The 576,716-nt window shown below is 42.4% G+C and overlaps 1 protein-coding gene across 2 annotated transcripts; it reads left to right on the top strand.

Annotated features, from left to right (window-relative positions):
* The first annotated feature begins 137,559 nt into the window (after positions 1-137,559).
* LOC126260185 (uncharacterized) lies at positions 137,560-561,854 on the top strand. Of its 2 annotated transcripts, none has more exons than XM_049957460.1 (5): positions 137,560-137,618; positions 150,847-151,036; positions 175,251-175,406; positions 230,198-230,364; positions 561,747-561,854. In XM_049957460.1, exons 1-5 carry the CDS (start codon positions 137,572-137,574, stop codon positions 561,814-561,816), a joined length of 630 nt encoding a protein of 209 aa, XP_049813417.1. In that variant the 5' UTR covers positions 137,560-137,571; the 3' UTR covers positions 561,817-561,854. The 2 variants fall into 2 exon arrangements, with proteins under 2 accessions (XP_049813417.1, XP_049813416.1); XM_049957459.1 differs by lacking the exon at positions 561,747-561,854 and adding an exon at positions 281,502-282,439.
* Positions 561,855-576,716: the final 14,862 nt, after the last annotated feature.

Raw genomic sequence — 576,716 nt, 5'->3', positions numbered from 1 at the left:
CATTATTGGGAGTAACAATTTGGAAATTGTGTGATTGAATCAGTCGTATAAAGCCGTTCCTGAGGAATGGAGTAATGTAGTCTATGATTGGGAACCCTGAATTAATGTCTTTGTTTCCTGACTTCATTACACAGCTTTACCCATCAAGCAACATTGGATGCATCTATGACATTGAAAGTTTGTGTCATACCTGGATCCTATCACCATCAGAAAGGTATAAACGCCGAATTCGGCAAATAAGCATGACAAGTAAAGACACAGGGTTGGGTGGGAATACGTTGACACAGTCTTTTAGCTTAGGGTCGCTGTTATGGTCGGTGATCACGTTATGTGGGGATCCCTATTCGGGTAGAGAAGTGACACATACTTTCGTATGTCATGATGGCTCCGTTGCACTACTTTCCTATCGCTTTAACCTTCTGACTAACATTTCCGCCTCAGCTCCCCTCATTATTGGGAGTAAAAATTTGGAAATTGTGTGATTGAATCAGTCGTATAAAGCCGTTCCTGGGGAAGAGGAGTGATGTAGTCGATGATTGGGAGCCCTGAATTCATGTCTTTGTTTCCTGCCTTCATTACACAGATTTCCCCATCAAGCAACATTGGATGCATCTATGACATTGAAAGTTTGTGTCGTACCTGGATCCTATCACCGTCAGACAGGTATAAACGCCGAATTCGGCAAATAAGCATGACAAGTAAAGACACAGGGTTGGGTGGGAATAAGTTGACACAGTCTTTTAGATTAGGGTCGCTGTTATGGTCGGTGATCACGTTATGTGGGGATCCCTATTCGGGTACAGAAGTGACACATACTTTCGTATGTCATGATGGCTCCGTTGCACTACTTTCCTATCGCTTTAACCTTCTGACTAACATTTCCGCCTCAGCTCCCCTCATTATTGGGAGTAAAAATTTGGAAATTGTGTGATTGAATCAGTCGTATAAAGCCGTACCTGGGGAAGAGGAGTGATGTAGTCGATGATTGGGAGCCTTGAATTCATGTCTTTGTTTCCTGCCTTCATTACACAGCTTTACCCATCAAGCAACATTGGATGCATCTATGACATTGAAAGTTTGTGTCGTACCTGGATCCTGTCACCGTCAGACAGGTATAAACGCCGAATTCGGCAAATAAGCATGACAAGTAAAGACACAGGGTTGGGTGGGAATAAGTTGACATAGTCTTTTAGATTAGGGTCGCTGTTATGGTCGGTGATCACGTTATGTGGTGATCCCTATTCGGGTACAGAAGTGACACATACTTTCGTATGTCATGATGGCTCCGTTGCACTACTTTCCTATCGCTTTAACCTTCTGACTAACATTTCCGCCTCAGCTCCCCTCATTATTGGGAGTAAAAATTTGGAAATTGTGTGATTGAATCAGTCGTATAAACCGTTCGTTGGGAAGAGGAGTGATGTAGTCGATGATTGGGAGCCCTGAATTCATGTCTTTGTTTCCTGCTTCATTACACAATTTTACCCATCAAGCAACATTGGATGCATCTATGACATTGAAAGTTTGTGTCGTACCTGGATCCTGTCACCGTCAGACAGGTATAAACGCCGAATTCGGCAAATAAGCATGACAAGTAAAGACACAGGGTTGGGTGGGAATAAGTTGACATAGTCTTTTAGATTAGGGTCGCTGTTATGGTCGGTGATCACGTTATGTGGTGATCCCTATTCGGGTACAGAAGTGACACATACTTTCGTATGTCATGATGGCTCCGTTGCACTACCTTCCTATCGCTTTAACCTTCTGACTAACATTTCCGCCTCAGCTCCCCTCATTATTGGGAGTAAAAATTTGGAAATTGTGTGATTGAAGCAGTCGTATAAAGCCGTTCGTTGGGAAGAGGAGTGATGTAGTCGATGATTGGGAACCCTGAATTCATGTCTTTGTTTCCTGCTTCATTACACAATTTTACCCATCAAGCAACATTGGATGCATCTATGACATAGAAAGTTTGTGTCGTACCTGGATCCTATCACCGTCAGACAAGTATAAACGCCGAATTCGGCAAATAAGCATGACAAGTAAAGACACAGGGTTGGGTGGGAATAAGTTGACATAGTCTTTTAGATTAGGGTCGCTGTTATGGTCGGTGATCACGTTATGTGGTGATCCCTATTCGGGTACAGAAGTGACACATACTTTCGTATGTCATGATGGCTCCGTTGCACTACTTTCCTATCGCTTTAACCTTCTGACTAACATTTTTGCCTCAGCTCCCCTCATTATTGGGAGTAAAAATTTGGAAATTGTGTGATTGAATCAGTCGTATAAAGCCGTTCCTGAGGAATGGAGTAATGTAGTCTATGATTGGGAACCCTGAATTCATGTCTTTGTTTCCTGCCTTCATTACACAGCTTTACCCTTCAAGCAACATTGGATGCATCTATGACATTGAAAGGTTGTGTCGTACCTGGATCCTATCACCGTCAGACAGGTATAAACGCCGAATTCGGCAAATAAGCATGACAAGTAAAGACACAGGGTTGGGTGGGAATAAGTTGACATAGTCTTTTAGATTAGGGTCGCTGTTATGGTCGGTGATCACGTTATGTGGTGATCCCTATTCGGGTACAGAAGTGACACATACTTTCGTATGTCATGATGGCTCCGTTGCACTACTTTCCTATCGCTTTAACCTTCTGACTAACATTTCCGCCTCAGCTCCCCTCATTATTGGGAGTAAAAATTTGGAAATTGTGTGATTGAATCAGTCGTATAAACCGTTCGTTGGGAAGAGGAGTGATGTAGTCGATGATTGGGAGCCCTGAATTCATGTCTTTGTTTCCTGCTTCATTACACAATTTTACCCATCAAGCAACATTGGATGCATCTATGACATTGAAAGTTTGTGTCGTACCTGGATCCTGTCACCGTCAGACAGGTATAAACGCCGAATTCGGCAAATAAGCATGACAAGTAAAGACACAGGGTTGGGTGGGAATAAGTTGACATAGTCTTTTAGATTAGGGTCGCTGTTATGGTCGGTGATCACGTTATGTGGTGATCCCTATTCGGGTACAGAAGTGACACATACTTTCGTATGTCATGATGGCTCCGTTGCACTACCTTCCTATCGCTTTAACCTTCTGACTAACATTTCCGCCTCAGCTCCCCTCATTATTGGGAGTAAAAATTTGGAAATTGTGTGATTGAAGCAGTCGTATAAAGCCGTTCGTTGGGAAGAGGAGTGATGTAGTCGATGATTGGGAGCCCTGAATTCATGTCTTTGTTTCCTGCTTCATTACACAATTTTACCCATCAAGCAACATTGGATGCATCTATGACATTGAAAGTTTGTGTCGTACCTGGATCCTATCACCGTCAGACAGGTATAAAAGCCAAATTCGGCAAATAAGCATGACAAGTAAAGACACAGGGTTGGGTGGGAATAAGTTGACATAGTCTTTTAGATTAGGGTCGCTGTTATGGTCGGTGATCACGTTATGTGGTGATCCCTATTCGGGTACAGAAGTGACACATACTTTCGTATGTCATGATGGCTCCGTTGCACTACTTTCCTATCGCTTTAACCTTCTGACTAACATTTCCGCCTCAGCTCCCCTCATTATTGGGAGTAAAAATTTGGAAATTGTGTGATTGAATCAGTCGTATAAAGCCGTTCCTAGGGAAGAGGAGTGATGTAGTCGATGATTGGGAGCCCTGAATTCATGTCTTTGTTTCCTGCTTCATTACACAATTTTACCCATCAAGCAACATTGGATGCATCTATGACATTGAAAGTTTGTGTCGTACCTGGATCCTATCACCGTCAGACAGGTATAAACGCCGAATTCGGCAAATAAGCATGACAAGTAAAGACACAGGGTTGGGTGGGAATAAATTGACATAGTCTTTTAGATTAGGGTCGCTGTTATGGTCGGTGATCACGTTATGTGGTGATCCCTATTCGGGTACAGAAGTGACACATACTTTCGTATGTCATGATGGCTCCGTTGCACTACTTTCCTATCGCTTTAACCTTCTGACTAACATTTTTGCCTCAGCTCCCCTCATTATTAGGAGTAAAAATTTGGAAATTGTGTGATTGAATCAGTCGTATAAAGCCGTTCCTGAGGAATGGAGTAATGTAGTCTATGATTGGGAACCCTGAATTCATGTCTTTGTTTCCTGCCTTCATTACACAGCTTTACCCTTCAAGCAACATTGGATGCATCTATGACATTGAAAGGTTGTGTCGTACCTGGATCCTATCACCGTCAGACAGGTATAAACGCCGAATTCGGCAAATAAGCATGACAAGTAAAGACACAGGGTTGGGTGGGAATAAGTTGACACAGTCTTTTAGATTAGGGTCGCTGTTATGGTCGGTGATCACGTTATGTGGGGATCGCATTTCGGGTACAGAAGTGACACATACTTTCGTATGTCATGATGGCCCCGTTGCACTACTTTCCTATCGCTTTAACCTTCTGACTAACATTTCCGCCTCAGCTCCCCTCATTATTGGGAGTAACAATTTGGAAATTGTGTGACTGAATCAGTCGTATAAAGCCGTTCCTGAGGAATGGAGTAATGTAGTCTATGATTGGGAACCCTGAATTAATGTCTTTGTTTCCTGCCTTCATTACACAGCTTTACCCATCAAGCAACATTGGATGCATCTATGACATTGAAAGTTTGTGTCATACCTGGATCCTATCACCATCAGAAAGGTATAAACGCCGAATTCGGCAAATAAGCATGACAAGTAAAGACACAGGGTTGGGTGGGAATACGTTGACACAGTCTTTTAGCTTAGGGTCGCTGTTATGGTCGGTGATCACGTTATGTGGGGATCCCTATTCGGGAACAGAAGTGACACATACTTTCGTATGTCATGATGGCTCCGTTGCACTACTTTCCTATCGCTTTAACCTTCTGACTAACATTTCCGCCTCAGCTCCCCTCATTATTGGGAGTAAAAATTTGGAAATTGTGTGATTGAATCAGTCGTATAAAGCCGTTCCTGGGGAAGAGGAGTGATGTAGTCGATGATTGGGAGCCCTGAATTCATGTCTTTGTTTCCTGCTTTCATTACACAATTTTACCCATCAAGCAACATTGGATGCATCTATGACATTGAAAGTTTGTGTCGTACCTGCATCCTATCAAAGTCAGACAGGTATAAACGCCGAATTCGGCAAATAAGCACGACAAGTAAAGACACAGGGTTGGGTGGGAATAAGTTGACACAGTCTTTTAGATTAGGGTCGCTGTTATGGTCGGTGACCACGTTATGTGGGGATCCCTATTCGGGTACAGAAGTGACACATACTTTCGTATGTCATGATGGCCCCGTTGCACTACTTTCCTATCGCTTTAACCTTCTGACTAACATTTCCGCCTCAGCTCCCCTCATTATTGGGAATAAAAATTTGGAAATTGTGTGATTGAATCAGTCGCGTAAAGCCGTTCCTGGGGAAGAGGAGTGATGTAGTCTATGATTGGGAGCCCTGAATTCATGTCTTTGTTTCCTGCTTTCATTACACAATTTTACCCATCAAGCAACATTGGATGCATCTATGACATTGAAAGTTTGTGTCGTACCTGGATCCTATCACCGTCACACAGGTATAAACGCCGAATTCGGCAAATAACCATGACAAGTAAAGACACAGGGTTGGGTGGGAATAAGTTGACACAGTCTTTTAGATTAGGGTCGCTGTTATGGTCGGTGATCTCGTTATGTGGGGATCCCTATTCGGGTACAGAAGTGACACATACTTTCGTATGTCATGATGGCCCCGTTGCACTTCTTTCCTATCGCTGTAACCTTCTGACTAACATTTCCGCCTCAGCTCCCCTCATTATTGGGATTAAAAATTTGGAAATTGTGTGATTGAATCAGTCGTGTAAAGCCGTTCCTGGGGAAGAGGAGTGATGTAGTCGATGATTGGGAGCCCTGAATTCATGTCTTTGTTTCCTGCTTTCATTACACAGCTTTACCCATCAAGCAACATTGGATGCATCTATGAGATTGAAAGTTTGTGTCGTACCTGGATCCTATCACCGTCACACAGGTATAAACGCCGAATTCGGCAAATAAGCATGACAAGTAAAGACACAGGGTTGGGTGGGAAGACGTTGACACAGTCTTTTAGCTTAGGGTCGCTGTTATGGTCGGTGATCACGTTATGTGGGGATCCCTATTCGGGTACAGAAGTGACACATACTTTCGTATGTCATGATGGCTCCTTTGCACTACTTTCCTATCGCTTTAACCTTCTGACTACCATTTCCGGCTCAGCTCCCCTCATTATTGGGAGTAAAAATTTGGAAATTGTGATTGAATCAGTCGTATAAAGCCGTTCGTGGGGAAGAGGAGTGATGTAGTCGATGATTGGGAGCCCTGAATTCATGTCTTTGTTTCCTGCTTTCATTACACAATTTTACCCATCAAGCAACATTGGCTGCATCTATGACATTGAAAGTTTGTGTCGTACCTGGATCCTATCACCGTCAGACAGGTATAAACGCCGAATTCGGCAAATAAGCATGACAAGTAGAGACACAGGGTTGGGTGGGAATAAGTTGACAAAGTCTTTTAGATTAGGGTCGCTGTTATGGTCGGTGATCACGTTATGTGGGGATCCCTATTCGGGTACAGTAGTGACACATACATTCGTATGTCACGATGGCCCCGTTGCACTACTTTCCTATCGCTTTAACCTACTGACTAACATTTCCGCCTCAGCTCCCCTCATTATTGGGAGTAAAAATTTGGAAATTGTGTGATTGAATCAGTCGTATAAAGCCGTTCCTGGGGAAGAGGAGTGATGTAGTCGATGATTGGGAGCCCTGAATTCATGTCTTTGTTTCCTGCTTTCATTACACAATTTTACCCATCAAGCAACATTGGATGCATCTATGACATTGAAAGTTTGTGTCGTACCTGGATCCTATCACCGTCAGACAGGTATAAACGCCGAATTCGGCAAATAAGCATGACAAGTAAAGACACAGGGTTGGGTGGGAATGAGTTGACACAGTCTTTTAGATTAGGGTCGCTGTTATGGTCGGTGATCACGTTATGTGGGGATCCCTATTCGGGTACAGAAGTGACACATACTTTCGTATGTCATGATGGCCCCGTTGCACTACTTTCCTATCGCTTTAACCTTCTGACTAACATTTCCGCCTCAGCTCCCCTCATTATTGGGAGTAAAAATTTGGAAATTGTGTGATTGAATCAGTCGTATAAAGCCGTTCCTAGGGAAGAGGAGTGATGTAGTCGATGTTTGGGAGCCCTGAATTCATGTCTTTGTTTCCTGCCTTCATTACACAGCTTTACCCATCAAGCAACATTGGATGCATCTATGACATTGAAAGTTCGTGTCGTACCTGGATCCTATCACCGTCAGACAGGTATAAACGGCGAATACGGCAAATAAGCATGACAAGTAAAGACACAGGGTTGGGTGGCAATAAGTTGACACAGTCTTTTAGATTAGGGTCGCTGTTATGGTCGGTGATCGCGTTATGTGGGGATCCCTATTCGGGTACAGAAGTGACACATAATTTCGCATGTCATCATGGCCCCGTTGCACTACTTTCCTATCGCTTTAACCATCTGACTAACATTTCCGCCTCAGCTCCCCTCATTATTGGGAGTAAAAATTTGGAAATTGTGTGATTGAATCAGTCATGTAAATCCGTTCCAGGGGAAGAGGAGTGATGTAGTCGATGATTGGGAGCCCTGAATTCATGTGTTTTCTTCCTGCCTTCATTACACAGCTTTACCCATCAAGCAACATTGGATGCATCTATGACATTGAAAGTTTGTGTCGTACCTGGATCCTATCACCGTCAGACAGGTATAAACGCCGAATTCGGCAAATAAGCATGACAAGTAAAGACACAGGGTTGGGTGGGAATAAGTTGACACAGTCTTTTAGATTAGGGTCGCTGTTATGGTCGGTGATCACGCTATGTGGGGATCCCTATTCGGGTACAGAAGTGACACATACTTTCGTATGTCATGATGGCCCCGTTGCACTTCTTTACTATCGCTGTAACCTTCTGACTAACATTTCCGCCTCAGCTCCCCTCATTATTGGGAGTAAAAATTTGGAAATTGTGTGATTGAATCAGTCGTGTAAATCCGTTCCTGGGGAAGAGGAGTGATGTAGTCGATGATTGGGAGCCCTGAATTCATGTGTTTTCTTCCTGCCTTCATTACACAGCTTTACCCATCAAGCAACATTGGATGCATCTATGACATTGAAAGTTTGTGTCGTACCTGGATCCTATCACCGTCAGACAGGTATAAACGCCGAATTCGGCAAATAAGCATGACAAGTAAAGACACAGGGTTGGGTGGGAATAAGTTGACACAGTCTTTTAGATTAATGTCGCTGTTATGGTCGGTGATCACGTTATGTGGGGATCCCTATTCGGGTACAGAAGTGACACATACTTTCGTATGTCATGATGGCCCCGTTGCACTACTTTCCTATCGCTTTAACCTTCTGACTAACATTTCCGCCTCAGCTCCCCTCATTATTGGGAGTAAAAATTTGGAAATTGTGGGATTGAATTAGTCGTATAAAGCCGTTCCTGGGGAAGAGGAATGATGTAGTCGATGATTGGGAGCCCTGAATTCATGTCTTTGTTTCCTGCTTTCATTACACAATTTTACCCATCAAGCAACATTGGATGCATCTATGACATTGAAAGTTTGTGTCGTACCTGGATCCTATCACCGTCAGACAGGTATAAACGCCGAATTCGGCAAATAAGCATGACAAGTAAAGACACAGGGTTGGGTGGGAGTAAGTTGACACAGTCTTTTAGATTAGGGTCGCTGTTATGGTCGGTGATCACGTTATGTGGTGATCCCTATTCGGGTACAGAAGTGACACATACTTTCGTATGTCATGATGGCCCCGTTGCACTACTTTCCTATCGCTTTAACCTTCTGACTAACATTTCCGCCTCAGCTCCCCTCATTATTGGGAGTAAAAATTTGGAAATCGTGTGATTGAATCAGTCGTGTAAAGCCGTTCCTGGGGAAGAGGAGTGATGTAGTCGAAGATTGGGAGCCCTGAATTCATGTCTTTGTTTCCTGCCTTCATTACACAACTTTACCCATCAAGTATCATTGGATGCATCTATGACATTGAAAGTTTGTGTCGTACCTGGATCCTATCACCGTCAGACAGGTATAAACGCCAAATTCGGCAAATAAGCATGACAAGTAAAGACACAGTGTTGGGTGGGAATAAGTTGACACAGTCTTTTAGATTAGGGTCGCTGTTATGGTCGGTGATCACGTTATGTGGGGATCCCTATTCGGGTACAGAAGTGACACATACTTTCGTATGTCATGATGGCCCCGTTGCACTACTTTCCTATCGCTTTAACTTTCTGACTAGCCGGCCGAAGTAGCCGTGCGGTTAAAGGCGCTGCAGTCTGGAACCGCAAGACCGCTACGGTCGCAGGTTCGAATCTTGCCTCGGGCATGGATGTTTGTGATGTCCTTAGGTTAGTTAGGTTTAACTAGTTCTAAGTTCTAGGGGACTAATGACCTCAGCAGTTGAGTCCCATAGTGCTCAGAGCCATTTGAACCATTTTTGAACTTTCTGACTAACATTTCCGCCTCAGCTCCCCACATTATTGGGAGTAAAAATTTGGAAATTGTGGGAATGAATTAGTCGTATAAAGCCGTTCCTGGGGAAGAGGAATGATGTAGTCGATGATTGGGAGCCCTGAATTCATGTCTTTGTTTCCTGCTTTCATTACACAATTTTACCCATCAAGCAACATTGGATGCATCTATGACATTGAAAGTTTGTGTCGTACACGGATCCTATCACCGTCAGACAGGTATAAACGCCGAATTCGGCAAATAAGCATGACATGTAAAGACACAGGGTTGGGTGGGAATAAGTTGACACAGTCTTTTAGATTAGGGTCGCTGTTATGGTCGGTGATCACGTTATGTGGGGATCCATATTTGGGTACAGAAGTAACACATACTTTCGTATGTCATGATGGCCCCGTTGCACTACTTTCCTATCGCTTTAACCTTCTGACTAACATTTCCGCCTCAGCTCCCCTCATTATTGGGAGTAAAAATTTGGAAATTGTGTGATTGAATCAGTCGTATAAAGCCGTTTGTGGGGAAGAGGAGTGATGTAGTCTGATGATTGGGAGCCCTGAATTCATGTCTTTGTTTCCTGCCTTCATTACACAGCTTTACCCATCAAGTATCATTGGATGCATCTATGACATTGAAAGTTTGTGTCGTACCTGGATCCTATCACCGTCAGACAGGTATAAACGCCGAATTCGGCAAATAAGCATGACAAGTAAAGACACAGGGTTGGGTGGGAATAAGTTGACACAGTCTTTTAGATTAGGGTCGCTGTTATGGTCGGTGATCACGTTATGTGGGGATCCCTATTCGGGTACAGAAGTGACACATACTTTCGTATGTCATGATGGCCCCGTTGCACTACTTTCCTATCGCTTTAACCTTCTGACTAACATTTCCGCCTCAGCTCCCCTCATTATTGGGAGTAAAAATTTGGAAATTGAGTGATTGAATCAGTCGTGTAAAGCCGTTCCTGGGGAAGAGGAGTGATGTAGTCGATGATTGGGAGCCCTGAATTCATGTCTTTGTTTCCTGCCTTCATTACACAGATTTCCCCATCAAGCAACATTGGATGCATCTATGACATTGAAAGTTTGTGTCGTACCTGGATCCTATCACCGTCAGACAGGTATAAACGCCGAATTCGGCAAATGAGCATGACAAGTAAAGACACAGGGTTGGGTGGGAATAAGTTGACACAGTCTTTTAGATTAATGTCGCTGTTATGGTCGGTGATCACGTTATGTGGGGATCCCTATTCGGGAACAGAAGTGACACAAACTTTCGTATTTCATGATGGCCCCGTTGCACTACTTTACTATCGCTTTAACCTTCTGACTAACATTTCCGCCTCAGCTCCCCTCATTATTGGGAGTAAAAATTTGGAAATTGTGTGACTGAATCAGTCGTATAAAGCCGTTCCTGGGGAAGAGGAGTGATGTAGTCGATGATTGGGAGCCTGAATTCATGTCTTTGTTTCCTGCCTTCATTACACAGCTTTACCCATCAAGCAACATTGGATGCATCTATGACATTGAAAGTTTGTGTCGTACCTGGATCCTATCACCGTCAGACAGGTATAAACGCCGAATTCGGCAAATAAGCATGACAAGTAAAGACACAGGGTTGGGTGGGAATAAGTTGACATAGTCTTTTAGATTAGGGTCGCTGTTATGGTCGGTGATCACGTTATGTGGGGATCCCTATTCGGGTACAGAAGTGACACATACTTTCGTATGTCATGATGGCTCCGTTGCACTACTTTCCTATCGCTTTAACCTTCTGACTAACATTTCCGCCTCAGCTCCCCTCATTATTGGGAGTAAAAATTTGGAAATTGTGTGATTGAATCAGTCGTATAAAGCCGTTCCTGAGGAATGGAGTAATGTAGTCTATGATTGGGAACCCTGAATTCATGTCTTTGTTTCCTGCCTTCATTACACAGCTTTACCCTTCAAGCAACATTGGATGCATCTATGACATTGAAAGTTTCCGTCGTACCTGGATCCTATCACCGTCAGACAGGTATAAACGCCGAATTCGGCAAATAAGCATGACAAGTAAAGACACAGGGTTGGGTGGGAATAAGTTGACACAGTCTTTTAGATTAGGGTCGATGTTATGGTCGGTGATCACGTTATGTGGGGATCCCTATTCTGGTACAGAAGTGACACATACTTTCGTATGTCATGATGGCCCCGTTGCACTACTTTCCTATCGCTTTAACCTTCTGACTAACATTTCCGCCTCAGCTCCCCTCATTATTGGGAGTAAAAATTTGGAAATTGTGTGACTGAATCAGTCGTATAAAGCCGTTCCTGGGGAAGAGGAGTGATGTAGTCTATGATTGGGAGCCCTGAATTCATGTCTTTGTTTCCTGCCTTCATTACACAGCTTTACCCATCAAGCAACATTGGATGCATCTATGACATTGAAAGTTTGTGTCGTACCTGGATCCTATCACCGTCAGACAGGTATAAACGCCGAATTCGGCAAATAAGCATGACAAGTAAAGACACAGTGTTGGGTGGGAATAAGTTGACACAGTCTTTTAGATTAGGGTTGCTGTTATGGTCGGTGATCACGTTATGTGGGGATCCCATTTCGTGTACAGTAGTGACACATACTTTCGTATGTCATGATGGCCCCGTTGCACTACTTTCCTATCGCTTTAACCTTCTGACTAACATTTCCGCCTCAGCTCCCCTCATTATTGGGAGTAAAAATTTGGAAATTGTGTGATTGAATCAGTCGTATAAAGCCGTACCTGGGGAAGAGGAGTGATGTAGTCGATGATTGGGAGCCTTGAATTCATGTCTTTGTTTCCTGCCTTCATTACACAGCTTTACCCATCAAGCAACATTGGATGCATCTATGACATTGAAAGTTTGTGTCGTACCTGGATCCTGTCACCGTCAGACAGGTATAAACGCCGAATTCGGCAAATAAGCATGACAAGTAAAGACACAGGGTTGGGTGGGAATAAGTTGACATAGTCTTTTAGATTAGGGTCGCTGTTATGGTCGGTGATCACGTTATGTGGTGATCCCTATTCGGGTACAGAAGTGACACATACTTTCGTATGTCATGATGGCTCCGTTGCACTACTTTCCTATCGCTTTAACCTTCTGACTAACATTTCCGCCTCAGCTCCCCTCATTATTGGGAGTAAAAATTTGGAAATTGTGTGATTGAATCAGTCGTATAAAGCCGTTCGTTGGGAAGAGGAGTGATGTAGTCGATGATTGGGAGCCCTGAATTCATGTCTTTGTTTCCTGCTTCATTACACAATTTTACCCATCAAGCAACATTGGATGCATCTATGACATTGAAAGTTTGTGTCGTACCTGGATCCTATCACCGTCAGACAGGTATAAACGCCGAATTCGGCAAATAAGCATGACAAGTAAAGACACAGGGTTGGGTGGGAATAAGTTGACATAGTCTTTTAGATTAGGGTCGCTGTTATGGTCGGTGATCACGTTATGTGGTGATCCCTATTCGGGTACAGAAGTGACACATACTTTCGTATGTCATGATGGCTCCGTTGCACTACTTTCCTATCGCTTTAACCTTCTGACTAACATTTCCGCCTCAGCTCCCCTCATTATTGGGAGTAAAAATTTGGAAATTGTGTGATTGAATCAGTCGTATAAAGCCGTTCGTTGGGCAGAGGAGTGATGTAGTCGATGATTGGGAGCCCTGAATTCATGTCTTTGTTTCCTGCTTCATTACACAATTTTACCCATCAAGCAACATTGGATGCATCTATGACATTGAAAGTTTGTGTCGTACCTGGATCCTATCACCGTCAGACAGGTATAAACGCCGAATTCGGCAAATAAGCATGACAAGTAAAGACACAGGGTTGGGTGGGAATAAGTTGACATAGTCTTTTAGATTAGGGTCGCTGTTATGGTCGGTGATCACGTTATGTGGTGATCCCTATTCGGGTACAGAAGTGACACATACTTTCGTATGTCATGATGGCTCCGTTGCACTACTTTCCTATCGCTTTAACCTTCTGACTAACATTTTTGCCTCAGCTCGCCTCATTATTGGGAGTAAAAATTTGGAAATTGTGTGATTGAATCAGTCGTATAAAGCCGTTCCTGAGGAATGGAGTAATGTAGTCTATGATTGGGAACCCTGAATTCATGTCTTTGTTTCCTGCCTTCATTACACAGCTTTACCCATCAAGCAACATTGGATGCATCTATGACATTGAAAGGTTGTGTCGTACCTGGATCCTATCACCGTCAGACAGGTATAAACGCCGAATTCGGCAAATAAGCATGACAAGTAAAGACACAGGGTTGGGTGGGAATAAGTTGACACAGTCTTTTAGATTAGGGTCGCTGTTATGGTCGGTGATCACGTTATGTGGGGATCGCATTTCGGGTACAGAAGTGACACATACTTTCGTATGTCATGATGGCCCCGTTGCACTACTTTCCTATCGCTTTAACCTTCTGACTAACATTTCCGCCTCAGCTCCCCTCATTATTGGGAGTAACAATTTGGAAATTGTGTGATTGAATCAGTCGTATAAAGCCGTTCCTGAGGAATTGAGTAATGTAGTCTATGATTGGGAACCCTGAATTAATGTCTTTGTTTCCTGCCTTCATTACACAGCTTTACCCATCAAGCAACATTGGATGCATCTATGACATTGAAAGTTTGTGTCATACCTGGATCCTATCACCATGAGAAAGGTATAAACGCCGAATTCGGCAAATAAGCATGACAAGTAAAGACACAGGGTTGGGTGGGAATACGTTGACACAGTCTTTTAGATTAGGGTCGATGTTATGGTCGGTGATCACGTTATGTGGGGATCCCTATTCGGGTAGAGAAGTGACACATACTTTCGTATGTCATGATGGCTCCGTTGCACTACTTTCCTATCGCTTTAACCTTCTGACTAACATTTCCGCCTCAGCTCCCCTCATTATTGGGAGTAAAAATTTGGAAATTGTGTGATTGAATCAGTCGTATAAAGCCGTTCCTGGGGAAGAGGAGTGATGTAGTCGATGATTGGGAGCCCTGAATTCATGTCTTTGTTTCCTGCCTTCATTACACAGATTTCCCCATCAAGCAACATTGGATGCATCTATGACATTGAAAGTTTGTGTCGTACCTGGATCCTATCACCGTCAGACAGGTATAAACGCCGAATTCGGCAAATAAGCATGACAAGTAAAGACACAGGGTTGGGTGGGAATAAGTTGACACAGTCTTTTAGATTAGGGTCGATGTTATGGTCGGTGATCACGTTATGTGGGGATCCCTATTCTGGTACAGAAGTGACACATACTTTCGTATGTCATGATGGCCCCGTTGCACTACTTTCCTATCGCTTTAACCTTCTGACTAACATTTCCGCCTCAGCTCCCCTCATTATTGGGAGTAAAAATTTGGAAATTGTGTGACTGAATCAGTCGTATAAAGCCGTTCCTGGGGAAGAGGAGTGATGTAGTCTATGATTGGGAGCCCTGAATTCATGTCTTTGTTTCCTGCCTTCATTACACAGCTTTACCCATCAAGCAACATTGGATGCATCTATGACATTGAAAGTTTGTGTCGTACCTGGATCCTATCACCGTCAGACAGGTATAAACGCCGAATTCGGCAAATAAGCATGACAAGTAAAGACACAGTGTTGGGTGGGAATAAGTTGACACAGTCTTTTAGATTAGGGTTGCTGTTATGGTCGGTGATCACGTTATGTGGGGATCCCATTTCGTGTACAGTAGTGACACATACTTTCGTATGTCATGATGGCCCCGTTGCACTACTTTCCTATCGCTTTAACCTTCTGACTAACATTTCCGCCTCAGCTCCCCTCATTATTGGGAGTAAAAATTTGGAAATTGTGTGATTGAATCAGTCGTATAAAGCCGTACCTGGGGAAGAGGAGTGATGTAGTCGATGATTGGGAGCCTTGAATTCATGTCTTTGTTTCCTGCCTTCATTACACAGCTTTACCCATCAAGCAACATTGGATGCATCTATGACATTGAAAGTTTGTGTCGTACCTGGATCCTGTCACCGTCAGACAGGTATAAACGCCGAATTCGGCAAATAAGCATGACAAGTAAAGACACAGGGTTGGGTGGGAATAAGTTGACATAGTCTTTTAGATTAGGGTCGCTGTTATGGTCGGTGATCACGTTATGTGGTGATCCCTATTCGGGTACAGAAGTGACACATACTTTCGTATGTCATGATGGCTCCGTTGCACTACTTTCCTATCGCTTTAACCTTCTGACTAACATTTCCGTCTCAGCTCCCCTCATTATTGGGAGTAAAAATTTGGAAATTGTGTGATTGAATCAGTCGTATAAAGCCGTTCGTTGGGAAGAGGAGTGATGTAGTCGATGATTGGGAGCCCTGAATTCATGTCTTTGTTTCCTGCTTCATTACACAATTTTACCCATCAAGCAACATTGGATGCATCTATGACATTGAAAGTTTGTGTCGTACCTGGATCCTATCACCGTCAGACAGGTATAAACGCCGAATTCGGCAAATAAGCATGACAAGTAAAGACACAGGGTTGGGTGGGAATAAGTTGACATAGTCTTTTAGATTAGGGTCGCTGTTATGGTCGGTGATCACGTTATGTGGTGATCCCTATTCGGGTACAGAAGTGACACATACTTTCGTATGTCATGATGGCTCCGTTGCACTACTTTCCTATCGCTTTAACCTTCTGACTAACATTTTTGCCTCAGCTCGCCTCATTATTGGGAGTAAAAATTTGGAAATTGTGTGATTGAATCAGTCGTATAAAGCCGTTCCTGAGGAATGGAGTAATGTAGTCTATGATTGGGAACCCTGAATTCATGTCTTTGTTTCCTGCCTTCATTACACAGCTTTACCCATCAAGCAACATTGGATGCATCTATGACATTGAAAGGTTGTGTCGTACCTGGATCCTATCACCGTCAGACAGGTATAAACGCCGAATTCGGCAAATAAGCATGACAAGTAAAGACACAGGGTTGGGTGGGAATAAGTTGACACAGTCTTTTAGATTAGGGTCGCTGTTATGGTCGGTGATCACGTTATGTGGGGATCGCATTTCGGGTACAGAAGTGACACATACTTTCGTATGTCATGATGGCCCCGTTGCACTACTTTCCTATCGCTTTAACCTTCTGACTAACATTTCCGCCTCAGCTCCCCTCATTATTGGGAGTAACAGTTTGGAAATTGTGTGATTGAATCAGTCGTATAAAGCCGTTCCTGAGGAATGGAGTAATGTAGTCTATGATTGGGAACCCTGAATTAATGTCTTTGTTTCCTGCCTTCATTACACAATTTTACCCATCAAGCAACATTGGATGCATCTATGACATTGAAAGTTTGTGTCATACCTGGATCCTATCACCATCAGAAAGGTATAAACGCCGAATTCGGCAAATAAGCATGACAAGTAAAGACACAGGGTTGGGTGGGAATACGTTGACACAGTCTTTTAGCTTAGGGTCGCTGTTATGGTCGGTGATCACGTTATGTGGGGATCCCTATTCGGGTAGAGAAGTGACACATACTTTCGTATGTCATGATGGCTCCGTTGCACTACTTTCCTATCGCTTTAACCTTCTGACTAACATTTCCGCCTCAGCTCCCCTCATTATTGGGAGTAAAAATTTGGAAATTGTGTGATTGAATCAGTCGTATAAAGCCGTTCCTGGGGAAGAGGAGTGATGTAGTCGATGATTGGGAGCCCTGAATTCATGTCTTTGTTTCCTGCCTTCATTACACAGATTTCCCCATCAAGCAACATTGGATGCATCTATGACATTGAAAGTTTGTGTCGTACCTGTATCCTATCACCGTCAGACAGGTATAAACGCCGAATTCGGCAAATAAGCATGACAAGTAAAGACACAGGGTTGGGTGGGAATAAGTTGACACAGTCTTTTAGATTAGGGTCGCTGTTATGGTCGGTGATAACGTTATGTGGGGATCCCTATTCGGGTACAGAAGTGACACATACTTTCGTATGTCATGATGGCTCCGTTGCACTACTTTCCTATCGCTTTAACCTTCTGACTAACATTTCCGCCTCAGCTCCCCTCATTATTGGGAGTAAAAATTTGGAAATTGTGTGATTGAATCAGTCGTATAAAGCCGTACCTGGGGAAGAGGAGTGATGTAGTCGATGATTGGGAGCCTTGAATTCATGTCTTTGTTTCCTGCCTTCATTACACAGCTTTACCCATCAAGTAACATTGGATGCATCTATGACATTGAAAGTTTGTGTCGTACCTGGATCCTGTCACCGTCAGACAGGTATAAACGCCGAATTCGGCAAATAAGCATGACAAGTAAAGACACAGGGTTGGGTGGGAATAAGTTGACATAGTCTTTTAGATTAGGGTCGCTGTTATGGTCGGTGATCACGTTATGTGGTGATCCCTATTCGGGTACAGAAGTGACACATACTTTCGTATGTCATGATGGCTCCGTTGCACTACTTTCCTATCGCTTTAACCTTCTGACTAACATTTCCGCCTCAGCTCCCCTCATTATTGGGAGTAAAAATTTGGAAATTGTGTGATTGAATCAGTCGTATAAAGCCGTTCGTTGGGAAGAGGAGTGATGTAGTCGATGATTGGGAGCCCTGAATTCATGTGTTTGTTTCCTGCGTTCATTACACAATTTTACCCATCAAGCAACATTGGATGCATCTATGACATTGAAAGTTTGTGTCGTACCTGGATCCTGTCACCGTCAGACAGGTATAAACGCCGAATTCGGCAAATAAGCATGACAAGTAAAGACACAGGGTTGGGTGGGAATAAGTTGACATAGTCTTTTAGATTAGGGTCGCTGTTATGGTCGGTGATCACGTTATGTGGTGATCCCTATTCGGGTACAGAAGTGACACATACTTTCGTATGTCATGATGGCTCCGTTGCACTACTTTCCTATCGCTTTAACCTTCTGACTAACATTTCCGCCTCAGCTCCCCTCATTATTGGGAGTAACAATTTGGAAATTGTGTGATTGAATCAGTCGTATAAAGCCGTTCGTTGGGAAGAGGAGTGATGTAGTCGATGATTGGGAGCCCTGAATTCATGTCTTTGTTTCCTGCTTCATTACACAATTTTACCCATCAAGCAACATTGGATGCATCTATGACATTGAAAGTTTGTGTCGTACCTGGATCCTATCACCGTCAGACAGGTATAAACGCCGAATTCGGCAAATAAGCATGACAAGTAAAGACACAGGGTTGGGTGGGAATAAGTTGACATAGTCTTTTAGATTAGGGTCGCTGTTATGGTCGGTGATCACGTTATGTGGTGATCCCTATTCGGGTACAGAAGTGACACATACTTTCGTATGTCATGATGGCTCCGTTGCACTACTTTCCTATCGCTTTAACCTTCTGACTAACATTTTTGCCTCAGCTCGCCTCATTATTGGGAGTAAAAAGTTGGAAATTGTGTGATTGAATCAGTCGTATAAAGCCGTTCCTGAGGAATGGAGTAATGTAGTCTATGATTGGGAACCCTGAATTCATGTCTTTGTTTCCTGCCTTCATTACACAGCTTTACCCTTCAAGCAACATTGGATGCATCTATGACATTGAAAGGTTGTGTCGTACCTGGATCCTATCACCGTCAGACAGGTATAAACGCCGAATTCGGCAAATAAGCATGACAAGTAAAGACACAGGGTTGGGTGGGAATAAGTTGACACAGTCTTTTAGATTAGGGTCGCTGTTATGGTCGGTGATCACGTTATGTGGGGATCGCATTTCGGGTACAGAAGTGACACATACTTTCGTATGTCATGATGGCCCCGTTGCACTACTTTCCTATCGCTTTAACCTTCTGACTAACATTTCCGCCTCAGCTCCCCTCATTATTGGGAGTAACAATTTGGAAATTGTGTGATTGAATCAGTCGTATAAAGCCGTTCCTGAGGAATGGAGTAATGTAGTCTATGATTGGGAACCCTGAATTAATGTCTTTGTTTCCTGCCTTCATTACACAGCTTTACCCATCAAGCAACATTGGATGCATCTATGACATTGAAAGTTTGTGTCATACCTGGATCCTATCACCATCAGAAAGGTATAAACGCCGAATTCGGCAAATAAGCATGACAAGTAAAGACACAGGGTTGGGTGGGAATACGTTGACACAGTCTTTTAGCTTAGGGTCGCTGTTATGGTCGGTGATCACGTTATGTGGGGATCCCTATTCGGGTAGAGAAGTGACACATACTTTCGTATGTCATGATGGCTCCGTTGCACTACTTTCCTATCGCTTTAACCTTCTGACTAACATTTCCGCCTCAGCTCCCCTCATTATTGGGAGTAAAAATTTGGAAATTGTGTGATTGAATCAGTCGTATAAAGCCGTTCCTGGGGAAGAGGAGTGATGTAGTCGATGATTGGGAGCCTTGAATTCATGTCTTTGTTTCCTGCCTTCATTACACAGCTTTACCCATCAAGCAACATTGGATGCATCTATGACATTGAAAGTTTGTGTCGTACCTGGATCCTGTCACCGTCAGACAGGTATAAACGCCGAATTCGGCAAATAAGCATGACAAGTAAAGACACAGGGTTGGGTGGGAATAAGTTGACATAGTCTTTTAGATTAGGGTCGCTGTTATGGTCGGTGATCACGTTATGTGGTGATCCCTATTCGGGTACAGAAGTGACACATACTTTCGTATGTCATGATGGCTCCGTTGCACTACTTTCCTATCGCTTTAACCTTCTGACTAACATTTCCGCCTCAGCTCCCCTCATTATTGGGAGTAAAAATTTGGAAATTGTGTGATTGAATCAGTCGTATAAAGCCGTTCGTTGGGAAGAGGAGTGATGTAGTCGATGATTGGGAGCCCTGAATTCATGTCTTTGTTTCCTGCTTCATTACACAATTTTACCCATCAAGCAATATTGGATGCATCTATGACATTGAAAGTTTGTGTCGTACCTGGATCCTATCACCGTCAGACAGGTATAAACGCCGAATTCGGCAAATAAGCATGACAAGTAAAGACACAGGGTTGGGTGGGAATAAGTTGACATAGTCTTTTAGATTAGGGTCGCTGTTATGGTCGGTGATCACGTTATGTGGTGATCCCTATTCGGGTACAGAAGTGACGCATACTTTCGTATGTCATGATGGCTCCGTTGCACTACTTTCCTATCGCTTTAACCTTCTGACTAACATTTTTGCCTCAGCTCGCCTCATTATTGGGAGTAAAAATTTGGAAATTGTGTGATTGAATCAGTCGTATAAAGCCGTTCCTGAGGAATGGAGTAATGTAGTCTATGATTGGGAACCCTGAATTCATGTCTTTGTTTCCTGCCTTCATTACACAGCTTTACCCATCAAGCAACATTGGATGCATCTATGACATTGAAAGGTTGTGTCGTACCTGGATCCTATCACCGTCAGACAGGTATAAACGCCGAATTCGGCAAATAAGCATGACAAGTAAAGACACAGGGTTGGGTGGGAATAAGTTGACACAGTCTTTTAGATTAGGGTCGCTGTTATGGTCGATGATCACGTTATGTGGGGATCGCATTTCGGGTACAGAAGTGACACATACTTTCGTATGTCATGATGGCCCCGTTGCACTACTTTCCTATCGCTTTAACCTTCTGACTAACATTTCCGCCTCAGCTCCCCTCATTATTGGGAGTAACAATTTGGAAATTGTGTGATTGAATCAGTCGTATAAAGCCGTTCCTGAGGAATGGAGTAATGTAGTCTATGATTGGGAACCCTGAATTCATGTCTTTGTTTCCTGCCTTCATTACACAGCTTTACCCATCAAGCAACATTGGATGCATCTATGACATTGAAAGTTTGTGTCATACCTGGATCCTATCACCATCAGAAAGGTATAAACGCCGAATTCGGCAAATAAGCATGACAAGTAAAGACACAGGGTTGGGTGGGAATACGTTGACACAGTCTTTTAGCTTAGGGTCGCTGTTATGGTCGGTGATCACGTTATGTGGGGATCCCTATTCGGGTAGAGAAGTGACACATACTTTCGTATGTCATGATGGCTCCGTTGCACTACTTTCCTATCGCTTTAACCTTCTGACTAACATTTCCGCCTCAGCTCCCCTCATTATTGGGAGTAAAAATTTGGAAATTGTGTGATTGAATCAGTCGTATAAAGCCGTTCCTGGGGAAGAGGAGTGATGTAGTCGATGATTGGGAGCCCTGAATTCATGTCTTTGTTTCCTGCCTTCATTACACAGATTTCCCCATCAAGCAACATTGGATGCATCTATGACATTGAAAGTTTGTGTCGTACCTGGATCCTATCACCGTCAGACAGGTATAAACGCCGAATTCGGCAAATGAGCATGACAAGTAAAGACACAGGGTTGGGTGGGAATAAGTTGACACAGTCTTTTAGATTAGGGTCGCTGTTATGGTCGGTGATCACGTTATGTGGGGATCCCTATTCGGGTACAGAAGTGACACATACTTTCGTATGTCATGATGGCTCCGTTGCACTACTTTCCTATCGCTTTAACCTTCTGACTAACATTTCCGCCTCAGCTCCCCTCATTATTGGGAGTAAAAATTTGGAAATTGTGTGATTGAATCAGTCGTATAAAGCCGTACCTGGGGAAGAGGAGTGATGTAGTCGATGATTGGGAGCCTTGAATTCATGTCTTTGTTTCCTGCCTTCATTACACAGCTTTACCCATCAAGCAACATTGGATGCATCTATGACATTGAAAGTTTGTGTCGTACCTGGATCCTGTCACCGTCAGACAGGTATAAACGCCGAATTCGGCAAATAAGCATGACAAGTAAAGACACAGGGTTGGGTGGGAATAAGTTGACATAGTCTTTTAGATTAGGGTCGCTGTTATGGTCGGTGATCACGTTATGTGGTGATCCCTATTCGGGTACAGAAGTGACACATACTTTCGTATGTCATGATGGCTCCGTTGCACTACTTTCCTATCGCTTTAACCTTCTGACTAACATTTCCGCCTCAGCTCCCCTCATTATTGGGAGTAAAAATTTGGAAATTGTGTGATTGAATCAGTCGTATAAAGCCGTTCGTTGGGAAGAGGAGTGATGTAGTCGATGATTGGGAGCCCTGAATTCATGTGTTTGTTTCCTGCGTTCATTACACAATTTTACCCATCAAGCAACATTGGATGCATCTATGACATTGAAAGTTTGTGTCGTACCTGGATCCTGTCACCGTCAGACAGGTATAAACGCCGAATTCGGCAAATAAGCATGACAAGTAAAGACACAGGGTTGGGTGGGAATAAGTTGACATAGTATTTTAGATTAGGGTCGCTGTTATGGTCGGTGATCACGTTATGTGGTGATCCCTATTCGGGTACAGAAGTGACACATACTTTCGTATGTCATGATGGCTCCGTTGCACTACTTTCCTATCGCTTTAACCTTCTGACTAACATTTCCGCCTCAGCTCCCCTCATTATTGGGAGTAAAAATTTGGAAATTGTGTGATTGAATCAGTCGTATAAAGCCGTTCGTTGGGAAGAGGAGTGATGTAGTCGATGATTGGGAGCCCTGAATTCATGTCTTTGTTTCCTGCTTCATTACACAATTTTACCCATCAAGCAACATTGGATGCATCTATGACATTGAAAGTTTGTGTCGTACCTGGATCCTATCACCGTCAGACAGGTATAAACGCCGAATTCGGCAAATAAGCATGACAAGTAAAGACACAGGGTTGGGTGGGAATAAGTTGACATAGTCTTTTAGATTAGGGTCGCTGTTATGGTCGGTGATCACGTTATGTGGTGATCCCTATTCGGGTACAGAAGTGACACATACTTTCGTATGTCATGATGGCTCCGTTGCACTACTTTCCTATCGCTTTAACCTTCTGACTAACATTTTTGCCTCAGCTCGCCTCATTATTGGGAGTAAAAATTTGGAAATTGTGTGATTGAATCAGTCGTATAAAGCCGTTCCTGAGGAATGGAGTAATGTAGTCTATGATTGGGAACCCTGAATTCATGTCTTTGTTTCCTGCCTTCATTACACAGCTTTACCCTTCAAGCAACATTGGATGCATCTATGACATTGAAAGGTTGTGTCGTACCTGGATCCTATCACCGTCAGACAGGTATAAACGCCGAATTCGGCAAATAAGCATGACAAGTAAAGACACAGGGTTGGGTGGGAATAAGTTGACACAGTCTTTTAGATTAGGGTCGCTGTTATGGTCGGTGATCACGTTATGTGGGGATCGCATTTCGGGTACAGAAGTGACACATACTTTCGTATGTCATGATGGCCCCGTTGCACTACTTTCCTATCGCTTTAACCTTCTGACTAACATTTCCGCCTCAGCTCCCCTCATTATTGGGAGTAACAATTTGGAAATTGTGTGATTGAATCAGTCGTATAAAGCCGTACCTGGGGAAGAGGAGTGATGTAGTCGATGATTGGGAGCCTTGAATTCATGTCTTTGTTTCCTGCCTTCATTACACAGCTTTACCCATCAAGCAACATTGGATGCATCTATGACATTGAAAGTTTGTGTCGTACCTGGATCCTGTCACCGTCAGACAGGTATAAACGCCGAATTCGGCAAATAAGCATGACAAGTAAAGACACAGGGTTGGGTGGGAATAAGTTGACATAGTCTTTTAGATTAGGGTCGCTGTTATGGTCGGTGATCACGTTATGTGGTGATCCCTATTCGGGTACAGAAGTGACACATACTTTCGTATGTCATGATGGCTCCGTTGCACTACTTTCCTATCGCTTTAACCTTCTGACTAACATTTCCGCCTCAGCTCCCCTCATTATTGGGAGTAACAATTTGGAAATTGTGTGATTGAATCAGTCGTATAAAGCCGTACCTGGGGAAGAGGAGTGATGTAGTCGATGATTGGGAGCCTTGAATTCATGTCTTTGTTTCCTGCCTTCATTACACAGCTTTACCCATCAAGCAACATTGGATGCATCTATGACATTGAAAGTTTGTGTCGTACCTGGATCCTGTCACCGTCAGACAGGTATAAACGCCGAATTCGGCAAATAAGCATGACAAGTAAAGACACAGGGTTGGGTGGGAATAAGTTGACATAGTCTTTTAGATTAGGGTCGCTGTTATGGTCGGTGATCACGTTATGTGGTGATCCCTATTCGGGTACAGAAGTGACACATACTTTCGTATGTCATGATGGCTCCGTTGCACTACTTTCCTATCGCTTTAACCTTCTGACTAACATTTCCGCCTCAGCTCCCCTCATTATTGGGAGTAAAAATTTGGAAATTGTGTGATTGAATCAGTCGTATAAAGCCGTTCGTTGGGAAGAGGAGTGATGTAGTCGATGATTGGGAGCCCTGAATTCATGTGTTTGTTTCCTGCGTTCATTACACAATTTTACCCATCAAGCAACATTGGATGCATCTATGACATTGAAAGTTTGTGTCGTACCTGGATCCTGTCACCGTCAGACAGGTATAAACGCCGAATTCGGCAAATAAGCATGACAAGTAAAGACGCAGGGTTGGGTGGGAATAAGTTGACATAGTATTTTAGATTAGGGTCGCTGTTATGGTCGGTGATCACGTTATGTGGTGATCCCTATTCGGGTACAGAAGTGACACATACTTTCGTATGTCATGATGGCTCCGTTGCACTACTTTCCTATCGCTTTAACCTTCTGACTAACATTTCCGCCTCAGCTCCCCTCATTATTGGGAGTAAAAATTTGGAAATTGTGTGATTGAATCAGTCGTATAAAGCCGTTCGTTGGGAAGAGGAGTGATGTAGTCGATGATTGGGAGCCCTGAATTCATGTCTTTGTTTCCTGCTTCATTACACAATTTTACCCATCAAGCAACATTGGATGCATCTATGACATTGAAAGTTTGTGTCGTACCTGGATCCTATCACCGTCAGACAGGTATAAACGCCGAATTCGGCAAATAAGCATGACAAGTAAAGACACAGGGTTGGGTGGGAATAAGTTGACATAGTCTTTTAGATTAGGGTCGCTGTTATGGTCGGTGATCACGTTATGTGGTGATCCCTATTCGGGTACAGAAGTGACACATACTTTCGTATGTCATGATGGCTCCGTTGCACTACTTTCCTATCGCTTTAACCTTCTGACTAACATTTTTGCCTCAGCTCGCCTCATTATTGGGAGTGAAAATTTGGAAATTGTGTGATTGAATCAGTCGTATAAAGCCGTTCCTGAGGAATGGAGTAATGTAGTCTATGATTGGGAACCCTGAATTCATGTCTTTGTTTCCTGCCTTCATTACACAGCTTTACCCTTCAAGCAACATTGGATGCATCTATGACATTGAAAGGTTGTGTCGTACCTGGATCCTATCACCGTCAGACAGGTATAAACGCCGAATTCGGCAAATAAGCATGACAAGTAAAGACACAGGGTTGGGTGGGAATAAGTTGACACAGTCTTTTAGATTAGGGTCGCTGTTATGGTCGGTGATCACGTTATGTGGGGATCGCATTTCGGGTACAGAAGTGACACATACTTTCGTATGTCATGATGGCCCCGTTGTACTACTTTCCTATCGCTTTAACCTTCTGACTAACATTTCCGCCTCAGCTCCCCTCATTATTGGGAGTAACAATTTGGAAATTGTGTGATTGAATCAGTCGTGTAAATCCGTTCGTGGGGAAGAGGAGTGATGTAGTCGATGATTGGGGGCCTTGATTCATGTGTTTGTTTCCTGCCTTCATTACACAGCTTTACCCATCAAGCAACATTGGATGCATCTATGACATTGAAAGTTTGTGTCGTACCTGGATCCTATCACCATCAGACAGGTATAAACGCCGAATTTGGCAAATAAGCATGACAAGTAAAGACACAGGGTTGGGTGGGAATAAGTTGACACAGTCATTAGATTAGGCTCGCTGTTGTGGTCGGTGATCACGTTATGTGGGGATCCCTATTCGGGTACAGAAGTGACACATACTTTCGAATGTCATGATGGCCCCGTTGCACTACTTTCCTATCGCTTTAACCTTCTGACTAACATTTCCGCCTCAGCTCCCCTCATTATTGGGAGTAAAAATTTGGAAATTGGGTGATTGAATCAGTCGTGTAAAGCCGTTCCTGGGGAAGAGGAGTGATATAGTCGATGATTGGGAGCCCTGAATTCATGTGTTTGTTTCCTGCGTTCATTACACAGCTTTACCCATCAAGCAACATTGGATGCATCTATGACATTGAAAGTTTGTGTCGTACCTGGATCCTATCACCGTCAGACAGGTATAAACGCCGAATTCGGCAAATAAGCATGACAAGTAAAGACACAGGTTTGGGTGGGAATACGTTGACACAGTCTTTTAGATTAGGGTCGCTGTTATGGTCGGTGATCACGTTATGTGGGGAACCCTATTCGGGTACAGAAGTGACACATACTTTCGTATGTCATGATGGCCCCGTTGCACTACTTTCCTATCGCTTTAACCTTCTGACTAACATTTCCGCCTCAGCTCCCCTCATTATTGGGAGTAAAAATTTGGAAATTGTGTGGTTGAATCAGTCGTATAAAGCCGTTCCTGGAAAAGAGGAGTGATGTAGTCTATGATTGGGAGCCCTGAATTCATGTCTTTGTTTCCTGCCTTCATTACACAGCTTTACCCATCAAGCAACATTGGATGCATCTATGACATTGAAAGTTTGTGTCGTACCTGGATCCTATCACCGTCAGACAGGTATAAAAGCCAAATTCGGCAAATAAGCATGACAAGTAAAGACACAGGGTTGGGTGGGAATAAGTTGACATAGTCTTTTAGATTAGGGTCGCTGTTATGGTCGGTGATCACGTTATGTGGGGATCCCTATTCGGGTACAGAAGTAACACATACTTTCGTATGTCATGATGGCTCCGTTGCACTACTTTCCTATCGCTTTAACCTTCTGACTAACATTTCCGCCTTAGCTCCCCTCATTATTGGGAGTAAAAATTTGGAAATTGTGTGATTGAATCAGTCGTATAAAGCCGTTCGTGGGGAAGAGGAGTGATGTAGTCGATGATTGGGAGCCCTGAATACATGTCTTTGTTTCCTGCCTTCATTACACAGCTTTACCCATGAAGCTACATTGGATGCATCTATGACATTGAAAGTTTGTGTCGTACCTGGATCCTATCACCGTCAGACAGGTATAAACGCCGAATTCGGCAAATAAGCATGACAAGTAAAGACACAGGGTTGGGTGGGAATAAGTTGACATAGTCTTTTAGATTAGGGTCGCTGTTATGGTCGGTGATCACGTTATGTGGTGATCCCTATTCGGGTACAGAAGTGACACATACTTTCGTAAGTCATGATGGGTCCGTTGCACTACTTTCCTATCGCTTTAACCTTCTGACTAACATTTTTGCCTCAGCTCCCCTCATTATTGGGAGTAAAAATTTGGAAATTGTGTGATTGAATCAGTCGTATAAAGCCGTTCCTGAGGAATGGAGTAATGTAGTCTATGATTGGGAACCCTGAATTCATGTCTTTGTTTCCTGCCTTCATTACACAGCTTTACCCTTCAAGCAACATTGGATGAATCTATGACATTGAAAGGTTGTGTCGTACCTGGATCCTATCACCGTCAGACAGGTATAAACGCCGAATTCGGCAAATAAGCATGACAAGTAAAGACACAGGGTTGGGTGGGAATAAGTTGACACAGTCTTTTAGATTAGGGTCGCTGTTATGGTCGGTGATCACGTTATGTGGGGATCGCATTTCGGGTACAGAAGTGACACATACTTTCGTATGTCATGATGGCCCCGTTGCACTACTTTCCTATCGCTTTAACCTTCTGACTAACATTTCCGCCTCAGCTCCCCTCATTATTGGGAGTAACAATTTGGAAATTGTGTGACTGAATCAGTCGTATAAAGCCGTTCCTGAGGAATGGAGTAATGTAGTCTATGATTGGGAACCCTGAATTAATGTCTTTGTTTCCTGCCTTCATTACACAGCTTTACCCATCAAGCAACATTGGATGCATCTATGACATTGAAAGTTTGTGTCATACCTGGATCCTATCACCATCAGAAAGGTATAAACGCCGAATTCGGCAAATAAGCATGACAAGTAAAGACACAGGGTTGGGTGGGAATACGTTGACACAGTCTTTTAGCTTAGGGTCGCTGTTATGGTCGGTGATCACGTTATGTGGGGATCCCTATTCGGGAACAGAAGTGACACATACTTTCGTATGTCATGATGGCTCCGTTGCACTACTTTCCTATCGCTTTAACCTTCTGACTAACATTTCCGCCTCAGCTCGCCTCATTATTGGGAGTGAAAATTTGGAAATTGTGTGATTGAATCAGTCGTATAAAGCCGTTCCTGAGGAATGGAGTAATGTAGTCTATGATTGGGAACCCTGAATTCATGTCTTTGTTTCCTGCCTTCATTACACAGCTTTACCCTTCAAGCAACATTGGATGCATCTATGACATTGAAAGGTTGTGTCGTACCTGGATCCTATCACCGTCAGACAGGTATAAACGCCGAATTCGGCAAATAAGCATGACAAGTAAAGACACAGGGTTGGGTGGGAATAAGTTGACACAGTCTTTTAGATTAGGGTCGCTGTTATGGTCGGTGATCACGTTATGTGGGGATCGCATTTCGGGTACAGAAGTGACACATACTTTCGTATGTCATGATGGCCCCGTTGTACTACTTTCCTATCGCTTTAACCTTCTGACTAACATTTCCGCCTCAGCTCCCCTCATTATTGGGAGTAACAATTTGGAAATTGTGTGATTGAATCAGTCGTGTAAATCCGTTCGTGGGGAAGAGGAGTGATGTAGTCGATGATTGGGGGCCTTGATTCATGTGTTTGTTTCCTGCCTTCATTACACAGCTTTACCCATCAAGCAACATTGGATGCATCTATGACATTGAAAGTTTGTGTCGTACCTGGATCCTATCACCATCAGACAGGTATAAACGCCGAATTTGGCAAATAAGCATGACAAGTAAAGACACAGGGTTGGGTGGGAATAAGTTGACACAGTCATTAGATTAGGCTCGCTGTTGTGGTCGGTGATCACGTTATGTGGGGATCCCTATTCGGGTACAGAAGTGACACATACTTTCGAATGTCATGATGGCCCCGTTGCACTACTTTCCTATCGCTTTAACCTTCTGACTAACATTTCCGCCTCAGCTCCCCTCATTATTGGGAGTAAAAATTTGGAAATTGGGTGATTGAATCAGTCGTGTAAAGCCGTTCCTGGGGAAGAGGAGTGATATAGTCGATGATTGGGAGCCCTGAATTCATGTGTTTGTTTCCTGCGTTCATTACACAGCTTTACCCATCAAGCAACATTGGATGCATCTATGACATTGAAAGTTTGTGTCGTACCTGGATCCTATCACCGTCAGACAGGTATAAACGCCGAATTCGGCAAATAAGCATGACAAGTAAAGACACAGGTTTGGGTGGGAATACGTTGACACAGTCTTTTAGATTAGGGTCGCTGTTATGGTCGGTGATCACGTTATGTGGGGAACCCTATTCGGGTACAGAAGTGACACATACTTTCGTATGTCATGATGGCCCCGTTGCACTACTTTCCTATCGCTTTAACCTTCTGACTAACATTTCCGCCTCAGCTCCCCTCATTATTGGGAGTAAAAATTTGGAAATTGTGTGGTTGAATCAGTCGTATAAAGCCGTTCCTGGAAAAGAGGAGTGATGTAGTCTATGATTGGGAGCCCTGAATTCATGTCTTTGTTTCCTGCCTTCATTACACAGCTTTACCCATCAAGCAACATTGGATGCATCTATGACATTGAAAGTTTGTGTCGTACCTGGATCCTATCACCGTCAGACAGGTATAAAAGCCAAATTCGGCAAATAAGCATGACAAGTAAAGACACAGGGTTGGGTGGGAATAAGTTGACATAGTCTTTTAGATTAGGGTCGCTGTTATGGTCGGTGATCACGTTATGTGGGGATCCCTATTCGGGTACAGAAGTAACACATACTTTCGTATGTCATGATGGCTCCGTTGCACTACTTTCCTATCGCTTTAACCTTCTGACTAACATTTCCGCCTCAGCTCCCCTCATTATTGGGAGTAAAAATTTGGAAATTGTGTGATTGAATCAGTCGTATAAAGCCGTTCGTGGGGAAGAGGAGTGATGTAGTCGATGATTGGGAGCCCTGAATACATGTCTTTGTTTCCTGCCTTCATTACACAGCTTTACCCATGAAGCTACATTGGATGCATCTATGACATTGAAAGTTTGTGTCGTACCTGGATCCTATCACCGTCAGACAGGTATAAACGCCGAATTCGGCAAATAAGCATGACAAGTAAAGACACAGGGTTGGGTGGGAATAAGTTGACATAGTCTTTTAGATTAGGGTCGCTGTTATGGTCGGTGATCACGTTATGTGGTGATCCCTATTCGGGTACAGAAGTGACACATACTTTCGTAAGTCATGATGGGTCCGTTGCACTACTTTCCTATCGCTTTAACCTTCTGACTAACATTTTTGCCTCAGCTCCCCTCATTATTGGGAGTAAAAATTTGGAAATTGTGTGATTGAATCAGTCGTATAAAGCCGTTCCTGAGGAATGGAGTAATGTAGTCTATGATTGGGAACCCTGAATTCATGTCTTTGTTTCCTGCCTTCATTACACAGCTTTACCCTTCAAGCAACATTGGATGAATCTATGACATTGAAAGGTTGTGTCGTACCTGGATCCTATCACCGTCAGACAGGTATAAACGCCGAATTCGGCAAATAAGCATGACAAGTAAAGACACAGGGTTGGGTGGGAATAAGTTGACACAGTCTTTTAGATTAGGGTCGCTGTTATGGTCGGTGATCACGTTATGTGGGGATCGCATTTCGGGTACAGAAGTGACACATACTTTCGTATGTCATGATGGCCCCGTTGCACTACTTTCCTATCGCTTTAACCTTCTGACTAACATTTCCGCCTCAGCTCCCCTCATTATTGGGAGTAACAATTTGGAAATTGTGTGACTGAATCAGTCGTATAAAGCCGTTCCTGAGGAATGGAGTAATGTAGTCTATGATTGGGAACCCTGAATTAATGTCTTTGTTTCCTGCCTTCATTACACAGCTTTACCCATCAAGCAACATTGGATGCATCTATGACATTGAAAGTTTGTGTCATACCTGGATCCTATCACCATCAGAAAGGTATAAACGCCGAATTCGGCAAATAAGCATGACAAGTAAAGACACAGGGTTGGGTGGGAATACGTTGACACAGTCTTTTAGCTTAGGGTCGCTGTTATGGTCGGTGATCACGTTATGTGGGGATCCCTATTCGGGAACAGAAGTGACACATACTTTCGTATGTCATGATGGCTCCGTTGCACTACTTTCCTATCGCTTTAACCTTCTGACTAACATTTCCGCCTCAGCTCCCCTCATTATTGGGAGTAAAAATTTGGAAATTGTGTGATTGAATCAGTCGTATAAAGCCGTTGCTGGGGAAGAGGAGTGATGTAGTCGATGATTGGGAGCCCTGAATTCATGTCTTTGTTTCCTGCCTTCATTACACAGATTTCCCCATCAAGCAACATTGGATGCATCTATGACATTGAAAGTTTGTGTCGTACCTGGATCCTATCACCGTCAGACAGGTATAAACGCCGAATTCGGCAAATAAGCGTGACAAGTAAAGACACAGGGTTGGGTGGGAATAAGTTGACACAGTCTTTTAGATTAGGGTCGCTGTTATGGTCGGTGATCACGTTATGTGGGGATCCCTATTCGGGTACAGAAGTGACACATACTTTCGTATGTCATGATGGCTCCGTTGCACTACTTTCCTATCGCTTTAACCTTCTGACTAACATTTTTGCCTCAGCTCCCCTCATTATTGGGAGTAAAAATTTGGAAATTGTGTGATTGAATCAGTCGTATAAAGCCGTTCCTGAGGAATGGAGTAATGTAGTCTATGATTGGGAACCCTGAATTCATGTCTTTGTTTCCTGCCTTCATTACACAGCTTTACCCTTCAAGCAACATTGGATGCATCTATGACATTGAAAGGTTGTGTCGTACCTGGATCCTATCACCGTCAGACAGGTATAAACGCCGAATTCGGCAAATAAGCATGACAAGTAAAGACACAGGGTTGGGTGGGAATAAGTTGACACAGTCTTTTAGATTAGGGTCGCTGTTATGGTCGGTGATCACGTTATGTGGGGATCCCTATTCGGGTACAGAAGTGACACATACTTTCGTATGTCATTATGGCCCCGTTGCACTACTTTCCTATCGCTTTAACCTTCTGACTAACATTTTTGCCTCAGCTCCCCTCATTATTGGGAGTAACAATTTGGAAATTGTGTGATTGAATCAGTCGTACAAAGCCGTTCCTGAGGAATGGAGTAATGTAGTCTATGATTGGGAGCCCTGTATTAATGTCTTTGTTTCCTGCCTTCATTACACAGCTTTACCCATCAAGCAACATTGGATGCATCTATGACATTGAAAGTTTGTGTCATACCTGGATCCTATCACCATCAGAAAGGTATAAACGCCGAATTCGGCAAATAAGCCTGACAAGTAAAGACACAGGGTTGGGTGGGAATACGTTGACACAGTCTTTTAGCTTAGGGTCGCTGTTATGGTCGGTGATCACGTTATGTGGGGATCCCTATTCGGGTAGAGAAGTGACACATACTTTCGTATGTCATGATGGCTCCGTTGCACTACTTTCCTATCGCTTTAACCTTCTGACTAACATTTCCGCCTCAGCTCCCCTCATTATTGGGAGTAAAAATTTGGAAATTGTGTGATTGAATCAGTCGTATAAAGCCGTACCTGGGGAAGAGGAGTGATGTAGTCGATGATTGGGAGCCTTGAATTCATGTCTTTGTTTCCTGCCTTCATTACACAGCTTTACCCATCAAGCAACATTGGATGCATCTATGACATTGAAAGTTTGTGTCGTACCTGGATCCTGTCACCGTCACACAGGTATAAACGCCGAATTCGGCAAATAAGCATGACAAGTAAAGACACAGGGTTGGGTGGGAATAAGTTGACATAGTCTTTTAGATTAGGGTCGCTGTTATGGTCGGTGATCACGTTATGTGGTGATCCCTATTCGGGTACAGAAGTGACACATACTTTCGTATGTCATGATGGCTCCGTTGCACTACTTTCCTATCGCTTTAACCTTCTGACTAACATTTCCGCCTCAGCTCCCCTCATTATTGGGAGTAAAAATTTGGAAATTGTGTGATTGAATCAGTCGTATAAAGCCGTTCGTTGGGAAGAGGAGTGATGTAGTCGATGATTGGGAGCCCTGAATTCATGTCTTTGTTTCCTGCTTCATTACACAATTTTACCCATCAAGCAACATTGGATGCATCTATGACATTGAAAGTTTGTGTCGTACCTGGATCCTATCACCGTCAGACAGGTATAAACGCCGAATTCGGCAAATAAGCATGACAAGTAAAGACACAGGGTTGGGTGGGAATAAGTTGACATAGTCTTTTAGATTAGGGTCGCTGTTATGGTCGGTGATCACGTTATGTGGTGATCCCTATTCGGGTACAGAAGTGACACATACTTTCGTATGTCATGATGGCTCCGTTGCACTACTTTCCTATCGCTTTAACCTTCTGACTAACATTTTTGCCTCAGCTCCCCTCATTATTGGGAGTAAAAATTTGGAAATTGTGTGATTGAATCAGTCGTATAAAGCCGTTCCTGAGGAATGGAGTAATGTAGTCTATGATTGGGAACCCTGAATTTATGTCTTTGTTTCCTGCCTTCATTACACAGCTTTACCCTTCAAGCAACATTGGAGGCATCTATGACATTGAAAATTTTTGTCGTACCTGGATCCTATCACCGTCAGAAGGTATAAACGCCGAAATCGGCAAATAAGCCAGAGAAGTAAAGACACAGGGATGGGTGGGAATAAGTTGACACAGTCTTTTAGATTAGGGTCGCTGTTATGGTCGGTGATCACGTCATGTGGCGATCCCTATACGGGTACAGAAATGACACAGTTTCGTATGTTATGATGGCCCCGTTGCACTACTTTCCTATCGCTTTAGACTTCTGACTAACATTTCCGCCTCAGCCCCCCTCATTATTGGCAGTAATAATTGAATATTGTGTTATTGAATGAGTCGTATGAAGACGTTCCTAGGGAAGAGAAGAGATGTAGTCGATGATTGGGAGCTCTGAATTCATGTCTTTGTTTCCTGCCTTCATTACACAGCTTTACCCTTCAAGCAACATTGGATGCATCTATGACATTGAAAATTTTTGTCGTACCTGGATCCTATCACTGTCAGACAGGTTTAAACGCCGAATTCGGCAAATAAGCATGAGAAGTAAAGACACAGGGGTGGGTGGGAATAAGTTGACACAGTCTTTTAGATTAGGGTCGCTGTTATGGTCGGTGATCACGTCATGTGGCGATCCCTATACGGGTACAGAAATGACACAGTTTCGTATGTTATGATGGCCCCGTTGCACTACTTTCCTATTGCTTTAGCCTTCTGTCTAACATTTCCGCCTCAGCCCCGCTCATTGTTGGCAGCAAAAATTGAATATCGTATCATGGAATGAGTTGTATGAAGCCGTTCCTAGGGAAGAGAAGAGATGTAGTCGATGATTGGGTGCCCTGAATTCATATCTCTGTTTCCTGCCTTCATTAGACAGCTTTACCCTTCAAGCAACATTGGATGCATGTATGACATTGAAAGTTTGTGTCTTACTTCGATCCTATCACCGTCAGACCGGTATAAACGCGGAATTCGGCAAATAAGCATGACAAGTAAAGACACAGGGTTGGGTGGGAATAAGTTGACACAGTCTTTTAGATTAGGGTCGCTGTTATGGTTGGTGATCACGTTATATGGGGATCCCTATTCGGGCACAGAAGTGACACATATTTTCCTACGTCATGATGGACCCGTTGCACTACTTTCCTATCGCTTTAGCGTTGTGACTAACATTTCCGCCTCAGAACCCCTCATTATATGCAGTAAAAATTGAATATTGTGTTATTGAGTCGTATGAATCCGTTCCTAGGGAAGACTAGAGGTGTAGTCGACGATTGGGAGCCTGAATTCATGTCTTTGTTTCCTGCCTTCATTACACAGCTTTACCCTTCAAGCAACATTGGATGCATGTATGACATTGAAAGTTTGTGTCGTACCTCGATCCTATCACCGTCAGACAGGTATAAACGCCGAATTGGGCAAATAAGAATGACAATTAAAGACACAGGGTTGGTTGGGTATACGTTGACACAGTCTTTTAGATTAGGGTTGCTGTTATGGTCGGTGATCACGTTATGTGGGGATCCCTATTCGGCCACAGAAGTGACACATACGTTCGTATGTTATGATTGCCACGTTGCACTACTTTCCTATCGCTTTAGCCTTCTGACTAACATTTCCGCCTCAGCCGCCCTCATTATTGGCAGTAAAAATTGATTCAAATGGATCAAATGGCTCTGAGCACTATGGGACTTAACAGCTATGGTCATCAGTCCCCTAGAACTTAGAACTACTTAAACCTAACTAACCTAAGGACAGCACACAACACCCAGCCATCACGAGGCAGAGAAAATCCCTGACCCCGCCGGGAATCGAACCCGGGTACCCGGGCGTGGGAAGCGAGAACGCTACCGCACGACCACGAGATGCGGGCAGTAAAAATTGAATATTGTGTTATTGAATGAGTCGTATGAAGCCGTTCCTAGGGAAGAGAATAGCTGTAGTCGATGATTGGGAGACCTAAATTCATGTCTTTGTGTACTGCCTTCATTACACAGCTTTACACATCAAGCAACATTGGATGCATCTATGACATTGAAAGTTTGTGTCGTACCTGGATCCTATCACCGTCAGACAGGTATAAACGCCGAATTCGGCAAAAAAGCGTGACAAGTAAAGACACAGGGTTGGGTGGGAATAAGTTGACACAGTCCTTTAGATTAGGGTCGCTGTTATGGTCGGTGATCACGTTATGTGGGGATCCCTATTCGGGTACAGAATTGACACATAATTTCGTGTATCATGATGGCCCCCTTGCACTACTTTCCTATTATTTAGCCATCTGACTAACATTTCCGCCTCTGCCCACCTCATTATTGGCAGCAAAAATTGAATATTGTGTTATTGAATGAGTTGAATGAAGCCGTTCCTAGAGAAGAGAAGAGATGTAGTCGATGATTGGGAGCTCTGTATTCATGTCTTTGTTTCCTGCCTTCATTACACAGCTTTACACTTCAAGCAACATTGGATGCATCTATGACATTGAAAGTTTGTGTCTTACCTGGATCCTATCACCGTCAGACAGGTATAAACGCCGAATTCGGCAAATAAGCATGAGAAGTAAAGACACAGGGTTGGGTGGGAATAAGTTGACACAGTCTTTTAGATTACGGTCGCTGTTATGGTCGGTGATCACGTTATGTGTGGATCCCTATTCGGCCACAGAAGTGACACATACTTTCGTATGTTATGATGAACCAAATGCAGTACTTTCCTATCGCTTTAGCATTCTGACTAACATTTCCGCCTCAGACCCTCTCTTTATTGGCAGTAAAATTTGAATATTGTGTTATTGAATGAGTCGTATGAAGCCGTTCCTAGGGAAGAGAAGAGATGTAGTCGATGATTGGGAGCTCTGAATTCATGTCTTTGTTTCCATCCTTCATTACACATCTTTACCCTTCAAGCAACATTGGATGCATCTATGACATTGAAAGTTTGTGTCTTACCTGGATCCTATCACTGTCAGACAGGTATAAACGCCGAATTCGGCAAATAAGCTTGACAAGTAAAGACACAGGGTTGGGTGGGAATAAGTTGACACAGTCTTTTAGATTAGGGTCGCTGTTATGGTCGGTGATCACGTTATGTGGGGATCCCTATTTGGGTACAGAAGTGACACATACTTTCGTAAGTCATGATGTCCCCGTTGCACTACTTTCCTATCGCTTTAGCCTTCTGACTAACATTTCCGCCTCAGCCCCCCTCTTTATTGGCAGTAAAAATTGAATATTTTGTTATTGAATGAGTCGTATGAAGCCGTTCCTAGGGAAGAGAAGAGATGTAGTCGATGATTGGGAGCCTTGAATTCATGTCTTTGTTTCGTGCCTTCATTACACAGCTTTACCCTTCAAGCAACGTTGGATGTATGTATGAAAGTGAAAGTTTGTGTCTTACTTCGATCCTATCACCGTCAGACCGGTATAAACGCGGAATTCGGCAAATAAGCATGACAAGTAAAGACACATGGTTGGGTGGGAATAAGTTGACACAGTCTTTTAGATTAGGGTCGCTGTTATGGTCGGTGATCACGTTATGTGGGGATCCCTATTCGGGTATAGAAGCGACACATACTTTCCTACGTCATGATGGCCCCGTTGCACTACTTTCCTATCGCTTTAGCCTTGTGACTAACATTTCCGCCTCAGAACCCCTCATTATTGGCAGTAAAAATAGAATATTGTGTTATTGAGTGATCGTATGAATCCGTTCCTAGGGAAGACAAGAGATGTAGTCAACGATTGGGAGCCCTTAATTCATGTCTTTGTTTCGTGCCTTCATTACACAGCTTTACCCTTCAAGCAACATTGGATGCATGTATGACATTGAAAGTTTGTGTCGTACCTCGATCCTATCACCGTGAGACAGGTATAAACGCCGAATTGGGGAAATAAGAATGACAAGTAAAGACACAGGTTTGGTTGGGAATACGTTGACACAGTCTTTTAGATTAGGGTTGCTGTTATGGTCGGTGATCACGTTATGTGGGGATCCCTATTCGGGTATAGAAGTGACACATAGTTTCGTATGTCATGATGGCCCCGTTGCATTACTTCCCTATCGCCTTCTGACTAACATTTCCGTCTCAGCCCCCCTCATTATTGGCAGTAAAAATTGAATATTGTGTTATTGAATGAGTCGTAGGAAGCCGTTCCTAGGCAAGAGAAGAGATGTAGTCGATGATTGGGAGCCCTGAATTCATGTCTTTGTTTCCTGCCTTCATTACTCAGCTTTACCGTTCAAGCAACATTGGATGCATCTATGACATTGAAAGTTTGTGTCGTACCTGGATCCTATCACTGTCAGTCGGGTATAAACGCCGAATTCGGCAAATAAGCATGACAAGTAAAGACACAGGTTGGGTGGGAATAAGTTGACACAGTCTTTTATATTAGGGTTGCTGTTATGGTCGGTTGTCACGTTATGTGGGGATCCCTATTCGGGTATAGAAGTGACACATAGTTTCGTATGTCATGATGGCCCCGTTGCATTACTTCCCTATCGCTTTAGCCTTCTGACTAACATTTCCGTCTCAGCCCCCCTCATTATTGGCAGTAAAAATTGAATATTGTGTTATTCAATGAGTCGTAGGAAGCCGTTCCTAGGGAAGAAAAGAGATGTAGTCGATGATTGGGAGCCCTGAATTCATATCTTTCTTTCCTGCCTTCATTACACAGCTTTACCCTTCAAGCAACACTGGATGCATCTATGACATTGAAAGTTTGTGTCGTACCTGGATCCTATCACCGTCAGACAGGTATAAACGCCGAATTCGGCAAATAAGCATGACAAGTAAAGACACAGGGTTGGGTGGGAATATGTTGACACAGTCTTTTAGATTAAGGTCGGTGTTATTGTCGGTGATCACGTTATGCGGGAATTCCTTTTCCGGTACAGAAGTGACAAATACTTTCGTATGTCATGATGGCCCCGTTTGCATTACTTTCCTAGCTTTTTAGCCTTCTGACTAACATTTCCGCCTCAACCCCCTAATTTTTTACAGTAAAAATTGAATATTGTGTTATTGAATGAGTCGTAGGAAGCCATTCCTAGGGAAGAGAAGAGATGTTGTCGATGATTGGGAGCCCTGAATTCATGTCTTTGTTTCCTGCCTTCATTACACAGCTTTACCCATCAAGCAACATTGGATGTATCTATGATATTGAAAGTTTGTGTCGTACCTGGATCCTATCACCGTCAGACAGGTATAAACGCCGAATTCGGCAAATAAGCATGACCAGTAAAGACACAGGGTTGGGTGGGAATAAGTTGACACAGTCTTTTAGATTAGGGTCGCTGTTATGGTCGGTGATCACGTTATGTGGGGGTACCTATTCGGGTACAGAAGTGACACATACTTTCGTATGTCATGATGGCCCCTTTGCACTACTTTCCTATCGCTTTAACCTTCTGACTAACATTTCCGCCTCAGCTCCCCTCATTATTGGGAGTAAAAATTTGGAAATTGTGCGATTGAATCAGTCGTATAAAGCCGTTCCTGGGGAAGAGAAGTGATGTAGTCGATGATTGGGAGCCCTGACTTCATGTCTTTCTTTCCTGCCTTCATTACACAGCTTTACCCTTCAAGGAACACTGGATGCATCTATGACATTGAAAGTTTGTGTCGTACCTGGATCCTATCACCGTCAGACAGGTATGAACTCCGAACTCGGCAAATAAGCATGACAAGTAAAGACACAGAGTTGGGTGGGAATAAGTTGACACAGTCTTTTAGATTAGGGTCGCTGTGATGGTCGGTGATCACGTTATGTGGGGATCCCTATTCGGGTACAGAAGTGACACATACGTTCGGATGTCATGATGGCCCCGTTGCACTACTTTCCTATCGCTTTAACCTTCTGACTAACATTTCCGCCTCAGCTCCCCTCATTATTGGGAGTAAAAATTTGGAAATTGTGTGATTGAATCAGTCGTAGGAAGCCGTTCCTAGGGAAGAGAAGAGATTTAGTCGGTGATTGGGAGCACTGAATTCATGTCTTTGTTTCGTGCCTTCGTTACACAGCTTTACCCTTCAAGCAACATTGGATGCATCAATGACATTGAAAGTTTGTGTCGTACCTGGATCCTATCACCGTCAGACAGGTATAAACGCCGAATTCGGCAAATACGCATGACAAGTAAAGACACAGGGATGGGTTTGAATAAGTTGACACAGTCTTTTAGATTAGGGTCGCTGTTATGGTCGGTGATCACGTTATGTTGGGATTCCTGTTCGGGTACAGAAGTGACACATAGTTTCGTATGTGATGATATCCCCGATGCAGTACTTTCCTATCGCTTTAGACTTCTGACAAACATTTCCGCTTCAGCCCCTATCATTATTGGCAGTAAAAATTGAATATTGTGTTATTGAATGAGTCGTATGAAGACGTTCCTAGGGAAGAGAAGAGATGTAGTCGATGATTGGGAGCTCTGAATTCATGTCTTTGTTTCCTGCCTTCATTACACAGCTTTACCCTTCAAGCAACATTGGATGCATCTATGACATTGAAAATTTTTGTCGTACCTGGATCCTATCACTGTCAGACAGGTTTAAACGCCGAATTCGGCAAATAAGCATGAGAAGTAAAGACACAGGGGTGGGTGGGAATAAGTTGACACAGTCTTTTAGATTAGGGTCGCTGTTATGGTCGGTGATCACGTCATGTGGCGATCCCTATTCGGGCACAGAAGTGACACATATTTTCCTACGTCATGATGGACCCGTTGCACTACTTTCCTATCGCTTTAGCCTTGTGACTAACATTTCCGCCTCAGAACCCCTCATTATATGCAGTAAAAATTGAATATTGTGTTATTGAGTCGTATGAATCCGTTCCTAGGGAAGACTAGAGGTGTAGTCGACGATTGGGAGCCTGAATTCATGTCTTTGTTTCCTGCCTTCATTACACAGCTTTACCCTTCAAGCAACATTGGATGCATGTATGACATTGAAAGTTTGTGTCGTACCTCGATCCTATCACCGTCAGACAGGTATAAACGCCGAATTGGGCAAATGAGAATGACAATTGAAGACACAGGGTTGGTTGGGTATACGTTGACACAGTCTTTTAGATTAGGGTTGCTGTTATGGTCGGTGATCACGTTATGTGGGGATCCCTATTCGGCCACAGAAGTGACACATACGTTCGTATGTTATGATTGCCACGTTGCACTACTTTCCTATCGCTTTAGCCTTCTGACTAACATTTCCGCCTCAGCCGCCCTCATTATTGGCAGTAAAAATTGAATATTGTGTTATTGAATGAGTCGTATGAAGCCGTTCCTAGGGAAGGGAATAGCTGTAGTCGATGATTGGGAGACCTAAATTCATGTCTTTGTGTACTGCCTTCATTACACAGCTTTACACATCAAGCAACATTGGATGCATCTATGACATTGAAAGTTTGTGTCGTACCTGGATCCTATCACCGTCAGACAGGTATAAACGCCGAATTCGGCAAAAAAGCGTGACAAGTAAAGACACAGGGTTGGGTGGGAATAAGTTGACACAGTCCTTTAGATTAGGGTCGCTGTTATGGTCGGTGATCACGTTATGTGGGGATCCCTATTCGGGTACAGAATTGACACATAATTTCGTGTATCATGATGGCCCCGTTGCACTACTTTCCTATTATTTAGCCATCTGACTAACATTTCCGCCTCTGCCCACCTCATTATTGGCAGAAAAAATTGAATATTGTGTTATTGAATGAGTTGAATGAAGCCGTTCCTAGAGAAGAGAAGAGATGTAGTCGATGATTGGGAGCTCTGTATTCATGTCTTTGTTTCCTGCCTTCATTACACAGCTTTACACTTCAAGCAACATTGGATGCATCTATGACATTGAAAGTTTGTGTCTTACCTGGATCCTATCACCGTCAGACAGGTATAAACGCCGAATTCGGCAAATAAGCATGAGAAGTAAAGACACAGGGTTGGGTGGGAATAAGTTGACACAGTCTTTTAGATTACGGTCGCTGTTATGGTCGGTGATCACGTTATGTGGGGATCCCTATTCGGGTACAGATGTGACACATACTTTCGTATGTTATGATGAACCAAATGCAGTACTTTCCTATCGCTTTAGCATTCTGACTAACATTTCCGCCTCAGACCCTCTCATTATTGGCAGTAAAAATTGAATATTGTGTTATTGAATGAGTCGTATGAAGCCGTTCCTAGGGAAGAGAAAAGGTGTAGTCGATGATTGGGAGCTCTGAATTCATGTCTTTGTTTCCATCCTTCATTACACATCTTTACCCTTCAAGCAACATTGGATGCATGTATGACATTGAAAGTTTGTGTCGTACCTCGATCCTATCACCGTGAGACAGGTATAAACGCCGAATTGGGGAAATAAGCATGACAAGTAAAGACACAGGTTTGGTTGGGAATACGTTGACACAGTCTTTTAGATTAGGGTTGCTGTTATGGTCGGTGATCACGTTATGTGGTGATCCCTATTCGGGTACAGAAGCGACACATACTTTCCTACGTCATGATGGCCCCGTTGCACTACTTTCCTATCGCTTTAGCCTTGTGACTAACATTTCCACCTCAGAACCCCTCATTATTGGCAGTAAAAATAGAATATTGTGTTATTGAGTGATCGTATGAATCCGTTCCTAGGGAAGACAAGAGATGTAGTCAACGATTGGGAGCCCTTAATTCATGTCTTTTTTTTGGGCCTTCATTACACAGCTTTACCCTTCAAGCAACATTGGATGCATGTATGACATTGAAAGTTTGTGTCGTACCTCGATCCTATCACCGTGAGACAGGTATAAACGCCGAATTGGGGAAATAAGCATGACAAGTAAAGACACAGGTTTGGTTGGGAATACGTTGACACAGTCTTTTAGATTAGGGTTGCTGTTATGGTCGGTGATCACGTTATGTGGGGATCCCTATTCGGGTATAGAAGTGACACATAGTTTCGTATGTCATGATGGCCCCGTTGCATTACTTCCCTATCGCTTTAGCCTTCTGACTAACATTTCCGTCTCAGCCCCCCTCATTATTGGCAGTAAAAATTGAATATTGTGTTATTGAATGAGTCGTAGGAAGCCGTTCCTAGGCAAGAGAAGAGATGTAGTCGATGATTGGGAGCCCTGAATTCATGTCTTTGTTTCCTGCCTTCAATACTCAGCTTTACCCTTCAAGCAACATTGGATGCATCTATGACATTGAAGGTTTGTGTCGTACCTTGATCCTATCACTGTCAGTCGGGTATAAACGCCGAATTCGGCAAGTAAGCATGACAAGTAAAGACACAGGTTGGGTGGGAATAAGTTGACACAGTCTTTTATATTAGGGTTGCTGTTATGGTCGGTTGTCACGTTATGTGGGGATCCCTATTCGGGTATAGAAGTGACACATAGTTTCGTATGTCATGATGGCCCCGTTGCATTACTTCCCTATCGCTTTAGCCTTCTGACTAACATTTCCGTCTCAGCCCCCCTCATTATTGGCAGTAAAAATTGAATATTGTGTTATTGAATGAGTCGTAGGAAGCCGTTCCTAGGGAAGAAAAGAGATGTAGTCGATGATTGGGAGCCCTGAATTCATATCTTTCTTTCCTGCCTTCATTACACAGCTTTACCCTTCAAGCAACACTGGATGCATCTATGACATTGAAAGTTTGTGTCGTACCTGGATCCTATCACCGTCAGACAGGTATAAACGCCGAATTCGGCAAATAAGCATGACAAGTAAAGACACAGGGTTGGGTGGGAATATGTTGACACAGTCTTTTAGATTAAGGTCGGTGTTATTGTCGGTGATCACGTTATGCGGGAATTCCTTTTCGGGTACAGAAGTGACAAATACTTTCGTATGTCATGATGGCCCCGTTTGCATTACTTTCCTATCTTTTTAGCCTTCTGACTAACATTTCCGCCTCAACCCCCTAATTTTTTACAGTAAAAATTGAATATTGTGTTATTGTATGAGTCGTAGGAAGCCATTCCTAGGGAGGAGAAGAGATGTTGTCGATGATTGGGAGCCCTGAATTCATGTCTTTGTTTCCTGCCTTCATTACACAGCTTTACCCATCAAGCAACATTGGATGTATCTATGATATTGAAAGTTTGTGTCGTACCTGGATCCTATCACCGTCAGACAGGTATAAACGCCGAATTCGGCAAATAAGCATGACCAGTAAAGACACAGGGTTGGGTGGGAATAAGTTGACACAGTCTTTTAGATTAGGGTCGCTGTTATGGTCGGTGATCACGTTATGTGGGGGTACCTATTCGGGTACAGAAGTGACACATACTTTCGTATGTCATGATGGCCCCTTTGCACTACTTTCCTATCGCTTTAACCTTCTGACTAACATTTCCGCCTCAGCTCCCCTCATTATTGGGAGTAAAAATTTGGAAATTGTGCGATTGAATCAGTCGTATAAAGCCGTTCCTGGGGAAGAGAAGTGATGTAGTCGATGATTGGGAGCCCTGACTTCATGTCTTTCTTTCCTGCCTTCATTACACAGCTTTACCCTTCAAGCAACACTGGATGCATCTATGACATTGAAAGTTTGTGTCGTACCTGGATCCTATCACCGTCAGACAGGTATGAACTCCGAACTCGGCAAATAAGCATGACAAGTAAAGACACAGAGTTGGGTGGGAATAAGTTGACACAGTCTTTTAGATTAGGGTCGCTGTTATGGTCGGTGATCACGTTATGTGGGGATCCCTATTCGGGTACAGAAGTGACACATACGTTCGGATGTCATGATGGCCCCGTTGCACTACTTTCCTATCGCTTTAACCTTCTGACTAACATTTCCGCCTCAGCTCCCCTCATTATTGGGAGTAAAAATTTGGAAATTGTGTGATTGAATCAGTCGTAGGAAGCCGTTCCTAGGGAAGAGAAGAGATTTAGTCGGTGATTGGGAGCACTGAATTCATGTCTTTGTTTCGTGCCTTCGTTACACAGCTTTACCCTTCAATCAACATTGGATGCATCTATGACATTGAAAGTTTGTGTCGTACCTGGATCCTATCACCGTCAGACAGGTATAAACGCCGAATTCGGCAAATAAGCATGACAAGTAAAGACACAGGGATGGGTTTGAATAAGTTGACACAGTCTTTTAGATTAGGGTCGCTGTTATGGTCGGTGATCACGTTATGTGGGGATCCCTATTCGGGTACAGAAGTGACACATACTTTCGTATGTCATGATGGCCCCGATGCACTACTTTCCTATAATTTAGCCTTCTGACTAACATTTCCGCCTCAGCCCCCCCCCCCCCCCCCCCACATAATTGGCAGTAAAAATTGAATATTGTGTTATTGAATGAGTCGTAGGAAGCCGTTCCTAGGGAAGAGAAGAGATGTAGTTGATGATTGGGAGCCCTGAATTCATGTCGTTGTTTCGTGCCTTCATTACACAGCTTTACCCTTCAAGCAACGTTGGACGCATCAATGACATTGAAGGTTTGTGTCGTACCTGGAAACTATCACCGTCAGACAGGTATAAACGCCGAATTCGGCAAATAAGCATGACAAGTAAAGACACAGGGTTGGGTGGGAATAAGTTGACACAGTCTTTTAGATTAGGGTCGCTGTTATGGTTGGTAATCACGTCATGTGGGGATCCCTATTCGGGCACACAAGTGACACATACTTTCGTATGTCATGATGGCCCCGTTGCACTACTTTCCTATCGCTTTAGCCTTCTAACATTTCCGCCTCAGACCCTCTCATTATTGGCAGTAATAATTGAATATTGTGTTATTGAATGAGTCATATGAAGCCGTTCCTAGGGAAGAAAAGAGATGTAGTCGATGATTGGGAGCCCTGAATTCATGTCTTCGTTTCCTTCCTTCATTACACAGCTTTACCCTTCAAGCAACATTGGATGCATCTATGATATTGTAAGTTTGTGTCGTACCTGGATCCTATCACCGTCAGACAGGTATAAACGCCGAATTAAGCAAATAAGCATGACAAGTAAAGACACAGGGTTGGGTGGGAATAAGTTGACACATTCTTTTAGATTAGGGTCGCTGTTATGGTAGGTGATCACGTGTTGTGGGGATCCCTGTTCGGGTACAGAAGTGACACATACTTTCGTATGTCATGATGGCCCCTTTGCACTACTTTCCTATCGCTTTAGCCTTCTGACTAACATTTCCGCCTCAGCCCCCCTCATTATTGGCAGTAAAAATTGAATATTGTGTTATTGAATGAGTCGTATGAAGCCGTTCCTAGGGAAGAGAAGAGATGTGGTCGATGATTGGGAACCCTGAATTCATGTCTTGTTTCCTGCCTTTATTACACAGCTTTACCCTTCAAGCAACATTGGATGCATCTATGACATTGAAAGTTTGTGTCGTACCTGGATCCTATCACTGTCAGACGGGTATAAACGCCAAATTCGGCAAATAAGCATGACAAGTAAAGACACAGGGTTGGGTGGGAATAAGTTGACACAGTCTTTTAGATTAGGGTCGCTGTTATGGTCGGTAATCACGTCATGTGGGGATCCCTATTCGGGCACAGAAGTGACACATACTTTCGTATGTCATGATAGCCCCGTTGCACTACTTTCCTATCGCTTTAGCCTTCTGACTAACATTTCCGCCTCAGCCCCCCTCATTATTGGCATTAAAAATTGAATATTGTGGTATTGAAAGAGTCGTATGAAGCCGTTCCTAGGGAAGAGAAGATATGTAGTCGATGATTGGGAGCCCTAAATACATGTCTTAGTTTCCTGCCTTCATTACACAGCTTTACCCTTCAAGCAACATTGGATGCATCTATGACATTGAAAAATTTTGGCGTACACGGATCCTATCACTGTCAGACAGGTATAAACGCCGAATTCGGAAAATAAGCATGACAAGTAAAGACACAGGGTTGGGTGGGATTAAGTTGACACAGTCTCTTAGATTAGGGTCGCTGTTATGGTCGGTGATCACATTATGTAGGGATCCCTATTTGGGTACAGAAGTGACACATACTTTCGTATGTCATGATGGCCCCGTTGCACTACTTTTCCTATCGCTGTAGCCTTCTGACTAACATTTCCGCCTCAGCCCCCCTCATTATTGGCAGTAAAAATTGAATATTGTGTTATTGAATGAGTCGTATGAAGCCGTTCCTAGGGAAGAGAAGAGATGTAGTCGATGATTGGGAGCCCTGAATTCATGTCTTTGTTTCCTTACTTCATTACACAGCTTTACCCATCAAGAAACATTGGATGCATGTATGACATTGAAAGTTTGTGTCGTACCTGGATCCTATCACCGTCAGACAGGTATAAACGCCGAATTCGGCAAATAAGCATGACAAGTAAAGACACAGGGTAGGGTGGGAATAAGCTGACACACTCATTTAGATTAGGGTCGCTGTTATGGTCGGTGATCACGTTATGTGGGGATCCCTATTCGGGCACAGAAGTGACACATACTTTCGTATGTCATGATGGCCCCGTTGCACTACTTTCCTATCGCTTTAGCCTTCTAACATTTCCGCCTCAGACCCCCTCATTATTGGCAGTAATAATTGAATATTGTGTTATTGAATGAGTCGTATGAAGCCGTTCCTAGGGAAGAGAAGAGATGTAGTCGATGATTGGGAGCCCTGAATTCATGTCTTTGTTTCCTTACTTCATTACACAGCTTTACCCATCAAGAAACATTGGATGCATGTATGACATTGAAAGTTTGTGTCGTACCTGGATCCTATCACCGTCAGACAGGTATAAACGCCGAATTCGGCAAATAACCATGACAAGTAAAGACACAGGGTTGGGTGGGAATAAGTTGACACAGTCTTTTAGATTAGGGTCGCTGTTATGGTCGGTGATCACGTTATTTGGGGATCCCTATTCGGGTACAGAAGTGACATATACTTTCCTACGTCATGATGGCCCCGTTGCACTACTTTCCTATCGCTTTAGCCTTGTGACTAACATTTCCGCCTCAGCCGCCCTCATTTTTGATAGTAAAAATTGAATATTGTGTTATTGATGATACGTATATAGCCGTTCCTAGGGAAGAGAAGAGATGTAGTCGAAGATTGGGAGCCCTCAATTCGTGTCTTTGTTTCCTGCCTTCATTACACAGCTTTACCCTTCAAGCAACATTGGATGCATCTATGACATTGAAAGTTTGTGTCGTACCTGGATCCTATCACCGTCAGACAGGTATAAACGCAGAATTCGGCAAATAAGCATAACAAGTAAAGACACTGGGTTCGGTGGTTACAAGTTGACACAGTCCTTTAGATTAGGGTCGCTGTTATGGTCGGTGATCACGTTATGTGGGGATCCCTATTCGGGAACAGAAGTAACACATACTTTCATATGTCATGATGGCCCCATTGCACTACTTTACTAATTTCCTATCGCCTTAGCCTACTGACTAACATTTCCGCCACAGCCCCCCTCATTTTTGACAGTAAAAATTGAATATTGTGTTATTGAATGAGTCGTATGAAGCCGTTCCTAGGGAAGAGAAGAGCTGTAGTCGTTGATTGGTAGCACTGAATTCATGTATTTGTTTCCTCCCTTCATTACACATCTATACCCGTCAAGCAACATTGGTTGCATCTATGACATTGAAAGTTTGTGTCGTACCTGGATCCTATCACCGTCAGACAGGTATAAACGCCGAATTGGGCAAAAAAGCATGACAAGTAAAGACACAGGCTTGGGTGGGAATAAGTTGTCACTGTGTTTTAGATTAGGGTCGCTGTTATGGTCGGTGATCACGTTATGTGAGGATCCCTATTCGGGTACAGAAGTGACACATACTTTCGTATGTCATGATAGCCCCGTTGCACTACTTTCCTATCGCTTTAGCCTTCTGACTAACATTTCCGCCTTAGCGGCCCCCTCATTATTGGCAGAAAAAATTGAATATTTAGACATTGAATGAGTCTCATGATGCCGTTCCTAGAGATGAGAAGAGATGTAGTCGATGATTGGGAGCCCTGAATTTATGTCTTTGTTTCCTGCCTTGATTACACAGCTTTACCCTTCAAGCAACATTGGATGCATTTATGACGTTGAAAGTTTGTGTCGTACCTGGACCCTATCACCGTCAGACAGGTACAAACCCTGAATTCGGCAAATACGCATGACAAGTAAAGACGCAGGGTTTGGTGGGAATAAGTTGACACAGTCTTTTAGTTTAGGGTCGCTGTTATGGTCGGTGATCACGTTATGTGGGGATCCCTATTCGGGTACAGAAGTGACACACACTTTCCTACGTCATGATGGCCCCGTTGCACTACTTTCCTATCGCTTTAGCCTTGTGACTAACATTTCCGCCTCAGAACCCCTCATTATTGACAGGAAAAATTGAATATTGTGTTACTGAGTCAGTCGTATGAATCCGTTCCTAGGGAAGAGAAGAGATGTAGTCGACGATTGGGAGCCCTGAATTCATGTCTTTGTATCGTGCCTTCATTACACAGCTTTACCCTTCAAGCAACATTGGATGCATCTATGACATTGAAAGTTTGTGTCGTACCTCGATCCTATCACCGTCAGACAGGTATAAACGCCGAATTGGGCAAATAAGAATGACAAGTAAAGACACAGGGTTGGTTGGGAATAAGTTGACACAGTCTTTTAGATTAGGGTTGCTGTTATGTTCGGTTGTCACGTTATGTGGGGATCCCTATTCGGGTACAGAAGTGACACATAGTTTCGTATGTCATGATGGCCCCGATGCACTACTTTCCTATCGCTTTAGACTTCTGACTAACATTTCCGCCTCAGACCACCTCAGTATTGACAGTAATAATTGAATATTGTGTTATTGAATGAGTCGTATGAATCCGTTCCTAGGGAAGAAAGTGATATAATCCATGATTGGGAGCCCTGAATTAATGTCTTTGTTTCCTGCCTTCATAACACAGTTTTACCCTTCAAGCAACCTTGGATGCACCTATGACATTGAAAGTTTGTGTCGTACCTGGATCCTATCACCGTCAGACAGGTATAAACATCGAATTCGGCAAATAAGCATAACAAGTAAAGACACAGGGTTGGGTGGGAATAAGTTGACACAGTCTTTTAGATTAGGGTCGCTGTTATGGTCGGTGATCACGTTATGTGGGGATCCCCATTCGGGAACAGAAGTGACACATACTTTCGTATGTCATGATAGCCCCGTTGCACTACTTTCCTATCGCTTTAGCCTTCTGACTAACATTTCCGCCTTAGCCGCCCCCTCATTATTGGCAGAGAAAATTGAATATTTTGATATTGAATGAGTGTCATGATGCCGTTCCTAGAGATGAAAAGAGATGTAGTCGATGATTGGGAGCCCTGAATTTATGTCTTTGTTTCCTGCCTTCATTACACAGCTTTACCCTTCAAGCAACATTGGATGCATGTATGACATTGAAAGTTTGTGTCTTACTTCGATCCTATCACCGTCAGACCGGTATAAACGCGGAATTCGACAAATACGCATGAGAAGTAAAGACACAGGGTTGGGTGGGAATAAGTTGACAAAGTCTTTAAGATTAGGGTCGCTGTTATGGTCGGTGATCACGTTATGTGGGGATCCCTATTCGGGTACAGAAGTGACACATACTTTCCTATGCCATGATGGCCCCGTTGCACTACTTTCCTATCGCTTTAGCCTTCTGACTAACATATCCGCCTCAGCCGCCCTCATTTTCGACAGTAAAAATTGAATATTGTGTTATTGAATGAGTCGTATGAAGCCGTTCCTAGGGAAGAGAAGAGATGTAGTCGATGATTGGGAGCCCTGAATTCGTGTCTTTGAATCCTGCCTTCATTACACAGCTTTACCCTTCAAGCAACATTGGATGCATCTATGACATTGAAAGTTTGTGCCGAACCTGGATGCTATCACCGTCTGACACGTATAAACCCAGAATTCGGCAAATAAGCATGACAAGTAAAGACACACGGTTGGGTGGGTATAAGTTGACACAGTCTTTTAGAATGGGGTCGCTGTTATGGTCGGTGATCACGTTATGTGGGGATCCCTATTTGGGTACAGAAGTGACACATACTTTCGTATGTCATGATGGCCCCGTTGCACTACTTTACTAATTTCCTATCGCTTTAGCCTACTGACTAACATTTCCGCCACAGCCCCCCTCATTTTTGACAGTAAAAATTGAATATTGTGTTATTGAATGAGTCGTATGAAGCCGTTCCTAGGGAAGAGATGTAGTCGATGATTGGTAGCCCTGAATTCATGTCTTTGTTTCCTCCCTTCATTACACAGCTTTACCCGTCAAGCAACATTGGATGCATCTATGACGTTGAAAGTTTGTGTCGTACCTTGATCCTATCACCGTCAGACAGGTATAAACGCCGAATTGGGCAAACAAGCATGACAAGTAAAGAGACAGGGTAGGGTGGGAATAAGTTGACACAGTCTTTTAGATTAGGGTCGCTGTTATGGTCGGTGATCACGTTATATGGGGATACCTATTCGGGTACAGAAGTGACACATACTTTCGTATGTCATGATGGCCCCGTTGCACTACTTTCCTATCGCTTTAGCCTTGTGACTAACATTTCCGCCTCAGACCCCTCATTATTGGCAGTAAAAATTTGGAAATAGTTTTACTGAATGAGTCGTATGAAGCCGTTCCTAGGGAGGAAAAGAGATGTAGTCGATGGTAGTGTGCCCCGAATTCATGTGTTTGTTTCCTGCCTTCATTACACAGCTTTACCCTTCAAGCAACATTGGATTCATCTATGGCATTGAATGTTTGTGTCGTACATGGATCCTATAACTGTCAGAGAGGTATAAACGCCGAATTCGGCAAACAAGCATGACAAGTAAAGAGACAGGGTTGGGTGGGAATAAGTTGACACAATCTTTAAGATTAGGGTCCCTGTTATGGTCGGTGATCACGTTATGTGGGGATTCCTATTCGGGTACAGAAGTGACACATACTTTCGTATGTCATGATGGCCCCGTTGCACTACTTTCCTATCGCTTTAGCCTTCTGACTAACATTTCCGCCTTAGCCGCCCCCTCATTATTGGCAGAAAAAATTGAATATTGAGATGTTGAATGAGTCTCATGATGCCGTTCCTAGAGATGAGAAGAGATGTAGTCGATGATTGGGAGCCCTGAATTTATGTCTTTGTTTCCTGCCTTCATTACACAGCTTTACCCTTCAAGCAACATTGGATGCATCTATGACATTGAATGTTTGTGTCGTACCTGGATCCAATCACCGTCAGACAGGTATAAACGCCGAATTCGGCTAGCAAGCATGACAAGTAAAGACACAGGGTTGAGTGGGAATAAGATGACACAGTCTTTCAGATTAGGGTCGCTGTTATGGTCGGTGTTCACGCTATGTGGACATCCCTAATCGGGTACGGAAGTGACACATACTTTCGTATGTCATGATGGCCCCGTTGCACTACTTTCCTATCGCTTTAGCCTTCTGACTAACATTTCCGCCTGAGCCGCCCCCTCATTATTGGCAGTAAAAATTGAATATTGACATATTGAATGAGTCTTATGATGCCGTTCCTAGAGATGAGAAGAGATGTAGTCGATGATTAGGAGCCCTGAATTAATGTCTTTGTTTCATGCCTTCATTACACAGCATTAACCTTCAAGCAACATTGGATGCATCTATGACATTGAAAGTTTGTGTCGTACCTGGATCCGATAACCGTCAGACAGGTATAAACGCCGAATTCGGCAAATAAGCATGACAAGTAAAGACACAGGGTTGGGTGGGAATACGTTGACACAATCTTTTAGATTAGGGTCGCTGTTATGGTCGGTGATCACGTTATGTGGGGATCCCTATTCGGGTACAAAAGTGACACATACTTTCGTATGTCATGATGGCCCCGTTGCACTACTTTCCTATCGCTTTAACCTTCTGACTAACATTTCCGCCTCAGCCGCCCCCTCATTATTGGCAGTAAAAATTGAAAATTGTGTTACTGAATGAGTCGTATGAAGCCGTTCCTAGGGAAGAGAAGAGATGTAGTCGATGATTGGGAACCCTGATTTCATGTCTTTGTTTCATGCCTTCATTACACAGCATTACCCTTCAAGCAACATTGGATGCATCTATGACATTGAAAGTTTGTGTCGTACCTGGATCCGATAACCGTCAGACAGCTATAAACGCCGAATTCTGCCAATAAGCATGACAAGTAAAGACACAGGGTTTGGTGGGAATAAGTTGACACTGTCTTTTAGATTAGGGTCGCTGTTATGGTCGGTGATCACGTTATGTGGGGATTCCTATTCGGGTACAGAAGTGACACATACTTTCGTATGTCATGATGGCTCCGTTTCACTACTTTTTCTATCGCTTTAGCCTTCTGACTAACATTTCCGCCTCAGGCCCCCTCATTATTGGCAGTAAAAATTGAAAATTGTGTTACTGAATGAGTCGTATGAAGCCGTTCCTAGGGAAGAGAAGAGATGTAGTCGATGATTGGGAACCCTGATTTCATGTCTTTGTTTCCTGCCTTCATTACACAGCTTTACCCTTCAAGTAACATTTGATGCATTTTGACATTGAAAGTTTGTGTCGTACCTGGACCCTATCACCGTCAGACAGGTATGAACGCCGAATTCGGCAAATAAGCATGACAAGTAAAGACACAGGTTTGGGTGGGAAAAAGTTGACACAGTCTTTTAGATTAGGGTCGCTGTTATAGTCGGTGATCACGTTATGTGCGGATCCCTATTCGGGTACATTAGTGACACATACATTCGTATGTCATGATGGCCCCGTTTCACTACTTTTTCTATCGCTTTAGCCTTCTGACTAACATTTCCGCCTCAGTCCCTCTAAATATTGGCAGTAAAAATTGAATATTGTGTTATTAAATGAGTCGTATGAAGCCGTTCCTAGGGAAGAGAAGAAATGTAGTCGATGATTGGGTGCTCTGAATTCATGGCTTTGTTTCCTGCCTTTATTACACAGCTTTACCCTTCAAGCAACATTGGATGCATCTATGACATTGAAAGTTTGTGTCTTACCTGGATCCTATCACCGTCAAACAGGTATAAACGCCGAATTCGGCAAATAACCATGACAAGTAAAGACACAGGGTTGGGTGGGAATAAGTTGACACAGTCTTTTAGATTAGGGTCGCTGTTATGGTCGGTGATCACGTTATGTGAGGCTCCATATTAGGGTACAGAAGTGACACATACTTTCGTATGTCATGATGGCCCCGTTGCTATACTTTATTATCGCTTTAACCTTCTGACTACTATTTCCGCCTCAGCCCCCCTAATTATTCGGAGTAAAAATTTGGTAATTGTGTGATTGAGTCAGTCTTATAAAGACGTTCCTAGGGAAGAGAAGAGATGTAGTCGATGATTGGGAGCCCTGAATTCATGTCTTTGTTTCAGGCCTTCACTACACAGCTTTACCCTTCAAGCAACATTGGATGCGTCAATGACTTTGAAAGTTTGTGTCGTACCGGGATCCTATCACCGTCAGACAGGTATAAACGCCGAATTCGGCAAATAAGCATGACAAGTAAAGACACAGGGTAGGGTGGGAATAAGTTGACAAAGTCTTTTAGATTAGGGTCGCTGTTATGGACGGTGATCACGCTATGTGAGTATACCTATTCGGGTACAGAAGTGACACATACTTTCGTATGTCATGATGGCCCCGTTGCACTACTTTCCTATCGCTTTAGTCTTCTGACTAACATTTCCGCATCAGCCCCTCTCATTATTGGCATTAAAAATTGAATATTGTGTTATTGAATGAGTCGTGTGAAGCTGTTCCTAGGTAAGGAGAAGAGATGTAGTCGATGATTGGGAGCCCTGAATTAATGACTTTGTTTCCTGCCTTCATTAAACAGCTTTACCCTTCAAGCAACATTGGATGCATCTATGACATTGAAAGTTGGTGTCGTACCTGTATCCTATCACAGTCAGACAGGTATAAACGCCGAATTCGGCAAATAAGCATGACAAGTAAAGACACAGGGTTGGGTGGGAATACGTTGACACAATCTTTTAGATTAGGGTCGCTGTTATGGTCGGTGATCACGTTATGTGGGGATCCCTATTCGGGTACAGTAGTGACACATACTTTCGTATGTCATGATGGCCCCTTGCACTACTTTCCTATCGCTTTAGCCTTCTGACTAACATTTCTGCCTCAGTCCCCCTCATTATTAGCGGTAAAATTTGAATATTGTGTTATTGAATGAGTCGTATGAAGCCGTTCCTAGGGCAGAGAAGGGTTGTAGTCGATGATTGGGAGCCCTGAACTCATGTCTTTGTTTCCTGCCTTCATTTCGCAGCTTTACCTTCAAGCAACGTTGGATGCATCTATGACATTGAAAGTTTGTGTCGTACCTGGATCCTATCATCGTCAGACAGGTATAAACGCCGAATTCGGCTAATAAGCATGACAAGTAAAGACACAGGTTTGGGTGGGAAAAAGTTGACACAGTCTTTTAGATTAGGGTCGCTGTTATAGTCGGTGATCACGTTATGTGCGGATCCCTATTCGGGTACATTAGTGACACATACATTCGTATGTCATGATGGCCCCGTTTCACTACTTTTTCTATCGCTTTAGCCTTCTGACTAACATTTCCGCCTCAGGCCCCCTCATTATTGGCAGTAAAAATTGAAAATTGTGTTACTGAATGAGTCGTATGAAGCCGTTCCTAGGGAAGAGAAGAGATGTAGTCGATGATTGGGAACCCTGATTTCATGTCTTTGTTTCCTGCCTTCATTACACAGCTTTACCCTTCAAGTAACATTTGATGCATTTTGACATTGAAAGTTTGTGTCGTACCTGGACCCTATCACCGTCAGACAGGTATGAACGCCGAATTCGGCAAATAAGCATGACAAGTAAAGACACAGGTTTGGGTGGGAAAAAGTTGACACAGTCTTTTAGATTAGGGTCGCTGTTATAGTCGGTGATCACGTTATGTGCGGATCCCTATTCGGGTACATTAGTGACACATACATTCGTATGTCATGATGGCCCCGTTTCACTACTTTTTCTATCGCTTTAGCCTTCTGACTAACATTTCCGCCTCAGGCCCCCTCATTATTGGCAGTAAAAATTGAAAATTGTGTTACTGAATGAGTCGTATGAAGCCGTTCCTAGGGAAGAGAAGAGATGTAGTCGATGATTGGGAACCCTGATTTCATGTCTTTGTTTCCTGCCTTCATTACACAGCTTTACCCTTCAAGTAACATTTGATGCATTTTGACATTGAAAGTTTGTGTCGTACCTGGACCCTATCACCGTCAGACAGGTATGAACGCCGAATTCGGCAAATAAGCATGACAAGTAAAGACACAGGTTTGGGTGGGAAAAAGTTGACACAGTCTTTTAGATTAGGGTCGCTGTTATAGTCGGTGATCACGTTATGTGCGGATCCCTATTCGGGTACATTAGTGACACATACATTCGTATGTCATGATGGCCCCGTTTCACTACTTTTTCTATCGCTTTAGCCTTCTGACTAACATTTCCGCCTCAGTCCCTCTAAATATTGGCAGTAAAAATTGAATATTGTGTTATTAAATGAGTCGTATGAAGCCGTTCCTAGGGAAGAGAAGAAATGTAGTCGATGATTGGGTGCTCTGAATTCATGGCTTTGTTTCCTGCCTTTATTACACAGCTTTACCCTTCAAGCAACATTGGATGCATCTATGACATTGAAAGTTTGTGTCTTACCTGGATCCTATCACCGTCAAACAGGTATAAACGCCGAATTCGGCAAATAACCATGACAAGTAAAGACACAGGGTTGGGTGGGAATAAGTTGACACAGTCTTTTAGATTAGGGTCGCTGTTATGGTCGGTGATCACGTTATGTGAGGCTCCATATTAGGGTACAGAAGTGACACATACTTTCGTATGTCATGATGGCCCCGTTGCTATACTTTATTATCGCTTTAACCTTCTGACTACTATTTCCGCCTCAGCCCCCCTAATTATTCGGAGTAAAAATTTGGTAATTGTGTGATTGAGTCAGTCTTATAAAGACGTTCCTAGGGAAGAGAAGAGATGTAGTCGATGATTGGGAGCCCTGAATTCATGTCTTTGTTTCAGGCCTTCACTACACAGCTTTACCCTTCAAGCAACATTGGATGCGTCAATGACTTTGAAAGTTTGTGTCGTACCGGGATCCTATCACCGTCAGACAGGTATAAACGCCGAATTCGGCAAATAAGCATGACAAGTAAAGACACAGGGTAGGGTGGGAATAAGTTGACAAAGTCTTTTAGATTAGGGTCGCTGTTATGGACGGTGATCACGCTATGTGAGTATACCTATTCGGGTACAGAAGTGACACATACTTTCGTATGTCATGATGGCCCCGTTGCACTACTTTCCTATCGCTTTAGTCTTCTGACTAACATTTCCGCATCAGCCCCTCTCATTATTGGCATTAAAAATTGAATATTGTGTTATTGAATGAGTCGTGTGAAGCTGTTCCTAGGTAAGGAGAAGAGATGTAGTCGATGATTGGGAGCCCTGAATTAATGACTTTGTTTCCTGCCTTCATTAAACAGCTTTACCCTTCAAGCAACATTGGATGCATCTATGACATTGAAAGTTGGTGTCGTACCTGTATCCTATCACAGTCAGACAGGTATAAACGCCGAATTCGGCAAATAAGCATGACAAGTAAAGACACAGGGTTGGGTGGGAATACGTTGACACAATCTTTTAGATTAGGGTCGCTGTTATGGTCGGTGATCACGTTATGTGGGGATCCCTATTCGGGTACAGTAGTGACACATACTTTCGTATGTCATGATGGCCCCTTGCACTACTTTCCTATCGCTTTAGCCTTCTGACTAACATTTCTGCCTCAGTCCCCCTCATTATTAGCGGTAAAATTTGAATATTGTGTTATTGAATGAGTCGTATGAAGCCGTTCCTAGGGCAGAGAAGGGTTGTAGTCGATGATTGGGAGCCCTGAACTCATGTCTTTGTTTCCTGCCTTCATTTCGCAGCTTTACCTTCAAGCAACGTTGGATGCATCTATGACATTGAAAGTTTGTGTCGTACCTGGATCCTATCACCGTCAGACAGGTATAAACGCCGAATTCGGCTAATAAGCATGACAAGTAAAGACACAGGGTTGGGTGGGAATAAGTTGACACAGTCTTTTAGATTAGGGTCGCAGTTATGGTCGGTGATCACGTCTTTTGGGGATCCCTATTCGGGTACAGAAGTGACACATACTTTCGTATGTAATGATGGCACCTTTGCACTACTTTCGTATCGCTTTAGCCCTCTGACTAACATTTCCGCCTCAGCCCCCCTCATTATTGGCAGTAAAAATTGAATATTGTGTTATTGAATGAATTGTAGGAAGCCGTTCCTAGGGAAGAGATGAGATGTAGTCGATGTTTGGGAGCCCTGAATTAATGACTTTTTTTCCTGCCTTCATTAAACAGCTTTACCCTTCAAGCAACATTGGATGCATCTATGACATTGAAAGTTGGTGTCGTACCTGTATCCTATCACAGTCAGACAGGTATAAACGCCGAATTCGGCAAATAAGCATGACAAGTAAAGACACAGGGTTGGGTGGGAATACGTTGACACAATCTTTTAGCTTAGGGTCGCTGTTATGGTCGGTGATCACGTTATGTGGGGATCCCTATTCGGGTAGAGAAGTGACACATACTTTCGTATGTCATGATGGCTCCGTTGCACTACTTTCCTATCGCTTTAACCTTCTGACTAACATTTCCGCCTCAGCCCCCCTCATTATTGGCAGTAAAAATTGAATATTGTGTTATTAAATGAGTCGTATGAAGCCGTTCCTAGGGAAGAGAAGAGATGTAGTCGATGATTGGGAGCCCTGAAGTCATGTCTTTGTTTCCTGCCTTCATTAGACAGCTTTAACCTTCAAGCAACATTGGATGCATCTACGACATTGAAAATTTGTGTCGTACCTGGATCCTATCACCGTCAGACAGGTATGAACGCCGAATTCGGCAAATAATCATGACAAGTAAAGACACAGGTTTGGGTGGGAAAAAGTTGACACCGTCTTTTAGATTAGGGTCGCTGTTATCGTCGGTGATCACGTTATGTGCGGATCCCTATTCGGGTACATTAGTGACACATACTTTCGTATGTCATGATGGCCCCGTTTCACTACTTTTTCTATCGCTTTAGCCTTCTGACTAACATTTCCGCCTCAGGCCCCCTCATTATTGGCAGTAAAAATTGAAAATTGTGTTAATGAATGAGTCGTATGAAGGCGTTCCTAGGAAAGAGAAGAGATGTAGTCGATGATTGGGAGCCCTGAAGTCATGTCTTTGTTTCCTGCCTTCATTACACAGCTTTACCCTTCAAGCAGCATTGGATACATCTATGACATTGATAGTTTGTGTCGTACCTGGATCCTATCACCGTCAGACAGGTATAAACGCCGAATTCGGCAAATAAGCATGACAAGTAAAGACACAGGGTTGGGTGGGAATAAGTTGATACAGTCTTTTAGATTAAGGTCGCTGTTATGGTCGGTGATCACGTTATGTTGGGATCCCTATTCGGGTACAGAAGTGACACGTACTTTCGAATGTCATGATGGCCCCGTTGCACTACTTTCCTATCGCTTTAGCCTTCTGACTAACATTTCCGCCTCAGCGCCCCTCATTATTGGCAGTAAAAATTGAATATTGTGTTATTGAATGAGTCGTATGCAGCCGTTCCTAGGGAAGAGAAGAGATGTAGTCGATGATTTGGTGTCCTGAATTCATGTCTTTGTTTCCTTCCTTCATTACACAGCTTTACCCTTCAAGCAACATTGGATGCATCTATGACATTGAAAGTTTGTGTCGTACCTGGATCCCATCACCGTCAGACAGGTATAAACGCAGAATTCGGCTAATAAGCATTTAGATTAGGGTCGCTGTTATGGTCGGTGATCACGTTATGTGGGGATCCCTATTCGGGTACAGAAGTGACATATACTTTCGTATGTCATGATGGCCCCATTGAACTACTTTCCTATCGCTTTAGACTTCTGACTAACACATCCGCCTCAGCCGCCCTCATTATTGGCAGTAAAAATAGAATATTGTGTTATTGAATGAGTCGTATGAAGCCGTTCCTAGGGAAGAGAAGAGATGTAGTCGATGATTGGGAGCCCTGAATTCATGTCTGTGTTTCCTGCCTTCATTACACAGCTTTACACTTCAAGCAGCATTGGATGCATCTATGACATTGATAGTTTGTGTCGTACCTGGATCCCGTCACCGTCAGACAGATATAAACGCCGAATACGGCAAATGAGCGTGACAAGTAAAGACACAGGGTTGGTTGGGAATAAGTTGACACAGTCTTTTAGATGAGTGTCGCTGTTATAGTCGGTGATCACGTTATGTGGGGATCCCTATTCGTGTACAGAAGTGACACATACGTTCGTATGTCATTATGGCCCCGTTGCTCTACTTTCCTATCGCTTTAGCCTTCTGACTAACATTTCCGCCTCAGCCCCCCTCATTATTGGCAGTAAAAATTGAATATTGTGTTATTGAATGAGTCGTAGTGTAGGGAAGCAGCCTAGTCACGCTGTAGTAAATTCACATCAGTTTCCATTGTGTGCCAGCTAGTCTGCTGTAACTAGCTCTGACGTCATAAATGTTGCGCAATACTTTAAAAATCAAGCAAATAACCTAAAACTTTTCTGGCATGTCAGAAGTAATACTAAATTAATATGTGTTAAATATCAGTTCGATAACTTCAGCCATTTCCGAAATTTGGACGTTTTTCTGTAAAAATCATTGGCGCAACAGAAAGGAGCTAGAGACTTCAAAATTTATATTTAGATTCATCTTTCATAAAGAGTTAATAAAAACAGTACTTTGGATTTCACAGATTAAGATTTTATTGGAGATTCATGATTTTGTGGTTTTCGTTTCAAAACTGAAGGAAGCAAGATAGATTAATTAGACTAATAAATAAGGCTAGGATGTTTAGATTTAAATAGGTTGGAGGTCCGCTATGACTATGAAGATGTGAAAAGTTTCTTTTGAATACCTATAAAATTATAGCGATAGCGGATCTCAAATCGGACAGTTTGAGCTCATCTGCTGCGTGCAGTGCAATTAAATTAATTCCCTCGCCCAAAACACTTAAGTTAGCCACGTCAAAATTTTATTATCAATACTTACCTGCGTGCTGAATGCACATTTAAATTAAGAGCTTATTCGGCCATCAGCAAGAGAAGCTATAATTTATTATGTAACTTGAAGTGGTGCGTTACTAGCCCAGCGGCTAGTCGGGAGAGCCGATTTGATCAGGCGTTCCCTTAGCCGTCCGCACCGCGGCTTTATATATAACAACGCTGCGTGAGGAAGCAAGGCCCCAGTTCTCTCCAGACGCTGAATAACACGCCATCTGTGTCGGCAGTCGCGTCGCGTCGGTATCACTGCTACAAACAGCCTCGGGTGCCGTATTCAGTTACTCGAGATGCGCGTAACCATGAAATCATTTCAAGTGATTTTCATTTTCTAGCTTCAGTTTCCGTATTGTCGTATTTTCACGTGCCGTCACGGGACAGACATTCTACCAAATATTTAGCGTGGCGTTTGATGAAATATCTCTCATCAAATTATGGCGAGCATTCTTTTTAACATTTGATTCGGACATTTATAGTTGCATCAGCGCATTAGATTCTGAACTGCTCTGTTAGGTTGTAGGGATACTTGTGTTTTTTATTTGTGACTTTGAGAATATACTCAACTATTTTGGAAAATCGTTTTTGATTGGAAACCCCGGACAATCTCCTAATTCCTCAGAGCTATAAGCTGCAGCTATAATTATATTCTCATCTGAATTGGGCACTAGGAACTCTAATTACAGGCTTCACGTTAGTTAAATCACTTTCTGGGGGCCAAAAAGGAATTAGAGAGCCAGTGTTGAGAACGGCGAGAGACAGCATTAACAACAAACTAAATAATAGGAACTGATTTACATGCAAACTTTTATACAGCAACCATATTTTCCATCTAACCGCCACCCCACATATGGTGCATCGGCCGGGAAATCAACTAAGTGAAAGTGAATTTTAACTATTCGGATTCGCGAGTGAAATGCGACACGCAACTGAGTAATAGAACAGTGAAAGGGTTACGTGTGCATGTGGACGACGCAATTGGATTAACAACGCATCTGGATTGACGGAGCTGGCACTGAGTCTAGCGGTGCTGCCGGCATCGCGAGAAGCCAGTTTCGCCGCACCGCAGCCGTCCGCCGCAGCAGCAGGAGCCGCGCCTGTAGTTACGGGCCATGCAAACACACAACAGCCGTCGGAGTGCAGTCTGCAGTTCAAAGTGCCACGTCGCATCAATAATCCTGGTACGCCGCGCCGACAACGTCGTGCAGAAAGAACTAAGTTAAGTGAAAAGCTGTTAAAAATTTTACTAACCTGCACTAAAAGACTGTCGGCGATGGAACCGCCAAAAGAAACTGAGTTTAAACTTAAATTAGAACCTATGTCTGTTGAGGGAACTGTAAATTCAGACAACGGTTCAAGTGTAAATATGCATGAAAGTAGTAATGTTAAGGTGAAATATGAAATATTGTCTCCTGACAGTAGTGTGGGAAGGGGCAATGATTCAATAATAGAGACCCCTGTAGTAAAGCAGAAAGCAGAAATTGTAAATTTATTGGATGATAGTTTCTCTGATGAATTAAAAATGAAACAGTCATCAGAGATAGTAGAATTTAAATAGGAGAAGTTAGATATGACGGATCAATCAGAAGTTTCATTTAGTTTTGATGATTCTGGTGTTGGAGCTAGTTTTTCGTCACCTGAGTGTGATAAAAAGCCAGCTATTGAGCAACCCAAAGATACTGGGGCTGTTGATTTAAATGTTATATTACAAGCAATAGCTGCCAGTAATGCAAAAATGACAGCTGAATTAAAGTCTGAAATAAGTGAACAGGTCAAAAGCAGTAATGCTCAAATGTCAGCCAGTAATGCTAGAATGAATGCTGAATTAAAGTATGAGATTGTGGCCAGCTAAACTAATTTTAATAAACGATTGGAGGAAATGGACAATACCTTCAAGGCTGGTTGCAATAAGTTGAAAGAGGATCTAGACAGTTTGAATTGTAAAATTGATTACAATCATGAGGATGTTAAGAAAAAGGTTGCTCAACAGTTTTCTGAAATGTATAAAACAGTTAAGTCCGAAGTTGCTGAGGTTCGCAAAGACTTCCAAATGGAAGATGCGAAGCTGGAGCACAAGTTAACAGAAAAGATCGAGGCGGAATCTGAACTGTGCTCAGATAGATTTAAAGATGTTAATATAAAAGTAAACATATGTCAAGCAGACGTAGATGCAATCAAAACTGATACTACTCATATTGTACAAAGAGTAAATAATGTTGAAATGAAAGTAGAAAGTATAAGTACTAACATTGCTAACATTGAGAGTAAAGTAGCTTCAGTAACTTCTGGTAATGGTAGTATACAACAAGTTGTAGCTGCAAACGCCGCTTTTATCGGGTGTCGGCAGTTCTTGCGGTTTGATCCAGATAAAATTATCCACCCGCTAGATTTCTGGAACGATTTTGAAGATGTGATTCCACCAACTTGGTCTGAACGAGAGAAAATCTCATTTATTAGAAGCCATTTAGCAGGTGACGCCATGCGTTGGTCAGCTGATGTTATGTTGAAGTGTAAAACATTAGCGGAGTTTAAAACAGCTTTTATTAATGAGTATTGGTCTAGCAATAAGAAAAATGAAGTGTTAAGAGAATTTTGGAGTGGAAAACGCTTCAATGCAGGCAAAGAATCTATTAAAGAATTTGCTAGGTCATGGATTTCACGTTTGTCACATTTGGACGAAAAGCTGAAACCTGAAATGATTATACTAGGTCTTGAAGCCAAACTGCCATGGTATTGGCAAACTAGGATTATATCTGCCCCTAGAGACAATCTGGATCGTTTCATTGAGTATTTGGAACGTGTAGAACGTGTTGCTGCCCATGAGGAGCAAGCACGTAATAACAGAAATGCTAATAACAATAGTAGTAATTTTAGGAACGAGCAAAATGGCAATGTAAACATCAGAACAGTAGGTGTTCGCCATCCTAAGAGAGGTAGGAATTGGGGAAATAATTATCAGAACCAACAATGGCATCTAAATGACAGTAATGTTGTGCCAAACAAAATTATGCATGTAAACCACAGTACGGAAGGCAATGCTATGCCAGTTAACTATAATGAAAATAAAGGAAACAGTAGTAGGCCGAGGCAGGAAAACTAGTTCCCGTCTATGAGGACACTGGCGCTCACCAGGCGGTTACTTTTCCTAAGCCAGTAGTTAAGGGAATTGGTAAGACAGATCAAAATACTCAGACTGAACATGTGGATGAAGAGTCGGTAGCACCTAAGAATACAGCAGAAATATTAGATCACTCACAGTATTTGATAGATACCGTGTTAGAGACGCTTTCTAAGTGGGAAGAGCAAGAGAAGGCGCAGCAGTGTAACGATAGGGAGGAGCTACAAAATACTGAATTGACAGGTGAAGAAGCAGAAGAAATTCATGCTTATATTACGATGAAGGTGATGTGCTCTTATCTAAAGTGCCTGTGCAGGATGTTGATAATGTATTAATAGATTTAGGACAGGAGGTAAGTGAGAATGTAGAGGGTAGGCTGTTGGGGGTCGATGAACCCGGTAGCTGTGACCAGTTGTCACTTGAGAAGGAAACCGACGATAATGGTGAAAGTGGTTTAGCTGTAACTAATGATATGCCCGGTCTGGAGGCGCAGAATCGCCCAGACTACAGTAATTTGGGTTACGTTCAGCAAACTAAATGTAATGAAGTCGTGCGGTGTTTCGATTTGAAATTAATAGACCGACTGGAAAAGGCAGCTGAAAATGTAATTCAGGAAACCCCTACACACTGTGACCTAAATGTAATGAAGACAGATGTTGATCACTTTAGTTGGAGACAAATCCAAAAGGAACTATTAGATGAATTTGAGGAACCACCTGTACAACCTAGAATAAGCCACCCTATAATAATAGTGAATATGTTGGGTATCAATGTACGTTGTCTCTTAGACAGTGGAAGTGAGGTGAGTGCAATATCTCAGTCCTTCATTGATGCATTACCGGGTAAAGACAAGCTTACAGTAATGAGGGTATCAGGACTAAGAATAATTGGTGCTACTGGCAAGGTGTCAAAAACAGTAAAGCAAGAAGCTTTGCTGCCCTTTAACATTAATGGTAATTTAATTGATCATCCATGTTTAATTGTAAACAATCTCAGTATTGAGGTTTTAATTGGCATAGATTTCTTGTCGAAATATCAAAGTGTTGTTGACTTTGAAAGAAGCCAGTTAAAAATGGTCTTGCCAATAACCGGAGTAATTACAGTCCCTTTTAGTGATAAACATGTAGTCACTGATGATGAAACTTGGGAGCTGCCTATACGAGTTCTGAAAAATAGGAGGTATTGGGACGAGGATGTTAATCTCAGTACAAGTAAGCTAAACACAGAAGAAGAAGAAGGAGCAATTATTGTGGACAAAATAGAAGCTAAATTGCAGGAAATCGATAAGATTTCAGACGATCAAAAGGAAGAACTGAGACAGGTTCTAAAAAGGCATCATAAGGTATTTTCAGATCGACCTGGCATAGTCAAAGGTTATGAATGTCAGTTAAAGGTGAAACCCGGCCAAGTGTTTTTCAGGAAGCCATACCAAATACATGTAGCTAGGAAGGAGGCAGTTCGAAAGGAGAATGCTGGAGTGGGGTGTGATTGAGAAAGCGGTCAGTGAGTACAATAATCCTCTTGTTGTTGTACCAAAAAGAGACGGGAGTGTCAGATTGGTCTTGGACGCTCGTTGGTTGAATGAGATAGTGGTTAGGGAAAGTGATAGACCGCAGAACATGGACGAGTTATTGCAAAAGTTCCGGGGAGTAAAATTCTTAACTTCTATGGACATCACGTGTGGATATTGGAATTTGCCACTGGCGGAAAGTTCAAGGAAGTACACAGCTTTCTTGTACGAAGGAGTTTGTTACCAATACCGTGTGGTACCTTTCGGACTCAATATCTCTGTTTGTGCTTTCGTACGTGTGATGTGCCATGTTTTAGGACCGGCTTTAAGTAATAAAATAACAGTCTACGTAGATGATCTGTTAATAGCAACTCCTACCTGGGAAGAACACATAGCCTTATTAGAGGAAGTGTTAGAGGCTATTGAGAGAGGTGGCATGAAACTAAAGATTGAAAAGACAGAGTGCGTTAAAGAAGAAATAGGTTTCTTGGGATATAGGATAAGTGGAAAAGGTATTCTGCCTGACGCAGGAAAGCTAGCAGTCATTGAAAAATTTGAGGCTCCCAGAAACAAGAAGCAGTTGAGATCGATGTTCGGTCTGTTCGGCTTCTATAGGCGTTTTGTTAGTGATCAGGCTTTTAATGCGCCCTGTCTTCACCTCCTGCTGAAAAAGAATACCCCTTGGGTTTGGACAGCAGAATGTCAACAGGCGTTCGAGGTGCTTAAACAATCTTTAATTAATAGTCCAATTTTACATCATCCTGATTTTGAAAAACCATTCTGTATGTCTGGTGATGCTAGTGGCTATGGTATAGCTGTGGAGATATTCCAGGTAGAAATAGAAAACGAACAAGAAGTGCACAAGACTATAGCGTTCGCAAGTCGATCTTTACAGGCAGCTGAGAGAAATTATGGCATCTCAGAACTAGAAGCATTGGCAATTGTATTTGGGGTACAGAAGTTTGAGCAGTATCTATTAGGTCACAAGATAATTGTTTACAGTGACCATAAGGCGTTGACCTTTTTAAAGACCTGTAAGTTGAGGAACTCTCGGTTGGTAAGATGGTCATTGTATCTCCAGCAGTTTGACCTTGAGGTTAGATATATTCAAGGGAAAGACAATCTGGTAGCTGATGGGTTATCTAGAAGTGCGGAGCTCTGTGATGACGCGGGAATTACAGCAACAGACCTAAATGAAGTTCGAATGTTTGCATTGCACGAAGTAAAGGAAGAAAGTGCATTAAAGAAAGTGATTAAGAACTTGAGACGTGAGCAGAATGCAGATGACCAACTGAAATTAGTGAAGAGCTATTTAGGAAATGCGAACTATCCTAAGGTTTCACAATACTATTGTCTGCATAAAGGTATTCTGTTTAGAAGGAGAAAGGTAGGTGTTTCTGAGTGGAAGCTGTGCTTTCCCTCACAACATGTAGACTTACTAATCGACTATGTACACCTGAGGTATGGGCACTACGGTGCAAAGAAGTGCATTGCAAAATTAAAAGAGAGGGTTGTGTTTGACAACATGTACCGCCGTGTGGCCAAGCGTCTAGCATCTTGAGTAGTGTGTCAGAAAGTCCGTGCTGCTAACACCAGAATACAAGGAGATATGCATTCAGTAGAGCCAACTGAAACCCTAGAATTACTGGCTTGTGATTTGTTTGGCCCTCTTCCTGTTTCGAGAGGTGGTTGCACCCATGTTTTTGTTGTTGTGGATGGATTCAGTAAATATGTTAAGCTATACCCAATTAAAAGAGCAAATGCAAAAACATTGGTTGAAAAGTTGGAAAAAGATTTCTTCATGAACGTTGGCGTTCCGAAGAATTTGCTGTCAGACAATGGGCCTCAATTTACTTCTGATAGATTTAAAGAATGTCTAGCTAAAGCCGGAGTGAAACATCTGAAAATATCTGCGTATTTCCCCCAAGGAAATATGAGTGAACGTATTATGAGGGAATTGAATAGGCTTTGCAGAACTTATTGTGCTCGGAAACACTCAAGTTGGGCAGAGCACATTAAGTATTTTGAGAATGTAATTAACAACTTAAGACATGATGCCACTGGTTTTGCACCTTGCGAATTGATGTTTGGCCAAGAACCGCACAATTTAATTGCAGATATGGTAGAATTCCCTATTCTAACGCAAATATCCACAGACGAGAAGAAACTAAAGGCTAGGGCAAATATGAGAAAAAGAGCGTTGGAAAGGAAGAAGAATGTCATGACGCAAAAGCGGTACCTACTAGCTTTGAAATAGGTCAATTAGTCCTTGTCAAAACCAAAGAAAAATCAAAGAAAATAAATGCAGAAACAAAGAAATTCATGTTCGTGTACCAAGGACCTTTCAGGATCATAGGAAAACCACATGCCAATGCATATAGGCTAGAGTACCCTAAAAGTAAGAAGCTATTAGGTCTCAGGAACGTGATCGACCTAAAGAAATTCATAGGTAGTGAAGGAATGCTGTAGGGAGGAGGTTGTTCTGTAACCTCTACACAGTGTGGCAGCTGTGCAGTGCCAGCTGTGTGAGATCTTCTTTCCCGTTTCAGGTCTCACTCATTCTTCATCTTTCCTATCTACAAAAATTTCGACCCCTTCTTTCCATTACGAAAATTTTCTGAAGCCAATGAATGCCGTAGGGAGGAGGTTGTTCTGTAACCTCTACACAGTGTGGCAGCTGTGCAGTCCCAGATGTGTGAGATCTTCTTTCCTTTTCAGGTCTCACTCATTCTTCATCTTTCCTATCTACAAAAATTTCGACCTCTTCTTTAAAACAAAATTTTCCGTTATGGCTATCAAGCCATGAATTATGTAACCATTCTATCCACCGATTAGTGAAACAAAATACCTAATGTGACAAACCTAATAGTGACAAACAATAGAGAAGTATGAAGTAATTAAGATACAAATGTATTTGAGTAACAATTATGTATAGAACCCTGGTAAAATAGTAAGTACAAAGTGTTGTTTTATTGGAAATGGTCTCACAATAATATTTTAAAAAAGATGTACAAATTCATGTACAAGCAGGATCTGAAGTGGTAGTGAAACCTAGTGTATGCATTAGAGCTAACTAATAAATGGTAAGAAAGAGATTGCTTAGTGTTAGGAAAAATATGCAGACAAATTGTAAGAATAAACTCACCTTGTGTAGCAAGGAATGGCAGTGAAATAGAATTGAACAGTGTTTGTGGTTGAGACGTGAAGGACACGTCCCTGAAGTATTTATAAGGTTGGAGCTGGCCATTATTTTGGTGTAGTGTGTGACAGGATACACCTACACGTATTGAGGTTATGAGTTGGAGGCGTGAATGCGACCATAGGTACCCTTATGTTAGATGAGACAGAGCAGCTCATGGTGTCCTATAGGTTTAAGGAATTTAGCATTACGCTCGTCCATAATTACTTGATGCACTTAAGTGGTAGGTCTGAGAGAGACTACCTGTGGTTTCAGCGTCCGATCGAGTGGAAATGGATTGCCACGTGAGCAAACTAATCAGCTGCAATACACTATGAATATGAAATAGATGTGCTATCCTATGCTTTAAATATTAATAGAGTGAGTGTTAAATAAGTACATACACTAGCAAAGTAAATAAGTAATATAATGGCAGACGTAAAACATTATTTTAGCTTAGCATAAATACACTTCAAAGTAAGTAAGTACCTAATTGCAGATGCGGAACTGACAACAGCAGAGGACCAATAAGTGGATTTTGTAGTCAACTAAACGTAGTGTGTTTTGAACACTCACAACTGTACTATTACCAAAAGTTACTCACATGTACAAAGAAGCTGAAAAACAACTACTAATCAAATATACTCATACTATCTCTAAAAATAAGGTAATCGAAGATGAGTCAGCTAAGTAAATGAAATACAATTGTCAGGAATGTACCGAGCATTGGTTCAGTATTCCGGCCTAGAAATGATAAATTCAGATTAAATATGATTTATAATTATATGCCTTGAGCATAAATTTTCTCTAATACGTGACTAACGGCGTTTTGAGCCATTTGTTTAACGATTTTATGACAATTAAGTAACCGCGAGAGTAATACTGAAAAAGTTCTGTTAACTTTGTTCCAGCAACATATTAAAGGGTAAAATGTATATATCCCCATTTCATTGTGACCCACCCTTAGATATTAAGTGAACAGAGTCTGAGGCACTCTTTTGTTTGTTCTACAGGACAAACCAGATAATGGCAGCCTGGTAGCTGCGTGAAAGCGTGGAGTGACTTGGACACAACTCACAGTGACCCCTCCCCTTTCCCCATGTAATTTAGAGAGAACGTGAAGGACGCACACCATAGCAACTTCCCCTCCTCTACCCTTGTGAATGGAAGTGTAGGACGCCAGCCAAAGCGGCTACAACCACGTGTGTAAAAATCATTTGTGAAAATTTTCTTTCAGGTTTAGAAAAGACTGCTAAGAGATAATCATCTGTTTATGTATCATGTTATTTTCTTTGAATTTGTGTATGTAAAAATGTATTTAATGTATCTAATGGATCTAAGATTTTCATAATTTCTCAATTTGTATGTGTTTGTTTGTCTAAGGCAATATGTATGCCAAAATATTTCATTTACTTTGCTTAAAATTTTGAGTAATAATATTAAGAGGCAGTGAACATGCCCACAATTTAAATAATTAACGTAGGTAATCAGTTTTCTTTTACTGTTTCTACATGTTTACATTTCAATTTTGATTTTTCATAGGGAGTTAAACTGTACTCTTGCTTCCCTTTTTGTAATTAAACTTTTTTTTCATTCATTAACATTCATAAACAAAAAAATTTAAGTAGAGGGTGATATAGGGAAGCAGCCTACTCACGCTGTAGTAAATTCACATCAGTTTCCATTGTGTGCCAGCCAGTCTGCTGTAACTAGCTCTGACGTCATAAATGTTGCGCAATACTTTAAAAATCAAGCAAATAACCTAAAACTTTTCTGGCATGTCAGAAGTAATACTAAATTAATATGTGTTAAATATCAGTTCGATAACTTCAGCCATTTCCGAAATTTGGACGTTTTTCTGTAAAAATCATTGGCGCAACAGAAAAGAGCTAGAGACTTCAAAATTTATATTTAGATTCATCTTTCATAAAGAGTTAATAAAAACAGTACTTTGGATTTCACAGATTAAGATTTTAGTGGAGATTCATGATTTTGTGGTTTTCGTCTCAAAACTGAAGGAAGCAAGATAGATTAATTAGACTAATAAATAAGGCTAGGATGTTTAGATTTAAATAGGTTGGAGGTCCGCTATGACTATGAAGATGTGAAAAGTTTCTTTTGAATACCTATAAAATTATAGCGATAGCGGATCTCAAAAGGGACAGTTTGAGCTCATCTGCTGCGTGCAGTGCAATTAAATTAATTCTCTCGCCCAAAACACTTAAGTTAGCCACGTCAAAATTTTATTATCAATACTTACCTGCGTGCTGAATGCACATTTAAATTAAGAGCTTATTCGGCCATCAGCAAGAGAAGCTATAATTTATTATGTAACTTGAAGTGGTGCGTTACTAGCCCAGCGGCTAGTCGGGAGAGCCGATTTGATCAGGCGTTCCCTTAGCCGTCCGCACCGCGGCTTTATATATAAGAACGCTGCGCGAGGAAGCAAGGCCCCAGTTCTCTCCAGACGCTGAATAACACGCCATCTGTGTCGGCAGTCGCGTCTCGTCGGTATCACTGCTACAAACAGCCTCGGGTGCCGTATTCAGTTACTCGAGATGCGCGTAACCATGAAATCATTTCAAGTGATTTTCATTTTCTACTTCAGTTTGCGTATTGTCGTATTTTCACGTGCCGTCGCGGGACAGACATTCTACCAAATATTTAGCATGGCGTTTGATGAAATATTCTCATCAAATTATGGCGAGCATTCTTTTTAACATTTGATTCGGACATTTATAGTTGCATCAGCGCATTAGATTCTGAACTGCTCTGTTAGGTTGTAGGGATACTTGTGTTTTTTATTTGTGATTTTGAGAATATACTCAACTATTTTGGAAAATCGTTTTTGATTAGAAATCCCGGACAATCTCCTAATTCCTCAGAGCTATAAGCTGCAGCTATAATTATATTCTCATCTGAAGTGGGCACTAGGAACTCTAATTACAGGCTACACGATTTGTTAAATCACTTTCTGGGGGCCAAAAAGGAATTAGAGAGCCAGTGTTGAGAACGGCGAGAGACAGCATTAACAACAAACTAAATAATAGGAACTGATTTACATGCAAACTTTTATACAGCAACCATATTTTCCATCTAACCGCCGCCCCACAGTAGGAATCCGTTCCTAGGGAAGAGATAAGATGTAGTCGATGTTTGGGAGCCCTGAATTCATGACTTTGTTTCCTGCCTTCATTAAACAGCTTTACCCTTCAAGCAACATTGGATGCATCTATGACATTGAAAGTTTGTGTCGTACCTGGATCCTATCACAGTCAGACAGGTATAAACGCCGAATTCGGCAAATAAGCATGACAAGTAAAGACACAAGGTTGGGTGGGAATTAGTTGACACAGTCTTTTACATTAGAGTCGCTGTTATGGTCGCTGATCACGTTATGTGGGGATCCCTATTCGGGTACAGAAGTGACACATTCTTTCGTATATTGTAATGGCCCCGTTACACTACTTTCCTATCGCTTTAGCCTTCTGACTAACATTTCCGCCTCAGCCCCCCCCCCCCCTTATTGGCAGTAAAAATTGAATATTGTGTTATTGAATGAGTCGTATGAAGCCTTTCCCAGGGAAGAGAAGAGATGTAGTCGATGATTGGGAGCCCTGAATTGATGTCTTTTCTTCCTGCCTTCATTACACAGCTTTACCCTTCAAGCAACATTGGATGCATCTATGACATTGAAAGTTTGAGTCGTACCTGGATCCCATCACCGTCAGACAGGTAATAAACGCAGAATTCGGCAAATAAGCATTTAGATTAGGGTCGCTGTTATGGTCGGTGATCACATTATGTGGGGATCCCTATTTGGGTACAGAAGTGACACATACTTTCGTATGTCATGATGGCCCCGTTGCACAACTTTCCTATCGCTTTAGACTTCTGACTAACATTTCCGCCTCAGCCCCCCTCATTATTGGCAGTAAAAATTAAATATTGTGTTATTGTATGAGTCGTATGAAGCCGTTCCTAGGAAAGAGAAGAGATGTAGTCGATGATTGGGAGCCCTGAATTCATGTCTTTGTTTCCTGCCTTCATTACACAGCTTTACCCTTCAAGCAACATTGGATGCATCTATGACATTGAAAGTTAGTGTCGTACCTGGATCCTATCATCGTCAGAAAGATATAAACGCCGAATTCGGCAAATAACTATGACAAATAAAGACACATGGTAGGGTGGGAATAAGTTGAAAAAGTCTTCTAGATTAGGGTCGCTATTATGGTCGGTGATCACGTTATGTGGGGATCCCTATTCGGGTACATAAGTGACACGTACTTCGTATGTCATGAAGGCCCCGTTGCACTACTTTCCTATCCCTTTAGCCTTCTGACTAATATTTCCGTCTCAGCCCCCCTCATTATTGGCAGTAAAAATTGAATATTGTGTTATTAAATGAGTCGTATGAAGCCGTTCCTAGGGAAGAGAAGAGATGTAGTCGATGATTGGGAGAATTGAATTCATGTCTTTGTTTCCTGCCTTCATTAGACAGCCTTACCCTTCAAGCAATATTGGATGTATCTACGACATTGAAAATTTGTGTCGTACCTTGATCCTATCACCGTCAGACAGGTATGAATGCCGAACTCGGCAAATAAGCATGAACAGTAAAGACACAGGGTTGGGTGGGAAAAAGTTGAAACAGTCTTTTAGATTAGGGTCGCTGTTATGGTCGGTGATCACGTTATGTGGGGATCCCTATTCGGGTACGGAAGTGACACATACTTTCGTATGTCATGATGGCCCCGTTGCATTACTTTCCTATCGCTTAAGCCTTCTGACTAACATTTCCGCCTCAGGCGCCCTCATTATTTGCAGTAAAAATTGAATATTGTGTTGTTGATTGAGTCGTATGAAGCCGTTCCTAGGGAAGAGAAGAGATGTAGTCGATGATTGGGAGCCCTGAATTCATGCCTTTGTTTCCTGCCTTCATTACACAGCTTTACTCTTCAAGCAACATTGGATGCATCTATTACATTGAAAGTTTGTGTCGTACCTGGATCCTATCACCGTCAGACAGGTATAAACGCCGAATTCGGCAAATAAGCATGACAACTAAAGACACAGGGTTGGGTGGGAATAAGTTGACACAGTCTTGTAGATCACGGTCGCTGTTATGGTCGGTGATCACGTTATGTGGGGATCCCTATTCGGGTAAAGAAGTGACACTTACTATCGTATGTCATGATGGGCCCGTTGCACTACTTTCCTATCTATTCAACCTTCTGACTAACATTTCCGCCTCAGCCCCCCTCATTATTGGCAGTAAAAGTTGAATATTGTGTTATTGAATGAGTCGTATGAAGCCGTTCCTAGGGAAATGAAGAGATGTAGTCGATGATTGGGAGCCCTGAATTCATGTCTTTGTTTCCTGCCTTCATTACACAGCTTTACCCTTCAAGCAACATTGGATGCATCTATGACATTGAAAGTTTGTGTCGTACCTGGATCCCATCACCGTCAGACAGGTATAAACGCAGAATTCGGCAAATAAGCATTTAGATTACGGTCGCTGTTATGGTCGGTGATCACGTTATGTGGGGATCCCTATTCGGGTACAGAGGTGACATATACTGTCGTATGTCATGATGGCCCCGTTGCACTACTTTCCTATCGCTTTTGCCCTCTGACTAACATTTCCGCCTCAGCTCCCCTCATTATTGGGAGTAAAAATTTGGAAATTGTGTGAATGAATCAGTCGTATAAAGCCGTTCGTGGGGAAGAGGAGTGATGTAGTCGATGATTGGGAGCCCTGAATTCATGTCTTTGTGTCCTGCCTTCATTACACAGCTTTACCCATCAAGCAACATTGGATGCATCTATGACTTTGAAAGTTTGTGTCGTACCTGGATCCTATCACCGTCAGACAGGTATAAACGCCGAATTCGGCAAATAAGCATGACAAGTAAAGACACAGGGTTGGGTGGGAATAAGTTGACACAGTCTTTTAGATTAGGGTCGCTGTTATGGTCGGTGATCACATTATGTGGGGATCCCTATTCGGGTACAGAATTGACACATACTTTCGTATGTCATGATGTCGCCGTTGCATTACTTTCCTATCGCTTTAGCCTTCTGACTATCATTTCCGCCTCAGCCCCCCTCATTATTGGCAGTAAAAATTGAATATTGTGTAATTGAATGAGTCGTATGAAGCCGTTTCTAGGGAAGAGAAGAGATGTAGTCGATGATTGGGAGCCTTGAATTCATGTCTTTGTTTCCTGCCTTCATTACACAGCTTTACCCTCGAAGTAACATTGGATGCATCAATGACATTGAAAGTTTGTGTCGTATCTAGATCCTATCACCGTCAGACAGGTATAAACGCCGAATTCGGCAAATAAGCATGACAAGTAAAGACACAGGGTTGGGTGGGAATAAGTTGACACAGTCTTTAGGTTAGGGTCGCTGTTATGGTCGGTGATCACGTTGTGTGGGGATCCCTATTCGGGTACAGAAGTGAAACATACTTTCGTATGTCATGATGTCGCCGTTGCCCTACTTTCCTATCGCTTTTGCCTACTGACTAACATTTCCGCTTCAGCCCCCCTCTTTATTGGCAGTAAAAATTGAATATTGTGTTCTTGAATGAGTCGTATGAAGCCGTTCCTAGGGAAGAGAAGAGCTGTAGTCGATGATTGGGAGACCTGAATTCATGTCTTTGTTTCCTGCCGTCATTACACAGCTATACCCTTCAAGCAACATTGGATGCATCTATGACATTGAAAGTTTGTGTCGTACCTGGATCCTATCACCGTCAGACAGGTATAAACGCAGAATTCGGCAAATAAGCATGACAAGTAAAGACACAGGGTAGGGTGGGAATAAGATGACACAGTCTTTTAGATTAGGGTCGCTTTTATGGTCGGTGATTTCGTTATGTGGGGATGCCTATTCGGGTACAGAAGTGACATATACTTCCGTATGTCATGATGGCCCCGTTGCACTACTTTCCTATCGCCTTAGCCTTCTCACTAACATTTCCGCCTCAGCCCCCCTCATTATTGGCAGTAAAAATTGAATATTTTGTTATTGAATGAGTCGTGTGGAGCCGTTCTTAGGGAAGAGAAGAGATGTAGTCGATGATTGGGAGCCCTGAATTCATGTCTTTGGTTCCTGCCTTCATTACACAGCTTCAGCCTTCAAGCAACATTGGATGCATCTATGACATTGAAAGTTTGTGTCGTACCTGGATCCTATCACCGTCAGACAGGTATAAACGCCGAATTCGGCAAATAAGGATGACAAGTAAAGACACAGGGTTGGGTGGGAATAAGTTGACACAGTCTTTTAGATTAGGGTCGCTGTTATGGTCGGTGATCACGTTATGTGGGATCCCTATTCGGGTACAGAATTGACACATACTTTCGTATGTCATGATGTCGCCTTTGCCCTACTTTCCTATCGCTTTAGCCTCCTGACTATCATTTCCGCCTCAGCCCCCCTCATTATTGGCAGTAAAAATTGAAAATTGTGTAATTGAATGAGTCGTATGAAGCCGTTCCTAGGGAAGAGAAGAGATGTAGTCGATGATTGGGAGCCTTGAATTCATGTCTTTGTTTCCTGCCTTCATTACACAGCTTTACCCTCGAAGCAACATTGGATGCATCTATGACATTGAAAGTATGTGTCATATCTAGATCCTATCACCGTCAGACAGGTATAAACGCCGAATTCGGCCAATAAGCATGAAAAGTAAAGACACAGGGTTGGGTGGGAATAAGTTGACACAATTTTTAGGTTAGGGTCGCTGTTATGGTCGGTGATCACGTTATGTGGGGATCCCTATTCGGGTACAGAAGTGACAGATACTTTCGTATGTCATGATGTCGATGTTGCACTACTTTCCTATCGCTTTAGCCTTCTGACTATCCTTTCCGCCTCAGCCCCGTTCATTATTGGCAGTAAAAATTGAATTTTGTGTAATGAATGAGTCGTATGATGCGGTTCCGAGGGAAGAGAAGAGATGTAGTCGATGATTGGGAGCCTTGAATTCATGTCTTTGTTTCCTGCCGTCATTACACAGCTTTACCCTTCAAGCAACAATGCATGCATCTATGACATTGAAAGTTTGTGTCGTACCTGGATCCTATCACCGTCAGACAGGTATAAACGCAGAATTCGGCAAATAAGCATGACAAGTAAAGACACAGGTTTGGGTGGGAATAAGTTGACACAGTCTTTAGGTTAGGGTCGCTGTTATGGTCGGTGATCACGTTGTGTGGGGATCAGTATTCGGGTACAGAAGTGACACATACTTTCGTATGTCATGATGTCGCCATTGCCCTACTTTCCTATCGCTTTTGCCTTCTGACTAACATTTCCGCCTCAGCCCCCCCCATTATTGGCAGTAAAAATTGAATATTGTGTTCTTGAATGAGTCGTATGAAGCCGTTCCTAGGGAAGAGAAGAGCTGTAGGCGATGATTGGGAGACCTGAATTCATGTCTTTGTTTCCTGCCGTCATTACACAGCTATACCCTCGAAGCAACATTGGGTGCATCTATGACATTGAAAATTTGTGTCGTATCTGGATCCTATCACCGTCAGACAGGTATAAACGCCGATCTCGGCAAGTAAGCATGCAAGTAAAGACACAGGGTTGGGTGGGAATAAGTTGACACAGTCTTTTAGATTAGGGTCGCTGTTATGGTCGGTGATCACGTTATGTGGGGATCCCTATTCGGGTACAGAAGTGACACATACATTCGAATGTCATGATGGCCCCGTTGCACTATTTTCCTATCGCTTTTGCTTTCTGACTAACATTTCCGCCTCAGCCCCCCTCATTATTGGCAGTAAAAATTGAATATTGTGTTCTTGAATGAGTCGTATGAAGCCGTTCGTAGGGAAGAGAAGAGCTGTAGTCGATGATTGGGAGACCTGAATTCATGTCTTTATTCCTGCCGTCATTACACAGCTTTACCCTTCAAGCAACATTGGATGCATCTATGACATTGAAAGTTTGTGTCGTACATGGATCCTATCACCGTCAGACAGGTATAAACGCCGAATTCGGCAAATAAGCATGACAAGTAAAGACACAGGTTTGGGTGGGAATAAGTTGACACAGTCTTTTAGATTAGGGTCGCTGTTATTCTCGGTGATCACGTTATGTGGGGATCCCTATTCGGGTACACAAGTGACACATACTTTCGTATGTCATGATGGCCCCGTTGCACTACTTTCCTATCGCTTTAGCCTTATGACTATCATTTCCGCCTCAGCCGCCCTCATTATTGGCAGTAAAAATTGAATATTGTGTAATTCAATGAGTCGTATGAAGCCGTTCCTAGGGAAGAGAAGAGATGTAGTCGATGATTGGGAGCCTTGAATTCATGTCTTTGTTTCCTGCCTTCATGAGACAGCTTTACCCTCGAAGCAACATTGGATGCATCTATGACATTGAAAGTTTGTGTCGTATCTGGATCCTATCACCGTCAGACAGGTATAAACGCCGAATTCGGCAAATAAGGATGACAAGTAAAGACACAGGGTTGGGTGGGAAGAAGTTGGCACAGTCTTTTAGATTAGGGTCGCTGTTATGGTCGGTGATCGCGTTATGTGGGGATCCCTATTCGGGTACAGAAGTGACACATACTTTCGTATGTCATGATGGCCCCGTTGCACTACTTTCCTATCGCTTTAGCCTTCTGACTAACATTTCCGACCCAGCCCCCCTCATTATTGGCAGTAAAATTTGAATATTGTGTTATTGAATGAGTCGTAAGAAGCCGTTCCAAGGGGAGAGAAGAGATGTAGTCGATCATTTGGAGCCCTGAATTCATGTCTTTGTTTCCTGCCTTCATTAGACAGCTTTACCCTTCAAGCAACATTGGATCCATATATGACATTGAAAGTTTGTGTCGTACCTGGATCCTATCACCGTCAGACAGGTATAAACGCCGAATTCGGCAAATAAGCATGACAAGTAAAGACACATGGTTGGGTGGGAATAAGTTGACAGAGTCTTTTAGATTAGGGTCGCTGTTATGGTCGGTGATCACGTTATGTGGGGATCCCTATTCGGGTACAGAAGTGACAAATACTTTCGTATGTCATGATGGCCCCGTTGCACTACTTTCCTATCGCTTTAACCTTCTGACTAACATTTGCGCCTCAGCTCCCCTCATTATTGGGAGTAAAAATTTGGAAATTGTGTGACTGAATCAGTCGTATAAAGCCGTTAGTGGGGAAGACGAGTGATGTAGTCGATGATTGGGAGCCCTGAATTCATGTCTTTGTTTCCTGCCTTCATTACACAGCTCTACCCATCAAGCAACATTGGATGCATCTATGACATTGAAAGTTTGTGTCGTACCTGGATCCTATCACCGTCAGACAGGTATAAACGCCGAATTCGGCAAGTAAGCATGACAAGTAAAGACACAGGGTTGGGTGGGAATAAGTTGACACAGTCTTTTAGATTAGGGTCGCTGTTATGGTCGGTGATGGCGTTATGTGGGGGTCCCTATTCAGGTACAGAAGTGACACATACTTCCGTATGTCATGATGGCCACGTTGCACTACTTTCCTATCGCTTTAGCCTTCTGACTAACATTTCCGCCTCAGCCCCCCCTCATTATTGGCAGTAAAAATTGAATATTGTGTTATTGAATGAGTCGTACGCACCCGTTCCTAGGGAAGAGAAGAGATGTAGTCGATGATTGCGAGCCCTGAATTCATGTCTTTGTTTCCTGCCTTCCTTACACAGCTTTACCCTTCAAGCAACATTGGATGCATCTATGACATTGAAAGCTTGTGTCGTACATGGATCCTATCACCATTAGACAGGTATAAACGCCGAATTCGGCACTAAAGGATGACGAGTAAAGACACAGGGTTGGGTGGGAATAAGTTGACACGGTCTTTTAGATTTGGGTCGCTGTTATGGTCGGTGATCACGTTATGTGGGGATCCCTATTTGGGTACAGAAGTGACACATACTTTCGTATGTCATGATGTCCACGTTGCACTACTTTCCTATCGCTTTAGCCTTCTGACTATCATTACCGCCTCAGCCCCCTCATTATTGGCAGTAAAAATTGAATATTGTTTAATTGAATCAGTCGCATGAAGCCGTTCCTAGGGGAGAGAAGAGATGTAGTCGATGATTGGGGGCCTTGAATTCATGTCTTTGTTTCCTGCCTTCTTTACACAGCTTTACCCTTATGGCAACATTGGATGCATCTATGACATTAAAAGTTTGTGTCGTATCTGGAACCTATCACCGTCAGACAGGTATAAACGCCGAATTCGGCAAATAAGCATGACAAGTAAAGACACAGGGTTGGGTGGAAATAAGTTGACACAGTCTTTTAGATAAGAGTCGCTGTTATGGTCGGTGATCACGTTATATGGGGATCCCTATTCGGGTACAGAAGTGACACATACATTCGTATGTCATGATGGCAACGTTGCACTACTTTTCTATCGCTTTAGCCTTGTACTAACATTTCCGCTTCAGCCCCTCTCTTTATTGGCAGTAAAAATTGAATATTGTGTAATTGAATGAGTCGTATGAAGCCGTTCCTAGGGAAGAGAAGAGATGTAGTCGATGATTGGGAGCCCTGAATTCATGTCTTTGTTTCCTGCCTTCATTACACAGCTTTACCCTTCAAGCAACATTGGATGCATCTATGACATTGAAAGTTTGTGACGTACCTGGATCCTATCACCGTCAGACAGGCATAAATGCCGAAATCGGCAAACAAGCATGACAATTAAAGACACAGGGTTGGGTGGGAATAAGTTGACACAGTCTTTTAGATTAGGGTCGCTGTTATGGTCGGTGATCACGTTATGTGGGGATCCCTATTCGGGTACAGAATTGACACATACTTTCGTATGTCATGATGTCCACGTTGCACTACTTTCCTATCTCTTTAGCCTTCTGACTAACATTTCCGCATCAGCCCCCCTCATTATTGGCAGTAAAAATTGAATAATGTGGTATAGTATAAGTCGTATGAAGCCGTTCCTAGGGAAGAGAAGAGATGTAGTCGATGATTGGGAGCCCTGAATTAATGTTTTCATTTCCTGCCTTCATTACACAGCTTCTTCCCTTCAAGCAACATTAGATGCATCTATGACATTGAAAGTTTGTGTCGTACCTGGATCCCATCACCGTCAGACAGGTATAAACGCAGAATTCGGCAAATAACCATGACAAGTAAAGACACAGGGTTGGGTGGGAATAAGTTGACACAGTCTTTTAGATTAGGGTCGCTGTTATGGTCGGTGATCACGTTATGTTAGGATCCCTATTCGGGTACAGACGTGACACATACTTTCGTATGTCATGATGGCCACGTTGCACTATTATCCTATCGCTTTAGGCGTCTGACTAACATTTCCGCATCCGCCCCCTCATTATTGGCAGTAAAAATTGAATATTGTGTAATTGAATGAGTCGTATGAAGCCGTTCCTAGGGAAGAGAAAAGATGTAGTCGATGATTGGGAGCCCTGAATTCATGTCTTTGTTTCCTGCCTTCATTACACAGCTTTACCCTCGAAGCAACATTGGATGCATCTATGACATTGAAAGTTTGTGTCGTACCTGGATCCTATCACCGTCAGACAGGTATAAACGCCGAATTCGGCAAATAAGCATGACAAGTAAAGACACGGGGTTGGGTGGGAATAAGTTGACACAGTCTTTTAGATTAGGGTCGCTGTTATGGTCGGTGATGGCGTTATGTGGGGGTCCCTATTCGGGTACAGAAGTGACACATACTTTCGTATGTCATGATGGCCACGTTGCACTACTTTCCTATCGCTTTAGCCTTCTGACTAATATTTCCGCCTCAGCCCCCCTAATTACTGGCAGTAAAAATTGAATATTGTGTTATTGAATGAGTCGTACGCACCCGTTCCTAGGGAAGAGAAGAGATGTAGTCGATGATTGGGAGCCCTGAATTCATGTCTTTGTTTCCTGCCTCCATTACACAGCTTTACCCTCGAAGCAACATTGGATGCATCTATGACATTGAAAGTTTGTGTCGTACCTGGATCCTATCACCGTCAGACAGGTATAAACGCCGAATTCGGCAAAGAAGCATGACAAGTAAAGACACAGGGTTGGGTGGGAGTAAGTTGACAGTCTTTTAGATTAGGGTCGCTGTTATGGTCGGCGATCACGTTATGTGGGGATCCCTATTCGGGTACAGAAGTGACACATACTTTCGTAAGTCAAGATGGCCCAGCTGCACTACTTTCCTATCGCTTTAGTCTTCTGACTAACATTTCCGCCTCAGACCCCCTCATTATTGGCAGTAAAAATTGAATATCGTGATATTGAATGAATTGTATGAATCCGTTCCTAAGGAAGAGAAGAGATGAAGTCGATGATTAGGAGCCCTGAATTAATGTCTTTGTTTCATGCCTTCATTACACAGCTTTACCCTTCTAGCAGCATTGGATGTATCTATGAGATTGAAAGTTTGTGGCGTACCTGGATCCTATCACCGTCAGACAGGTATAAACGCCGAATTCGGCAAATAAGCATGACAAGTAGAGACACAGGGTTGGGTGGGAATAAGTTGACAGTCTTTTAGATTAGGGTCGCTTTTATGGTCGGTGATCACGTTATGTGGGGATCCCTATTCGGGTACAGAAGTGACACATACTTTCGTATGTCATGATGACCCCGTTCCACTACTTTCCTATCGCTTTAGCATTCTGACTAACATTTCCGCCTCAGCCCCCCTCATAATTGGCAGTAAAAATTGAATATTGTGTTATTGAATGAGTCGTATGAAGCCGTTCCTATGGCTGGGTGTTGTGTGCTGTCCTTAGGTTAGTTAGGTTTAAGTAGTTCTAAGTTGTAGGGGACTTATGACCACAGCAGTTGAGTCCCATAGTGCTCAGAGCCATTTGAACCATTTTGAAGCCGTTCCTAGGGATGAGAAGAGATGTAGTTGATGATTGGGAGCCCTGAATTAATGTCTTTGTTTTCTGCCTTCATTACAGAGCTTTACCCTTCAAGCAACATTGGATGCATCTATGACATTGAAAGTTTGTGTCGTACCTGGATCCTATCACCGTTAGACAGGTATAAACGCCGAATTCGGCAAATAAGCATGACACGAAAAGACACAGGGTTGGGTGGGAATAAGTTGACACAGTCTTTTTGATTGGGGTCGCTGTTACGTTCGGTGATCACGTAATGTGGGGATCCCTAAACGGGTACAGAAGTGACACATACTTTCGTAAGTCATGATGTCCCCGTTGCACTACTTTCCTATCGCTTTAGCCTTCTGACTATCATTTCCGCCTCAGCCCCCCTCTTTATTGGCAGTAAAAATTGAATATTGTGTTATTGAATGAGTCGTATGAAGTCGTTCCTAAGGAAGAGAAGAGATGAAGTCGATGATTGGGAGCCCTGAAATCATGTCTTTGTTTCCTGCCTTCATTACACAGCTTTACCCTTTTAGCAGCATTGGATTCATCTAAGAGATTGAAAGTTTGTGGCGTACCTGGATCCTATCACCGTCAGACAGGTATAAACGCCGAATTCGGCAAATAAGCATGACAAGTAAAGACACAGATTTGGGTGGGAATACGTTGACACACTCTTTTAGATTAGGGTCGCTGTTATGGTCGGTGATCACGTTATGTGGGGATCCCTATTCGGGTACAGAAGTGACACATACATTCGTATGTCATGATGGCCCCGTTCCACTACTTTCCTATCGCTTTAGCCTTCTGACTAACATTTCCGCCTCAGACCCCCTCATTATTGGCAGTAAAAATTGAATATTGTGTTATTGAATGAGTCGTATGGAGCCGTTCCTAGGGAAGAGAAGAGATGTAGTCGATGATTGGGAGCCCTGAATTCATGTCTTTGTTTCCTGCCTTCGTAACACAGCTTTACCCTTCAAGCAACATTGGATGCATCTATGACATTGAAAGTTTGTGTCGTACCGGGATCCTATCACCGTCAGACTGGTATAAACGCCGAATTCGGCAAATAAGGATGACAAGTAAAGACACAGGGATGGGTGGGAATAAGTTGACACAGTCTTTTAGATTATGGTCGCTGTTATGGTCGGTGATCACGTTATGTGGGGATCCCTATTCGGGTACAGAAGTGACACATACTTTCGTAAGTCAAGATGGCCCAGCTGCACTACTTTCCTATCGCTTTAGTCTTCTGACTAACATTTCCGCCTCAGCCCCCCTCATAATTGGCAGTAAAAATTGAATATTGTGTTATTGAATGAGTCGTATGAAGCCGTTCCTATGGCTGGGTGTTGTGTGCTGTCCTTAGGTTAGTTAGGTTTAAGTAGTTCTAAGTTCTAGGGGACTTATGACCACAGCAGTTGAGTCCCATAGTGCTCAGAGCCATATGAACCATTTCGAAGCCATTCCTATGGAAGAGAAGAGATGTAGTTGATGATTGGGAGCCCTGAATTAATGTCTTTGTTTTCTGCCTTCATTACAGAGCTTTACCCTTCAAGCAACATTGGATGCGTCTATGACATTGAAAGTTTGTGTCGTACCTGGATCCTATCACCGTTAGGCAGGTTGAACGCCGAATTCGGCAAATAAGCATGACAAGAAAAGACACAGGGTTGGGTGGGAATAAGTTGACACAGTCTTTTTGATTGGGGTCGCTGTTATGTTCGGTGATCACGTAATGTGGGGATCCCTAAACGGGTACAGAAGTGACACATACTTTCGTAAGTCATGATGTCCCCGTTGCACTACTTTCCTATCGCTTTAGCCTTCTGACTAACATTTCCGCCTCAGCCCCCCTCTTTATTGGCAGTAAAAATTGAATATTGTGTTATTGAATGAGTCGTATGAAGCCTTTCCTAGGGAAGAGAAGAGATGTAGTCGATGATTGGGAGCCCTGAATTAATGTCTTCATTTCCTGCCTTCATAACACAGCTTCTTCCCTTCAAGCAACATTGGATGCATCTATGACATTGAAAGTTTGTGTCGTACCTGGATCCCATCACCGTCAGACAGGTATAAACGCAGAATTCGGCAAATAACCATGACAAGTAAAGACACAGGGTTGGGTGGGAATAAGATGACACAGTCGTTTTGATTAGGGTCGCTGTTATGGTCGGTGATAACGTAATGTGGGGATCCCTATTCGGGTACAGAAGTGACACATACATTCGTAAGTCAAGATGGCCCAGCTGCACTACTTTCCTATCGCTTTAGTCTTCTGACTAACATTTCCGCCTCAGCCCCCCTCATTATTGGCAGTAAAAATTGAATATCGTGATATTGAATGAGTTGTATGAAGCCGTTCCTAAGGAAGAGAAGAGATGAAGTCGATGATTGGGAGCCCTGAATTCATGTCTTTGTTTCCTGCCTTCATTAAACAGCTTTACTTTTCAAGCAGCATTGTATGCATCTATGACATTGAAAGTTTGTGTCGTACCTGGATCCTATCACCGTCAGACAGGTATAAACGCTGATTTCGGCAAATAAGCATGACAAATGAAGACACAGGTGTGGGTGGGAATAAGTAGACACAGTCTTTTAGATTGGGGTCGTTGTTATGGTCGGTGATCAAGTTATGTGGGGATCCCTATTCGGATACAGAAGTGACACATACTTTCGTAAGTCATGATGGCCCGTTGCACTACTTTCGTATCGCTTTAGCCTGCTGACTAACATTTTCGCCTCAGCCCCCCTCATTATTGGCAGTAAAAATTGAATATTGTGTTATTGAATAAGTCGTATGAAACCGTTCCTAGGGAAGAGAAGTGATGTAGTCGATGATTGGGAGCCCTTAATTGATGTCTTTGTTTCCTGTCTTCATTACACAGCTTTACCTTTCAAGCAGCATTGTATGCATCTATGAGATTGAAAGTTTGTGTCGTACCTGGATCCTATCACCGTCAGGCAGGTATAAACGCCGAATTCGGCAAATAAGCATGACAAGTAGAGACACAGGGTTGGGTGGGAATAAGTTGACAGTCTTTTAGATTAGGGTCGCGTTTTATGGTCAGTGATCATGTTATGTTGGGATCCCTATTCGGGTACAGAAGTGACACATACTTTCGTATGTCATAATGGACCCGTTGCACTACTTTCCTATCGCTTTAGCATTCTGACTAACATTTCCGCCTCAGCCCCCCTCATAATTGGCAGTAAAAATTGAATATTGTGTTATTGAATGAGTCGTATGAAGCCGTTCCTATGGCTGGGTGTTGTGTGCTGTCCTTATGTTAGTTAGGTTTAAGTAGTTCTAAGTTCTAGGGGACTTATGACCACAGCAGTTGAGTCCCATAGTGCTCAGAGCCATTTGAACCATTTTGAAGCCGTTCCTAGGGAAGAGAAGAAATGTAGTTGATGATTGGGAGCCCTGAATTAATGTCTTTGTTTTCTGTCTTCATTACAGAGCTTTACCCTTCAAGCAACATTGGATGCATCTATGATACTGAAAGTTTGTGTCGTACCTGGATCCTATCACCGTTAGACAGGTATAAACGCCGAATTCGGCAAATAAGCATGACAAGAAAAGACACAGGGTTGGGTGGGAATACGTTGACACAGTCTCTTTGATTAGGGTCGCTGTTATGTTCGGTGATCACGTAATGTGGGGATCCCTAAACGGGTACAGAAGTGACACATACTTTCGTAAATCATGATATCCCCGTTGCACTACTTTCCTATCGCTTTAGCCTTCTGACTAACATTTCCGTCTGAGCCCCCCTCTTTATTGGCAGTAAAAATTGAATATTGTGTTATTGAATGAGTCGTATGAAGCCGTTCCTAGGGAAGAGAAGAGATGTAGTCGATGATTGGGAGCCCTGAATTCATGTCTTTGTTTCCTGCCTTCGTAACACAGCTTTACCCTTCAAGCAACATTGGATGCATCTATGACATTGAAAGTTTGTGTCGGACCGGGATCCTATCACCGTCAGACAGGTATAAACGCCGAATTCGGCAAATAAGGATGACAAGTAAAGACACAGGTTTGGGTGGGAATAAGTTGACACAGTCTTTTAGATTATGGTAGCTGTTATGGTCGGTGATCACGTTATGTGGGGATCCCTATTCGGGTACAGAAGTGACACATAGTTTCGTATGGCATGATGTCCCCGTTGCACTACATTCCTATCGCTTTAGCCTTCTGACTATCATTTCCGCCTCAGCCCCCCTCATTATCGGCAGTAACAATTGAATATTGTGTAATTGTCCGCAGCTCGTGGTCTTGCGGTAGCGTTCTCGCTTCCCGCGCACGGGGTCCCGGGTTCGATTCCCGGCGGGGTCAGGGATTTTTCTCTGTCTCGTGATGACTGGGTGTTGTGTGTTCATCATCATTTCATCATCATTGACTCGCAAGTCGCCGAAGTGGCGTCAACTAAAAAGGACTTGCAATACGGCGGCCGAACTTCCCCGCATGGGGCCTCCCGGCCAACAACGCCATACGATCATTTCATTTCATTGTGTAATTGATTGAGTCGTATGAAGTCGTTCCTAGGGAAGAGAAGAGATGTAGTCGATGATTGGGAGCCCTGAATTAATGTCTTTATTTCCTGCCTTCATTACACAGCTTTACCCTTCAAGCAACATTGGATGCATCTATGACATTGAAAGATTGTGACGTACCTGGATCCTATCACCGTCAGACAGGTATAAACGCCGAATTCGGCAAACAAGCATGACAATTAAAGACACAGGGTTGGGTGGGAATAAGTTGACACAGTCTTTTAGATTAGGGTCGCTGTTATGGTCGGTTATCACGTTATGTGGAGATCCGTATTCGGGTACAGAATTGACACATACTTTCGTATGTCATGATGGCCCGTTGCACTACTTTCGTATCGCTTTAGCCTGCTGACTAACATTTTCACCTCAGCCCCCCTCATTATTGGCAGGAAAAATTGAATATTGTGTTATTTAATGAGTCGTATGAAGCCGTTCCTAGGGAGGAGAAGAAATGTAGTCGACGATTGGGAGCCCTGAATTCAAGTCTTTGTTTCCTGCCTTCATTACACAGCTTAACCCTTCAAGCAACATTGGATGCATCTATGACATTGAAAGTTTGTGTCGTACCTGGATCCAATCACCGTCAGACAGGTATAAACGCCGAATTCGGCAAATAAGCATGACAAGTAAAGACACAGGGTTGGGTGGGAATACGTTGACACAGTCTTTTAGATTATGGTCGCTGTTATGGTCGGTGATCACGTTATGTGGGGATCCCTATTCGGGTACAGAAGTGACACATACTTTCGTATGGCATGATGGCCCCGTTGCACTACATTCCTATCGCTTTAGCCTTCTGACTATCATTTCCGCCTCAGCCCCCCTCATTATTGGCAGTAAAAATTGAATATTGTGTAATTGATTGAGTCGTATGAAGCCGTTCCTAGGGAAGAGAAGAGATGTGGTCGATGATTGGGAGCCCTGAATTAATGTCTTCATTTCCTGCCTTCATTACACGGCTTTACCCTTCAAGCAACATTGGATGCATCTATGACATTGAAAGTTTGTGACGTACCTGGATCCTATCACCGTCAGACAGGCATAAACGCCGAATTCGGCAAACAAGCATGACAATTAAAGACACAGGGTTGGGTGGGAATAAGTTGACACAGTCTTTTAGATTAGGGTCGCTGTTATGGTCGGTGATCACGTAATGTGGGGATCCCTATTCGGGTACAGAAGTGACACATACATTCGTAAGTCAAGATGGCCCAGCTGCACTACTTTCCTATCGCTTTAGTCTTCTGACTAACATTTCCGCCTCAGCCCCCCTCATTATTGGCAGTAAAAATTGAATATCGTGATATTGAATGAGTTGTATGAAGCCGTTCCTAAGGAAGAGAAGAGATGAAGTCGATGATTGGGAGCCCTGAATTCATGTCTTTGTTTAGTGCCTTCATTACACAGCTTTACCCTTCAAGCAACATTGGATGCATCTATGACATTGAAAGTTTGTGTCGTACCTGGATCCTATCACCGTCGGACAGGTATAAACGCTGAATTCGGCAAATAAGCATGACAAGTAAAGACACAGTTTTGGGTGGAAATACGTTGACACACTCTTTTAGATTAGGGTCGCTGTTATGGTCGGTGATCACGTTATGTGGGGATCCCTATTCGGGTACAGAAGTGACACATACTTTCGTATGTCATGATGGCCCCGTTCCACTACTTTCCTATCGCTTTAGCCTTCTGACTAACATTTCCGCCTCAGACCCCCTCATTATTGGCAGTAAAAATTGAATATTGTGTTATTAAATGAGTCGTATGGAGCCGTTCCTAGGGAAGAGAAGAGATGTAGTCGATGATTGGGAGCCCTCAATTCATGTCTTTGTTTCCTGCCTTCATTAAACAGCTTTACTTTTCAAGCAGCATTGTATGCATCTATGACATTGAAAGTTTGTGTCGTACCTGGATCCTATCACCGTCAGACAGGTATAAACGCCGAATTCGGCAAATAAGCATGACAAATGAAGACACAGGTGTGGGTGGGAATAAGTAGACACAGTCTTTTAGATTAGGGTCGTTGTTATGGTCGGTGATCAAGTTATGTGGGGATCCCTATTCGGATACAGAAGTGACACATATTTTCGTATGTCATGATGGCCGTTGCACTACTTTCGTATCGCTTTAGCCTGCTGACTAACATTTTCGCCTCAGCCCCCCTCATTATTGGCAGTAAAAATTGAATATTGTGTTATTGAATAAGTCGTATGAAGCCGTTCCTAGGGAAGAGAAGAGATGTAGTAGATGATTGGGAGCCCTTAATTCATGTCTTTGTTTCCTGTCTTCATTACACAGCTTTACCTTTCAAGCAGCATTGTATGCATCTATGAGATTGAAAGTTTGTGTCGTACCTGGATCCTATCACCGTCAGGCAGGTATAAACGCCGAATTCGGCAAATAAGCATGACAAGTAGAGACACAGGGTTGGGTGGGAATAAGTTGACAGTCTTTTAGATTAGGGTCGCGTATTATGGTCAGTGATCACGTTATGTTGGGATCCCTATTCGGGTACAGAAGTGACACATACTTTCGTATGTCATAATGGACCCGTTGCACTACTTTCCTATCGCTTTACCATTCTGACTAACATTTCCGCCTCAGCCCCCCTCATAATTGGCAGTAAAAATTGAATATTGTGTTATTGAATGAGTCGTATGAAGCCGTTCCTATGGCTGGGTGTTGTGTGCTGTCCTTATGTTAGTTAGGTTAAAGTAGTTCTAAGTTCTAGGGTACTTATGACCACAGCAGTTGAGTCCCATAGTGCTCAGAGCCATTTGAACCATTTTGAAGCCGTTCCTAGGGAAGAGAAGAAATGTAGTTGATGATTGGGAGCCCTGAATTAATGTCTTTGTTTTCTGTCTTCATTACAGAGCTTTACCATTCAAGCAACATTGGATGCATCTATGACATTGAAAGTTTGTGTCGTACCTGGATCCTATCACCGTTAGACAGGTATAAACGCCGAATTCGCCAAATAAGCATGACAAGAAAAGACACAGGGTTGGGTGGGAATACGTTGACACAGTCTTTTTGATTAGGGTCGCTGTTATGTTCGGTGATCACGTAATGTGTGGATCCCTAAACGGGTACAGAAGTGACACATACTTTCGTAAATCATGATATCCCCGTTGCACTACTTTCCTATCGCTTTAGCCTTCTGACTAACATTTCCGCCTCAGCCCCCCTCTTTATTGGCAGTAAAAATTGAATATTGTGTTATTGAATGAGTCGTATGAAGCCGTTCCTAGGGAAGAGAAGAGATGTAGTCGATGATTGGGAGCCCTGAATTCATGTCTTTGTTTCCTGCTTTCGTAACACAGCTTTACCCTTCAAGCAACATTGGATGCATCTATGACATTGAAAGTCTGTGTCGTACCGGGATCCTATCACCGTCAGACAGGTATAAACGCCGAATTCGGCAAATAAGGATGACAAGTAAAGACACAGGTTTGGGTGGGAATAAGTTGACACAGTCTTTTAGATTATGGTCGCTGTTATGGTCGGTGATCACGTTATGTGGGGATCCCTTTTCGGGTACAGAAGTGACACATACTTTCGTATGGCATGATGTCCCCGTTGCACTACATTCCTATCGCTTTAGCCTTCTGACTATCATTTCCGCCTCAGCCCCCCTCATTATCGGCAGTAACAATTGAATATTGTGTAATTGATTGAGTCGTATGAAGTCGTTCCTAGGGAAGAGAAGAGATGTAGTCGATGATTGGGAGCCCTGAATTAATGTCTTCATTTCCTGCCTTCATTACACAGCTTTACCCTTCAAGCAACATTGGATGCATCTATGACATTGAAAGTTTGTGACGTACCTGGATCCTATCACCGTCAGACAGGTATAAACGCCGAATTCGGCAAACAAGCATGACAATTAAAGACACAGGGTTGGGTGGGAATAAGTTGACACAGTCTTTTAGATTAGGGTCGCTGTTATGGTCGGTTATCACGTTATGTGGAGATCCGTATTCGGGTACAGAATTGACACATACTTTCGTATGTCATGATGGCCCGTTGCACTACTTTCGTATCGCTTTAGCCTTCTGACTAACATTTCCGCCTCAGACCCCCTCATTATTGGCAGTAAAAATTGAATATTGTGTTATTGAATGCGTCGTATGGAGCCGTTCCTAGGGAAGAGATGAGATGTAGTCGATGATTGGTAGCCCTCAATTCATGTCTTTGTTTCCTGCCTTCATTACACAGCTTCACCTTTCAAGCAGCATTGTATGCATCTATGACATTGTAAGTTTGTGTCGTACCTGGATCCTATCACCGTCAGGCAAATAAGGATGACAAGTAAAGACACAGGGTTGGGTGGGAATACGTTGACACAGTCTTTTAGATTATGGTCGCTGTTATGGTCGGTGATCACGTTATGTGGGGATCCCTATTCGGGTACAGAAGTGACACATACTTTCGTATGGCATGATGTCCCCGTTGCACTACATTCCTATCGCTTTAGCCTTCTGACTATCATTTCCGCCTCAGCCCCCCTCATTATTGGCAGTAAAAATTGAATATTGTGTAATTGATTGAGTAGTATGAAGCCGTTCCTAGGGAAGAGAAGAGATGTAGTCGATGATTGGGAGCCCTGAATTAATGACTTCATTTCCTGCCTTCATTACACGGCTTTACCCTTCAAGCAACATTGGATGCATCTATGACATTGAAAGTTTGTGACGTACCTGGATCCTATCACCGTCAGACAGGCATAAACGCCGAATTCGGCAAACAAGCATGACAATTAAAGACACAGGGTTGGGTGGGAATAAGTTGACACAGTCTTTTAGATTAGGGTCGCTGTTATGGTCGGTGATCACGTAATGTGGGGATCCCTATTCGGGTACAGAAGTGACACATACTTTCGTATGTCATGATGGCCCCGTTGCACTACTTTCGTATCGCTTTAGCCTTCTGACTAACATTTCCGCATCAGCCCCCTTTATCATTGGCAGTAAAAATTGAATAATGTGTTATTGAATAAGTCGTATGAAGCCGTTCCTAGGGAAGAGTAGAGATTTAGTCGATGATTGGGAGCCCTGAATTAATGTCTTCATTTCCTGCCTTCATAACACAGCTTCTTCCCTTCAAGCAACATTGGATGCATCTATGACATTGAAAGTTTGTGTCGTACCTGGATCCCATCACCGTCAGACAGGTATAAACGCAGAATTAGGCAAATAACCATGACAAGTAAAGACACAGGGTTGGGTGGGAATAAGATGACGCAGTCTTTTTGATTAGGGTCGCTGTTATGGTCGGTGATCACGTAATGTGGGGATCCCTATTCGGGTACAGAAGTGACACATAGTTTCGTATGTCATGATGGCCCCATTGCACTGCTTTCCTATCGCTTTAGCCCTCTGAATAACATTTCCGTCTCAGACCCCCTCTTTATTGGCAGTAAAAATTGAATATTGTGTTATTGAATGAGTCGTATGAAGCCGTTCCTAGGGAAGAGAAGAGATGTAGTCGATGATTGGGAGCCCTGAATTCATGTCTTTGTTTCCTGCCTTCGTTACACAGCTTTACCCTTCAAGCAACATTGGATGCATCTATGACATTGAAAGTTTGTGTCGTACCTGGATCCTATCACCGTCAGACAGGTACAAACGCCGAATTCGGCAAATAAGGATGACAAGTAAAGACACCGGGTTGGGTGGGGATATTTTGACACAGTCTTTTAGATTAGGGTCGCTGTTATGGTCGGTGATCACGTTATGTGGGGATCCCTATTCGGGTACAGAAGTGACACATACTTTCGTATGTCATGATGTCCCCGTTGCACTACTTTCCTATCGCTTTAGCCTTCTGACTATCATTTCCGCCTCAGCCCCCCTCATTACTGGCAGTAAAAATTGAATATTGTGTTATTGAATGAGTCGTACGCACCCGTTCCTAGGGAAGAGAAGAGATGTAGTCGATGATTGGGAGCCTTGAATTCATGTCTTTGTTTCCTGCCTCCATTACACAGCTTTACCCTCGAAGCAACATTGGATGCATCTATGACATTGAAAGTTTGTGTCGTACCTGGATCCTATCACCGTCAGGCAGGTATAAACGCCGAATTCGGCAAAGAAGCATGACAAGTAAAGACACAGGGTTGGGTGGGAGTAAGTTGACAGTCTTTTAGATTAGGGTCGCTGTTATGGTCGGCGATCACGTTATGTGGGGATCCCTATTCGGGTACAGAAGTGACACATACTTTCGTAAGTCAAGATGGCCCAGCTGCACTACTTTCCTATCGCTTTAGTCTTCTGACTAACATTTCCGCCTCAGCCCCCCTCATTATTGGCAGTAAAAATTGAATATCGTGATATTGAATGAATTGTATGAAGCCGTTCCTAAGGAAGAGAAGAGATGAAGTCGATGATTAGGAGCCCTGAATTAATGTCTTTGTTTCCTGCCTTCATTACACAGCTTTACCCTTCTAGCAGCATTGGATGCATCTATGAGATTGAAAGTTTGTGGCGTACCTGGATCCTATCACCGTCAGACAGGTATAAACGCCGAATTCGGCAAATAAGCATGACAAGTAGAGACACAGGGTTGGGTGGGAATAAGTTGACAGTCTTTTAGATTAGGGTCGCTTTTATGGTCGGTGATCACGTTATGTGGGGATCCCTATTCGGGTACAGAAGTGACACATACTTTCGTATGTCATGATGGCCCCGTTCCTCTACTTTCCTATCGCTTTAGCATTCTGACTAACATTTCCGCCTCAGCCCCCCTCATAATTGGCAGTAAAAATTGAATATTGTGTTATTGAATGAGTCGTATGAAGCCGTTCCTATGGCTGGGTGTTGTGTGCTGTCCTTAGGTTAGTTAGGTTTAAGTAGTTCTAAGTTCTAGGGGACTTATGACCACAGCAGTTGAGTCCCATAGTGCTCAGAGCCATTTGAACCATTTTGAAGCCGTTCCTAGGGATGAGAAGAGATGTAGTTGATGATTGGGAGCCCTGAATTAATGTCTTTGTTTTCTGCCTTCATTACAGAGCTTTACCCTTCAAGCAGCATTGGATGCATCTATGAGATTGAAAGTTTGTGGCGTACCTGGATCCTATCACCGTCAGACAGGTATAAACGCCGAATTCGGCAAATAAGCATGACAAGTAGAGACACAGGGTTGGGTGGGAATAAGTTGACAGTCTTTTAGATTAGGGTCGCTTTTATGGTCGGTGATCACGTTATGTGGGGATCCCTATTCGGGTACAGATGTGACACATACTTTCGTATGTCATGATGGCCCCGTTCCTCTACTTTCCTATCGCTTTAGCATTCTGACTAACATTTCCGCCTCAGCCCCCCTCATAATTGGCAGTAAAAATTGAATATTGTGTTATTGAATGAGTCGTATGAAGCCGTTCCTAGGGAAGAGAAGAGATGTAGTCGATGATTGGGAGCCCTGAATTAATGTCTTCATTTCCTGCCTTCATAACACAGCTTCTTCCCTTCAAGCAACATTGGATGCATCTATGACATTGAAAGTTTGTGTCGTACCTGGATCCCATCACCGTCAGACAGGTATAAACGCAGAATTCGGCAAATAACCATGACAAGTAAAGGCACTGGGTTGGGTGGAAATAAGATGACACAGTCTTTGTGATTAGGGTCGCTGTTATGGTCGGTGATAACGTAATGTGGGGAAGCCTATTCGGGTACAGAAGTGACACATACATTCGTAAGTCAAGATGGCCCAGCTGCACTACTTTCCTATCGCTTTAGTCTTCTGACTAACATTTCCACCTCAGCCCCCCTCATTATTGGCAGTAAAAATTGAATATCGTGATATTGAATGAGTTGTATGAAGCCGTTCCTAAGGAAGAGAAGAGATGAAGTCGATGATTGGGAGCCCTGAAATGATGTCTTTGTTTCCTGCCTTCATTACACAGCTTTACCCTTCTAGCAGCATTGGATTCATCTAAGAGATTGAAAGTTTGTGGCGTACCTGGATCCTATCACCGTCAGACAGGTATAAACGCCGAATTCGGCAAATAAGCATGACAAGTAAAGACACAGATTTGGGTGGGAATACGTTGACACACTCTTTTAGATTAGGGTCGCTGTTATGGTCGGTGATCACGTTATGTGGGGATCCCTATTCGGGTACAGAAGTGACACATACTTTCGTATGTCATGATGGCCCCGTTCCACTACTTTCCTATCGCTTTAGCCTTCTGACTAACATTTCCGCCTCAGCCCCCCTCTTTATTGGCAGTAAAAATTGAATATTGTGTTATTGAATGAGTCGTATGAAGCCGTTCCTAGGGAAGAGAAGAGATGTAGTCGGTGATTGGGAGCCCTGAATTAATGTCTTCATTTCCTGCCTTCATAACACAGCTTCTTCCCTTCAAGCAACATTGGATGCATCTATGACATTGAAAGTTTGTGTCGTACCTGGATCCCATCACAGTCAGACAGGTATAAACGCAGAATTCGGCAAATAACCATGACAAGTAAAGACACAGGGTTGGGTGGGAATAAGATGACACAGTCGTTTTGATTAGGGTCGCTGTTATGGTCGGTGATAATGTAATGTGGGGATCCCTATTCGGGTACAGAAGTGACACATACATTCGTAAGTCAAGATGGCCCAGCTGCACTACTTTCCTATCGCTTTAGTCTTCTGACTAACATTTCCGCCTCAGCCCCCCTCATTATTGGCAGTAAAAATTGAATATCGTGATATTGAATGAGTTGTATGAAGCCGTTCCTAAGGAAGAGACGAGATGAAGTCGATGATTGGGAGCCCTGAATTCATGTCTTTGTTTCCTGCCTTCATTACACAGCTTTACCCTTCAAGCAACATTGGATGCATCTATGACATTGAAAGTTTGTGTCGTACCTGGATCCTATCACCGTCAGACAGGTATAAACGCTGAATTCGGCAAATAAGCATGACAAGTAAAGACACAGATTTGGGTGGAAATACGTTGACACACTCTTTTAGATTAGGGTCGCTGTTATGGTCGGTGATCACGTTATGTGGGGATCCCTATTCGATTACAGAAGTGACACATACTTTCGTATGTCATGATGGCCCCGTTCCACTACTTTCCTATCGCTTTAGCCTTCTGACTAACATTTCCGCCTCAGACCCCCTCATTATTGGCAGTAAAAATTGAATATTGTGTTATTAAATGAGTCGTATGGAGCCGTTCCTAGGGAAGAGAAGGGATGTAGTCGATGATTGGGAGCCCTGAATTCATGTCTTTGTTTCCTGCCTTCATTAAACAGCTTTACTTTTCAAGCAGCATTGTATGCATCTATGACATTGAAAGTTTGTGTCGTACCTGGATCCTATCACCGTCAGACAGGTATAAACGCCGAATTCGGCAAATAAGCATGACAAATGAAGACACAGGTGTGGGTGGGAATAAGTAGACACAGTCTTTTAGATTAGGGTCGTTGTTATGGTCGGTGATCAAGTTATGTGGGGATCCCTATTCGGATACAGAAGTGACACATACTTTCGTATGTCATGATGGCCCGTTGCACTACTTTCGTATCGCTTTAGCCTGCTGACTAACATTTTCGCCTCAGCCCCCCTCATTATTGGCAGTAAAAATTGAATATTGTGTTATTGAATAAGTCGTATGAAGCCGTTCCTAGGGAAGAGAAGAGATGTAGTAGATGATTGGGAGCCCTTAATTCATGTCTTTGTTTCCTGTCTTCATTACACAGCTTTACCTTTCAAGCAGCATTGTATGCATCTATGAGATTGAAAGTTTGTGTCGTACCTGGTTCCTATCACCGTCAGGCAGGTATAAACGCCGAATTCGGCAAATAAGCATGACAAGTAGAGACACAGGGTTGGGTGGGAATAAGTTGACAGTCTTTTAGATTAGGGTCGCGTATTATGGTCAGTGATCACGTTATGTTGGGATCCCTATTCGGGTACAGAAGTGACACATACTTTCGTATGTCATAATGGATCCGTTGCACTACTTTCCTATCGCTTTAGCATTCTGACTAACATTTCCGCCTCAGCCCCCCTCATAATTGGCAGTAAAAATTGAATATTGTGTTATTGAATGAGTCGTATGAAGCCGTTCCTATGGCTGGGTGTTGTGTGCTGTCCTTATGTTAGTTAGGTTTAAGTAGTTCTAAGTTCTAGGGGACTTATGACCACAGCAGTTGAGTCCCATAGTGCTCAGAGCCATTTGAACCATTTTGAAGCCGTTCCTAGGGAAGAGAAGAAATGTAGTTGATGATTGGGAGCCCTGAATTAATGTCTTTGTTTTCTGTCTTCATTACAGAGCTTTACCCTTCAAGCAACATTGGATGCATCTATGACATTGAAAGTTTGTGTCGTACCTGGATCCTATCACCGTTAGACAGGTATAAACGCCGAATTCGGCAAATAAGCATGACAAGAAAAGACACAGGGTTGGGTGGGAATACGTTGACACAGTCTTTTTGATTAGGGTCGCTGTTATGTTCGGTGATCACGTAATGTGGGGATCCCTAAACGGGTACAGAAGTGACACATACTTTCGTAAATCATGATATCCCCGTTGCACTACTTTCCTATCGCTTTAGCCTTCTGACTAACATTTCCGCCTCAGCCCCCCTCTTTATTGGCAGTAAAAATTGAATATTGTGTTATTGAATGAGTCGTATGAAGCCGTTCCTAGGGAAGAGAAGAGATGTAGTCGATGATTGGGAGCCCTGAATTCATGTCTTTGTTTCCTGCCTTCGTAACACAGCTTTACCCTTCAAGCAACATTGGATGCATCTATGACATTGAAAGTTTGTGTCGTACCGGGATCCTATCACCGTCAGACAGGTATAAACGCCGAATTCGGCAAATAACAATGACAAGTAAAGACACAGGTTTGGGTGGGAATAAGTTGACACAGTCTTTTAGATTATGGTCGCTGTTATGGTCGGCGATCACGTTATGTGGGGATCCCTATCCGGGTACATAAGTGACACATACTTTCTTAAGTCAATATGGCCCAGTTGCACTACTTTCCTATCGCTTTAGCCTTCTGACTAACATTTCCTCCTCAGACCCCCTCATTATTGGCAGTAAAAATTGAATATTGTGTTATTGAATGCGTCGTATGGAGCCGTTCCTAGGGAAGAGATGAGATGTAGTCGATGATTGGGAGCCCTCAATTCATGTCTTTGTTTCCTGCCTTCATTACACAGCTTTACCTTTCAAGCAGCATTGTATGCATCTATGACATTGAAAGTTTGTGTCGTACCTAGATCCTATCACCGTCAGACAGGTATAAACGCCGAATTCGGCAAATAAGCATGACAAGTGAAGACACAGGTTTGGGTGGGAATAAGTAGACACAGTCTTTTAGATTAGGGTCGTTGTTATGGTCGGTGATCAAGTTATGTGGGGATCCCTATTCGGATACAGAAGTGACACATACTTTCGTATGTCATGATGGCCCGTTGCACTACTTTCGTATCGCTTTAGCCTGCTGACTAACATTTTCGCCTCAGCCCCCCTCATTGTTGGCAGTAAAAATTGAATATTGTGTTATTGAATGAGTCGTATGAAGCCGTTCCTAGGGAAGAGAAGTGATGTAGTCGATGATTGGAAGCCCTTAATTCATGTCTTTGTCTCCTGTCTTCATTACACAGCTTCACCTTTCAAGCAGCATTGTATGCATCTATGACATTGTAAGTTTGTGTCGTACCTGGATCCTATCACCGTCAGGCAAATAAGGATGACAAGTAAAGACACAGGGTTGGGTGGGAATACGTTGACACAGTCTTTTAGATTATGGTCGCTGTTATGGTCGGTGATCACTTTATGTGGGGATCCCTATTCGGGTACAGAAGTGACGCATACTTTCGTATGGCATGATGTCCCCGTTGCACTACATTGCTATCGCTTTAGCCTTCTGACTATCATTTCCGCCTCAGCCCCCCTCATTATTGGCAGTAAAAATTGAATATTGTGTAATTGATTGAGTCGTATGAAGCCGTTCCTAGGGAAGAGAAGAGATGTAGTCGATGATTGGGAGCCCTGAATTAATGTCTTCATTTCCTGCCTTCATTACACGGCTTTACCCTTCAAGCAACATTGGATGCATCTATGACATTGAAAGTTTGTGACGTACCTGGATCCTATCACCGTCAGACAGGCATAAACGCCGAATTCGGCAAACAAGCATGACAATTAAAGACACAGGGTTGGGTGGGAATAAGTTGACACAGTCTTTTAGATTAGGGTCGCTGTTATGGTCGGTGATCACGTAATGTGGGGATCCCTATTCGGGTACAGAAGTGACACATACTTTCGTATGTCATGATGGCCCCGTTGCACTACTTTCGTATCGCTTTAGCCTTCTGACTAACATTTCCGCATCAGCCCCCTTTATCATTGGCAGTAAAAATTCAATAATGTGTTATTGAATAAGTCGTATGAAGCCGTTCCTAGGGAAGAGTAGAGATTTAGTCGATGATTGGGAGCCCTGAATTAATGTCTTCATTTCCTGCCTTCATTACACAGCTTCTTCCCTTCAAGCAACATTGGATGCATCTATGACATTGAAAGTTTGTGTCGTACCTGGATCCCATCACCGTCAGACAGGTATAAACGCAGAATTCGGCAAATAACAATGACAAGTAAAGACACAGGGTTGGGTGGGAATAAGATGACGCAGTCTTTTTGATTAGGGTCGCTGTTATGGTCGGTGATCACGTAATGTGGGGATCCCTATTCGGGTACAGAAGTGACACATAGTTTCGTATGTCATGATGGCCCCGTTGCACTGCTTTCCTATCGCTTTAGCCCTCTGAATAACATTTCCGTCTCAGACCCCCTCTTTATTGGCAGTAAAAATTGAATATTGTGTTATTGAATGAGTCGTATGAAGCCGTTCCTAGGGAAGAGAAGAAATGTAGTCGATGATTTGGAGCCCTGAATTCATGTCTTTGTTTCCTGCCTTCGTTACACAGCTTTACCCTTCAAGCAACATTGGATGCATCTATGACATTGAAAGTTTGTGTCGTACCTGGATCCTATCACCGTCAGACAGGTATAAACGCCGAATTCGGCTAATAAGGATGACAAGTAAAGACACCGGGTTGGGTTGGAATATTTTGACACAGTCTTTTAGATTAGGGTCGCTGTTATTGTCGGTGATCACGTTATGTGGGGATCCCTATTCGGGTACAGAAGTGACACATGCTTTCGTATCTCATGATGTCCCCTTTGCACTACTTTCCTATCGCTTTATCCTTCTGACTATCATTTCCGCCTCAGCCCCCCTCATTATTGGCAGTAATAATTGAATATTGTGATATTGAATAAGGCGTATAAAGCCGTTCGTGGGGAAGAGGAGTGATGTAGTCGATGATTGGGAGCCCGGAATTCATGTCTTTGTTTCCTGCCTTCATTACACAGCTTTACCTTTCAAGCAGCATTGTATGCATCTATGACATTGAAAGTTTGTGTCGTACCTATATCCTATCACCGTGAGACAGGTATAAACGCCGAATTCGGCAAATGAGCATGTCAAGAAAAGACAGAGGGTTGGGTGGGAATAAGTTGATAGTCTTTTAGATTAGGGTCGATGTTATGGTCGGTGATCACGTTATGTGGGGATACCTATTCGGGTACAGAAGTGACACATACTTTCGTATGACATGATGGCCCCGTTCCACTACTTTCCTATCGCTTTAGCCTTCTGACTAACATTTCCGCTTCAGCCCCCCTCATTATTGGCAGTAAAAATTGAATATCGTGATATTGAATGAGTTGTATGAAGCCGTTCCTAAGGAAGAGAAGAGATGAAGTCGATGATTGGGAGCCCTGAATTCATGTCTTTGTTTCCTGCCTTCATTACACAGCTTTACCCTTCCAGCAGCATTGGATGTTTATATGAGATTGAAAGTTTGTGTCGTACCTGGATCCTATCACCGTCAGACAGGTATAAACGCCGAATTCGGCAAATAAGCATAACAAGTAAAGACACAGGTTTGGGTGGGAATAAGTTGACACACTCTTTTAGATTAGGGTCGCTGTTATGGACTGTGCTAACGTTATGTGGGGATCCCTATTCGGGTACAGAAGTGACACATGCTTTCGTATGTCGTGATGGCCCCGTTCCACTACTTTCCTATCGCTTTAAGCTTCTGACTAACATTTCCGCCTCAGACCCCCACATTATTGGCAGTAAAAATTGAATATCTTGTTATTGAATGAGTCGTATGAAGCCGTTCCTAGGGAAGAAAAGAGATGTAGTCGATGATTGGGAGCCCTGAATTCATGTCTTTGTTTCCTGCCTTCATTACACAGCTTTACCTTTCAAGCAACATCGGATGGATCTATGACATTGAAAGTTTGTGTCGTACCTGGATCGTATCACCGTCAGACAGGTATAAACGCCGAATTCGGCAAATAAGCATGACATGTAAAGACACAGGTTTGAGTGGGAATAAGTTGACACAGTCTTTAAGATTAGGGTCGTTGTTACGGTCGGTGCTCACGTTATGTGGGGATCCCTATTCGGGTACAAAAGTGACACATACTTTCGTATGTCATGATGGCCCCGTTGCACTACTTTCCTATCGCTTTAGCCTTCTGACTAACATTTCCGCATCAGCCGCCCTCATTATTGGCAGTAAAAATTGAATATTGTGTTATTGAATGTGTCGTATGAAGCCGTTCCTAGGGAAGAGAAGAGATGTAGTCGATGATTGGGAGACCGGAATTCATGTTTTTGTTTCCTGCCTTCATTACACAGCTTTAACCTTCAAGCAACATTGGATGCATCTATGACATTGAAAGTTTGTGTCGTACCTGGATCCTATCACCTTCAGACAGCTATAAACGCCGAATTCGGCAAATAAGCATGACAAGTAAAGACACGGGGCTGGGTGGGAATACGTTGACACAGTCTTTTAGATTAAGGTCGCTGTTATGGTCGGTGATCACGTTATGTGGGGATCCCTATTCGGGTACAGAAGTGACACATACTTTCGTATGTCATGATGGCCCAGTTGCACTACTTTCCTATTGCTTTAGCATTCTGACTAACATTTCCGCCTCAGCCCCCCGCATTATTGGCAGCAAAAATTGAATATTGTGTAATTGAATGAGTCGTATGAACCCCTTCCTAGGGAAGCGAAGAGATGTAGTCGATGATTGGGAGCCCTGAATTCATGTCTTTGTTTCCTGGCTTCATTACACAGCTTTACCCTTCAAGCAACATTGGATGCATCTATGACATTGAAAGTTTGTGTCGTACGTGGATCCTATCACCGTCAGACAGGTATAAACGCCGAATTCGGCAAATAAGCATGACAAGTAAAGACACAGGTTTGGGTGAGAATGAGTCGACAGTCTCGTAGATTAGGGTCGCTGTTATGGTCGGTGATCACGTTATGTGGGGATCCCTATTCGGGAACAGAAGTGACACATTCTTTCGTATGTCATGAGGGCCCCGTTGCACTACTTTCCTATCGCTTTAGCCTTCTGACTAACATTTCCGCCTCAGCCCCCCTCATTATTGGTAGTAAAAATTGAATATTGTGTTATTGAATGAGTCGTATGGAGCCGCTCCTAGGGAAGAGAAGAGATGTAGTCGATGATTGGGAGCCCTTAATTCATGTCTTTGTTTCCTGCCTTCATTACACAGCTTTACCTTTCAAGCAGCATTGTATGCATCTATGACATTGAAAGTTTGTGTCGTACCTGGATCCTATCACCGTCAGACAGGCATAAACGCCGAATTCGGCAAATAAGCATAACAAGTAAAGACACAGGTTTGGGTGGGAATAAGTTGAAACAGTCTTTTCTATTAGGGTCGCTGTTATGGACGGTGATCACGTTATGTGGGGATCCCTATTGGATTACAGAAGTGACACATACTTTCGTTTGTTATGATGGCCCCGTTGCACTATTTTCCTATCGCTTTAGCCTTCTGACTAACACATCCGCCTCAGAATCCCTCTATATTGTCAGTAAAAATTGAATACCATGTTATTGAATGAGTCGTATGAAGCCATTCCTAGGGAAGAGATGTAGTCGATGATTGGGAGCCCTCAATTCATGTCTTTGTTTCCTGCCTTCATTACTTAGCTTTACACTACAAGCAACATTGGATGCATCTATGATATTGAAAGTTTGTGTCGTACCTGGATCCTATCACAGTCAGACAGGTGTAAACGCCGAATTCGGCAAATAAGCATGACAAGTAAAGACACAGGGTTGGGTGGGAATAAGTTGACACAGTATTTTAGATTAGGGTCGCTGTTATGGTCGGTGATCACGTTATGTGGGGATCCCTATTCGGGTACAGAAGTGACACATAATTTCGTATGTCATGATGGCCCCGTTGCACTACTTTCTTAACGCTTTAGCCTTCTGACTAACATTTCCCCCCCAGCCCCATCATTATTGGCAGCAAAAATTGAATATCGTGTTATTGAATAAGTCGTATGAAGCCGTTATTAGGGAAGAGAAGAGATGTAGTCGATGATTGGGAGCCCTGAATTAAAGTCTTTGTTTCCTGCGTTCATTAGATAGCTCTACCCTTCAAGCAACATTGGATGCATCTATGACATTGAAAGTTTGTGTCGTACCTGGATCCTGTCACCATCAGACAGGTATAAACGCCGATTTCGGCAAATAAGCATCATAAGTAAAGACACAGGGTTGGGTGGGAATACGTTGACACAGTCTCTTAGATTAGGGTCGCTGTTATGGTCGGTGATCACGTTATGTGGGGATCCCTATTCGGGTACAGAAGTGACACATAGTTTCGTATGTCATGATGGCCCCGTTGCACTACTTTCCTATCGCTTTAGCCTTCTGACTAACAGTTCCGCCTCAGCCCCCTTCATTATTGGCAGTAAAAATTGAATATTGTGCTACTGAATGAGTCGTATGAAGCCGTTCCTAGGGAAGAGGAAAGATGTAGTCGATAATTGGGAGCCCTGAATTCATGTCTTTGTTTCCTGCCTTCATTACTTAGCTTTACACTACAAGCGACATTGGATGCATCTATGGCATTTAAAGTTTGTGTCGTACCTGGATCCTATCACAGTCAGACAGGTGTAAACGCCGAATTCGGCAAATAAGCATGACAAGTAAAGACACAGGGTTGGGTGGGAATAAGTTGACACAGTCTTTTAGATTAGGGTCGCTGTTACGGTCGGTGATCACGTTATGTGGGGATTCCTATTCGGGTACAGATGTGACACATAATTTCGTAAGTTATGATGGCCCCGTTGCACTACTTTCCTATCGCTTTAGCCTTCTGACTAACATCTCCGCCTCAGCCCCCCTCATTATTGGCAGTAAAAAATGAATATCGTGTTACTGAATGAGTCGTATGAAGCCGTCTCTAGGGAAGAGAAGAGACGTAGTCGAGATTGGGAGCCCTGAATTCATGTCTTTGTTTCCTGCGTTCATTACATAGCTTTACCCTTCAAGCAACATTGGATGCATCTATGACATTGAAAGTTTGTGTCGTACCTGGATCCTATCACCGTCAGACAGGTATAAACGCCGATTTCGGCAAATAAGCATCATAAGTAAAGACACAGGGTTGGGTGGGAATAAGTTGACACAGTCTCTTAGATTAGGGTCGCTGTTATGGTCGGTGATCAAGTTATGTGGGGATCCCTATTCGGGTACAGAAGTGACACATAGTTTCGTATGTCATGATGGCCCCGTTGCACTACTTTCCTATCGCTTTAGCCTTCTGGCTAAAAGTTCCGCCTCAGCCCCTTCATTATTGGCAGAAAAATTGAATATTGTGTTATTGAATGAGTCGTATGCAGCCGCTCCTAGGGAAGAGAAGATATGTAGTCGATGATTGGGAGCTCTGAATTCATGTCTTTGTTTCTTGTCTTCATTACACAGCTTTACCCTTCAAGCAACATTGGATGCATCTATGACATTGAAAGTTTGTGTCATACCTGGATCCTGTCACCGTCAGACAGGTATAAACGCCGATTTCGGCAAATAAGCATCATAAGTAAAGACACAGGGTTGGGTGGGAATAAGTTGACACAGTCTCTTAGATTAGTTTCGCTGTTATGGTCGGTGATCACGTTATGTTGGTATCCCTATTCGATTACAGAAGTGACACATAGTTTCGTATGTCATGACGGCCCCGTTGCACAACTTTCCTATCGCTTTAGCCTTCTGACTAACACATCCGCCTCAGAGTCCCTCTATATTGGCAGTAAAAATTGAATATCATGTTATTGAATGAGTCGTATGAAGCCATTCCTAGGGAAGAGACGTAGTCGAGATTGGGAGCATTGAATTCATGTCTTTGTTTCCTGCCTTCATTACTTAGCTTTACACTACAAGCAACATTGGATGCATCTATGACATTGAAAGTTTGTGTCGTACCTGGATCCTATCACCGTCAGACAGGTATAAACGCCGATTTCGGCAAATAAGCATCATAAGTGAAGACACAGGGTTGGGTGGGAATAAGTTGACACAGTATTTTAGATTAGGGTCGCTGTTATGGTCGGTGATCACGTTATGTGGGGATCCCTATTCGGGTACAGAAGTGACACATAATTTCGTATGTCATGATGGCCCCGTTGCACTACTTTCTTAACGCTTTAGCCTTCTGGCTAACATTTCCCCCCCAGCCCCATCATTATTGGCAGCAAAAATTGAATATCGTGTTATTGAATAAGTCGTATGAAGCCGTTATTAGGGAAGAGAAGAGATGTAGTCGATGATTGGGAGCCCTGAATTCAAGTCTTTGTTTCCTGCGTTCATTAGATAGCTCTACCCTTCAAGCAACATTGGATGCATCTATGACATTGAAAGTTTGTGTCGTACCTGGATCCTGTCACCATCAGACAGGTATAAACGCCGATTTCGGCAAATAAGCATCATAAGTAAAGACACAGGGTTGGGTGGGAATAAGTTGACACAGTCTCTTAGATTAGGGTCGCTGTTATGGTCGGTGATCACGTTATGTGGGGATACCTATTCGGGTACAGAAGTGACACATAGTTTCGTATGTCATGATGGCCCCGTTGCACTACTTTCCTATCGCTTTAGCCTTCTGACTAACAGTTCCGCCTCAGCCCCCTTCATTATTGGCAGTAAAAATTGAATATTGTGCTATTGAATGAGTCGTATGAAGCCGTTCCTAGGGAAGAGGAAAGATGTAGTCGATAATTGGGAGCCCTGAATTCATGTCTTTGTTTCCTGCCTTCATTACTTAGCTTTACACTACAAGCGACATTGGATGCATCTATGACATTTAAAGTTTGTGTCGTTCCTGGATCCTATCACAGTCAGACAGGTGTAAACGCCGAATTCGGCAAATAAGCATGACAAGTAAAGACACAGGGTTGGGTGGGAATAAGTTGACACAGTCTTTTAGATTAGGGTCGCTGTTATGGTCGGTGATCACGTTATGTGGGGATCCCTATTCGGGTACAGAAGTGACACATAATTTCGTATGTCATGATGGCCCCGTTGCACTACTTTCCTATCGCTTTAGCCTTCTGACTAACATCTCCGCCTCAGCCCCCCTCATTATTGGCAGTAAAAAATGAATATCGTGTTACTGAATGAGTCGTATGAAGCCGTCTCTAGGGAAGAGAAGAGACGTAGTCGAGATTGGGAGCCCTGAATTCATGTCTTTGTTTCCTGCGTTCATTACATAGCTTTACCCTTCAAGCAACATTGGATGCATCTATGACATTGAAAGTTTGTGTCGTACCTGGATCCTATCACAGTCAGACAGGTATAAACGCCGATTTCGGCAAATAAGCATCATAAGTAAAGACACAGGGTTGGGTGGGAATAAGTTGACACAGTCTCTTAGATTAGGGTCGCTGTTATGGTCGGTGATCAAGTTATGTGGGGATCCCTATTCGGGTACAGAAGTGACACATAGTTTCGTATGTCATGATGGCCCCGTTGCACTACTTTCCTATCGCTTTAGCCTTCTGGCTAAAAGTTCCGCCTCAGCCCCTTCATTATTGGCAGAAAAATTGAATATTGTGTTATTGAATGAGTCGTATGAAGCCGCTCCTAGGGAAGAGAAGATATGTAGTCGATGATTGGGAGCTCTGAATTCATGTCTTTGTTTCTTGTCTTCATTACACAGCTTTACCCTTCAAGCAACATTGGATGCATCTATGACATTGAAAGTTTGTGTCGTACCTGGATCCTGTCACCGTCAGACAGGTATAAACGCCGATTTCGGCAAATAAGCATCATAAGTAAAGACACAGGGTTGGGTGGGAATAAGTTGACACAGTATTTTAGATTAGGGTCGCTGTTATGGTCGGTGATCACGTTATGTGGGGATCCCTATTCGGGTACAGAAGTGACACATAATTTCGTATGTCATGATGGCCCCGTTGCACTACTTTCTTAACGCTTTAGCCTTCTGACTAACATTTCCCCCCCAGCCCCATCATTATTGGCAGCAAAAATTGAATATCGTGTTATTGAATAAGTCGTATGAAGCCGTTATTAGGGAAGAGAAGAGATGTAGTCGATGATTGGGAGCCCTGAATTCAAGTCTTTGTTTCCTGCGTTCATTAGATAGCTCTACCCTTCAAGCAACATTGGATGCATCTATGACATTGAAAGTTTGTGTCGTACCTGGATCCTATCACCGTCAGACAGGTATAAACGCCGATTTCGGCAAATAAGCATCATAAGTAAAGACACAGGGTTGGGTGGGAATAAGTTGACACAGTATTTTAGATTAGGGTCGCTGTTATGGTCGGTGATCACGTTATGTGGGGATCCCTATTCGGGTACAGAAGTGACACATAATTTCGTATGTCATGATGGCCCCGTTGCACTACTTTCTTAACGCTTTAGCCTTCTGACTAACATTTCCCCCCCAGCCCCATCATTATTGGCAGCAAAAATTGAATATCGTGTTATTGAATAAGTCGTATGAAGCCGTTATTAGGGAAGAGAAGAGATGTAGTCGATGATTGGGAGCCCTGAATTCAAGTCTTTGTTTCCTGCGTTCATTAGATAGCTCTACCCTTCAAGCAACATTGGATGCATCTATGACATTGAAAGTTTGTGTCGTACCTGGATCCTATCACCGTCAGACAGGTATAAACGCCGACTTCGGCAAATAAGCATGACAAGTAAAGACACAGATTTGGGTGGGAATACGTTGACACAGTCTTTTAGATTAGGGTCGCTGTTATGGTCGGTGATCACGTTATGTGGGGATCCCTATTCGGGTACAGAAGCGACACATACTTTCGTATGTCATGATTGCCCCGTTCCACTACTTTCCTATCGCTTTAGCCTTCTGACTATCATTTCCGCCTCAGACCCCCTCATTATGGCAGTTAAAATTGAATATTGTGTTACTGAATAAGTCGTATTGAGCCGTACCTAGGGAAGAGAAGAGATGTAGTCGATGATTGGGAGCCCTCAATTCATGCATTTGTTTCCTGCCTTCATTACACAGCTTTACCCTTCAAGCAACTTTGGATGCATCTATGACATTGAAAGTTTGTGTCGTACCAGGATCCCATCACCGTCAGACAGGTATAAACGCAGAATTCGGCAAATAACCATGACAAATAAAGACACAGGGTTTGGTGGCAATAAGATGACACAGTCTTTTTGATTAGGGTCGCTGTTATGGTCGGTGATCACGTAATGTGGGGATCCCTATTCGGGTACAGAAGTGACACATACTTTCGTATGTCATGATGTCCCCGTTGCACTACTTTCCTATCGCTTTAGCCTTCTGACTATCATTTCCGCCTCAGCCCCCCACATTATTGGCAGTAAAAATTGAATATTGTGTAATTGAATCAGTCGTATGAAGCCGTTCCTAGAGGAGAGAAGAGATGTAGTCGATGATTGGGGGCCTTGAATTCATGTCTTAGTTTCCTCCCTTCATTACACATCTTTACCCTCGAGGCAACATTGGATGCATCTATGACATTGAAAGTTTGTTTCGTACCTGGATCCTATCACCGTCAGACAGGTATAAACGCCGAATTCGGCAAACAAGCATGACAAGTGAAGACACAGGTTTGGGTGGGAATAAGTAGACACAGTCTTTTAGATTAGGGTCGTTGTTATGGTCGGTGATCAAGTTATGTGGGGATCCCTATTCGGATACAGGAGTGACACATACTTTCGTATGTCATGATGGCCCGTTGCACTACTTTCGTATCGCTTTAGCCTGCTGACTAACATTTTCGCCGCAGCCCCCCTCAAAATTGGCAGTAAAAATTGAATATTGTGTTATTGAATGAGTCGTACGAAGCCGTCCCTAGGGAAGAGAAGAGATGTAGTCGATGATTGGGAGCCCTGAATTCATGTCTTTGTTTCCTGCCTTCATTAGATAGCTTTACCCTTCAGGCGACATTGGATGGATCTATGACATTGAACGTTTGTGTCGTACCTGGATCCTATCACCGTCAGACATGTATAAACGCCGACTTCGGCAAATAAGCATGACAAGTAAAGACACAGGGTCCGATGGGAATAAGTTGACACAGTCTTGTAGATTAGGGTCGCTTTTATGGTCGGTGATCACGTTATGTGGGGATCCCTATTCGGGTACAGGAGTGACACATAGTTTCGTATGTCATGATGGCCCCGTTGCACTACTTTCCTATCGCTTTAGCCTTCCGACTAACATTTCCGCCTCAGAATCCCTCATTATTGGCAGTAAAAATTGAATATCGTGTTATTGAATGAGTCGTACGAAGCCGTCCCTAGGGAAGAGAAGAGATGTAGTCGATGATTGGGAGCCCTGAATTCATGTCTTTGTTTCCTGCGTTCATTAGATAGCTTTACCCTTCAGGCAACATTGGATGCATCTATGACATTGAAAGTTTGTGTCGTACCTGGATCCTATCACCGTCAGACATGTATAAACGCCGACTTCGGCAAATAAGCATGACAAGTAAAGACACAGGGTTCGGTGGGAGTAAGTTGACACAGTCTTTTAGATTAGGGTCGCTGTTATGGTCGGTGATCACGTTATGTGGGGATCCCTATTCGATTACAGAAGTGACACATACTTTCGTTTGTCATGATGGCCCCGTAGCACTACTTTCTTAACGCTTTAGCCTTCTGACTAACATTTCCCCCCCAGCCCCCATCATTATTGGCGGCAAAAATTGAATATCGTGTTATTGAATAAGTCGTATGAAGCCGTTATTAGGGAAGAGAAGAGATGTAGTCGATGATTGGGAGCCCTGAATTCAAGTCTTTGTTTCCTGCGTTCATTAGATAGCTCTACCCTTCAAGCAACATTGGATGCATCTATGACATTGAAAGTTCGTGTTGTACCTGGATCCTATCACCGTCAGACAGGTATAAACGCCGAATTCGGCAAATAAGGATGACAAGTAAAGACACAGGGTTAGGTGGGAATAAGTTGACACAGTCTTTTAGACTAGGGTCGCTGTTATGGTCGGTGATCACGTTATGTGCGGATCCCTATTCGGGTACAGAAGTAACACATACTTTCGTATGTCATGATAGCCCCATTGCACTACTTTCCTATCGCTTTAACATTCTGACTAACATTTCCGCCTCAGCCCCCCTCAAAATTGGCAGTAAAAATTGAATATTGTGTTATTGAATGAGTCGTATGAAGCCGTTCCTAGGGAAGTGAAGTGATGTAGTCGATGATTGGGAGCCCTGAATTCATGTCTTTGTTTCCTGACTTCATTACACAGATTTACCCTTCAAGCAACTTTGGATGCATCTATGACATTGAAAGTTTGTGTCGTACCTGGATCCTATCACCTTCAGATAGGTATAAACGCCGAATTCGGCAAATAAGCATGACAAGTAAAGTCACGGGGCTGGGTGGGAATACGTTGACACAGTCTTTTAGATTAAGGTCGCTGTTATGGTCGGTGATCACGTTATGTGGGGATCCCTATTCGGGTACAGAAGTGACACATACTTTCGTATGTCATGATGGCCCAGTTGCACTACTTTCCTATTGCTTTAGCATTCTGACTAACATTTCCGCATCAGCCCCCCGCATTATTGGCAGTAAAAATTGAATATTGTGCAATTGAATGAGTCGTATGAAACCCTTCCTAGGGAAGCGAAGAGATGTAGTCGATGATTGGATGCCCTGAATTCATGTCTTTGTTTCCTGGCTTCATTACACAGCTTTACCCTTCAAGCAACATTTGATGCATCTATGACATTGAAAGTTTGTGTCGTACCTGGATCCTATCACCGTCAGACAGGTATAAACGCCGATTTCGGCAAATAATCATGACAAGTAAAGACACACGGCTGGGTGGGAGTAAGTTGACACAGTCTTTTAGAATAATTTCGCTGTTTTGTTCGGTGATCACGTTATGTGGGGATCCCTATTCGGGTACAGAAGTGACACATACTTTCGTATGTCATGATGGCCCCGTTCCACTACTTTCCTATCGCTTTAGCCTTCTGACTAAAATTTCCGCCTCAGCCCCCCTCATTATTGGCAGTAAAAATTGAATATTGTGTTATTGAATGTGTCGTATGAAGCCGTTCCTAGGGAAGAGAAGAGATGTAGTCGATGATTGGGAGCCCTGAATTCATGTCTTTGTTTCCTGCATTCATTACACAGCTTTACTCTTCAAGCAACATTGGATGCATCTACGACATTGAAAGTTTGTGTCGTAGCTGGATTCTATCACCGTCAGACAGGTATAAACGCCGAATTCGGCAAATAAGCGTGACAAGTAAAGACACACGGTTGGGTGGGAATAAGTTGAAACAGTCTTTTAGATTAGGGTCGCTGTTATGGTCGGTGATCACGTTATGTGGGGATCCCTGTTGGATTACAGAAGTGACACATACATTCGTATGTTATGATGGCACCGTTGCACTACTTTCCTATCGCTTTAGCCTTCTGACTAACATTTTCCCCTCAGCCCTCCTCAAAATTGGCAGTAAAAATTGAATATTGTGTTATTGAATGAGTCGTATGAAGCCGTTATTAGGGAAGAGAAGAGATGTAGTCGATGATTGGGAACCCTGAATTTATGTCTTTGTTTCCTGCCTTCATTACATAGCTTTACACTTCAAGCAACATTGGATGCATTTATGACATTGAAAGTTTGTGTCGTACTTGGATCCTATCACCATCAGACAGGTATAAACGCAGAATTCGGCAAATAAGCATGACGAGTAAAGACACAGGGTTCGATGGGAATAAGTTGACACCGTCTCTTAGATTAGGGTCGCTTTTATGTTCGGTGATCACGTTATGTGGGGATCCCTATTCGGGTACAGAAGTGACACTTACTTTCGTATGTCATGATGGCCCCGTTCCACTACCTTCCTATCGCTTTAGCCTTCTGACTAACAGTTCCGCCTCAGCCCCCTTTATTATTGGCAGTAAAAATTGAATATTGTGTTATTGAATGAGTCGTATGAAGCCGCTCCTAGGGAAGAGAAGAAATGTAGTCGATGATTGGGAGCCCGGAATTCATGTCTTTGTTTCCTGCCTTCATTACACAGCTTTACCCTTCAAGCAACATTGGATGCATCTATGACATTGAAAGTTTGTGTCGTACCTGGATCCTGTCACCGTCAGACAGGTATAAACGCCGATTTCGGCAAATAAGCATCATAAGTAAAGACACAGGGTTGGGTGGGAATAAGTTGACACAGTCTCTTAGATTAGGGTCGCTGTTATGGTCGGTGATCACGTTATGTGGGGATCCCTATTCGGGTACAGAAGTGACACATACTTTCGTATGTCATGATGGCCCCGTTGCACAACTTTCCAATCGCTTTAGCCTTCTGACTAACATATCCGCCTCAGAATCCCTCTATATTGGCAGTAAAAATTGAATATCATGTTATTGAATGAGTCGTATGAAGCCGTTCCTAGGGAAGAGGAAAGATGTAGTCGATGATTGGGAGCCCTGAATTCATGTCTTTGTTTCCTGCCTTCATTACTTAGCTTTACACTGCAAGTAACATTGGATGCATCTATGACATTGAAAGTTTGTGTCGTACCTGGATCCTATCACAGTCAGACAGGTATAAACGCCGAATTCGGCAAATAAGCATGACAAGTAAAGACACAGGGTTGGGTGGGAATAAGTTGACACAGTCTTTTAGATTAGGGTCGCTGTTATGGTCGGTGATCACGTTATGTGGGGATCCCTATTCGGGTACAGATGTGACACATAGTTTCGTAAGTCATGATGGCCCCGTTGCACTACTTTCCTATCGCTTTAGCCTTCTGACTAACATTTCCGCCTCAGCCCCCCTCATTATTCGCATTAAAAAGTGAATATCGTGTTACTGAATGAGTCGTATGACGCTGTCTCTAGGGAAGAGAAGAGATGTAGTCGATGATTGGGAGCCCTGAATTCATGTCTTTGTTTCCTGCGTTCATTACATAGCTTTACCCTTCAAGCAACATGGGATGCATCTATGACATTGAAAGTTTGTGTCGTACCTGGATCCTATCACCGTCAGACAGGTATAAACGCCGAATTCGGCAAATAAGCATGACAAGTAAAGACACAGGGTTCGATGGGAATAAGTTGACACAGTCTTTTAGATTAGGGTCGCTATTATGGTCGGTGATCACGTTATGTGGGTATCCCTATTCGGGTACAGAAGTGACACATAGTTTCGTATGTCATGATGGCTCCGTTGCACAACTTTCCTATCGCTTTAGCCTTCTGACTAAAAGTTCCGCCTCAGCCCCCTTCATTATTGGCAGTAAAAATTGAATATTGTGTTATTGAATGAGTCGTATGAAGCCGCTCCTATGGAAGGGAAGAGATGTAGTCGATGATTGGGAGCCCTGAATTCATGTCTTTGTTTCCTGTCTTCATTACACAGCTTTACCCTTCAAGCAACATTGGATGCATCTATGACATAGAAAGTTTGTGTCGTACCTGGATCCTGTCACCGTCAGACAGGTATAAACGCCGAATTCGGCAAATAATCATCATAACTAAAGACACAGGGTTGGGTGGGAATAAGTTGACACAGTCTCTTAGATTAGGGTCGCTGTTATGGTCGGTGATCACGTTATTTGGGGATCCCTATTCGGGTACAGAAGTGACACATAATTTCGTATGTCATGATGGCCCCGTTGCACTACATTCCTATCGCTTAGCCTTCTGACTAACATTTCCGCCTCAGCTCCCCTCATTATTGGCAGTAAAAATTGAATATCGTGTTATTGAATGAGTCGTACGAAGCCGTCCCTAGGGAAGAGAAGAGATGTAGTCGATGATTGGGAGCCCTGAATTCATGTCTCTGTTTCCCGCGTTCATTACATAGCTTTACCCTTCAAGCAACATTGGATGCATCTATGACATTGAAAGTTTGTGTCGTACCTGGATCCTATCACCGTCAGACAGGTATAAACGCCGAATTCGGCAAATAAGCATGACAAGTAAAGACACAGGGTTGGGTGGGAATAAGTTGACACAGTCTTTTAGATTAGGGTCGCTGTTATGGTCGGTGATCACGTTATGTGGGGATCCCTATTCGGGTACAGAAGTGACACATAATTTCGTATGTCATGATGGCCCCGTTGCACTACTTTCCTATCGCTTTAGCCTGCTGACTAACATTTCCGCCTGAGCCCCCCTCATTATTGGCAGTAAAAATTGAATATCGTGTTATTGAATGAGTCGTACGAAGCCGTCCCTAGGGAAGAGAAGAGATGTAGTCGATGATTGGGAGCCCTGAACTCATATCTTTGTTTCCTGCGTTCATTACATAGCTTTACCCTTCAAGCAACATTGGATGCATCTATGAAATTGAAAGTTTGTGTCGTACCTGGATCCTATCACCGTCAGACAGGTATAAACGCCGACTTCGGCAAATAAGCATGACAAGTAAAGACACAGGGTTCGGTTGGAATAAGTTGACACAGTCTTTTAGATTAGGGTCGCTGTTATGGTCGGTGATCACGTTATGTGGGGATCCCTATTCGATTACAGATGTGACACATACTTTCGTTTGTCATGATGGCCCCGTTGCAGTACTTTCTTACCGCTTTAGCCTTCTGACTAACATTTCCGCCTCAGCCCCCATCATTATTGGCAGTAAAAATTGAATATTGTGTTATTGAATGAGTCGTATGGAGCCGTTCCTAGGGTAGAGAAGAGATGTAGTCGATGATTGGAAGCCCTGAATTCATGTCTTTGTTTCCTGCGTTCATTACATAGCTTTACCCTTTAAGCAACATTGGATGCATCTATGACATTGATAGTTTGTGCCGTACCTGGATCCTATCACCGTCAGACAGGTATAAACGCCGAATTCGGCAAATAAGCATGACAAGTAAAGACACAGGGTTAGGTTGGAATAAGTTGACACAATTTTTTAGATTAGGGTCGCTATTACGGTCGGTGATCACATTTTGTGGGGATCCCTATTCGGGTACAGAAGTGACACATAGTTTCGTATGTCATGATGGCCCCGTTGCACTACTTTCCTATCGCTTTAGCCTTCTGACTAACAGTTCCGCCTCAGCCCCCTTCATTATTGGCAGTAAAAATTGAATATTGTGTTACTGAATGAGTCGTATGAAGCCGCTCCTAGGGAAGAGAAGAGATGTAGTTGATGATTGGGAGCCCTGAATTAATGTCTTTGTTTTCTGCCTTCATTACAAAGCTTTACCCTTCAAGCAACATTGGATGCATCTATGACATTGAAAGTTTGTGTCGTACCTGGATCCTATCACAGTCAGACAGGTATAAACGCCGAATTCGGCAAATAAGCATGACAAGAAAAGACACAGAGTTGGGTGGGAATAAGTTGACACAGTCTTTTTGATTAGGGTCGCTGTTATGTTCGGTGATCACGTAATGTAGGGATCCCTAAACGGGTACAGAAGTGACACATAGTTTCGTATGTCATGATGGCCCCGTTGCACAACTTTCGTATCGCTTTTGTGTTCTGACTAACATATCCGCCTCAGCCCCCCTCTATATTGGCAGTAAAAATTGAAATTGTGTTATTGAATGAGTCGTATGAAGCCGTTCCTAGGGAAGAGAAGAGATGTAGTCGATGATTGGGAGCCCTGAATTCATGTCTTTGTTTCCTGCCTTCATTACATAGGTTTACCCTACAAGCAACATTGGATGCATCTATGACATTGAAAGATTGTGTCGTACCTGGATCCTAAGACCGTCAGACAGGTATAAACGCCGAATTCGGCCAATAACCATGACAAGTAAAGACACAGGGTTGGGTGGGAATAAGTTAACACAGTATTTTACATTAGGGTCGGTGTTATGGTCACTAATTACGATATGTGGGGATCCCTATTCGGGTGCAGAAGTGACACATACTTTCGTATGTCATGATGGCCCTGTTGCACTACTTTCCTATCGCTTTAGCCTTCTGACTAACATTTCCGCCTCAGCCCTCCTCATTATTGGCAGTAAAAATTGAATATTGAGGTATTGAATGTGTCGTATGAAGCCGTTCCTAGGGAAGAGATGTATGCGATGATTGGGAGCCCTGAATTCATGCCTTTGTTTCCTGCGTTCATTACATAGCTTTACCCTTCAAGCAAAATTCAATGCATCTATGACATTGAAAGTTTGTGTCGTCCCTGGATCCTATCACAGTCAGACAGGTATAAACGCCGAATTCGGCAAATAAGCATGAGAAGTAAAGACACAGGGTTGGGTGGGAATAAGTTGTCACAGTCTTTTAGATTAGGGTCGCTGTTATGGTCGGTGATCACGTTACGTGGGGATCCGTATTCGTTTACAGAAGTGACACATACCTTCGTATGTCATGATGGCCCCGTTGCACTACTTGTCTATCGCTGTAGCCCGCTGACTAACATTTACCCCTCAGCCCCCCTCATTTTTGGCAGTAAAAATTGAATATTGTGGTATTGAATGGGTCGTATGTAGCCGTTCCTGGGGAAGAGAAGCGATGTAGTCAAACATTGGGAGCCCTGAATTCAAGTCTTTGTTTCCTGCCTTAATTACATAGCTTTACCCTTCAAGCAACATTGGATGCATCTATGACATTGAAAGTTTGTGTCGTACCTGGATCCCATCACCGTCAGTCAGGTATAAACGCCGAATTCGGCAAATAAGCATGACAAGTAAAGACACAGGGCTGGGTGGGAATAAGTTGTCACAGTCTTTTAGATTAGGGTCGCTGTTATGGTCGGTGATCACGTTACGTGGGGATCCGTATTCGGGTACAGAAGTGACACATAGTTTCGTATGTCATAATGGCCCCGTTGCACTACGTTCGTATCGCTTTTGTCTTCTGACTACAATATCCGCCTCAGCCCCCCTCTATATTGGCAGTAAAAATTGAATTTTGTGTTATTGAATGAGTCGTATGAAGCCGTTCCTAGACAAGTGAAGAGATGTAGTCCACGATTGGGAGCCCTGAATTCATGTCTTTGTTTCCTGCCTTCATTACATAGGTTTACCCTACAAGCAACATTGGATGCATCAATGACATTGAAAGTTTGTGTCGTACCTGGATCCTGTCACCGTCACACAGGTAAAATCGCCGAATTCGGCAAATAATCATCATAAGTATAGACACAGGGTTGGGTGGGAGTAAGTTGACACAGTCTTTTAGATTAGGGTCGCTGTTATGGTTCGTGATTACGTTATGTGGGGATCCCTATTCGGGTACAGAAGTGACACATACTTTCGTATGTCATCATGGCACCGTTGCACTACTTTCCTATCGCTTTAGCCTTCTGACTAACATTTCCGCCTCAGCCCCACTCATTATTGGCAGTAAAAATTGAATATTGTGATATTGAATGTGTCGTATGAAGCCGTTCCTAGGGGAGAGAAGAGATGCAGTCGAAGATTGGGAGCCCTGAATTCATGTCTTTGTTTCCTGCGTTCATTACATAGCTTTACCCTTCAAGCAACATTCGATGCATCTATGACATTGAAAGTTTGTGTCGTCCCTGGATCCTATCACAGTCAGACAGGTATAAACGCCGAATTCGGCAAATAAGCATGACAAGTAAAGACACAGGGTTGGGTGGGAATAAGTTGACACAGTCTTTTAGATTAGGGTCGCTGTTATGGTCGGTGATCACGTTATGTGGGGATCCCTATTCGGGTACAGAAGTGACACATAGTTTCGTATGTCATGATGGCCCCGTTGCACAACTTTCGTATCGCTTTTGTGTTCTGACTAACATATCCGCCTCAGCCCCCCTCATTATTGGCAGTAAAAATTGAAATTGTGTTATTGAATGAGTCGTATGAAGCCGTTCCTAGGGAAGAGAAGAGATGTAGTCGATGATTGGGAGCCCTGAATTCATGTCTTTGTTTCCTGCCTTCATTACATAGCTTTACCCTTCAAGCAACATTGGATGCATCTATGACATTGAAAGATTGTGTCGTACCTGGATCCTAAGACCGTCAGACAGGTATAAACCCCGAATTCGGCAAATAACCATGACAAGTAAAGACACAGGGTTGGGTGGGAATAAGTTAACACAGTATTTTACATTAGGGTCGGTGTTATGGTCACTAATTACGATATGTGGGGATCCCTAATCGGGTACAGAAGTGACACATACTTTCGTATGTCATGATGGCCCTGTTGCACTACTTTCCTATCGCTTTAGCCTTCTGACTAACATTTCCGCCTCAGCCCCCCTCATTATTGGCAGTAAAAATTGAATATTGAGGTATTGAATGTGTCGTATGAAGCCGTTCCTAGGGAAGAGATGTATGCGATGATTGGGAGCCCTGAATTCATGTCTTTGTTTCCTGCGTTCATTACATAGCTTTACCCTTCAAGCAAAATTCGATGCATCTATGACATTGAAAGTTTGTGTCGTCCCTGGATCCTATCACAGTCAGACAGGTATAAACGCCGAATTCGGCAAATAAGCATGAGAAGTAAAGACACAGGGTTGGGTGGGTATAAGTTGACACAGTCTTTTAGATTAGGGTAGCTGTTATGGTCGGTGATCACGTTATGTGAGGATCCCTATTCGTTTACAGAAGTGACACATACCTTCTTATGTCATGATGGCCCCGTTGCACTACTTGTCTATCGCTGTAGCCCGCTGACTAACATTTACTCCTCAGCCCCCCTCATTTTTGGCAGTAAAAATTGAATATTGTGGTATTGAATGGGTCGTATGAAGCCGTTCCTGGGGAAGAGAAGCGATGTAGTCAAACATTGGGAGCCCTGAATTCAAGTCTTTGTTTCCTGCGTTCATTACATAGCTTTACCCTTCAAGCAACATTGGATGCATCTATGACATTGAAAGTTTGTGTCGTACCTGGATCCCATCACCGTCAGTCAGGTATAAACGCCGAATTCGGCAAATAAGCATGACAAGTAAAGACACAGGGCTGGGTGGGAATAAGTTGTCACAGTCTTTTAGATTAGGGTCGCTGTTATGGTCGGTGATCACGTTACGTGGGGATCCGTATTCGGGTACAGAAGTGACACATAGTTTCGTATGTCATTATGGCCCCGTTGCACTACGTTCGTATCGCCTTTGTCTTCTGACTACAATATCCGCCTCAGCCCCCCTCTATATTGGCAGTAAAAATTGAATTTTGTGTTATTGAATGAGTCGTATGAAGCCGTTCCTAGAGAAGTGAAGAGATGTAGTCCATGATTGGGAGCCCTGAATTCATGTCTTTGTTTCCTGCGTTCATTACATAGCTTTACCCTTCAAGCAACATTGGATGCATCTATGACATTGAAAGTTTGTGTCGTACCTGGATCCCATCACCGTCAGTCAGGTATAAACGCCGAATTCGGCAAATAAGCATGACAAGTAAAGGCACAGGGTTGGGTGGGAATACGTTGACACAGTGTTTTATATTAGGGTAGCTGTTATGGTCGGTGATCACGTTCTGTGAGGAACCCTATTCGGGTACAGAAGTGACACATACTTTCGTATGTCATGATGGCCCCGTTGCACTACTTTCCTATCGCTTTAGCATTCTGACTAACATTTCCGCCTCAGCCCCCCCTCATTATTGGCAGTAAAAATTGAATATTGTGTTATTGAATGAGTCGTATGAAGCCGTTCCTAGGGAAGAGAAGAGATGTAGTCGATGATTGGGAGCCTTGAATTCATGTCTTTGTTTCCTGGCTTCATTACACAGCTTTACCCTTGAAGCAACATTGGATGCATCTATGACATTGAACGTTTGTGTCGTACCTGGATCCTATCACCGTCAGACAGGTATAAACGCCGAATTCGGCAAATAAGCGTGACAAGTAAAGACCCAGGGTTGGGTGGGAACAAGTTGACACAGTCTTTTAGATTAGGGTCGCTGTTATGGTCGGTGATCACGTTATGTGAGGATCCCTATTGGGGTACAGAAGTGACACATATTTTCGTATGTCATGATGGCTTTCTTTCTTACAGCAATAGCCTTCTGACCAACATTTCTTACTCAGTCCCTCTCATAAATGGTAGGAAGAAATGAATTTTGTGTTACAGAATGAGACATATGAAGGCCTTCCTGGGGTAGACAAGAGATGTTGCTGATGATCAGTTATCGTGTCATCATCTCTGTATTTCTTGCCTTCGTTACCCACTTTACTCGTCAAACAACAATGGAGACATCAATGACATTGGAGGTTTGTGTCGTCCCATATTCCTATTACAGTTAGATGGGAATAAATGCCGAATTGAGCAAATAACAATCACAAATAGTAACACAGGTTTGGGTGGGAATACGTAGACAGAATCTTTTAGATTAGGGAGGCTGTTATGGTCGGTGATCACGTTACGTGGACATCCCTATTGGGGTACAGAAGTGACACACATTTTCCTATGTCGTGACGGACACGTTGCAAATCTTTACTACCGCATTAGCTTTCTGGTTAACATTTCTAACTCAGTCCCAGTCATAATTGGCAAGATGAAATTAATATGGTGTTAGGAATGAATCATATGAAGGCCTTCCTAATTTGGAGAAGAGATTTTGTTGATAATCGATTATCCTGTCTTCATCTCTGCATTTCTTGCCTTCATTACCCGCTTTACTCGTCATGCAACAGAGGGGACATCTATGTCATTGAAAGTCTGTATCGTACCTCGATCCTATCACCGTTGAACATGTATAAATGCCACATTCGGCAAATAACCATCAGAAATAAAAACATAGGTTTGGGTGGGAATACGTTGACACTCTTATGGATAAGGGTCGCTGTTATGGTCTCTGATCACGTTATGTGGGGACCCTTAATTGAGTACATAGTTTCGTATGTCCTGATGGCCTCGTTGCACTACGTTCATCACAAATTTGCCTTCTGACCTACATTTCTGTCTCAGTCCCTGTCATAATTGGCAAGAAGAAATGAATTTTGTGTTGCTGAATGAGTCATATGAAGGCCTTCCTAGGGTAGAGAAGAGATGTTGTCAATGATCGGTTATCCTAGACATCTATGACCTTGAATGATTTTGTCATACCTGGATCCTATCACCGTTAGACAGGTATAAACGCCGAATTAGGCAAATAAGCATAAGAAACAGACACAGGTTGGGTGGGAAGACGTTGACAGACTCTTTTAGATTAGGGTCGCTGTTATTGTCGGTGATCACGTTATGTGGGGATTCTTATTGGGGTGCAGAAGTGACACATAGATTAGATTAGATTAGATTTGTTTTTAGTTCTATAGATCCGTGTTGAGGAGATCCTCGTGGATGAGGAACGTGTCACTTTTTTTTAAGCTGAAATAACAATACTAATTGTATGAGTATATACACCACATCATTTTTAAGCTCAAATAACAATACTAATAGTATGAGTATGTACAATACATCATTTGTTTCTATTAAAAAATTCGTCAATGTAATAGGCGCAGTTGGCCACTAGTAGGTCTTTTAGTACCCTTTAAACTGATCTTTATTTGTAGCAAAAAATTTTATTTTTGCTGGAAAATTATTGAAGATGAGTGCTTCTGACTAATGGACCCCTTTTTGAACTAAAGTATATGGTGTTAGTCCTTGTGCAGATCATTTTTGTTCCTGGTGTTGTATGTATGTACTGGGCTGTTTGTTGGAAAAAGAGATATATTATTTAGGACAGATTTCATTAAGGAGTAAATATACTGAGAGGCAGTAGTTTGTATTCCCAGTTGTTTGAAGAGGTTTCTACAGGACGTCGGTGAATTTAATACTCCACAAATTATACGTATTACAAGCTTTTGGACTCTGAAAACTTTTTTTGACTTGAAGAGTTGCCCCAAAATATTGCACCATATGACATCATGGAATCAAAGTAGGTAAAGTAAGCAAGCTTTTTCATTTTTATGTCTCCTATGTCTGCTAACACTCGAATTGCAAATACAGATTTGTTAAGGCGTTTCTGCAGTTCTGTGGTGTGCTCCTCCCAACTGAACTTATTATCAACTTTTAATCCCAGGAATTTAAGACTCTCAACCTCTTCTATCTGCTCCTCTTCATACTTTATGCATATGCTGGGTGGAAACCTCTTAAAGGTTCTGAATTGCATACAGTGAGTCTTTTCAAAGTTTAATGTCAGTGAGTTGACTTTAAACCATTTATTAATATCCATGAAAATATCATTAGCAGATCTTTCTAGAACTACACTCAACATACTATTTATTGCAATACTTGTGTCATCTGCAAACAAAACGAACTCTGCTTCTGCCAGTGTAACTGATGAGAGATCATTGATGTACACAAGAAAAAGCAGTTGCCCTAAAATGGATCCTTGTGGGACACCACATGTAATTTCTTCCTATTCTGATGATGACTGATGACTTAATTCACTAGTCCCTTGCACTGACACCCTTTGTTTCTTGTTAGTGAGTTATGACTTGAACCATTTTGCAGCACTGCCCATGACACCATAGAATTCTAATTTATTTAAAAGGATTTGTGGTTCACACAATCAAATGCCTTTGACAAATCACAGAAAATACTTGCTGCTTGTAATTTGTTATTTAATGAATTAAGTACATTTTCACTCTAGGTGTAAATAGCCTTCTCGATATCAGAACCCTTCAGAAATCCAAACTGTGTTCTTGATAATATGTTATTTGTGGTCAGATGGTTGAGAAGCTGCCTGTACATTACTTTTTCTAAAATTTTTGTGAATGTTGGCAAAAGTGAAATCGGTCTGTAGTTTGACGGTATCTCTTAATCCTCTTTCTTGAATAGAGGCTTAACATCTGCATATTTTAGCCAGTCAGGAAATGTCCCAGTTATAATTGATTGGTTACACAAGTAATTTAGAAATGTACTAAACTCACAAGAACATGCCTTAATTAACTTTATTGATATTTCATTGTAACCACTAGAATTCTTTCTTTTAAAGATTTTATTATGGAAGTTATTTCTTTTGGTGAAGTGAGTGACATATTGATGTACCTGAAGCTATTTGTAAAGGCTAGTTTCAGATATTCAAGGGCATTATTTACTGATCCTGACAATCCCATTCTATCAGAAACCGATATAAAGTACTTGGTAAATAGATTTGCCACGCTGTGCCCATTGGTTACTAATGTATCATCTACCCTTAATGCTATTTGCTCCTGTTTCTTTCTGGTTCTACCAGTCTCCTGTTTCACTACATCCCATATTGTTTTTATCTTGTTCCCTGACATTGCTATCTTTTTCTCATAGTGCATTTGTTTAGATGTCTGAACTACTTTTTTAAATATTTTACAGTATTCCTTGTATTTAGATAAATCATCAGCACTGGAGCTATTCTAGGTCAACAGATACATTTCCCTTTTTGTTCTTACAGGAAATCTTTTTTCCTTGTGTAATCCATGGTTTTATTGTAGACTTCTGTTTAATTTGAGTAACTTTTAGAGGAAAACAGTTTTCAAACATGGTACTGACATTGTTCATGAATGTGTTATAGTTTTTATTCATGTCATGAGCACTATAAACATCTTTCCAGTTCATATCTTTGAGCAGATTTCTAAAACACTCAGTTTTTGGTTGATTGACTACTCTCCTGTACTCAGATTTAGCAGTCTTAATAATCTGCTTAGAATTTACATCTAAAACAAGGAGCTGCATGTCATGATCTGATGGTCCATTCATGGTATGATTTTGTTCCTTTGATTTGTCTATAAAATGTTATCAATGGCTGTCCTTGAGGATTTAGTGATCCTAGTTGGAAAGTTTACAGTGTGAGTTAGATTAAAAGACAACATTACTAACTGCAGTAAATGTTTACTGGAAGATTGCATTAGAAAATCTGTATTAAAGTCACCAGCAATCAAAATTTCTTTGTTTCTTCCTGTTAAATAACCCAAAACGACTTCTAGATGATTTATGAATAGATTATAATTTCCTGCAGGTACTTGGTAGATAGTTACTATTATATAGGATCTGTTATGTAACTCTACTTCTGTTGCACATGCTTCTAGATGCTGCTCTAAGCAGAATTTATTAATGTCAATGCTCTTGAATTTATGGCAGTTTTTAATGAATATGGCAACTCCTCCTCCATCCATATCTACTCTGCAGAAGTAGGAAGCTAGCTTAAATCCTGAAATGTCTAACATATCTATACCAGTGGTCACTTGATATTCAGAGAGGCAGATTATGTCAATTTGGTTAGAAGAATGCATTTCATCAATACAAATGAGTAGTTCATCAACTTTATTTCTGAGTCCTGGAATGTTCTGGTGTAATAAAGATAAATGATACTGCATACTAATGGAATTATACCTGCTTTGGCGAAGATGAACTGGCAGTTTCTGATTACTTTCTGTTAAACATGTTTAAATGGAGGCTGTATGCTAAAATCTCACTCCTGTTCATCTGTTTTCTCAAACTGAGTGTGTCTGCCAATCTCTCTTCCCTGTCCTAAAAAAGGCATCCCTCTGACACCTGTGACCACTGGTATTTTACCACTTGTGACAGTGTCCCCCGTTAAGTTTTCTGCAATCAACTCCCCTTACCTTTCCTATTGAGGTGAAAGCCATGCCTAGTGTAGTCCCACCTATCAGTAGCATCCACAGGAATCAAACCAATATGGGACCCCATATCCGTCCTAAGCAGCCATTCCAACTCCAAGTTCACCCTCCCGACGGAAGAGTTCAAATGAGGCCGATCATGGCGTCTCAACACAGACACAAATCCCACACTCGTATGCTTTGTTGCTGATGCTATCTTCACCTGGTCACTCTCTATGGAATATTCAGAGTCTATGTCAGTGCTATTTCCCGGACCACCCACTATAACCACGGCATCCTCCTTTGTGAAATCCTTGCATAAAGAACCTACATCCTCTGTTATCTGACCCAGATCTGCACTAGGCTTGAAAAAGTTTGTGACCTGGTACTCCGGACCTAGATTTTCCTGCAGTAGTTGGCCAACACCTCTACCATGGGAACTACCTAACAACAGAACTTTCTCTTTACAAATTTCCCTACCTTTTTCGAGTCCTTGAAAGCTTGTTGTGCCCTTTCTACAGCTTCAGCTACATGAGGCTCATCCGATTCTGATTGAGGCAACAGGTCAAATCTATTTTCAAGATTTATGACAAAGCTGTCTGATGCTCTCCTTTGCCTGTTCCCCCTATTACCTGTTGCCACTTCCCCCCTCTGTTCACCCTTCTCCCTCTTTAACCTGTCCAGATCCTCCCTTGCCTTGTCTAAGTCAGCTTGAAGAGCTGCAATTTTCCCTTCCCGTTCCAGTATTTTCCTATCTCTACTGCGCATCCTACATTTCCACTGGTGAGCCTCATTTATGTCCCCATTTCCCACGCCACTACATTCGCCCCAATGAAAGAAACTACAGCACCCATCACACCACACCCGGAACTAACGATCCTACGGCATGTCACACGCTTCTCACTCATGGTAAAAACAGAAATCGTATATACTGATTTAAGTACTGACTAAAACGTAAACAAAAGACACTAGAAACTATTCAGGCAGATATAAATAAATTGAAAGAGTACAGAATAAAAAAAACTGGTGATTACATATAAGTCCTCTGGTTTGGAGCCGTGTGGAGGGTCTAAACCAGAGGCTCAGACGACTCTGCGACTATAATGGTTGCAAATTCATCGACCTCCGTTATTGGGTGGAGAACTGTAGGGCCCCCCTAGACAGGTCAGGCGTGCACTACACACCGGAAGCAGCTACTAGGGTAGCAGAGTACGTGTGGCGTGCACACGGGGGTTTTTTAGGTTAGAGGGACCCCCCCTTGGGCGAAACGATAAAATACCTGACGGCTTACCAGAGAGAACATTATCATCGTTGATAAAGAACGTCCGTCCTCAGAGACCAAAAACAGGAAAAGTTAACGTAATATTGGTAAACTGCAGGAGTATCCAGGGCAAGGTTCCTGAATTAGTATCTCTTATTGAAGGAAATAGTGCGCATATAGTATTAGGAACGGAAAGTTGGTTAAAACCGGAAGTGAACAGTAACGAAATCCTAGACACAGAATGGAATATATACCGCAAGGATAGGATAAACGCCAATGGTGGAGGAGTATTTATAGCAGTAAAGAATTCAATAATATCCAGTGAAGTTATTAGCGAATGCGAATGTGAAATAATCTGGGTTAAGTTAAGTATCAAAGGTGGGTCAGATATGATAGTCGGATGCTTCTATAGGCCACCTGCATCAGCAACCGTAGTAGTTGAGCGCCTCAGAGAGAACCTGCAGAACGTCGTGAAGAAGTTTCGTGATCATACTATTGTAATAGGGGGAGACTTCAATCTACCAGGTATAGAATGGGATAGTCACACAATCAGAACTGGAGCCAGGGACAGAGACTCTTGTGACATTATCCTGACTGCCTTGTCCGAGAATTACTTCGAGCAGATAGTTAGAGAACCAACTCGTGAAGCTAACGTTTTAGACCTCATAGCAACAAATAGACCGGAACTTTTCGACTCCGTGAATGTAGAAGAGGGTATCAGTGATCATAAGTCAGTGGTTGCATCAATGACTACAAGTGTAATAAGAAATGCCAAGAAAGGAAGGAAAATCTATTTGCTTAACAAGAGTGATAGGGCACAAATCGCAGAATATCTGAGTGACCACCATCAAACGTTCATTTCTGAGGAAGAGGATGTGGAACAAAAATGGAAAAAATTCAGAAACATCGTCCAGTACGCCTTAGATAAGTTCGTACCGACTAAGGTCCAAAGCGAGGGGAAAGATCCACCGTGGTATAACAATCATGTACGAAAGGTACTACGGAAACAAAGAAAGCTTCACCATAGGTTTAAGAGTAGTCGAATCATAGCTGATAAGGAAAAGCTGAACGAAGCGAAAAAGAGCGTAAAGAGAGCAATGAGAGAAGCATTCAACGAATTCGAACATAAAACATTGGCAAACAATCTAAACAAGAACCCTAAAAAGTTTTGGTCATATGTAAAATCGGTAAGCGGATCTAAATCCCCTATTCAGTCACTCGTTGACCACGATGGCACCGAAACAGAGGACGACCGAAGAAAGGCAGAAATACTGAATTCAGTGTTCCGAAACTGTTTCACTGCGGAAAATCGTAACACGGTCCCTGACTTCAGCCGTCGCACGGACGCCAAAATGGAAAATATTGAAATAAACGATATCGGAATTGAAAAACAACTGCTATCACTTAGTAGCGGAAAAGCATCCGGACCAGACGAGATACCCTTAAGATTCTACAGTGATTATGCTAAAGAACTTGCCCCCTTTCTATCAGCAATTTATCGTAGATCTCTGGAAGAACGTAAAGTACCTAGCGACTGGAAGAAAGCACAGGTCGTTCCCATTTTCAAGAAGGGTCATAAATCAGATGCGAATAATTATAGGCCTATTTCACTTACGTCAATCTGTTGTAGAATAATGGAACATGTTTTGTGTTCTCGTATTATGACGTTCTTAGATAATACAAATCTCCTTCATCATAACCAACATGGATTCCGCAAACAGAGATCATGTGAAACCCAGCTCGCCCTATTTGCCCAAGAAATTCACAGTGCCGTAGACACTGGCGAGCAGATTGATGCCGTATTCCTGGACTTCAGGAAGGCATTTGATACGGTTCCGCACTTACGTTTAGTGAAAAAAATACGTGCTTACGGAATATCGGACCAGGTTTGTGATTGGATTCAGGATTTCCTAGAAGAAAGAACACAACATGTCATTCTTAACGGTTCAAAATCTGCAGATGTAGAGGTAATTTCGGGAGTACCGCAAGGAAGCGTGATAGGACCTTTATTGTTTACAATATACATAAATGACTTAGTTGACAACATCGGTAGCTCCGTGAGGCTATTTGCAGATGACACGGTTGTCTACAAGAAAGTAGCAACATCAGAAGACTCGTACGTACTCCAGGAAGACCTGCAGAGGATTAATGAATGGTGCGACAGCTGGCAGCTTTCCCTAAATGTAGATAAATGTAATATAATGCGCATACATAGGGGCAGAAATCCATTCCAGTACGATTATGCCATAGGTGGTAAATCATTGGAAGCGGTAACGACCGTAAAATACTTAGGAGTTACTATCCGGAGCGATCTGAAGTGGAATGATCACATAAAACAAATAGTGGGAAAAGCAGGCGCCAGGTTGAGATTCATAGGAAGAATTCTAAGAAAATGTGACTCATCGACGAAAGAAGTAGCTTACAAAACGCTTGTTCGTCCGATTCTTGAGTATTGCTCATCAGTATGGGACCCTTACCAGGTTGGATTAATAGAAGAGATAGACATGATCCAGCGAAAAGCAGCGCGATTCGTCATGGGGACATTTAGTCAGCGCGAGAGCGTTACGGAGATGCTGAACAAGCTCCAGTGGCAGACACTTCAAGAAAGGCGTTACGCAATACGGAGAGGTTTATTATCGAAATTACGAGAGAGCACATTCCGGGAAGAGATGGGCAACATATTACTACCGCCCACATATATCTCGCGTAATGATCACAACGAAAAGATCCGAGAAATTAGAGCAAATACGGAGACTTACAAGCAGTCGTTCTTCCCACGCACAATTCGTGAATGGAACAGGGAAGGGGGGATCAGATAGTGGTACAATAAGTACCCTCCGCCACACACCGTAAGGTGGCTCGCGGAGTATAGATGCAGATGTAGTTTAAGTCACTGTTTACGTACGACACGCGCGCGTGAAATTAAGCCTAAAATCTGTGCTATAGGCGTGAGAAGGAAAATAAACTTCTTACCCCTTTTAATCTCCTTTAACACTTCACTTACACTAATAAAACAACGCTTATATTATATTTATACAAACTGGAAACGTTTAGCTATAAGTTTAATTCACTACTTAATTACGAATAGCGCGCATGAAATTAGGCCTAGGATTCGTGCTACAGACGCGAAAATAAAAATATGCTTCTTACCCTTATAATCTTATTTTAGACGTCACTGACACTTCCACTAATTTAACAACACTTAGATTACATTTATAACAACTGTAAACGTTAGAAAAACTTAATAACAACGCTTTATTGCAGCAAATACTCGAAGTGTCCGCGTCAGCGCAGTGTTGCCAACCAAGCAATGACATGATGGACTCGTTGCACTACTTTCCTGCTGCATTCCCCTTCTGGCCAAGATTTCTGACTCAGCCCCTCTCATAATTTTCAATAAGAAATGAACTTTATGTTGTTGAATGAGTCATATGAAACCCTTCCTAGGATAGAGAAGGGAATTAGTTGATCATCGGGGTCCTGTTTTCATCTCTGTATTTCTTGCCTTCATTACCTCCTTTACTCGTCAACCAACAGGGGAGACATCTATGACATAGAAAGAATGTGTTATAACTGAAGCCTTTCACCGATAGACACATATAAACGTCGAATTCGACAAATAAGCATCAGAAATTAAGTCACAGAGTTGGGTGGGAATATGTTGACAGACTCATTTAGATTAGGATCGCTGTTATGTTCGGTGATCACGCTATGTGGAGATCCCTATAGGAGTACAGAAGTGACACATATTTCCTATGTCATGATGGCCTCATTGCATTACTTTAATACCGCATTAGCCTTCTGACTAAGATTTCTAACTCAGTCCCTTTCATAATTGGCAGTAATAAATTAGTTTTGTGTTACTGAATGAGACATATGAAGGACTTCCTAGGGTAGAGAAGAGATGTAGTCGCTGATCGGGGATCCTGTTTTCATCTCTGTATTTCTTGATTTCATTAACACCGTTACTCATCAAGCAACACGAGAAAACATCTAGGACATTGAATATTTGATTCGTAGCTGGATCCTATCACCGTTAGACAGGTATAAACAACGAATTCGGGAAATAAGCAAAAGAAAAAAGGCACAGGGTTGTGTGGGAATATGTTGGAAAACTCTTTTAGATTAGAGTAACTGTTATGGACGGTTATCACGTAATCTGGGTATCAATATTGGAGTACAGATGTGACACATACTTTCGTATGTCATGTTGGCCTCGTTGCACTACATTCCTACCGCATTAGCCTTCTGACCAATATTTCTGACTCAGTCCCTCTCATAATTGGCAGTAAGAAGTGGATTTTGTGTTACTGATTAGTCATATGAAGCCCTTGCTAGGGTAGAAAAGAGATGTAAACGATGATCGGAGATCCTGCTTTCATCTCTGTATTGTCCTACCTTCATAACCCCCATTTACTCGTCAAGCAACAGGGGAGACACCTATGACATTGAAATTTTGTGTCAAACTGGATCCTATCACCGTTAGGCAGGTATAAACGCCGAATTAGGCAAATAAGCATATGATATAAACACACATTGTTTGGTGGGAATACGTTGACAGAGTCTTTTAGGTTAAGGTCGCTGTTATGTTAGGTGATCATGTTATGTGGGGAACACTACTGAGGTCCAGAAATGACACATTCTTTTGTACGCCATGATGGCTGTTATGTCTGCCACAGACAGCCCCTGCTAGGCAGACTACACTCAAGACACCCCTGTGTACCATATAACATACGCAAGCACTTGCAGGTGCAACCAAGAGGAAAACAATTCGTCAAAACAAATAGAACTTGCTAGATTCTAATGCGAACCATTTTCTGCAGAGATCGCCTAACAGATGCAGGGAAGTTGGAGTACTCCACTGGTCTCCGCCAGATTTATAAGGCCAACACAGCAGCAGTACAGCTGGCCCTCGCCGAGCTAGGACCAGCTCCGACGGACCTCACCGTGATGAATGGTCTTCTAAAAGTTATTTGGTTTTGTGTGTATATAGTGATTGTCCGAGAAGTGTAGTTCAGTATCAATAAACGACAATATACTGAGTGTTCAACAATACTGAATATTCTCCAATGGCCTTCTCGCACTACTCTCCTACCGCATTAGCCTTATGACCAAAATTCCTGAATTGGTCCCTCTCGCAATTAGGAGTAAGAAATGAATTTTGTGTTAATGAATGTTTCATATTGAGCCCTTCCTTGGTTAGAGAAGAGATGTAGTCGCTGATCGGGGATCCTGCTTTCATCTCTGTATTTCTTGATTTGATTATCACCTTTATTCGTCAAGAAACAGGGAAGACATCTATGACATTGAAAGTTCGTGTATTACCTGGATCCTATCACCGTTAAACACTTTTGAATTCGGCAAAGAAGCATCAGAAATAAAGACACAGGATGCTGTGGCCTTCTCCACCAAACATCACAGAGCCTAGAGTATCAGCAACCAAACTGACAACCTGCAGACGTGGGTTGCCCACATCGCAGCCACACCGAAGCATTACACAACTGACAGGCAATATTGATGAATGGCCACAACAACAACAACAACACCAACAACGCAGCAAATCAACAGTGGCCACCAGGAGCCGCTACCGGCCCACTTAAACATAAGGAAGAGGTCGCTGCAGATCCCGGAACTATTTTCACACATCAAACCACATGATGGAAAATAGTTCCGAGGTACTCATCCGCCGCAGCGCTAAAAGGCCGGCGCTCGGCCGCACATCGGCAGTTCATCGACCGCCAGCAGACTTTGATAGCTGCTGCCCCGGCAGCCCGGCTTGGATCTTCTCGCTCATCTCTGGATTGGGCTTTGTATATAGGTGAAGTCTCTGGCGGAGACTAGTAGGAAATTATTTCAGTTGTTTTCTATATTATTCTTGTATGTGATTGTGATTCGAAGACATATCACTGTTTTGTGTTGGTGTTATACTTGGAGAATTGGTTTTGGTTAATTGAACAGTCCAATAAATTGTTTTCGGACTTTAATCGTTAGTTTCTTCTCCTTACACAGACATATCACATGGTTTGTTGGGAATATGTTGACAGACTCTTTTAGGTTAGGGTCACTGTTATGTTCGGTAATCACGTTATCTGGGTGTCACTATTGGAGTACAGAAGTGACACATACTTTCGTATGTCATGGTGGCCTCGTTGCACTACAACCCTCATGCATTAGCCTTCTGACCATGATTTCTGTCTCAGTCCCTCTAATAATTGGCAGTAAGAAATGAATTTTGTGTTATTGAATGAGTCATATGAAGCACATCCTTGGGTGGAAAAAAGATTTAGTTAATGATCGCGAATCTTGTTTTCATCTCTGTATTTCTTGCCTTCATTACCCCCATTCCTCGTCAAGCAACAGGGGTGACATCTGTTTTGTATCGAACCTGGATCCTATCAGAATTAGGCTGGTATAAACGTCGAATTCGGCAAATAAGCATAAGAAATAAAGGCACCTGGTAGGGTGGGAATAACTTGATAGACTCTTTTAGAATAGGGTCACGGTTATGGTCGGTGATTACGTTTTCTGGGTTTCACTATTAGAGTACAGAAATGACAAATCTATTCATATTTCGTTATGGCCTCGTTGCACTACTTTCTTCACACAGCCTACTTTCCTCACACAGCCTTTTGACCAAGATTACTGACTAAGTCCCTCTCATAAGTGGCAGTAAGAAATGAACTTTATGTTATTGAATGTGTCATATGGAGTCCTTCCTAGTGTAGAGAAGAAATGTAGTCGATGATCAGGGGCACTGTTTTCATCTCTGTATTTCTTGCCTTCATTACCCCATTACTCGTCAAGCCACAGGGGAGACATCCATGGCATTGAGAGTTTGTGTGGCACCTTGATCCTTTCAACGTTAGACAGGTATAAACGCCAAATTCGGCAAATAAACATAAGAAATAAACACACTGCGTTGGGTGGGAATATGTAGACACACACTTTTATGTTAGGGTCGCTGTTGTGGCCAGTGATCAAGTTATCTGGGTTTCACTATTGGAGTATAGAAGTGCCAAATACATTCTTATGTCATAATGGCTTCGTTGAACTACTTTTCTCACCCATTAGCCTTCTGACCAAGATTAATGACTCTGTCCCTCTCATAATTGGCAGTAAGAAATGAATTTCGTGTCATTGAATGTAACATATTGAGCCATTCCTAGGGTAGAGGAGAGATGTAGTTGATGTTCGGGGATCCTGTTTTCATCTCTGTATTACTTGCTTTAATTGCCGCCTTTACATGTCAAGCAACAGGGGAGACATCTACGACATTGAAAGATCGTGTCGTAGATTGATCCTCTCACCATTAGACAAATATAAATGCCGAATTCGGCAAAAAAGCATAAGAAATAAAGGCATATGGTTGGGTTTGAACCGGTTCAAGGACTATTTTAGATTACCGTTTCTGTTATGGTCGGTGATCACGTTATGTGAGGATCCCTATTGGGGTACAGAAGTGGCACATCACTTCTTATGTCATGATGGCCCCCTTGCGCAACTTTCCTCACAGAATGTATTTCTCTCCAATTTTTCTGACTTGGTCAGTATTATAATTGGCAGTAAGAAATGAATTTTGTGTTACTGAATGAGTCATATGAAGCCCTTCCTAGGGTTGTAAGGAGATGCACTCGATTTTCGGGGATCCTCTTTTCATCTCTGTATTTCTTGCCTTCTTTACCTTCTTTACTCGTCAAGCAACAGGGGAGACCTCTATGACATTGAAAGTTTGTTTCGTATCTGGATCCTATTAACCTTAGGCAGATATAAACGCCTAATTTGCAAATTATCATTAGAAATAAAGACACAGGTTTGGGGGGAATATGTTCAAAAACTATTTTAGATTAGGGTCGATGTTATGGTCGATCACATTGTATGAGGATCTCTATTGGGTTACAGAAGTGAACCACAATTCCATATGTCATGATGGCCTCGTTGCACTACTCCCCTTACGCATTGGCCTTCTGACCACGTCTTCGGACTTAGTCACTCCCATAATTGGCAGTAAGAAATAAGTTTATTGTTATTGAATGAAACATATGAAGCTGTAACGAGAGTACTGAGGGATGCACTGTATTTATGGGTATCCTTTTTTCATCTACGTACTTTTTGCTATTCATTACCTCCTTCACTCGCCAAACAAAGGGAGAAATGTTTGACACAGAAAATTTCTGACGTATATGACCCCTATCTTCCTTAGACTGAGATAAACATCGAATTCCGCAAATAAACATTAGAACTAAACACGCTGCGGTTGGTGAGAATACGATCAGAAAGTATTTTATATCAGGGTCACTGTTATGGTCGGTGGTCACGTTATGTGAGGATCCCTATCGGGTACCAAAGTCACACATACTTTCGTATGTCATCATGGCATCGGTTCCATACTTTCCTCATACATGCCTTCTGACCAAGATTTCTTACTCAATCACTCACATAAGTGGCAGTAAGAAATGATGTTAGCGTTATTGAATGAGACACATGAAACCCTTCATAGGCTAGTGAGGAGATGCTCGTGATTTACGGGGATCCTTTTTTCATCTTCATATTTCTTGTCTTCATCACTTCCTTTAGTCGGCAAGCAACGGGGGAGACATCTATGACACTGAAAGTTTGTGCCGTACCTGGATCCTATCACTATTAGATATAACTGCCGAATACAGCAAAAAAGCATCAGAAATAAAGGTACAGGGTTGGATGGGAATATGTTCAAAGACTATTTTAGATTAGAGTAGCTGTTATGTTTGGAGAACATGTTATGTGATGATCCGTTTTGGGCTACAGAAGAGACACCACCTTTCGTATGTTATGATGTCCTTGTTGCACTACGTTCCTCAATCATTTGCCTTCTGGCCAAGTTTTTTAACTAAGTCACTCTCATAATTGGAAGTAAGAAATGAGTTTAGTGTTTTGAATGAGACATACGAAGCTCTTCCTTGGGTGATGAGGAGATGCACTCGCTTAACGGTGATCCTAGTTTCATCTTTGAATTTCTTGCCTTCATTACCTCCTTCACTCGCCAAGCAACAGGGGAGACATCTACAACATTGAAAGTTTGTGTCATCATTTTATCCTGTCACTTTTACACAGATATAAACACCGCATTTGGCAAATAAGCATAAGAAATAAAGCCACAGTTTTGGGTGGGAATACGTTCATAGACTATTTTAGGTTAAGGTTGCGTTAATGGGGGTGATCACGTTATGTGAATATTCCTATTAGGGTACAGAAGTGACATAATTTCGTATGCCATGATGGCCTTTTTTGCACTACTTTCCTCACGCATAGCCCTTCTGACAAAGTTTTGTAAGTCAGTCACTTTTATAATTGGCAGTAAGAAATAAGGTTAGTGTTATTGAATGAGACATCCCATTTACCTGTCTTAAAATAACTGCAGTAGTCTGCGACCAGACCCCAATAATACCAACACAAGGACTAACCTTTCACATAACCACAAACAGAATGAGACATGCAAATGGAACATAGGACATATGTCAGTTAAATTACCTAGTTCTGAATTATAACAAATGACAACAATTCTGTTACATGAAAATACAACGTGGTGATACTGCCGAGTATAGCGCAATATGTACAATTTGCACACACATAACACCTTAAGAGAATTAAAATTGAAAAATAGGTGTTTCCTTGCCAGAAAATGCAAAAGACGATACTAACTTTCGCGTCCCCCATATGCATCCGCCACTGGGCTAAACTAACGGCTGTGACGTGATATTACATGACAGACAATGTAAATATGACCTGACATGACAGTGCCCTAACAGCCAGTGTGAATTGTCTTTTGGCATTCTACTTGGTGAAATGTTTCTCATTAATATTTCGGTAAGTTGCGACGATATCAACTCTCTTGTTTTCCACAAAGTTCTTATAGCCCATGACGATATCCTCAAGGCAGTTGTTCTGCCAAGTTAAACACTTCTCAGTCATATTTGCAGTAGAAGTTTCCAGAAACGACAGCAGGATGAACTGAATATCGCAACTTTATGGCACAAAAATATTCTATTTGCTTTGTGTACTCAACTTAATGAGAACGCTGTCCCAGGGATAACTTACGGGAAAATAAAATGTCTTCATACAATAAGCAGCAGTTATACTGTAGTTAGTCCATTCCTGGAATACCTATCATTGGCTTTATCTCGCGATCGTACAACTGGTACTAAATGGAAGAGAAATATTCAAGTCGACAAAAAAAAGTGCAATGCAAAAAAAGTAATAAAATAAAGACTAATAGTACGTAAAATCACAATATCCACTACTGTAATATGACGAGCAGGGCGAAAATAGGTCAATGTCAGATGTTTGCAGATGACGACACCGTTTCTCCCACAAAAGTCAACGCCAAACCTTCTTCCAGAGAAATCTTGACATTGTTGATGTGCCGTTCCGTTGACGGTCTATGTGAACGCCGTTATTTGAAATGCATTGTGGTATGTTTCGACGTTCCGTTCCGTCCGATGTGAATCGATCCTTACAACGAGTGTCATTTGGTAAACAGAAGGCGCCATTTTGATTCGTGATTAGACTGTCACTTGTGTATCGTCTGTGTTTTGTTATTCAGTCGACGAAGTATATGTTCCTTATTTCCTACGCAGACGCGAAAGGCAGGAATTCGAAGGTGTACTGAGATTATTCTTTTATTACAGTTTATGGACTATATTTTTTTGAATGTAGATGACGAATTTCCCTTAAACTATGTAAAAATTTCAATCGTATGCATATATTTGCTGTAATACATAAATAAAGCATTTTATGCCAAGGATTAACAAAACTGGTGATTGAATCCATTGCGATAAATTATAACTGTGTGAAATACTGACCTGCGACATTGACGCTGGCGAGACATCTTTGACGTGTTGCGCGCACACGTACTAGCATGTTTGACAGCTATTCTGTACAATAGACCAAATTCTTTCTTTTTTATGAGATGAACTTCAGCTATTCAAAAATTCCACAGTGCCGCCCCATTAAGACATTTTATTTATAGAAGTATACACAATCACACAATGTGAGTTGTGTAAATTACGACAGTAACACTGAGTTTATAGAACGCGCCAATTGAAGCATGACAAGCAGCATTTCCCAAACCTAAATTATTTACAATATTACACAGAGGATGATGAAACACACAGTGTTTTATGCTATACTCACATTTGTGAGATTAATGCCGCGGTTGTATTCGAGTTCATCTTTTTGTCAGATTATTCCCCTGTCAGTGTACTTTTTCTGAGGGACTCAGGTCATTTTCGTAAATGAGTGCGTAGGTTGTTTTTTAGATGGCTAACATTTTTATGATAGCAGTTTTCTCCACTTCATGGATACTGTAATAGTCGCAAACTGTCTCTTGTTAAACAAGCAAATATGCTACCAAACATTCAAATTTTAATATTTCGTTCAAACTCGTTACCGGTTTTTGCCAATTGCAATTTTTTTTATTCCTAATGTAAAAAAAAACGTTATACAGATGTAAAAAACTGTGCATCATGTCACATAGTGGGTGCTGTTGCCACACTGACGTGTCACCAATAGGACACTGATTTAAAATGTTGGAACATTTTCCTCTTCACTTTTGTATGCAAAACACGATAAGACATGCCCCACACTTTCATCCACTCATGGTTCGCCTATTGTATTTCCATTTGTGAAAATTTACGTGCACATCTACATCACATATTCCATTAGTTTCAAATAATGCAAGTGAATGAAATAACAGAAAGCCAACAAATTTAACCTATTGATTTGTGTGGGAGCATTGTACCTCTTACATTTATGTTTATCATTGTATTAGGCTATCACCAACTTTGGGTCAGTTATTTTCGTCTGTTTAATTTAGAGTACATCTATAATGCTGTATGTAAAATTATTTAAATGCTTTGTTTGAAGTATTGGACATAAACAATAGCTGTACAGTCAAAGAGGAAGGGAGTGGTCCCTCCCCCCACCCCCTCCCTTGTTTTCCAAAGTAGCAGTGGCTGCTTTTGCATGTTGATATAATTTCTCTTTTCCACAGCCCAGGAGGTTTACTTTCATAAAGGGATTTATGGAACATGATGTGTGATAAATGAATGAATTCTAATTTTATACTTTTAGGTTTCAGTTTAAGCTCAGGTCAACATTCTTATGAGATTATGATTCATAACTAGGGGAAAAAAGTCTGTTATGGTGAGCATAAAGGAAAAAAAGCTGCAACTTTTTTATGCACCCTGTATGACATGGCCTCTGTAGTGCCAACCATGCTGTTGAGTTATTTGCACATTTATTCTCAACAACGGATGTTGCTCTGCCAGATAGACAAGATACATAAAGTTACTGCTTATGTACTGATATTTACAGTGAAAAGTGTACACTCTTTTAATTTGACATTTTAAGTATTTCAGTGGGTATCACTGGTTATTCGTTAACTTCACCACCATTTAGGGGTTCATTATTTTATATAATTCCTGTGTGACATTTTAGGTGTAATATGAGCATTGCTCTAGGATTATATCAGCACCCCCATCATCAAATAACACACTGTGAAGGAAGCTTATGTATATGGCTGACCGTTTCCGATGCGTTTGTTAAGAATTCCACATTCATCAAGTAACAGGTGACAATATACGAGAATTCCCCATTCACCAAGTAACAGGTGGCAGGATATGTATGCAGTTTGAGCCAAAGTCTTAAATTGTTGTTTAGAACATGAAAACCCTTCAGAGATTGACATTTTGTTTTGTTGTACTTACTCAGATCACAAAAACATTGTAATCTAACAATATCATGTTACACAAATCTTGTAGGCACAAGTGCCATGATAGCATTCATTATTTGGATAATTTTTCAGATTTTATTTGTTATTCTCGATACGCTGAAACCTAAGTTGTTTCACATTCAGAGAGCTTTTCCCGTTGACCCATATTTCTCACTAACTACTTCTTCCTCCTCCTTGGCACCTCTCCACTATTTTACTCTCTTATTCATCTCTATACCTCTTATGTTTCTGATGTGTTTGAGGCCTGGTATTTCAGTGTGTAGATTTTCTTGTTGGTATGAGTTCATATTACAAATGAAATCTTTAAATCTACAACATGTTATGTACCTCTTAGACTTGTGTAGGCAAAATAATTCAACAGAATATTGATGGGACACAGCAGTAACCAGCCACAAATTACTTTTTGATTACATTAGTAAAAAGCACTATTAGCACTTTTGAATTGATTTATACGAATTGATCATCAGACAACTTGCATGCTCTTGTTAAAATACATGTCTTGATGTTTTAACAAAAGTTTGTAAGTGATTTTTTTTATTATTATGAATGTATCAATTTGAAATTTATAACAGTGCCTTTAATAACATCCCTTATCACATAAGTCATACTGCTTTTATAGTGTCATTATTTTATAAAATGTAATAATTAATATTTAAATAGAAACATAGCAGCTGTAGTTTGTTTTTGATAGTTATACCCTTTCCACTAAATTTGACTCCTTTGAGACTTGTCATACAAATATATGCACTTTATTTCACATTTTCTCCTAGCTCCTCATATAACTGGCTGGGCAAGCCTATTCAAAGGTCAGGAACGGGCAAGAAGCATACCTCCTCCAACAGGAGTATGTCAGATAGTGTTATTCGATATTCAAAACAAAGCTTCAGGTTGAGGACAAGTGTGTCATTGATTGTAAAACTTATATACTGAAAATTTTTCTGTGAAATTTCTCTCATACCAATACCTCCAGGTTGTATGGAGCATGAGAAGAATGACTGTGAAAATGCCTCTGTGCATGATGTAATTAGTCTAATCTTCTTCTTGATCCCTATGAGAGTAATGTGTAGGTGGTTGTAATATATTCGTAGATTCATCACTTAAAGTTGGTGCTAGAAATGTTGTAAGAAGATTTTCATGGGATGTTTTGTGTCTTTCTTCATCTGCCAGTTCAGTTCTTTCAGCATATTTGACACAATCTTCAGTGGGTTGAACAAATTTGTGACCGTTGCCCTTCTCTGTGTATGTTCAATATCCGCTATTAATTCTGTTTGGTATGGTTCCCGCACATTCGAGAGGAGTTTTAGACAGTATTTCATTATAAGGTACTGCATCACCTGTGTAAAGTCTGAGATCACTATTAATACTGTCCGCTAGGTCATTATTGTACAACATGAACAGCAAGGGTCCCAACACACTTCCTTCGGGCAGACCAGAAGTTGCTTCTACATCTGTTGATGATTTTCCATCTGAGATAACTTGCTGTGTCCTTCCTACCAAAAGACCCTCAAACTAATCACATATTTCGCATGAAATCCTATTTGATCATACTTTTCTGAATAAGCATAGACGTGTCTTTGGACAGTGAGAAATACTGCATCTATCTGACTGCCTTGATCCATGGCTTTCAGTATGTCGTGAGAAAAATGCAAGTTGAGCTTCACAGTACCGTTGTTTTCATGATCCATTTTGGTTGGCATGAATGGGGTTATTCTGTGTGAGATATCTCAATATGTTTCAGATCCAAATATGTTCTAAGATTCTATAACAAATGTCAAGGATAATGGATAGCAGTTTTGTGAATCAGTTCTGCTACCCTTCTTGTAGATGGGTGTGACCTGTGCTTTCTTCCAACTAATGGGCACAGTTTTTTGTCTGAGAGATCTACAGCTGAGTATAGCAAAAAGCCACAAATTCAGTAATCTATATAATCTGATAGGGATTTCATCATGCCTAAGAGCTGGGTTCAATTTTAACATTTTCAGCTGTATCTTAATGTCACAGACACTAATAATTTTGAATACTCTTTGAGAATAACTTGCTAGAGAAGAACTAATATATTTATGTATTCAAATTAATATTGTAGACAACCTGTAAATTCTGAAAGTACATTGCCATGTTTTTCCTTGTAACTAAATATGTTACCTTAAAGAATTCTCCTGGGGGCTTCCATACAATTTCACTGAATTTATAACAAAGAAAGTACAGACATATGCAATATGTGCATAAATTATAGAAAAGTACTATGGACCATTTATTCAACCAGGCTATTTTTTTTAACTTGACTGTGCATATCCTATTGCTGTGGTTGTTTTAACAAGTAAATGCAGTTATTGCAAGTTCATTTTATGTACGTCTAAAAATCTGATAGTAATAGATAGTCTACTTTGTTTTTGCATTTTTTGAAGTGCACAATTATACAATTTCTGAACATTTCAAAGAAATTGCCAATATTTGCACCACTTTCAAATGTTATTAAGATCTGACTGGATATTTGTGCAACTTTGTTCACATAGTACTTCATTATAAATAACTCCATCAAATGCAAAAAGTATGAGAGTTCTGTTGACAATATCTGTGAGTTATTAATATAGAACATAAGCACAAAGAACCCCCTTCCCTGGGACAAGCCTGAAGTTACGTCTACTTCTGTTTATGACTGTCCATGCACAATAACGTGCTGCATACTCCCTACCAAGAAATCCTCAAACCAGTCACAAATTTTGTTTGATAACCTACATAATTGTACATCTGTCAATAAACACTGGTGTAGTACTGAGTAAAATGATTTTCGGAAACCAAAAAAATACTGCAGCCTCTTGATTGCCAGATCCATGACTTTCAAGACGTCATGTGACAAAAGTACAAGTTGTGTTTCGCATGATTGATGTTTTCAGAATCCATTCTGGTTGGCATGGAAGAGATCATTTGGCATGATATACTTCATTATGTTAGAGCTCAGAAAATGTTTTGGAATTCTACAACAATAGTTTTGTTGTTCACATTTGCTACCCATCTTGTAGATGGGTATGACCTGTGCTTTCTTTCAGTCTTTGGGCACAGTTTTTTGTTCTGCAGAATCTATGGTGTATTATGCTTACAATGGCAGGTAACTGAGCTTCAAATTCTGTATGGAATCAGTCAGTGATTCCATCATGCCCTCTTTAGTTCTAGTGACTTTGGTTGATTCTCAACACATCTGTGGTACAAGAAGCCCATGGCGTATATTATCTGTTTCTTCCTTTGGAAAGTAACATTTGAAAATGGTGTTCAGGATTTCTGCATTTGCTTTGTTACCTTCAACCTAAATTCTTGTCATCCATAAGTGTCTGGACACTGGAGCCACTGACATTGTTTACATATAACAAGAATTTCTTATTGGTGGGTTCACAGTAACGTGTTTTTTTTTTTTTTTTTTACTGTCATGGTCAACTTTCACCTAAAGCTGTTTATTCATATAGACTGTTGTTGCATTTTCAATGGCCATTATCTAGTTAATTAATGAAGAATTGTGTTTCAGATATTTTATAAGTTTTGACGTATTCCAAAGCACAATTTCTATATAACTCCACTTGACAGTGGCCACACTGCCAAAACTGCAATAGGGGTATATGAAAAAATAGTTTTAAAGTCAAAGGTAACCATGTCGTCTCTGAATTTTGTGAGAGGTCTTTCAATAAGATTCTGCTACAGTAGTCATTGAGGGCTTCATGCCCTGCCCCCTTGACAGCCAAATGTGTTCCATTCAGCATCTCTCCATCTATACCCTTACATTATGTTTTACACCTTTTAGCAGTAGTTGCTGTTTCTCTAGAAGTTTCTTTACAGTTCTGTATACCTGGGAGATCCCTCCCATCATGAAGTGTTCTGTGAAGTAAACATCTATCGTGTGCATTCTTTTAAACTTGAACCACGGCTCTTTTAAATGTTTCTCTCTAGAGGTAAATGTTTGGTGTTCCTGTTTGAGATGTGACATAATTACATCTTTATCTAGATTACTGCCCATAGAATACCCATCCTGCTCTAACCTGAGCACGTGCTCTATTTCTAATGACCATGTTGTTGACAGACATTAAACTGTAATCATCCCTCTCATTTTTTACTTAATAATGTTTTGCACGATATTTTGTGACTCACACCACTTACGAAGCTATAACTATCCCAGCTGAATATTGGATGATTAAAGTCTCTTCCAATGATGACATTATGATTGGGGAACATTTGCACTAATGAAATGAGATTCCTCTACAGTTTTTGGCTACATGTGGATGGTACTTGATAGAAAGATTCAAATACAAGTTCATGCCCACCCTTGATAGTGAGTGTCTCCCATACAATCCTGCATCCAGCTTAAATTTAAGTCCTGGTTAATCTGAGTTTCATGTTTAACGCAAAAAATATATTAGGCTACCTCCATTTCCCATCCCCCTATCCTTGCAACACTCATTTAGATTCACCCCAAAGTCTCACTGATGACAAACAAGATTTTAGTCAGCTTCCTGTACATAGTTTCTTCAAGCAGTTTAAGAGACTGACTATAAGGTTAGGCAGAGTTATTTGCAGTTATTATATGCGGCAAATAGAATATTAATTTTCTGCCTGATAGTGCTAATCAAGAACAGAAACAGTAGCTCATGTTCACTTTTGAACTATTTTCCACAGTGAATTTCCCAGTGAGGATTGAATTTAATAGTGCAGCAGCCATTGACAACTTAAAAAAAAAATAGCTTCGGCAATTTAGAACACTCTAAAAACTTGGAAATTTAGGAGATAGGACCCGGATAAGTTTAAACAACTGAACGTCACCAAGAGTTTCAAAAGGAGCATTAAACAATGAATGACTGAAATAGGTGAATGAAATATAGTAGAAGATAAATGGATAACTTTCAGAGAAGTAGTGCATAGAGGCAAGAGAAGAACAACTGAACGAATAAGGCAACGTGGAGTCGAAATCCTGGGTTAACACAGGATAAGTTAAATTTAGTTGATGGAATAAGTTATAAAAATGCAGATGGCGTAGGAGAATACAGGCATTTAAAATAAGAGATTGAAATAAAGTGAAAAATGGGTAAGCAGGAATGGTTAGAGAGCAAATGCAGAGATTTAGATACAAGGGAAGATAGATGCAATTTATAGGAAAACTAAAAAAAGGATCTGTATGACCATAAAGATCTCAAATGGAAAGCCAATAATAAACAAAGAAAAGAATGCTGAAAGGTGGAAAGAATATAAAGAGGAGCTTCCTTCCTTCCTATCAGGTGCCCTTTATTCAGCCAATGCTGGAGCAGGACTTGTATGGCATTTCTCCAGTTTCACAGAGAACCAACCTTGTCTGTATATAGGCTAATGTTATGGTGGGGTTGCCAGTCCCAAAGGCATTTTAAAGCTATTGCCAGCTCTCTCCTCCCATGGGGATGAATCTGCATACCACTTCTCTCTGTGTCCAGTGTAATCACATGGTCAACTGTGATGTCATTTTCGAAGTGTTGTGTATCTGAGTTGGGACAGGGAACTAGCTCAGTATTTAAATGGGTGTATGTGGAAAACTCCCTAAAAACCACATCTAGGCTGGTTGGCACACTGGTGTACATCACCATGTCCCTTAAGTGGGCACTTTAACACACTCAGCCATCTGGGCAGGTATAGAACAGCTACATTAAGGAAATAAACTTCACGAAAATATGGAAGAAGCAGTTGAGGATGAAGTGGAGATGTCAAACTGTGAGAAGAATTAGACAGAGATCTGGAAGGCCAAAGTCGAAGCAAGGTATTAGGAGTAGAGGTTCCTTCAGAAATATTAAGATCCTTGGGAGAACCAACAATAACACAAGTTTTCCTCCTGGTATGCAGGATAGAATTGGGGATACTGAAAGGGCCTCAGTCCAGCTGACTGACTTTTGAATAAAATGAAGAAGTATAATTTCTTTACAAAAATATCCAGTATTATAACCATCACGATGTTTAATATTGTTTCATAGTGTTAGTAGAGGAATTATTGGCAAAATTTAAACTAGTTGTAAATCACACTCTGGAGAAGTATGGGGCAAGTGGACTGAGGACAGAAAAGACTCACCATGCTTTAATGATAAAATTTGGAGAATACTGAGGAGGCAGCAACTATTGCAATATTGCTACAAAAAAGAACATGGAAATGTTGACAGCTAGAAGTTAGTAAAAATGTGTGCATCTATAAAGAAGATCAATGTGCAAACCATACAACAAACAACTCCCACCACCATACTCTAGTGAAAGATCTGTCTGAGAAAATTTTTACATTAAGTCATTAAATGGGTCAAAGGCTTCTATCCCGCCACTTGTCAACTGACCTTATGTGCTGAAGTTTTAAATTTAGCATTCACGGTGGATGATCATACAGAAATACTATCATTATACTGTCACAAAGACTTCAATTTGGAGGACATAATAATAGGCATCACTGTCATAGAAAAGTAACTGAAAGAATGGAAAACAAATAATTAATCTGGTCCAGATGGAATCCCAGTTCAATTTTTCAAAGGTAATCTACAGTATTGGCACGTTATTGTGAATCTCCCACTAAGCGACTGGAAAAAGCACAAGTGATTCATTTGCATATGAAATGTAAAAGAATGGACCCACAAAATTACAAACCAGTATCCATTACATTGGTTTTCTGCAGAATTCTTGAGTATTTTCCACATCTACATCCATACTCTACAAACCACCATGAGTTGCATGGTGGAGGGTATGCTCATTGTACCAGTTATTGGGGTTTCTTTCTGTTCCATTCACGTACGGAGGTGGGAAGAATGATTGTTTGAATTTCTCTGTGCATGCACTAATTATTTCCCTTTGTGGGTGATTTGCAGGAGATTGTAGTAAATTGGTAGAGTCACCAATTAAAGCCAGTTCTTGAAACTTTGGTAGTAGACTTTCTCAGGATAGTTTACGCCTATCTTCAAGAGGCAACCAGTTCAGTTCTTTCAACATTTCAGTGACACTCACCTGCAGGTCAAAGAAACCTGTGACTATTGGTGCTACCCTTCTGTGTATACATTAAATATCCCTTCTTCTAACTTAGAATATAATAAAACTCCCTGAGACAGAGAAACTCCAGTCCACAAATTAGCATGGATGTAGAATGTGTCACTCATGTGAAACTCAGGTTGCCCTTTTTGCGCATGGTGTGCTGTGAACCTCGGATGAAGGGCAACAGGCAAATTCCATATCCTGGATTTCTAGAAAGTGCTTGACATGATGCTTCACTGCTGACAATTAAGGTTCGAGCACACAGAGTAGGTTTCCAGGTACATGAGTGACTTGAAGACAGAGTGTTCGTCGGAAACAAGGGTATTGTTAGAAGTCCCCTAGAGAAGTGTGATAGGGCCACTCTTGTTCTTTATATACCGTACATAAATGATCCAGTGGACAGAGTGAGTAGCAGTCTGTGGCTGGTTGCTGAGGACACTATAGTGTACAATAAGTATGATTGTTGAGTTAATGTGGAAGGATACAGGATGATTTGGACAGGATTTTTATTTGGTGTGATGAATGATAGTAGCTTGCTTCCCATGTAAAAAAAGAAAGAAAAGAAAAGTAAGCTAATGCAGATGAGTGGGAAAAACTATCCTGTAATGTTCAAATACAGTATTAGTAATGTGCTGCCTGGCACAGTCACATCAATTAAATATTTAGGCATAATGTTGCAATGCAATATGAAATGGAGCAGTCACACGAGGAAGGTAGTAGGGAAGACGAATGGTCGACTTGGGTTTATTAGGAAATTTTAGGAAAGTGTAGCTCATCTACAAAGGAGACTATGTATAGAACAGTAGTGCAATCCATTCTTGAGTACTGCTCAAATATTTTGGATGTCTTAACAGGTCAGATTAAAGGACGACATTAAAGCAGGCCAAAGGTGAACTGCTAAATTTTTTAATAGTGGGTTCAGTCAACATGTGTTATGGAGATGCTTCGTGAAGTCAAATGGGAATCACTGAAGGAAAGACAACATTCTTTTTGTGAAACGCTATTGAGAAAATTTAGAGAAACGGCATTCTATTGCTGTCAGTGTACATATCACTTATGAACTGCAATGACAAGATAAGAGAAATTGGGGCTTGTACAGAGGCATCTAGACAGTTATTTTTCTGCCACTCCACTTGCAAGTGTAAAAGGAAAGGAAATGAATAGTGGTACAAGTTAACCTCTACCATGCACCCATATAGTGGGAGTATATGTGTAGATGTAGTTGATATCCAGATATTAGCCTACCACAGATGATTAAATAAAGACAATGAACAGAGGCCTTCTAAAATTATGACTGAGGCCCCTTGAGAGTGGACCACTTCATATGATACAGGTGAAGTACCTCAGATTCAAGAATAATGTAATAATTCCAGTTCCAAAAACGGAAAATGCTGACAGTTAAGAATAGTACTGAAACATTAGTTTAATAAGTCATATTTGCAAAATACTGATACACATTACCTACAGAAGATACATGTTACAGGGTGATGATGTACTATTGGCCTCTGAAGACGAAACTAACCTACAGTGGCAAGTCAAAGCCTGGAAAGACTGCCTTGCAGAAATAGGTCTGTGACAACATAAAGACAATGCAGTACCTCACCACAGATGTAAACGATTCAGACACCATCAGAATAAATGCTGTTGACCTCCTAACAACAAGGACTTTGAAGTACCAAGGCTCAACCTTTGCTACCATGGAAATCTCAGTGCAGAAATCTCTATCCAATTGAGCAGCACTTGGTTCAAATGCTGCTCTGTGTCTTATGTACTCTGTGACCGGAAGTTTCTAGGCAGGCTCATGTTGAAAGTATACTGATCTGCATTCTGTTCAGGTGTGCTGTATATGTTGAATGCTGGCTTTCAACAAACAAAGTGGAACAATAACTTGCTGACATGAAAACAAGGATGCTGAGATGGACATCTGGATTAACATTGCACAGCCATGCCACAAATCATGAAGTTCGTAAGTTTTACCAAGCAGCGCCAATGGTAGACAGGGTGAAAGACATCTGTGATAGTAAGAGCATGTTCTTAGAGCAAACACACCAGTTGCAAAAACTGGTTTTCACCTTAGAGTAAATGGTAAACAGCCAGTAGGATGATCTAGGCAGCAATGGCTTGACAACAGACACTGTCAGCATGTGGAACAAATGTTAAGGAAGAAGAAGAAGATTATCTACAGAAAGTACTGGTAGAAGCCAATCTCGGAGAAGATCTGTTAGGGTCCTGAGAAATGTAGGAATACACGAGATGGTATTGATGCTATGGCTTATCTTACAAGACAGACTGTAGCAAGGCAGTCATACGTTAATAGTGTTTATAGATTCAAAGAAGGCTTTTATGAATGTTGAAAGCATGAACGTGCATGCATGCATGCGCACACACACACACACACACACACACACACAGAGAGAGAGAGAGAGAGAGAGAGAGAGAGAGAGAGAAAGGGGGGGGGGGGGGAGGTTGCTATGTAAAACTCTAAGTAGGTGCAGCATGTTTTCTTTGTTCTTAAAATGTGCCACAAAGTAATTTTATTTTTAAATATTTTTCAGTGTTTCCTTGCTCCTGTCACATACATCTAGTAAAAGATAACAAACACATAGAGATTACAAAGTACATTATGCTAGCCATTTTGAAAGGGAGTGGTAGTTCAGGTAGATGAAATAAAACTTAAAAGATTTGCCAATGATTTAATTCTGTTAGAGATGGCAAAAGGTTTGAAAGATTAGTTGAATGGATTGTATAGTGCCTTGAAAAGAGGTTTTAAGATAGATGTCAAGAAAAGGGAAAACAAGGACAATGACATGTAGCCCAATTAAATCCAGTGTTGCTATGGAAATCAGATTAAAAAATTAAAGACTTGAAGTAGTAGACAAGTTTTGTTATTTTCACAGCAAAATAACTGACAACAGCAGGTAGACTGACCATAACAGGATAAAATTATCCAGCGAAAGACAAATATGATAACACTGAATATGAGTTTCTTTCTAAGGAAGTCGTTTCTGAATGAATTTTTTTGGCCTTGTCGTGTATGGAAGTCAAATGTGGACAATAACCAATACAGACAATAAGAGAATGGTAGCTTTTGAAATGTGATGCTACAAGAGAATGGTGGAGATAAGATAGACTGAATAGCTAGTGAAGTGGTACTAAACTGAAGTGTGGGAAAAAGAATCTTAAGGTACACAGAAGAGAAAGAGGGAGTAAGCTGATTATTGATCACATCCTGAAACGGCAAGAAACAGTTAATTTGGTAACTACAGGAAGTGTATGGGAATAAAAATTGTAGAGAGAGGCCAAGACTTGACTACAGTAACCAGTTTGATGTGGATGCTGGCTGCAGTAATTATGCAGAGATGAAGAGATGTGCACAGGATGGATTAGAATGGAAAGCTGCTGCACACTTGTGTCTGGACTGAAGACCACAGCAATGTATTGTAAAAGCAGTTGTAAATTGGTAGTCAAATCTTGAAAATAAAAAAACATGAAGCATTTACATCCAAGTCATAAAAGGAAAATAATGTATAACAGAAACTCAATGGCTCAATCAGGATGTTCAGAGAGAACTTACAGGGAGAATATTAGGAATAGACGTACAAAGTGAACAGTATAAACAAATTTCCTCCCCATTTTGAAGACTGATTTCCCTGAAACAAATAAGAATAAAACTAAGCAGAAGCATGGCCAAGGAATTGATGAAATTGGCGTTAAAGTATTTTGTACTTTGGAGAGAAATATTCAAGTAATTTGGGAAATTCAGCATTCATATTGATTTAGGAGACAGCTAAAAGATCAAGCTCAGCCAGGCTAAGATACCAAATTTTGGTTCATTTTGTAAATGTTAAACTCACAGTGGAACTAACTCATCTTCTAGCTGTAACACATATAAACAGTATTTTTAGCATCTGAGCATTCTGTAAAACACAATAGTTTGTGTGCTACATGACTAACTGCAGACAATCAGTTTGGTTCAAACGGCTGATGATATATCACTAGAATTTATAGCTGCTACATAAAACTTAAGATATTACGAAACAAGGCAACACTCTCTGAATTTATTCTATAAAGAAATATTGCGGCTTGTTCCAGAACTGACCTTGAGATGGATGACCATTCTTCCAGTACTGAAAGTGGAAGTGAGGAGGACATCATGGATATCCATAATTTGTGCCGTTTATGTGCAATCCGTGATACCTGTCTTATTCCACTCTTTGGATTTGAAGGAAAGCAGTATGGTCTTGAAATGAAGATCAGAAAGTACCTAGGCTTACCAATAAAGGTAAATTGTTCTATTTTTCTTACCTCATTTGACTTTTAAAAATGGAGCCTGTAAAATTAACTTCCAAAGAAATCTCACAAGTTTATTGTAAATTCATTAAAATCATTGAGAGACTTGAAAAAATTAAGTTATGCGACAAATTTCAAATATTATATATACACCTGCGGGCATATATTTACAAAATCATTATTATATCTAAAAACAAAGATGATGTGACTTACCGAACGAAAGTGCTGGCTGGTCGATAGACACACACACAAAATTCAAGCTTTCGCAACAAACTGTTGCCTCATCAGGAAAGAGGGGAAGGAGAGGTAAAGATGAAAGGATGTGGGTTTTAAGGGAGAGGGTAAGGAGTCATTCCAATCCCGGGAGCGGAAAGACTTACCTTAGGGGGAAAAAAGGACAGGTATACATTCGCACACATACACATATCCATCCACACATATACAGACACAAGCAGATATATATCCCGGGAGCGGAAAGACTTACCTTAGGGGGGAAAAAGGACAGGTATACATTCGCACACACACACATATCCATCCACACATATACAGACACAAGCAGATATATCTGCTTGTGTCTGTATATGTGTGGATGGATATGTGTGTGTGTGCGAATGTATACCTGTCCTTTTTTCCCCCTAAGGTAAGTCTTTCCGCTCCCGGGATTGGAATGACTCCTTACCCTCTCCCTTAAAACCCACATCCTTTCGTCTTTACCTCTCCTTCCCCTCTTTCCTGATGAGGCAACAGTTTGTTGCGAAAGCTTGAATTTTGTGTGTGTGTTTGTGTTTGTTTGTGTGTCTATCGACCAGCCAGCGCTTTCGTTCGGTAAGTCACATCATCTTTGTTTTTAGATATATTTTTCCTACGTGGAATGTTTCCCTCTATTATGTCAAAATCATTATTAGTGAGAATCTGCATTGTGTATTTTTCGCCAGAGATGATTGATATGTGCTATGATGTGAAATCTGTCTGCAGTGAATTCAGTCAGTACAGTCACATTTATCTGTCTTGTAGGTCACAAAGTTTTACGGACTTACTGTACCACATAATTTATCTAGTCTGTTCAACTTAGTTGGTTGTCAGAGATAAGTAATGTCTGAATTTTTGTTAGTGTAAACAATAGCAATTATATTCTCAAATTTTCATCTGGATTCATTCTTCCATTTTTATACACATGTCCATTTGGAGTCCAGATAGCAAACACATCTTAGACTATCACTGACAGCATCTGCTGAAGACAACTGGATCAGTCAGTGTAACATTAAAAATAGAAACAAAATTTTTTCTGACCATGGGCTGTCAGAAACATATCTTCTTGTCAGCATATGTTCCTTGAACTTTGCTCTGTATATTTATTTGATGAAGTCATATTTTGCCAAAATTTTGTAACATATGCTTTATGAAACTTCCTGGCAGATTAAAACTGTGTGCCGGACCGAGACTTAAACTTGGGACCTTTGCCTTTCGCGGGCAAGTGCTCTACCAACTGAGCTACCAAAGCACAACTCACGCCCCATCCTCACAGCTTTACTTCTGCCAGCATCTCGTCTCCTACCTTCCAAACTTTACAGAAGCTCTCTTGCGAACCCTGCAGAACTAGCACTCCTGAAAGAAAGGAGTTCTCCAGGATTCGCAGGAGAGCTTCTGTAAAGTTTGGAAGGTAGGAGATGAGATACTGGCTGAAGTAAAGCTGTGAGGACGGGACGTGAGCCGTGCTTGGGTAGCTCAGTTGGTAGAGCACTTGCCCGTGAAAGGCAAAGGTCCCGAGTTTGAGTCTCGGTCCGGCACACAGTTTTAATCTGCCAGGAAGTTTCATATCAGCCCACACTCCGCTGCAGAGTGAAAATCTTATTCTGGGGGAATATGCTTTATATTTGTTAGCTGTACTTGTCTATTATTTTATACTCTCTTTTGTATTTCTGAAGCTTTATTAACTAAGTATGTCAATTATGCATTCATTATGCAATTAATGAAACAGCTAACAAGTGGCTCACATCATCATTCACAGATGACTCTCAAAAACATGCTCCATTGGGGGTTGATAGTGACATAGGAGGTTCACAATTCAGAAGGCGACAGGATGCTATATGCTTGTTACATCACGAGGAGGCACTGCCTGATAGCAAACATAGGCTCACCAGCTGCAGCACAGAAGCTGACAATAAGCTGGTCTGAGGAGCTCCTTCATTCATTCATTTGTTAATCAATCCATCATGTTCCATAGATTCTGTCAAGAAGTAGAACCTTCAGGGATGTGAACCATGAAGCATGTGTTTTTGGCGACATTTGTTTTACATGTATCAGGCCATGGTACAAGCCACATTTGTCTGCCTAACATTTTGTCTTCCAGTTCTGGAGACATTATCAGAGGTTTTAATGACTCAGAAAGCAGTTACAGACTCGAACAAGCTCAGCTAGCCGAGCTGTTTATGTATCCAGCTAACAGTCAGTTAACAGTCAGTTCATTATGTCATCAGACTGCTGTCTGAATTTGTAGAGTCATACCAACATGTTTTGTGGTGCTTTATTTAGTATTGAGGCCCACAAAGTGTCTAATTTCAATCTGTCTTCTTTTCTGTTAAAGTTGTTTCAGAATTTCTGTATTTCTGTGACCTATCTGTACATCTTAGCAAGGTAATGATTCGATCTTTATAAATCTGTGCTATGAGAGAAATGAATTTGGTGGTTCCACAGTCCCACATTCTCCTGTCACTGATTTACCCTTGTTGCCTATATGACAATTGCCGTTGTGTTCCTTATGATGGGTGTTAATGCTATTTTTTTTATGTAGTATGTACACTTGACAACATGTGAAAGGGATTTTATATACACCAGTTATGGCAAGAGGCAGGGCGAGGCCCTTTGGTTTTCACATGTTCATGCATCTTTCTTGTTGGTGCAAACATGATGTCAAAAGTGTGTCCTCTCAGTGCTCTTCAGATGCAATCTGTAATCTATTTTATGAATTGGAGGGAAACTTTCCCTTTAGTTGATTCTTTTTCTTCAGAATGTATCAGATCATATTGGGTGTAGTACTCTATTTATCTCTTTGTTAGAGTAGCCATATCTTCTTATGGCAGTTCTTGAATGGTTGAGCTCATCCTCATCCTCCAAGTACATGAGACTCACAGATTCTTTAGCATGGTCCACAAATGTGTTGATAACTCCTCTTTTCCATTGGGGAAAGTGACTGGAATTTTAGTGAAGGTACCTATCCATGTGAGTGGGCTTTCTGTAGGCTCCTTGCCCTAAAATTCCATCTGGTTCTCGAAATATCTGTACATCCAAAAATGAAATTTAATCTTCGTTCTCATTTTCCTTAGTGAACTTCATATTAGAATTAATATCATTCAGATAATTTAGGAATTATGAGAGGTCTTCTTCTCCATGAGGCCTTGTAACGAAAGTATCATATGTGTACCAAAACCAACGTTGGGGTTTCTTCTTAACCATCTGAAGGGCTGTTGCTTCAATATGTTTGTTTGCGTGGCCATCTTCCGCAGCAGCTGTTAACATCTGTTACCTGTTACTATATGTTATCCATCTTGAGCTGACTGCAGATTATTATTATTATTATTATGATTTAAATTAGTTTTGCTTTTATCTACAAAGCATCTTCCATGGTTATTCTGTAAATTGGGTACATACATTTGTACATTTTTTGATGTCAGTGTTTTCTTTATAAAGTTGGTCTGCAAGCTACTGCTAGACTGCAGTCAGCTCAAGATGGATAACAAATGAAAAAATGGTTGGATCCAATTAAAGACATACTGTTTGTCCATTGTTGACAATTCACATGGTGGCAGTTGGAAAACTGTAGGAGGTGTGCCTTGCTCCAACATTAGGACTGCTGAGAGGACAGAAGCAGTGAGGAGAAGGCAGCAAAGGCTGCTTGCTGCAATCTTGGCACCATTATCCTTAACAATGTGTGCAGTAATACTCTGTATGTAGGAGAACATAATGTTAGCAGTACACAGGAGATAAAGGAATATCTTTCAACTAGTACTGATTTTCTTCTCTTCTGGCAGCACCAATAAAATTGTCGAGTTATCTTGGACAAGCAGTATGTGGCATCTTTCTACATACATCAGCGTGAACAAATTCTCCTGGAACACAGACATGAGTTTGCAAATTAGATTTAAGTACTTTCCTGTATAGTTTATCATCCTGACATGATTCACAAAGGAATTTCTGTAAAGTCTTTAATTTTAATGTGGACTCAAATCAGAGTCATCCATTATCTTCAAGTTCTCAAAGTTTATATCGCCCAACTTCCTATGTCAGAACAGAGCTAAATCAAATGGTGCACAGTTTGCTTGTCCAATATTTTCTATGCAAGACGACATTCTGTAACACAGATTCTCAACTTTTATATCAGTTGCCACTGGTCTCTTACTAAATATCTCAATCTTGTTGTTGTTTAAATGATGACTAACTGAAACCCTCAGCTGCCGACAGGTGTTGTTGATATACCTCGATGTGGACAGCTGAAAATGTGTGCCCCGACTGGGACTCGAACCCGGGATCTCCTGCTTACATGGCAGATGCTCTATCCATCTGAGCCACTGAGGCCACAGATGAATAGCGTGACTGCAGGGACTTATCCCTTGCACGCTTCCCGTGAGACTCACATTCCCAACTGTCCACAATTCTATATATATATATATATATGTACCTTATAGACATTTGCCCATCCACTCATTATTCGCGCACGCTTTGGTGATTCCCGTAAGAGTTTGGGCAACCTTGTTGTTGTTGTTGTTGTTGTTGTTGTTGTTGTCTTCAGTCCAGAGACAGGTTTGATGCAGCTCTCCATGCTACTCTATCCTGTGCAAGCTTCTTCATCTCCAAGTAATGCTGCAACCTACGTTCTTCTGTATTTGCTTAGTGTATTCATCTCTTGGTATCCTTCCAAGATTTTTACCTTCCATGCTTCGCTCCAGTACTAAATTGGTAAACCCTTGATGCCTCTACTACTGAAAAGGCCGCTGCCCCTCTTCGGGAACAACTCGTTTGTCTGGCCCCTCAACAGAAACCCCTCTGTTGTGGTTGCAACTATGGTACGCCAATCTGTATCACTGAGGCATGCAAACCTCCCCACCAGCGGCAAGGTCCATGGTCCATGGTTCATGTTGGGGGGATTTCAATATTATTGTTGTTAAATGTGATTCCTTAAATCTTTACTGGCTGCTGTTCCCACTGAAAAAAGCTTTGTTTCTCAAATCAGTAACATGTGATCTATCCTCCACTTTGTGGGGTACACCACTTACTAGCATGTTTAACTTGACTGATCCAATACCTTGAGCATAGACAACTCTTCAATCTGTGACAGACATTGCTCTTCTTTCAGTAACTTTGCTGTTAAATTATTGTAAGTCTTCCTGTTTTCATTATAGAACCCCAGCTGTAACTAGTGTACCATATTTCACTGAAAGTCCACTTGAAAATTTGACAATTTTGTCAGTATTTCACACTGGTTCGCGGTCTGCAAGAGACTGAGCTAATGTTTCAATTTTACTAAAATGTTGCAAAATAATATCACACTACAAGGTTTTATAATTAAAGTACTGATGTTTTAATGTAACTTTATTTACTGTAGATTTCTATTTGTGATTTATCTAATTCCTCATTCCATTAGCTCTAGAACAGGACACAGCAGTTAGCAGCAAATGGTCAATTTCCAAATTTCCATACCAGATTAAGGAAAAGAACTTTACTTTTCCATTAAGCTCACCACATCAACTGGCCACACTGTATTTCCGGCAACAACATCCAGCAGTTTCTCAGCATGAGAGAGAATTTTCGTGTGACATTTCGATAAATGAAAATTGCTTCTACCAAATTTTTGGATGCCGATAAACTTTGTTGTATCAATGTTTTCCAGTTTTCGCTTTACAAGTGTGTATGCTAAGGTTGAGTCTGGATCCTCAGTTAGTATGCTTGCATCATCAGTGAACTTTAAAAATTCTGAATCACCTTGTAAGCACCCTCATACAAGAATGATAGTAGAAGTGATCCATAAAATTGTCGTCCAGTATCCTTGAGTTCTATTTGTTGTAGAATCTTAGAACATATTCTGAACTCAAACATAATGAGGTTTCTTAAACAGAATGATCTCCTCAATGCCAGCCAGCATGGATTTCGAAAACATTGATCATGTAAAACCCAACTCGCATTTCTCTTACAGACACACTGAAAGCTTTGGATCAAGGTAGTCAGATAGATGCTGTATTTCTTGATTTCCAAAAAGCATTTGACTCAGTACCACACGTATGCTTAATGTCAAAAGTACGATCGTATGGGGTATCAAGTGAAATTTGTGACTGGATTGAGGACTTTTTGGTAGGGAGGATGCAGCATGTTATCTCGGATGGAGAGTCATCGTCAGATGTAGAAGTAACTACAGGTGTGCCCCAGGGAAGTGTGTTATGACCATTGCTGTTCATGTTGTATATTAATGATATTACAGTCAATATTAATAGTAAAATCTGGCTTTTGCACTTATCTATAATGAAGTGCAATCTGAAAGAAGCTGCAAAAATATCAACTCAGATCTTTATCAGATTCCAAAGTGGTGCAGAGGTTGGTAACTTGCTTTAAATGCTCAGAATGTGAAATTCTGCACTTCACAAAATGATAAAACGTAGTATCCTATAACTTTAATATCAATGAGTCATAGCTGGAACTGACCAACTCGTACAAATACCTGAATGCAACACTTTGTTGGGGTATGAAATGGAATGATTACATAGGCTCAGTCGTGGGTAAAGCAGGTGGTAGACTTTGGTTTGTTGATAGAATATTGGGGAAGTGCTATCAGTCTACTAGGGAGATTGCTTACAAATTACTTGTGCAATCGGTTCTAGAATATTGCTCAAGGGATCCATACCAGATAGGACTAACAGGATATATTGAATGTATACAGAGAAGGGCACCACAAATGGTCACAGGTTTGTTTGATCTGTGGGGGAGAGTCACAGAGATACTGAAGGAACTTAACTGGCAGATTCTTGAATACAGATGTAAACTATTCCGAGGAAGTCTATTAACAAAATTTCAAGAACCAGCTTTAACTGACGGCTCTAGGAATATACTACAAACCCCTACATATTGCTCTCTTAGGAATCATGAGAATAAGATTAGAATAATTACAGCATGCACAGAGGCATTCCAACAATCACTCTTATGTGAATGGAACAGGAAGAATCCCTCATAACTGGTACAATGGGATGTACCCTCTGCCATTCACCTCACAGTAGTTTGCAGAGTATAGATGTAGATGTAGAAAGTCACTAGAAGATCATTTATAGAAGTTAACTGCAAAACAGACCTTAGTATTGAACCTCGTGGCACTCAGCACCCCACACGGTAGGTTCTCTCACAAGGTAATTCTTCTCATTTAGCTCTTCTGGCATTTTATTTGTGAGGTTTTGTATTTCTTTCTCTGTGAATAATCCTTTATGATCCCCAGACTGAGAACCTGTTCACTGGCTCTACCCAGTTAAATGATCAGTATTCTCTTATAGGTCACTTTCTTAAAACCTCTGGAAAGACTGGAAGGAATGCCTTAGATCTGTAATTAGAGGAGGTTTGCTTTTCTCCAACTTTTTGGATGAATGTTGTTACAGCTTATTTGTGTGTGTCAGGATATGTACCCATAGTAATTGATTAATTATGAAGACAACTTAAGGGTAATCTTATCTACTTCTACATCACACTCCACAAGCCACCTCATGATGTGTGTCTGAGGGTACTTCTGGTACCTGTTCCACATGCAAATGATGCATGGGAAGAATTGTTGTTGCTAAGCTTCTGTGTTGGCTCTAATTTCTCAAATTTTCTCATCTGTTCATTATGCGAGATGTATGTGGAAGCAAGTAATGTGTTGCCTGATTCCACGCGAAAAGTACTCTCTTGAAATTTCAGTAGTAAAACTCTCCCAATGCACAATACTTCTCTCGTAACATCTGCTGATGGAGTCTGTTGAGCTTCTTGGTAACACTCTCACATCGAGTAATTGATTCTGTGACTAAATGCACTGCTCTGAGTCAGTCCTCTGTATCTCTTCTATCAGTCCTACTAGGCAGGTATCCTTTATTGCTGAACAACAGTCAAGAACTTTTCAAACAAGCACCTTCTAAGCTACTACAGTCATGGATATGTTACATTTCCATAAGATTCTTCCTATTAATCTCAGTCTGGCATCTGCTTTTCCTACTGTTTGTTGTATGTGGTCATTCCACTTAATGGGCTCCGGAAAGGCTCAAAATCTTGAAAAGTTCAATTGTTACTTTTTTGCGTTTTCTGAATCTGCAGACTATTACCTTTTAATAGATATATAATTTATTCAATTCCGAAGACTACAACTATTTTTAAATTTTTTTTGAAATGTGTTCTACATGGGCGTGACCCACTGTGGCGCTGTTAAACTGCTGTCAAATGGTGTTATTATTAACGTCCGTGTTCATCAGGTACATTTTAGTGATGTGAGATAAAGTATGTGTTGTGGCTAACCTGTGATGGTTCAATATATATCGCTGGTGTGATTGTCGATTGTTTCATGTTTATTTACTCTGTCGTTATCTCGAAAATATTCGTAATTAATTCTGTTTCTTGAGTCTCTGTTTTGTTGAAGTATAATAATGAGTAAAAGTAAAGTTATTAGAAATCCTCTGAAGGCTTTTAAGAAAAGGAGAAATGTTGGAAAGCCAAAGGTATGTGTTATTACTGTAAACAATAAAGATGATAACGAAGTGAGTGAACCTAACCTCTCAAGTACACCTGCCCACAGCAGTCAAAGTGGGAAAGAAAATACTTCACAGAAGAAGCTTGGTTCAATGAGTGAAAACTATGAATGTTTTATGGGCGAATCGGATGTGAATGAAATATTTGATATGTCGGTTCTCAAAGGAATTTTTTCAAACTGTGTAAGATGTATTCATTGTAGTGAAGTTGGTCTGGAACTCTCCATAATAAAGCACGTAGGACTTGCTAGTGAAATACAACTGAAATGTGATAAGTGTTCATACATGACCACCTTTTGGAACAGTGTTGCAGTAACTGCAACTGAAGAAAATGGTAGCAAAATCTACGAACACAACATTAGATTTGTTTATTCCTTGCGTTCAGTTGGTAAGGGTGCTACTGCAGGTGCAATTTTCTGTGGCATCATGAATCTTCCAAATCCCCCAACCAAGTTTACGACCTATAATAAATTAATAGGGTCTAAAGTAGAAGATGTCTGTATAGAATCTATGAAGAATGCTGTGGAAGAGGCAGTAATGGAAAATAATGGTAACAGAGATTTGACTGCAGCGTTTGATGGTACGTGGCATAAACGGGGACACACATCTCTTCATGGTGTAGTATCTGCCACCAGTATGTATACAGGGAAAGTTTTAGATGTAGCAGTAATATCAAAGTATTGTAGATGTCCACAAAAATATAAAGGTACACATGAAAATAATTGCAAAGCTAACTATAGGGGCAGTAGTGGAGGAATGGAAGTGGCTGGTGTTGCCAGTATATTCCAGCGTTCTGAGGCGTGTGATAAAGTGCGATACGTTAATTACCTTGGTGGCGGTGATTCTAAAAGTTTCAAACATGTTCAAGGACTGAAGCCCTATGGTGATGATGTTGTAGTGCAGAAATTTGAGTGTATTGGACACATACAGAAGCGAATGGGAACAAGACTTCGGCGACTGAAAGCTTCGTACAAAAAACAAACACTCAGTGATGGTAAAGGGTTGGATGGGAAGGGAAGGTTAACTGACAGTGGAATTGACAAAATACAGAACTATTGTGGAATGGCTATTAGGCAAAATACACAAAGTGTCGACGAAATGAAGAAGGCTGTTTGGGCTCTTTTTTTTCATACTTCTTCAACCGATGAAAATCCCCAACATAGCTTGTGTCCCAAAGAAGAAGACAGTTGGTGTAAATATAACAAAGGATTGCTAACTGGTGAAGTGTGCACTCATAAGCATAGTCTGCCTCATGCAATAATGGAGGTGATAAAACCTATTTTCAGAGACTTAGCAGCACCTGAACTGTTGAAAAAGTGTATTCACGGAAAAACTCAAAACCCTAATGAAAGTGTAACTAGCGTTATATGGTCGAGAATCCCCAAGACTGTATTTGTTGGAATAGAAACACTTCACTTTGGTGTGTATGATGCTGTTGCGACTTTCAATGATGGCAACATTGTAAGGTGCAAGGTATTTAGAAATATGGGAATGAAGATAGGTTCTAACATGGTACGAGCGATGCTTGCTTTAGACAAGGAACGCCTTCGGGCTGCAGACAGGGCTGTAAAGAGTCTAGAAATACAAGCAAGAGTAAACAGGAGGAGGAACAAGAGGAAGCTGGAGGAGGAGTTTGCAGAGGATGAAGATAATCCATCCTATGGACCTGGAATGCACTAAAAAGTTAATCCAATCTTTGTCGCTCGATTCCCAAAACTTTTATTTTCTCATACTAATTACATGTTTTCTAAGGATCTTCCAAACATATTTGTTTCAAACTTTCAGTCAATGTTACACAGTACCTTCTGCATAATTTAACACAGCCTTTTTCCAAAAAACTGTATATGTTTGAATATATAAATAAAAAATTGCAAAAAAATGTTGTGAATTTTTATTACAATTGAAAAAAAAATCATCTTTAATAACTGAACTAAAATTTTGTAAAATCCCTGTGTTAAGTTGTAGCCCATATTCCAATAAATAATCTGTAAAAAGTTCAACTTCCTACCTCAAATACTTTATGAGGAAAGATGTAATTTATAAGCGTTATTTTAACATTGCAAGTATAGGGCGTTCCGGAGCCCCTTAAGGTCACTCTGGATATAGTATGTTCACTCACACATCACATACCCTCAATTCCATTGTGAAGGAGAGTCTTCATGGATGTGGACTGAGTCAAGCCAGAGTCTTAACAGTGAGAAGTGACCCCTGCTGGCTACGTCTGTAAAGCATACTGACATCCAGGCATGACGAGTGCTAATCGTTCAGACTGATAATTATGGTAATTACTTGTAGATTAGGAGAAGAACAGCTTCTTTGAAAAAAAGCCACTGCTAACTCCTCCTGTGCTACTCAGAAGCCAGTTTTATGCAGTATTTCAAAGCATATATGTAACTCTGCACAGACCAATCTCAAGCTGTCTGTGTACTGGTAAAGTCTGGGTGCACCTAGTACAAATAAGTGCAGATATTCCTGACTGAGCGCAATGTACAGAACAACATTACATCATATGTAACTCTGCACAGACCAATCTCAAGCTGTCTGTGTACTGGTAAAGTCTGGGTGCACCTAGTACAAATAAGTGCAGATATTCCTGACTGAGCGCAATGTACAGAACAACATTACATCAGTATTTAATTCATTTTCAGTCTAATAATTATAGCAAACCTATGCCTAAAATATGACAACAAACAGTTGAAGAGGTTGACAGTGTTAAGTTGGACTTAAATAATAAATTCTGGACTTAAATAATAAATTCTGGACTTAAATAATAATAATAATAATAATAATAATAAATAATAAATTCTGCTGGGAACAGTATATCATGGAACTGCTGAAGTACCAAAACATAAGCTGAGCTTAATTTTTCTGACTAAATATGAATTGTTTGTGGTGTGAACTGAAGGATGCCCTGCAGAGGTCTGTTCGAGGAATTGGGGATACTAACGTGTCTGCTTCCTAATATGTTTATTCCTTAGTCGAATTTATCATGAATGATATATCTCTTTTTCAAGCTAACTGCTCAGTTTATGGGCTCAACACTAGACATTAGAATAATATTCATAAAGATTTTGTCACTTACTTGGGTCAAAAAGGTGTCCATTATAACAGAACACATATTTTCAGTATCTTGCCAGCATCCATAAAAAGTCTAACTACTAATGTAGTTCAGTCTAAAAGGGAAATAAATAATTTATTGCTGCCCAATTCCTTCTACTCCATAGATAAATTTGTTTGTATAATCAACCGATGTGTATACATTATTAATAATACCAAATAATGATAGTGATATGATATGTAAAATCATCTGTACTTCTTCAGTGCAGTAATGTAGTCAGTGCAAATAAGTGTTGTAAATTATGATCCACAGAACATACAAATTACCAACTAACTGACTTTTCTTTCTGATGACATGTGGCTACAATAGCCTAAGAACTATCATTTGCACCTCAGTGTACTGACATTTACACATTATGTGACAAGTTTATTACCTTTTCAACAAAAATATGTTGAAGAGTTTTTACTTATTCCACATCCATGAGGGGAATTTCATTTGGGATCTGTGAAACGTATCGTTCAATCTCTGTGACTTTTGGATGATGATCTGTTATGCATAGCACAGTTATTGATTACTTTTAGCTTTTTCGGTCTCCTGACATGAAAAGCTCATTTTTCTCATGGATGAGCTCCTGCTGTTTTGATGGAAAAGTCCAAATGTATTATGATTGTTATCCTTTCTACTGTTTTGTACTTCTTGTTACATTTATGTCTATAGTTATCTGGCTGCTCTGTTTTTTGAATACATTAACCTTAAATCCAGTGAAAATATTGCAAATCGCAGGGAATGGACTGAGAGTATTGTGACTGCACTGAATGCTTGTGGAAGTAAGTTGTGGAAGTAAGCTGTTACTGAAAACATTCAGATGTAGACCATGCAATGTGTGGTGTGACTGTGTGAGGGGCTACGCATGAGTCACACCTGTGTGTAATGGCTCCAACCTGTTCAGTGAATCATGAAGCTCTTCATTTACACATTCAGTGGAACACTCCATTGAGGGTTTGTCTCATCACACAAAGAGTGACAAAATCTTCACATCTGTGTGAGAAGCATTCCCTGCAAAGCTGCCTCTTGATATCCTCAAGTGCACAGTAGAGGTTATGCTCCAAACTGTTACCTGCACCGTTCCCCAGAGAGCCTAAATCACAGATGACACCACTGACCCCTGTACTTGGCTTAAAAATGCTAGTTACCTGCCATTTACTGCATAGGGAGTTCTGTACAAGTTCAGACATGCCTCTCCAATGAGTACTCCACAGCCAAAGGACCTTCTTGGTCCTTTTAGCCATCTGACAACTACTAACCTTAGCTTGCACTTTTTTCCCAGTCTTGTCAGAGTGACCCTCAACTCCTTGGGTTTTCTGCACATTTTTGTCTACAGTCCCCAGAGCAGTGAAGCTGTTGGAGACACTAGACTGAAGCTAGTAGACTTGCAGCATCTGTTGAACTTCTGCCAGGTTACACTAAAGTCCAATCATGTACACAGTTCCTAATTTTACTGCAGCCAGTTGCTGCTCTCAGGTGTGCTACCACCAGACCTGAGTGTTATGATCAGCTGCTCTTTCTCCATAATCGTGGAGTGATGGGGACGAGTACCACAGTGCCAAAGGTTAGCCATTTCTCCATACAAGCAGGTTGCCTCACAGTACCCAACATGAAAACAGAGTAGTCAGTCTCCACACCGTTGACCACTTCTCATGACTGTGCAGCAGTTTGCACTCTTGTCCATTGTGATGATTTTTATTTATTTATTAATTTCTGTAAAGAATTTTTGTGCTAGCTGCTTAAGATTACATGATTTTATGTAGTTTCATTAAACAAAAGGAAGACTGATTTACGATACTGGGACACAAGTTATGGAAGAAGCTCGTATATGGAATATAAGAGATTGAATTAGCTTAATATTGATTAGTAAATATCTTCCACAAGATGATGTTTCTTATATGCGATTCAAGTGCTATTACAACAGACTAAGATGAGATTAAGTTGTATTCAGCAAACAAGTACAAAGTGGGCAAACTTCCAAAATATGAGAAGCAGTTTATTATTTTTGTCCTCTAACATGATGAAAAGTTCACAGTGCTCTATATAAATAGTACTTTAGAAAATACTGCCTATTATTTACATACTATAAGTACGTAGCTGTGTTTTGCTCGGAACTCTTGACTGTTATCATTAACTGACAATCACTGTAAATGTATTTCTGCAGCTGCAAATGCACCAAAACAAAACTTGTAATTAACTAAATCTCCCTGTATGTGTGGTTGCTCAAATGGCTCTAAGCACCATGGGACTTAACATCCGAGGTCATCAGTCCCCTAGACTTAGAAACTGCTTAAACCTAACTATCCTAAGGACATCACACACATCCATGCCCGAGGCAGGATTCAAACCTGCAACCGTAGCAGGCGCACGGTTCCAGACTGAAGCACCTAGAACTGCTCGGCCACAGCAGCTGGCGTATGTGTGGTCACAGTGTCTTTGCAACTAGACATAATGCATCTGCATGTGGTTCTTCATTAGCGGGTACAGTGCATTCTGCCATTGTGAGAGGCAGTAATAATTGAATCTGCTAGACAATGACTCAAAAGTTTCACCACTACTGCTAGATATATTTTGTGGTGGTTCAGTTTCATTTGGTTTGCTAATTTTGTTTGTTTGTAATTTAATAATGTTCCAAATTGTTTTGCCTTAAAAATCTGCAAGTGCTTTTGAAGTCTGAGCAAAGTGCATGAGTTTCTGATTGATCATAGCATCTCTGGTAAAGAAGCCTAGACTCATATTATGGGTTTGAAAGGCTTTCCTGCAGGGGGAGGGGAGGGGGGGGGGGAGTTTGAATAGTGATCACAGGCTGCTTGTTGCCACTCTGAGAAATTATCTATAAGAAAAGGCAGAAACACAGACAAAAGTTGGGGAATTTGCAGAATCTGAGAACCTGTGCCAACTAAAAAGTCAGAGAAGAAGACAATGCTATGTTATTCTTTGAGAAAAGCAATTGAAAGCCACGAAAGCATTATCATACTGAAATATGAATCAGGGAATGCATACCAGAAATCTATTTGATTTTTCCATCCTCAGTTTCTCAAAACATTAACTATTTAAAACAGTTTTGATTAAAACGAGCTCACTGTACCATCAAAGTTACAACTTATCCACTGTGACAACTATAATGTATGCTGAATTTCCACTTATTTCATATAAAAAAGTCATTGAAATTTGTAATGTGTCAAATTTCTTTTATCCATTTGTGTTAATTATCTGTACTTGCAGCCTACAGCATTGACAGTTGGGAGTCATTTTACAGCACAAGATTTGGAGTTTTTTATTGTATGAACAGTACATAATGTGCTATAGCACGTCATGGGTTATCAGCAACATACATAACTGTCCAAATAGTAGATACTCTAAATAGCATTCATTATCACAGGAAACTCATGCCACCTGAGCATTCCGGAGGTGCCCAGCGTTTGCGTATACAGTACCTCTCTTCACACTAGTGTGAAGAGCATGTCATTCTTTGAGCTCTGGATGAAGATTTTTGTGGAACATGTTAATGTATAGCTTGGAACTTGGCTGAGATGTGAGGGACATTCACATATGGATGGGCTTGTTATATCGACTTTCACTCGGTGGTGTAATACTCAATACACACCATGGTTTGCATTTGAATTTTTCTAGCAAGAGGCTGCTACCATGTCTAATCCACTCTGTTGAAGCAGTATCCACCCTCTCCTGGTGGTTATCATTGTGTTCTCCATGCGTTGTATAGGGCAAACTTATCTGAAAGATTGAGCTGCAGAATAAATATGACTACAGTTGAAACAGATAAACGGTACAACAAAAGAGTGGAGCTTGGACAAAGCCAAGGGTGTTAAAGAAAGTTCATTTAGTGTCTTTCATCAAAACATCAGAAGCCTCATAAATAATATGGATGATCTTCTCACATCCATACAGGAATATGGAAGGGTAGGTGGGATTTCAAGAGACTTGTGCATGCCAGAACATTATATGGATGTAATAAATGAAAAGCACCAGTTTGCTTTTGTTCTACAATGTTATTTTTATTGCTAACCGGTTTTCGGCTTACAAGGCCATCTTCAGACATTTACTGAGTATTATCACCAAAGAAGTTAAATGTTAGCAGACAACATTGGAAGAGAAGTAACACATCTAGAGTGAAGTAGAAACATACAGTGAGTAACATCTTTGTAATGAAATAGTAAAAACTGAACAGTACATAAATAAAAATGGAGTTGACAGGAAAACCTTTAGCACAAAATAGGAATAGCATGCCTACATAACAGTTTCTATTAATAAACAAAACTAATGAAATAAGATAAAATTAGTACTAGACAAGGCTGCATCAAGAGGTATGAAACATGGAGAGTGATACACAAACAATTAAAAAAGAAGAGACAGTTGTCAATGTAAATACAGAGTACACGAGGAACTTAAACAATATCAATAAGATAAACAGAAATTAGTAAATGCAGGAAAATTGAGGTGATTGAGGGAACCAACAGTTTGAGAGTGTGGTGGTACTGCATTTTAACATTAACACTATAATCAAAGCAGTGGCTGTATACCAGTTTACATTAAATAAATGAGCACAGTAAAATATGAACAGTATTTGATGAGACAACTACAAGGGGAGTCAAACATGGACAGTAATACAAGTACAAGTTAAAAGCAAACCCTTAACTATTGAAACTACAGCATATGTGGAATACAAAGACAACTGCAACAAATAAAACAACTTAATGACTACAGGAAAATGAAGATATGTAGGAAGAGAGAGTGTGGGAAGTAATGAACAACAAAGATGATTATATGAAGTTTAGGAGAGGGGAAGTGTTGAGTTGTGTCTGGTCATTTAGGATGAGATCTGGACTGTGAGCAAGATGTTTGTTAATTTGCAGGGCTTCCAGCAGGTTGAGTTTATGGCCTTTGTTTGCTAAGTGAAGTACATGGGACACTGGCTGGTAGTTGTGACCCTCACTCAGTACATGCTCAGCAAATGCAGAGTCTGAATTCTGCAACCTCCAGCTGCGTTCATGTTCAGCCAGCCTAGTTGATATGTCTCTGCCTGACTGACCAATGTAAAATTTGTCACAATCAGAACAGGTGATTTTGTATACCCCACTGTTGGCTAATAACTGGATCTTGTCTTTGCTATTAAAAACACACTGGGCTGTAGTGTTCCTGACATAGTAGGAAACCCTATACTTGCAGGATTTCAGTGCTTTGGCTACAGTCTGTGATACCTGACCTAGAAATGGTAGAATACACCATTTTTTGCTGACAGTGGATGGGGAAGCAGGTGGGGCATAGAGGAGGGGTATAATTTTCTGTTTTTGTTTCCTGTGCAAGATGTGGTCAATAAGAACTGGATTTTAGCCATTGGCTGAGGCAATAAATTTTATTGTATCTAACTCTGTTTTAAAATCATCTATGGACATGGGGATAGATATGAGACGGTGTACCATTGAGTGGAAAGCTGCATGTTTGTGAGTTATGGGGTGTTGTGAGCAAGAAGGTATTACTGTGTCTGTAGTTGTTGTTTTTCTGTAAATTTTGAAACAATGTGTGTGTGTACTGATGTCAATGGTGAGATCTAAGAAGTTTATGGATTTGTTGCCAATTTCCATAGTGAACTGGATATTTTTATGTTGACTGTTTAGGTTTTTCAAGAATGTGTTGAGTTGTCTTGTAGTACCAGTCCACATACACAGGACATCATCTACATATCTAAACCAGTATTTGATGTTTGCACTCAAAGGTTCTGTTTTTAAAAAAAATTGTTCAAAATGGTCCATAAATATTTCAGCCAGCAGTGGACTAAGAGGGGAGCCCATAGCTAAGCCATCTAATTGTTTATAAAGAGTTCCTTGGAACTGGAAATAGTTCTGTACAAGGCAGGTCTGTGTGGCCAGTCTCAAGTCATTCAATTCCACAGGATTGACATTAGACTTGTGCATCAGCTCTGTCAAAATGTCAATACATTCTACTACTGGTATGTTAGAAAACAAACTGCTGACATCAAAGGATACTAATTTATCACTGTGTGAGACAGATATACCTTTTAACTTGTTTACCAGGTCCACAGAGTTTGAAATACCATGCTTTGCTTTGAATTTAGTCTTGCTCTTAATTAGGACATCAAGTTTACTGGCTAGTTTGTAAGATGGAGCAGTGAATGATGATACAACTGGACGAATAGGCACATCTTGTTTATGCAGTTTAGGAAGCCCGTACATTCTAGGAGGCAATGGGTTCATATTATTTAACAGTTTTACTTCAAATTCAGAGAATAAGCTTTTGCATGAAATGATTGCATATTTAACATCCTCTTTGAACAATTTAGTAGGGTCTTTAGGAAGGACTTGGAAGCCTGTGGTATTCAGAAAATCATTAACTTTATCCACATAATCACATTTGTTCAAAAGCACAATACTGTTGCCTTTATCAGATTTTGTGGCAACGATACCTTGGTGTTGTAATTTCTGTTTTAAGGACTTGAGGGTGTGAAAGTCAATAGAGCATGGGACGTTACACACGAATTTGGTTTCGTTCTTTAGTGCATTGGGGCAACTATATATTTTGCAGTGGTGTCTTTCGTTGAGGCATATTCAATATCAACTTTCATAACATCCAGTTTTTTTTTCTTTTCTTTCTTTCTTTTTTTTTTTTTTTTTTTTTTTTTTTTTTTTTTTTTTTTTTTTGTGATAATACTCAGTAAATGTCTGAAGATGGCCTTGTAAGCAGAAAGCCGAAAACCGGTTAGCAATAAAAATAATATTGTAGAACAAAAGCAAACTGGTGCTTTTCATTTATTATTATAATGTTGTTCTACCAAGAACCGACGGAAGATTCTGTTAATATTATACGGATGTCACTGAAACTGAACAGATACAATTTGATATCACACTATTCTACAACCAATAAAAAGAAAGAGGGAGTGGGCATATTTGCAAAAGATGGAGTTAAGTCCCAGGCTCTCCAGCTTAACAAATGTTGAGTTGGACCGCTTTTCAAATGTTGCACCACATTAATGGACCAGGAAACACACACAATTGTAGTAATAGTAGTTTACAGGCAACCACCAATAAGTATCTTAAGCTTCATAAAGCAGCTGGCAACAATTTGAACAAATGACGCAGACTTAAATTGTAGAATCATATTTTGTGGAGTCTTCAGTGTTGATTTCTGGAGTTGTTGATGCCCATCTTTGGACTATGTTCTACAGTACAATTCCCTGTTAGGGCTGGAAGGCATGATGCAACACCTCTTGACAGTATTTTTAGACTCAACAACCTGCCGTGATTTAGCCACAAAACCGATAGTCAGTGAGTTATGTGACCATGATGGTCAAATGTTAACAATAAAATTTACTTTCCAGTTAGATACAGACCACAGAAAAAAGTGTCATATTGCAGAATCATAAATTATGACTCGATCACAGTGTTTAGAGAGAAACTGTGTGAAGACTGTTGTGGAGGAATTTATAAAGTAGACATTGCTGATGGAATGTTTAACTTTTTCTTAAATGTATTCCTACAGCACTTTGGGGTATGTTTTCCACTTAAACAAATAGAGGTAAAGTTAACCTAAAGCAAGAAAATTGTGTGGATAATTCTGGGGAATTAAAGTATCTTGTGCTAAGAAGAGGAAATTCTACGTGATTCAGAGAGCAAGTAGTACCAATAGTTGAGATTTGAAACTCCATTACCACCAGTATTACTGAATTCTCCACTCTGCCATAACTTAAAAAATAATAATAATAATAAAAATAAAATAAATAAAAAATTTAAAAAAAACCTTGTGTACTAATGCAAAAAATAGATAAATAAATGAACAAACAATCACAGAAAAAGAAATATTAGGAACATTGTTAAATAATGAAACAAGGAAACCCCGTCATCCCATTGAAATTGATACCCTAGGCAGGAATGGTGACACTTTCAAATAATTAGCTACCAAATTCAGTGATTACTTCCTCACAGTAGCTGAAAAAACTGGACCCAGTAATAAGCAATCAAATACAGATGTGTTAAATTTACTTGTGTAGACACCATACAGACATCAGTTTCAAAAATACAAGCTTTAAGCTTAAGTAATTCTGCTGGCTGTGATGGTATTTTTAGTAGTATATTAACATCTCAAGATGACTCAGATAGGATTACTGCTAAGCTAGCTTTATAGTTAATCAATAACTCTGGGATACTTCCTAATGAACTTAAATAGTCTGTAGTAATACCCATCTACAATACTGCAGAAAAGCAAACCATATCTACCTACAGACCAATATTGCTCATTCCAGCCTTTGAAATGTATTAGAGAGAGTGGCCTATGATAACTGACTCATTTAACCTGACTAGAACGTGTTAACCATCTCTCAGTTTGGCTGTTATAAAGGATTCTTCACATAGAAAGCAATACGACATATCATAAATGAACTGCTAGTAGAGCTAACCAAGAGAAATTATCCTGTCAGTATATTCTGTGACCTCGTGAAAGCCTTCAATTGTGTGGAATGGAAAATTCTACTTAACAACATAAATCGCTGTGACATTAATGATATCCCTCTTGCTTGGACATAGTCACACATCCATAACAGAAAGCAGAGGGTCTTATTAACAGACTGTATCTTGGGCACAAAATAACCACAGCATGGGGGAACATAATGTGTGGAATGCCACAGGTATTGGTACAGAGTCCACTCTCATTTCTAACCTACATATGTGATCTTCTAATTCCTTTAAAGGGCAGTTCAAGAACTGTAATGTTTGCTGATGACACAGACATACTAATCAAGGGCCCAAACTCAACACCAACAGGCACAGCTCAGATTATAGCCAAACAGGCCTACGACTGGTTCGCAGCTAACAGCTTGAGTTTTAATAGCACAAAGGCTTGTGTTACCCAACTTCAAACAAAGCAACTTGTTAGCACCAGAATCAGACATTAACTGCAATGTTCTGAATGGAGTACAAAGCGTGAAATTCGTTGGGTACCACTGGATGACAATTTAAAGTGGACTCAACACACAGATAAACTAAGCGAGAAGCACAGTTGAGTGTGTTATGCCCTTATAAGGATCTCGTATCTTGTTGGCCTAAAGTATTGGCTTCTTTTGCATATTCTCAGTCCCTGTTGCCTTATGGAGTTACCTTCACAGGCAGTGCACCTAAAATAAATAAAGTGATTCTTCAGAAAAAGTGAGCAATAGGAATACTAAGTGAAGTAAGTGGCCATACCTCTCGTAGAAGCCTCTTTATTATTATTATTATTATTATTATTATTATTTAAGCATGTTGGACTTCCTACAGCCACTTCCCTGTAGCTGTATTGTTTAATGGTTTTTGTTGCCATCAGTGAAGAGTCAGTTTCTGCTGAACTGTAATTTCCACAGTCACAATACATGACATAAAGATAATTTTCTTGTAGACTTTCCCCCTCATCCAAGGTTCAGGGAATCATTACGTATTCCAGCAGGAAGGCATTCAACAAGCTCTCATCTGATGTAAAGCGACAGATTGGGAATCCCCTTGTCCTTTGAAAGAAAATTAAAACAGTACATCTTTCGCCACTCATTCTACAAATTATCTGAATATTTAGTGTCAGGGATTGAAAAGTTCTCTTTAGCCACTTGGCAAATAGGAGTGTGTGTCACAAAGTTACACGACGAGCAGTAATGTCCGTAAATGTGACCCAGTATTTACAGAACAGCAGTTAATTACATCAAAAGAAAATTCAGTTGAGAGGACAGAAATGGAGTTACTAGGTAGTAGTTGCAGTCAGGAGAGAAAGCGCATAGTGCCACCACAAGCCATAGGAACAACCTGCCTGGCTTTCAGAACTAATAGTTCCTTCATTGGGGAGGAGAGAGGAAAAGGTTAAAATAAAGTGCAGGTCAGTCAGACCCCAGGGTGAGAGGGCCCATCTATAGTCAGGATGAGGGGAGGCAAGGGTGAGGGGGTGGGCATAAGAGGGAGTAGTGTTGTAAATTCATACCCACAATGGTGGGTTCTTTACTTTGCTCCAGGAGGAGATGAGAGGATACTATAACACATAAAATATTAGTTTGCATTATTACAACATAGATAAGAAGAATTATATAAGTTTGTACAATTAGTTTCCACAGGAATGTCACCAATATTTACAACTGTCTCGGAACATTAATGTATCACTTGATATGGACAAGATGCGAGTGTGTCACTCAGAGTACGTTTGACAATAACTTTCACACAGTGTTCTGCTTAATGCACTGATCACACATGTTGTTGTCTTACTCGATAATTGCAGAAAGAGCAGCGCAGTATTGTGCTCGGCCATAAGTAGAAGATCCGTTGTAGTGTCATAGTGAACATTTCTGGGCATGGCTAAGCAGGTGTCAATCATTCATCGATGCAGTTCAAAGTGACTACCTTTTCTTGTGGTTGCAACATGAGGCATTGACCTCGCTTGGTCACCTCGCTCTTTGGACAACACCATGAATATGTAATCAAATCATAAATGTATTGGGAAGTGGGCATAAGAATTCTGAGAACCTTAAAGAGGCCTTTGCAAGATGTGTGGTTATCTTCTTTACACAATATTCTTACTGTCCATTTCTGCTGAATAAATACTAAAGTTACAGTTGGTGCATTACCCCTAACAGGATTTTTGCAGTGCTTATATCCTGTCACTCATGTTGTATGATCTACAGTACTTCTGTAACTCATTCTTCATGTCACTTGTATTTTGCTTGATTCCAAATCTGTAAATAAAAGGATTTCTAAAGTGAATATACAGCCAAACAAGGATAGAAAAAGGTACTACCTGTGAAATGGTAGCAGACTGGCAGATATATACAATACCAGACCGAACACTAGGTTTCGGAACCAGTAGTTCTTTCATTTTACAAAAGATTCAGGTGGGTTCTACATATGCATCTAAATCTGTATTCTGCAAACCACTATGAAGAACACAACAGCAGGTACTTCTGTTGTACTGCATACTTCTGCTTCTTCTCATGCCATTTGTGTACAGAATGCGTCAGTGTGCACAATAATTAGTGTGATACCATCTTTGTGGGCCCAATGGGAGTGAAATGCAGGAGGCCGTAGATTATTCCTAGATTCCTCTCTTAGTTCTGGTGCCCAAAATTTAATAAATGTGTTTTCACAGGATAACCGGCACCTGTCTTCGAGCATCTGCTATCTGCCAACTCATGTTTTTCAGTGTTTTCATAGCACTCTCTTGTGGGTCACACAAACCTATCACAATTTGTGCAGCCCTTCTTTATGTACAGTCAGTGTCCCAGCTAGTCCATTTGGTGCACTTGAGCATTATTGTAGGATAGGCCACACAATTATTTTGTAAGCATATTCCTTTGTAGGCTGACCTCAGCCAGTATCGTACCAGTGAACCAAAGTCTGCAACCTGCTTTAAATATGACATAGACTATGTCATCATTCTATTCCATATCCCAGCAAACTGGTTACATCTGAGTATTTTGTTACTTGACTGAGTCCAATGTTATTCACTTAGACTGTATCGCATTTCTAAATATTTTCAACTGTGCAGTTTTACATTCTGAACATTTAACGAACATTGACAATATTTGAACCATTTTGTAATCTTTTATTAATATACAACATTAATATCACTGGTCACAACACACTTTCCTGAGTTGCTCTTACATCTATCAATGGTTCTCCATCCACCATAATGTGCAGAGTCCACCTGATCGAGAAATCCAATCTAGTTAAAGGTTTTGATAATAACCATTGCTGTGTCAAATTCTTTTTAGAAACCAAGAAACATTGTATTTCTATGAGTACACAGTAAAATCAGTTGAAAACACAATTAAGATAAAAATGGCAAAGCAACTTGAGAGGAAACCCATAATAATTTTATCATCGTGTGAATAGACTTGGCTATGGGATCATGGTGGAAGGTTGTAATTTTTACACAAGAAATTAAACTTTGTTGCTTATATTTCACATAACCTAATTTTCCAATTGAAAGCCAATTGTTTAGTAAACTTACTAAAATGACATCTCAGTCTGAAACCCATGTTGTGTAAATTAAATAGTTTGAAACATAGGTAAAAATGTATGTTATCTTCTGTAAAACTGATTTTATTAATTTTACTTTAGGAAGACAAATACCAAGATATTTATTTATTGTTTGTCAATGGTAATTCTTGAATAGTCTCACATCTTACATCAGTTTCATATCCTTAATCAGTTTGTAAATGAAGAAACCACCTGGTTCCAATAGCCACAATGTCCTTCAGTTAACAGTGGTTGCAATGTCCTAGGTAAGTACATACTATGTAAAGTGTACTGAAAACAAGCAGTGAAAGTTAATGAGATTTATCTGAGCTGCCAGGTATTTATTTCTCGCATTGGTTTCAGCTCTTTGAAGATACTGACATGCCACATTCTGTGTGTTACAACTGTGCTGCCGTTTTGTTATCCTGGCATAGTTTATACACAAAATGCATGGAAGCTCAAAAGAAGTTAAAGAGCCTTGCTGTTATTGCAATGGCATACCGAATGTCAACTAAAGAGGTGAGTGCTTCATCAATTCCCTTTTTTGTGTACAGGCAGGTTATGTACGGACAGGAATACAAAAAACTGAAAATGTCAGGTGGAAAGTTTATTTTTATTTTTCTGCTTCTCTGTGAGTCTGCAAGCCAAAACTATTTGATCAGGAAATGAGCCACTGTATGATTCACAAAAAGCTGAAACCAAAATTCAAAACCAGAAAAGAAGACTGTGAAAAATAAAGAAATAAAACAAAAATTGACAATAGTAGATATAATAAATAACATGTTACAATGCAGTTTTGTAAACTACTGCAAGGATCTTCTATACAGAATAAAAGTAGTGTGTCATGAGAAAGTCTTTCAGGGTAGATTTCAAAATCTAGGGTTCTTCACCTGCTACTGAAAAATAAAACCTGCAGAATGGTGACAATCAATGAAACTCATCTACTTCATACACAAACAAAAATTAAACTGTAATTTTTATTTTGCATTTTTATCAATCTACATCTACATTCATACTCTTCAAACCACCATGCAGTGCATGGCAGATGGTATGTCCCATTGTACCAGGTATTAGGGTTTCTTCCTGTCCCATTCATATAAGAAGCACATGTCCCAAATTCTGCAGCCATTTCTCAAGCTGTGTCCTGGGAATTGTCTCTCCCTGGTCACCAGCTCAAAATATTTTATGCCATGTATTACACTGGTATCCATACAAGATTCAGAATGTGCACAAAATGAAGTGCCAAGATAGGCTTCATGGTTATTCATTGTGTTTTATTTGGAATTAAATGTGTGTGATGTTCTAGGACAGGTGTGTACACACTTAAAGATCAGGCACTTTGGTGAGAGATCTTGAAAATATATTTTGAGGTACAGTGTAAACAGCATACATAAAATTCGACAGCATTAGTGACACAATTGTAACCAAGTCAGCTAAAATATAAGTGTTTTTTTTCCTCACGTAATAACAGAAAACAAACTCATTTGAAACATAGTTATGTACATTGCAATACTTTCACATTTCAGTCTTTTGAACAGAAATCTGCAAGAAATTGTCTATTGAGTTCTTGAGAAAATTCATGTACGGAAGCCTGTATTTAGAATGATGAGTTATTTTCTCATATTTATCCCATAAGTATGCCAGGTGCTGTATGTTATCCATTAATTTAAGTCCAAAAATTATATGAAATGTGTGCGCCATGATTCACGTTGTTGCGTGTCACTTTGCTTTGGCAAGCGATTTACATTGGGGTATCATGACAGTAGACACCTGTAAGTTACGTATGTCCATTCTATTGATCCGCCGAATCGTGTCCCTTGCTGTGTGCCATACGTCGGCAAATTTCGGGCACTTAAAACAGTGTACAATTCCTTCCTCCGAATTACAATTTCCACATGCGGCTGAAAGTTTTAACTGGATGGAGTAAAGCTTGGAGTTGGTCTGTATTGTCCAGTTTATCATTTTGCACCAAGTCGATCTGGCACTTTCTGATATTATTTTCCCACATGATTTTCCAGCTGAGCTGCGGTAGTCATAGCTCCCATGTATTAGGAATTAGTATTCTTTTGAGAAGTATGGCCACATTACGATCTTTTCCTTGTTTTAGGACATCTGTTGATATGTAGCTTTTATTGAGCTAATAATTTTAGACAAATTGTAATGAGTGTGTGATACTGACAATATAAATCGTTGCTAGCTCTGATGTCGGGTGATATTTGTAAAACAATACAGCAGTTCGTGTGTGTGGTCCCTTTTATATTATACACTTAGTTCTGTTGATGAGGAGTGGTGCACATTTTGCATGCAAGTCTGTTAGTCCCAGTCCACCCTCATTTACGCTGAGGGTGCAAGTTGGCAGAGGAACCTTAAAAAGATTTCATCCCTCCCTATTTTTTTGGGCGTTGGGAGGACCTGGGCTAAGTTCCACACTTTTGCAAGAATTTTTGTGTTTTACCCTTGTTTAGAAAGTCACATTGGTATTTTGAATGCTAAACTACTTGTCACTGTTCTTTATAAATACTGAAATAAATCGAACTATGTAAATGCAAAGAAGCACACATGGTATGTTCAAATGGTTTCAACTTTATTTTAGAACTGTACTCATATAATAGAACAAAGATAGGCAAGGCATATTAAAGTCCAAATATAACAATGATTTACAGCTTTGTGATTCAGTCCACACAAAATGTTAACTGTCTCATCTTTGTATGAAATCCAAATCCATTATACATTTAAATATTATTTCTCTTCAAGCTCACACAGGAAGAAGTTGACGTGATGCAGACTAACACATCAAGCAGAGCTTCAGCAGTGCATTACTACAGATTGATCTTTGATAAGCAATTTTCACGGAGACATTGCTATCTTTATGGCAGGGGTTGCAACAATCATCTGTGTATGTGGAGTACAACTTTAAGTGTATTTTACAAAGTCTATAACTCATTTAGTGTTTTTGCTGGGAGTATTATGTCTTTATATAAACAAAATGAGTTAACATCCTGTGCCATAGCTGTTGAAATCACTGTTCACCTGTAACGGACATTTATTTTCATTTTAAAAGAATGAATCTTTGAATGTACAATGGAATGCACACTGGTGTGAAACTTCCAAATCAGGCTAATACTGGGGCTCGTACCCCAGGCCTTTGCCTTTTATGGGCAACACCCTTAACATTAAGGGTGCTATCTATAGAAGGCAAGATCTCAGTCAGATGTGTAGTTTTTATATCAAGAAGTTTACATCTGTTTTTGTGCTTGGACATATCATCAGTGAGTGTAACTATTACCATGTAGACTTAGGGAAGGGTCCCGATGGGATTGCAAACTACTGACTCTGTAAAATAACTGAGACTTGCCAGTTCCACTTCAGAGCTGTTTGCTGTCTGATTATTCTTGGCAAGGTAAGGATAGGAAAGTGGTACATACAGTACTTAAGAAGACCAGGATGTGTTCAGGATCTCCCTGAGACAGAATAAATGGGAAGTTTCCAAAATTAGCTCACTGCTGACAGCAGTTGAATAGATATGACCAAATAACTTTGGAGATGTAACCATGTAAATCTCTACATTTATTGCACTGACTTTCCAACTTTTTAATTCCTTCATAAAATAAGATTTGTGAAACTGTGTAAAACAATTATCCATTTTGGCTACAACTTCATCAGTGGAATCAGATGTTCATCCACACAGCTATTTGTACAGTTTTGGAAAAAAGAAAAAACTTAATTGCCCAGAGCCAGATCCAAATTTGGAAGTAATTTGAATTGCAGGACATTTTTCAAAGTGTGTTATGATGATGGAGGAGAATGTCATTGTTTGAAAGATATAGATTTTCAATGTTCATAATTTCTTTCAATTTGTGCAATAGGAAAGCACAGTACTCCCTGGTGATTGTTTTGCCCTTATGAATGTAGTATGTGACCATCACACCATGACTTTGTGTGCAGATTAAACAATTTTTACTTTCTCTGATTTCCTTTTAGCTTTTGTTACACACAATTTCACACAAATGAAGTGCTCCATGGGATTTCCGATAACAACCCGAGACATAGCCCATTGGGCAGAGGGAACAGGTTCAACGATGTCCATTTCTGCAACATGTCCAATTCTTCTGTGAGAACCAACAGCAGAACAATCAGAATAGGCTGAGCAGGGCAAAACTTGGGAACAGCTGTTGGTTTAAGTGTGATGTCAGTCTCAAAGTTTTTTTGCAGCACCCAGTCCTGGCAAAAGCAGAGACCTGAATTTGTGACAGATGCCTGGAATGGGATGGAGCCAGAGATGTACAGGTCCTGAATTTGGAAACCCAAAAACTGTAAATGAATTGAGAACAAAAATGTTTGGGTCATTGCCCTGTTTACAGCAAAAAACATGACTGGCTGTATAATATGCTGATACTCAGTGTCAGTTGTGAACTGGCCTCGAACAGGAATTGTTCGATCACCATAACTGACCAAACGCCTAATGCCAATTACCTCCATAAAGCCCACATGTGCATCCAAGAACTGATCACAGGCAACCATGACAGACAGCTACCATGTGGTTGTGTTTATGATAAGCTGCTTCCTGTCCCCTCTGGTGCGGGCAGTGACTACAGACCTGTGCTCAAAACAATTGAGACACAAGGAGAACCTGCCTTGGGAAAAGCCCCAGTCTAATTGTGAACAGCTTGAACAAGATGTCAGTGAATGATGCCTGTGCTGTGGAACCAGACACTCTGTCACTATGTCCATTACATCCTCAAACTGTATCATCTGCGAATGCGCAGATGCACCTCTCTGTCTGGAACAGAATAGATGACAGCATTGAACATCAGAAAATGGGCATAGGACTGTTTACAGTGATCATAAATTAATGTGCACTTCCGACATAAACCCAGGAGGTTCAGTGCCTGTGCTAGGTAGGACTGGCCCAGTTTCTTTTGATGCTGGTGAAACTCCATACCAAAAGCCACAACATGGGTTTGCTTTAGATAATAAGCACTGAGTGACTCATACATTTCAGAAAATGACAATACCACTGGGTACCTTAATGGAGCAACTTTCCAAAGCAAGTTAAATGTTTTGGTCTTGATCCAAGACAAGAAAAAGGATTTTTGCAAAGATGGGTCCTCTGTCCAAAATGATGTAAAATGCTGCTGCAAATGCCATACATAATAGTCCCAGCCTTCCTTCACCTCTTGGAATGGTGGAAAAGTTGGGGATGCACGCAGGTGTACCTTGGGCGGTTGCAGAAGGATCGTGACAAGCTGCAACTAACAGAGCAAGTCTAGCTGCTGTTATTGTATTTCAAGCTGCTGCTGCTGTTGTCTCAATGGAACCAATGTTGGATCCATTGTGCTGACAGAACATATGTGAATACAAAAACAACCTCATAGCCAAAAACTGTAGTATGTACAATTTTGTTACAAGAACCAAATACACAAGAAATACAGTGGCAGTGACTGAACACGATAGTGACACATGCACTTGAGAACATTAGGAGAGGAGAAGCAGTCCAGGCCGGGTCCAATAAGCAGACTAAGTTTCTTATAGCAAAAATTACAGGACAGTACTAGTCGACAAGTAGAACCTTCAATGAGCACGATTGGTGCAAGAGAGAGCAGGCTGTGCTGTTGATGTGTGGCTGTCTCCACATCACCTGTGGTGGAATTGGCAGGAAGAAAAGAATGCACTTTCATTTGTGTCTCTCACCAGTAGCACTGAATATGAACTCTGTGTTAGTGGTGGCAGACACGTGGATACACCGCCACAATGGCAAATCCAAATTTCATCTTCTGTATGAAATGTCAAAAATGCTCATTGACATTGTGTTTAATTAAGTCAAAATACTTCTGACGTGTATTCATTTGAAATCTATTTGGTCAGTGTTTAACAGATTTGGTACTGGAAAAGTTTCTGTATAACATCAATTTTATGTAAAGTCACCACCTGTTGAGAACTTTTCGATATTAACAAGCTTACATATATTCAGTTGGCGTATGAGTGGCTCAGTGAAATGAGAGCCCATCCCAATCAGAGTTTATTTTAATTAAATTAAATTCCAATTTTTCGCAGATACGTAAGTTTCATGAAATATCCTCTGGTACACTATTGCAAAACTGAACAATCATTTTTACCTAAAAATGTTCAAGAGACTATGTGAATAGATTTCAGAATCAAAGTATTCATTGTTTATGTTAACTTTCAAATATATCTCATTAAAATGGACAAATGTCATATCATGTGAGGATTTGTTAGATGAAACTTGTTTCTTAGGACTCCCATCCTATAATATAATTACACAGCAAACATACATGAAATAAAGCCAGTAGTAGGATGAAAACCAGAAAATTTCTATATTTCATTAACAGCAGTTTCCAAGTCCATTTCAAAATTAACATAAAACAGCAAATAAAGTTTTGATTATTAAATCATTAATTTATGTTTTAGGTTGATCCATTAATTGTGATCTTAAGATTATCTTAAGGATAACAGTGTAACTTATTGTTTTTGAGAACATACATAGAGAAGGTGTTTAGTCGCAGACAGACACAATGAAAGAGAATGATAGAAATAGTTCAGCTACCACACAAAGTCCTTGTTTAGAACAAGAAAACTCTCACACATTCAGAAAACAGGAAGTCACACACACATGGCCACTGCCCTTGGGTGCTGAGATCCACCTGCCACTATCATTATTCCATCTTGGACTTGCATTGTTTGTTTTTGGGAGGTTATATTGACAAACCAGATTGTGACCTTGATGTTGGATTAAGAAAAAAAATTTGTAGTGCCTTCAATCTCTGTTTTTAAATTTTTGTAGAACCTCTTATATATAGGAGAAATACACTGAGGTGAAAAAAGTCACGGGATAGCAACATGCACATATAAGATGGCAGTAATATCACGTACACAAGGTATAAAAGAGCAGTGTATTGATGGAGCTGTTATTTGTATTCATGTGATTCATGTGAAAAAGTTTTTGACATGATTATGGATGCACAACAGGCATTAATAGACTTTGAACATGGAATGGTAGTTGGAGCTAGATGCATGGGACATTCCATATTGGAATTCATTAGGGAATTTAATATTCTGAGATCCACAGTGTCAATGCATGCTGAGAATACTAAATTTCAGGCATTACCTCTCACCACAGGCAGTGTGCGGCTGACAGCCTTCACTTAATGACTGAGAGCAGCAGATTTGCATAGAGTTGTCAGTGCTAACAGATAAGTAACACTATATGAAATAACCACAGAAATTAATGTGAGACCCACAGTGAATGTATCTGGAAGGACAGTGTGGTGAAATCTGGCATTAATGGGCTATTGCAACAGACAATGGACACGAGTACCTCATTGATTGCTGCACTACACTGGGCACTGGATATTATCCTTTCATTTTTTTGCAGACTATTTCTGTCATCAATATATTTGTCACTGAAAGAAAGTTTAGCATACACTGTAATTTCATGTCTGTAAAATTGTAACTATGCTGTCTATGTAATACAGTCTCTTCTTATAACAACATTTTATTTACTACGGTAAAATCACAGTCCTCATTTTGATGGCTTTTTACAGATACAACTCCTTTTCCAAGTGAATCTACTATATGTATTCTCTTCTCTTTTGTAGCAATGTTTGTGTTACATGGAAGGAAGTACACACTGGCACAAGAAACTTACGTTTTTGTTTTCCTTAAAAATTCAGCAAATAGTGGCCAGCACATTAAAGTTTGTAAAACAATAATTTTCATTTTTTAGCCCATCTAGGAACAAGGGCTTTGTTTTTGGCTAACAATTTCCAAGCAGGAGTCACCTTTGCAGAGCAGAAATATATTCCTGCTATCGTGCAAAATTTGAAGTTGTTACCGCTATCAACGTTACTATTTATATTAGCTTTGACATGTGATAAATTAGCTATACTGGAGGCTTTACCAAAATAACAGAAACTTCATTTTGCTGCCACAACAGTGCAGACATGTACTCCAGGTTGGATTGGGTCATTCTTCCACTTGCATGTGGAAACATTGGAGCTGCACACTACAAAACAAGTCCTACTTGAAGATAAACATGTAAGCATGCTATTCTACAAACAGATCTTGTGTGGAGTCAGGATAAGTGCTGTTTGCAAAACTCATTTTCTGTTTTTGCTTGGGATGGGCCATCCTTCCACTGGGCCACTCAGTTGTTGAGTGTGACACTGTGAATGTTTTGTGCACAGATGGACCAAGATTAGGTCCTAAATGGGATATGGGTATCTGGGGGTACCAGGAAATTTACTGAAAATCAAACCCAAAAGTGTTTGGTTCACTGTCTGAGTTTTATTGCTCCATCTCCTTCTGTTAATGGATACAGTAAAAGACAAACTGTGGTATGGCAGGAGGCTGCCACAGCCAGACTCTGGGGTGGGTGGTTGCGGGGGTGGGTGGTTGTGGAGGTGTGTGGGGGGTATATTGCCCAGAAAGAGGGGCAAGAGAACATGTCCAGTTGCCATGAGAGCTCACAGATGAAGTGACCCTGCAGTACAGGTGTGCTCTCACCAGTTCTTTCCATATCACTTGCTTATCTGTTTCCTGCCCCCTGACTGGCTGGTGGAGGGTACTTTGGGTGCATCCCTCTGTCAGTAGCAGTTGCAATCACTGCCAGCGGTACCCATGTGGAAACGCTGTTCTCATGGACTGAGCACGCATAGATGCGGTATAAGGAAACACCGTTATTGCACCAGCCCAGGTTCACCTGTAGCTCAACTGTAAAATGAAGTTGGGTATGACAGAAATCCAAGGAGAGAAATAAAATTTATATAAAAAAAATTAATTAATTTTGCAACCACAACTGCTGAGGTGTGTGCTGGTGAATTGTCGTGATAGAAAAGGAATTTTTTGTGGTCCAATCGCCAGAGTTTTTCTTGCAGCTCGGTTTTCAGAAGGTCCATTAATGATGAATAATATGCACCTGTAATAGTTTTACCCTTTTCCAGATAGTCGATGAGGATTATCCCTTGCGAATCCCAAAAGACAGTTGCCATAACCTTTCTGGCTGAAGGACTGGTCTTTGCTTTTTTGGTGCAGGTTCTCCATTGGTAACTCGTTATTTAGATTGTTGTTTGGCCTAAGGAGTATAGTAATGTATCCATGTTTCATCCACAGTGACAAAATGATGCTTAAAGTCCTGCGGATTCTTCCTGAATAGCTGCAACCAATCCTTGCAACACTTCACACGATTCCGTTTGTGGTCAAGCGTAAGCAATTGAGGAACCCATCTTGCGGATAGCTTTCTCATGTCCAAATGTTTATGCAAAATATTATGTACCCATTCATTTGAGATGCCCACAGCACTAGCAATCTCAAGCACCTTAACTCTTCTGTCACCCATCACTTTATTATGGATTTTATCAATGATTTGTGGAGTCGTAACCTCCCCAGAACATCCAGAACATTCAGCATCACTTGTGCCCATATGGCCACTCTGAAAATTTTGAAACTGCTTATAAACTGTTCTAATCAAAGGTGCAGAGTCACCATAATGTTTATCAAGCTTCTCTATAGTCTCCTGAGGCATTTTGCCTTTCGTAAAGTAATGTTTAATCACCACACGAAATTCTTCTCCGTGCATTTTTTGACAATCACTTGTCTTTCTTGATTGTCACGAATGCCAAACACAAAGAAATAGACTAATATGGCTGAAACTTGGTGTGCGTTTTTTCAAAGATGCTACTAACTAAACATGACCTTGATATACGCCAGTGGTGTCTACTCGCGGACTTCGCACAGACTCTCCAACCCATGTATGTAAAATAAGTGCAAAACTGAAACTTAAAAAGTCTGCTACTCTTTAAGACGGGTTTCAAACAGTATTATATATTATGATCCATCCTTGGATTCCAGCACTAGATAATAAGACGGTTGTCATCTGTGGGGTGCTATAGCAATTTAGTAATATAAACTGTGACAGGGGTATTGATGTAGCTTCACACTGAAACAGTCGGCTGGATATTCACAGGTTGAACAATGTCCATAATGTAATGAAAGGGGATGAAGCTAGCATAATGTAATGGACAAGACAGAGGTATTGTGATTTTGTTTGCAATTCACGACAGTCAGCAGTTACACAAAGGCAAATAGAATGGGACACAGAGTTTCAGTTAGCTTATGGCTGTAGCGATCAGTTATCAGAGTTTTTGGGATGTTGGCAGGGCTAGTAAGTCTGAACTCGAATATGTAGAAGGATGCAATAAATACATAAGGTAAGCTAGGACAGCATTCGTGATCAACTGTCCAAGCTCATAGCAGTTCTGGCAAATTGACACTGAGTGGGGTAGCGCAGCGGTTAGCACACTGGATCCACATTCGGGAGGACGATGTTTCAAACCCATGTCCTGCTATACTGATCTAGGTTTTCTGTGATTTCCCTAAATTGCTTCATGCAAATGCAGGGATGGTTCCTTTGAAAGGGCACAGTTGACTTCCTTCCCCAACCTTCCCTAATCCGATAGGACCGATGACCTCTCTGTTTGGTCCCCTTCCAGTAAATCGGTATATTGCACGTTTACACCAGGTAGCTCACTATGCAATGAACTGGGAGCAGGTGTTCACACTTTTTTTAAGGAATCTAGTCTCACAACGACTTAAGGCTCTAGTTCTTCAACACCAGCACTAATTAAGTCAGATGAAATACCAGCTGACAGGATCCAACAGTACTAACCTGAGAAAGAGGTAGGCACAATCACAGGAAGCGGATAATCTCAAGACGATATTGACCATCTGAAACACAGACAGAATATTCTGGGTGCTTCACTTCGTAGAACATTGAGGAGAGAGCAGTGTAGGACAAATAAAGAACACAAATAGTTTTGTAGGTGTTAAATGTGAGAGGTCTACGATGATACAAATGAAAGTGAGTGTGCAGTTGTTGTCTGCAGAAGTACACGTAGGCAATGATCCAATCAGGAATCAAAAGGTAAAGGTGACAGAACCACATGAGGCAGGGTGGAACTACATGCTTAGGAATTTACTTGAGTGTAAGCATGCATTGGGGGCACACTTTCCCATTATCAATGCTTTTACCTAACTGTCCACTTTGGACATAATTCATACCTTGTGATAGATCCTTGAAAGATAGATAAAATGGACACTGCAACAAGGGAGGAACAATACCTTGGTAGTAATGGCTGGAATAAAAGGACAGAACCTGTCTTTGTCAGAGTGACACAGTTTAGGTCATCACAGATTAGCTTCTCTTTAACGGAACAACAATAACAGAATAGATTCAGTGACATGGTGGTAGAGTAAGGAATAACAGGAGAGGACTCAAAAATTAACTGCAATGACATGTGTCTATGGACACCCATCAGGTCTAAACAGCAGTACTTGTGGCCATATCTCGTGTAAGAAACTGTGTCGTTGAGAAATTGTCCTTGTGGCTCCTTGCTTACCAGAGATATGAACTAACATCTCCTTTAAAGTCAGCATTAAAATACTACCGCAAAGCTATGGATGGAGACACGAGAAGGTAATGGAATGTACTATTCCACCATTAGACCATCATACATCCCTGATAATAATCAATGTAAAATTATGTCGATCTCTCCTTGTATGGTTGCCCGCTATCTAGTCAGTAAACAGATGTTAGTCCATATCCCTGGTAAGCGAGGAGCTACACGGACAATTTCTAAGGCACAAGGTATGGCTGCTGGTTAGACCCTGATCGGTGCCCAGTTGCATGACATTGCAGTAAATTTTTGTGTCCTCCCGTGTTATTCCTTACTCTACCACCATGCCATTGACTCTATTCTGTTATTCTGCTTCTGTTAAAGAGAGGCTAGTCTGGGCTGACCTAGACTACATCACTCTGACAGAATAGCCAGTCAAACATGGAATCTTAATATTACAGGTAGGTTCTGCTAGATCTTGTAGGAACACTGCTTTACTCACACCTATACTTCTGAGTGGTTGTGGGTGCAGCAGGAATGTGACTACTGCTAAGAAAGTAGTACAATATTACTCAGCCAGGGCCCATACAACCTAATCCATGGTACTCAAATGCAATGTCATGGTAACATGGATCGCTGTGATGCGCAAATAAGTAGTTTCCCAGGGTATAGGAAACCACAGTCACTTAACTATTCACAGAAAAGAAATAAAGTCTCTATTCCAAGCATAAAATCCCCAATTTGGTCAGATAACATATAAGAAATAATGCACATTATCTCACATAACTCACACTCAAATCATTAATTTCCTCACGATATCTCTGATAACCTTTGTAAACATTGAACTTTCAGGTAATGTATCGTTTACAATCTAATAGTTTTGACGTGTCTCAAGTGAGAGGAACTGTCATATTCCCAGGATTAGAGCACTTGAAATACTCAAAATATAAATATCAATGGGGGGCGTGGAACAGCAATCAATTATTTATTCACAGAAGAAGAAGAAAAACCTCAGTTGGGAGGGAAGTGATCCCCTCAGAAGTAGACTTCACATAAACAAAGAAGGAATGATGCACTCTACCTAATGTCATCAAATGTGCTTCCTCACATTTAATAATATCCCAGCTTCAGCTTAATACTTCACTCACAGTGATATTCATTACTTGGTATAAAAGTATACTATAACTTGCACTTATGGCTAGGCTCAGGGGAGAGGGGCTGTCATACTCTGAGTCAATATACATAAAATACAGTACATCAGAAATCCTACTCTAAACATAATATGCATTGTCAGTAACCTTAACAGCAGTGTGAGTGGTCAGCCTTCAACACTGTTTCCTGTTTTTCATATGAGAGTGAAGGTGCTGTGAGCATTTACTCATATTTGAGAGATGACTGATGCACACATAAAATGGGGCAAAATTTGAGATTACCTCTCATACATTGCTACTAAGAAACTGGTTTAAACTATTTACATGTCTTCAGTGACCCTGAAATGCCTCCTCTTAATAATTGATAAAGTCATTGATGCTACTGAACTAGTGTATAGCTTATATCTTCTGCAAGTAGTTCACATATTGTATCTCAATCCTTAGCTGTGTACTTTCATGAGTTTTCCACTTATATTCTTCTGACCTACCTCGAGTCTCCCATTTTTCATAGTGCCCGGTCAACATCTTCATGTGCAGCAGCAATCTTCTGATGCTGAACCTATCTGCATTGCTTAGAGAATGAAATTTTCACTCTACAGCAGAGTATGTGCTGGTTTTGAAACTTCCTGGCAGATTAAAACTGTGTGCTGGACCGAGACTCGAACTTGGGACCTTTGCCTTTTGTGGGCAAGTGCTCTACCGACTGAGCTACCCAAGCACGACTCATGGCCTGTCCTCACAATTTTACTTCCGCCAGTACCTCGTCTCCTACCTTCCATACTTCACTGAAGTTCTCCTGTGAAACTTGCAGGACTAGCACTACTGGAAAAAAGGATTGCATTGCTTAGTATTCCGTATATAATATTCTGAGTAATTTTAAACAAATACTCAGAGAGAGAATGGTTTTTAGATCATTTCCTATTTTATCATTTGGTAGAGAACGGTAGTTGTAATTTGTCGTAGGACTTGTAGTTGTTTCAGTGACCAAATAATTAAGTTGAAATCTTCCTCATGTGGCTCAGGTCAGAATTAGTTATGCCTCTTCGTGTGTTCCCTAGGTTCTGCTAAGTCAGCTGAGCAAAGTACGCTTCCAGTGACAGCAACTCGAGTTGCACCGGTTGTGACAAGAACATGTGCCTCTTGTGAGATTTAACCATGTAGTGTTTTAGACTGAAGTACGAATTGCTGCATATAGTGTCTGTCTGATTGTGCAATGAAATTGTATACTTGTCAGTCTCTGATCTCAAAAGTATTTGATAGAAATCCCTAGTACTCTGTTGTTCTTAAATTTTCATGCTGCGTACAATAATGCAGAACTGGAATAGAAAATTATGCAATTCTTTTCGTAATGGCTTTAAGCATCTTTATTGTTGAACGATTAATCAGATATGGAGTCATAAGTTGCTTCTATAAGACTGTGGGATTAGCAGAATCAATGCATAAGAGCGATACAACGGCAGTGGGCTCATATGTTGTGCACAAGGGTTGTAACAGAATGGTAGTACACAGTACTGAGCTAAGCATAGTGTTAGCCTTATCAGGATGGAGGAATGTGCCACCAGTCACAGCTGAGCTCACAACACACCCATGCAAATAGACCTTAGCTGCAGTCCCACTGGCACTGCACTGTTCGACCACGTGGAAAATTTTTGTGATTATGTAAATGTCGGAGAATACTACATTTGACCTCAGTTATTATGAGCTGTACTGGCTCATGGTAACACGTGGTAATTGGTTACCAAATTCTAGAGTACAACTGTGCATAAAAATATGAAATTAATATTTGATACACTTAAGATTAATAGCAACAGTGGCATCATGGTGAGGCATACAGATATTTCACTCTGGATGTTCAGTGCTCACTAAGCTGATATCTGAACTGGATCATGTAAATTCATATTGTTCACCTATTGGAAATATTCCTATCAAAGTCCTGAATGTTTAACTTGAGAAAGATGGACAGATAACTTATCTTACTCTGGTGTGACAAATTTCTCTTTAAATCAACAAATCAAATGAAAATTACAGAATGACATTTTACTGCAGGTACCATATCAGGATCAGTCCAAAGTGTAAAAATGGACAAGATTCAAACACAATAACCAAGGAATTTGTGTGATGTCAGCATTTTCATGCAACACCCAAAGATGCTTCTCACAATGGTTTGTATTCCCATTTGAATTTCTGCAGGAGTGCCGTGACCGTGTTGGCTGTATCAGGCTTTGCATTTTCGTGGAGAAAGGTTTACAAATAATGCTGGGCATTCACTGTTGTCCCGTGCTGCAGGAAGTGAATCAGAAGGGGCCCATCTTGGTCAAAGAAGAACATCAGCATAACCTTTCCTGCATTGTGTTGATACCATTGGCCTTTTTTCGGTGGCGGTGACCCTGGATGCTTCCACTGGAGACTTTGTCATTTTGATTGTGGTGTGATGACACTATGACTCACCCCAGCCACCACTTGTGCCAGGAACACATTCTCTTCCAGAGCATAGCACTGCAGATGAACAAGACAGTGGGCCATTCGACATGCTTACTGGTGTGGTTGAAGACTGTGGGGCACCCATTGGGCACACACTTTGCACATAATTTCCGGCCAATTTCACTGACGTCGATTTGTTGTAGAATCATGGAACATATTTTCTGTTCAGGTATAATGACCGTTCTAGACTCTAAGAAGCTCATCTGCAGAAACCAGCACAGTTTTAGGAAACAGCAGTCATGCGAGACACAGGTGGCCATCTTAGTGCATGATATACAACAGGCTCTAGATACCGACTCCCAGGTTGATTACATATTTCTCGACTTTCGAAAGGAATTCGACTCAGTTCCGCACTGTCACTTGCTTCAAAAAGTGCATGCTTACAGTGTATCCGATGATTTATGTGGTTGGATAGAAAGTTTTCTAACAGACAGAGAGCAGTATGTTGTCCTGAATGGGGTGACTTCAACAGAAACAAGCGTAACTTCAGGTGTGCCCCAGGGCAGCGTAAAAGGTCTGTTGCTTTTTATGATTTGCATACATGATCTGGTTGATGGTGTTGACAGCGGCATTAGACTGTTTGCCGATGATGCTGTAGTCTACATGAAAGTAGTATCACACAAAAGTTGTGAACAAATCAATGAGTATTTGCAGAAAATAAGTGCGTGGTATAATGACTGGCAGTTATCTCTCAATATTAGTAAGTGTAACCTACTGCGTATAATAAGGCAAAAATCCTCATTAATGTACGAGTACAAAATAAATGCCCAGTCTTTGGAAGCAGTACATCCATCAAGTATATGGGTGTGCTTATTTGAAATGATCTCAAATGGAATGATCAGTTTACACAAGTAACGGGCAAGGCGAACTCTAGATTGCAGTTTATTGGTGGAATCCTGAAGCGATGCAGTCCTTCAACAAAGGAAATTGCTTACAATACATTAGTTAAACCAGTCTTAGAGTATTGCTCATCTGTATGGTACCCTTACCAGTTGGGTCTGATTCAAGAGGTTGAGAGGGTCAAAAGAAGAGCGGCAAGATTCATGAATGGTACATTTAGCCATTGCGAGAGCGTTACAAATCTCATTGTAAATTTGAAGTGGGACACACTTGCAGATAGACAACGCGCTAAACGGAAGGGGCTGCTCACTAAATTCCGAAATCAAATCTTCGACGAGGATGTGGAGCATATATTATTACCACCAACTTTCAATCACCCAATGATCACCATTCAAAGATAAGGGAAATTAGAGCTCGTACTGAGGCGTTCAGAAAGTCGCTTTTCCCTCGCACGATCTGCGAGTGGAACAGATGGGGGGGGGGGGGGGGGGGCGGAATACGACTTTGGCGCGAATTGTGCCCTCCGCCACACACTGCTTGGTGGCTAGCGGAGTGTATATGTAGATGTAGATGTGCAGTCGCTCCTTTATGACACTCAATCCGACCACAGCGGCTGTGGCTTTCATTGTCACTCGGCGGTCCTGTAATGAGTGCATCCACCAGCTGGACAATGTCATCAGTAATGCAGTGTGGTGCTCCAGACTGTGCATCATCTGCTAACAACACCCGTCCTTCCCTGAAGTGCTTGTGCCACGCCTTGACCCTTGCAAGGGACATGCGGTGTTCACCGTACACTTGTGACATTTGTTGATAAATGTCCATTCCTCCTACTCCTTCCGCTGTCAGAAAACAAACAACACCTCTTTGCTCTTCTTTTGACACCTCCATGTCACTGTTTGCAATGCAACTGGCAGTGTTGGATGATTGATGCATGTTGCTGCTAGCTCTGTATAGTTGCATGGCATGCACGCACGCCCTCTCGTGACGGGGCTCATGCAGCACTGCATGGCCAATATTAACACATGAAATGGCAAAGTAAGGACTGAAAGAAAAAAAAAATGGTGTCTCTACGACAGTTGACAATGGATTTTTCAGGTAGAACAAGCATTATAGATATGAGCTATGAGCATCTTTTCTTTGGCCAGCCGCATAAAGAGTCATGTGTGGAAAAGGTCTACACACAATGGCAATTTGCATCCTTCCACTAATTCAGGCACACATAACTGCAGCACATGGGGGGCACTGTTCAGGGTCCTGTTGACGACAGCAGTTGCATATTTTTTGGGATTGCCACTCTGTCATCCTGTCTAGATCCAGAGGTTCTTCTTCATGTAGCCTGATGGCTATGGTCTGTATTTTGTAAAGTCATCGTTGGACTCTATAGTTTTCATTATTTTGTCCTCTTGTGGAACTCTGCTTTCTCACAACATTTCCTCGTTGATGAACAATGATCTCATCTCCCTCATAAAACTGCATTTTCTGTTTGCACGGTGGGTGGCTACAGGGTGGATTGGCTGCATCCTGAATGAAGTGGATGTGACTGTTAGCAGCTCAGCTGGCACAACGGACAGTGGTGGTACAGTGTTTTTCTTACAACTTGTAAATTATCATTTGGCGTGTGAGAGGCAGTGCCACAGTTTTACAAGGTCTGTTCAAAAAATTCTGTAACATTCATAATTTCACAACAATAGTGTGATGGAGTGATATGCAGTTGGCATCCCTGCACACACCTTTGTTTGATATGAGACTGCCGGAAGTTTCATTGTTATGTCTGTTAGTTATTGTTCAGTGCTGTATAGAGTAGAATGTTGTGTTTCACAGTTTGTGAATTTTGAGATGACAGAGTTAATGCGTCTGCACTAAATTTTGTGTGAAACTCAAGAGAACTTTGACACAGGCACAGCAAATGGTGCTGGGGGCCTGAGGTGATAAGTGCTTAAGTACTTGGTGTTATGAATGGTTCACATGGTTTAAAAATAGCTGGACAGAAGTTAAAGAAGGCCCTCATTCCGGACACCCTTCAGCAACTACCAGTTACGCTCATGTGGGTAACATCAACCAAATTTTTCATGCCAATCAAATACTGACTGTTAGAGAGATTGCAGAAGAATGTAACATTTCAGTTGGATTCTGTCATGAAATCCTTACAATCATCTTGGAATGCATTGTGTTGCCATCAAACTGAACCCATGGCTCATAAATAAAGATCAGGAAGACCTTCACCTCACAATCTGTGAAGAGCTTTTGGATAGCACAAATGAGAACGAGATGCTCCTTGAGAGAATCATAACTGGTGACAAGATGTAGGTCTACGGTTATGATGTTAAGATCAACGTTCAATCTTCACAATGGGTTGGGAAAGGTTCTCCAAGACCAAACAAAAGCTTGTCAGGTCAGGTCAGGTCAAATACCAAAGCCTTGCTGATAGTTTTCTTTGATTTTGTAATTTGTACCATATGGACAAACTATCAGTCAATGGTACTATCAGGACCTGCGAGAAAATGTGAGAAGGAAATGGCTTGAAATGTGGTGAGACAATTCATGGGTCTTGCATCACGATAACACATCTGCACAGCCATCTCTGCCGGTGCATGACTATTGTGCAAAAATTGAAATTGCCCTCCATACTCTCCAGACCTGGCCCCTGTGGACTTCTTTTTATTTCCAAAGTTGAAAACCCCATTGAAAGGACAATGATTTGCAACAATAGATGAGATAAAAGAAAATTCGCAGATGGCACTTCACATGATCCAGAGAGAGGCATACCGGAACTGCTTCCGGAAGTGGAAATGGAATTGGGAGTGGTGTATCAATTGTGGAGGAGAGTATTCAAAGGAGACCATGTACAATAAGTAAAAGGTAAGTGTAGAAAAAAATTGTGGACAAAGTTCAGGAATTTTTTGAACATATCTCGTATTGCCTGTCTGCTTTTGCTGGACAGTAGGTTTACAGTTATTCCACTTCCACTTTTTACAGAAAGCATCCACACCCTGGTGCAGTTTCTCTGGAGCCCTTGTGGGGGTGACTGCACTTGGCCATCAGTTTCCTCCATTACTAGATGGAGTGCTGTGGCCATGACTCAGTTTTGTGACCGTGGGCGATACATTTTTAAATGTCCTATCTGGTGGCAGTAAGGTGTCTAACAGTGGTTGGCAATGTGGCCTGATTGACCACATCAGTGACACTCTGCCACTCATGTAAATATGCAGCACTTCAGTTCGTTATTGTGTGTGAAGGTGGAAACAAACCTGTACGTCTCTTCCCACAGAAAGGCCAATCGCACTGCTACTGCTCCTGCTGGGAAGTGTGGGCGGCCACCTTAACATGAACACCCACTTGTGGACCAGTTCCACATGTAAACACATTTATAGTCCTTGAATCAACTTCCTCATGTAAAACTTCATGCAAATGCAATCCACAAATGCTTCTAGCGCTTCTGTTGGTTTTTGTCTCAAAGTGTACAACTTATAATGATAGTAACTGGTCCCACATTTATCTGATAATCTCTGTGCCAATTCCTTTTCTAGCTTTCCAAATCAGCTTGTATTTCAGAGCATATCATCCGATTCCACAAAAAGGCGAGCATCTACCACTAATTTCAGTGGGGTAACACTAAACAAAAATTCATCACGCCATGCACAAATGTGACCTGTATCATGGACATTCTGCAGAAAGAAATGAACACTTTCATCAGGTTTTCTCATAAATGAGTGTATAAAAGCAACTGTGAGAAAAACATTACTTATACATGGGGGTAGCAGTGGTAATTCCCATTTTTCATCAGTCTGTCCCACCAAAAACTCCACATTTCTCTCAAATAATGCACCTTGACTGCTCATTTTGCTTTTTACGTCATGGACCTCATTCAGTGGTGTACAAGCAGCTGGAGGAAATGGCTTTCTGGCCGTACCCTCCTCATAATCATCAAAGGTTGCCTGCATTCCCTCATCCACTCACGGTAGCACAGAACTCTATATGTTCATGTGAGATAGAAATCCACTTCTTCAATTAATCCTCCAATTCCTTACTCTTAAATTTAAATTCACCTTCTCCCAAATCGTTGTCTCTAACTTTTCATTAATCCTTTGAGTATCATAGTTAGCAATAAGTTGGCAAAATGTGAGCCCTCATTTGTAAGGAGATGGTTTCTGTGGTGTCACTGCCAGACACCACACTTGCTAGGTGGTAGCTTAAATCGGCCGCGGTCCATTAGTACATGTCGGACCCGCGTGTCGCCACTGTGTGATCGCAGACCGAGCGCTACCACACGGCAGGTCTCGAGAGACATACAAGAACTCGCCCCAGTTGTACGACGACGTTGCTAGCGACTATACTGATGAAGCCTTTGCTCTCATTTGCCGAGAGACAGTTAGAATAGCCTTCAGCTAAGTTAATGGCTATGACTTAGCAAGGCGCCAATTGTCACAGTGCATGTATCTTACGAGTCTCATTTGTATAGTCAAGAGAGATGTACCAAAGGAAGCATTAAAAGTTAAGTATATTCCAAAGCTACGTATTTTCTTTATAGCAGTCATAACTTATCCTGTTCCAGACTTGACGCCAGTCGGCGTGTGTGTACGCGTGCCTTTCGGCTCCCTTCTCAGTGTGGCGTGGCTAGCTTGTTACGCCACAACAGTTTCAATTTGGAATATAATTTTAATATGTTTCACAAAATTAACCTTTATTATCATAGATAATATGCAATGAATAGGAACATAAATTGGCAAAAAGTAAACAATCAATTGTTTTAAGGAGATGGTTTCACTTTGTAACCACTAGGAAATACAGTTTTCAACTCCCCATCATTTTGTGTGAAAAATGTAAGGGAAAGATATATTGCTACTTACTCTAAAGACAACAGTAAGTTGCAGACAGGCACAATTAAAAGACTTACACATTAGCTTTCAGCTAGAGCCTTCACCAGAAAAAGAAAGAGAAACACACACAATTCATTCTCACAAGTGAGCACCCCTCATGCACACATGACTGCCAACTCCGCACATCACAACCACCTTCAATCATATGGCACAATCCCCATGCCAACTGTGACTTTGAACATTATAATTAACTGCTACAATGTAGTACATTCATAAAAGTACTTCAGTGTACCACTATGTATCAGTGGTTGCATGCAAAAACACTGGCACTTAAAAAATTAATAAAATGGTGGTTTCGGGCAGAAACCAGTGGTATTCAAAGGATTAAAGTTTGTTTTAACTGCAGTGGTTTGGGCACACAGCTTGTCTTTCTGGCTGACAAGTTCCTTATTATGCTCTTAACAGTTTGTCTCTCCACTCCTCTAGTCATCGATTTTTTTTTTTTATTAAACACCCTACTTGTTTTTGAAAGGCTTCTGCCAACTCGAGACAAGGGCTTCCAGAAATGTTTTGAGATCTAATTCTCATCTTAGGAGGCACAGTTACTATTTATGCAACCACAATTTCTAGAGACCAGCAGACTTTAACAAAAGAGAAAAGGTCTCATGTAAATGAGCACTGAAACTTAATTTCAATGCATTCCAGTTATGGTAGCTCACAGTAAGATGGCAGCAAAGACTAACTTCTCCAGTGTCAGTCAGAGTGGTAGGTGACGATGAGGACAGCTTCATTGGCATCGGCACATACCCGTGGTGACAAGGCTCGGTCAAACGTGCGGTGGCATAGCAGATGGCTCCTGCGAGATTGGCACATGCATCAGTGTGGCAGCAAGACAGCCTGTAGTGTGTGCTCACTTGATGAAGAGGGCTGTTGATGCCCAAACAGTGTAAGAACACCCCACACACATTCTCAGAGTGTGATGTGTTCAGGACACACTTAAATGCCAAAGGAATTCAGACTACTCATAGTCCAGCCCATTGCCGCTGAGCTACAGGCTAACAGTGTGCAGGCAATGCTCTCCCACAGAATTAATATGTGCAGACCATCCAAAATGGCATATGCTAATAACCCAGGCCAAACAGGGAGTTCTAATCCTGTGGCTGACACCAGTTGTGAATGGATGGACCAAGATTAGGACTAATGTAGGATGTCAGTGTCTGGGAGTGTCAGGAAATTTGTTGAAAAGACAAAAACAGAAGTAAAAGACCAACTAAGGCATGGCACGAGGCTGTTGCAGTCAGACAGAGAGCCATATTTCCTGGAAAAAGCAGCAGGAGGACATGCCTGGTCAGGACTGAGAGGTGGTGAACAAGAGAGTGACCCCTAGTACAGATGTGGACTCACCGGCCAGCTCCATGGCCCTCATGTGTGTCTGGCAGCAATGGTTTGCAATAACATCCCCTATCAGCAGTACCTGATGTGTGAATGCTGTTCACTTGGACTAAGTGTGGATAGGTGTGACATCTAGAAATGTCTGGTATTGCGCTGGTGCAGGCCGATTCATAGCTCAACTGTAAAACATGGTTGGCCATGCCAGAAGTCCAAAGAAAGAAATAAAAAACAAAATTTTAAATTCCACTAAACCTTTCAACAAATCTTTTGGCTCAGTCTGACTGCTCACTATGCACAGTTTGTCACAATCTCATTTTGCCTATTCACATTCTGAACAAGTTTTATCCATTTTTTTAGGAAAATAGTAACAGTTGATTGGTTGCACAATTACACAACAAACAACTAAACATATGTTTCTGAAACTTTACAGTGAACTAACTAAGGAGTAAAACTTTTTTAAGATTAATGTATTTTGGCAGCATTCATGCCTTGATGATAACTTTTAGAACATCCCTCATATTGGTGTTTGATAAAGGACAGACTTTTGGAGCTAAGGGATTGTTGTCATTCCTACAGAAAAAAAAAAACTGCTTATGTGGGCTAACTGAGAGTCACATTAGTTTGAGTGTATTGAGGTCTGTCTCAGATTGAGAAAACTGTAATATTATAGGTGACTAATGAGCTCAATATTCTGAACATATAGAGTGACAATTATTAAACTATATGGAAAAAAAAAAACATAAATTAGTTACAAACTACGGTGTTGTGCACATACTTTATTCAACATGTGAACATCACTATTGATATTTGGATTTAGGTTATGACATGTTTGATATGCCTGCCATCAGTAGGTTATGACATGTTTGATATACCTGCCCTCAGTGGCGATGATGTGGCGCAGATGAATAGCGAAATTCTTCATGACCCGCTGAAATGTCAGAACATTGATGCTGTCCATGACCTCCTGAATGGCTGCTTTCAGCTCAGCAATGATTTTGGGGTTATTGCTGTACACCTTGTCTTTAATATAGCCCCAAAAACAAGTCGCATGTGTTCAGATCCGGAGAATGTGGAGGCCAATCGAGGCCCTTGCCAGTGACCTCTGGATACCCGAGAGCCAGAATGCGGTCCCCAAAGTGCTCATCCAGGACATCAAACACTCTTCTGCATCTATGGGGTTGAGCTCAGTCTTGTATGAATGACGTCTTGTTGAAATCAGGATCACTTTGTAAAATGGGGATGAAATCATGTCCCAAAACCTTCACGTACCATTTGGTAGTCACTGTGCCATATATTGCACTGATTATTCCATGACTGGACATTGTGCACCACACAGTCAGCTGTTGAGGGTAAAGAGACTTCTTGATCATGAAATGCAGATTCTCTGTCCCCAAAATGCATCAATTTTGCTTATTGATGATCCCATCCAAATGAAAGTGGGCTTCGTTGCTAAACCAAACATATTCACATCAAAGTCCTGTTCGTCAGTTCTGTGGACAATAGTGCTGGCAAAACACAACTGCTGTTCCATGACCCTGGGGCTTAATGGTTATTGTGTTTGAATTTTGCATAGGAAGAGATGCAAGTCCTCAACAACAATTTGTCGCAGTGTCTCCTGGTTTATTCCCAGCTGTTGTGCAGCTTAACTGACTGATTTCTTGGGGCTGGTTTGAAACACGGCAAGGGTCTTCTTGATGTTTTCACCCTTTTTGGTTCATCGACATTGCCAACACTGTCGTCACGAACACTATCCATTCTCTCAAACCTGCAAATCTTGGATTGATTGTCTTCATCGTGAACTTGATTGCAAACATTTTCACGTGCAAATGGCTGACAACAACAAGGTGCATGTGCATGCATGTACTAATTTGCATCATGCCCCATGGACAACCATGCAGTTTGAATGTCCTCATTCAAAAGTTATGACAGTTGTATTTCATATAATTGAATAATTGTTACCCTGTTATAACAAGGACAATGATGTGAGACCACTGGGAAGCCAATGCAGCAGTGCTCACAAACCAGCAGCCATATATCTTCACCACTGACGAATGAAGACACATCAACAGTAGAGACCATGGGTATCAAAGTCTTAGTGGCTCCAGCACAAGTGGCAGTAACTAAACCATTGACCAAAGGCCATGCAGTGTGGCTCCTAGAGAGCTATAAAGATGTCAATGTAACCAGCAGAAGATCAGGTAGAAGGAAGCAACTTCATTCACCTACCTCAAGCAGATCGTTGCCAGTTATGTTAAGCCACTGTCTTCTCGATGCCACTGCCACTGGACTGTGATTACGACATCACTCCACTCTGCTCAAGTTGTCATTTCACCCTGTTGTATAGCTGCAGGACTTTGGCAGTGTTGACAGTTGTTGACTGCAAGTGAAGGAACTGGAAAACTTCCTGTGGATGTATGTAATATCATGGCTTGTGCTGTGTGGAATACTCTGAACCTACTCGAGTGTCACTGGTTACATCCTACAACAGCCACTGAAATTCTGAAACATCAGTTTCTGCTCCAGTTGTCAGTTGTTTCTGCTCCAATGATTTAGGTGGTATTAACACGCCATGGTCAGTAAATACTGTAATTATAAAAGTGTTTCCTTACTGCTGTTGGTTACAGAAAATGGCAACATGGCATTAAGCTCAATTGTGCAAGACAGCAACTGTATTAGTGACCATAAACATTATGTGTACAGAGCGTTATCTCAATCTAGCTAGTTCATAAGGACAAGGCAGTGTGTCAGAGATAGAGGCAGCATTTCTTAAGCTCACTTAGTAACAAGAAAACTGTATGAGAAGCAGCAGGAATAATTGCAGCAGCAGTTACATCAGCAGTACTAAATGCCACAGCAACTTATGGAACAGCCATTGTCTCTACATCTGCATCTACATCCACACTCTGGAAACCACTGTGAAGTGCATGGCAGAGGGTATGTCCCATTGTATCAGTTATTAGTGTTTTTTTCCATCCCATTCACATATGGAGCAGTGTAAGAACGATCGTTTAAATGCTTCCGTGCATACTGTTATTAATCCAATCTTGTCCTTGTGATCACTACAGGAGCAAGACTTTGGGGGTTGTAGAATGTTCCTAGAGTCATCATTTAAAGACAGTTCTTGAAACTTTGGAAGTGTGCTAGCTTGGAATAGTTTATGTATGTCTGTCTTCGAGAATCTCCCAGTTCAGTTTCTTCAGCACCTCTGTGATACTCACACTCACTCTAAACCTGTGACCATTCTTGCTGACCTCTATATATGTTCAGTCCCACCACTTGAGTAATATTCTCGGATGGATCGCACAAGTGATTTGTAAACAACCTCCTTTGTAGACTGAAATCCATTTTCCCCATATTCAACCTCTATATATGTTCAGTCCCACCACTTGAGTAATATTCTCGGATGGATCGCACAAGTGATTTGTAAACAACCTCCTTTGTAGACTGAAATCCATTTTCCCCATATTCTACCAATAAACCTGCTTTATCCATGACTGAGCCTGTGGACCATTTCATTTCATATCCATTCAAAGTGCTACTCCCAGGTATGTGTATGAGTTAAAAGATTCCAACCATAGGCGGATACTATTGTTATAGGATACTATGTTTTTTCATTTTGTGAAGTGCACAATTTTATATTTCTGAACATTTAAAGCAACTTGTCAGTCTTTGCACCACTTTGAAGTATTATGAAGATGTGACTGAATGTTTATGCAGTTTCTTTTAGACAGTACTCAGTACTGTTAACTGCAAAAAGTATGAAGTTACCGTTAATATTGTCTGAGAGGTCATTAATATACAATATACTCATGTCAGCAGGCGAGGTTGTAATATTTGTAATTTACATCCACTCCAAGTAGATAATTGCACAATTTAAATAAAGAGTGTTTACATTAATGCCTACTATGAACCATGCTTTCTTTTATTAAGTATTTAGAGGTTGTGGATGCACACAGAAACAAAATTTTTAAAATATTTCTGAAAGTACAGAATTCCCTTTGTTTGTAAATCCACCAAGTTTTGCTCATTGCAAAAGTGCTGGGTGTATGGGTGTTGCTAATAAATATTGACACTTGTTTTAAAAAGTCATTATCTTTAGTGGAACTCCTGACTGATTACACTGTCCCTAAACTACTCCTGATAGTCTGCAGAGAACATGAATCAGTGAAGGCTATGTTTGTAGAGTGGGCACTGGGACGTGTATAAAGCACCATTGGACATAATTTTCTAATAAAAATGTGTGCTCTGCATAAATGACCACTCATCATACCTTTGGCACACCAGAAATTTGCAATTAGCAAATTAACACAGATTAGTTTCAAAATGGACAATATTAAGTTTGAAAGCCCATGCCCTGTTAAGTTTCACTCTGTTGTTTTTAATCATCAATCCTCCTACTGGTTTTATGTGGCCTACTGTGGATTCCCTTCTTGTGTGAACCTCTGAGTAACATTTGCACCCTGTATCTTTAATTAATTGCTTTATGTATTCCGATCCCTGTCTTTCCTCACAGTTTTTATCCTACCTTACCTTTGATTTTTGTCATTGCTTCTTCAACAGTTCTACTTCTGAACAGTAGGACCAGTCGCAACATCAGAACTGCCTCTCTGGTTCTCTTACCTTTCTGAAAATGAAACTGATCATGGTATAACACATGCTCAGTTCCCCCCCCCCCCCCCCCCCCATTTCTTTTGTGTGTTATTCTTGTAAGCAACTGGGATCCATGAGCCATTAATCTGATCATGCAATAGTTTTTGCACTTACATACCTTCTGTATCTTCAGGATTGTGTGGATGATATTTAGACTTAGTTTCTGCAAACCAGTATGAGTAGTCATTTGGTTGACACTTTCCCCAATGATTTCAGAAATTCCTTAGGAATATTATCTGTCTCTTCCGCCTTATTTCATTGCAGGTCTTCCAAAACTATTAAACACTGACTAATACTGTTTCCCCCATATCTTTCATATCATACTAATTTCTTCTTCAATCATCTCATCAGACAGGTCTTCCCCCTCATAGAGGCCTTCTGTGTACTCTTTCCATGTAGCCTGTCTCTGCTTTGCACTTAACAGTGGAATTCCCATTGCTCTCTTAATGTTGATGCCCTTGATTTTAATTTCACCAAAGGTAATTTTGACATTTTTGTATGGAGAAACAGTCCTCCAATGACCATTTCATTTTTGATTCCATCAGATTTTTCCAGCAGCCATTTTGCTGTGGTTTCCCTGCACTTTCTGTTTATTTCATTCCTAAGTGACATATTTCTGTATTCATGAATTTCCCTGAACATTTTTGTTTTTCCTTCATTTGTCAGTCAATTGAAGTATTTATTTTGTGACCCAAGGTTTCTTCGCAGTCACCTTTCTTGTATCTCTGTTTGCCTGTCCAACTTAGTGATTGTCTTATTATAATTGTAGTAACACTGTTCACGTTTACGTCGCACTTCACTTAGCGTAGACCGGGACTGTGTCCTAGGCATGCCCGATGTTGACTGACTGGGCACGGCCCATGCTGCTGGAGTTGTTGTTGTTGTTCTTGTTGTTACGCCGGCAGAGGTCGCGTCCGAATTCTCGCGTGCCCTCTGGTGGACGGGACTCTACTTGCGGCAACTACCGCCCGTGACGCGCCGTGCCAATGTGCGCCTCCCGCGATCTTTCTGGTGGCTACTACACTCCTCCTCCTTCGGGGGGTGAAGCCACTGTGATCCACTGCGTCAAAAGGTGGAGCGTCGGGCAGGAGCGATGACCTCCACATCCATTGGATGGCCGGAGTCGAGGGGATCTGCCAACCCTCGAGCTGGAACCTTCGAATACGGCTGGAAGTGACCCACACGAAGAGGCCCCCGTCGTCCCACAACCGGAGCTCGGGACAGAACGCGTGACAAGCTGTCGAACTCCGGATCCCGTTCCACCTCGGGAGGGGCAAGACCCAGTGGTGGGGATGAAGGGGAAGGGACAACCACAGGTGAACTAGCCCCCTGAGAAACCGAACCTGCGAGGGGGGCCGGCTGTCGCTGGGGCATCTCGAATGATGGCGATGCCGGTGCTGGAGCTACTGGAGGCTGCCAAGGCTGAGAACCATCGCAGTGCAGCAGAGTCACAGCGGGGAGAGGAGGTAACGTCCCCTGTGAAACCAATACAGGTGCTGGCAATGGAGAAGCCGGTGTCCAAGAGGTCGGAGGGTGGGTGCCCAAACGTGGACGTAGCTGATTTTGGTGACGACGTACCACCCGATCCCCCGCCTGCAAGGTATAGAGCCGGCGGCCATTTCGGCGCAGGACCACCGCCGGTATCCAACGTGGATTGCGACCAAACCCACGGGCCCAGACCGACATACCCAGTGGAAAGCCAGGTACTTCGTTTTGTGAAGACTGGCGAGGACCAGGCCGGAGGAGGTGCAGCAGAGTCCTAGGTTGACGCCCATGGAGGAGCTCTGTGGGGCTGCGGTCGCCCATTGGTGTGGTCCGGTATGCCGTCAAGAAAAACGTCAAGGCTTCCTCTGCAGGAAATTCGTGCACATACTTTTTCATCTGCGTCTTAAATGTGCGCACCATGCGCTCGGCTTCCCCATTCGATTGTGGATGGAAGGGGGGAGAGCAAACGTGCCGAATACCGAAGCGCCTACAAAAATCCTGGAAGGTCTGCGAAATAAACTGCGGTCCATTGTCTGAGACCAGGGTGATTGGCAGACCTTCCACAGAAAAGATTTTTGCTAGTGCCTGGATTGCAACTTCTGAAGTGGTTGAGGAGCAGCGAACCACATATGGGAATCGGGAATAAGCATCAATGACAATGAGCCAAAAGCCATTGAGAAACGGGCCCGCAAAATCGATGTGAACACGTTCCCATGCTTGTGTTGCCCGCTGCCCTGGGAGATGCTTGTTGGCTCGCACACTGGGAACAGGCGGCCACCAAGTGCTCAATTTCTCTGTCAATACCGGGCCAGTACACATGTCTGCGAGCCAAGGTTTTAGTACGGGAAACACCCCAGTGCCCCGCATGTAATAACGTGAGGACCTCCCTTCGTAAACCTGCAGGAACAACCACGCGAGGAGCTGTATCATCGGTAGCCAGAAGGAGAACTCCTTCCAAGACCGAGAGGCGGTCTCGTAGAAGAAAATAATTACGAAGAGGGTCCGAGGCCCGGCCTGAAGGGCGGGAGGACCACCCCTGCTGAATGAGGCGAACTACTTGCCGGAGAACCGGGTCAGCCGCCATTTCCCTGGCGACTCGAGAACTAGTGATCGGAAAGCCATCAACTGCTTGGCGGGATGCCACATCCAAATGAAAACACATAATCTCCTCTCGATCGAACGTAGGATCCGGGCCCACTGGAAGACGGGAAAGAGCGTCGGCGTTGGCATGCTGTCCTGTAGGGCGAAAATGAATGTCATAATGGTACTTAGAGAGGAACAAGGCCCAGCGCTGTAGTCTGTGGGCCGCCCTATCCGGAATCTGAGAGGTGGGGCCAAATAACGATATTAACGGCTTATGGTCAGTGATTAACTGAAACTTCGTGCCGTACAAGAAAGGGTGAAACTTGGTAACAGCGTAGACAATGGCCAAAGCCTCTCTTTCCACCTGGGAGTAATGGGCCTGCGCGGGACTAAGTGTTTTAGACGCAAACGCCAGTGGTTGCTCGGAACCGTCTGCGTTGCGATGGGCCAGGACCGCCCCCACCCCATACTGCGAAGCATCTGTAGCCAGGACCAACGGCTTACAGGGATCAAAAGTAGCCAAACAAGGGGCTGAAGTGAGGAGGCCCTTCAACGAGGTGAACGCTCGCTCGCATGCAGGCGACCAATCAAAAGGAACACCCTTGTGCAGAAGGCAGTACAGGGGGTGGGCTATAGTGGAAGCCCTGGGAATGAACCGGTGGTAATAGGCTATCTTGCCTAAAAAGGCTTGTAACTCTTTCAGAGAAGTGGGCCGAGGAAGGTTGACGATACCTTGGACCAAACTTCCTAGTGGCTGTATGCCATGCCGAGATATGGTGTAGCCCACATACTCAATGGACTGTTGGAAGAAGGTTGACTTATGCAGGTTGCAACGCAAGCCCACAGACCTGAATTTGAGAAAGAGGGTGCGAAGGTTGTGCAAGTGTTCCTTCGTGCTGCGGCCTGTGACAATTATGTCATCCAGGTAATTAATACAATGAGGGATTGTCGACGTGACATGCTCAAGATAACGCTGGAATATCGCCGGGGCACTGGATATTCCAAAAGCCAACCGCTGGTATTGGTAAAGGCCAAACGGGGTGTTGACGACCGCCAGCCGTTTGGAGTCCTGATCAAGAGGTATTTGATGATAAGCCTCCGACAGAGCGATTTTCGAAAAATATTGGCCACCCGCCACGGCGGAGAACAATTCATCAGCACGAGGCAAAGGATAGGTGTCCACCACCAATTGGGAATTAATGGTGGCCTTGAAATCGCCACAAAGACGTAAGTTTCCTGAGGGCTTCTTGACAATAACGAGGGGCGAAGCCCACTCACTGGAAGAAACGGGAAGAACGACCCCTAGGGCTGTCAGCCGGTCTAGCTCTTCCTTTACCTGAGGGCGGAGAGCCAAGGGGATCTGTCTCGCGCGTAGAAAACGCGGGCGAGCCGACGCCTTCAACGTTAAGTGAGCTTCAAAATCGGAAACACGCCCCAGGCCCTCCTCAAAAATATCTGGAAAGTCTGAGATCAAAGATTCCAATGAGTGATAGGGAACGTCTTCGGAGACCAACTGTATGGTGTCAGCAATAGAAAAACCGAAAGCCTGAAAGGCATCCAGGCCAAAAAGGTTAGCGGAGCTCGCATCACTGACAACAATAAAAGTAATAGGCCGAGTGACTGATTTGTAAGTCACGTCGGCAGTGAATTGACCCAGTAGGGGAATGAACTGTTTACCATAACCGCGTAGACGCCGGTAAACTGGCGCCAACGGGGGCGATCCAAGGTCGGAATAAGTTTGTGCATTCAACAACGAAACTGCCGCCCCCGTATCTACTTGCAGTTGTAACCGGCGCGACCGAACCGACACCTCAATAAAGAGTTTGTGGGCCGATGCGTCGGGAGCCTGGCCCGATGAAACTTCCTGAATGTCAACGTCCATGTCCTCTGTACTTGCTTCCTTCGATGCCTTTGAGGCTGAGCGGCAAACTTTAGCAATGTGACCTTTTTTTATTACATTTGCGACAAACGGCCCAACGCTGGGGGCACTCTGACCGATCGTGATGTACATAGCACGACGCACAGGACGGCAACAGGGGCCGGCGGCCGGAATTCTGCTTACGCGCCGTGCGGGAGCGGCCGTAACGGCCGGATTGTACCGCTCGCACGTCGTCCACCCCGGACACAGTGGACGCGGCCGCGCCACCCTGAACCTCCGCGACGTCGCACCACGCTTCCAGCTGTTGACCTGCCGCGTGAGAGACTTCATACGATTGAGCAATGGACAGAACTTCCTCGAGGGAAGGGTCTTCTAACTGCAGGCCCGTTGCCGGACCTCCCTATCAGGGGCCGAACGAACAATGACGTCGCGTACCATAACGTGGGCATACGACTCTCGCGACTGCTCCGTGACAAAATGACACTTGCGACTAAGACCGTGCAGGGTAGCGGCCCACGCCCGGTAAGACTGATGGGGCTGTTTCTTGCATTGATAGAACTCGACCCTAGCCGCCACAACATGCGTGCGGCGGCGATAATAGGAAGACAGCAACGAACACAATGCGTCAAAAGTCAAGGACGAGGGTTCCTGCAACGGCGCTAGCTGCCGCAAAACTTGATACAGCGAGGGAGATATCCAAGACAAGAAGAGAGCACGACATACCTCCGCCTCGGCAACATGAAACGCCTGGAAATGCTGCCGAAGGCGATGTTCATATGCGTCCCAATCCTCCGCCGTCTCGTCATACGGGGGAAAGGGAGGAGGGAACTGCGCCGGAGCAGACGGCGTGGAGAGCAACGCCGGAAGCACTTGTTTCATGGTGGCCATGAGTTCCGTCTGCTGCGCAACCAAAACTCGCACCAATTCCTCCATGCCGTGGAGAAACTGCGAAACCGGAACAACGACGCAACACGCGAAAGAACGACCCTACTCGTCGCCAATTGTGTAGTAACACTGTTCACGTTTACGTCGCACTTCACTTAGCGTAGACCGGGACTGTGTCCTAGGCATGCCCGATGTTGACTGACTGGGCACGGCCCGTGCTGCTGGAGTTGTTGTTGTTGTTCTTGTTGTTACGCCGGCAGAGGTCGCGTCCGAATTCTCGCGTGCCCTCTGGTGGACGGGACTCTACTTGCGGCAACTACCGCCCGTGACGCGCCGTGCCAATGTGCGCCTCCCGCGATCTTTCTGGTGGCTACTACAATAATAGTATGTATAACTTCAGCTACTTCAAATGCATCTCATCATTTCTCACTACTTCAGGCTCAATTTCTCTGCACATTCGTTCTTGCAGGTGAGTCTCTTAAACTTAAGTCTACTCTTTGACATTACTACATTGTGATCCAAATCTTCTCTTGACTGTCTCTTAAAATTGAGTATATATTACAGTGAAAACAATCAATTGTTGATAAAATTATTTAATTGAATATAATAGAAAGAAAAATTCCACACAGGAAAAATATATTAAAAAACAAAAATGCTGTGAGTTACAAAACGAGAAAGTTCTGGTAGATAGACGCAATAAAAAACACACAAATACACGCACAAATTTCAAGCTTTCGCAACCCACGGTTGCTTCATCAGGAAAGAGGGAAGGAGAGGGAAAGACGAAAGGATGTGGGTTTTAAGGGAGAGGGTAAGGAGTCATTCCAATCCTGCGAGTGGAAAGACTTACCTTAGGGGGAAAAAGGGACAGGTATACACTCGCGCACACACACACAATTCCATCCACACATATACAGACACAAGCAGACATATGTAAAGGCAATGAGTTTGGGCAGAGATGTCAGTCAAAGTGGAAGTATAGAGGCGAAGATGTTGTTGAGCAACAAGTGATTTACGAGGGGCGGCAACTTGAAATTAGCGGAGGTTGAGGGCTGTTGGGTAACGGGAAGAGAGGATTTATTGAAGGGCAAGTTCCCATCTCCGGAGTTCTGATAGGTTGGTGTCAGTGGGAAGTATCAAGATAACCCGGACGGTGTAACACTGTGCCAAGATGTGCTGGCCGTGCACCAAGGCATATTTAGCCACAGGGTGATCTTCATTACCAGCAAACACTGTCTGCCTGTGTCCGTTCATGCAAATGGACAGTTTGTTGCTGGTCATTCCCACATTGGTAAGTCACAGCATCTTTGTTTTTTAATAAATTATTTAATTGGATAGATAAAAAATCTACTCACCAAGCGGCGGCAGAACACATACATAAAAGACTGTGGTGATTGGCAAGCTTTCAGAGCCAGTGGCTCCTTCAGGCAGAAGGGCTGAAGGGGAAGGAAAGGACTGGAGAGGGCTAGGAAAAGGGGTAGATTTCGGAAAGTCACCCAGAACCACGGGTCAGGGGAGACTTGCCATACGGTAAGTCTCATCCCATATGGTAAGTCTCCCCTGACCCGTGGTTCTGGGTGACTTTCCGAAATCTACCCCTTTTCCTAGCCCTCTCCAGTCCTTTCCTTCCCCTTCAGCCCTTCTGCCTGAAGGAGCCACTGGCTCTGAAAGCTTGACAGTCACAACAGTCTTTTATGTGTGTGTTCTGCCACTGCTTGGTGAGTAGATTTTTTTATCTATCCAATTAAATAATTTTAAAATCAAGTATCTGATTTTGGAATCCCTGTCTCATGATGTAGTCCAGCTGGTATCTTCATTTGTTCTGCTCATTTCCATCTGTGGAAAAATAGTTAAGTCTGTAACAGGAATTCTTCATGAACCATATTTTAATTCTAAATTTACGTACAAAGCACACAGAGGTAGTTTCTCAGTTCTTGCAGTGTCTGTCATTTCTCCAGCAAGAATGAGGAACAACTTAGAACTGTTGAGTCTGTGGATAGTTTGCCCTCTTAAGATATCACCACTTATTTCCATTATCTGGTTTTGAATAACAGTGCTGATGTACTGGCCTTAGGACCATTTTGAAAATGCTTTAGCAAAATTAAACTGCCAGCTCCAGCTCAGAACCTCAAGTGAAAATAAAAATTTCCATCATTTTATTCATCATCATGTGACATTATATTTTCCAGAGTTGTGTTTTCAGAGTCAGTTCCTGCTGTCCACACAGGATGACAGTTTTCATAATTGACAGAAGCATTTCCTATGTTTTGCATCTTGATGTACCTTTTTTGCTGTTCAATTGATGCAAAACAGATTTTTTTTTTTCCTTTCCTTCTGCTGCATTCAGAAACTGTCAGTAGATTCGATACATTTCAGATGATACATCATTTGAATTATCGAAAAAATCTTTTAGAATTTTCTCCTAGTTGGTGTTTGGCGATGTTACTAAAAGATCCAAGTGTTGATGTCGACCTTTCCGAGTAGTGTCCAGCTAAACTCTCCTTGGTTGTTTTCAAAGTACTGCAAAGAGGGGTACCCCGGAAGCCACTATTTTTGGAAACAAAGGTTCCTCTTGGTAAGAGATAATCATTTTTCTCTTGTCTGCTTGATTATTGTCCCAGTCAGAACATTGAACTTATTGCATTAAACATGTTACTCATATCCAAAAGTAGATGTTAGAGCATTTGTGGAAATCCAACACACATTTAGAGAAAGTGCATTTTTTCTTCCACACTGCTCACTGTTAACATGATGAACTGGGACACACATCAACCATTGACAGTACTCTGTGTGCCATAGCTTGTGATGTAACATACCACTTTGGTGAAAAGACGTGGTACGCAGCAGCTACTGTATTGACAAATGATGACTGTGCCACTTGAAAATATGTTTTATTTGTTTAGAATTATAAATGGTTTTGAAATTTTTGTTATTGTGTGTGCCAGTAAACTGGTATGGATGGATGTCACACATCTTCAAGATGAGACAATAGTCGCAGTTTACTATGCATTGTGGTACCTGCTCGCTTGGTAATCATTGCATGCTGTGGTGTCCCACTTGAAGAAGTGAGATATGCCATTGAATGAAGAGCATGCCACGGTAATGAAGTGGACACTGCAAAAAACCAAGAAAGAATCTCGTTATTTGCTAGATTGGATTGACGTGTTGTTTGTTGCTGACAGACAGAATTCGTGCAATGTCAAGGCAAACGTATGAACTACAATTGTATGTGCAATGTCCCTATATATTAACACATTGTAACAGAAGACAGAATACAGATATTATCTGAAGGTCTACTTGCCATTATTTGGTTGAAAATTGCAACATTATCAGAGTTTCCAGATTCCAACACAACAACAACTGCAATGGAGAAGAAGTCCAACTTATTTTATGTACATGGTTTTATCTGAACATTTAATCAAGAAGTGGCAGTTTGGAGTTAGATGATATCAATATTCTTAGTCAGCATAAACTTATTTTAGGCATACATAAATACTAATGGAAACACTGGAAGCTATATGCGCTGATGGTTAGGAAGCTGTAAGATTTGTCTTATGCAGTGGCTCAGTGACCTACAGGACCTGTTTTCACACTACAAAGTTGCCATCTGTTATCTCTCTGTTCACACATTCACAGGCCTGGTCACACACGTTTCCTATACAGATTCTTTTAAACCACATACCAACCTGAGAATTAATAGTCATACCCACATATCAGTTGCTCTGCAGTTCTACGTAACCTTTCAGAATGACAACAGTTACAGTTATGTGTTCAAGTTCTATACCTGAAATAATTTCAGAGGTATTCAAAATTTCCTAAGACATAAATTTTGTAACTTCCCATTAAAATTAACACATTAATACGATTTTGTAAGTACAGCAGAGAATGAAATAAACTGTAAACTTTGTCACTAAATAGTTAATTAAATATTATTTAGTTCATAATAGTATAATATATCTAAAAACAAAGATGATGTGACTTACCAAACGAAAGCGCTGGCATGTCGATAGACACACAAACAAACACAAACATACACACAAAATTCAAGCTTTCGCAACCAAACGGTTGCTTCGTCAGGAAAGAGGGAAGGAGAGGGAAAGACAAAAGGATGTGGGTTTTAAGGGAGAGGGTAAGGAGTCATTCCAATCCCGGAAGTGGAAAGAAGAGTTCCCTAAGGTAAGTCTTTCTGCTCCCGGGATTGGAATGACTCCTTACCCTCTCCCTTAAAACCCACATCCTTTTGTCTTTCCCTCTCCTTCCCTCTTTCCCGACGAAGCAACCGTTTGGTTGCGAAAGCTCGAATTTTGTGTGTATGTTTGTGTTTGTTTGTGTGTCTATCGACATGCCAGCGCTTTCGTTTGGTAAGTCACATCATCTTTGTTTTTAGATATATTTTTACCACGTGGAATGTTTCCCTCTGTTATATTCATAATAGTATAAGTTACATAATATTTTCAGTTTTCAAGCAGTAATTATTATTTTCACTTGTCTGACATATTTTTCTAGTTTATGCTGCTATCAGATTCTTTTAAACCACATACCAACCTGAGAAATAATAGTCATACCCACTTATCAGTTGCTCTGCAGTTCTACGTAACCTTTCAGAATGACAACAGTTACAGTTATGTGTTCATGTAATTATTATTTTCACTTGTCTGACATATTTTTCTAATTTTTGCTGCTACCAGAATGAATGAGGGGATGAATATAGCATGTATTTGATGTATGAATCTTAAAATTTCTTAGTAATTGATGAGGAATGAGCATTGTGTAATTGTGTAGTGAGTCACGTACATGGCATGAAATGCTTGTATTTCAAGGAGTCTAAAACAAAATTTTTACTTCTGCCCTTGAAACAAGTAAAGATAAGGTCATTTTGAGTTTATCTGCTTTTCAAAAAGTACAAAACATTGGTAATACTTGAATTAAATTTGGATTTGGGGATTGATCACAGGGGAAAATTACTGTGCTGTCTGCGAAAAGCTACGGATCTAACTGGCTAAATTATAGTCCAGCTAACCAGTGAAGAGGACAATCGTTTATTCTGGAAGTAGGGGAGATTATTGCTTGCTCTTCTCGAGGAGTTGTGATTTAACATTAGTAAAGTGACGACCTGTTTTTCAGTGTTCTAGTAATTTTGTAAAAAAGTTGTAACTTGCATTTGATGAGATAATTAGGGGGTCCAGAAATTGATGAAATCTGCTATATTTGACAGCACCAGAGGTTTTGGACTTTTTTTTTTTTTTTTTAGAGAAAATTGTGATTTTCTTCCAATTGGCTAAAGCTGCATGGCATGCTATGCGGTCTGACTTCAGATTACTATGTTGTATTGCATGAGCATACTAAACTGATAACCATCATGTGAAGCTTTCAGCTGTTTATTGACTGGTAAAAGTGTTTTGTAAAAACTAGGGAGAGAGATCAATACACAATTAAATCAAGTGAATCACAAACACTTTATCAAATAAGGAACAACTTAACTGTAATTGATTGCCCCAGCTGTGACAGTTTACAATAGTGTGTGGTTGTGGCCAAATTGTTTCAAGTACACAGCAGATAAATAACAACTGTGCTGTGAGGTAACAATGGTCTGACAAAGCCATGCAACTGCTGCAGATAGTAGGTACACTGTTTGGAATTTGTGAACTTAAAAGACAGTACTTTAATGTACAGTAGCACGTTAAACACTGCTAAGAATGGTATGTCGGTGTATAACAAGAATTGTTCCACTTATCAGCCTGATACAGTACTCTGAGCTGACTCGACAATGGTAACACATCAAGGAACACTGTAGTGAGGCATGCAGCATTCTATGTAGGCATGACAACCAACAAGCTGTCTGCCTGCATGAAGGGCCATTGACAAACTGTGGCCAAGAGACAAGTGGACCACCCTGTTGCTGAACACGCTGCCAAACATGACATCCTTCATTTCAGCGACTGCTTGACAGCCTGTGCCATATGGATCCTTCCCATGAACACCAGCTTTTCTGCATTGTGCAGGTAACTTTCCCTGCAATACATTGTACTTTCCCGTAACCCTCCTGGCATCAGCCTTCGTTAGTCACTGTTGTCGCCCATCCAGACCCTTCCCTATTCCCATTCCAGCACTACACAGCCATCATTCCACGACCACAACCAGTCTTTTTATTTCTCTCCTTTTCCGCTACTTAACCCCCCCCCCTCCCCTCCTCCCCACCTCTCCCCTGCCCTCAGTCTACCCTGCAGTACTTCGCTGTCCGCCAGCCCCACCATACTATTCCTCCTCCTCCCCACTCCAGCCTCCTCCTTACCCCCACCCAGTCGCCACTCCCATCATGCACTGGTGCTGCTGATCACAGTGTGGTTTCAGTTGCCTGAGACTGCAATCGTGTGTGTGTGTGTTTGTGTGTGTGTGTATATTGTTGACGAACGCCTTAACCGCTGAAAGCTGTAATTGTGAGAGTCTTTTTGTTGTGCCTATCTGCGACTCAGCATCTCCACTATATGGTGAGTGGCAACTTTCCTTCTCATAATATTGTTACATCCATCCTGGATTTTCCATTATATGATTGCATTGCGCCTTATTGAGAGTTTTGGATGTGAAAGCAGTTAGTCTGTCGTGTGGAACCTATTCTGTGTGACAACACATCTATTATGAACCATCCACAACAAGAACAGCTGTTTTATTGGGGTCAAAGCAGGTGAGACAACAATCATTCACTAGGGCATCCTTCAGTTGCTGAAAAGCATTCTGACAGTCCATAGACCATACAAAAGAAACCCCTTTTCAATGCAAGCAATTCAGAGAAGCCACAATCTACGTAGTGTAAGGAATAAAATGAACGTAGTAAGATAATGTGACCATCACTACTTGCAGTTGTTTGACATGTGTGAAGACAATCAATCCCAAGAATGAATAACTTGCACATAAATGACATGTCTGAGATAATTTATTTCAGTATTAAAAGAGGAACACTCTGATCTATTGCACTTTAAGCCAGCTTCTGACAACATTTTGAACTATGATTCTAAATTCTGCAAGTGTTCAGCTGGTACCCAACCAGGCACTATTATAACATCCAACTAACTGGCGCAGGAAGTAATTTTCGATATAAGATGCCCTAGAAACCTCTGAAAGATTGTGGGTGCTGAAGCACAACCAAAAGGTGGTTTTTGAAACTGGAATAGACCTTCGGGTGTATTATTGAAAATAAATATCTTGGATGACTTGCCCCTTGACAGTTGCAAATATGTTTCTTGCCTGCCAATTTTGGTAAGATGATGACCCTTACCAGTTTGACCACTAGTTTTGTACTGGTGGAGGCAACAGAAATCAATCAATGACAGTTTGTGGATTCATAGTGGCCTTAAAGCCTGCACACTCTCTTAACCCACCCACAGCTACATAATAGTGATCAAGGGGGACACCTACTGGCTAGGTGATATAGGTTTTATCACAGCACAATCTTGCCATCATTGTAACTCCTTAGCAACCTGGTGCAGAAGAGCATGAGGGACAGGCTGCGCACAAAAAGAGTTTGGCTGCACATGAACTTTCACAGTGAGATGGGCCTCGAAGTCTCCCACCTTGCCTAAACTGTCATCAAACAACATACTATACTTTGAATACAGTGCATCGATGCTAGCCTGAGGGACAGCTACATTCACTTGTAATACTTTGTCTTGTATAGATAAACCAGACAAAGCAATACTTTCCATACCATGATTGGGCTGCCCTGTGAACATAACATGTGGAAAAGTACTGTTTTTATTGTGTCTCAAAAATTAGCAGGCAGGTTACACACGCCCAATACAGGGAGATCCTGTCCATTAAAAGCTGACATTGTGGCAAGAGGGTTTTGTAACCAAGGACTACGTACTCATTCGTGCATTGCATGGTTAAGCAACTGTAGTTTTACATTCACCACATGCGAATGTAAAAATAACTTACTGGCTTGTCATTTGATCACTCAAGACTCCATGGCCTGACAAAAGAGTGACACTGGTCAATGTGCACAGATGCAGCAGTAACAGCATTCACTTCTATGGAAACAAAGTTTCAATCTGAAAATGGCTTGGAACAGGGATTTCCAAAACACTCACTTTGAATATTACCCTCCTGCAAGAAAAGCGCTTTTGCTTATCTACACAGACATTGTTTCTGATCATGCACTCAGAAACTCCTTAGGCAAGATTTTCTTGTGGTTTTTTTTTCCCCCTATGGCGTGCAATAATGGCATGACTAAGTAACACCAAACAGACCATGGGCTACACGTGACCTGTGCATGGAGAGGGCAGGGGTTGTGGGGGAGGGGGTGAGCTGATTGCTTATGGTTGTGTACTCTTCACAACTGAAATGGCCGGAGCCTTGCATAGCATGTTCAGTAACATCAACTATATTCTGAGATTCCATAATAGACAACACACTTAGTAATTGTGGATTTGGCAACTTAAGAATAGCAGCGTGAATGCATCCATCTGACACATTTTGGGTTATGGCATATCTAAGCATTATGTCACAGCTCAGTCCGCATGAACAGTTAAACTGACACTGTCTGGTTAAACCTCCTGCCAATAAATCTCAGTCTTTGGTGTGCTTTCCCACAACATTATCTGTGTGATCATCCAAATTTAAGTTATTCATAATTGTAATCCCTAAGTATTTACTTGGATTTACAGCCATTAGAAGTGTGATATTGATCATGTAACCAAAATTTAGCAGATTTCTTTTAGTACTCATGTGAATGACTTCACACTTTTCATTATTTAGAGCCAATTTGCACATTTTTCACCATTCAGATAACTTAACAAGATGGTAAATGACAGCATCATATGCAAACAATCTAAGAGAGCTACTCAGGTTGACTCCTATGTCATTTATGTACAACAGGAATAGCAGAGGTCCTATAACACTTCCTCGAAGAATGCAAGCTATTACTTCTGTTTTACTTGATGACTCTCCATCAGGTACTTTGAACTGTGACCTTTCTGATGGGAACTAATGAATCTAGTCATACAACTGTGGCGGTACTTCTTAAGCATGCAATTTGATTAGAAGTCGCTAGTGAGGAATTGTGTCAAAAGCGTTTGCAAATCTAAAAATATTGTATCAATTTGACATCCCCTGTCAAAAGTGCTTGTTATTTTTTGAGAATAAAGAGCTAGCTGTTTTTCACAAGAACAATATTCTTTACCTAAAGCCATGCTGTCTGTTTGTCAATAGACTCTTTTCTTGAAGGACCAAAATTCTACTGCAAATTGACATTTGTGATATGGGCGTGTAACGCAGTGAATTACTCCTATTTCCTTTACTGGGTATTAGTGTGTCTTGTGCAAGCTTCCAGTTTTTACGTATGGTCTTTTGATGAGCAAGCACTTGTATACGATTGCTAACTATGGAGCTATTGTACTAGGCAGTACTCTGAAAGGAACTTGACAGGTATATAATGTGTACTAAAGGCCTTGCCTTTATTAAGTGATTTAAGCTGATTTGCTACACCAAGGATATCTACTTCTAAGTTACTCATGTTGGCAGTTGTTCTAAACTTTAATTCTGGAATATTTACCTCATCTTCTTTGGTGCAGGAGTTTCAAAAGACTGTGTTTAGGAACTCTGCTTTAGTGGTATTGTCGTCAGTAACATCATCATTGTTATCACACAGTGAAGATATTGACAGCATGTTGTCACTGGTGTACTTTACATATGACCAGAGTCTCTTTGTGTTTTCTGCCAGATTTAAAGACAGATTTTCACAGCAGAAAGTGTTAAAAGCATCTGGTATTGAAGTTTGTGCTAAATTTCGAGCTTCTGTCAAACTTCGTCAGTCTTGGGGATTTTTTGTTCTTTTAAATTTGACATGCTTTTTTCGTTGCATCTGCAACAGTGTTCTGACTCTTTTTGTGTATCATGGGGGCTCAGTACCACCTGTTATTAATTTATTTGGTATATATATATATATATATATCTCTTTTTCCATTGACACTATTTCTTCGAATTCAAATCACATGTAGCCTACGCATACATAATCACATTGGAAGGTGTGGAGACTGTCTCTTAGAAATGCTTAAAGCAAATTCTTATCTGCTTTTTTAACTAGGTGCACTTATTTTTGGTGGGTTTGGACGTTATGGTATTCAGGCTCACTACAGCAATGTTGTGGTCGCTAATCCCTGTATCCATCATGATGCTCCCTATTTGCTCAGGATTGGCTCAAATGGCTCTGAGCACTATGGGACTTAACATCTGTGGTCATCAGTCCCCTAGAACTTAGACCTACTTAAACCTAACTAACCTAAGGACATCACACACACATCCATGTCCGAGGCAGGATTCGAACCTGCGACCGTAGTGGTCACGCGGTTCCAAACTGAAGCGCTTAGAACCACACGGCCACACCGGCCGGCTTGCTCAGGCTTATTTGTTGCCGAGAGGTGAAGTATGTTTTCGCAATCCTGTACACTTTAAGTGGGCATCTCAACTAATTGTTCAAAATAATTATCTGAGACAGCGTTCAGAACAGTATGATATGACATTTTATGCCTACTGTCAGTTTTAGATCATGTTTTTCCAAACATATCGAGGCCAGATTGAACTCAGAACCGAACTATAATTGTATGAATGGGATGCAATAACTCATGGTTGTGGCCAAATTGTTTCATGTACTAGCAGCCAAATAACAACTGTGCTTTGAGGTATTGGTGTTCCATCTAGTCCGCCCCACTGTTATGGATAAGGAGGTACACTGTGCAGAATTTGTAAACTTTGAAGACAGTACTGTAATGTAAAGTAGTAAAGTGAACACTACTAAGAATTATATGTCAGTGCACAATGAGAACTATTTCACTCATCAGCCTGACAACAGTACTCTGAACTGACTTCCTGACAATAACACACTGTAGAGAGGCACCTCCCAGTGCACATGAACTGCTTATCTGCTGCAGCCATTCTTGTGAAAAGGCCATGCAGTGATAGCACATGGGAACACCAAGTGGTGTGGCCCAAAGCCCATTCAGATTGTCCCCCCTTGGATGCTGGACTGCCTGTGGGTTGGTCAGCCTCTTGCTGTGAGTGTCAATTCTCGGTGACACCACAAAAGTTGTGGCTCTTTGTAGAGCAGTTCACAAGTTATGTACTAGAGAGAGGGTAAACTATGTGCAAGTATATGCTATTACATCAGGGATAGTGTGTTAAGCTGGACTTGATAGCAACTTGTGTATTACTTAAGTGAGAATATAGCACAGACATTTTAGCCAACATGTTGTTTTATTTAGTGGCTTCAGTGAGACCTAATAAAATGAATCCTCTTTTAAATCATGTGACAGAACAATTTATGCTGCAAATGGCTATGGGCAAACTTCCATGTCACTGATCAACAGATGCCATTTCAGTTGAATACTGGCGCTACAGCAATGGTATCCATAGAGATGTACAGAAAATTAAGTTTCTGTCCCCTCTCCTGCCATATATCAAGTTAATGCTTGGGTCTGACCAAGCATCGATTCCAGTTTTACATGTATGGTATGCCTTGGCCACATACAGATTGGTTACCTGCCATCTTCAGCTTGTAACAGTTGTTCACCTGGATGTCCCATACATATTTGGCAAGAGCTCTTTTAATTCACTCATTTTCACAATTATACACTCCATTCATGTGGCCTTAGAAGTCATTCCCCTCCAAGAAATCAGAATTTGTAACAAGACTGCCTTTCTGTTTCAAAAAGTTTTATGAAGCACAAAAGTGTTTTCATCTCATATCACTCCTTGTGCTCACTATTCCAGTTTGCACTTGCTCATCCTACTTCTGTGCCAATGAGTCTATTGGAAGTGAACTTGATTGCCTCATAGTCCAGGGCATTCTGCAGTGAATTCTATCAAGTGTCTCATTGTCTCCTGTCACAATGGTCCATAAACCAGTCAGGTCTCTTCACATCTGTAGTGATTTCAAGGCTACAGTCCAGCCATACAGATGGACATTACTACTCAAATAATGACCTCTCTCTGTCATACTTCCAGGTTTCCTGTCATGGTTGAGATTACACCTTTTGAATTATACCAATACAATATGCTACTGATTATCATAGCAAGTGTCCTAGCAACATTGCAGAGGTTCCCGGAGCAATTAATGCAGAACATTTCCCATTGATCAAATTATTTAAATAACTTCATAGAAACCAGAACAAATGAAGAAGACCATTTACCCAACCTCTGACAAATTTTCACACTGCTGAAGCAAACAGGCCTCTGTTGCAAGCTGCAAAAATGCTCACTTTTTTTTTCTTTTTTTTCCAGCCAGAAGTAGAATACTTAGGACAATATACACTCCTGGAAATGGAAAAAAGAACACATTGACACCGGTGTGTCAGACCCACCATACTTGCTCCGGACACTGCGAGAGGGCTGTACAAGCAATGATCACACGCACGGCACAGCGGACACACCAGGACCCGCGGTGTTGGCCGTCGAATGGCGCTAGCTGCGCAGCATTTGTGCACCGCCGCCGTCAGTGTCAGCCAGTTTGCCGTGGCATATGGAGCTCCATCGCAGTCTTTAACACTGGTAGCATGCCGCGACAGCGTGGACGTGAACCGTATGTGCAGTTGACGGACTTTGAGCGAGGGCGTATAGTGGGCATGCGGGAGGCCGGGTGGACGTACCGCCGAATTGCTCAACACGTGGGGCGTGAGGTCTCCACAGTACATCGATGTTGTCGCCAGTGGTCGGCGGAAGGTGCACGTGCCCGTCGACCTGGGACCGGACCGCAGCGACGCACGGATGCACGCCAAGACCGTAGGATCCTACGCAGTGCCGTAGGGGACCGCACCGCCACTTCCCAGCAAATTAGGGACACTGTTGCTCCTGGGGTATCGGCGAGGACCATTCGCAACCGTCTCCATGAAGCTGGGCTACGGTCCCGCACACCGTTAGGCCGTCTTCCGCTCACGCCCCAACATCGTGCAGCCCGCCTCCAGTGGTGTCGCGGCAGGCGTGAATGGAGGGACGAATGGAGACGTGTCGTCTTCAGCGATGAGAGTCGCTTCTGCCTTGGTGCCAATGATGGTCGTATGCGTGTTTGGCGCCGTGCAGGTGAGCGCCACAATCAGGACTGCATACGACCGAGGCACACAGGGCCAACACCCGGCATCATGGTGTGGGGAGCGATCTCCTACACTGGCCGTACACCACTGGTGATCGTCGAGGGGACACTGAATAGTGCACGGTACATTCAAACCGTCATCGAACCCATCGTTCTACCATTCCTAGACCGGCAAGGGAACTTGCTGTTCCAACAGGACAATGCACGTCCGCATGTATCCCGTGCCACCCAACGTGCTCTAGAAGGTGTAAGTCAACTACCCTGGCCAGCAAGATCTCCGGATCTGTCCCCCATTGAGCATGTTTGGGACTGGATGAAGCGTCGTCTCACGCGGTCTGCACGTCCAGCACGAACGCTGGTCCAACTGAGGCGCCAGGTGGAAATGGCATGGCAAGCCGTTCCACAGGACTACATCCAGCATCTCTACGATCGTCTCCATGGGAGAATAGCAGCCTGCATTGCTGCGAAAGGTGGATATACACTGTACTAGTGCCGACATTGTGCATGCTCTGTTGCCTGTGTCTATGTGCCTGTGGTTCTGTCAGTGTGATCATGTGATGTATCTGACCCCAGGAATGTGTCAATAAAGTTTCCCCTTCCTGGGACAATGAATTCACGGTGTTCTTATTTCAATTTCCAGGAGTGTATTTGATATTGGTGCTACAGCAACATTGTCCATAGAGACATATTATGGGAAAAGACTGACTGAGAGCAACAGAATCACACCTACAAGCCATACAGAAACTGCCTGAACCAAACCATCTTGAAGAAACTCGTATGTGTTCGGAAGAGTATTTGAGTTGGTCACTAATCATATTTGTATACGTCTACAATGCTGGTCCCGATTTTGTAATAATTATCAATGTAAGCTCACCTAGATTCACAGCTCTCCAAGTCAATGTAGATGCTTTATCACTGTTACCAGTGGGTCCATACAAGGTGTTCGGTGCCCCACAGGTCTGTTGGCAATTGGACAACCAACCATCAGCAACTCTTTACAGATCTTCTCTTGACAGTCACACAATTACCAGAGGCAGTGATTAAAGACTACCTTTTTCTGGTCTATTTAGGATCACACAGAATAGATGGCCACTGAGCTTCTGACGGAGACAGCAGATGGCCAAAACCTCGTTCTCACACCACCAACAACTTAAAGAGTGTGCCAAGTCTAAAGTCAGATGTGTTATCGCTCCTCCATCTACGGCAATGGTGCATACTCTGGGCTAAACAACTTGCATGCTTGTACTTATACTGGCATAGTATAAGCATAGTATAAGTGAAGATATCACCAAGATGTTTGTGCACTGCCAGGTACGCACTACATCCCAGCCAGCACATCAGCAGCAACTCAATTCCTGGTCACCACCACAGGGACCCTAGGGCCACCACCACATAGACATTGTGGGTTCACTCCTACAGTGTATGTGGATGGTGGTAACAGATGCTTGTTCATACTTTCCTTATGTCATCCACCTCAGCAGAAGCCGTGGCTTTTATGCCGTATATTTATAATAGAAGGCTTCCCTGAAGACATCACCTCAGGCAATGCAATGGATCCCAACAGTGGTCCCAAACCTATTTTTCATATGCCCCATTCCATCCCCCATGAAATGATGCAGATGAATGTCTGGTGTGGACATTCAAGACATACGTGGCCCAGATTGTGCAAGATAAGAATTGGTGGAAAGCATAGACCACCAGTTTATGCATGTAATGCACTGTACCATCAGTGAGAAGAGATCAGCAGAACTGCTGCATGGTAAACAAGTATGGACAGCACTTTGCCTCTTACAAACTGAGAAACACCATCCATCACCATGATCCCAGTGTACCTTCAGAAAAGATGATCAAGTCTTTGTTCATAGGTATGGCCATCAACCTTGTTGGCTCTCCAGAACCACTGTACAATGAGCAAGAATAATTCAGTGACACATTGACCAGGTGTACCTTCAAAGGCTTTCTGTGCCTCATGACGAATCATCATCACTGGCAGCAACAGCACAGCACTCACCACCATGATCATAACCAGACCTGGAAGCCAACCCATCATCTCCAGCACAATTGAAATTTTTAAATGCATGGGCCTGGAGATGGCAGGAGCAATCACAGGTACAACACTATTCCAGTGGAAGAAGAATCCACAATAACACTGCATTAGTGAAAACTGCTAGTATGCGGCAATTACCAACAGCCACCTCTCCAGACCCGAGGCCACATCAAACACCTGTGAGAGAACAAAGAGTGTTCTGATCATACCTCACAAATTTGGGCAGATGGATCTTATACCTTTGTCATCAATTGGTGAACATGCAACAATGGCACAAGACTTTGTACACACTAGGATGTGCCAGAAGTGGACAGTAATTACAACAGGTGACCACTGTCTACACAAATCGGCTCTCTGAGAAACTACAAAGATGGCAATGTAGCTGGTCACAGAGAAGGCAGAATTTAGTTCTCTTCAGGAAACCACCTCTAGCAGATCATTGCCGGCTACACTGAGCCACTATCTTTTCACTGCCACTGGACTCAAAGTACAACATCAGTCCATTCCACTGAACCCTGCTGAAGTCAACGTTTCACCCTGCTGCACAGCTGCGGGAATTTGACTCCATCAGCAGTGCTTGACTACAGATTGTAGGCTCTGTAACATTTCTACAGGATATCTGTGCTACCCTGGCTTAGGCCATGTGGAATGCTGTAAACCTGCTCACATTGTTATTAAGTCTCACTACATTCTGTGATAGGTGCTGAAAATATGGACCTTCCAAGTGTCAGTTCCTTTTAATCCATTTTTTTGAGCGAACTTTAATTTGTTTTGACTCAAGGATCCAGTGGTATCAATTGTATTAATATTTGGTGTCCATAACAGTAAAAGTTCTTTTATTGTTGCAGATTACAGCAAAGAGCATATTACCCATGACTGCACTTGAAAAGCAATCACTGATGACCATACTTGCACCTATGGGCTTTTCTAACACATTCTTGCACTGGTTCAGCTTGTGTATGATTGATGACTGGAGAAAAGATTTGTTTGTCTGATTAGTCATAGTTTGTATATAGCCTCTGAATCTATTTTTATATGTTTCATGTCAAATACAATTATATAAGAGTGCATTGTCCTTTCTGCAACTATGGTAGTCGTTGTCTGCTGTGGGAAATGCTTTTGCACTGTACCTAGCCACATATGAGGCAATGTAAAATATGTTTTTCAGTGTTCAATTGCACGATACACTCCAGTCTCACTTTTTTTTGCTCAGGCAGACAAGCAGATTGATGACATCTCAATAAATTAAGTGCCAGATCCAAAGCCTTGCTTAAATTATGACATCTGTTCCTGTTTGCTGGGTTTTCTGAAATCCTTATTTTTATAGGACCTGTAGTCACACTGCTGTAGAAACTTGGCCTTGCACGTTACTGGTATTTCATGAGTATGTCATTATACTCCAGGCAGTACTCTGTGACATGATACTTTGTTGCTGTATTCTAATAGATTTCTGACATTATTTGCACATCATGTGAAGTCATCTATTGTCTGCTCCAACAAGACACACTGCACTTGGCAAAGAATGTGATATACACTCAGTTTTCAGAGCGTTACATTGTGTTTTAACACTAAAAAGCAGTCTTTTTTTAGTCTTTGTTTATGAAAATTAAATACCTTGGAAGATACATTTCCACAGGAATCTGCTGATTTTCCCCCTGCCAGAATAGGAGAGATAAGTGGCCTCTGCTTTTTCTTTCTTAGACTTGATCTCTTTTATTGAAAAACACAGCATAATATTGTCTTTATAACTTATACTCACTACCTGGAGTCATATCCTATAATTTTGCAATGTCATGGGACAGCACAGCTAGTCACTCAGTTGACTCCTCTGAAATTCTTAATGGAAGTTTCATTGCTCACAGTGATGTGTCAAGACACCCTACCAATTAGTCGTTACAGTTACAGTGTGACACTACCACAATGCATTGTTGCTGTTTGAGAGGCAACAATGGAATACACTTGGCATTAGACAAGTAGCATTTCTGAAGAAGGGAAAACACTGTTAACACTGAATATAGATTTAAGTATTAGAAAATCTTTTCTGAATGTATTTGCCTGGAGTGTAGCCTTGTACTGAAGAGAAACATGAATGATAATCAGTGCATACAAGAAGAGAATAGGAGCTTTTGAATCGTGCTACAGAGGAATGTGGAAGATTAGATGGACAGATCATGTAATTAATGAGGAGATAATGAATGAAAGAAAATAAATTTGGGGCAACTTGACTAAAAGATGGGATCATTTCATAGGATATTTTGTGAGATATGAAAGAGTAACTAATGTGGGGTTAGAAATTGTAGAGAGAGGCCTAGAGATGAATACAGTAAGCAGATTCAAAAGAAATTTGGTTGCAGTAGTTATTCAGAGATGAAAAGGCTTGCAGAAGACAGAGTAACATGAAGAATTGCATCAAACCATTTTTCAGACTGAAGACCACAACACGAACATAGAAAATCATTTATCATGTTTCCTATTTTGTGCTGTGTTTATTAATAATAGAAAATGAAAATTTTCTTCTGTATGGAGTGCAGAAAAAATGATCAAAAAAATATGTGTGTGTGTGTGTGTGTGTGTGTGTGTGTGTGTGTGTTTACTCTTGTCCCCACAGTCCCTGAAGAAGTAATACATAGGAGGCTAAATTATGAGGGTGTGATGAAAAGTAATGCCTCTGAACTTTTTATGTTAAAACCATTAAAGCTTTCTAAAAAAAGTTATTAACATTCTTTGCATATTTATTTCTCAACTTAGTCTCCCTAGTGATGAACACATTTCTCCCGGTGAGAGATCAGTTTCTTGATGCCATGATTGTAGAATGTTTGACTTCGAAGATGGAGCCACATACTCACCTCTGCTTGCACCACACAACATTATCAGTGTGAAGTCTTCAAAGGTGTTTTTTAAGTTTTGGAAATGGATGAAATTAGATGAGGCCAAGTCAGGACTTTATGGAGGATGGTAGATGACAATGAACATGAGGCATTAGATTGTTGCAGATGTTGCAGTGCTTGTGTGTGGTCTGCCATTGACACGCTAAAGGAGAGGGTGTTTCACGTGTGGGTGAACTCTTTGAATTTAAAAATCAATTACAGCACACTGTTTCTCACATGACAATTCAGTTACATTACACACTGCCATGTCATGTGCTACAATTCAGAGCCCTCTTGTGTTTTATTTTAAAAGCTTTAAGAGTTTTCATATAAAAATTTGGAAGCATTACTTTTCAGTACATCCTCTAACATTCCCAGATTTATTTAATATCAGTTCTTGAAAATTTTGTAGGAGACTTGATGTGCTTGCCATTTCAGGTTTTTTGCATTTCTGTCAAGTTTCCTGAAAGTCAAACAAACCTGTGATCATTTGTACTGACATCCTCTGTGTACAATCAGTATCCACTGTTTGTGCATACACTTGAACAATGTTATAGATTGATCACATGGTTGTTTTGTAAGTAATGTCCTTTGTAGATTGTTTGAATTTTCCCAGTATCCTACCAGTGAAGTGAAGTCGTACCACCTGCTTCACCTACAACTGATTCTATATGATCATTCCATTTTGTATCTTCACAGTTTTACATTTATGAACATTTAAAGCAAGTTATGAACCTTTGCACCACTTTGAAACTTGATCAAGATCTGCTTGAACATTTGTGCAACTTTTTACTTTGTTACAGGAAACTGCATCATCTGTAAAAAGTCTGAGTACACTTCATTAATTTTGTCTTGTACATAATTACTTTCCTTGGGTGTAACTGAAGTTATTTCTGCACGTGTCAGTGATTCCTTCCAAGAAAACAAACTGCATTGTCCTTCCAAGAAATCTTCAATCCAGTTAAATTTTATTTAATACCCCATATGATTGTACTTTCATTAATAAATGTTAGTGTGCTATTGAACTGAATTCCCCATTGTTAAATCTTGTATTCAAAAAAGTAATTGGGAGATGGTAGAAAGAGTTTAAAGTAATAACTATTGTCAGACTATGTGAAAATAAAAATCATTTGCAGTTTTTGGTTTTCATACACAACTGACGAATGTTCTGCAACAGTGTGTTACAACTGCATACATGGAAAGAAATATTTAGTATCTAGCTGGAGCATCTAAATTAACTCAGTGCAGGAAAATATCTCAAGTATCTAAATACAGGTGCCTATGGGAAATAGCCCTACTTTCAGGATTAAATTATTAATCAAACAGAGAGAGAGAGAGAGCATGCAGAATCATGAGAAATAGATGTTATAGAAATAGAGGCACTACTACATAATAATCAGGCATCATAATTGGAGGCAGATCATGAATTCAAGACATGGAAAAAATCCAAAGAAAATGTTTTGTCTGTTCTGCACAGGTGGGATTTGGATGAAGAGGAAACCACAGGAATTATATCTGTGTTCTGAAAAATTTCTGACACCTTCTGGAAAAGGTGATTAAAATTTTATGGTCAGATTCTCTGTGTGAATGACGACAGACTATCCAAAAGAGCTGTAATCTTAATTTAACTGAAGAACAACTACCTTCTCGAAACTGAAAGAGATCTTGAGGCAAACTGGCATTACAGGTAACATAGTACAGGATATGTCTGCATTCAAGACACTTATTGGGAATTGGAAATTTGCTGTCAGACTAAGAACTTTTGCTTTTCTCATCTGACATCTGAAATGCTAAAGATCAAGGAATTGCATGGACAATGCTTATTAATGAAAGTACAATTGTATAAGGTATTTCTACTGGATTGAAGATGTTTTGGTTCAGTGGGAGCAGCATGTTACCTTAGATGGAGAGTCAACAACACAAAGCAGTAACTCCTGTCATGCCCCAAGGAAGCGTGTCCATTGAGTGCAGGTGACTGTAATGGATATGTATACGGTGTGCTGTCATGTCTGTGTGTACGATTATGAGAGGAGGGAGGGCAGAAAACCCGGTGCTGGCATGTAGCCTTCTCTTCTAAAATAGCATCAGCATAAAATTGTCCACGTCGCAAAACACAGAAACATGGTATCCAATGAGTACATCACTGAGTTGCAACTGGTATCTGGCAACTCATGCAAAAAGCTGGGTGTAACGATCAAGTAGACACACTTGTGGGTGAAGCATGTCCAGATGAGGATACTGGGAAAATGTGTTCAGTCTACAAAGGAAATTACTTACAGAACAGTCGTGCGACCCGTGAGATAATTGCTCGAGTGTGCAGGGGTCATACCGAATTGGACTGCTGAGGGAATGTATACATAAAAGACAGCACTGATGTCCAAAAATTTGTTAGACATGTAGGAGAGGATCACAAGTTGCTAAAAAAAACCTCAGCTGGCAGACACTGGAAAGATAGATGCCAGCTATCCCACAAATGCCTACCTAGAAAGGTTTGAGAACCACTCCTTCATTTAAAACTTCTGGGCTGATAGGCTGTGGTCAATTTATAAAACTCTCCCCTGACGTCATAAGCCTGTCTGACTGCAGGAGACACTCTCCGAGGTAAAGTGATGAACTGCAAAGAGAACTTGATGAAGTGCTGATTATATAGGCAATACAGAGGACACTACTTTCCATCAGGTGGCATTTGCTATGAGACTGTCTCTGGTAATGCCAACATACTCGATTGAAAGTAATCGATCGTCATGCTTATGGTGCAATGCTGACATCCAAATTTTATCCAGTTTAACACCTTTGTCTTTCCTGTTAAAATTATTATTGTGTTTATCAATCTCTATAGCCTCTCTATACATGCATGCATAATAATGTGAGGTTTTAGATATGACACTTGTCTTGTTGAATTTTATTTTGTGATCACCTTCCTGGTAAACATTTTCTGCTATGGCCGATTTACCATGTGACCCAAGTGGCAATTTCTCTTATGTTCAGCAAGACGGGTGTTCACACTTCTCTTTGTAGTACCGATATAAGCCTGTCCACAACTACAAGGAATTTTATACACCCCCGGTGTAGCCAGAGGGTGCCTGCTTCATTTACTGCATTTTTATATTTTCTCCTCTCATCAATTAAATTCAATATCTCTTCTGTTACCCAAGGATTTCTACTAGCTCTCGTCTTTTTACCTACTTGACCCTCGGCTGCCTTCACTGTTTCATCTCTCAAATTTACCCATTCTTCTTCTACTGTATTTCTTTCCCCTGTTTTCTCTGGTTCTATCAGTTTATCCAGGTCCCATCTCCTTAATTTCCCCCCTTTTTGCAGTTTATTCAGTTTTACTCTACAGTTCATAATCAACAGATTGTGGTCAGAATCCACATCTGCCCGTGTAAATGTCTTACAATTTAAAACCTGGTTCCTAAATCTCTGTCTTATCATTATATAATCTATCTGAAACTTTCCAGTGTCTCCAGGCCTCTTCGACATATAAAACTTCCTTTCATGATTCTTAAACCAAGTTCTAGCTATGATTAAGTTATACTCTGTGCAAAATTCTACCAGGTGGCTTCCTCTTTCATTCCTTATCCCCATTCCATATTCACCTACTACTTTTCCTTCTCTTCCTTTTCCTACTGTTGAATTCTACTCCCCCATGACTATTAAATTTTCATCTCCCTTCACTATCAGAATAATTTCTTTTATCTCATCATACATTACTTCAATCTCTTTGTCATCTGCAGAGATAGCTGGCATATGAACTTGTACTACTGTGGTGGGCGTCTTGACTACAAAAATGCGTTCACTATGCTGTTCATCATAGCTTACCCGCACTCTTATTTTTTTTATTCATTATTAAACCAACTCGTGCATTACCCCAATTTGATTTTGTATTTGTAACCCTGTATTCACCTGACCAGAAGTGTTATTCCTCCTGCCACCGAACTTCACTAATTCCCACTATATCTAACTTTAACCTATCCATTTGCCTTTTTACATTTTGTAACCTACCTGCCCGATTAAGGGATCTAACATTCCATGCTCCGATCCCTAGAACGCCAGTTTTCTTTCTCCCGATAATGACATCCTCCTTAGTCCCTGCCCAGAGATCCAAATAGGGGACTATTTTACCTCCAGATTGTTTTACCCAAGAGGACACCATTATCATTTAACCGTACAGTGAAGCTGCATGTCCTCGGGAAATATTATGGCTGTAGTTAGCCCTTGCTTTCAGCCGTTTGCAGTAGCAGTACAGCAATGCAATACTGCTTAGTGTTTCAAGGCCAGATCAGTCAATCATCCAGACTGTTGCCCCTTCAACTGCTGAAAAAGCTGCTGCTCCTCTTCAATAACCACACATTTGTCTGGCCTCTCAACAGATACCCCTCCATTGTGGTTGCACATAATGTATCTGTATCGTTGAGGCATACAAGCATCCCCACCAGCGGCAAGGTCCATGGTTCATAGGAGCAAAATGGGAAGAAATCCTGGTACGCAGTATAACATGCTCTGCTGTGCATTTTTATGTCTGCACCTACATATGTACTCTGCAAGCCCCCATAGGGTGTGTGACAGAGGGTACCCTGTACCACTGCTAATCATTTCCTTTCCTGTTCCACTTGCAAGGAGAGCGAGAAAAATTACTGTCTATATGCCTCTCTATGAGACCTAATTTCTCATATCTTATCTTCATCTAGGCTTCTGCTGTCAGCTTCAAATGCTGGTTCTCAAAATTTTTTCAGTAGTTTTTCCTTGCAATGAATGTCATCTTCCCTCTGAGGATTCCCATATGAGCTCTCAAAGTGTCTCCATTAACACTTGCGTGTTGATTTAGCGTACCGGTAACAGTCCAAGCAGCCCACCTCTGAATTGCTTCTGTGTCTTCCTTTAAGCCTACATGATGCGAATCCAAAACTATGAAGCAGTACTTGTGAATACATCACACTGGCATCCTATATTCAGTCTCCTTTACAAGTGAACCACACTTTCCTAAAATTCTCCCAATAAAACGAATTCTACCGTTTGCTTTCCCTACCAAAATCCTTTGCAGTGACTTGTAGAATATGGATGGAAATGTGGATAGCATGTTTCCTTATTTGGACATAACAATATATAAAAAATAGAAAAAATATTTTATTATAAAAAAATAATTGGTTTTCAAACCTACCGTGGTCATCTTAATTACTCTTTGATCTGCAAGAAAAATTGCTAGTGTCTAAAAGCCTTAGTTCTGTTATAATGACTACCTTTCAGAGTCAATGTGATGGTGTATTTTCCATGGAGGAGCATAATCTAAGCACCAGATTGGAATGTGATCCACTCTGTGATGATGGAAGTAATACTTCTGATGAGCTGCTTCATGGTTCTGAAGGTTCAGTGAAGCCAGATGCCAGCAGATTAGAAGGCCCTGAGATTACAGCGTAAGTAATGATACATCAATGCTACTGACTTCCAAAAATCATTTGATTTGGTACTACACCAACATTTATTAACAAAATAATATTCATGTTATGATGTACTGTAGCAAATCTAGATTACTTTATGAGGAGGTCCAACAGATACTACAACACACACACAAATTATTGGTAATTTACTAGAACTTGAGCTTGGTAAATGCTTAACTTTGGAAGCAATTGCTGTCCTCACAGTTGACATGTATGTGATACAGTCACTGACACTTGTACTATTTAGCACTTTGTTCATTGCAGAATGATAGCTTCACTTCAGAGTACAATTGTCTATACTTGATATAAACTTCTAAATAAATGTTCTATTAGCACACATCATAATGAGACAGAGAGTATAACTTTGGCTGATGACAGCTCCTTGTCTGCATCCTGGTATCCACCTTGCTAGTGACTGGGAACACTGGCCAAAGAACTGGTTACAGAGTGTACACTCAAATACCATGATGCAGACACTGTTGTAGGGCTGTCTGTAAGTGGAACTCCAGGGACATCATTCTGGCATACCAGGAGTAGCACATTCATGGATATCAACTCTGGCAACTGGTGGACGGGCAGTGATGTCAGCTATGGCGGTGACGGTGGCAGTCCAAGGTCAGTCTCCGGTACCACTCTTGATGGCACTGACTTTGACAGGTGTAGAGGCATAGATGACTGCTGTTGTGTACCCCAGTGGCATGCTGAATCTTTGGGCAAAGACTCTGTGTCATGATTGCTGTCATAAGAGCACCGCAGCTGGTTCTGGTGATGCAGGTGTAGCCCAGAGGATCCTTCTACAATGTAAGAAGGGCACTGTGATGGCATTGTGCTCTCAACATTGTTTCTTGTCAAAAAATTTAAAGAATGCTGCATCCTGGCTGAAACTTTGTTGGACCTGACAGAACAAATTGTATCTGCGGCAGCTGCAGAAGATGCAATGGGGTTCGGTGACAACAACCTCATAATAATTCTACTGGTGACTTCCCATCATGTGGCAAGGAGCATTAGGAAGAAATGAAAATCCTTAAGGCTTGATCCTGTGTAAAGTGGGAACAGAGTTTCTCCATGTGACTTTTGAACATTCAAATGAACCATTCAGCATCACTGTTAGGCTGATGGTGGAAAGGAGCAGTAGTTTCTTGGTGTATGCTATTGAAAGCACACGACTGTTAAAAATGGCTGACGTGAATTGTTGTCCTTTGTCCAAGACAAGGACCTCAGGAAAACCAAAGAGACAAAAATTTGAAGTCAAAGGTGATACAGTACTAGTAGTAGTGGTGGATGTCACGGGGAATTCGGAAGGTAATATACTGTATGCATCAACCACCAACAAGCATCGTTGTTTTCCAGAATAGACCCACAAAATCTATGTGTATCCATTGCTGAGGTCTGGACGGATATGACCACTCAGAAAGGCATTGTAGAGGATTGGATGATGCTCTGCACAAACATTGAAACGAGTGATCATTTGCTGAATCTGGGTGTCCATGTCCTGACAGTTAGGCAGGTTACTATGCCACAGTGACCTTCGTGCAACAAAGACAAAACTTCCCATTGGAGGAAATGAGGAATCACAACCCATGTTGTATGCTACAGAACACCTGACTGTGCAGATAGTGCATGATGGTGTGAAAAGTAGTAATGTGCCACTTCATGGGGAATTTCTTTCAAACTACCTGTGGCACACATGTTGCAAAACTACCTGAAGAGCTGGGTCAGAAGCAGTTACTCCAGCAATGCACCAGAACTCAAGAGGAAAATTTTGAAGAATTTCAAAATCCTGAGTATTGAATTGATAACATGATTCCTCAGAAACTGTGTTGGTATTGACCAGTAACCGAGGCAAGAAGTTAGCCTTCAGATGTTGTGAAGTGGGCCTGTACAACAACTCATGTTGATAGTTAGTTAATAATAGAGCCAAACATAGCAATTTTTGCACTGTCCATGCTGCTACAGGCATGTAATGATTGAACAAAGCTGCTAAAGGCTGATGACCTGCAATCAAATAGAACTTTAGACTGTAAAAATAGTGGTGGGATACCATATATAATGGGAAGTGCCTCTTTTTCAAGTTAACTATAAATGCACTGCACAAAAGCAGTAGGCCAAATAGATGAACCAATTCTATGGGGATGCATAACTCTAACCCCATAAGGAGATTCATCCGCAGCCAACACAGCGGGATTAGCTGAATCAAAATGAATCAGATGATGATGATTCAACAATGTATCCACAACAAATAAAATGCATCGTGCCATTCTTGGGATCACACAAAGGGAATAAATTTCTGACACAGCCAGTCAGCCAAGCATCAATTTGTGCAGCATTTGCAATAAACTTAATGTAATATGTGAGCTTCCCCATGACAGCCTGGAGCTCCTTATGTTACTTGGCACTGGCAGATGTGTCATCAAGTGTGAATATGCTGTGCATTTATTACCTGTCCTGAATATTCATGTTTCCTTATGGAAGAAGGACCAATTTTGCGTGTATCACTTTGTTTTCCGCGTCTGCATCATCGTGATGGGTGTGAGAGCTGTCTACCCCCACACTGGGTCTCCTTAGCCAAATTGTTATCGGCATATCTCTTCTTAGTCCAACACGTCAAGATCTTTTCTTTTAACATTATGACTTTCTTACGTCTTCCCTTTTGTTGCATTTACTAATTTTCTCCATTTGATTATTAGGCTTAGTCCAGTTTCTCGTAATGGTCCTCTCGTCTTATACTCGGTTGCTGTGGCAACACATAATATCTTCTTATCTTGTTTTCATCTCAAAATTCCTCTCCTCTTCTGTCCTGTCACAGTCACCAAGTTCTAACAGTTTGGACAACTTAAAGTGGTGAAGTATGTGTGTAAACTCGCACTTCTTTGACGATACGACTTACCTGAGATAGTCAACTGACTTTCTGTGCTGGTTAGTTTGCTGCTGCATTCTCCTTTTCTCTTCTTCTCCAAAATATATTTGCTAGGAGCAGGAATTTCTCAAGACTCTTTCTAATTAAATAAAAATAAGCAGACGTACGCAGTTTCTTTCCCTTCCCTTAATGACATATCTTTTACAAATCTCGTTCTCCACATAAACAAAGACTGTCAAGTAAGTCTCCTCGCATATCCAAAGGCTAGAAACAAAGTTCATTTACACATAAGAGAAAGTTGGCTTAAAAACCAAGTCTATTCTCATCCTGAATCTGAATACATGTCTTATCCTCTCCAAGTCCAAGATGAGCATCAATTAACAATATTTTAACTGTTCTTTTTTTTCCACTACAATAGTCAAAGTTATAAAACAGCACAGAATACATAAGCACTCCTTGTTCTTTCACTACGGCTTCCATGGCGCAACCGGCAGACACTGGTTGGAGCCATTCAATCGCCACATCTACAGTCGTCTCATGATAAACTTCAAACCCACACACACAGACAGGTGATGCACAGTAAATAGTATTCCTTTCTCCCACTCACAACTAAAATATTGAGTGTTCAAGACGGTGGAAGGCTGAGGGGTTCTAGAATTTACACAGAAATTCTCGAAGCACTACAATATGTTTTACTCTTAGAAGCATCTCTCATTGTGTTGAACTGAAGCTGAGATTCTCAGATTGTTTTAGGTATTTTCACTTTTGTTGTCTTATGGAAGTTTCTTTTGGGATAATGTTTACTAAGCAGATGTGAGTAGTAAGTATTTTGTGCAAAGTGTATGACCGCACATCTTACAGAAGTATAAGTAAGGGTCTTGGAATTATTACGTTCAATTTCCCATGCATGTACTCTGTAATGGTTCTTGTCAGTGAGAAAAAGAGTCAGTTCCAGTTATACTGTGAGGTACATAATCGCAATACAAGATACAAAAATAATTTGCCTGAAAACTTACCCTCCTTGACTAGTGTTCAGAGCACAATTATATACTCTCATCTAACATAAAAAAATAAAAAATGAAAAAAGAACAAGAAACTGAGACTCCCTAGCAGTCCAAAGAAAATGAGAAACTTTAGAAACTAGCCACTGTTTCTACAAATTATTTGAATACCTAGTTCTAAGTACAGAAAACTTATGTTAGCTGCATGGTAAGTAGCAGAGTTTTGTGTAGAGCTGCATGACAAGTTGTAATGTATTGTAAAAAGGACTCAGTATTTACAGATGTAAGTACATATTTACTTTGAAAAATACCATGCTAGTCAAGTAAACATTAAGCTACCAAGAGAAAACAGCAGTTACTTAGTGTAACTTACAAGTTTAGTTTTCTTTCAACAATAAAATGTGCCTCCGATCGAAACCAGTGTAAGAGTGTTAGTTTATTCTTAATACAGTATTCAACTGAAGTTTCTATGATTTTCTAGTCTTTTGTTAGTATATACCTTGACTCATTCCAAATCCCTGGAGATTCTCTTTTTTGATATGATCTACAGAACATGATGGATTGATTGATTTATGGGTGGATGGATGGATGGATGGATGAACAAATGAATGAAAAAAATATTGTGCAGCAGGCTCTTTTTGCGTGTAGGGATTCTTACACTTGTGTGTCAATGCATTTAATCTGCTGTTCATTAATAACAAAAGTGAATTCCCAACTGTTTGTTAATAGCAAGAGTGTAGTAGTAGAATTAACAGCTACAAAACCAAAGTTAAAAATAATTTCCATACAAACATTGTATCCCTGTCTAGAGTTCAGATAGAGGTGCAGTATTATATTATCACAAGCTCTGGTGCAAACAGTTTAGTGCTGTGGTTAGCATCACTGGCTGCCATGCTGCGGTATCTGCATCATTTTAAGAACGTTTTTGAAATATCTTATGTTTATATATGTGGAATGTTTGATGGTTGTATAAATACTACAAACCTGTGAAAAGGATAGACTGCTGCTCACCAAACAGAGGAGATGCTGAGTTGCAGACGGGAATAATGAAAAGACAGCTACACATTTGAGCTTTCGGCCACATGAGTACAACTCTCACACATATGACCACTGTCTCTGGCTGCTGAGGCCAGATCACATACAGTAATTGTGCCTCACAGGAGAAGCAGTGTGTGGGTGGTGAGGCTAAGGAGGAGGCTTGGATGGGGAGGGGTAGGTATAGCAGGTTATAGGTGAGGAAAGGTATAGTGCTGCTTGTGAGAGCACATAGGATTGGGGTAGGGCTGCTAGATGCAGGAGGGGGGGGGGGGGGGGGAGGGTGGAATATGAGAGAAGGGGAAAGAGACTAGTGAGTGCATTGGTGGATCAGATGGCTGTGTAGTGCTACTGGAGGGCAGGGTCTAGTGAAGGTTGTGGACAGAGCGAGGGGGGGGGGGGGGGAGGGCAGCAAATTCACAGGAACATAGGATATATTGCTTGGAGAGTTCCCACCTGCACAACCCTGAAAAACTGTCCGTATGGCACAGGTTGTGAAGCAGTCATAAAGCAAAGCACGTTGTGTTGGCCACCATGTTCAGAAACTGGGTGATCAAGCTGTCTCTTGGCAGCAGATTGTCAATAGCCATTCATGTGGACAGTCATCTTGTTGATTGTCGTGCCCACATAGAAAGCAGCATAGTGCTTCCAGCTTTGTTTGTATATCAAATGACTGCTTTCACATGTAACCCTGGATGTGATGGGATTGGAATAGTTGGTGGTGCGAGGATGTATGAGACATGTCTTGTATTTGGGTCTATTACAGGGATATGACACATGAGGTAATGCCAGCCGCTGTGGCCGAGCAGTTCTAGGCACTTCAGTCCAGAACCGCACTGCTGCTACGGTCGCAGGTTCGAATCCTGCCTCAGGCATGCATGTGAGTGATGTCCTTAGGTTAGTTAGGTTTAAGTACTTCTAAGTCTAGGGAACTGATGACCTCAGATGTTAAGTCCGATAGTGCTTAGAGCCATTTGAACCATGAGGCAATGGGCTGGGACCAGGGGTGGGGAGGGATGGACAAGGATACTGCATAGGTTCAGTGGGTGGCAGAAAACTGGTGTGGGAGGTGTGAGAAGGGTAGTATGTAGGATATTCCTCATTTCATGGCTCAAAGAGAGATAATTGAAACCCTGGCAGAGAATGAGGTACAGTAGCTCCAATCCTAAGTGGTGCTGAGTCACGAGAGGAGTACTCATTTGTGTCCAAATGGTGAGAATGTGAGAGGTGCCTGGAGAAACAAGGCACAGGAGATCTGTTTCTGTACAAGGGTGGGAGGGTAATTTTGATCTGCGAGGACCTCAGTGAGACCTTTGGTATATTTGGAGAGTGATTGCTCATCACCACAGATGTGATGGCTGTGGCGGCTAAGCTGTGTGGAAGGGACTTCTTGGAATGGAGTGTGGGTGGCAGCTGTCGAAGCAGAGGTGTTGCTAGTGGTTGGTACATTTGATATGGGTGGAGGTACGAATGTAGCAATCTTGAGGTGCAGGTCAACACAAAGGAAGGTGGCTTGTTTGGTTTAGGAGGATCAGGTGAAACAAATGGGGGAGAAGGTGCTGAAGTTCTGGTGAAATATGGATAGAATTTCATCATTAGTCCAGATTACAAAGGTGTCATCATTGAATCTGAACCAGGTAAGAGGTTTGTGATTCTTGGTGGTTAGGAATGGTTCCTCTAGATGGCCATGAATAGGTTGGCACAGGATGGTACCATGTAGCTGCCCATTGCTGCACAATTGTGGGTCAAAATAGTTGGTCATGATGATCAGGAAAGAAGTTCTAGATGTACAGTCGTTTGGGCATTGGGAAAGGTACAGTTCAATAGTGGCAAGGCTATGGGGACTAGAGATGTTAGTGTAGAGAGTGGTGGCATCAGTGGTTATGAGCAGGGTATCATGTGGTCAAGGAACAGTAACTGTGGAGAGTCAGTAGAGGAAAAGGTTGGTGTTTTTTAGGTAGTAGGGCAGATTATAGGTTGGTCACGAGAGCAGAATTCTCTGAGCAGGGTCATAATAACTGGCTACAATAGGGCATCCTGGGTAGTTGGGTTTATGGACTTTAGGAAGCATATAAAAGGTAGTAGTGTGAGGATGGTAGGGGTGAGGAGAGAGACAGGGAGACAGGCGTAGGGGAGAAGTTATGGGATGGGCCTAAGGATTTGAAGAGAGACTGGAGATCCTGTTCAATTTCTGGAAGGAAGTCTCTGTGGCAGGGTGGACAAATCTGACAGCTGGTGGAGTCCCACCATCAGGTAACCTCTAAAATTCAAAACTACAGTGGTTGAGCCTTTGTTGGCAGGTGGGATTATAATGTAAGGATCATTGTGGTTCTTTCTGCAGAGCTAAGGTCAGTTTCAATGTTGAGAAATTTGTGGAATAATCCTTGCTGCTTCCATCTGTGACTGGATCCTTCCTAGCAACACCAGTTTTTCTGAATTGTGCAAATGGGTGCTCTCCCTGCAATATATCCTATGTTCCCATAATGCCCTGCTGCCCCCTCCCCACCTGCCCCCACTCCACTGCCTCAGACTTAACTAGTCCCTGTCCTTTACCCAGCTATTCCCATCCCTATTCCCACTCCAGCACCACACAGCCTTCTATTCCACACATACACCCATACTAGTATTTTCCCCTCCTCTACTTCTTTCCTTTTCTGCTCCCTCCCCCTCCCCTCCCACAGCACCTAGCAGCCCTACCCTGTCTACACCACATCCCCGCATGCTCCCATAAGCAGCACTATGCCTACCCTGCTATCCCTCTCCTCCCTGCCCCAGTCTCTCCTTACCCTCACCATCTACAGATTCTTTCTTCCATCAGGCAAAGTAGTCTGTACACAGTCCTGTGTTAGTTGTGCTTTTATGAATGTGTGTGTGCTTTCTAGTTTAGAAGAAGGGCTTGTGGCCGAAAACTCAACTCTGTTGCTGTCTACTTGTTGTGCCTGTATGCAGCTGAGTATCTCTTCTATATAGTGAGTAACAATCTATTATCATTGTTCCACCCTGGATTTCCCACTGTTTGAATACAATCATTTTGGAATATTTGATGTTTGTATAAATAACTGCACTCTCCACCCCGGAGGCCAGTTCTGGTGTGGCTTTACACTGATGTAAGTAATTAGTGAGTTTTCGGTTCTAAGTGCTGTACTTTATTGACAATCCTGTGTTCAGATTTAAACTTGATTGTGGTTTTGACATTACATAGTTGATGGAGGCACTACGTACTTCAAACAGCTACATCACTGTGGCTCCATGTAAGTAATGTAAGAGCTATCACCTACATGGACAGAAACCAGTATACAGGCAGTACATCATTCCTAAAATCAGTAGAGTCAAGAGACAGATGGACTGCAAAACAACACAAAGTCAGCTGCACATTAGGCTTCCATCAGTGTTTTCTGGATACGCTGGTCAGGACCCAGCAAAATGACTGAAAGGATTTGACAGAGATGCCACAGGTGCGATTACATTATATGTTTGGCAAGTGCGTACTTTTGCTTGGATGGCACAGCCCAGCAGTGGATCGAGAACAATGAAGAGTAGTTCTATAATTGGGGCAAATTTTAGGCTGAACTGAAGAAAACATTTGATGACAGTTATCAGCAAGTGAAAGAAGAGGGCCTAACATCATGGAGAAATGAAGCAGACATACATACAAAATGTTTGACCCTACGCCACACCATGAATCCTAACATGACACAAGCTTACAAAATCTCACACTTGTTGAAAAGAGTCACCTAGCTCTTCTGGTAAAGGATGACACAATAACAGTAGAATACCAATAGAAGGGGTTGAAATAGAGCAGCATTTTGGCACTTCTGTTACTTAATGCTTGTACCAATTATCAACCCCTGACTAATAACATAAAGTGTCATTTATGCCAATGATCTCACTCTCTGTTTCCAGAGTGAGACCTTTGAACACACGAAACTAAATCTTAGTGCTGCTCTGGAGAAATTAGATAAATGCTGCTGTAAGAACCAGTTAAAAACAAATCTCAGCAAAATACAAGTGTATGCATTACATATGACGAACAGATGGGATCTCAGGAAAATTCAAATGCCCTAGAGAGAAGTGCAGCTGGAACACAGTTTCCAGCTCAAATATCTTGAAATTACTCTTGACCATACAAGGACTTCGAAGCATCACTGCCTAAATGTAAATCAAAAAGTATCTGCAAGAAACAACATATTCCACAAAATTATGAGAACATCCTGGGCTGCACAAAAACAGTTAAAACTGCAGTGTTATCGTTGTGTTACACTGCAGGTGAATACACTAGTCATCTATAATTCTGCCCCTGCTTAACTAATGGCTATTGCTTTTAATGAGTCATGTAGACTAATTTTTGGATGTCTGAAACTTAAACCACCAGATGAACTCCACCACTTAGCTGGAATTGCCTCTCCAGACATCAGGCATGAGACAGCTGCATGCAGAGGAAGGCATCAGGTAATCTACCTCCCACAAACAGCCATTATATTATCACCACTGTCTTCCTTCATGACTGACATCCAGGAAAAGTTTCATGAGGACAACAGATAATACTGTCCCACAGACCTGTTCCCATTTATGCTATGCAATATGAATTTTTATATTTTTGTAATTTTATTGGTCCTGAAGTACTTTTCTGTGCTTATTGCAGTACTGTTACTGCTGTTTGCTATTGGGTACAGTTTTTCTCACAAAACAAGTAAACTTTTAAACCTAACATCCACAGAGAGAAATTTTATTGCAAGTAACAGAAATTTTAACAATATTGTGAAATGACTAGAGTGCTACTCACTATAAATGTGACACATCGAGTTGCAGACAGGCACAACAAGAAGTGTGTTACACGCTGAGCTTTTGGCCAAATACTTCTTCAGAATAAAAAGGGAAAACACTCACACATTCACACTAGCAGATACACCTCACACACATAACTGCTGCTTCCAGCAGCTCTGGCGAGACTGCAAATGCCGCATTCAATGAAAGCAGAAATCTAGAGTAGTGCAGGAATAATAGGGTTTGTGTGGGCATGAGTGTGGGGAGAGGAGTGCTGTCTGGTGGAGTGTGTATGGACCAGATGGGAGCAGGTGCAGAGTTGGGAGACTGTGGGAAAAGGAGGGATGGGGCAAACAGAAAGTAGAAAAACAGAAGAGAAGGGGAAGTGATCAGTGGGTGCATTGGCAAAGAGCGGCACACAATGAGGATGAAGAGCGGAGAAGGGAAGTGATGGGTGGGTGCATTGGCAGAGAATGGCACACAATGAAGGTGAAGTGACATTAACTGGGAGGAGATGGTAGAAAAGGGGGCAGAAACTGTTGGGTGACGGTGTGTGGACAGTGGGTTATGACAGTTTCAAGCTGGAATAATTCTGGGAGCAGAGAATGTGTTGTAAAGATAACTTCTATCTTCACAGTTCAGAAAAGCTGGTGATGGAGGGGAGGATCCAGATGGCACAGGTTATGAAGCAGCCATTGAAATCAAGCATGTAATGTTTAACTGCATGTTGTGCCACAGGGTGGTCTGCTTTGCTCCTGGCCACAGAGTGGCAGTGGCCATTCACCTGGTGGACAACTGGTTGGCACTTATACCAATATAAAAATCTATGCAATGATTGCAGCAGAGATGGAGTATGACATGGCTGCTTTCACAGGTGGCCTGGCCTCTGGTGGAGTAGTATAACCCTGTGGCAGAACTGGAATAGGAAGTTCTGGGTGGGTGGTTTGGGCAAGTTGTGCACCTGGGTCTTCCACAGGGGCACAATCCCAGTGGCAAAGGGTTAAGACTGGGAGTGACATAGGTGTGGACTAGTATGTTGTGGAAGTTGGATGGGCCACAGAACACCACTGTAAGAGGGATGAGAAGGATCTTGGGTAGGAGGTCCTTCATTTCAGGGCATGATGATGGGTAATTAAGGCCCCAATGAAGGATGTGGTTCAGTAGTTTCAGTATGGGGTGTATTGGATAACAAAGGGGCTACTCCTTTGTAGCTAGTTCTTGGTAGTGGTGGTAGGATTGGGAGAGTGGGGGCGTATGACACAGGAAATCTGTTTGTGGACTAGATCTGGGGGTAGTGCCTGTATGTGAAGACATTTAAGAGACTTTCAGCATACTGAGCCAGGGAGTTTTTGCCATTACAGAAAGCTATCCCTGGGTGGCCAGGCTGTGTGGGAGGGAATCTTCAGTGTGGAAGGGATGGCAGTTATCAAAAAGCAGGTGCTGTTGGGTTTAATTTGGACAGAGATGTGGATGGACTCATCAGAGAAGAGGAGTTCAACATCTAGGAAGATAGCTTGCTGAGTTGAGGAGGACAATGTGAAGTGAATGAGAGAGTTTGAAGCTGTGAAAGAATGAGGGTAGGGTGTCTTGGTCTTGAGACCAGGTCATAGAGACTTCATCAGTGAACTTGAACCACACCAGGGTTTGGCATTTTGGGAGGCCAGGGGGGTTACTTCTAGATGGCCCACAAACAGGTTGGCATACGATGGTGCCATGTAGGTGCCCATGGCAGTGCTATGGGTTTATTTGTATACCTTCCATTCAAAATTGATGTAGTTGTGTGTTAGGATACAGTTAGTAAGTTATATGAGGAATGAAGTAGTGGGTTTGGAGTCTGAAGGATGTTGGGACAGGTGGTGTTCAGTAGCAGCAATACCGTGGGCATGAGAGATGGTGTTGTATAGGGAAGTGGTGTCAATAGCAATGAGTAGGTATGCAGCAGGTAAAGGGATAGGGATGGTGGAGAGTCAGTGAAGAAAGTGGTTGGTATTTTTTATGCGGGTGGGTAGAACTGGACAAATGGTATGAGGTGTTGGTCAATGAGGGCCGAAATTTTACAGTGTGGGAACATTAACAAGCTACAGTCAGGCATGCAGGATTGTTGGATTTTGGGGAGAATGTAGAAGGTGCTTATGTGGTATGTTATAAGACTGAGGAGGGAAAGGGTTTGGGGGAGAGGTTCTGAGAAGGGTCCAAGGCTTTAAGCAGGGATTGGACGGTATGATGGACTTCTTGGATGGGATCAGTCTGGCAAAGTTTATCAGTGGAAGAATCAGGCTCTTGGCAAAGGCCTGTGATTCATAATGACAGTGGTGGACATTTGTCTCCAGCTAGGATGATTAGGTAATGATCTGTGAGGATAAGGGTGGAAATCTGATCAATAGGAACAGTTATAATTATCGGCAGGAAGAATTTGGGGTATGAGAAGCTACATCAACAATCCGGACTGTCACATAGCCATGTGTTCCGTGTGGATGTGACCACTGATGCTGTGTGACTCGGATGTTAGAGCATGTGCAGTTTGAAAGGTGATGAAAAAACACAGGAAACAAGAGAAGGAACAGACAATGAGTAGAGTAATGCTGTAGAGAATAGTGATGAGGGAAAACATCACAGGTTTCAGGATGGACATGCACTGTAAGCCAAAATCAAACAATGTTGCAATACCAACAGTATTATGGAAAGGATGGATTGCTACTCACTGTGAATCTCAAACACTAAGTTGCATACAGTTACAATGAAAACACTCTTACACATTCAGCTTTCAGCCAAAGCCTTCTTCACACAAGGACATAGAACACACAAGCAGGCACACTTCACACACACATGAATGCTATCTCTGGCCACTCTCGCCTGATCGCAACTTCCGCACTGAACAAAAGCATCAGTCCAGAGTTGGATGTGGATAGTAGGGTGTAGGTGAGGGGACAAAGTTGTCAGTTGCCATGTCAGGGGGCTCGGGGGAGATAAAGGCGGGGGCGGGGGGGTGGGGGGGGGTGGAGGGGGCAGGAACGGGGAGCAGAAAAGGAGAGGAGTGGAGAAAGGGAAATGATTGGTGGTTGCATTGACAGAAAATGGCACACAATGAGGGTAAGGGGACATGAATTGGGAGTGTTCAGTAGGAGGTGATAGAACAGAGGGAATGGAACTGTTCAGTGGAGGGTGAATGGACAGTAGGTTACCACAGGTTGAGGCCAGCATAATTTCGGAAAAGAGAATGTGTTGAAGATAGCTCCCATCTGTGTTGTTCAGAAAGGCTGGTGTCAGATGGAAGGATCCAGATAGCCAGGGTTGGGAAGCAGCCATTGAAATCAAGCACATTATGCTCAGCTGTGTTGTGCCACAGGGTGGTCCACTTTGCTCTTGGCTACAGGTCAGTGCTGGTCATTCACCCTCATGGGTAGCTGGTGGATAGCTGCCCAGTCCACCAAACCAGACCATATCCCACTCTTGTCACAGTCTTACCTTACCCAGTCTTACCCTACCCTTTCTGAGGACGTGCCACTTGTGAAGGCAACCATGTCATACAGCTCCTCTGCTGCAATCTCTCCACAGCTTTTTAGAATGCACACACAAAGAAAGTAGGTTATCTGTGCATGGGCCCCAGCACAAGGCGGTTTCACTGAGCCCAGAAAATGTGCACTCGTTATCTAATGATGCAGCACACAGTGGCAGTCGTGGCAGTATCAACTGGCATGGTCTAATTGATGAGGCTTCTTTCAATGAGAAAAGGTTAACAATTCAGACAAAAATAAATCTCCAATTATTTTGAAATTTTGGCAGAATCCTGTAACCCATCATATCTGTAACAAAGACCAACTGGAACGGAAACTTACTAAAAGATTTTCTCCCTGTTCTTCGTCTAAGAAATATGAAAATAATTTGCAGCAGATAGTGTACCATATTGTGTTCTTACCCCCATTCTGAGTGAAGTGGTGAACTTCTCCACCTTAATTACCTTTTTGTTGTGACTCGCCGATCATTCAAAGCGCCGCCGCGCAATTACGCGCGTCCTCTACGTGCGGCGCTGTCTGCCAGCCATGCAGCAGCTGCGCCACCTAAGCGGCCAGCCGAGCAGCGGCCGCTAGACTGGGACTCAGTGCTCATTCGAATGCTAACGTGTACACATGTCTTGCTTGTCAACTTACTCTGTGACTTATATGTGTTGTGTCGTTCTGAAATATATGTGTTAAACTTGACGTTATAACAATTGGCGACGAGGTAGTGGATTTTTCCTTTTCACCGTTGACCCACAGGGTTCCATGGTTACTGTTGAGCAACTATTGCAAAATCTCCTTGAACAGCAAACGCTTCTAACAGCGGCGATTTGCGATTTCGTCGCGGCGTCAAATGTGGGGCATTTCTCGTCGTTGGCTATACCTCCTTTTCCTCCTTACGACGAGACGGCGGAAGATTGGTCTGATTATGAAAAACGTCTTCGACAGCACTTCTTGGCATTTCATGTCACGGACAAACAACCATGTAAGTCTCTGCTCCTTTCCTGGATTTCACCTCAAATGTATCGGTTGTTGTCGCAATTGGCTCCTTTGAAGGATCCTGCGTCTTTGTCCTTTGCTGAAATGTGCTCACTTCTGTGTGTCTATTTTCAAAAGCAAACGCATGTGGTAGCCTCTCGTGTTGCCTTTTATCGCTGTCAAAAACAGCCACATCAATCCAATCGTGCTTGGGCTGCTGAACTTCACGGCCTCAGTCAAGTGTCAATTTGTTACTGACGTTCACAAAGAATCCTATGCCGATTCCATGGTACGGGATGCTATTATCCGGTCGGCGCCCGACAAAGAAGTTCGGCAACATGCCCTTCAGTTGGCGAATCTGACTCTAGATGAAGTTCTCTCCATTGCGCAGTCTTTTGAAATTTCTCGCACCGCTGGGGCGCAAATAAAGGCGTGGGGTGATGTCGGGGAAATACAACCTCTGTGCGCTGTTGACGACGCGTGCGGTGTGTCCCCGCCGGCCGACGTGGCCGCAGTGTGCTCCCACGCGCAGCCTCGGCCTAGCCGTAAACAACCCGCTAAGAAACTGCAGCAAAACCCCCGGCAACTTCCTTCATTTCTGTGGTGTTTTACGAAACATTCACACAAGGATTGTCCCCAACGTTGGGCTGTGTGTCACAATTGCAAAAAGAAAGGTCATGTGTCTTCCGTTTGAAAATCCTACCGCATACATGATGTTCATGAACATGACTCTGATTCTGTGTTGTCTGTCAATTGCACTTCTTCCCTTTCAGGGAAGTTATTCCTCACTGTCCAAATCCTTGGTCGAGATGTTCGCATGCAAGTGGATACCGGTTCTGCTGCCACTATAATTAATTCTCAGACGTATCTTCAGTTGGGTTCTCCACTCCTGTCACCTGTCACTCGTCAATTACGGACGTACAATAAACAGAAGATTTCTCTCTTGGGACAGTTTAAGCAACGCAGAAAATCTTTTTGGTTTCGATGCCTTTCGCGTTTTTGGGTTCTCCGTAGATGACTCTGTCAATATTGTCTCTGATGCTATTCCTTATGCTCAACTGGATTCCTTGTCGACGACATTTTTGTCCCTTTTTTCTCCTGGGTTAGGCTGTGCAAACGACTTTGAAGCTCATATCATGCTCAAACCTACTGCTCGGCCTAAGTTTTTTCGGGCTCGGCCCATTCCTGTGGCCCTTCGTGATCGGGTAAAACGGGAGTTGGATCATCTCACTACTTCAGGGGTCTTGCTTCCTGTCACTTCCAGTGAGTGGTCCTCTCCTGTCATTGTCGTTGCTAAGCCAAATGGTGATATTCGTCTCTGTGGCGATTTCTAAGCCACTGTAAATGCTCAATGCCTCATCGACACTTACCCTATGCCCAGTCCTGAAGAACTGTTCACTAAACTTGCTGGAGGCCAGTATTTTTCTAAAATTGACCTGTCAGAAGCTTATCATCAACTTCCTCTCGACGCTGCTTCCCAGCAGTTTCTGGTCCTTAACACGCCTTTCGGCCTCTATCTATACCAACGCTTGCCATTCGGGGTTGCTAGCGCCCCTGCTCTCTTTCAGTGATTCTTGGAACAATTATTGCTCCCTGTCCCTGGGTGTATCAATTACATGGACGACATTGTTGTCGCTGGCTCCACCACTGAAGAACATCTTCAAAATCTCTGCACACTTTTTCATGTCTTACAGACTGCCGGTCTTAAGTGTAATCTTCAGAAATCACAATTTTTTCAGGCATCCATCACGTACTTGGGGTTTCAACTCTCTCGGGATGGTATTCGTCCACTTCAGCAAACTGTCGCTGCGATCGATGCCCTTCCTCGCCCTACATCTGTTAAGGAACTGCAGGCCTTCTTGGGGAAAATAACATACTATCATAAGTTTTTACCGTCTGCGGCTTCGGTGGCTCAGCTGTTGCATCGCCTGTTGCATAAAAACGTGCCTTTTCACTGGTCTGCGTCATGCGAAGCGGCTTTCCAGAAATTGAAGACTATGCTGAAACAGGCCCCGTGCCTGGCTACTTATCGACCTGGCCAACATCTTGTTCTTGCCACAGACGCCTAATACGGGGTCGGTGCAGTCCTTGGGCACCATTTTTCTGACGGTTCGGAACAACCCATTGCTTATGCCTCCAAAACGCTCACGGATGCCCAACAAAAGTATTCTCAAATTGAGAAAGAAGCTTTGGCCATTATTTATGCTCTTCATAAGTTTGGTGTTTTCCTCTATGGCTCAAAATTTCATCTTGTTACGGATCACAAACCACTTGTTTCCTTGTTTCATCCATCAACGTCACTTCCCGACGAGGCTGCACACCGCCTCCAGCATTGGGCTCTTTACTTGTCTCGTTTCAATTATGCAATTCATTTCTGGCCAACGGCTCAACATGCAAATGCTGATGCTCTGTCTCGCCTTCCCATGGGTCCTGATCAGGCATTCGATAGGGACGAACTTTTGTGTTTCCACCTGGATGTTGCTGAGCAGCGGGTTGTGGACGGGTTCCCCATCATTGGGGACAGGCTGGCGGCTGCTACGGGTTCTGACCCTACCCTCTCCCGGGGTTTACGCTGTATTCAGAAGGGTTGGCCAGATCGCCCGTCTGCTAAGACTTCTGATCCGTTGCGGAACTACTACGCTTTGCGCTACCACCTCACGGCTAGGGATGGTGTTATCCTCCTCTCCACTGACAATGCTTTGCCACGTGTTGTGTTACCTGCCTCTTTGCGTGGTTCGGTCTGGCGCCTCCTTCACCAAGGGCACTGGGGTGTGTCTCGCACAAAATCTCTGGCGCGCCGTCATGTGTACTGGCCTGGCATCGACTCTGAAATAGCACACATGGTCGCTGCCTGCGGCCCTTGTGCGTCACAGGCCGCTGCCCCGAAGTCATCTTTATCACCGTGGCCTTCGCCTGAGAAGCCCTGGGAGCGCATTCATGCTGACTTTGCGAGACTTTTTAGGTACTTATTGGCTCCTCATAATTGACGCCTACTCTAACTTTCCTTTCATTGTCCGTTGCACGTTGCCTACCATCGCGACAACCACGAGTGCTCTCACCTGCATTTTTTCTTTGGAAGGCCTCCCCTCTACGCTTGTCACTGATAATGGTCCGCAATTTGCCTCTTCCGAATTTGCGGATTTTTGTGCTCGTCACGGCGTTATGTATGTCACGGCCCCACCGTTCCATCCACAATCCAACAGTGTGGCTGAACGACTGGTCCGCACATTTAAGGCTCAGATGCAGAAACTTCTGACTTCTTCTGCTGCTGATGATGCGCTTCTCCAGTTTCTGGCGTCTTACCGTTTCACCCCCATGGGCGACCACAGCCCGGCTGAGCTCTTTACATGGCCGACAGCCCCACACGCTACTTCATCTTGTGCGGCCTTCCACCTCACGGCCGCGGGTGCCTTCACTTGGCCGATTCACCGCCGACGACCTCGTCTGGGTACGGGGATATGGCAGGCAGCCAAAATGGAGCCCGGGCCGCATCTTAAGACACCGTGGCAGCCGCCTGTATGAAATCCAGATGGACACGGGTGTTGCAGTGCGTCATTCGGACCAGCTTCAGCCTCATGTGCCAGCAACGCCTGTTCCGAATGCCACTATACCACCTTTGGCTCTACCTGACGCTCGGGATCTTGGCATCTCTCAATACTCACAACGCAGCCCTCTCACCGTCATCGCGATGCCAGCACAAGAACGGACTCCGCCAGGAGACGTGCCCATGCAGGAACCGGATGACCATCCTCTGTCAGAGCAAATCTACTCGCCTCCTCCTCCAACAGGCGCCGACACATCGCCCATGTCTCCTGTCATATCAACTGGACTTGCCGCAACGGGCAGATTGGCGCATGGGGCCCCAGCAGATTTGACCCCTACGTCTCCTGTCATCTCGACCCGTTATCATCGGGGACACTTCCGTCCATACGGGAAGCCTCCTCCTGGAGACTTTACAGTGAGTCAAACAACGCCCATGTATGTTAGCCATCTCCAGGACACCTCCATCAAGACCAGTGCAACAATTTCAAAGGGGGGGAAAGAGTTTAACTCGCCAATGATTCAAAGCGCTGCCGCGCAATTACGCGCGTCCTCTATGTGCGGCGCTGTCTGCCAGCCGTGCAGCAGCTGCGCCACCTAAGCGGCCAGCCGAGCAGTGGCCGCTAGACTGGGACTCAGTGCTCATTCGAATGCTAACGTGTACACATGTCTTGCTTGTCAACTTACTCTGTGACTTATATGTGTTGTGTCGTTCTGAAATATATGTGTTAAACTTGACGTTATAACACTTTTGATGTGTTAAAGAGATTATACATATTTATAATCTGTTTTAACTTTAATGAGTAGTCTCAAGCAGTTCACAAAGTAATGACTACCGTGTTTCATAACCTTATTATCCACAGATAATTGAACAATGCTGCACTTTTGTTCCAGAATGGAACTGACCCAATAAAAGTCTTTCATTATTTTGAGGCATGAACACACTGACAACTTGCATAATCGTGACAACTATTTGCCAGAATCAATAACACTTATCAATTAAAAGATATTTGTAGTAAGAAGTTTCATGCACTCACTCAGTAGAGGGACAGGAATGGAAAGACAGTAGAGTATCTGCTGTAATTTTTCATATGCCAAAGGTAACAGAAGTACAGGAATAAAATCCTTTGATAAGTTTCAGTCCCAGCTGCTCATTGTTGAAGAAACACTGGGTTACAGGATTCCCCTGGAATTAGATCAGAACTGGCATTTTATTTTCATGTTGCTTGTTAAACTGTTTTCCAGAGACAAGTTTTGAGTAATGCACACAGTACAGCCATGAAATGAGGAATGTCCTACCCATTATCATTTTCATCACTCCCACAGTGGTATTCCACTACCCACTGAACATACACAATATCCTCATGCACTATGTGATTGAAAGTATCTAGAAGCCCCCAAAAACATACATTTTTCATATTAGGTGCATTGTGCTGCCACCTACTGCCAGGAACTCCATATCAGTGACCTCAGTAGTCATTAGACATCATGAGAGAGCAGAATGGGGCACTCCGCAGAACTCATGGACTTTGAACATGGTCAGGTGATTGTGTCATACATCCTAAACATCCTAAACATCACTAAGTCCACTGTTTCCGATGTGATAGTGAAGTGGAAACATGATGGGTCACATACAGCACAAAAGCGTACAGGCCAACCTCGTCTGTTGACTGACAGAGGTCTCCAACAGTTGAAGAGGGTTGTAATGTGTAATAGGCAGACATCTATCCAGACCATCACACAGGAATTCCAAACTGCATCAGGATCCATTGCAAGTACTATGACAGTTAGGTGGGAGCTGATAAAACTTGGATGTCATGGTTAAGCAGCTGCTCATAAGCCACACATCATGCCGGTAAATGCCAAACGATGCCTTGCTTGGTGTCAGGAGTGTAAACATTGGATGATTGAACAGTGGAAAAACTTTGTGTGGAGTGACGAATCATGGTACACAATGTGGTGATCTGACGGCAGAGTGTGGGTATGGTGAATGCCAGGTGAACATCATCTGCCAGAGTGTGTAGTGCCAACAGTAAAATTCGGAGGTGGTGGTGTTATGGTATGGTCATGTTTTCATGGTGGGGACTTGCACCCCTTGTTGTTTTGCATGGCACTATCGCAGCACAGACCTACATTGATGTTTTAAGAATCTTCTTGCTTCCCACTGTTGAAGAGCAATGTGGGGAAGGCGATTTCATCTTTCAACACGATTGAGAACCTGCTCGTAATGCATGGCCTGTGGCAGAGTGGTTACCCAACTATAACATCCCTGTAATGGACTGGCTTGCCCCTGAATCCTGTAGAACACCTTTGCGATGTTTTGGAATGCCGACTTTGTGCCAGGCCTCACTGACCGACATCAACACCTCTCCTCAGTGCAGCACTCTGTGAAGAATGGGCTGTCATTCCCCAAGAAACCTTCCAGCACCTGATTGAACATAAGCCTGTGAGAGTGGAAGCTGTCACCATGCTAATGGTTGGCCAACACCATACTGAATCCCAGCATTAGCAATGGAGGGTGCCATGAACTTGTAAGTCATTTTCAGCCAGGTGTCCAGATACTTTTGATCACATAGTGTACATCCATACTCCACCCCTGCTCCCAGCACCATACCTCATAGCTCATATACCTGCAGTAGACCTAAATGCAAGATGTGTCCCATACATCCTACCACCACCACATACTCCAGTCTGGCCACAAGCATTATCTATCCTATCAGAGGCAGGACTGCCTGTGAAACTGGTCATGTGATCAGAACCTAAGGTGTAACCATAGTGCTGCATTCTACATGGGCATGTCAACCAACAAGCTGTCTGTCTGCATGAATGGCCACTGACACTCTGTGGACAAGAAACAGCTGGACCACCCAGTTGCTGAGCACACTGGCCAGCACAACATTCTTCGTTTTAATGACTGCTTCGTAGCCTGTGCCATTTGGATTCATCTTACCAACACCAACTTTTCTGAACTGCAGGTGGGAACTCCCCTGCAATGTATCCTACGTTCCCGTGCCCCTCCTGGCCTCAACCTTTGTTAGTCATTGCCCTACTCCCACCTTCCGGCTTCCCTGTTCCTGCTCCAGCACTATGCAGCCCTCTAGTCCACCATCACACCCACAGTCTTTACTTTTCTTCTTTTCCACTTCCCCCCCTCTCCACACCCCCTTCCACTGTCTAACCTGGCGACAGCACCTAGCTGCCCTACCCTCTCTCCACCTCATCCCTGTATGCTCCCACAAGCATCACTTTACTGTCCACCACTCCTCACTCCTACCCTGCTATCCCTCCCTCTCCCAGCCCCAAACTCCTCCTTACCCCCATAACCCAAGTTGCTTTTCCCATAATGTGTAGTTGCTCACAGTCTGGCCTTGGCAGCCAGAGACTATGGTCGTGTGTATGGGTTGCATTTGCATGAGGTGTGTGTGTGTGTGTGTGTGTGTGTGTGTGTGTGTGTGTGTGTGTGTGTGTGTATGTGTGTCTTGTCTAATATTCATGAAGGTCTTTTTGGCCAAAAGCTTACAAGTTTGACAGTCTTTTTGTTGTGTCTGTGCGTGACAATTGACAGTATTATGAAAAGGATAGATAACTACTTAAAATATAGTGGAGATGTTGAGTCACAAACAGGCACAACTAAAAGGCTACTGAACATGTAAGTTTTTGGCAGGAGGCCTTCTTCAGAAATAGACAACATACACACATACATTCATGCAAAGGCAGCTCAAACACATAGCACCACTGTCTCTGGCTACCATAGCCAGACTGCGACCAACTGCACATGATAGGTGAAGCAGTCTGGGTGGTGGGGATAAGGTGGAGGCTGGGGTGGGGAGGGGGAGCAAGAGCAGGGTATGGATGGTGCACAGTAAAGTGCTGTTTGTGGGAGCGTACTGGGATGAGATGGAGAGAGGGTAGGGCAGTTAGGTGCAGTCAGGAGGTTAGATGGCTTGCAGCTAAACTGCAGTCACTGAGCTTTATTCTACATGGGCGTGACAACCAACAAGCTGTCTTCCCACCAAGAAACAATTATAATGACTGCTTCACAGCCTGTGCCATTCAGATCCTTCCCACCAACACCAATTTTTCTTAATTTCACAGGTAGGAACTCTCTCTGCAATATATCGTATGTTCCCATAATGCTCCTGACCTCAACCTTCGTTACTCATTGTCCTTTAACCACCTGCCCTCTTCCCTGTTCCCCCTCCACAGCCCAGCCTTCTATTCCACAAGCACACCCACAGTCTTTTTACTTCCCCCCTCTTTTGCCCCCCTCCCCCCCCCCCCCCCCCCAAGCCATGTAACCTCCCAACTCCACCTAGCTGCTGCATCCTCTCTCCACCTCATTCCTGTGTGCTCCTACAAACAGCACTTTACTGTCCCCCCACCCATACCCTGCTCTCCATCCCCCTCCTGCCACAGCCTCATTACACCTACCACCTAGAGTGCTTTCCCATCATGCACAGTTGCTCGCATTCTGGCCCTGGCAGCCAGAGACAGTGGTCAGGTGTGTGTGAGCTGCATTAGCATGAATATGTGTGTGTATGTTGCGTATTTCAGAAGAAGGCCTTCCTGCCGAAAGCTTACCTGTTTAGTAGTCTTTTGTTGTGCTTGTCTGTCACTCTACATCTCCGCTATGTGGTAAATAGCACTCCACCCTTTTCACAATAGCGTCATTATTCCATCCTGACTTTTCATAATATCATTATTTCATCCTGGATTTTCCATTGTTAATGTGGTACATTTATCTAGGTGCCATGTGAAATTTTTCTCCTTTTGCCAAAACACAGTATAATTTCCACAAACTCACCTTGTAGTAGCTATTGTTACAGATCTTGAAACAGTGTGTCTTATTAAACAAGCAATAGGCAAACAGAGAGGTCAGTGTCTAATGCAAAATATCATTATGTGGGTTTACAGTAACATAATAGAAGAAATTTTGTGTTCATTTTCATACTAACAAATTCTCTTTGTGCTTGCTATCAGACTTTTTAAAAATTATGGTTCTGGATTGAATAAATAAATAAATAAAAATATAGCTTTGGCTATGTCAATGTAGATAAGAAATTTCCGAATGTTAACCACATGGTAAAATACTCTTCACTTTGGATGCTATCATTTGCCAAAATCTTATTTTGATATTTCAAATGGTTTTAGGAGATAGGAGGTGTGCTGTGAATATTTCATTCTCATGCACCTTCAATTGTAAGTGAACACTGTGCATGAAATCCATTTTCTTGTGATTGGAAAAAGATGAGACCTCCTCCCAACTTTAAAGAAAAGTTCAATGTGTTAGCGAAATTTCCTATGCAGCAACAGACGGTGTAATATACACCAAACACAAATTCATAACAACCCCTATTTTTCACTACAGACATCTCAAATTTTGTGCAGTATCTTACTTAAATGCGAATATCACAATAAGTATGACCTTCATATGAAGCTATACATAATGTAAAAATAATTTTTTTGTTGCTGCAAAATTGTGTGAAAAATAAAACAGAGCTCACATAGTACATGTGACATTCTGCTTGTAATGGGACAGGTGCACCTTGACTGACAGGCTAACCAGCATTTTCTGTGTGCACCCTTAGGCGCATATAGCTGCATTAGATAGAGCAGCGAGTTGGCGTGCAGACTACTGGATTTCCTTCTGTTCTTGTGCTTATATTTGCATGAATACCAACCAGATATTCACCAGGACGAATGACCACTGCTGGACTGTTGCGAAAAGCAAGATGGACCACCCTATGTTGCACAACAAGCAGCTGAAAATAACATGCTTGTTTTCAATGGCTACTTCTAAACCCCGGGCACCTGGGTCCTCTCCTCCACTACCAGCTTTTCTGAACAGAACACATGGGAGTCATCCTCACAACACATTCTCCACTTTCGAAATTTATCCTGGGCTCAACCTGTGGAACCCACTGTCCCCACACCCTGCATTCAACAGTTTTCCCCTCCTCTATCCTATCACTTCACCCTCATTGTGCACTGCTCTCTGCCAATGCACCCACCAGTCTCTTCCCCTTCTCTGATCCTCTGCTCTTCCCATCCCCACCTCTCTCTCCCCCCACAGCCTCTTGACACTGTCCCTGGCAGACTTGTCTTGTCACCATCTAGTCCCTGCATGCTCTCCCGGACAGTGCTCTTCTCTCTCCCCACCAGTATCCTGCTACCTTATCCATTCCCTGCCCCACGCCGGATTTCTGCTCTTGTTCAGTGTGGTAGTTGTGGTCTTGCCAGAAGGACTGGGAAGAAGGCTTTGGCCAAAAGCTCAGTTTCTAGCAGTCTATTCATTGTGCCTGTCTACAATTCAAGATGTCATTTTAAGGTGAGCAGCAATCTCTCCTATAGCTTTCACAATATTGTTGATATTCTGACTTGGACTTTTCCATTGTCTGATTTTGCCTAATGGAAATTTTGTTTTACTAAGATGGAGTAGTTGTCCGCACTTGTCACACCTACTTTACTTTTAGGTGGGAAACTTTATAGTTCATATTTGAGGTGCTATAGTGTTGTAGGGTTGTATTTGTGCTGTTAAAAGTAGTTTTGCAGTTTATTATAAATGAGTTCCTAGTAGTGTTTGAATTCTGGTATATTTGTGACAGCTACGTAATTGCCAAGCAAAAACAGGACATTAATAGTTTCTTGAATCATGTTTATACTTTGGTGTAAGGCTTAGCAATCAAGAATAATCCTGGGCACTACACAAGGTATGCCATACATGCAGTATACCATAAGGAGACATATAAAAACCTCAAAGCTTTGTTACAAACTGAAAACCATGAGAAAAACTCCTGGGCAATACAAGGGGATTTGAATGTAGTTTGCGTGTTACTTGGTCAATACTCCAGCTACACAAAAATGCTGTGTTTCATTGGTGATTGGGACAGTGGAGCCAGATAAGCACTTGAAGGTAACTAAATGGCCTGGAAGAAAAATCCCCCAACCTGATCCACAGAATATATTTAAGGAACCAGTTTTCAATCAAGCAAGATATTATTACTTCATCTTCACATCACACTCAAATTAATGAAAAAGTTCACTAAAGCACTTCCAAAAGATTGTGACTACTTCCTGTATTTGGTAAAAAGATTTCCAAAAGTATCTTATGAGAAAATTAAAGAAGGGATCTTACTGGGGCCTCAATCAGAAATTTAATGGGAGACAGTTTGACGAAAAGTGCAATGAATGGTGTTGAATAAAGCGCTTAAGCTTCACTTAAAGAAGTGGTGGCCAACCTTCTGGGCAACAACAAGCTTCCAAATTATAAAACTGTGGTTGAAACAATGTTGCATAGTGTCATGAAATTAGAACATAAGCGGAGTGTGGAGCTTCATTTTCTACATTCATATCTTGATTTTTTTTTTTTTTCCTGCAAACCTTGTCCACATCAGTGAACAACAAGGAGAACGGTTCCACCAGGACAAGAAGGAAAGGGGAAAGAGATACTAGGGAAGGTGGAATGCATATATTGGGGCTGACCTCTGTTGTATGGTAAAGAGAGATGGCACTGGTGAAGGGAGACAATCAAAGAAGAGAAGCTTCGCCTCATGTAAGAAAGAACTTGACGCAGCGAAATCAACAGCGGAAAATTAAATTGTCATACATGTGTTGCATTTTTTTGTAATAATTATTAGCATTTTTAAGTGAACATACCTGCTTGTCTACTATAATGAAGTATACAATGATTCTACACTAGGTTACAACATAAATAATAGATTTTTAATGCAGTTTTAAAAGATTACCTGTTAGGAAAAAAATGTGATTTGAGCTAAAACTTCAGACATGATATGTGGAAAAATCTGATGTGATACAAGAAAACCAAAATCTGTTTTGGAATCAGAATGACATATGACCTTATAGTCATAAAACATCATTCCAAAACTTTTAAATTGCATCATAAGATTATCTATGTGGAAGATGAGGTCTGAACACCACTGAATGACACCACTGAAAAATGTAGCTACTTGTTTCACTGGAGAATGGCCCCTGTGGAAAACTCTGAACAGGCTCAGAACTGGGTTCACAAGATCAGAAGACAGTTTGCAGAAATGGAGCAACCCCACAACATCAACCCTTTGTGACTGTGGAGTTCAACAAACTACAGAACTCTTATACCAGTAAAGAATATATCTTGCAAGATGTACTATTGATGACCTTATGTCCACAAGCTCTGAAGCCATTGTGATTGCCAAATACTGGGGTAAAGTTGCTTATATTGTCAGCTTCATCTTTATTTCTTTTGTTTTGCATTCTTTTAATACATAACAATGTAGGCTATGATCTATAAGATGCGGCACTGTCTTCAGTTTTTTAAATTGGCAATTAGTTTGTATAAATGTTATTATGTATGTACCTTGTATGCTGAAGTTTGATGCTTGACACAAATAAATAAATAGAGGAATTCATCAGTTAGTGTCAGTGAGTTGAAGAAATGCAACAGAAAATAGTTGGAAGAAAAATGTATGAACTTCTGGCAAATGTAGTCTCTATGGCAGCAGTGGGAGACTATCGTGAGCTTGCCACTTACATTCCAGGTAGTAAGAGAAGAGATACAGAAATATATGGTAGCCAGAAATAGACTATTTTCAAATTTCTTTTTTGCTTGCATCCATATCTTACAGATTTTTACAGTGTAAGTGTTTTCTGGTAACAAATTGTTCAGGGACCATAGGATAGAGAGGAGGAGTACAGGGTGCCCATAGTTAAATAATTAAAATTTCAGTTTCAGAATGCTGTAGAAAGAGAACCACTGCTCAGAATTATGTCAAATATGAACAGCATATTATTGACACTGGGAGAAACATCATGGGGAAAAAAAATTAACTAAAATCTGACAAACAGTTGGCTCTGTAATATGCACACCAACAGACATGCTGTACATGGCTATTCTTCAGTTTGCTACGAGATGCCCAACATGACTGTCTCCATGAAGGATCATGCACTGTTGGTAAAGCTCTTTTACAAAAATGGTGACAGTGGGCCAGTAGTGCTGCAAAAGTTACGGACACTCAGGGATATGAAAAAAGTCTGATGTCTGCTAGCGGTCTAGAGAAAATGTTTACACAATTTGGAAAGACAGTTTCTTTTCAAGTGCAATGTGGCAGAGGGAGGAAAGTGGTTGATGTGACATTGGTTGAAGATGTGGCCACACAGTTGCATCACAAGTATTGTATAAATAGGCAGCACATGGGGAATTGCCTGAGTATTGGACATGCATGTGAGCTTGTGCACAAAACCTTCTGAAAAAACCTGCATTGCAATCCTTGCAAAAACACTCATGTTCAGGAGTTTCTTCCTGCTGATCTGCCAGCAAGACAAATGTTCACTCTGGATTTTCTTGCTTGCATGGAAGGTGACAGTGAGTGGCATGGAACTTTCTGTGAACAGACGAGGCCTATTTCCAACTCCAAGAACACAACAATAAACAGATTTGCAGAATATGTACAGTAGAAAATGCACAAGCATCAACCGGTACCACTCCATTCTGTAATGGTGTCTGTGCAGTGCAGGTTGCCAGCATTGTTTGTCGATCAGATGAGTCCTGTGGATCCTGTTACCTGTATCGTCACTCGTAAACACTACGAGAGACTTTCATGCACCAATGTAATTTCAACCCTTGAACACCGTGGATGAGTGGATAGGATTTTTTTTTTTCAAGATGGTGCTCCTACACACACTGTACAGCCTGTGAAAAAGCTGCTGCAGATGCATTTTGGAAATGTTATAATTACCAGCCCTCATTTCCCTACTGCCTGGGCATGCATATCACCTAATCTTTAGCCATGTGACTTCTGGCTATGGGGTTATCTGAAAGATGTTGTGTCCAGTCCTCCAATTATTAATGCAGCAGAATTGAAGACACACAATGCTCAGCACATTCTGAACGTGATTCTCAGTTTCAAATTTTGACATAGAATGGTGGATAGCATATTGAACATGTCTTCTGCCGGTCTCACAACAATTAGAAATCAATGTCATTTTGCTCCTTATGCAGTTTTTGGCCCCAAGACAATTAAAAACTAATGTAATTTTGCTTTTTATGCTGTTTTTGGCCTCAGGAAAATTAAAACTGATTTTTTTATCCGATGTGGTATGGCCTTGCCATGGTGGTTGGGCTTACCCAACTAACAGTGTCACAACTGTTGACTGCCAAACCTGTGCAGCCATGCACATTGAGCAGTACAGATGATGTAATGTGCAGTTCAAACCATAGCTGTCGTATTGTGACTCATCTGTCATTTGTAGCCAACCCAATGTACTTTAATGCAATTACAGCGCCATCTATTGGTAATGTTTTTAATGATGTTTCCCCCTGCTTCAGTAGTGATTCTCTTTCCACAGTGTTTTGAAACTGGAACTTTAATTATGGACATGCTGTATTATTTGGTGCCTCATGAATAGCTGTGCTGAATGCATAGCTCAGCTAAGAAAACAAATTATCCCACATGGTGAAACACAATGAGCACTGCAAATAAGTTGCTGTTCACTCACTCAGCACATGAGGAGCATGCGTAATATGGAATCATGGTGGCATGAGCTATACCCATTTCAAAACAAAAAGTTGTAAAGACAATTGATGTGAAGGTCACTCTGATTGCCTGGCAGAAAAAAATTCCAATCAGTTGAAGGGTGGTTACTGGCTTTGACTATTTATCCAAAGGCAATTGGAAATAAGCCTGATTAAGCCCCAACTTCTTTTCTTTCAGAAAACTTAAAAACATGCTTATAATAATAATAATAAAAAAAAGATTCAAATGGCTCTGAGCACTATGGGACTTAACACCTGAGGTCATCAGTCCCCTAGAACTTAGAACTACTTAAACCTAACTAACCTAAGGACATCACACACATCCATGCCCGAAGCAGGATTCGAACCTGCGACCATAGCGGTCGTGCGGTTCCAGACTGAAGCGCCTAGAACCACTCGGCCACACCGGCCGGCTGCTTGTAATTCAGGCAGTGGAATAGATTGTAGAATAATCTTCTTATTGAGGACACAGTAATCCCAACAGGTTGCACTCTACCCTATGGTTTTGGGACTGAAAATGGAGACTTGGAGGGTGTTAGAACTTTTTGCAGTATCTCATTAACTTTGACCTTCCATTGCTTAATTTGTGGGGTAGACAGATGATAAGTTGAGTGCCTCATTGGAATTATGCCTGTTAGTCCAGTTTTATATTCCCCACACCTTACAAGTGCTAGATGGTTAGTAAGAACATGGTTCAAATGACTCAAGCCATAAGAAGATGACAACTGAGTACCACTGTCTGTAACTGCCAAATGCACACCCAAGTGACCTTCCTTGCACCAATCCAGGACTAATCCTACATGACTGAGAAAATTTGCCCCCAAGATTAGGGGAACTGACAGCCCATGTACAACCTTGACCTTAAATGGCCATGTGAACTTTATTTTCACAACTTAACAACTAGATCACCCAGAAAATGCATTAACTAGAAATGGTCATCTTACGCAGTTCACCTCCCCTGAATAATGCCACAAATTTGCAAATATCCTTATGCAACATAAAAAAACCTGACAAATTAAGATAACAGAACAGCTCAGATTGAGTACATATGAAATGAATGAGAGAATTGGGTGCCTCAAAGATCTTATAGTGCCATGGCATTTGTTTTCTCCACCGTTATACTGTGTCATCTCTACAGTCCCTGCCTAAATGTCTGTAATAGTAGCAGTTGTGTTCCCTATCTGGAGGTCTCGATCTTTCCCCCTGCACTAATGCCGAGCCACTTCTTTCTTTTCATTTCCTGTCAGATTCTCATACAACTTGAGCTTGCAAAATCAACTGCTCTAGTTGCACAAAATTCCCTGGGCGAGTATTAAACATTATTATGTCCTATCAGTCTGGTACATTCTTTCCAATAGGCTCTTGACAATTTCTTCTTGTGTGAAAGAAAAGGACAAGCAACCAGCACCATTTTTAATTCTATTAAAGTTTCATCCTGAAGTATAATTTTTCTTCAAATTCATATCGGGCACTATTATTAGACAGAGGTTTGTCACAAATTATCTCATGAATTTGAGCAAAGAGCAGTCTTTTCTTCATTGCGTCTTGTAGCATCTGCTCTAAACAGCCAAAAGCAGCTGAGACTTACAATTGATAACTGTGGAAATTACTTAATGCACACATCTTTCCCTTATCTTGCAACTTGAGAGACAAATGTAGTGTATGTTCAATGTCTCCGCTACTCCTAACTGACAAGACACTTTGTGTTCGTGTAAAAAGCCTACTGATAGGGTAGGCAACTCAGTAAATATTTCATACTCATTCTCAAGGAAACCAGAAACCATTGTTTCACTATATTCTAGCTCACTGCTGAGAGAATTTTTGTTGTCCGTAATATGTTCTGTTATCCTATTCAAAAGTACCTGGTTAAGGTCCAGTAAATGCTTCTGTTGGTCGTGTAATAAGGTTATGGCTTTCCAAAATTCCTCTAACCTCTAAACATCTCTATCCACACTCTGGAAACCACGATGAAGTGCATGGCAGAGGGTAATCCCACTGTACCAGTTATTAGGTTTTCTTCTGGTTTGATTCAAGTATGGACCATGGGCAGAATGCCTCTGTGCAATGTAGTAATTATTATAATCTTATTTTCTTCAATATCCCTTGTTAGTCCTGTTTGGTATGGGTCCCACACCATTTGCAATATACTAGAACCAGTTGCCAGTTGCCTCAGTGATTTGTAAGCAATCTCCTTTGTGGACTCATTGCACTTCCCATGTCTGCTGCCTGCTTTACCGATCATGGAGCCTAATGAGACATTCCATTTCATATTCCTACAAGGCGTAACTCCCAGGTGTTTGTAAGATTTGGCCAATTCCAATAGTGGCTGATTGATATTTTAGTCATAGGATACAACATTTTTTTTCATTTTGTGAAGTGCACAATTTTATATTTATGAACATTTAAACCAATCTTTCCACCACTTTGAAATCTTATCAAAGACCTGATTGAACACATGCAGCTTCTTTCAGACAGTACATCATTATGTATATCTACATCATTTGCAAACAGTTGAGGTTTCTATGAGTATTGTTTGTAAGCTCATTAAAATACAATGTGAACAGCAAGAGTCCCAGCACACTTCTCTGGGTACACTTGAAGTTACTTCTACATCTGACAATGACTTTCCATAACATGCTGCATCCTCCCTACCAAAAAATCCACAAATTTCACTTGATAACCCATACGATCATACCTTTGACAATAAGCATGGGAGTGGTACTGAGTCAAATGCTTTTTTGGAAGTCAAGAAATCTGCATTTACCTTCCTGCCTCAATCCAAAGCTTTCAGTATATCATTGAGACCATCAATTTCTGTTTCTGTCTCATTCACTAGGGACTGGTCACTGACTTTGGTGCCACTGACAGCCTTACATATGACCGAAATTTCTTTGGGTTTTGTGAAAGTTCCTTTGACAATATTCTGCTACTATAGTCATTGAAGGAAACACGAATTGCTCTCTTGACAGCCAAATGGGTTTCATTCAGTGTATCTGTATCTATAGCCTACACTTTGTTTCACACCTGTTATGCAGTACCCTCTGTTTCTTTGGAAGTTTCTTTGAGGTGACTGTACACCATGGAGGTTCCCTCCCATTATGAACTGTTCTATCTTTTAAACTATTCTTTTAAGCTTGAACCATAGTTCCTCTACATGCTCCTGCCCTGTGCAGAGTGTTTCAAGCTCCTTGTTGAGGTAAGACATTACTGATTTTTTAAAATCTTTGTTACTGAATATATATATCTTTCTGCTCATTTTAGTTGTCCTTTGTACTTTGGTAATCATTATTGCCACAGTCATGTCATCGTCACTGATATACAGACATCCTCAAAGAGGTCAGGTCTGTTTGTTGCCATTAGATCCAATGCATTTCCATCATGAGTGGGGTTCCTAACTACTTATTCTAGGTAGTTTTCAGAGAAGTCATTTAATAATATTTCACAGGATGTCTTATCATGCCCACCATTAACAAAACTTTAATTTCCCCAAGTCTCCACTGATAATTACAGTCTGACTGGGGAACTTATGTACATGTGAACTGAGATTTTGTGTAAAGTTTTTGGTTATATCAGGAGATTAATCTGATCGGTGATAGAAGTATGTAATTATCATTTTATGCTCACATCTGTTACTGAGTCTTTCCCCAACAATGTCACATGCAACTTCAACTTCTATCACAGTGGGTTTGAGTTTCTTGTCTACTGGAGCAAATACATCACCTCTGTTTCCCATTTCCATTTGATATATACTGCAATTTCCCCCCAAAATGTCACTGCTATCAGTTCCAGCTCTAAACCAGCTTTCTGTGCCTAGTATTATGTGGGCTTCAGTGCTTTTCATGAGCACTTCAAACTCTGGCCCTTTGTTGTAAATGCTTTGGCTATTGACCATTAGGATTTTGATACTCTCACCTGTACGAGGCATTTCATTTGATTTGCCTTGACGCTTCTGGCTTTTCTACAGTTATCATTATCTGGATTAGATGGAGAGTTGCCTAATCTAAAGAACCTTGTGTGCACCCTACACACCTGAGTAGCAGCCTCTCACGTGTAATAAACACCTGACACTATTAGGAGGACCCTACAGTTCTGAACCCTATGGTGCAAGTCCAGGAAGTTGCAGCCTAGCTTATCACAGAACCTTTGAAGTCTCTGGTTCAGTACCTCCACTCAACTCAGAACCAAAGGGCCATGATCAATTCTGGGACAATGCTGCAGAATGTGAGCTTGATTGAAACTCCATGCAAAAGGCTGGTCTTCTCAGTCTTCTCTGCCAGTCACTGGAATGATTCAAGTAGGACCTTGGAACCCAGACGACAAGCATCATTTGTTCCATCATGCACCACAATCTGCAGTTGGTTGCACCCTGTTCCTCGATGGCTGCTGGAATAGTCTCTTCAGCATGTTGAATGAGGCCCCAGGCATATGCACTGAGTGCACCTAGTGTCCTTTCCTGTCCCTTCCTACCATTTCCATAAGGTTTACTGTCATTCACCATACGTTTGAACTCCCGACCATTAGTGTATCCCAACCCTTTTGCATTTACTGGACACTCTTGATGCTGCACAAATTACCTCGTCTGTTCATGTAGTGAAGGACTGTACTGATCTCTGAATGTCATTGTTCACTGATTTCTAACACAGCAATTACAGAGTCCAACTCAGTTAAGGCCAACTATATGTTGGAGATAGCGACATTTACTTCTGCCAGTGGCAGGTGTGGTAGCGCCATGGTGCAGTCGACTTCCTCGTGCGATCACTGTGCCAGCCCAGATGTACTTTCCCTGAAATCAGTGTTACAGATTTCTAATTTATAGTGTAAGTCATCTTTCCTTAGGTCCATTAGCTAGTCACCTCCCTTCAGGTTATACTGAAATGGAAGTCACAACAGAGTGATATTTGTCAAGAAAAAATTGTGTTATCCTAAAATTTTTAGTTGATTAATATCCTAAAAAATTAACGTTGTTGTTTTATCATTCACACAGCTGACCACGTAATAACCATGCTCTTCTACCAAAATGTAATGGAACAGGAAACTTGTAAAGTGGTTAAGCTAAGTCGAGTCGTGAGTAAACATTACTCTTAAATATATTTTATTCCATGCCAATAATTTCGTGCACCAAAAAGGAACACCAATGATTTTATGGTTGAGTGCTGAAGCTTCACATGCCAAAAATCATTTGAAGATTAATTGATTTAGGTGCACACCCATAACAGCATAAGTAAAACACGTTTAATCTTAACAGTTATCATCTGACCAACAATTCGTAAGGTAGAAAAAATCTGCATTAATTCCATACATCACTGACAACACAACTTGGACTTAAAAGAGTTAAATTTAATTAAAAATTGGAAAACTGTGTAGTCACAAGAAGTTGTTACTCAGTTGTATAAGGCTGCACCAGCCACAGTTTTTACACACCATTGAATACGCAAACTAAGACAGTGCCACACTTACAAATTGGCCTGACTGAAATGATAATTGACTCCAGTTATTGCATATGAAAGTCTTTTGATTAACCATCAGCTACTCAGCAATTTAAGGAAATTACTAACAGTGTACAGAATCCAGACAGCACAGTCATCTCAAGGCCCAAGACATTAGTTCCCTACAGTCCATCGACATCATGTTGTGTCCTCTGAACCATCATCCTCGCATGGTTGCAGCTGATGATCCACATCAGAGCTTGCAGCACATCCAAAAAGTCCTGTTTCCCAGAGCAAACTCCCAGACAAGCTCTGTCGACCCCACCACATGACAAAGATAAGCAGCGTACTTCGCCACTGTGTGTACATTGCATTGGTGTGGCATTTAAATTGTCATGGAGTTGTTACTTCTCATCTGGTTCAGTCACTGTGTGAGCCATTGTAAGCAACGTCAATGACAGAACGACATGCTGCAATTGTCTCCTGCTTGCAGCCTGTTCCACCGAACTGTGGAGGTTCCCAAAACTGACAAACAGAAATTGACAGATGACAGTCTGCAATGACTATCTCACCTCCTTTGCTGTACCAAGGCTGTGCTGCCTGCCAAAGATCTGGAAACTGCAAAGTTTCTTGTAGAAGACATCATTTTGAAGCATGAAGCACCCTATATGATTATCTCTGATCATGGAAAAGTTTTCGATTTGTGACTAGTACCAGAAATAGTTTCATATTGCAACATTACCAACAACAAGACAATTGCCTACCATCCACAGACAAATGACCTTACAGAACACTTTAGTAAGATGTTAGCGGATATTCTATTGATGTAAAACAGAGAGACTGAGATACAATACAGCCCGTCATAAAATTTGCATACACCACAACAGACCAGGCACTACAGGCTTCACACCATTCTCTGTGCTCCACAGTCATTGGGCCACTGGCTTGAGTATGGAACTGGGCAACCAGAAGAGTTTGGTGTGGAATAAAATAGTTTGGCATGGAATAAAATATATTTAAGAGTAATGTTTACTCATCCATAGACAATATTCTTATTCATTCTTCATTACTAGATGGGCGTACTGTTAGTGAAAGGATGAATGGCCTTTCAGACCATGATGCACAAATTTTAACACTAAAAGCTTATATATAATAACAGACTATGTAGAAAAGCTAATTCAATGGCAATAGAGTGTCTTTAAAACCTCTTTAAGGAACAAGAGCCAGGATGTTTATAGTGCTGATAACATAGATGACTAATATAATGCTTTCCTTGATACATTTCTCATGCTCTTTGGAAGTTGCTTTCCATTAGAATGTTCTAAACAGGATACTACCAGGGTGGCTCACTAGTGGGATGAGGATATAATGTAGAACAAAGTGGGAATTATATCAAAATATTAGTAGTAGCGACAATCAAGCTATAGCAGTCATTACAAACAGTATTGTAAGGTGCTTAAAAATGTTATTAAGAGGGCAAAGAGTATGTGGTACACAAATATAATAGCTAATTCATAGAATAAAATTAAAACTGTATTGTCAGTCCTAAAGGAAGTGTTTGGTCAGCAGCAGAAGGTCAATGATATAAAGTCAGTTCATAGTAAAAATATTTCTGTTACTGATAAGTCAGATATATATATACAGTATTTCACTATCACTTTCTGAGCATTGCTGGTGAATTAAATAAAAACTTAGTTTCTACAGGGAACCATATAACTCTCTTGGAAAATGCCTTTCCAAGACAAGTTTGAAATACTCCTCTGTGATACTGACAAGGGGAGATTGAGTCAATAATTAAATCACTGAAGACTAAGCACTCTAGGTGGAGTACTTAACAGAATATTAAAGTACCGTACTGCATATGTTAGCCCTGTACTTAACCATATTTGTAATTTTTCCCTTAAGAATGATCAGTTTCCTGAACAGTTAAAGTACTCAGTAGTAAAGCCACTTTATAAAAGGGAAGAAAGGGATAATGTAGACAGTTTTTTAACTGTTTATGTGCCATCAGTGTTTTTGCTTAAGTTATTGAAAAGGCTATGTATGTAAGGGTAATTGATCATTTTATTTCACATAATTTGCTGTCAAATGTACAGTTTGGTTTTAGAAGTGGTTTAACAACTCTCTTTTCTTTGTGAGGTACTGGATGGATTAAACAAAAGGGTTCAAATGCTAGGCATATTTTTTGATTTAACTAAGATGTTTAACTGTGTTGCTCACAAAATATTGCTCCAGAAGTTGGACAATATGGTATACTGGGAGTGGCTCCCAGTTGGTTCACCTCTTACTTTAGCAACAGACAGCAAAAGGTCATTATCCTAAGTGTTGAGAATGGCTATGATGTGGGGTCTGAGTGGGGCATGGTCAAATGGGGGGTGCCCTAGGGGTCGGTGCTGAGGCCACTCCTATTCCTTATTTATATAAATAATATGCCCTCCAGTATTGCAGGTGATTCTAAAATATTTCTGTTTGCTGATGACACTAGCTTGGTGATATCAAATCAAATCAAATCAAATTTTATTGTTGTTAAACAACATAGCGTTGTAATAGACAGCGTCAAAAAATACAAGAGGAGGTATCAAAACACAATATAATATGTACATACAGGTTTTTTTTAAAGATACCAATTAGTTTTTAAAAAATATACAGAAAAGAAAAGTATTTACAGTTATACATCTCCTTGGATCAAATTTGTCACAGAATATGATACCGCCTATATTTTCACTACATGCTATAATCATCATTCATTCTGGAGGCGACTCAAGTTTTCTTCGAATTCCAGAATGTTGTAGGTTGTATTCAGAATCGGCCAATTTTTTAGTTTCTTCCCTAGTTGCTCTACTGGCATTTCCCTCAGTGTTATAGGCAGTTTGTTGAATAGCTTAACCCTCATGTAGTTACGGCAGTTTTGGGTTTTCTTTAGCCTTACCTGGGGCATGTCAATGTAATGTTTATTTCTTGTGAATGTACCTCCCCCCTTACTGTGAAATTACTCTGGTTTTCTTTGATGTCTATCAGACAGTGGTATATGAATATGGCAGAGTGAGTCATTATTTTCAGCTCCCTGAATACTGGTCTGCATGATTCATTGTCGGGTAAGCCCTTTATGCCCCTAACTGCCCTCTTCTGCCACTTAAAAACTTCCTGAGCCCCTGAAGAGTTCCCCCAAAGTATTATGCCATTGACCAGGTGCGAGTGGAAAAAGGCATAGTATGCCTCCATCATTTGGCTCTTACTGACACAAGTCCGAAGTTTGTACAGTAAAAAAATTACTCTGGGCAGTTTCTTGCATAGTTGTTGTGTATGTTCGCCCCAGTTCAAATTCGGGTCTAAATAAATTCCTAGCAGTTTGACAGATGTGTTTACTGTCCCTTCTGGTTTAAATTTACTCAGATGAAAATATATAGTCTCTGTTTTATTGCCATTTAAGACCAATTTATTGCTTTGCAACCATGTGGTGGAGTTCTCTACCATGTCTGTAGTTTTGTACTGTAAAGTTTCCAGATTTCTGTCTCATGTTATTAAGGTGATGTCGTCAGCATATAGAATTAATTTGTCTGGCAAGTTATGTGGGAGGTCATTGACATACACTAGAAAGAGAAATGGGCCAATTACTGATCCTTGAATAACTCCAGTTTCAATTTTGAGTATGTCTGATAGTTGGCTCTCAATTATGACCATTTGTTGTCTGTTATCAAGGTACGATTCTATTAGCGATAACTGTGAGCCCTTTATTCCATATAGTTTTAACTTAGAAAATAAGATCTCATGGGAAATAGTGTCGAAAGCCTTACTGAGGTCTAAGAGTATAATACAAGTAATTAAATGTAGCTCGAAATGGGTAACAATCTCATTGATAATATTGTCTACGGCTTTAATGGTTGATTTACCTGTCCGAAATCCAAACTGAGCATTGTTAAACAAATTGTTTGTTTCAAAGTACTTCAATAGCTGTGTTTTCATGCAATATTCAATGACTTTTGATAAAATAGGGACAATCGAAACTGGTCTGTAGTTATTTGGACAGTCTCTGTCCCCTTTCTTGTGGATTGGAACTGTGATAGTCATTTTTAAACAATCTGGAAAGATTCCCTCTTCCCCTCTTCAAGGATGCAATTTATCAGATAAGTTAACATTAACAATATTGTGTCTGTGATTTGTTTCAATATCACATTAGAGAGAACGTAATAATCCTCGGTTTTGGTGTAACTCAATTTTGCAATTATTTTAGACACTTCCCTAGGGGTGACTTGTTTCCAACTAAAATTTAATCCCCTAGTTCTATCTGTGGTATAGTTGCTCACTCTATGTTTGTATGTTAACTCGAGATTGTCAGTGGGAGTAATATTTTTAACACTATTTACAAAGAACTCATTAAGCATGTTGGTTGCAATAGGTACTGATTCCTTTCTTACTTTTCTTCCTAATTCTTTATTTATAACTGCCCAGGCAGCTTTACACTTATTTTTAGAATTATTGATAAAATTTTCATTGGCTTGTATCTTGGCTGCTTTTATTTCCCTTCTATAGACTTGTTTTGACCTGTTATACCTATCTTTATCTGCCTGGTTTCCCTGTTTGGCTTTTTAATGAAGGATGATTGTAACCTTCCTAAGGGCTGCAAGTTCTGGAGTGAAACATTTGCAGCTCTGTTTCCTTTTCAAGTTATTTTGGTTATTTAGTACCTTTGTTATCTTTGGACAGTATTTATTAATATTAAAGCTAAGTGTTGACAAAAAGTTTGTAAAGGCCTCATTTACATTCTTACAGTTTAAAACGTTATTCTCCCAGTCCATCTCCCCTAAAATTAATCTCAGTTTTCTATGTTCCTTTCCCCGAACATTCTGAACGTTTTCTGTTCCCTTTTATAATGCTCGGTTCTCGTCATTGGAAATTTAGTCCAGATCCCACTGTGGTCAGAGATGAGTGGATCTTCAACTCCGTATGAAAGTTAATTTCTATCCATTTTGGTGAAAATATTATCTAGGCAAGACTTGTTGGTTGGTCATTAATCAGATGGAAGTTGTATGATCTTAAAATATTACATAATTAGGTCTTAGCATTTGACTGGGTTAAGACATCAATATTAATGTCTCCTAGATAAATTATTTTGAAATTCTTGTATTTCCGTAGATGCTGTGTCAGTTGTTCCCAGTGGGTTATAAATACGTTTATGTCTGCATCCGGGGTTTGGTAGGGTGAGATCAGAATCAGCTTAATTCCTGAGAAAAGGACACCTGCTACTTCAAATGACTGTTCTAAGCAGAAAGTTCCTAGATTCAATAACTGATGGTCTAGATGATTAAAAAACTTCTTAGAAAAATTGAGGCACCTCCATGACCAAGTCTCTGTCTGTAAAAACCTGTTTTTAATTCAAACCCAGATGGAACATAGAAAGTTCCTTCAACCTCTGAGAGCCAGTGCTCATTAATACATAGAATATCCCATGGAAAATCTTCGAGAAAATTCTCTAGCTCATGTATTTTGTTTATCAGACACTGTACATTGATATGAAAAACACTTAAAATATCCTTCTCAATAGAAAATTTCCCTCATTTCTGCTTGTATTCCTGAGTATTATGTGCTAGGGGCCTTGCTTTGCAATTACTTTGTGAGGCTTTCTCAGTGCAGTTGTTATGGGTACATATTTCTAATCTAAAAAAGTATTACTTTCCTGACTGACTGGGCTTGAATCATATTCTAATGGCAACATATTACTAATATCCTTATGCTTAGATAGTACAATTTTACAAATTTCATCACTCAATAATCTTTTTCCTGGCTGGTTTAAATGAAGTCCATGTCTGGTGTGCATTCCCCTTTCAAGATTAGAAATATCTACAACCTGAACATTTTTGAAGTGCTTACTGACCTTTAATATGTTAAAGTTTGTTGTTTTCACTGCTGAATTTACGCAAGAATTTTCCATCAAGTCGTGGCGATGTGGTATATTTATGACAATTACATTAGGGTGAGTGAGTGAAGACAATGAATCTTTCTATGAGTTTTTCACTTTTTCCCCTTTGTTTCTGTAAACGTCATTTGCACCTCTGATAATAATCACAAAATCGTTTGATGATAGTTGTGCACACTCACGTTTCAAGTCCTTTGTAACTTCAGCTATATGGGCACCTGGCTTGACCATCGATGAAACTTCTATTTCCGAGTTCCTGCTGTGAATCTCTGCCGCTACCCTTTGTCCATGACCGTCTGCATAAATAAGCGCCTTCCCTAGCTTGATCTTCTTTCTCCTTTTTTCACTAACTGCCTTCTGTTGCATTGGTGTGTAGTCGTCTGTAGTTTCTTCATTTTCCTGAAGAACTTTGAAGGAATTTGAGAGCGGAATTTCCGCTGTTACGTCTCTCACTGCTACTTTAAGCCTAGTATTTCGCTTACTAGCACCTTTCACAACAACTTGCCCAAGATATTTCTTCTCCTACTTCTTGTTGTTCCCTCAGTTTCTTATTCTCTTCCGTCAGCTTAGTTATGTCCTCTTTTAGCAGTCTTATTATTTCGTCTGTAGAGTCTGTTTCCTTCTTGAAGTAATCATAGTCATTGCTTGTAGGCACATGTGGCTCAGCACAACAACAACACTTCCAAGTTTCTTCTGGAATATCATGTTCACTTACATTGAAGCATTTCAGGAAGTGATACCATTCGTCACAATAATCACACATTATTCCATTTTTCACTACTCTAGAACATTTTCTGCACTTTACATCGATCAGAACTCTTGAAAATCGGGAGCTTGACTCACGTAAATGTAACCGCTCTGGCGCCATGACAACATCAACTAGACACTAAATTGGAGACGAATTAGCAGACACTATTACTATAAAGGATGTTGTATGCAACACTGGCACTGTTTCAAATAGTGCAGTTAAGGACATAAGTTCATGGCTTGTAGAAAATAAACTAATACTAAATCATAGTAAGACTCAGTTTTTACAATTTGTGACACACAATTCAACAAAACCCAGCATTTTGATTTCACAGAATGGGCATATGTTTAGTGAAACTGAACAGTTCAACTTTCTAGGTGTTCAGATAGATAGAAAACTGTCATGGAAAGCCCATATTCAGGATCTTGTTCAAAGACTTAATGCTGCCATTTTTACTATTTGAACGGTATTTGAAGTATGTTATAATTTTACAGCAAATGTAGTGTACTTTGCTTGTTTTCATTATTTCATGTATGGTATTACGTTTTGGAGCAACTCTTCCCATTCTCAAAGGATAGTTTTGGCTCAGAAACGAGCGGTTTGGGCAATATATGGTGTAAGTTTGCAAAGCTCTTTTCACCCCTGTTCATTAGTTTGGGCATTCTGACATTGGCCCCTCAATATATATATACTTTACTGTCGTTTCTTGCCTTACCCCAAGAAGTGGCAGGTTTCACTCAGTTAATACTAGGCAGAAATCCAATCTGCATTTGGATTGCATTTCCTTGACTCTTGTACAGAAAGGTGTGCAGTATATTGCTGCATCTATTTTCAATAAGCTACCAAAAGAATTCAAAGATGTTAGCAGTAATCCACACACTTTCAAATTGAAACTGAAAACTTTCCCCTCATGTGTCACTCCTCCTATTCTGTCAAGCAGTTCCTTGAAAAATTAAGCTAGTTCCTGTTCTATATTGTTGACTGTGCTTACATAAACTTATGGCTTGACCTTTTTGGGTTCATAAACATTTTATGTTATCCATTGTTACTCTTATGTTGTAATTTCATGTACTGACATATTGCATGGCCTTGGCGATTGGCTCCTAAATCTGGTCCTATGGAACTAGACGTGTAAAATAAATAAAAAATAAGAAAGGCTGAGAGCATTACAGTGTTAAACACAGGCCAGTGAGATACAGGCCAGGAGATGTGGTATGAATTTTTCATCTGTGTGGAAAGTGGGACTATCCGAAAATTTTGTGAAGTGGTACTTTGGGTTGCTTGTCATATGTCACATATGAACTCAAGAATTATGACCCTTCATCAAGAAAACAAAAGTGCAGAGAGATTGTGCATGTCTCCTTTGTGAAGCCATATTACACTCCAGATTTACTGATTGACAGTGGGAGGTTCAACGAAACTGAAGACTCACTCGACAGTCACAAATCTTCAGCTAGAGGGGCTATCTTTGCTGTTCATCACAGTGGATAGGTTGTAATAATGTGACCAGAATGTGATGAACCACCAGCACCAATATCAGAGTACCATTGACAAGATCTAAATACAAAGTACTATAGTCAGCTCCAATGAAAAACTCGGAAACAGTAGCTCGCTTTTTCTATTCGAAAGAGAGCAATGCCCAAGCTGTTGTGCATGCAGTATGATGTAATGGTTAGCATCAATAGCTAACATGCTGTGGGTTGACAGTTAAAATCTGACCACAAGCAGTTATTAATTAATTTGGATTTATCATTTCTGGAAGCTTCTTCAAATATCTTACATTTGTGATGTTTATATATCTGGAATATTTGATGTTTGTATTCTAGAATATTCAGTGTTTGTGTAACTATCTGCACTCTCCATGCAGGAGGTCAGTTCTGTTCTTGGCTATATGTAGGCATCAGTAATAAACATGCTTTCAGTTCCAAGTGTTGTATTTCATTGATGATGACCCTGCTTTCAAATTTGGACTCAACTGTGGTTTTGACATGACAATATTGATGGCTGACTTCAGGCAGAAAATATAAATCCCAAATTTTCTAACTCAGGTAAAAGAACACCTTATTAGCCACTTCTTGTATCATTTATAGAATATTGTGACCCATGAACTCATTCTGGTTCACACACTAATGCTCATATTATACAGATTTGCAAATTTTCAGTACATAGACAGCTGATAGTGTGCTGTGAGAAAGTTATTTGCAAGCTTAATTTGAAGCATTAGATAAATGCAGCAGTGAAACACTGCAACAGCAAGAGAAGTAGCTTCTTTTCTACAAGGACATACAGCAATAAGATGTAAAAGTAATCCTCACAATTGTAAATGAGAGTAGATTTACACTATTTGTAACTGGTTGTTAATATGCTGTACAGAAGTAGCCTGCAGTGGTTGCTTCTACAAATTAATGTACAATTCAACTCATTCCACATCCCTGAGGGCTTCTCTTTGTGATACCTGTAGGTATGGAGTGTATGAATGAGTGGATGAAAGAGAGGAATGTGACAAGATAGAAAATGATTTCTAATGCTGTGCTCGCACAGGAAACAGAAAAGCATACTACAACATTTTTAGCATTTACTTTTGAATTCAGCAAAATTGTTAACATTTCAGGATAGTGAATAGCAGTACAACAGGAATGTTGAAAAACAATATGAGGTTGAAGGCCACTGACCTGAAATTTATGTTCACCCCACTCGAAAACTCTCATGATCTGCAGTAATAAAAGACTATGATGAGGATCTAAATACGACAAACACAGAGCGTAGTGAGACCAGAGGTTCTGTATCAACATAGATTAATAATCTTGTGAGATAAGTGTTGAAGAGAGAAAGTGACAATGACAGTGAAAATGACAGCATGCTGATAGAAATGATATTGATTCAAATTTGGGAGCTGAATGGCAAGTTTTGATTGAAGATTTAAAACTGAGAAAGTCAACACATTTAAACTTATAACGAATGATTGGAGGGCACATGGAAAAGAAATCGAGTGTGCCAACTGACAACCTTGGACGTTAAAAGAATGGACACGAGGGCAAAAATATGCTTATATATTTGGAAACCTGAGTAAAAGTAGTCCAAAGAGACCTGATAATTAAAAAGGGTAACTATTCTACTCAAGGCAGAACAAATGCATGAGATATATGTTGTAATGGCTGCATCGTTGAATGGATGAACATATTTTTAAACATTAGAATGAGTACCATCGGAGGATGTATATTGTAAACACTGAAGAAGAGACAGTTATGGAGTGGAAAGGGCATAGGAAGTTAGAATATATAATTAGAGACACGTCTGACAAGTGACACAATCAAGGTTTAACACACCAGGGTGGGAGGGGCAAGGTAAAGTAATGTGGAGTAGTCTTCATTATGGTCAGGGCTGTATACTGTCAACAAAACACAATTCAGGTAATGGGCAGGGATAATTATGAACCTAGTTGCGAAAGGAGGCTTCATACAGCAGAAGGAGGGAGGCGGTGTGGCAGTAGAACAGTGGAAGTAGACCATGGATTGTGTGGAAGGTTGTAGGACCAAATTTTGTAATTAAAGAAGTATGTTCAAGATGGAAAACAATTGGGGAGTGGGTTGTGAACCATTTGTTAATATTGATGCCCTTTTACAAGGATTGAACTATATGAAAAAAATGTAAATTAGTTGCAAACTACAGCATGCACACACTTTATTCAGCATATAAACATCTCTGCAGATATTCGGATTTAGGTTATGACGTGTTCGATATGCCTGCCATCATTGGTGATGTTGTAGCACAGATGAATATCAAAATTCTGCATGATCCATTGAAGTGTCAGAACATCGAACCTGTCGATGACCTCCTGAATGGCTGTTTTCAGCTCAGAAATGGTTTTGGGGTTATTGCTGTCCATCTCATCTTTAATATAGCCCCACTAAAAGGAGTTGTATATATTCAGATCCAGAGAATATGGTGGCCAATCAAGGCCTCTACCAGTGGCCCCTGGGTACCCCAGAGCCAGAATTCCCTTCATGCCCCATAGCCAAGTGTGCAGTTTGAACATCCTAATGCAAACCGTTCAGAAGTTATGATGATTTTATTTCATGTAGTTCAATAATTGTCACCCTTTATGTGTTACACAGTGGTGAAGTTTGTCATGGTCTATGGTTTGTTGTACAGGCAGACAGTTCAACATCGGTAGTTGGAAGATAGCAAAGGTCACACCCATCTATTAGAAGGGTAGCAGAGGTGTTCTATTAAACTATCATCCAGTATCATTCACACCTATTTGTTGTAGAATCTTAGAACATATTCTCAGCTCAAACTTTTTTTTTTTTTATGGATTATCTCAAACAGAATGACCACCTCCATGCCAACCACAAAAAAACTCCAACAACACTGGTCATTTGAAAACCGACTGTCACATTACTCAACTGACAACCTGGAAGCCACTGTTAAAAACAACCTGGTGGATGCAGTATTTCTTCATTTCCAAAAAGTACTGGACTTAGTGTCACACCAAAGGATAGTAATGAAAGTATGATTAAATGAGTACCATAAAAAATTTGTGACTAACTTGAGGATTATTTGATAGAGAGGACCCTGTATACAGGGTGGTCCATTGATAGTGACCGGGCCAAATATCTCATGAAATAAGCATCAAATGAAAAAACTACAAAGAACGAAACTCGTCTAGCTTGAAGGGGGAAACCAGATGGCGCTATGGTTGGACCGCTAGATGGCGCTGCCATAGGTCAAACAGATATCAACTGTGTTTTTTTTTAAATAGGAACCCCCATTTTTTATTAAATATTTGTGTAGTATGTAAATAAATATGAATGTTTTAGTTGGACCACTTTTTTCGCTTTGTGATAAATGGTGCTGTAATAGTCACAAACGTATAAGTACCTGGTATCACATAACATTCCACCAGTGCAGACGGTATTTGCTTCATGATACATTACCCGTGTTAAAATGGACCGTTTACCAATTGCAGAAAAGGTCGATATCATGTTGATGTATGGCTATTGTGATCAAAATGCCCAATGGGCATGTGCTATGTATGCTGCTCAGTATCCTGGACGACATCATCCAAGTGTCTGGACTGTTCGCTGAATAGTTACATTATTTAAGGAAACAGGAAGTGTTCACCCAGATGTGAAATGTCAACCATGACCTGCAACAAATGATGATGCCCAAGTAGGCGTTTTAGCTGCTGTCGTGGCTAATCCGCACGTCAGTAGCAGATAAATTGCGTGAGAATCGGGAATCTCAAAAGCGTCAAGTGTTGAGAATGCTACATCAACATTGATTGCACCCGTACCATATTTCTGTGCACCACGAATTGCATGGCAACGACTTTGAACATCGTGCACAGTTTTTCCACTGGGCACAAGAGAAATTACAGGACAATGACAGATTTTTTGCACGTGTTCTATTTAGCGATGAAGCATCATTCACCAACAGCAGTAACGTAAACTGGCATAATATGCACTATTGAGCAACAGAAAACCCACGATGGCTGTGACAAGTGGAACATCAGCGACTTTGGCGGGTTAATGTATGGTGCGGCAGTATGGGACGAAGGATAATTGGCCCCCATTTTATCGATGGCAATCTAAATGGTGCAATGTGTGCTGATTTCCTACATAATGTTCTACTGATGTTACTGCATGATATTTCACTGCATGACAGAATGGCGATGTACTTCCAACATGATGGATGTCCAGCACATAGCTCGCGTGCGGTTGAAGCGGTATTGAATAGCATATTTCATGACAGGTGGATTGGTCGTCGAAGCACTGTACCATGGCCCACACGTTCACCGGATCTGACGTCCCCGGATTTCTTTCAGTGGGGAAAGTTGAAGGATGTTTGCTATCATGATCCACTGACAGTGCCTGACAACATGCATCAGTGCATTTTCAGTGCATGTGCGAACATTACGGAAGGTGAACTACTCGCTGTTGAGAGGAATGTCATTACACGTATTGCCAAATGCATTGAGGTTGATGGACATAATTTTGAGCATTTATTGCATTAATGTGGTATTTATAGGTAATCACGCTGTAACAGCATGCATTCTCAGAAATGATAAGTTCACAAAGGTACTTGTATCACATTGGAACTACCAAAATAAAATGTTCAAACGTACCTATGTTCTGTATTTTAATTTAAAAAACCTACCTGTTACCAACTGTTAATCTAAAATTGTGGGCCATATGTTTGTGACTATTACAGTGCCATCTATCACAAAGAGGAAAAAGTGGTCCAACTAAAACATTCATATTCCTTTATGTACTACACGAATATGTAAAAAAAAAAAAATGGGGGTTCCCATTTTAGAAAAACGCAGTTGATATCCGTTTGACCTATGACAGCGCTATCTAGCGGGCCAACCATAGTGCCATCTGGTTTCCCCCTTCAAGCTAGACTAGTTTCGTTCTTTGTAATTTTTTCATTTGATGCTTACTTCTTGAGATGTTTGGCCAGGTCATGATCAGTGGACTACCCTGTATAATTTTGGATGGAGAGTCAGTTATAGAGAGATAGAAGTATCTTCAAGTATGACCCAGGGAAGTGTGTTGGGACCCTTGCTGTTCATGTTTTGTGTTGATGACCTGGCAGACACTATCAATTCAGTAATGTTAGACATTTTGTTTATGACGCAGTTTCCTATAAAAAAAAAAGTGCTGTGTGACAAAGCAGCATAAACTGCCATTCATATCTTGATAAAATTTCATTGTGGTGCAAAGACTGGCAACTTGCAGTGAATGTTCATAAATGTGAAATTGTTTACTTCATAAAACAAAAAAACATGGTCCATATTCTGTAACTAAAATATCACTTAGTCACTGTTGAAACAAACCAACCTATACCAATATTTGGGTGTAATTATTTGTGGGGTTATAAAAATGAATGTTCATCTTCAAATTTTTGTGTCTCATCCATTAAATTTCAGGAGTGCAGCAGCATAAACCCTATTTCTTCTTCCACAGGGTGAACCAGAACTCCACCAACAAAGTTTCAAATGGTTCAAAATGAGGAAAGAATGTCTAGTAAACATGTGGTCCAAAATGCATATCTTAAGAGGTATGAGCACTTGTTTAGCTTTGAACTTATGAAACACATCTCTTGTGCTGTGAGTCCTTTGCTTTCTATGTTTTTGGAGGAGGTAGTATGGACAAAAATAGGAAAAAATTCCAGTAAATATGGGCTCTGTAATGCATGCTTAGGGAGCTATGAGCACTTGTTTAGTGGAACAGATGTGTTTCACAGTAGCAAAGATGAACAAGTGCTCATAGTTCTTAAGGTATGCACTGTAGAGCACATGCTTACTGAACTGTTTTTTCTTGTTTTGGTCCATACTACCACCTCTTTAAAGTTTCTTCGTGGAGTTCTAGTCCACCCTGTATTGAAGCTACAGCACTTGCTCCATCCTTTTAAACCCACAGACCATGCCACTGTGCACCAACCACAGATAGAGAGACATTGATTGGCAGCAAAGATCAGTTGAGCCTATAGTGACATGGTCAGCCCATGATGAGATATCAGTGAGCTGTACTGTAGTGATGTATTTGGAAGTGTATTAAAGGAAGTGCTGGATTTCATGATTTGTGCAGGCTGTAACTGCTATACCTCTTATTTAAATTCTTTGCCAAACAAGATTCAGCTGCTGTTTTCACCACTGAGTCCCAAAAAAATTAATCCAACACTACGACTTTGACATTTTCATACTTCATAAGGTGACCATATAAATGCACTGCTCTGCCACAGTCAATTTATTGGGCTATGAGGTACAGGTGTACCTACAATATTCTGTCCATCTAACATGGACTGTGGGTGTATCTACAATATTCTGTGCATCTTTCATGAACTCTGAGTCATCTGTGTGACATGCAAAAGGCCACATGGACAGGAAATCTTGTAAACCCCAACCTTACAGAGCATCAAGTTATTTTTAACAGAATCCAGAAGTGCTGTTGTCTTCAGTGGAAGGTGAAAAATCAATTTGTGTTTGCTGAGGATCTGGCCTATTTTCCCATATATGGCACAAGAAGGAAGAGATTAGTGTCTAACATTCCATTGACAACTAGGTCATTGGAGATGGAGTACAAACTCAGATTAGGGAACGATGAGGAAGGAATCGTCTGTGCCCATTCAAAGGAATCATCCTGGCATTTGCCTGATGCACTTTAGCAAAATCAGTGAAAACCTAAATCAGGATGACCAAAGACAGGTTTTAACCATCTTTCTCCCAAATGCTAGTCCAGTGTGCTAACCACTGTGCCATGTCGCTCTGTTTTTATGGCAGGAAAGCCATGGATTTAAATCTCTGTATGTCTTTTTTCTTGTTTGTCATGTCCACCTTAGGTTTTATTTGTAGTACCTTATGTGCTTGTTGTGGAGAACACCAATTTATTTCGAAAACTCATGTTAAGTATAGAAGTTCATCCTGCAGTCTGTTCTCATCAGCAATTTTATGTGCTCTGTGGGGACCAAAGTTCTGAGGACATTCTTCATCCAGGACTATTCGCATATAAAATAAATCTGTGACTTTGTTTCTAATGAAGTGCATGTGTCAAGGTGACACCATCTTTGTGATTGCTTACAAATTGCTTGTGTGTCCCATCCTAGAATATAGCTGATATATTTGGGATCCATAACAAACACAACACTGCAGAAAGGAAGTAAATCCAGGTATACAAATTAATAGAAATGTATGCAAATGAAAAGTGAAGATGAGCTACAAAAAAGCAATGAATACATTATCTCAGTTAGGTAAAACAGAATAGCAGGCTTCCAACTTCAGTTTTTGAGGATGTAACATAAGCTATGACATGGGTATGTGGAATGATAATCAAAATATTACAGAACAAAGTACAAAAGGAAACAAAATTAAAATTTTATAAAATACATAATGGATATTAATGGAAAGAGTGAAGAAAGTAAAACATTATGGAAACATTACCTACAAAGGATGAGCACATAGATAATCCCACATCTGCCCATGCTGTACCAGCCAAGAGGAAGAAGGGGTGTAGGAAGACCCGAAATGAGCTGGCAGTGAAAAGTGAAGATGGAATAGGCGTAAGTGCCTAAGTTTTATAGTGCAGAAGAAGAACAAGAACAAATACAACTGATTTGCAACATTCTGAGTGCACACAGAGAAGGACAGCACAAGTATTTGACTCACAGATGAGCATAACAAAAATGTCGCACATTTGCAGACTATCCCGCAAAAGGGTACTTGTGAGAAATCTAGGAATATACTATCCTCCTAGTGAGTCACTCCCACAGGGCCAGTAAAGACAATATTAGACTAATTAAATCACACACACACACACACACACACACACACACACACACACACACACACACACACACACACACACACACAAAATCAGCATTTATGAAGCTATTCTGCCTGAACTCTGTATGCAGATGTAACAGGGAAAACCGCAAATATTCCCACAGTGAAGACGTGTAGTATTAAGTCAGAAGTGTAAACTGAAAGGTGGAAGGAATATGTATAAAGGGGCTATACAAGGGCAATTATCTTGAAGATAATGTTGCGGAAATGGAGGAGTAAGTAGATGAAGATGATATTTTTAGACGGATTTGAGAGAGCACCGAAACACACAAGTCAAAACAAGGCCCCCAGAGTAGATGACATTCCCCCTGAATTATTGAGATTTTTGGGAGAGCCACACATATAAAAATTATTCCACATGTTATACAAGATATATTAAACAGACAAAATGCCCTCAGACATCAAGAAGAATGATTGAATCCAATTCCAAAAGCTTGCAAAATACGACTCTTTTCTCCTAGCCTTGTCCTGTGTCTTCACAGGATTAGCATGTTAGTCCGGATTTAGTGACCTAAGTTTCTGAGATGTCAAGGAATAATCAATTTGGTAATGGATAGAAGAAGGGGTGGTGAAGGGTAAAACTTGTAGAGGGAGATCAAGGCTTCAGTACAGTAAGCAAGTTCAAATCGATTTAAACTGCAGTAGTTATGCAGAGATGGAGGATGGATGGACAAACATTTGAAGCTGCAGCAAACCGATCTTCACACTGAAAACCAGCAGTAACAACAACAGCAACAATAACATCAACAACACATCTGGTTCCAAAAGTTCATAGCTGTGCAACATATTGTACAAAACAGCTTTAATGATGCTGTAGCATGTATTCAATATGAAACTATAAATGAAAGAAAGCTATAGAGATATGTGTTATTTGGTGTAATTTCATTTGTATTATAAGAGAATATCCTCAAGCACCCAAAAGGAAGATATAGATCTGATTGAATCATTGTACAACACTCACCATATTGAAGCTGATGCAGGTAATAAATAGAATTGGACCCTCAGAGGTTAATGGCTGTGTATATATCAATTTGGTGTGTTGGGTCAGTAACCTTTTAATTCTATTAGTCATGTGTTGTAATAAAAAATAGCTGAAATATTATACTTGAATTTTTAAATAAAGCCTTTCTTATTTACCTAAAGGAAAGCCGTTTCCTTGCAAGAGGGAAAATGTTTCATCATTGATCATAACTAACAGCTACGAATTTTTTCTATGAATAGTTAACATAAATTTTTAGTAAACCCATTATTGTAAGGTGCTAAACAGTTAACTGTGGGTTTAATTTATTTACTTAACACAGTAACAATATAAAGCACTGAAGTAAAGGAATTTGAAAGACTTATATTCTTGCTTCTGTCATGTTTAGATACATAGCTGAGGCCATCAAAGTAATGTTGCTGAGAGCATTACATTGTTGCACTCATTTGTCTGTCTCACAAAGTTTAGCAACACATAAGTATTACTGCATTTTCCAGGATGATCTCTGGAACTTCACCACTGGTAGTGGACAATTCACATTTCTTGAAGTTAAATGAAGAAGAAGGCACATACTCCAGGAGGACAACATACATTCATCCACGCGTAGACAGGCCAGTCAGTAAATTTGCTCTCCCTCGAGCTGAAGAGGTTAAACAAGAACCTCCAGACTGCACAAGTGACTCTGAAAATGAGAATTCATCTCCATTGTCAGCAGATAATATGTGGGACAGTAAAAAGGTGAATGAAGGCTCTGAGTTTGTCTGTGGTCACTGCAATGAAAAGTTTTCTGTTTGGAGAAATCTAGATGTTCATTTTCAAATGTGCCATCGTTCATCCCAGATGAGCTCACGAAAGTGGTACAGTGATGGTCTGCCAGAAGACTCATATGTGCAAGTATTTCACTGTATGGTGTGTGATCGATCTTTCCTCCATACAGCACAGCACTTTATGAAACATATGAAGTCTCATGAAAGTGCTGCCACAGCACTTCTTGACCATGATTACTGCTGAAGAGTAATGCATATCAATGAAGACTGTTCATTTTGTACATTTTAGTGGCTGAAGTTAAATGTTACACTCCCCAAGAGAGACAACGCATCACTACCACAGGAGAAATGATTTACACCATCCATTGGTCAGACTTAGGGTGGAACAGAAAAGAGCGAGCTATGCAGCAATGAAGATGTTTGTAAAGAATTCAACAGATTGTAAAATTTTCAAACACAAAGTTAAATCATACCTGTCTGACAACTTTATAGATTAATTTCTGAATCTGTAGTAACATAATTGAGTGTTTAAGAGAGGAATACATTTAATAGTTAAGTTTTAATAACTATATACATGCACTGTGTTGAAATCACCTAATGATAACATGTTTATAAGTTGAAACTGGCAATGATATCACTTGAATGATCTCAACCGAAATATGTAATAAAACATTTCATAAGACAGTCACAGTTTTTTGCTCTGGCTGTATGCCTAGTCCATGTGAGCTTATGACCATAAGCAGAAAATTACAGTGACTAGTTACCTAAGTTTCTTGATGCTTAAGTGCTCACTCTCTCATGGGGAGAATTGAAGTTTGTAAAATAACAATGCTTTTAAAGCATTATATTTTCATATTCAGTTGCAGTCATATGAACTAAAAATTGCAAAATGAAGAATTGCACACAATACTGACATTAAATTTAATGTCACAGGCAAGGTATGTGGTAATACATAAAGATTATTGAGCTCTACATGACCCTCACTTTATCAATTCAGTTCAGTGGGAAACCTTCACAAATTGGTTCAGACCCTAATAATGTCATGACACAGAACCAAAGAGGGTAGGGGTCCACCACAAACAATCAATAATGATTTCTTGATGGTGGTGATTAGCAAACAATCAACCAGTTATATGTCAGACACTTTCATGGGCAGCATATTATCCAAACATATGGAGATTCTTCACCAAATGTGTCCAGATCTTGTCTTGCTGAAAGTGAATAGAACTGGAAACAATTAGTCAGTAACTTTTTAGCCAAAGTCATCTAGCAGCCACCGATGCTTTGTAGACTCTCATACAAACTATGTGAAGCTGCATGAAGGAGATGGGATTGCATACTGTATTCAAACACCAGTCTTGGCATTTGTTCACTGTCATCACAATTGCAGGAATTAACATTTATAGGGCCATTGGCCTACAACAAGCTGTAGGAGGGCTCATTTGAAACTACATTTTGCATCTCAAAGGAGTGTTCATATGGCCATGGCAATCACAAGCACCAAACAGTTGTCACATACTGTTCTATGTAACCATTGCATTGACAGAGCAGTACAGTCTATTATGGCCATGAAGATAGACATCCTGAGCTGTGGTCCAGTACCTACACATCTTTGTGTACAACCCAGTTATTTCATACATGAATCACAGTTGTAGCAACATTCCCTGTATGGGCTGAAATATCACACTACGACAAACCAGCTTCACACAGTGGCCTTCCTGTCCTTTTTCAACTGACTTACTTGGTCTGTGATATCACTGAGACATATTGGCAGTTGCTTTCATGTTTCTTCGTGGCTTAAGTGTGACATAACAGTGACTTTTCTTGTGTGACAAGAGAGGGTGTTACTGGGCTTGTGTGTACACAAGCTCTTTGCAGTTTAATTCATTTATTTCTTCATTCATGTTCTACACATTCTGTGGTCTTGGTTCAATGGGATTATTATTTCTGGATGTTGCTGTTATCTGAAATGTTGGTATAAAATGAGAATTAAACTTGTAAATATTATAAATTGTTATTCAAAAGTATTTTTACTATGAAGTGAATGTATATTACTTGTCTGCCTGGGCAACATTGGTTTGTAGTATAATGTGATTTAAAGATTTGTCAGACATCTAATAGGTTTCTAGTGCCATCTTTGGCTGATAGTGATAACGACCCTGAACCATCTCCAGTTGTTAGCCCTGCACTGGGAAATGCCTCTCACCTTGCGAGGTCCAAGCATTTACAGAGCATGAGAGTATTGGTAGCTGGGGGCTCCAACATTAAGCACATGATGGAGCCCACTAAGGAAACAGCTGCCAAGAAGGGCAAGAAATCCAGTATGTACTTTCTTCACATACCAGGAGTAGTCATCTTGCATGATGAACAGGTCCTTCTGGGTGCCATGAAGAGCACAGGGTATAGTCCGCTGTAGATGGTTGCTGATGTTGCTTGGGATCACAAGGGTGTCTCTTTTGTTGCTGGTGGCTGTCTGAAGAAATAAAGACAGTCTGTTTTGCCCGCAAAGTGGAGGAGGAGCTCACCATTCATTCCACCATTGACAGTACCGATTGTGGACCTGTGTTACAGACACAACTGGAAGGTCTGAATCAGAGGTGCAGACAATATTTTCACTTTGTAGGCTGCAGATTCCCTGAGTTGCACCATAGGGTGGAAAGATGTTAGGATCAGTGTAATATAGATACGGTGCTGTTACACAAAGGAGACAGGTGCATTGGTAGCAGGGGCTGTGTGGAATGGTTCTTTTAGGTTACAGGGTCTCAGATAAGTATAACTGGGGATTCAGTCTCCAGGGATGGAGGTCAGACACAGATTGAGGCTAGAAGTAGAAAACATCAGTCTTATAGTTACAAATTCTCATAGCTGTGTTGGGATATAACCACAACTTCAAGTGCCCATTGACAGCTGAAGCAAAAATTGTATAAGTACTAAAAGCTGACTAAAGATAGAGACAAGTTTCATCGAAGTTTTTAGTGAGGACCTAATATGTTCAGAAAAGGTAGGCTAAATTCCGTTGTCAGTGGCATGTTTGTTGCTGTAAGAAGTAGTTTATCTTGTAGTGAAATTGAAGCACGGGTTGAAGTTATACTCAGCATTTGAAATAAATTAATAAATGATTCCTTTTGGTATTTTGATCAGGAGTTCAGGAGCTAACATGAAGTGTAAATGGTTGTGACATTGCACTAGACCTCTTAGTGACAATCAATCCTAAGCAAATAAAGAACATTCTGATGATACAGGGATTAGTGACCATGAGAGACCGAATACCATAACACCAAAACCCACCAAAACTAATAAACTAAATAAAAATATTTATTTAAAAAGGCAAATAAGAATTACTGGATGCTTTCCTAAGAGACAGCCTCCATTACTTCTAAATCCATTTTGTAAATGTAGACCAGATGTGACATCTATTCAAAGAAATACATTTGACGGAAACTGATAGGATGCTGTTGTGGAAACAGTGAAAAACAAGCCAGTTTTAAAAGACACAAAATCTCCACAGTTCTAAAAACAAAGCAAAATCTCCATGACTGTCAATGCTTTGCAGAAGCTCAAAACTTAGAGCAAACTGTAATGCAAGACACTTGTAACAGTTTCCACAAACTATGTCTCAAAATCTGGCAGAACTCCAAAGAGATTCTGGTTGTATGTAAAGTATATGTGCAGCAAAAGACAATCAATGCTTTCACTGCACTCCACTAAAGCAGAGTTACTAAAGACAGTTTTCCAAAATTCCTTCAACAAAGAATAAATATTCCAGTATCCTAATCAAGAACAGTTACCAACTGGAGCTACTTATGAAGTCACTGAAGGGAAACAAGTCGTACCATTCAGATTGCGTATAAATTAGGTTCCTTTCAGAGTATTCCGATGAAATAGCTCCATTTTTAGCAGTCATATACAACTGTTCACTTGACAAAATGTCTGTAACTAAAGACTGGAAAGTTGCACAGGTCACAACAATATACAAGGAAGGAAATAGAAGTAATGTACTGACTTAATAGATTCATATTATTGACATTGACTTGCAGCAAGGTTTTAGAATGTGAACTGTGTTGCAGCATCATGCAATACTTGGAAAGAAAGTCTATTATCACATAATCAGCAGGCATTCAGAAAATATGTGTTTGTGAAACACAACTGGCTCTCTATTCACATGAAGAAAGAAATGCTATTGACAGGGGACCTCAGGTAGAGTCCATATTTCTAGATTTACTGAAGGAATTTGATACTGTTCTTCACAAGTGATTTCTGACACAATTATGTGCATGCAAAGTACTGTCTCAGCTGTGCGACTGCATTCCTAATTGATAGGAAATCGTGAAACTGAAGTTATGTCTGGGGTTATCCAAGAAAGCGTTATAGGTGCTCTTCTGCTCTTGATTTCATCATCATAATTCAGGTTACTGATTGCTGAGTGTCATAACCTCGTATCTTCATTCATTTCTTAAGTAATTAAATCTTCAGATGGGGATTTCCATTCACAGTGATCTTCAGCTTTCTTAATATAATTTGAAGATGTAGACCAGTAATCTTCTTCATTTGATCTAACCATCTATGTACTGCTCTTCCTCATGGGCTTCTGCCTTTGATTTCGCCTTGCAAGATGGTCTTTTCTAAATGATTCCTTTCTCTTCTCAAAATGTGCCCAAGGGTCTCGAAGTATATCTTTTGCTGACACACAAAGATTAACTTCTTGTGATGCTAAAATCATCGATAATGAAAGCATTGGTTCTTCTTTCTGACCACGGTATGCATAACATCTGCCACCAACACCACATCTCGAAGGCATCAATTCGGCTCTTCTCACTAGGTTTTACAGTCCAGATCTTGCAGCCATACAAGAACACCAGTGATTCCATGAAGTGTTTGACATTTTGGATGCTGCATGCTTCTGCCAGGCCATAGTGAGTTTAACCATCATGGCTCTACCCAGGATGATTTGTCGTGGTTTTTCTTTATCATACTTTTCTGTGTCATTGACCAGATACCCTGGACAAACACCATCATATACTGTCTCCAGATCCTTTAAGTATCCTGGAAGTTGAATTTCAAATAAACCTTGGCAATTAATAATCATTAGTTGTGTTTTTTTTTCATGTTTATCTCTTGACAGAAACTTAAAATTGCAGTCTTTACTCTGGAGACTAGATCACTAAGGTTTTATCACTTCTTGCACTAAGAATAGTGTCATCTGCACAGTGTAGGTTGTTGATTTTTCAGTCATGAATTGAAATTCGACCATCCCTGCAAACCACTATGTGTTTTGGAATCTCAAACTCATTGTTCACATGCCACAACTTGTCCGATATGACACAGTCAAACGGCTTGTTTAACGTAGTAAACAAATGAAGGCAAGGACATAGTGGCGGTAGGCATTTATTAAACAACAGACCAATGAGACAATTGATACTGCTTATTTCTAACAATCTTTTCTTTTACAGACCGACTAGCTGACAATCTCGACACTGCCCAGGTACTCATTTTGTTAATTTTCCATTAGAAACAAAACCTTACATGTACTCGCTTGGTAGACTCGGTGTCGGATGATCCTGGACAGTTTCTGTACATTTAACAAAACTGCTTTACCTGTCTACAATGCGATTTTGCAAACGTCACTCTGGCAATGCCTGTTTGTAGCTCTATATATGGTTATTGTCTTTGTCTACAGCAGTTTGCTCTTCACAGTTAAAATCTGTTAAAAATGCTACCAGTTATCAGAGGTACCCTTAAGTTGACTCAATTGTAGGAGTGTCTTTGAAGTAAAGAATAAATGTATTATAACTTCATGCTTGATGGTGCAGTTCTTCATGCATCTCACTGTTTATGGTGTCATAACTTCTGAATGGTGTTAGGTAGGTGGTTATTACCTTAACAGTGATTGTTGTCTGACAGCAAGAAATATGTGTGCCATGTTTGTTTGAAATCGCTCCAGTAGTTTAGAAGGAGATGTGGAACATACATAAATTCATTTTTGTAATATGTATGGATTAAACAACACAAGTGCTACCTACAACTCCTCCGCAGAAAAGAAAGCACATTGAATGTAGAAACTTGTTATAAAACATAGTTCTTCTACAGCAGTCCTCTCTCTAGAGACTTTTTTCACTCCCTGCAACGCTATTTGAAATCAACCAAATTAAAATGTGTGCACTATACGTACTGTTTGAAAAATCACTTGGTTGCTGGATTCATTACTTCGAACTGGCAGAAATTGGAAGACTACAGGTGGCAAATGCTTTGCATATGATCACTGCCATTAATAATGATAATAATAATAGTAATAATACAATGTAGGCCCCACCTCAGTGGACTAGCCATTACCTAGTGTGGTCACAATAAATGTTGCATATTGATTTATTGTCAGTACTGGACGTAATAGGAAACAGAACTGGTTTTGTTCTGTCAGGTACAGTCATAAGAAAATGAAAATAAGGAAGATAAACAAATTTCCACTTGGTAAGCACAAAAAATGAAGCCTTACAAAAGATTGCACTGCAACACTGCTGTATCTTTTCGCTGTCATCTTGCGTAACGCATTGTTTATGAATCAGTTGGCCCTCCTTGTAACGGGAGTCACTTTTGATTGCAGTTGGTTGTCCAGATAAGCCTGTGGGATATTGCTCCCTTCCTCAACAGCAGCCTCCATGTGGTCTCTGATGGGACAGGACAATGCCTAACCTCTCATTTTAGCATGAATGATGCATTTAGAGTGCAGTTGAGATCTGGAGAATATGGGGCCATTCCTTCCAACTTTTTGTATGCTCCACCCCCAAAAAAAGTTAAGTACAATGATAAAAGTGGTGGTCTACAATGCAGCTGGGATGTAAATGTTATCCTCATTTCTTCAACACATGAATATCGGTATTGTCAGAGTGGAGAATGACTCAGGTCTCATCACAAAAGAGCAGTGTGACCTGGTACTGCATAGTCCACAAAGACTAGTTTTTTGCCCATGTGACATGAGCTCTTCTCCGAACCCAGTTTAAAGGAGGAGCCTTGAGTGGTCTTCTGGCACTTAATTCCTGCTTGTGGAGCCCATTTTATATAATCTCTGTTGACACCTGCATCTTGTCACTCCCTCCCCAGGCAGCTTGCCACTCTTTGACGGGTTCGTGCTTGGCTACCATAGGGCCCCACCCTTTGCAGCATTCTTTCCATTCAGTGATGCATGTCTACCCTCTTGCTATTCTTTTTCCCCTCCCTTGAGGAACATGTCTGGGGTGTTATTGGGAATGTTCTGCATTCTGTCACTGACCTCAGAACAGTCCACCTTTGTTTATCATTTCCTTTTCTTTTCTTTTCTTTGTTTCCCTTTTCCTCTTGTTCCTCTGCTTCAGTGTTTAAGTTTCCTCTTTTTCTTCTTCCTCCCTGTGTGCTGCTGAAAGCCGGCCCACATGTCTGATGCATTACAGGTGACTGTGTAATGCGTAATTCCCAGCCCCGGGTCGACAGGTAGGGTTCGTACGTACCCCCTGGTACAAGCCAGGCTCAGGGAGGGGTGATTGCCTCAGCTGCAACCTTCCCAACTTGCTGATTGATCCCTCTGTCAGATGTCCGGGAGGCGTGACCTGAGGTGTGATCAGTCACCTAAGATGGGTGCACGCCCTTGTGAAGGGGCCCCAGTGGGAAGGAGCACACCATCGGAGATGCTGGAAATCATGGGGGATTTGCTCATGATGAGTCAATCATCTTCCCACTCAGTGTCTACAAAATGTAAACGTAATGGGGCTAATGATTCAATGACCCTTCCCGCTGCCCCACAGTTCCTTGTCATCTCATGTATTGAAGACGGTCAGTCCTTCACCACACTAAATCTGTTTATTATCTAGAAAGGTGTTGGTGTAATTGCCAGCCCTGTGAAATCCTGCTCTCGTTTATGGAATGGCACTTTGCTTTTGGAGACCTCTTCTGAGTCTCAAGCACAACAACTGCTTGCTGCCTCGCTTCTCCACGGTTACACTGTTCGTGTCGAGGCCCATAGAACTTTGAATTCTTCGCATGGTGTAATTTACACCAGGCTGCTTGACGATCTAACCAAGGCCAAAATCCAGTCTTACCTCTCTGATCAGGGTGTCATTGCCATCCATAGTGTTATGAAAAAGGTAGATTTCTCCTTAGTGCCCACCCACACTCTCTCTCTTTTGGTAGAGTGGTGCTTCCGTCCAAGATCAAAACAGGCCATGAAATCGTCACAGTCTGCCCGTGCATTCTGAACCCAATGCACTGCTACTAGTGTCATCATTTCAACCACTCTAGAATGTCTTGTCGACACCCAGCCACATGTGTCACCTGTGGTAGGGATGCACACAAGGACGGTTGTCCACCTCCTTCTCCCCACTGTATCAGCTGCAATGGCGGCCATGTCACCACCTCTCGTGATTGCCCCATGTATCTTGATGAGCAGGCTGTTCAAGGGATCCAGATAAAGGAAAAAGTGCCTTACCCAGTCGCTTCCAAGTTACTGGCTAGTTGCAAACCCGGTGTTCTCCCGTCTGATACTTATAGTTCTGTTCTTAATACCTCACACTCCATGAAGGATATGACCACGCAGACATGCAACCTCCAATTCATCTCTGAAGTTGTGAAATCGCTCAGTGTCAAGGTAGCATCGCCATTCCCCCATCCAGCTATGCAACAAGCCATCAAACTCTCGCCTCAAGGAGCTAATGCACCATCTACGTAACAGGTAGGGCAAAAAGGACGGAAGGAGTACTCCCGTGAAGACTTCCTCTGTCCCTCCAGCCAAATCACACCCGACTCTTCCTTTAAGCAGAAAGGCTCGAAGGAGTCCACCAGAGGCAAACGGTCTTCTCCTTCACCAACTCAAAGATCCTCTTCAATGGTGTCACCACATGAAACCTCAGCCTGGCCAGCCTCTGTATCACCGGTTCACACCAACAACCGTTTTTCAGTGTTGGACTCCACAAACCGACCGCACAAGCAAGCTGATGCTCCTGTGCACCGCATGGAGCAGGATCCTCCTGCTTCTGTGCCCTGTAGTAGCAGCTCTTTCCCGGCTGTCACTCGGCAGCCGCTGAGGTGATACCCCTACTTCTCTTCATGATGACTCTCCTCCAATGGAATGTTTGCAGCCTTCAGTCCCACAAAGAGGATTTACGGCTGCTTTTAGCATCACAGTGACCCCTTGTACTCTGCCTTCAGGAAACGAAATTGCGCCCTCATGACCGCTTTGAGCTTTCACATTTCTTACTGATTTGTTTTGACCTTCCGCCTGAGGTTGGCATTCCATCTCATGGGTGCATCATGCTGCTCATACAGGATGCTACTCTGTGACTTTAATGTGCATCATTCCCTTTGAGGTTCTCCCAGGACCTGTCAGAGAGGTGCCCTCTTGGCTGACCTTCTTAACCAACTTAACCTCTTCAGCCTTAACACCAGAGCACCCACTTTCCTTTCCGACTCCTCACACACCTATTCCCATTTGGACCTATCCTTGTGCACTGCCCAGCTTGCCCCTCGCCTTGAGTGGTCCGTTCTGACACCTACTCGAGCAACCATTTCCTGTGTGCTATCTACTTGCTGACTCCTACCCCATCTCTGTGCACGCCCAAATACCAGCTTCCTAAGGCTGACTGGCAGCTTTACTCCTCCCTGGCGGCCTTCAAAGAACAAGACTTCCCCAGTTGTGATGACCAGGTGGAATATCTCACAAGTGTTATCCTTGCTGCTGCAGAACCTTCCATTTCCTGCACTTCCTCTTTACCACATCGTGTCCCATTCCCTTGGTGGACTGAGGCATGCTGCAATGCAATTCACGCATGGAGACGTGCTTTCCACGTTTTTAACCGCCATCCTATGATGGCAAAGTGGATTCATTATAAACAGATACGTGCAAAGGGTCGAAGCGTTTTTGAGATAGCAAAAGAGCTAGCTCGATTTCATTCACTAGTTATTTTAACAGTTCCACTCCTTCCTCTGTCGCGTGGGCCAACCTAACAGTTCCACCCCTTCCTCTGTCGCGTGGGCCAACCTCTGACAGCTCTCTGGACCAAGATCCATTCCCCAATTTCCGGCCTGACAGTAGCTGATGATGTCATCGTTGACCCTGTTGCTATCTCCAACACCTTGTGCCGCCATGTTTCGGAAGTTTTGAGCTCTTCCCACTATCACACTGCCCTCCTCCATCTGAAACGAGCGGAGGAGGCTCGGGCGATACCATTCTCTTCCTGAAGCGTGAGTGCTACAATGCCACCTTTACCATAAAGGAGCTAGATCGTGCTCTCAGTTCATCACGATACTCCTTCCCAGGGCCAGACGCCATCCACTTTCAGATGTTGTGGCCCCTTTCTCTTGCGGGCAAGCACTTTCTGCTTAACATGAACAACCACATCTAGGCAGAGGGCACATTTCCTGGACGCTAGCGTGAAGCCATCGTCATACCCATACCCAAGCCCGATAAGGACAAAAACCTTCCCTCGAGCTACCGCCATATCTCTCTTACCAGCTGCGTTTGCAAGGTGATGGAAAGTATGATTCATGCCCGGCTGGTATGGTGGCTCGACTTTCGCAATTTACTGACGAATGCACAGTGTGGATTTCGAACGCGGCATTCTGCAGTTGACCATCTCGATACTTTGTCCACACGTCATGAATGGGTTTCTGCGGAAATCCCAGATTGTGCCCATGTTTCTCGATTTGGAGAAGGCCTACACCTACTGGAGAACTGATATCCTCCATACTCTTTACACGTGGGTCTCTGCCCTGTTTCCTTCAAGCATTTTTAAAAGACCGACTTTTTAAGGTGCGTGTGGGTTCTGCCTTATCGTCTACATCTACATCTACATGGCTACCCTGCAAATCACATTTAAGTGCCTGGTGGACGGTTCATCGAACCACCTTCACAATTCTCTATTATTACAATCTCGTATAGCCCGCGGAAAGAATGAACACCTATATCTTTCCGTACGAGCTCTGATTTCCCTTATTTTATAGTGGTGATCGTTCCTCCCTACGTAGGTAGGTGTCAACAAAATATTTTCACGTTCGGAGGAGAAAGTTGGTGATTAGAATTTCGTCTCAACGAAAAACGCCTTTCTTTTAATGATTTCCAGCCCAAATCCTGCATCATTTCTGTGACTCTCTCTCCCATATTTCGCGATAATACAAAACGTGCTGCCTTTCTTTGACCTTTTTCGATGTGCTCCGTCAGTCTTATCTGGTAAGGATCCCACACCGCGCTGCAGTATTCTAAAAGAGGATGAACAAGCGTTGTGTAAGCAGTCTCCTTAGTAGGTCTGTTACATTTTCTAAGTGTCCTGCCAATACAACGCAGTCTTTGTTTAGCCTTCCCCACAATATTTTTTATGTGTTCCTTCCAATTCAAGTTGTTCGTAATTGTAATACCTAGGTATTTAGTTGAATTTATGGCTTTTAGATTTATCGTGTAACCGAAGTTTAACGAGTTCCTTTCAGCACTCAAGCGGATGACCTCACACTTTTCGTTATTTAGGACCAAGTGCCACTTTTCGCGCTATTCAGATATTTTTTCTAAATCGTTTTGCAGTTTGTTTTGATCTTCTGATGACTTTGTTAGTCGATAAACGACAGCGTCATCTGCAAACAACCGAAGACGACTGCTCAGATTGTCTCCCAAATCGTTTATATAGATAAGAAACAGCAAAGGGCCTATAACACTACTTTGGGGAACGCCAGAAATCACTTCTGTTTTACTCAATGACTTTCCGTCAATTACTGCGAACTGTGACCTCTCTGACAGGAAATCACAAATCGTCACATAACTGAGACGATATTCCATAAGCACGCAATTTCAATACGAGCTGCTTGTGTGGTACAGTGTCAAAAGCCTTCCGGAAATCCAGAAACACGGAATCGATCTGAAATCCCTTGTCAGTAGCACTCAACACTTCATGTGAATAAAGAGCGAGTTGTGTTTCACAGGAACGATGTTTTCTAAACCCATGTTGACTGTGTGTCAATATTCCGTTTTCTTAGAGGTAATTCATAATGTTCGAACACAATATATGTTCTAAAATCCTGCTGCATATCGACGTGAACGATATGGGCCTATAATTTAGTGGATTACTCCTACTACCTCACTTGAATATTGGTGTGACCTGTGCAACAATCCAGTCTTTGGGTACCGTTACGGATCTTTCGTCGCACCAACGGTTGTATATGATTGTTAAGTATGGAGCTGATGCATCAGCACACTTCGAAAGGAACCTAATTGGTATACAGTCTGGACCAGAAGTCTTGCTTTTATTAAGTGATTTAAGTTGCTTCACTACTCTGAGGATATTTACTTCTACGGTACTCATGGTGGCAGCTCTTCTCGATTCATATGCTAGAATATCTACTTCTTCTTTTGTGAAGGCATTTCGGAAGGCTGTGTTTAGTAACTCTGCTGTGGCAGCACTGTCTTCGATAGTACCTCCATTGCTATCGCGCAGAAGGCATTTCTTACCGCTACCATACTTCACATACGACCAGAGTCTCTTTGGATTTTCTGCCAGGTTTCGAGACAAAGTTTCGTTGTGGAAACTGTTATAGGCGTCTCGCATTGAAGTCCGAACTAAATTTCGAGCTTCTGTAAAAGATCACCAATCTTGGGGATTTTGCGTCTGTTTAAATTTAGCATGTTTGTTTCGTTGTTTCTGCAACAGTGTTCTAACCCGTTTTGTGTACCAAGGAGTATCAGCTCCGTCGTTTGTTAATTTATTTGATATAAATCTCTCAATTGCTGCCGGTACTATTTCTTTGGATTTAAGCCACATCTGGTGTACACTTAAATTATTAATTTGGAATGAGTGGGGATTGTCTCTCAGGAAGGAGTCAAGTGAATTTTTAAGTGCTTTTTTGAATAGGTATATTTTTTGCTTATTTTTCGAGGATTTGGGTATTACAATATTCAATCTCGCTATGACAACCCTATGTTCACTAATCCCTGAATCGGTTTTGATGCGCGTTATTAACTCAGGATTATTTGTTGCTAAGAGGTCAAGTGTGTTCACAACCGTTTACTATTCGCGTGGGTTCATGAACTAACTGCTCGAAATAATTTTCAGAGAATGCGTTTAGCACAATTTCGGATGATATTTTATGCGTACCTCCGGAATTAAACATGTATTTTCGCCAACATATCGAGGGTAAATTAGAGTCACCACCAGCTGTTATCGTATGAGTCGGGTACGTGTTTGAAATCAAACTCAAGTTTTCTTTGAACCTTTCAGCAAATGTATCATCTGAATTGGGAGGTCGGAAATGGATCCAATTATTATTTTAGGAGGTGCATTCAAGTTCTAAGGCCTCCGATTTTTTTTCTAATTAACTACTCACCCTAAATCGATGAAACTGGCGTTACTTCTCGACGTAATCGCCCTGCAGACGTATACATTTTTCTCAACGCTGACGCCATGATTCCATGGCAGCGGCGAAGGCTTCTTTAGGAGTCTGTTTTGACCACTGGAAAATCGCTGAGGCAATAGCAGCACGGCTGGTGAATGTGCGGCCACAGAGAGTGTATTTCATTGTTGGAAAAAGCCAAAAGTCACTAGGAGCCAGGTCAGGTGAGTAGGGAGCATGAGGAATCACTTCAAAGTTGTTATCACGAATAAACTGTTGCGTAACGGTAGCTGGATGTGCGGGTGCGTTGTCTTGGTGAAGCAGCACACGCGCAGCCCTTCCCGGACGTTTTTGTTGCAGTGCAGGAAGGAATTTGTTCTTCAAAACATTTTCGTAGGATGCACCTGTTACCGTAGTGCCCTTTGGAACGCAATGGGTAAGGATTACGCCCTCGCTGTCCCAGAACATGGACACCATCATTTTGTCAGCACTGGCGGTTACCCGAAATTTTTTTGGTGGCGGTGAATCTGTGTGCTTCTATTGAGCTGACTGGCGCTTTGTTTCTGGATTGAAAAATGGCATCCACGTCTCATCCATTGTCACAACCGACGAAAAGAAAGTCCCATTCATGCTGTCGTTGCACGTCAACATTGCTTGGCAACATGCCACACGGGCAGCCATGTGGTCGTCCGTCGGCATTCGTGGCACCCACCTGGATGACACTTTTCGCATTTTCAGGTCGTCATGCCGGATTGTGTGCACAGAACCCACAGAAATGCCAACTCTGGAGGCGATCTGTTCAACAGTCATTCGGCAATCCCCCAAAACAATTCTCTCCACTTTCTCGATCATGTCGTCAGACCGGCTTGTGCGAGCCCGAGGTTGTTTCGGTTTGTTGTCATACAATGTTCTGCCTTCATTAAACTGTCGCACCCATGAACGCACTTTCGACACATCCATAACTCCATCATCACATGTCTCCTTCAACTGTCGATGAATTTCAATTGGTTTCACACCACGAAAATTCAGAAAACGAATGATTGCACGCTGTTCAAGTAAGGAAAACGTCGCCATTTTAAGCATTTAAAACAGTTCTCATTCTCGCCGCTGGTGGTAAAATTCCATCTGCCGTACGGTTCTGCCATCTCTGGGACGTATTGACAATAAACGCGACCTCATTTTAAAACAATGTGCATGTTTCTATCTCTTTCCAGTCCGGAGAAAAAAAATCGGAGGCCTTAGAACTTGAATGCACCTCATATTCCAGTTGCCAACAATGACCTCTGCCCATACTAACTCACAGGAAGTATCTACTTCAGTTTCGCAACACAAAACTACTTCTGACAGCAACAAACACGCCACCGCCAACCACGTGTAGCCTATCCTTTCGGAACACCGTTAGGTTCTTAGCAAAAATTTCGGCTGAGCTTATATCCGGCTTTAGCCAGCTTTCAGTGCCTATAACGATCTGTGCATCTGTGCTTGCTATTAGCGCTTGGAGCTCTGGTACTTAAAAAAAATGAAATTAAAAAAAACACACCCACACACACACACACACACACATGCCCGAGGCAGGATTCGAACCTGCGACCGTAGCATTCGCGCGGTTCCAGACTGAAGCACCTAGTACTGTTCGGCCACAACGGCCGGCTCAGGTACTTACCCAACACAGCTACGACAATGTACAACTGTTATACCAATCGTTCCTGTATCTACTTTCTTCCTGTGTTCAGCCTGCACTCTTTTTGACTGAAGCTTCTTGTGTTTTCCCGAGACCGTCTAAGCTAAAAGACCTCCCAGTCCACGCCACACAGCCCCTGCTAGCCGTGTAACTGCCTCCTGCGTATAGTGGACCCCTGGGACCCCTGACCTATTCAGTGGAACCCGAAACCCAACCACCCTTTGGCGCAAGTCGAGGAATCTGCAGCCTACACAGTCGCAGAACCAATTGCAGACCCTCCACTCGGCTCTGTACCAGAGATCTGCTATCGGTCATGTCGACTATGCTGCAAATGGTCAGCTCTGCTTTCATCTTGCAAGCAAGACTGGCAGCCTTTACCATTTTTGTTAGCTGCTCGAAACCAGAGAGAATGTCTTCTGATCCAAAGTGACACACATCATTGGTACCGATGTGAACAACCACCTGCAGTTGGCTACACCATTTGCTCTTCATGACATCTGGGAGGAGCCTTTCCACATCTGGAATGACTCCACCAGGTACACACACGGAGTGCACATTGGTGTTCTTACCCTCCTTGTCAGCCAAGTCCCTAAGAGGCCCCATAACGCGCCTAACGTTGGAGCTCCCAACTACCAATAATCCCACCCTCTGCGATTGGCCGGATCTTGCAGGCTGAGTGGTTTCCTCTGAAACAGGACAGGTGATGACAGCATCTGGCTCAGCGACAGTGTCAGCCACAGACAGTACCTGGAACTTGTTTGTCAGACAAACTGGGGAGACCTTACTTGCGGCCGCCTGCGAAGTCTTTCGCTGCCTGCTTCGCACCGGGGCGACCTTCTACGCGACCACAGCTGAGGGGTCAGACTCAGTGCGAGCAGTAACTGGGTTGGCCACCGGTACGGACCGATTGGAGGACTCTGACGTGCTGGATGTCCGTTGGATCCCCACGGCTGGCCCACAACAGTGGTGCCCATCCACTGCAGCCTCAAGCTGTGTAACTGAAGCCATCACAGCCTGAAGCTGCGATTGAAGTGTCACCAACTCGGCTGGCATCTGCACACAACAATCGGAGTCCCTGTTGATAGTAAAGACCGTGGAAAACTAAACTACGCAGATAAAGGGACTATCGGCACGTGCTGCGCAACTCTACTGTAGACCGTGACGAAAACGCACGAACTCTGTCTAGTAATATGCAGATATTCAAAAACCTAACTACCGAAGCACTCGCGTGATACTAAATAATTCGCCCCTGATTAGAAACTTGTAATATGTCACAAAATCGATTTAGTTTCCGACACAAACGTAAACGCGAGAACTGTGGCTATTAGATATTAAATTTACATGCAGAAACTCGAGAAACTAAACTATAAAGCACACACATGATATAATAAAATTCGCTCCTGGTTAGGAACTCGTAAATGTCACAAAAGCCGTTACTTCCCTGTTGCTGCGTCTGTCTCGGTCGGCTACTGCTGCCTGACTTGTTGGACACCTTCATCCAGGAGAACGGCGTGCCTCAGGGTTCCGTCCTGAGCCTCGTCCTCTTTGCTATCGCCATTAACTCTATAATGGCCTGTCTCCCGCCAGGAAACTCTGGTTCCTTTTATGTTGACGATTTTGCCTTCTATTGCAGCTCTCCACGGACCTGTCTCACTGAGCGGCATCTTCAGTGATGTCTTGAGCGTCTTTACTCCTGGAGCATTGACAATTGCTTATAATCCAGTGAAACTGTCAGAAAAAAAGCCTGTACCTTGCAAAAGGTGGGGTAGAAGATTTTATTTTTTTAACGCGTTCATATTGTTAGAAAGGTTAGAAAACCAAGTTTTGCCAACAAAATTTCTATTGGGAAAACTTTCTGCATTCAAAAAACTTCGAAATTTTCGGACTTTTTTCAGTTTTTTCAAAATATCTCACTTTCATTTGCTCCTATCGCTTTGACGTCTATTTTATTTTTTAAAGAGCACAAAATTCTCTACAAATTTGATACTTACCACTTTTTTTCTACTCCCAGTATCTAAGGCGCTACAGCGTGTCAAAAAATACCAATTTTTCAAATTTCGAGCAAAGTGGCAAATTACCTAATTTTTGACCACTGTTATTTCAGTTTCTATTTGTGTAGTATAAACATATTACTCATCATGTTATTCATTGGAATTTACCATCTCACTCTGCTGTAGGGCCAGGACAAACAGCGTCATATTGAATAACTAAGAACACATTCACGTCGGATTGCGTGAAGTTTATTTGTGTTACAATATGTAATACGACTGCATGCAGGTGCCGTACATTTTCTACAGTTGATTGACGTTAATGATCAGTTATAAGAAAAAGTATGTAGGAATTGTTCTTTAGCGGACAAAAGCGTATTTATTCTTTGGCGGGCGGAAGGCGATGATCTCTGGTGATTGTTCACAGTGCGCTGACAGCTATTAGCACTCAACGATAAGGATTCTACAGTTTGGAGTCGCTTCCATTCAGTATATGTTGTGGTGCTGAAAATGAGTATGTCTGACATGAATTTGTGTTTCATTTGCGAAAAACCTGTGGTGAGTGGTGGACGAAATGTGAAAAAGGACTGAGCACACTTATCGATTGTAGTTCTAAACGCAGTGAGTCTGCTCACACCCGTTTTTTGAAAACGCTCAGTGAAGTGATGGTGCATGAAGCATGCTACAAGAAGTACATTAATGAGAGAATGATAGCAGCTAGCCTTCGACATCCTCAGGAACCAACAGGTGTGCTATATCGGTCGCAGGAAAAAGGTCAGTTAAATTTCAAAGAGAAATGCTTCTTATATGCAAAAGGGAATTCCCACATGCCGAACGAAATTTTGTTTACAAAGTAATGAAATTCGATTTGCAATCGACAGTATTAGAACAGGCTAAACGACGTAGTGATGAATTTGGTCAACAAGTGATAGAGCGGATTCAAAATGTAAATGATTTGGTTGCTGCAGATGGTTGGTACCACAGATTTTGCTACAGAAAGTTCTTTCACCGTGTTTCAGCTACTGGACAGAAACGAGGTTACCGACCTGCAACACAAGTAGGTGAAGGCATTGAGGCTATATTTGCCTACCTGGAAACCAATACGGAAGAATGTCACTTTTCTATGGACGATCTGTTAGAGCAAATACCCACATCACCTCGTCCTGATATTCGAACTGTCAAGGCTCGCCTTTTCCAGAAATATGGTGACGATGTGGTGATAGCTGAAACAGCTTCAAAGCCAGCAGTCGTATGTTTCAAGAATGTTGGGCACCAACTACTCAGTGAAAATTGGTACACCAAAAGAAATTCAGATCCTCAGCAAGAAAGACTACGAACCGTCAAAGCAGCTGCAAATATCATATTAGACGATATAAGATCAGTAGTGTACGATGTAAAACAGTACCCTCCCTCTGATAATGTTTTATGTGACGTGTACAGTCTGTCATACCAGAATCTGTAAGATTGCTCTTTGAAACTATAATTTTGAAACACAAGCGGTCTCCCAGAAAATGGGGGAAAATATGTGTTTCTCTTGCTCATGCACTCATAAGTGCTGCGAGGCCACGTTCATTTATTTCATCACTTTTGACTGCAATTAGTGCATACTTGTACCGGAAGTTTGGCTCAAAACATCTCATCCAGGTTTTGTCTTCCCATGGCTTTGCAGCATCTTATACGGAAGCTGCCCTATTGGAAGTGTCTTCAATCCTTCAGCTTGACATCGAAAGACAACGAAGTGACGCATTTTGCCAAATTGTGTTTGATAATGCAGATTTCAATGTAAACACTCTAGATGAAACTGGTACTTTTCATGCAATGGGAGGTATAATGTGTGTTGCTCCTCATGATGTATTGCTTCCTCAGAAAAATATTAAAAAGTTGAATCATCGTCCCTCAGCTCAACTTGTTAGTGAAGCCAAAAAAAATGACATACACACATTCCACAGAACACAAGTTGGAGGGCTGAAGGCTATAAAAATTGAAGATTTGGACATAATTGCTCCTGCAAAAGGTGAGATCGTCATCTCAACAGCGGAAATTACGTGGTTATATTGTAAATGGTCTCAGAATGCAGTTGTTTCAGGATGGAATGGTTACATGGAACGCTTGACGGCAGGAAAAGAATATGAACGTTCTGAAATAAAGTGTCTTCCATTTCTTAATTCATCACCAACCCATTATGACACCATATATACTGCTCTGACGATAGTTAGAGATGCATGTAAAAGACATAATCAGACTACATGCTTTGTAACATTTGATCAGCCTCTGTATTGGAAGGCAATGGATATTGTGGAGATAGACCTTCCTGAATTTCATATTGTGGAGGTCCGACTTGGCGGTTTCCATTTCCTTATGTCGTTCATGGGATGTATCGGTATGATCATGGGTGGAAGTGGATTAAAGGACTTACTTGGTGTAATATCCGCTGAAAACAGCGTTGAAAAGATCTTGTCAGGACATGCATATTCCAGGGCTGTGCGAGCGCATTTATTGTGTCACCTTGCTTTGGCCTGTCAAGTGTGGGATCACATTGAGCTTACAGAAGATGAATGTGGGACATTGAATGACTTGTCTTCCCCTTGTGGTGAGTCTGAACTGTCAGTTGGCTAGGATACCAGTGTTCTCAGGGAACGTCATTAAAAAAAAATTTGTAACTGCCCTGAAAACGACTGAAAGTAAGGAGTCCCACAGCAAAATTATTGGTTCAATAGTACAAGATGGTCACTCTCATGAAACAATTTATTGAAGCGGATCGATCAGGCAATTGGAAACATCATCTTGAAAGCGTGCGAAAAATGCTTCCCTACTTCCATTCAGCTGGACATTTTATGTACGCTAAAAGTGGCCACCTCTACTTACAGGATATGTTGAGACTCGATGAAAAAATAGATTTATCAGACTATGAGAAGTTCACAACGAAAGGACATTTTACAATCCAGCGATCAGAAAAGTATTGGTCAGGGGTTCCTTCTGACATGACTATAGAACAAACATTGATGAGAACCGCCGGCCGCTGTGGTCTAGCGGTTCTAGGCGCTCAGTCCGGAACCGCGCGACTGCTACGGTCGCAGGTTCGAATCTGCCTCGGGCATGGATGTGTGTGATGTCCTTAGGTTAGTTAGGTTTAAGTAGTTCTAAGTTCTAGGGGACTGATGACCATAGACGTTAAGTCCCATAGTGCTCAGAGCCATTTGAACCATTTTGTTGAGAACCATGAAGAGTTCTGGAGGATTTGTTTCTGGCCTAGGAATTATGGATAGTGTATTAACCAGATGGACATTGGGTATGATTCACATGCAGAACATTCGTGAAGAAATTGAGTCGTATTGCGAAGTGAGCGCAGTAACATCAGAACAGCATATGGATGCAAGAAGTTGTCGCATCGAACGAGATGGCATAGACTTGCGTAAGCTGCGTGATTGGTTTTCAGTGCACCCTCCCTTTCCTGAAAGTGATTTTATAATGTCTATCATCAGTGGTGTTGTCGGAGCGGAGGATGTTAATTGTCATATGTGTCACGAAGAGGGGGAAAAAAGGCATGAAAAGAATAGTTGGTGACAATTTCCACGATGTAAAGTTCCGTAGAAAAGATAAAGTTGTGACTCCCCTTTCTGCGTTCAATTCTGTAAAAGCTGGGAGCACTAAAATTACTCCTGTTGATCCTTTAACTCTTTTTCCAAAGGATTTGTTTAATGAAACAAAGTGAAGAAGAGTTAAAAGCCTTTCTGAAATATGAACTTGCTCCTTACCCAATGTCCCTATTCTCAGAAAAAGGCATGCGAAAAGGAACAAAATCTTCATTCTACAATGCCTTCGTTCCAGTGGCAGATGTGCAGTCAGGTGGACCGAGTAAATTTTTTGTCATTGATGGAGGGTACCATATCCACAAAGTGACTTGGACTCGAAATGTTTGCTTCAAGTCAATAGCCCAAAGCTATGTTTCTTACCTGCAACGTCATTTTGGATCTCAATTTGCTATTGTATTTGATGGGTATCCATGTGAGGGAGACAAATGCAGCACAAAGAGTGCTGGTAGGATTCGTAGGCCCAAAAAACATTCTTCGGTTGACGTTGTGGTTGAATCAGAGATGGTGAACCAAGTCCCTCAGGACAAGTTCTTGTGCAAAGAACGAAGCAAAATGCGTTTGATCACACTTCTTAAAAAGGAATTTCTGGAGTGTAGCATTGAAGTGCACCAGGCACAAGAAGATGCTGACGTTATGATTGTAACATCTGCCATTTCACGAACCAAAGATTTTGGAAGTCTTGTCATTGTAGGAGAAGATGTTGACCTGCTTGTGCTCATGACTGGTTTGGGGCAAGGCATTGAAAACTTATTGTTCTTAAAGCCAGGAAGAGGAAATGCAGAAGACAAGTGGTTTTCCACTGCATCTTACAAGTTTGACAGTGAATATATTCTGTTCACTCACGTCTTTAGCGGATGTGATACAACATCCGCCTTTTTTGGTCAAGGAAAAATTAAGTGCTGCAATATTGTTGCGAAAAATGAACACCTAACCTCAGCGCTTTGCACGTTCAATAAACCACATTCTACCCGTGAAGAAATAGTAACAGCAGGAGAACAGGTTACTATCGCATTGTATAGTGGAGGTGTCAGCAGTTCCCACACACTAGACCATTTGCGGTACCAGCTATTCGCCAAGTCTGCCACAAAAAGCAGACTGAATCTTGCACGGTTCCCACAAGATGCTGCACAACATCATTCGTTGCGGACTTACCAACAAGTCCAAAGTTGGATGGGAAACTGGAAACCTCCTGAGAAATGGGGCTGGAATCACAGTGACCACAGTCCAATACCCGTTATAACGAGCCAAGATCCAGCACCTGAAGCACTTCTTCACATTGTTTCATGCTCATGCAAGCTGAATTGTGGCGGAGAGTGCTCCTGCAGAAAAGCGGGTTTGAAATGTTCTTCAATTTGCAAGAAATGTATTGGGGTCAACTGCGAAAACGTGCCAAAATTTTTATATGAAGATAGTGAAGAAGATGTTATGGAGGATGTTGAGGAAACCGCTGACGAAATCAACGAACTTGCTGAGGCTGACTCGCTGTTTAGAGAAGAGGTCAATCTGGGATCAACTCTATGTACAGACCCTGAATCCGTAACTCTGAATCCGTAACTCAAGGTATTTCTGGTGACACTGAGGAACCTGGCCCATCAAAACGTTGGAAGTGATGCTCATATCTATCTCAAGTGCGCTAAAGTGCGATATTACAAGTATTACACACCCAGAACTGTCAACATTTTTTAGTAACCGACAATGCATTTTAATTGTAATAAAGCTAATTATTTTTAATGTCAACTGGTGTGGCTTTTATACACAAGAATAATTACCTACCTAATTAGGTTGCCTATTGCACCTAATAATAGTTCAGTTTCCTGAGACAATTTATTTTGTGTGTGTGTGTGTGTGTGTGTGTGTGTGTGTGTGTGTGTGTGTGTGTGTGTGTGTCTGTGTCTGTGTCTCTTAATGATGTATTTTTATATTTATAGTTTTACAAATACCAGGGCTTGGCCCTATAGTGAACTTCAGGTAGTGATGTAAGAATCACAATAGTTGGATGCCCAGCAATCCTCATGTTACATACAGAGAAATTGAATACCTGAAAATGAGGTGGTAAATTCCTACATATAAAATGATGTATAATGTATTTATACTACACAAACAGAAACTGAAAAAATAGTGTTCAAAAATAAGGTATCTTGCCACTATGCTCAAAATATGAAAAATTGGTATTTTTTTAGGCGCTGTAGCGCCTTAGATATTGGGAGTAGAAAAAAATGGCAAGAATCAAATTTGTAGAGAATTTTGTGCTCTTTAAAAAAGAAAATAGACGTTAAAGCGATAGGAGCAAAAAACTGAGATATTTTGAAAAACTGAAAAAAAGGCCGCAATTTTCCAAGTTTTTTGACTGCAGAAAGTTTTCCCAAGCGAAATTTTGTTGGCAAAACTCGGTTTTCTAATCTTTCCAACCATATGAACGAGTTGAAAAAATAAACTCTTCTACCCCACCTTTTGCAAGGTATATCTGCTATTTGACTGGACTATTATACTTTTCCACTGACAAAACCGTCTATATGAATTTCTCCCTGTTGCTCTTCTATTCGTTGAAACTAAGAAATTCCTGGGGCTCATGCTCAATAGGAAACTCTCTTGGTCCTCCCATTGGTCTTACCTGGCAGCCCACTGTACATGGTTCCTCAGTGTCCTACATGTCCTCAGTGGTACTTCCTGGGGTGCTGATCGAACCACCCTCCTCTGTTTGTACCGGTCCCTTGTCCGTGCGAAAGTCGACTATGGGTGCTTTGTATATGCATCTGCACGTCCATCCATCTTATGCTGTATCTACAGTATCCACCATCATGGCATCCATTTGCCCATGGGTGCCTTATATAATAGCCCAGTTGAGAGTCTGTATGCTGAAGCTGCTGAACTACCACTGTCCTACCACCATGACTTTCTTCTCAGCAGGTATGCAAGCCATTTGTCTGCCATGCGTGGCCACCCATCTTATGTGTCCTTTGATGATTCCTTTGATCGCCAGTATGGGGCACGTCCCTCTTCTCTGTTACCTCCTGGATTCCGCTTTTGGCACTTGCTAGGGCCTCTTAACTTCACACTACCTGCATCTTTCCCAGTTGGTATGAACCCTTCACCACCTTGGCCTTCATTCATTTCCAAAGGACACTACTCCAGCCTCAGTCTATTGCCTTCAGTTTCACGACCTTCACATTGAACTTCGCGATAGTACCTGTGTATACAATGATGGCTCTCAGGCTGACTGTGGGGTCTGGTGTGCCTTAGTCATGGGCACCCATGTCTTTCGATATCGGCTTCCAGCACACTGCTCAGCATTTCCAGCCGAGCTCTTTGCCCTGTGTCAGCTCATGGAGTACATCCGGCGACACAGTCTTTTCGATTGTTCGTCTGCTCAGACTCACTCAGCGCCCATCAAAGTCTTTGTGCGCTGTACGCCGCCCATCCCTTTGTGCAGCGAGTCCAGGAAAACTGTCACTTGCTGTCTCGTGGTGGAGTCAGTGTGGTGTTTCTGTGTAGCTGGTCATGTCGGTCTGCCAGGGAACGAGGCTGCTGACTCTGCTGCCAAGGCTGCAGTCGTCATACCTCAGCTCGCGAATGCCTATATTCCCTCTGATGATCTCTGTGTTGCAGTCTGTCTGGAGGTGATTTCCCTTTGGCATCGCCAATGGTCGTCGCTTTACGGGAATAAGCTCCGGCTTATTAAGCCTCTTCCAGTGGCTTGGACGACCACCTCCCAACCATCCTGCCGGGAGGAGGTCATTTTAAGTAGGCTGCGTATTGGGCACTGCCTTTTTAGCCATCATCATTTGATAAGTGGCGTTACCCCACCACTTTGTACACATTGCGCCCAGGTTTTAATTCTCCGCCACTTCCTGACGGAATGCCCATTTTTTTAACCATTTACATTCCCGCCTGGGTCTGCCAGCAAATGACGTGTGGGCTGTCGAGTGCGTTTTACTTTTTATCCGCTAAAGCAATATGGCGAAGGCCATATAATATTTAGTTTTGGACCTCCGTTTCTGTATGATGTCTTTTTTAGCCCTTTTTCCACGTGCCTGTTTTTAGGTGTCGTCTATTATGTCCATTGGGACTGATGTATAGTCGTTTTTTTTTAACTCCTCTCTGTCTTCACGTTCTCTAGTTTTGACTTGGGCGCGTATGACCCCAGTTGGTTTTTGCGCCCTGAAGCAAAACAAACAAAAAAAAACCTCTTGTAATTGTTTGGAGGTGCCACTAGAGACGTGTCGCATTTGTTGAGTGTGTCTACTTGCTGTAATATGCAGACATTAGTCCTCCACAACTGTTGTTATTCTTCCACAGCCTTTACTGTGACAACTGGCAACTGATCCTGTCTCTAGAAACTTGTCCTAGATTCTAGACATTACTTTGACTCACAGGGACGTTAACTGGACAGCGACCCCGTGGTAACGGAAGGCATAGCGTACTCACTAACCATTCAGTGCCTGAGGGCTGATGGAGACCACAAATCTCCTGACACCTGTTGGCAAAGTCAGTTATTCTGAACTTCTTTTCTAAGTGAAGGTATTTTTTCGTATATGCCTTCTCTTAATAAGCTTCGTGTGCTTCGCCAGTTCTTGCAGACGACATCTTCACAGATAGTGGTAGCTTTTTTGACGGCCCTGTATACACCCTGGCTCGTCACTGACTACACTGAAATTCCATTATCACGTCCTCCCAGGCAGAGGCATGGCATCACTTGTTTTGAACTGGGAATATGCAGTTAGCCTTTGTTGGTTGTTGTCATCACCCAATGATGGATGACTGGTACACATCTCCTTCAGCAACGGAATCCAGATATCGTTCACTTTTACACCCACCTCCTTCTGATTAAAATTATTTGTGTGATTAGCAGTTTCTGTGGCCTCTCAAAATAGCCTTTCATGATATCTGCTTGTGGCTGCCGGTACACGAGTTTTATCAAACCGAAGCCGGTGGTCTCCTGGTTGCAAAGCACGTTTTGCATCAGCCCATCTGTCTCTTTCGTCCCTTCTGCAGTTGGCTTTGTCTTCTTGTAGTCGTTTTTTGACCGTTCTTATTGCAGTCCCATGTACACATTGCATGAAGCTGTTGTTTTCCGAAGTAACCATAGGTTCTGCGAGTGCTTCCTTGGCTGGCAAGGTAATTTGTTCTTATCCATGGCACACCATATCAAGCACTGCAGGGACCCCACATGAAACTAGCAGTCATATTGGTGAGTCAACGGTCCACATGAAGGAAATGTCTGGTATGGCTCAAATGGCTCTGAGCACTAGGGACTTAACTGCTGAGGTCATCAGTCCCCTAGAACTTAGAATTACTTAAACCTGACTAACCTAAGGACATCACACACATCCATGCCCGAGGCAGGATTCGAACCTGCGACCGTAGCGGTCGCGCGGTTCCGGACTGTAGCGCCTAGAACCGCTCGGCCACTCCGGCCGGCCGTCTGGTATCCTACTGTAGTTAATCATGGCTGTAGTCGTCAAATTATGTTGAAAGAACTGTTGCAATCAATGTAAAAAGATTTACCATCTATATCTACCAAATAAAATTCATAAATCAGGCAAAACATAATTTATTCAATTACACAATACAAATTTAATGACTTGACTGTGAAATAAAAATGAATTAATACAGAATAATACCGGGTCGCCACCAGAGGAAGTCGCTGGACGATTAATAATCCAATATCGGTCACTAAACGAATGACACCACATTAAAGTTTGTAAACTGACAGCCGAGTACAAAACAAAACAGAGGACAAAGCCCACAATTGGGATGCTGTGTAAAAGAAGGACACCTACGTTCGGCATCGATAACTTCGCAGCTATCTCCACCATTAATTAGTAATATGACTGATTATTCGACCTGTTACCCTCACAAGAAGAGAAATAAAGTAGGATGCTCGTACTGAATCTCTGAACTTGCACGCTGGATAGATTCTAGGAATTGCCACGAATTTATCCGTCCTAACAAAAGACCCCACTCCAAAATATTCCACGCTTCTGGGCCAATCTCTCGCACTGCAGTGCCGTCTTACCAGCATTTTATTGCGTTCGTTGGGCTGACGGTGCGGCTATGAGCTGCACCGTAGTGTCTCGTTAATGTTCCTTCACACTGAAAACCAACTCCAGCAATCTCGGTTGATAACTGTTTTAGGCGTGGGGAAGATTTCCCATACAGCGGCGACGTTTGCAGTATTGCTGTTGATAAAATATCGATATATCTTTATTAAATAAAATGGTTCAAATGGCTCTGAGCACTATGGGACTTAACTTCTGACGTCATCAGTCCCCTAGAACTTAGAACTGCTTAAACCTAACTAACCTAAGGACATCACACACATCCGTGCCCGAGGCAGGATGCGAACATGCGACCGTAGCGGTCGCGCGGTTTCAGACTGGAGCGCCTAGAACCACTCGGCTACCAAGGCCGGCTTTTAAAGATAGTGTCGATATATATCGGCCACCTACTTGTCCCCGATATGTCGATACCGAAATTCCAATATCGAGGGCCGATATTTTTATTTTATATTAAATTTTTTCCCAATTTTCGGTAAATATCTGAACCTGTTCTTTCGAAATTGTACTAGAACATAATTTTACTTTCACTGTGTGAAGGAGTCACACTAGTTCTTGACCTTACATCACGTCCAGTCTTTCTCTTTCACTGCATGAAGCAGTACAGATGATACAAAAGACAAGTCTGACTGTACTGGAGAGTGCCGATGTGTATGAAACAACAAGATTTCCGATGTGAAGAAATAGCACACCAGTTGCGTTAAAAACAGCACGCAAGGAGCGTGCTGTTTCTTATCGTCGGCATTCTTCAACAACTGTTGCTGAAAATGATGAAAACAAAAATTTGAATGACGAGATGGGTCTTTGCGGTGGTCGGTGGCGTGTGAGGGGAAATGCTGACGTAATCGGCGCTCAGCGCTACCAACAGAAACTGCATGGTTTAACTCAGGGCTTCCCAACGTGTGGTCCGCGGACCCCTTAGGGGTCCGCCGGCTCTTTCTAGGGGGTCCGCGGCCACCTTTCACCAAATCGTGTAAAATAATGAGTAAAATTATTGAATAAAAATGTGGAAATCAAATTCATCACCATTTTTTCGTGTGAAAAACATGTGTGCTATTACTTCAGGTCGTATTCCCAATCAGCCTTTGCGGTTCCTAAGTGAGAACGCATACACAGTTTAGTGCCGGAGAATGCGGCGTCTCTGATCGACTGTTTCGCAACGATACGGGGGTCGTTCGTGCGCCGGCTCACGGCGCTAGATGCTCTGAAACTTTTTACGCATGCGCGGAGCGAGCTTTGTCGACCAATCACAGCGCTCGCTGGCACGTTTGCGGCCCCAGGCATCATTAAATGTTAAACTTGCTTTGTCAGTGCACTACCTATTTCATAAATCGATTTTTGACCAGTTTATTACTTCTAACATGGATCGGTGGCTGAAGTCAGGACCAATGAAGAAGGGTGCAGTTTCTCCATCGCCTTCACAAGGGATGCTTCCAGTTGAAATGAATGAGGAGGGAGGACGATCAAAGGAAGATCAATCACAAGAAGCTCCACAGCCGGATTTATTATGTGAAAACGCTTCCTGTGGAAGTGGAATAATCAAGAAGCGTAAGTACAACGAAAGCTATTTAGAAATGGGATTTATGGAGACAAAGGAGGGTAAAGCTCAGTGTGTAATTTGTGTGCGAGTCCTTCCGAACAGTTCAATCGTTCCAGTAAAATTGCGCCGTCATTTTGAAGGTACTCACCCGGATTTCCAGGCTAATGACATCGATTTTTTCACATGGAAGAGTGCTGAACTAGCTGCTTCTCAGCATTGCATGAAAACTCATGCAAAAACAATTAATGAAAAGTCATTAAAAGCTTCTTTCTTGGTTAGTTATCGAGTGGCAAAAACACGCAAAGCTCATACCATTGCAGAAAATCTCATAAAGCCGTGTGTTAATGATATTGTTTCTTGCATGCTAGACGAAAAGGCAGTAAAGCTTGTATCTTCGGTCCCATTATCAGACAATACTGTCAAGAGACGCATTGTTGACATGTCAAATAATGTGAAAGACACTTGTTTCTCGCATCCAACGCAATTTATTCTCTCTGCAGATAGATGAATCCACTGATGTTGCGGGATTAGCGATTTTATTGGCTTTTGTCCGTTATGAGTATTCTGGATGTTTTGAGGAGGACCTCTTATTGGATGATTTTTTAATGACTAACGACGTTTCATGGTCTAATTGCATAGATGTGTGCACAGATGGTGCAAAAGCTATGACGGGTCCTACAGTCGGAGCAATAACGAAAATAAAAGAAAACGCCAAGAGTTGCAGTAGTAGTCATTGTGTTGTCCACAGATACACTTCAGCTACGAAACAAATGCCTGTTTCGTTCAAGAAAGTTTTAGACTAATCCATGCAAATGATTAACTACATAAAATCAAGACTTTTCACGATACTGTGTGAAGATATGAGAAGCCTTCATCCTTCCCTGCTTCTCCACACAGAAGTGAGGTGGCTCTCACGTGGGAATGCACTCTCTCGGTTGTACGAATTAAGACTGGAAGTCTTATGTCTCCTTTTGGAGCATAATACCAAATTAGCAGACCTTATTCATGACGAAAATTGGCAGTGTATACTTGCCTGTTTGTCAGTTATTTTCTCCAAAATGAATGAAATGAATATTTCACTCCATGGGCAAAGTGAAACAAAGGTCACTGCTATCAACAAAGTTCGAGCTTTCAAGAGGGCCGGCCGCGGTGGTCTAGTGGTTCTGGCGCTGCAGTCCGGAACCGCGGGACTGCTACGGTCGCAGGTTCGAATCCTGCCTCAGGCATGGATGTGTGTGATGTCCTTAGGTTAGTTAGGTTTAAGTAGTTCTAAGTTCTAGGGGACTTATGACCTGAGATGTTGAGTCCCATAGTGCTCAGAGCCATTTGAACCATTTGCCATCTTTCAAGAGGAAAATCAATTTTTGGACAGAGAGTATCGAGGAGGGGGAGGTCGAGTATTTTCCTCTTCTCAAGGAGTTTTTAAAAAGCAAAACATAGGCACTTGGGAAGAATTTGTTTAATCAAATCCTGGAACATCTCCGAAGCTTGATGTCATTGTTGGAGCATTATTTCCCAACAGCTGAAGATGAGAAGCTGCAGAAATACGAATGGGTGGCCAACCCATTCACTGTACCCAAAAACATTCTATCATCAAATGAATATGAGTTGTTGATAGAAATTGCCACAGGCCCTACCTTGAAATCAAGTTTTGACATTGACGGTTACTCACACTTTTGGATCCGTTTGGATAACAAGAAATACTACCTCCTTATTGAAAAGGCAAAACGTGTACTTCTTCCGCTGCCCACAAAATATGTGTGTGAATCTGGATTCTCGATATGTGCTGCCCACAAAACTAAGTACCGAAGCTGTCTAGATGCGGAACCAGACATCCATCTCCAGTTGTCAAGAATTGAACCCAACTTTTCAAAATTGTCAGCAGAAGCGCCCTCAACCATCACATTAGGATTCCATTATTGTTCCTACAGACTCAAGTATAGTAAAGAAGAAATCATTTTTCTTCGTAGATGCTCAGTGAACGCACCTGAACTATAACTCTGTAGAAATTTTGTTTCTATCAATTACAAAATAATTATTAATTACATTCTGTTGCCATTGATATTTTTGTTACGAAAATTAAAATGATCTCTAAAGCTAATTTCTTTTCTTTATAATATATTCCCTCCTCTCAGTCAAAATATGGCCTGCCTATACTTCAATTACGATTACTTGCTATTACTCTGACACAAATTGTGGCAACTGGCTGCGAGCGTAAACAAATGAGAACTTTTCACGTGCTACTTTGTAAAAGGTAAACCTCCTCAGCCAGAATTGTCTCCTTTGAGAAAAAAAGTCTTACGTTCTGTGAAATGCTTTGTCTTCTTATATAGAAATAAGAGAGTCTGTTTGTTTTCCTAATTTGTTTACAGTCGAGGCTGACTGCCACGATATAGTGTCCAAGTAGTAGCTGAAGTTGTCAGCTGTAGCTAAACTGTTGCCACGCCGCCTGCCTGTTTCCAGCTACCAACTGACAGTACACTGATGCAGCGCCGCCTGCTAGCTGCCGGCTATGGACTGACAGCTGCCGTTCAGTAGACACGCAAAGACGTAAAAATAACTAGACTTTCCGAAAGCTGTTTACATGGGCACGAAAATCGATTGTGGAACTGGAAAACGGCTTCATAAAAGCAGATTTCCAGAATCGATTTTGAAGCGTTTACCTGACCAACCAAAAGCGGAACTGGGATGGGACATCGGCTTACGAAATCCGGTTTTGGAAAAGCATTTAAACTGGGGGAACGTATTCCCACACATTGCACAACAGATGTCACAATAGTCCTTTAAAGGCACTTCCTTGGCCTATTTTCTTTAGTGATGTGTTTGTATCCCGAATCATGGGTCTGCCTCTTTTCTACACAGCGGCGCGGAATGGCCGCGCAGTCTAAGGCGCCTTGTCGTCGTGGATTGCGCAGCCGGTCCCGCCGGAGGTTCGAGTCCTCTCTCGGGCATGTGTGTGTGTGTGTGTGTGTGTGTGTGTGTGTGTGTGTTGTCCCTAGCGGAAGTTAAACCTAGGTTAATAGTGTGTAAGACTGGGGACTGATGACCTCAGCAGTTAAGTCCCATAGACTTTACATACATTTGAACATTTTTCTTCGGATTTCACGAAAAACCACACACACACACACACACACAGACACACACACGACTGTTAAGAAATATGCATGCTCCTTTCACAACAGTAGCCAAACAGTGGAAGTGAAGACCACAAGCGGCAACTTGTCAACACCGAACAGTTTGGACGTGACATTGATTGCTCTTGGAGGAAGGCAGCTCCAACGTGAGAAATGTCAATTACCTAGTAATTTTAATCAGGCTATAGTGTGTTGAACAAAGGGAGTAAATCCACTAGTAAGTGTCTGTATACAGTGGGAATTCAAATTGGATCGTTAATTTTATCCATTGTTTTCATTCATGTCTAAACCAAAGACTATTGGTGGTTCGGGGAAGGGGGTCATTGGGAACATGGAACTTACATTAAGAAGCTTTCAGTTCCCATGGGTTTCGCTCTGAAATTTAAAGTTACTGTGCTGTTGACTGACTAGGGGTCCGCCATGGATTTTCGACTGAAGAAGGGGTCCGCCAGCTGAAAAGGTTGGGAAGCCCTGGTTTAACTGCACCACACAGTTTTGACACTACAACTGCTAGGTCGCTGGCGTTTGTAGAAATGTTAAAACAGATAAGTTGGTATGAAGCGTTCTGGGCAAATCCGATATGTGACGAAATCGAACGACAGACCCATTGGACACCTTTATTGTGGTACTTGCATGCAGCTACCATTGTTAGCAAAGTGGATATCACCAAGCATGAATGTGCATCATTGTCCTTTCTGTTTTTGCTCTAAGGGGAATAAGCAGGCTGGTAGCTTGTTGATGTACAGAATATCTAATAATTAATCAATTACTTAAATATACAGCTCTAAAACAGGCAGTACATTTACAGTGTGCAACCGATATTTTTCTAGCGCAATATGTTGACTTTTTCTGTCGATGCATTGATATATCGCTACTTTGATCGACATATCGACTTCCTGTAGTTATATTTTTAGCTATTGATATATCGGATACCTGGTATTTTTAAAAATATCAACAGTCCTAGCAGATTCCGTTCCAAAATAACAATCTCAATACTCAAAACACTGAAGGCCAAGACACTCGCCATCCTGGCTAACTATCTAAATTTGGAGCAGCAAAGACATCTCTGCGTCGCAACCAATGGGAGGGCAGCCCTGAAACGCTCTTCTGATTGTTGCAGTCATCATCAGCTTTTGTCTTCCACCCAAGTGTTAACTGTGAATCAACCAATCATCGCGTCCTGTACGAACCAGAGTGTAGCTGGCGTGATTCCCGCGGTGTGGCGGTCGTCCACCCTGCTTGCAGGACTTCTAGAAACGTTAACGGAAAATTTTAAGGGGCTATGCTCCACCAGAAGACTCTGAGTCTGTGCTCCACTGAGTATTACCGAGACGATATTACTTTGACTAGTGAGTGGTGACACACTGCCTCCCACCAGAATGTTTTTTTGACCTTCTGGTCAAGTGTCACCCATTCCACTTTCGCTGTGGCTAACTGGGATGGCCCGTCTCATCCTGCCTTCCTGCTTGGGCACACTATTGTGCAAATCGTGTTTTGGCGAAACTTTTGTTTTCGCTATAAGCGGCTTAGTCGTGGTCTTGTTAGCGCTAGTCCTCGATTCTAGCCCGGAGATCACCTGTTGAACAGGTGTAATTGAGGTCCACCTGTGCCAGAACCCGTGGGATGTGGAAGTTCAGAGGCCCCCAGATGTAGCTCCAAAAACTATTCCCAAATGCAGAAAAGTTAGACAGAAAGAAAGTAATCAAGATAAAAAATAACTGCAGTGTCCTTCAGATCTCCCAACCACTTATGTTTCATGTCCTCATTAAAACCGGAATGCAAGGTTGAAGTTCTTACACGTGATGCGGTTGTATGCTGATTAAAAAAATCTTATGAAAAGACAAGACAAGGCCGATGCCTCACAACATCCCTCAATTATACGGAATCCTGTAAACTCCTGCTCTTTCCAACTATTTTCGAGCAACCTTTAGGTCTCTCTGTATGTTCCAGGAGCGTTTGTATCTTACAGCCTTAACCTCTTTGGATCGAACGATTATGTTGATATTTCGTATGCGCTTATTTTTGAAGTTTTAGTTAGTATTAAGTGCAGTGTCTAGATTTTATTAGGATTTATTGCGTTCAGTAGTGTAATAACTGTTTGGGGAAGTGAAGATTTTAAGTTCTGTGCGGCATTTTAAAGACAATAGCGTAAAACTGTTACAGCTAAGTAACCATTTTGAGGCCTACTCCGTGTGTGCTTACTTTTGAAGTTTTAGTAAGTATTAAGCGCACTCTCTAGATTTTGTCAAGTTTAATTTTTTTCAGTATTGTAATATCTGTTCAGGGAAGTGCAGATATTAAGTTCTGTGCCGCATATTTAAGAAAATACCGTAAAACCGTTACCGCGTAACAGCCGTTTTCAGGCCTAAATTTTGTGCGCGAAAGTTAAGTGATTCTAAGTGTAATTAAGTAAGTACATACACTCCTGGAAATGGAAAAAAGAACACATTGACACCGGTGTGTTAGACCCACCATACTTGCTCCGGACACTGCGAGAGGGCTGTACAAGCAATGATCACACGCACGGCACAGCGGACACACCAGGACGCGCGGTGTTGGCCGTCGAATGGCGCTAGCTGCGCAGCATTTGTGCACCGCCGCCGTCAGTGTCAGCCAGTTTGCCGTGGCATACGGAGCTCCATCGCAGTCTTTAACACTGGTAGCATGCCGCGACAGCGTGGACGTGAACCGTATGTGCAGTTGACGGACTTTGAGCGAGGGCGTATAGTGGTCATGCGGGAGGCCGGGTGGACGTACCGCAGAATTGCTCAACACGTGGGGCGTGAGGTCTCCACAGTACATCGATGTTGTCGCCAGTGGTCGGCGGAAGGTGCACGTGCCCGTCGACCTGGGACCGGACCGCAGCGACGCACGGATGCACGCCAAGACCGTAGGATCCTACGCAGTGCCGTAGGGGACCGCACCGCCACTTCCCAGCAAATTAGGGACACTGTTGCTCCTGGGGTATCGGCGAGGGCCATTCGCAACCGTCTCCATGAAGCTGGGCTACGGTCCCGCACACTGTTAAGCCGTCTTCCGCTCACGCCCCAACATCGTGCAGCCCGCCTCCAGTGGTGTCGCGACATGCGTGAATGGAGGGACGAATGGAGACGTGTCGTCTTCAGCGATGAGAGTCGCTTCTGCCTTGGTGCCAATGATGGTCGTATGCGTGTTTGGCGCCGTGCAGGTGAGCGCCACAATCAGGACTGAATACGACCGAGGCACACAGGGCCAACACCCGGCATCATGGTGTGGGGAGCGATCTCCTACACTGGCCGTACACCACTGGTGATCGTCGAGGGGACACTGAATAGTGCACGGTACATCCAAACCGTCATCGAACCCATCGCTCTACCATTCCTAGACCGGCAAGGGAACTTGCTGTTCCAACAGGACAATGCACGTCCGCATGTATCCCGTGCCACCCAACGTGCTCTAGAAGGTGTAAGTCAACTACCCTGGCCAGCAAGATCTCCGGATCTGTCCCCCATTGAGCATGTGTGGGACTGGATGAAGCGTCGTCTCACGCGGTCTGCACGTCCAGCACGAACGCTGGTCCAACTGAGGCGCCAGGTGGAAATGGCATGGCAAGCCGTTCCACAGGACTACATCCAGCATCTCTACGATCGTCTCCATGGGAGAATAGCAGCCTGCATTGCTGCGAAAGGTGGATATACACTGTACTAGTGCCGACATTGTGCATGCTCTGTTGCCTGTGTCTATGTGCCTGTGGTTCTGTCAGTGTGATCATGTGATGTATCTGACCCCAGGAATGTGTCAATAAAGTTTCCCCTTCCTGGGACAATGAATTCACGGTGTTCTTATTTCAATTTCCAGGAGTGTACTTATCATATTTATATTAGAGTACTATAGAGAAAAGTAAATAGGAAATTATCTTTCTTTAGCGATAGCTTAAAAAGTAGGCCTCTATTGTAAACAATCATGAGTGTGAAGTGTTTTAGCTGCCATAGGAAAGTTAGTTCTGGGTTGCTATGCGGCTGTTGTGACAGATCGTCTCACTGGGGGGAATGTAGCGGCAAGGAAATTGGGAAACAAAATGAGCCTCTTGCTAGGTACTGTGGAGTGTGTTCACAGGATATGAAAATAGCAAAACAGGAGGGGAAGATTAGAGCCCTTCAGGCTGCATTAAGTAAAGCTAGGGAGGAACTAGTTAGGTTAAGGGGGGAGAAGGGGGAAGAGAAGTGGGAGGTGGTAGCAGGGAACAGGGGCCACAGAAAGACGACAGTATCTGACAGCTTCATTCTTGGCACAAAAAATAGATTTGCCCTGCTGCCACAGTTAAGTAATGAAGAGCCTCATGTAGATGTAGGTGTAGCTGATGCACAGCAGAATTCAATTAGTAAGCCTGTTGCTTCAAAAAAGTAGGAAGAAAATCCTGCTGTTAGGTAGCAGTCATGGAAGAGGTGTGGGCCAACTTCTGTAGGGAAAGTTAGGTGACAGCTACCAGGTCACAAACTTTTTCAAGTCAAGTGATAGACTGCATAGGATCTTTGTGTAAAGGTTTCACCAAGGAGGATCATGTTGCGATAGTGGGTGCAGCATGGAACAGTATCGATAGGGACGAGGGCTACAGTATTGAGAGTGACCTGGTAAAAATAGCAACAGCAATGACCACACTAATGTTGAGTTTGTGCCTGTTTTCAAGCAGTAAGACCGACCCTTGTTAAACAGCTCTGTTCAGAGGGTCAATATGGAGTTGGATCGACTGCTTCGGGTTGGTGCTGGGTCAGGGCTTGGTTTGGTTGCTGTTGATCGTATTGGTAGGTGGGGCTTTACTTATCATGGCCTGCATCTCAATAGAATAGGATATACTGGCTTGGTTGATAACAAATTCTTTGAGGGGGTACGGCCGGCCGAAGTGGCCGTGCGGTTAAAGGCGCTGCAGTCTGGAACCGCAAGACCGCTACGGTCGCAGGTTCGAATCCTGCCTCGGGCATGGATGTGTGTGATGTCCTTAGGTTAGTTAGGTTTAAGTAGTTCTAAGTTCTAGGGGACTTATGACCACAGCAGTTGAGTCCCATAGTGCTCAGAGCCATTTTGAGGGGGTACACTGCAACTCATGGTAGAACTTTTTTAGGTTAAGCTCATGATCTACACATTAAACATCGAAGCAAGATGTACCTGTAAATGTTAAGCATAATACTTGTGAAGACAAAAATAAATAAATTTACTATATCAAAATATCAGAGGTTTAAAAAACACAATTAATCAATTTCAGATCTGTTTAGATGAGCTACAGTCTATAAATCCTGTTGATATTATTTGTATTTCTGAACATCATTTAGGCCAACAGCCTTGCCACAGTGGCAACACTGGTTCCCGTCAGATCACCTAAGTTACGTGCTGTCGGGCTGAGCTAGCACTTGGATGGGTGACCATCCGGTCTGCCGGGCACTGTTGGCGAGCAGGGTGCACTCAGACCTTGTGAGGAAAACCGAGAAGCTAATTGATTGAGAAGTAGATGCTCCGGTCTCGGAAACTGACATACGGCCAGGAGAGAAGTGTGCTGACCCCATGCCCCCCCCCTATCCACATCCAGCGACACCTATGGGCCAAGGATGACATGGCGGCCGGTCAATACCGTTGGGCCTTCATGGCCTGTTTGGGAGGAGTTTTTTTTTTAACATCATTTAGGTAGTGAAACTGAAGTGCTTAATATGGAAGGGTACACCTTAGCTTCAAGGTATTGTAGAAAAGAGATGGAGAAAGGAGGAGTGACCACTTACATTACAAAGGGTCACAATCATAAAAACATTGATATTGTTGAATACTGCAATGATCAGCATTTTGAAGCATGTGCCACAAAAGCAGAAACACACAAAAGAAAAATAATATAGTCACAATATACAGGGCTCCAACTGGTAATTTCCAGCTATTCACTAAACAGCTTGATGCAGTATTAAATTTCTTAACTTCTAAAAATAATGAACTCATACTAAATGGAGATTTTAATTTAAATATTCTTGTGGGTAGTCTCTCAAGATCCATACTAGAGTCACTTACCACTTCTTATAATCTCATTCCCTTTGTACAGTTTCCAACCAGGGTTATGGGTACCAGCAGCACTGCTATTGATACCATTTTCATAGATACTACCACACTAGCAAATCATAATATAAATGCAGTATTTAATGGCTTTTCAGATATGATGCCCAGTTACTTACATTTAATATATTGGGGTCTGATTCAACTAATAACAGGAAGTGGGAAACTATATGAATAATAAATGAAACAGGAATTGAAGGTATAAAAAACTGTTTGAGGAATACAGACTGGAAAGATGTATACAATTCACCTGGGATAAATCAAAAATATAACTTTTTCTCTAATATGGTCACACTGAAAACTGCTGCCATAAGAAAGTAATCAAAGCAAATAAATTAAATGTTTCAAAAACTTGGATTACAAATGGAATAAGAGTATCTTGCAAAACAAAAAAAAGACTGTACTTAATGTCAAGGGAAAATGATGACTACAGAGCTAAATCACATTACAAATTATATTGTAAAATTCTAAGCAAAGTAATCAGAACCTCAAAATACATTTTCAAGAAAAAATAAATGCCTCTAATAACAAGATAAACATATTGAACATAGTAAAAAGTGAAACAGGAAAAACCAATCAGGCAAAATACGAAATTATGTTAAATGTAAGTAATGAGTTGATTAGAGATTCCTCCAAAATTGCAGACACTTTCAACAACTTTTTCCTTTCAGTAGCAGACAACTTAGGTTTGCATAGTTCCTCAGAAGACAGCCTAAAATATTTTAAAAAAATGCATTTCCGCAGAAGTTTGACAAAATTCAACTATATCTTACCTCACCGAAATAGATTTTTAATGTTATTAGCTCTCTTTAAAACAAATGTTCCAGTGGTTATGATGAAATAAGCACTACCATAATTAAATGATGCTCCACAGAACTTTGTGGCATATTGAGTTACTTATGGGATGAATCCCTCCACAGTGGTACTTTCCCAGATAGTCTTAAATATGCTATTGTCAAACCATTACACAAAAAAGGAGACAAATCATCAGTGGAAAACTTCCATCCCATTTAATTATTGGCAATATTTTCAAAGTGTTAAGTACACTAGACTTTATAAACACTTAGTACAGAAAAATATTCTCATTCACAATCAGTTTGGATTTTGGAAAGGATTGTCAACTGATCAATTGATATTCACTTTTACAGATGATATATTAGAATCAATAAATCAAAAGTTATTACTGCTTGGAATATTCTGTGACCTGTCTAAAGCTTTTGATTGTGTTAAGCATGATATTCTTATACAAAAGTTAAAATATTATGGGGTAACAGGAGTAGCAGGCTCATGGTTCTCATCCTATTTTTAAAAAAATAGAAAACAGTGTGTGTCTGTATCAGGCTTACCACATAACAGTAGTCATTCAAAATATGAAACCATCAGACATGGGGTGCCCCACAGCTCTATTTTAGGTCCCTTGTTGTTCCTATTATACAGGGTGAAACGAAAATTGCTCACTCGAGTTTCACAGTGCGACTTCTCACATGCCAGCGATAAAATAAAGTCTCTCTCAAAATATCGTCTGCCGAGTACATCTGCCAGAAAAAGGACATTAAAGAGTGGCAACCTGGCAACACTGTAACCAAATGTATGGTAACTACCTTTGTCAGCACGTATTTGTTGTGCTGTACAGTTAGTGCAGTAGGACAGAATTTTGGGTTAGCATGCAGAAGGTGGAAGGTTCAATCCTGGATTGGAGTGCATTTTTTTTATTTGCTAATTTCATTCTGACATTTCATACTGTAATATACACCGTTTCTTAGGTGACATGTATCCTAAAATTACAACATTCGCTCAATGACAAATAAGAAATAGACAGCTGAAACAAATGACCTGTCATAGGACAGAATAACTACAAAAACAATATCAATTTCGAAATGCTAAAGATGATAACACAGTACAATAACACAATTACTTGTCATTTATACTACATGTAATCTGAGCGCTCAGATGTCGCACATTAGCAACCAGTGACAATAATAATGTCCATATTAATGACCGCATGACTTTCACAACAGAACACGTTGTCCTCAGAATAACAGAGGCTCAAAGCGACCTCCCTGCACGTCCAAACATTGCACAACCTGCTGGATCATGCAGCTCTGGATCCTTCGCAGCAAAGCTGTATCCACAGTAACAAGAGCAGCATGGACATGCGCTACCAGTTCTTCCACATTCGTTGTGTAATACATGTGCTCCATCAAGTGTCCCACAGGAAGAAATCCAGGGGACTTAGATCATGTGAATGTGGTGGCCATACAAATGGACCTCCACATCCAAGCCATTTCCCTGGAAGTGTTCTGTGCAAATACTGTCACACATTAATTCTAGAGTGTAGAGGTGCACCATCATGTTGGAACCATATGCTCTGCCAAACGTATAGTGGAACATCTTCCAGCACATCAGGCAGATATTTTGAGAGGAATGCGTGATATCTTCATGCAGTTAGGCGGTCAGGCAACATATAAGGCCCAAACACCTGTTGCCCAATATTCCAGCCCATACATTGATACCAAAACGAACTTGATAGCCACAGTCACATGTGACGAGCGGGTTAACCTCACATCAATGGTGGGTGTCGTGCATATTGAAGACACCCTCATGAGTGAATGCTGCTTCATCTGACCACATTACGGTGTTCACGAAGTCATCATTGGCCTCCTGTTGTTGTTGGAACCATTCACAGAATTGTATCCACTGATGGCGATCTGCAGGCTGCAGGTGTTGTGTGAAAACATTATGATAGGGCTGCAGCCCATGCTCGGCAGCACATTAACGAATGTGCATTGCGAGACACACAGCTGCCTTGCTATGCTATGTGTACTTCGCTGAAGTTCTTGGTGTATGACCTCCAGAATAGCTTCGTCAGTAGCTGGAGTATGGCAAGTTCATGAACGACCTCTGTCATGCAATGGTGGAAGGAGAGAACCTGACTCCCAAAGGCGCAGCTCCAGCCGACGAAACACATTTTTACCTGGATGGAATCGATGAGGATATCTAACAGCACATTCATCAGCAGCACCACCAGCCCGATTATCAGATTCACCAAGGACCAGAAGCATATCCACATGTTCATCATTTGTGTATGCCATATGTCTGCCACACTGATTTGGAAGTTTACAATGAGAAAATTCGATACGTATATGCATGTGCGTTGGAGCCTGTCACGGGTGCATCACTCCGCTTGCAACTAGTCCCTGTCTGGTGGACAGCACATACAGTATACACGTGGCGTCAGTCCTGCTCGCTTTTCCACCTAATGCTCATAATCCCTCTGACAGATATTGTTCTGTATGATTCATCCCAACACCGCTAATTGTGAATGTTCGATTTCGAATTACACGGCAATAGACGTGATGTTTCCACAATCCCATCGATAGAATAACAATAATAATAATAATAAACCCTGTGGAGGCCCGGGAAAAGAATAGGCCTCCGGTATGTTCTGCCAGTCGTAAAAGGCGACGAAAAGAACAAACCACTAATAGGGCTAACCCCCCTTTTAGTGTGATTAGTTGGTTCAGGACAGAACTAAAGAAGCCTCGGACAAGCGCCGTCATGGTCGGGGACGACGTTTGAACCCTATGCCCGCCCACAATGGTAACGACACTGCTAGCCAACTGTAAAATGATTTAAATCCAAATAGAGGTGTTTTGCAGGATATGCTTCCTGCAACCACCCTAGAAGGAAAACAAAGACAGAGGATGAGATGGTCAGATGAAGTTAATCGACACCTCATGTTCTGTTATTGCCAAGCAACAAACCTAGGAACCAACACAATTGGATGCAGATCACAAGTATACACAACATTTATTACCAGATACCCAGAATTAAAATTTTTAACAGAACAACGACTAACTGATCAGATCCGTGTAATAATAAAAAATAACAGGATACCCCAGTCAGAATTAGAAAACATCAAACAACAAGTACAACAAATACTGGAACATAATAATGTGCAACCAGAAGAAGAAGAAAATACAGTAATGGACTCAAACATCCCAGAGCATACAAACAAAGAACAACATGCATCGATTAAACAATCAGAGGAAAACGAAATCTTAAGACAGCCACCAGAACAAGCACAAATAGAACTCTAAGTAACACACATGTTAGATATGGAAGAAAAATTGCAGCTGACATATATAGAATACAAAGACACAAATACAGACATTAGACCATTCTTGCATAGACCGCTAAATAACCCACTAGTCGAAACAACAATAAAAACTATCAACACAATCATTGCAAAAAAATAAATGAAAACACAACTATGGAAGAGTTACAACTATTGATTTATATAGGAGCACTCACTACACTTAATATACACACTAGGCAGAGATCAGAACCAACCAACACACAGAAGAAACCCACAAAACCAGCATGGCAACACAGGCTACAGACCAGAATAGAAAAACTGAGAAAAGACATCGGACAGCTAACACAATTTATAAGAAATGAAATGTCAAAAAAAAAAAAGAAAGAAAAAGACGAGAAAGGTTAGGTAAAATCTCACAACAAGAAGCGATAGAGCAATTAGATGAAAATAAGCAGAAATTACAAGCATTGGCCAAACGACTTAGAAGCTACAAAAAAGTGAAAATAGAAGGAAACAAAACCAAACATTCAACACAAACCAAAAGAAATTTTGGCAGACAATAAATAACACACACATTAAAATAGACAATCCACCAAACATAACAGACATGGAACACTTCTGGAGCAACATATGGTCAAACCCGGTACAACATAACAGTCATGCACGGTGGATACAAGCAGAAACAGACACATACAAGATGATACCACAAATGCCTGAAGTGATAATTTTGCAACATGAAGTCACCCAAGCAATTAACTCTACTCACAATTGGAAAGCCCCTGGAAAAGATAAAATAGCAAATTTCTGGCTAAAGAAGTTCACCTCAACACCTTCACATCTAACTAAATTATTTATCAGTTACATTGAAGACCCATACACATTCCCTGATACACTTACACATGGAATAACTTATCTGAAACCTAAAGATCAAACAGACACAGCAAACCCAGCAAAATATCGCCCCATAACACACCTACCAACAATATACAAAATATTAACTTCAGTCATTACACAGAAATTAATGACACATACAACACAGAACAAAATTATAAATGAAGAACAAAAAGCCTGTTGCAAAGGAGCACGAGGATGTAAAGAGCAACTGATAATAGATGCAGAGGTGACATATCAAGCTAAAACTAAACAAAGGTCGCTACACTACGCATACATTGATTACCAAAAAGCTTTTGATAGTGTACCCCACTCATGGTTACTACAGATATTGGAAATATACAAAGTAGATCCTAAATTGATACAGTTCCTAAACATAGTAATGAAAAATTGGAAAACCACACTTAATATCCAAACAAATACAAATATCACATCACAGCCAATACAGAATAAGCGTGGAATATACCAAGGAGACTCATTAATTCCTTTCTGGTTCTGCCTTGCTCTGAACCCACTATCCAACATGATAAATAATACAAATTATGGATACAATATTACTGGAACATACCCACACAAACTACTTACTTACGCTATACCAAACTACTGGCAGCAACAAATCAACAACTCAACCAATTACTAAAGATAACAGAAGTATTCAGCAATGATATAAATATGGCTTTTGGAACAGACAAATGTAAGAAAAATAGCGTAGTCAAGGGAAAACACACTAAACAGGAAGATTACATATTGGATAACCACATCGACTGCATAGAAGCGATGGAAATAACAGATGCCTATAAATATCTAGGATACAGACAAAAAATAGGCATAGATAATACAAATATTAAAGAAGAACTAAAAGAAAAATATAGACAAAGACTAACAAAAATACTGAAAACAGAATTGAGTGCAAGAAACAAGACAAAAGCTACAAATACTTATGCTCACTCTGAAACCGATCTTTATCACATGCTATACCAATATTGACCTACTCATTTGGAGTAGTGAAATGGAGTAACACAGACCTAGAAGCACTCAATACACTTACACGATCACAATGCCACAAATGTAGAATACATCACATACATTCAGCAACTGAAAGATTCACATTAAGCAGAAAGGAAGGAGGACGGGGATTTATCGACATAAAAAACCTTCATTATGGACAGGTAGACAATTTAAGAAAATTCTTTCTAGAACGAGCAGAAACTAGCAAAATACTCAAAGTAATCACTCATATAAATACATCGGCTACACCACTGCAATTTCATAACCACTTCTACAACCCTTTAGATCACATAACATCAACAGATACGAAGAAAGTAAATTGGAAAAAGAAAACACTACATGGCAAGAACCCATATCATCTAACACAGCCACACATCGATCAAGACGCATCCAACACATGGCTAAGAAAAGGCAATATATACAGTGAGACAGAAGGATTCATGATTGCAATACAGGATCAAACAATAAACACCAGATATTACAGCAAGCATATTATTAAAGATCCCAATACCACAACAGATAAATGCCGACTTTGCAAACAACAAATAGAAACAGTAGATCACATCACAAGCGGGTGTACAATATTAGTAAATACAGAATACCCCAGAAGACATGACAATGTAGCAAAAATAATACATCAACAGCTTGCCTTCCAACATAAACTTATAAAACAATACGTTCCCACATACAAGTATGCACCACAAAATGTACTGGAGAATGATGAATACAAATTATACTGGAACAGAACCATTATAACAGATAAAACCACACCACATAACAAACCTGACATCATACCCACCAATAAAAAGAAGAAATTAACACAACTTATTGAAATATCCATACCCAATACAACAAAAATATACAAAAGAAAACAGGAGAAAAAATTGAAAAATACATCTAACTGGCTGAGGAAGTCAAGGACATGTGGCATCAGGATAAAGTTGACATTATACCAATTATACTATCAACTACAGGAGTCATACCACACAATATCCACCAGTACATCAATGCAATACAGCTACATCCAAACTTATATATACAACTACAGAAATCCGTAATTATTGATACATGTTCAATTACCCGAAAGTTCCTAAATGCAATATAACATATACCATACAGTTAAAAGGAAGTCACGCTTGACCAAGGTCCACGTCACTTTCCATTTTTGACCAGACATAACGTCTGAGAAAAGAAAGAAAGAATAATAATAATAATATTTACCAGACTCAGTGCTGAAAGGCATAATTAGTGAGACCACAGTGATAACACATACGAATAGCAACCGAGTTTGGACATTATTTGCAAAGTACATTGCTAGTCCTACTATTAACGTAAGGCCCTAACGAAATGTAATGTACCTGAACGAGGCAAGAATATTGGTTGGTACTAATCTATGGGACCATTGGAGGAGGGTAAAAAGAAAACAGGTCTCGCATCTAGTAGATGAAGTGGTGCGAATAAATTCACACCCATGATGTGGAAAGGACTTCTTTCAAAGCTGACCAATCTTCCATTTCTACGATTGTAGTATGTAAGTGCAAATATTTTCTACAGGGCCCACGGCAATCGCTCTAGACGATTAAGATGCCAGGTGTCGTACCTTCTGGACTGCATTTTCGAAATAAAAAACATATGTCTCAACCCAGGATCGAACCAATGACCTCCTGCATGCTAGCCCAAAACTCTATGCACTGCACCAACTGTATAGAACGACTAATATGTATTGACAGAGGCAGTTACCATACATGTGGTTACAGTGTTGCCAGACTGCCGCTCTTTAACGTCCATTTTCTGCCGGATGTACTCACCAGACGAAATTTTGTGACAGACTTTTTTTTGTCGCTGGTGTGTGGGGAGTCGCACTTTGAAGCCCGAGTGCTCGAATTTCGGTTCACCCTGTATATTAATGACTTTCCATATGCAGTGTCACAAAATACAAATTTTGTCTTATCTGCAGATGATACAATTACTGGTACAAAAAACAGTACCTGTGATCTCACTGAGGAATCAGCTAATGAAATATTATCAATGGGTGGTTCACAGCAAATGGATTTTCACTGAATTCTGAAAAAAACTCAGTACATACAGTTTAGTACCTCACAAAGAATACCTAACTACATAAGTAAATGTATTCAAACAGTGAAATCAAAGATGTATACAATGTCAAATTCTTAGGATTACAAATTGACTACAACCTAAATTGGAAAACTCACACTCTAGACTTAATGAAACACCTTAGTTCAGTTACATTTGTAGTACGCATGATAGCAGAAATAGGTGATTTAAAAATGAACAAGTTAGTTTGTTCAGCCTGCTTTCATTCACTAATGAGATATGGAATTATCTTTTGGGGAAACTCCTCTCACAAAGAGAACATTTTCAAAATTCAGAAACGAGTCATTAGAATCATATCTGGTGTCAGTCCTAGATCATCATGCAGAGACCTCTTTAAGAAACTTGGTATTCTAACTACTACTTCTCAGCACATACACTCATCGATAGCCATTGTCTTTCCCAACATGTTTCTTTTCACACAAAATTGGGAAAAACATAATTATATTACCAGAACCAAAAACAGTCTGTATAAGGACTATAAAAGCTTAACATTAGTACAAAAAGGAGTCAAATACATGGGTACTCATACATTCTATAACGTACCAGAGCATATCAAAGGTCTTGTTAAGTGATAAAGATCGGTTTCAGAGTGAATTAAAGAACTTCCTGTTGGCCAACTCCTCCTACTCCTTCGATGAATATCTTCACAAGGATTATAGCTCATAACTCTGTCTGTATTATAATTGTACAATAACCATGTATCTGAGTAAAAAAAAAAACTATCTAAAAGAAACTTTGACTCTTTCCCACCTCCCAGAAACTCCTCTCCAAGGGATCCATGGAAAACTATAAATGTAATGTATCAGCAATATATTCGGTTTTCATAAGGTTTTCCTATGCGGTCAGTGAAATCTTTACCGAATGGCAGGAAAGCTTTCAATATCACAAACCCCTGTGCATCGCTATGATCTTTTTGTTGCTATCTTAACGCCCATTTTATTTGAGCAGACGAATATCCGTTCTTGACCAAAGGTGACATATTTCAGTTTTGCATATATGAGCACCAATTCTCAGATGTTCCTTGCTGTACTGTCTAAATATTTATAACACCTTGCTTTTTTCGTGGACGGTGATTCGAATCCCAGTGAACCGATCGAGATGGTGCAGTGATTAGCACACTGGACTCGCATTTTGGAGGACGATGGTTTAAACCTGTGTCCAGCCATCCTGATTTAGGTTTCTTTGTTGGGTCCTCACCCCCAAATCAATCAATCAATCGAATCCCAGTGTCGGTTACAGTCTGTGTGCACGGCTTTCCCTATGCCACGAGGCCCAAGCTGCCATCTTCTTTCGTGAAGACTAGCACATCCATAAAGTGCAATCTCACGTCTACCCTGTCTTCCATAGTGAGATGAATGTTCGGATTAGTGTCATCGAGGAGCGCAATGAAACGACCTAGTTCCTCACTGATGTCCCTCCGCATCACAAACCTATCATCTATGTAATAGAACCAAATATTCGATTTTTTGTTGACAGTTTGTAATGTGTGTTCTTTTTCCACAGAAAAAAATTGCAATCACCAGACTTAAGGGGCACCCCGTAACCATGCCACCCGTCTGTTCTTGGAGCTCATCATCCTATTTGAAGTATGTAGGTGTGAGACAGTTCTGCAATATTGGCAGGAAAAATCCAGTTCAGCTGTTCGAACACCTCATTAATCCGAACAATGGTAAAAAACGATACCACATGAAAACCAACTAACATATCCTCTGGCAGGACCACTATTCCATTTACTTTTTCTAATAAAATGTGCGGAATTTTTGATGTTGGAGTTCGATCTACCCATATATGTATTGTCAAGAACTCGGTAATCGAGTAGATGGGCACTTACTAAGGCATGAACAGAACTTTTTGTTTACCAGTTTTTGACGGATAGTAATGTCTTGTTGGCAGCACAGCTGGATTAAACTGATCTGTCTGTATCCAGGTACCAGTAAGACGCTGATTGCTTAAAGAATCGGGACCTGGTGTATAAAACAATCTGACTGCGAATGAGTTAATTTGTTAAATATTTGCTTATGCATGTAAGCGACAAAAAATTCAGGAAAGTTCAGAAATTGTTCTTAATATTTTTTAGAAGTCCCTAAGTACTCTGATTGAAACAGTGGATGACCATAAACTGGGTAATCTGCGCTGCATTTTAACCAAAAGGTAGTTTATCATGCCTCTCAGTGTTTAAGCACTCCATCTTCAGGCCAGAAGTGGCCCATCGGGACCATCCGACCGCCGAGTCATCTTCAGTTGAGGATGCAGATAGGAGGGGTGTGTGGTCAGCACACCGCTCTCCCGGTCGTTATGATGGTTTTCTTTGACCGGAGCCGCTACTATTCGGTCGAGTAGTTCCTCAATTGGCATCACGAGACTGAGTGCACCCCGAAAAATTGCAAGAGCGCATGGCAGCTGGATGGTCACCCTTCCAAGTGCCGGCCAGGGACGACAGCGCTTAACTTCGGTGATCTCATGGGAACCGGTGTATCCACTGCGGCAAGGCTGTTGCCGATGTTTAAGAGGTCTCCTAAAGTATGTGACGTACAGTGATATAATTTTGCAGATATATCCAGTCCCATGTGCGAGTCCTGTTTCCAAACTGTGTTGCGAGGAGAGTTAGTAGTAAACAAGGGAAAAATTAAAACGTCATGCCTGATGCCGTTGTTTTACTGCATGAACAGCGGAAATGTAGTAACGGTTAAAATTTTTCCATTTCATCATTTTGTGGGGGATATCAGCAACAAAAAGTTCCGTAATTATGTGTGTTGGAAGTCACTAAGTGCTCTCATTCTCAAATACTGGTTGAATAAAGTCTGGGTGTTACCTCTAGACGAACACACTGTTTTACGCTGTCATGTTTGTATCAATGTGTTAAACTTGTAACATAAGATTATACTTCCTAATGAATAGGTTATTACAGAATTTTGAATTGGGACGATAATTAGGCGAAATATGTATTGCAAATCAACTTTTTGTTGCCCCTGTAAGCTATTAGATAGGTCACCTAGAAATGAGTCTGGGTGTCGAGATAGTCCATGGAGCTATAAGGAGGGGAGATGCCATGACGTCACAAACTTGAAGCCGACAGAAACCGATCTCCGCCATTGCAGTTTGGTCAGAAGACTCGTTTCCGATTGTGCTACTGTGTAGAGCTGCGGAAGTTTTTTTCATTTTATAATGCCGGTTTGCGTTGTTTACGGGTGTACTAACCGTTGGAATATTACTACCAAGTTGAAAGGAATCACGTTCCATGCATAAGTGGCCCCATTCGTAAAATATTGTCGTTTATATTCGTGAGATGTGCGGCCTTGTTTGCGTTTTGTGAAACTGTTTTCGTCTTATTTTATTTCAGATTTCCGATCAATGAAGCTCGTAGAGCTCTGTGGGTTCATATGGTAAGAAGGAAAGACTGGATACCTAACAAATGGAGCAAAATATGTTCCCAGCATTTTAGAGAAGAATATATTGACCGAACGTCAGTTTCGAGTGTTCGGATCAGGACAAATGCTGTACCATCAACTTTTCCTGCCTTTCCACCTCACTTACAAAAGGTAGTCTACGTGAAATCAGCATATTGATTCTGAATTCCTGTAAAACTAGGAAATAAACGTACAATGCCAGAAAGTATGAATGTTTTAATTAGTCCTCTAATTTCAGTTGTGTTTTTATCTATAACCAATAACATGTGCGGATTACAGTGGAGTTAATCCATGTAACAATATTTTCATGATTTCATCACATTTTCGGGCGTAAATTTCTATTGTTTCATGAGAGTTTGTGTGTTTTGTGTAATTTTATTTCTGTGTAATAAGACTTCAGGCATTAAGTCAAGTTATAACTGTCATAATCTGCTCTTCCTCTTTGTCATGTTTAATTTTACTTCTTTCGCTCGTTAATTACTTAATCATCCATTTTGGAAAATTCAACAAATTGAATCAGTATTCTTTGATAATAGTTTCACACCCGTAAGCATTGGTGTCTGTAGTGAAAGAACACTAGTTAAATGCCCCAGTAACAGCATTGCATTTACTCTTGTTATTGGTAGTGACAAATTATCATATTGGAAAAGAAAATGCTTAATTGTGTAAGATAGTTTGTCTAATGTATCATATGTTCAAGTGTATATTACTGCTATTTCAAAACATACAGTGGATCCAAAACTACGAAATTGGCAATTTCTTACTGCACTGAGAGTACATCGACACCCCCCACCCCCCCCAAATGCAGCTTTTCATAAAGGCAGGTTTCTTACCCCCTCACATCCACAGGTGTTTCTGTACAGTCATTGTAGTGCAAATAAATAGTAACAAGTCCAATCAGAATCTATAAATATTGTAATTGCGTTATGGAATGCAAATACACTCCTGGAAATGGAAAAAAGAACACATTGACACCGGTGTGTCAGACCCACCATACTTGCTCCGGACACTGCGAGAGGGCTGTACAAGCAATGATCACACGCACGGCACAGCGGACACACCAGGAACCGCGGTGTTGGCCGTCGAATGGCGCTAGCTGCGCAGCATTTGTGCACCGCCGCCGTCAGTGTCAGCCAGTTTGCCGTGGCATACGGAGCTCCATCGCAGTCTTTAACACTGGTAGCATGCCGCGACAGCGTGGACGTGAACCGTATGTGCAGTTGACGGACTTTGAGCGAGGGCGTATAGTGGGCATGCGGGAGGCCGGGTGGACGTACCGCCGAATTGCTCAACACGTGGGGCGTGAGGTCTCCACAGTACATCGATGTTGTCGCCAGTGGTCGGCGGAAGGTGCACGTGCCCGTCGACCTGGGACCGGACCGCAGCGACGCACGGATGCACGCCAAGACCGTAGGATCCTACGCAGAGCCGTAGGGGACCGCACCGCCACTTCCCAGCAAATTAGGGACACTGTTGCTCCTGGGGTATCGGCGAGGACCATTCGCAACCATCTCCATGAAGCTGGGCTACGGTCCCGCACACCGTTAGGCCGTCTTCCGCTCACGCCCCAACATCGTGCAGCCCGCCTCCAGTGGTGTCGCGACAGGCGTGAATGGAGGGACGAATGGAGACGTGTCGTCTTCAGCGATGAGAGTCGCTTCTGCCTTGGTGCCAATGATGGTCGTATGCGTGTTTGGCGCCGTGCAGGTGAGCGCCACAATCAGGACTGCATACGACCGAGGCACACAGGGCCAACACCCGGCATCATGGTGTGGGGAGCGATCTCCTACACTGGCCGTACACCACTGGTGATCGTCGAGGGGACACTGAATAGTGCACGGTACATCCAAACCGTCATCGAACCCATCGTTCTACCATTCCTAGACCGGCAAGGGAACTTGCTGTTCCAACAGGACAATGCACGTCCGCATGTATCCCGTGCCACCCAACGTGCTCTAGAAGGTGTAAGTCAACTACCCTGGCCAGCAAGATCTCCGGATCTGTCCCCCATTGAGCATGTTTGGGACTGGATGAAGCGTCGTCGCACGCGGTCTGCACGTCCAGCACGAACGCTGGTCCAACTGAGGCGCCAGGTGGAAATGGCATGGCAAGCCGTTCCACAGGACTACATCCAGCATCTCTACGATCGTCTCCATGGGAGAATAGCAGCCTGCATTGCTGCGAAAGGTGGATATACACTGTACTAGTGCCGACATTGTGCATGCTCTGTTGCCTGTGTCTATGTGCCTGTGGTTCTGTCAGTGTGATCATGTGATGTATCTGACCCCAGGAATGTGTCAATAAAGTTTCCCCTTCCTGGGACAATGAATTCACGGTGTTCTTATTTCAATTTCCAGGAGTGTAATTATAAGTAGGCTGTACTGTGTAATTGAACAGTTTTTATTTGTTTTCAATCTTTGTTTTCTATAGGAACAGAAGAAGAGACGACCACCGACACAAAGGCAGCAGATATCAAAATGTACAGTTAATTTAACTGCTACATGCAGAACTCAAGATGAAGCCACTATGAGTGGCTTTCAGGCTGAAGCTTCTCATCCTGCTAATCCCACCACACCATTTAATGTAAATCCTGAAGAAACACCAATAGTGAGGAACCTTAAGAGGGATGTGTCTGTTCTGCTGACAAAAAATGAAAATTTTAGGAAGAAAGTCAAAGTTCTTCAGCAATCCAAGCGCCGTTTAATAAAAAAAGTGGCATTTTTGAGTACAGTGATGGAAGAAATGAGAAAAAAACATTTTGTGGATGAAGACAGTCTAAGTGTTATTGCAAGCATACCTGGAATGCACAAGCAGGCAGCAAAGGAAAACTGTAAGAATGTACCCAGAACTTACAGCCCTGAGCTACGTTCGTTTGCTCTTACATTAAACTTTTATTCCCCACAAGTATATAAATATGTTAGACGCTACTACGACACGTGTCTGCCACATCCAAGAACATTAGCAAGGTGGTACGAGGGTGTGGGTGGTGCGCCTGGCTTTACCATGGAGGCATTTGCCATTATTAAAGAAAAAGCTTCTCATCAGGGCCAGACTAATAAAATTCTATGCAGTTTGTTAATGGATGAAATTGCAATCAGGCAACACATAGAATTTGATGGAACACAGTATGGATAGTTTACCTGTAGCTAAAGAGGCTTTTGTATTAATGTTAGTTGCAATTAATGGGTCATGGAAGCTACCATTAGGGTGACATCTTGGGTTGTCGGGTGTTCTGCCGGATATCAGCGTCGTACTTGAACGATATTTCGGTCACGTAGCTCGTAACCTTCATCAGGTGCGACCTGCGACTGCTCCTCGAGTAGAGATGGGGCCCCTCCACGCCCGCACCAACGTGGTGACCAACACAAAAGTTCTACTGTCACCTCCGTAAGCATGTTAGTTTTGAATCAGGCGTCACAGGATGCAGGCTGTGATGTTATCCATGCGTCTGGGTAAGACTACTCATTAACATGGTCCATCAGGAGATAGAAGTGGTCGAAAACGATCGAAAGGTAGCGGTTGTAAGAGCAGAGGAAAAAAAAGTGCCAAGGCCAGCGCCAAGGGAAAAAAAACCTCTGCGACAGTAGGACGGGTAGTAAGGGCAGTAGCGGCTTGCTAGCTGCGACAGAGCATGCAAGGTGCAACGTTACCTATGTACTGCGTGGTTGTTAGCTGGGTCAGTCCGGTGCTGCAGCTGGGCTCGCTTGTAGTCTCCTGGGCCGGCCGCAGTGGCTTACTCCCTGTAACATAAAAATTCGGCGCGGCAGCGCGGCGACGCTTCTGCGATGAAGACTGGCCTATTGGCTTCTAGACCCCTTGCGGGGCGCGGTCCCGTAGCAGTCGGCGTCGCCAGCGGCTCCTCTGCGGCGGCGGTTGTCCTCTTTGCGCCTCTCACCAGCGCTGCTGCTGGAACAAGAGCTGGGATAGGCGCGCGAACGTCCTTCTGCGAGGTCGCAGGAGTGTTCGCAGGTACGACTGCGCTGAGGCCTTGGGCGAAAACTGCTCGCAGTTGCCTCAAGGCCTCTTCCTTCTCTGCAGCCACGGCGACTGCGAAGGCAGCCCTCTCCGCCGCCATGACGGCTTTGAGGGCTGCTGTGGCCTCCTTCACGGCGGTGCCGAGTTCGAGGTCACATCTCTTCGCAGGAAGGCGAGCTGCGTCCTGGCTGCCCGTTTCCGAGCGGCCGTCCCCGCCCCTGGCATGTGGATCTGCTGCTGCACCGTCCCTCAGCTGCGCCGGGCTGTTCTGCGCCCTACGCCGTTTCCGACGTCGTCTTCTCTTCTGCTGCTGCGTCGGTGCGGCCGCGGCCGCCTCGCCGCCCCCGGCACGGCTGCGGCTTGAGAAAGCCGCACAGCCGCGCCAGCTGGCGACGTGCGGGCCGCCACACCGGACACAAGTCGGCAGAGCGTTGCTGCCGCGGTCGCAGGCGCGGCTGTCGTGCTCACCTGAGCACTTGACGCACCGCGCCGCGTTGCGGCAATACTTCGCAACATGGCCCTCGCCCTGGCACCTGAAGCACTGGGGCTGAGGATCCATGGTGGTCGGGAGAGCCTCCGTCGTAACCGGGAAGCCCAGCAACTTCCGCAAGTCGAAGATGTCGCTCCCGCCGTCGACCGTTTGCACGGTCATGGCATAGAGCGGCGCCCTCTTCTTGTTGGTTCGGTTGTGCAACCTTGCGGCTGCACTACCAAACCCAGCTCGCAGCAGCCCTTCCCGGACCGCTGCCTCATCGCAGCACCAAGGCAACCCCCTGAGGAGTGCCTTAGTCGTCTTCATCCTTCCTACGGAAGGTGCCTTCTCACGCGCCGGCGGCGCGTCGACGATGTGGTCGGCCACTGCGACCTTGATCGCCCTGTGGTCGGCCACGTTTGCGGCTCGAACGCAGATCAGCGAGTCTGTATCGACAGACTCGTAGACCACCTCGCTCCGAGCGCAATTCGTCATGGTGTCGAACAGCTCTGTCCACCCGCCTTTGCACTCGACGTACAAAGGGGGGACAGGCCGCGACTCGTCTTCTCTGGAGTTCCTTGCTCGGTCGGCAGACTCAGTGAGTTGCACAACCGAAGGACCCTTCGTAGCGGCAGGTTTCCTCTGCGCACGCTTCTTTCCCATGCTGCGAGGCGCGGAACACGACAATTTGCACGCGTTGTCAAAACAACGCATGACAATTTGCTCTCCGCGGCGCCCACAGCACAGAAAAACCTCTTCACGAGCTCTCAACGGCCCCTCGAGTGGACCTGGTCCAGTATTTATGCCTATGGCCTTCCCCCTCCACCAACGGCTGCAGGCGCTTCCTCTGTGGTCCGCGCCCATTCCCTGCGACCTGCTGGAGCGTTGCTGCTCCGTTTTCCGTCCGCTTCGGTTCTAGGTGTTCCCTCCGCAGTCCGCGCCCACCAACCCCGCTCCTGGGGGTTTCATCTACGGTCTGGGGTACCAAGCGTTCCCCCTGCGGTCCGCGCCCGCTCACCACGACCTGTTGGAGCGTTGCCGCTCCGTTTTTCGTCCGCTGCGGCTCTGGATGTTCCCTCTGCGGACCGCGCCCACCAGTCCCACTTCTGGGTGTTCCATCTTCGGTCTGGTGCTCCTGGCAGTCCGTCAGGCGGTCGTTTTCCATCTCCATGTCTCTGGCTCTTCTGTTTGTGTAGTGTTGCAGCTGGCCCCGTTGCTCCTTTAACAATTCCAGAGCCGGATCCCAGGCTCTGCTTAGCTGGTACCCTGTGTCACGGTTCATAAGATCGTCAGCCATTTTAAATTCTATCGATTCTCTTATAACACTGTCCCAAAATCTGGGTGTTTGTGCTAGAATCCTCGTATCCTCATACTTCATGGCAAGATCTAGTTCTAGACAGTGTTCAGCAATGGCTGACTTAGTCACCTGTCTTAATCTAGTGTGCCTCTGATGTTCTTTGCACCTGATCTCCACAGTTCTGGTCGTCTGGCCAATGCTGGACCTGCCACATTGACAAGGTATATTGTAAATCCCTGGCTTTCGTAACCCCAGGTCGTCTTTGACACTCCCCAGCAGTCCCCCAATCTTGTTGGATGGACAGAAAACACACTTGATATTGTGTTTACCGAGGATCCTACTGATTCAGGCTGAAATAGAGCCAGCATAGGGCAGATATGCCACCTTCTTTATTTTATCTTGCTCTTCTTCAGGAACCTGTGGTATAGTGGCTGGTTGGAGTACCCTCTCAATTTGTCTGTCCATGTATCCATTCTTGGATAAAACTGTTTTGAGACGTTCTATCACTATAGGTAGATTCTCTTGGTCTGACAGGGCACGTGCTCTGTTGACCAAAGTCTTCGGAACCCTATTCTTCTGTGCAGGGTGGTGACATCTGCTGGCCTGCAGATATAAATCAGTGTGTGTTGGTTTTCGGTACACACTGTGGCCAATTGATCCATCTGCTTTCCTCTGGACTAGTACATCCAGAAATGGCAGCTGGCCATTCTTCTCCCCTGCACAGGTATGTGGATGACACATTCGTGATCTGGCCACATGGTATTGACAGGCTCAATGACTTTCTTGAACATCTTAACTCATGCCACCCTAATATCAATTTTACCATGGAACTGGAGAAGAATGGCCAGCTGCCATTTCTCGATGTACTAGTCCAGAGGAAAGCAGATGGATCAATTGGCCACAGTGTGTACCGAAAACCAACACACACCGATTTATATCTGCAGGCCAGCAGCTGTCACCACCCTGCACAGAAGAATGGGGTTCTGAAGACTTTGGTCCACAGAGCATGTGCCCTGTCAGACCAAGAGAATCTACTTATAGATATAGAACGTCTCAAAACAGTTTTCTCCAAGAATGGATACACGGACAGACAAATTGAGAGGGCACTCCAACCAGCCACTATACCACAGGTTTCTGAAGAAGACCAAGATAAAACAAAGAAGGTGGCATATCTGCCCTATGCTGGCTCTATTTCTGCCATAATCAGTAGGATCCTCGGTAAACACAATATCAAATGTGTTTTCTGTCCATCCAACAAGATTGGGGGACTGCTGGGGAGTGTCAAAGACGACCTGGGGTTACGAAAACCAGGGATTTACAATATACCTTGTCAATGTGGCAGGTCCTACATTGGCCAGACGACCAGAACTGTGGAGATCAGGTGCAAAGAACATCAGAGGCACACTAGATTAAGACAGGTGACTAAGTCAGCCATTGCTGAACACTGTCTAGAACTAGAGCATGCCATGAAGTATGAGGATACCAGGATCCTAGCACAAACACCCAGATTTTGGGACAGTGTTATAAGAGAATCGATAGAAATTAAAATGGCTGACGATCTTATGAACCGTGACACAGGGTACCAGCTAAGCAGAGCCTGGGATCCGGCTCTGGAATTGTTAAAGGAGCAACGGGGCCAGCTGCAACACTACACAAACAGAAGAGCCAGAGACATGGAGATGGAAAACGACCGCCTGACGGACTGCCAGGCGCACCAGACCGAAGATGGAACGCCCAGAAGTGGGACTGGTGGGCGCGGACAGCAGAGGGAACATCCAGAGCCGCAGGGGACGAAAAACGGAGCGGCAATGCTCCAACAGGTCGTGGTGTGCGGGCGCGGACCGCAAGGGGAACGCTTGGTACCCCAGACCGTAGATGAAACCCCCAGGAGCGGGGTCGGTGGGCGCAGACCCCAGAGGGAACACCTAGAACCGCAGCGGACGGAAAACGGAGCAGCAACGCTCCAGCAGGTCGCAGGGAATGGGCGCGGACCACAGAGGAAGCGCCTGCAGCCGTTGGTGGAGGGGGAAGGCCATAGGCATAAATACTGGACCAGGTCCACTCGAGGAGCGGGACCACACACGAGAATCGGGAGCCGTCAGGAGCGGACGTGTGAGGTACAGCGTGCAGCGGACAGCAGACAGCGAGCGAGCAGCCGCCACGAGAGCGGAGCGCTCCCCACCCTCGCACCAGTCCCCCTCCACCGTCCTTCCCGCCTGCTGGTGGGCCGGAGCTGTAGCGGGCGCCGCAGAGAGACCTTAGTCGTCGCGCGGACGGCGCAGCGAGCGGACGTGCTGAGGATGACGCCGCGCTCTCACGAGTCTGCCGATCTCCAACGAGTTTCCGCACAACCCAACGGGAAGCTACGCAAAATCGCCGTGCCACCCGCGCAATTTTGTTGTGTTACCCTCACCTGCCACTCCAGAAGTGGTGAAGAAAAGCAAAAGTGTTGTGCCCACGATACAGTGTCGCTGGCAGTCAGACTGTCTCCCCCCTAAGTACAGGGTATACGCATACCAGGGCCTGCGGCATTGCCCAGTAACCCGCGTATGACAGAATAGGCTGACTCAGGGCGTGGAGACGAATAACGGTGCCAACTAAGCGCTCCTGAGTCGGACCCCCACAAGCGACTGTACAGAACCCAGATCTGACACAACAACGACCATCATGTACTCAGACAAGGCGAGAATTCCCACTTCACCCAACCTACAGCAACCACCTATACCCTCCTCTACTACCAGGTCTTCGCAACCAGGGCCATCGTCCGAGGACAAGGGCAAGCGACTGCAACTCGAAGACCTAAGAACTGTCACGTACGAGATACAATTCCTTCCGGACGACTCAGCTACAGAGAGGAAACTAACTATCTTCATTAACCAATTTTTCAAACAGGAAATGAGGGATGCTATCAAGGACCTAAAGGTCAGACGAGATGGCATCGCCTTTATCAAAATCGCTAAACCGGGAGAAGAAACCCACCTACAAAAACTATTTAGGCTCCATCTACACCACAAAATTGTAGTGAGACAACTCTGTCCTTGCGAACCAAGAGAAAGACAGCCCAGGCGTGATCAAGGCAGGCCCCCCCTATCGGCAGTAATCAAGAAGGTTCCTCTCGATGTTGAAGACCAAGAAGTCTGGAAACAACTGCAAGATCAGGGCCTCACCATTGAGAAGGCGTGGCGAATCAAATCTCGCGCCAGGAACGCCCCCACAAAGATGATCCGTGTAATAACGAGGGATCAGGAGACCCTCGACAGAATTCTAACCCAAGGAGTTGTTATAGACTATTCACGGAAAGAAACGGAGCCCTCAAATTTCCCCCCACCACAACCCGCCCAGTGTAGTCTATGTCTATCGTTTGAACACCCAACTAAAAACTGTATAAGTAAGCCAAAGTGCCCCCAGTGCAGTGGAGACCACTCCCTCTCCCAATGCAACAGCCTTGGCGCTGAAAAATGCGCCAACTGCGAAGGCCCCCATTCAACACTCTCCTACCGCTGCCCACTGCGCCCCAAGGAGGCTCCGAAGCCAGAGCTTCAAGCCCCCATCAAGCTAATAGACAAGCCAGCACAGATCGCAGTGGAGGACATCCAGCAGGAGGTGGTGCTGAAGGCGGACTTCCTGAGGGTCCTAACTGGCACCCTGATTAACCTGTTTCAGGACAGGAAGGAGGACATCATTAAAACTATCAACCAGGTCGCTTTCCAAACCCTGGAAAAATCAATTAAAGCCACCCAAACAGGATGCAGGCTGCACGTCACCATTAAAGATCAGTGGCACCCACAAACAAGACTCCTCAGCACACATGATGACACTCTAAACGAACCAACAGAAAACACTCAAAACGGGTCTCCCGACGACACTCACCGCACACCCCGCCCACCTACCAGAAGTTAAAACAGCAGGACAACACTTCCTCCAAGACATGGATAACACTGCTCACACTCACACAAACTTCCTCTTCGTAAATGCGAGGGGGATAGTAAACAGACGAACACTGCTAATGCACACTCTCATAAATGACCACATACATGTAGCAGGCGTGGCCGAAACCTGGCTGAAAGAGGGAAAGGACTGCAAAATCCCTAAATTCAACTGCTTCCGTAAAGATAGGGCTGACGGTAGGGGAGGAGTAGCTCTGTATGTCCTAAACTCGATACCCGCCACCGAAATCCCCCTCCCCCCAGCACTACAAAACCTAGAGGCGATAATGGTGAAAATCAGGGGAACCAACAGACGCACAGTCACAGTGGCATGCCTATACAACCCCCCCGACAGTCCCCTCCCACTCCAATTCCTACAACACCTACAATCCCTGGACAAATTCATTCTCTCATCCGACCTCAACGCCAGACACCCCCAACTCGGAGACTGGACAGATAACCAAAACGGACGCACACTCTTTGACATCCTAGCAACGCAACCAATAGACCGCCTTCCCATCTATGAATACACCTTCATAGGGCACAATGGACAGTCTGCCCCTGACCACATCCTGTTTAGCCCCACACTGACAGACACCATCACCTCCCCAAAGATTGGCAATCCCATAACGAGCGACCACCTACCACTCACCTTCTCCACAGAGGCACTCAACCCCCCAGACCCTCCTCCCACTAGACGTACCATCCGCAACTACGCAAATGCTAATTGGGAACGATATGGCGAAGTCATCACAGACCAACTAAACTTCCCAGTTAGCATCACTGTCGACAACGACTTACTGCTAGTGACCAGACGCCTGGAAAACGCAATCAAACAAGCCACTGACGAAGCAATCCCGACGAAAATCATAAATAACTGGAGACCAACTATCCCTCGTGAGGCACTACAGCTAATACAACAAAAGAAGCGACTACGCAGAGAGATAAGATGTACAAACAACCCAGATCTAAGACGACTTTGGAACAGACTAAACAACAGAGTCAGAAACATAATATCCACACATAGACAAACACAGTGGGACGACACCTGCCAACAACTAGACTACAGGAGTGGAGGCAAATTCGGGAAAAAATTCAGAACACTAACGGGACAACGACGAACTACTGAATTCACCTTAATAACAAACAACGAACCGACAACAGACAAACGTGAACAGGCCTCCATCTTCAAACAGGTACTTCAGAAGGTCTACTCCTTTCCCAACGACAATCTCTTTGACGAAGTACACAGACGTACAGTTGAACTACAACTGAACTGACTACTCACCACAGCTACAGTGGACACAGAGAACGACCACAACCTGACCAAGGAAATAACCAACATTGAAATAGCCGAAGCCATCCACACAGGACGTAACTCTGCTCCTGGACAAAACGAAATCCGACGACTGCACCTACAGAAGGCCCCTCCCCACATCCTCATCCCCATTCTCTCCATTATCTTCAATTACTGCCTCACCTACGAAACGCTACCGACCAACTGGAAGACGAGTAAGACGATAATGATCCTCAAGCCTGACAAACCGAAGACTGACCCCCGCTCATACATACCAATCTCTCTGCTGGACGTTATAGGGAAGACCTACGAACGCATATTAGCGAACAGACTTAGAAAATTCACAGAAGACAAAGGACTACCCCCGACAATCCAGGCAGGCTTCAGACCCAATCACTCGACGAATGACCCGCTCTTTAAACTCACCAACAGCATCACTAAGGGATTCAACGATGGACGATGCACGCTCGCAGTATTCCTTGACATCGAGCGTGCATTCGACAAGCTGTGGCATCAAGGGCTCCTCCTTAAACTAAGCCGACTAGTAATCCCCACCAAATTCATTAAGATCATACAAGCCTACCTTAGTAACAGGATATGCAGGATACATGTAGGGGATCAACAATCCGATCCGTTCACACCACAGGCAGGCGTCCCGCAAGGAGGCATCCTGTCACCGACCCTGTACGCGCTGTATACAGCAGACATCCCCACCACGGCGACACCAAACGAGACAGTCGCACTATATGCAGACGACACTGCATATTGGTGCACTGCACCAAACACCAGGACCATACAACGGAAAACGACAGACTACCTACAAAAACTTCAGACCTGGATGACGCAGTGGCGAATTCGACCCAACCCAACCAAAACACAGACCATATTCTTCCAACACAGACACCGAACCAAGAACAGAAACCAAAACACTGGCGACTTACAACTGACCCTATGGAACACGCCACTGACGCTCACTAACACCGCGAAATACTTAGGCGTGTTCCTAGACAAGCATCTAAACTGGCAGACGCACATCAACTACCTCCTCAACAGAACAAGAAAAAGACAAGGACTCATACGACTGGTGCAGGGTCGCCTCCATGGCTGCCGCCTGGAGACGGCCCTGCACACATACAAGACCTTCGTCAGGCCGGTCATGGAGTATGCAGCCGCACCCCTGGCCGGTCTGGCGAAGAGCCAGACGGACAGACTCTACAGAACCGAAAGAAGACTACTTCGCAGCATCACCAAACTCCCCCCCCCCCCCCCAGACGCCGAGCAACGACGTGTATGACATCACAAACATAGAACCATTACAAACTCGACTTACGAAACTACGCGCCAACTACGGCAAACACATACTGACGAAAAGACCAGACATGGAAGACTTACTGACCTCTGAAATCCGGGAAAGGAGGCACCCTAAGTTCAAATACATCCAACCAGCGCGTACAGTGGCACAAAATACGACCTCCCATTTTATCGACTTTGCTCCCACCATGACCCCACTCGTAAGCGGCACCCACTGTCCCTCCCACCTCGACGCCAGGATGTAGGCAACGGCCCTACACACACACACACACACACACACACACACACACAGTCACACATACGCACACACACCGCAACGAAACGATCACATACACAAACAAGCAATAGCAATAAAACGAAAATCTGAATAGGCATATAACCTTCTCAAATTTATCTATGCTCCTTTCTAATTTATATGTTTTTCTTCAACTTATATGTTTTATTGTTTCTCTCCAACTTATATGATTTATTGTTTTTCTTCAACTTGTATGTTTTTGTTAAACTTATTATGTTTTTGTTAAACTTATATCTTTTTCATTACGTTTTTGTTAAACTTATATATATAAGCAAATGGTATAAACCCTGTATTGCTCATAAACAATAATGTAAATTCCATATTATACCAGAAGAATAATGCTTGGCACAATTGCAAGCAAATGAACTCTAAAAAGCAAAAATTGTATTGAACACCAACGGCCAAAAAAGAGCAAATAGCAAGCTCTAAAAAGGCCCGCCCTCCCCATAAGGGAGGGAATGAAATCTGACAAAAAAAAAAAAACTCGAGGAGCAGTCTCAGGTCGCACCTGATGAGGGTTATGAGCTACGTGACCGAAATATCGTGCAAGTACGACGCTGATATCCGGCAGAACACCCGACAACTCAAGATGTCATTAGATCGCCGGGAAAGCCTGAAGAGTTGCATCAAAAGTCTCTACGGGGAGGAGATGTATCAGAATATCAAGAAGCTGGACAAGCTTTGGCAGAAGAAAGGGAAGATGCTGAGTTCTCTAAGTTTTATGCTGAGGTGTCGAGATGGAGAAGTGGTACCAGTATTTGCCAGAATTAAACATCACATCCACTCCAGAGCGGCGAACAAGATAAAACGCAGAGCCAGCATGGCACTGGTGAGAGAGAGGATTCGAGATATGCGCCACAGGTTAGATGTTGTGGCTAGGGAGCTGTTACACATTCATCTGTACATGGCAGCCTCCTTAACCAGAGAAGATTGGGATTTGGTAGACCGTGCCTCCTGGTCTTTAGCTGAGTGTGCTAGAAGGAATGCCTCATCTTGCCAATCTGCAAAGTTTGACCGCATGAGTAATAAAGCACAGCAGATGGAAGGGACACGCACTGTGACGAATCTGAGTGGCATACAGTTTGATGATACAACCTTAAAGGTACTCAGCAAGGGTCTCAAATTTGCTACGACCCCTAGAAATGTACCCATTTCAGGTTTCGTCAGTGCAGTAGAGCAAGTTGCAGCCACACTTCCACCTAATGTGGCAGAGGAAGTCCGCCGAGAGACCTGCAGGGCCCTCAACAAGGCCAGGCCGCCGAAATCGAACATCACAACCGAGGAGAGGCTTGCACTCAAGAAACTTCGGGAAGACAACAGCATTGTGGTACTGCCAGCAGACAAAGGGAACTCCACTGTCATCATGCAGCGGGTGGATTATGATGAGAAAGTACGCCAACTTCTGGAGGACCCTGCATACAGAATTCTGGAGTGGGACCCCACGGACAAGGTGGCCAAGAAGACTAGTGCTCTCTTGAAGGAAACAGGGATGCCCGATAAGATCATCAGACAACTACAGGAAAAAGCGCCAGTGCCACCTAGACTGTATGGTCTGCCTAAAATACACAAGGAGGGCGTGCCCCTACGTCCAATTGTCAGTAATATTGGGGCACCTACGTACACAACAGCCAAGTACTTGAAAGGTCTCCTGTCTCCATATGTGGGCAAATGTATTCACCACATCCGCAACTCAGAAGATTTCCTGCAACGCCTCAAGCAACTGCACATCACAGATTCGGACATCATGGTTAGTTTTGATGTGGTATCGCTGTTCACCAGGGTCCCACTGAGGGACTCACTAGAACTGATTGCAGAGAAATTTGACGGTGCTCTGTTGGACCTGTTCAGTCATACACTGACATCCACGTATTTCCTGTGCAGAAACCAATATTACGAGCAAACTGAAGGTGTAGCTATGGGCAGCCCACTGTCCCCTGTGGTTGCCAACGTGTTTATGGAGAGTTTTGAGGAGAAGGCATTAAACCCACATGCTTCTTTAGGTATGTGGATGACACCTTCGTGATCTGGCCACATGGGATGGACAGGCTCAATGAGTTTCTTGAACATCTTAACTCATGCCACCCTAATATCAAGTTCACCATGGAACTGGAAAAGAATGGCCAGCTGCCATTTCTGGATGTACTAGTCCAGAGGAAAGCAGATGGATCAATTGGCCACAGTGTGTACCGAAAACCAACACACACTGATTTATATCTGCAGGCCAGCAGATGTCACCACCCTGCACAGAAGAATGGGGTTCTGAAGACTTTGGTCCACAGAGCACGTGCCCTGTCAGACCAAGAGAATCTACCTATAGAGATAGAACGTCTCAAAACAGTTTTCTCCAAGAATGGATACAAGGACAGACAAATTGAGAGGGCACTCCAACCAGCCACTATACCACAGGTTTCTGAAGAAGACCAAGATAAAACAAAGAAGGTGGCATATCTGCCCTATGCTGGCTCTATTTCTGCCAGAATCAGTAGGATCCTCGGTAAACACAATATCAAGTGTGTTTTCTGTCCATCCAACAAGATTGGGGGACTGCTGGGGAGTGTCAAAGACGACCTGGGGTTACGAAAACCAGGGATTTACAATATACCTTGTCAATGTGGCAGGTCCTACATTGGCCAGACGACCAGAACTGTGGAGATCAGGTGCAAAGAACATCAGAGGCACACTAGATTAAGACAGGTGACTAAGTCAGCCATTGCTGAACACTGTCTAGAACTAGATCTTGCCATGAAGTATGAGGATACGAGGATTCTAGCACAAACACCCAGATTTTGGGACAGTGTTATAAGAGAATCGATAGAAATTAAAATGGCTGACGATCTTATGAACCGTGACACAGGGTACCAGCTAAGCAGAGCCTGGGATCCGGCTCTGGAATTGTTAAAGGAGCAACGGGGCCAGCTGCAACACTACACAAACAGAAGAGCCAGAGACATGGAGATGGAAAACGAGCGCCTGACGGACTGCCAGGCGCACCAGACCGAAGATGGAACACCCAGAAGTGGGACTGGTGGGCGCGGTCCGCAGAGGGCACATCCAGAGCCGCAGCGGACGAAAAACGGAGCGGCAACGCTCCAACAGGTCGTGGTGAGCGGGCGCGGAGCGCAGGGGGAACGCTTGGTCCCCAGACCGTAGATGAAACCCCCAGGAGCGGGGTTGGTGGGCGCGGACCGCAGAGGGAACACCTAGAACCGCAGCGGACGGAAAACGGAGCAGCAACGCTCCAGCAGGTCGCAGGGAATGGGCGCGGACCACAGAGGAAGAGCCTGCAGTCGTTGGTGGAGGGGGAAGGCCATAGGCATAAATACTGGACCAGGTCCACTCGAGGAGCAGTCACCTGATGAAGGTTACGAGCTACGTGACCGAATTATCGTTCAAGTACGACGCTGATATCCGGCAGAACACCCGACAACCCAAGATATCATTAGATCGCCGGGAAAGCCTGAAGATTTATACCATTAGGGTATTTTTTGACATGTGGATTGACTGGGGAGCAGAAAGCTCATTTGATTAAACAATGCATTAGCCTTGCCAGTGCCAGTGGCATTGAAGTAGTCTCTCTCTCGTGTTATGGTTGTGCCTCCAATATGTCTATGGTCAAATGCTTGGGGTGCAACACTGACGTTGATGGATTAAAGACCACCTTTTTTGTTCAGGGTAACAATTTTGAAGTTGCATTTCTGTTAGATCCACCCCATATACTAAAACTTGTAAGAAATGCATTAGGGGAGAGATATATTTAGGATGGGCAAGGTAATGTAATTTCATGGTACCTATTTGAACTACTGCATAAGTTACAAGTGAAAGAAGGTCTCCACTTAGGCAACAGCATTACGAGTAGCCACATCAATTTAGTGAATAACAAAATGAAAGTTAGGTTAGCAGCCAAGCTGCTCTGCACTTCCGTGGCAGATGCAGTGCAGTACTGCTGCGATATGAAGATACCAGGCTTTGAAGATGCTTTGGCTACAATAAAATTTATAAGGATATTCAACTGCCTGTTTGATATATTAAATTCCAGAAGCCTTCTGCAGAATAAGTGGAAGCAGCCTTTGAATGTTCATAATTTCAAGGTTTTACAGAATTTTTAATGGAAGCTCAGACATACATCAAAACTCTTACTGTGTGTCAGGGACAAAGAGTTGTGGACAGTAACAGGAAAACAGGTTTCATTGGCTTCCTAGTGTGTATTTCTAGTGTCTTGCACCTCTATGCAAAGCTTGGACCACAATCCTCTGCACCTTTGTTGAAGTTCCTCCCCATTTATAAGTGCTCCCAAGATCATTTGGAGATGTTTTTTAATGCAATCCGTAATCGTGGTGAGTGGAATAACAATCCAACAGCTCGACAGTTCATATCTGCCTATAAGAGACTCCTGATTCACAATGAAATTCGTGAATCAGACATAGGCAACTGTATAGCCCTGGAAGAGATCCCTATTTTGACATACAGTGGTCAGACTATAGAAAAACAAATCAATTTCACCACTGAATGTAGGCAATTATTAGGTATGGAAACCCATTTGGTGAGGCATGATCATGATTATGTTGAAGCTGAAATGATTCTCTCTGAAGTGGCAACCCATATTGTTGTTTATATTTCACGATCTGTGGTTCGCCACTTAGAGAGAACTTTACAGTGTGAAACATGCTTGTCAGTGTTGCGAGAGGAAGGGAGTCATACTGCCTATTCTCTTATACACAGAAAGAGTATAGGTGGTTTGATTTCACCATCTGACGATGTTGTGGACATTTGTATGTGTTCTGAAAAAGTATTTGGAAAATACAGTGCTGGAAATAGGAGGGTTCCTGTGAAACATCTTAATATTAATACTAAATGTGTGTCAGAGGTACTTGGCACTTTTCTGTTCAAGCCTGTGTTTGAGGAATTGGGAGAGCACATGAAGGATCAGCACCCATTAGATAATCACTTGGTACTGCTGATCAAAGCTATTGCGAAAAGGTACCTGCTAACACGTCAGAAACATGCTGCAAAATGTGTAACAGATTCACTCCATGAAAAAAAATTGAGAACAGCATACACCAAATTAGTTCTTTTTAAAGGTCAATGAATTTGTGAACTTTGCTTTCCACACTTCTTTCCTCTATGTTATTTACCCTTTTAAAGCTGCGTTTGAGGTTCGTATGAAAGCTTTATCCCCTTTTGGAGAACATTTTTGAAGTATTTTAATGAGGTAGTGTGTGCTTCTGGTGGCAGTGCATTAAACAGTTACTTCTCCAGGGTATATATAGCCATTGTGAATTTTGCAAAGGGCTGGTCAATTTTTATTTGTGACGTGTATTGTGATGATGAAATGATTACCTTAATTCGTAGCGCCATGTAGTTTAAAGAGTACTGTATTTAGTAACGGAGTTCATTATAATGAGAGTTTAGTGGTTTCAGAAGGAAAATTGTGTTTCTTGACTTACGCCACTAAGGCTTTCAAGGGCTCATTTGTAAATTGATCCAGGAAATTGGATCACTCCTATGATACACAGCTGTGATCTGAAAGTGTTTTTTTTTCACATTGTTTTGTGGGATTTTTCATCACCAATTCTAGCCATACTACTTCATGTTCTGATAGATACATAATATTAAAAAGCCCATTTCAAACTTACTTATTTTTACATTTGTTATAACACTGTCCAGATATAATTGTCTTGTTGGCATGTTATTGGTACAAAACATATTGTGTAACCTGAGGACATTGAACATATGTAAGTGCTTTGTTGTAACCCAAATGTCAATATTAATATTGTACTGTATCCCAAAAGATTAAAATGTTTCTCAAAACTACATTATTTATAACTTTTCCAAACATTTTGTTAGTCCCACACTTCACATGTAAGATTATATGGAATGTTAGTGGATAAGCTATAATGAGATTGAAACACTGACGATTTGATAATGCAAGAACATAGCTTGATAATTTGTACTTTAAAATGTGTTTTAGTGAGTTGAAATGTACAAAACATCATAGTATGCCATTTATTGTTTCTCTCCTATTTTATCCTTTACTTTTGCAATTTTATCCGTATGTTACAGTAATTGTAAAGGTGACTGATAAAACAAAATTGTGTAAATGTAATGCTAGTTTAAATGCTATGTGCAAGAAATGGTTCCAAGTGCAGCACTGGTTTAAGATATTTTGCTTTATCCAACATTGAAGCAAATAAAAGAAAGAGGTAGGTTAAAACAGTCAAGGTGCCTCGCTCTTTTCCATTATGTTTTATACATTGCGGTGAAATTTCAGACTATTGCACATAAGTACCTATCATCAGCAAGTGTTTAGATTGACTTGCAGGTTGAAATTTGAGCATGCATGTTTGCAGGGCATCCTAATTTAACTATTGGTGATTTTAATAGCAGTGTTGTCCTTTACACAAATTTGTGTAATTGAGATTTGTTTAACAGTTCATGATTAGTATCAAAGCCGCTACTTAATGACATGTATTGACTTGTACACTAAAGGAAGGTTTCCTAATCATCATCTGACATGTAGGCCTATTGTGCTATTAATAATCACACACAGAGCAACAGTTGTGATTTCATAGTGTTCAGACGTTTAGACTACAATGGTACTGAAAATCCCATTGTTTGTACTTGTACAAGTTTGCTGCGTTGACATTCACAAAAGCACTATCATAAGCTTTTTTTTCTTGACAAATCACAAACGATGTTTGTATTTACAAATGAAATTTTGTATAAGTGTGTAAACGAGTAAGAAATATCATCCGGTTTGTAAACAAGCATAGCTTTCGGGTTCTGCTTTCAGTTTACATCGACACAAATACAGTAAAAGGTGATTTGAGTTTGAAAGGAGCTTTGTACACTATTATTTTTCATCATTCGAAGTTTGTATCCAAAAGAAACACGTAAGTTAACGAGACCAAATCAGTTGTATTGCTGGGGCAAAAACGCTTTAAAAACAAAACGAAAACCCCTGAAAAAGCTATTCTGACGTCGTGTTATGCATGTAAACATTGTAACACTCAACATCATCTGAAATTATTTCGCAGACATAACGTTAAATATGAAGAACACGCAATTCTAACAAGAGCCCTGTCACTGTTTTGACCAATCAAACACGGGGGCCGACCACGCCCACCGCCTTCAAACAGACGTACAGCAGACGGCCATAGTGCCATCTCCCCTCCTTATACCTCCATGGGATAGTCGGTCGTGCACTGTACCAATACTTTCCAAGAAGCTGCGTGCAGAAACAAGATTTTTCAGGAGTTCATATCTCGGGTTCTGTTGATCGCAGAGACAGATGCCAAGTGTTTTGTATAGTCCTTGGCCTAGCGACCGTTTGTATGCATATCGGAAGAACGCGAGTACTGTAGCTGTTCTGCAGTACAGGGTAAAATTTTAAACATTACACATTTTCTCCAGCCCAGATAGATTAAGCAAACTGTGTGGTTCTTTTGCGTTTGGTGCGGTCTACGGTGGGCCTTAGGCAGCTTACAAAAGCACTGTTTGTTCATGGGCGGTTCTTGAGAAAACCCCGAAAAACCTCGGTTTCTGTGTACGAAAAATATCAGTTGTGGGGATGGAAACTTGTATAATTTCTGTTCACAGTAGGATGTCGAAATTTTTACCATATGTTCTTAAGGTGATAATTTCAGGGAACGTCAAAACTTTCCCTGATATCATTATGCATTACAGAGATCCAATGGTTCAAACTTACCGTATTTATGCAAGTAAAATATGCACGTAATATCCGGTCTGAAGTGCCCGTTTAGTTTTAACGGATGCAGTGCACACAGGGTAAGGCTTCTAGGGTCATCGCAAACTATGTTTTTAGTTAGCATTATTTCACCAACGCGTCGTCTCTGTACAGCGAGCACTTCACGCCTATACAAATATGCCGAAAGTGGTACTGCAGTGACAAAAAATGGGCTACAATAGTCTTAGTATGCGCTGATGGTTCCCATTCGCCACACATGCAAGAGACAGACATACAGAAAACAGAGCAAACGTGCTGCAACTATTGAATATGTGGCTGGAGGTGACTGGATGCATTCGAGTACAGTACTGTACTACGCCGCCCTACCAGAAAAATAGTGCATTTGCGCTACATGTTGGCAGTGTACAATGTTTAAAAGCAATTTTAGAATACAGAACGAGAAGTGATGTCATGATCGCATGTGTAGAAGTGACATAAAATCGATAAAGTTACGGAAAATGGCGGAAAATACGTATAAACTGAAGGAAAATACGCCTAAATGCGGGGAAATTGAGAGAGTACTTGCATGTCTTATGGTTGGTGCAGAACAATTCTTGTACATGGGAATGAGTATTACGACAGCAAGAGGAATACGAGAAAACATTGACATGGAAGCACCGTGAACCGTGGAAACAGTCTTTTTTTAAAAATTTGTTCATTGAGGCAACATTCACTGTATGTGCATTGAGGTAATAGTGATACACGCGAGTTGACTGCTGTCTTTGATGCTTTCCTGGAGAAAAGAGAACCATATGCCTCTAAACTTCCTTCCATATGCGTTAAAGAATGACAGAGAGTCGATGGAGTGATCTGTTGAGATGAAGTTGTAACGAGGTAGGGTTTTATGGTAGACTGACGATGTATTCTACAGAGAGGACATGTTGCTGCAGGTCATTTGACCATTTTTGCTGTTGTTCTGTCGGGATGCATCAGTTGTGTGACATAACCTCCGTTCGACTCGCATACAATTGCGTGTTCTGTGTGTGACACCGAGCACTGTCTCCTTACGATAGTTAACAGCAAACCTCTCAGTCATCAGAGGACTTCCATCTCATGTATGATGAAACATGACCATCCTATTTCGACACATTCCTCTAGATGTACGAAGATTTGTGCGACGTACTCCATTGCCCTGACGCATCTTGGGCCTAAAATCTTCAGTTTCATAATTATGGTTATTCTAAGTTAGAGACAGGTGTTTGTGAGGTTCTTCAACCCCTCTGTATACATCTGTTTGACAGATGTCCTGTTTACAGCGTTAATGGTGGCATGACGTGTAATTTCACATGTCAAACACCGCTGCTATGCATTTGTCTCTTTCTTTTTATGGGGTATTCTCCGTTACTATCCATCATTTTATAAAGGACTATGCGAGCATAGTGTAATTTCTGAACCGTGATCAGATGTGATCAGTGGGCGCTATACACCTCTGGAAAGCTATATTGTACATGTATCACAAGGAATCGATGTTTTAAGGAAGTAGTTTTTCATTTTACAGTTGGTCACCATAGTTTGTAGGAGAATGTATGTCATGCACTGAAAATCTGTTTCTTACATTAGGTTAGTAACAGCATTGCATTCCACACGACTAATAGGTCGGAAACATTATAGCGTGTTTTAAGTGCAGAACCGTGCAGCCATAGAAATGCATGTGTTTATTATCTCTCTTACCAATACCCTCTTGGTACTGACCCCTGACACTAGAACAATACTTTAGAATTGATAGCGCAGTTGATTTACGTAAAATGCTCCAAACTCTGTCCACCTGAAGTTCCATCATGCATAGAAACCACCCGTTTCTTGTTCTTAACTGTCTGTTATATCATCATGACGGTTTCATATCTAGTATACGCGGATAAGGGATGCTAACCTCCTCGAAATTCGCTCATCTGGAGAAATCTTGTGCTCTTTGATGTGCACGGGACAGCAGTTACGGACTAGGTTCTCTCTGTTCATTTAGGAAACGTGGAATTCAGCGGTCTACTTCTGGTCAGCTGCAGATTAAATCGATACCAGTGCTGCAGGGCGGGATGGTCAAAGACAATGCGAGGAGATCTTTCAGCCTCTAATTTTATTCTAAGAATGCCCTGTGACTCCCATCCACAGAGAAAGATCGTAAATTATGCACTATGATAGAAGTTCTGGAGATATGTAGATCGCTGTCTGGTATACTCTGGTGTATGTGTCTGAGAATTAACAATGAATGAACGTACTGCACAGTCATCTATCTACATTTGCAATGTTACTCGCAATATAGTGAGGGACTGTTTAGTGGTGATACAGAAGTTGGGAAGCATGCTGCCGCGTCCTTGGTCGGTGTAGAAATTACAGTTTAATTGCTAAAATTGATTGCACTATCAACTGTGATGCTTATTATTACAGTACATCGTCCCATCCATCCAATGGTATGCTGTTGATTACCAAACATTGATTTACTGACGTAGCTTGTTTGAGACAGAGAAAAAGTCTCGGTGGAGGGACAACACCTTCCGGGGAAGGCTAACGTCGAAACAGTGATCGCATACATGACTGCAATATGAGGAATCAGTCAAAATGGAACACAGCGCCATTAGCTATCCCATTACTTTGAATGATGAGTTTAAATGTAGAGGTCATCGCTCAACATTGGACAGCAGTTTGGAAAAGCTCCACAGTGCCTAAAAACTCTTCCAGTTTCGTTAAGTCATGACTGTCTTTTATTTCAAGCACCCAGTGTGTCTGTTGTGGGAACAGTTCCAACAACATGATTTACACCATGTGATGTCTAATTTTCTGTGAGAGCCAATGGATCAAAACGTGTCTACGTTAGTTTAGAACCTGACACAGACCACGAAGTCTTGGGAGGAAAAAACAACATGTATGGCAGTGTACAAAGCGTGTTACAACAGAAAAAGCAGTGTATCAAACAACAACACGGGGACCTTCTGTTATGACTGGTAGTAGTACAATACAGGCAATGCAACTTTACATGGGTCTGTGCAAGCGACTTCGATCACTGACCGCCTGCTCCAGTGGATCAATACCTGTATATTTAATAGGGTCGCCGCATATGCTCGATGCCGGCAACCAGTTGGTATTTGTTTTTGATGTATCAGAAGAGAGAGATGCGGTAAAATTCTTATCGAGTTCTCTACCAGATGAAGCTAGCAGAGCTTTTACAGTTCGTAATTTTTCTCTGTTGGATGATAGAGAATAATGATGATGGAATGTTTGTGTGATAGATCTGCTTTGGACTGCAGTACCTGTATGGCATTGAGTCGTCCCAATGTCCCTGATAAGAAACACCACCGTAACTGTTTGTAGTTTCTTTTATACTATGTCGTCTTGCAGGAGCACGCTTTGTTTGGCGCTGACCTTACATATTGTGCACAGTTGGCAGAGCTTCGACAACGTGTTCCCATTTCCACCGAGTGGTCAAAACATGGCCCTGTCGCATTAGCTTGCTCTGTTTCTACAGAGGTTGCAGAAAGTGCTAGCTATAGCTTTCTCCGATTTCTTCTGAGTTCCGACTTAAATTGGAATGATCACATACGCAAAGCTGCAGGGATGGTGGGGCAGAGTCTGAAGAGCAGTTACAAGGTGCATAGGGACTACCTAGAACCACGTTGGAATTTTACTGTAACAGATATGTTCGAAAAAGGTGGCTCATTTCGAGATATGAGAGTGCCATGAATATGATTCGCTAATGGCTGTAATCATTGAAAGACTTCTTAGGACCCAACAAAAGTATCTCACTGAATTTAAAGACTTGGTTCCGAATCACAGACAGCATTTCTACTGGAAAGCGTAACACTAAAGATCTGAAAAGCCAGTGAACAATTCTTGCAACCTCAATCAGCACACCTTCTGATGTATGTTATCATTCACAATCAACTGTCACCTGTAAACCAGTAGATATATTGCAGGATCTCTGACGTGGCACTGAGAGCGATGGCATGAGGGAGTTGCAAATATCGGCTTCATAGCACATTCATCAGCCAAATCACTTTCTAAATTCGGTGATTTTATTACGAGCTTACACCATCGGCGACGTGTAACCGCACTGTCAGTATGTTGATACACACTCTGGTGATCACCGTCTATATTCAGTGTTGCGGTATTTGTGTGGAAAAACCACCTCATTCTATTTTTAAGGCTAGTATAGTTTTTAACAGGGATATCGTTAGTGATACTCGTGAGCACCTGTAGAACCACGACCACTTGTGATAATAACATAGCCATTCCGATCGTGTTTTTAACACCTGGTGGCTTGTAGGACGATTACGCCTCTCTTTCTGTGGCACAGTGGTACCACTCGCAAGGAAAAAAAAACTTACGAGACATGTCCACCCATCGCTGATTTTCTCTGTTTTGTTTTGTATCGTCAGCATTGAGTTATTGGTGTAGTATTATACATAGTAGTACGGGATGCGTGATAGATTCACCTTGAGCAGCAGTCTTATAAAGTGTGTGTGTGTGTGTGTGTTCCCACATGTGCAAAGAAAATGAGTATGTCCTGTTGTAAGGTTAAGGTACGGATTTGACCTGGAAAACTGCGATAGCCGTAAGGGGAATGAAAGATATTTTTACACTGCTTATGAAAGAACAATATAGGAGGCCTCTCGCGTGATTGATAGTCTGCTGGATATGGTCTTGTAAGGGATCCGTGATCCCACGAACATAGATGCTAGTATCCGACGCCCAGATCGATAGTAGGTAGGAGTCGATTGTCGAGTGCTGCAGTAGGCAGTGAGACGAGTGTCGAGTGCAGAGTAGCACGGGAGTGTGTCGAGTGAGCGGTGGTGCTGGAGAGACGGGCAAGAATGGTGGTCGAGTAAATTTACCGGAGAGTGACAGATGAGCGCGTCCCCCTAATCGTCGTGGGGTGGACCCTCATCGATACCAATTCGCGAGTGATATGACACCAAGAGTGACAAGTGCCGAATTTCGTGTTTCGCGTCAACCGCGTCGGCCAGCAACAATTATGGATTGCAGTGAGGATTGTAAAAAGTTAACCATCATCATTGCGTGTGACGAAATACCGAAAATCAGCAACCAATAAGAGATATAACTGCAATTAGATGTGTAAGGCGAAGGTAGCAACTGCCTCAGAATTTGTGTGTTAGTAGCGAATATATATCAGTTTGTACATCGCAACCTTTATGGTCCTTAATAATAGACAAACTTTCAATCATTCCACTATTCAGTTGCAAAACAGCCGCACTCAGTTGAAATACCCCCGAAACCACAGCAGGAAAACCGATAGCCTTCATCCATTTAGCACACGGTCATATAATAATAATAATAATTAACTGTTCGGAAAATTACACAAAACCCAACAAAGGAAATTGAAACGGGGGGTGTTTAATCTTGGCTTCTGTGACAAGGACAATTGCAATCTTCGGATCCGAACAATGGTTTATTGACCTCAATTTTTCGTTTCAGTGGAAAGACTTTGGCATTTATCGGACGATTTTAGTGCAAAAATAATTCGGTATTGTCGTTACCGTGACTAAAATTACAGTATTCCAACTAGAAACAGTGTAATATAACATGTATGGTGAAATTAGAAATCGCGGGAAAGAAGCACATTATTTCGACAATTAAGTGCAAAAGTGATTGAAAAACAGTAAACAATTTGTTTTTATGAGTTCAAGTGACAAAAGCAGTGTTAATGACCAAAGAATTGAAGTATAGACACGAAAACCTGAATGAAGTACTGTAAAATTCATACTCTAAGAAAAAGAGCGTTTGTGCATAATCGCGAGTGAACCAGCCAAAATTCCGTTACGAAAGTATCAGGAGAATGTTTTCAAGTGACTGTGTATCCGAAATTATCTTTTGAACGGTGTAAATCGCTCAATTTGATGTGGACCCATAAACTGTTACTGCATTTGCGAGTGTTGACTGTGGCGTAATTGTTGAATGACGTCACATACTCTCTGTGAGCGGCTAGCCAAAGCATCTAAGGCAGTGAAGAAGTTCCACACGCCGCGACAGCAAGGATTTGGATAGCAGAGATGTACCACACTAACCAGTGACTACAGCGGAGCCAAGTGGTTGAAGTAGAAACAACAACGACGCGGAGTTCGACATCCAGCGGCGAACCCCCGAAGTATACAACGACTGTGCCACCTACCATTCAGAGCGCAGAAGGAACTTCAAATTAAATTTGACAATTGCAGAAATTATAAAAACATTATTTTTAAACATTTCTTTGCGAATTTGCTCTGAAGCATGGTATGCTAATATGCGCTTGTTTTTATGCTGTACAGCACAGAATAGTGTCTCATTTGCATTATTTATTGTAAACTACATGTTCATATGTCTTCTAAGTTGTGTGTATGTTACTTCGAGATTTTGTGTATAAATGCAGTCATTGATGTTTGATCTGGGTAGGCTTCTGTAATTTATGGTGTTCAATATAGAGGTCTATTTTGCCAGTCTGGGTGAACCTAATACAGAGAAGGATTATTTAATTATTAGCTAATTAGTGAGTGTTTGGGTTACTGGGAAGTTATTTTTTTCTTTTCTTTTCTTGTCTGTGCATAGTGATTAATTGAGAATGGATCCTGAATTGAAAGACAAGGTTGTAGAGGAGGTAATTAGAAAAATGGAGATAGGGCAGGAGGACAAGGATGAGTCAGGAATTGGTACTAGTGGAATGTCAGTGGACAGTCCATTGGGTCATTCAACCGGTTACCCTGAGATACCAGTAAAACCTATTGGAAAGGAACTGAGTCTAGACGACGGAGAATCACAGTCAATAATATTCAAGATATTCCAAGAAATCAACAAGTGTTTAGATGAGATGTCCAAAGGAAATAAAGAAATCAACAATCATTCAGAAGAGATGTCCGAAGGAAATGAGGAAATCAACAAGTGTATAGAAGAGATGTCGAAAGGAAATGAAGAAATCAAGGAAGAAAACAAAGAAATGGCAGATAGGCATCAGATAGAACCAATTGCAATCTCAAGATATAGACTGACCTCCAATCTGGCCAAACGATCGATGAACGAATTAAATCGATTATATAGGACATACTGTCACAGGAAGCACGGGTCATGGAAGGAGTACCTGGGAGAATTTGAACGTATTAGGAATCATCTCCCACATAGCTCGATGAGATTTGCACCGTGTGAGATCTTACTTAATCGAGAACCTGATAGTGTGTTTCGTGAGCTATTGGATTATCCACCTGGAAATGATGTAACATGGGATAAAAAATTAGAATTAGTGGAACTGTGTATGAAAGAGAAAGCAAAGAAGAGACAGGAGAGACATGATAAATTGGTAAAGCCAATAACTTATCGAGTTGGGAATCTGGTGCTAGTAAAAGTGCACACCAAGTCGAAGAAAATAAATTCTGAGATACATAAATTTAACCATATTTATAAAGGACCATATAAGATCACAAGAATTTATCACCTGAACATAGCTGAATTGGAATATGTGCAAACAAAAAGAGCTCATGGCAAGGAACATGTTGAGAATATAAAAAGATACTATCCACGTAAGGATAAGGGCAACCCAAATAATGGAATAAAATCAGTTTAAGGTGTAGGGAGCCAGCAACTCTTTTGCTGGTATACCAAATGGCGACTGGTACACTCCCAGCTGGGTGAGACTTTATTTCTTATTTCAAGTTTCACTCCTCTACCATCTTTCCCTATCCTTAGATTGAGAAAGTTAGTGTCTAGTACTTAGAATAGGTAGTGGTCATCCAAGTAATTCAGTCAGGAACCATTTAGCAGATTTATAGTTGACTTAAAATAAGGATAAGTAATTATTGTTGATGTGGAGTATGAGATGTCAGAGAATCAATAAGTCAAAAATCAGCTTAGTGTCAGTACATTGCAAAATTATTAGTGCCAGAAGTAATAAAATGAGAATCAGATCAGAAAGCCAGTGTTTATAAAATGTGGTGGGAAGCTAATTGGTCAAACAAGAGTTTGTGTAATCTTATAGAGTTGTTTTGTGAGGCATAAAAAGGTCAAGCAATTGTTAGAGAGTTGAAGTAACGTATCAGCTTGTAAGTAGATGAACATATAAAGAAACAAATACATGAGGAGATAGTTGTTCGAATAAATGATGTGAAATATGATGAATGGAGAGGCCAAGGAGCCTGGATTAGTAATTTTATGTTGTTATTGCAGCGAATATGGAGGGTTGATGTAGTTTGAAGATGTATATTTATTTTCAGTTGAAGTTGCTGCTAAGTTGAAGGAGTTATGTGTAATGAAGTGTATGGAGTATGAGATGTTTAAAGTATTGAAGTATGTCATTTAGCACATGAGCAATATCTGTTTGCAAGTTGTTTGTAGGTATACATGTTGATCTGAGGTATGCTGATAAAACAGGAAGTGTAACTTATTAGTAATGAGTAATTGATGTATCCAATTAGCTATCAGAGTCAATTATGGTACTCGTCAAGCTTTAGAAGCAGAATTCTGGTACTGTGTAATGATTAATTAATATCCATATAGAAGATTTAGGTTAATGTCAATATAATAGGAAATATTGTATCTCTCATCTGAGCATCAGTGATAACAATTCACATATGGCAGTATAAATGTTTGACAAAATGAAATGATCAGTACTTTAAAATTTTTCATTGGATGACCACATTAGTTATAGTGATGCAAATAGTTATATAAGACATACTTAGTGCAATAATGGAGCATTTAATATTATGGAATCAATTTGTAGAGGTATGCATAAGTCAAGGTGTAAATGCTATATTTTGTTTTGATATTCAATTTCGCTTGTGTTAAGGACTCAAATGAATAAGTTGTCAATTTCTTCCTTAACTCTAATGTGTGTTGACCAAGTGAGTTATAAGTTAGAGTGATAGTAGTATGGATGGCACGAACCCTGCTGAAAGGACGGCATACCAAAGGGGTAGCTGGCATTCAACTAATTTGTTTTTTTGTCTTTGCTGTAGCAAGTTATAATAAATATGTAGTTAATGGCTCGTACAAACCTTTGAAAGTGAAGATTTTTGGTAACTGAATGTATGATAAGTTTGTAAAAATATTTACCATGCTATGTTAATTAAGATAGATGGATGCTGTACGACATTTCTGTAGGTGCAGTTTGCTACCGGAGTCAGTAGGGTATTATTTGTAATACGTTGTAACTTTCAGTATTTGAACCAGAACTTATGTTCCTCATTTTCATTTATATACTATGTGATAATTTTTTCCTATTATTCTTTTTCGCCTGTGGCTACAAAGAAGGTTTTTAGGGCGAGGATGTAAGGGATCCGTGATCCCACGAACATAGATGCTAGTATCCGACGCCCAGATCGATAGATAGGAGTATTGTCGAGTGCTGCAGTAGGCAGTGAGACGAGTGTCGAGTGCAGAGTAGCACAGGAGTGTGTCGAGTGAGTTGTGGTGCTGGAAAGACGGGCAAGAATGGTGGCCGAGTAAATTTACCAGAGAGTGACAGATGAGCGCGTCCCCCTAATCGTCGTGGGGTGGACCCTCATCGATACCAATTCGCGAGTGATATGACACCAAGAGTGACAAGTGCCAAATTTCGTGTTTCGCGTCAACTGCGTCGGCCAGCAACAACCATGGATTGCAGTGAGGATTGTTGTGGAAGTTAACCATCATCATTGTGTGTGACGAAATACTGAAAATCAGCAACCAATAAGAGATATAACTCTAATTAGACGTGTAAGGCGAAGGTAGCAACTGCCTCAGAATTTGTGTGTTAGTAGGAAATATATATCAGTTTGTACATCGCAACCTTTATGGTCCTTAATAATAGACAAACTTTCAATTATTCCACTATTCAGTTGCAAAACAGCCGCACTTGGTTGAAATACCCCCGAAACCACAGCAGGAAAACCGATAGCCTTCATCCATTTAGCACACGGTCATATAATCATAATAATTAACTGTTTGGCGGCTTCGGAAAATTACACAAAACCCAACAAAGGAAATTTAAACGGGGGGTGTTTCAGTCTTCCTCCAGTACAGACAAAACTTTGTGCAGATCTGTGCAAAAGACTTCGAGCACTTGCCTCTAGCTCCAATGGAGCGATACGAGTATATGTAATATGCTCGTTGACAACATGCAGATGGTAACTGATTTTCGATATATCAGAAGAGAGAGACGTGGTAAAATCTTATAGGAGGTTTCGTTACAAGGAGTGCTATAACAGATTAATGTTTGGATGCCGACTTGAAATCATGACTTTTTCTTATTATCGTCCCAACTGCGTGCTTAAAAAATAGGTGCTACTGCACGTCCTGCCTTATTTCATATTTCATAACCTCTAATTATAAAGTTGACACCACTTGAATTATAGCTCATTGTGGAATCTTGAAATGATTGTGTTCTTTTTCCTGACATGTGAGTAGATTGTTTGAAACAGTTTGTGATGATCAAATTGCTTACAAAACTAGAACGCGAGAATTTGCTGCTGTATGACAGACACGTTGCAGACGTGTCGGAAGAGGTGAGTTATGCATAAAAAATGTCAAATGTAAGCACGCAGATGGTAATTGGTTTCGATGTAACGGAGGAGATAGATGCGTGGTATAATAGCTTATAGGAGCATCTGTTACAAGACAGACTCTCACGATTTGTTTCGTAAACGCCAGTATGAGATAGCCTCACATTGGTGAAACGAGACCTGCCATAATCTACAAAGCTTACATCCTCTTGAATTACAGCATCTTGTTGTCAAACGTAAAATGATTGTGTTTTTTTCTGACATGTGATCCAATGGCTTGAAAGATTGTCTTCTCTGATGTTATTTCAAGTGACTGAAATATTTGTAATATCCACGTGCATGACAGTATATTTACAGACACTGACGCTACCAGGTCATGTAATTTGTCCATCAAACTGAAAGAAATTGCTTGACAAAGACGTTTTTTCTTCGGAGTTTAAATTGTCGCCTTTTCTTTGCTCCATTGACAGTTTTGAAATAACGAGGACACTCTGCGGTGATCGGTAGTTTTCGCATCAAAATAGTGAAGTTTTTTTCGCGATTTTACGCTGGGTGAACTGATCATCTATAATCGGCGGAGGTGCGCTTCGCTGGATATCGGAAAATAATGAGATGCCAATTGTATCCTGCAGTTGAACGTAAAAATTACACAGATTTTTCTCATAAAACTAAAAGCAAATGAATTGCGCCTATTCTAGTGGAAAGAAGACATTTATTATCGTCGCAATTGTGTTTTTTTCATTTTTTAATGGATGCTTGATTATAAGAGGTACGTTGATGTTAAATACAAATATTACAGTCCAGTGTTCAGAATGGCGTGGTGGCCAAGTTCTGTAAGAGGTCACAACTGTCCCCTTAGACAAACAATCTATGGTCAGGATAGCCCTTATTTATAATGGTTTTGTTTTGATGGATGCATTTGTTGTGCACTATTGTATGAGTAGTTTCTGTTGGCATCGATAACACTGACAGTCAAGCCACGTTCTCGGGTGACGCATTATACTGAAGACACTGTGCACCATCTGGACCATTCTCCAGAATTCTGTTGTTGTTCCAGAGGGGTCCAGTCTTTCTGAGAAATATGTATAACAGATTGCAAAAAAGAGTTGTGTTGATGGTAAATAAAAGTGTTTTCTATCACATTATGACAGGCCTATTGGAGGCATAGGAGGCTAGCCTAGTCAGTGTCCGGTCGCCACAGCAGGTGTGCCCCCTGACGATTAGGTGCGGCATGTGGGAGTGGGGATGTGTCGCTATACTTAAGATGAACAAACTGTACATGGGACAGATGTCCCTTTATCTTCTATCGTTTAGTTAGCTATACCTGATTTTGTGTTGGCGAAGGACCAGCGCCTCAAGGTGGGCAGTGTCCACAAGGCTATGGGGGAAGGCATGATGTGGGCAGTGGGTGTGAGGCGCTCAGCCATAGCAGGTGGCCATTTGAAAAAGCCTTTGTACTCCCTGTAGGTGAATGGATGGGTGGAGGCGGAGGGGAGGGATGAGGGGGTAAGAGGGCCTCGATTTTCGGCAGTATGCGAGCGCCTATCGAGGAGAATGCACATTGAACAACTACCCCTCTGCAGTCTTTTGGGACGATGATTTTCCCCAGTACATGTGTTGCATTATGATCCATTCACTATAAGTGCTGTTTTTTTCACGACAATTTCGAAGTGTAATGAGAACTATGATGCATAGTTTATCGTAAATCTGTGTTACTAACCTTGAAAGATAATTAGTTTGGTGTATTTTCATCTAATTTTGATGTTATGAGCAAAGTTATTTTGTATTCTTGCGAGGTCTTGCTAACAATAAGTACATGCACATACCTTTAGGGATGAATTGTAGCTACTGACGACAGTTATTGATGCAAAGCTATCCTTGACCACCTACAATGTTTATGACCATCAATGGCATGTAGATTTCTTTTGTGAGCTGTAGTAGCTTTTAGCTGTCGACAAAAGCTTCACAGTTTCACTCTGCTGCTCGAGTAATGACTAGAATTCGTCTAATTGGTTACGGTCGGATAATAACATCTTCAACTGCAAACAACTGTCCAGAACAATTTTGTGCTGTGTGTGTTTGTTAGATTAACGCCTTCAAGCACAGTGTGATGTCTTCAAGAAGTCATGTCTTCAAGAAGTCCCATCTGATAATAACATCGTGACTACATTTTGTAAAAACGAAAAATTTGAAAGACTGTTCTGTCATCGCTAGTTATCCGTGCAATGCTTGTTCCTGTTGGCTGGATGTATTTCCCATTTACGATCTTTAGCACAGCCGCTCTCGTTTCATGGAACATATTCTTCTTTAGCTGGCGACGATAAGCATCAGAGATTACAGAAAAAGAATCCTCTGAGTCGACTAGCGCCCATACTGGTTGGCCATCGACGATGACATCAATGACTATTCCTGTCACCTTGATCTGTCGTCCACAGACGATTTTCACCTACGGCATCTGCATCTTCACAAGTGCTCGCCTCACTTAGCTTTCCTGATTTCGTTGGCGTGGCAAGTGGTTGGTACCTCTGTATGTCGATGGGAAATGGTTATGGAGTGTTGGGGAGGCCACTCGTCCAGGATATTGCGATGAGCTTCCTCTGACAAGTCGACTATAATCGTCGCAGTTGAGTGGTGCGAATAGGACTGTTTTGATGGTTGACGTCTTGCGGTGTAATAGTTGTTAACATTCGTCTTCTCTGTCTGCAGTAGCGCACAACATGCTCCGGGCGTCCATATTGAAAACAGACCAATGTGCTGTCCTCTTTCCTCCAGGTGTCTGTCCTGCTACGGGGTGTTGTATTGGTGGAGGATTTGGTTGTGCCTGCATTCGTCAGCTGGTGTATTGTCGTTTGACGGCGGCGTGGTAAGACCGAGTTTGTCGAGTTCAACATTCTCTGTTATGTACTGACGTATGAGGGTCGACGTTCATGGCTGCTATCTTTTGTGCACCTGGTTCGACGTTTCTGGCTACCACACACTACTGTATCTCTTTTCTTAACATCGGGTGGGGAGTACGAGAGAAGTAAGGTCATGGTCATCCAAACCTGGCATGGGGACCACATGCTGCGACTGTATTAATCTTATGTGAGGGTTTGTCGACTTCTGTAATATTCCGGTGTACAATGTTACAAAGGACCAAACCATTCTGTATGTACCATTGTCATTTCTATATGACATTGGGCCATGTACTTCAACTGCTACGCTAAACGGACTTGGTGTTGATTGTCATCGAACGTTTCCATCAATTCGTCCTCAGATTAGTCGCAGCTATGGAGTTTCTCTTTGTTGTTTTCAAACAACTGCTGTGCCATCTAGGTGGAAATACACATTTGCCCAACACATCATGTGATCCACCTGCTGTATTTGGCGACTTGATTTTGTTCGATGTTACAAACAATACTCTACAACATTTTCCCCTTACCCAGCGTACATTATCGTGAATCTGTCGCCCAGCACGAAGTCCCAAGCGACTTGAAAAGGGCACAGGTGACTCCATTGTGTAAGAAGGGCAAAAAAACGGACCCGCAAAATTACAAACCAGTATCCCTGACTTCTGTTTGCTGCAGAATCTTTGAATATAATCTCAGTTCGAATATAATAAACTTCCTTGAGACTGCGAATCTTATGACCACGGATCACCATGGTTTTAGAAAGCATCGCTCATGCAAAACTCAGGTTTCCCTTTTCTCACATGATATACTGGTAACTATGGATGAAGACCAACTGGCAGATTCCGTATTTCTAGATTTCCGGAAAGTATTTGACGCGGTGCCCCACTGCAGGCTGTTAACGAAGACACGAGCATGTGGAATAAGTTCACAGATATGTGAGTTGGTTGAAGACTTCTTAAATAATAGAACCCAGAGTGTTGTCCTCGATGGAGAGTGTTCATCAGAGACAAGGGTATCGTCAGGAGTGCCCCAGGAAGTGTGATACGACCACTGTTGTTCTCTATATACTGTACATAAATGATTTGTCTGATAGGGTGGGCAGCAATCTACAGTTGTTTGCTCATAATGAAGTAGTGTACGGTAAGGTGTCGAAGTTGAGTGACTGTAGGAAGATACAAAATTTCCAGTTGGTGTGATGAAGGGCAGTTAGCTCTAAACGTGAAAACTTATAAGTTAATGTGGATGAGTAGGACGATCAAACCTGTAATATTCGGATACAGTTTTACTAGCGTCATGCTTGACACTGTTAAGTCGTTTAAATATCTGTGCGTAATGTTGGAAAGTGGTATGAGGTGGAACAAGCATGCGAGAATTTTGGTACGGAAGGCGAATGATCGACTTCGGTTTATTGGGAGAATTTTGGAAAGAGTGGTTCACCTATAAAGGAGACCGCATGTGGGACGCTGGTGCGATCTATTCTTGAATATTGCACCAGCGTTTCGGATCCGTACCAGGTCGGATTGAAGGAAGACATTGAAGCAATTCAGAGGCACGCTGCTAGATTTGTTACCGGTAGGTTCGACCATCACGTGCTACAGAGGTGCTTCGGTAACTCAAATGCAATCCCTGGAGGGAAGGCGACGTTCTTTTCAAGAAATGCTATTAAGAAAATTTAGAGGATTGGCATTTGAAGCTGACTGCCGAATGATTGTACTGCCACCACCAACATACATTGCGCGTAAGGACCACGAAGATAAGGTATGAGAATTTAGGGGTCATACGAGGGCATTTAGAAAGTTGTTTTCCCTCGCTCTATTTGCGAGTGGAACGGGAAAGGAAATGATAACTAATGGTGCAGGGCACCATCCGCTACGCACCATACGGTGGCCTTCGTAGTACGTATCTGTGTAGATGTAGATGGGACAGCTGATTGTTTTTAACATCCGTTTGGTCATTCCATTGTTCTTTCGCTGAGCCGGCCTTTTCATTCGAATGAAACAACCGAATGCAGCTAATCTCTGTGGCCGTGTCAGCTGTATGAATGTTTTCACTCACTCAACCGGTTTACGTGGTCTCTCTCAGTGCGAGACAACCGAATGACCCAAGTCACTGTCGACTGCGGCCATTATTTGGATGTTTCCACTCTGGCCTCGGGTTTGAATGATTTTATTTACAGGATTTTTCAGCGTTTTCTCTTATACAAGAACCACGACTAGGGTTGACAATCTTTTTTAGAGACCAACTACCTTATTTCAAGGAGATGTAAATAAAAAGTATACTTCTAAAAGTGAATTATTTTCAAAATGTGTGCCGGAGTGGCCAGGCGGTTCTAGGCGCTACAGCCTGGAGCTGAGCGACCACTACGGTCGCAGGTTCGAATCCTGCCTCGGGCATGGATGTGTGTGATGTCCTTAGGTTAGTTAGGTTTAAGTAGTTCTAAGTTCTAGGAGACTGATGACCTCCGAAGTTAAGTCCCATAGAGCCCAGAGCCATTTGAAACATTCTGAACCAAAATGTGTGTATTCACTTACTTAAATACGGATTTTCTTACTTGTGGCATTAAATATCAACTCTTGGTTGGTTCTTAAAATTTAATATGTGTACTGCACAGTAAATTTATGTATGTTATAATACACTCCTGGAAATGGAAAAAAGAACACATTGACACCGGTGTGTCAGACCCACCATACTTGCTCCGGACACTGCGAGAGGGCTGTACAAGCAATGATGACACGCACGGCACAGCGGACACATCAGGACCCGCGGTGTTGGCCGTCGAATGGCGCTAGCTGCGCAGCATTTGTGCACCGCCGCCGTCAGTGTCAGCCAGTTTGCCGTGGCATACGGAGCTCCATCGCAGTCTTTAACACTGGTAGCATGCCGCGACAGCGTGGACGTGAACCGTATGTGCAGTTGACGGACTTTGAGCGAGGGCGTATAGTGGGCATGAGGGAGGCCGGGTGGACGTACCGCCGAATTGCTCAACACGTGGGGCGTGAGGTCTCCACAGTACATCGATGTTGTCGCCAGTGGTCGGCGGAAGGTGCACGTGCCCGTCGACCTGGGACCGGACCGCAGCGACGCACGGATGCACGCCAAGACCGTAGGATCCTACGCAGTGCCGTAGGGGACCGCACCGCCACTTCCCAGCAAATTAGGGACACTGTTGCTCCTGGGGTATCGGCGAGGACCATTCGCAACCGTCTCCATGAAGCTGGGCTACGGTCCCGCACACCGTTAGGCCGTCTTCCGCTCACGGCCCAACATCGTGCAGCCCGCCTCCAGTGGTGTCGCGACAGGCGTGAATGGAGGGACGAATGGAGACGTGTCGTCTTCAGCGATGAGAGTCGCTTCTGCCTTGGTGCCAATGATGGTCGTATGCGTGTTTGGCGCCGTGCAGGTGAGCGCCACAATCAGGACTGCATACGACCGAGGCACACAGGGCCAACACCCGGCATCATGGTGTGGGGAGCGATCTCCTACACTGGCCGTACACCACTGGTGATCGTCGAGGGGACACTGAATAGTGCACGGTACATCCAAACCGTCATCGAACCCATCGTTCTACCATTCCTAGACCGGCAAGGGAACTTGCTGTTCCAACAGGACAATGCACGTCCGCATGTATCCCGTGCCACCCAACGTGCTCTAGAAGGTGTAAGTCAACTACCCTGGCCAGCAAGATCTCCGGATCTGTCCCCCATTGAGCATGTGTGGGACTGGATGAAGCGTCGTCTCACGCGGTCTGCACGTCCAGCACGAACGCTGGTCCAACTGAGGCGCCAGGTGGAAATGGCATGGCAAGCCGTTCCACAGGACTACATCCAGCATCTCTACGATCGTCTCCATGGGAGAATAGCAGCCTGCATTGCTGCGAAAGGTGGATATACACTGTACTAGTGCCGACAGTGTGCATGCTCTGTTGCCTGTGTCTATGTGCCTGTGGTTCTGTCAGTGTGATCATGTGATGTATCTGACCCCAGGAATGTGTCAATAAAGTTTCCCCTTCCTGGGACAATGAATTCACGGTGTTCTTATTTCAATTTCCAGGAGTGTAAAACATCAGTTTTTAACACGTTTCATTAAATCTATTTTTCATCTGTTTGTTCGGTAAAATTTTTGTAATTGAATTGATTTTAAACTAACTTCTTGTTAAGCTAGATCCTTGAAACTTTCAACATAGCTTACTTTAAATATAGCCCAGAACTGGATGGCACTGCAATATTAACTCGCTTTTGAGTCTAATGTGTGACAGAGCGTACTTTGTTTTTCAATGTGTCTATCTTTTCGACAGAAATTTAGCACATACTTTCAGACTAACTTCTCGACAAGCTAAAGACTTGAAACTTTCAACATAGTTCGAAACTAGATGACAATGCAATATTAATTCGGTTTATTTTCAACAGTAGTGTGTAGCACTACTATTTCCCTGTTTTCTTGCTCCAGTCGGGAATTTTTACAGTTAAGAACGATTGCTGCTAAACTTCCATGTGAGCTCGATTCTCTCTAATTTTTCAATTCGCGGTCTTTCCGCGAGATATACATATATTTGTTGACTCAGTTGAAGAGAAACTGAAATGAACTACATATCTCTGTTGTAATCTCACCAAAATGTTTGAAAGCAACTGAAAAATTTCACAAACACAAGACCAAAAAGCAGAAAATAACTGTTGAAATAAAAAACTTTTTAGTACAACACGTTTTTATAACGGACTAAAAAAAGTATTAAATAATCTCTTGTAAGCCCATACAGAATCCTAATGCCATACAGATAGTTCTAAAAATTTGTGCGTGTAAATTTTTAATAGCTATGACAGATAATGTGGGTCGCATGCAGTAGATAATAGATAGTTCATATCATTTGAAGTGCAATAAAATTGTTATATGATTTCTCCTATTCATATACAGGGTGAGTCACTAACTATTGCCACCAAGAATTACTCCAAAAGTATGATAGAAGCTGAAAAGTTTGTGGGACCAAAGTTGCATGGGATAACGGGGGCATTAATATGACGTTGGCTTTTGTTGCTAGGTGGGGTCGCTTCAGAGATATGAAGGTCAACTTTGTTTTTTAAGTGGGATGCTATAGTTTGGTACTTATTTTCTGAGAGCGGCTATCGAGTCAAATCCAGTGATGTGTAACAGTAATGTCTTTGAAGACCAAAGAAGGTCAAAAAGGTGGCATGAACGTCCGTTTACAGGTGTTCAAAGTGATGACCATTGGTATCAATGCAGTGATGAAATCTTCTTATTAAGACTTCAGTTGTATTCCTCATCACTTCGGCACTTATCAAAGCACATGCTGTGACAATTCTCTCTTGCATATATTCAGGTGTAATTGGAACGTTTTTATAAACAATGTCTTTTACTAATCCCCAAAAGAAAAAATCGAGAGGTGTCAAGTCTGGAGAACGAGCCGGCCACGACACATCTCCTCCGCGTCCAGTGCAACGATTTGGAAATTTTCTCTGCAACTCATTTGTAGCCATCAGCGAAAAATGTGCCAGACACCCATCATGTTGATACCACATTCTGTTCCTTGTTCCTAAAGGTATTTCTTCCAAAACAGACCTAATGTTTCTTGCAGGAATGTGGTGTACTTCCTACCATTAAGATTTCCTTCGATGAAATACGGGCCTATAATTCTGTCCTCCAGAATCCCACACCATACATTCACCGACCATGGTTTTCGGTGTGCAACTTGCCGCAGCCAACGTGGATTTTCAGTTGCCCAATAATACATTTTATACAAATTAACATTTCCGTGGTTCGTGAATGTAGCCTAGTCAGTAAATAAAATCAAGTTGATAAGTGTGTAATCGCTCTGAATCTGAAGTTGAGCCCATCAGCAGAATTCAGTGCGACGCAGAAAATCCATACCAGTTCCTTCTTGGTGGAGAGTGATATGGTAAGGATGATATTTATGGCAATGCAGAACACGAACAACACTACTCTGGCTCATGCCAGATTTCCTTGCGACATGACGCGTACTAACACTAGGATCTCGAACCACAGTGGCAAGAGTACCAATTTCCGTTTCCACGTTAGTAACTTTCCTTTGCCGGATATGTTTCCGATGCGTTAAAGATCCAGTTGTTCTCAGTTTATCATACATATATTTAGATGTACGATGTGTAGGGTGAGTATGTTGAGGAAAGCATTCATTGTATAAGCCTCTACCTCTCACTGAATTTCGTTGGCGTTCTCCGTAAATGAGAAGCATATGGACTTGTTCTTCGAAGGAATACATCATTCACATTCACTTGATTCGACGATGCTAGTCTTGCCGTAACTGTTAGTGTTGTATTGCGAAACCATCGAATGGTGTTTATGTGTCAGTGGCACGTTAGATGGATACGCCGTATTTGGGGAGTTCTTACTATTTGCACGATATAAGAGGGAGAATTGTCAGAGTATGTGATTCGATAAGTGCCGAAGTGATAAGGAATACCACTCAATCCATAATAAACCGTATGTTCATCACATCGAACACCTTCTGTAAATGGACCTTGATGCCACCTTTTTGACCTTTGTTGACATTCAAAGACCTTATTGTTCCACATCAGTGTATTCATCTCCATAGCCGCCATCAGAAAATAAGTACCAGACTATAGCATCCCATTTAACAAAACAAAGATGATCTTCATATCTCTGAAGCGATCCCATCTACTAACAAAAAACCAACGTCATTTTATGGTCCCCGTTGTCCAATGCAGCATTTGTCCCACAAACTTTTCAGTTACCATCATACTTTCGAAGTTATTGTAGGTGGCAACAGTTAGTGACTCGCGCTGTAGATTACCCTGATTCATATACACACACATTTACGTAATAGGTACGAGTACTTTGTTTTCATTGCGCTTATTGCTACATCTGAATCACTTGCAATATTATTTGTGTCCATGTAAGCTAACAAACGCCCAAAATACATTTATAAATTTCCAACTTTGCAGCTTCGTACAACAATCGAAATCTTATCGATGCAACCCAACGTTACCTCTGAAGATAGTGTTATGCCTGTTGAAATGTGACTACACGGTAGTGTCAATATGTAGCAATGTTTTTCGTGTTGTAAGGGTTTGCGTGTTGTGTAAATGAGGCTGAAATGGTTAACCAGCCAGCATTCTCCTAGACGAGTGTGAAGAAACCGCGTAAAAAACCACACTGAGGCTGGCTGGCAAAAGCAATGCAAAGTGATTGGGAAGCAAACAGAGGTGGCTCTCGATTACCAAGTCTTGGATCACAGTGAGCAGACACACTTCTATAATAATACCTTAAAATTTCTCAGCTGATTTACATTATTACATCTTGTACTCATGTTCTAATAAGCTCTGAGCATACTCGCTCGAAGTTGCTTTGAGTCCAAATATATTTCACTTAATTGTCTTATGGAAATATTCTAATTTTGCAACATTGCGTTTTTACATACTTTCAATGAACTTCATAAGAAACAAAATAGGAGTTTATTGATTTTTAATGAAAGCGCCAAATATTACGTAAACACATATCAGTTACAACAGAACGCTTAACAATTTTAACCAAACCATAGCAGTCAGATGGTGGAACTGCAGGGTGTTTATGTAACAGCATACTTTTAATTAACATTTAAGAACACCATTTTGTCTACGTTCTTCAACTTCAGCTGGTTCCTCCTCTCCGTACAAACTAGTCCGGTCTTCAAAAAAACTCGCTTCGAGGGGTCAAAGTGGCCGGAACACACAGATACTTTAAGGCTGCATCAGACAACATGGCCTCATTGAACTTCCTCCAAAAAATCAGTGGATCATATTTGTCCTCTCCATCTAGAAGCAATTTGGACAAATAGAGCTGCATCTCCTCTTGCGCATTTGCAAGTTCCGCTGAAGCTGATTCATTTTTTCTGTTTCTTGAAAAAGGTTCAGAGCTTGTTCTTCGTAACTTGTACGTCACGATCTTCCACTTGAGTCAGCAGACTATCAACCACAGCCCCGATACTGTTTGTAGTCTGGCAAATCTCCGCTATTAGCTCAGTCACGACGTTTTCAGCGCTTCCAGCTACTCCGAAACCACACTTTTTGAGCCGAGAGTCCAAAATAATCACTTTGACACACATGCCGGTGCTGCTTTCTTTGTAAGGCGTCATCCTTTTTGACAAAGCCTTTGGTAGCTGTTTTCTCAAAGCGGTGCCTATATTAACTGTTGGGTTGTCTGTGGCACTGCTCTCTGGCACTCTTTTAACTAAAGGCACAAGAATGGAGGCTGTTGTGAACTGTTGCCCAGACATACTTGTTCTGTAAATAAAACCACATTTTCTTGCTGAAACTTAATTTGTTTCCATTATTTCTTACTCTAAGACCTCTTCAGTGGGATCTAGAATGATACAGTTTTGTTATTTGTAGATTGTCAACAGTTTTATGTCGCGTTTTTTATGTAAATAAGTAATTACTTTAAGTTTGTTGGCATTATCGTAATACCATGAAGACCCTTTTAGCATTAAATCTGAAATTCAAGGTATCTGTAAAGTGAGCATTACATGCCATTGTTTGCTGACATATGTTATATGTTGTGATATACACTCCTGGAAATGGAAAAAAGAACACATTGACACCGGTGTGTCAGACCCACCATACTTGCTCCGGACACTGCGAGAGGGCTGTACAAGCAATGATCACACGCACGGCACAGCGGACACACCAGGAACCGCGGTGTTGGCCGTCGAATGGCGCTAGCTGCGCAGCATTTGTGCACCGCCGCCGTCAGTGTCAGCCAGTTTGCCGTGGCATACGGAGCTCCATCGCAGTCTTTAACACTGGTAGCATGCCGCGACAGCGTGGACGTGAACCGTATGTGCAGTTGACGGACTTTGAGCGAGGGCGTATAGTGGGCATGCGGGAGGCCGGGTGGACGTACCGCCGAATTGCTCAACACGTGGGGCGTGAGGTCTCCACAGTACATCGATGTTGTCGCCAGTGGTCGGCGGAAGGTGCACGTGCCCGTCGACCTGGGACCGGACCGCAGCGACGCACGGATGCACGCCAAGACCGTAGGATCCTACGCAGTGCCGTAGGGGACCGCACCGCCACTTCCCAGCAAATTAGGGACACTGTTGCTCCTGGGGTATCGGCGAGGACCATTCGCAACCGTCTCCATGAAGCTGGGCTACGGTCCCGCACACCGTTAGGCCGTCTTCCGCTCACGCCCCAACATCGTGCAGCCCGCCTCCAGTGGTGTCGCGACAGGCGTGAATGGAGGGACGAATGGAGACGTGTCGTCTTCAGCGATGAGAGTCGCTTCTGCCTTGGTGCCAATGATGGTCGTATGCGTGTTTGGCGCCGTGCAGGTGAGCGCCACAATCAGGACTGCATACGACCGAGGCACACAGGGCCAACACCCGGCATCATGGTGTGGGGAGCGATCTCCTACACTGGCCGTACACCACTGGTGATCGTCGAGGGGACACTGAATAGTGCACGGTACATCCAAACCGTCATCGAACCCATCGTTCTACCATTCCTAGACCGGCAAGGGAACTTGCTGTTCCAACAGGACAATGCACGTCCGCATGTATCCCGTGCCACCCAACGTGCTCTAGAAGGTGTAAGTCAACTACCCTGGCCAGCAAGATCTCCGGATCTGTCCCCCATTGAGCATGTGTGGGACTGGATGAAGCGTCGTCTCACGCGGTCTGCACGTCCAGCACGAACGCTGGTCCAACTGAGGCGCCAGGTGGAAATGGCATGGCAAGCCGTTCCACAGGACTACATCCAGCATCTCTACGATCGTCTCCATGGGAGAATAGCAGCCTGCATTGCTGCGAAAGGTGGATATACACTGTACTAGTGCCGACATTGTGCATGCTCTGTTGCCTGTGTCTATGTGCCTGTGGTTCTGTCAGTGTGATCATATGATGTATCTGACCCCAGGAATGTGTCAATAAAGTTTCCCCTTCCTGGGACAATGAATTCACGGTGTTCTTATTTCAATTTCCAGGAGTGTATTTTTAATATTGTTCTTCCTAAGCAAAGGCTTATTAGTTCTTGCTAAGCAAGGATTTATTGGTTAATTCATCTCCTCCATGTGATTATACTTTTCCTCTCATCTGGTCTGGAGGTAGCACTACCACTTCATTTCCGAAACATAAGCACAATGTTCAATTAAGAACTTTTTATTTCAGACTGTTCACCGTATTTCTCCTTCCTCTTTGTGATGCAACATTATTCTTTTGCCACTAATTTGTTCGGACACTGTGTTTTCACAACGTAAATATTATGAGTTCATTATGTATTTCCTCCTGTTTGGTTTGTTTACCTATATATTGCCAACCTAACGAAGTACATGCCGAAAACTACCATCTACTTATGATTTTCATATGTGTGTGTGCCTGTGTTTGTGTGTGTGTGTGTGTGTGTGTGTGTGTGTGTGTGTGTGTGTGTGTGTGCGTGCGTGTGTGTGTGTGTGTGAGAGAGAGAGAGAGAGAGAGCTGAAGAGAGTGGATATGGGTTTTTGTGTGTCTTTGTGTCTTTGTGTGTGTGTGGGAGGGGGGGGGTAGGGAGGGATGTTGTTGATTGTTGAATGTAAATGTAATAGGTGTTAGAGAGTGGTTGAAAGTTTTGGTGATCATCTAATTTGAGTTTTGATTTAGATGTCCTGTGGGTTGGTTCATGGACACGTGAATGAAAAGATATTGGGTGCTACTTGATCATTCAATAGTGTTTACCTTTCTGATTTGGTCATCTGTATTTGGTAGTTTTCTTGAGGTGTTAGGAGCTGTTTTTTTATTATTGATTCTAATTACTTTCATGTCTTCTTATCCAGTGGTTGGTTTATGGTTATGTTCTCTTAGGTGGTTTGCAAATGTGGAGTGGTTTGTCCAATACTCCCAGGCTCTCATATGTTCTATTTGTCTGACATGAAATGTTCTGCCTGTTTGTTGCATGTGTTTGCCAGCACATGCGTTTCTCTCTCATTGATATATACCTACTTCCTGTACATGTCACAGTTTTTTGTCAGTTTTGGGGTGAATTTTTAGAATTGTCTTGTGTATGATATCTTAATTACCTGTATTTTTAAAATGTTGCTGATTTTATGTGTGAGTTTGTGTTTGTATACCACTGTGTACCATCTTGTGTTTTCTTTCGTATTGTAGTGGCACCACCATTTAAGATGGGAAAAGATAGCTACATTGCAATATTTCTGAGTGCACAAGTTACAGCCAGGCGTGGGCCTGTTGGCATAAACTTATGCTACTAGCAGTTGTAAAGTAGAACGGAGGCCACAGGGCCATAGACCCACTGAAAAGAGTAAATGCAGCATTGTGCATGGCGCAAGTTACAGGTAGAAGAGGCCCACTGGCCCATCCCAGGTGTTATGAGTACATGACTCGGAGCAGCGCATTAGCAAAACAGAGGTGCACAGCTGCATATAAATAGGCGCCAGTTCACTAACAAGGCTCTCCTGGATGGCAGGGCATGTCACACCACCGGCTACATGCAGCAGCAGATGGGGTGCCAGCATTCCAGTCCACAGCAGGTCACTGGTTCGACCTTCTGAGACTAACATGGGGTCCGAGCCAGCCTGCAGTGGGCCACTCGACACCTCGCTACCACAGGCAGTCTTGTTGGCTCCCAGCACACGCCGGAGGCATCGTCGAGGTGAGGTCTGCAGATTCGGCTGCCGGATTGCAGGCACTTGTCACAGCGATCCTAACAACGATGGTGAAGAAGCTCAAAGTGAACCGGCCTGCGACTTCCCAGAAGCGGTGCTGAGACAACAGGGACGGAGACCACTGAGTTGACTGCCGGCGCATCCTGACGTTGCCACAACTCCTCTGCCGTACAAGGCAGACACACAGCAGGGTGTTGCACGGGTCACTGAGGCAGCCATTCCACGCCAAACCATTTTGCAGACAGCGAAGTGGTTTCCTCAGCATTGTGGGACCCGGTGATGCAGACTGACAGGAGTGGGACAATGTAGCTGGAAGAAGTAAATCACTTGGGAAACTCGGATGAGTGTTAATACAGTGCATCCTGACAGCCCATCCTCATACAACAGTATTTTCTGCTGGTTCAGTGTTGTTATGGTGGTCAGTATTTGTGTCTAGTTCTGTTGTGTTGTTGTCTGTGGTTTGGTGTTTTCTGCTTTTATTTTACTTTTAATTGTGCTGTTTAGCTTTGCATCCACTGTTTTGTGCTATCTGCATTATTAGGTCAAGGTCTTTTTGGTAGTTTTCTTTGGTGAGTGGCACTGTGTTGAGTCGATGGAGCATTGTCAAAGTGATGCCTGCTTTTGCAAGTGTGGGTGGTTCCAGGATTGGGGAATGATACTGTCCATTGCTGTGGGTTTATGGTATATTGCAAACGTAAGTTTATTGTTTTGTTTCTTGAGTGTTATACCCAGAAAGTCATTAGATTATTCTGTTCTCTTTCAATTATGAATTTTTATTTTTATGTGCATTGTTGATGTCGGTGTGTAATTTTTCAATTTTTGATTGTGGTTCATCTATTACACAAAGGATGTCATCCATATGTTGTATTCTTTTGCTTCTACTTTTGTGAAAATGATCTGTTCAGTGTGGTTTACTAAAATATTTGCTAAGGCTCCCCATTGGCAATCCGTCTTCTTATTGAATTGGAAGTAATTTTGCTCTGTTAGGAGCTTTATTGATGTGTGTATTTCGTTAATCTGTTTATCAGGGAGTTGACTACAAGTTTACATGTTTTTCTATGATTTCTATTGTTTCTGATACTGGCATGTTGGAATACATCCTTTCTATATCAAATGAGAGGTGTTTTGCTGTGTCTGGGATGGTTATATCTTTTATCTGTTGTATTAGCTGTGAGGTGTTTTTAATGGATCTGTCTCCTTGTACTTTGAAATTTTAAAACAGTAATTTTAATATGTATCCTGCAAGCTTGTAAGTGGGGGATTTTCTGAAATTCGGTATTGGCCACACAGGAAGATTTGGTTTTGAATCTTTTGTTGGCTTTGGAGGAGAGGTGGAGTGGGATTAATCAGTGTCAACTTTCTTTTCTCTGAGTTGTGTAGCATGATGTCTATATTTATCACAGTGTTTTTTGCTTTTGTCTGGCATCTGATTTTTGGGTCTGATTTTAATTTTACAGTATTATTTTGTGATATGGATTCTTGTGTTTTTTCAATGTATTATTCTTTGTCTGTAAGTGCTGTTGTGTTCCCATTGTCTGCTTTTGAAATGATAAGATTTTCATTTTGAAGTTTTCTCCTAAGCTTTATGAGTGTTGCAGATTCTGTGTTTTTGTTCTTTTTATATTGTTGTGTTTTCATACTGATTATTATATTATGGATTTCTTTTTTACTAGTTCTTTAGTTCATTCAATGTTCACACTTTTGAACGTGGTGATGGCAGAGGACAAACAGGTAGAACATTTGATGTGAGATATAAAAAACATATGATAGTCTGGAGGCATTGGACAAACCACCCCACATTTGCAGAATACCTAACAGAACATAACGATAAACCAAGCACTAGAGAAGAAGACATGAAAATAATTCGAATCAACAATAAAGAAACACCTCCTAAACATCCAAGAAAACTACCACATACAGAAAACCAAATCAGAAGGGAAAACGCTGGTGAATGATCAAGTACACATGCCAAATAATTCATTGTTTGCACTAATGGATAAAATAATAGAATAACACTCCAAAAGAGAATACTTATAATAATAATGACTGTAATAATAACACCCAATACATTTTCACTCACTGGCCCGTGAACCCCTCCACAGACCATCTAAATCTAAACTCAAATTAGATGATCACCAAAACTTTCAACAACTCTCTAACAGCTATTAAATTCAAATTCAACACTCAACAACTCATACAACCATCCCCCCCCCCCCCACACGCACAAACACACACAAAAAACCATACCCACACTCTTCAGCTCTCTCTCTCTCTCTCTCTCTCTCTCTCTCTCTCTCTCTCTCTCTCACACACACACACACACACACACACACAAACACAAACACACACACACACACACACACACACACACACACACACACAGATATGAAAATCATGAGTAGACAGTGGTTTCCGGCATGTACTTCATTAGGTTGGCAACATATAGGTAAACAAACCAAACAGGAAGAAACACATAATGAACTCATAATATTTACGTCGTGAAAAACACAGTGTCTGAACAAACAGCTATAACTAGTGGCAAAAGAATATTAGTGCACCACAAAGGAGGAATATGGTGAAAAGTGTGAAATAAAAAGTTTTGTGTTAGCTGAAGAGCCAACACCATGTTACGAGTGGAGGTCTGAAACATGACAAGGAATGAGAATTCAGAAAGCGGACGTAATTAGTTTGATACTTAACTTTAATCCATTAATGATGAACGTCACTCTTGACGGTACATGATTCACAATATTATCCGTTCAGAATACATTCTGTGAGATAGTACTTATGGTAACTGAATACAGCGCCTTGCTAGGTGGTAGCAAATGACGTAGCTGAAGGCTATGCTAAACTGTCGTCTGCAAATGAGAGCGTATGTAGACAGTGAACCATCGCTAGCAAGGTAGGCTGTACAACTGGGGAGAGTGCTAGGGAGTCTCTCTAGACTAGACCTGCCGTGTGGCGGCGCTCGGTCTGCATCACTGCTGGTGGCGACACGCGGGTCCGACATACACTAACGGACGGCGGCTGATTTAAGGGCTACCACCTACCAAGTGTGGTGTCTGGCGGTGACACCATATTCCTCCCCCGCAAATCGGCGTACGGTTGTGGTATAAGGCCTCTGCCCACTGTGGGGAGGACCCCATGTTGACGTATGCGATGAGGTGGGGAGCCTAACAACAGGCAAGGCTGTGCCACCCGCACCCTGCCATTCGGACCACGGGGAGCTAGGGAACGCCTGAAAACCTACTCCAGGGTGCATGCCAGCATGCAGTGTATGTGCCTGCAGAGAGACAGGAGGGGCCAAATAGTCGACCTCCATCGGGCCAGGGCTCGTGATGGGCGAAGGCGACATACGGTCCGGAGCGGGCAAGAGTTACATGTCGGAGGACAACTGGTTACAGGGAGCAATCGGCAGCATGTGACCCAGGGGGGCGCCCGGCGGCTGCAGCGAAGCATCCACTGCGGGCGTTGCCGGCGTGAGATAGGCGGCGGCGGCGGCGTGTCGCCATTGGGCAAAATGGAAGGCAGCGTCGGTAACACCTGGGGCTGAGGCGAGCCAGTAGATGGGTCCCCGGGACGCTGACCGGTCGGCACCATCGTTGAAAGCAGACGGCGAGCGGCAGATCCCGTGCGACGACTGAAACACAGCTGATTGAGATGCCGGCGCACCTGTCCAGAGGCCCCCAAAACCAGATACATAGCGCGTCTGAGGCAGCGAAGAATGCGCCCTTCGAGCCAACGCCGTGAACCTTGATAGTGGCCGGCCGAAGTGGCCGTGCGGTTAAAGGCGCTGCAGTCTGGAACCGCAAGACCGCTACGGTCGCAGGTTCGAATCCTGCCTCGGGCATGGATGTTTGTGATGTCCTTAGGTTAGTTAGGTTTAACTAGTTCTAAGTTCTAGGGGACTAATGACCTCAGCAGTTGAGTCCCATAGTGCTCAGAGCCATTTGAACCATTTGAACCTTGATAGTGGCGGTAGTAGACAATGTCGCCTGGGGCAAAAGCAGGTGTCTGCCGCTGCACAGGAACCTGATGCGGCAGATGCAGCAAAGACATCAAGGTTCGATGAGGACGACCGTGGAGCAATGGCGAGCGACCATATCGGGGCTGAGAGCAAGACATGGACAAAAAGAGCAATAACGCGTCCTCCCGAGAATGCGTCTCTTTGAACTTCAACATCTGTGGCTTGAAAGTCCTGACCAATCGTTCAGCAGCACAGTTTGACTGTGGAGAAAACGGCACGGACGTCAGATGTTGAATACCATTGGCCTTGCAGAATGACTGAAATTCTGCAGACATGAATTGTGGGCAATGGTCGGAAACAATTGTCTGTGGAAAACCTTCAACGCAAAAGATAGCAGATAACGCTTGGATGGTGGCAGATGATGTCGTGGAAGACAGCTGGACAACAAAAGGAAAATTACTGAATGAATCTATCACAACCAACCATCGAGCATTCCAGAATGGACCAGCAAAATCGATGTGTAAGCGTTGCGAAGGGAAAGTGGCTTTTGGCCATGTGAAGAATTTCCACGGCGGTGCTGCTTGTTGTTCGGCACACACCATGCAAGAAGAGCACATATTCGTAATTGCAGCTTCGATGCCGAACCAAGTACAGCGCTTATGAGCAAGTTGTTTCGTTCTCACTATACCCCAATGTCCTTGGTGGAGAAGGTTTAAGACAGAGGACTGTAACGAACGTGGGACCACGACCCAGGACTGATCATTATCAGAACGAAACAGCAAAACACCACGTCGAACAAAAAGTCTCACCTTGTGAGCAAAAAATCGGCGAACCAACGTGTCCCCGATCCGTGACTTTGACAAGGGCCATTGCGTAGCAACAAAACGCAGAACGGCAGCAAGGACAGGGTCGAGAGTTGTGGCTGTAGCTACACGACGAAAATCAATCGGAAACGATTCGACCACGTCATCGGTTTCCGAATCAATGAACATGCAAGCAAGTTCGGAGGAATTGAATGCCCTGTCCTCAGCAACAGGCAAACGGAATAAAGCATTGACGTTTCTGTGCTTAGCAGTGGACGGATACAAGATATCGTAGCAGTACTGCGAGAGGAAAATAGACCAGCGAATGAATTTCTGCGCTGTACGTGGAGGTACAGGCTTGTTCGGATGAAAAAGCGATGTCAAAGGTTTGTGGTCTGTGATTATGGTAAAGTGACGACCATACAAGAAGTCATGAAACTTTGTAACACCAAATACGGGAGCCAGTGCTTCTTTCTCGATCTGTGAATAATTTCTTTGTCCAGACGAGAGCAATTTGGACGCAAAGGCAATAGGGCGATCGTGCGATCCATCTTTGTGCGCAAGCACAGCACCGATCCCGAAATCCGATGCATCCACCATCAACAAAAGGGGCTTCTGGGGATCGAATAGCGTAAGGCAAGTATTGGAAAGCAACTCCGATTTCAACCGGCGAAAGGCCCGTTCGCATTCCGTCGTCCAGACGAATGGAACACCTTTACGGCGTAAGCGATGAAGTGGAGATGAAATGGAAGAGGCATGCGGCACATATCTGTGATAGTAGTTGATTTTTCCCAGCACACTCTGTAGCTGCTTCAAATTATGTGGCGAAGGCAAGTCTTGTATGGCACGGAGGTGCGCGGGACTGGGATGTATGCCTTGGGCATTGAGTACATGTCCCAGGTATGGCAAGTCACAAGCAAAAAACACACATTTGTCCTTCCGTAAGTGAAGACCATTTTGTCGCAGTCCTGAAATAATGTTCTGAGTTAGGTTAAATGTTCTTCTTCCGTATTTCCAGAGATCACAATATCATCCAGATAGTTTGCTGCAGTAGGGACCGACGCAGAAACAGTTTTTAGATATTGCTGAAACAATGCAGGGGCGGATGCACACCCGAATGGCAGTCGTTTGAACTGATACAAACCAAGATGGGTGTTAACCACCAAAACGCGCTGGGATTCTTCATCCACCGGTATTTGCAAGTACGCATCTGCTAGGTCCAACTTTGAAAAATATGTGCCTGGGCACAGTTTGTCAAAAAGATCTTCCGGGTAGGGTAAAGGAAATGTTGCAGTCACTAGTTGTGGATTCACTGTTGCCTTGAAGTCCACACAAAGTCTAAATTTTCCCGAAGGTTTTGGCAAAATTACTAAGGGTGATGTCCAGAGAGAAGCCTGCACACGTTCAATTACACCTTGTGATTCCAAATCGTGTAATGTTTTTGCAGCCTCATCACGCAATGTGTGGGGAACATTTCACGCTCTGAAAAATTTTCAATTGCGTGTTTACTTTCAGTTCCAAATGTGCTTTATAGTTCGTAGCGCAACCGAGGCCCGGTGCAAAAGTGTCTGCAAATTCTTCACATAGACGAGAAACACTGTCTGAAGGCGCATTCTGGTTCACTGACAGAACCTGATTTGCTATAGAAAAGTTAAACAACTGAAGTAAATCGAAACCAAACGAGTTCACTGCAGAAGAAGAACGAAGGACATAAAATGACACAAGTTTTGTTTGTCCTTTGTATGTTGCAAGAAGGCTGCACTGTCCTAACATAGCGATCTCTTGACCTGAATAGCTAGTTAACATTTGCGGCACGCAACGGAGGTGTGCCCAGCAGTTTGTAAGTGTCCTGATTGATCAGTGAAACTGCAGCTCCAGTATCGAGCTGGAATGGTATCACTTTGCCGTTAATGTCCAAGTCTACAAAAAGTTTATTGTCCTGCTGACGTCAAGAGCGACTGTCTCGTGCAACGTGAACTGACACTGGTACAAAATCACTTGCGACTTGACGGGAGTTCTGGCGATGTCGGCGAACACTGTTTCTGGGATGAACACAGTCACCGTTAGAGAGAGTGGCAGTGGGCAGAGTGGAATGAACGACATGAATTTCCATGGGCGAAGGTTCGCGAGCTGGAGTATCCTGGGTTCGATTCTGGTTCCGGCGCGAAGCGAAGGGTCTGGAACGGTTTTGAGTTTCCGATCTGAGCTTTTTCTGGAAAACACTCTGAACATGTCCTTTTTTATTACAGTAAAAGCAAATAGCTTGGCGTGACAGGCAATTCTCATGCGAATGTTTAGTAGCGCACCGTGGGCATGATTTGAGCACTGCATTTGCTTGCCGGCATGGCACATGTGGCTGAGAGCCTGGCGGCAGCGGCGCGGCCGGGCGCGAGAGCTGTTTACTGCTCCGTGCAGCTCGCCCGGCGGGCCGGTTAACCTGACACAAGGCTGACGAAGTTTCAAATGATTTCTGAGCAAAGTCAAGTGTGTCGTGCTGATCCAATGTGTCCATCACTTGTTGAAGGGAGGCATTGACTAGTTTCAAAACCTGTTCCCTTATTCGAACATCAGAAACGTTCTGTGCAATTGCATCATGTACCATAATATCTGAATGTGGGAGTCCACATTGACACTCAAAAGCACAATCCCTAGTAAGGCCTTGCAAGGTTGCAACCCACTGCCAATTAGTCTGATCTGCCGTACGTTTTGTACGAAAGAAGGTATACCGTTTTGCAACTACATTGACTGATTGTTTGAAATATGCATCTAATGCAGACAAAATTTCTTCATAGGACAGAATTGCTACATCGTGTCGGGGAAATAAGTTTACTATCACACAATAGGTTTGCACACCGATGGATGACAAAAGAAAAGGCTGCCACTCGTTACCTTGAATTCTGTAGGTGGCGAGATGGAATCCAAATTGGCGTGACCACTCCGTTGGTGCAACTGCGTGTTGTGGCTGCATTAGCGGTGGAGCGGCAGCTGCCGCATCATTTTGCATTGCACGTTGACCCTGGACGAGCGATCCAAGGGCATCCAGTAATGCTTGCGTCTGCTGATTCTGTAAGCGATAAAATTCGGACAGTACATCTGGAGATCATGCCAAAGACATTACACAATGAAATCAGGGCAGTCGCAACGACATATGGCAGTATAGTTGAGATACCGTTTTTACTCCTCGTCGCCACTTTTGTGTTAGCTGAAGAGCCAACACCGTGTTACGAGTGGAGGCCGAAATGCACGCCTTTTAGCTCATGCAGGCTGTCGTGAGGAAGGAAGAACTATACTGACATGAGGTCTGGAACATGACAAGGAATGAGAATTCATAAAGCGGACGTAATTAGTTTGATACTTAACTTTAATTCATTGATGATGAACGTACAAGATTGACAATATTATCTGTTCAGAATACATTCTGGAAGACAGTACTTATAGTAACTGAATATGGCGCCTTGCTAGGTGGTAGAAAATGACGTAGCTGAAGGCTATGCTAAACTGTCATCTCTGCAAATGAGAGCGTATGCAGACAGTGAACCAACGCTAGCAAAGTCGGTTGTACAACTGGGGCGAGTGTTAGGGAGCCTCTCTAGACTAGACCTGCCGTGTGGTGGCACTCGGTTGCAATCACTGCTAGTGGCGACACGCGGGTCCGACGTATACTAACGGACCGCGGCTGATTTAAAGGCTACAACCTAGCAAGTGTGGTGTCTGGCGCTGACACCACAAAAAGTTCGTAATTCAAAATTGTGCTTATGTTTCGGAAATGAAGTGCTAGTGCTACCTCCAGACAATATGAGAGGAAACAAAGATGCCAACAAAGTAATTACTTATTTACATAAAAAAAACGCGACGTAAACTGTTTGACAATCTGCAAATAAGAAAAACGTATCGTTCTAGATCCCACTGAAGATGCCTTAGAGTAAGAAACGCGTCTGGGAAAAAAAATTAAGTTTCAGCAAGAAAAGGCGGCTTTATTTACAAAAGGTGTATTTCAGTTCTTGCTGCGGAGGATGGCCAGACACACAAACTTGTTGTTTCCCAGACAGTTCTTCCGTTTGTTGCTCCAGAGGAGAAAAGCAGTCTTCCAAAATGTCCCACTCATCTACTGTCACAGCTTCACAATAAACATATGAAAGCGTCATTATTAGGGTGTCCAACACTAGGTACTGCTGCTTCACAAGAAACATAGAGCTCCACCTGCTGCCGAACTTGCCAGCCTACCAGTTTTTCAGTGGCTGCCGTACTGGTTTTCAGAGATCCAATGATTCTGTGACATTTCATTCTCGAGGAGCTTAGTGCTGCTGATTGAGGGTGGCTGAACACATCTGACACTACTAAATTAAGTGTGTGTGTGAGCGGTGCACCTCAAATGAACAATATTAATTTTTCCTACTACATCCACCATAACACTAGCGTTTTCAGTGACAAGAGCAAATACTTTGTCACCTATTCCCCATTCCGAAATAATTGTTTTAATGGTCTTTGTCATGTTTCCTGAAGTGTGCCGATCAGCGATGTGCACAGTGGCCAAAACAGCAGACTGCAGCTTGTACTGCTCAGTACAGTGCGCGATCACTATCAAGAACCTTTGTGTATTTATATTGGTCTACATGTCCACAGCCAGTGAGACATATTTATTGCCAGCCGCGGTGGTCTCGCGGTTCTAGGCGCTCAGTCCGGAACCGCGCGACTGCGACGGTCGCAGGTTCGAATCCTGCCTCGGGCATGGGTGTGTGTGATGTCCTTAGGTTACCAGAATGAGATTTTCACTCTGCAGCGGAGTGTGCGCTGATATGAAACTTCCTGGCAGATTAAAACTGTGTGCCCTACCCAGACTCGAACTCGGGACCTTTGCCTTTCGCGGGCAAGTGCTCTACCAACTGAGCTACCGAAGCACGACTCACGCCCGGTACTCACAGCTTTACTTCTGCCAGTACCTCGTCTCCTACCTTCCAAACTTTACAGAAGCTCTCCTGCGAACCTTGCAGAACTAGCACTCCTGAAAGAAAGGAGAGCTTCTGTAAAGTTTGGAAGGTAGGAGACGAGGTACTGGCAGAAGTAAAGCTGTGAGTACCGGGCGTGAGTCGTGCTTCGGTAGCTCAGTTGGTAGAGCACTTGCCCGCGAAAGGCAAAGGTCCCGAGTTCGAGTCTCGGTCGGGCACACAGTTTTAATCTGCCAGGAAGGTCCTTAGGTTAGTTAGGTTTAAGTAGTTCTAAGTTCTAGGGGACTGATGACCACAGATGTTAAGTCCCATAGTGCTCAGAGCCATTTGAACCATTTTTGAACATATTTATTTTCAGTCAGTATATTGTCAATAACGTTCCAAACGTCGAGTCAACGATCATTTCACAGTTAGTTTGTCCTACCTTCCTGGAAGGCAATGTTTACCACGGTTCTATTGTTTTAATTAGTTTCATAAATTTGGTATTATCAACCTTAGAAAATGGAAGGCAACGCTGGCCACAGTATCATGGAGAAGGTTGTCAGTCTCTTTAATTTTACTACTAGATTGTTCTTTCATCTTCATGGTACCAAAAATCGTCTCCTGCCATGACATATTTCTCGGCGCTTGTGATACTACAATATTTGGACGATTAGAGGGTTTGTTTAGTATTGGTGTTTCAGTTATAATGCTTCTTGTGAATCAGGCTGCAAACCTGACATATCTGCTACATCCGGGAGCGAACTGGGCTACAATGTTACAGACTGTTGACAATACTGCCTTGAAATAGGCTTAAATGTGAAGTCGAAGTACCAGTGTATGAATGTGAGTAGTACTTCTTCATATCCGTGAAACATCATAGAAGCTACTTTTCACAGATTTTGAAATGTAAACGTCATTGTGTTCATGGCTGTAATTTGTATGTGATGCTAAGTTCAAACAAATCAAAGGCATCTAAACCCAATATGTTCTTCCTGTCTCTTGATTTCAACACAGCAAAATTCCTATCCATTTTAAGGAATGAGGTGCTTGTTAGATTTACAAAGGCGTGATGAGCCTAACTGTACGAACAGCACGATGAAGCAGAGTTACTGAGGCACCAGCATGTAACTGAAAGTGCTCACGACGGCCAGCAGTTTGTAATGAGACGAATAGTTTGTTGGAACCTTGTTGCACAGCACTAGAGGGAGAAGGAGGCACAGCCCTAATCTTACACTTTTGTCAGAACCTGTTGTAGGTTTTGAAAACACAGCGTTCAGGGCATGTGCACGATACCGTCTTTTCTGGGAGCGGGCAAAATTGGCGTTTCTGTGCCGTTACAAAAAAACTGCTTGGACGTGGCCTTTTTCCCATACGTGTAACACGTTGCTTTACGTGATGGGCAAGCCTGTTTTTATGGCGAGCAAAACATCTACGGCTAAACTTCACTAAGTTCACAGGCCTGTTTACCTGTCTACATGGCTGTCCACGCTGCTGTGTACGCGCTCGTTGTTGTGGCTGCTTGGGGCTGTCGCGAGCAAGGGGCGATTCGACGTGGGCCTGGTCAAACTTACCGTCCGCTATGGCGCACAAATCATATTGCTCTAAGATTTGCAATACTTGAGGAAGTGAAGGATCAGAGTACTTTAACCCTTTGTTTCCTGACATAAGAAAAAATTTACTTTTTAACATTCTCTTTGCAGAATTTATGCTATTGTGGCCTCAAATGACGGTAGGATTTTTTGTAACATTTTATTTTATTTTTTACAACTTTTTTCACTCCTGGTACTCAGAAGTACCGTCAGACTCCATGGACAGAATCACAACATGCGCAGAAAAATGCTCCAATTTTTATAACTTGTATTTTATTCCACATAAATATTAAATATTTTTACATTAGAAAATTAATTAACAAAAATATGATATTTCAGATTTTCTTTTAAATTCGCATAAATTTACCTTACTATGTGTGTCCGGTATTCACATTGAGGTGAAGGTGTAAACGGCAAAGGACACTCTGAGGCATCATTATCCGAAAAAGTGGAGTTTGTTTCACAATCTGCCTCTTGCAAAATGGCGCGAAAAATCTTTGTCAAAATTATTAACATTTTCGTCATCATCTTCGATGTCAGTATCCTCTGTAATATCAGAAGGAATGTCCTCATATAAAATTGCTTCAGTCTCTGCATCACTCAAAGGTCGAAAGTAGTCACCAGTTTTACGATTTTCGTCCATCTGTGTGTGAAAAAGTGGACAGAACAACTAGTGAGAGGTAACGCACTGTTGCTACAATAAAGTGTTCGCACAACCTGACGGTACTACTAAGTCCGCTTTATATTTTCCACTTTATCTCATTCCCTTGTAACGTAATGCTTCCAACTATTATAAAAAAACAAAGAAGGTAAGTACTTACAATGTAAAACTCAGCGGAAGTTTCAATAAACTGCGCACAAATTCAGGCAACACCATGGAAACAAGCACATACAATCTTCTGTTTTCACAGCAGCGCGGGAAAAACAATTTCAAGCTCTGACAGCCAGAGAGGTCTATGTATTGCATAATAACATCTATGAAACAGTAGAGCAGAGTTACTATAACGTACCGACAGGCTCTCAGATCACGAAACTGCACCACGAGAAAATAATGAGAGTCAAAACTTACTGGTACTTTTAAGTACCATCAGGCAACAAAGGGTTAAGGTCTGTTCCCATATTCTACTATCAGGGACATTGAATATTACTGAATCGCGTATCATGAGATCACTGTAAAAGTTGCCACAACTACACTTAAATTGACACTTCCTAGTCATGCCCGTTTATTCTGTGTACCACTGGCGGTACGTCTGTTCTGGCTTTTTGTGCAAGCGAAAGAACTGATATCTAGCTGCAGCTGCTTGGATTTGCTGCTCATAGTGTTGAGTTAATGCAGCGATTACTTGGTCATAGACGAGTTCGTCGGGAGACGCAATTGGGAACAGTTTTTGTATTAAACTGAACAGCCTGCCGCGGTGACCGAGCGGTTCTAGGACCTTCAGCCCGGGGCCGCGCGACTGCTACGGTCGCAGGTTCGAATCCTGCCTCAGGCATGGATGTCTGTGATTTCCTTAAGTTAGTTAGGTTTAAGTAGTTCTAAGTTGTAGGGGACTGATGACCTCCGATGTTAAGTCCCATAGTGCTCAGAGCCATTTGAACCTTTTTTTTTAACCTGAACACTGGAGACCCCACAATCGAAAGGAAGTATTGTAACTTCACAGTACCTTGAACATGATGAACTTATGATGTGCTTGGAACTGAGTCATGTTTCTAATTCATTCCTTCTCTGCCGGAACGTTGGTACACTGGTTGGCGGCACTTATTGGGCTGACTGGTTGGTCGGTTGTGGTTGTGCGGCCAGTAGTTGTACCGTTGTCAGAAAGGTAGCGCACCAGACGTGCTCCGGCCGTCGTAGCGGAAGGAGCTCTCGGCCGGTGATGGCCGGTGTATCGGTAGCAACTGAGGCTTAGGCCTCGCTGACCGCTCTGCTCTATAGTCTTCTTGCTAAGCGACCGTAGCGTCCAGCGGATCGGCGGAGGGTTGAGCCTTGCTCCCTTTCGTCGAAAAGCCGTGTAGTCGCGGAGAAGCAGATTGTCGTGAAGAGTCCTAAACTCGCAGGTATCCTCATAACTTCGGTTACCAACTCCCCTAGAGAGGCTATCTCGCTCTCTGTTAGGCTTAATCAGTGCCAGGGGCCATTCACGTCGGACCACCCCACGCACTGTAGGCCACTTTCTTCCTCCGCATCTCCTTTAGGCGCTGCGCCACTGCACTAACGGCGCACGCTAGGCCGTAGGTCATCCCCCCACTTCCGTAGGGCCAATTAGTTAGCTCTTTTCTTTTCAGAAAAAGGAGATTGTAGTACCCTTCCCTTCCAAATAAAGCTCCCTACAATACCAAGATGGCAGCTTCCGCCAGGCTGCAGTGAAAGAGGCGCATGACTCGGCTGTTCCCGTCGACGTCAGCGTCCCGCTTGCTGCCGTAGAGCAGGTACTGGCTGGCAAGGATCGGCAGATCGCTGCGCAAGCGCAGGAACTGCTGGACTAGCGCCGGATAATCACCGACCTCTGTGGTGCAACCGACTCCCCAACACGAACAAGCACACTACATATCACGTTACGCTCCCCTGCAACTGGTGAGTCCTGCACTACCGTCCCGCTGCAGCCTCTGATTCCAGCGGCGGAATCAGTGGCGGCAGATACGGACCCAGAACACCATTAAACTGGGCCCTGGCAGGTGGAAGGCTCTCGACGCAAACAAAAGAACACATCGCAAACAAGTGAGCAACCACACTCGCTAGGAAGCCGAAAGGCGCTGCTGCCTACACCATAAACCGCTCTTCCGACTAGGAACACAAACACATCTACCAACATGAGCCGACCTGCGGTCAGCAACAACACACAAACACCTACAGTCTGGAATCGTGAGACCACTATGGTCGCAGGTTTGAAACCTGCCTCGGGCAGGGATGTGTGTGATGTCCTTAGGTTAGTTAGGTTTAAGTAGTTCTAAGTTCTAGGGGACTGATGACCTCAGAAGTTAAGTCCCATAGTGCTCAGAGCCATTTGAACCATTTTGAACACAAACACCAGCCGCAGCTATGTCCGCACAACAAAAGAGTGGTTTTCTCCCAGTCGTAATACAGAACTATGGGGACCTTAGAGTCCTCAACACGACAATCGCGGATAGGCACACACCTTGCACGCTTCACACCAAGTACTATGGGGATAGGGCCTCATTGTATGTATCTACGAACACAGAATACAAAGATCTCTTTAACATCCCCAGTACCCCAAACACAACAGTTCAAGTGGCGCTCAACTACTTGGGATTCGACTGTAAAAGTGCTTCCCAGATGACGGGCTTCCGTCCACACGCCCAACTGCCACACTAATTGCTCGAGATGACCGATACGGCCACCTTCCGCGGCCTTCTGCAAATAAAGAGCCTTCTGCAGATGGACGTCAGAGTCGAAGAATACGAACCACCACACGTCCCCCAACAATGCAACAATTGCCAGCGATTCGGTCATTCAGCCCTTCGCTGTGGCCTGGCCCCCCGTTGCTGCAGATGTGCTGGCAAGCACGCATCCAATACATGTACACTCGCACAGCAAAAGGAACGCCATTGCGCCAACTGGATGACACTGCCATCCTCGCGCAAGATTGGAAACCGTTTAACATTAACTCACGACTACAGACTGCACTCAGAGCGGCAGACCCTTGGTTGGTGAAATAGCGTGTTAGAGTAAACGTCGACAAGTGAGAAGCTGTTCTGTTCACTAGAAGACCGAAACTACTACGCAAAAATCAACACTGCAACCCAGTAACACTACATGCACGCCCAATACGTTTCCATGTCTGGCTGGACTGGAAACTACTCTGGGGTGACCATATTCAACAAGTGACCAACTAAGCAATTGCGAGTCTCGAACAACTCTATCCTATGCTTAACAGGCGTAGCACACTGAGTAGGAGGGTGTCCAGGTCCATGTACACCACACTTATTGGACCTCAGATGACATATGCTGCTCCCGTCTGGGGATACGCTGTGCCCACATGCCTGATCTGCCTGCAGCTCACACAGAACAAAGTACTCAGAATCATAAGCAGTGCTCTGCATTACACATGCACTGTGGATCTTCACCGGGAATATCGGCTAGATACCGCCTTGCAGGTATTCCAAAAACTCTCCACATGACTGTACAGAAACACGAGACACTCGTGTGACTTGTTTATTCTTTCTCTTGGGAACTACAACCACAACCATATATGGAAACACAATAGACCAAAGGTACTATTAGCAAGGAACTGAACATCTATGGTCTGTATCAAGCTAACGCAGCAGTACTGGCGAGCCCCTGCAACACAACTACTACTGGCAACCCCAGATACTCGACCCGCCGGAAAAAAAAAAAAAACAATCACAGGGAAGCCGTACTGTACACAACACGCAAACCAGCCACACACACCCCCTGCACTGTGAGCTGATCTGAGGCCGATCGCCCATTAATGTATGACGACCTCGGACTGCTACAGGTACGCAGCCACTGCAGCAGGTCCAGGAGAATTCACAGGCGCCAGCCGCAGCGCCCGGACTGACCAATCTACAACGAGCACCAGCAGCCACAAAGGTAACGACGCACGATAACTCGCACTAACGTAACCTCACCTTGCATGCACTGTCACAGCTGGCAAGCCGCAACTGCCCTACTACCCGTCCCACTGTCACAGAGGTTCCCCCCCCCCCCCCCCCCCCTGGCGCTTTGGCACTTTTTTCCCTCTGCCCTTACAAACCGCTACCCTTAGGTCACTTTCGTCCACTTTCTGTCTCCTGCTGGACCATGTCAATGAGTAATACTACCCAGATGCATGGACAACTTCACATCCCACATCCTGTGACTCCTGATTCGAAAACTAACATGTTATATGGAGGTGACAGTAGTACTTTTGGTTTGGTCACCACGTCAGTGTGGGCGTGGAGTGGCCCCATCCTATTAAAAAAGTAAGGTAACGATTTGTTGGTTCTGAAACTAAAAAACTTGTGTTAGATCCATCACATTGGCCATCTGCAGCTGAGGCGCAGGGGGCAGGGGGTGTAGGAGGCGAGGAATTCATGGTTTACACAAATACGTTATATCAAAAGCAAGCCTCTGAAAAGAGAAATTTGATTAGTTTTGTGGCTTCACTCCTGGAATACATGCAAGAGCACTACAACAAATTAGCAAATAGAAACACTTGAACACGATCATCTCTGCAATCCAAAACGCAAGCGGAGCATTCAAAATCTTCAGCCAAGTTGATTAACTTCTGTGCCACTGAATTATTCTCGTTTGCCACTGTAGAGTATTGTACTGCAAGGTAGCAAGGGAGAGGATGTTGTTATGGGTGGCCAGTATCCTCTTTCTACAATACAAATGCATGTGTGGTTTAATACGGTCCTTTATTTACATGAACTGGAAACATTTGCTTAACTTGAATAGAGTCCACATTTAGTGTTACAAGCTCATCAGTAACAGTCCACTTGCAGGCTGATGTAATGTCAGTATCGGTAATCTTGCTATTAGAAACTTTAGTTTCTCATTGCTAGTAAAGTACAATTTTGGTTGAGGCAAGATAGTCCCTTTAGAGTCACTACTCTTGTCGCTACTTACTGTCATAGTCTTTGATGAACTAAACCCACTCGGTGAGTAAACTAACAGAAAAAAAAACTGGATGATTTAGTGAGGCCCCCCCGTCATCAGCTGTGCTATAAATACATGCTGTCGAATGGGCGTTGGCGGCGTGTTGCTTGTGGGTGTGTCTTTGACCTCTCTCCTGACAGGTGTGCGTGATCCAGTGCCTACTAATCGATCTTTACCGACCAGTATGCTGGCGACAGCTTATTCCAGCACAACCTGAAGTTTTTTCCCTTATTTCCCCATGTTAGTTATTGACTGTCCACCCCTCAGCAGTTGCTATAATGTCTGAAATGGTTGGTAGAGACCAGATCTGAAACCCTGCTCCTGTGGAACGGCATTACTTTTTTTTTTGAGGCAGGATATGCAGGAACTGTGAGCTTGCATCAGAGCAGCAATAGCTCACTTTAATGGGGACATAGTAGGCTGGACATGGAACTGGAATATTGTGTCAATATCATGTGCGCTACTAATGGGGCACACATTTATGGGTGAACATTCGTTCCTATGTCTTTTTTTCGTGACAGTCACGATTTTTCTAGCTCCGTCCTAAAGTTTTTCTAAAGCAATTCAAGAGACCTATTTGTTCCAGATTTAACGATTATGAAACGATTTGTTCCGAATTAGATGTTCATTTCAACTATATCAGTATGTTGCTACTGAAAGAGTATTTCGCCACTTGAGTAATCCTTGAAGAAGTGACGGAAGACAGTTTGTTGTAGAAACTACAAAGGCAGTGTCAGTGACTAGAATGAATTATAATGAAACTTAAGTCGAATATTTTCATTTGCTGTTGAAGAATACAGACATGCTGAAGAAAATTTACAGCAGTGATAAATAATGTACGTCTACTCGCACTCTGTCATCTTAGAATGTTGTGATAAAATGTAAATTAATGTACTTTTTGTAACAAATTAAAGTGATAGTTTGCATTTATTACGTTTATTTAAAACTTTTCTTGCAATATCAAAATTTTTAATGTGTCCCGAATTTGGGCCTAGAAAATATAAAAAATACAAAAAAATTGGAGAATAAAATTATAATAAATATAAAAAAATAAAAAAAATATCAGAAAAAGAGCACATATAAGTTAAATAAGGAAAAATCACTCAAACAGCCAAAGAAATCACTAATCTGAAAACAGGAGAAAAATAATGAAGTAAATAATTTGATACAGTAGAAATAGGTTTACAAGCTGATATTTATTTGATTTTTTGTACTTTGGTTGCTAGATTACCTCTATTGTTGATTTTATTTCAGGTTTTTAATTTTGCTAATACTATTTATTTTCCTTTTTTGGTTGATTTTGGTTCTTCTTATTTTACGCTTTTTGTTTTTACCCTTTAACTCACTGAACTCTGTTAAGCGGATACTAGAGACCTAGGTGTGTATGAGCATTATCCCGCAATTCTCTCCATCTCTGAAATTTATGTCATGAAAAGCTGTAAAGGTCATTTTGGAACACACTATATTTTCTGTACTTCCTTACTGAGGCAATGAGAAGCTGCCAACAATGTGCGATAGCATGCAGCACGACGCCGCCCCGCACGCCAGGCGACTGAAAATTTTAAACGTCAATCGCCTTCTACTCAGTGAGCTGCATTTAAAATCGCTTAATTTGCGTTCATTTTCCTACTGCAAATGAGTTTTACGTTTGAACATGTTCGTCTCTATGTTGCGCTTTCACAGATCCTTGCTACTCTCGTGTGTAATTTGTGTCTGCTGATCGGTAGAAGGCGCGCGCCTGCTGGCGTTGTCAGCAATGAAAGACATGGAGGAAACATTCCCCTTCTCCCGGCGGTACATCGTGGCCATCGACCAACTTATCGTCTACAGATTGTATGTGTTCTCGCGTCCGTCGGCGTCGTAATTTAATATATTATTATTGTTATTTTAATTTTTTGATTGTTGCCGACTTACGTGGTGTGCCTTGATAAAAATAATATTTCGTTCAATTGTGATTTACGATTAGATGCTTTTGTGAAGTTCTCCTTTTTAACAATATTAATCTTAAATTATTTGTTACGTTAATGAATGTTAGACTCGCTGAATCTTAAAACATGGGCATATAAGCTGAACAATGTAATAAACTTTTCATATTAATTTCCTCGGCTAGTCAGCTCACTTTAAAGCAAGAAATCTTTAGTTATTAATTACAATTGCGGCCCACACACGCGCGAGAGTATTTTTCTTACCTCCGTGGTATTGTAGTCGGAGTCCTGGCTCTGACTGTTGGCTATGGTACTGAAAATAAGAATCTTAAAGTTACGTATTTCTGCAACTTCGTGCGGCTGTGCAGAAACATTAATATTATGTTAATAGCGGGCGAGTTTTTCGCTTCCGCTAATTTTTCATAAGTTAATATCGCCACGTAATGGCGTTGTTGGCTGCATCGGCCGCTGCGATTGTTGAACTGTAAACTACTTGAATGCAAGTTAATTCAAGGAGGGCGGACATGAAATCAGGATCACCTCTTACAAATTAAACGTACACAATAATATTAAATCAATACAGGGTTATTGCAAATGATTGAAGCAATTTCACAGCTCTACAATAACTTTATTATTTGAGATATTTTCACAATGCTTTGCACACACATACAAAAACTCAAAAAGTTGTTTTAGGCATTCACAAATGTTCGATATGTGCCCCTTTAGTGATTCGGCAGACATCAAGCAGATAATCAAGTTCCTCCCACACTCGGCGCAGCATGTCCCCATCAATGAGTTCGAAAGCATCGTTGATGCGAGCTCGCAGTTCTGGCACGTTTCTTGGTAGAGGATGTTTAAACACTGAATCTTTCACATAACCCCCACAGAAAGAAATCATATGGGGCTAAGTCGGGAGAGCATGGAGGCCATGAGATGAATTGCTGATCATGATCTCCACCACGACCGATCCATCGGTTTTCCAATCTCCTGTTTAAGAAATGCCGAACATCATGATGGAAGTGCGGTGGAGCACCATCCTGTTGAAAGATGAAGTCGGCGCTGTCGGTCTCCAGTTGTGGCGTGAGCCAATTTTTCAGCATGTCCAAATACAGGTGACCTGTAACGTTTTTTTCGCAGAAGAAAAAGGGGCCGTAAACTTTAAACCGTGAGATTGCACAAAACACGTTAACTTTTGGTGAATTGCGAATTTGCTACACGAATGCGTGAGGATTCTCTACCGCCCAGATTCGCACATTGTGTCTGTTCACTTCACCATTAAGAAAAAATGTTGCTTCATCACTGAAAACAAGTTTCGCACTGAACGCATCCTCTTCCATGAGCTGTTGCAACCGCGCCGAAAATTCAAAGCGTTTGACTTTGTCATCGGATGTCAGGGCTTGTAGCAATTGTAAACGGTAACGCTTCTGCTTTAGTTTTTTCCGTAAGATTTTCCAAACCGTCGGCTGTGGTACGTTTGGCTCCCTGCTTGCTTTATTCGTCGACTTCCGCGGGCTACGCATGAAACTTGCCCGCACGCGTTCAACCGTTTCTTCGCTCACTGCAGGCCGACCCGTTGATTTCCCCTTACAGAGGCATCCAGAAGCTTTAAACTGCGCATACCATCGCCGAATGGAGTTAGCAGTTGGTGGATCTTTGTTTAACTTCTTCCTGAAGTGTCGTTGCACTGTTATGACTGACTGATGTGAGTGCATTTCAAGCACGACATACGCTTTCTCGGCTCCTGTCGCCATTTTGTCTCACTGCGCTCTCGAGCGCTCTGGCGGCAGAAACCTGAAGTGTGGCTTCAGCCGAACAAAACTTTATGAGTTTTTCTACGTATCTGTAGTGTGTCGTGACCATATGTCAATGAATGGAGCTACAGTGAATTTATGAAATCGCTTCAATCATTTGTAATAGCCCTGTATATTATCTGCTTAACTCATACAAATATGCTTACATTTGCCAGCACTCGCAAGATGTCCATCTACACACAACCAAGACAAGAGAAGAAGTGAAGACGTCTAAAAAATTGACAAAAGAGCGTATCTTGTCGTCTCTCTAGATCATTTTGTTATATTTCTTTGCCCTCGAAACTTACACATAGAAATCATTATTTTACGGCTACATGATAAAAATATATCATTCAATTTTTAAATGTCTCTTCTTTATAAATACTGTTTTTTAAGTCTTTTCGTAATATAGCTCTGGGGACGCTATAGTTTCCGGGAAAATAATCTGGTATGATTCAGATTTACGGGATTTTCGAAGTTTTTTCTGGGGTTGGCAATTTAAATGATGGCGGACCTACCCCAGCGATACGTCGACTTAATTAGTTATTCGTTAATGGCGCTGGAACAATGGAATCCGCAACAACACATGGATGAGTTTAAAATTATGAAAAGAAAAGTTACAGCATTCTGTACATAATTAATTGAACATGTATAACGCTCATTTTAAATCGTTTCAACCATTTCGTCGGGTCTTGAGCAGCATCACCGGAAAACGCCAATGGATACCTGACGTGCAGTTGACTTACTAATGGCTTGGAATCCGTGGTTGTCTTGAACGATGTACTGGTTGTATTCCAGTTCTTGTCCGTGTTGGCGACGGTTGTTACTTTGCCTGATACTAGCCATGGAGATATATATGTACCCTGGGTCTGTACGAAACAATGTCGCCTCGAAAACACAATCAAGACCACATCCGGACGCAGCGCAGCTCTTACAAATGAAAGCACGTTTCTTACTATCGCAAACGTATAGCCAGGACTGTAGTGCTCCAGTGAACCGAGAGTACATTTATTTATACTTTAAACAAACAACGAATGTTCCAGAAAGCTAGTACATCGAATATTTCAGATATACAAATATTAAAATCATAAGATATTTCGAGAACCTTTAAGGAATGATAAATACGAAATAACAATAATTTCTGGTGGTTGGGTTTGAACCAGCGACCCCGTCAGCGAGGCAACGGTGCTAACCACTGCACCACACTGATGCGAGCATGTATGCCCCCATATTAAGCTCAAATTTATCTTACATCTCTTTATTCCTTACACCTTTGAGCTTTTCCTTTTTATTCATACATTCATACAGCTGCTTGTGTTATCTCCAAACTACTTTCTAATTTCCTTACAGGCGGCATTCATTATCTTTCTCCACGTCATTCACGCTCCTATATTCCTGCGTTTCTCATCTAGCCATACCTACTTTGGCATTTTGCGCATCTGTCAGTCTCGTTTTGTAGACATCTGTACTCCGTTTTGGCTGCTCCATTTAATGCATTTTTAGTATTATGGAAATGGAAGAGGATGTAGATGAAGATGAAATAGGAGATAAGATACTGCGTGAAGAGTTTGACAGAGCACTGAAAGACCTGAGTCGAAACAAGGCCCCGGGAGTAGACAACATTCCATTAGAACTACTGATGGCCTTGGGAGAGCCAGTCATGACAAAACTCTACCATCTGGTGAGCAAGATGTATGAGACAGGCGAAATACCCACAGACTTCAAGAAGAATATAATAATTCCAATACCAAAGAAAGCAGGTGTTGACAGATGTGAAAATTACCGAACTATCAGTTTAATAAGTCACAGCTGCAAAATACTAACGCGAATTCTTTACAGACGAATGGAAAAACTGGTAGAAGCGGACCTCGGGGAAGATCAGTTTGGATTCCGTAGAAATGTTGGAACACGTGAGGCAATACTAACCGTACGACTTATCTTAGAAGAAAGATTAAGAAAAGGCAAACCTACGTTTCTAGCATTTGTAGACTTAGAGAAAGCTTTTGACAACGTTAACTGGAATACTCTCTTTCAAATTCTGAAAGTGGCAGGGGTAAAATACAGGGAGCGAAAGGCTATTCACAATTTGTACAGAAACCAGACGGCAGTTATACGAGTCGAGGGGCATGAAAGGGAAGCAGTGGTTGGGAAAGGAGTGAGACAGGGTTGTAGCCTCTCCCCGATGTTATTCAATCTGTATATTGAGCAAGCAGTAAAGGAAACAAAAGAAAAATTCGGAGTAGGTATTAAAATTCATGGAGAAGAAGTAAAAACTTTGAGGTTCGCCGATGACATTGTAATTCTGTCAGAGACAGCAAAGGACTTGGAAGAGCAGTTGAACGGAATGGACAGTGTCTTGAAAGGAGGATATAAGATGAACATCAACAAAAACAAAACGAGGATAATGGAATGTAGTCAAATTAAATCGGGTGATGCTGAGGGGATTAGATTAGGAAATGAGACACTTAAAGTAGTAAAGGAGTTTTGCTATTTAGGGAGTAAAATAACTGATGATGGTCGAAGTAGAGAGGATATAAAATGTAGACTGGCAATGGCAAGGAAAGCGTTTCTGAAGAAGAGAAATTTGTTAACATCGAGTATAGTTTTAAGTGTGAGGAAGTCGTTTCTGAAAGTATTTGTATGGAGTGTAGCCATGTATGGAAGTGAGACATGGACGATAACCAGTTTGGACAAGAAGAGAATAGAAGCTTTCGAAATGTGGTGCTACAGAAGAATGCTGAAGATAAGGTGGGTAGATCACGTAACTAATGAGGAGGTATTGAATAGGATTGGGGAGAAGAGAAGTTTGTGGCACAACTTGACTAGAAGAAGGGATCGGTTGGTAGGACATGTTTTGAGGCATCAAGGGATCACAAATTTAGCATTGGAGGGCAGCGTGGAGGGTAAAAATCGTAGAGGGAGACCAAGAGATCAATACACTAAGCAGATTCAGAAGGATGTAGGTTGCAGTAGGTACTGGGAGATGAAGAAGCTTGCACAGGATAGAGTAGCATGGAGAGCTGCATCAAACCAGTCTCAGGACTGAAGACTACAACAACAACAACATATTTTGGCGTTTTGTCAGTTCGATGATAAGGCAGGATAAATCAGTCAAGATTTTAGGCTACTTTAATGCCCTTTCTTTGGCGTCCCGCATTTTGAATTCTCTGTGCTCGATGTCAGAAACTGTCGCAAATATTTTGTTATTGAGTAACACTACGAGGTAGAAGGGGTCCATCGATTATATTTAATACGCTCTTACGACATGAAATACTTCGTATTGCAAGTAGAATTCTTACAGCTTGGTTGAGAAATGCTTCGAAAAACCGCCTTTCTCACCCCCACAGCACTCCTGGCAGCTAAAAGGTCTGAGAGTTAATGGAGAATATTTTGTGAGAATAATAGAAGCAATACGCCTTGGCGTGCCCATTCCTCTCTTCCATTCGTTTCAAAGTACTGGAGAGTGTCGGCGTTCTCTTTCCCACATTTTTAATACATGAAACGAGTGACATTTAAGAAATGAAAGAACTGTTTATCGATCACGCCAAACAGATAACGCTTACATTAAAGTAATACGTGAAATATTGTGGCAACAGTCTTCACGTCTTCACGGCTGCCCCATTACATTTTCTCATATTATTTTTTAAGCTGCATGTTCTGCCAGACATCAGTCAGAGCAAAAATCGTCGCGGTAAGTATACCTAGCACACTAGTACAGGTTTCCTTAAGAGTTTCTGTATATATATATATCGACTGAATTGCGAATCATGAAGAGTAACTGTTGTTAGTACAAATGTTTCATGTAACTATACTTGAAATCGAACACTTGCATTCGGCCTCAGTATAAGCACACTTTCATTTAATGTCAAAGTTCTGTGTCGTAGTCCTCTGATGAATAACGAGGTTCCTTCACAGTGCTCTCTTAGTACTCACCATCCACTTTACGTGTTGGAATAATATCCACAACGTTCACTTCAGCTCTGTATCCTACGGAGTCAATAATCAAACCGCACGTTTACAAAGTTTTCTAAAGACAGCAAAGTACCGGGTGATCAAAAAGTTAGTATAAATTTGAAAACTTAATAAACCACGGAACAATGTAGATAGAGAGATAAAAATTGACACACATGCTTGGAATGACATGGGGTTTAATTAGAACCACCCCATATTGCTAGACGCATGAAAGATCTCTTGCGCACGTCGTTTGGTGATGATCGTGTGTCGAGCCGCCAGTTTCGTCATGCTTGGCCTCTCAGGTCCCCAGACCTCAGTCAGTGCGATTATTGGCTTTGGGGTTACCTGAAGTCGCAAGTGTATCGTGATCGACCGACATCTCTAGGGATGCTGAAAGACAACATCCGACGCCAATGCCTCACCATAACTCCGGACATGCTTTACAGTGCTGTTCACAACATCATTCCTCGACTACAGCTATTGTTGAGGAATGATGGTGGACATATTGAGCATTTCCTGTAAAGAACATCATCTTTGCTTTGTCTTACTTTGTTATGCTAATTATTGCTATTCTGATCAGATGAAGCGCCATCTGTCGTACATTTTTTGAACTTTTGAATTTTTTTGGTTCTAATAAGACCCCCATGTCATTCCAAGCATGTGTGTCAATTTGTACCTCTCTATCTACATTATTCCGTGATTTATTCAGTTTTCAAATTTATACTGACTTTTTGATCACTCGGTATATTCGTAGTACCATGGCGGCAGGTATTGTACATATAAAACGGCCGTCATTTGGACCATAATTTCGGCTGTGCGACCAGAGAAACACCGCAGGAGCCCAACTCCCCCTTGTGGCGCAGATGATCGCCGAGCTGCTAAACAGTCAATACAAATAATTGGCAGAAATCTACTATCGAGTTCATGTAGTGTGTTATTTGTTTCAAACAGCTCAGTAACACGAGACAGTTTAAGCGCACTACAGGCTTAGCATTCGCAGCAGGAATGGTCGATATCCAGGGATATGCCAGGAACGCGTATCTAAAGCAAAACGCTTCAGACGAACATATGCTCTATTCGTAGTGGTTTTAGAGATAGAACACTTCTTTTTCTTTGCGGTAGTGAGGTGCACGTACGAGTATGCGTCTTACTCTCGCAACGTCTCTGACATTTTATTCTGGCCCTCTCTACGTCGTTGCTGTCATCGTCTTTGCTCGGGATGAGTTTCTTCCATTAAACTAGGCTGCTGAATGCGCAGTAGTTGCCCGTGGTGTGTGTGGTGCGTGAAACAGAGCGAGGTATTGTGTACGTGTCGGGGAGAAGGATCGGTTAAGTGCGTTTGTACAGGCGGCGGTCAAGACTCCACAAATGTACGCTAGTGAACGATATGCAGATACGGTGCACCTTTACGGCTTGTGCGATAGCAGTCATCCTGCTGCTGTCGAAGATTAATGTCGGCTCTTTCCGACACGTCGAGTTCATGATAATAGAGTGTTTACCAGAGTTTCCAGCACAATGCACGAAGTAAGTACTCTTCCAAGTACCCAGTTACACGGTCCAGTCACGGTAATGTGACTGCCGACTATGTAAGACGTCAACGTACGGTAACCACTAACAGACGGCAGCTGACACCACGAGAAGTGTTAGGTAGATTAGACCGTGTCACGGGACACGGAAAACAGTGCAGTAGCTACCGTGATGCGAAATTGAGCGATTTATGTGACGTCCAATAGGGTATGATCATTGGCTTTGGCGCCTACATCTACATTTACATACATACTCTGCAATCCACCATACGGTGCGTGGCGGAGGGTACCTCGTACCACGACTAGCATCTTCTCTCCCTGTTCCACTCCCAAACAGAACGAGGGAAAAATCACTGCCTATATGCCTCTGTACGAGCCCTAATCTCTCTTATCTTATCTTTGTGGTCTTTCCGCGAAATGTAAGTTGGCGGCAGTAAAATTGTACTGCAGTCAGCCTCAAATGCTGGTTCTCTAAATTTCCTCAGTGGCGTGTAAGTAGGCTGTTTAGGTTTTTTTTTATTGGTAACGCCACCTCTGTGTGAAAATCACTGGCTGTGCTGTGTGCAGTCTGTGGCTTCTTTGCATTGTTGTAATACTCGCCATTGTAGTGTTAGGCAGCTGGTTGTTAACAGCGCGTAGCGTTGCGCAGTTGGAGGTGAGCCGCCAGCAGTGGTGGATGTGGGGAGAGAGATGGCGGAGTTTTGTAATTTGTCATGAACTGATATATATATGATGATATCAAGGTAAATACATTGTTTGTTCTCTATTAATATCTTTCATTTGCTAACTATCCCTATCAGTAGTTAGTGCCTTCAGTAGTTTGAATCTTTTATTTAGCTGGCAGTAGTGGCCTTCGCTGTATTGCAGTAGCTTGAGTAGCGAAGATTTTTGTGAGGTAAGTGATTTGTGAAAGGTATAGTTTAATGTTAGTCAGGGCCATTCTTTTGTAGGGAATTTTGAAAGTCAGACTGCGTTGCGCTAAAAAATATTGTGTATAAGGTTAAGCACAGTCGTGTAAAATTGTTCAAAGGGGACGTTTCAGGCGATTCACGAAAAGAACGCCTCCTTTCTTCTACAGACTCCCACCCGAGTTCCTGAAGCATTTCCGTAACACTCGCGTTATGATCAAACCTACCAGTAACAAATCTAGCAGCCCGCTCTGAATTGCTTCTACGTCCTCCCTCAATCCGACCTGACAGGGATCCCAAACGCTCGAGCAGTACTCAAGAATAGGTCGTATTAGTGTTTTATAAGCGGTCTCCTTTACAGATGAACAACGTCTTCCCAAAATTCTACCAATGAACCGAAGACGACTACCCGCCTTCTCCACAACTGTCATTACATGCTTGTCCCACTTCATATCGCTCTGCATTGTTACGCCCAAATATTTAATCGACATGACTGTGTCAAGCGCTACACTACTAATGGAGTATTCAAACATTACGGGATTCTTTTTCCTATTCATCTGCATTAATTTACATTTATCTATATTTAGAGTTAAGGTGTAAGAGTTAGGGTGGAAGCATTTCCGAAATGGCTATGTTTGTAAACTGTCCTCTTGCCGCCGTAATTACAGTATACCGTGCATGGCAAAATGGCGCTGTTCACAGCCGGCGACGAGGTAACTGTGTTCTATCAATGACCACAGATGATCGGAGTGAACGATGGTTGTCGAGATGTGTACCGGCTAAACGACATGCAACTGTTGAGCGACTGACCGCCCAGATGAATCAGGGGGCTACCAACAGTATCTGGTCAACAACGGTTTAGCGAACATTGCTGTATACAGGACCCCGCAGGTGGCACGTGGACTATGCACCCATACTGACTGCTGTTCATCGGCGATCGAAGGCTCGAATTTTCACGGCATTACCGCAACTGAACGTCCGCTGGGTGGCAGTTGAAGGGCATTTTCAAGTGAACCACACTTTATGCTCGAACGGATAGATGGCAGCTGGCGTGTACGGCGTGAATCATCTCAAAGCAAACACCCTGAAACAGTAGCCTGAAGTTTCCTGACTGAAGGAGATGCTTATAGCCTCGTCAATGGTTTTATGGCATGCCCTGGGTTATCTCGTCATCCTAGAAGGCACAATGGATCAACACAAGTATGCGTCAATTCTTGGCGACCACATCCGACACTACATGAACTTTGCTTTTCTTCGTCACGATGGCATTTACCAGCGGGACAACGCAACGTGTTACACAACTCGCAGTGTACATTCGTGTTTTGAAGAGCAACGGTATGAGTTTACCCTACTCCCCTACCCACCAGAATCTGAGGGATCACCCGTAGATCGAGCTGCTCGCGCCATGGTTCCAAAACTGAGAAACCTATCGCAGTTGCCATGGCAATGAAGTCGGCATGGCGCCAAATCATTCTTTACCTGCACCTCTCGCAGAGGTCATGCTTTTGATAGCTGATCACATTAAAGTGAGCGGATATTGTGTCTTCTGAACGAGGAGTTCAACAATCTGTGCAGTGTAGTGTTACTACCAGAACACGGCCACTTCCAGCACGTATCAGTGTCCCGCGATCGCGTGTATAGCAAATATTACACTACTGGCCATTAAAATTGCTACAACAAGCATAAATGCAGATGATAAACACGTATTCATTGGACAAATATATTATACTAGAATTGACAAGTGAGTACCTTTTCGCGCAGATTGGCTGCATAGATCCTGAGAAATCAGTACCCAGAACAACCACCTCTCGCCGTAATAACGGCCTTGATACGCCTGGGCTTTGAGTCAGAGCTTGGATGGCGTGTACAGGTACAGCTGCCCATGCAGCTTCAACGCGATACCACAGTATATCAAGAGTAGTGACTGGCGTATTGTGACGAGCCAATTGCTCGGCCACCATAGACCAGACATTTTCAGTTGGTGAGAGATCTGGAGAATGTGCTGGTCAGGGCAGCAGTCGAACATTTTCTGTATACAGAAAGGCCCGTACAGGACCTGCAACATGCGGTCGTGCATTGTCCTGCTGAAATGTAGGGTTTCGCTAAGGATCGAATGAAGGGTAGAGCCACGGGTCGTAACACATCTGAAATGTAACGTCCACTGTTCAAAGTGCCGTCAACGCGAACAAGAGGTGACCGAGACGTGTAATCAATGGCACCCCATACCATCACGCCGGGTGATACGCCAGTATGGCGATAACGAATACACGTTCCCAACATGCGTTCACCGCGATGTCGCCAAACACGGATGGGAGCATCATGATGCTGTAAACAGAACCTGGATTCATCCGAAAAAAATGACGTTTTGCCATTCGTGCACCCAGGTTCATCGTTGAGTACACCATCCCAGGCGCTCCTGTCTGTGATGCAGCGTCAAGGGTAACCGAAGCCATGGTCTCCGAGCTGATAGTCGATGCTGCTGCAAACGTCGTCGAACTGATCGTGCAAATGGTCGTTGTCTTGCAAACGTCCCCATCTGTTGACTCAGGGATCGAGCCGTGGCTGCACGATCCGTTACACCCATGCGGGTAAGATGCCTGTCATCTCGACTGCTAGTGATACGAGGCCGTTGGGATCCAGCATGGCGTTCCGTATTACTCTCCTGAACCCACCGATTCCATATTCTGCTAACAGTCATCGAATCTCGACCAATGCGAGCAGCAGTGTCGCGATACGATAAACTGCAATCGCGATAGGCTACAATCTGACCTTTATCAAAGTCAGAAACATAATGGTAAGCATTTCTCTTCCTTACACGAGGCATCACAACAACGTTTCACCAGGCAACACCGGTCAACTGCTGTTTGTGTATGAGAAATCGGTTGGAAACTTTCCTCATGTCAGCACGTTGTAGGTGTCGCCACCGGCGCCAACCTTGTGAGAATGCTCTGAAAAGCTAATCATTTGCATATCACAGCATCTTCTTCCTGTCGGTTAAATTTCGCGTCTGTAGCACGTCATCTTCGTGGTGTAGCAATTTTAATGGCCAGTAGTGTACATGTAGAAAGCTTGTATCCAATTCACATACTGCGTGTCCGCAATCTTTAGACTGGCGACAGTGCCCCAAGACTTGAACTTTGTCACTTGTTAAATGACAATCGTCATCTGTATCTGTTAATATATGGGAGGATCAAAAAATTTTCGTTTGAGGGCATTATTGCAGAGTATATGTAACGTAGTGCGACACCGATGGGGGCATATAAGAACCAATATGTAGGCAAGGGATTAATCTGCATGCGTGTTTTTGCGAGGTTCGTGTGGTCAATGCGGTTGTAGTCAAATGTATCCGAACAGGACCGACGTGCTGTTATTCTTTTCTCGGTTGCTGAAGCACAAGGACCGGTAGACGTCCATCGAAGAATGTAGAATATATATGGGGCAGTATGTCTGTAGAAAACCAAGTTCCGTGCAGGTTGATGGTGACGCGTATCTTCACACCACAAATGTGGTAACGCAGAAATTACGCCTGCTCAAGTGGGAGATAGTCGAGCTTCCGCGCCCTACAAACCTGATATCTACTCGTGTGATTATTACGCCTCCTGTCCCTTAAAAAAGATGTAGTAGGGTTAACCATTCCTGTCAGATGAGGGTCTGCACGCACGGTGTTTTACCAGACGGCTGTCTTCAATGGGGTGCGTCGGCATGATGATTGCCTCAATGGTCACGGCGATTTTGGTTGATTGGCGTACCGATTCTGGACTTCCCGTCTTCGAACCGAAACTTTTTGGTCGCTTCTTATGCAGTCCACAGACGAAGCCAATTTTACACGGAATGGAAACAACAGCACACGTAATAATCATCGATTATCGCAAGAAAATCCACTCACTACAGTGTGTACTACTCGTGTTTCGATCAGTGTTTAGTACAGCATGATCGGTAGCGTGTTGATAGCTCCAGTCATTTTAGAAGTGCGATTGACGGGACAGGATTACTTGCATATTTTGGAAAATTCCTTTTTCGACAACTTTGACGGCATTCCCTCGGCCACACGGACTGCAATGTGCTTCCATTAGGACGGAGCTCCTCCACATTTTACCAGGCGCGTGAGGGAACATATCACCTAATCACTGGATCGGTCGTTATAGTAGAATTAACTGGACACCAAGATCGCTAAGTCTCAACAGCGTCAGATTTTTGTTTATGGAGTTGGAGGAAGTCTGAGGTATACAACAGAAAGTCGAATCGGGAAGATGAACTGCTTGCTCGGATCATCGATGCGACTGTCCTCATTAGGGTTCGAGCAGAGGCACTCATACAAGAAACACAAAATACTCTCCCCAGAGCATGAACTATACAACAATGTGAAGGGTACGATAATGATTCGATGTGAATGTGTTAAAAATAGGTATTTTTGAATTCATACTTTGTAAGATGCATGTTGTAATGTTTACTAATTGTTGTACCTGTATATATGTATAAAGCTGACTAACTACTGAATAATCCTATCCTCTTCATTAGCACCAACACATGGAATGTCTCGAGAACGAATCTTTATTGGTACGACGTTTTGTAATAAAACGAAGGGATACGTCTTAATGGTAGTTGAAGAATTTTCGGGTTATAATTCGCCTGTTGCCTGTTGAGAGAAAGCCGTTTTAAGGCAACGACTCGTTGAATGAAGTTTCTTAAAAACGTGTCATTCTTGCTGGGCTTTGTAATAATTAAATATGAATAACATTTCGGCGATGGAAACTGTTAGAACACCGTTATACCAGATACGAGATAAATCCCTGCGGACCATAAGCAAAGTGTAGTATGCTGAAGCACCACAATCCAGGATCGAAGTGAGGATCGGTAAACAGTTCGTGTCGCGCTGTATCCAGATGTTTTTTCCTCCTTCGCATTTTCCGAAAGGCTGTGGGCGTTTCCTATGAAATCAAGAGAACTGTATTTTATGATGTGTAAATGTAAGCGCGCTCTCTCCCAAGGGTGAGTTTGTTCTCTTTGGGGAACTTTTTTAAGGTTATGTCCTTCCTGAGTGGTCCTGTATCTTTCATTTTGTCTTATTACACGTTCCGGGATGTTGAAGTTTTTATTTACGTATACCACACGCAGAAAAAGCGACTAGCGTACCGTCAAGAAACGAAACGTGCGTTGTAATAGAGCTACCGTAGAAGTTCTACGCGTATCCGTTTTCGTGAACAAACTGTATGGTTTGCGAGCCAAAAAAAGCCAACATCTGCCGCTGAATAGCATTAAGGGCGGAAAATCACGTTAACCAGACGTTGAGTGTGCCGACGGTGCTCTGTGTCTCGTGACGTTGGGTTATCTCGCCTGCGTGCACGTGAGCGTCAGCTGTCTAGCCCCATGTGCCGACGGCGAGGGCTTAAATCTTGTCTTTGCAGTTTCCTCTCTCTTCAGCAGTCCTCCTCACTTCCGTGTATGAAGAACATCCCATCTCACTGACCATATTTTTTAAGCAGGATGATTCTACGTCGTCCCCTCGTTTTCTTCCCTACGACTTGCCTTCGGAAACGTTTTGTATCAGAATATCGTGTCTCACTGAGTGATCGACAGGTTTTACTTTGCGTTGGCCCATTAACTTTCAGCAGTTCTTTCTCCTCTCTTACTTCCTCCAGAACCATATCTGTCTTTTCTCTTCAGCCATGCTAGTTCTTATAATTGTTCTCGAGAGCTATTTTCCGCGGCTTCGAGCCGAGCTTTTTCCTGCTTTGCCAACGTCCAGCTTTCACATCCGCTTGTCAGGGCGCCCCACACAAAGGTCTTTACATCTCGGTCAAAAGAACCGTGATTTAGTAGACGCGTTTCCTAGGCATGTTTATAATTCGCATTCGTTAACTGCAGTGAATTAGTCTTAAGAGTTAGAAGATAAAAATGCAATCGTGTGCCGCTTGTTTTCACTAGTGCCACATATCAGTCGACGCAAACTGTAACATCACATGGGAGAAAAGGGATGGACACCAATATTTAGACTACGCTCTGCACTTGGTCGTATTGTTGAATTTCTGTTTTAGTCAACAACACTGCAGGGCTCATTGTAAAATGGTTTCCCAGTAAACCAAAGTGGAGGTGCTTCGAAAACCATCGGATTTGTCATGCGACGTCCATGATTTTAAAACCTTTACCAGTTCATTCTGGCGTTGGTACAGAAACGAGTATATGATATGAGGAAGCAAGCAGTCCTGGTTGCAGTGTTAAAATTTTTTATTATTTCCCAATGTCGTGATTCATCTTTATTTATGCACCTTCGCGTTGGCCTATGGAAGAAATACAAAATTTCATAATTGTGGCGTGACCCCGTGTAGTAAGACTGGAATACCAAGAAAATATAAAAGAACTTACTGACAATTGGTAGCGATGCGGACATGGGATACCACGTGTAAAATTTTCCAGCAGGTAAATGCACTTCGCAAAATCTTTAAAAACATTGCGCGGAATACAGTAAAATAGAATAAAACAGAGGATGATCGGAAGGTATCTTAAAAAGATATGTAGCACGCTTTGTCCCCAAACTGACAACCCACATGAGATATAAGAAACAAGCAGCAGGTTGCCTTATTACGGTATGCGGCGCAGCCCATTGCAAACCAAACGGGATCAGGCCTACAATAAATCTTTACGTCATAAACATGTCGGAACCGTAGTGCATATTCTGATTGCACACACCACAGTGCATACGAAGACATACAGGACCCATAAGACGAGTGCACACAACTCCTAAATCTTGTCATAACAACAAACCAAGACACTTATTACAGGTGACTGGTGTTTTAAAAACTGCTGATAAGACGCTTAACGTTAATAACCAGAATAATCACGGTGAATAAAAGTTAAAAACTAAAGTATAAAAAATACATTGCTATAATGGGAAAGCATCGAAGTACATATGGGAACCCAGAATACCAATTTTGAGCGTGCCAAGAAGTGTTACAGCAAACAACATTTTGCATACCCGAACCTCCCTAAAACCAGAACTACGCCCCTCCTCACTCCCCTCGATGCACGAGATCGTCTCAAAACTGACTAACAATGTCAGTGCTACGCCCGTTTTGTGTCGACTCCCTAACCCAAGGTCCTCGGCGGTACTTTTGGGGCAGCCACCACAAATTGTATAAAGCGTGGGTAGTGACCAGGATGTAGCTATGTCTGTTGGCCGAAAAATAATTAATGACAAGAATTGCGTCAGCTAGAATGAAGAGATAACTTATATTTATTTCTGACGAAACGTGCACCAGCAATACAAGTCCAAGTAATATCCAAGAGTAATCCGTGTACTGAGCCTAGTCGAATACAATAGCAAATATCACACTGCAGTGGCTCTGCTATAAACTCCACGAAAGGCTAGCAATAGACAATCCACAATAGACTGTCCGTCCCGGGGCCAGCGCTCCTTCTTTATGCAAAAGGCAGAGGGCGCTGCGGGCCCGAGCTCAGCCATGGCGGGACCTCTTCCGTCGGCGGTAACGCCCTGAGACGCCGACGGCCGCGACAGGAACCGTGGCCAGCGATGTCACGGTCAGGGCGCGCGTGCGCGAGTTGGTTGGTTGGTTGGCTGGGTCCGTGGATACAACAGTCCGGTTGCCAAGTAAGTGCGGCGTCGAAGTCGTTAAATACACTTCGGTGGGAGGCTGATAACAGCAAATACAAACATGAAATGTACTGACGTGCCAAAGAAACTGGTACAGATATGCGTATTCAAATACAGAGGTATGCAAACAGGCAGAATACGGCGCTTCCGTTGGCAACGTCTACACTGTGTGATCGAAAGTATCCGGACACCGGGCAGAAAATGACTTACAAGTTCCTGGCGCCCTCCATCGCTAATACTGGAATTCGGTATGGTTTTGGCCTTGATGACAGCTTCCACTCTCGCAGGCATACGTTCAGTCAGGTGCTGGAAGGTTTCTTGGGAAATGGCAGCCCATTCTTCACAGAGTGCTGCACTGAGGAGAGGTATCGATGTCGGTCGTTGAGGCCTGGCACGAAGTCGGCCTTCTAAAATATCACAAAGGTTTTCTAAAGGATTGAAGTCAGGACTCTGTGCAGGCTAATCCATTACAGGGACGCCATTGTCGTGTGACCACTCCGCCACATTATGAACAGGTGCTCGATCGTGTTGAAAGATGCAGTCGTCATCCCCGAATCGCTCTTCGACAGTGGGTGCTTAAAACATCAATGTGCTGTGATAGTGCCACGCAAACCCACAAGGGGTGCAAGCCCTCTCAATGAAAAACATGACGACACCTTAACACCACCGCCTCCGAATTTTACTGTTAACACTACACACGCTGGCAGTTGATGATCACCGCGCATTCGCCATACCCACACCCTGCCATCGGATCGCCACATTGTTTACCGTCATTCGTCACTCCACACAACGTTTTATTGCAGTTCAATTGTCCAATGTTTAAGCGCCTTACACCAAACGAGGCGTCGTGTGGCATTTACCGGTGTGATGTGTGGCTTATGAGTAGCCTCTCGACCATGAAATCCAACTTTTCTCGCCTCCAGCCTAGCTGTCATAGTACATGCAGTGGATCCTGTTGCAATTTGGAATTCCTGTGTGATGGTCTGAATAGATGTCTGCCTATTACACATTACGACCCTCTTCAACTATTGGCGGTCTTGTCAGTCAACAGACGAGGTCGGCCTGTATGCTTTTGTGATGTACGTGTCCCTTCATGTTTCCACGTAACCATCACATCAGAAACAGTGGACCTAGAGATGTTTAGGATTGTGGAAATCTAGCGTACAGACGTATGACGCAAGTGACACCTAGTCATCTGACCACGTTCGAAGTCCGTGAGTTTCGCGGAGCGCCCAATTCTGCTCTCTCACGATGTCTAATGGCTACTGAGGTCGCTGATATGGAGTACCGGGCAATAGGTGGCATCACAATGCATCTAACATGAAAAACGTATGTTTTTGGAGGTGTCCGGATACTTTTGATCACATAGTGTGATCAAAAGTTGTTAGATCGGTTACTGCTGCTACAGTGACAGGTTACCAAGATTTAATTGAGTTTGAACGTGGTGTTATAGTCGGCACACGAGCGATGGGACACGGCTCCAAGGTAGAGATGAAGTGGGGATTTTCCCTACGACCATTTTACGAGTGTACCGTGAATATCAGGAGCCGTTAAAACATTAAACCTCCGATATCGCTGCGGCCGGGAAAAGATCGTACAAGAGCGGGACCACCGACGACTGAAGAGAATCGTTCAACGTGACAGAAGTACAACCCTTCTGCAAATTGCTACAGGTTTCAATGCTGGGCCATGAACAAGCCGCTGTTTGAGGCGCCTTGCACCGGTTCGCGCGGCTCCCCCCCCCCCCCTCCCCCCCTGACGGAGATTCCTCCCTCGAGCATGGATGCGTGTGTTGTTGTCCTTAGCGTAAGTTAGTTTACGTTAGGTTAAGTAGTGTGTAAGCCTAGGGACCGATGACCTCAGCAGTTTGGTCCCATTGGAACTTACCACAAATTTCCAATTTCCAGTTCCATCAACAAGTGTCAGGGTGCGAACCATTCAGCGAAACGTCATTGATAAGGATGTCAGCGACGTGTGGGTGCTATTCTGTCATTCTGCGCAACGGATTAATCTGAGATGTACCCTTTACCCTGTGGCTCCTGCAAAATGCAATTTCCACCCCCACACTACTACAGAAGTCAGACAGACGCTCCTAACGTTCTAAAGAGAAATTCCTGAAAAACTTTCAGCAATAAATATCTTCTGGAATCGTCCTCTGTAAGGAAATGACACAAAAATTCACAAAATTTCTTACGTAACTAGTGGGATACTTGGGTACTGGAGTAGTGCTAGTTAGTGTAAGAAAAACATGAAACTAACGAAAATTATTATTTTTTTGTTTTTGCAAAAATTCTGAGAAATTACAATGGCACTTTTAGTTATGAACTGAACAAGTTATTTCCAGGTTCTTTTGGGAATGTGAAGTTACCTCTTAAGGATAGGATTCGCTAATGAATTTTCTATACAAAGTTTAAGATTGTTATTGACTTGGCAGAATAGCTGAGAGCCGCGCCTACTCTACATGAATAATTATATGTTAGAATGTTGCTAGATATGGTCGAGGCTGTCGTGTGTGAAATGCAGTGAAGTGTACTGTTGTAGAGGAAATATGGGGCTCGCAAGAGCTGTAGCGCACAATACCGTAAGCTGCGATGTCTGCTGTTTGCGCCGCTCGCTGCTGACAAATAAGATAACTCTCGTTCTATCTGGATTGACCTTCGCCAATCAAACTCTCCCTACAACTTGATGAAGTCAAGGACTCCTATTCGCCCCTAGTCTAACTATTGGCGTGGTACACCGGTCAGAGAACTAGTCCACAGCAATGCCACTCAAAAATTCGCTCGCAGGCGTTTAACTATAACTCTGTCTATTCACACCGCACAATAAGTGTGGTGGCCAACACAGTCAACAATGCTTAATCGTAAGAACTCAATATAGAGTCGCACTCCGATTCGCTCTCGACAGAGGTGCTCTCCGAGTGAAGTACTGAGGAGAGACTTGTTCCTCACTCTTTGAGTACACATATGAGCGCACACGCTCTCGTTACGTGTTCTCGCTCCAAGAGCGACAACGCAACGGCCCCTCTCCACGCCAGATGTGAAGAGGTATATATTTTGGTCTCTTCCAATACTCCTTCAACTCAAGGCGTCAGGAATATCGTCTGCCAATCAGCATTGCACTTCTAAAACGGGAGAATGACGTTTCGTATAAGGCGACCAATCCGGAAATCTGTAGCATTGGCGTTTGGCGTTTGCTGTCTCACCTGAAAAACGACGTGACGCAGTCATGTTTCGATTCATGAGAGTCAGCAATTGATAAAAAAATGTGGCCCCCGCCGTCCCAAGGTGGCGATGGCGGTGTCCCGCCGAGATAATTTGACCTTTTAGGACAATTATCTGAGCAAGCACCCACGCCAGCAAAAGGTTGGCCGACACGTGCTGTTTGATAACGTAATGTATATAAAAGGTGGTAATAATTTATATAGTGTAGTCAGCAAAATGTCTTGGGTAAATCAGTAATATCGGCGTGCGACGGCGCCACCCAAATAGACCACGAAATCGTGGTCGAGGTCACCAGAGTTCAGATATAGAAACCGCTAGCAAAACAGTGCCCTTGTTATCTGAAAGTGTCACAGACGGGGCCGCAATTAGCGCAGCTGGTGTTACAAGTTCAGGGCAGATAGCGATAGCGGCTGGTGCGACAACTGCTGCCGCCACAGGTGCTGCTTACGGCGTTAAAAAAGTAGTTGAACGTGTACAGAACAAAGGATGTACTTTACCTGATAGTGATTACGTAGGACCGGGAAATCCTATAAATATAGACGCACCGCGCAGTGGAGCAGATGCCATTGCTAAAGAGCACGACGTAGGATACGATAATCTGATAAAGGAAGCAAGAGAACGACCATTTACAGAAGAAGAGTTTAGACAACGAGTTCAACAGTTGGATGCAAAAGCTATAATAGATTTCGCAATTGACTGGAGTCATACACGAAATTGGCATTCATTTGTGGGAAGATACGGCCTGAAATTGAAGACAGCTGTTGAACAACGTATTGGAAAAACTTTGTATCCGAAACAACCAAATGCCGAAAAAACAGGTATGTAAATATAATTTATGTTGTGTATCATATATTTTTGGTTTTCATTATTTGATTTTAACGTTTCTAGCCTTCAGAATTATGATATTCCACCGTGGGAACGGTCTAATTGAGGGTTCATGCATGAAGGCCAGAAACGCTATGCCTATGAACAATGGCTAATATCTCGTGTTCGCCGTGGTTTGCTTAAAGATCACGACCGCCCATCAATATCTGGTTCAGCCACTGGAACAAGGTCTGTAAACGAACATCACGTAGACCACGAGGTATCAGACAGCGAAGAAGACGAAGACGAAGAAGGACCAGAAGAAACACAACAACATTCTGAACCACAACGTTTAGTACCTTATTCTGATAGTGACGAAGGTATGAGTTCGCCAATGCGGGTAGATTCAGGTAAACGTCAGGCTGCAGCAGCTCAATCTGGTGGATCTAAGAAAAAAAAAAAAAAACGTTACCAGGGACTGGAGCACCATCTGCTAACGTACTGGGTGATTCTCCTAATACTCGTGTTGATCCGTTACCTGCTCCTTCTATATTAGATACTGGTAATATTACAAGATATCGCAAAGTAAATAGATTTTTCACATATGGTTTAGCATATAAAGTGATTGAACATGAAAAGGTAGTATGCATGGTTACTCCTTTGGCAGAAATTCCTGTTGATAGGCCATTTTTGTATATGACACCTTCTGAATTCGATTTATTACCTGATGGTAGTAGAATTGTTCATTGTTCTGTAAAAGTAATTGCACGAAATCCTAGAATTGCTTTTCCCACTAACTCAAGTGATACAGAACCTGCAACATTAAATCAAAATAAGAATATGATTAAAAGTGTAGGGATTAATTTGAAAATACCGGGTATTAATGTAAAACCTACAGCATTTACAGCAAATGCACCTATGGAAACAACTGCCATAGATCATAAACGAAAGTTTGATTCCATTTGGAAGTCATGGTATGGTTATAGAAATGATGAAGCAGAGTTTCTTACTAAAGTGCCTGCACATAAATTTGGACAACCCATTAATTTGAAATACTAATATGCGTGTGTTTCTAGCTAAAAAAAGATTAGGGTTTACATAATTGGGGTTGGAAATGTGTACAGTCTTGTGTTTCTGAAGTAGATGCATATGCACGAACAGGAAGTGTTATTGTTGACCATACTTATACACCAACATTAGGTTTTCTCAAAATTCCAAAAGTAGCCAATGTTGATATTTTTCCTATTACAAGTACTGCTCAAAATGTAATTCAAAGGTATAATATTAATGCTGATAAGCACTGTAATCCTTTTATGTCATGTGATAGATTTCTTTAACCCCTTTTGAACCAGCAAGAATGGAAGAACAATTTGTAGGAGCTGTTACTTCAGTCACAAATGCAGAAGCATCTGGATATAATACTTTAATAGAAAAAGCTGATATTGCTTCTGCCGGGTATGATATTAGACTTCATGATACAAATGTTCAACCGAGTCTTCATGTAGGCATTAATCCTCTATATGCTTTAAGTACAAGCGGTTTAAATAGTGATGTTACAAAATATACTGATACTCAAATGTTGTTTGAAGTTATTGCAGAATGTTCAGTGTATGCAGATGGTCTAGAGACACATTACCCTAGAGCAACTGTATCAAATGTTCAAGTATCAGATATGATTTATATGTCTAATGTAAAAAGGAATGAAGAACCATCTGTTCATAAGGGGCAATGTGAAATTAAACAATTGTAATTGAAATGTAACAATTGTAATTTATTTTTATTTGTTGTAATAATTGACAATAAAAATTATACATTGTACAAATTCTTGTCTTTTATTTAATAAGGAATATTATACATTTGCAACAATGAAAAGAAAGCTAAGGGATAAGGCTTTTTTTATTGCATTTTTCAATTCATCAAACTTTTTCCACCTAATAGTTCTCACGCGGACATTGTTGAAATCTGGATGAGTACATACAATTGGCTGAGAATTAGAAATTAACAGTAATGGAGTACGTCTTAAAATAGCATCTCCTTTATATTTTACACGAATGTTGCATGCAATTCCTTCACAAACTTTTTTGAAATCCTCTATAGCACCTTCTTCTAATGAAATTTCATTTCCAATGATTATACGCCTATTTACAGCGTCTTGAAGAGCAAATTGATTCGTCTTAATATTGCATCGGCCAATGTGGCCTACATTAAGTCCAAGTGAAATGAAACAATCAAAAAACCAATTTTTTCCAGAGTTTGGTGGGCCAATAATACAAAGAGTGTTTAATTTTTTATTTTGTACATAATTATTATCCTGCCATTGGTAAAGGCCCTGTCTATTAAACCATTATACCAAATTTAACAAAAATTTAGACACTTCATCTGTGTCATCATTACATTGAAATAACAAAAGTTTATTTAGCCATGCAAGAGAATCTGCTAAAGTATAATAATATTCCCAAACATTTGTAGAGTGGCTGTAAAATATACTGTCTTCTGAGCCAGAACATAAAAGATTCTCGAAACCTTTGAGATCTAATTCATTTATAGTTTTTTTGTATAACTCAAGGCCCATGTCAAAAAAACGTTTGAATTTAGGATCAATGAAATTAATATAATAATGGTGTCCAGATGGTATTACACTGACTATATTTTCTGGGGGTATGCAATTGTATTACATTAATATGGAAAGTACCTTTTTTGCCGTCGTTTCAGGGTTGCACCTCTGGTAGTCAGAGATTGGCTTGCGCTTTGTATGAGGCCATTTACGTGAGCCATCTCTGGTGAGTTCTTGTTGCAACTGATCATTAATTCGAGGGTTTTCCCTTTCCAATACTGAGAGGGATCCCTCGATGAAACTGACCCATTGTACAATTTCAGAATCACCAGGCACTCTCTTATGGGTTCCTCTAATCCAAACTTGTCCCCAACTTGGCCTTTTTTGCAGGAAGAAATATATGAGTATATTGAACCAGTCGAGGTCCGACATGACTGTGATTGCTCGCCTTCGCTACATCATGAAACGACGCGACGCAGTCATGTTTCGATTCATGAGGGTCAGCAATTGATAAAAAAATGGGACCCCGGGGTCCCAAGGTCGCGATGTCGGCGTCACTGTCCCGCCGAGATAATTTGTCCGTTTGGGACAATTATCTGAGCAAGCACCCATGCCAGCAAAATGTTGGCCGACTCGTGCTCTTTGATAACGTAATGTATATAAAAGGTGGTAATAATTTATTTAGTGTAGTCAGCAAAATGTCTTGGGTAAATCAGTATTTAAGCACGGGCAACCACGGCTCTATACAATACGATGGAGGTGTTTTATATCCGGGACCTGAGGAAGATATTGAAATGGCGGAAAGAATTCCATTAACAAATGTTAATCGTTCACGTAGCAGTTATGATATTAGAACAGCGCAAATAGAGGATGCTGCTACTCGTATACAGTATGGAGATAATCCAACTTTCGACGATTTGGATACGAGTGGCGAAACAGTTGAATTTGAACGGGTGCCAGAACCAAGGCCAGAAGAAAGTAATATAGGCGTGCGACGGCGCCGCCCAAATAGACCACGAAATCGTGGTCGAGGTCACCAGAGTTCAGATATAGAAACCGCTAGCAAAACAGTGCCCTTGTTATCTGAAAGTGTCACAGACGGGGCCGCAATTAGCGCAGCTGGTGTTACAAGTTCAGGGCAGATAGCGATAGCGGCTGGTGCGACAACTGCTGCCGCCACAGGTGCTGCTTACGGCGTTAAAAAAGTAGTTGAACGTGTACAGAACAAAGGATGTACTTTACCTGATAGTGATTACGTAGGACCGGGAAATCCTATAAATATAGACGCACCGCGCAGTGGAGCAGATGCCATTGCTAAAGAGCACGACGTAGGATACGATAATCTGATAAAGGAAGCAAGAGAACGACCATTTACAGAAGAAGAGTTTAGACAACGAGTTCAACAGTTGGATGCAAAAGCTATAATAGATTTCGCAATTGACTGGAGTCATACACGAAACTGGCATTCATTTGTGGGAAGATACGGCCTGAAATTGAAGACAGCTGTTGAACAACGTATTGGAAAAACTTTGTATCCGAAACAACCAAATGCCGAAAAAACAGGTATGTAAATATAATTTATGTTGTGTATCATATATTTTTGGTTTTCATTATTTGATTTTAACGTTTCTTGCCTTCAGAATTATGATATTCCACCGTGGGAACGGTCTAATTGAGGGTTCATGCATGAAGGCCAGAAACGCTATGCCTATGAACAATGGCTAATATCTCGTGTTCGCCGTGGTTAGCCTATAGATCACGACCGCCCATCAATATCTGGTTCAGCCACTGGAACATGGTCTGTAAACGAACATCACGTAGACCACGAGGTATCAGACAGCGAAGAAGACGAAGACGAAGAAGGACCAGAAGAAACACAACAACATTCTGAACCACAACGTTTAGTACCTTATTCTGATAGTGACGAAGGTATGAGTTCGCCAACGCAGGTAGATTCAGGTAAATGTCAGGCTGCAGCAGCTCAATCTTGTGGATCTAAGAAAAGAAAAAAAAAACGTTACCAGGGACTGGAGCACCATCTGCTAACGTACTGGGTGATTCTCCTAATACTCGTGTTGATCCGTTACCTGCTCCTTCTATATTAGATACTGGTAATATTACAAGATATCGCAAAGTAAATAGATTTTTCACATATGGTTTAGCATATAAAGTGATTGAACATGAAAAGGTAGTATGCATGGTTACTCCTTTGGCAGAAATTCCTGTTGATAGGCCATTTTTGTATATGACACCTTCTGAATTCGATTTATTACCTGATGGTAGTAGAATTGTTCATTGTTCTGTAAAAGTAATTGCACGAAATCCTAGAATTGCTTTTCCCACTAACTCAAGTGATACAGAACCTGCAACATTAAATCAAAATAAGAATATGATTAAAAGTGTAGGGATTAATTTGAAAATACCGGGTATTAATGTAAAACCTACAGCATTTACAGCAAATGCACCTATGGAAACAACTGCCATAGATCATAAACGAAAGTTTGATTCCATTTGGAAGTCATGGTATGGTTATAGAAATGATGAAGCAGAGTTTCTTACTAAAGTGCCTGCACATCAATTTGGACAACCCATTAATTTGAAATATTAATATGCGTGTGTTTCTAGCTCAAAAGATTAGGGTTTACATAATTGGGGTTGGAAATGTGTACAGTCTTGTGTTCCTGAAGTAGATGCAGATGCACGAACAGGAAGTGTTATTGTTGACTATACTTATACACCAACATTAGGTTTTCTCAAAATTCCAAAAGTAGCCAATGTTGATATTTTTCCTATTACAAGTACTGCTCAAAATGTAATTCAAAGGTATAATATTAATGCTGATAAGCACTGTAATCCTTTTATGTCATGTGATAGTTTTTCTTTAACTCCTTTTGAACCAGCAAGAATGGAAGAACTATTAGTAGGAGCTGTTACTTCAGTCACAAATGCAGAAGCATCTGGATATAATACTTTAATAGAAAAAGCTGATATTGCTTCTGCCGGGTATGATATTAGACTTCATGATACAAATGTTCAACCAAGTCTTCATGTAGGCATTAATCCTCTATATGCTTTAAGTACAAGCGGTTTAAATAGTGATGTTACAAAATATACTGATACTCAAATGTTGTTTGAAGTTATTGCAGAATGTTCAGTGTATGCAGATGGTCTAGAGACACATTACCCTAGAGCAACTGTATCAAATGTTCAAGTATCAGATATGATTTATATGTCTAATGTAAAAAGGAATGAAGAATCATCTGTTTATAAGGGGCAATATGAAATTAAACAATTGTAATTGAAATGTAACAATTGTAATTTATTTTTATTTGTTGTAATAATTGACAATAAAAATTATATATTGTACAAATTCTTGTCTTTTATTTAATAAGGAATATTATACATTTGCAACAATGAAAAGAAAGCTAAGGGATAAGGCTTTTTTTATTGCATTTTTCAATTCATCAAACTTTTTCCACCTAATAGCTCTCACACGGACATTGTTGAAATCTGGATGAGTACATACAATTGGCTGAGAATTAGAAATTAACAGTAATGGAGTATGTCTTAAAATAGCATCTCCTTTATATTTTACACGAATGTTGCATGCAATTCCTTCACAAACTTTTTTGAAATCCTCTATAGCACCTTCTTCTAATGAAATTTCATTTCCAATGATTATACGCCTATTTACAGCGTCTTGAAGAGCAAATTGATTCGTCTTATTATTGCATCGGCCAATGTGGCCTACATTAAGTCCAAGTGAAGTGAAACAATCAAAACACCAATTTTTTCCAGAGTTTGGTGGGCCAATAATACAAAGAGTGTTTAATTTTTTATTTAGTACATAATTATTATCCTGCCATTGGTAAAGGCCCTGTCTATTAAACAATTATACCAAATTTAACAAAAATTTAGACACTTCATCTGTGTCATCATTACATTGAAATAACAAAAGTTTATTTAGCCATGCAAGAGAATCTGCTAAAGTATAATAATATTCCCAAACATTTGTAGAGTGGCTGTAAAATATACTGTCTTCTGAGCCAGAACATAAAAGATTCTCGAAACCTTTGAGATCTAATTCATTTATAGTTTTTTTGTATAACTCAAGGCCCATGTCAAAAAAACGTTTGAATTTAGAATCAATGAAATTAATATAATAATGGTGTCCAGATGGTATTACACTGACTACATTTTCTGGGGGTATGCAATTGTATGACATTAATATGGAAAGTACCTTTTTTTGCCGTCGTTTCAGGGTTGCACCTCTGGTAGTCAGAGATTGGCTTGCGCTTTGTATGAGGCCAATTACGTGAGCCATCTCTGGTGAGTTCTTGTTGCAACTGATCATTAATTCGAGGGTTTTCCCTTTCCAATACTGAGAGGGATCCCTCGATGAAACTGACCCATTGTACAATTTCAGACTCACCAGGCACTCTCTTATGGGTTCCTCTAATCCAAACTTGTCCCCAACTTGGCCTTTTTTGCAGGAAGAAATATATGAGTATATTGAACCAGTCGAGGTCCGACATGGCTGTGATTGCTCGCGTTCGTCGGGGATATTTCTTAATTCTGCTGGCAATAAAGGGGTCAACCCTAAATCGGCATCTACATCGTCTAGAGGAATAGATGCAATCGTGGACGAGGTTGATGTGGTCGTCATCATGTTTCCAGAGGGTAATTTCTCCAGGGTAGACTGATGCGATAGAAGCAATTCGTCTACTAAATTCATCAACGTCGTCCGGTCCTCTGATGACAAAGACATCAGTGTAATACCATCTTTCTGAGATTTCAGATATTCGCAAACGTTCTGGCAACCAAAGGATAATTGTGAACAGGAATCTTCGAAGTTCGTCAAACAATCCAAAATGGTGAATATGTATGTCCCTAAGGGTCCATCGGTGGCTCCCAACTGGCAGTGTAATCTCGTAGCTATAAAGATGAAGAATTTTAGCGTTGGATTCGTCACGTGTGCTTGAACCAGGGTGAAGATGGTTTGGAAGATGTCGGCCAGGGTCTCCATCAGAGGTCTGCAAGCAACATATCAGCCAAATCTGCATCGTCTTCCTCTGAATCCGATACACTGCTTAACGAGCCACCACAATGTACACTTCTGAACAATGGACTATTTGCACAAAACATGCACCAATGACTATATTGTTTAATATGTGGCGGACAAGTTACACCATATGAAAATGATGGTGTCTTGGTTACCATATTAATTTTTATTCCAATAAGAAGTGGTTGCAGTAGCGCGTTTTGCCATGAATCAGATAATTTGTATAAACAGTTCTCACAAATAGAATATACGAAATACTTGTAAGTAACTTCGTAAAAAAATACTTTAATTTTGAATCTACTTTGCCAGAATGTACTAATGTCAAAAGAAGACATTGTAATCAAACCAAGTGTTTCCCATGGAACTGGAATTCCTGCTCTTATTTTTGCACAAGCTTCTACTGCATCATTTACGATTTCACAAATCATGGGAACATTCTCACTTTTATTAAATATATAACAATCTGGCAACCTATACGAATTTAACATAAAATTAAATTTTGAAACACGAAATTCCAATAGAATATCTTCCCGTATAGTTTGTGGTAACTCCAATTGACAAACATCTTAGGCATTTTGGAGTCTTCCACAAACAGCAATTCGTGCAAGTTTGTACAAAATTTCCATTGTAATAGAAGTGTACTTACTATTTCCGGCAGCTCGTTAGCGACAATAGAAGTTCTCGGAGTCGGTTCAGAGGACATGATGTGCTGTGCTGCAAATCATCCTCCTTATATACTAAAATTCGGGTACAGCCGGTTAAAACAAATCCTGTTATCAACACGTGTCGGGCAACCTGTTGCTGGCGTGGGTGCTTGCTCAGATCATTGTTCTAAAAGGACAAATTATCTCGGCGGGACAGTGACGACCGCCATGGCGACCTTGGGACCCCGGGGGCCCCATTTTTTTATCAATTGATGACCCTCATGAATCGAAACATGACTGCGTCGCGTCGTTTCTTGATTCGAGTTCGCCGTGGTTTGCCTATAGATCACGACCGCCCATCAACATCTGGTTCAGCCACTGGAACAAGGTCTGTAAACGAACATCACGTAGACCACGAGGTATCAGACAGCGAAGAAGACGAAGACGAAGAAGGACCAGAAGAAACACAACAACATTCTGAACCACAACGTTTAGTACCTTATTCTGATAGTGACGAAGGTATGAGTTCGCCAGTGCAGGTAGATTCAGGTAAACGTCAGGCTGCAGCAGCTCAATCTGGTGGATCTAAGAAAAAAAAACGTTACCAGGGACTGGAGCACCATCTGCTAACATACTGGGTGATTCTCCTAATACTCGTGTTGATCCTTTACCTGCTCCTTCTATATTAGATACTGGTAATATTACAAGCTATCGCAAAGTACATAGATTTTTCACATATGGTTTAGCATATAAAGTGATTGAACATGAAAAGGTAGTATGCATGGTTACTCCTTTGGCAGAAATTCCTGTTGATAGGCCATTTTTGTATATGACACCTTCTGAATTCGATTTATTACCTGATGGTAGTAGAATTGTTCATTGTTCTGTAAAAGTAATTGCACGAAATCCTAGAATTGCTTTTCCCACCAACTCAAGTGATACAGAACTTGCAACATTAAATCAAAAAATATGATTACAAGTGTAGGGATTAACTTGAAAATACCGGGTTTTAATGTAAAACCTACAGCATTTACAGCAAATGCACCTATGGAAACAACTGCCATAGAACATAAACGAAAGTTTGATTCCATTTCGAAGTCATGGTATGGTTATAGAAATGATGAAGCAGAGTTTCTTACTAAAGTGCCTGCACATCAATTTGGACAATACATTAATTTGAAACATTATTAGGGGTGTGTTTCTAGCTCAAAAGATAAGGGTTTACATAATTGGGGTTGGAAATGTGTACAGTCTTGTGTTTCTGAAGTAGATGCATATGCACGAACAGGAAGTGTTATTGTTGACTATACTTATACACCAACATTAGGTTTTCTCAAAATTCCAAAAGTAGCCAATGTTGATATTTTTCCTATTACAAGTACTACTCAAAACGTAATTCAAAGGTATAATATTAATGCTGATAAGCACTGTAATCCTTTTATGTCATGTGATAGATTTCTTTAACCCCTTTTGAACCAGCAAGAATGGAAGAACAATTTGTAGGAGCTGTTACTTCAGTCACAAATGCAGAAGCATCTGGATATAATACTTTAATAGAAAAAGCTGATATTGCTTCTGCCGGGTATGATATTAGACTTCATGATACAAATGTTCAACCGAGTCTTCATGTAGGCATTAATCCTCTATATGCTTTAAGTACAAGCGGTTTAAATAGTGATGTTACAAAATATACTGATACTCAAATGTTGTTTGAAGTTATTGCAGAATGTTCAGTGTATGCAGATGGTCTAGAGACACATTACCCTAGAGCAACTGTATCAAATGTTCAAGTATCAGATATGATTTATATGTCTAATGTAAAAAGGAATGAAGAACCATCTGTTCATAAGGGGCAATGTGAAATTAAACAATTGTAATTGAAATGTAACAATTGTAATTTATTTTTATTTGTTGTAATAATTGACAATAAAAATTATATATTGTACAAATTCTTGTCTTTTATTTAATAAGGAATATTATACATTTGCAACAATGAAAAGAAAGCTAAGGGATAAGGCTTTTTTTATTGCATTTTTCAATTCATCAAACTTTTTCCACCTAATAGCTCTCACACGGACATTGTTGAAATCTGGATGAGTACACACAATTGGCTGAGAATTAGAAATTAACAGTAATGGAGTATGTCTTAAAATAGCATCTCCTTTATATTTTACACGAATGTTGCATGCAATTCCTTCACAAACTTTTTTGAAATCCTCTATAGCACCTTCTTCTAATGAAATTTCATTTCCAATGATTATACGCCTATTTACGGCGTCTTGAAGAGCAAATTGATTCGTCTTATTATTGCATCGGCCAATGTGGCCTACATTAAGTCCAAGTGAAGTGAAACAATCAAAACACCAATTTTTTCCAGAGTTTGGTGGGCCAATAATACAAAGAGTGTTTAATTTTTTATTTTGTACATAATTATTATCCTGCCATTGGTAAAGGCCCTGTCTATTAAACAATTATACCAAATTTAACAAAAATTTAGACACTTCATCTGTGTCATCATTACATTGAAATAACAAAAGTTTATTTAGCCATGCAAGAGAATCTGCTAAAGTATAATAATATTCCCAAACATTTGTAGAGTGGCTGTAAAATATTCTGTCTTCTGAGCCAGAACATAAAAGATTCTCGAAACCTTTGAGATCTAATTCATTTATAGTTTTTTTGTATAACTCAAGGCCCATGTCAAAAAAACGTTTGAATTTAGGATCAATGAAATTAATATAATAATGGTGTCCAGATGGTATTACACTGACTATATTTTCTGGGGGTATGCAATTGTATTACGTTAATATGGAAAGTACCTTTTTTGCCATCGTTTCAGGGTTGCACCTCTGGTAGTCAGAGATTGGCTTGCGCTTTGTATGAGGCCAATTACGTGAGCCATCTCTGGTGAGTTCTTGTTGCAACTGATCATTAATTCGAGGGTTTTCCCTTTCCAATACTGAGAGGGATCCCTCGATGAAACTGACCCATTGTACAATTTCAGAATCACCAGGCACTCTCTTATGGGTTCCTCTAATCCAAACTTGTCCCCGACTTGGCCTTTTTTGCAGGAAGAAATATATGAGTATATTGAACCAGTCGAGGTCCGACATGGCTGTGATTGCTCGCCTTCGCTACATCATGAAACGACGCGACGCAGTCATGTTTCGATTCATGAGGGTCATCAATTGATAAAAAAATGGGACCCCCGGGGTCCCAAGGTCACGATGTCGGCGTCACTGACCCGCCGAGATAATTTGTCCTTTTAGGACAATTATCTGAGCAAGCACCCACGCCAGCAAAAGGTTGCCCGACACATGTTGATAACAGGATTTGTTTTAACCGGTTGTACCCGAATTTTAGTATATAAGGAGGATGATTTGCAGCACAGCACGTCATGTCCTCTGAACTTACTCTGATAACTTCTATTGTCGCTAACGAGCTGCCGGAAATAGTAAGTACACTTCTATTACAATGGAAACTTTGTACAAACTTGCACGAATTGCTGTTTGTGGAAGACTCGAAAATGCCTTAGATGTTTGTCAATTGGAGTTACCACAAACTATACGGGAAGATATTCTATTGGAATTTCGTGTTTCAAAATTTAATTTTATGTTAATTCGTATAGGTTGCCAGAATGTTATATATTTAATTAAAGTGAGAATGTTCCCATGATTTGTGAAATCGTAAATGATGCAGTATAAGCTTGTGCAAAAATAAGAGCGGGAATTCCAGTTACATGGGAAACACTTGGTTTGATTACAATGTCTTCTTTTGACATTAGTGCATTCTGGCAAAGTAGATTCAAAATTAAAGTATTTTTTTACGAAGTTATTTACAAGTATTTCGTATATACTAATTGTGAGAACTGTTTATACAAATTATCCGATTCGTGGCAAAACGCGCTACTGCAACCACTTCTTATTGGAATGAAAATTAATATGGTAACCAAGACACCATCATTTTCATGTGGTGTAACTTGTCCGCCACATATTAAACAATATAGTCATTGGTGCATGTTTTGTGCAAATAGTCCATTGTTCAGAAGTGTACGTTGTGGTGGCTCGTTAAGCAGTGTATCGGATTCAGAGGAAGACGATGCTGATTTGGCTGATATGTTGCTTGCAGACCTCTGATGGAGACCCTGGCCGACATCTTCCAAACCATCTTCACCCTGGTTCAAGCACACGTGACGAATCCAACGCTAAAAATCTTCATCTTTATAGCTACGAGATTACACGGCCAGTTGGGAGCCACCGATGGACCCTTAGGGACATACATATTCACCATTTTGGATTGTTTGACGAACTTCGAAGATTCCTGTTCACAATTATCCTTTGGTTGCCAGAACGTTTGCGAATATCTGAAATCTCAGAAAGATGGTATTACACTGATGTCTTTGTCATCAGAGGACCGGACGACGTTGATGAATTTAGTAGACGAATTGCTTCTATCGCATCAGTCTACCCTGGAGAAATTATCCTCTGGAAACATGATGACGACCACATCCACCTCGTCCACGATTGCATCTATTCCTCTAGACGATGTAGATGCCGACAATGTAGCGGAATTTGCTTTTAAGCCGAACACCGGGTCGTTCTCCCTTTCACTCGGGCAAACACTGTCTGCTCTATGGGCGGTCGCCGGCCGATGTAGATAGGTTGACTCGTCCTCTCCCTGCGTGCGGTTTGTCTCTCCCGAACTAAAAGCTTTTGTGACTGTCGTGTCTTGAATGTGTGTGTGTGTGTCCGCGAGCCTCGAGTATTTCAATCTCAGTGTGCACTTGCGATTTACTTGTTATTTGCATATCATTTACATGAATTCATACATTGACTTTATCTTATAGAGTTTGGGTTCGAATGAAGGATCTTGATGTGCGGAATATGATTGTGAGGGCGGAATCTGTAAGCAATGAAGGTCAGGACACCAAGACGTCTTACAAGGGCTTTCGGAGCAGAAGGCCCACTCGTCCACCCTTGATGACGACACAAAGCTTTATGCCTTGCCTGGGCCCGTCAACTCTGACATTGGACTTTTAATGACTGAAAACATGTTTCCTGGTTGGACGAGTCTCGTTTCAAATTGCGTCGAGTGGATGGACGTGTGCAGGTATGGAGACAACATCCTGAACACATAGACCTCTTCATGTCAGCAGGACAATGGTCGAGCTGGAGGAGGCTCTGTAATGGTGTGGAGCGTGTGCAGTTGGAGTGATATGGGACCCTTGATACGTCTAGATACAACTCTGACAGGTGACATGTACGTAAGCGCCCTGTCTGCTCACCTGCATCCATTCATGTTCATTGTACATTCCGACGGACTTGGGCAATTCCAGCAGGACAATACGACACCTCACACGTCCAGAATTGCTACATAATGGCTCCAGGAACACTCTTCTGGGTTTAAACACTTCCGCTGGCCATCAAACTCCCCAGACGTGATCATTATTGAGTATATCTGGGATGCCTTGCAGCGTGCTGTTGAGATCTCCACACCCTTGTACTCTTACGGATTTATGGACAGCCCTGCAGGATTCATGGTATCAGTTCCCTCCAGCACTACTTCAGACATTAGTCGAGTCCATGCCACGACGTGTTACGACAGTTCTGCGTGCTCGCGGGGGCCCAAATGATATTAGGCAGGTATATCAGTTTCTTTGGCTCTTCAGTACATAATATACAGTCACATCAACGATAAAAACTGTCAGTGTTAACTATGTGGCACCCTATAAAAAACACAGAGTTCCCTCAGTGCAAACCCGCATCTCGTGGTCGTGCGGTAGCGTTCTCGCTTCCCACGCCCGGGTTCCCGGGTTCGATTCCCGGCGGGGTCAGGGATTTTCTCTGCCTCGTGATGGCTGGGTGTTGTGTGCTGTCCTTAGGTTAGTTAGGTTTAAGTAGTTCTAAGTTCTAGGGGACTTATGACCACAGCAGTTGAGTCCCATAGTGCTCAGAGCCATTTGAACCATTTTTTGAACCTCAGTGCAAAAGCTGATAGCAAGAATAAAGTCTTAATATCCTACTTCCAGACAATATGAACCTTCTTCTTAAAAACACAGTGTTACATCAGCACCAGAGTTCCAGTGGCAGCTATATGCTACAGAGTGCATAGCAAGAATCATTAAACTTAAAAAAATCTTCATACGCAGAAAATTTGTATTTTATCGCAATTTTAAATACTATCAACGACGAAATTCATCAGTTGTTACGGTCTAGTACCAAATCTTACAATTTCGTAGGGGGCTGGCGAAGCAGAACATGAATTGAATTCCACATCCTTTTACCTGTATTTTTGCGATTCTAGCACAATATTTTTCAGCTTACCTTTCGAAGCGAAGATAATGTTATGACACTATTCTTGGCCAGGATTGCTTGACTACAAGATGAAAAAATGCCTTCAAGGATCCAAACCTTCCCTTACAGATTCGTAACAAGAGGAGAGAACAATTTTGCGAGCTAACATATTCGCTCTTTGGGTGTGTTATAGCGGGTTGGGCAGATAAAACTGGTCTGTTGAGTCGATTCAACTGGACGTGAATGTTTCCATATAACCACACTCCATGACGTACAGCTACTTGCAACAGGATGGAGCAACTGTACATACAGTCGGAACCATGGAGCACACGTACACAGTCTTCATGCCTGACAGAGTTGTTAACAGAGGTCAGTCTGGTCGCGGCCGTAGCTGGCCAGCCTGACACTCTGTTCTCTGGGGCTGTTTTATTTGCCCCAAACAGTACAAAAAGGTAAGGAGACAATGGCACTGTGAGAGAAGAGAGTGACACAGTGGCAGTGGGGCATACACTGACGGAAAAAGATCGCAACACTAAGAAGTAATTAATGTAGAGTAATGAAATTTTGGGGATACAATTGTCTAGATTACGTACTCGCCATGAAACCACATATTGTAGTTTGTAACCAAGGTACAGCTGCCGGTTTACTGCGACCCTCGTTCTTTCTCATTTACGCTGGGACACAGAAGTTGCTTTGCTGTCAGACTACTACAGGCGCTCAATATCGCCTCACCATGACACTCTGACTACACCTCAGGAATCGCTCACTGTCTTACGTGTGATGGTCTACAGCAAGTATCTTTGTGAATATGCTGGTGCCACTCTGCAAGTTCGTTTCTCCGAGACTGTTGCTGGTATCCTGCTATGGTCTCACCATGGAACTTCTTCTTGGTGTCCACATATCTTTCTGCAAGACAAAGCTGACGGGTTCCTGTAACTCTCTTCCCATAACCTTGCTACTGGGACACAGTAATTGCTTCACCATTCCATTGGAATAGTCATTCTGCAGACGCTTCAATATGACACTCCTGCTACCTCTATGGTTTTTGCCTTGACCTGACACGGCTGTTGGACTACTACGAGTGTCTCCACAACACTGTTGGAGTATTTCTGCAATTTCCGTTTTATGCTTATCCGGAGAAATGGGAAGGGTCTCACAATGGGAGCTCCTCTGGATGTCCAATAATCTGTCTCCGAGGCAAAGCATCTATCTTACTGTAACGCTCTCTCCATCATGTTGCTGCTGAGACATAGAAATTGCCTCGCCATTGCACTACGATAGGCACTCTACATTCGGTTCACCATAACACTAAAGCTGCCCCTCACGCACTGCCTCTCCATCAGATGGGTGCTGCTCTATTGCATATGTCTCGATGACACTGTTTGAGTCATTCTGCTAATTCATATCTATGATACTGCCCTTAGTATTAGGCCATGCTCTCACCATGAAACCTCTTATGGGTGTCGAGTAGCTTGTACCCGAGGCACAGCCGCCACAATACTATAACCCTCGCACCCTCAGATTGACGCTGTGACATAGAAATTGTTTCGTCATCGCACTACCACATGCTTTCTGCATACGCTTCACCGTGAGATGAACGCTGCCACTCAGAATTTCCTCTGCATGACACGGCTGCTGGTCTACTGCAAGTGTCTCGTCGACATAGTTGGAGTGTGGTGTCACCGCCAGACACCACACTTGCTAGGTGGTAGCTTAAATCGGCCGCGGTCCATTAGTACATGTCGGAGCCGCGTGTCGCCACTGTCAGGATCGCAGACCGAGCGCCACCACAAGGCAGGTCTCGAGAGACGTACTAGCACTCGCCCCAGTTGTACGACGACTTTGCTAGCGACTACACTGACGAAGCCTTTCTCTCATTTGCCGAGAGACAGTTAGAATAGCCTTCAGCTAAGTTAATGGCTACGACCTAGCAAGGCGCCATTTGTACCATTGCATGTATCTCAAGATAGTCTCACTTGTATCATCAAGAATGCTGCATACCAAAGGACGATATAAAAGTTAAGTGTTCTAGTAGCTACGTTCTTTTCTTTATCACATTCATTACGAATCCTGTTCCAGACTTCGCGCCAGTCGGCGTGTGTGTACGTGTGCCCTTTCGGCTACCCGTCACTGTGGACTGGCTGCCTTGTCAGTCCACTACATGGAGTATTTCTGCGAGTGCCTTTCTATGAGAATTCTGCTGGTATTTACAACTGATCTTCCATGAACCCACTTCTTGGTGTTTTATAATTTGTCTCCAAGGCACAGTTACTAACTTACTGTAACTCTCGTGCCATCTTATTGTTGTTGGGACACTAAAATTACTTCACCTTTGCGCTATTACAGACATTCTGCAGATGTTTCTCAATGACACACGTTGCCGTTCTAGAACCGCTTCTCCATCTCACAATTTCTGGGCAACTGCAAATGTCTATCCATCACACTGATGAAGTCTGCGATCCCTCCCACCATTCTGCAACTTTCTCACCATCAAACCACAACTGGGTGACCAAGTTTGCAAGCGAGCGACAACTGCCGGCTTACTGTAACCCACGCTCCTTCGCCTTCACACCGGGACACAGAAGTTGCTTCGGCATCTGACTGCTATAGGCATTCTGCAGACACTTCACCATGACACTTCATCTGCCCTTCAGGAATCGCCTCTCCATCTCACGTGCGCTGCCCTACAGCGAGTGTCTCTATGACACTGCTAGAGTCATTCTGCAAGTGCGTTTCTCCGAGAGTATCCTGCTGGGTCGCACCATTGAACGTCTCTGGTTTGTCCAGCAGTGTTTCTTCGAGACAAAGGTGATGGTTTGCTGTAACTCTATCCCCACACAGTAATTGCTTCGCCATTGCAATCGAATAGTCATTCTGGAGACACCTCAATATTATACTCCTGCTGGCGTTCTGTTACTGTCTCCCCATGAAATGGCCACTGGCCTACTGCAGCTATCTCGACGACACTGTTTTAGTATTTCTGTAAGTGCCCTTCTATGCTAATACTGCTGCCATTTAGCAAGGGTCTCACCACGGAATCTCTTCTGTGTGTCCAGTAAGCTGTCTCTGAGGCACAGCTGCTAGTTAACTGTATTTCTCGCTCCATCTTCTTGAAATGCCCTGCTTAACCCGCAGGACAGGACAGATAGAATAAATTGTGGAAAGGGGCCAATATAAGGGGCTGTCAGTTACACTCGATCATACAACTTTATTATTTGATTAAACATTACAAGAGCCCAAAAATATTTTTAAACACACAGCTTTTATCTTTGGGATTTAATTACCGGCTGAAAGCCACTTTAATTTAAAAACGTATGAAAGCCAATAACTTAAAACGCAAGCATAATCAGAAATTAAAAAGTCAAGCCTTATATTAAGACAGTTCTTTAGTTAGGCTGAAATAAACAAATTAAATTCAAATCGGCTGAAGGCCGAACACTTAAAACTCCAAAACATCGTTAACAAAAATACCAAAGTCCTTACGTGAAACAGTTATTTAATTTAGGCTGAAGGCCTTAAGAACAAACAACTGAAACTCAAACCGGCTGAGGGCTGAAGACTTAAAAATTCAATAGGTTGAAGTAAACAAGTTAAATTCAAATCGGCTGAAGGCGGAAGACTTAAAAATTCAAAAATTTCTTAAAATGCCAAAGGGTTTACGTGAAACAGTATTTTAAACTAGGCTGAAGGCCTTAAGATTAAAACAACTCTAATTTAAAACTCAAAACCGGCTAGATTCCATACAAGTACCAACAACAAGAACAAATTTTTTAAAAATAAGGCAGTCCACACAAGGACGCCCAGATTTTCGAGGTTTGGCCCGTAATTGAAACACTAATGCTCGCTTAGGTGAGACAGGCAGTCGGGCAAACCACTCACGATTCGACGACAACCCAAGTGATCGACCCTGAGAACCAGTACGCCGACAATATTTAAAATAACTTGTCAGTCAAAGTCACACAAACTACACACAGTTTCACGAACACTTGTACGAAGAACTATACAATGCTAACGGCAATGACTGTACAATAACGGGGACGAATCACGAGTCGGCACACACAGCTAACCCATAAGCGAATGCCGACCAAATACAAGTCGTCCGGCAAGACGACCGACCGACGACCAACCAAAGTCGTCCCCACTCCAGTCGTGTGTGTCGGTAACCGTCGTTCGAGTCATGGCGGTCCGAACCTCACTGCTGCCGCGCCCCGGCCGAACTTGTGCCACGTGGCAACTCAAACACTGCCAGATCCGAACTAACTGCTGGCACGTTCCAACTGACTGGTCGACACACGACGACCAGGAAGTAATAGCAGTCCAGCAAAGATAATACGGCAGCGCTTATATCGATAAGCGCTGCTGCTACCGCTCACGGGCTGGCAAAGCAGCAAGTCAGTGACACAAATAATTGAAACTAACATAACGGCAAAAACAGGATGTTAAATAAGAGATGGCACGAGCGCGAGCCACCCACGGCTCGCTTCTTGCTGCTGTTATACCAAAATTGTTTGGCGATTGTACTACCTTACAATGACATTCCTATTGCCGCTTCAGAAAATCTTCTCCATCTCACCCTCTCTGGGATACTGCAATTGTTTGTACATCACGCTACAGGAATTTGCGACGGCTCCTATAATTCTGCAAAGTTTTCACCGTGAAACCACATCTGGATGTCCAGCAGCTTGTAAGCAAGGACCAGCTGCCGATTTAGTGTAGCCCTCGCGGCCTCAGATAGACGCTGGGGCATAGAAAATGCTTCTCCACCGTACTACTACATGTTTTATGCAGAAGACTCACTGTGACACTATGGCTTCCCCTCAGGGAATGCTTCTCCATCACACGGGTGTTGGGTTACTGCAGGAGTTTCTATGACACTGCTGGAGTTAATCTGCATGTGTATTTCTATTACACTGCAGCTGGCATTGGGCTAAGTTCATGTGGTGTCACCGCCAGACACCACACTTGCTAGGTGGTAGCCTATAAATCGGCCGCGGTCCGCTAGTATACGTCGGACCCGCGTGTCGCCACTGTCAGTGATTGCAGACCGAGCGCCGCCACACGGCAAGTCTAGAGAGACTTCCTAGCACTCGTCCCAGTTGTACAGCAGACTTTGCCACAGATGGGTCAATGACAAATACGCTCTCATTTGCCGAGACGATAGTTAGCATAGCCTTCAGCTACGTCATTTGCTACGACCTAGCAAGGCGCCATTACCAGTTTATATTGAGATTGTAATTCATGTATCAACAAGAGCGATGTTCTCCAATTGTGGATTAAAGTTAAGTACTCCAAGAGCTTCGTACTTTATTTATTAGACTTAACTACTTTAACTGTTCCAGACCTCACGCCAGTCTGCGGGAGCTTAAACGCGTGCATTTCGGCCTCCTCTAGCAACACATCAGTTTCACACCATGAAATCTCTTCCGGGTGTGCAGTACTCTTTCTGCGACACAAAGCTGACAGGTTTATGTAATTATTTCCCCATAGCATTTCTCCAGAAACAGAGTAATCGCTTCGCCGCTACAATAGAATAGTCATTCTGCAGACGCCTTAGTATGAGACTCGAGTATTTCAACGCGTGCCTTACATGAGAATGGTGTTGCAATAGCACTGATATCACCATGGACCCTCTTCTGGGTGGGAAATTATTTGTCTCCGAGCAACAGTCTGCACCTCTTATGCGATCGTGTTGTTGCTAGGACAATAAAATTGCTTTGTCTTTGCACTAATGTAGGCATTCTGCAGACGCCTCACCATGACACTAATGCCTCAAGAATTGCCTCTCAATCAGACGTGTGCGCGCTACTGCATGTATCTTGAAGACACTGTAAAAGTCATCCTGCTAGAGTTTGTCCGTGATACTGTCGCTGGTATTCGGCTACGGGTTCACCATGGAACCTCTTCTGGATGTCCAGTAGTTTGTAACCGAGGCACAGGCGGCTGGCTCACTGTAACCAGCGCATCCTCAGAATGACGATGGGACTCTGAAGTTGTTTTGCCTTCAGACTACTACACGCCGGCCGGGGTGGCCGAGCGGTTCTAGGCGCTACAGTCTGGAACCGCGCGACACATCCATGCCTCGGGCATGTGATGTCCTTAGGTTAGTTAGGTTTAAGTAGTTCTAAGTTCTAGGGGACTGATGACGTGAAAAGTTGAATCCCATAGTGCTCAGAGCCATTTGAACCATTTCAGACTACTACAGTCTTCTGCAGTCGCCATACCGCAACACTAATGCTGGCTGTCAGGAACTGCCTCTACATTACACGGTACTGGGCTACTGCAAGACTATCTATCACACTGCTGTTGTCATTAGGCATTAGTATTTTTAATTTACTGCTGATAGCATTAGGGTAGGGTCACACCATAGAACCTCATCTGTTTGTCAAGTGCTCTTTCTGCGACACAAAACTGATTGCTTTCTGTATATTTTCTCCTTTTTGCATTGCTCCTAGGACACTGAGATCCCTTGGCCATTGCAGTGCAATAGGTATTCAACAGACGCCTTAATATGATATTCGTGCTGGCGATCAGTTATGCCTCTGCATAACACAGCTGCTGACCAATTGCAAGTGTCTCGTCGACTTTGTTGGAGTATTTCTGCAAGTGCTTCCCTATACGAAAGTGAGCAGAAATACTCCAACAATGTCGTCGAGACACTTGCTGTAGGCCACCAGCCGTATTATGGAGAGACATAACTGAGCGTCAGCAAGAGTGTAATATTAAGGGCTCTACGTAATGCTTATTGTATTGCAATGGCGAAACGATTAATGTGGCCCAGGAGCAATGCGATGCGGAGAGAGTTAAAGAAAGCCATCAGATTTGTGTCGTAGAAAGGTTACTGGACACCCAGAAGAGGTTCCATGCTGTGACCGTAGTCTAACGCCAGCAGCAGTATCACATAGATACACGTGCTGAACACTTCGGTGTGCTAAATAACTAATTACAATTGTTTCCCTTTATTGAAGTTACTTTAACGTACAGATACGTTATTGCACACCAAAGGAAAAGGAACATTTGAAAGTGATCCCATTTGGTGTCAAGGGTTGAAATTTTAGGGTTTGTTGATTTTAATTGCATGAAGCATATTTGGTTATAGCTTTCTCTGTAATTGCATCTACGTCAAAATCAACTTACTCGATATATGTACGAGAACGTTTACATCATAACATGAAAATAATTTCGAAGACACTTTAATAATATCATAAATGAATAATCTAAATTATTTATCTCACTAATATGTGGGTTATAAGAGCCGTAACTGCCAAAAATAGTTATATCGACCGTAATGGCGTAGAACAATAGGGTAACATCATAACTAATAAATCTCTTAATAGCTGGTTGAAAAGACATAATTGTCCTATAAATAAAAGATAGTCTACGGAAGAAAGCTAGCCCATTTGTTGCTTATGAAGGAATACTGGGCGAAAAGGAAGGACGACAGATGTTGATTACGCGTGGTCCTAAGTGATCCATCCGCGAAGAAGAAGAAGAAAAGATGGTTTCAATAGTGACAAATTCCATTTTATATTCTGAAAACGATTTAGATAAATTAACAATTATTACACTTGTTACATACCTATTAATATGGAACGTAGAAACAGAGCGTCTTGCTAGCTCAGCGGTACAACTCGTAAAAATACAATGTCTTCTCTTTTATAAGAAAAATGAAAATTAACAGAGTAGATATTGTATTCTTTAGTCGTTGTCTACACAGATAATAAATCGTGCTTATTGTTTTTGTCCTATTCACTCGATGTACTTCACATTATAAAATGTCAAGGTTTCTCACATATTACATAAGAATATGAAGTCCTTTTGTTTTTCAAGTATATTCACTGGGGAAAATACGCCAGGAGACGGCTCAATGCCCGGGAATTAACTTGAGATGGATGATAAGAGCAGGGAGCGGTGAGGGTTACGCATTCCTGCGAAAGAGGCTATTGACAGAAGGGAGGTTAGGGAAGAAGCCATGTCGTGTTAGACCAGGACGGACGTTTTTACTGCTCTGAAGAGAACAGTGGAGGCAGCAGGTGTACAGGCATGCTGGCAGTCTCCCATGTGGTGAGGCCGATAATCAGATGCCAGGCATTGCACTGCCGCTAAAAGAATTGGTGAAAACAGGCAGGTACTGGAAGCCAGGGCTGGTGAGTGATAGAATCTTTAAAAAATGGTTCAAATGGCTCTGAGCACTATGGGACTTAACATCTGAGGTCATCAATCCCCTAGACCTTAGAACTACTTAAACGTAACTAACCTAAGTACATCACACACACCCATGCCTGAGGCAGGATTCGAACCTGCGACCGTAGCAGTCGCGCAGTTCCGGACTGAAGCGCCTAGAACCGCTCGGCCACCGCGGCCGGCGATAGAATCTTACAAGAGGAGGAAGCATTTTTTTTAGTACGAAGGAATGCGCTGGTCTCACTAAAGGCAAACCTTCCCAAGTGAGCCACGCTTCCCACCTAAAAACAGAGAAGTGAATTTGATTTGCAGAGTCTTCAGCCATAGCAGAAGTTGTAGACTGTTCTACAACAGTCTTCTCTACGGATTATGAATTGCAGGCAACTGGCTGGCACCTTCACGTTCCTTCTAGTGGGAGGCACTGCTTTTGTAACGAGCGTGGGGATTCACTGGTGGGAGCGCAGGTGCGGAGGCCGTGAGCCGTGCTGGGTACGAGCGTGTGGCTCATGTGGGACTCCCCTGAGGGTGTCGATACATCACGTGGCCAGCAAGTGACGAGAGTGTCGGTGAAGAGTCTCACTGTAAGGGTTTGCAAGGTGTGGATTTCGTTACTGGGAGCAAGTTAAGGAGATTTTGTATAAGCGCAGTGCCAATTCTCTGTGGACCCTGAGGCGTCTTAAAGGGCTTCTTTACGAATGAATACTTGAGATTCGTCTCTGTACATGGCTTATGAGCAAACAGAAATCTGGACTTGTGTTTTGTGTTGTACTGAAGCAGTCGTTGTATTACGGCCACTGTGTAGACAGAGACTTTAGGTACACAATGTCCATCCTCTGCATGGCGACCAGCGGCAGCGAGCAGATTGGTGCTGTAGCACCACTCCTCGCATCACCGTCATCAGTGATGTATGCACTGCGGCTTGGCAGAGAGGGTGAATGTGTTGAGTTCCGTTTGCTTGTTCTGTGAGCTCTTTACTGTCAATGCCAGTCAGGGTGGAGGCCTTCTGTCTCTCGGGGCTAGTCATTATCAGCCAGCCTTGTGTGTATGTCTAATAAACGGGGAGTGATTTTGAGGAAAATCATAGATGTTCTCCCAATCTCAAAGCTAGATCAAGAATAGTATTTAACTTTCTGTTATTTAATGTACACATTTTTCCGTTTTTCTGTTGTCTGAAAATAAATAGTTTTATGGTATCTAGTTGTATTCATTGTACTATTATATCTATTCAACATTATTGACCTCCTAATTAAGTTAGAGTGGAATGTCATCACGACTAGAGACCTAATTGATGTATTCCTCTTGGTGTAGGATATCAATAGCACAGTTGTGATTAATTCATTTATAGGCGTGATATTTCCACTGCGGACACGACATTTGGCAAGCACTCGTACACATGCCATGTGCACGCCGACATCCAGTGGTTTTCAATGTGCTCTCAAGGTAGCTGGGTAGGCGGAGGATACCACGCCGCCGCAGAGTTGTTTGCAAGGTCTTAACTATAAACGCCGTACTTGTAGAAATACCACCATAAAGAAGGAGACCCGGAATAGTCGTCTGTCTTTGCGACCAAATAGACAATGGTGCTTGGCCCGCACCTGTAATGAAGACGTATACAAAGAGGAGACATAGCATTCCAGGCATTCCTTTTCCTTCTTTCTTCCGAATTTGGTCAAGAATGGACCGTATAGAACAAAAGTTTGTTTGGCCTTTCTTTTTCTGTCTTCCCAAAACCTCTTTATTCGTTGACTTTTTGCTTTCTATCCTCCTCGGAAACGCAATATCTGGTCCTCCTCGTAAATGGTTTCACTTCAAATGATTTTATGCTGCTTACTTTACTTCTGAATCCCTCTCTGTTCTGGATAATCTCCAGAGTAACTCCAGTTTCTTCTTTGACCTCCACTGCCGACTTAGAATTGGAGTAATTGAAGATCTTTTTGCTCGGTAAGTGTTCATCTATTGTTTCTAGGCCTCCATAAAATTTATCCCGTCGTTTCTGTTTTACGCAATGTGTCCGTGATATTCTCGATGTACTTGCAGAGCTCCTCGCTCTTCCTGTTCTTCCAAATCGCATCAGTAGTCGTCAGAGGTCCCAGTATTTTCCTGAGGAGATTCCTTTACTGCGTTTCAATTCCTTCCAGTTGCCCCGTTTTACCTAGAACAAGATACTGCGCAGCGTAGTCCTCCTGTTTTTACCCTCTCCAGTCACATTAATGTAACCCCATGTCTAAAGCCTGAATAACCACATTCTACAGCGCGGACCGCTGCGGCGTGTAGGAAAACAGTTAATGAGGTTCGGGGAGGTACCTACAGGGATATGAAGCCAGTTCATGTCCAGTCAGGTGCCGTGACAAGCAGCACTAGGATCGATGGCGCGAACAGCCAGTCGAGGTGGTCTCGTAGATTCTAGATTGATTTAAATCCGAGGGATCTGGAGTCAGGGGAGTACTCTAAACTCAAACTAGTGCTCTCTGAACCAAGCACGTACACTGCGATCTGCATCATACTTGGCATTGTCCTGCTGGTAGATGTAATAGAGCTGGGGAAAACAAGCTTCACGTTGGGGTGAACATGGTCCTCAATAGATAGATGCATGCTTGTGTTGAACCGTTGTGCCTTCCAGAATGACGTGACCACCCAGGGAATGCCACGGAAACGTTCTGCACATCATAACACTTCTACTCCGGCCTGGACCCTTCCGATGATTGTCGCTGGGTATTTTCTTTCAAAAGTTTCACGCCGCACACGCCGTAGTCCGTCTGTCCGATGGAGCATGAATTCATCTGAAAAGGATACCTGACGCCTCTCAATGGACGCATTCGAACCTTCATCGCTGATGAACAGCAGTCAGCGTCAGTGCATGAGCTAGGGGCGTACTACAGAAGCCCATACTCAGCAACATTCGTTGAACAGTTGTTGAGGGGACACTTCTATTACGCCCTTGTTTCATCTGGATGGTCAGTTGCTCAGCAGTTGAACGTCTATTCGCCAGTACACATCTCCAAAGACTTCATTCACCCCAGTCATCGCCCTGGCACGCTAGCTGTTTACAAACTGTTACGTTTCGGAAATGCTTCCACCCTTTGCCCAAATACCAGTGATGATGCCTTTTGGACGACAGATGAATCGCCTCCTTTCCGTATTACGATAACGAATGCCTGTTTCTTTGCATTCGTGCGACAGCCTTGTATATCCTCCACTGCTAGTGCCGCACCTGTCGTCCATGACTGGTTGTCACACGTTGACGTCGAACACAGGCGATGGTCATATTAACGTGACTGGACCATGCGTAACTCAATGACACTGCAACATAGCTATCATGAATTATAGTGCCCAATTTTGACGTTGCAGAATATCCCTCGTTTGTTGTCCCTGTTCTGTGATAGTCTTTATGCAAGGTCTAATTTTCTAGCTCTTCTTCTGATTGCCTCTTTATCTAGTCCACTAGGTTCGATCCACTCTCCTTAGTATTTTATCTCTCCTAAGTATTTTTATCTGTCCTTTACATCGTTCCATATTTTACTTCCAAGAATTTATCTCCTTGGTATTTGTGTTACATTTATTTAGTTTTTTCATAGGAGACTTTGTGAGCCATCTTTCCTGCGATTTCGTGCAACATCTCCAGCATTCTTTGCTCTGCCTCCTTCCGGTTTCTGACTAGAAGGGCAAGGTCATCGGCAAAAGCTAAACACTTGATTTACATGTTGTTTCCTTATTTCCCAAGCTGTATTCAACTTATTCTTTCCAACTGAAGATTCTTGTTATTTTCTCTGCTCAGTTCCGAATTAAATTGGAACGGTCACACGCGCAAAGCTGCAGGGATGGTGGGGTAGTGTCTGAGTAGCCGTTACATGATGCAGGAAGGGGCATCTAAAACGACGTTGAAATTTTACTGTAACAGATAGGTTGGAAAAAATTGACTCGTTTTGAGTTATGAGAGTGCCATGAATGTGATTCACTAGTGGCTGTAATCACTAACAGGTTTCTCCATAGCATTCAACGCAGGTATGTGGTTGAACGAAAATATTTGATTCCAAATCCCAGACAGCATTTCTACAGAAAATCGTAACACTAGAGATCTGAAAAGCCATGTACGTTTCTTACGACCTCAATTAACACACCATCTACTGCATGTGGTCATTCTCAATCAATCATCGCCTATAACTGAGGGGATGTGTCACAGAACCTCTGACGTGGCATCGAGACAGAATGCGGTACAAATACTGGAGAAATATCTAGTGGTGGCATGAGGGAGTTGCAAATACAGGCTTTGTACCACGTTCCTTAGCCGAGTCACTTTCTAAATTCAGTGATTTTATTACGAGCTCACGCAATCGGCGAAGTGTAACCCCACTTTCGTGCTGTTAGTACTCATTCCGGCGAACACCGTCTATATTCAGTGTTGTGGTACTTGTGTTGAAAAATCACTTCATTCGCAATTAAGGCCATGCCTCGATTTATAGGGCTTGTATAATTTGTAACATGCATGTCGTTGGCGACACTTGTGAGCACCCATAGACGCAAGTCCGCTTGTGACAGTAACACAGCCGTTGCCATCGTGTTTTTAACATCTGCCGGCTTGTAAGACTATTATGCTTCTCTTTCTAAGACACAGTGGTACCACTCTCAAGAAAAAAAAACTTATGACACATGTCCACCCATCGCTGCTTTTCGCTCAGTATTGTTTTGTATCGCCAGCATTTAGTTGTTGGTGAAGTACTATGCTTAGTAGTAGGGGATGCGTGATAGATTCACCTTGAACAGCAAGCTTATAAAGTGTGTGTGTCTGTTCCAACATGTGGAAAGAAAATGGCTATGTCCTGTCATAAGGGAAGGTATGGATTTGACAGGGAAAACTGCGATATCTGTAAGGGGAATAAAAGATTTTTTTTTTAAAGTGCTTATGAAGGAACAATACAGGAGACACCTCTTGTGATTGATAGTCTGCTGGAGATCGTCATTCTCCAATACAGACGAAAAAACTGCGCAAACGACTTCGAGCAGTGGCCTCCAGCTCTAACGGAGTGATACATGTATATGTAATATGCTCAATGACAACATGCAGACGGTAATTGTTTTTCGATAGATCGGAAGAGAGAGATGCGGCAAAGTCTTATAGGACATTCTGGTGCAAGGAGTATTATAACTGGTTTATTCTGGATGCAGATAGTTTTCTCAAAACTAAACCGATTTTGCTCACAAAACCAATAGGAATCGTCTGTATCTATTCTCGTGAAATCAAGACTGTATTTTTCTTTTTTTCGTCACGATTGCGTGTTTAAAAAACAGGTGTTATTTCATATTTCATAACTTCTAATTATAAAGCAGACATTACTTGAATTATAGCTCATTGCGCAACCAAAAAATGACATTAGAGTAGACTGCGTGAAACATACTGTGATGATCAAATTGCTTACAAAACCAGAATCTGCTGCTGTTTGAAAGAACTTTACAGACATGTCGGTAGAGGTGAGTTGTTGTTGTTATTGTGGTCTTCAGTCCAGAGACTGGTTTGATGCAGCTCTCCATGCTACTCTATCCGGTGCAAGCTTCTTCATCTCCCAGTACCTAATGAAACCTACCTCCTTCTGAATTTGCTTAGTGTATTTATCTCTTGGTCTCCCTCTACGATTTTTACCCTCCGTGCTGCCCTCCAATACTAAATTGGTGATCCCTTTATGCCTCAGAATATGTCCTACCAACCGATCCCTTCTACTAGTCAAATTGTGCCACAAATTTCTCTTCTCCCCAATTCTATTCAATACCTCCTCATTAGTTACGTGATCTACCCATCTAATCTTCAGCACCCTTTTGTAGCACCACATTTCGAAAGGTTTTATTCTCTTTTTGTCTGAACTATTTATCGTCCATGTTTCACTTCCATACATGGCTACACTCCATACAAATGCTTTCAGAAAAGACTTCCTGACACTTAAATCTATACTCGATGTTAACAAATTTCTCTTCTTTAAAAACGTTTTCCTTGCCATTTCCAGTCTACATTTTATATCCTCTACTTCGACTATCATAATTTATTTTGCTCCCTAAACAGCAAAACTCAATTACTACTTTAAGCGTCTCATTTCCTAATCTAAGTCCCGCAGCATCACCCGATTTAATTCGACTACATTCCATTATCCTCGTTTTGTTTTTGTTGATGTTCATCTTATATCCTCCTTTCAAGACACTGTCCATTCCGTTCAGCTGCTTTTCCAAGTCCTTTGCTGTTTCTGACACAATTACAATTTCATCGGCGAACCTCAAAGTTTTTATTTCTTCTCCATGGATTTTAATACCTACTCCGAATTTTTCTTTTGTTTCCTTCACTGCTTGCTCAATATACAGATTGAATAACATCGGGGAGAGGCTACAACCCTGTCTTACTCCCTTCCCAACCACTGCTTCCCTTTCATGTCCCTCGATTCTTATAACTGCCATCTGGTTTCTGTACAAATTATAAATAGCCTTTCGCTCCCTGTATTTGATCCCTGCCACCTTCAGAATTTGAAAGAGGGTATTCTAGTCAACATGGTCAAAAACTTTCTCTAAGTCTACAAATGCTAGAAACGTAATTTTGCCTTTCCTTAATCTATTTTCTAAGATAAATCGTAGGGTCAGTATTGCCTCACGTGTTTCAAAATTTCTACGGAATCCAAACTAATCTTCTCCGAGGTCAGCTTCTACCAGTTTTTCCAGTCGTCTGTAAATTCATGTTAGTATTTTGGAGCCGTGGCTTATTAAACTGATAGTTCGGTAATTTTCACATCTGTCAAACCCTGCTTTCTTTGGGATTGGAGTTATTATATTCTTCGGAGAGTGTTTCGCCTGTCTCATACATCTTGCATCTTGCTCACCGGGTGGTAGAGTTCTGTCAGGGCTGGCTCTCCCAAGGCTACCACTAGACTCAGGTCTTTCAGTGCTCTGTCAAACTCTTCACGCAGTATCATATCTCCCATTTCATCTTCATCTACATCCTCTTCCATTTCCATAATATTGTCCTCAAGAACATCGCCCTTGTATAGACCCTCTATATACTCCTTCAATCTTTCTGTTTTCACTTCTTTGCTTAGAACTGGGTTTCCATCTGAGCTCTTGATATTCATACAAGTGGTTCTCTTTTCTCCAAAGGTCTCTTTAATTTTCCTGTAGGCAGTATCTATCTTACCCCTAGTGATATACGCCTCTACATCCTTACATTTGTTTTCCAGCCATCCCTGCTTAGCCATTTTGTACTTGCTGTCGATCTCATTGTTGAGACGTTTGTATTCCTTTTTGCCTGCTTCATTTACTGCATTATTTTATTTTCTCCTTTCAACAATTAAATTCAGTGTCTCTTCTGTTACCCAAGGTTTCTATTAGCCATCGTCCTTTTACCTACTTGATCCTCTGCTGCCTTCACTATTTCATATCTCAAAGCTACTCATTCTTCTTCTACTGCATTTATTTCCCCCATTCTTGTCAATCGTTCCCTAATGCTCTCTCTGAAACTCTCTACAACCTCTGGTTCTGTCAGTTTATCCAGGTCCCATCGCCTTAAATTCTCACCTTTTTGCAGTTTCTTTAGTTTTAATCTACAGTTCATAGCCAATAGATTGTGGTCAGAGTCCACATCTGCCCCTGGAAATGTCTTACAATTTAAAACCTGGTTCCTAAATCTCTGTCTTACCAGTATATAATCTATCTGAAACCTGAAACCTATCAGTATCTCCAGGCTTCTTCCATGTATACAACCTTCTTTTATGATTCTTGAACCAAGTGATGCTATGATTAAGTTATGCTCTGTGCAAAATTCCACCATGTGGCTTCCTCTTTCATTCCTTACCCCCATTCCGTATTCAGCTACTACGTTTCCTTCTCTTCCCTTTCGTACTATTGAATTCCAGTCACCCATGACTATTAAATTTTCGTCTCCCTTCACTATCTGAATAATTTCTTTTATCTCATCATACATTTCATCAATCTCTTCGTCATCTGCGGAGCTAGTCGGCATATAAACTTGTACTACTGTGGTAGGCGTGGGCTTCGTATTTATCTTGGCCACAATAATGAGATGAGTTATGCACATAAAATGTCAAGTGTAAGCATGGAGACTGGTTTCGATGTAAAGGAAGAGAGAGCCACGCGATAACATCTCATAGGAGGTTCTATTACAAGACAGACCCTCACGATTTGTTTAGAAAACGCTAATGTGATATAGCATCGCATTGGTAAAACGGGACCTGCCGTAGTGTGCAAAACAGCTGCGTTCTCTTGAATTATAGCTTGTTGGAGTCGAACGTAAAATGATGGTGTAATACACACTTGCGTGACAGTTTATTGACAGACACTGATTTGAATGCTAGAGACGCTCTCAGGTGGTGTAATTGGTCCATCAAGCTGAAAGAAATTGCTTAACATACATGTTTTTTCTTCAGAGTTTAAATTCTCGCGCTCTGTTTACTCTCATGACGGTTTTGATATAATGAGGACATTCTGCGGTGATCGGTAGTTTTCGCCTCAAAATAGTGGAAGTTATTTCCCTAATTTTACGCAGGGTGGACATGTCTGTGCTGATCAACTGCATTCGGCTTCGGTGCAGTTCGCTGGTTGTCACAACATAATGGGATACAAATTTCATTCTGCAGTTGAATGTAAACTACACCAATTCTGCTCATAAAACTAAAAGAAAAATTAATGGAAAGAGGACATTTATTATCGTTGCGATTCTATTTCTTTTTTAATAGATGCTTGATTATAGCGACATGTTGATGTTAAATACAAATGTTACAGTCCAGTGGACAGAATGGCGTGGTGTCCCTTTGGACAAACAACCTGCGGTCAGGATAGCCCTCAGTTTTGTTCTGAGGGATGCATGCGCCGCGATCTACAGGGTGAAAAGTGTTTAAACCGACAAACTCTGGGAGGTTGTAGGGGACATCAAAACAAATATTTTTCCCTGATGTCATTTTTTCCTACGAGGATTATTTAAGCCAGTGGAGGCCGTATTACGATCTTCAGTTGTTAGAGGGCGTGTTACGCCCTTCAGTTGTAGGCAACTGCTGTCCACCTGTGTAGTAGTGTTTACTAATGGAGCGATACACCTGGAGTGAGTACACTGATATGGTTGGTGCGTACTACGTAGCGCACCACAACGGACGAGCTACGCAGCGGGTTTATCAACAACAATATCCTAATCGCCGTATCCCGCATCATACGACCTTTGCTGCTATGTACCAACGTCTGCGTGAGACCGGGTCATTCAGCAGATTACCTGGAGAGGGACGCCGTCACACGGTAAGAACGCTGAAATTTGAGGAAGCTGTCTTGCAGCATGTGGAGCGGGATCCTTCATCAGCACTCGTGCAATTGCACGTAACATGGGGACGAATCAGACGAATGTAAGAACAGTCCTTCGAGAGCAGTTGTTACGTCCATTTCACTTACAGCGTGTCCAGAACCTGGAACCAGTTGATTATCCACCGAGAGCACAGTTTTCGCAGTGGTGCCTGGAACCGTGTGAAATGCCTTCTACATTTCCATCTTCTGTGTTGTTTACCGATGAAGCAACGTTCGGGCGTGATGGAGTCTTCAACATGCACAATTCCCATGTTTGAAGTGAGGATAACCCACATGCCACAGTTACTAGCGCTCATCAAGTACTATTCTTCGTTAATGTGTGGGTCGGTGTTGTTGAGGCCGTACCTGCTACCTAGGCCATTAAATGGCAGACACTATTACAATTTTCTCGTCAGAACGTTGCCAGAATTGCTGGAAGACGTCCCGCTCCCTATAAGACAACGCATGTGGTTCCAACATGACGGGGCGCCGGCACATTTCAGTCGTCGTGTGCGTCGATTCCTGGACCGACGGTTTCCAGAAACGTGAATTGGCAGAGGTGGTCCTGTACCATGGCCTGCTCGATCCCCAGATATGTCCCCTCTGGACTTTTTTGTGAGGGGAGAGATGCGCAACCCTGTTTACGCAACTCCTGTTGCATCAGAAGAGGATCTGGTTGCCCGGATAGTAGCAGCAGCAGGAACAATTCAGGATACTCCTGGGGTTTTTCCCGTGTCAGGCAGAACTTGATCCGACGGTGTAACCTTTGTTTACGTGTCAATGGAGGCTTTTTTGGAAATCTACTGTAATTGAAATTGGGTTGTGTTAATGTGTTGTCTCTTGGTTCCAAAAAAAAATTGGAAAAGTGTTTGTTGGTTTAATTAATTTGCCGCCAGAGAAATCTTCCTCTACCGGTTTAAATACTCCTCTTAGGAAAAAATGACATCACGGAAAGATATTTGTTTTGATGTCCCCTACAACCTCCCAGAGTTTGTTGGTTTAAATACTTTTCACCTTGTATTGTATGTGTAACTTTTGTCGGCGTCGATAGCGCTGGCAGCCCAGTCATATGCTCGTGGGGACTAATTGTAGTGAGGACACTGCGGGCCATCTGGACCGCACTCCGGCATTTCGTTGTTGGTCCTGGGGGGTCCAGTCTTTCCGAGAAATCTGTTTAACAGATTGCAAGAAAGAGTTGCAATAGACGTTAAATAAAAGTGTTTTCTATCACAGAACGGTGGCCTGCTGTGGGCGAGGGGATGCGTGTCTACTGTGAGTCGTTGCCGGACACAGCCGCACTCTCACCAGGGTGTGTCGCTGTGACGCTACATTTTAGAGGAACAAGTTGCACTTAGAGTTGCCATCCTTTTATCTCCTATTGTTTAGTTAACTATACCTGCTTTTGTGTCGGCGAAGGACTCTCACCCCAAGGTGGACAGCGGCTGTGGCCAGCTCGTGCCGCAAGGCCCTCGGTCACAGCAGTTGACCGTAAGAAAAATGCTTTGCCCTCCCCGTAGGTGGATGGATGGAGGGAGGGAAGGGATGAGGGGAGGTATGATGGCCTCGATTTTCGGCAGTTCGCGAACGCCTATGTAGGAGATGTACGTTCAACTACTGCCCCCTACATCGACATCTACATTTATACTCCGCAAGCCACCCAACGGTGTGTGGCGGAGGGCACTTTACGTGCCACTGTCATTACCTCCCTTTCCTGTTCCAGTCGCGTATGGTTCGCGGGAAGAACGACTGCCGGAAAGCCTCCGTGCGCGCACGAATCTCTCTGATTTTACACTCGTGATCTCCTTGGGAGGTACAAGTAGGGGGAAGCAATATATTCGATACCTCATCCAGAAACACACCCTCTCGAAACCTGGACAGCAAGCTACACCGCGATGCAGAGCGCCTCTCTTGCAGAGTCTGCCACTTGAGTTTGCTAAACATCTCCGTAACGCTATCACGCTTGCCAAATAACCCTGTGACGAAACGCGCAGCTCTTCTTTGGATCTTCTCTATCTCCTCTGTCAACCCGACCTGGTATGGATCCCACACTGATGAACAATACTCAAGTACAGGTCGAACGAGTGTTTTGTAAGCCACCTCCTTTGTTCATGGACAACATTTTCTAAGGACTCTCCCAATGAATTTCAAACTGGCACCCGCCTTACCAACAATTAATTTTATATGACCATTCCACTTCAAATAGTTCCGTACATTCCCCTCTGCAGTCTTCTAGGAGGACGGTGTTTCCCAGTTAATGCGTTGTATTATGACCTGTTCATTACGACTGCTGGTGTGTTGATCAGAACACTGGTGTATATTTTTCATCAGTTGTGGTAGCGTGTACTGGCTTCGATTACCTGGGCTGTAGGGTGGACTTTTAGCAGGTCTCTGCAGGGAACTCTGACCTCAAACAGTGATACATAATATTCTCAGCTGTATGCTTACCGGTAATACACTTATTAAACTGCTCTCTTCCAACACCCGCATCTCATCAGTTGAACATATTTCCTGCTAGCTTATAGGTGAAAGGTAGAGTTTGTCTGTCACTACTTTCGAGTGGTATTGTGAAATTTTTTCCCAGCAGTATAAACCCAGTTGTATGGTATCTTCAATTTTTGAGCGATATTGCGATTTTAGGCAGTTGTTGTGTAGCACTATGCGTGTATCTGTGAAATTAGATACGATCTTTATGATTAATTACGTAATTAGGGCCGATATTTGCGTCACTTTTCCGACCAAAATAAATAAAGCACACTAACCTCACCTTCCTCTCCTTCATTGGGCAGTTTCCATGTGTTGGGCGTGCACTTGGGCTTTCCATGCAGAAGAACCAGGGTTTGAGTCCCAGAACGGACACCACCATTTTTAATTCCCCACAAATTCCAAGATTTCCGAGCTGCTGGCCCCACCTTATATCTTCGATGTGATCGGATGCTGCATTCCTATTGGCTACTGTCAATTTCAGGCGCCTCTGGTCGTATAATTTTGTTAGGCAGGGGCACTAAGGGTTTTCGTACAGGAGGGCCAGGTTTAGGATTACGGGAAGGGTACCGCCATTTTTAATTTCCCGCTAATTCCCATGTGATGGGTGGAGTCGGACGTCGGCACTGCCCTGGGACAAAGAGTTTCCTACCAAAATTCGAAATGCCTGTCAAATTCGAAATACCCACCAAAATCCGCAAATACGTGGGGAAGTAGAGAGAGGGGCCGGTTGGGGAGAGGGGAGACGCTTGGGCCCAGGTGCAGGATGAGAAAAATACATCTGGGGGTAGTGGTGAGCGGCGTCAGGGTGGGACTGGGCGTGGTAGGGGCATTAATAGATCAGTTACTTTTCAGTTCACTTTGAATCAAAATTGGGATGGTGCTGCCACTACTCTACTACCTTTAACGGTAACAGTTACGTCATCATGTTGTTTACAGGAGAGTAATACTCGGCGCCGAGTAGGGTTTGATATCTTACTTAGGATGGAACCACTTCGTAATTTACTAAGTGAAGACAGTTTGCTGAATATGATTTCGACATTATTGATAAAGAAGAAAGGACTTTCCATCCAGCCAGGAACTGATGGGAGTAAGTTTTTACAAGTCGCTTGGTTTTGCTTTCCTCCTGTGTCGTGGCCGTCGAAGGTCTGAAGAGGCTGTTGGACACTCACTGCCGTCGGCCGATAACTTCGACCTTACAACGACGCCACATATCTGCCATGATGATCCCTACTCCGGACGAGCCTTCGCCACACGGGCTCCGCCCAGCAAGAGGAATTACCACCTGGTGTGATGGTCATTGCCCAGAGTCCCAGAGCCACAACACGAAAAGCCACCTACTGCTCCCGAGACATGGGAATCTGACACCTCGAGCGACAATAGTGCGATCTCTGTGTGGTCAGGGGTCATCCGCCGTACTGGTGCCCGACGAGCCCCGGCGTGGTCTTCATACCATGCTGGGTATTAGGTGATCATATCCCAAGGGCCCGTACTTCTGCAAAACGTCAGAAAAGATGGAGGTCAAACACATGCTTGGGGATCAAACATACGGAGCAGCATACGACATGTCATGCAGGTTGATAATTATTGAAGTACACTACTGGCCATTAAAATTGCTACACCAAGAAGAAATGCAGATGATAAATGGGTATTCATTGGACAAATATATTATACTAGAACTGACATGTGATTACATTTTCACGCAATTTGGGTGCATAGATCCTGAGAAATCAGCACCCAGAACAACCATCGCTGGCCGTAATAACGGCCTTGATAAGCCTGTGCATTGAGTCAAACAGAGTTTGGACGGCATGTACAGGTACAGCTGCCCATGCAGTTTCAACACGATACCACAGTTCATCACGAGTAGTGACTGGCGTATTGTGACGAGCCAGTTGCTCGGCCACCGTTGACCAGACGTTTTCAATTGGTGGGAGACCTGGCGAGTGTGCTGGCCAGGGCAGCAGTCGAACATTTTCTGTATCCAGAAAGGCCCGTTCAGGACCTGCAACATGCGGTCGTGCATTAACCTGCTCAAATGTATAGGGTTTCGCAGGGATCGTAACACATCTGAAATGTAAAGTCCACTGTTCAAAGTGTCGTCAATGCGAACAAGAGGTAACCAATGGCACCCCATACCATCACGCCGGCTGATACGCCAGTATGGCGAAGACGAATACACGCTTCCAATGCGCGTTCACCACGATGTCGCTAAACACGGATGCGACCATAATGATGCTGTAAACAGAACATGGATTCATACGAAAAAATGACGTTTTGCCATTCGTGCACCCAGGTTCGTCGTTGAGTACACCATCGCAGGCGCTCCTCTCTGTGATGCAGCGTCAAGGGTAACCGAAGCCATGGTCTCCGAGCTGATAGTCCATGCTGCTGCAAACGTTGTCGAACTGTTGGTGCAGATGGTTGTTGTCTTGCTGACGTACCCATCTGTTGACTCAGGGATCGAGACGTGGCTGCACGATCCGTTACAGCCATGCGGATAAGATGCCTGTCATCTCGACTGCTAGTGATACGAGGCCGTTGGGATCCAGCACGGCGTTCCGTATTACCCTCCAGAACCCACCGATTCCATATTCTGCTAACAGTCATTGGATCTCGTCCAACGCGAGCAGCAATGTCGCGGTACGATAAACCGCAATCGCGATAGGCTACAATCCGACCTTTATTAAAGTCGTAAACGTGATGGTACGCATTTCTCCTCCTTACACGATGCATCACAACAACGTTTCACCAGGCAACGCCGGTCAAATGTTGTTTGTGTATGAGAACTCGGTTGGGAACTTTCCTCGTGTCAGCAAGTTGTAGGTGTCGCCACCGGCGCCAACCTTGTGTGAATGCCTTGAAAATCTAATCATTTGCATATCACAGCAGGTTCTTCCTGTCGGTTAAATTTGGCGTCTGTAGTACGTCATCTTCGTGGTGTAGCAATTTTGATGGCCAGTAGTGTATATGAAAAAGAAACATAAATTAGTTACAAACTACGGCGTGCACACACTTTATTCATCGTATGAAAGTCACTACAGATATTCGGATTTACGGTATGACATGTTTGATATGCCTGTTATCATTGGCAATGATGTGGCCCAGACCAAAAGCGAAATTCTGCACGATCCCCTGAAGTGATGGAACATCGATGCTGTCGATGACCTCCTGAATGACTGTTTTCAGCTCAGCAATGGTTTTGGGACTATTGCTGTACACCTTGTCTTTAATATCGCCTCACAAATTGGAGTCGCATGAATTCATATCCGTAGAGTATGGCGGCCAATTGAGTGCCATGCCAGTGGCCTCTGCGTGCCGCAAAGCTGGAATTCGGATCCAAAAGTGCTCCTCCAGGACGTTTCTATGTTCTTACAGGTAGTTTTAATTTGTGCCTGTTTCACCAGTAGGCAGCACTTGTTAATTTCAGGCAAGGGTGTCGCCACCGCTTCAGTTTAGTAAAAAGGCGGACAAAGGCCAGCTGGTGCTAGAACAGAAAGTTTTTCGCGGAAACGGAGACTGTATCAAAGACTTGTTTGAAGTAGACAGTATACCACAATGAACCACGTATCTATTGCAAGGACGGGCGGCGGTCACAGAAGATTTTCAGGCAATCACAGAAGGTGTGTGTCGTAGGGCGGTCCGTAACATCACAGCTCGTCTCGAAGAGGTGGTTTGTCAACAACGTGGACATGCTGAACATGAACTACACGCTCACTGAGCATAAGCATTATGATGATTAATGTAAAAAACAACGTGTTTCATTTATTAAATGTTAAATAAACAATTTTCAATTTTGGTATTTCGCTTACCACCCTGTTGTTAATCGAAATATGTGATGAAAAGTAGGGGAACATTCTAGGGTAGGCCATAATCTATTGTATAACCGACGAACGAGTCATCTACAGAAAAAAGATCAGGAAAGATCCAGTCACAGAGCAAAACTTCGTCCCGTACAAGGAAGAAATACTGTAATAGCTTGGGGCACTATTCTCACCACTCACGTGCTCACAAAATAGTTATGAGCTCCCATGGGAGGGGATGGGGGAGGGGGGGGGGCACAGAATCAGAATTATTGGCACAATCGCACAAACAATACGATGATGTAGCATCATGAGCGCTTAAACATGGAGACAAAAGAAGGAGTGTCTTTGTATTGGGATGGTGAATAAGATCGTACCAGTTTTGTTTTGCAAGTTGACATTCCGGCTGCTATGAGTATATACAGTGTTAGTCGCGAACTATTGGCACCAAGAATAACTCCGAAGGTGTAACAAGAGCTGAAAAGTTGCATGGCACAACGGGGGCCATAATATGACGTTAATTTTTTTTTTGCTAGGTGGGATCGCTTCAGAGATATGAAAGTCTACTTCGTGTTTCTTGTAAATGTGTTGCTACAGTTTGGTACTTATTTTCTGATAGCGAGTATCGAGACGGATCCAGTGATGTGTGACAGCAGGGTCTTTGTTGGTCAACGAAGGTCACAAAGCCGGTCGGAGTGACCGACCGGTTCTAGACGCTACCGTCTGGAACCGCGCGACCACTACGGTCGCAGGTTCGAATCCTGCCTCGGGCATGGATGTGTGTGATGTCCTTAGGTTAGTTAGGTTTAAGTAGTTCTAAGTTCTAGGGGACTGATGACCTTAGAAGTTAAATCTCATAGTACTCAGAGCCAGTTTTGAAGGTCACAAAGGTGGCATGAACCTCCATTTACAGAATGTGTTCGAAGTGATGACCATTGGTATCAATGTAGTGCTGCAATCTTCTTATCATGGACTGAGTGGTATTCCTTATCACATCGGCACTTATCGAAGCACGTGCTCTGACAGTTCTCTCTCGCATATCTTCAAGTGTAGTTGGAACTTATTTATAAAAAGTATTTTTTACCAAACGCCACAAGAAAAAATCCATAGGCGTCAAGTCTGGCGAACGAGCCGTCCACGACACATCTCCTCCGCGTCCAATTTAACGATTTGGGAATTGTCTTTGGGGGGGGGGGGGGGTTAAAGGGACCAGACTGCTACGGTCATCGGCCTGGGAATTGTCTCTGCAACTCATTTCTAACCATCAGCGAAAATTGTGCCGGACACCCATCATGTTGATACCACATTCTGTTCCATGTTCCTAAAGGTATTCCTTCCTATAACAGACTTAAAGTTTCTTGCAGGAATGTGACGTACTTCCTACCATTAAAATTTTCCTCTGTGAAATGTGGGCCTACAATTCTGTCCTCAAGAATCCCACAGCATACATTCACCGAGCACGATCTTTGGTGTGCAACTTGCCGCAGCTAACATGGTTTTTCACTTGACCAATAATTCACGTTATGCAAATTAACATTTCCATGGTTTGTGAATGTAGCCTCATCAGTAAATAAAATCAAATTGATAAGTGTGTCATCCCTCTGAATCTGAAGTTGAGCCCATCGGCAGAATTCAGCGCGACGCATACAATCCGTACCAGTTCCTTCTTGGTCGAGACTGTTATGGTAAGGATGATATTTATGGCGATGCAGAACACGAACAACACTACTCTGGCTCATGCCATATTCCCTTCCGATTTGACGCGAACTAACACCAGCATGTCGAACCACAGTGGCAAGAGTACCACTATCCGCTTCCTCATTAGTAACTTTTCTTTGGCAAATATGTTTCCGATGAGTTAAACATGCAGTTTTTCTAAATTTAGTGTGAGTACGTTGACGATATCTTTCAGCGCATAAGTCGATAGCTCTCACTGAATTTCGTTGCCATTTTCCGTAAATGAGAAGCATATCGATTTGTTCTCCCACGGAATACATCATTCACATTCGCCTGATTCGACGATACTAGTCTTACCGTTCCTATTAGTGTTGTATTGCATAACCGTCGAATGGAGTTTATGTCAATGGCACGTTAGATCGATACGCCGCATTCGGCAAATATTTAAATTTTGCACGATATACGGGAGAGAATTGTCAGAGCATGTGCTTCGATAAGTGCCGATGTGATAAGGAATACCACTCAATCCATGATAAGAATACTGCAGCGCTGCATTGATACCAATGGTCATCACTTCGAACACCTTCCGTAAGTGGACGTTCATGCCACCTTTTTGACCTTCGTTGACCTTCAAAGACATTACTATTATACGTTATTGTATTCGTCTAGATAGCGACTATTAGAAAATAAGTATTTACCTATAGCATCCCATTTAAAATAAAAAAAGTTGACCTTCATATCTCTGACGCGACCGCACCTACAAAAAAAAAAAAACTGTCGTATTTTGGCCGCCGTTGTCCCATGCACCATTTGTCCCACAAAATTTTCAGCTACTATTATACTTTTGGGGTGGCAATAGTCAGTCACTCACCCTGTAGACCGGCTGTGATTTTTATTTGTGTCTCACTAATGCTATTGCATTTATTACCATTTTATCATTTTTAGATAGTGAGTGGAGCTGTGGACGCTAGAAAATGGAATGCTAAGTGGCGGAATCGGAACATTTCCGACATGTTTCTCTGTTTAAGTTGAACATACGGGTGATAGCGGAGTCAGCCAGAAGCTTTTGCGCCGTTTATGGGAATAACGCCTTTAGACAGAGCACGGAAAAAAATGGTTTGCTCGTTTTGAGGAGAATGGTTTTGACTCGCCGCGTTCAGTAAGACATTCGGGATTTGTTGAAGATCGTGTCAATGCATTCATCCAAAATGATGTACGTCAGTATACTCGAGAAATGACAAATGAACACGATCATTCAACCATCGTGCGACATTAGCATGCAGTGGGTAAGATTCAAAAATCGGGTGTGTGGTTACCGCACACAGAGAGCAGCTCGCGACCATATGTGTAGTTCTGCTTGCCAGTCATCGATTGGCTCGTGAACAACGCCGACCATTCCTGTCCTGTATTGTTACTGTTAACGAGGAAAGGTGTCTTTATGCTAACGTAATGAAAAGGAAGGAATGGTTGAGCCCATCCAAAGCAGCAATTCCCTGTACAAAGAACTGTACGGACCCACACAAGGTAATGTTGTGCATCTGGTGGAACAGCGACGGTGCGTTGTACTACGAATTGCATCTCCGAGGTGTAGCCATCACTGCTGACATTTATTGTCAACAACTGAGACGTCTGGCAGAAGCAGTACAAGTACAACGACCAGAAAAGCTGTGTGAGGCGATGCTACTCCACGGTAACCACCATCCGCATTCTGCTTGGGTGGCAAAAAACGCCGTGCATGAATTGGGTTGGAAGTCATTCCGCTCCCACCTTTTTTACCCGAGCTTGTTTCTGATTTTCACTTTTTCCGCTCTCTATCAATTAACATCCAAAGAACTTCCTTTCCGAATGTAAATGCGTTCTGCTCATGGTTCAATGAGTTCTTCGCCTCAAAACCACGTGATTTCTACAGTCGCGAAATCGAAAACCTACCCCAACGTCGGCAGACTGTTGTAAATAGTGAAGGAGAATGTATTTTCGATGACTAAAGTCCATGTTATATGTATCACTTGTGTTTATTAGATCTATCGAAAAACGCTACTATCTTATGCACAAACACGAAAGAGGTGCTACGCCTGGAAAATCGATGTATGGATTTTATGTTACGAGAAGAAAAGTGACTTCGGATCAAGTAGCGCGAAGGTCAAGATGAATGACCAGCAGCAAGAGTTTCCAGTTAAATAAAAAAAGAAAGGGCAAAAGACTCAAAAACTTCTCATAAATTAAGGCCGAAATTGAGAGATGTCACACTTAAAAAATATGGAAAACCTACTCAAAAGTTCCTCTCAAAAAGTTAATGGTTTTTTAACTCCTTGTTCTTAAGTCTGACAGTTTGTTCGGTGCAGATTTTGCAGTTGATTTTAAACTAACTTCCCGTTGATCTAAAAATCTGAAAGTTCCAACATAGCTCTGAAAAGGATTATAATGAAATATTTACAACTCTTTATTTTTTGGTCCGTGGTGGAGGGTACTTTCTTAAGCACTGTCATCTGCTAATGACTTAGAGAGTTGAAACTTTCAGGATACCTCAGCATCGAAGAGCTTTAGTGTCTGGTGTGCGGAGGGAACTTGGTGTAAGCAATGCATTGCTTGACTCAGGAGCAGAGAAACTAAAGTAATTATGATATTTGTCACATGTCTCTATTGTCATCTCAGCAAAATGTTTGAAATCGCTTGAAAAATTTTGCACATACAAGATAAAATCCAGAAAAAAATTATTTAAATGAAAAACGTGCTCATAACAAACGTAGTTAAAACGGCCTAAAAAGTATAAAATAAATCCTTTTAGCACCATAGGGATTCCCAACCAAATACAGATAGTCCTAGAACTATGTGCTTGTAAATTGTTGATAGTAATGAGAGTACTTGTAGAATTTGAAACGAAAAACGTGGGGCGCATGCAGTATATAATAGTAATGAGATGAACTATTCTTGCTAAATTCTATATTGCATGCGTCCCACAGTTCCATTCTAAATTCTACAAGTAGTGTCATAGCTATTAAAAATTAATCAGCATAAATTTTCAGGACTATCTGTAAGGAGTCAAGAATCTGTGTGGAGCTAAAAGTATTTACTTTATACTTCTTAGTCCGTTTAAAAACGTCTTATATTAAATAGTTTTTTATTTAAATAACTTATTACTCCTGAGACAATAACGGTAATATGGACGAATCATTGTTGAGCTGCCTCTATGACCTCCCATGTGTGTGAATTCCTAAGGGACAAACTGCAGTGGTCGTCAGTCGCTAGACTTACACACTACTTAAGCTAACTTAAACTAACTTACGCTAAGGACAACACACACACGCATGCCCGAGGGTGGACTCGAACCTCCGGCGTGTGGGGCAGCGATGTCGGAGGAACAGGGTGGCCAGACCACTCGCTCGAACAGTCCAGAATGTTCTTCACACAGTTCTCGAACAGTTGTGTCCCGGTGTCATGATGCATTGTGATACATAAAAATTCCATGGTTTTTTGCGAACGTAACGACCATGAATGGCGGCAAATAGTGTCCAAGTAGCTGAACATGCAGAGGACTCAGTCAGATCTATATTAGTCCATGGTATTAAGGAGCCACCACAAGCTTGCAGTTGGTAAGAGCTGATGGGAATCGTACCACCAGCCCATACCAAATGAAATGGGGACTTAGCTGACCAGGCCACTGTTTTCCAGTCGTCTACAGTCCAACGAACGTCGTAGAGACTCCAGGAGAGGCTTTCCAGGGGACGACGTGTTATTAGCAAAGGCATTCCCTTCGGTCGCCTGCTTCTATAGGCTACTAACGCCAAATTTCGCCTCACTGTCCTAACGGATACGTTCGTCGTACATTCCACATCGATTTCTGTTTTCACAGAGTTTTGCTTGTCTGTTAGCACTCACAACTCTTACACATACGCCGCTGCTCTCAGTCGGTAAGTAAAGACCGTCGTCCATTCCGTTGTCTGTCGTGAAAGTTACTGAAATATGGTATTCTCGACATATTTTTTACACTGTGGATGGCGGAATACTGAATTCCTGCCATGTGTATATGTGCATATCGCTCTCCCATGAATTTTTCACCTTAGTGTATAACAACTTTAATATGTAGTGACGTATGCCGCATTGGATTAGTTTTGAGAAAATCATCACTTTTTTTTCAGATGATGCCGTCTACCAGAACTTCTTTCCCAATACCAGAAGACTCTGCCGGCCGGAGTGGCCGTGCGGTTCTAGGCGCTGCAGTCCGGAACCGAGCGACCGCTACGGTCGCAGGTTCGAATCCTGCCTCGGGCATGGATGTGTGTGATGTCCTTAGATTAGTTAGATTTAATTAGTTCTAAGTTCTAGGCGACTGATGACCTCAGAAGTTAAGTCGCATAGTGCTCAGAGCCATTTGAACCAGAAGACTCTAGGTATCTTCTAGTGACTAGTAAACCGTTCCTTGTGGCATGAAAACTTTATGGTGTAATGCCATTCACAGTGGACATAGCTACTGCATCCCTGAAGACAATGAAGTGCGACTTAGTCCTCTCTGTTATCGCCTGGGTGTATCAGCCAATTTCTGCTATCATGTACTCATATTTCTTTCTGTGTATTGCTAGATGGCCATCCTCTTTATACACTCTTTCTTTTGCTGTAGGTTTGAATACAGCTGTCTTGTGCACTGCGTCTGTGGTTTCTGACCACTTATTAAAGAAACGGAGATACAAAGAAATGCTTCAACTGATAGTGTCATGTGACAGGATTATGACGACTCATAATAGATCGATGAATGGGATGGTAGGGAAAATCATAAAAACGCAATTGTTCTTGACACTTATCCTCTATTTATTGCTGTTGATGTATGTATTCAGTGAGAATGCTTAATTCCGATGTAGTCTTATGCAGTTTATTTTGCACAAATGCTTATACGACTGTGGAACTGACGATATTCAGATTTACAAATCTGCAACTGATCATAAAAAACAGAACTTGGATGTTCAACAACTGTCTGCTCGGCCTGGGAGAAGAAATGCGAGAAGGTTTACGTAGACAACTACCTCACATGGAGAGATATGCATTAAACTGGGTGCTTCACATTAACGTTGCAGATGTTAGCTACCTGCCATCCCACATCCGATCCCTAAGAAGAGCACATGCTAAGATTTGTGAGCTGGCTCTCATAGTGGTTTTAGCTCATGAAAACTTTCTGGTTGCCTACCTACTCATGGTGTTACGATTGGTTGTCAACCACCTGTACATGATCTTGAGAAAAGAGAGTTCCTTTGGGTTTGAGGACAGCTTGTGGAGTGCGTGGGAAGTGCTGGTGCAGCATGTGATCATTCTACTGGTGCTGCTGGTTCCCGCCCACCTGGCCAAGGTGGAGGCTCGGCGCTCGGCTCGACTGACCTCCCAGCTGCTGCACGACGCCTCCCAGTCAGGGCGTGGTGCGGTGGACCGCGAGTTGCAGCTGCTAGTTCGGCAGGTGGCCGCCAGGCGCCCCACAGCGCCACTGCTGCAGACACTCGACGTGGACCTGCGCCTCGTCACAGGCTTTGTCTCTGCCGTCACCACCTACTGCACCGTGATGCTCACCTTTTTGCCATCAGGTACGGTGTTTGGCGTCTCTACATGTGTATTCACATAATGATACACTCCAAGTACCCCACATAAGTAATAAAGATAAGTAATTGGGATGATCTTACAGTATGAGATGTTCTAATTCTTAGGCCTTCAACTGTCAGGTTGGTTAGCAGCAGTTTGCAACGCATTTCTGTCTTGGGCCTTCCTCTTCAGAACATTATAGGTGGTGCAGCTGGTATTGTCCATGACCAGTTTATGTATTCTAGTCTCGGTTTACCTCTTGGGCTTTTCCTTCTCCTGTCCCTTCAGTGTTACTTTTCACGACACCATCGGTGGGTTTGCTGGGAAATAACAAGGAAGGCAGATATTGCCGTCCCAAGCCCTCCCTCTAAGGAGTCATTGATGATGTCATCGATGAAACATTAGATTTCCCCACCACTCATCCTGCCCCTAAGCACCTCTGACAAAAAAGCTAACTGCACTATGTACAAACTGGGGGAAAATTCGAAAATCCGAGATGGTGAACCAACATGGTGACCACGACAATTTGGCAAAGCTTCATGATGTCATAGGTGGCCTAATTTAGGACGCAATCGAAGTAACTTGCCTTTAAGAAAGTGCCCAGTCCTGTAAAGACCTTTAGGACTATGTATAGGAGACAGGTCACTAGCTGTTAGTGTAGAATTCCTTACTGCCCGTCATAAGTTAAGCAATTCCCCTCTGACATTACCATTTAAACAACTTTCACCATTACTTAAAATCGTCAGCTGTTATGTCACAGAGATTTGCGATATTTCAATTCAAAAATGGGGAGACCACATTTCAGCCAAGTCCACTTGCGCTATGCTGAAAAAAGCGCCTCCTCTCTGACTTTACACGTTGAACAATCCTTCTGCATGCCAGCTACCACAAGTTCAAAATGACGAGAAAATCCACTTACATCAAGTTTGAAATCATGGTATGCTGGCGAACAAAACCATACAATGCTTGCCCTAAATTTTAAACTGAATTGCCCACAAATGGAGCCAGTATGGTTGTCAAACATTTGCCACTGTTGCACATAGCTCATAGGGGCGGGTGTGGCAGCAGGGAAGAAATGTGACAGGAACTCATTTACAGTTTTATTTAAACACCGCATATTTAAACACCGCATTAATTATTTCAGTCACATGCTGATACAGTTCCTACAACTAATCATCAGTGAATGTAGATACATATTTGCCGACATGGAAAACATAAGCAACATGCACCTGTTTTTTAAGAATTATTAAAAATAGTTAAGGATTGTAAATAAACAGACTGTTCGTTTTTCTTCTCTGTAATGTAGTATCCTTGACTATAATAATGGCATTGAAAAATTATTATGGATTTACGCTAGCCGAACCCCCAGCCATTACCTATTGGAACCGTACCAATCATCACACACAGTGTGGGTCCAAATCACATGTCTGTGTCGGCCACCCTGCATTCGGCACTGTTTCTCGCCCTGCTACCGAAAACGGCATTAGAAAGCAAATCAGTACAATCAGTCTGTTTTTAATTCCCAAGTGGTAGTTCTTAGTGGCACTGAGAACAGCAGACGTTACTATTCTAAACGACATGTGAAGCAAGAATAGGTTCCAGATAATTTTAAAACCATTCATACACTGAGTAGCTAGTGAATGAATTTATTCTTATCTTCTTTTACAATATCTCCCCCTTTCCCCTCTTTCTGTCCACCTCCTCCATACTCCCGCGGCTCTACACTCTGTCGATCTGCTCCTGCCCCTCTTTCTGTCCATCTCTTCCTCCCCACTTCTTTCTCCATATTATCACTGCAATAAGAGTCCGATGGTTCTTCCCCACACAGTATATCTTTCCAAATTGTAACTAATATGTCCGCCAAATTTAGTTGAAATAGCTAGGCTAGGTGGTTCTTACATCACAGTGATATTTCCAGACAGCAAGTGATATGTGTACCAATTTGGTTGAAATCTGTCCAGTGGTTTATGAGGACATGTGGAACATACATTTGCACACATGTATGTATATCCATTTTTATAATGTGTACAGACTGCAGATATGTTCAGCTTAGCCATATACAAACACAACATAGTGTGTCACAGAGTTACTACTGTTGACCGTTAAAATTTCAGCACCTGCAAAGACATCTGAAACATTCGTGAGACTGACATAATGTGTATAGCAAGCTTCAATGAGTAAATGATTAGCATTTCAACGCAACCACACCAAGCTCATAGGAGTAATGCAGTTAGCATTCTGTGTATACAGAATGACTACAGAAGACGTTTCACACTCAGAAACTGTGTCCAAAAGATGAACTGCAACGTAATCATTCTAAAGCTCCTATGAGTAATGAACTCTGGACTATGGTCGAAGCTGCAGAAAGTAATCAGATCTGTCATTAAAACTCAGCACTCGGATGTGGCGTCTCTGTAACCTGCATTTCGTACTCCTGGGTACCCCAAAAATACATACAATATAAAACGAGTATAAGCACAACAAGGAAATCTTCGTTATTTGCTGGCTTTCCGGCTATTGCCGTTTTAGTGGATCAGCATGTGTAATACATATGAAGCATCATTCCAAAGTTGAAAATAAAATGCAACTCATATATGAGATTCATTCTACGTTTACTACTTCACTTACTAAGGATGCGTTGAGTTCTGATCAGGCGACCATTAACTGTTGTTCTTCCTTCCAGACTACTGAGTAGATCAGAACGTGCAAGAACCGTGGGATACTGTACATGTAACGTACAGCAGTCTGACAATGCCCGAGGGGGTGAAAGTAACTTAAGTATACATGTGTAAACGATTGTTTCTTTATTTGTACAAATGCATGTGTTGTTGTGCGCCAAACAAGTTGCACTAAAGCTAGATAGCGTTACCCATGTTGACACTGAGAAGAGGCATTGGCTAAACCCAGGTGTGTCACAATCCTCCATCTTGTGGAGACCAATTGAAACCCTGCATGAAACTTCCTCTTTCTATTCAAGGCCACTGAACTGACATTTCATTTGAGTATGTACACATATACGACAAACTTTCATGGAGGAAAGCTCTTAGCGGTACAGTTGAGAACTTAACTTGTTGATACGATATTTCATCCGTCAAGCATGGACTACATTGAGGCAAAACAGACGATCGTTTGTGTGTGTGTGTGATATAATTCCACAGTCGACTGTCGATTATTTAGTAAAGCTGATCATGACACCTAATGTATACTAATATTACAATATCTCAGTAATTTTATACATTAAAAAATTTATAACATCAGCAGTACATATGCAATTGCTTGCTGTTTCCATAGATACCACGCAGTCCTTCGGACGCTGTATTTTACGATTCATGTAAGAAGTCCATATTTCGAATGTCGAAACCAGTTACCTCAACTCCCCATACTTTGCAACCATGGACTGGGAATCTATAAAGCTTAAAAATTGTAACAGTATAATTGGTTTCATGGGAGACCTTGTAATGGTTCTTTATTTACGTGACCATTACGGCACTCCAACCCCAGTTCTCGATACCAGTAATATCGTACTACTTTTCTGCGAAGTAACAGACATATTTTTGTGACAATGTTCACATTTGGTTTTATTAATGTGTAGGTACTCCGAAGTATCGATATGTTACAGTGATATGGTTCTTGTGTGTATTCATTTCTGTGAAACTGTCATATTCTTAGACTTACTTGTAACCGTTTTGGCGCGAATGCGCACAGAGCAGGCTTTGTTTCACTTTGCAGAAGTTAAGTCGTTATTTCGTTTTGTAAAAGAACAGTCAAGTCTACTGTTTGGTTAAAGTGGAAATTAAATATATGAAGACTGATACAAAACTGTTTTCTTAATGATGTGACAATTAAGAACAAGTATATGTGAATTTACAAGAAGTTTAATAAAAATGTGAATCGTGAACACCAAGTCAAAAATTATTTGTACCATACCATTGTTCTGATCTGGGACTGTTTGATCATTAAGAATTTCCTGAAAAATGCATTTGTTAGGTCTTCAAATATTGCTAAAATACAGATCTGGACCTTCTAGCAGTCAATGTGGAATCACCCTAGAATCAACTAGATGCGCCATAACAACTTCAACGAAATCTACGTGGGAATCCATTCAAGATAAGTGCCAAAATTAATGACTTTTTTTACAGTGACTTCATTATTTCCATTCTGACGATACCATCCACAGTCAATAACTTTGTTGTTGCGTGATGAAGCAAACATATGCTGCGTGAGCAACATTATTAATCTGATTTCTAACCTACTTACCAAGTGGTGGTATTGTTAGAACCTATTCCTTTTGCTAATTCGGAAATTGTCTCAAGAATCCGAGGCAGAATTTATGACACAATAAAAAAATTCTGTTAAACGATCGAATTGAACAGTAATGTTCATTAAACCAATGCTAGACAGCAAAAGAACAAATTTTACATAAACAATCGCACCCTAAACGCATCAAGTGTGTTATAATGGATAAAATACAATTCACTATATTAAATTGGTCATAGCGTCGGAAATATTAGAGACTCACAAAATCCGAGATCAGTTTTGGAATCAACAGAAAATTCCTTTTAGATGAGATATTTTGCACATCATATCACTGTCATTTAAAATTTTGTAAAAATTACATTTTTTATTGGGCTAAGACTGCGCAGTGATTTATTAAAGGAATAGGTGAATAAAATTTTGTTGCTACTACATATATATTATGATGACTGTAATATACAAACCCTTTACATGAAAACTAATATAAATTAAAATAATGCTAGCAACAGGGCAGGTTACATTTACTATTGTTTAGGCTAGGATATTTTTACATCGATATGTGACCTCACATTCCATGAAGTAGTGAGGAACAATATATATATATATATATATATATATATATATATATATATATATATATATATATGTGTGTGTGTGTGTGTGTGTGTGTGTGTTTCAGTCAGAAAAATGCAACAGCAGTGTTGATATTATTGTTTGAGCGTAGGTGAATTTAAAGCATTTACATTGACATGAAATACGTGTACAATTAATATCATGTTAAATCTTTCTTTCTCGCACACTGTAGTTGTTTTCGTCTTCATGAAAAATGTAGGTCATCCTAAGTGCTATCTATTTCAGTTTTCACTTTTACATGTTCCAAAATACATACCCCAGTCTTGATTTTAAATAACCATTACACTTGCTAGTGCACACGTATTGAGTTATGATGTTTTGTAAAAAGAAATTTCATCAATGGTGAACACCCTTAAAGCATTATTTTACTTTCAACATAATAGTTTAATACTTTGTGTCACAAGTTCTTAATTTCACTTCACGAAATTATTAAGTAAAATATTTTATCATAAATGTAACCTTAAAAGATACATAGTTTGATGGTTTTTCATTTAATTTTAATTTTACGAGTAAAGTCAGTTTGCATTCTTGGAAGACCTTGGTATTAACTACATGCAGGTACCTTTAGGGATGAGTTGTGGCTATTCACGACCTTTATCAAACCAAAGTCATGGTTGACCACCTACAGTGATTGTACCCATTGTTGGCATGTAGGTTACTTTTGTGAGCCTTAGTACTCTTTTCCCCGACAGAAGCTTCACATTTTCACTCTGCATCTGTTGCAACGACTGGAACTCGTCCCGTTGATGATGGCGCGATAGAAGCATCATCAGTGGCAAACAACCGCCCAGTGCAATCTTTGTTATGTGTGGTTGTTGGAATAGCGTTGTCGATCGAAGTGTACAATTGCTTGTGATGTCTGCAAGAAGTCCGGTCTGGGAAAAACATCATGAATACATTCTGTTGAAACGACAAATTCGAAAGCTGTTATTGATAGTTACTCTTGCAATGCATATTGATATTGCCTAGGACCTGTAGCACAGTCGCTTACATATGACTAAATATGCACTGGTGTCCAAAAAGAAAGTAACAAACGGAAATTTTGCAAGGATTCATATATTTCACCACAAAACAGTACAAACAAGTGATAGTAAAATAGTAACAATGTAAAGAATACAGTCCGTAGACAATTGCTACATGCATAACAGAGACAAAACATTCTTAATTTTTTTCCAATTCACGGATTTGCGCACACATTCTGAGAACTGGCTAATGTGCTCAGTATGGTGTGTGACCGCATCTTGGCGCAATACAGGCCTGACAACTGCGGGGCATGCTGTGAGTGATGTTATTAATCTCATGCTTAGCCTGTAACGTCCAGTCTTCCTGCAGAGCTGCTCGCAAGACTTGGAGAGTGGTCGGTGGATTCTGGCGTTACGAACTTGCTTATTAATAATGGTGATGCTGCAACTGGTGGTTGGTAATATTTACTGCCCGGCCAGTGTGGCCGAGCGGTTCTAGGCGCTACAGTCCGGAACCGATCGACCGCCACGGCCGCTGGTTCGAATCCTGCCTCGGGCATGGATGTGTGTGATGTCCTTAGGTTAGTTAGGCTTAAGTAGTTCTAAGTTCTAGGGGACTGATGACCTCAGAAGTTAAGTCCCATAGTGCTCAGAGCCATTTGAACCATTATTATCGGCAAAATGCAACCTGACACCAGATTGCGTATCCTGTGTGGCCGTTTTTCAGTACGACTTGAAAAGAGAGAGACAGATAGTGTTCAGGAGACGTACGGATTGATTGCACGAATAATTAACCTTTTGACCCGAATTGCCTTCACGCAATCAGAATCTTCGGCGACCAGTGCAAGGGTTAATGAAGTCTCTAGAATAATTCTTAACTAAAGATAGATTGTTCTTTCTTGTGTTTCGCAGCTTCTTGCTATCAAGCGCTGCGGCAATGATTTTAAATATCTGCGCCCAGCGGGTCATAGTGTTTAGAGTATTTAAACGCTGGATGCACGTTTTGGTATAGGTGCACATTAAAAAAATTTCGTCTCTTTATTCCGGCGCTGTGATGCTTAGCATCTTTACGAACTATAGCTCGTTGGCTGTCCCTTTCTTTAATGACAAATATCTCACATGCAAAGTAGCTGAAATCCAATAATATTACAGGATGCTGACGTGATGAAACCCGTCTCCGTGGCGCATGCCAGACATGCCCTATGTGCGTAAGTACATTGTATCCACACCCGAGTTACCGAAATGTTTGTTCGTCGATTCACATAATTTTTTCACAAAATACAAATACAACTTGTAGCTATGCTAGGTAGTACGTCTTAACATGTCGGCGAGCAGGCCATGACATGCGTGCAGTATCTTCCATTTCCAAGCAAACATCAATGGGTACCAGCATTATAATCCGCCGTTACGAAGTATGGGCCCACTGTACGTCGCAACGACCGCACATGAGATCCCAAGATCTCTTCACGATACCTTCCAACTGTTAAACCTTGCTGATTCACCTACACAGTTTCATGACAAGGTATTCGAGTTGCCGAGTGGTCCTCGCCCACACCATTAGCGATCCTCCTCGGTACCGGTCTCTTTCCATATTGTTTCCGTCCCGAAATCCTGTTCCACGTTTCCTCCGGATGTAAAACCGTCGAGAATCACTCACCAGGTGAAATTCTAACTCATCTGCTGAAAGAACATTGGCCCACTGTTTGATCATCCAGGTGGCATGTTGACGACTCCACTCTACATGTTACCCTCTGTGGAGAAGCGTCAGAGGTACAGATACGGTAGCTGTCCGACAGTAAAGGCCACTGTGCCGAAGCCTTCTGTACACCGTTTGTCTCGATACAACACTTCGATGGGATGCCGCGAAGTCAGATGCCAGTTGCCATACAGTGCAGAGGCGGTACCGTCGTATCCCTACAATCTAATAACAGTGCTCTCTTTCTAAAGTGAGACATGGTGGGATATTCTCTGGTCTTTGGGATACAATTTAGGTCTCCATAAAATGTCGCTCCACACGAGAAGCAACAGAACTATTCAACAAAGGCGTGAGGCCACGCCAGTTTGCGACTGCCGTGCTTCAATTCTTCCTATGGCCCTCCACCGCAGAGAGTGTGGTAGACGTCTTCTGTGACTGTGGATGTGTGACGATCTGGCAAACACTGGCTCTACGTCATCGTTAGCGTGGTTGTTGCAGAACACTATCGTACGGACTTCTGTTGAGAGTGTAGGATTATATCGCGAAATGGAGACAGGACAGAGAAATAGCTGTATATTGCTTTAATTTTGGACACCAATGAAGTTTTCTTTAGCTGACAACGATAAGCATTCGAGACTACAGAAAAAGGAGCCTCTGAGTCAGCTAGCGCCTGTACTTGCTGGCCGTCGACGACGACGTCGATGACATTTCCTGTCACCTTGCTATCTGTCGCCCATGAACGGTTTTCATCTACGGCGCCTTCACCTTAACAGGTGCTCGCCTCACTTACCTTTATTGAAGTCAGCGCCTAGGCGATTGGCTGGCACCTCAGCACGCCGATGGGGAATGGCTACGGCATGTTGGGGATGTGGCGATGAACTTCCTCTGACAGGTAGACTACAATCGTCTGCAGTTGACTGGCGCGAATAGGACTATTGTGATGGTTAACGTCTTGTGGTCTAATAGTTGTTGAACGCTCATCTTCTTTTCTGCAGTATGCACAACGTGCTCTGGGAGTACCTGTTGAAAACAGATCAGCATGTTATCCTCTGTCCTCCAAGCGTCTGTTTTGCGATGGGGCGTTTGATTTGTGGATGAGCTGGTTGTGCTTACGTTCGTCAAATGGTGGATTGTCGGTTGATGGCGGAGAGGTAAGATGGAGTTGGGCGAGTCCATGCTTTATGGCGGGTGCGGCTGGATTCGTGCAAGAGATCAGTACACCTCTTGTTCAATATTCTCTATTACATCCTGACGGATGGGGTCGACATTAGTGGCTGATGTCTATCGGGCACTCGGTCCGACGTTTGTGGCTACCATACATTGCAGTATCTCTTGTACTACTATTGCCTACACGAGAGCAGTGAGGTCCAGACTTCCACAACCGTCATAGGGACTACATTTGGGTGTCGATCATACTTCTTTCGTTGAAAACGTATCTCTTGCATTTCCTCGATAACTTCGTAAAGTGTTCTTTTGTTGTGGAATATTTAAAGGGAAAGCTTGATGCATGACTTCTGTGACTCCATTCATCATATGTGAGATTTTGTCGGCTTCTGTCATATTCCGATTTACAATGTTACAAAGAAGCAAAAATTTATGTATATATGACCGTCGTTTACACACGACGCTGTGCCTTGTTCTCCAGTTGCTCTGATTAAGGAACTTCGTACTGATTGTCATTAAATGTTTCCTTCAGTTCGTCCTCGGATTAGTCGCAGCAACTGAGCTTCTCTTCGTTGTTTTCGAACCAGTGCTGGACTGTGCTACCTAGGTAAAAATACATGTTTCCCCAACAATTTTATGTGACACTACCTGTATTTATTGGCCACTGAATCGAATCCTTTCAGCTATTTCGTCGGTTCTTGAGCAGCATCTCCGAAAAACTCAGATGGATACCTGGTGTGCAGCTGACTTACTGGTGGCTTGGTATCAATGGGTCTCTCGAATATACGAATCGTGAGAAGGATATGCTGGTTGTATTCCAGTTCCTGTCCGTGTAGGCGACGGCTGTTACTTTGCCTAATTCTAGTCACGGAGATGTAGATATCTTTTTGATAGCAAGGGTCTCCAAGAAATGATGTTACCTCGAAACCACTCAAGTAAACATCCGAAGGCAAGGTCGTCAATGAAACACAACTCTTACAACTTAAGGCACGTTTCATACATTCATCAACGTATAGCCAGGACTGTAGTGCTCCGGTGGACGCAGAGTGCATTTATTTATACTTTCCACAAACAACGAATGTTCCAAAAAGGGAGTACATAGAATATTTCAGACAATGTTACAAACCTTGCGATGGACTGGGGCAAGCAGTATATTTAACACTAAATTCTTCTAGAATCTTCGTATGGAAATGATCCTCTAAGCCCCCCCTTTCCTCACTCCGTCTTTTGCTGTTGCACATGGATTAAGAAGAAACGAGAACTGACTGTAATCGTCCCTGCAAGTGGAGTAGAATAGAATTTGGCACCTGCAATAATTTAATTTGCTAGATAAAGGAAAGTTTCATTAACGTGGTGAGAAATGAAAGGGTTGCTCTACCGATCTACAGAATGAAAATTATGTCCAAAATAACAATTTGATTTATTATGACTAAAATCAAAATAATAAACGAAACACATGAAACATTTACAATACGTCAATTTGGATACTCAAATAAATGCTGTGAAGGTGAAGTTGTCCATAAACTAGATTGTGACATTTATGACCAAGTGGTATATGGAGCCAATTCTTTGCAACTCAGATCTTAAGAGAAACACCGATCCAACCCAACATTAATTGCTGTTACAGTAGTGAGAACTCAGACAATGAACATCCCAGACAGAACCACGGTAGAAAATACCGGAACAGGCGCGCTCTGCTGCGCTCTGATTATCACAGAGCAAAATTCCCGAATCTGCTGGTGCTGCAAACATACTTTACCAAGCTGTATTCTTAACTGCAAGGACACGTTCTGGCGTACCGGAGGCGATGGCTGGTTACTTCTACGTCCCTTCGTGGTGATAATAATGTCGCGAGTATAGTCCGAAACAAATTATACTGGTTTGGTTGTTCCAGACTAAAGACTGTGTAGCAATACAAATGCGCCTCTGAGGGAGACGAAGAAGGCTCGCCACATAATCACAGACTGTACAGTGACTGATTTTAACAAGTGAAGTCACACAGTAACTCCGATACCGTCAACTTTAGCGAAAACTGCTCAAGACGGACAACATAGGCCGCCCGTACGCAGAACGCTCAGTTGCCAACTGTACTCGGAAAGTTACGTTGAATTCGAAACTTCAGCAACTTCGTCAAAGAGTTACAATTAAATGAAAGTATATTAGACAGCCAACGGGAGGCAGGTTGTCCAGAGCAACGAGAGCTCAGTCTTGTAATCTACTCCGATTGAAAGGCGAGACTCCACTCTCTCAAGAGCACCTGTACAAGCTGAACGCAGAACATTACCACCCCAACCACAGTGGCCATGGTTAAACGTGCCAATCAGCGACTCTAAAGCCGGTGGAAAATTCCACTCTATTGCCGAAGCACTACTATTCCACCAATGGAGATACTTGGCGCCAATTTCTGCGCCGATTCTGCTACGTCACGGAGCTATCCCCTGATCAAGCCAATCACAGTTATGATTTTGCAGAAAACGCGGGAATTTGCCCGCCTAGACTGCCTGGGAACACAAGTCATTCCCACACCTCACTCGTAGCCCGTCAGAAAGCGTTTTCACTAAGTTTCTGCGAAGTAACGGAATCTCTAACCCTAGCCACTCCTTCAGGCCCCTGTGCGATCGTCGCTCCTGCTCTTATGACAATGTCGGCGTCTGGACAGCATCCACTCGGCTCCCTCACACCCGTCGGCATAACCCTTTCAAGATCAGTAGTACCTGCCTGTCACCGGACAACCCGGGTGACGAGAGATGCTGCGTGGGAAGTCCGGGTGTGAAGGAATAGCAACTTTTCACCGCATGCAATTAGAGAGAAAAATATTCATATCTTTAGAGTTCTCAATACAAGCCTTTTAATGACCATTCTCGGCTATACCCCCCAAATCGAATTACTCAGCTATAAAAATGAGAGGGGGCAAGTCACTGTGTGCACCGTAAAGGCATGCCACCTCTCAATCTTTCAGAAATGATAAATACGAAATAAATAATTTGTGGTGGCTGGGTTCGAACGAGCGACTCAGTCAGCGAGGTAACGATGCTAATCATTAAACCACACTGATGCGCCATCATATCACACTCACATTTATCCTTCTTCCATGTATTCCTTCCGCCTTTCAGCTTTTCCTTCTTATTCAGCTTTTCGTTCTTATTCACACTGCATCTTCTGTTTTCTCCAAACTACTATTTAATTTTCTTATAGGTGGCGTCTGCCTTGCCCCATGTCATTTATGCTCCTATATCTTTGCATTTCTCTTTTAGCCATCCCTGCTTTGGCTTTTTGCACAACTGTCACTCTTGTTTTATAGGTGTCTGTACTCCCTTTTTCCTGCTGCATTTACAGCATTTTTATATTTTCAGCCTTCGTAGTTCGACGATAAGATAGGATAAAACAGGCAAATTTTTTGGCCAATTCTCTTTCACTGGCGTCTCCCAAGGTTTCGATAAAATGCGTCAAAGAGTCTGAGTTATGAGTCTGTCGCATTTGAATTCTCTGTGCTCGACATCATAACTTGTCGCAAAACTTTTACTATTGAGTAACAGTACGAGGAAACAGGCGTTCATTTGTTACCCTTAATATGCTCTCATGGCAGCTAAGAGATATAATTTTTTTGTCTGACAGTTAACGGAGAATATTTTGTGAGAATAACAAAAAAATACCACTTTGCCCGCCAATTCGTCTCTCGCATTCATAATTTAAGGTGAGATATTGGAGAGCGTCAGAGTATAGCTTCATGTATTTTTGTTACTCGAAACGAGTGACATTTAAGAAATAAACGAACTGTTTATCGATCACGTCAAACAGATAACGCTGCAAACACAACACATTAAAATAATATGTCAAATACTGTGGCATCAGCGTTCACGGCTGCCCCATTACATTTTCTCGCACCATTTTTGAAGCTGCATGTTGTGGCAGAAACCAGTCAGAGCAATAATCGTCGTGCGGTAAGTAGTATATCTAGCACACTAGTACAGGTTTCTTTAAGAGTTTCTGATTTTTTTTTTTTTTTTTTTGTTATTTATCGATTTGAACTGCGAAACATGAAGTGTAACTGTTCTCAGTACAAAAGTTTCATGTCACTACACATCGAATGCCGTTCGGCCTCAGAATCGGCAGACTTTCATTTAATGTCAAAGTTCTCTTTCGTAGTCCACTGATTTAGATCGAGATTCTCTCACAGTGCTCGCTTAGTACTCACCATCCAGTTTACGTGTTGGAATAATGCCCGCAGCACTCATTGCAGCTCTACATTTTTCGGAGCCAATCACCAAACAGCACGTTTGCAAGTTTTCATGTGATAGCCAAATATTACCGCGTACCATGGTGGTAGGTATTGTACGTAACAGCTGACCGTCATTTGAACGATGATTTCGGCTGTGCGATCAGGAAAACACCGCAAGAGCCCATCTCCTCTTGTGGCGAAGGCGATCACCCAGATACTAAATATTCAATACAAATATTAGCATGAATCAACTATCGAGTTCATGTCTTATGTTGTTTGTTTCAAACACCTCAGTATTACGTGACAGTTGTAGGCATGCTACAGGTTTAGCAATCCTGTTTGCGCAACGTCGTATACATAGTGTCCCAGGAAGCGTGGTCAATATTCAGGGAATGCCAGGAACGCTAATTTCGAGTGTAATTTGGAGGGCCTATGCAAGCATATTAAATTAGCCAACAACTTTTTGTGGCAGCTTCGAGGCGAGATTTTTCCTGCTTTGCCAACGTCCAGCTTTCACATCCGCATGTCAGGGCGCTCCACACAAAAAGTCTTTACATCTCGGTCAAAAGGAGAGCGATTTAGTAGACGCGTTTCCTAGGCATGTTTATAATTTGCATTCGTTATCTGCGGTGAATTCGTCTTAAGGTTTTCAAGATAAAAATGTAATTGTGTGCCGCTTGTTTTCACTAGTGTCACATATCAGTCGACGGTAACTGTAAATCACACGGGACAAAAGGGATGTACACCACTATTTAGACTTCGCTCTGCACTTGGTCGTATTGTCGAATTTCTGTTTTAGTCAACAAGTCAACAACGCTGCGGGGCTCATTGCAAGATGGTTTGCCAGTGGACCAAAGTGGAGGTGTTTCGAAAACCATCGAATTTATCATGTGATGTCTAGGAAGTTCAAATCTTTACCAGCTCATTCCGGCGTTAGTACAGCAACAAGTCTGTGATTTGAGGAAGCAAGTAGTCTGGGTTGCAGTGTTAAAATTTTTCATTATTTCCCAATGTCGTAATCCGTCTTTATTTAGCCACCTTCGCATTGGCGTACGGAAGAAATACAAAATTTCTTAACTGTGTCATGACCCATATAGTGAGACTACAACACCAAGAAAATATAAAGGGCTTACTGACATTGGGTAGCGATGGGTACATGGAATAGCACGCATAAAATTTTCCAGGAGGTAAATGCACCTTGTAAAAACTTCGAAATTTTATCCAATGTAACAGAATAAAACAGGGGATGACCGAAAGATATTTTTAAAAATTATGTAACATGCTTTGTCCCCAAACTGACGACCTACACTAGTAATAAGAAACAAGCAGCAGATTACCTTATTACGACAAGCAAACGGCATCAGGTGTACAATAAATCTTTACATCATAAACGTGCCGGAGGTGTAGTTCATATTCTGGCCACACACTTCACACTGGATATGAAAACATACAAGACCCCTAAGACTAATACACGCAGCTCTGTGCAGATGGCTCCCGCAGGCATGTCATCAGTCCCTTAGAACTTAGAGCTGCTTAAACCTAACTAACCTAAGGACATCACACACATCCATGCCCGAGGCAGGATTCGAACTTGCGACCGTAGCGGTCGCGCGGTTCCAGACTCAAGCGCCTAGAACCGCTCGGCCACACCGGCCGGCACGTAGTGTTAAGGCCAACAACATACTGCATCCCCGAACCTCCGTAAAACCAGAATCTACGCCCCTCCTCTCTCACCTCGATGCACGAGATGGTCTCACTATTGACTAGCAGTGTCAATACTACGACCAGGTGCCAAGCAAGTGCTGTGTTGGAGTCGTAAAATTCACGTCAGTAGTATGCAAATACAAACATGAAATACAATGAAGCACCAAAGAAACAACGAACGTGGGATATCCTACAAGGCCAAAATCGGGCACTATAATTAATGATCTTATTGACTGACGACTCCATGGAGTCACATTAATGTGACCAACGCCTATGTTTGACGTCATCGTGCAATAACCAGTCATGGACGGAAGGTGCAGCACTAGCAGTGGAGAATTTACTTTGAAGGGGAAAAGAACTGGTATAGGCATGCGTATTCCAATTCAGAGATGTAAACAGGCTTAATACGGCACTACGGTAAGAAACACCTACATAAGGGAACAAGTGCCTAGCACACTTATTATATCGGTTACTGCTGCTACAATTGCAGGTTATCAAGATGTAAGTGAGTTTGAACGTGATCTTATAGACGGCGAACGAGCGATGGGACATAGAATCTCCGAGGTAGCGATGATATGGGTATTTTCCTGTAAGACCATTTCACGAGTATACCGCGAACATCAGGAATCCGGTAAATCATCAAATCTCTGACAACTTTGCGGACGGAAAAATATCAGGTAAGAACGGGACCAACGACGACTGAAGTGCAACTCTTCGGCGAGTTGCTGCAGATTTCAACGCTGGGCCATCAACAAGTGTCAGCGTGCGAGCCATAGAACGAAACATTATCGATAAGAGCTTTGGGAGCCGAAGGCTCACTCGTGTACCCTTGATGACAGCACAACACAAAGCTTTACACCTGTCTGGTCCTGTTAACACTGACATTGGGCTGTTGAAGACTGGAAACATGTTGCCTAGTGAGACGAGTACAGTTTCAAAGTGTATAGAGCAAACGGACGTGTACGGATCCATGGACCCTGCTTGTCAGTAGGGGGCTGTTGAAGCTGGTGGAGGCTCTGTAATGGTGTGGGGCGCGTGCTGTTTGAATGATATGGGATCCTGATACATCTTGATACGACTCTGACAGGTGACATGTACGTAAGCATTCTGACCGATCACCTGCGTCCATTCATGTCCTTTGTGTATTCCGAGGGACTTGGGAAATTCCAGCAGGACAATGAGACATCCCACACGTCCAGAATTGCTACAGAATAGCTCCAGGAACACTTCTGAGTTTAAGCACTTCCGCTCTCCACCAAACTCCCCAGTCGTTAACATTGTTTAGCAGATCTGGGATAGCTTGCAACGTGCTGTTCAGAAGAGATATCCACCCCCTCGTTCTCTTACGGATTTATGGCCAGCCCTGCAGGGTTCATGGTGTCAGTTCCCTCCAGCACTACTTCTGACATTAGTAGAGTCCATGCCATGTCGTGTTGCTGCACTTGTGAGTGCTTTCGGTGGCCCTTCCCGATATTAGGCACATGTACTAGTTTCTTTGGCTCTTCAGTGTAATTATACACAGGCACATCAAAGTTCAAAATTGCCTGTGTTAACTATATGGCATCCTCTATATAAATACTGAGGTCCCTCATGGGAAAAGGTGATAGCAAGAATCAACTCTAAATACCCTACTTGCAGACAATCAACCTTCTTCTTAAGAACATAGAGTTACATCAGCGCTCCAGTGGCAGCTATATGTTACATAGTGCATAGCAAGAATCAGTAAACGTATAAAACCTTTTGTATTAGAAAATTTGTAATTTATCGCAATTTTAAATACTATTAACGACAGAATTTTTCAATTTTTACGTTCTAGTACTATACCTTAGATTTTCCTTGATGGCTGTCGAAGTAAAATATTAATTGCCTTCCACATCATTTTATCTATATTTTTGCGATTCTAGCACAACATTTTTGAACTGTCCTCTCAAAGCGAAGATAATGTGATGACACTCTTCTTGTTCGGGATTGTTTGTCTATAAGATGGAAAGAAGTCTTGAAACACCTAACTATTCCCTTAAAGATTCGTAACAAGAGCACAGAACTATTTTACTAGCTAACATATTCACACTTTGGTTGTGTTATATGGGGTAGGGTAGATAAAAGTGGCTCGGACGAGTGGATATTACTGGACGTGAATGTTAGCGTATAACCACACCCCACTGCTTACAGCTACTTGCAACAGGTTGGAGCAACTCCTCATATGGTCGGAACCTTGGAGCACTTTTACACAGTCTTCATGCCTGACACAGCTGTTAGCAGAGGTCAGTCTGGTCGCAGCTGTAGCTAGACACCCAGGTCACCTTATCTGTCAGCGTGCGATTACTTTGTGTGAGGAGCTCTGTAGTCTAAGGTGTATGGAAAGAAGCCCCATATTAATCAAGAACTGCAGCAGAACATTTCGGATGAGATTGCTGCAATTCCAACAGTGCAGCTTAGACCCGCCTTCACCCGCCTTCAGCAACTTGCTGACCAGGGCCCAAAAGTGCCAGGAAATGAATGGTGGTCACCTTCAACAGCTGCTCTTCAGCATCTGCTATAGTCATGTTTGTACCGTATTTTATTTCCTTGCGTTTCTTTGTACCCTGATACTTGTTCACTGGGCTAATTTTATTTGCCCAAATTGTACAAAGAGCTGTGAAGACAATGACACAGTGAGAGAAGAGAGGACACAATGGTAGTGGAAAATAAACTGACGGAAAAACATCGCAACACAAAAAATAATTAATGTAGAATAATAAAATTTTGGGGATACAATTGTCTAGGTCACGTTCTCGCTATCAGACTACAAGTAGGTTTCCAGTAGTTTGTAACCGAGACTCAGCTACCAGCTTACTGTAACACTGGATCCCTCACATTGACGCTGGGACACAGAAACTGCTTCGCCAGCAGACTGCTGCACACATTCCGCAGCCACCTCACTATGACACTATATCTACCCTTCAAGAATCGCCATCTCAGGTGTGCTGGCCTATAGCAAGTGTCTCATGGACACTCTTAGAGTTCTTCTGCTAGTTTATATTTGCCACTGGCATTCAGCTAAGTTCTCACCATGGACCGTCTTCTGGGTGTTCAGTAGCTTGTAAGCGAGGCACACCTGCTTGCTCACTGTAGCCCTTGCACCATCAGATTGCCACTGGGGCCCAGAATTTGCTTTGCTATCGCACTACTACAGACATTCTACAGACTCCTCACTATGACGCTGTTGCTGCCCCTCAGGAATTGCCTCCCAATCAGGTGGGTACTAGGGTACTGCAAGGGTCTCTACCACACTGCTGGAATCATTTCGCATGTGTGTTTCTGTTATACTGTTGCTGGCATTAGGCTAGGGGCACACCTTTCTCTGGGTGTCAATAATCTGTCTCTAAGGCACAGTTGTAACTTTCGTGCAATCGTATTGTTGCTGGAACACTAAAATTGTTTCCCCTTTGCACTGTTAAAGGCATTCTGCAGATGTCTCTCAACGACACTCATGAGTCCGTTCTAGAAACTCTTTTCCATCTCACCGTTCGTGGGCAACTGCAAATGTCAATCCAACTCAGTGCTGAAACCAGCAACGGCTCCTATCATTCTGCAACTTTCTCACCATCAAACCACATCTAGATGTCCAGTAGTTTGTAACCAAGGCACAGATGAAGGCGTACTGCAACCTCATTGACAGTGGGACACAGAAGTTTCTTCGCCATTAGACTACTACATGCATAGTGTAGAAGCCTCTCCATGACACCATGACTGCCCTTCAGGGATCACCTATCCACATACGTGTGCTGGCCTACAGCAATCGTCCCTATGACACTGCTGGAGTCATTCTGCATGTGCGCTGCTCCGAGACTGCTACTGGCATCCTGCTAGGTTCGCACCATGGAACGTCTTCCTCGTGTCCAGCAGTATTTCTGCGAGCTAAAGCTGATGTCTTATCGTAACTCTCTCCCCATCACCTTGGTACTGGGACACAGCAATTGCTTCGCCATGGCAGAAGAATAGTCATTGCGCAGATGCCTCAATATGATACTCCCATTACCGTTATGTTATTGCCTCTCCATGACATGTCTGCTGACCTGCTACAAGAGTCTCGAAGAGTATTTCTGCAAGTGTCCTTCTATGCTAATACTGCAAGAATTAACCAGGGTCTCACCCTGGAACCTCTTCTGGATCTCGAATTATCTGTCTCTGAGTCGCAGTTGCTGACTTACTGTACCTGTTGTGCCATCTTATTCTTTCTGGGACACTAAAATTGCTTCCCCAATGCACTACTGTATGCATTCTGCAGACATCTCACTATGACACTAATGCTTCCCCTCAGGAATTGCCTCTCCATCACACGGGTGCTGGGTTACTGCAAGAGTCTCTGTCACACTGCTGGAGTCATTCTACACGTGTATTTCTGTTATACTGTAGCTGGTATTAGGGCGGGGTCACACCATGGAACCTCTTCCGGGTTACAGTGCTCTTTCTGCGACGCAACCTGAGGGCTTTCCATAATTCTCATCCCATCGCATTGCTCCTGGGACACAGTAATCACTTCACCGTTGCAATACAACAGGCGTTCTGCAGACGCCTTAGTAAGACACTCGTGCTGGCGCTCAGTTACGCCACTATACCACACGGCTGCTGCCCTACTGGAAGTGTCTCGTCAACGCTGTTGGACAATTTCTGCGACTGCCTTTCAATGAGATTCAATATGTAATAGGGCAACGCCTGTCTGACGGAGAAGCAATTCCTGAGGGGCAGCATAAGTGTCATTGTGAGGCGTCTGCAAATTCCCAAGGTCATGCAGTGTCGAGGCAATTTCTATGTCACTGCAGCAATGTGATGCAGAGAGTGTAACCTAGATGCTTGGCCTCGGAGACAGATTACTCGGCACCCAGAAGAGGTTCCATGGTGAGTCCAGTGCTACAGCAGTATTCTCATAGAAAGCCACTCCAATACTGTCGACAAGACACTTGCAGAAGCCCAGCGTCTGTGTAATGGAGAGGCACTTCCTGAGGGGCAGCATTAATTTCATGGTGCACCATCTGCAGAATGCCTATAGTAGTACAAAAGCAAAGCAATTTTAGTGTCTTAGCAACAAGATGGTACGAGGATTACAGTAAGTTAGCAACTATTCTCGGACGCAGATTACTGAACACCCAGAAGAGATTCCATATTGAGAGCAGTACTAACTTCTAGCAGTATCACATCGGCAGACTCACAAATGTACACTAGTGGAATGATTCAAAGTGTGTCATCGACATACAACACGGCAGTACTAGTACGATGGAGGAGCAATTCCTGAGGGGCAGCGTTAACTTCATGTTGCAGCATCTGCAGAATGCCTACAGTAGTGCAATATCGAGGCAATTTTAGTGCCCCAAGAATAATAAGATGGCACGAGAACTACAGCATGTTAGGAACCTCTAAGACAGGTTATTGGGCACCCGGAAGAGGTTCCGTGGTGAAACCAATGCTAAATACCAGCAGCATTCTCACAAAAATGCACTAGCAGAAATATTCCAACAATGTCGATGAGAAAACTGTATTAGCCAAGCTACCCTGTTATGGAGAGACATAAATGAGCGCCAACACGAGTCTCATATTAAAGGTCTGCTGAATGCCGTTTGCGTTGCATTGGCGAAATAATTACTGTGCCCCAGGAGCAATGTGATGGGGAGAGAGTTACAGAAAGTCATCAGCTTTGTATCGCAGAAAGGCTGCTCGAAACCCAGAAGACCTTCCATGGTGAGACCCTAGCAGGATGCCAGAAGTCTCGAAGAGACACACTTGCGGAATGACTCCAGCGATATAAAGACACTTAAGGTAGACCAGCACACGTGAGATATAGAGGTAATTCATGAAGCGTAGCGGTAGTGTGACAGTCAAGCATCTGCATAATTCCTGTAGTAGTCTGATGGCGAAGCAACTTCTGCGTCCCAGCATCAATGGAGGAAGCGAAGGCTGCAGTAAGCCAGCAGCTATTTCGGTGACATTCTGCTAGTGTATGTCTATGACACTGCCGCTGACATTCGGCTAACGTCTCACGATGAAACCTGTTCTGGATGTCCAGTAGCTTGTAGCCGAGGCGCATCTATGGTTCTCGATGATCAGCCATAGTGTCACTGTGGGGCGTCTGCAGAATGCCTACAGTAGTGCAATTGGCAGGCAATTTCTATGTCCCAGCACTTATGTGATGGGGACAATGTTGCAATAAGCTAGATGCTTTGCCTCGGAGATTGATTAATGGAGACGCAGAAGATGTTCCATGGCGAGTCTCTTCCTAATTTCCAGCCGCATTAGCATAGAAGGCTACTTGCAGAAATACTCCTGCAGACTCTTATAGCAGGTCAGCAGACATGTCATGGAGAGGCAATAACATAACGGTAATGGGAGTATCATATTGAGGCATCTGCACAATGGCTATTCTTCTGGCATGGCGAAGCAGTTACTGTGTCCCAGTACCAAGGTGATGGGGAGACAGTTACGACAAGACATCAGTGTCGTGGAGCCTCTTCTAGTAGCCAGCAGCGATTTCATGTAGAGGCAATAACATAACGGTAGCAGGTTTGTGCAACTGAGGAGCCTGCAGAATGACTATTCTGTGGCAATGGCGAAGCAGTTACTGTGCACCAGTACCGAGGGGGTGGGGGAGCGTCTTACGGCAAGACATAAGCTTTGTCTCACACATAGACTGCTGCACATCCAGATAACGTTCCACGGAGAGAGCCTAGAAGGAAGCCAGGAGAAATCTCGGAGAAATGCACCTGCAGACTGACACCGGCATTGTCATAGACACACTTACTTTAGTCCAGTAGACGTGAGATGGAGAAGTGCTTCCTGAAGGGCAGCCATAGAGTTATGGTGACGCATATACAGAAGGCATGTAACAGTCTGATGGCGAAGCAACTTCTGGGTCCCAGTGACAATGTGTTGGAGCAAGGATTACAGTAAGCCGGCTTTTGTGCCTTTCTTACAATCTTCTAAACACCCAGTTCTGGTTTGATGGTGAGAACGTTGCAGACTTCAGCAGTGTGATGGATTGATATTTCCTGTTGCCTAGAAACAGTGAGATGGAGAGGCCGATCGGGATCGACAACTGGCGTGTCATTTGGAACCATCTGCAAAATGCTTATAGAAGTGCAAAGGAGAAGGAATATTAGTGTCACAACAACAAATAATATGGTACTAGAGATACATTAAGTTTTCAACAATGCTTCGGATACGGATTACTGGAAAGTCAGAAGAGGTTCCGTGGTTAGGGTAGTGGTAAATCCCAGCAGCATTCTTCTAGAAATGCACTCGCAGAGATACTCCACCAATGTTGACGAGACACTTGCAGTAGGTCAGCAGCCGTGTTATGGAGAGGCATAACTGAGCGCCAGCACGAGTGTCTTATTAACCCCAATTGGCGAGGTGATATTTTTGTAACACAACTGGTGAGGTTGGATTATAGATACCCAATAACTTCCATGGCCCTCATACTTCAATGGTGAAGGAGAAATGAAAACTTTCTACATACATTGCAAACGTAACCTTTATTGACATCTCTGAACAACTTTTGGCAGCAGAATATTATTTACAGTGAACAGAATAGACAATTTTTCAAATATATATAAGTCCATAACAAATTTTGCAACATGTCACGAAATACATATATCTGCAAATTTTTTATAAACAAATAAACCAAATTTTAATATTACAGTATAAAGCAACAATGAACCTTTATAAAAGCACATTATTTTTTGACAAGTTATTACACACAGAAGAATTGGCAAGACATGAGTCTATGCAATCTCGGCATAGAGGAATCGTGCAGGCTCCGCAATCGGGACGTTGCAGCTGTTACAGATCTTTTTCGTTTTTCTGTCAGAGCCTGGTGGGCACTTCTTACACTTCACTTGTTTGCCGAAGTCTCGTCTGGCTTCACATGGAACTGGTATCTTGAGAATTCTGCTGATGTTTAGCCGCAATTCACGGGGCAAATGGTCGTTTTGCAGTCGACGATTGAGATGAGGGTCTAAGAGTTCCTTGGCAAGATTTTTCACGTATTCCAATCTGGTTAGCTGTGGATTCCCTGGGAATCCACGGTAGATAACATAGGCATTCACTAGGCTAATGTTCATCAGAGTGAAAAATATGGCTAATGGCCATCGCCTTGTGCGTCGACTTGTTGAGTATACTGTGCATTTCTCATCTAAGGCGTCGACCCCACCTTTTGCGTTGTTATAAAATGCAATGATTTCTGGGTTTCTGGATAAGTTGACTGGGTATGGTGCATTGAGGATACAAGTAGGATGGCCTTGCGTTTCTTTGGTACATAAGAGAGTAGTGGTGTCTATATACTTCCGATAATGGGTTTGGTCAATTGCAACACTGCTTGAGTCGGCTTGGAAAATTTCTTCTCCTCATCAGTGAGTGTTCCGCCATCACTATCCTTTCCGGAGTAAATGTAGGTGTTTGGCAAGTAGTGGGTTTTTGCATCTACCAAAGCCATTATTTTGAGTCCATATTTTCTAGGTTTGTTGGGGATATACATTTTAAAGTGGCATCGACCACGAAAGCCCACCAACATTTCGTCAATGCAAGCGTACATTCCAATTGAGTAACTAGCCATACAGTTTTTCATAAAGTCTTGGAAAACCCATTTTATAGGAGCTGTTGCATCACACTTTTTCCTCACATCTCTGTCTGAGGCGTCATCAAAACGTATACTGAGCAGTAACACCAAGACCCTCTTCAGTGACATTGTACAAGAAAAATATCACGACTAATACCGTCGGTTGCAAACATAGCTTGAAGATCTTCATTATTAGATTTTAAGATGGCTGTGAACATGAAAATCCCCCAAAAACCCTTGAACTCGGTCAGATCCAAGTCTTTGTAGTCAGTTCTTGTATCATCAGACGACTTTTCCCTCATGAGGGCCAATTTTTTATTGGTTTGCAGAATTATTTCATTCAGTATTCTCTCACTAAAAAGTAGCGTCCAAGCAGTCTGGGGTCTACAAATCTGACCAAGGGCTTTATCATGGCCAATTATTACCGGTAAATGCGAAACGATATTATGTTTCCTTGTGCGAACATTTGAAGCTGGAGGTTTTTTGGACCATATGAATCGCTTCTTCCCATAATACTTCTTTCGCTCGTATTGACGATTCTGCCTTTTTGAAAGGGGTTCGTTTTCATCTGATCACGATGTGTCTGTTTCAAAGGAATGTGGCGGTTGTAGTGAACTTGGTGATGATCCAGGAACCGTAGCATTAGGTATACCATGCACTTCATTCTCAGCTTCACATACTTCTTGCTCTGATTCGGTTTCATGGGCACTCTCGAAACCTTGTTCTATAAAATTTTCATCCCCACTACATTCACTCTCAGACTCATCCAGTATAGATCTCGCCCAGTCACCAAATCCAGGATCACTAGTTTTCATAGACCACCTTCTAGATGGCATGTCAGCTGAAAATCGGAAAACGAGAAAATCTCAGGGTAACTAACGTGGTTATCAATAAGCAGAGTTTCTAGTAATAACGAATCTAATAAACTCACTGCTTTGATGGGAACTGAATCCAGGGTTATTAGTTATCTCAGGAAACATGCTAGATGCCATACTACCTATAAAATAGAATACGAGAATATTCCAAAAAAAGTTCCGCAACTGGTGAGGTTGAGTTAAAAATACCCAGTAACTTTAAAAAATCGCGTATAAAATCAAACAGCTCACCGCTCTGTTGAGTACCGCGCTTCAGGCCGACTTGCAACAAACTGACTTGAAGGTATAGGAACCAACAATGATGTACTCGCGACACTCTGGTTAATAATGGGGTTTCAAAGTTTTAGCTGGGTATCTGACACCCATCACCAGTTACGGGTTAAGGCGTATGCAGAATGCGCAATGTATTGCAATGGCGAAGCATTGGGGAGATTGGGAAAGCCATCAGCCTTGTGTCGTAGAAAGAGCACTGGACATCCCGAAGAGGTTTCATGGTGTGACCCTAGCCTAATGCCACCGGCAGTATAAAAGAAATACGCATGCTGAACACTTCAGTGTGCTAAACAACTAATTACAATTGTTTCCTTTTGTTGAGCTTACGTTAACGTACACATACGTTGTTGCTCACTAAAGGAAAAGCAGCATATGAACGGGATCTCTTTTGATCTCAGGGTTGAAACTTCAGGGTTTGTTTGTATGTAGCACAGTGGCCTGTTAATTTTAATTGCATGAAGCACATTCAATTATACCTCTCTCTGTAATGGCGCCTAGGTGAAAAGTAACTTACTCAACATTTGTGGCTCAGTACGGCAACATTTATATCAGAAAATGAAGACAACGACGGAGATACTTTAATGTTTTCACAAATGAATAATCTAAGTTATATATCTCACTATTATGTTGGTCAGAACAGCCGTAACTAACAAAAACAGATGTACCGACCGTAATGGCGGACAACAATAGGATAAGATCGTAACTAATAAATGTATAAATAAAAGATGCCTTCAATAGTAACAAATAATATATTGTATTCTGAAAACGATTTAGATAAATTAACAATTATTTCACTTACTACAGGTCTATTAATATGGAACGTAGGAAGAGTGCGTCTTGCTAGCTCAGCGGTACAACTCGTAAAAATACAATGTCTTCTCTTTGATCAAAAAAATGAAAATCATCAGAGTATGTATTGTATTCTTTAGTCGTTGTCTAATAAATCGAGATTATTGTTTTTGTCCTTTTCATTTGGTTCACTTCGCATCGCGATTTTCACATGCTGTAGAAAAAATATCACGTTTCTTTTTCTTTTTAAAGTATATTCTCAGGGAGAAACGAGCCAGGAGGCTGCACAATGGCTGGGAATTAGTTTGAGCTGGATGATGACAGCAGGGAGCGGTGAGGGTTACTCGTTCCTGTGGAAGTGGCGGTTGGCAGAAGGGACGTTATCAATGAAGCTATCTCGTATTCGATGTGATGTGATGTGATGTTTTTACTGCTCTGAAGAGAACAGTGGAGGCAGCAGATTGACAGATGTGCTGGCAGTCTGCCATGTGGTTAGACCGATAAGCAGCTTCCAGAAGCACCCCTGCCGCTAAAAAAATTGGTGAAAACAGGCACAAGATAGAAGCCATGCTGGTGGGAGATAGAGTCTTACAAGAGAAGGAGGTATCCTTTTAGTACGAAGGAATGCGCAGGGGTCACAAACGACAGACGAGAGTTGACCCTTCACTGACCTTCTCGCGTGAGCCACGTTTCGCACCTAAAAGCAGAGAATTTGACTGGCGGAGTCTTCAGTCATAGCAGGAGCTGTAGAATATCCTACAACAGTATACGAATTTGGCTGACATTTGGCTGGCAGCTTCACGATCCCTAGAGTGGGGACCAGCGAATAGCCTATATGAGTCTCACTGTCTGGACCGAGTTTGTAGGTACACAGTGTCCTTCCTCTAAATGGTGACCAGCGGCAGCCAGCAGATTGGTGCCGCAACACCACTCCTTCCAGCAGAGCCATCAATGATATATGGACCATGGAATGGCAGATACAGAAACAGTCACAGTGAGTGTGTTGAGTTCCATTTTGTTGCCCTCTGAGCTCTTTACCGTCAGCGGCTGCCAGGGTGGAGGTCCTCTGCTTCTCAGGGCTAACGATTATCAGCCAACCTTCTGTGTCCGTCTAATTAAAGGGGGCGTGATATTGAGGAAAGTCACAGATGTTGTCCCAATCTCAAAGCTAGATCAAGAATATAACTTTCTGTATTCACTTTACACATTTTTGTATTTTTCTATTGTTTGAAAATAAATAGTTTTATGGTAACTAGTTGTATTCGTTGTAGTATTATATCCATTCAACATTATCGATCCCCTAATTATGTTAGAGCAGACTATCATCACGACTAGAGACCTAATTATTGTATTCTTCTTGGTGTAGGTTATCAATAGCACGATTGTGATTAATTCATTTATAGGCGAGATAAATTCCATTGTTGACACGATATTTGGTAAGTACTCGTACACAAGCCATATGCACGCCAACACCCAGTGGTTTACAACGTGTTCTCAAGGAAGCTGGGTAAGCGGAAGACGCCACGCCGCCGCAAAGTTGTTTGCAAGTTGTTAACTATAAACCCTGTACTTGTAGAAATACCACCATAAAGAAGGAGACCCGGAACAGTCGTCTGTCTTTACGACTCAACAGACTATGGTGCTTGGCCCGCACCTGTAGTGAAGGCGTGTACATTCCCAACGAGGAGACATAGCATTCCCGTCATTCCTTTTCCTTCTCTATTCCGAATTTGACCAGCAATGGACCGAGTAAAACAGATGTCTATTTGGCCTTTCTTTTCCTGTCTTCCCAAAACCTCTTCATTCGTTAACTTTTTTCTTTCTCTCCTTCTCCTTGTCAATGGTTTCACTTCAAATGATTTTATGCTGCTTACTTCTGAATTCTTCTCTGTTTTGGATAATCTCCAGTGTAACACCAGTTTCTTCTTTGACCTCCACTACCGACTTTGAATTGGAGTAATTGGAGATCTTTTTGCTCAGTAAGTGTTTGAGACCTGGTAGTCAGGGGAAAGCAGGATTCGGTTACGATTATGGATGGGGCCATAGTCGGTTTCTATTGGTTACCCATTATAGTTATACACATTTATTTTAAACCAGTAATACCAGACTCAACAATAAATAAAAAACCATACGTTATTAATGAAGGAATGGACCACTGTGTAAAATAATAGTGTTTTCAGTGTGTTGCACTCTAGTAAATCACCGTAAAATACAGATACAACAGATAATGTTTTAAAAACAAGCTACTGTTATCACGGCTGAAGGCCTTATATTCCAAGAATGGCAATAAATTAAATCGCTGCAATTTACAACTTACAAATATTAAAATATTACAGGTAAGTAGCCAAAAACACAACAGAAGGCATCAGACGCCAGACAATGGCAGTAAATAAGATTTTAAGGCTTCCTGTTCTTCCAAAACCTATCAGTAGTCTTCTGACGTCCCTCTATTTTACTGAGAACATTCCATCGCTGCTTTTCAGTTCCTTCCAATTGCCCCCTTTTATTTAGAGTAAGGCACTCGCAGCATAGAGTCCTTCTGGTTTTACACCAGTAAGATTAATGTGACCACATGTTAAAAGCCTGAATAACCACATTTTACAACGCGGACCGCTGCGGCGTCTAGGAAAACAGTTAATGAGTTTCGGGGAGGTACCTACAGGGATATGAAGTCATTTCACGTCCACTCAGGTACCGTGACAAGCTGCACTAGCATTCTCGGTTGAGGATCCATAGTGCGAACAGCCAGTCGAGGTGGTCTCATAGATTCTAGATTGGTTTAAATCCGGGGGTCTGGTGTCAGGAGAGTACTGTAAACTCGTACTAGTGCTCCCTGAACCACGCCCGTACACTGTGATCAGCGTCACACTTGGCATTGTCCTGCTGGTAGATGCCATCAAGCTGGGGAAAACAAGCTGCATATAAGTGTGAGCATCGAACCCACGGATAGATGCTTGCTTGCGCTGAGCCATTGTGCCTTCCACAATGACGTGACCACCCAGGGAATGCCACACAAATGCTCCGCAGATCGTAACGCTCCTACTGCGGCCTGGATCCTTCCAATGGTTGTTGCAGGGTGTTTTCTTTCAGATATTTCACGCCGCGCACGCCATAGTCCATCCGTCCGATGGACCATAAAACGTAATTCATCTGAAACGGATACCTGGTACCTCTCAATGGATGTATTCCAGCCTTCATCGCTGATGAACAGCGGCCAGCATCAGTGCATGAGCTGTGGTGGTATTACAGAGGCCCATACTCATCAACATTCGTCGAACAGTTGTTGAGGAGACACTGCTAGTAGCCCCTCAGCTCATCTGGGCAGTCAGTTGCTCAACAGTTGCACGTCTATTCTCATCACCCCGGCACGCAAATTGTATACAAACTTAGCCGTTTGGGATATGCTTCCACCCTTTGCCCGAGTGCCAATGATCATAGCTTTTGGACGTCAGATAAATCGCTTCCTCGGTTCTAGGCGTGCAGTCCGGAACCGCGCGACTGCTACGGTCGCAGGTTCGAATCCTGGCTCGGGCATGGATGTGTGTGATGTCGTTAGGTTAGTTAGGTTTAAGTAGTTCTAAGTTCTAGGGGACTGATGACCACAGATGTTAAGTCCCATAGTGCTCAGAGCCATTTGAACCAAATCGCTTCCTTTATGCATTACGATAACGACTGCACTGTTTTCATATTTTTTTTTTTTTTCATATCAATTCTATATATCCACGACTGCTAGTGCTGCACCTGTCGTCCATGACTGATTATTGCGTGTTGACGTCAAACATAGACGATGGTCACTTTAATGTGACTGGATCATGTGCAAGTGAATTACATTGCAAGATAGTTATCATGAAATATAGTGCTGTAGGACATCCCTCGTTTGTTGTCCCTGTTCTGTGTTAGTCTGTACGCAAAATCGAATTTTCTACATCTTCCTTTGACTGCCTCTTTATGCTGTCCACTAGCTTGGATCCATTCTCCTAAGCATTTTATCTCTCCTAAGTATTTTTTTCTGTCCTTTCGATCTGTCTTTATTTTATTTTCAAGTATTTCTCTCCTTGTTGTCTGTTTTCCATACATTTCGTCTTTTCGTACGAGAATTTAAGACCCCTCTTTCCAGTGATTTCGTGCAATATCTCCAGCATTCCTTGCGCACCCTTCCAGTTTCTGTCTAAAAGGGGAAGGTCATCAGTAAAACCTAAACACTTGACTTACGAACTGCTTCCTTACTTCCTAAGCTGTATTCGACTTATTCGACAGATTCTTGTTATTTTATCCAGGACGATGATGAAGAGAATTGTGGCTAATCCCATGCCCCAAGATCTATGTCTGTCACCAGTGGGAACGGGAAAACAGTCTGACGGCATAGGGAGGTATGGTGCTCTGAGGTCACTGGAGTGGTCATCTCCTGAGGTATCTTATTTTTCTCTTTTATTGCTTTTTTCGGCCGAGAACCATTTGCCAGCCTATTGACTGTGCTTGTAGGAGCGGAAAATTAGCGGTGAGCCCTAGTGGGTGGCTCCTTCAGCCACTGGCTACCGGTTTCAAGGGGGGAAGTTCACGAATGGGAGCTCTGTCTCCAGGTGATGCTGGAAGAGGATGCTGGTTCTCTGGCCAGGTGTTGGGAGTGGTACTGCAGGAACCACGAGTGGAGAGGTCCCGTCTGCCTTCGCCTAATTTATTTATGCATCTGCCACAGCTCGACGTCGAGGGTGTAAATACGCCAAGTACTGTTGACAACCTGGACACCGTAGTGGCAAAAGTCAATACACAGAGAAATGCCATAAAAGATCTTTTTTACCGAGGTTCAAAATACGAGAGCGATCAGAAGGCTTCAGTTCCTGTACTTAGTTAGGGCAGAATATTTCTGGAACTAGGCGGGACCGTCGTTGCCGCAATAACACAGACATGTGATAACACCCACAGTGAACTTTCGTGCAGTGGAAGGCCACATTCTCCACAAAATGGTTCGTGTATCTATATATCGCGAAGACATATGCCGTAAGCATTGGCATTTGAAGCACCACACTGGGAGTGGCTTCACATCATAGCGGCACACCATGATTTGGTACTTCTCTGGAAGCGAAATCCCTATGAAACCAACACCGAATGCACTGGTGTCCACGGTGATGTCTGGTTCACCTCGTACGTAGTCGATCCATTATTTCTCAAAGTGCACATTCAATTCTTCATCCATTTGCACCACTAGTTCTGTGTGAAAAATTAACCACTGCACCATGTTAGGTTCTTACAGGGTTTGACAGCTGTAGAGTAGTAGCGGACCACCCCAATTTTTATATCAAATTTATATACAAATTAATTAAATCGATCAATTACGGCTACCCTAATCCCTGATCACGCCCATCCCCACCCACGGATGACATCATGTATTTTTCTCAGACTGCACGGGAGCCCCAGCCCACTCTCCCCTCGCTACCCTCCCCCTCCTACTCCCGCATGTACCCTATTGGACGGAATTTCGTATTTTGAAGGGACTTTCGAATTTGGCGGAAATGTCTAATTTTGTGGAAATTTCTTTGTCCCAGGGTTGTGCTGACGTCCCACTACACCCACCACCTGTGAATTGGCAGGAAATTAGAAATGGAGGTACTTTTTCCGGTTTTCGATCCCAGGCCTCCTAGATGCAAAGCCCAACTGCAACCGCCTAACACAATATTATAACACCAGAGACCCCTGTAATTGGCAGTAGACAATTTGAATGCAGCATCCGATTACACTGACGATATAAGGCGGACCCAGCAGCTATGCAGCCTTGGAATTGGCGGGGAATTAGATATTTCAGTACTCTTTGCGGTACTCGAACCCTAGTCCTTCTCAATGGAAAGTCCAAGTGCACCCCAAAACATGGAAAGTGCCCAGATGCAGGATGGGAGATTACTTTAGTTTGCTTTAATCATTTTGGTCTGGAAACTGACGTAAGTATCTGCCTTACTTACGTGTTCACCGGCTCTAATTACACAACTAAATGTAAGCGCTACACAAGGACTGCCTAAAATCGCAATACAGCTCAAAAATTGACGATACCATACTACAGGGGTTAACCTGCTGAGAAAAAATTTCACAATACCACTCGAAAGTAGTGACAGACAAACTCTATCCTTCATCTTCAAGCTGGCAGGAAAAAGGCTGGGGTGTAAGATACTATCTTAATTCTTTCTGCAGGGACACAGGTTCATCTGATGAGCTGTTGTTGTTGACAGAGAGGAGTTTAATAAGTGTATTACCTGGAAGCATACAGCTGAGGACGCTATCTATCGTTGTTCGACATCAGAGTTCGCTATAGACACCTGGTCGAAAACCATCCTACAGCCCAGGTAATCGAAGCCAGTACTCGTTTCCACAATCGATACAAAAAATTCATCACTGATCTAACTAAACTTTGAAATTACGTGACAAGAACCAGCACTCGTAATTAACAGGTAATATTACAGCATATGTTCTGAAGAAAATTGCCATCGCAAAAGACTGCAGAGGGAACGGTTGTTGTGTGTCCATTCTCCTAGATAGGCGCTCACACACTGTCGAACATCTAGGCCCTCTTAGCACCCCCTCATCCCTTCCCTCCCTCCCTACATTCATCAATCCAACTAGAGGGAGGACACAGGCTTATTCAGATGGTCAACTACTCCAGCTAAGGGCTTCACGTTATGAGTTGGCCGTGGCCATTGTCCTCTGCCGACGCAAGAGCGGGTCTAGTTAACTGAACAATAGAAGACAAAAGGGTGACAGCCCCAAGTGCAACTTTTTCCTCTAAAATACAGCGACACAGCATCACACGCCACCCCCTAGTCAGAGCGTGGCTGTGTCCAGTGACCACCCACAACCATTCTGCGATAGAAAACACTTTTATTTAATGTCAATGCAAGTCTTTCTTGCAATATGTTAAACGTATTTCTCGACAAGACTGGAACCCTCTGGAAGAACAACGAAATTCTGGAGAACGGTCTACATTGTCCACAGTGTCCTCACTATAATATGTCGCCGCAAGCACATAACTGGGCTGCCAACATTATCGACGCCGACTAAAGCTACACATATAATAGAGTGTGACACCTGCATCCCTCAGAACAAAACTGAAAGCCATCCTGACTGTGGGATGTCTATGGGGACAGGCATGACCTGTTACGGAACTCAGTCGCCACGCCATTCTGAACACTGGACTGTAACACTTGTGAAGAAAAACCAACGCGTCTCTGGAAACATCCCCCAGGCTGTGGCTAAGCCATGTCTCCGCAATATCCTTTCTTTCAGGAGTGCTAGTTCTGCAAGGTTCGCAGGAGAGCTTCTGTTAAGTTTGTAAGGTAGGAGACGAGGTACTGGCAGAAGTAAAGCTGTGAGGACGGTCGTGAGCCGTGCTTGGGTAGCTCAGTTGGTTAGAGCACTTGCCAGCGAAAGGCAGGAAGTTTCACGCCTCCTATACTTAAGCATCTATTAAAAAAGGAAAATAAAACACAATAGCGTCGATAATAAATGTCATCTTTCCACGAAAATAGATGCACTCCATATTCTTTTAGTTTTATGAGCAAAATCGGTGTAGTTTTTACATTCAACTGCAGGATACACTTCGCATTTCATTATTTTGCGACATCCAGCGAATTGCAGCACCGCGGATATCCACCTGTAACACTTTACCGCATCTCTCTCTTCTGATATATCGAAAAACATTTACTGTCTCTGTGTTCTCATTGAGCATATTACATATATACGTATCGCTCCAATGGAGATAGAGGCCAGTGCTCGAAGTCGTTTGCGCTGATGTGCATAAAGTTTGATCGCCTGTACTGGAGAGACACCATATGCAGCAGGACTCCTGTATTGTTCCCCATAAGCAGTATAAAAAAAAAAAAAGAAATTCATTCCCCTTGGGGCTATCGCAGTATTCCACGTCAAATGCATAGCTTCCCTTACAACACTAGGTTGTAATTTTTTTGCACACGTCAGAACATACACATCCTTTACAAGCCTGTTGCTCAAGGCAAAACTATCACACATCCCCTACTACTAAGTATAATGCATGACCAGTAACTGAATAAAGGCGCTGCAGTCTGGAACCGCAAGACCGCTACGGTCGCAGGTTCGAATCCTGCCTCGGGCATGGATGTTTGTGATGTCCTTAGGTTAGTTAGGTTTAACTAGTTCTAAGTTCTAGGGGACTAATAACCTCAGCAGTTGAGTCCCATAGTGCTCAGAGCCATTTGAACAGTAACTGAAAATGGCTCTGAGCACTATGGGACTCAACTGCTGAGGTCATTAGTCCCCTAGAACTTAGAACTAGTTAAACCTAACTAACCTAAGGACATCACAAACATCCATGCCCGAGGCAGGATTCGAACCTGCGACCGTAGCGGTCCTGCGGTTCCAGACTGCAGCGCCTTTAACCGCACGGCCACTTCGACCGGCAACAGTAACTGAAAGCTGGCCATAAAAAGCAATACTGAGCGAAAAGCAGCCATAGGTGGACATGTCTCATAAGTTTTTTCTTTGTGAGTGGACCACTGTGTCCTAGAAAGAGAGGTGCAATCGTCTTACAAGCCGCTAGATGTTAAGAACACGATCGCAACGCCTATGTTATTATCACCAGCGGTCTTGGTCCTACAGGTGCCCACAAGTATCGCTAACGATTTCTGTGTTAAAAACTATACAAGCCTTATAAATCGAGGTATGGCATTACCTATGAATCAAGTAAGTATTCCAAACAAATACCGCGAGACTGAATATTGCCGGCGTGTGTATTAAACAGACAGAAAGTGCAGTTACTCTCTGTGAGCTCGTAATAACATCACCGAATTTAGAGAGTGATTCATCTAAGGAACATGGTATGAAGCCGGTATTTGTAACTCCCTCATGCTGTCGCTAGGTATTTCTCCAGTATTTGTAACACATTCTGTCTCGAAGTCACATCAGAGGTTCTGCTATATATCCACTGCGTTATAGGTGATGGTTGATTGAGAATGATCACATACAGTTGATGGTGTGCTGATTGAGGTCGTAAGAAATGTACACTGGCTATTCAGATCTCCAGAGTTACGCTTTCCTATAGAAATTCCATTCAACCAAATACCTGCATCGGATCCTACGGAGAAGTCTTTTAATGATTACAGCCTCTAGTGAATCATATTGGTGGCACCCTCATATCTCGAAAAGAACCACTTTTTTCGAACCTATCTGTTACAGTAAATTTCCATCTTCGGTTTAGATAGCCGCTATGCATCATGTAACTGCTCTTCAGACACTAACCCAGCTCCCCTTCAGCTTTGCTCGTGTGATCGTACCAATATCAGTGGGATCTGAACAGAAGTCAGCGAGAGCCATGTCTACCACATTCTGCAACCCATTGCACAGAAAGGCATCGCGACTAAGTTCCGTATGAGGTCCTGCCTGTCCCATTAGACAAACAACCCGCAGTCATGATAGCTCACAGTCAGGCTTTATTGTATGTATAGTTATAGTCGGCGTCGATAATGCTCGTAGCACAGTTATGTGCTTGCGACGACATAGTGTAGTGAGGACACTACAGACCATATGGACTGTTGTCCAGAATTTCGTTGTTGTTGCAGAGTGTTCCAGTCTTTCCGAGAAATATGTTTAACAGTTTGCGTTTCCGGGAGTGTGTGTGTGTGTGTGGGGGGGGGGGGGGGGGGGGCGTGTCTACTCTGCGTAGTCACCAGACACATCCACGCTCTGACTAGGGGGTGGCGTGTGATGCTGTGTCGCTGTATTTTGGAGGAACAAGTTGTACTTTTGGCTGTCAACCCTTTATCTTCTATTGTTTAGTTAACTAGACCTGCTTTTGTGTCGGCAGAGGACAAAGGCCACGGCCAACTCATAACGTGAAGTCCTCAGCTGGAGTAGTTGACCATCTGAAACAGCCTGTGTCCTCCTTGTATATGGATGGGTGAATGTAGGGAGGGAGGGAGGGGATGAGGGGGGCTAAGAGGGCCAAGATTTTCGACAGTGTGTGAGCGCCTATCTAGGAGAATACATACTCAACTACCGCTCCCTCTGCAGTCTTTTGCGATGGCAATTTTCTTCAGTACGTGTGTTGTAGTATTACCTGTTCGAGTGCTGGTTCTTGTCACGTAAGTTCAAAGTTTGGCTAGATCAGTGATGAACTTTTTGTATCAGTTGTGGAAATGAGTACGGGCTTCGATTACCTGGGCTGTAGGGTGGTTTTTGAGCAGGTGTCTACAGCGAACTCTGATGTCGAAGAACGATAGATAGCGTCCTCAGCTATTTGCTTTCATGTAATACACTTATTAAACTCCTCTCTGTCAACAACAGCAGCTCATCAGATGAACCTATTTCCCGGCAGAAAGAATTAAGACAGTATCTTTCATCCCAGACTTTTTCCTGCCAGCTTGAAGGTGAAGGGTAGAATTTGTCTGTCACTACTTTCGAGTGGTATTGTGAAATTTTTTCTCAGCAGGATAACCCCAGTTGTATGGCATCGTCAATTTTTGACCTGCATTGCGATTTTAGGCAGTCCTTTTGTAGCGCTATGATTATAGTTGTGGAATTGTGGCCGATATTTATGATTAATTACATAATTATGTCCGATATTTACGACAGTTTCCCGACTAAAACGAATGAACAACATTAACCTAACCTTCCTCTCCTGCATCTGGGCAGTTTACATGTGTGGGGCTGCTCTTGGAGTTTTCATTGTGAAGTACCAGGGTTCGAGTCCAGGAAAGGTCACCGCCATTTTAAATTCGCACCAGTTCCTTCAATAGGTACGGGATGGGTGTGGCAGGGTGGGGAGGGGGGGAGGGGGCTGGGACCCACATGCAGGCTGAGAAAAATACATGACGTCATGAGGGGGTGAGGGCGGGCGTGGTCGGTTGTCGGGGTGGGTGTGGTAGGGGGATTAAATTATCACTCTAATTAGTTTGTATATGAATTTTATACGATAATTGGGGTGGTGCTTCCATTACACTACTACTTTTGACAGTAACAGTTACATCATCAAGTTGTTACTGGAGATTGGTTGGTTGGTTGGTTGGTTTGGGGAAGGAGACCAGACAGCGAGGTCATCGGTCTCATCGGATTAGGGAAGGATGGGGAAGGAAGTCGGCCGTGCCCTTTGAAAGGAACCATCCCGGCATTTGCCTGGAGTGATTTAGGGAAATCACGGAAAACCTAAATCAGGATGGCCGGACGCGGGATTGAACCGTCGTCCTCCCGAATGCGAGTCCAGTGTCTAACCACTGCGCCACCTCGCTCGGTGTTACTGGAGAGTAATACCTGGCACAGAGTAGGGTTTGATATCTTATTTAGGATGGAACCACTTCGTAATTTACTAAGTGAGGTGGGTTTGCTAAATATGAATTCGACATTATTCACAAAGAACCTTGGCAAAATGGAGAGAAGGCACTCTCCAACCGACGAGGCGGAAAACAGGAACTGAGACGAGTAAGTGTCTGCAAATTGCTTGGTTTTGCTTTCCCCCCATTGCGTGACCATCGGTGCGGTCTGTCTGAAGAGGCTGTTGGAGAACCGTGGCCACCGGCGGAGAATTTCGACCTTCCTATGACGCCATACGTCCGCCATAATGCCGCCTACTCCGGACGAGGCCTCTCCCCACGGGCTCCACTAAGCAAGTGAAATGGCTACCTGGCGTGATGGTCATTCCCCAGAGTCCCAGTGCCACCAAACGAAGAGCCACCTACTCCTCCCAAAACATGTGTATCTGACAACTCGGACGACAACAGTGCGATCCCCAACGAGCCCCCGCATGGACTGGCTACCATGCTGGGTCTTAGACGACGATCCCCAACAGGCCCGCACTTCTTCATGAGCGCTTAAACATGGAGACGAAAGAAGAGGCGTCATCATGTATAATGGTGGATAACTTCGTAGCGGTTTTATCTTCTACATTCATATTCCGGTTGCGATGGTTATACAGGGTGTTACAAAAGGGTACGGCTAAACTGTCAGGAAACATTCCTCACACACAATGAAAGAAAATATGTTATGTGGACATGTGTCCGGAAACGCTTACTTTCCATGTTAGAGCTCATTTTATTACTTCTCTTCAAATCACATTAATCATGGAATGGAAACACACAGCAACAGAACGTACCAGCGTGACTTCAAACACTTTGTTACAGGAAATGTTCAAAATGTCCTCTGTTAGCGAGGATACATGCATCCACCCTCCGTCGCATGGAATCCATGATGCGCTGATGCAGCCCTGGAGAATGGCGTATTGTATCACAGCCGTGCACAATACGAGCACGAAGAGTCTCTACATTTGGTACTGGGGTTGAGTAGACAAGAGCACTGAAACGCCCCCATAAATGAAAGTCGAGAGGGTTGAGGTCAGGAGAGCGTGGAGGACGTGGAATTGGTCCGCCTCTACCAATCCATCGGTCACCGAATTTGTTGTTGAGAAGCGTACGAACACTTCGACTGAAATGTGCAGGAGCTCCATCGTGCATGAACCACATGTTGTGTCGTACTTGTAAAGGTACATGTTCTAGCAGCACAGGTAGAGTATCCCGTATGAAATCATGATAACCTGCTCCATTGAGCGTAGGTGGAAGAACATGGGGCCCAATCAAGACATCACCAACAATGCCTGCCCAAACATTCACAGAAAATGTGTGTTGATGACGTGATTGCACAATTGCGTGCGGATTCTCGTCAGCCCACACATGTTGACTGCGAAAATTTACAATTTGATCACTTTGGAATGAAGCCTCATCCGTAAAGAGAACATTTGCACTGAAATGAGGATTGACACATTGTTGGATCAACCATTCGCAGAAGTGTACCTATGGAGGCCAATCTGCTGCTGATAATGCCTGCACAAGCTGTACATGGTGCGGAAACAACTGGTTCCCCCGTAGCAGTCTCCATACAGTGACGTGGTCAACGTTACCTTGTACAGCAGCAACTTCTCTGTCGCTGACATTAGGGTTATCGTCAACTGCACGAAGAATTGCCTCGTCCATTGCAGGTGTCCTCGTCGTTCTAGGTCTTCCACAGTCGCGAGTCATAGGCTGGAATGTTCCGTGCTCCCTAAGACGCCGATCAATTGCTTCGAACGTCTTCCCGTCGAGACACCTTCGTTCTGGAAATGTGTCTCGATACAAACGTACCTCGCCCGTGCTAAACCATACATCAAATGGGCATCTGCCAACTCCGCATTTGTAAACATTCCACTGACTGCAAAACCACGTTCGTGATGAACACTAACCTGTTGATGCTACGTATTGATGTGCTTGATGCTAGTACTGTAGAGCAATGAGTCACATGTCAACACAAGCTCCGAAGTCAACATTATCTTCCTTCAATTGGGCCAACTTGTGGTGAATCGAGGAAGTACAGTACATACTGACGAAACTAAAATGAGCTCTAACATGGAAATTAAGCGTTTCCGGACACATGTCCACATAACATCTTTTCTTTATTTGTGTGTGTGGAATGTTTCCTGAAAGTTTGGCCGTAACTTTTTGTAACACCCTGTATATATCGATTATCGATTTTATTCCTATCTCCCTATTGCTATTTCAGATACGTATTGCCGTTTAGCTGTTTGAAGATAATGAGTGGAGCTGTGGACGCTAGAAAAGAATAGCAATTGGCGGAATATGAACATTTTGGATATATTCCTCTGCTTAAGCTGAACAGACGGATGACCGTAGCGGAGGCAGCGATTGGGGATATGGGAATAATGCCATTGGACAGAGCATGGCAAAAAATGGTTTGTTCGTTTTGAAGAGGATGGTTTTGATCTTAGTGACTCGTCACGTTCAATAAGACATTCGGGATTTGTTGAGGATCGCATTAACGCATTCGTCCACAATGATGCACGTCAGTATGCTCGAGAACTGACAAATATAATGAACGAATGGAAAAACTGGTAGAAGTCGACCTCGGGGAAGATCAGTTTGGATTCCGTAGAAATAGCGGAACACGTGAGGCAATACTGACCCTACGACTTATCTTAGAAGCCAGATTAAGGAAAGGCAAACCTACGTTCCTAGCATTTGTAGACTTAGAGAAAGCTTTTCACAGTGTTGACTGGAACACTCTCTTTCAAATTCTGAAGGTGGCATGGGTAAAATACAGGGAGCGAAAAGTTATTTACAATTTGTACAGAAACCAGATGGCAGTTATAAGCGTTGAGGGACATGAAAGGGAAGCAGTGGTTGGGAAGGGAGTGAGACAGGGTTGTAGCCTCTCCCCTATGTTATTCAATCTCTATATCGAGCAAGCAATGAAAGAAACAAAAGAAAAATTCGGAGTAGGTATTAAAATCCATGGAGAAGAATAAAAACATGACATTGTAATTCTGTCAGAGACAGCAAAGGACTTGGAAGAGCAGTTGAACGGAATGGATAGTGTCTTGGTAGGAGGATATAAGATGAACATCAACAAAAGCAAAACTAGGATAATGGAATTTAGTCGAATTAAATCGGGTGATGCTGAGGGAATTAGATTAGGAAATGAGACACTTAAAGTAATAGATGAGTTTTGCCACTTGGGGAGCAAAATAACTGATGATGGTCGAAGTAGGGAGGATATAAAATGTAGACTGGCTATGGCAAGGAAAGCATTTCTGAAGAAGAGAAATTTGTTAACATCGAGTATAGGTTTAAGTGTCAGGAAGTCGTTTCTCAAAATAGTTGTACGGAGTGTAGTCATGTATGGAAGTGAAACATGGACGATAAATAGTTTGGACAAGAAGAGAATAGAAGCTTTCGAAATGTGGTGCTACAGAAGAATTCTGCAGATTAGATGGGTAGATCACATAACTAATGAGGAAGTATTGAATAGGATTGGGGAGAAGAGAAGTTTGTGGCACAACTTGACTAGAAGAAGGGATCGGTTGGTAGGACATGTTCTGAGGCATCAAGGGATCACCAGTTTAGTATTGGAGGGCAGCGTGGAGGGTAAAAATCGTAGAGGGAGACCAAGAGATGAATACACTAAGCAGACTCAGAAGGATGTAGGTTGCAGTAGGTATTGGGAGATGAAGAAGCTTGCACAGGATAAAGTAGCACGGAGAGCTGCATCAAACCAGTCTCAGGACTGTAGACCACAACAACAACAACATGATCATTCAACCATCGTGCGACATTAGCATGCAATGGGGAAGATTCAAAAATCGAGTGTGTGGTTACCGCATACTCAAAGCCAAAATCACAGGGAACACCGCGCGACTATGTGTGTACCTCCGCTTGCCAGTCATCAATCGGCTCGTGAACAACGCCGACCATTCCTGTCCTGTATCGTTAGTGGTAACGAGGAAAGGTGCTTTTATGCTAACGTAATAAACAGGAAGGAGTGGTTGAGCCCAAACAAAGCAAGACCTGTACTCATCCACAAAAGGTAATGTTGTGCATCTGGTGGAACAGCGGCGGTGCGTTGTACTACGAATTGTTTCCCCGAGGTGTAACCATCACTGCTGACATTTATTGTCAACAACTGAGACGTCTTGCAGAAGCAGTACAACGACCAGAAAAGCTGTGTGAGGCGATGCTACTCCGCGGTAACCACCATCCGCATTCTGCTTGGGTGACAAAAAACGCCATGCATGAATTGCGTTGGAAGTCATTCCGCTCCCACCTTTTTTACCCGACCTTGTTTCTGATTTTCACTTTTTCCGCTATCAATTAACATCCAAAGAACTTCCTTTCCGAATGTAAATGCGTTCTGCTCATGGTTCAATGAGTTCTCCGCCTCAAAACCACGTGATTTCTACAGTCGCGGAATCGAAAAGCTACCCCAACGTCGGCAGACTATTGTAAATAGTGAAGGAGAATGTATTTTCGATGACTAAAGTCCCTGTTATATGTATCTGTTGTGTTTATTAGATTTATCGAAAAACGCTACTAACTTATGCACAAACACGATAGAGATGCTACGCCTGGAAAATCGATGGATGATGTTACGAGAAGAAAAGTGACTTCGGATCAAGTAGCGCGAAGGTCAAGATGAATGACCAGCAGCAAGAGTTTCCAGTTAAATAAAAAAAGAAAGGGCAAAAGACTCCAAAAGCTTCTCATAAATTAAGGCCGAAATTGAGAGATGTTACACTTAAAAAATATGGCAAACCTACTCAAAAGCTCCTCTCAAAAAGTTAATGGCTTTTTAACTCGTTTTTCTTAAGTCTGACAGTTTGTTCGGTGCAGATTTTGCAGTTGATTTTAAACTAACTTCCCGTTGATCTAAAAATCTGAAAGTTCCAACATAGCTCTGAAAACGATTGTAATGAAATATTTACAACTCTTTATTTTTTGTTGTGTGGTGGAGGGTACTTTCTTAAGCACTGTCATCTCCCAAAGACTTAGAGACTTGAAACTTTCAGGATAGCTCAGCAATCGATGAGCTTTAGTGTCTGGTGTGCGGAGGGAACTTGGTGTAAGCAATGCATTGCTTGACTCAGGAGCAGAGAAACTAAACTAATTATGATATTTGTCACATGTCTCTATTGTAATCTCAACAAAATGTTTGAAATTGATTGAAAAATTTTGCACATACAAGATAAAATCCAGAAAAAAATTATGTAAGTGAAAAACGTGCTCATAACAAACGTTCTTAAAACGGTCTAAAAAGTATAACATAATTTCTTTTAGCACCGTAGGGATTCCCAACCCAATACAGATAGTCCTAGAACTATGTGCTTGTAAATTTTTGATAGTAATAAGAGTACTTGTAGAATTTGAAACGAAAAACGTGGGGCGCATGCAGTATATAATAGTAATGAGATGAACTATTCTTGCATAATTCTATACTGCATGCGTTCCACAGTTCCATTTTAAATTCTACAAATACTGTCATAGCTATTAAAAATAAAGCAGCACAAATTTTCAGGACACTCTGTAAAGTGTCAAGAATCTCTATGGAGCTAAAAGCATTTATTTTATGCTTCTTAGTCCGTTCTAAAAACGTGTTATGTTAAATAGTTTTTTATTTAAATAACTTATTACTCCTGAGACAATAACGGTAATTTCCATTGTGATATATACTGAGGAGACAGAGGTCATGAGATACCTCCTAATATAGTGTCGATCTGCTTTGTAGCAACTCGACTTCGTATGGACGAATCAATATTGAGCTGCCTCTATGACCTCCCATAATTACGAAAGTCTTGCAAGTGCAGGATTCAAATGTTCAAATGTGTGTGAATTCCTAAGAGACAAAAATGCTGTGGTCATCGGTCCATACACTCACACACTACTTAAACTAACTTATGCTAAGAACAACACACACACCAATGCCCGTGAAAGGAATCGAACCTCCGGCGGGAGAGGCCGCGTAGTACGTGACATGGCGCCTCAAACCGCGCGGCCACACCGCGCGGAGTGCAGGATTTTGTGCCCAACTGACCTCTCAATAACGTTCCATGAATGTTCGATGGGATTCATGTAGGGGGAACAGGGTTGCCAGACCACTCGTTCGAGCTGTCCAGAATGTTCTTCACACAGTTCTCGAACAGTTGTGTCCCGGTGTCATTGCGCATTGTGATCCATAAAAATTCCATGATTTTTTGCGAACGTAACGACCATGAATGGCAGCAACTAGTCTCCAAGTAGCTGAACATGCAGAGGACTCAGCCAGATCTATATAAACTCAGTCCACAGCATTAAGGAGCCACCACAAGCTTGCAGATGGTAAGACCTGATGGGAATCGTACCATCAGATCATACCAAATGAAATAGGGACTTAGCTGACCAGGCCACTGTTTTCCAGTCGTCTACGGTACAACGAACCTCGCCGAGACTCCAGGAGAGGCTTTCCAGGGGACGACGTGTTATTAGCAAAGACATTCCCGGCGGTCGCCTGCTTCTGTAGGCTACTAACGCCATATTTTGCCGCACAGTCCTAACGGATACGTTCGTCGTCCATTCCACATCGATTTCTGTTTTCACAGAGTGTTGCTTGTCTGTTAGCACTCACAACTCTTACACAAACGTCGCTGCTCTCGGTCAGTAAGTTAAGACTGTCTTCCTTTCAGTGGTCTGTGGTTAGTTACTTCCCGAAATATGGTATTCTCGACATATTTTTTACATTGTGGATGGCGGAATACTGAATTCCTGCCATCTGTATATGTGCACATCGCACTCCCATGAATTTTTCACCTTACTGTAGAACAAGTTTACGATGTAGTGACGTATGCCGCATTGGATTAGTTTTGAGAAAATCATCACTTTTTTTTCAGATGATGCCGTCTACCAGAACTTCTTTTCCAATACCAGAAGACTCTAGGTATTTTCTAGTGGCTAGTAAACCGTTCCTTGTGGCATGCAAACTGTATGGTCTAATGCCATTCACAGTGGACACAGCTACTGCATCCCTGAAGACAACGAAGTGCGACTTAGTCATCTCTGTCATCTCCTGGGCGTATCAGCTAATTTCTGCTATCATGTTTCCATATTTCTTTCTGCATATCGCAAGATGGCCATCCTCAATAAATATTGTTCATTTTTCAGTAGCTTTAAATGTAGCTGTCTTGTGTATAGTGTCTATGGTTTCTGACCACTTATTAAATAAACGGAGATACGAAGAAATGCTTATACTGATAGTGTCATGTGACAGGATTATGACGACTCATAATGGATCGATGAATGCAATGGCAGGGAAAATCGTAAAAATGCAATTGTTCTTCATACTTGTCCCCTATTTATTGTTATTGATGTATGCATTCAGTGAGAATGCTAATTCCGATGTAGTCTTATGCAGTTTATTTTCCACAAATGCTTGTATGACTGTGGTACTGACGATTTTCAGATTTACAAATCTGCAACTGATCATAAAGAACAGAACTTGGATGTTCAACAACTGTCTGCTCTACGTGGGAGATGAAATGCGTAGAACTTTACGTAGACAACTTTCTTATACAGAAAGATATGCTTTAAACAGGGTGCCTCACATTAATGTTGCAGATGTTAGCTACCTGCCATCCCACATCCGATCCCTAAGAAGAGCACATGATAAGCTTTATGGGCTGTCCCTTGTAGTGACTTCTGCTCACGAAAACGTTCTGGTTGCCTATCTGATCACTCTGGTAGTATTTGTTGTCGTCGACATATACATTATGTTGAGGAACGAGAGTTTTCTTTGGGCAGACGACAGCTTGTGGAGAGCATGGTTTGTGCTGGTGTACAATGTGATCATTCTACTGGTGCTGCTGGTTCCCGCCCACGTGGCCAAGGCGGAGGCTTGTCGGTCGGCTCGGCTGACCTCCCAGCTGCTGCTCGACGCCTCCCGATCAGGGCGTGGTGCGGTGGACCGCGAGTTGCGGCTGTTGGTTCGGCAGGTGGCCGCCAGGCGCCCCACGGCGCCACTGCTGCAGACACTCGACGTGGACCTGCGTCTCGTCACAGGCTTTGTCTCTGCCGTCACCACCTACTGCACCGTGCTGCTCACCTTTTTGCCATCAGGTGGGGTGTTTGGCGCGTCTACATATGCATTCACATAACGATATACTACAAGTACCCCACATATGTAATAAAGATAACTAATTGAAAATGATCTTACAGTATGAGAGATTGTCCTTGTTAGGTCTTCAACTGCCAGGTTGGTTAGAAGCAGTTTGTGATGCATTTCTGCCTTGCGCCTTCCTCTTCAGAACGCTATAGGTGGTGCAGTTGGTGTTGTCCGTGACCTGGTTTATGTATTTTAGTCTCGGTGTACCTCTCGGGCTCTTCCATTCTCCTGTCCCTTCAGTGTTACTTTTAATGACATCATCTGTGGGTTTGCTGGGAGATAGCAAGGGAGACGGATATTGCCATCTTGAGCCCTTCCTCATTTTGGCAAAGCTTCATGATGTCATAGGTGACCTAATTTAGACTTCAAGGGAAGTAACTTGCTTGTAAGAAAGCGCCCAGTCCTGTAAAGACCCTTAGGACTATGTATAGGAGACAGGTCACTAGTTGCTAGTGTAGAATTCCTTACTGCCTGTCATAAGTTAAGCAATTCCCCTCTGACATCGCCATTTAAACAACTTTCACCAATACTTAAAATCGTCGGCTGTTATGTCACACAGAATTGCGATATTTCAATTCAAAAATGGGGAGACTACATTTCAGCCCAGTCCACTTGCGCTATGCTTAAACAAGCGCCTCCTCTCTGACTTTACAGTTTGAACAATCCCTCTGCATGCCAGTTACCACAAGTTCAAAATTACGAGAAAATCCACTTACATCATGTTTGAAATCATGGTAAGTCTGCTGGCGAACAAAACCATACAATGCTTGCCCTAAATTTTAAACCTGATAGCCCACACATGGAGCCAGTATGATTTTGCATTTGCCACTGTTGCACATAGCTCGTAGGGGCGGGGGTGGCAGCAGGGAAGAAATGTGACAGGAACTCATTTACAGTTTTATTTAAACATCGCTCCACCCATACCACAGTGGCCAAAGAGGTTTCAAGTGGCAGGTGCTGGCTCCACTCAGCTCCCGCTCATAGCATGCTCCACCGCAGAGTGCCGTGCTGATTCGCACGTTGCTCCAGGCTGACAGAGCACGTATAACTGAACGCCAGAATCGCTCAGATTGCACCGCATTACGTCTGCGACAGATTTCACCTGTGACAGCTTTCACCTTCGCTTTCACCTGATTAGTAGGCGTTGTGTCATACAGTTAGGAATGCGTGCTGATGCTCACCCCAAACACGGCCGGCACACTATGAGACGACACAGCTCTCAGAGGTGTTCCTAAGACCACCCCATTTTACACTAATTATAGAACAGGCCTGCTTTCTACTGCGGTGGGAAAAGGCAATGTAACAATTCTAGTATTGCATAGCTGGAGAAATCTTGTTGGCTCTGCCCAACTGTATGCTGTATGACAACAGACTCCATGACCCAAGTAAAAATGATGGGAAACATGAAATATACAATCTGCTTGGAAACTGAAAAATCAAGAGATGTCCATTCGTGCTCCTAGCGGTGGACACTTGTGCAGTGACTGCAAGTGAAAAAAGAAGAAGTTCATATAGAATGCTTGTAAAATTAAGCACAAATAGTTGTGTGAATGATTGGTGGCTATTTCATTGGTAGTAAAGTATGCAACCGCAACATAGATTTTTTCCTGTGTTGTAGCAGGGTGTGCTCTCTCATCTGTGCAATATTCTGCTGTCCAGCCGACAGCATTTTAAAAAATGTAATCCCTGACAGTACAGAGCACCATAATAGTAAGTAAATGATCAATGATACCACTTTCCAAGTATATTTGTGTTGTAAAACAGGAACTTATCCACTATTCTGGAATATATATACGCTTTATATACACTGTCACAACAGATAACCATGTTTAACCGAAACGAATTATTACACCGATAGCGCTGTTCCAGTACAAAGTGTCGAATACGTATCAATCGTTTAGAGTCTCTAGTATCTCGGAACAATAAGTAATGATAAATACTGGACATGTTATCAAAATTGTGGGAGAAAATAGTTAAAAGATAAGGCTTTCTGTAGATAAGTTGCACCAGTGCATAAAATGATCTGTGCCACTCTTTCGTTACAGGTAATGCAGATGTACAGCAGAGTGTGTGAATGGCCCAGCTTGGTCATGTATGGGCAGTTTCTCCAAAAGTCGATACATGGAATTTCATCTTCGTTAACGGTTCAGTAAATTGTCTCACTGCTAAATAGCAGCTGTGAGACTTGTCTTTCCTTCGCAACTCTAGATTGCGATAAACGTCTTATTGACATGTCAGCAGTTACGTATGTAGTATTTCATCAAGCTTCAATCATTTCATTCACATGGTGATACAGTTCCTATAACTAATCACTAGTGAATATAGATACATATTTGCCGACATGGAAAACATAAGTAATATGCACCTCGTTTGTAAGAATTATTAAAAATAGTTAAGTATTGTAAATAAATAGACTGTTCATGTTTCTTCTTTGTAATGTAGAATCCTTGACTGTAATAAAGGTACTGAAAAATTGGATTTACGCTCGCCAAACCCCCAGCCATTACTCAGTGGAACCGTACCATTCACCACACAGAGTGTGGATGCAAATCACATGTCTGGGTCGGCCATCCTGCATTCGACACTGTTTCTCTCCCCGCTACCGAAAGCACCATCAGAAACAAATCAGTACAATCAGTCTATTTTGAATTCCCAATTGGTAGTTCTCAGTGTCCCTGAGAACAGCAGAAATTACCATTCTAAATGAAATGTGAAGCAAGATATCACTCTTTCTATTGAATAGGTTCCAGATAATTTTAAAACCAGTCATACACAGAATAGTCTGAGGATGAAATTATTCCAATCTTCTACTACAATATCTCCCCCTTTCCCCTCTTTCTGTCCACCTCCTCCATGCTCCCACGGCTGTACACTCTGTCCATCTGCTCCTGCCCCTCTTTCTGTCCATCTCTTCCTCCCCACTTTTTTCTCCATATTATCACTGCAATTAGAGTCCGATGGTTCTTCCCCAGACAGTATATCTTTCCAAATTGTAACTAATATGTCTGCCAAACTTAGTTGAAATAGTTAGGCTAGGTGGTTCTCACACCACAGTGATATTTCCAGACAGCAAGTGATATGTGTACCAATTTGGTTGAAATCTATCCAGTGGTTTATGAGGACGTGTGGAACATACATTTGTACACATGTATATATATATATATATATATATATATATATATATATATATATATATATATATATATATATATATATCCATTTTCATAATGTGTACAGACTGCAGATATGTTCAGCTTAAGATAGTCATACACAAACACAACATAGTGTGTCACAGAGTTACTACTGCTGACCGTTAAAATTTCAGCACCTGCAAAGACATCTGAAACATCCGTCAGACTGACATAATGTGTACAGCAAGCTTCAATGAGTAAACGATTAGCATGTCAAAGCAACCACACCAAGTTCATAGGAGTAATGTAGTCAGTATTCGTCCTACTGTACAGTAGAGGCACAATAAGAAAACCTTCGTTATTTGTTATCTTTCCGACTGTTGCCGCTTCAGTGGATCTCGATGTGTGATACACGTGAAACATCACTCCAAAGCTGAAAAAAAAAAAGAAAACAACTCATGTATGAGATTCATTCTACGTTTACTACTTCACTTACTAAGGATGCGATGACTTCTTATCAAGGGGCCGTTATCTGTTGTTCTTCCTTCCAGACTACTGAGTAGATCAGAAAGTGCAGGAACCGTGGAATACTGTACATGTAATGTACAGCAGTCTGACAATGCCCGAGGGGGTGAAAGTAACTAAAGTATACATGTGTAAACGATTGTTTCTTCGTTTGTCCAAATGCAAGTGTTGCTGTGCGCCAAACAAGATGCACTAAAGCGAGATGGCGTTATCCATGCTGACACTGACAAGAGGCATTGGCTAAACCCAGGTGCGTCACAATCCCCCATCTTGTGGAGACCAATTGAAACCCTGCATGAAACTTCCTCTTTCTATTCAAGGCCACTGAACTGACATTCCATTTGAGTATGTACACATATACGACAAACTATCATGGATGAAAGCTCTTAGCTGTACAGTTGAAAACTTAACTTGTTGATGCGGTATTTCATCAGTTAAGCATGGACTACATTGAGGCAAATCAGACGATCGTTTGTGTGTGTGTGATATAATTTCACAGTCGACTGTCGATTATTTAGAAAAGTTGATCCTGACCCCTAATGTATACTAATACTACAGAATTTCAGTAATTTTATACATTAAAAAACTTATAACATCAGCAGTACATATGTAATTGCTTGCTATTTCCATAGATACCACGCAGTCCTTCTGACACCGTATTTTACGATTCATGTAAGACGTCCATATTTCGAATGTCGAAACCAGTTACCTCAACTCCCCATACTTTGCAACCATGGACTGGGAATCTATAACGCTTAAAAATTGTAACAGGATAATTGGTTTCATGGGAGACCTATTCCTTTTGCTAATTCGGAAATTGTCTCAAGAATCCGTGGGAGAATTTATGACACAATAACAAAATTCTGTTAAACGATCGATTTGAACAGTAACGTTTATTAAACCAATGCTAGACAGCAAAAGAACAAATTTTATATAAACAATCGCACCCTAAACGCATCAAGTGTATTATAATGGATAAAATGCAATTCACTATAGTAAATTGTTCATAGCGTCGGAAATATTAGAGACCCACAAAATCCGAGATCAGTTTTGGAATCAACAGAAAACTCCTTTAAGATGAGATATTTTGTACATCATATCACTGACGTTTAAAATTTTGTAAAATTATATTTTTTTATTGGGCTAAGATTGTGCAGTGATTTATTGCAGGAATAGGTGAATCAAATTTTGTTTCTGCCACATATATATTACGATGACTGTAATTGACTGTAATATACAAACCCTTCACATGAAAACTAATATAAATTAGAATAATGCTAGCCACAAGGCAGGTTACATTTACTATTATGTAGGCTTGGATATTTTTACATCGATATGTGACCTCACATTCCCTGAAGTAGTGTGGAGCATATATATATATATATATATATATATATATATATATATATATATATATATATATATATAATGTGTGTGTGTGTGTGAGTGTAAGTTGAGTACATTTTCTAATAAAGTTAGTTTTGTTGTACTACCTGAAAAATGTGGCTGATGCTTGTTAATTGTGATTGTGAATAAGAACTGTGTTTACATAACAAATGATATTTATGGATTTTTTTACTTGGTGCACTGGACACAATGCCAGAAAAGTGAACTCCAAGGCCATCTCCTTTGAATAGGTTGCAGCCAGGTTAATTAATAACTCACGTTGTGAAATCCAAAAGTTGGATTTGTGACGGAATGAATTGGAGCTCAGAATTAAATTGTTTACAGACTTCAAGTTTAGGAGAGGCCACACATTTTAATTTTAGCCATTAGCTGCACTACTTGACAGTAAAAGATCTTTCCGATCATTCTACTATCAAATGAATAATTTTCAGAATGTCAGCACTGAAATGGCACATTTAGCCAGAAAAACGCAACAGCAGTGTATGCTATTATTGTTTGAGCGTAGGTGAATTTAAAGCATTTTCATCAACATGAAATACGTGTGCAATTAGTATCATGTTAAGTCTTTCTTTCTCGCACACAGTCGTTGTTTTCGTCTTCATGTAACATGTAGGTCATTCTAAATGCTATCTATTTCATTTTTCACGTTTGCATGTTCCAAAATACATAGCACAATCTTAATTTTAAATAACCATTACACTCACTAGTGCACATGTATTGCGTTATGATGTTATATAAAAAGACATTTCAGCAATGGAGGATACCCTTAAATGATTATTTTATTTTCAACATAATATTTCAGTACTTTGTGTCACAAGTTCTTAATTTCACTTCACGAAATTATTAAGTAAAATATTTTATCATAAATGTAACCTTAAAAGATACATAGTTTGATGGTTTTTCATTTAATTTTGATTTTACGAGTAAAGTCATTTTGCATTCTTGGAAGACCTTGGTATTAACTACATGCAGGTACCTTTAGGGATGAGTTGTGGCTATTCACGACCTTTATCAAACCAAAGTCATGGTTGACCACCTACAGTGATTGTGCCCATTGCTGGCATGTAGGTTACTTTTGTGAGCCTTAGTAGCTCTTTTCCCCAACAGAAGCTTCACAGTTTCACTCTGCATCCATTGTAGTGACTGGAACTCGTCCCGTTGATGATGGCGCGATAGAAGCATCATCAGTGGCAAACAACCGCCCAGTGCAATCTTTGTTATGTGTGGTTGTTGGATTAGCGTTGTCGATCACAGTGTACGATTGCTTGTGATGTCTGCAAGAAGTACGGTCTGGGAAAAACATCATGAGTACATTCTGTTGAAACGACAAATTCGAAAGCTGTTATTGATAGTTACTCTTGCAATGCATGTTGATATTGCCTAGGACCTGTAGCACAGTCGCTTACATATGACTAAATATGCACTGGTGTCCAAAAAGAAAGTAACAAACAGAAATGTTGCAAGGTTTCATTTATTTCACCACGAAACGGTACAAACAAGTGATAGTAAAATGGAAACAATGTAAAGAATACAGACCGTAAACAACTGCTACATGCATAACGGAAACAAAAACATTCTTAATTTTTTATTTAAATTTAACGAATTTACGCACACGTTCTGAGAACTGGTTAATGTGCTCAGTGTCGAGTGTGACCGCGTCGTGGCGCAATACAGGCCTGACAACTGCGGGGCATGCTGTGAGTGATGTTATTAATCTCATGCTTAGCCTGTAACGCCCAGTCTTCCTGCAGAGCTGCTCGCAAGTCTTGGAGAGTGGTCGGTGCATGCTGACGTGATGCAACCCGTCTCCGTGGCGCATCCGAGACATGCTCTATGTGATCCAAATCGGCATGTGACGCTAAAACGCAGTCCTTGCTATGAATTTTTTCGCTTACTTAACACATGAAACTGTTTGTGTAGGATGTATTTTCTAGTGTAAATATGTATTATAAATACTATGTTTAAATTATGTAATATTTAACACTGGCAAGTCAGGGCATATTTAGTTAACGTTGAAGTCAGAGAGATTGTTTTGTCGTGCCGCTGGGCGCGGGAGCGCGCCAGTGGGTAATCAAGAGAAAATATGTTAATTATCAAATTATTTGCATAGACGGTGAAGAGTAAATTTCAGACTGGTTATCGTAGTTTCTTGTTGCACTTAATAAGCTTACGCCAAGCGTAGTAACTTAATAATAGACTGAAGTAATAAATTTGATTATTAAGATTTATTTCAATGCATATTTAGCTGATAATAGTTCAAGGATATTTCATGACACTATAAAGCTTATTCCATTTGACAATCCACCAATTAATGAATTATTATCACTCAAAACATATTTAATCAATTATTGGCAATATATTTCATTATCAGTAGATTAAACTGTGCAAAGTCCCTAATTTTAAAGGCAGAATGATAGTCCATTATTCAAAATCTCGATAGATAATTATCTGTGTTGTCATCATTGCACTTAGCTGACAAATTATGAACAAAATAATTATCAAAATACTTATTGAAAGTTAACCATTAATGTTTAAGTGTAGTTAGATTGTTATGACATTGTTTTATATCACTACTGAGCGTGACACAACACTTACGTAAAAGTTCCCGTTCCACCTGATGCGCTACAAAAAGGGAAATTTTATTTTTGACCCAATTATTCACGTACTTAACAGTACTGTCGCTCATCAGTTAAACTGGCGACAGATTTTTTAATTACTTTTACAACTTAATCATTTCTTTCTGCAAAATTTCCACTGGAAAATTTATTTCCAAATTATTTCCATTATTTCATTTACCGATCGTTATTGAATGAAATTACTCATTCAATAACGATCAAGTTATAACGTCTCCTGTTTCCCGCGGAATTATCATTATTTACTTCGGATTCGGATGCCTTATCCCAACGCGGGTCAAAATTCATAATTCACGGTCATTGTCAACTTGTAATTTCGCAAATCCCGGGAAGCAGGGGGTTGTTATAGGCAGAGCGAGCAGGCCACGCCATGCGTGCAGTATCTTCCATTTCCAAGAAAACATCAATGGGGACAAGCGTTATAGTCCGCCGTGACAAAGTATGGGCCCACTGTACATCGCAGCAACCGCACATGAGATCCCAAGATCTCTTCACGATACCTTCTAACTGTTAAACCTTGCTGATTCACCTACACAGTTTCATGACAAGGTATTCGAGGGGCCGAGTGGTCCTCGCCCACACCATTAGCGATCCTCCTCGGTACCGGTCTCTTTCCATATTGTTTCCGTCCCGAAATCCTGTTCCACGTTTCCTCCAGATGTAAAACCGTCGAGAATCACTCACCAGTTGAAATTCTAACTCATCTGCTAAAAGAACATTGGCCCACTGTTTGATGATCCAGGTGGCATGTTGACGACTCCACTCTACATGTTACCCTCTGTGGAGAAGCGTCAGAGGTACAGATACGGTAGCTGTCCGACAGTAAAGGCCACTGTGCCGAAGCCTTCTGTACACCGTTTGTCTCGATACAACACGTCAATGGGATGCCGCGAGGTCAGATGCCAGTTGCCATACAGTGCAGAGGCGGTACCGTCGTATCCCTACAACCTAATAACAGTGCTCTCTTTCTAAAGTGAGACATGGTGGGACCTTCTCTGGTCTTTGGGATACAATTTAGGTCTCCATAAAATGTCGCTTCACACGAGAAGCAACAGAACTATTCACACAAAGGCATCGGGCCACGCCAGTTTGCGACTGCCGTGCTTCCATTCTTCCTATGGCCCTCGACCGCAGAGAGTGTGGTAGACGTCCTCTGTGACTGTGGATGTGTGACGATCTGGCAAACACTGCCCCCAGTAATAGGAAGCCTGTCGTCATCGTTTGCGTAGTTGTTGCAGAACACTGTCGTACGGACTTCTCAAATGTTCAAATGTGTGTGAAATCTTATGGGACTTAATTGCTAAGATCATCAGTCCCTAAGCTTTTACACTATTTAACCTAAATTATCCTAAGGACAAACACACACATCCATGCCCGAGGGAGGATTTGAACCTCCGCCGGGACCAGCCGCACAGTCCATGACTGCAGCGCCCCAAACCGATCGGCTAATCCCGCGCGGTGTACGGACTCCTGTTGAGAGTGTATGATTATATCGCGAAATGGAGACAGGGGAGAGAAATAGCTGTTTATTGCTTTAATTTTGGACACCAATGAAGTTTTCTTTAGCTGAAGACGATAAGCATTCGAGACTACAGAAAAAGGAGCCTCTGAGTCAGCTAGCGCCTGTACTTGCTGGCCGTCGACGTCGACGTCGATGACATTTCCTGTCACCTTGCAATCTGTCGCCCATGAACGGTTTTCATCTGTGACGCCCTCACTTTCACAGGTGCTCGCCTCCCATAGGTTTTTTTAAGTCAGCGGCTAGGTGATTGGCTGGTTCCTCTGCACTCGGATGGGGAATGGCTACGGCATGCTGGGGATAGACATCGTGCGGGATACGGCGTTGAGCTTCCCCAGACAGGTCGACTATAATCGTCTGCAGTTGACTGGCGCGAATAGGACTGTTGTGATGGTTGTCTTGTGGTCTAATAGTTGTTGAACGATCATCTTCCTTATCTGCAGTATACACAACGTGCTCCGGGAGTGCCTGTTGAAAACAAATCAGCATGTTATCCTCTGTCCTCCGAGCGTCTGTTTTTCGACGAGGTGTTTGATTTGTGGATGAGCTGGTTGTGCTTACGTTCGTCAGATGGTGGATTGTCGGTTGATGGCGGCGAGGTAAGATGGAGTTGGCCGAGTCCATGCTTTATGGCGGGTGCGGCTGGTGGTTGAGATTCGTGCAAGAGATCAGTACACCTCTTGTTCAATATTCTCTATTACATCCTGACGGATGGGGTCGACATTAGTGGCTGATGTCTATTGGGCACTCGGTCCGACGTTTGTGGCTACCATACATTGCAGTATCTCTTGTATTACTATTGCCTACACGAGAGCAGTGAGGTCCAGACCTCCACAACCGTCATAGGGACTACATTTGGGTGTCGATCATACTTCTTTCGTTGAAAACATATCTCTTGCATTTCCTCCATTACTTCGTAAAGTGTTCTTTTGTTGTGGAATATTTAAAGGGAAAGCTTGATGCATGACTTCTGTGACTCCATTCATCATATGTGAGATTTTGTCGGCTTCTGTCATATTCCGATTTACAATGTTACAAAGGAGCAAAAGTTTCTGTATATATGACTGTCGTTTACACATGACGTTGCGCCATTTTCTCCAGTTGCTCTGATTAAGGGTCTTGGTACTGATTGTCATTGAATGTTTCCTTCCGTTGGTCCTCGGATTAGTCGCAGCAACTGAGCTTCTCTTCGTTGTTTTAGAACCACTGCTAGGCTGTGCCACCTAGGTAAAAATACATGTTTCCCCAACAATTCATGTGACAAAAATTCAAATGGTTCAAATGGCTCTGAGCACTATGGGACTCAACTGCTGTGGTCATAAGTCCCCTAGAACTTAGAACTACTTAAACCTAACTAACCTAAGGACAGCACACAACACCCAGCCATCACGAGGCAGAGAAAATCCCTGACCCCGCCGGGAATCGAACCCGGGTGTGGGAAGAGAGAACGCTACCGCACGACCACGAGATGCGGGCTCATGTGACACTACCTGTATTCATTGGCTACTGAATCGAATCCTTTTAGCTACTTCGTCGCGTCTTGAGCAGCATCTCTGGAAAACACAGATGGATACCTGGTGTGCAGCTGACTTACTGGTCGCTTGGTATCAATGGGTCTCTAGAATAAATGGGTCGTGAGAACTATATACTTGTTGCATTCAAGTTCCTGTCCGTGTAGGCGAAGGCTGTTACTTTGCCTAATCCTGGTAACGGAGATGTAGATATCTTTTGGATAGCCAGGGTTTCCACGAAACGATGTCATCTCGAAATCACTCAAGTAAACATCCGAATGCAGCATAGTGAATGAAACACAACTCTCCAACTTAAGGCACGTTTCATACGTTCACCAACGTATAGCCAGGAATGCAGTGCTCCGGTGGTCAGAGAGTAGATTTATTTATACTTTCCATAAACAACGAATGTTCGAAAAATGGAGTACAAAGGATATTTCAGACATACAAATGTTATAAACCTTTCAGTAATTATAAATACGAAATAAGAAATATTTGTGGTGGCTGGGTTCGAACCAGCGATTCATTCAGCGAGTTAACGATGCTACTCATTACACCACACTGATGCGCCGTCAAATCACACTCAAATTTATCTTACTTCCATGTATTCCTTCCACCTTTCAGCTTTTCCTTCTTATTCAGCTTTTCGTTCTTATTCATACTGCTCCTGCTTTTATCTCCAAACTAGTATTTAATTTTCTTATAGGTGGCGTCTGCCGTGCCCCACGTCATTCACACTCCTATATCTTTGCGTTTATCTTCTAGCTATCCCTGCTCTGGCTTTTTGCACAACTGTCAGTCTCGTTTCATAGATGTCTGTACTCTCTTTTTCCTGCTTCATTTACTGCATTTTTATATTTTCAGCCTTCGTAGTTCGACGATAAGATAGGCAAATTTTGTGCCCAATTCCCTTTCACTGGCGTCTGCCAATGTTTGGATAAAATGCGTGAAGGAGTCTGAGTTATTAAGTCGGTCGCATTTGAATTCTCTGTGCTCGACGTCATAACTTGTCGCAAAACTTTTACTATTGAGGAACAGTACGAGGAAACAGGCGTTCATTTGTTACGTTTAATATGCTCTCATAGCAGCTAAAAGAGAAAATTTTTTTGCCCGATAGTTAACGGATAATATTTTGTGAGAATAACAGAAAAATACCACTTTGCTCGCAAATTCGTCTCTCGTATTAATAATTTAAGGTGAGGTATTGGAGAGCGTCTGAGTATGGCTTCATGTATTTTTGTTACATGAAACGAGTGACATTTAAAAAATAAAAGAACTGTTTATCGATCACGTCAAACAGATAACGCTGCAAACACAACACATTAAAATAATATGCCAAAGACTGTGGCATCAGCGTTCACGGCTGCCCCATTACATTTTCTCGTACCACTTTTGAAGCTGCATGTTGTGGCAGAAACCAGTCAGAGCAATAATCGTCGTGCGGTAAGTAGTATATCTAGCACACTAGTACAGGTTTCTTTAAGACTTTCAGATTTTTTTTTTTTTTGTTATTTATCGATTTGAACTGCGAATCATGAAGAGCAACTGTTCTCAGTACAAAAGTTTCATGTCACTACACATCGAATACCGTTCGGCCTCAGAATCATCAGACATTAAGTCAAAGTACTCTTGCGTAGTCCACTGATTTAGATCGAGATTCTCTCACAGTGCTCACTTAGTACTCACCATCCAGTTTACGTGTTGCAATAATGCCCACAGCACTCACTGCAGCTCTACAATTTTCGGAGCCAGTCACCAAACAGCAAGTTCGCAAGTTTTCATATGATAGCCAAATATTTCAGCGTACCATGGCGGTAGGTATTGTACGTAACAACTGACCGTCATTTGAACGATGATTTCGGCTGTGCGATCAGGAAAACACCGCAAGAGCCCATCTCCTCTTGAGGTGAAGGTGATCACCCAGATATTCAATACAAATATTAGCATGAATCAGTTATCGAGTTCGTGTCTTGTTGGTTTCAAACATCTGAGTATTACGAGACACTTGTAAGCACGCTACAGGTTTAGCAATCTTGTTTGCGCAACGGCGTATGCAGTGTCCCAGAGGGCATGGTCAATATTCAGGTATATGGCAGGAACGCTAATCTTACGGGGAATTTGGAGGGCCTATGCGGGGAATATTAAATTAGCCAACAACTGTTTCTCGCAGCTTCGAGGCGAGCTTTTTCCTGCTTTGCCAACGTTCAGCTTTCACATCCGCATGTCAGGGCGCTCCAAACAAAAAGTCTTTACATCTCGGACAAAATGACCGTATTTAGTAGACGCGTTTCCTAGGCATGTTTATAATTTGCATTCGTTATCTGCGGTGAATTCGTCTTAAAGTTTTCAAGATAAAAATGTAATTGTGTGCCGTTTGTTTTCACTAGTGTCTCATATCAGTCGACGGTAACTGTAAATCACACGGGACAAAAGGGATGTACACCACTATTTAGACTTCGCTCTGCACTTGGTCGTATTGTCGAATTTCTGTTTTAGTCAACAAGTCAACAACGCTGCGGGGCTCATTGCAAGATGGTTTGCCAGTGGACCAAAGTGGAGGTGTTTCGAAAACCATCGAATTTATCATGTGATGTCTAGGTAGTTCAAATCTTTACCAGTTAATTGCGGCGTTGGTACAGCAACAAGTATGTGATGTGAGGAAGCAGGTAGTCTGGGTTGCACTGTTAACATTTTTCATTATTTCCCAATGTCGTGATCCGTCTTTATTTAGGCACCTTCTCATTGGCGTACGGAAGAAATACAAATTTTATTAACTGTGTCATGACCCATATAGTGAGACTACAACACCAAGAAAATATAAAGGGCTTACTGACATTGGGTGGCGATGGGTACATTGAATAGCACGCATAAAAGTTTCCAGGAGGTAAATGCACCTTGTAAAAACTTCGAAATACTATCCAATGAAATAGAATAAAACAGGGGATGACCGAAAGATATTTTTAAAAATTATGTAACATGCTTTGTCCCCAAATTGACAACCTACACTAGTAATAAGAAACAAGCAGCAGATTACCTTATTACGACAAAGCAAACGGCATCAGGTGTACAATAAATCTTTACATCATAAACGTGCCGGAGGTGTAGTGCATATTCTGGCCACACACTTCACACTGGATATGAAAACATTCAAGACCCCTAAGACTAATACACGCAGCTCTGTGCAAATGGCTCCCGCAGGCTGTAAACTACGGTAGTGATCAATTGCTAAATCTTGTCATAACGACAAACCATAACAGTTATTATAGATGACTGGTGTTCTAAATATTGCTGATAAAAAGCTTAACGTTAGTAGCCAGAATAACCAGGATAAATAAAAATTAAATACTAAAGTACAGGGCTATTACAAATGATTGAAGCGATTTGATAAATTCACTGTAGCTCCTTTCATTTACATATGGTCACGACACACTACAGATACGTAGAAAAACTCATAAAGTTTTGTTCGGCTGAATCCGCACTTCAGGTTTCTGCCGCCAGAGCGCTCGAGAGCGCAGTGAGACAAAATGGCGACAGGAGCCGAGAAAGCGAATGTCGTGCTTGAAATGCACTCACATCAGTCAGTCATAACAGTGCAACGACACTTCAGGACGAAGTTCAACAAAGATCCACCAACTGATAACTCCATTCGGCGATGGTATGCGCAGTTTAAAGCTTCTGGATGCCTCTGTACGGGGAAATCAACGGGTCGGCCTGCAGTGAGCGCCGAGTGTGGGAGGAACTTGATTATCGGCTTGATGTCTGCCGAATCACTAAAGGGGCACATATCTAACATTTGTGAATGCCTAAAAAAACTTTTTGAGTTTTTGTATGTGTGTGCAAAGCATTGTAAAATATCTCAAATAATAAAGATATTCTAGATCTGTGAAATCGCTTCAATCATTTGTAATAACCCTGTATATAAAATACATTTCTATAATGAGAAAGCATCAAAGTACATAGGAGAGCTCCGATTATCAATTTTGAGTGTGCCAAGTCGTATTATAAAATGGTTCAAATGGCTATGAGCACTATGGGACTTAACACCTGAGGTCATCAGTCCCCTAGAACTTAGAACTACTTAAATCCAACTAACCTAAGGACATCACACACATCCATGCCCGAGGCAGGATTCGAACCTGCGACCGTAGCGGTCGCGCGGTTCCAGATTGAAGCGCCTAGAACCGTTCGGCCACACCGGCCGGCAAGTAGTATTATAGCCAACAACATATTGCATCCCCGAACCTCCGTAAAACCAGAATCTACGCCCCTCCCCTCTCACCTCGATGCACAAGATCGTCTCACTATTGACTAGCAGTGTCAATACTACGACCAGGTGCCAAGCAAGTGCTGTGTTGGAGTCGTAAAATTCACGTCAGTGGTATGCAAATACAAACATGAAATACAATGAAGCACCAAAGAAACAACAAACGTGGGATATCCTACAAGGCCAAAATCGGGCACTATTATTAATGATCTTATTGATTGACGACTCCATGGAGTCACATTAATGTGACCACCGCCTATGTTCAACGCCAACGTGCAATAACCAGTCACGGACGGAAGGTGCAGCACTAGCAGTGGAGGATATACACTGAAGGGGAAAAGAATTGGTATAGGCTTGCGTATTCCAATACAGAGATATGTAAACAGGCTGAACACGGCGCTCCGGTAGGCAACACCTACATAAGGGAACAAGTGCCTGGCACACTTATTACATCGGTTACTGCTGCTACAATTGCAGGTTATCAAGATGTAAGTGAGTTTGAACGTGATCTTATAGACGGCGAACGAGCGATGGGACATAGCATCTCCGAGGTAGCGATGAAATGGATATTTTCCTGTACGACCATTTCACGAGTATACCGCGAACATCAGGAATCCGGTAAATCATCAAACCTCTGACACCTTTGCGGACGGAAAAATATCCTGCAAGAACGGGACCAACGACGACTGAAGAAGTGCAACTCTTCGGCGAGTTGCTGCAGATTTCAGCGATGAGCCATCAACAAGTGTCAGCGTGCGAACCATAGAACGAAACATTATCGATAAGGGCTTTGGGAGCCGAAGGCTCACTCGTGTACCCTTGATGACTGCACAACACAAAGCTTTACACTCGTCTGGTCCTGCCAACACTGACATTGGGCTGTTGAAGACTGGAAACATGTTGCCTAGTCAGACGAGTCTAGTTTCAAAGTGTATAGAGCAAACGGACGAGTACGGATACGGAGACAACCTCATGAATCCATGGACCCTGCTTGTCAGTAGGGGACTGTTGAAGCTGGTGGAGACTCTGTAATGGTATGGGGCGCGTGCTGTTTGAGTGATAAGGGATCCTGATACATCTTGATACGACTCTGCCAGGTGACATGTACGTAAGCATTCTGACCGATCACCTGCGTCCATTCATGTCCTCTGTGTATTCCGACGGACTTGGGAAATTCCAGCAGGACAATGAGACATGCCACACGTCCAGAATTGCTACAGAATAGCTCCACGAACACTTCTGAGTTTAAGCACTTCCGCTGTCCACCAAGCTCCCCAGTCTTTAAATTTGTTTAGCAGATCTGGGATAGCTTGCAACGTGCTGTTCAGAAGAGATATCCACCCCCTCGTTCTCTTACGGATTTATGGCCAGCCCTGCAGGGTTCATGGTGTCAGTTCCCTCCAGCACTACTTCAGACATTAGTAGAGTCCATGCCATGTCGTGTTGCTGCACTTGTGAGTGCTTTCGGGGGCCCTTCCCGATATTAGGCACATGTACTAGTTTCTTTGGCTCTTCAGTGTAATTATACAGAGGCACATCAAAGTTCAAAATTGCCTGTGTTAACTATATGGCACCCTCTATATAAATACTGAGGTCCCTCATGGGAAAAGGTGATAACAAGAATCAATTCTAAATATCCTACTTGCAGACATTGAACCTTCTTCTTAAGAACATAGAGTTACATCAGCGCTCCAGTGGCAGCTATATGTTACATAGTGCATAGCAAGAATCAGTAAACGTATAAAACCTTTTATATCAGAAAATTTGTAATTTATCGCAATTTTAAATACTATTAACGACAGAATTTTTCAATTTTTACATTCTAGTTCTATACCTTAGATTTTCCTTGATGGCTGTCGAAGTAAAATATGAATTGCATTCCACATCATTTTATCTATATTTTTGCGATTCTAGCACAACATTTTTGAACTGTCCTCTCAAAGCGAAGATAATGTGATGACACTCTTCTTGTTCGGGATTGTTTGTCTACAAGATGGAAAGAAGTCTTGAAACACCTAACTATTCCCTTAAAGATTCGTAACAAGAGCACAGAACTATTTTACTAGCTAAAATATTCACACTTTGGTTGTGTTATATGGGGTAGGGTAGATAAAAGTGGCTCGGACGAGTGGATATTATTGGACGTGAATGTTGGCGTATAACCACACCCCACTGCTTACAGCTACTTGCAACAGGTTGGAGCAACTCCCCATATGGTCGGAACCTTGGAGCACTTTTACACAGTCTTCATGCCTTACACAGCTGTTAGCAGAGGTCAGTCTGGTCGCAGCTGTAGCTGGACACCCAGGTCACCTTATCTGTCAGTGTGCGATTACTTTGTGTGAGGAGCTCTATAGTCTAAGGTGTATGGAAAGAAGCCCCATATTAATCAAGAACTGCAGCAGAACATTTAGGATGAGATTACAGCAAGTCCAGCGGTCCAGCTTTGGCCCGCCTTCACCTGCCCAAAAGTGCCAGGAAATGGGTGATGGTCGCCTTCAACATCTGCTGTAGTCAGGTTAGTACTGTATTTTCTTTCCTCTGTTGCTTTTTTTGTACCCTGATATTGTGTTCACTGGGCCACTTTTATTTGCCCCACACTGTACAAGGAGCTAAGGAGACAATGACACAGTGAGAGAAGGGAGGACACAATGGCAGTGGAACATACACTGACGAAAAAACATCGCAACACCAAAAAATAATTAATGTAGAATAATAAAATTTTGGGGATACAATTGTCTAGGTCACGTTCTCGCTATCAGACTACAAGTAGGTTTCCAGTAGTTTGTAACCGATACACAGCTACCAGCTTACTGTAACACTGGATCCCTCATATTGACGCTGGGACACATAAACTGCTTCGCCATCAGACTGCTGCACACATTCCGCAGACACCTCACTATGACATTATATCTACCCTTCAAGAATCGCCATCTCAGGTGTGCTGACCTATAGCAAGTGTCTCATGGACACTCTTAGAGTTCTTCTGCTAGTTTATATTTGCCACTGGCATTCAGCTAAGTTCTCACCATGGACCGTGTTCTGTTTGTTCAGTAGCTTGTAAGCGAGGCACACCTGCTTGCTCACTGTAGCCCTTGCACCATCAGATTGCCACTGGGACACAGAATTTGCTTTGCCATCGCACTACTACAGACATTCTACAGACCCCTCACTTTGACGCTGTGGCTGCCCCTCAGGAATTGCCTCCACATCAGGCGGGTACTAGGGTACTGCAAGGGTCTCTATCACACTGCTGGAATCATTTTGCATGTGTGTTTCTGTTATACTGCTGCTGGCATTAGGCTACGGGCACACCTTTTACTGGGTGTCAATAATCGGCCTGTAAAGCACTGTTCGAACTTTCGTGCAATCTTATTGTTGCTGGAACACTAAAATTATTTCCCCTTTGCACTGTTAAAGGCATTCTGCAGATGTCTCTCAATGGCACTCATGAGTCCGTTCTAGAAACTCTTTTCCATCTCACCGTTCGTGGGCAACTGCAAATGTCAATCCAACTCAGTGCTGAAACCAGCAACGGCTCCTATCATTCTGCAACTTTCTCACCATCATACCACATCTAGATGTCCAGTAGTTTGTAACCAATCCACAGATGCAGGCGTACTGCAACCTCATTGACAGTGGGACACAGAAGTTTCTTCGCCATTAGACTACTACATGCATAGTGTAGAAGCCTCTCCATGACACCATGACTGCCCTTCAGGAATCACCTCTCCACATACGTGTGCTGGCCTACAGCAATCGTCCCTATGACACTGCTGGAGTCATTCTGCATGTGCGCTGCTCCGAGACTGCTACTAGCATCCTGCTAGGTTCGCACCATGGAACGTCGTCCTCGTGTCCAGCAGTATTTCTGCGAGACAAAGCTGATGTCTTATCGTAGCTCTCTCCCCATCACCTTGGTACTGGGACACAGCAATTGCTTCGCCATGGCAGAAGAATAGTCATTGCGCAGATGCCTCAATATGATACTCCCATTACCGTTATGTTATTGCCTCTCCATGACATGTCTGCTGACCTGCTACAAGAGTCTCCAAGAGTATTTCTGCAAATATCCTTCTATGCTAATACTGCAGGGAATTAACTAGGGTCTCACCCTGGAACCTCTTCTGGATCTCCAATTATCTGTCTCTGAGTCGCAGTTGCTAACTTACTGTACCTGTTGTGCCATCTTATTCTTTCTGGGACACTAAAATTGCTTCCCCAATGCACTACTGTATGCATTCTGCAGACATCTCACTATGACACTAATGCTTCCCCTCAGGAATTGCCTCTCCATCACACGGGTGCTGGGTTACTGCAAGAGTCTCTATCACATTGCTGGAGTCATTCTACACGTGTATTTCTGTTATACTGTAGCTGGAATTAGGCCGGGGTCACACCATGGAACCTCTTCCGGGTTACAGTACTCTTTCTGCGACACAACGTAACGGCTTTCTATAATTCTCATCCCACCGCACTGGGACTCAGTAATCACTTCGCCATTGCAACACAACAGGCATTCTGCAGACGCCTTAGTAAGACACTTGTGCTGGCGCTCAGTTACGCCACTACACTACAAGGCTGCTGCCCTACTGGAAGTGTCTCGTCGACGTTGTCGGAGAAGTTCTGCGAGTGTCTTTCAATGAGATTCAATGTGATAGAGACATACGTAATAGGGCAACGCTTGTCTGATGGAGAAGCTATTCATGATGGGCAGCATTAGTGATGGTGAGGCGTCTGCAGAATGCCCATAGTAATGCAGTGTCGAGGCAATTTCTATGTCCCTGCAGCAGTGTGATGCAGAGAGTGTAACCTATATGCTTGGTCTTGGAGGCAGATTACTCGGCACCCAGAAGAGGTTCCATGGTGAGTCCAGTGCTAAACTTCAGCGGTATTCCCATAGAAAGCCACTGCAATAATTTCTACTAGACACTTGCAGTAATCTAGCCATCGTGTTATAAAGAGGTATAACTGAGCGCCAGCACAGGTCATATTCCGGTTGCTGCAAAATGCCCATTTTATTGCAATGGCGAAACCATTACTGTGCATCGTAAATGATGTGATGAGGAAAGAATTACAGAAAGCCGCCAGCTTTGCGCCGCAAAAATTGTATTGGATACCCTAGAGTAATGGCAGCAGCAGTATGATAGAAATACATATACAGAATGGCTCCAGCAGTATGATAGAGACACTTACAGCAGCCCAGCATCTGGGTGTGTAGAGGCACTTCCTGAGGGCAGCATAAGTGTCTTGTTGAGGCATCTGCAGAAAGCCTGTAGCTGTACGATTGGAGAAGCAATTTCTGTGTCTCAACGTCAGTCTGAGGGTGCGAGGGTTACAGTAACGCTGGCAGCTGCGCCGAAGTTACAAGCTACTGGACGCCCAGAAGAGGACCCATAGTGAGACTGCAGCAAGCCAGCAACCCTGTTATGGAGAGACATTTATGAGCGCCAGCACGAGTCTCATATTAGAGGTCTGCTGAATGCCTTTTGTGCTGCATAGGTGAAATAATTACTATGTCCCAGGAGCAATGCGATGGGGAGAGAGTTACAGAAATCCATCAGCTTTGTCTCACAGAAAGGCTGCTCGAAACCCAGAAGACGTTCCAGGGTGAGACGCTAGCAGCATGCCAGGAGAGGTCTCGAAGAAACACACATTTTGGGAATGACTCCAGTAATATAAAGATACTCAAGCTAGACCAGCACACGTGAAATGGAGAGGTAATTCATGAAGGGCAGCCGTAGTGTGACAGTCATGCATCTGCACAATTCCTATAGCAGTCTGATGGCGAATCAACTTCTGCGTCCCAGCGTAAATGTGAGGAAGCGAGAGTTGTAGTAAGCCAGCAGCTGTCTCGGTGACACTGTTGGAGACATTCTGCCAGTGTATATCTATGACACTGTCGCTGGCATTCGGCTAACGTCTCACGATGAAACTATGAAACTTCTTCTGCGTGTTCAGTAGGTTGTAGCCGAGTCACAGCTATGGTTCGTGATGATTAGCCATAGTGTCATTGTGTGGTGTTGCAGAATGTCTACAGTAGTGAAATGGGCAGGCAATTACTATGTCCCAGCACTAATGAGATGGGTACAATGTTGCAGTAAGCTAGATGCTTTGCCTCGGAGATTGATTAATGGAGACGCAGAATATGTTCCATGGCGAGTCTCTTCCTTATTTCCAGCGGCATTAGCATAGAAGGCTACTTGCAGAAATACTCCTGCAGACTCTTATAGCAGGTCAGCAGACATGTCATGGAGAGGCAATAACATAACGGTAATGGGAGTATCACATTGAGGCGTCTGCACAATGACTATTCTTCTGCCATGGCGAAGCAGTTACTGTGTCCCAGTACCAAGGTGATGGGGAGACAGTTACGATAAGACATCAGTGTCGTGGAGCCTCTTCTAGTAGCCAGCAGCGATTTCATGTAGAGGCAATAACATAACGGTAGCAGGTTTGTGCAATTGAGGAGCCTGCAGAATGACTATTCTGTGGCAATGGCGAAGCAGTTACTGTGCACCAGTACCAAGGGGGTGGGGGAGCGTCTTACGGCAAGACGCTTTGTCTCACACATAGACTGCTGCACATCCAGATAACATTCCATGGAGAGAGCCTAGAAGGATGCCAGGAGAAATCTCGGAGAAGTGCACCTGCAGACTGACACCGGCATTGTCATAGACACACTTACTTTAGGCCAGTACACGTGAGATGGAGAAGTGCTTCCTGAAGGGCAGCCATAGAGTTATGGTGACGCATATACAGAAGGCCTGTAACAGTCTGATGGCGAAGCAACTTCTGTGTACCAGTGAAAATGTGTTGGAGCAAGGGTTACAGTAAGCCGGCTTTTGTGCCTTTCTTACAATCTTCTAAACACCCAGTTCTGGTTTGATGGTGAGAACGTTGCAGACTTCAGCAGTGTGATGGATTGACATTTCCTGTTGCCTAGAAACGGTGAGATGGAGAGGCCGATCGGGATCGACAACTGGCGTGTCATTTGGAACCATCTGCAAAATGCTTATAGAAGTGCAAAGGAGAAGGAATATTAGTGTCACAACAACAAATAATATGGCACTAGAGATACATTAAGTTTTCAACAATGCTTCGGATACGGATTATTGGAATGTCAGAAGAGGTTCCGTTGTTAAGGTAGTGCTAAATCCAAGCAGCATTTTCTAGAAATGCACTAGCAGAGATACTCCACCAATGTTGGCGAGACACTTGCTGTACGCCAGCAGCTGTGTTATGAAGAGGCATAACTGAGCGCCAGCACGAGAGTCGTATTAAGGCGTATGTAGAATGCCTATTGTATTGCAATGGCGAAGCAGTGGGGAGAGAGTTCGGGAAAGCCTTGTGTCGTAAAACGAGTACTGGACATCCCAAAGAGGTTTCATGGTGTGACCCAAGCCTAATGCCACCGGCAGTATAAAAGAAATACACATGCTGAACACTTCGGTGTGCTAAATAACTAATTACGATTGTTTCCTTTTATTGAGCTTACGTTAACGTACAGATACGTTCCCAGAATGAGATTTTCACTCTGAAGCGGAGTGCGCTCTGATATGAAACTTCCTGACAGATTAAAACTGTGAGCCGGACCGAGACTCGAACTCGGGACCTTTGCCTTTCGCGGGAAAGTGCTCTACCAACTGAGCTACCCAAGCACGACTCACGCCCGGTCCTCATAGCTTTACTTCTGCCAGTACCTCGTCTCCCACCTTCCAAACTTTACAGAAGCTCTCCTGCGAACCTTGCAGAACTAGCACTCCTGAAAGAAAGGATATTGCGGAGACATGGCTTAGCCACAGCCTAGGGGATGCTTCCAGAATGGGATTTTCACTCTGCAGCGGAGTGTGCGCTGATATGAAACTTCCTGGCAGATTAAAACTGTGTGCCGGACCGAGACTCGGACTCGGGACCTTTGCCTTTCGCGGGCAAGTGCTCTACCAACTGAGATACCCAAGCACGACTCACGCCCGGTCCTCATAGCTTTACTTCTGCCAGTACCTCGTCCCCCACCTTCCACCACTGGTAGAGCACTTGCCCGCGAAATGCAAAGGTCCCGAGTTCGAGTCTCGGTCCGGCACACAGTTTTAATCTGGCAGGAAGTTTCGTACAGATACGTTGTTGCACACTAAATGAAAGGCAGCATACGAACGGTATCTCTTTTGATCTCAAGGGTTGAAGCTTTACGGTTTGTTTGTATGTAGCACAGTGGCCTGTTAATTTTAGTTGCATGAAGCACATTTAGTTATAGACTTCTCTGTAATTACGCCTAGGTGAAAAGTAACTTATTCAATATTTGTGGCTTAGTACGGCAACATTTACATCAGAAAATGAAGAGAAAATGAAGACAGCGACGGAGACACTTTAATATTTTCATAAATGCATAGTCTAAATTATTTATCTCACTATTATGTGGGTTAGAAGAGCCGTAACTTACAAAAACAGATGTACCGACCGTAATGGCGGACAACAATAGGATACGAACGTAACTGGTTCAAAATGGTTCAAATGGCTCTGAGCACTATGGGACTTAACTTCTGAGGTCATCATTCCCCTAGAACTTAGAACTACTTAAACCTAGCTAACCTAAGGACATCACACACATCCATGCCTGAGGCAGGATTCGAACCTGCGACCGTAGCGGTCGCGCGGTTCCGGACTGAAGCGCCTAGAACCGCTCGGCCACTCCGGCCGGCTAAGATCGTAACTAAAAAATGTTTTAAAAGCTGCAGGAAAGGACATAATTCTCTATAAATAAAAGATGGTTTCAATAGTAACAAATAACATATTGTACTATGAAAACGATTTAGATAATTTAACAATTATTACACTTATTACAGATCTATTAACATGGAACATAGGAAGAGTGCGTCTTGCTAGCTCAGCGGTACAACTCATAAAAATACAATGTCTTCTCTTTGATCAAAAAACTGAAAGTCATCAGAGTATGTACTGTATTCTTTAGTCATTGTCTACACGGATAATAAATCGTGCTTATTGTTTTTGTCTTTTTCATTCGGTGCACTTCACATCGTGATTTTCACATATTACAGAAAAAATATCAAGTCTTTTTTTTCTTTTTCAAGTATATTCTCAGGGAGAAATGCGCCATGAGGCGGCACACTGGCTGGTAATTAATTTGAGCTGGATGATGACAGCGGGGAGCGGGGAGCGTTACTCGTTCCTGTGAAAGCGGCGGTTGGCAGAAGGGATGTTATCAAAGAAGTCATGTCATGCTCGATGTGATGTGATGTTTACAGACGTGCTGGCAGTCTGCCATGTGGTGAGGCCGATAAGCAGATCCCAGACACACCCCTGCCGCTAAAAGAATTGGTGAAAACAGGCAGAAGATGGAAGTCAGGGCTGGTGAGAGAAGAGAAGGAGGCATCCTTTTAGTACGAAGATATGCGCAGGGGTCAAAAACGGCAGACGTGAGTTGACCCTTCATTGACCTTCTCGCGTGAGCCACGTTTCGCACCTAAAAGCAGAGAATTTGACTAGCGGAGTCCTCAGTCATAGCGGGAGCTGTAGAATATCCTACAGCGGTCTCCTCTAAGGAGTATACGCATTTGGATGGCAGCTTCACGATCCCTGTAGTGAGGACCAGCGTATGGCTTATGTGAGTCTCACTGCCTGGACAGAGTTTGTAAGCACACAGTGTCCTTCCTCTAAATGGCGACCAGCGGCAGCCAGCAGATTGGATCCGTAAAGCCATCACTGATGGCGGTGCTGGTAGGTGCTGCCATGGACTGGCAGTACGGCAACAGTCACAGTGAGTGTTTTGAGTTCCAGTTTGATGTTCTCTGAGCTCTTTACCGTCAGCGGATGCCAGGGTGGAGAACTTGTGCTTCTCAGGATTAATCATTATTAGTCAACCTTGTGTGTCCGTCTAATTAACGGATGCGTGATTTTGAGGAAAATCACACATGTTCTCCCAATCTCAAAGCTAGATCAAGAATAGTATTTAACTTTCTGTATTCACTTTATACATTTTTGTATTTTTCTGTTGTTGAAAATAAATAGCTTTATGGTATCTAGTTGTATTCATTGTAGTATTATGTCTATTCAACATTATCGATTCCCGATATAAGTTAGAATATCATCGCGACTAGAGACCTCATCTAATGTATTCCTCTAGGTGTAGGTTATCAATAGCAGGACTGTCTTTCATTCATTCATGAGCATGGTATTTCCATTGTGGACACGACTTTTAGCAACAACTCATACGCATACCATATGCACTCCAACACCCAGTGGTTTGCAATGTGTTCGCTAGGTAGCTGGGTAAGCGGAGGATGCCAAGCTGCGCAAAGTTGTTTGCGAGCAATAACCGCCGTACTTGTAGAAATACCACCACAAAGAAGCAGACCCGGAACAGTCGTCTGTCTTTGCGACTCAATAGACTATGGTGCTTGGCCCGCACCTCTAATGAAGACGTATATTAACAAGGAGGAGACAGCCGGCCGAAGTGGCCGTGCGGTTAAAGGCGCTGCAGTCTGGAACCGCAAGACCGCTACGGTCGCAGGTTCGAATCCTGCCTCGGGCATGGATGTTTGTGATGTCCTTAGGTTAGTTAGGTTTAACTAGTTCTAAGTTCTAGGGGACTAATGACCTCAGCAGTTAAGTCCCATAGTGCTCAGAGCCAGCCAAGGAGGAGACATAGCGTTGCCGTCATTCCTTTTCCTTCTCTATTCCGAATTTGACCAGCAATGGGCCGTGTAAAACGTAAGTCTGTTTGGCCTTTCTTTTTTTGTGTGCCCCAAAATTCTTCATTCGTTAACTTTTTTCTTTCTCTCCTCCTCGGAAATGCAATATCTGGTCCACTTTGTCAATGGTTTCATTTCAAATAATTTTATGCATTTTACTTCTGAATTCTTTTCTGTTTTGTATAATCTCCGGTGTAACACTAGTTTCTTCTTTGACCTCCACTACCGACTTAAAATTGAAGTAATTGAAGATCTTTTTGCTCAGTAAGTCTTTGAGACCTGGCAGTCAGGGGAAGGCAGGATTCGGTTACGATTGTGGACGGGGCCGTAGTCAGTTACTATTGGTTGCCTATTATAGTTTTACACATTTATTTTAAACCAGTACTTCCAGACTAAACAATAAATAAAAAAACCACACGTTATTAATGAACGAACGAACAACTGTGTAAAGTAATAGTGTTTTCAGTGCGTTACAATTTAGCAAATCACCATAAAATACAGATACAACAGATAATGTTTTAAAAAAAAGCCACTGTTATCACGGCTGAAGGCCTTATACGCCAAGAATGGCAATAAATTAAGAATGTTTAAGAACTCGCTGCAATTTACAACTCATAAATATTAAAATATACACGTAAGTAGCCAAAATACACAGCAGAAGGCATCAGACACCAGACATGGCAGTAAATAAGGCTTTAAGGCTTACTGCTAAAAGTACCAATACCAAATTAGAGCCGGCCGAAGTGGCCGTGCGGTTAAAGGCGCTGCAGTCTGGAACCGCAAGACCGCTACGGTCGCAGGTTCGAATCCTGACTCGGGCATGGATGTTTGTGATGTCCTTAGGTTAGTTAGGTTTAACTAGTTCTAAGTTCTAGGGGACTAATGACCTCAGCAGTTGAGTCCCATAGTGCTCAGAGCCATTTGAACCATTTGAGCCAACCAAATTAGAATTTTAAGGCAAATAACCACAATTTCGGCTGAAGGTCGTACACGCCAGGAACGGCAATTATGTAAAAAATTTAGAAACCTGCCATAAAACAGCAAATACAATAGCAAAGGTTAATTTAAAAAACAATCAAGCAACTGATCACCAAACGGGTGAAATAAAATGATGGTAAACCTTCTAAGACAACCCTTACACTGCTAGATTTATTCCAGAAGGCAACCAGAACTATTAACTAGGCACACATAACCTTTAATGTAGGCATTACAAGGTATTATAATAAATAATACAATAACAAAACACAAGGACCAGTCACAGGCGGTGCTCCAGGAATCGATCTCTGAGAACAAATACTTTGGCGAGCGAAGAGATAGGCAACCAAGAGTTGCATTCACTTCATAAGATGGTAACTCAGACTAGTGGCAGTCCAAGGAATGACTAATCATATCTTTCTGAAGCTACCTGACGTCCGACAAACCAAATGCAACGATGGAAGAATACACCAAAGCTGTAACCGGTCTGCACAATGCCCCCAGAATACTGTGTTTAGAGGGACCGGAACGAGTAAGGAGTCATTACCACGAGAGTAGAAAAATCACCAATCGGACTACAATCGAGAGAACTGCCAAAACTACACGATTTACCGGATAGCAGCGGCAAGACGAGGAAACGTACACTGCCGTTACACACACCAACCCCCAGGGCAGGCAACTGGGGCGTTAACGGCCACCAGGCAGGAAAAATACCGCTGGTTGGACTTAACAAATTGTTACAAGCAAAACACAGTAAACAGTAATAAGAAGTCGAGGAATGCTAATCAGATGCGCCTTCCCCACGCACTCCACTCGCTGCTCTTCGCCTCGGTGGCACTACGAGCAGCAACACGCCCCAAGTCACTGGAAAATCGAGAGATATCACAATGATGGAGGTTTCTCTACTTGGATTCAAATGCACTCATCCATGGCACGAAGAGCCAGTCAAAGTGGTCGGTCTCATAGATTCTAGATTGATTTAAATCCAGGGGGTCTGGAGTCAGTACTGTAAACTCGAACCGGTGCTCTCTGAACCACGCCCGTACACTGTGATCAGCGTCACACTTGGCATTGTCCTGCTGGTAGATGCCATCAAGCTGGGGAAAACAAGCTGCATTGTCCTGCTGGTAGATGCCATCAAGCTGGGGAGAACAAGCTGCATATAAGTGTGAACATCGAACCCAAGGATAGATGCTTGCTTGCGCTGAGCCATTGTGCCTTCCACAATGATGTGACCAGCCAGGGAATACCACACAAATATTCCACAGATCGTAACGCTCCTACTGCGGCCTGGACCCTTCAAATGATTGTTGCAGGGTGCTTTCTTTCAGATATTTCACGCCGATGGACCATAAAACGTAATTCATCTGAAAACGATACCTGGTACCTCCCAATGGATGTATTCCAGCTTTCATCGCTGACGAACGGCGGCTAGCATCAGTGCATGAGCTGTGGTGGTATTACAGAGGCCCATACTCATCAATATTCGTCGAACAGTTGTTGAGGAGACACTGCTAGTAGCCCCTCGGCTCATCTGGGAGGTCAGCTGCTCAACAGTTGCACGTTTATAGTCCCGAACACGTATCCGCCGATTTCATTGAGCCCAGTCATCACCCTGGCACGCAAACTGTATACAAACTTAGCCGTTTCGGAAATATCTCCACCCTTGTCCCGAGTGACAATGATCATGCCTTTTGGACGTCAGATAAATCGCCTGCTTTCCGCATTACGATAACGACTTTTCCTTTTGTTTTTGCATTCCCGCAACAGTTTCATATATCCTCCACTGCTAGAGCTGCACCTGTTGTCCATGACTGGTTATTGCGTGTTGACATCAAACATAGACGATGGTCATATTAATGTGACTGGATCATGGGCAAGTGAATTACATTGCAAGATAGTTATCATGAAATATAGTGCTGTAGGATATCCCTCTTTTTTTGTCCCTGTTCTCTGTTAGTCTGTACGCAAGATCGAATTTTCTAGCTCTTACTTTACTGCCTCTTTATCCAGTCCACTATGTTGGATCCATTCTCCGAAGCATTTTATCTCTCCTAAGTATTTTTTGTGTCCTTTCAATCTTTCCTTATTTTATTTTCAAATATTTATCTCCTTGTTGTCTGTTTTCCATATATTTCGTCTTTTCTAACGAGACTTTGAGACCCATCATTCCAGTGATTTCGTGCAATATCTCCAGCATTCTTGCAGTTTCTGACTAAAAGGGAAAGGTCATCAGCAAAAGCTAACCACTTGATTTACAAGTTGCTTCCTTACTTCCCAAGCAGTATCCGACTTATTCCTTCTACCTTCAGAGTTACTTCCCAGATTCTTGTTATTTTATCCAGGACGATGTTGAAGAGAATTGCGGTTAATCCCATGCCCCAAGATCCTTGTCTGTCACCAGTGGCAGCGGGAAAACAGAAACAGACATCGGTTTGGAGTCTGACGGCATGGAAAGATATGGTTCTCTGAGGTCACTGGAGTGGTGATTTCCCGAGGTATCTTATTTTTCTGTTTTATTGCTTTTTTCGGCCGATAAGCTTTTGCCAGCTTATTGACTGTGATTGTAGGAGCGGAAAATTAGCGGTGAGCCCTAGTGGGTGGCTCCTTCAGCCACTGGCTACTGGTTTCAAGGGGGGAAGTTCACAAATGGAGCTCTGTCTCCAGTAGACGCTGGAGGAGGAAGCTGGTTCTCTGGCCAGGTGTTGGGAGTGGCACTGCAGGAACCACGAGAGGGGAGGTCCCGTCTGCCTTCGTCTATTTGTGCATCTGCCACAGCTCGACGTCGAGGGAGTAAATACTCCAAGTACTGTCGACAACCTGGACACCGTAGTGACAAAAGTCAATACACAGAGACATGCTATAAACGATCTTATTTTCTTCCGAGGTTCTAAATACGAGAGGCGATCGGATTGCTTCAGTTCCTGTTCTTTACGTTGCTTAGTTAGCAAAGTACGTTTGCGGGACTGGGCGGGATCGTCGTTGCCGCAAAAACACAGATAAGCAGTAGCGCCCACCACTTGTCCAGAGGCAGGCCACATTCTCATCAATACGAAGACATATGCCCAGAGCATTGGAATTAAAAGCACCACACTGGGAGTGACTTCACATCATAGCGGCACACCATGATTTGGTACTTCTCCGGAAGCGAAATCCGTATAAAACCAACACCGAATGCTCTGGTGTCAACCGTGATGTATGGTTCACCTCGTATGTAGTGAATCCATCATTTCTCAAACTGTGCATTCAATTCTTCATCCATTTGCACCACTAGTTCTGGGTGAAAATTTAACCACTGCACCATGTTAGATTCTGATGGGGTTTGACAGTTGAAGGGTAGTGGCGGACCACCCCAATTTTTATATCAAATTCATATTCAAATCAATGAAATCGATCAATTACGCCTACCCCCATCCCTGACCACGCCCATCCCCACCGACGGATTACATCATGTATTTTTCTCAGCCTGCACGAGAGCCCCAGCCCACTTTCCCATCGCTACCCTCCCCCTCCCACTCCTGCATGTACCCTATTGGACAGAATTTCGTATTTTGAAGGGACTTTCGAATTTGGCGGAAATGTCTAATTTTGTGGAAATTTCTTTGTCCCAGGGTTGTGCTGACGTCCCAATACACCCACCACCTAGGAATTGGCAGGAAATTAGAAATGGAGGTACACTTTCCGGGTTTCGATACCAGGACCTCCTGGATGCAAAGCCCAACTGCAACCACCTAACACAATATTATAACACCAGAGGCGCCTGTAATTGGCAGTAGCTAATTAGAATGCAGCATCCGATCACATTGAGGATAGAAGGCGGAGCCAGCAGCTCTGCAGCCTTGTGATTGGGGGGGTAATTAGAAATGGCGGTGCTCTTTTCGGTACTCGAACCCTGATCCTTCTCAATGGAAAGTCCAAGTGCACCCCAAAACATGGAAAGTCCCCAGATGCAGGAAGGGAAGGTTAGTTTAGTTTGCTTTAATCATTTTGGTCGGTAAACTGACGTAAGTATCTGCCTTAATTACGTAATTAATGCATAGCGCTGCACAAGGACCGCCTAAAATCGGAATACAGCTAGAAAATTGACGATACCATACAACAGGGGTTATCCTGCTGAGAAAAAATTTCAAAACAACTCGAAAGTAGTGACAGACAAACTCTATCCTTCATCTTCAAGCTGGCAGGAAAAATGGCTGAGGTGTAAGATACTATCTTAATTCTTTCTGCACGGAAACAGGTTCATCTGATGAGCTGTTGTTGTTGACAGAGAGGAGTTTAATAAGTGTATTACCTGAAAGCATACAGCTGAGGACGCTATGTATCGTTGTTCGACATCAGAGTTCGCTATAGACACCTGGTCAAAAACCATCCTACAGCCCAGGTAATCGAAGCCAGTACTCGTTTCCACAATCGATACAAAAAATTCATCACTGATCTAACCAAACTTTGAAATTACGTGACAAGAACCAGCACTCGTAATTAACAGGTAATACTACAACACATGTTCTGAAGAAAATTGCCATCGGAAAAGACTGCACAGTAAGTGTCTGCAAGTCGCTTGGTTTCGCTTTTCGACCTTCCTATGACGCCATACGTCCGCCATAATGCCGCCTACTCCGGACGAGGACTCTCCCCACGGGCTCCACTAAGCAAGTGAAATGGCTACCTGGCGTGATGGTCATTGCCCAGAGTCCCAGTGCCACCAAACGAAGAGCCATCTACTCCTCCCAAAACATGTGTATCTGACAACTCGGACGACAACAGTGCGACCCCTGACGAGCCCCGCATGGACTGGTTACCATGCTGAGTCTTAGGCGACGATCCCCAACAAGCCCGTACTTCTTCATGAGCGCTTAAACATGGAGACGAAAGAAGAAGCGTCATCATATACACTCCTGGAAATGGAAAAAAGAACACATTGACACCGGTGTGTCAGACCCACCATACTTGCTCCGGACACTGCGAGAGGGCTGTACAAGCAATGATCACACGCACGGCACAGCGGACACACCAGGAACCGCGGTGTTGGCCGTCGAATGGCGCTAGCTGCGCAGCATTTGTGCACCGCCGCCGTCAGTGTCAGCCAGTTTGCCGCGGCATACGGAGCTCCATCGCAGTCTTTAACACTGGTAGCATGCCGCGACAGCGTGGACGTGAACCGTATGTGCAGCTGACGGACTTTGAGCGAGGGCGTATAGTGGGCATGCGGGAGGCCGGGTGGACGTACCGCCGAATTGCTCAACACGTGGGGCGTGAGGTCTCCACAGTACATCGATGTTGTCGCCAGTGGTCGGCGGAAGGTGCACGTGCCCGTCGACCTGGGACCGGACCGCAGCGACGCACGGATGCACGCCAAGACCGTAGGATCCTACGAAGTGCCGTAGGGGACCGCACCGCCACTTCCCAGCAAATTAGGGACACTGTTGCTCCTGGGGTATCGGCGAGGACCATTCGCAACCGTCTCCATGAAGCTGGGCTACGGTCCCGCACACCGTTAGGCCGTCTTCCGCTCACGCCCCAACATCGTGCAGCCCGCCTCCAGTGGTGTCGCGACAGGCGTGAATGGAGGGACGAATGGAGACGTGTCGTCTTCAGCGATGAGAGTCGCTTCTGCCTTGGTGCCAATGATGGTCGTATGCGTGTTTGGCGCCGTGCAGGTGAGCGACACAATCAGGACTGCATACGACCGAGGCACACAGGGCCAACACCCGGCATCATGGTGTGGGGAGCGATCTCCTACACTGGCCGTACACCACTGGTGATCGTCGAGGGGACACTGAATAGTGCACGGTACATCCAAACTGTCATCGAACCCATCGTTCTACCATTCCTAGACCGGCAAGGGAACTTGCTGTTCCAACAGGACAATGCACGTCCGCATGTATCCCGTGCCACCCAACGTGCTCTAGAAGGTGTAAGTCAACTACCCTGGCCAGCAAGATCTCCGGATCTGTCCCCCATTGAGCATGTTTGGGACTGGATGAAGCGTCGTCTCACGCGGTCTGCACGTCCAGCACGAACGCTGGTCCAACTGAGGCGCCAGGTGGAAATGGCATGGCAAGCCGTTCCACAGGACTACATCCAGCATCTCTACGATCGTCTCCATGGGAGAATAGCAGCCTGCATTGCTGCGAAAGGTGGATATACACTGTACTAGTGCCGACATTGTGCATGCTCTGTTGCCTGTGTCTATGTGCCTGTGGTTCTGTCAGTGTGATCATGTGATGTATCTGACCCCAGGAATGTGTCAATAAAGTTTCCCCTTCCTGGGACAATCAATTCACGGTGTTCTTATTTCAATTTCCAGGAGTGTATAATGGTGGATAACTTCGTAGCTGTTTTATCTAATACATTCATATTCCAGTTGCGATGGTTATACATATATCGATTGTCGTTTTTATTCCTATCTCCCTATTGCTATTTCAGATAGGTATTGCGGTTTAGCTGTTTGAAGGTAATGAGTGGAGCTGTGGACGCTAGAAAAGAATAGCAATTGGCGGAATAGGAACATTTTGGATATATTCCTCTGCTTAAGCTGAACAGACGGGTGACCGTAGCGGAGGCAGCGATTGGGGATATGGGAATAATGCCATTGGACAGAGCATGGCAAAAAATGATTTGCTAGTGTTGAAGAGGATGATTTTGATCTTAGTGACTCGCGACGTTCAGTGAGACATTCGGGATTTGTTGAGGATCGCGTTAACGCATTCATCCACAATGATGCACGTCAGTATGCTCGAGAACTGGCAAATATAATGAACGAATGGAAAAACTGGTAGAAGCCGACCTCGGGGAAGATCAGTTTGGATTCCGTAGAAATATCGGAACACGTGAGGCAATACTGACCCTACAACTTATCTTAGAAGCCAGATTAAGGAAAGGCAAACCTACGTTCCTAGCATTTGTAGACTTAGAGAAAGCTTTTCACAGTGTTGACTGGAACACTCTCTTTCAAATTATGAAGGGGGCAGGGGTAAAATACAGGGAGCGAAAAGTTATTTACAATTTGTACAGAAATCAGATGGCAGTTATAAGAGTCGAGGGACATGAAATGGAAGCAGTGGTTGGGAAGGGAGTGAGACAGGGTTGTAGCCTCTCCCCGATGTTATTCAATCTCTATATCGAGCAAGCAATGAAAGAAACAAAAGAAAAATTCGGAGTAGGTATTAAAATCCATGGAGAAGAATAAAAACATGACATTGTAATTCTGTCAGAGACAGCAAAGGACTTGGAAGAGCAGTTGAACGGAATGGTTAGTGTCTTGGTAGGAGGATATAAGATGAACATCAACAAAAGCAAAACTAGGATAATGGAATTTAGTCGAATTAAATCGGGTGATGCTGAGGGAATTAGATTAGGAAATGAGACACTTAAAGTAATAGATGAGTTTTGCCACTTGGGGAGCAAAATAACTGATGATGGTCGAAGTAGGGAGGATATAAAATGTAGACTGGCTATGGCAAGGAAAGCATTTCTGAAGAAGAGAAATTTGTTAACATCGAGTATAGGTTTAAGTGTCAGGAAGTCGTTTCTCAAAATAGTTGTATGGAGTGTAGTCATGTATGGAAGTGAAACATGGACGATAAATAGTTTGGACAAGAAGAGAATAGAAGCTTTCGAAATGTGGTGCTACAGAAGAATTCTGCAGATTAGATGGGTAGATCACATAACTAATGAGGAAGTATTGAATAGGATTGGGGAGAAGAGAAGTTTGTGGCACAACTTGACTAGAAGAAGGGATCGGTTGGTAGGACATGTTCTGAGGCATCAAGGGATCACCAGTTTAGTATTGGAGGGCAGCGTGGAGGGTAACAATCGTAGAGGGAGACCAAGAGATGAATACACTAAGCAGACTCAGAAGGATGTAGGTTGCAGTAGGTGCTGGGAGATGAAGAAGCTTGCACAGGATAGAGTAGCATAGAGAGCTGCATCAAACCAGTCTCAGGACTGAAGACCACAACAACAACAACATGATCATTCAACCATCGTGCGACATTAGCATGCAATGGGGAAGATTAAAAAATCGAGTGTGTGGTTACCGCATACTCTAAGCCAAAATCACAGGGAACACCGCGCGACTATGTGTGTACCTCCGCTTGCCAGTCATCAATCGGCTCGTGAACAACGCCGACCATTCCTGTCCTGTATCGTTAGTGGTATCGAGGAAAGGTGCCTTTATGCTGACGTAATGAATAGGCAGGAGTGGTTGAGCCCAAACAAAGCAAGACCTGTACTCATCCACAAAAGGTAATGTTGTGCATCTGGTGGAACAGCGGCGGTGCGTTGTACTACGAATTGTTTCCCCGAGGTGTAACCATCACTGCTGACATGTTTTGTCAACAACTGAGACGTCTTGCAGAAGCAGTACAAGTACAACGACCAGAAAAGCTGTGTGAGGCGATGATACTCCACGGTAACCACCATCCGCATTCTGATTGGGTGACAAAAAACGCCATGCATGAATTGGGTTGGAAGTCATTCCACTCCCACATTTTTTACCCGACCTTGTTTCTGGTTTTCACTTTTTCCGCTCTTTATCAATTAACTTTCAAAGAACTTCCTTTCCAAATGTAAATGCGTTCTGCTCATGGTTCAATGAGTTCTTCGCCTCAAAACCAATCGATGTATGCATTTTATGTTACGAGAAGAAAAGTGACTTCGGATCAAGTAGTGCGAAGGTCAAGATGAATGACCAGCAGCAAGAGTTTCCAGTTAAATAAAAAAAGAAAGGGCAAAAGACTCAAAAAGCTTCTCATAAATTAAGGCCGAAATTGAGAGATGTTACACTTAAAAAATATGGCAAACCTACTCAAAAGCTCCTCTCAAAAAGTTAATGGTTTCTTAACTCGTTTTTCTTAAGTCTGACAGTTTGTTCGGTGCAGATTGTGCAGTTGATTTTATACTAACTACCCGTCGATCTAAAAATCTGAAAGTTCCAACATATCTCTGAAAAGGATTATGAAGAAATGTTTACAACACTTTATTTTTTGGTGTGTGGTGGAGGGTACTTTCTTAAGCACTGTCATCTCCGAAAGACTTAGAGACATGAAAGTTTCAGGATAGCTCAGCAATCGATGAGCTTTAGTGTCTGGTGTGCGGAGGGAACTTGGTGTAAGCAATGCATTGCTCGACTCAGGAGAAGAGAAATCTCAGTAAAATGTTTGAAATCGATGGAAAAATTTTGCACATACAAGATAAAATCCAGAAAAAAAAAATGTAAATGAAAAACGTGCTCATAACAAACGTTCTTAAAACGGTCTAAAAAGTATAGCATAGATTCTTTTAGCACCGTAGGGATTCCTAACCCAATACAGATAGTCCTAAACTATGTGCTTGTAAATTTTTGATAGTAATAAGAGTACTTGTAGAATTTGAAACGAAAAACGTGGGGCGCATGCAGTATATAATAGTAATGAGATGAACTATTGTTGCTAAATTCTATATTGCATGCGTCCCACAGTTCCATTCTAAATTCTACAAGTACTATCATAGCTATTAAAAATTAATCAGCTCAAATTTTCAGGACTATCTGTAAGGAGTTAAGAATCTGTGTGGAGCTAAAAATATTTACTTTATACTTCTTAGTCCGTTTTAAAAACGTGTTATACTAATTAGTTTTTTATTTAAGTAACGTATTACTCCTGAGACAATAACGGTAATATGGACGAATCATTATTGAGCTGCCTCTATGACCTCCCATAATTACGAAAGTCTTGCCAGTGCAGGATTTAAATGTTGAAATGTGTGTGAATTCCTAAGGGGCAAACTGCTGAGGTCATCGGTCCCTAGACTTACTCACTACTTAAGCTAACTTAAACTAACTTACGCTAAGGACAACACACACAGCCATGCCCGAGGGAGGGCTCGAACCTCCGGCGTGTGGGGCAGCGATGTCGGGGGAACAGGGTGGCCAGACGACTCGCTCGAACTGTCCAGAATGTTCTTCACACAGTTCTCGAACAGTTGTGTCCCGGTGTCATGGTGCATTGTGATTCATAAAAATTCCATGGTTTTTTGCGAACGTAACGACCATGAATGGCGGCAAATAGTCTCCAAGTAGCTGAACATGCAGAGGACTCAGTCAGATCTATATAAACTCAGTCCACGGTATTAAGGAGCCACCACAAGCTTGCAGTTGGTAAGAGCTGATGGGAATCGTACCATCAGCCCATACCAAATGAAATGGGGACTTAGCTGACCAGGCCGCTGTTTTCCAGTCGTCTACGGTCCAACGAAAGTCGTCGAGACTCCAGGAGAGGCTTTTCAGGGGACGACGTGTTATTAGAAAAGACATTCCCGGCGGTCGCCTGCTTCTATAGGCTACTAACGCCATATTTTGCGCACAGTCCTAACGGATACGTTCGTCGTCCATTCCACATCGATTTCTGTTTTCACACAGTGTTGCTTGTCTGTTAGCACTCACAGCTCTTACACATACGTCGCTGCTCTCGGTCGGTAAGTTAAGACCGTCGTCCATTCCGTTGTCTGTGGTGAAAGTTACTGAAATATGGTATTCTCGACATATTTTTTACACTGTGGATGGCGGAATACTGAATTCCTGCCATGTGTATATGTGCACATCGCTCTCCCATGAATTTTTCACCTTACTGTAGAACACGTTTAAGATGTAGTGACGTATGCCGCATTGGATTAGTTTTGAGAAAATCGTCACTTTTTTTTCAGATGATGCCGTCTACCAGAACTTCTTTTCCAATACCAGAAGACTCTAGGTATTTTCTAGTGGCTAGTAAACCGTTCCTTGTGGCATGCAAACTGTATGGTCTAATGCCATTCACAGTGGACACAGCTACTGCGTCCCTGTAGACAACGAAGTGCGACTTAGTCATCTCTGTCATCTCCTGGGTGTATCAGCTAATTTCTGCTATCGTGTACCCATATTTCTTTCTGCGTATCCCAAAATGGCCATCCTCAATAAATATTGTTCATTTTTCAGCAGCTTTAAATATACCTGTCTTGTGTATAGTGTCTATGGTTTCTGACCACTTATTAAATAAACGGAGATACGAAGAAATGGTTATACTGATAGTGTCATGTGACAGGATTATGACGACTCATAATGGATCGATGAATGCAATGGCAGAGAAAATAGTAAAAATGCAATTGTTCTTGATACTTATCCTCTATTTATTGATGTTATGCATGTATTCACTGAGAATGCTAATTCCGATGTAGTCTTATGCAGTTTATTTTGGACAAATGCTTGTAAGACTGTGTCACTGACGATTTTCAGATTTACAAATCTGCAACTAATCATAAAGAACAGAACTGTCTGCTCTACGTGGGAGATGAAATGCGTCATACTTTACGTAGACAACTACCTCACACAGAAAGATAAGCTTCAAACAGGGTGCTTCACATTAACATTGCACATGTTAGCTACCTGCCATCCCATATCCGATCCCTAAGAAGAGCACATGATAAGCTTTGTGGGCTTTCTCTTGTAGTGACTTCGGCTCACCAAAACGTTCTGGTTGCCTATCTGAAGACTCTGGTAGTACTGGTTGTCGTCGACCTATGCATGATCTTGAGAAACAAAGAGTATTCCTGGGGCGGAGGACAGCCTGTGGAGGGTGTGGTATGTGCTGGTGTACAATGTGATCATTCTACTGGTGCTGCTGGTTCCCGCCCACTTGGCCAGGGGGGAGGCTTGTCGGTCGGCCCGGCTGGCCTCCCAGCTGCTGCTCGACGCCTCCCAGCCAGGGCGTGGTGCGTTGGACCGCGAGTTGCGGCTGTTAGTTCGGCAGGTGGCCGCCAGGCGCCCCACGGCGCCACTGTTGCAGACGCTCGACGTGACCTGCGTCTCGTCATCGCCCTCGTCTCTGGCGTCACCACGTACTGCACCGTGCTGCTCACCTTCCTGCCAGCAGGTGCGCTGTTTGACGTCTCTGTACTTGTGTTCACCTAACGATTACTAACAAATTCCACAGTTACAATAACGATAACTAATTAAAATGATTTTGCAATGCCGACATGGTCTTCTTCTTAGGCCTTCAACCATCAAGTTCGTTAGCAGCAGCTTGTGATGCATTTCTGTCTTGGGTCTTCCTCTTGATAACAGAATATGTGGTGCAGCTCGTATTCTCCATGACCTGATTTGTTTATTTTAGTCTCCGTCTGCCTCTTGTGTTCTTCCCTTCTAGCGTCCCTTCAGTGATACTTTTAATGACACCATCAGCAATCAGTCTGGGAGGGAACGAGGAAAACGGATACCACCATCACAACCCCTCCCTCTATGAATTCACTGATGGGAAATCGTTAAGCTCTGTCATGCATCACTACTGCAGCTGAGGTCTGCTGCAAGAAGGCACAAGAACTGAAGGCACTACATGACCAGGAAGGATGTGCACTCGATTGTATACACGATTGTATGCGCCTACCCCTCTGGGGCCTCGATGACCTTGTAACCTCCAAACAGAAAAAATATGTATAAAATTATATATATATATACATATGAGTCACATTTTTTATTGGGAGGTTACTCACGTTATTATTGCGAGGTTACAGAATAATAAACTATTGGGAGATTACACTAAATATGAATTATATATATATATATATATATATATATATATATATATATATATATATATATATATATATATATATATATATATATATAACATTCACATTTAGTGTAACCTCCCAACAGTTTATTATTCCATAACCTCGCAATAATAACGTGACTAACCTCCAAATAAAAAGATGTGACTCATATATAACCTTTCAATAATTAACTGACTGTGAATCTAAACTGGTAAACTTGGATGTCAGCAGTGCTGCGTCATGGCCCTGAAAGATCATTCTGAATAAATTGAAAATTCCTACCTCAATGAAGTTGCCAGATAACGTGAATATATCTGCTCCTATAAGAAATTTTCTGGCACAGCCCACTGCAATGATGGCCGCTAGATTTGTCACGTACAAAAAGAAACAAATGATTTTTCTTTCCGATAATCGGGATGACCACGGATTGCAGAAATTAGTAAATTCTTTAAATTCAGATGAATGATTGCCAAAAAGATAATTTTATAGAAAAGATTATTATTAAAAGATTTTTTAAAAACATTTACATGGGACTTGGTATAACAGTAGTACAAATTTAGTAGTAACAAATAGGATATGCGCACGGCTGTTTTTACCTTATACTACATTGCTCAGGCACGACCGGCCCAACTGCCCGACTGCGAGCAACCACCACTACTACCGACACTGCTCCTACTGCCGCCGACACTGCTCTCTGGTCTACGATTCTATTACAGCTTACATATCACAGGCAGCGCGTGAGCAATCCATCGAAATTACACCTGCTCGAGTGCGCTACCAATAAATTCCTTTCTCATGGACCTCTTGCATAACCCTCCACCAGGGGGTAAAAATTTACCAGCGATGGTGAGTCAATTGGACTTGCCATGAGCAACAAATTTTTCTATAATCTGTTTAGTTTACTAAGTCTACAGTCACAGAGTATATGCATATATATAACATTATTGATAAATAATATAAGTACAGAACGTATTAAGAAATGAAATAGAGTGCACATGCACTGAGTACAGAACATATTAAGAAATGACAAAGTGTATACGCAATGAGTACAGAACATACTAAGAAATGTATAAGTCTTTACCATTCTACAAGAATTTAAACATATTGAGAAATGAAATAAAGTGCACACACACTGTATAAGTCTTTACCAGTTAACAAGAATTGAGACATATTGAAAAATGAAATAAAGTGCACACGCAGTCTTTAGCATTTTATAAGACCAAGGAAAGAATTGGAAACGATAGCATCATGGTTTTAGCACAGTGGGTTGCACATAGGTGCACTAAAAGTCCATATCTTTCTACAGAAGCACAACACCAAGTGAGACAATCTGAAGTTCTCTTCCCTGAAGTATTTATCAGTGTAGCCAAGACACTGAAATGTTGTATTAATATTGTATGTTATCATTTTGGTAGTACATTAGGTACACCAAACAGTAGGACCATAATATCTCCTTCGGTTAGAGTGGTAGACAGCTTGATGTCAACACCACATTCTTGTAGAATCCACACACTTACATGAATGTAGAATTTGTGCAAAAACCAAATATAGTGCTCCATGATCATGAGGATGGACAGGACATACGGATATCGCAGTAATTGGTGGAAATTAGGTCAGAAGGTGAAGGATAAATTAAGTCTTATGCTAGTCATCGTTCAGAACTACGCTAGTGTATCATCCGATTAGAATAATTATTGGCACTCATTGGCCAGTTACAAAGCATTTATGTAGTATTATAGAATATTATTCAGAATTCATCTCATTAGAGTAATTATTGGCATCATAAGTCATGTCATTACAGTTATTGGCACTCTTTGGCTAGTTACAAAGCATTTGTGTAGTATTATAAAACATTACTCATAAGTCATTTCATTACAGTATTTATTGGCATTCGTTGGTCAGTTAAAAACATTTGTGTAGTATTATAAAACATTACTCATAAGTCATCTCATTACAGTAATTATTGGCATCATAAGTCAACTCTCTACCCTAATTATTGGCACTCACTGGCCAGTTACAAAGCATTTGTTATGCATTATTCAGAAGTCAACATTCAAAGCAGGAGCTACTGCATGTAGCATCAAGCTGCTAGTGATTATATATGAATTTCAAGTGACATAAGACATATTTAAAATGTGAGACATTGGAACTAGTATTCAAGGTGTTTAGTCCAATAATACGTAGACGTAATGGAATCAATACATCAGAAAAATTTGCATTATATTATAGGACTAGAAATATATCTTAAACTGTTAGCATTATTTAGTTGTATACAGTAATAGTTGGGACTGGTAATAACAACTTTTTTGTGCTAGCAATGCATTGCGTTGGGATTGATAGTCAATTACTGGAGCATGAAAATATTTGCTTTTGACTTATTGCTGGAAATAAGGATTAATAACGTCATTCGTCATGAGTCAGCTGTAGCAAGGTTATGAAACAACTAGAGTATATGTAATCAAATTCATGAATGATACACACAACTAGGTAAAAAAACAGAGAAATGCTGTGTACTCTCTGCAGTTTGTATGGAGCTGAATTTGCCAAAATCTCGATTTTAAATCTAATGTGGAATAAATAGCAGTACCATGAAATTTCTGTAGAAGTTCTTCTAGTGTCTGTGGACGATCTGTTTCATTGATAATAATGTCGTTGACACGACGCGAATCAAGTACGAGGCGAAGTGATCCATCCTTCTTCTTAACAATATGGAGCGGGTTTATGTACGGACTAACTGCCGGTTCAATAATACCTTGGTCTAGCATAGCTTGTAATTCTTTCTTGACATGTTCTCTGTGGATATACGGAAGAGGATAATGTTTGGTTTTAAATGTGTCATGCTGTTTAACTTGCAATTCATACATAAAACCAGACACAGTAACAGGGATGTTGTCAAAAACTGGAGCTTGCTGTAAAAGAATTTTGCGTAGTTGAGTACGTTCGTCATCTGTATTTGCACTGCTCTGTTTTACTTTCTCAGAAATCATTTGCATAACGTCATAATCGGCTTCGTCTGGTGTGCTGTAGTTGTGTGCATACGTATCTGTCAACAATGTGGAATGACAGTCTATGTTACGTGATGTAGAAATGACCTCTGTCCGATTAAGTGCTTGTTCTTCTGCAGCTAAAGCGTGCTGAAATTCTAATGCCAGTTGTACCTTTTCATCCTTTAACATTAAATAGGAATTTTGAAAGTCAATAATTGCGTCATGTTATACCAGAAAATTCGTACCTAAAATAACGTCTGTTGTCAATAATGGAACAATCCAAAAATTTGAGTGGAACATATGACCTGCAATACAAATGGCTCTAAGCACTATGGGACTTAACATCTGAGGTCATCAGTCCCCTAGACTTAGAACTACTTAAACCTAACTAACCTAAGGGCACCACACACGTCCATGCCCGAGGCAGGATTCGAACCTGCGACCGTAGCAGCAGTGCGGTTCCGGACTGAAGCGTCTAGAACCGCTTGGCCACAACTGCCGGCGCCTTCAATACAAAATGATAAGTGTGTCTGTAATTTTACATCTACTCCTTTGCCAGATACTGCTCCTTTTACTTTAGTTTTGCCTAATGGTAACGTAGGATAAGTATTCTCATTGTTACATTCGTTGATAGATTCTACATTTATAACTGACATATGTGATCCAGAATTGATTACTGCTGAAAATGTGGATGATCCAATCTTTACTTCAATTACAGGGTGGGAAATGGTTTTTTGTATAACTAGTTTTTCATGCAAAAATGTGTCTCGGATGTCGTCAAAAGTAATAACATTTTCATGAACTAGATTCTGTGTGTAAAAAGTATTGCTTACGTTGTTGGAAGATGCAACCTGTACTGTATCTAGTCAAATTCTTACTGACGTGCTGTTATTTGCAGAAGGATGCTGTGGCATTTCAATTATTTCTAATGTTCTGTTATTTCGTCCTGACGTATTATGTTCGGGATGATATCGACTGTCTGGTTCATTCATGATAAACTGTTGTTGTGGATGACTCTGCTGCTGATAAGACCGACTGTTATTAAATGTACGCTGAAAACTGTGCTCATTACTTTTACGTCTGTCATGATAGTCATTACTATAGGGCGCGTTGCGATAGGAATTGAAATAATGTGTCTTCTGTACGTAGTGATTTCCTTGTTGCTGTGCCTTACTGTTTGGCGGAGTCTATGTTGTATGTGTAGGCGGCGAAAGATTAAAGCTTGGTTGACCTTGCACGTTATATTGTTAGTTAGGTACGCTAACCGGCTGGTTTTGTTGTTGTTGTGGCGATAATCCTCTATTGTTCCCACAATGTGTTTACTGTTGCTGATAATGTTGATGATACTGATAATTAAAATTTTTTTTGTTATTAAAATTATGCTGGTAGTTCTTGCCGTTTCGTAAGCTTCTAATGAAAACAGTCACTTTCAAGTAAAACTTGTCACATCAGTATTTCTTTACTCATTCCTAATCCTAGATACATCGCTAGTTGAAGAGATGTTCTGATAGATATAAAGGATAGTAGAAGAGTAGGCAGCACTACCACGGCTCGGAGCCCTGTGCACGCTACAGCACATATTCATCGAAGTGTAATGAATCCCCTGAGGTCAAAAGATGTAAGTAAATTTTAGTTTCTCCGTTACAGGCCATGCCGGTGAATATGCAAAAGCAAATTGTTGTGTCCAGTCCAAAGGGTGTATCTGTGTTCTGTCATTCTTAAATACCTTAAATTTCCTAACGGATAGAAAGTGCTTGTAATCAAAATTATCGTCTCTGAATGTCTGAGCAGGTTCAGTATTGCATGAGAATCTATTTGTCTGTGTCTGTTCGGAATCTAAGTCACGTACTCTCTGTAAATTACTTAAGTTATACTGGCTGTGTGAGTGTGACAAATGTTCAGGATGTGGCATATGCTGTGACGTGTTAGAGGCTGAAACATTTTTCATTTCTGCCACTTCTTGCTGTAAAGATGACAAATTTCTACACGATGCATTGTTGGACGAACCTATCTCACTGATTGTCTGCTGTAAATTTTTGAATTCGGGTGTTTGGTTGAACGAAATTGGTGGCGTATCGTCTGATTTGGTTCAAATGGTTCAAATGGCTCTAAGCACTTAACTTCTAAGGTCATCAGTCCCCTAGAACTTAATACTACTTAAACCTAACTAACCTAAGGACATCACACACATCCATGCCCAAGGCAGGATTCGAACCTGCGACCGTAGCGGTCGCGCGGTTCCAGACTGTAGCGCGTAGAACCGCTCGGCCAACCCGGCTGGCTCTGATTTGGTGTCATTGTTATTTTCGATAACGTCAATACGACTGGCCAATTCATCATATTTTTCACACAGTGATTTTACCTGATCGTCATTTTTAGTGTCACAAGCATCAATTTGTTTTTGCATTTTACGCGTGATTTTGTTCAATTTCTTAACGTCTGCTTTAATGGCATCAGGATCCTGTATTAATTCTAATTGTTCAAGTCTGTTGGTCACCGTCTGAAAGTCTACTGTGTATTTATTTTCCAAATTCTGAATATCAGTGTCTGTTTTTGTTTTTAGATTGGACATTTCACCACGCAATTCAGTGTTCAACTGTTTGAGAGCATTGATTTCGTCTGATACTGTAGCAATGTTGTTGTCTACGTACGATTTTGCTTTCGTAAACAACTTACGCTTGTCTTCCTGTCTCTGTGTAGTAATTGTTTCCATGGCTTGTTTTTTTACTTTGTTCTGTTCCTGTATCAATTTGCGGTAATTCGTCTCACTGTTTTGTAAGTGGTGATTAAAACGTTCGTCAATTTGGCTGTTCTGTTGTTCAAATTTCTGGTCTATTTTCACATCCAGTGTGCGGGAAAGTTCCGCTGACATTAATTTAAACTCGTCGCGTAACTGTGTTGCGTTTTCTGAACATTGTTTAGCAACTGCACTAATTTCATCTCTAAGTAATTTTCTTGTGGCTGCATGTGTATTACGTAATTCTTGTGCAACGGGTCTAATTTATTCACTACTGTTTCTAGCACAAGCCTTAATTTCCTCACGTAACTGTACTTTGGTATCACGACATTGCACGGCAACGGCTGTAATCTGTTCACTAAGTTGTTTGTAACTGTTGTCTTGTTTTTCATTAAGTTGTTTGAAATTGTTGTTTGTTTTTCATTCGCCTGTTTCAGATATTCGTTAAGTTGTTTGTTCGATTCATTAAGTTGCAGCAGTAATGCCACAACTTGATCCATGCCAAAATTAGCGACTCTATTTTCTGTGCTGTGTGATCGTGTATCTGCATGTGTCCCGTTTTGTGTAACCATTTGATCATTGTCTGATTCACGAAAAGATTTGCTAATTGGATGTGCACTGTTAGTCACTAGATCAAAATCAAATAAATCTGACGTATTTTGCGTACATTGTTCATCTTCGTTAGGAACATTTGTCTGTTCACTGCGTAAATTTTGCAAATCAGGTGTGTCAAACTGGGCAGCGTTCGTAGTAGTGGAACGTGCCGCGTCATCAATTGTCGTTAAATTTAGTTTGGACATAATTGAGTCCGTTTGCTCATCATTTAGATTAGAATCATTACTGGTGGTCGGCACGCACTGATTAGCTGTAATTGGAGGATTATCATTATTACACTAAGTTTCGCTAGTGTTATTAGCCAAATTATTCAACTCGGCTTTTTCACTCATTATGCATCGCGATATACTGTTAACAGTTTTTCGCGGCATTTTCACAACTCAAGGTAGGCACAATATCAAAGACAAAGCAAAATGGAACAAATACAATAACAACAAAGAGAAATAAATTGCCTACGATCTGTGAAAGAAGGAGTGACAAATTAGTAAATACGTTGCGCCAAATGCAAACTACATTTAACATTAGGTAAATAAGGGTAGAAATTCACAAAACATACGATCCTGGCCAGTTGTCAACAAGTGTAACCTCCCAACAGAAAAAAATATGTACAAAATTATATACACTACTGGCCATTAAAATTGCTACACCAAGAAGAAATACAGATGATAAACGGGTATTCATTAGACAAATACAGTATACTAGAACTGACATGTGATTACATTTTCACGCAATTTGGGTGCATAGATCCTGAGAAATCAGTACCCAGAGCAACCACCTCTGGCCGTAATAACGATACGCCTGGGCATTGAGTCAAGCAGATTCAACACGATACCACAGTTCATCAAGAGTAGTGACTGGTGTATTGTGACGAGCCAGTTGCTCGGACACCATTGACCAGACGTTTTCAATTGGTGAGAGATCTGGAGAATGTGCTGGACAGGGCAGCAGTCGAACATTTTATGTATCCAGAAAGGCCCGTACAGGACCTGCAACATGCGGTCGTGCATTATCCTGCTGAAATGTAGGGTGTCGCAGTGATCTAATGAAGGGTGGAGCCACGAGTCGTAACACATCTGAAATGTAACGTCCACTGTTCAAAGTGCCGTCATTGTGGACAAGAGGTGACTGAGACGTGTAACCAATGGCACCCCATACCATCACGCCGGGTGATAAGCCAGTATGGCGATAACGAATACACGCTTCCAATGTCCGTTCACCACGATGTCGCCAAACACGGATGCGACCATCATGATGCTATAAACAGAACCTGGTTTTATTCGAAAAAATGACGTTTTGCCATTCGTCCACCCGGGTTCGTCGTTGAGTACACCATCGCAGGCGCTCCTGTCTGTGATGCAGCGTCAAGGGTAACCGTAGCTATGGTCTCCGAGCTGATAGTCCATGCTGCTGCATACGTCGTCGAACTGTTCGTGCAGATGGTTGTTGTCTTGCAAACGTCCCCATCTGTTGACTCAGGGATCGAGACGTGGCTGCACGATCCGTTACAGCCATGCGGATAAGATGCCTGTCATCTCGACTGCTAGTGGTACGATGCCGTTGGGATCCAGCACAGCGTTCCGTATCACCCTCATGAACCCACCGATTCCATATTCTGCTAACAGTCATTGGATCTCGACCAACGCGAGCAGCAATGTCGCGAGACGATAAACTGCAATCGCGATAGGCTACAATCAAAGTCGGAAACGTGATGCTGCGCATTTCTCCTCCTTACACGAGACATCATAACAACGTTTCACCAGGCAACTCCGTCAACCGCTGTTTGTGTATGAGAAATCGGTTGGAAACTTTCCTCATGTCAGCTCGTTGTAGGTGTCGCCACCGGCGTAAACCTTGTGTGAATGCTCTGAAAAGCTAATCATTTGCATATCACAGCATCTTCTTCCAGTCGGCTAAATTTCGCGTCTGTACACGTCATCTTCGTGGTGTAGCAGTTTTAATGGCCAGTAATGTATATATATATAATTATAACATTCACATTTAGTGTAACCTCCCAACAGTTTATTATTCCGTAACCTCCCAATTGTAACGTGACTAACCTCATAATAAAAAAATGTGACTCATATATAACCTTTCAATAATTAACTGACTGTGAATCTAAACTGGTAAATTTGGACGTCAGCAGTGCTGCGTCATGGCCCTGAAAGATCGTTCTGAATAAATTAAAAATTCTTACCTCAATGAAGTCGCCAGATAACGTGTATATAATCTGCTCCTATAAGAAATTTTCTGGCACAGCCCACTGCAATGATGGCCGCTAGATTTGTCACGTATAAAAAGAAACAAATGATTTTTCTTTCCAATTATCGGGATGACCATGGATTGCAGAAATTAGTAAATTCCTTAAATTTAAATGAATGATTGTCAAAAAGCAAATTTTATGAAAAAGATAATTATTAAAAGATTTTTTAAAACATTTACATGGGACTTGATATAACAATAGTACAAATTTAGTAGTAACAAATAAGATATGCGCACGGCTGTTTTTACCTTATACTACATTGCTCAGGCACGACCGGCCCAACTGCCCGACTGCGAGCAACCACCACTACTACCGACACTGCTCCTACTGCCGCCGACACTGCTCTCTGGTCCACGATTCTATTACAGCTTACATATCACAGGCAGCGCGTGAGCAATCCCTCGAAATTACACATGCTCGAGTGCGCTACCAATAAATTCCTTTCTCATGGACCTCTTACAACCTATTTGTCGTCTAAAATGCATTACTGTTAACATTAAGATGTAACCTTGTACCATTTTTACACTGTTCACTTCCTTTGCCGCGTGGCATACCATCGCTGTAGGTGCTCCGTACGGCTAACTCTTTACCTCCACAAAATCCGTCCTCCACAGTGCCTCAGTAGTTTTCCTAACACCAGTGTAAATGGGCTGTGTTAACAGGCATGGGACTCAACTGCTCATCAGCAGATTCGAATGTGGGTTCTCTGCTGGGTGTGGGGAAGAAGATAATAGGGGTGTGGCCACAGATGGCACCGTCGACAGTATAACAACATTTATTGATCAACTGCAATACATTGGTTGTGGGTTATTTTCGTGAGACTTGCATCCGCTCGTAATATTCCTGGCGGTGATTAAGATTGTCGGCGGACACTCAGACACGTGCTTGCTCGGCGACTGTAGCTGTGCTGACGTTAACTGGAATTCGCTGCCTCGGCACAGTGGTGCTATGGTGCTACACCTTCGGCCTCTGTCGGAGTGGCGGCGGGGGGGGGGGGAGGGGGTGACAGTGGGTCAGGTCAGCAGGTCAGTCCCCTGTCTCAGCGAGCATTGCCAGCTGTGGCAGTCTGGTGTCAGCAGGCCGGGATCCCAGGCTCTCGGCCTAGTCGTGGCATTTGTGGAGGCAGCGTCCCAGGACAATGGCCACAGTACTTTACCACAATGTACCCCAAATGATGATTCCCATGATAGGTGGCTGCCTGTCTACGGCATCCGACGATAGTTATGGGTGCGCCTCTTAGGCGAAGAGCTGCATTATGAGGGTCACTATTGCCATGACTTCGATGGCAGTGACGACTCTAAACTGGTGATTTACTGATTAATGCAAATTTAGAAATTTTATGGCTTATTTCCACCCCTCACTATTTGGCAGGCGTGAGTGTCTTTATTCGTAGCTAAAGGATGTAATTTGCTACGAGTCTGCACAATGTATAATTCTTGCCAAGAACAATATCAAATTGATACTGTCCTGACACTAGCGTCGCCATTTGTAATCCCCCCTCTCTAACCGGCCTTTTGCTCTGTGATATAGATAGCCATGAGCGCATATGCATAGTGAAATCTTACTATTACTAAGACTATCATTACCAAAGGAAAATAATACCGGTTAACAGGAGTAAAGTGTACAACAGACCCATCTGAAGATAGGATCTGTTATAAACCTAATTTAAATACTGAGAATAATTTTGAAATGAGTGGAATTTAGTGCAGTCGCCCACGAACCACATACTTATTAACAAGAAAGGGATATTTGAACGGTCACCAGCCCACTAGGGCAATGAATATCCAGAATCCTAGGAAAGGTAACGCCAAAGAAAATTAGGCAAATAGTCACTGGTCTGGCAACGGAAGGTTGTCACACGTCGCCACAACTCTTCACTAGAAAATAAATGAATCAGAAAGCACTAAGTTTGCAGTTACTTATTCTGAAATACTTAACTTTGAAAGCAAAGTTATTGAAGATGCTGGTTAACTAAATGACTGACTGTAACTGAAACATCGTTACATTAACAATGGCTTTCGGCAACCTCAGCGCAACTCAAATATTTGGTGAAAGGCAAGCCGCTCAGAGTGGCCACGTGGTTGGAGGTGCCATGTCACTGACTGTGCGGCCCCTTCCGTTGGAGGTTCGAGTCCTCCCTCGGGCATGGGTGTGCGTGTTCTTCTTAGCATAAGTTAGTTTAAGTAGTGTGTAAGTCTAAGGACCGATGACCTAAGCAGTTTGGTCCCTTAGAAATTCGCACACACACATTTTTGAGAAAGGCAAGCAATTTACATTCAATTATTGAAAGATTAAACTGAATTTACCTTAAACCATTAAGTGCCATGATCCCCATTTGGGGATTTGTCTTAGTAACGGAAATTTTCAATTCTAATAATGCTGGCAGCGAATGCTACCATTTTCCATTGTTGTCCAGACTTTTTTCGAGCGCAGGCATTGAAGTTTCGTCAGTTGTTGGTAAACGACTGAGTTGTACACTTTTATTTCTGTGAAGAAGCTACGTTTTTCAGCATTACAAGAGTTGCACATTGTCAAAACAGCATAAATTATATTATTATATAAATAACTTTGAATATCTGTCCCAGCCGGTGTGGCCGAGCGGTTCTAGGCGCTTCAGTCCGGAACTGCGCGACCGCTACGGTCGCAGGTTCGAGTCCTGCCTCGGGCATGGATGTGTGTGATGTCCTTAGGTTAGTTAGGTTTAAGTAGTTCTGCGTTCTAGGGGACTGATGACCTCAGATGTTAAGTCCCATAGTGCTCAGAGCCATTTGAACCATATCTGTGTACACGCATGTTCTGTAACGGTTTGAGATGATGTTTATCGATCATTTATTTCAAAGACCTATTTCATTTCTGCATGACACCTGCCTGACCTTCGATACCTATTTGGGGCTCATAGCAGTTCCCACGTAAAACTTTATTTTACTTTTATTTGCTCTGCAGGCACAATGAGTCGTTATGAAGCAATTTCTATGAGGGAAATTGAGGAAATTGTAAATGACCCGAACTTCATGACTTCTTTTGGTGATGATGGTGATGTGAATGAGACCATTGTCATTGTCGAGCTCCCTCCAGATCGTGTAGATGAGATGTCTGCCTATGAAGAGATCGACGAAAATATATTTGGAAATACTGTTCCATCTGATGTGTCAGGTTCCTTGGAAATTCATGCCATTCGAGAAAAGTATAATGAGAAACAAGTAGACCAATGAAAGAAGGAAGTGAAAGCTATCATCACTTGTAATTGGACAAAAGAAGATGCGACTTACTCTAAAACCTATCTTGATACAGCAGAAATTGAACAGTGAAGATCCAGTTTGGTAGCGACAAAAAAAGGAAACTCTGATGTTGAGTGCTTTGAAGAATTTTTTGATGAACAGGTATTGAACTTAATAGTCAGTGAAAGTGTCCGATATGCTACACAGAACAATATTCACAGCTATAAGTTATCCAATGGATGCATAAAAAAGTTCATAGGTATACTACTCTTTTCTGGATACCATGCTCTTACACAGGAAAAGCTACACTGGAATGACGATGAGGACTTTGATATAAGGTGTGTACGACAGTGTATGAGTCTCAACAGATATCTGGAAATAAAGTGCCACCTTCATTTCAATGACAACACACGTGTGAACAGAAGCCCACCTGACGAAAGGGATAAGCTTTTCAAAATTCTTCCGTTTATGGATCTACTGAATAATAATTTCATGAAAATTCAAGTTTTTTCCGACAGCCTGAGCATTGATGAGCAAATGGTACGATATTATGGACACCATCACCTAAAACAGTTCATTCGCGGGAAACAAGTGACATTTGGATTCAAACAGTGGGCCATATGCTGTTCTCAAAGCGGTTTCTGTTATCATATGTCAGTCTATGAAGGAAAGACGAAGCATACAAGTGATGTTTCAGTTCTGGAACTTAGCAGATTAGTTGTGTAGAATATGATTTCTTTTATGAAGACCCTTGAACTTCACCAAATATGTTTTGATAACTTTTTCATGGATTTCCGTTTGATGAAAGAGCCCTCAGAAATGAGAATAAGGGCAACTGCAACTGCCCATATGAACCGAATGAATAACTGCCCAATAGAATCTGACAACAGCATGAAGAATAAACGAAGAGGAGCGTATGACTACAGATTTGACAAGAATACAGAGATAATCGCAGTACTGTGGAAAGATAAGAAAGATAAGAATTGTGTAAAGCATTTGTCAAACCATGAGACAGTGCATCCAGTAAGCCAAGTAAAGAGATGGAGCAAAGCTGAGAAAAAAGAAGTAAGTTCCACAGCCAAGAATGATTTCAGAATATAATAATCATATGGGAGGCGTGGGCAAACTGGACTGGAATGTGGAGAAATATCGTGTGAGAATTCTAGGTACGAAATGGTACTTCTCATCGTTCACTAGTGCATTAAATGTAGCGTTGCTCAAAGCGCACGTCATCTACTGCCTCTCAAACGAAAATATTCCACTGCTTCAAGTCTGGAGGATGGTGGCAACGGCATATCTTGTTCAATCATCTGTGTTTTTGATCCGAAAAGGGCAGGACGTCCATCATTCCTAAAGTCGTCCCTTTCACGTGTTCCAATTGAACTCAGGACTTCTGGAAAGAGAAACGTAATTGAACGCACAACACTGGGCAAACAAAGAAAATGTGCAAATTGCAAGAAAAATGTAGAGAGTGTGCAATGTGGGACTCCATATTGATTGTTTTGTTATCTGCCACAGAAAATAAAAGAAAATGTAAAAAGAGAGTGGCATGTGCCATGATCCACATTTGAGGATCGATAAAAATAAATCATTTATTTCAAGGTAACTGAATTTCTTTTAAAATTTCATATCCCTTTCCTCATCTAAATAGCAGAATATTACAACCTAAAGGGCGAAAAATTTTGGATTCTGCAGAAGGTATTGTACCTGCATTTTCGGTGTTACAACCTTCCACAATTGAGCGGTCTACTCTGGTGGGTCAAGGCCAGCTGCAGACCTTGCACAGTTGCTGAGACATGCATCCAATGTGGCATATAGCAGTATCAAACCTCAGGCATGGGGCACTATGTTGGGTATTGCAACATGTGTGTGAGGAATGTACAAGTATTCAAGTGGTCTCCGACAACTAACTGTGACTATTAGTACAGAACAAAACATGGTTTAAATGTGTAGTGTTTACTGAATCTCAGTACAGTCCAGTGGACACCGTATTGCAGCAGAAAGTTAGGAGGGGTATTCATTATTCTTACTATCCTGTCAAATGGTAGACCCCTCCTCCTCCTTCTCATCATCATCCTTTGTCCTGGTGTAGCTGAGAGAACCAACTTAGTGATTTATAGTGATTTAAAAACCAATAACAATGTCAAATTCCCGGTTGATTAATTTATTGTTTCCAACTCCAGTCAGACTCCTGCCCCTCTCCTGCAAATTGCTGAAGGACTTGGTCCCGAAGTGTGCAAAGTCTGCTGCTGGAATTGACCCACCCAGAGAAGAACGCCCCATTGTGGAAGGTTGTAATGGACCTGCTGCCAAATGACCTACCTGTGTCAGTATAGTCCAACAGGACGCAAGGAAAAAATCTGGAAGGCGGAAGAGTAGGATTTCCAAACTGGGCAGTTGCAGGATCGAATCGCTGAATTCCCCACCCCATATACATGTCCTGGAATCCACCAACAGGATCAAGGAAAAACTATCCCAGGCCGAGGGATCGAGTTAATTAATTATTCAATAAATTTGACAAGGTGCAGGCTTATTTCCAAGACATCCACATACCACCACTTTCGTAAGGGCTGGAGGCTTCCCAGGTATCCACTACTTTCTTGAGGACAAGGGAGGGCGTAGTGTGGTTTCTGTTGGCACAGGACAGACGCTATCTAGTTCTTCTGGAAAGCCTTTGTTCCATCTATTACAGGTTTCCATAGAACCAGAAGTATGAGAACGAAGTGATATACTGACTACCAGCGCCAGGTCTGCGTGAAAGGTGGGGAGGATGAGGGAACATCTTGGCCTGTATCTGTTTGCACTCATTAGTTCACTAACAAACAGGAAGTAGCCACTTGAGAAAGAGCCATGGTGGTTTCGTAGGTATGAAATATCAAAGGGCCACTACCTGATGCTTTGTTCGACAGGAGTCCTGCACCGTTGATGGTAGTAGCACGTGGTGCAGTTGCAGTGAAGCGACGAGCTCATGGGCATGTGAAGACACAATGTCCCTGCCAGCATAGGCCCTGGCACGTCTGCCCTGTGGTCTGTGTGAAAATGTGGTTGAGAGATTTTTAACATTGTAATTACATCTGATGAGTTATGTTGATGTCGATTTCGTAATGGTATTCCCTGCACAATCAGAAAAAAGAGAACAATCTATTTATGTAATTAATTATTTATTTTAGGCATATTTTACGAGGACTGCATCCTCCAGAACACCAGAGAATGATGAGCCAAATAAACAGATCCAACTACTGCAAATTGAATTTTATAAATAAACAATATATTACTGTACCCTCTGCAATGTAGTTGAATTTCCTATCGTGGGATCCTACCAGCCCACCAGTTCAGCGATTTTTCCCACCAATTTTTTTCTGGCAGGGGTGGGGAGGGAGGGGGTGAGGGGTGAAATGTCCTCTGTGCACTAGCTCAGTCGATCCCTGCATTTCAGTGTGAGGACATATGTGAAAATTTTGCAGGAAGACAATACCTACAATCTGCAGCAGTGTAGTTACGTGACCAGGAGATGTAGTTGCTGAACAAGATGATACTTGCACCTTCCACAGCAACAGCTCTGCACAGACTAAGCGACTTTCCTGCCAGTTTTTTTATGGATGCGGCCGTGTGAGAGGAGAGGAAGCCGAAGGATTTCCCAGGAGGGGAGGGGGTAATAATTCATCAACTTAATTAATTAGTTAATTTGATATCAGAAGTGTACCTGTAAGAAGAGGGGGAGGTTTGGGGTTTTCCTAGACGGGTGTGTGGGAGGAGGGGGAGAGGGAAGGCTGGGGGTTTCTCGGAAGGATAGGTTATCCCCTAGAGGTCATAAACCAACCCCAAGGGGTCATAAATCAATTAGCATAACAGTAGCTTAAGGGGAGGGAGAGGGGGTCATAAATCAAACAAGTTTTCCTCTGAAAGTAGGCTTGCCCCTGAAAGTATGCAACCCACACACGCAACTGACATTACCCTACCACTGACGTATCTTAACCTACTCTTCGATTACCTTGTCAAGAATGTGTTGGAACATAATGGAAGTGTTCCTTACTCCTGGTCGTTGTTAAATACAGTTCCAAAACACTATCACATGAGCGAGATACTGAATATTAGGTTTATGGCTGGATTGGAGAGTTTCTAGCAAATAGCGTGCTGTCCTTGTAGGTACACAGTGTTCTGACATCTGGCACTGGTTACTGCTTTTGATTTTGAAATGCAATGGGTAAGAAGAGAGTGGACTATTACTCTTGTGAGATGATGATGCTTTGTCACATACATTTACCGTCAGTATTGATCATTTTATAGGTATTACATTAACATACCACAATAACTGGACTACAATCGAATATAAATTTCGTAATCAGTTGACAAGTACACTGAGGTGACAAAAGTAATGGACAAGCGATATGCACATATGCAAGTGGTGGTAGCATCAAGTGCACAAAGTATAAAAGGGCAGTGCATGGCGAAGTTGTCATCTGTTCCCAGATGATTCATGTGGAAAGGTTTCCAATATGATTATGGCCGCATGACGGGAATTAACAGACTTTGAAGTTGGGATGGTAGCTGGAGCTTTAGATGGGATGTACTATTTCGGAAATAGTAATTCGGTATTCTGAGAACCACTGTATCGAGACTGTGCCGAGAATACCACATTTCAGGCATTACCTCTTATCATTGACGACACAGTGGTCGGTGGCCTTCACTTAACGACCGAGAGCAGTGGCGTTTGCGTATTGTCAGTGCACAGACACGCAACACTGCATGAAATAACCGCAGACGTATGACGAACGTATCTGTTAGGACAGTGCACCGAAATTTGGCGTTAATGGGCTATAGATGCAGACGACTCACACGAGTGTCTTTGCTAGCAGCATGAAATGTATCTGCAAACCTCTCTTGGGTTCATGGCCATATCTGTTAGCCCCTAGATGATTGGTACATCGTTGCCTAGTCGGATGACTACCGATTTCAGTTATGTAAAGCTGATGGTAGGGTTCAAGTGTGACACAGACCCCATGAAGATTGACCCAAGTTGTCAACAAGGCACTCTGCAACCTAATGGTGGGTCCATAATGATGTGGGCTGTTTTTACATGGGATGGTCTGGGATTTCTGCTCCATGTTTGGTTACTTGGAAACCATTTGCAGCCATTTATGTTCCCAAACAACAATGGAATTTTTATGGATGACAATCCGCCATGTCACGAGACAACAATGGTTTACAACTGGTTTGAGAAACATTCTAGACAACTTGGGCGAGAGATTTGGTTAGATCTCTCAACATGAATCCCATTGAACAGTTATGGGAAAGGTCAGTCGTGCACAAAATCCTTTACTGGCAACACTTCCGCATTTGTGGATGGCTACAGAGTCAACATGGCACAAAATCTCTGCAGAGGACTTCCACTGACTTGTTCCGTCCATGCTGTGTAGAAATTCTGCACTATGCAAGACATAAAGAAGGTCTGACATGAAATTAGAAGGTATACTGTGACATTTGTCACCTTAGTGTGCAACTCTTGGTATGTATCAGACACAATTGATGTTGTATTTGATTTTTATGTAGAGGGTCGAATGATTAAAGCGATTAAGTTAGTTCAAATGTGAAGGAGAAGTGGGAGCTAGAAGTCGTATGTATGTTATATTCTGTTGCACACTTCATTATTATTTATCATGAAGTAAGTGGGGAAATGTAGAGGGAGTAGTAACCAGGTAGGTTGAGTGCACTAGAAGATAATTTAGCGGACAAAACCAACCCACCCACAAAATATAATATAAAAACCTAACTTATATCTGATTTATCACCTCATGAAACTTTTATTAAGGTTGAAAACCACTAATCTAAATAAATATGAATAATGTGTAGGATGAATTTAAATCTGACATTTTTTTTTCAGAGGAAAAATAAATCAAGAGAGAAGCAAGTTGAATATAATATTTGCAAAGAATATTTTAAACTGTCCTTAATTATAAAACATTTCAGAAGCCAGGACCATACTGACTGTATTAATGTATTGAAGTAAATTCATTAAGAAGAAGAATACAAGATGATATTTAATAGTTATGATGAAACTGATATAAAATTGTGGAAGGAAATGGAAAACTCAGATTCTATTTTTATGACTGTAAAAATGTATCGAATTATAATTTACCAAAAACAATACAAAACTGTATTAAAGCTTACTCATTATTTTTAATAGTTTCTCACTCAATAAATAGAGATATTGACAGTGGAGAGTACAATAAAAATCAACTAATAAATTTATACTATTGGTATAACAAATATGGTATGGATTTGATTCTTAGATAAAAAGATACAGAAAAATTATATTAATCTTATCAAAATTTATTAAGTAATAAATTACTCTTATCAGTCATAAGACACTACCATAATTTTCTAGAACTACTCTTTTATCATACTGAAATGAGAATGCATTCTTAACCTGTTGATCTACTAGATATTTAATATCAGCATATTTTATGATCTGACTACTCTAATTGTATCTTGTCCTTCACTTCACACTCTGAAATCTGATCATAGATGCACTATTCAGCTTTTGAATATTTTTATAGTTTAAAGTGAATTCTTTTACTTTCATCACAGTACTTTAATCATTTTTCTCATAATAAAAACTTTATGGTCCTACTGAAGTGCAATTTGTTATCTATCTATTATCACCTAACTCATCTGTCCATTCACCTAACATACAATCTTTTTCTAAATTGACTTTGCCATCATCAATATAAACTACAGAATCGGTATCAAAATATATAACATTTTCTCCTAGTTTATCTAACCTATCATATAATCTAAGCCTTGCAACTGTTGTAGTGAATGCCACTGTAAAAATATTTCTAGCTATGTTATTTTCCACATAATAATCCTTGAAGTTGCACCTCATCTGTACCATTCTCTCATTAATGATATTTATGTTATCTAATTAGTCCTCCAATAGTATCTCATAAAAAATGTAAATCTGTAGCATACTCAGTTACACTCATATTTTGTCATTCTCCAAATTTACCCCATAAACTGTTTGAACATATTTTAGCAACTGCTCTTTTTCTGAGATTTTCTTCTATCTCTTCTTTATCCAACAGGAACCCTAATTTATCTTTTAGCACTTTTAGTTATTGATCTTTGCTTTTAAAATCATCTTTGCAAGGACTGGTTTCTAATTTTATTTTTATAAAGTCTTGCACAATATTGAACAAGATGTTGCTTTCATTTTCAAAATCCCATACTTCATAGACATATAATATTTGATATCCTTTTTCCACAGCTTTCTTTACTTCATCTGTTACCCAAATTCCAAAAAAGTCTTTCCTCATTGTGATAGCATTTGCTCATTTTTTTCTTCTGCACATTGGCACACAAAAGAAAAGAACAGTTTTTCATTTATTCATACAGGCAACACTGGATGATACAATTCTCTAGGTACCAGTACATTACATTTTATAAATACATACCATTTTTTGTGTATCATCATGGTCTAAATATTTTTGTTTCATGTCGTTTGGGATAACAATCATAATATTGTACATATAAAGACTGCAAATATCATCAAATGTTATTTTTATGCTAACATCATCTGCTTTAGCTCTTGATTTTATTGCATTTGGCTGACCACCATAAAAAGCAGCACTTTGATTCAATCGTTCAACAATTTTGGGTAACTGTTGTAATGTTTTAAGCCTTTTATTCTCTGTTGAGTTAAGCTAATCACATTCCCACATCTCTACTAAATTATATCCAGCATTTCGTGTTTCTGCACTTCTTGTTAAAGTCTTTTGATAAAGATAATCCATGGTTTCTTTATTTTTATTGTTAATTGTCTCACTTTTGAAACATTTTTATAACCATGCCAAAAAAAGTCATAACATTGATAAATAGTATTTGTTTCTTTATCAAATGCATCTACTTATTGTTTAAACTGTTTAACTAAGCTATGGATTCTTTACTGCAATTTACTTTCTGTTCTTTACCCAATACAGCAATTGTATTTATAAGCATATATTTAGATGTGTATATAGCCATGCAAACTCCAGCATTTGTCAAATAATGGAAGGGATCAATATTAGCTATTTATAGGGACTGTTTTCTTAATTGTAAACAACCTCTTCTCCAAAATTTCTACATCAGATTACAACATTCAATAATTTCTTTTTCCTATTCAACTCATAATTTTATTTAACTCTGGACCTATGTCATTTGAGAAATATTTCTCTGTCTTTTGAATCATAGTGTCAACACGATTATATTTGACATTAAGATTTGACCCTATGTAATTTTCATTTTCTTGTGTAATGAATAAGTGTGAAAAACATCCTTTTTCAATTGTTTCGATTCAAATGTTTTTGCAAAACTAATAAGAGGACTTTGTACGAAATCTGCAATTTATAAACCTAATTGCTCCTATAACATCAGCTTAGTTCCTGTGTAGACAGTATAAGGTTTTATTGAATTTTCAACATAGTACTGCAAAATGAATAGTGAATCATACTCTTTAGCATAAGGAACTATAAATGTATAATTCCTGTTTTCATCAGATCTCATACTACAGAATTCATCATTTCTTTTAAATTTATATTTGTCACCATTAAAATTGTGAGCTATTATGAGATTTGGAATATGTATACCAGTTTCTTGATGAACTTCATAATCAAGCCACATATATCTTTCTGTATTGGTACACTTACAATTATTTTTCCACTATTCATACCTTCTACAGGTTTCATATTATTTCCAAAAAATCCATTATTTAAATTCAAAATTATTCAAATATTTTTCTTTCATTAGGTAATTCATCAGTCATACATACTCCAAGAAAGTGTTTAAGTTTTGGTGGTTTAATATGTTTTTTTACATCAAAATTACTTAATGGATTATAATACATACAGATTTTTTTTCTATTTTTTTTGCTCCAGTACCTTTCTTTTCCATTGCTAAATTATGTTTCTTTTTTCACTAATCCTTTATCAGCTTTTTTTCATTTATTACTGCATTTGCGATTGTGGCAGAACCACCAATGAGTGAACCAGTTGTTCCTAGATATAGTAATGCAGCTAATAGAAATGGTAAAAATCGATTGCCATGTTTTTTTAATCCTGAACCTTCTTTCTGTTTTGTTAGATATTCAATAATTTTTTCACAACAGGAATACACAGTATAATGAGTAAATTTCCACCAGTTTTCCTATCTCTCTCTCTCTTTTTAGGACATCAGTTCAAAATTATTCAACAGCATGTATTTGATCATTATTATCTTCAATTTTAATTTCTTTTGGTATAATTTTGCCACTAGGCAGCAGTGTATAATCAATTGTAATGTTATCTATTTATATAGATAACATATTTATATGTATTAATATTTTTATACCCCCAACCATTTTCATCAACTACTAAGCCCCTTCCTAATTTTTGTTTCCCATACATTATTCCTCCATCTGCCACTGCAGCTAATTTTTCACCAGTTGAATCATCACTTGCATGCACTCTTTCTTTCACAGCTAACTTAATTTCTTTATCTTCTTTATGTCTTTTTTCTAAATCTTTATTATTTCTGTAAGTAATACTGTATTGTGTTTTTTACAAGCTTCATCTAATATAACTCATGGATCAACACATGGTAATCTTTCCTCTAGCTGCATAAATGGTTCACCACATGAATGTTCTGGTAGATGCACCTCTGTCATTGATAAATTATGCAAAGCTCAATTTACTAGAACTTTCCCATATTTTTTCAATTTTCCAAAATGTGTGAGGAATATTATTCAAAAATCTAATTAGATATGGAATTACTTTTGGACTGTTAATTGCAAATCACTAAATTTACTTGTTAACTTGTTGAACTTTTTCATTTTGTTGATTTTTATTTCCAGGTAATTCTCCTCTGTGAATTACTACTAATCTATCGATTAATTAAAGACATCATCCATGCAAACATATTGGTTTTTCTGTATATGTTTTTAATTAAATTTTCACAAACTTTTTCATCTACACTTGAATCGAAATCTGATGGCGTTTTTTAAATGATAAAGAGCAACAGTTTCCTTTATAAAATATTTATCTTACCATATCTTCATATGTTCTATCACCAATTGTTAATTTATCTCCATCAAATTTTAGTGCTAATTTACCAACAAATATAAATATGCCAACAGGTCTTAATCTAAAAATTTTGTCTTCGCTGTGATCAATATATTATAACATTCTTTCATTTCCATTTACTTTTTAACTGCTTTTTTTGGACTTATACTTTCCCATCCTTCTTCATATTTTGTCAATTAATCTTGTATTTTTGATTCATTTAATGTCTGATCTCTATCGTCTTGTTTAATTGTTGGAATATCGCTAAATTTTTCTAAATAATGTTGATGATAAGGAACCATTTGTTTTCCAACTTCTCTACATTCTTCAATTGCTTTTAACACATAATCACCTAACTCTTTGGTTTCTTATTTAACTAGTTCAGGTGCATCAACAACAGTTTGATCTTCTCTTTTATATTTTTCGTAGTCTGTTCTTGCTTGTGTTTCCATTTTTAAATTCTTCTTTTAATTTGTTTCTTTACTCTTCTATTTCGCCTGACTTTTTTGACAACCTTAGGGTTGTATTATGCAAACATTTATTAAAGATGAAAAAATATTAAGAATAACTATTTTAAGAATGTTTTCATTTTATCTCTGCACCTGCCATTGTTCAGTTTCCTAGTCATGTCTATCATAGAAAATCCAAACTGATCTTTCCAACATTTACTACATATTTCTTTAAAGTCGTCGAATTCTGAATCACCTCCAACAAACTCATGATAAATAGTTTCAAATTTGAGTCATCTTGTCTGAAAATATTTAAAAAAATAAGAAACTAATTGTTTTGGTATTTTTAAATAAAACTACAGTGAAATGAATAAGCATTGCTGCATACAGGCGCTGATATAGGTCAATGGGGACAGTTGAAAATGTGTCCCAACCGGGGATCGAACCCAGGATCTCCTGCTTACATGGCAGACACTCTATCCATCTGAGCGACTGAGGGCACAGTGCGACTGCAGGGACTTACCTCTGGCATGCCTCCAGTGAGACAGACATTCTCAACTTATTGGCCCACACTATACAGGGTGTTACAAAAAGGTATGGCCAAACTTTCAGGAAACACTCCTCACACACAAATAAAGAAAAGATGTTAAGTGGGCATGTGTCCGGAAACGCTTAATTTCCATGTTAGAGCTCATTTTAGTTTCGTCAGTATGTACTGTACTTCCTCGATTCACTGCCAGTTGGCCCAATTGAAGGAAGGTAATGTTGACTTCGGTGCTTGTGTTGACATGTGACTCATTGCTCTACAGTACTAGCGTCAAGCACATCAGTACGTAGCATCTACAGGTTAGTGTCTGTTGTGTCGGCAGACTTGCCAACACTACGCACTCTAATTGAAAGAGGCGGCCAAGATGCACGCGCTAACTCACGAAGGATGGAGTGAGGTCTGAAACAGGAGACTTAATGAATGCTATAAAGAAAAGTAGTAGCTTCTTTGGTACTTATCTTTTAATCCATCCTTTGTATACATCGTTCTTGATGAGACATCTGGAGATTGTGGCGATACAAGTGAGACTCTTTAGATACAAGCTATCTAAGGCTAATGGCGCCTTGCTAGGTCGTAGACATGAACTTAGCTGAAGGCTATTCTGTCTCTCGGCAAATGAGAGCAAAGGCTTCGTCCGTATAGTCGCTAGCAACGTCGTCGTACAACTTGGGCGAGTTCTCGTACGTCTCTCGAGACCTGCCGTGTGGTGGCGCTCGGTCTGCGATCACACAGTGGCGACACGCGGGTCCGACATGTACTAATGGACCGCGGCCGATTTAAGCTACCACCTAGCAAGTGTGGTGTCTAGCAGGGACACCACATTCCTCCCCCGCAAATCGGCGAACGGTCGTGTTATAAGGCTTCCGTCCGCCGTGGGGAGGACCCCATGTTGACGTAGGCGATGAGGTGGGGAGCCTAACAACAGGCGAGGCTGTGCCACCCGCACCCGGCCATTCGGTCCGAGGGGAGCTAGAAAACGCCTGAAAACCTAGTCCAGGGTGCACGTCAACATGCGGTGTATGCGTCCGTAGAGAAACAGGAGGGGCCGAAGGGTCGACCTCCATGTGGTCGGGGCACCCGACGGGCGAAGACGACATCTGGTCCGGAGCGGGCAAGAGTTCCATGGCGGAGGACAGGCGGTCACGGAAGGCGCCAGGCGGTTCCAGCGACGCGTCCACTGCGGGCGGCGCCGGCGGGAGAACAGGCGGCGGCGGCGGCGCGTCGCCATGAGGCAAAATGGATGGCAGCGTCGGTAACACATGGGGATGAGGCGAGCCAGTAGATGGGTCCCCAGGGCGCTGACCGGACGGCACCGTCGCTGAAAGCAGACGGGGAGCGGCAGAACCCAGGCGACGACAGAGGCGCAGCTGATTGAGATGCCGACGCACCTCACCAGAGGCCCCCAAAACCAAATACATCGCGCGGCCGAGGCAGCGAAGAATGCGCCCTGCGAGCCAACGCCGTGAACCGCGATAGTTGCGATAGAAAACAATGTCGCCAGGAGCAAAAGCAGTAGTCTGCCGCTGCACTGGAACCTGATGCGGCGGATGCAGCAAAGACATCAAGGTTCGATGAGGACGACCATGGAGCAACTCAGCCGGCGAGCGACCATCGCGGGCCTGAGAGCGATACGAGGACAAAAAGAGCAACAAGGCGTCCTCCCTAGAATGCGACTCTTTCAACTTCAACATCTGTGACTTGAAAGTCCGGACCAACCATTCAGCGGCACCGTTTGACTGAGGCGAAAACGGCGCGGATGTCAGATGTTGAATACCATTGGCCTTGCAGAATGACTGAAATGCTGCGGACATGAATTGTGGGCCATTGTCGGAAACAATAGTCTGGGGAAGACCTTCAATGCAAAAAATAGCGGATAACGCTTGGATGGTGGCAGGTGACGTCGTGGAAGACATATGGACAACAAAAGGAAAATTACTGAATGAATCTACCACAACCAACCATCGAGCATTACAGAATGGAGCAGCAAAATCGATGTGTAAGCGTTGCCAAGGGGAAGTGGCTTTTGGCTATGCGAAGAATTTCCACGGTGGTGCTGATTGTTGTTCGGCACACACCATGCAAGAAGAGCACATATTCGTAATCGCGGCATCGATTCCGAACCAAGTACAGTGCTGACGAGCAAGTTGTTTCGTTCTCACTATAACCCAATGACCTTGGTTGAGAAACTGTAAGACAGAGGACTGTAACGAACGTGGGACCACGACCCTGGACTGATCATTATCAGAACGCAACAGCAAAACACCACGTCGAACAAAAAGTCTATCCTTGTGAGCAAAAAATCGGCGAACCAACGGGTCCCCGATCCGTGACTTTGACAAGGGCCATTGCGTAGCAACAAAACGCAGAACGGTAGCAAGGACAGGGTCGGCAGCTGTGGCTGTAGCTACACGACGAAAATCAATCGGAAACGATTCGACCACGTGAAACGATTCGACCACGTCATCGGTTTCCGCATCAATGAACATGCAAGCAAGTTCGGAGGAATCGAATGCCCTATCCTCAGCAACAGGCAAGCGGGACAACGCATCGGCGTTTCCGTGCTTAGCAGTGGACCGATACAAGATGTCGTAGCAGTACTGCGAGAGGAAAATAGACCAGCGAATGAATTTCTGCGCTGTATGTGGTGGTACAGGCTTGGTCGGATGAAAAAGCTACATCAAAGGTTTGTGGTCTGTGAGTATGGTAAAGTGACGACCATACAAGAAATCATGAAACTTTGTAACACCAAATACGAGAGCCAATGCTTCTTTCTCGATCTGTGAATAATTTCTTGGCGCAGACAAGAGCAATTTGGACGCAAAGGCAATAGGGCGATCGTGCGATCCATCTTTGTGCGCAAGCACAGCACCGATCCCGAATTCCGATGCATCAACCAACAACAAAAGGGGTTTCTGGGGATCGAATGGCGTAAGGCAAGGATTTGAAAGCAACGCCGATTTCAACTGGCGAAAGGCGCGTTCGCATTCCGTCGTCCAGACGAACGGAACACCTTTACGGCGTAAGCGATGAAGCGGAGCCGAAATGGAAGAGGCATGGGGAACATATTTATGGTAGTAATTAATTTTTCCCAACACACTCTGGAGCTGCTTCAAGTTCTGCTGTGAAGTCAAGTCCTGTATGGCACGGAGGTGCTCTGGACTCGGATGTATGCCTTGGGCATTAATTACATGTCCCAGATACGGTAAGTCACGAGCAAAAAACACACATTTGTCCTTCCTCAAGCGAAGATCATTTTGTCGCAAGACCTGAAATAACGTTCGGAGGTTGGCTAAATGTTCGGCTTCTGTCTTTCCGGAGATCACAATATCGTCCAGATAGTTCGCAGCAGTAGGGACCGACGCACAAACAGTTTGTAAATATTGCTGAAACAATGCAGGGGCGGATGCACACCCAAATGGCAGTCTTTTGAATCGGTACAATCCAAGATGCGTGTTAACCACCAAGACGCGCTGGGATTCTTCGTCCACTGGTAGTTGCAAGTACGCATCTGCTAGGTCCAACTTCGAAAAATATTTACCCGGGCACAGTTTATCAAAAAGATCTTCCGGGCGGGGCAAAGGAAAAGTTGCAGTCACAAGCTGTGGATTCACAGTTGCCTTGAAGTCCACGCAAAGTCTCAATTTTCCGGAAATTTTTGGCAAAATTACTAAGGGTGAGGCCCAGAGAGAAGCCTGCACACGTTCAATTACACCTTGAGATTCTAAATCGTGTAATGTTCTTGCGACCTCATCACGCAATGCGTGGGGAACATTGCGCGCTCTGAAAAATTTCGGTTGCGCGTCCACTTTGAGTTCCAAATGCGCTTCATAGTTCTTAGCGCAACCAAGGCCCGGTGCAAAAATGTCTGCAAATTCCTCACATAGACTAGAAACACTGGCGGAAGGCACAGTCTGATTCACCGATAGGACCTGATTTATGATAGACAGGTTAAACAACTGAAATAAATCTAAACCAAACAAGTTGACTGCTGTAGAAGAACGAAGAACGTAAAACGACACAAGTTTTGTTTGTCCCTTGTATGTGGCAAGAAGGCTGCACTGTCCTAACACAGGTATCTGCTGTCCTAAATAACTATTGAGCTGAACATTTGCGGCATGCAACGGAGGTGCGCCCAGTTGTTTGTACGTGGCGTGATTGAGCAATGAAACTGCAGCACCGGTAACGAGCTGGATGGGTATCACGTTGCCTCCAAAGTCTAAGTCTACAAAAAGTTTATTGTCCTGCTGACGACAAGAGCGACTTTCACGTGCAATTTGAACTGATACAGGTACAGAAGCACTTGCGACTTTACGGGATTTCCGACGACGTCGACGCACACTGTTTGTGGGACGAACACAGTCACTGTTAGATAAAGTGGCACTGGACGGGGCGGAATTAAGTACATGAATGTCCATGGGCGAAGGTCCACGAGCCTGATTGTCCCTGGTTCGATTCCGGCGCGAAGCAAAGGGCCTGGAATGGTTTTGATTGTCTGATCTCAGCTTTTTCTGGCAAACACTTTGAACATGTCCTTTCCTATGACAGTAAAAGCAAATAGCTTGGCGTGACGGGCAATTGTCACGCGAATGTCTAGTTGCACACCGCGGGTATTATTTTAGAACTGCATTGGCATGCTTACGCGGCACACGTGTTTGCGAGCTAGGCTGCAGCTGCGCTGACGTGCGCGAGGGCCGTTTAGCGTCCCGTGCTGCGCGCCCGGCGGGCTGGTCAATGCGACACACTGCTGGCGAAGTTGCAAATGATTCCTGAGCAAAGTCAAGTGTGTCTTGCCTGTCCAATATGTCTATCACTTGTTGAAGGGAGGGATTAACCAGTTTCAAAATCTTTTCCCGTATGTGAACATCAGAAACATTCTGTGCTATTGCATCACGCACCATAGTATCTGAATACGGAAGTCCACATTCACATGCAAAATCACAATCCCTAGTAAGTCCTTGCAATGTTGCAACCCACTCCCTATTAGTCTGACCGGCCGTACGTTTTGTACGAAAGAACGTATACCTTTTTGCAACGACATTGACCGTTTCCTTGAAATAGGCATCTAATGCCGACAAAATTTCTTCGTAGGACAGAGTTGCTACGTCGCGTCGGGGAAACAATTTCACTATCACACGGTAGGTGGACACACCGACACAAGAAAGCAAAAACGGCTGCCGCTCATTACCTTGAATTCTGTAGGTGGCTAGATGGAAGCCGAATTGTCGGGACCATTCCGGCCAGGTCTCGTGGGCTGCGTCAAAGCTACGAAACGGAGGTGCAACCGCGTGTGTTGGCTGCGGTAGCGAGGAAGCGGCGGCGGCCGCATCGTTTTGCAGCGCACGTTGACCCTGGACGAGCTGTCCAAGGGCATCCAATAAGGCCTGCGTCTGCTGATTCTGCAAGCGATAAAATTCGGACAGTACATCTGGCGAAGCCATGACACAAGGAAATGTAAGCAATGAGAAAGAACACGATCCTGTAATCCGCGGCGCCAAAATTTGTTGTGTCGGCAGACTTGCCAACACTAATTGAAAGAGGCGGCCAAGATGCACGCGCTAACTCACGAAGGATGGAGTGAGGTCTGAAACAGGAGACTTAATGAATGCTATAAAGAAAAGTAGTAGCTTCTTTGGTACTTATCTTTTAATCCATCCTTTGTATACATCGTTCTTGATGAGACATCTGGAGATTGTGGCGATACAAGTGAGACTCTTTAGATACAAGCTATCTAAGGCTAATGGCGCCTTGCTAGGTCGTAGACATGAACTTAGCTGAAGGCTATTCTGTCTCTCGGCAAATGAGAGCAAAGGCTTCGTCCGTATAGTCGCTAGCAACGTCGTCGTACAACTGGGGCGAGTTCTCGTACGTCTCTCGAGACCTGCCGTGTGGTGGCGCTCGGTCTGCGATCACACAGTGGCGACACGCGGGTCCGACATGTACTAATGGACCGCGGCCGATTTAAGCTACCACCTAGCAAGTGTGGTGTCTAGCAGTGACACCACAGTGTCCATCACGAACGTGGTTTTGCAGTCAGTGCAATGTTTACAAATGCGGAGTTGGCAGATACCCATTTGATGTATGGATTAGCACGGGGAAATAGCCGTGGCGCGGTACATTTGTATCGAGATAGATTTCCAGAACGAAGGTGTCCCGACAGGAAGACGTTCGAAGCAATTGATCGGCGTATTAGGGAGCACGGAACATTCCAGCCTATGACTCGCGACTGGGGAAGACCTAGAACGACGAGGACACCTGCAATGGATGAGGCAATTCTTCGTGCAGTTGACGATAGCCCTAATGTCAGCGTCAGAGCAGTTGCTGCTGTACAAGGTAACATTGACCACGTCACTTTATGGAGAGTGCTACGGGAGAACCAGTTGTTTCCGTACCATGTACAGCGTGTGCCGGCACTATCAGCAGCTGATTGGCCTCCACGGGTACACTTCTGCAAATGGTTCATCCAACAATGTGTCAATCCTCATTTCAGTGCAAATGTTCTCTTTACAGATGAGGCCTCATTCCAACGTGATCAAATTGTAAATTTTCACAATCAACGTGTGAGGGCTGACGAGAATCCGCACGCAATTGGCAATCACGTCATCAACACAGACTTTCTGTGAACGTTTGGGCAGGTATTGTTGGTGATGCCTTGATTGGGCCCCATGTTTTTCCACCTACGCTCAATGGAGCACATTATCATGATTTCATATGGGATACTCTACCTGTGCTGCTAGAACATGTTCCTTTACAAGTACGACACAACATGTGGTTCGTGCACGATGGAGCTCCTGCACATTTCAGTTGAAGTGTTCATACGCTTCTCAACAACAGATTCGGTGACTGATGGATTGGTAGAGGCAGACCAATTCCATGGCCTCCACGCTCTCCTGACCTCGACCCTCTTGACTTTCATATATGGGGGCATTTGAAAGCTCTTGTCTACGCAACCCTGGTAACAAATGAAAAGACTCTTCGTGCTCGTATTGTGGACGGCTGTGATACAATACGCCATTCTCCAGGGTTGCATCAGCGCATCAGGGATTCCATGCGACGGAGGGTTTATGCATGTATCCTCGCTAACGGAGGACATTTTGAACATTTCCTGTAACAAAGTGTTTGAAGTCATTCTGGTACGTTCTGTTGCTGTGTGTTTCCATTCCATGATTAATGTGATTTGAAGAGAAGTAATAAGCGTTTCTGGACACATGTCCACATAAGTATTTTCTTTCTTTGTGTGTGAGGAATGTTTCCTGAAAGGTTGGCCATACCTTTTTGGAACACCCAGTATTTTTGCCGAGTCCTGTAAGAGTTCGGTCACTGGTTGTGCATCTGTGAAAGAAGATGGTCCAATGGCCAGTGAGCCTTACCTATATGAATGTGGTATCCGTCCTTTCGGACATGTTGGTGACCATGCAACTCGTTAGAATGAAACTACTCGGGGCACACATTTTCAACTGTAGCCGTTTACTTATATTAATGCCTAGCATTTCATTGTAGTTTCATTCTAATGAGCTGCATGGTCACTGATGGTATCTTTTCTTTAGGACATATCCAAAACAACAGATACCATACACATATATTATTATTATGTGCGATTGGACCCATACGGATCACGCAAAGCTTTTCCGATTCAATTTTTTAATTCTCCAAACTTCTCTCATTCATTCCCCATGAATTCTCTTTCTTTCCTCTGTCCATTTTGTCCCCTGTCTCTTGCAAACTTCATTCTCGGGTTTTACTTTCCAACTATTGATTTTTTGCCTGTATACATTTCTGTTTATAACTTCTGAAGAATTTATTTGTGCATTTGCTAGATCTGTTTTGGTTTCTTGTATCCAGGGTATGGTTTTCAATTTTTCAATGTATATTAAAATTTTGTGGGAGAGTCTGGGTGTTGGGAGTCTGTGGATATGACCGTAAAATTTTAGTCTTCTTTTCCGGATGTCTGCGGCGAGGTTAGATAATTTTTCTGTAGTTTTCCGAGACTGTAATCTGTATCCATCTTCAGTTCTTTTTGGGCCAAGAATCTTTCTGATAATTTTGCGTTCCTCTTTCAGGATGCCTTCCAGGTCGCCTTTTCAATGGAGTGTGAGTGTTTCGCTGGCATATAGTGCTTCGGGCTTGATTACTGTATTGTAGTGTCGTATTTTTGAGTGAATGGAGAGACACTTTTTATTGTAGATGTTGTGGGTTTTCCAGTATGCTCTTTTCAGTTTTTGCAGTCGAACTTTTTGTGCAGTTTTCTCTCCCCCTGTGGGTTCTAGGACCTCGCCTAAGTATTTAAAGAATGGAACTCTCTCAATTTGTCCATATTTTGTAGTCAGTTTTTGAGTTTCAAATTTTGAGCAGATGAATTTGGTTTTTTGGAAGGAAATTTGTAGCCCAACTTTTTCGGCGCATTCTTTGAGAATGTCTATCTGTTTAATTGCTGTGGTCTCGTTTTCTGCTAGAATGGCCACGTCATCTGCAAATGCCAAGCATGAAATTTTAATACCATCTTTAGATCTTCCTAGTTGTATAGGCTTCCAGTAATTTTGATTCTTCAGTTCTTTTTCCCATTCTCGGATGACTTTGTCTAAGACAAGGTTGAAGAGGAGTGGAGACAAGCCGTCACCTTGTCTGACGCCGGTTTTGATCAGGAAGGGCTCCGATATTTCACCCAGGAATTTTATCTTAGAAGTTGTGTTTGTGAGCGTTTCTTTGATAAGGTTTAGGGTTTTCGGATCGAGTCCTAGCTCCTCAAGGATAATAAAGAGAGATTGCCTATCGATTGAATCATAAGCCTTTGCGAAATCAACAAAGGAACAAATGATCGGACTGTTTCTGACTGCTTTGTATTTTAGTGTTGTCTTCAAATTGAAAATTTGTTCTGCACAGGATCGGTGAGGGCGAAATCCAGCTTGCTTATTCACCAATACTGTGTTCGAGTTGTTCTTGTGTTCGTTGAAGAAGACAAGCTGAGAGGATTTTATAAGTGACTTGGAGAAGGGAGATTCCTCGATAGTTGTTTATATCTGCCATGTCTCCCTTTTTATGCAGTGGATGAATTAGGGCGCATTTCCAATCTTCTGGTAGTTTTTCTGTCTGCCAAATGTCTGTGATGATTTGAGTGAGTTCTTTGAGGGAATTTGGTCCAAGATTTTTAAGTAGTTCTGCAGTGATATTATCTTCTCCGGATTCCTTGTTGTTTTTCAGTCTATGAATATGTCTTTGATCTCCTCTAGTGTAGGTGGTGGGGATTCTGGATTTGTGTAGACAGCAGTTTCTTGAGGGAATCTTGAAGAAGGTTCAGGGCAATTGAGGAGTCCGGAAAAGTATCTTGCCAGCTCCTCACAATTTTCCCGATTTGTGAGCGGTAGTTTTCCATCTGGTTTTCTGAAACATAGATTTCGTGAGCCGTATCCATTGATTCTACCAGCAAAGGTCTTGTAGAAGTCTCGTACATTATAGTTACGGAAATTTTCTTCAATAGACTCACACTGTTCCTTGAGGTACTTCCTCTTGACTTGTCTGATTGTTTTTGCCACTTGTCTTCTGGTGTTGTGGAAGTGATCTAGATTTTCTGGGGATTTTTTACTGTTATACTTCAGAAAGGCTTTCTTTCTTTCTTCCAGCGCTTTTTCACATCCAGAGTCCCACCAGGGGTGTTTTGTGTTCTTTTTCAATGGGATCAGTTCTTTTGCCTTCTTTGTAATTTTTGTTCGAAATTTTTCCCAAGAGTCAGCTGGTTCCTTTTCCCACTCCTCCTTCAGATTGGTTTCTTTGATTGTTCGTGTGTCAAA

This window comes from Schistocerca nitens, chromosome 5 (assembly GCF_023898315.1).
Source record: "Schistocerca nitens isolate TAMUIC-IGC-003100 chromosome 5, iqSchNite1.1, whole genome shotgun sequence".
In the NCBI taxonomy this organism is placed as follows: Eukaryota; Metazoa; Arthropoda; class Insecta; order Orthoptera; family Acrididae; genus Schistocerca; species Schistocerca nitens.
Note: the sequence above shows the minus strand (reverse complement) of the source record. Positions and strands in the feature narration are given on the sequence as shown.

Coding starts and splice junctions, on each gene's coding strand:
- LOC126260185 (XM_049957459.1), top strand. CDS start 137,572: ATGTTCCTTATTTCCTACGCAGACGCGAAAGGCAGGAATTCGAAGGT. Junction 151,037..175,250: donor ACCTAGGCTTACCAATAAAG/GTAAATTGTTCT, acceptor CATTGGTTTCAG/CTCTTTGAAGATACTGACAT. Junction 230,365..281,501: donor GAAGGCCCTGAGATTACAGC/GTAAGTAATGAT, acceptor TGCATTTTCCAG/GATGATCTCTGGAACTTCAC.